This window comes from Erpetoichthys calabaricus, chromosome 6 (genome assembly GCF_900747795.2).
Source record: "Erpetoichthys calabaricus chromosome 6, fErpCal1.3, whole genome shotgun sequence".
Lineage (NCBI taxonomy): Eukaryota > Metazoa > Chordata > Cladistia > Polypteriformes > Polypteridae > Erpetoichthys > Erpetoichthys calabaricus.
The window spans coordinates 212255765-212832480 of NC_041399.2; the positions used below are offsets into that span (position 1 = coordinate 212255765).

Below are 576716 nucleotides of genomic sequence, written 5' to 3' on the forward strand. Positions count from 1 at the left end.
ATGAGGTGTTGTGTGTAGAATTCTGAGGAAAAAAATGAATTTAATCCATTTTGGAATAAGGCTGTAACATCACAAAATGTGGAAAAAGTGATGAAGCGCTGTGAATACTTTCCGGATGCACTGTATATGTGGATCCTCCCAATTCCAACTTAATGGTGGGAACTGATCAACAAACAGGTGTCAGACTCCACGTTGAGTGGTTTACTTACCTCGACAGTGAAATTCAGGTCTCTGGCGACTCTTCCTATGAAGTCAGTAGACGGATCAGGAGAGCACTGGAGGGGTCATGAGGTCGATCCAGGCCTTTAATGACCAAGTCTTGGGCACGGCCATCAGCAGTGTCTCCATCTGCAGAGAGAGCATCGACCTCGTTGAGAGGTTTACTTACCTCGGCTGTGACATTCACGACTCTGGTGACTCTTCCTATGAAGTCAGTAGACGGACTGGGAGAGAATGGGGGCCATGAGGTTGCTGGAAAGGGGTGTGTGGTGCTCCTGATGTCTCTGCAAAAGGACGAAGGTCCAAGTCTTTAGAGTCCTGATGACTCTTGCTATATGGGGTTGCTAGACATGGATGCTATCCAGTGACCTGAGATGAAGACTGGACTCCTTCAGTATTGTGTCTCTTCGGAGAATCTTTGCGTACAACTGGTCTGACTTTGGGTTGAATGAGTGATTACTGACAGAGACATCACCTGCATCGTGAGGGTGTGTCAGTTACGGCCATTTGGTGCGATTCCTTGAAGGTGATCCAGATCCTCATTGTTGAGGGCCGAGTGGCTGGTATAGGCCAAGGGGACGTCCATGTAACACCTGGCTGCAGGTGATACATAGTAATTTCCGGAGAGTGGGACCGGACCGCGTGTCTGCCTGAGGGGCTGCTGACCGAGATCCCAAGTTGTTTCTTTATGTGGCTAGTGTGGCAAGGCGCTATACCAGCACAAAGTATGAAGTAATGATGGCCAGTTTCAGTCAGGTGATGGGCATTGGGTAATGGTAGGCTTGGACATTAGGTAATGGTGGGAAAGAATAGAATGAGATTACTTTACATAGGCGTTAAGAAATGTAATATAAGCCGATGTACTTCCTACTTTAATCACTTGCACTATGGTTCAAGCCTCACCTTTACATTGCTGTGTAATAAAGTTTGCGGTATACAATTTAAACTTCCTCTGGCCTGTCTTTGCTCAACGGTCACTTCTACCACATCAGGTTGTGGACTCATTCCTGGCCTTTATCAGCTGAAGTGGTACCATTGCTGTAGTAGGGATGGTTTGGGGTCAACTGGCCAATGGATGAAGAAGATGGAAAGAAGGAAAATGTATTAAAAAAAATCATCACGTGCATAGAGCACAATGAACTTCTTAATTGCCTGTGATGATCAACGTTCCATTATGTTGCCACTCTCTGGTGCCATTAGTGAGAAGAATTAGCTTCCCTCCAAACGTCGGTCTTCCTTACCTGAAGCATCTCCGGTGAGGGAACACCATTACACTAAAATATGAAGTGAAAGAGCATCGTGTTTATTGTAGTTGTGTACATTTACATAAAACACTTTGAATTAGGACATTATAGGCTCGTATTTGATTTTATGGAAGAAAAGCAGTCGTCACCTCGGAGGTTTTCAGTGATTTCGATTTGAATACACAGGTGACATTGGGTACTCAGGACAGCAGAAGAATCACCGATTAACTCCAATCACTGATTTATTCGATTGTTCTGAAAATCACTTGATCCATTTGGGGGCTGCAGGGGATCACAACCTACCCCAGCAGCATTCACTGCAAGGCAGAGCCCAAACACTGGACAGGATGCCAGTCTGTCATAGGGGGCACTTCTGATTTGTTGTTTCGCTCAGGGTCGCACTTGATGGTTTTATCACAACGATTTATCTTTATAGTAAAAATGAATGATATATCCAGATAATATTTACATGATGGGAGTAAAAAATTCTCATAAAAAGGAACAACCATTCAGTCTATATGTCCATTTCAGAAATACCCTGCATGGACATGAAAGGAGGGGTCTTTTGTGAAGGTGTACCTCTTTTCCCAAGCACAGTAAACTAAGCAAAGTTCTTTTTGTTAATAAGTCGAATCCAACATAAAGGTGGCATGCATGTCTCTGGTCATGTCGGACCTTTCCTTCAGATTGGCTTGAAGAAGAGTGTGCTCCACTACTCCAATCCGAATGTCCATCTGAACGATTTCTTGTTTCAGCTTTGTTAAACTCTGCTTGATCCTCACCAACGGCGCTGTGAATAACAAATTTAGAAAAGGAGGGCAGAATTAATGTCCTTCAACACACATACGATGCCCTCAGGAAGTATTCAGTACCCTTCACTTCTTTCACATTTTGCTATGTTGCACCCTTACAGTTTAATTTTCTTCTCCCCTCATCAAACCATACTCAGTACCCCCGAATGACAAAGCAAAAGAAGAATTTCAGAAATTTTTACAAATATCTATCTATCTAAATCTACTGTATATATATATATATATATATATATATATATACACACATATATACAGTTAGGTCCATAAATATTTGGACAGAGACAACTTTTTTCAAATTTCGGTTCTGTACATCACCACAATGAATTTGAAATGAAACAACTCAGATGCAGTTAAGTGCAGACTTTCAGCTTTAATTCAGTGGGGTGAACAAAACGATTGCATAAAAATGGGAGGCAACTAAAGCATTTTGTGAACACAAACCCTTCATTCCAGGGGCTCTAAAGTAATTGGACAATTGACTCAAAGGCTATTTCATGGGCAGGTGTGGTCAAGTCCGTCGTTATGTCCTTATCAATTAAGCAGATAAAAGGCCTGGAGTTGATTTGAGGTGTGGTGCTTGCATGTGGAAGATTTTGCTGTGAACAGACAACATGCGGTCAAAGGAGCTCTCCATGCAGGTGAAAGAAGCCATCCTTAAGCTGCGAAAACAGAAAAAACCCATCCGAGAAATTGCTACAATATTACGAGTGGCAAAATCTACAGTTTGGTACATCCTGAGAAAGAAAGCAAGCACTGGTGAACTCAGCAACGCAAAAAGACCTGGACGTCCACGGAAGACAACAGTGGTGGATGATCGTAGAATCATTTCCATGGTGAAGAGAAACCCCTTCACAACAGCCAACCAAGTGAACAACACTCTCCAGGGGGTAGTCGTATCGATATCCAAGTCTACCATAAAGAGAAGGCTGCATGAAAATAAATACAGAGGGTGCACTGCAAGGTGCAAGCCACTCATAAGCCTCAAGAATAGAAAGGCTAGATTGGACTTTGCTGAAGAACATCTAAAAAAGCCAGCACAGTTCTGAAAAAACATTCTTTGTTCAGATGAAACCAAGATCAACCTCTACCAGAATGATGGCAAGAAAAAAGTATGGAGAAGGCATGGAAAAGCTCATTATCCAAAGCATAGCACATCATCTCTAAAACACGGTGGAGGGAGGCAGTGTGATGGCTTGGGCGTGCATGGCTGCCAGTGGTACTGGGACACTAGTGTTTATTGATGATGTGACACAGGACAGAAGCAGCCGAATGAATTCTGAGGTGTTCAGAGACATACTGTCTGCTCAAATCCAGCTAAATGCAGTCAAATTGATTGGGCGGCGTTTCATGATACAGATGGGCAATGACCCAAAACATACAGCCAAAGCAACCCAGGAGTTTATTAAAGCAAAGACGTGGAAAATACTTGAATGGCCAAGTCAGTCACCTGATCTTAACCCAACTGAGCAGGCATTTCACTTGTTGAAGACTAAACTTCAGACAGAAAGGCCCACAAACAAACAGCAACTGAAAGCCGCTGCAGTAAAGGCCTGGCAGAGCATTAAAAAGGAGGAAACCCAACATCTGGTGATGTCCAGGAGTTCAAGACTTCAGGCTGTCATTGCCAGCAAAGGGTTTTCAACCAAGTATTAGAAATGAACATTTTATTTCCAGTTATTTAATTTGTCCAATTACTTTTGAGCCCCTGAAATGAAGGGATTGTGTTCACAAAATGCTTTAGTTGCCTCACATTTTTATGCAATCGTTTTGTTCACTCCACTGAATTAAAGCTGAAAGTCTGCACTTCAACTGCATCGGAGTTGTTTCATTTAAAATTCATTGTGGTCATGTAAAGAACCAAAATTAGAAAAAAGTTGTCTCTGTCCAAATATTTATATCTATATACATATAGATATACACACACACACACACTAGGGGGCTCTGCCCCCTGCTTGCTTCGCTTGCCAATCCCCGGCCAGGCGCGATGCATCAGACACTTTGCGTCTTTGGCCCTCATGTATGTGGATTTCATTTTCACCACACAACAAATCTTTTAATTCTCGTGGATACACCTCTTCATTGGGAAGAAACACTAGTATTTACTAATGGCAACACAAATTAGATGATCTACAAGTCTCCAACTTAAAGTTTTATTCTGAAAAGTATATTTGATCTCTTTTCGCTGTTCCGTTATTTCACAGAGTAATAATTTCCATTTGTTTGCGCTAATGCGCGCTTTACTATCAATTTTTGGAGACTTTCGAATTTTTGTCCTTTCATTCCACACTTTACTCTCGTCATCACTCTGATGAGGTTCATTTTTGTCTTCTCTGTCCACAAGACCTTTTCCCAGAATTCTGCAGGCTCTTTGAAGTCCTTTTTTCACAAACTGTAATCTGGCCGTCCTGTTTTAATGGTCTTTTATCTTGCAGTGTGTCCTTCTCTGTGTTTCTGTTCATGAAGTCTTCTGCTGATAGTCGTCTCTGACACGTCCACATCGGCCCTCTGAAGTCTGTTTCTGGTCTGTCAGACAGGTGTGAGGAGCTTTTTCTTGACTATAGTGAGGATTCTTCTGTCATCAGCACTGGAGGTCTTCCTTGACCCACCAGTCCCTTTGTGATTACTGAGCCCACGAGTATGTTCTTTCTTCTTCATGATATTCCAGTCATCCTAAGGTTTTACTGATGTTTTTTTCTTGTGTTTCAGCCTCACGATGGCTTCTTTGACTTGGCACAGCTCTTGTCCTCATGTTGAACAATAGCAACTACAGGCTCTAAACAGATGTAGTAAGCCGAGGTCTCTTATCAAGCCATGAAACCCACCTGAGGAATCACAAACACCTGGGATGCCAATTGTCCCAAACATTATGATGCCCTGAAATGAGGGGACGAAATGTTCAAAAGTGTTGTGTGTCCAAAATGTAAACACATCCTCTTAAATTAAAGTCTGCCAGGTGCACTTTAATGACGTCTGAATAGTTTGATTTTTACTTTTATATTGTGGAGCAGATAAATTAAGCAGGGTAAATTAAAGACAAAAGGGTCTTGGTCTCAAACATTATGGAGGCCACCATACAAGGAGAACATACAGACTAGACTTTGGATAATCCCTTAGGTTAAACACCGTGTTACAGGTCACTTTGTAGCAGTGCTACTGGGGAATGAAACTTCAACTCCCAGCAGTCCCTGCAGTGGCTCTGATAGGTCGTCTGCTGAGGGTGAAGGGGCCGCTGGGGACAAGGAGGCCGGCACGAGATTTAAAAGGAGGCCAGTTCTACAGAAAAAAAAAGTGAAGTCTTTTGCTGTTTCATGTCTGGAGTTGCTGGTCTGTTTGCCTTCCCGTTTTACTACCTGGCGACTCTTGTTTTGTCCTGGATCATCTCCAATGCGTGTGTATGGACTGTCTGGGGTCTGCCTGCTGCGTGAGGACTGATTTGGATTCTGTGTTGACCGTTGAAGAAAAGGAGTGCACCTGATCCCATCTTTCGTGAAATTCAGGAAAATACCAGTAGGACTGATTTCTACATTCACATAAAGCGAGCTGATCTCTGGATCTACCTTCATCATTTCATTTCACCAGTTGCCGTTTTTCATGGACTTCGCCGTGTGTGGTTTTTGTTAGTGGTTTGTTATTGTCGAATTTGTTTTTATTGTATTTCACCACAAAGGGAACTGGGGTGGGATCGTTGTAGTTTGTATCGTTATATTTCGTTTATTGTCGTTTAATACCGTCTTCTATTTCTGTTTTATTACCAGTTGCTTTTTTTGTCTCTGTGATGAAGTGTGTGTGAGTTGGGCAAAGGCTGGGTGCATTCCTGGGATCCCCACCGAAAAAATAAATAAATCACCGTCAAAGGCGGAGTGAATCTTACCTGGGTTTTAGTCTGCTACAGATTTTGTTCAGCCGTACGCAACGGCCTGGGGGTGGGGAATGTAGCAGTGCTACCATGTAAAGAACTCCATTTCCCAGCAGCCCAAGGGGGATTATCATCATTGGGTGACTGAAATAGAAGCAGGGGCTGCTGGGGACGAGAAAGGCAAGCGGGAAAGCTGAAAAACGAGGCCTGGCAGAGCAACATGAATTCAGTGTTTTTGTGTATCCTGTCCGACGTGTCTTTTGAAAAGTCAATTGTGCCCTGGATTGTTTCCCGTTAGGATGAATGAACTGTCTTGTGCCTGCCTCTCATGTGTATAGTGGTGGATTCATCGTTGTGTGTCTTCAAAAGGAGCGCCCCTGTAAATCTCACCCCTCGCCGCTCAGGACTACCGGTAGGACCGTTTCACTCATTTATTACGGGAGCTGTTCTCGGGATTGTCATCTTTACACCAAACCATTTCATCTGCTTTTGCCACATTGGACTGTATAAGGACGTTGTCATGAGTATTTATTGTTGTGGTTAATTGTTACGGTAAAATTGTATCGCCGCAGGTGAAAGGGTAGGTTTGTCTGATTGTTGTTGTTTTGTATTGGGTTTTCCCATCTAATATATTATTTATACATTCGTTGCTTTTCTGTTTCTGCCTGTGAGTGTGTGTGGGTCAGGCCAAGGCTGGGTGTGTTCCTGGAATCCTCACCGGAAAAAATAAATAAATCACCGTGTGAATCTCAGTGGCACTGGACTGCTACAACTTTCTACTGAATGGTGCAACACAGAATTTAAGATTTGCTGGATTAGTCCCCCACCATTAAGCCCCTGAGTAGCTCCACACAAGTCACATATCCTCATTAAACTCTGATTGCAAGATTAACTTTAATGCACATGTAGGTGGCGCAGTGGTAGTGCTGCTGCTTTGCAGTAAGGAGACTGTGGAAGATTGTGGGATCGCTTCCCGGGTCCTCCTTGTGTGGAGAGCGCTTTTAGTATTGAGAAAAGTGCTATATAAATGTAATAAATTATTATTATTAATATGCTGCACTTCTACAGTTTGACTTCTCCGTGGGGTGGAGCTGACAGTTGTAAGGCACTATATAACAACTTCGGTTTGTGCATTTAAGTCAGGGCAAGCCGTTTCATAGCTGTATGCTAACCACTGAACCCAATTCACAACCCCCCCATCCAGCCCTTCTCCTTGTTGTCTGTCTGCTCTTTCTTATTTATCATCATTATGGAGGGCACAGTAGAAGCTATCAGGACATACGCCTACAGCTCCTCCTAGTGGCCCCAAACCCAGGTTTGAGGCCTAGAGGTCGGAAATGATTTTCCATAAGGAGCAGCAATTGGCTGCTAAGTAATAAAGTGGCTGGAATGAAAACCTGCAGCCATTCAAAATTTGATTTTGAGAACCCCTGGGCAGAGCGCGCCCAGGATACGCACCAGCCATGCTGGATAAGTGGCTTACGTGGTGGAGGGACGGAAGTGTCAGGCTGGCTTACCTCCATCAGACATGCTGCTTCCTTTTTCTTCCATTTCCTGTTTTATTTTTTCAAGATCTTCTGAAATCTAAAAATGAAAGACATGAATAATTAAAAAAAAAAAATAAAGAAATCAAATGACCCGCAGCCGGATTATCTCTCTGTTCTTCTGACTCTACAGCATATTTCATATATAAAAATACTGAAACCATGTGTGTTTTGTATTGCGTTTGAACTCTCCAATGAATTAACTCCTATAATCTGTTATCATTTACCAGCATCTCAATATGCTTTACAAGAACTCAACTCATTATTCATTTAGGGTTTTTAAGGCACAAATTAAAGAATCACTCCACTGATTTTTTTTTAATCTGTTATTTATTTACCCTGTGTTATTTGTAGTAATGTCAGCAGGGAAGTGCGTACCCTGTCGCCTGTGGGTTGATGCCAATGCCCCAGTGCAGTGATGTGGAAGACTTCACTGTAAAAACTGATACCATAGTTCAGATGAGACATAAAACTGAAGATCGTGGGATCATAAAAGACCCCTGGGCATCCTTCAAAAAGAAAAGGGTGTCCTGGCTTAATTGCCCAGCGTCTGTTCTAACGTCTAACTGGGCTAACAACCTCTCTCGCCGCCAAATAACTAATGTGTGGCGACTGGACTGCTGCAGGAATGGCTGCCGTCGCATCTTCCAGGTGGATGCTACAGTATGGTGGTGGCTCACAGCTGTCCATGTAAAGCACTTTGAGTAGGTTAGAAAAGCATCATATACATGAAATTATATACTACTGTATTATTTGATGACTAAGAAAAAATGTTAAAATCTTATGGTTCATTGAAAAGAGACACAGTCACTAACAGAATACCAATACCTGACAGGGCCTCCCTTTTGCTCTTAAAGCAGCTTCAATTCTCTGTGGAGCGGATTTCACAAGACCCTGTGCTTAGCCATTTTCCATGTTGTGTTTGCATGTTCTTCTTGTACCTATCTGTTATTTTCCTCCCAGATCCTCAAAGATGTTGGGGTTAGATAAACCTGGGAATTCTAAATATTTCTGTAGTCATTAAGAAGGCTCACAGAATGTCAGGTTATATAGTGCCTTGATGTATGGAGTACAAATCCAAGGAGGTTCTGCTCAACCTTTATAACACACTGATGAGGCCTCATTTGGAGTACTGTGTGCAGTTTTGGTCTCCAGGCAACAAAAAGGACATAACAACACTAGAGAAAGTCCAGAGAAGACCAACTAGGCTGATTCCAGGGCTATAGGGGATTAAACGAGCTGATGAAACATAAAAATACACATAACTGACCAGATGCATAACAATAGTACACTACTCGACACCGCACTGCCAGCTCCCAGAATTAAAATATAAATTTGGTCCAAAGGGGTGTCTAAATCTCTTACTATAAAGAATTTGAAAAAACCCTAAATTTATCGAGGTCATTATAGCACAGTCATTATACACCATTTCCATTGAGTCTTCTCCTTGGAGATCTTCTCATGTGACAAGCATGTAGGACATCCAGGGCAGGTTGACCAGCTACTCTGAATTGGCCTGCTATGAGTGTGGCTGTGTGACTTTTACTTGAATAGCCTCCTATCCATGGCTGCTCAGATGTTCCCTGCAGCCATGAATCTGACCCTTTTAAACAGGTTCATCAAATGGGTCAATGGGTTTAGAAAGTTAATGAATAAATTAACATTTTTTCAACTGTCTGTTTGTTCATCCTCTGATTCCAATTTTAAAAACTGCTGTGTCCTTCATAAAGCACCTCATATTATCATCATTACATAAAAAACAGAAACGTACACTTATTGAAAAATACCCAGCATGCCTTACCTCAGCTAATGCCCGGGTTCTTTCTGTTACTCCACCACTCACTTGCTGGTAACGATCCTTTGCCTGTTACAAGAAAATACACAAAATGAATCAATGATTTGGATTAATGCAGCATGGCGTCCAAGTGGTTAGCATTGCTGCTTGACATTTCTAGTGTCCTAGGTTCAAATCCTGCACCTGGTTGTTGTCTGTGGGTGCGTTTACAAGTGCTTTAATAACCCGGTTATACATAGAAACCTGCTTTCTAAAATGCCATGGAAACCCCCTATTCCAGTTGGAGAGACCAAGTTAACACACATAGATCTCTCCGCAAGTAACTCGGCTCTGTGGCCATGTAAACTATACATAAACTGGATGTAAAAATACCAAACTCGAAACTTAAGCCTGTTATGAGATGACGATGTGCTGATTAATTTTTGAGCAAAATTGTACAAGAGAAATAGGCACTCTAGAGTAACCCTCAGATTAACTTTTGATAATATCTCTATAATTATGGCAAATACCATAATTTTGCAATCAGTTATGAATTATTTTCCCCAACTGCTATCACAATGAGCTAATTTATGATCAGAAAGATCAGCATCAGAGCGGTAAATAATTGGTTCCTAGCGCGCAAAGCCTACTGGCGTTCACGTCCATATTATATATATATATTTTCATTGCATTCGTAGTCTGAGTCCCGATCTGATTGTATGGGTGGTTACCTACCAGGTAACGCATGTGGTATGTCTGCCATTCGGCAAACATCCTCCACGGGGCCCTCTTCAGTTGTGCCGAATGGCAGACCAACCACATGTGTTACATGGTAGGTCCAACTTGGTAAAAGTCCTGTTTGGACATACAACTCGCGTGCTAGAACACTGCGTGCTACCCTTGTTTACCTCTCTCTCGAGACAAAGCCAAGACTGCCTGTGGTATAGCGGGTTTGCGGCTTCAAAAAAAAAAAAGGGCCAGGTTTTAAATCCGTATAGCCGTGTCGTTCTCTGTGGGCGCGACTGCATGACCGCGGGGAGTTAATGAGGTAGTTGGAGCGAGTCGCACCTGCACGTGTGGGTGCGATCGTTCTCAATTGCTTCATTGGGTTCCTGCAGCATGTGATTAAGGCGCTGCGCCCACGGAGGCGTGGGTGAATGCATATATATGGGTCGGCACCAGGAACAGGGGGATAGATGGATTGAGGAAAAGAGGAAGATAAAGGAGGTTAAAAGACGGGAAAAAGCAGTCTTAGCAGGCACTCGACTCTTCTCAGCAAGTTAAAGTGAGGTTAAATTTTCATTTTCTTCTTCTAATTGCTTTTGTATTTATGTATTTTAGTATTAAGCAGTGTTTAAATTATTTTATACAACCCCATCAATGTATAATATGCCAATAAAAATAAGATTTTTTTTCATGCGAACGGATTAATCATTTTCCCTTTATTTCTTACGGGAAAAATATGCTTGGTATAAGTCCAAGGATCTGGAACGGATTAAGAACGTATACCGAGGTACCACTGTATATATATTAAAATATATATAAAAAAATGTACCCTAAGTTCTTGTCTATAAGCCGGACTCATGTATTAGCCGGAGACCAAAAATCATACGAATTTTTAAAATAAAATCGTATCATAGATAAGCCGGACTCATGGATAAGCCGAACGTACTATAACCTATAACTAATAGAAGGGAGGGAGGTCAGTGGTCTCACTCGCGCCCATTTAATTTCTTTAAGGGGGGAGAGAGTGTGAGATATTGCCGTCTCTCTCACTCCCCGCATGGCGCGGTTGGAGCGGCCGGAGCGCGTTCTTTCTGCTCTGGGCGTCGCCGAGTCAACACGAGTGCGTAGCGGTCATTTAAATTGTGATTTTATATGTAAGCATATTTAAATATATATCGCGGATTTCTGCGGACAATGGGTCTTTTAATTTCTGGTACATGCTTCCTCAGTTGGTTTGCCCAGTTGATTTCATACAAGGGACGCTATTGGCAGATGGCTGAGAAGCTAGATTGCTTACTTTTCTGTCTATCTTACGCTGACTATCTGTGATCCTGACGTATGGGGATTGAGCAGGGGGGCTGTTTGCACACCTAGACGATACAGACGCTCGTCTAAAAATGCTGAAAGATTATCTTCACGTTGCTATCTTTTGTAAAGCTGATTCCTGAAAAGACATGCTGCACAGTGCTTCGCATACTTAAAAGCTCGAAGGGCACGTATTGATTTTTGACTGAAAAACAAACTCTCCCTCTCTCTCTCTTTGTCTGCTCCTGACGGAGGGGGTGTGAGCTGCCGCCTTCAACAGCTTTGTGCCGCGGTGCTTCGCATACTTAAAAGCCAAACAGACATATTGATTTGTTTGCTTCACTCCTTTGAAGAGGAAGATATGTTTGCATTCTTTTAATTGTGAGACGGAACTGTCATCTCTGTCTTGTCATGGAGCACAGTTTAAACTTTTGAAAAAGAGACAAATGTTTGTTTGCAGTGTTTGAATAACGTTCCTGTCTCTCTACAACCTCCTGTGTTTCTGCGCAAATCTGTGACCCAAGCATGACAATATAAAAATAACCATATAAACATATGGTTTCTACTTCGCGGATATTCTTATTTTGCGGGTGGCTCTGGAACGCAACCCCCGCGATGGATGTATAAGCCGGACTTATGTATAAGCCGATATTCTATTTTTTCATTTTCACAACTTTTTTCCTTAGATAAGCCGCGGCTTATTGACAAGAACTTAGGGTATTATATATACATATATAAACTCCAAATCCTTCCCACAATAGTACAACACAGAATCTTCTGGTCTCCTTCCACAAATACAAAATCTTTTTGCTTTATCCACTCTCATCCCCACTCTGACATTCATCCAGGGAACTTGGCATCTTTTATGCTGGACCCAGCAGTACTTCCAGTGCCACGGCATTGCACACTGGAAGAATTTACTTCCAGGTCAGCTGGACGTTCTTTAAAGCGGGGACAGTCTGTTCCTTCAGCTCGCCCTGGTGGCACAGATGGACTACCACAGAGCTGTCCAACAGTACTGCAGTTCCCACCCTGTCCTGTAGGTGTCCATACAGGCACCATAGATAGGAAGACTGCCACCTATTGTATTGGGGGAACAAATAGTCCTTGTGATTAGTCTCCCACTGTCATTTGTTAATCTGGCCTCCCCACCGGGTAAGGAGCCTTAAACCATCCCCGGTCGGAATGCCAGATCATGACATTATTAACCGAACTCTTAAAATAAAAAAAATAAAATAACAAAACAAAATGATATATCAAAAAAATTCTCTTCTCTTTCTTGGGTTTCCACCGTACAGCAAGTGCTAAAAGGTCGATCACAGGCTGTTCTTTAGAAATGTGAGTACCTCGCCGAGATAGGACTGGGCTCCACGGTACTCCTGGATCAAATCCTTCACCTGGTTGTTAATGTACTTTTCCCGACTTGCTACCTTTTCCAGAGTCTTGCTGATTTCATCTTGGAGTTTATTAAGGTAAGTCTGTTAAACACAAAAAATACAGAGTGAAAATGATTTTGTTTCCACCAATAATAAACTGTATTATGGTTAATAAATGGAAATGGAAAGTACCCTTCAAAATTTATTTAAAATTACTTTTCAAATTTTCAGATAACTTGTCCATCATTAGCTGCATTAATAACAGAGGAAAGTCAGGGAACAGGAAGGTTCTGAAGGACTTTTGTCTTATGGTGCAGGTCTCAACATCAGCAAGACAAAAGAAATGGTGGTGGACTTCCAACATGCCAAGAAACTTCTGAGACCAGTCACCATTCAGTGTATGTTATTACAAAGACGCACCTACACCGTGACTGAAGTAACACTCAGGCCTAATGCTTATGAAACCCACGCCTATACCGTTGACCGAGTAACACTCAGAACTAATGCTGTTAGCACTTTTATAGCCCGAGTAATCTTTGGATCTAACGCTTACGCAAGACGCATCTACACCATTGCCTAAGTAACACATTGGATTAACACTAGGGAGGTTAATTTATATGGACATCTGTCTCTTGACTATATGGACATTGATTTAAATCATTTAAGTTGTAGGTTTTCTTCTCCTTCTAACTTCTAGTATTTGATTCTTGGTTTCTGAGACCATTTAGGGGGAGGACTTGGAAGTGGTGCAGAGCTACAAGTACCAGCAAACTGGACTGGTCTGACAACACAGTGGCGCTGGACAAGAAGGGCCAGAGCAGACTGGACTTGCTAAGGAGGCTCACGTCTTTTGATGTGTGCAGCAAGCTGCTGGAAATGTTCTAACCAGTCCATAATAGCCACCGTGGTGCTCTACGCTGCGGTCTCCTGGGGTAGCAACTTGCGCTCAAAAGGAGTACAATTCCTGAACATCCTAATCAGGAAAACCTAATCCATCACAGTATGAACCATGGACACACTGGAAGGTGTTGTGGAAAAAGAGGATAATGGAAATATCACATGCCATCATGAAAAATCCCTTTCAGGAGGCACTCTCTTGGAGTATTTTTAGCCACAGGCTCATTCCACCACAGTGTGCTAAAAAGAGCCTCTGCGGGTTCTTTTCTGCCCACTGCTATCTGAAAATCCAATGCCCATATGCAATGTACTCATTAATTTATTCAATTATTTAATTATTGATTGATTGGCTGTATTACCTGTCCTGTGAGTCTGTCTTCGTGTTTTTTACGTCTCTACTGCTGTATGCCTTTGAATTTCCCCTTGGGATTAATAAAGTTTATCTAATCTAACAGATTTTGCACTAATATTATTTACCAGTAACTGAGCACTGCACAATAATGTGCATTGAATACACTTGACTTGAGCATTCATAGTTTTCATATTCTTTCTCTGTATGTTTAGCATTCATTTACTCAGAAGTTGATGCGCTTGCTGCTTCCTGAGCAGCTCTTCTCTTCTCCCCCCTAGCAGCCCACTTCTTCTCTTCTTCCATCGACATCTTTTTGCGTTAAAACTGATTAAGTCAGTGTTTGTGTTGCAATTACTTAGTACGTTTTCTTTAATTTTTCACTTAAGCTGGCACTTAAGTCTTCAATCTGCCTCAAGAATGATTTAAGATATGAAGAGGTAGGGGAAGTGATGGTGAAGGTAATAGGGATGAGAACGGCGCCCATACGCATGCGCCGCACGGCTGCCCTGCTGCCAAGAGTTGATTCTACAATAAAATAAAATAAAAAGAGGAATAACCTTGGAGGTCAATCATCACCACAAAAGTGGATAGTAGACGTCACATAGTATATGTGTATCAAATTTCGGGTCAATAGTTCACACGGTTTGCGAGTTACAGGTGATTTAAAATCCTGGACAGACAAACGAACAGCCACGGTAGCGTATCCTCTTTGATAAAACCCCTGTGTGCGTCCAGTGTCCGTGTGTGTGTGTGTGTGTCTTCTGGTGAAGTGCGCATGCGCGGGCCACGGTGCGATGCTTCAAAGGCCGCCGGACGCGTCACACAAGACAGAGAGGGCGGGACCTATAAAATATCACGCGGCAGATCCAATCGGATTTCGGTAAATGAGGTAAGACCTAAAACAGAAAACACGAAAAATCCAATAGGGTACTGAGACGCGGAGACCAGCTTCCCCATTGTTGTGCAAGTGTTCACTCTGAGGATGTCAGATTTGCGATTAAGAAGCTTGGCCCGGTAAAGTGTAAAGCAAAAGTAGATTTATTTTCGCGCACATTACATCAGTTGCTGGGGAGAATCTGCCGATTGGCCACTGTTGTGACAGAAAATTAAACGCATATTACGGACAGCAAAGCCAGTATTACTGTCAGAGAAAATTACAGGCATTTTACGGAAAAAATATAATGAGGTAAAAGGTCCCTTGCCATTTAATATAGACTGTTCCTACAAATGTTTATGGACTACTGTTCTAGCACCCATTATTGTAACGGTCTTAATATCTAGTTACATATAAAGATTACTCTTTTCTATAGCGCTTGTAAATGCTAAATAATCAGTACAGCAAACATAACAAAATGCATCAGGGTTGTCTAATCAAGAAAGTCACCAAGCAGCATAATGTTAAGACACATAGCAACCAACAAAGGGCTTCCACTGGCACTTTCCAAAGGAGGCTAATGGCACATGGGGAATCACCCGAAAATAAAAACTTTGAAATTTACAGATGAAGTGGCAAAAGTTTTGATATAAGAGAACATGCCTTCTGAGTTTCCAACGACAAAAGAGATCTACAAATAATCATTTTATTGCATATTCCTAGTATTAGTTTCCTCTTGCTAAGGATTCGTTTGTGTGAGCTCTAAAACAAAATCAAGCAAGGGGCATGAAAAGTTTACTGTAATTTGGTCTTCCGAGAGGAAACCACGTCCTGGTGGGATTAAAGATTATTGCAGAAGACCAACCCTGAGATGGCGTGCACAGCTGGTCTTCTTTTAAAATGACTGAATCTCATAATATTTTTTTCCCCCCAAACATGACAAGTATAAACTATTGTGCAATGTGTGTGTAATCACAAGATGAGGATCAATACTCGACAACTGTCTTGGATGGATTCAGTAAGTTTTTATGCTTTTATTGCCTGGTGGTGCCCCATGCCCCATTAGCCTCCACTGTAAAGCGCCACAGCGGGCAAGATTATTTTTTAAAAATTATTGAAAATGCTTAATTTTAGAATACAATTTTGCATGGCAGATGCATATATACCATGTTCAGGAAAAAGTAACTTTGACTTGAAAAATGCCAAGCCCCAGGGGACAAATAAAGTTCCGTCTATCTATCTATTTTTTCCTTTATTGCACAGACAGCACTGTTAACACTCTGTGAAGATGAGATTCCAAGCTTCATTTTTAAATACAGTGCCCCTTAATTTCCACTGGCATCTGTGTATTTGTGATTTATTCTGTATTTAAATAAAATATGAATCTGTTCATGGCACTGGACACAAATCCATTTAGCTATGTGTTTAGATGAAGAATAATGATGCATTCTGGGGAAGAACAACACACCTTTGTATCCTTTAGAGATGATTCAATCCCATCTTTGTGCTGATGCATTTGGTCTACATGGATTCTCCAGTCCTGCAAAAATTGAAATAGAAATAAAAATAATAAAACAAATAACTTATTGAATTATATTTGGTGCACTCACAGGTAGGCGATAACACGCCAAGCCAAGAGGGGGCACTGCCTCAACTAACCACCCTGTCTTTTCTTTATTCCACAGCACGGAAAGACCATCCATTCTGCTCCTGTGACTGTAAATTTAAGACCACCCTGAGGAAAGTTTGACCAATAGAGTCCTATACAAAGAAGCCCAGAATACCAGACTGCTGAGGGACTTCCTTATTTTGTTAATATTATTGGTGAACACCATCGTGCGCTATTTTATTTAAATATTTTGACAACTAAACGAGGGCAGCTTTGCTTGGCACCCCAATGAGCTGCCATTGTACTGTCCAATTATTCCGCGGATGACCACAACACTTTATTGTGTTGTAGATTAAATCATAAGTGGATAAAAATTTCCCATCAGTCTACACTCAAAAGATCATGAACGACAAGGTAAAAACAGGTTTTCAAAATGGTTTGAAAATTTTCAGTTTTTGATTTTTAATCATCTCTCATTCATTTCAAAATTCAGGTCCTTTGCAGTGGCACTCCAAATTGTGCTCAGGTGCATCCTGTCTGCTTTACTTCTCCTTGAGATGTGTCGAGAACTTGATTGGAGTCCACCTGTGACAAATTGAACTGAATGGGCATCATTTAGAAAGACACACGTGTATACTTGTACATAGATGGTCCCACAATTTACATTGCATGTCACGACAAGACCAAGCCATGAAGTCCTCCATGATCAAATTGTTTGTGAGGCACAGATCAAGGCAAGGGAATAAAACAAGTGAGGAAGTGGATAACTTCCTAGCGGTAATACACACTACAAGGAGATATTGGGTGACTTGGAAATTGTAGCGGGAGAAGTGATGCTCAGTTTAAAATGGCTGAAATCAAACAAATCACCAGAACCAGATAATGTTGATCATTGAGTGTTTAATACGGTTAGTGGGCACAGATATAAACCATTTATGCATATTTTTAGGAAGGCACTGCTCACTGAGGAACTTCCAAAGCACTGCAAAATGGCAAATATTAGCCTATTATATAAAAAGGATGATCAGGCAGATCCAAGTAACTATAGGCCAGTAAGCTTAATGTGCATCACAGATAAATTAATGGAAGGAATTATTAAGCCTAAGATTGAACAACACATGGAAAGAACAGGAGTTTTACTGAACAGTCAGCAAGGGTTCAGACAAGGGTGGTCATACTTTACTAACATGCTGGAATTGTAGGGGGAAGAAACAAAAGGATATGAGTGGAGCGAATGATATTATTTATCTCAACTTTCAGAAAGCATTTGATGAGGTGCCACGTGAGAGGTTGTGCATCAAACTAAAAGAAGTGGGAGTTCAGGGTGTGGAGTGTAGGTGGGTGCAGAATTGTCTCAGACTGAGGAAGCAGAGGGCGATGGTGCGAGGAACCTTATCAGAATTGGGTGAAGTTAAGAGTGGTGTCCCTCAGGGTTCAGTAAAAGGGCCGCTGCTATTTTTAATATACATACAGTACAATCCTTCTTAACCGGCCACCTCGGGACTGGACCCATGGCCGGCTGCCATTTTGGCCGGTTAATCTGACACATACCTATTTTCATGCAGAAAAATATTTCTAAGGTATGTACTGTACCTCTTCGACGTTCCTGAAGAAACAATATCCACAAGGCTTCATCCACGATTTTGCACATGGGTTTTTTTCCCTTCGTACAACGACTGGACAGTGTGGTGTAGCAGGTCCACAGCTCAAGTCAAAAAGGCCACTTTTTAAATAAATAATCGCCGTACTCGTGGCTTAGCGAGCAGGTGTGGCCGATTGGTTCCCGGGAAATTCGTGATGCGGGCGATCCTAGCTTAAGTGCACAGGTGAGGAGTCATCCGCATCCGTAATTGTTCCCGGGAACTGCTAATTGCCACATCTGATCCACGTCCCCGTGATAAATAGAAGCGCGAGGCGACTAGGGGGAGAACAGGAAAGAACGGGAGGTTAATGGAGAAGGAAGCAGACAGAGGAAAGCCGGTGCGAGAGAGAGAGCAGATTCGATGGAGCAAAGGTAAGCAGCTGGGAGGTGAACCCTGGCTGATGAGTGTTTGGCAGACACTCGGTGGGGCTGAAGAAAGCAGTCGTTCCAGCTGAGTGATCACGGAGCTGGAGTGACAGGTATTGAAGACAACTGGCCGTCGAAAGGCAGCGGCAGTCATGGAGGCTTTGGGCTGGTTTAGACCCAGCGTGAGCACCCTGGCCGCTGGGGAAAGAACCCAAGTCTCGGTCTGGATGGTGCCCAACGTAGCCAGGGATTGGAGGGCTACCGGACCAGTGTGGAAGGCAGCTGCACCTGCAGGTAGGGCGACTCCACTGTTGCAAAGCCCAATGGGCGAAGCAGGGGAGCCGCCAGGTAGAAAGAAAAAGGCACCGTGGAAAATTCATAAAGGAATATGTAAACGGAAATCACTCTGAGTGTAGGAGCCATCTCACCTTCCAGGAAAGAAGGAAGTGCATACATATAATATAAAGAAGAACTTTATTTTATTTTAACAGGCCGGTCAATGCGAGGCCAGTTAAGAGGGAATGTACTATAAATGATTTGGAGAGGAAAATACTGTAAATAATAAGCTGGATAAGTTTGCAGATGATATCTGCCAATCCTCCTAGCTGGGTAACTCAGAATCCGTTGAATTATCATAGAGGAATCTTGCAGGATTAGGCAGATTTGTGGAAAATTAAATTTAATGGCAGTAAATGTAAAGTATTATATGTTGGAAGTAAAAATGTGAGGTTTGAATACACAATGGGAGATCTGAAAACCAAAAGTACACCTTATAAGAAGGATTTAGGAGTTGTAGTTGACTCATGTCTATTAAATTCCAGGCAGTGTTCAGGAGCCATTAAGAAGGCTAACAGAATGTCAAGTTTTGATACAAAGGAGGTACAAAGTAAAAGGAGGTTCTGCTCAAGCTTTAGAACACACTGGTGAGGCCTCATTTGGAGTCCTGTGTGCAGTTTTGGTCTCCAGGCTATGAAAAGGACATAGCAGCACTAGAGAAAGTCCACAGAAGAGCAACTAGGCTGATTCCGGGGCTACAGGGGATGAGTTATGAGGAAAGATTAAAAGAGCTGAGCCTTTACAGTTCAAGAAACAGAAGATTAACAGGAGAGATGACTAAAGTGTTTAAAATTACGAAGGGAAATAGTCCAGTGGATCGAGACAGTATCTTATGTCAGAGTCTATCCAAGCAATACTGGGCATCAATCCATCAAGTGCACACCAATGCCATTAACAGAACATTTTAAAATGAATTCAACAAGAACACAGGGACACGATTGGAAACTTGTTAACTGTAAATTTCACACACATTTCATTATGGTGTTTTTCTTCACAATGAGAACCACAGTCACATGGAATAAGTGACCAAGTTGTGTGATAGACAATAGGACTTTCAAAACTCAACTTGATGTTATTTTGGAGGAGTTAAGCAGATAGGACTGGTGAGCTTTGTTGGGCTAAATAGCCTGTTCTCGTCTAAATCCTCCTAACATTCGGTCCTGTTCAGCCTATATACATTGGACTTCCAATACAACTCGGAGTTCTGCCACGTGCAAAAGTTCGCTGACAACACTGCTATTGTGGGCTGCATCAGGTGTGGGCAGGAGGAGGAGTATAGGAACCTAATGAAGGACTTTGTCAAATGGTGTGACTCAAACCACCTACACCTGAACACCAGCAAAACCAAGGAGCTGGTGATGGATTTTAGGAGGACCAGGCTCCTCATGGACCCTGTGATCCTCAGAGGTGACTGTGTGCAGAGGGTGCAGACCTATAAATACCTGGGAGTGCAGCTGGATGATAAATTGGACAGGACTGCCAATACTGATGCTCTGTGCAAGAGAGGACAGAGCCGACTATACTTCCATAGAAGACTGGCGTTCTTCAACATCTGCAATAAGATGCTGCAGATGTTCTACCAGACGGTTGTGGCACGCGCCCTCTTCTACGCGGTGGTGTGCTGGGGAGGCAGCATAAAGAAGAGGGACATCTCACGCCTGGACAAACTGGTGAGAAAGGCAGGCTCTATTGTAGGCACGGAGCTGGACAGTTTGACATCCGTGGCAGAGCGACGGGCGCTGAGCAGACTCCTGTCAATAATGGAGAATTCACTGCATCTACTGAACACAGACTGCTGTCACCGTCCTGTTCCACTGACAGACTGAGGAGATGGTTCCTCTCCCACACTATGCGACTCTTCAATTCCACCCGGGGGGGGGGGGGGGTAAACATTAACATTATATAAAGTTATTGTCTGTCTGTATACCTGCATTGTTATCTTTAATTTAATATTTTCTTTATCAGTATGCTGCTGCTGGAGTATGTGAATTTCCCCTTGGGATTAATAAAGTATCTATCTATCTATCTAACTATCTATCTAATGTGTAACCCTTTAAGGAGCTGAAGAATATAGGAATCCCAGCAGGCATGCAGCTTGTGAGCGGAGTGACTTCTAAATCCTGCTAAGTTATTAACTCTTTTAGGGCTAATTTTTTTTTTGTTTCTTTTCTCCCAGGGCTGAATATTTTTCCAAAAACTAACATTTTTTAAGAAAGAACACAAAGCAATTGTTTAACATATCAAATCAACAAAAAATATTTACTTTTGACAAATGTTACTGTCTTGCATGTTGTATGAGCCTGCATACTCTATGATTTCACATACATATTACATACATTTTACACAGCAAAGTCTGATCTCGCTCAAAGCAGCCAATTTCAGTCATTGCCACATTGCACTCCTTACAATACGTGTTGCTTTGGTGCCTATTTTTCAATTGTCTGTTGCTGCACTTTCTCACATATATTGTTAGTGTGTACTGTAGAGAGACAAGTCACCCATTTGCCATCGTGCCATGTCACTGCCACCAAGTTTTCTGCCTGCATGAAAACCGTATTGTCACCTCTTTTCATCTTCTGAAACTTTATGACCTTTATGTATGGCATTATAGCCTGGCTCACCCCATGGGATTTGCTTCTGTTTATTACAGAAATGAATAAAACTTTGCAGCAGCACGTACCTAAGCCACCAGGGGACAAAACACGTTTGGACCAATGCTCCCTGAAGTTATATCACCAGTACTGTCCCATCTCAATTTGTAATGCCACAGCGCGCTTCATCTCGTCTTTCGTTGTGGGTTTCCACTTTGAAAAACGAGAATGCGATGCAAACGCAGCCCGTGATTCAAAAAAAATCTCTGCCTACCTGTTTGTCTCATCTGACAGTAGCTGAAAAGCAGCATCAGGAGAGAGCAGCCTGAAGTACAGCAGCTGGTGATCTGTCGTGTCCAACAGCAAGCCATGCCGTCTTGTAAACTCCGGTAGCCAGATCGGCTCTCAACGGATCAATGTCTGTGTATTTATCCCATGCGAACCTTGCCGTAGATGCATCGGCTGCGCGAAGGCACTCAACTGGCAGCAGATCCGCTGGCGCGGCATCGGCTGGTGTCTGATCAGCTGATGCCTGCTTCTCACTCTCTTGCTCGATCTCCTGATCACTGCCAATAAAATCCGATTCTGAAAAATCAAGAGTCCGACTCCGCGATAATGCGCAAAACATCGTCCGCCGAGTGTTTTCTTTTCTGCACTTGCTTCGCTCCCTTTTCACATGTCGATGCCATATCGCCATTGTTTACATTCGCAACTCACGCACACGCAAGGTTTAGTTGCCGAGTCAACGAGTCTAGCATTCCTCCAAGCACAGAGGGAATGCCTGTGACGTGACAGTGAGATTTGTCGCCATTAACAGCTGATTGTCGCCCCCTATCCCTGGATGTCGACTTTTGTCGACATTCGCCTTCAACCCCTCCTGTCGACAAAAGTCGACATCCGCCCTAAAAGAGTTAAAGCAGAGGTAGGCAACCTCAGCCATTGTTAATGTGTTGCAGACCTCTCTGTGAGAATAAAGCGCCATTGACCATATAGTGCAGTGCATTTTGGGTTAAGGGCACTGTCTGTGATGACAATGACTGCTGAGTGAATGTTATATCTTTAAGTATTGTATTACATGTGTCCATGTAAATCAAGGCATTTCCAGTATTAGCTTGTTTAACAATATTAAAAAAAAAAAACTTAAGAGTGCCTTTTGTGGGCATTTTTTCACAATAAAACAATAGTACTGGAAAAAAATACAATCTTAACATATGACACAAGGCACATGATAACCTCATATGATGAATAACCAATGCAGCAGGCTGTGCCGTTTTAGACAAAGTGTGTGCAAGCGAACAAAATACCAACCTTATTATCAGTCCTGATGGTGACCTTCAGCTGAGGTAGAACTCTTTCTACTTCCAGGTTCCACTCAGTGGCATCCGTAGAAGATTCCAGGATCTCATCTGGTTTTGAAGACTCCATGAGTTCCTTAAATAGAAAAGCGGTTTGGTTAGACTAACATAACAATGATTTAAGATTATGATTCTCAAACTCACTTAATCTAATTCAGGAAGCTGGTATGCCAGAGTCTCTCCAAGCAATAGTGGCCACAGGGCAGGAACCAGCCCAGACTGGGCAACAATCCATCATGTGCACACCAATGCCAATTAACAGAACACAAAATGCCAGGTAGGACAGAAGGGCATACCAGCCAGAATGAAGATGGAGATCTTGCCCGGACTTAATAGAAGGACGGCTGGACACAACCTGGACAGAATGCCTTATAATCTTCATCATGGCTGAGATCAGACAATAATAAATGGACTGGGAGATTATGGATTCTGGAAACAGTTCATACCCCCACACGGAAGGGTGGCAGCATTTCTCAAGGCTTTTCTCATTCAGGACACCCGCAGGGTTGCATGGGAATTGGAGAGAGGAAGTGCAACCCTGTACTGTTGGTGTCCTTAGGTGCCGCCAGAGGGCGCTATCAGGGACAGCATTACTGGTTTCTACGTGACCTGGACGTGCTCCTAAGATTCAGTTTGGTGACACAGGAAGCAGTCTGCAGGTCTGGCCTGAAAAGGAACCTGCCCCCTTAATATTCGAGGAGTTAGGGTGGCAACAGACAACACAATTGTAGGAATGAAGGAAGGAGGAAGAAACGACAGAAGTTTGTATTTGATTACTAATCTTTTGACAGGTGATTGATGGAAAGGGGTGGTTGATGAATAAATATCATTTATTTAATATCAGAATTGTGTTGGGCATTAGTGTGTCAGCGATTTGGAGCTCGGAAGCGCTCCCCGTTTTTATAAGATGGAGATGAAAAATATGAGCAGCTAGAAGAAGACCAGAATAGAGGCGGAGAAAATGGACAAATTACACACGAACAACAACTGGGCAGAGGATTTAAATTGAGAACATTGGATCTGGAAGCAGCATTGCTCATCAACGTGCCTCTGTGCCACTCTTACTTGGCATTCCGCAGAAGGCCGGAGCCAAAAAAAAAAAGCATTTATCAGTTTGTTAAAAGCATACACAAAAATTGGAAAAACTGGAGGGGAGATCATCAACAGAGCAGAACAGATTCAGAGAATAAACGCACAAAATTAATAAGAGAGAAACAAAAAGGAAACTGTAGAAGAAGTGAAGGACAAAAACAAGAGACATCATAACAGAAGAAGAAAACCACAGAGCCAAAAAGAACAAAATGTCAAGGCTCCCTTAAATAATGCCATAATTAGTAGTTGACCCCGTCAGGTTGAATCCAATTGTGTAAGTACACTACTGGTCAAAAGTTTTAGAACACCTCAGTTTTGTCCAGTTTTCTTTAAATATAATCAGTTGAAATGCACTGAATGACCTAAAATGGCCAGCAGTAAACTGCCAGAGGTTTAAATTTAAAGTTTAGGTTAGAAAAAAGTGGAAAAAAGGAAATGTCAGAATATTACAAATGGGCCTTCTTCAGGGAACAACTAATAGTTACAACCTACAGATATTCTGCAGCAATTAAAGTCAATGAAATGAAAGTTGAAGCAAACAATTTGCACGGGTGTCCCAACTTCTGTTGATTACTTAAAAACCCTCGTCTGTCTTAAAGCAAACTGTGTTACCACACCCTCTGAAGTCCTACTTGGGACAATATTCCAGTGATAATGGCAAGAAAACAGCAATTAACAAATGAAATAAGAAACAGCATTATTACCTTTAGAAGTGTAGGCCTTTCATTTAGAGAAATTGTAAAAAGGAAAAATCAAAGTGTCGGGGAGTCCAGTGGTGCCCTACACAATCCAAAGGCAATCAGAAACTGGAATAAACTCTGATAGGGAGAGATCTGGCAGACCCAGACTCACAAGCCAATCAGAAGACAAATTTCTGAGGGTCACCAGCTCGCATGATGACAGGCGTCTCACAGAACAACAGCTTCAAGCACAGCTTGACAGTGCAGGTCAACAAAAGCAAGTGTCAGTTTCTGCTGTGAATATTTGAGTGCCGCATTTGATACCATAGACCACAATATTCTTAGAAATCGCCTTAGTCAATGGGTGGGCATCTCCGGCAGTGTCTTAAATTGAATTGACTCCTACCTGGCAGGTAGAAAATTCTTTGTTAGTTGTGCTAATTATACTTCAAAGACACATGCAATTCTACTGTATATGGTGTTCCGAAAAGATCTATCCTGGGTCCACTGCTCTTTTCAATCTCCATGCTACCGTTAGGTCAGATTATCTCAAGGCATAACGTAAGCTACCACAGCTATGCTGACGACACACAACTGCATTTATCAGTAGCGCCTGATGACCCCAACTATCTTGATTCACTGACACAATGTCTTACTTGTGTTTCTGAATGGATGAGCAGTCATTTTCTTAAACTAAAGAAGGAAAAAACATATTTTAGTGATTGGCAAAAATGGATATAATGAGAGTATTAGAAATAAACACGATCCATTACGATTAAAATTCAAGACGGAGGTAAAGAATTTAGGGGTAACTATTGACTCTGACTTGAAGACAAGTTTCTGAAGGTCACCAGCTTGCATGATGACAGGCGCCTCACAGCACAACAGCTTCAAGCACAGCTTGACAGTGCAAGTCGACGAAAGCAAGTGTCAGTTTCTGCTGTGAAGAGGAGACTTTGTGCTGCAGGTTTGACAGGGCGAGTGGCCAGAAGAAAGACATTCCTGAAAGGACAAACTAGGGCCTTGAAATACCAGCTGTGGACTACTACAGACTGGAAGGAAGTCTTACTGACCAATGTATCCATCCATCCATCCATCCATTTTCCAACCCGCTGAATCCGAACACAGGGTCACGGGGGTCTGCTGGAGCCAATCCCAGCCAATACAGGGCACAAGGCAGGGAACCAATCCCGGGCAGGGTGCCAGCCCACCGCAGGACACACACGAACACACCCACACACCAAGCACACACTAGGGCCAATTTAGAATCGCCAATCCACCTAACCTGCATGTCTTTGGACCGTGGGAGGAAACCGGAGCGCCCGGAGGAAACCCACGCAGACACGGGGAGAACATGCAAACTCCACGCAGGGTGGACCCGGGAAGCAAACCCAATGTATCCAAATCTGAAATATTCAGTTCAACACGCAGGGTGTTTGTACGCCATCAAGTTGGTGACAAGATGGCTCCTCAGATTGTAACACCAACTGTCAAACATGGAGGAGTGAGTATGATAGTCTGGGATTCTTTTACTAGAGGCAGAGTTGGTGACTGGCACAGAGTGACTGGCATTTCTGAATCAAAAGGGTTACCACAGTTTGGCTGTTAGATGAGCAAAATGTCCAGGCTACTTTGCTGAATCAAATATTTGAATAAAAGTTTGTACACTTCGTGATTCCTTGACTTAATTTTATTTTTATTTGTCATTGTTTATTTGTCCTATACCTTGTGATAGATGGCCAAGTACCCTGCCCCGCCGGGAAGCCTGGAGGAAGGAGGAACCGGGGGAACGGCAGTTCTTTTCCCTGGGTACTCGGCCGGTCCTTGTTCCCTAGGGGACAGCACTTCTGGGATACCAGGAAGTGCTGACAGACCAGGGATGTCTTATGCCCGGAGTGCTTCCGGGTGCAAGGGCAGCACTTCCGCCACACTCGGGAGTGCTGCCGGAAGTACATCGTCAGGTATCTGGAGCACATCTTGGACAAGATCAGAAGGGCCACCTCTCTCCAATCAGGGAGCCGGAGTCAGGAGGAGGAAGATGGAGCTTGTGAGAGAGGAGTGGAGGTGGCCGAAGAGAGACAAAGAACTGGAGAAGTCGTGTGTGAGTCACGGGAACCTGTAAATAGTTGTATTAATAAACCCATGTGTTTTGGACATTGGTGTCGTGTCCGTCTGTGGCCGGGCTATCTACTACAGCCTTGATTTCATGACACATTAAGACATTAAACTGTGTGCATTTCCATAAAAGTTGAAAAAACTGAAATGTTCTAAAACTTTTGACTGGTAGTGTACCAAGCAAGCAGCAATAAACATAACTTGAAACAACATTTAAAAAGAAACTACAAGAGAGCATTACACGTACGCTTTTATGTGATCGTTCCTTCAAAGCCTCTATGCCTATGACATTTTCATCTTCATAATCATCTGGGTCTTCCTGCTAGAAAAAGAAAAAAAAATGTAATGTGAAATTTAAAATACAAAAAAACAGATGGATGAGCTGCTCTTCTATCTGTGAGGATCAAAACACGTGTTCCTTATTCCTCGTCGCTACATTCTATGCATTGAACTTATGGATGAGCATTCATTGACTTGTTTGGTTGTCAGTTCTCCTGCATACACAGCCCACCCCTCCAACTAACGAGAAAATTAAACCTGTTCGATCTTATCGTAGCCAGTTGCAGACTAGTTGGTCTCATTCGTTAGGTTTGTCACATTAGACGTTTGGCTTCACGGGGATCACAGCCAACTGCTCCTGACTGGCTAAGGTTAGCTAAACGGAGGCTACGACTGAAAATCACTGGAAATGTTGACTAATGCGACATGGGCTTAACTTGAGTTGTATTCTCATACTGGAAAAGGAAATAAAAATTATAAACACAGTAGCTGTAAGAGCCAATCTTAGAAAGTTAATGTTCGATGTTAAATGTATATGTTTGCTTAATTTCAATAATAGAATATCAGTTTCTTTTAGCTACCTAGAATATGGTATAGCCTCTCACCCCTTATAAGTTATCATGAGATAGAATTTGTTCGCTATATCTGTAGAACAGAGTGTTAATTAAGCTGGTAAGGAAATAGCCTTAGAGCCAGCATGCACGTTTATATAGGTTTGCAAGTGGAATAAGAGACGGCATTAAGTTTTTTGACCATGCTTACCTGTTGAACTGCTTAACGTGCCTCAAGTACGCTTGTATGACCAAACTTGAAGAAATGAAACAAGATATATAAGCCTTAAAGAGAATTTTTCTTAAATAAGAACGTTTCTTTAATGTCAATTTTTTCTCTATTTTTCTGTGAACTGTTTTGCTTTTTTTTCCCCACAATAAAACTTTTAAATAAAAAATTTTTTTTTTGATTTTAAAATTTTACTAAAACTTTTAAAATGAAGAGATCTGGTCTGTGGAATTATTTGAATCATCCTATGAAGTGAACTAAAAACTGCAAACCATTGGTAATTTTGGATAAACACAGTGCCACACACGTGCGCATGGGAGGCAGCTAAAGGGCCTGAATGAGAGTAATTCCACGACAGACCAAGGGATGGTGAAATGCACTAACTCTTTCTCTCGCTTATCTGCAGTTACGGGAAATTTCACCTAGCTCCGATGGCATCACTTCCGGTCCCGGGCCTAACGAGGATGTCATTTCCGGTCCCGATCTCTGACGTTACTTCCAGTTTCGGACCCTATGATGACGTAATTTCCTCAACTGCCCTTTAAAACCACCATCTTCGTGCCAGAGCATCAGTTCTATCTTGGACTCAAACCTGTACACAGTGTACTTACTGATATCTAATTTGCAGCCAGGGAATAATATATGGGTGGATGCCCCAAACCTTTTTGATGTCTCCAGTCATTTATTGTGACAGCAGCTACAGTAATATTAATACATTCATCATAGCGAATGAGCGCAACTAGATGCACAGTGAAGAATGAAAATAACAGAGGCATTTAGTAACTGTCATGCCAGACGGCAAAAACCTCACCTTCTAGTTTGGATGAGCTCAGTTCGATGCTGCGCTGCGAAAGATTGTTGTGTGAAATTGAAGCTCTTTGTTAACCACTGCAAATTTTTTCCAGTAGCTACATCTTAAATATGCTCTTGTGACTGATGGCCCACAGAAGTCCCATACGTTTTTATGGAACCCAATTTAAGTCAAGTCCAAGTTTATTTATAGAGCACATTTAAAGCCACAGCAGTGGTTTCCCAAAGTGCTGTACATGAAAGTGGGAAAATAAAGTCAAACACTTGTTAAAGTAGTAAATGACTTGCGGGTAAATGCTGACAGAGGCCATTTATCTGTTCTCATCCTCTTAGATCCGAGTGCCACATCTGATACCATTGACCACAATATTCTTAGAAATCGCCTTAGTCAATGGGTGGGCATCTCTGGCAGTGTCTTAAAATTATTTGAGTCTTACCTGGCAGGTAGAAAATGCTTTGTTAGTTGTGCTAATTATACTTCAAAGACAAATGAAATTCTATATGGTGTTCCACAAAGATGTATCCTGGGTCCACTGCTCTTTTCAATCTCCATGCTTCTGTTAGGTCAGATTATCTCAAGGCATAATGTGAGCTACCACACCTATACTGACGACACACAACTGTATTTATCAGTAGCGCCTGATGACCCCGACTCTCTTGATTCATTGACACAATGTCTTACTTGTGTTTCTGAATGGATGAGCAGTCATTTTCTTAAACTGAATAAGGAAAAAACATATTTTAGTGATTGGCAAAAATGGAAATAATGAGAGTATTAGAAATAAACATGATCCATTAGGATTAAAAGTCAAGATGGAAGTAAAGAATTTAGGGGTAACTATTGACTCTGACCTGAATTTTAAATGACATATCAGATTACTAGGACACCATTTTTTAACTTAAGAAATATACAGTAGCTTGAAAAGTTTCATGTAAGCGATTACCTTCTAAAAATGCTTGCAATTGATCCGGTAACAAGCATTTCCAGGCTCTTGCAAATAAAAGGTAGCTGAAATATTGGTCTAAAGTTTGACAGTACAATCGGATCAAGGTTTTTTTTTTTTTTTTTTTTTTTTTTTTTTAATAGAGAGGGCACACTGCAAGACTGGGACTGAACCAGTTCTCAGGGAGGTATTAATAATAGTCATAATAAAAGGCCCAATTTAAGAAATACTGGAATGTGGGAGTTAAAAGAGTTAAATGGTTAAAAGTGCCATGCATAGAAAATGGTCTCCTTAGGAGAAGGGCTGCAGCTGTAAGGTAGAGATTGAAGCTGTGCCGTGACCCTGAACCAAAGAACTCTGGAAAAACAAGCAGTCTGTAAATTTCATATACAGACATCAAGCTGACAACTAAAGGCCAGCAGCTACGCCTGCCCAAGTGAGGTATTGCGAAGGTTTGAGGGAGTGCACAGCACATGATTTTTGTGGTTTGCCACATCAGTGAAGTATTATCAAGGTGCCTTGTTTTTGTAGCTAACAAGATGTATTCTTTTATATCATACCAGTAACGGGAGACTGCACAATAACGTGCAGTGAATACACTTGACTTATAGTTTTAAGACTCTTTCTCTGTACGTTTAACATTTGTTTGCTCAGAGGTTGATGCGCTTGCTGCTTCGTGAGCATCTCTTGTTTTTTCCACCCTAGTGGCCCACTTCTTCTCTCTGCATCTTTTTACGTTAGGTCTTGTGTTGCAAGTCAGTTTTTGTGTTGCAATTACTTAGTACGTTTTTCTTTCCACTTAAGCTGGCACTTAAGTCTTCAATCTGCCTCAAGAATGATTTAAGATATGAAGAGGTAGAGGAAGTGACAGCGAAGAGGGTAGGGAAGAGAACGGCGCCTCTACACATGGCCGTGAGTTGATTCTACAATAAAATAAAATAAAAATCATCACCACGAAAGAGGATAGTAGAGGTCACATAGTATATGTGTGCCAAATTTCAGGTCAATAAGTCAAACGGTTTGCAAGCTACAGGTGATTTAAAATCCTGGACAGACAAACGGACAGCCATGGTAGCGTATTGTATAAGAAGATTACTGACATACGCAAATCTGTTATGTGCGCTGAGTGGGTAAAAATCAGACTCTGCGTCATTGTTCAAGGAATCCCTCCTGTTAATCTGTTAACTGCAAGGATCTCGCTTTTCATGATAAATAAATAAATGTACAAAAGGACAAGCTTCCTCCTGCCTGGTTCATAAAATTGTCTGACAGACAGAAGCGGATCGTTTTTCTTACACACCTTCTTGATAGCTTCTGTCCACTGTCTGGTCTGGAATTAGACAGACCACCACTACTACTCCCATATCTTTCTCACAAGGAGTTCCTTAAAGTTCAAATTGTCCATCGTGTATTCAAATCTAAACAAACAGATAATGAGGACAGGATTTTTTTTTTTTTTTTTTTTTTAAATGGAACTTACTGCAATCTCTTCTTCCAGTTTCTCTAGCGTTAGCTCGGCATCATCCTCCATCACAGTCTCCGATTCGGGTGCTTCGGTTGGGTATTTAGGTCTAATATTTGGTGAGAGAAATACTAATTAGCAGAAATTATTTAACTACTTAAAAAACACACTCTAGTGTCAAAGGGTGCCATCAAGAGACCATCCATCCATTATCCAACCCGCTATATCCCAACACAGGGTCACGGGGTCTGCTGGAGCCAAACCCAGCCAACACAGGGCACAAGGCAGGAAGCAAACCCCACCACAGGGCACACACACACACACACACACTAGGGACAATTTAGAATCGCCAATGCACCAAACCTGCATGTCTTTGGACTGTGGAAGGAAACCCATGCAGACACGGGGAGAACATGTAAACTCCATGCAGGGAGGTCCCGGGAAGTGAACCCGTGTCTCCTAACTGGGAGGCAGCAGCGCTACCCACTGTGCCGCCCCATCAAGAGACCAATTTACTAAATTTAATTTTAAAAAACACAATAACATGTTTTTTATTTTTGTTTATTCAGAGATGGTATTTAATGTGCATATTAAAAATGTACCAAAGATGTGCTTCCTATTAAGATTACAGGAGTAGAGCTTACCTGAACAATAACATGTCCATATTAAACATCGTTCCTGGATGCTTTACAGGTGTAATATAGAACAATTGTTTCTTATTCTACAGTGAGTTAGCAGTTGTGATTGAGTGAGCCAATTAATTAATTACCAGGGGCCACACCATCTACTGATGTAGGAAAAAGAAAAACAAATTCACGTGGTCGTGTCTGGTATGATTTTTGTAAGACGATAGTGTCTCCTGAAGCAGCACACATTTGACTTTTTAATGCAACCAAAATGGAAAAAATCTGTTTACCCGACTTGGAAATTACATGAATGATCAGTAAAGTCGACATCACATTGTGAAACTTCTAGTCATTGGGCATGTCACAAAACCAAACCTGTTTAATTGTGTCAAAGGAAATCATTGGGTATGTCACATTATGTGACTGATCTTCATGGGAGCGCAAAGCTGAATGCCAACAATTGGCTAAGGTTGCATAAATGAAGGCCATGACTGAAAATCGCTGGTAAAGTCGTGTAATGTGACACAACCTTAAAGCATAGTATAAAATAACTGCTTCAACAGCAGTAACTAACTTCTCCTTATTAAGCTGGGTTGGAACGAAAACCTGAAGCCACACCACCACCCAAGGACCAACTCTGCAGACTCTTGGACTAAGGCATTGAGGTACAGGGCCACTTTCATGATTCACTGGTTTGACTGCAGTATTTTCAGCAATCATATAAAGCAGGGAATATCTGGCACATCCACAAAAATCAACTCTATTCCATGCCCCCCACCCATTTTTCTTTGCGGAAGAGGTGTGGAACTTCACAATAAGGAGGGGGCTGAGAAAGAGAGAGCGCTAAGATGACTTCACCAGAAAGTGCACTCCTTACAGCCTTGTCCTTGCGTAAGAGACAACAAGGAGGCCGATTCTGAGGACCATTTGAATCCAGACATCATAAGTTCCTGGATGGCTACTGGCAGTTATCACATTGCAAATCTGCAAACTAAGAAGGACTGTGGTGAATGTGTGTGTGTGTGACAGAACACTTGGCGTAGTCAGCAGTTATTTGCATTATACCGTGTTGGACTATGGATGAGGTGTAAAGCTCAGTAAGGTGGGGACTGAGAGAGAGAGTGAGTGTGAACTCAGCCAACATCCCCAGGAAGCAACCTACTCCATTGTTCCTGTCCTTGCACAATAGATAATGGAGTTTCTCCTTTTAACTAGACCGACAATGATGTTGATTCCAAGGGCCGTTAGAATCAAGGCATCACAGATTCATGGCTGGCAGCTGGCTAATCTGTGAACTAAGAAGGCTAGTGGTGTATGTGTGCAAACCCTTGACAGAAAAATATCAAAGCAGAGGATTCAAATGTTTAAAAAAAGAAAAATCCAACATTTTACACATTACTGCACACCCAAAGGTAGAAGAGGACGAATGTAATGCGGGAATCGCTCGGGAACACATTACACATTTACACATTACTGCACACCCAAAGGTAGAAGAGGACGAATGTAATGCGGGAATCGCTCGGGAAACATAAAATCTCTTTACGTGAAAACCCACATAGATTAACAAGGACAGAAAATGTATGCATAAATGTGAATCTAGCCTGCGGTATCAGTTCATTCCCCACCAGAGACTGACTATATGACAATAACCAAGTCACTAAGACAGTGTTTCCTGAAATTATTGTGAGACGCAAGGAGCCAAGGAGATGTCGCGTCAGACTGACTCCTAATGAGGAACAGGCAATGGTCAGAACTGAACAGATCATAATAACCAGCAAACAAAACCTGAGGGCAAATCAAAAGAGAAGTCAGGAACAGAAGGAAGTCGAAAATCAAAATCAAACCTGGTGTCCCACAGGGGTCAGTGTTAAGGCCACTGCTATTTTAATATATAGAAAATATTTGGATAGGAATATAAATAATTTTGCAGATGATGCCAAGCTGGGTGGATTGGCAGGTAATCGAGAATTTGTTGAATCGTCACAGAGGAATTTGGACAGCAGACATACAGGATGGTTTGTGGAAAATGAAATTTAATGTCAGTAAATGAAAAGTATTACAAGTAGGAAGTAAAAATGTGAGGTATGAATACACAATAGTTGGTCCAAAAATCGAAAGTCCACCTTAAGAGAAGGATTTAGGAGTCATAGTGGACTCTAAGCTATCAACTTCCAGACAGTGTTCAGAAGCCATTAAGAAGGCCAACAGAATGTCAGGTTATATAGCGCCTTGATGTGTGGAGTACAAGTCACAGGAGGTTCTGCTCAGCTTTATATCAAACACACTGGTGAGGCCTCATCTGGAGTCCTGTGTGCAGTTTTGGTCTCCAGGCTACAAAAAGGACATAGCAGCACTAGAGAAGGTCCAGAGAAGAGCGACTAGGCTGATTCAGGGCTACAGGGGATGAGTTATGAGGAACAATTGAAGGAGCTGAACCTGTTAGCCATTTAATGTCCGTATATGCAAAGTATTACAGGTAGGAAGTTAAAATATGAGGTCTGAATATCGAGAGTACACCTTATGAGAAGGATTTAGGAGTCGTAGTGAACTCTACACCATCAACTGCCAGACTCTGTTCAGAAGCCAATTAAGAAGGCTAACAGAATGTCAGGTTATATAGCGCCTTGATGTGTGGAGTACAAGACCAAGGAGGTTCTGCTCAAGCTTTATAACACACTGGTGAGGCCTTATCTGGAGTCCTGTGTGCAGTTTTGGTCTGCATGTTACACAAAGGACATAGCAGCACTAGAGAAATTCCAGAGAAGAGCAACTAGGCGGATACAAGGACTACAGGGGATGAGTTATGAAGATTAAAAGAGCTGAGCCTTGACAGTTTAAGCAAAAGGAGATTAAAAGGAGTTTAAAGAGTTTAAAATTATATTAGGAATTAGTCCAGTGGGGTAAGACTGTAACTTTAAAATGAGTTCAGCATAGACATATGGACACAGTTGGAAGCTTGTTAAGGGTAAATTTTGCAAAAATATTAGGAAGTTTTTCTTCACAGATAACCACAGACACATGAGATAAGTAACCAAGTAGTGTGGTAGGGAGAAGGACTTTAGGGGCCTTCAAAACTCGATGTTATTTTGGGGGAATTAAGTGGATAAGACTGGCGAACTTTGTTGTGCTGAATGGCTTGTTCTCATCCAGCTTTTTCTAATGTTGTAATGTTAGATTAACAACTCTAGAAGAATTTTAGATAGTGTTTATCACAAAGGGATGAAGCAACATTATGACATCCAGGTATTTATAGCAGAACCTCTGCTTACATAGTCAAAGCACCACTGGAGGTCATGTGAAAAGTAACTGCATTTCACATAAACAAAACACAGTCATAAAAACATAAAAGTTCAACTTTGTTCCCATGGGATAAATAAAGCGTATCTAATCTAATAACAAAAAAGGAACAACATTTATTTATTGTACTTAACCAGCCAGTTAAAAATATCAACACAATTCCACCTATGTAATATCTTGGGATGAAAACAGAAATTACTAAAAGGAAGTTATTTATTTATGTGTACTATGATGGTATTTCTTTGCCCTCCATGTTCTTTCACTGCCTTCTCCACATACATAGAACATCATTTGTCCCCCATTTATCTTTGCCATGCCTTACAAAACTTTTATGATTCCATAGGCTGCAATATTACAAATTATTTTTTTAAACATTAAAGCTCATTCCACACTCTGATCATAAACAGTAATTTCAAAGATACACGTACTTGTTCCAGATGAACCGCGTCTGCTTTAATGCTTCCTCTGCCAAGCGATCCAAAACATAACACACATGCTCTCCATTGCCAGCCTTCAGCTTTGAAGGTGGAAAATCAACAACTCCACCCTAACACAAAAAAAGAACAAATAGAAAAAATAATAAAACACAATACATCAACATTTGTATGTGCATTTTGAACATTGAATTATTTCTGAATCAACAGTTTTTTTTAGCTTGGTTTTATTTTAACTGAAGCTTCAGTAGAATTAGCATTTTTTTAATCTTTTATTGAATTTATTAAAAGCATGTAACATTCCATACAATCAAGTCAAACTTCACAAAACTAAATTCAAATCAATCCCCACCCATGAGAAAGAGAGGAAGGCCAACAGTTCGAGTAAAACCTTTGAGAGTAGTAAAGAGAGAAAAGAGTCTTTCTCCCCAGTATAAATGCTTATTCTAAAATGTTATTGATTAGGTCCTGAGAGGTTTAAAAAAAATAAAAAATTGTACAGATCCTCTAAATGAGAATTTAATTTTTCAAACTTCAAACAGTATACAACATCAGTTACATACTGACTTAACTGAGGTGGGTTAGAATTCTTCCAGTTGAGCAAGACAAGTCTACTTGCTAGTAGTGAAGTAAAGGCAATTACAGTCTGCTTGTCCTTCCCCGCCTTAAGCCCCTCTGTAAGCCCACCAAACACAGCTGTTAATGGGGTTAGGAGGGATTGTGACACCAAGGCTGTCTGATAGAAATGCAAAGATTTTGGTCCAGAATGATGTTAATCTGGTACACGCCACCCAGAACATGTGGCTGGAAATCAATTGCAAAGTTTGAAGGTTGGATCTCGCCCTGGAAAGATTTTGGACAATTTTAAACGAGAGAGATGAGATTGATTAAATAATTTTAAATTGAATAATTGAATGCTTTATGCATATGGAGCTCGAGTGAATTGTGTGTGTGGCTGACTTCGGCTTCTTTTCTGAGATGTTCAGTAAGAGATCCTTTTCCCACTGTACTCCGAGATCTTACAAAGGAAGGGACTTTAAAATGTTCTTATATATTACTGAAATGCTGTCTACAAGACTGATCAATATCTCTTCTGGAATAGAAATAGGGGGAAAGTGAGGAAAATTGGGCAGATTTTCGTTTAGCAAAGTTTCTAATTTGGAGATAGTGGAAAAATTGTGTTGATGGGAAGCTACATTTGGAGTGTAATTGTTCATAGGATGCAAAGACATTATTTTTATACAAATCTCTAAGTTATTTAATTCCATAGGTTAACTAAATATTAAAAACTGTGTAAGTTCGAGAGAGAGTGGAAAAACGTGGTTATCACGCAGAGGTGTCACACATCAAATATTCTCTAACTGAAGTGCTTCCTACATTGGTTCCGTATTCTGAGTGAATGAAGCACATTTGGTTTGTTAGTATATTGACGATAACTTGTATTTACTGGGGCACAAAGCAAGGAATATAAAGAAGTGTTGTAGGATTTAATTTCTATTATACACCAAGCCTGTGTGTGTTCATCTATTTGTGTCAATGTCCAGGATTTTATAGCTTGTATGCTTGCCGCCCAGTAATAAAACTGAAAATTAGGTAGTGCCATGCCACCTTCTGATTTAGGTCGTTGTACGGTCGTCCTTTGGATGGCGTGGATATCACTGACTCCAAATAAATGAGGTTATGATTGAATCTAATTTCTTAAAAAATATGTTAATGTATATGGGGATGTTATGAAATAGAAACAGAAGCTTGGAGAGGATATTCATCTTGATTGTGTTAATTCTCTCTGCTAAAGTAAGATGGAGGTTAGACATTTAAATCAAGGCTCAAGACTGAGTATTTTACCATTTGCATACATGTATTTAAACTAAAATGGACAGGCGCCCTCTCCATGCTAGATGCTTGTCACCCGTTTTATGTTGCTGGCACAGGCTCTTGCCCACTAACACCTGTAACCCTGAACTGGATTAAGTGGGTTTCAAATAAAATCTTATTTGTCACACGCAGTTATATGCACAGTACAAATTTAAGGGATGCTTACTGACTGAAGCTCAACAAAACGATAAATAATATAATAAACCACAACCCACCAAACATACATAAGAACTTCTGGCTTGGATAGTAAGAGACTTGTAGGTGGCAGTAAGATGTGGTGAGATCTCCCCAGTTGTGCCACTGGTTTACATTTAAAGGCATTAACATTTAGATGGTACTTGTTCAATTCACATTGAAATATGCCAACAGAACTTTGTTCCTTCTAGGGTTGAAGTCACCAGCATTCTAGGGTCAGAATGAATCATCATTAAAGTGTTGGTTATACAGTGCATTATTTCCGTTGCCGAGTTAATAAACATCTGTAGCAGTCTCACAAATATGGTTTGCCTACTGAATGTTTTATATGCATTTCCCAGAGGTAGGATGGATGGATGGATGGATGGATGGATGGATAGATGGATGGATGGATGGATGGATGGATGGATGGATGGATGGATGGATAACTTTATTAAATCCCCAAGGGGAAATTCACATGTGTATATTATGTGTAATAGGCCTTGATGAATTTGGCGATCTATGATCCTAAGGGAATTACCCAGCATTATTTGGGAAGGATCCTGAGTAGCCTGATTGGTGAAAAAGCTAATAGCAACAAGGATGTGGATGGTGGAGAGGAGAAAAAAAATTTGTGAATGATCTCCCCTGGACTTTCTCATATATTCGGATATGGGGATGGATATTTGAGGAATAAACTGTAAGACAATGATTATATTTTTATATTATGTACATTAAAATACTGAACAATTATTATAAAAGTTGAATAAATCGGACTCTGCAGCTGCATGAATAAAAAAGTACCACTTCCGGTTAGCGGAAATAGATTTCTATCAACTTTTACGCTATGTTTTGTACCTAATACTTGTATGCAAAATTTGGTTGACCTAACTGAAAGCATACTCAAGTTATCGTGTTTACATACACACACACACATCCACCCGCACACGCACAGACATAATTCCAAAATTAGTATTTTCAGACTCAGAGAGATCTAAAACATCGAGATTCATCAAAATCTCGAAATCAAATTTTTGGACGATTACAATACTTTCCCTACGAGAAAGTAAATCTGACTCAGGGAGGTCTTGAACATCGAGAATCATCAAATTGTCGAGGTCGAATTTTTGGACAATTACAATACTTTCCCTACACTCCGTAAACAAGATAGTAAAAATATGGTATTTTACGAGGACTTATTGGGTGATATACGACTCTATCCCAAACAATCAAAGAGGCCTGAAGAAATGGGAGTGCATTAAAAGACAAGGAAAGTGGATGAAGAGGACTTGATATCTTTCCTTTTAAGAACATAGGAAATCTGACAAATAAAAGGCAAGTATTTGGTCCATCAAGCTCAGTTGTTAACAGCAAAGCTGTCTCAATATCTCATCCAAATTCATCTTAAAGGTTGTACAGGTTTCTCCCTCAACTCCATGCCTTAGTCGTCTGTTCCAGAGTCCCACAGCTCTTTGCATAAAGAAGTGCCTTCAGGTTTCAGTCTAAAATGCACTTCCCCTAAATTTCCATTTGATGTGCCTGAGTATTTGATTCACCCTTAAGCCACCTCCTTTATCAATGCCTTTGAGGATTTTAAATAGTCTGATGTGGTCCCCATGCAGTCTCCTCTGCTTGAGACTAAACAGGTTTAATTCTCCAAGTCTGTTAGAGTAGGACATGTCCTTAAGTCCCATGATGCACCTGGCTGCTCTCCTCTGCACAGCTTCAAGCGCTGTTTCCGTGGTGACTAAACCTGTGCCCCATATTTCAGACGCAGTCTTACTAGTGTTTTACAGAGTTGGAGCATAACGTCCTTTGACTTAAAAGAGGTACCCCTTTGGACTCTAACAAAAGCTGTGTCAGACTCTCTGGTGGGCAAATCATTTTACTGTTTTGCTGGGAATGCTTTCAAATCATTGACAAGAAGTGCTGAGTTTATCCATATTGTAGTTATTGTACTTTCTGTTTTCATCTGTATTATAATTGTCAGGGCGAGGGTGTGTGTTATTTTGTTGTCTTGGTAAAAGACTCAATTGGTGTCCTTTAATATATTAATTTATTTCTTAAGATACTGTGGTGAATGTGTTGTCTTTCTTGGGAGTATTGAACAGAGTTATTGAGGGCTTAATATTCCCCTTGCGTTCCAAAATATTTCAAAATAAAACCTCTATTGGCATTAATTGCCTCACTAGCCAAGTGCACCAGGGGTGTTACACATTAACCAGGATCATGTAGCTTATCTCCCTGGACAGTGACGTGGACAAATTCAGTCCATATTTCAAAGTCTAAGTCACATGTTTTAGTTTTAATTATAATGTGCTCACTTTGTGTAAACAGTTTATGTGATAAATAATTACATTTGTAAATTTAACAGGAAAAAGGCAAATAGATTTACTTTACACTGATCCAATAAGATTTTCTCCGTATGCTTTCAGAATTTCTGAATTCTCTGTGCCTGATCCAGAGGTGACTACAAGTAACACATGCTGCTGATTATAGCACAGGGCACGAGGGGAACATGAAAACTCTACACAGTCAGAAACCAAGAACTGAAATCCTGTTCCTGGGACTGTAATAAGGCTGTAACATTTTATATATATATATATATATATATATATATATATATATATATATATATTTTACACACACAGGTCCATAAATATTTGGACAGAGACAACTTATTTCTAATTTTGGTTCTGTACATCACCACAATGAATTTTAAATGAAACAAGTCAGATGCAGTTGAAGTGCAGACTTTCAGCTTTAATTCAGTCGGGTGAACAAAACGATTGCATAAAAATGTGAGGCAACTAAAGCATTTTGTGAACACAATCCCTTCATTTCAGGGGCTCAAAAGTAATTGGACAATTGACTCAAAGGCTATTTCATGGGCAGGTGTGGGCAAGTCCGTCATTATGTCCTTATCAATTAAGCAGATAAAAGGCCTGGAGTTGATTTGAGTTGTGGTGCTTGCATGTGGAAGATTTTGCTGTGAACAGACAACATGTAGTCAAAGGAGCTCTCCATGCAGGTGAAAGAAGCCATCCTTAAGTTGCAAAAACAGAAGAAACCAATCCGAGAAATTGCTACAATATTACGAGTGGCAAAATCTACAGTTTGGTCCATCCTGAGAAAGAAAACAAGCACTGGTGAACTCAGCAACACAAAAAGACCTGGACGTGCACGGAAGACAACAGTGATGAATGATCGCAGAATCATTTCCATGGTGAAGAGAAACCCCTTCACAACAGCCAACCAAGTGAACAACACTCTCCAGGGGGTAGGAGTATCGATATCCAAGTCTACCATCAAGAGAAGACTGCATGAAAGTAAATACAGAGGGTGCACTGCAAGGTGCAAGCCACTCATAAGCCTCAAGAATAGAAAGGCTAGATTGGACTTTGCTGAAGAACATCTAAAAAAGCCAGCACAGTTCTGGAAAAACATTCTATGGACAGATGAAACCAAGATCAACCTCTACCAGAATGATGGCAAGAAAAAAGTATGGAGAAGGCGTGGAACAGCTCATTATCCAAAGCATAGCACATCATCTGTAAAACACGGTGGAGGGAGGCAGTGTGATGGCTTGGGCGTGCATGGCTACCAGTGGCACTGGGACACTAGTGTTTATTGATGATGTGACACAGGACAGAAGCAGCCAAATGAATTCTGAGGTGTTCAGAGACATACTGTCTGCTCAAATCCTGCTAAATACAGCAGTCAAATTGAATGGGCGGCGTTTCATGACACAGATGGACAATGACCCAAAACATACAGCCAAAGCAACCCAGGAGTTTAATTCTTAAATGACCAAGTCAGTCACCTGTTCTTAACCCAATTGAGCAGGCATTTCACTTGTTGAAGACTAAACTTCAGACAGAAAGGCCCACAAACAAACAGCAACTGAAAGCCGCTGCAGTAAAGGCCTGGCAGAGCATTAAAAAGGAGGAAACCCAACATCTGGTGATGTCCAGGAGTTCAAGACTTCAGGCTGTCATTGCCAGCAAAGGGTTTTCAACCAAGTATTAGAAATGAACATTTGATTTCCAGTTATTTAATTTGTCCACTTACTTTTGAGCCCCTGAAATGAAGGGATTGTGATCACAAAATGCTTTAGTTGCCTCACATTTTTTATGCAATCGTTTTGTTCACCCCACTGAATTAAAGCTGAAAGTCTGCACTTCAACTGCATCTGAGTTGTTTCATTTAAAATTCATTGTGGTAATGTACAGAACCAAAATGAGAAAAAAGTTGCCTCTGTCCAAATATTTATGGACCCAACTGTATACACACACACCTTTTATTTACACTAATTTGAAATGACATGAAATCAGTTGTACCCACAATACTCTCCATCTTCCATATGTGGACATGTTGCTGCAGTGTTTGGATGCACAAAATACCGCGTGAAGTGTTTTTCAGCAGTTCCAAACCAAGGTCATTGTAGTTAACAAAAGCTAAAATCAAAACTGAAAACTATTATTAAAAAAACTTTTTCGTAAACTGTAATAAAGTAATTAACAAAACCAATATGAAAAACTAAAACTAAAAGAAAATATTAAAGTAGCTGGAAAAACTAAAACTAAATGAAAATATTAAAGTGGCTGGAAAAACTAACTGAAATAAAATAATAATCTACTAAAAATATTTGTAGTTTCGTTTTTGAATGAATATTCTTGCCGTTAGTCTTTAACCCTTTAACCCACCACGAGCCGTCCTATGTATTCATCCAGTGAACGGTGGCTGTTCACACAGCATCTGCGGTGACAGAGCGAGCTGAACACGGAGGTGTAAAGCATGTGAAATAGAAAGCAATTTACTGGGCCGCCTTCCTTTGCGCTTGTTGTATATCAAGACGTAATGCAAACGCCTGAAATCGGAATGTACTGGTCAAGAAAACCTTTACTGTATGGACAGAAAAATCGCGATTGAGTAACGTTTTAGTTTATTTCTCAGGTGCCTGCTTTTTGTTGACGCCACTTTGTAGACATTTTGTGCAAAAAAGCCTTAAAATTCACCAAACTTTCATTACAAATTGGCCCATTGTGGGCAATAAAAGGACAAGATAAAAAGCACCAACAGTCAGCGCACATTTGTTCAGCACAAATGACATAGAAAATATTTTAAAAGTTATAAAATTGTATACAATTGTTCATATTCAGTAACTGGTTTTGATCCTGCTTTTTATCTGACAAAAACAAAACCAGATAGTAAACCATGTTGTGTAGTAAGCTTCCACTAACATTAAACTCATATCCAAATCCGTTAAGTGTACAGTTCTGTCCAATTGTAACACAAAACTAAACTCCGCAGTAGCTTCATGCCATAATTACTAAAGCTAAAACTGAAACTAACAGATACAAAAATAAGATAGAAAGGTCTTTGTGAAATAAAAACAAAATTTAAACTAAAAATACAGAATGAAAAAAAACTAAAACTAAACTGAATTTCCAAGTGAGATCAGAAAGAATATAGAAATAAAAAAATAATATAAAAAGGCAAAACTATAATAATCTTGTTCCAGATATAGGTTTCCTGGAGGCGTCCATATTGGTTTTCTGAATGTTTTACTGAAACGTGGCCAACTTGAGTGTAAATTCATTTCCAGTGCCAACATCTGACTTTCGCTGTAAATGGAACACAACATAAACTACCGATAGTAATCACCGTGCTTGCCGACTACTCTGCAAAACACACGCAGGCTCCTTGAACGTGTTGTTTTACACCTCAGTGAAACTGAGTACATGCTGATTTAGGCGAACTTAGTGTACGACTGCACTCAGACCACTTGCCCATTTTGATTGGACCCAGCCAACGTTACAAATCCTACTTACAAACTTTCGGAGCTCCATCAGTATGTTTGAGACCGTTGCATTGGGGTCGTCATACTCCTGCGGCTGTTCAAAGTGGGAGCCAGCTTTGTTGATGAGCCAAGCGGCGATAGCGGTGAACATGAAGAACTGCTCTCCTGGATTAGTGGGAAGAGCAAAGTAGTGTCTACAGTGGGGAACAAATAAGATGGAATAAGGAACGAAAATACATTAGAAGGCAGGATGTAAAAAATAACAGAATCTGAACATAAAACTAATACTACAAAGGGACATCATTTGTGATTGCACTGCACGGTATAGATAGATAGATAGATAGATAGATAGATAGATAGATAGATAGATAGATAGATAGATAGATAGATAGATAGATAGATAGATAGATAGATAGATAGATAGATAGATAGATAGATAGATAGATAGATAGATAGATAGATAGATAGATAGATAGATAGATAGATAGATAGATAGATAGATAGATAGATAGATAGATAGATAGATAGATAGATAGATAGATAGATAGATAGATAGATAGATAGATAGATAGATAGATAGATAGATAGATAGATAGATAGATAGATAGATAGATAGATAGATAGATAGATAGATAGATAGATACTTTATTAATCCCGATGGGAAATTCACATTCTTCAGCAGCAGCATACTGATACAATAAATAATATTAAAGAATGATAATAATACAGGTGAAAAAAACAGACAATAACTATGTATAATGTTAAATATTAACGTTTACCCCCCCTGGTGGAATTAAAGAGTCGCATAGTTTGGGGGAGGAACGATCTCCTCAATCTGTCTGTGGAGCAGGACAGTGACAGCAGTCTGTCGCTGAAGCTGCTCTTCTGTCTGGAGATGACATTATTTAGTGGATGCAGTGGATTCTCCATAATTGATAGGAGCCTGCTGAGCGCCCGTCGCTCTGCCACAGATGTTAAACTGTCCAGCTCCATGCCAACAATAGAGCCTGCCTTCCTCACCAGTTTGTCCAGGCGTGAGGCGTCTAAAAAGCTGCACTACTGGCTATTAGTGAGATGTCACTTGTAACAGCAAGACGATACTCATCAGTTTGTCCTTCATCTGACTCCACTTAGTCCAGCGGTGTTCAGCTCCAGTCCTGGTGGGCTGCAGGTTTTCATTCTAACCATCTTCTTAATTAGTGAGCTGTTTTTGCTGCTGATTAACTTGTTTTGCCTTTGTTTTAATTGACGTGACTTGGACCCCTTAGTTGTTTCTTTTTCCTTAACAAGCAGCCAAACAACAATGAGACATAAAACGAGCCGCCACATAACCAGCTTACCTGAAAATAAGGAAAGGTGAAGGTCTTGGTCATGTTGGTCTGGTCAGGTCACGAAAACATCGACGGTGGTCTTAGAAGGTTCTATTTAATCTATTTAACGTCTCATTTCTGTTTGGCTGCCATTAAATGAAGAAACGAATCAGTTCAGAGGACTGAATCCTTAAAAGCGGGGCTATTACAATGAAGGGAAACGGAGTTAATCAGCAGTGAAAACTGATTAGGAAAAGGGTTAGAATGAACACCTGCAGCAGCCCATCGGAACTGGACTTGGACAACCCTGACTTAGTCGACTACCCTCTTTAGCATTATGTTTACCCAACGGGCCAAAATGTTGCATTTTTTTTCAACAAGAAAAAATTGTCATTAAGTGTAACAGAAAAACATAAACTCCAAAATGTTAACATAAATACAGCAGGAGAGGTCTGCCCAGTGTCCACTGCTGCGCTGAAGCAGATTTTGTGCAGGTCCTTCATGTGACACGTTTTGAAGGCGTCATCAATGCTCAGCCAGTGTTGCAAACGGGACGGTAGACGTGCATTTCTTTGCACACTTTTCTTATATTTTTTCTGTTGCGTGCACATGAGAAGATAGAATGTCATCACCTGACCTGCCTGACGGCTGAGCTCCTTGCATTACTGTAGACTATCACAGAACAAGGCTTAGTGACTTCCACATACCCCCAGAATATGAACATTGACAGTTGCTACATTGTGAGGAGTGCTTAGGGTTCAAACGTTTTGCTTGTCTTTGCATTCAATCGCAATTACTTTGCATTTTTGTCATGGAGCTACCGTCACACCACACTGAAGCTTCACCTGGCCAAACTCAGCAAGCATATAATGGAGGTTCAGTCATACAGTGCTGTATCATGCAGCAGTTTCACTTTCCAAGTTAATGTCTGATGACTAATTCAAATCGGCATCACTATCACTCAATTTGAGAAATGGTTACGTTTCAGTTTGTTTCTAAAACTGTCTTTGCATTATAATTTATTTGGAGGCTCCACCCACTCATAAATATTGATGAGGTACCTTAGAGTTACGGTACTTACTATACAGTGGCAGAATTTGTTTTTTCTTTTTGCAGCATGGTGTTATTTCAGCCACAAGATGGCAGCATACTGTCCCAAACGTTATTCCAGCCTTTTGTTTGCCACTGTGTTTTTTATTGGAGGCTCCGCCTTACTCATGAATATTGATGAGTTGCTATAAAGTTACCACCCAGTGGTAGATTTTTTTTTTTTCTTTTCAGCATGATGTTGCTATTTTATCCACTAGATGGCAGCTGAACAGTGTCCCTAGTGTTACTTAGGCTTAAAATTGTAAAGCAGATCAGTACACGTCATTCCGTGTCTGAGTTGTGGTTAACTGTAATCACGCACAATTGCAATCCTGAGTCATACTCGGGGTTTAAGGCCAAGGACATTAAAGGAGCACTGAATCAGGGTTTATCCTGACAGCACTACCTACAAGGCAGGAACCAACCTTAGATGGAAAGCCAGCACATTTCAGGGTACGGCAACACATACCCACCCAGGGCTAACTTGCATTTTCCAAACAAACTCAAATATGCATAATATTTTACTATATTATGTATATACTCTCCCAGTCAACAATTCGGTCACACCTAGAAAATGTTAAGTGTTTGATAGAAACTGATACCTTTTTCTTCATAATATAATTAAAATGATTTAAAAATACAGTATAGCCGAAACATTAGTGTTTCTAATGGATATCTCGTTATATGAACAACTTATGAATGTAAAGCCCTATTTTCAACAGCCATTCCTTCAGTGTCCTAAATATCAACTTCCTTAGCTTATTCTCTAACCCGGCATGTAGAGATGTTAATTGGTTATTAGAGAAACCTCTAACTCCAGTAGCACCTCTGAAAACAGTTCATCTGAATTGCAAGGTACAACAATATGCATAACAATTACATATTTATATATTTCTATACACAAATACATATAAAATATATTAAAACAAATATGGATTATTAAATTATATATTTGTGATTAACCCCATTCCCCCAAACTTCCCAGACCCACTCAAGCCTATAAATGCATCAAAAGAATCGATTCATTTACACGGGTAGTTCAAAAGAATCGGATCAGTAAAGTGTCTCGAATGCTAACCAATCACAGCCAAACCACAAACTACCCGACACCAAATGGAAACCAAGAACTTCCACCTATGAGGGTGACAGCATTTTCTACTCAGCTTTGGAATTCCCTGCCAGAAACATCTGGAGAAACATTTATCTGATATCGCTTTTGATGATTTTAACAGTTTTTGGCTGGCTTTCATTTTATTTGAACTTTTGTTTACATCATTGTTGTGTGTTTTATTCCGTTGATTCTCCTACTTTGTGTGTACATATTACTCTGTTACAAATTGTTTTGTTCATTTTGTTATTTACTGCTTAATTTGTCTTTTCTTATGCTTTGTAGCGCTTTTTAGTTAAGAAAGTCTCATTATAAATACGTTTTGTTATTATTGTTGTTGTTTTTCGGTTCCTCCCTGTGTGGATAGCGCTTTGAGTATTGAGAAAAGCGCTATATAAATGTAATGAATTATTATTATTATTAATCACACCACTCAACCTCAAATGCTAACCACTCACACATGCTAACCAACCACAGCAATCAACACCACACATTAGCCAATCACTGCAATCAACGCTTCAGCCGAACCAATCACAGCACTCAACACCGAATACCAACCAATTACATTACGAACAGTCTGCGTAGTTAACTGTTCGACCTCACGCATGCCCGATGATTTTACTGTAGTGAGAATTAACTTAATAAAGCCGCGCAGGCAGAAACAAGTTGAATTTTTACATTAACGCAGTTCCTAGATAGCCAAAAGTCCCGTCCCCCCCCAAACCCCCACGTCTGTGTACGTCCGTCAGCCTCACCTCGACAGACTCTTCATGTTGTTTTTCCGGAGCACCTCCTCCTCGTAGTTCAGCAGCTTTAATTTATCCAGCAAGTCCTCCATGACGACGAACATCTGATAGGAGGACCCCGGACCGCGGTCGTCCTCTTCGACTCTTCGGTTTTCCTCTGACATGGCAGTATCAGGGGAGGCCGGGGAGAAGGCACCGTGATTTGCCGACTTTTCTTACAGAGCGCGCGGCGGTTTGTGTACGACGAAGCGTCACGTTGTTAGGAAGCAACATCGAGTTTGAAATGGCAACGCGTTAGAAATCGATAGGAAAACAAGTGAATTGATGCTTAGGGAAAAAAAAAACACGTTAATTAATATGTCAAGTAAAAAATAACTCAAGCACTGAGAAAATAAGTTCAGCCAGACGGCAGAAGGTTCACTGCACAGCTACCGGGAAGTTGTCACTGCCATGGAAACCAGCGGACGCGTGTGATAAGCCACACCCCCTAATGACGTAAAGCTGCTGCATTTTAAACGAAGCTGATTTCATGAAATGTGCCCACCCATTTGGCCGCGGAGCGGGGGCTCAGTCTCGCTGTCAAGACTACACGTTGTAGGGTTTGTCGCTACCCGATCTGGTATTTGTTGTATCGATCAGTACATAAAGAAATCTCCAGGCTGTAATTTCCAAATACCTTCTTTCTTACAGCAAGACTCTCCCTCTAGGAACTCTTTTCCCATCCCGTTCCCAGTTCTTTATATATCATTTTTGTACAGTGCCATCTACTGTCCAAAATTAATAACACAACATAGCAGTATTCGCCTCGGGCGCTGATCATAGGGGGAGTCAAAAACCCAGCCGCAAGGGTAACCTACCGAACAGTCGGTGGGCGCAGTAATTAAACTTTGCCTACGGGGTAAAATAACGTAGCACTGGCACTGGTTGTAGCCATTAGAATTAAAAAGGCGATTGAAAGTCTAATAAACACAGACCAGATATGTATAATCCCAAAAAGGAAAATAACAGCCAGTTTGACTCTAATAAGAGATATAATCCAATATAGCAAAGAAAGAAATATGCCAATCGCCCCATTAAACTTTGATCGGCTAAAACACGAATATATATGGAAAATGCGAGAAAAAAATGTCCTTATTTGTAAAGATCATAAGGTGGATAAAAGAAATCTGTAACAATATCTCTTAATAGCGTAATATTGAATGGGCACCTGACAAAAAACAAAAACACATAAAAATTCAGATTCTGAGAGGGGTCTGACAAGGGTGCCCAGTGTGAGCAGTGATTTTTATATGAGTTTTGGAAAACATTAGAACGGAAGAAAGCCAGGAACTATTGGGGAGGGGGCAAAATGTGTGGCATATTTGGATGATGTTTCCATTTTATCAATCCATCCATTACCCTATATATCCTATATTGCAATATCCTAACTACAGGGTCACGGGGATCTGCTGGAGCCAATCCCAGCAAGGCCGGAAACAAACCCCGGGCAGGGGTTTTGAAGCTAAATAGTTTGGTTTTGGTCTCATCTGACCAGAAGACCTTTTTCCACTTGGCATCAGAATCTTCAAGGTACATTCTGGCAAAGCTCAAATGAGCCTTAATGTGGCCTTTCTTGAGAAGTGGCTGTTTCCTTGTGACCCTCTCGAACAAGCCGCAATGGTGGAGCGCTTGGAAAATTGTTGTCACATGCACACCATTAATGACCTCTCTGTGCCATCAAATCCTGTAACTCCTTCAAAGTGGCCATTGGCCTCTTGGTAGCCTCTTTTACCAATTTCCTCCTTGCTCTTCCATCCAGTTTGGAGGGACGGCCAGATCCAGGGAGGGTCCTAGTAGTACCAAACACTTGCCACTTCTTTATTATGGACTTTACTGGACTCCTTGGGATTGATAAAGCCTTTGAGATTTTTTCATCTCCTTCTCCTGCCTTATGTCTGTCCACAACTCTGAGATCCCTGAGATCTTTTGAAAGTGGTTGACCACCCATAGTCAGTTGTTTGCTGTCAGTGGCACTAACAAGCAAGGGAATGAATGCTCCAGGAACAGCTTCACTAATCACATTCATTACTACTGATCACAGGTGGAAGGAAGCCAGTAACTGCAATGGAAATGGTGGCCACTGACAACTGATGGAATTTAGGGCGGGGGGATCCTTTATTAATCTCAGGATTTCTTGTTTTTTTATTTTTTATAATTCTTCTGAACTGTAGCTGTGATATCTTTCACTTGGATGTTAAAGGTTGCATTGATTAATTAAAGGTGGAAAAAATATTGGTTTGAGTGTTTTCATTTAAGGCTGTAAAGCATAGATGTCAAACTCTGGCCCGCAGTGTGATTATATTTGGCCCGCGAGAAAACATCAAATGTCTACTAGAGCTGGCCGGCCAGTAGATAGCACATGCACCACTAATACTACAAATCCCAGAATGCTCTGCTCGTGTGTTGGCATGTCAATCAGTTCCCACAAACACCCCCTCCTCTGTTGACATTCATTAGTGACCTCATGGTAGGTTTGAACTGCTTAGTAATCCATTTGCAGTTGACGTGGAAAACGCACCAACTAACCTCCAAATGGAGCTGATTGAACTCGCTGAAGTCAAAGTATGACGCTGTGGGCACTGCACAGTTTCCATGTTATATCCCTGACACAATGCCCCAGCTCCGTACCCAAGCTGCTCGAGTGCTCTCTAAGTTTGGCAGCACATATAGTCATATGAAAAAGCTTGGGAACCCCTCTCAGCCTGCATAATAATTTACTCTCCTTTCAACAAAAAAGATAACAGTGGTCTGTCTTTCATTTCCAAGGAACATCTGTCTGTTTTTCACCTGCATTATTATTATTATCAATCTTTAATTTAATATTATTTATTGTATCAGTATACTGCTGCTGGATAATGTGAATTTCCCATTGGGATTAATAAAGTATCTATCTATCTATCTATCTATCTGAGTACTGCGGTGTTTTCCGAACAAAGATTTTGAGTGACGCAGTATTTAGTTGTATGAAATGAAATCAAATGTGAAAAACTGGCTGTGCACAAATGTGGGTCCCCTTGTCATTATGCTGATTTGAATGCCTGTCACTGCTCAATGCTGATTACTTGGTTGGATGAGCTCGTTAAGCCTTGAACTTCATAGACAGGTGTGTCCAATCATGAGATATAAAGGTATTTAAGGTGGTCAATTACAAGTTGTGCTTCCTTCAGTTATTTGGTCAGAACAAAAAGAGCTTTGCATGGCGGAAGAAGAACACCACATTCGAAGAAAAACACCTGCTACCTACTGTCAAATTTGGTGGCGGTTCACTTTCATTGTCACCAAAGCAGGTGAAGCTTATTCCCAGTCACTTATGCTGCCTAACTGGACAGACTGACATCCCTGAAGCATCATTGACTTGGTGTTAAAGTCTGATGATTACATGTCTCAATCATTGCAGGGTCCAGGGTTTTGCCTTCAAAATTTCAAAAAGTTTCAAAATAAACTTAACAAGTGTCCCGAGATGAAGCACTGAAATGCCTGACAGTTGTGGGCACAATAGACCCCCAGAGGCGCTTCTTAGCCCACCGTGGTGGAAGAAAATTTATAAACAAACTGTCAATTATTTTCACCAGGCTGGAACCCCAACTCTTTATCATTGTCTTGTCCTTCTCAGTATGTGCGTCTTGGGAACTGCACGTCTGACATTGTGGTCAGCAACACAGAAGCGCCGCAGTGGACTGTACTTTCTCCGGTCCTGTTCAGCCTATATACATCGGACTTCCAATACAACTCGGAGTCATGCCACGTACAAAAGTTCGCTGATGACACTGCTATCGTGGGCTGCATCAGGAGTGGGCAGGAGGAGGAGTATAGAAACCTCATCAAGGACTTTGTTAAATGGTGCGACTCAAACCACCTACACCTGAACACCAGCAAAACCAAGGAGCTGGTGGTGGATTTTAGGAGGACCAGGCCCCTCATGGACCACGTGATCATCAGAGGTGACTGTGTGCAGAGGGTGAAGACCTATAAATACCTGGGAGTGCAGCTGGATGATAATTTGGACTGGACTGCCAATACTGATGCTCTGTGCAAGAGAGGACAGAGCCGACTATACTTCCTTAGAAGGCTGGCGTCCTTCAACATCTGCAATAAGATGCTGCAGATGTTCTATCAGACGGTTGTGGCGAGCGCCCTCTTCTACGCGGTGGTGTGCTGGGGAGGCAGCATTAAGAAGAAGGGACATCTCACGCCTGGACAAACTGGTGAGGAAGGCAGGCTCTATTGTTGGCATGGAGCTGGACAGTTTGACATCTGTGGCAGAGCGACGGGCGCTGAGCAGACTCCTATCAATTATGGAGAATCCACTGCATCCACTGAACAGGATCATCTCCAGACAGAGGAGCAGCTTCAGCGACAGACTGCTGTCACCGTCCTGCTCCACTGACAGACCGAGGAGATCATTCCTCCATCAAACTATGCGACTCTTCAATTCTACCCGGGGGGGTAAACGTTAACATTATACAAAGTTATTGTCTGTTTTTACGTGCATTATTATCAATCTTTAATTTAATATTGTTTTTTGTATCTGTATGCTGCTGCTGGAGAATGTGAATTTCCCCTTGGGATTAATAAAGTATCTATCTATCTATCTATCTACCTACTCTTATACTTATTAAGTGAATATACTAGTTTTATGTGCAAGGGTGAACTTTGAATAGCTTTATACTGTATTTTGTCTTGGTAAATTATTATCACAAGTTTGTTATTTCATCGTCTGCCGAACTGGGTGACTTGTGTTTACTCTGAGCTGTCCTGTTGATTAGTCATTTACGAGATTCGGGAGAAAGACATTTTAATTTAACAGAAGTGACTGACGTCCAGGTAGAAGCCCCTCTATGTAGAAGAGAGTGGGCTGGTCAGACAAGGCCAGTGAACATCTTGGGGTGGCTACAGAGGTGGTCTTAGGGGTGTGCGAGGCCAAGGGCTGACCAACCCCACATGGGGCCGGTTACATCAAACGCTGTTACCGGTATGTGTGGACTGTATAAACTTGCACACGAATTTAATAAAAAATAATGTAAACATACACCAGGTTTTCTCATTACAATATTCAGCTAAATTTTATATAACTGTGACTACGTAGAAAAGTGATGTTTTTGAAATTTTTAATAAATAGAGTTTAAAAAATAAAGTGCAGAAACATTTTGAACGTCCCTCATACATTAAAGAAAGCAGAAATCAGATTGTTGTTTGTCCATTAAATACCAGTTTGCCAGACTCCAATTTGAAGGAATCATCCTCAGTAGCCAATGGATAATGAATATTGTATTTGAAAATTGCAATCTGATACAGATAAGGGTGTGTACTCAATTATGTAATTAAGAGCGAATAATGAATTGCACAGTGGTAATCATGTGATGTAGCTAAATGGCTCCACAAACCAGATTTCATTTTCAATTCATTCCACAGTAAACTAATCACAATAAAACATATCAAACTACACTGGAGTAACTCGAGCAAACTAATATATAACCATACTTTAATACACAACACACACATTTATGTTCTCTAGGTGCCACTGGGTCCGGAACATTCTTCAGTAGAAAATCGACTCTCGGATTTGTAATTGCCATTTTACAGTCATATGAAAACGTTTGTGAACCCCTCTCAGCCTGCATAATAACTGACTCTCCTTTCAACAATAAAGATAACAGTGGTCTGTCTTTCATTTCCTATGAACATCTGAGTTCTGGGGTGTTTACCGAACAAAGATTTTTAGTGACGCAGTATTTAGTTGTATGAAATCAAATCAAATGTGAAAAACTGGCTGTGCACAAATGTGGGTCCCCTTGTCATTGTGCTGATTTGAATGCCTGTCACTGCTCAATGCTGATTACTTGGTGTGATGAGCTCATTAAGCCTTGAACTTCATAGAGAGGTGTGTCCCATCATGAGATATAAAGGGATTTAAGGGGGTCAATTACAAGTTGGGCTTCCTTCCCTTTGACTCTCCTCTGAAGAGTGACAGCATGGGATCCTCAAAGCAACTCTCCAAAGATCTGAAAACAAAGATTGTTGAGTCTCCTGGTTTAGGGGAAGGCAACAAAAAGCCATCTCAGAGGTTTAAACTGTCAGTTTCAACTGTAAGGAATGGAATCATAAAATGGAAGGCCACAGGCACAGTTGCTGTTAAACCCAGCAGGTCTGGCAGGCGAAAAAAAATACAGGAGCAGCATATGAGCAGGATTGTGAGAATGGTGACAGACAACACACAGATCACCTCCAAAGGCCTGCAAGAACATCTCGCTTCAGATGGTGTATCTGTACATCGTTCTACAATTCATCGCAATTTGCACAAAGAACATCTGTATGGCAGGGTGATGAGAAAGAAGCCCTTTCTGCACTCACGCCACAAACAGAGTCGCTTGTTGTATGCCAATGCTCATTTAGACAAGCCAGATTCATTTTGGAACAAAGTGCTTTGGCCTGATGAGACACAAATGGAGTTATTTGGTCAGAACAAAAAGTGCTTTGCATGGCGGAAGAAGAACACCGCATTCCAAGAAAAACACCTGCTACCTACTGTCACATTTGGTGGAGGTTCCATCATGCTGTGGGGCTGTGTGGCTAGTTCAGGGACTGGGGCCCTTGTTAAAGTCGAGGGTCGGATGAATTCAACCCAATATCAACAAATTCTTCAGGATAATGTTCAAGCATCAGTCACAAAGGTGAAGTTACGCAGGGGTTGGATATTCCAACAAGACAATGAGCCAAAACACAGTTGGAAATCTACAAACGCATTCATGCAGAGGGAGAAGTACAATGTTCTGGAATGGCCGTCACAGTCCCCTGACTTGAAAATCATCAAAAATCTATAGGATGATTTGAAGCAGGCTGTCCATGCTCGGCAGCCATCACATTTATCTGAACGGGAGAGATTTTGTATGAAATAATGGTCAACAATACCTCCATCCAGAATCCAGACACTCATCAGAGGCTGTTAGATTTGCAAAAGGAGGCTCAACTAAGAATTGATGTCATATCTCTGTTGGGGTGCCCACATTTATGCACCTAATTTTGTGATGATGCATATTGCATATTTTCTGTTAATCCAATAAACTTAGATAGATAGATAGATAGATAGATAGATAGATAGATAGATAGATAGATAGATAGATAGATAGATAGATAGATAGATACTTTATTAATCCCAGGGGGAAATTCACATACTCCAGCAGCAAAAAATATTAAAGAGTAATAAAAAATGCAGGTAAAAAACAGACAATAACTTGAATAATGTTCAACGTTTACCCCCTCTGGTGGAATTGAAGAGTCGCATAGTTTGGGGGAGGAATGATCTTCTCAGTCTGTCAGTGGAGCAGGACAGTGACAGCAGTCTGTCGCTGAAACTGCTCCTCTGTCTGGAGATGACACTGTTTAATGGATGTAGTGGATTCTCCATAATTGATAGGAGCCTGCTGAGTGCCCGTTGCTCTGCTACGGATGTCAAACCATCCAGCTCTATGCCAACAATAGAGCCTGCCTTCCTCACCAGTTTGTCCAGGCGTGAGGCATCCTTCTTCTTAATGCTGCCTCCCCAGCACACCACTGCGTAGAAGAGGGCACTCGCCACAACCATCTGCTAGAACATCTGCAGCATCTTACTGCAGATGTTGAAGGATGCCAGTCTTCTAAGGAAGTACAGGCAGCTCTGTCCTTTCTTGCACAGAGAATCAGTATTGGCAGTCCAGTCCAATTTATCGTCCAGCTGCACTCTCAGGTATTTATAGGTCTGCACCCTCTGCACACAGTCACCTCTGATGATCACGGGGTCCATGAGGGGCCTGGGTCTCCTAAAATCCACCACCAGTTCCTTGGTTTTGCTGGTGCTCAGTTGTAGGTGGTTTAGGTCGCACCATTTAACGAAGTCCTTGACGAGGTTCCTATACTCCTCCTCCTCCTGCCCACTCCTGATGCAGCCCACGATAGCAGTGTCGTCAGTAAACTTTTGCACGTGGCAGGACTCCGAGTTGGAAGTTGGAAGTCCGATGTATATAGGCTGAATAGGACTGGAGAAAGTACAGTCCCCTGTGGCGCTCCTGTGTTGCTGACCACAATGTCAGATCTGCAATTCCCGAGACGCACATACTGAGGTCTGTTTGTAAGATAGTCCACGATCCATGCCACCAGGTATGAATCTACTCCCATCTCTGTCAGCTTGTCCCTAAGGAGCAGAGGTTGGATGGTGTTGAAGGCGCTAGAGAAGTCTAGAAACATAATTCTTACAGCACCACTGCCTCTGTCCAAGTGGGAGAGGGATCGATGTAGCATATAGATGATGGCATCCTCCGCTCCCACCTTCTCCTGGTATGCGAACTGCAGAGGGTCGAGGGCGTGTTGGACCTGTGGCCTCAGGTGGTGAAGCAGCAGCCGCTCCATGGTCTTCATCACATGTGATGTTAGAGCGACAGGCCGGAAGTCATTCAGCTCACCAGGACGTGATACCTTTCGGACTGGGGTGATGCAAGATGTTTTCCAAAGCCTCGGGACTTTCCCCTGTTCCAGGCTCAGGTTGAAGATGCGCTGTAGAGGACACCCTAGCTCTGATGCACAGACCTTCAGCAGTCGTGGCGATACTCCATCTGGACCTGCTGCTTTGCTGGCACGAAGTCTCCTCAGCTCTCTGCTCACTTGCGCTGCTGTAATTGTGGGTGGGGATGTCTCTCCTATGTTGGTATCAGCAGAAGGATGTGTAGAGAGTGCAGTACTCCGAGGTGAGAGAGGGTTAGGGTGGTCAAACCTGTTAAAGAAGTTGTTCATTTGGTTTGCTCTCTTCACGTCTCTCTCGATAGTGGTACCCCGCTTCGAGCTGCAGCCAGTGATGATCTTCATCCCATCCCACACTTCCTTCATGCTGTTGTTCTGCAACTTCTGCTCCAGCTTTCTCCTGTACTGCTCCTTCGCCGCCCTGAGCTGGACTCGGAGTTCCTTCTGCACGCGCTTGAGCTCTTTAAAGGCTCTTTTCTTCTGGTTCAAAAGGCCCTTGATGTCACTTGTAATCCATGGCTTGTTGTTAGCATAGCAGCGTACAGTTCTTACTGGAACTACAATGTCCATACAGAAGTTGATGTAGTCAGTAGTGCAGTCAACAACCTCCTCAATGTTCTCACTATGTGATCCCTGCAGGATATCCCAGTCTGTAGTTCCAAAACATTCTCTCAGAGTATTCTCAGCCTCCGGAGTCCACTTCCTGAATGATCGTGTGGTTACAGGTAGGACTCTCACTTTTGGTTTGTAGTGAGGCTGAAGCAGAACCAGGTTATGATCTTCTTTCCCAAGAGCAGGCAGCGGGGTGGCACTGTATGCGTCTTTAACGTTTGCATACAGTAAATCAATAGTCTTATTTCCCCGGGTGTTGCAGTCCACATACTGGGAGAATGCAGGTAATGTTTTGTCCAGCGTCACATGGTTAAAGTCTCCAGCGATTAGCACAAGTGCCTCGGGGTGCTACGTTTGTAACTTAGCAACAGCAGAATGGATGAAGTCACTCGCTAGCTCCACGTCCGCCCGAGGAGGAATATACACGATGACAACAATGACATGTCCAAACTCTCTGGGCAAGTAATAGGGACGCAGACTTATGGCCAACAGTTTGATGTCCCTGCAGCAAGTGGAGATTTTGACTTTAACATGTCCAGAGTGACACCACCGTGTATTAACATAGAGAGCGAGTCCTCCTCCTTTGTGCTTCCCACAGGTACTTGCATCTCTGTCCGCTCTAACGGTGCTAAACCCGGGTAGCTCCACATTAGCATCTGGGATGGTGTTAGTTAGCCACGTTTCGCAGAAACACAACAGACTGCATTCTCTGTAGGTTCTGACATTTTTCACCAGCGCAGCCAGTTCGTCGATCTTATTTGAGATTGAGTTCACATTCCCTAGAATAACAGAAGGCACTGCTGAAATCCTACTGTTTCCATAAGACATGTCAAAGGAATACATATTAAGACATATTAAAAGGAAGTTGCTACTTTGAAAGCTCAGCCAATGATAAACAAAAACACAAAGAATTAAGAGGGGTTCCCAAACTTTTTCATATGACTGTATCTGTGTGAGCAACTATTCTCCTTGATGAAGATGAACAAAACATCACACAGGAGTCGTCTCACTGATGAACACCTTCACTCAGTCCTGAGGATTTCCTCAGCTCAGAGCCTGACTCCAAACATTGATGAACTAACATCCAAGAAAAGATGCCAGGTATCTGGCTTGGACCAGTGTGCATCAGAGTAGGTCAGAGTGTAGCAAGCTGAGCTTTCTTTATGCAGTTTTCCTTGCTACCTCAAGGCATGGAGTTGAATGGTTGGATTTTCATGTAAGGAAATTATTATTATGATTATTGTTAGCCTGTGAAAAAAAGGTTACCATTGAAATTTAACTCGGAAGGCTACAAACAGAGAAAGAGGCATACAATTTTCTTTTTACGTTTTATTTAAGAAATGAATGCCACAGATGTGTCTTTTAATAAACATGTGTTTATTTTAAGCTTTGCTTGTTCTAGATTCAGTGTATAAGCAAAACTTTAGTTTCTTTCCATCTGAAAAGGTTCATCATTATATCTGATGAGAAGGAAAAACGTCCTCAATTGTAGACATTTTTTTCAATAAATATCAAGGTTGGCCCCCGACTTTGTCCAGATTTTTCATTTTGGCCCACTGTGTATTTGAGTTTGACACTCCTGATTTAGATTATGAGAATGAACGCACCATGTCAATCTGATGTGTCACCTGTTCAAGTAGGTCACCTTTATCTGTAGGCATTGTTTGCCTGTTTAACAACTTCCACAGGGTGCACTTACTTTTTCACACGATTACGGGTAATGTAAAGGTTTGAAATTCATCTTTATGCTAAAGCTGGACCGACACGTCATATTAAAATAAAAATTCGAATATTACCTGTGACCATAAGGGGGCACCCCAGAGCCCCGGCCTCCAGACACAAGTGCACGTACCCAGTCGTGATTCAAATAAAGTGAAATGCTATGATATAAAAGTACCTTTCTTTTTTCAAACACATGAGTGGTCACAATCTAATGATGAATCTCCTTCACTCTCCTCCAGGTAAGCTTTGTTCTCCACCTCCCAACTCCAACTCGACTGGATGAGGCGTAGTGGTCTCCTTTATGCTAGACCCGGAAGTACTTCCAGCACTTCCACATTGCACCTGGAAAGCACTTCCGAGTCAGGCAGACACCTTATACGTAATGATTGCTTTACTTCAAATCCACTGTGGTGGCGTACAGAGCCAAAATTGATGAAAATCGTGTCACTGTCCAAATACTTATGGACCTGACTGTTAAAACAGACACAGCCATTCTCTGTATTACCCCCCGTGATGGCACCTATGAAATCCAACAAGGCTGTCCCCATGGGACTACAACTCCCAGCATGCCATATATAAATAAGGGCTGGCCTCGGGACAACAGGCTGGTGTAAGAAATACGGGTGAGATAAAGTCCCAACGACAGTAGACACGATCAGATGTCTGGCCACAGGAGGTGCCGCTATTAACTCTACAGTGGTACAACTTTGCTTTTGTAAACACTCCTTTCCAAATATCGAAGTAAGGATTAACTTCAAACGTAATCTGAATTCAGAAAGTACTTTAATTCCTGTTGCTGTGGTTTGTAAACAAAATTAAATACATACACCAAGTCACAACGTTACATACAAATACACCTTTTAAATACTCTGCACATGTAAGTTTAACAAATATTTGAACCTCTTTATATCAAATTTATCTATAATAAACTTACTTTTCGGCAAGGACGCACAGCATTAATGGCTCAAGTGATAGGAGAAAAGACAAACTATTCTCACAATGTGCAGCAAGTAAACAAAGGAACACATGACGTACAAAGCCTGAACTATCACCCGGAAATATATAAAAGAAAAGTTTTACAAGTGTTTCTAATACAGACAGACAGACAGACAGACAGACAGACAGACAGACAGACAGACAGACAGACAGACAGACAGACAGACAGATAGATAGATAGATAGATAGATAGATAGATAGATAGATAGATAGATAGATAGATAGATAGATAGATAGATAGATAACTTTATTAATCTCAAGGGGAAATTCACATACTCCAGCAGCAGCATACTGATACATAAAGACAATATTAAATTTAAAAGTAATAATAATGCAGGTATAACAGACAATAACTTTATATAGTGTTAACGTTTACCCCCCCGGGTGGAATTGAAGAGTCGCATAGTGTGGTGGAGGAACGATCTCCTCAGTCTGTCAGTGGAGCAGGACAGTGACAGCAGTCTGTCTCTGAAGCTGCTCCTCTGTCTGGAGATGATCCTCTTTAGTGGATGCAGTGGATTCTCCATGATTGACAGGACTCTGCTCAGCGCCCGTCGCTCTGCCACAAATGTCAAACTGTCCAGCTCCGTGCCTACAATAGAGCCTACCTTCCTCACCAGTTTGTCCAGGCGTGAGGTGTCCTTCTTCTTAATGCTGCCTCTCCAGCACACCACCGTGTAGAAGAGGGCACTCGCCACAACCGTCTGATAGAACATCTGCAGCATCTTATTGCAGATGTTGAAGGATGCCAGCCTTCTAAGGAAGTATAGCTGGCTCTGTCCTCTGTCAGTATTGGCAGTCCAGTCCAATTTATCGTCCAGCTGCACTCCCAGATATTTATAGGTCTGCACCCTCTGCACACAGTCACCTCTGATGATCACGGGGTCCATGAGGGGTCTGGTTCTCCTAAAATCCACCACCAGCTCCTTGATTTTGCTGGTGTTCAGGTGTAGGTGGTTTGAGTTGCACCATTTAACAAAGTCCTTCATTAGGTTCCTATACTCCTCCTCCTGCCCACTCCTGATGCAGCCCATGATAGCAGTGTCGTCAGAGAACTTTTGCACGTGGAAGGACTCCGAGTTGTATTGGAAGTCCGATGTGTATAGGCTGAACAGGACCGGAGAAAGTACAGTCCACTGCGGCTCTTCTGTGTTGCTGACCACAATGTCAGACCACAATAATATTCTGCCATTAGAGGTCGCAATTTAACCTGACAACAGTGGCGTAGCTGGAAGGGGCAAGGGGGGACATCTGTCCCCGGGCGCAGCATCCAGGGGGGCGCCGAATTGATGTTCCCCATTGCATTTTGGCAAGCAGGAGGGGGCGCGAAATCTTCAGTTGTCCCCGGGCGCTGAAAACCCTAGCTATGCCTCTGCCTGACAAAGGACTTTCTGACACCCTGTGGGGAGTGTGGATCTTTGTACACTGGCCCAGGATTGCTGCCACCCAGTGCACCAAAGGCTGTCCATTCACTACTCTGGGCTAGAATTGTCTGCTGAATCCCACCAGGATGCCAATGCATGGTCTGTCCCTGACTATCCATTACTCTGGCCTCTTGGCCAGGCAAAGAAACAGGGCCCACCCCTGCAGGGATGTCAATGCATCCCAGGCGTCCACTACACACCATATTCATCATACACTGCATTTTATATAATTATTTTATTTATTTCACACTCTTATATATTCATAACTTACTAAGAGAGTTAAACGTGAGCAGCAGTTTGATTGTGTGTGTCCACCAGGAAGTGCAAACTCCATAAATGATGGGAAATGCAAAAGTGACAACAGTGGCAAAATAACAGCAACAGAAGAAAAAACAACATTGGTCCCAACACAATTTTTAATTTTATCCTTAGCTTGTATTAAAGAATCAATTCAGAGCAAAATTCATATCAAATCAATAACTCATCAGAAAATTCAGGAAGGCGCTACAGGACCCCCCATTACCCCCCTCGAGTGCAGTGCTCTGGTCCTCTTCCTCTGCATTTGCTGCCAAAGGTGCAGAAGTCTGGCTTGTGGAAAGTGACGGGAGGCCGTAATCCAGAAGTCTCAGGGCTGAGGAGGTCCGTGATGGTGGTGCCGCAGTAGGTGTTTACGCAAGGGCCAGTGGCTGTGCTTGTGGATTTCCAACAGCCAGGGTGTGGCAACACTTTTCTTGAAACTTTAAGATAATATTGCATTGGTGCAATAAACCCAATAGGGCGCGCCACCATAATTTGGTAGAAATATCTGTAAGCAAAAAAAACTGTCCCAAGAAATACTTTATCTGGACTGACAGGGCACAGAAGTGGAAGCAAAAATCGAGAATGTTTAATAAAAAGGAAAACGACCACTAATAGGAATTGAAAGTCATGGCTGAGGACAATATAACAACATAGCAGAATCAACTTAAGCTGTAGTCAGATTTCCAGCCATCCATCCATTATCCAACCTGCTGAATCCGAACACAGGGTCACGGGGGTCTGCTGGAGCCAATCCCAGCCAACACAGGGCACAAGGCAGGAACCAATCCCGGGCAGGGTGCCAACCCACCGCAGTAGTCAGATTTCAAATTCTGAAATATAAGAGCTTATAATCTAATATTCTAGACCAGCGGTTCTCAAACTGTGGGGCGCGCCCCCCTAGGGGGGCATGAAGTAACAAGAAAGGGGGGCGCAAAGATGTGAAAAAAAGAATACAAGAATCGAAAAAATGAAAAATATTGAAAACAAAACAAATTAACTTAAACTACATTCAGATACTAGAAAAATAAATATAGAGTTAGTTGAATGTCGATAAAAGTTAAGCAGGTATAATAAAATACCCATCCATCCATTTTCCAACCCGCTGAATCCGAACACAGGGTCACGGGGTTCTGCTGGAGCCAATCCCAGCCAACACAGGGCACAAGGCAGGAACCAATCCCGGGCAGGGTGCCAACCCACCACAGGACACACACAAACACACACACTAGGGCCAATTTAGAATTGCCAATCCACCTAACCAGCATGTCTTTGGACTGTGGGAGGAAACCCACGCAGACACGGGGAAAACATGCAGACTCCACGCAGGGAGGACCCAGGAAGCGAACCCAGGTCCCCAGGTCTCCCAACTGCGAGGCAGCAGCGCTACCCACTGCGCCACCGTGCCACCCATAATAAAATATGCATCTATGATATATCATTAATTAAAAAAGAACAAATTGGTATTAGTGGGCTTCTTTCAAAAAAACGTTAGAGGGGCGTGATTAAAACTGTTATGAAAACTCGGGTCGCAAATACTTAAAGGTTGAGAAACGCTGTTCTAGACATTCAATCAGTGGTTAACGAATATATTGTCCAAAAACGGACTTCTATATCCTAATATCCACTTCAGGAAATGAAAGCCAGCAAACTCCAACAGTGGCACCCATGGCATCGATCAAAATGGAGGCGATTCATGAAAATAATTTCAGATTCAGCAAAGTGTTTCACTTCTTGCTCCAAGCTTTCACTCTTTGCATCGTTTATGTCTTGACCGCCATCAACTGTCCAGTTTTGAGATGGTTACTTTGCTCATCATCCTTAAAACCAGCGCTGCTTAAAAGACCAAAGTGCAAAGCCACATGCAAAGAGTAGAAAGAAAGCCCCGTCAGGCGAGGGGTCGGCTGTTCTCTTATTTGTTGTCACAGAGCAGGGCCACACCTCGGAGGGTCCAGTGGTCGGCGTCTTGTGCCGTTCTCAGGTACAAAGAGAAAATGAACGTCAGGTCAGTGCGCCGTGGTTTTTTATACACGGGGCAGGAGTACAGGTTGCCTTGCTGCTTCTTTGAGTCTGAAGGGCTTGTAGTGCTAATGGCGTACACGTGAACTACAGGCAACAACGTGAACAAGACCTGTGAGACACAAAGAGAACAAAAGGAGAACTCATAATTTACTATATAATAAAAACACTTAAGGTCTGTGTGTGTGTAGGGGTGTGTCCAGTCCCTCAGAGCAATCTGATTGGTTAGGTTGGCTTTGGTGTGATTGTTTGGTTTGGCTTTGGTGATGTGATTTGTGGAAGATGAATGTTCTCTTCGTTCCCTTGTACTACTCCTTGTCTAAGGAGTTAAGCAGAAGTAAGCTTTAAAAACATGCTTTGCTGAGCAAACAGAAAAATATTTGTCAAAAGGACTCAAGGTCTAAGCATTCCACACAGACTGCCTTATCACGTTTTCCCTTAGTTTACATCTGAACGCCATAACCAAGGGGCCAAGAAAATCAAGTTGAACGCCATAACAAAGGGGCCAAGAAAATCAAGTTGCAAAATGGGCGTTAAAGAGGCTCAAGGATTGTGTAAAATAAAAGTGTCGACTGTTGCATTTCATAATGATATTAAATTACGCATTCTAGGGGTATAAAACCTTTGCCCCACCCAACAAACAGTTGTTCAGAAGAGCCCTGACGCTGTCAAGTAATATTGATTGCCTGTTTTTCTGAAACCTGCTCACTGTGACGATGAGAAAATAAAGCTGCTATATGACCACACCTGCTGTCTTGTCTAAGTGATCGTCCGCAGTTTAAAAAAGGAAGTGAGAGTGCGAGATGCACAGGGAGAAGTAAAGGTGTAGATGGCATGGTGAGGGAGACGGGAAGGATAAAACCACACAGGAGACAAGAAAGGCGCCACAAAAATAAGCAGGGGCTTTATGGGAATGAGCTTGAGGGAGGGAGCGCCGATGAAGAGACGTTCACACACACACAGATACAGAGGAAAGGCACGGAAGAGACAGCTATTATAATTATTACCGTATATACTCGCGTATAAGTCGGGTCTTGAAATGTGAAAAGTCCATCATAAAATCAGACTTATATGCCCGTTCAAAAATACGACACTTTTTTTTTTTTTTTTAACATCCTCTTGCCTCCTCAAATCTCGTATCAGTTTCTCAGACGCATCAAATTTTGTTGCAGCAGTGTAGTCACCAATTTCTTTCACCACTTCAACAACTTTTAATTTAAAACCAGCTTCATATTTTCCTCTGATCGAACACTCCATCGTAGATAAGGGAAGCTCTTATGGTAAAGGTGTATGAGGGTGTGAGATACAAAAAACACAAATCAGTGCAAACGTCGCTTCGGAATAGTTCGGGTATTACCGTGTGTTCACATAGGTCAGCGGTTCTCAAACTGTGGGGCACGTCCCCCTAGTAACAAAAAAGGGGGGCGCGAATGTTGCCATATGTGGCCTAATTTCACTATTCGTAGGGAAAGTTTTAACTTGTAGCGGTGTATCAGCAGCAAAAAATATAGAAATAAAATTTACAAGGGTTTCAAAAAAACGTTAATGGGCCCGATTAAAACTGTTATGAAAACTCGGGTCGCAAATACTTAAAGGTTGGGAATGCTGACGTAGGCACAATACATAGAAAGTGTATTAAGTGCTCCGTGGTGACTCTCTCAGCTGGGCATTATCATATCATAATCTCTTGGACCAATAGCGTGAGTTTTCCACATTCAACTTATACGACCGACATTATAAAATACAGGAAATTATACTGTAAATTCAAGCCCGACTTATCTGTGGGAGAACTTAAACGCGAGTATATACGGTATTTAATTATCTGTCTTCAACAGGTAATATTATTAGTAATAATAATAATTTTAATAACGAAAATGACATTAAATTATGAGGTGTGACAAATTTGATGATCTACCGTACCCATTAGTTTAGGTTCCCCCTTTTTTATCAGTTCAAAAAAAAGAATTAAAGTGATGAATTAGTGAAATTAAAGTGATAATGCTAACCAGGCAATCGTGAGGCACATTTCTTTCCCCACCTCCAAATAGGAGGGCATGTTGCTTACTCCATAACTTACTAAAAGTGGGGCTTTCATTTCCACCGATATGCTGCAGGTGCCGCATTCAATTCGGTCCCCATCTACCTACCAATCAAGTTTGGTCCCCCCTTTATTTTTAGTTCAAAAAAAGAATTAGAAAGTGATTGCTTGTTTCTTTAATGCTATGAGATACAAGAATGTTTGAAATCTAAAACATGGGTGTACTGATTTATTATTCCTCATCGATACATTACGTTATACTAAGAGTCAGTAGTAGTTATAGTAAAATAGTAGTTAATAATAGTCGTTCGGGGCAACTGGGCGACAGACAGTTCTGCGAAAAGACAACTGGGCGACAGACAACTCGGCGAAAGACAATTCGGCGAAAAGACAACTTGGAGAAAAGACAACTCCGTGACATCCTTTACCAGTTAGGTAATAGTTAGGTTCAAAGAGATTTTTTAATGATATTTAAATCACAACATAGGGTGCCAGGAAATCCACAGAATCACCTGCTTTATGAGAGTCCCAATACGTTGAGAGTAAAGATATTCCTTAAGCTGTACTCGCAGTTCACCTTTTGTATTCTAAATAATGTTGTCATATGATTACAATCAATACAATTTATATAAAGGATTAGCAATTTTGGTTGCAGAAGATAATGTAAGATAGAGTTTGTACCATCTGCAGAATAAAATTTGTTCGTCAATTATATAAATTTATTTTCAACATTTTAAATCATGTTGTCATTTAAATATAATTAAAAAATCTCTTTGAACCTAACTATTACCTAACTAGTAAAGGATGTCACCAAATTGTATTTCGCCAAGTTGTTTCTTCGCCGAATTGTCTTTTGCCAGGTTGTCTTTCACCGAGTTGTCTTTGCCCGAGTTTTCTTTCGCCGAGTTTTCTTTTTGCCGGGTTGTCTTTTGCCGAGTTGTCTTTTCGTTCGCTGAATTGTCTTTCGCCGAGTTGTCTTTTTGCCGGGTTGTCTTTCACCGAGTTGTCTTTTTGCCGGGTTGTCTTTCGCCGAGTTGTCTTTTTGCAGGGCTGTCTTTCACCGGGTTGTCTTTCGCCGAGTTATCTTTTGCCGAGTTGTCTTTTCGCCGAGTTGTCTTTTTGCAGGGCTGTCTTTCACCGGGTTGTCTTTCGCCGAGTTGTCTTTTTGCTGGGTTGTCTTTCGCCGAGTTGTCTTTTTGCAGGGCTGTCTTTCACCGGGTTGTCTTTCGCCGAGTTATCTTTTGCCGAGTTGTCTTTTCGCCGAGTTGTCTTTTTGCAGGGCTGTCTTTCACCGGGTTGTCTTTCGCCGAGTTGTCTTTTTGCTGGGTTGTCTTTCGCCGAGTTGTCTTTTGCCGAGTTGTCTTTTCACCGAGTTGTCTTTTGCCGAGTTGTCTTTCGCCAAGTTGTCTTTTCGCCGAGTTGTCTTTTCACAGAGTTGTCTTTCGCTGAGTTGTCTTTTCACTGAGTTGTCTTTTCGCAGAGTTGACTGTCTCCCAGTTGCCACCGAACCAGTAATAGTAGTATAGTAGTACAGTAATAGTAGATAGTTAGTAAAGGTGCAAGACACACACTGACAATGTCACTTTCAAAGACGGAAAGCATAAAAATGGACAGAAGGCAAGAAAGGTGACTTGAAAATAAGTTTTATGAGGCATTGGGCACCAGTGAAGAGACGTTCAGACACATGTAAATAAGGAGGAAAGGCACTGAAGGTACACATAGGGCAAGAGATAGCAAATATTATTTAATTATTCTATTACCTGTCTTCAAGCAAGTAATAATAATTTTAATAACTAAAATAAATGTCACTTTCTGCCCAGTTTGTGCTGGCTGCTTTTAACTTGCAACTCACCGGTTTCCTTAGGTCTTACTGTCCAGTGGTCAGGGCTTTATAAAAAATGTGGACAGTTCTGAAAAGGGGCGATCGTCTGCATCAGGTTGGCACCCACTTTACCTGGCAGTTGATCAGGATATTTTTGGAGACCTGGTCAACAGGAATGACACGAGCCTTTGTGTACAACATATGTCATCTCAAGCATGGTGGTGACAGCGTTATGCTGTTAGGGACAGGGAGACTGGTCACAACTGAGGCAATGATGAACGCAGCCAAATGCGGAGAGGTCCTTGGAAAAAAATCTGCTCCAGACTTAATACAAGCTCAAACTGGGGTGGTGGTTCACCTTTCTGCATGACAATGACCTGAAGCATACAGCCATGACAACACTGGAGTGGCTTTGGGACAAACCCTTGAGTGGTCCTGCCAACACCCAGACTTAAACCCCACACAACATGTGTGGTGAGACCTGAAGATGGCAGTTCACAGATGCTCCCCATTCAATCTAATGCAGCTTGAGGGGATCTGCCAGGAAGAATGGGATTAACTGCCCAAATCCAGGTGGTCAAAGCTTTTAGAGACTTACCTAAGAAAACTCAAAGCTGGAATTGCTGCCAAAGGGGCTTCTACAAAGTACTAAATTAAGGGTCTGAGTACTCCTAACGAATGAAAATTTTTGATTTTTCATAAGTTTAAAAACCTTTCTGAAAACATGTTTTCACTTTGTCATATTGGGATATCCCATGAGCCAGGTCTGGATTAAGCGAGTTAGAAAATGACACGACATTATGGGTTACTGAGTGCAGACTGATAGGCAAGAATGGCAAATTTACAATAAAGTGTGCAGAAAGTGAAAGGTCCTCAATACTTTCTGAACCCACTGTGTATATTCTACAGACGGCAGAATGTTAAAAAGTCTCTGAAAACGTGAAGTCTCCATGGAAGTCCCCAGAATGGAGTAGCAAAAAAAAAGGTCTAATAGCAATCCCCCATGATGACTAACCTTGGGTGACGACTCCATAAGTTTCGTGTTTTTTTTATCCCACCCAGCTCCATCCAGGAAAAGCCCATAGACGTAGACTCCACCAATGTCAGCGGGAGGAGGACACGTGACATCTTCTTTCATCATCTTTGTCACGTCATTGTAGAGGACGACACTGTCCAATGCCCAACCTTTGGATACATTCATACGAGTTGTTTCTTGACGCATAGCAGTTAAGAAGCCCTTTTAGAAAGAAAGTGTAAAAAAAAAAAAAAACAAAAAGAATTGAACTGAATTGAGTTGAAGCAGAACTTCTCCACTGTGGTTCTTTGGAATCAGAAGCGTTTGTGGTTCTTCATTAGGGCTAGTACAGTGGAAACTCGGGTCACGAACGTCTTGGACCACGTACAAATTGGGTTACGACCAAAAAGTTTGCCAAACTTTTGCATCTGTTCACGACCACACACTCGGGTGATGAACAAGCCAGTTTCCCTTCCGGATCGTACGCGCCAATGATTTCCGCACACGTTCAGTCTCTCCCTGTGCAGCGAGCGAGCGAGTGAGAGAGAGAGAGAGCGCGAGAGAGCGTATATATATTTACATACCGCTCGTATGGTCCGGAACAGATTAATTATATTTACATACAATCCTATGGGGGAAATTACTTTGGGTCACGACCAAATCGGGTTGCGACCAGAGTTTTGGAGCGAATTACGGTCATGACCCAAGGTTCCACTGTACATTGAATAACTGACCAATTAATTTGGTCCAAAGACAGTCAAGCAATGTAAGCAAAGCATTCCATGACCTTTAGCTGGGCTAAGCATGGATGGTGAAGCGACGGATGGATGAACGGATAAACAAACCAGAACTAATTAAGGGCTTTATAAAAAGGGCTCAAAAATGAAAGGATAAGACTGAAGCAGTCAATTAAGCTTCATCGATTTACACGTAGTGAAACACCTGATCATTTTCATTAAGGCGCCAGAATCCGTACTAATCCCTACTTTTCACGGCTGTTCTTTTTCTGGTTTTCTGTGGTGCCCTTCTGCGCCACCACCACCTGATCAGAACCTCACCCTGTCCCAGCATTGATGAATTGAAGGCCAGAAGTCCACATGATCATCACCATCTAATTCTCTCACATGAAGCGTGAAAGCCATAAGGACTGATTGAGACCATTTATGTTAGGTGCCCAGTGGGCGCTGGGTGGTCTTGTGGCCTTGGAACCCCTGCAGATTTTGTGTTTTTTTTTTTTTTTTCCAGCCCATCTGAAGTTTTTTTGTTTGTTTTTTTCTGTCCTCCCGACTATCGGACCTTACTTTATCCTTTGTTACTTAGCATTGCCAAATCTTATTTTTGTTTCATTTAAACTTTTCTTTTATCATCTTGTAAAGCACTGTGAGGTACACCATTTGTATGAAAATCAATGTTGCGGTCGTTGTTGATTTAATAATGTTCACAATGCTGTGTTTTTGTTTAAAAATACAGGCATCGGTGTCCTCAGTGTTCTCATTGTGTTCTCATGTGCTAAATCTCATACCCACACTATCACCTGTGGAGTCCCACAAGGATCAGTCCTTGGGCTGACCCTCTTTAATATCTACTGTATATACTGCCCCTCGGTCAATATCATCCGCAAGCATGGAGTTTCATTCCATTGCTATGCCGATGATACGCAGCTCTATGTGAGACTGGATTTCGACTTCTCTTACACCTCCATCAACTTTTTCCTCTTGCTTGGATGAGATTGAGGCCTTGATGTCCAAGAACTTTCTCAAGCTGAATAGCACCAAAACTGAAGCTCTTTTAATTGGCACCCCCATCAACTTGGTTCCTCTGTAAATTGTATTTCCTTTTCTGACTGTACCATTACCCTCTACACTTCTGTTACAAATCTGGGTGTCAAGTTAGACTCCCATCTGTCATTTGATATACATATCCATCACCTTTGTAAAATTGCATTCCTTCATCTCCGAAACACAGTCAAACTCCGTCCCTACCTCTCCCTCTGTGATGCTGAAAAGCTGGCTCATGCCTTTGTCTCATCCAGACTGGACTATTGTAATGGACTCCTCATTGGGATACCCAACACGAGCCTTCAAAAGCTCCAACAAATTCAAAATAGTGCTGCAAGAATCCTGATGAGGATGCGGAAATATGAACACATCTCACCAATCCTTCAGTCACTTCATTGGCTCCTTATCCACCTCCGTATCGAATACAAACTCTGTTTCTTTACTCATCAGTGTATCCATTGAAATGCTCCACAATATCTTAAAGAACTCCTTATATTACAGTCCACTACCAGAAACCTCCGTTATACAAACACCTACCGCCTTCGACCCCCTGTGACCAAACTTCATACAATGGGTGACCGAGCCTTTGCAGCCGCTGCTCCACGGCTCTGGAATGGCCTACCAGAGAGCCTGAGAACACAGCAGATTGTGGGCTGTTTTAATAAACAGCTAAAGACTTTTCTATTTAGGAAAGCTTATTAACAAGAATGCTATAATTATTGTTGTTAAATCTGTGTTTTTTCTTGCCTTGCCTTTGTTTAATCTTTTTATGTTGCACTTTGAGATTTACTGCTAATGTAAAGTGCCCCTATAAATAAAATGCATTATTAGTATTATTATTATTACTATTATTATTATTATTATTTTTAAGCAGTCACTTGGCTATATGTTTTTTAGGAACCTGGCAACTCTGGAAATGGGGTAGTCAGCAAGACCCTACAAATTGAAAGGATTTTAAAAAGGCACTACTACAGAGACATCATAACTGCCATGTGCAAAAGTTCGCTGATGACACTGCTATCGTAGGCTGCATCAGGAGTGGGCAGGAGGAGGAGTATAGGGACCTAATCAATGACTTTGTTAAATGGTGCGACTCAAACCACCTACACCTGAACACCAGCAAAACCAAGGAGCTGGTGGTGGATTTTAGGAGGCCCAGACCCCTCATGGACCCCGTGATCATCAAAGGTGACTGTGTGCAGAGGGTGCAGACCTATAAATACCTGGGAGTGCAGCTGGATGATAAATTAGACTGGACTGCCAATACTGATGCTCTGTGCAAGAGAGGACAGAGCCGGTTATACTTCCTTAGAAGGCTGGTGTCCTTCAACATCTCCAATAAGATGCTGCAGATGTTCTATCAGACGGTTGTGGTGAGCGCCCTCTTCTACGCGGTGGTGTGCTGGGGAGGCAGCATTAAGAAGAAAGACGCCTCACGCCTGGACAAACTGGTGAGGAAGGCAGGCTCTATTGTTGGCATGGAGCTGGACAGTTTGACATCTGTGGCAGAGCGACGGGCGCAGAGCAGGCTCCTGTCAATCATGGAGAATCCACTGCATCCACTAATCAGTGTCATCTCCAGACAGAGGAGCAGTTTCAGCGACAGACTGCTGTCACCGTCCTGCTCCACTGACAGACTGAGGAGATCGTTCCTCCCCCAAACTATGCGACTCTTCAGTTCCACCTGGGGGGGTAAACGTTAACATTATACAAAGTTATTGTCTATTTTTTTACCTGCATTATTATCAATCTTTAATTTAATATTGTTTATTGTATCAGTATGCTGCTGCTGGAGAATGTGAATTTCCCCTTGGGATTAATAAAGTATCTATCTATCTATCTATCTATCTATCTATCTATCTATCTATCTATCTATCTATCTATCTATCTATCTATCTATCTATCTATCTATCTATCTATCTATCTATCTATCTATCATATTTATCTTATATCATATTTATATCTATCTATCTAACTGCCAAGACTAAGAAGAGAGGGACAAATAACTTCTGAAGAGAGGACCTCTCGGTCCGACTTAGCCACCTACAGACATCTTCTTTGCTCCCAAGCATCACACCTGGTTTAAGAAATCAAAGGCTGCAACAACCAAAGAGACAACCTATTATATAGTGCCTTTCTATCTATCTATCTATCTATCTATCTATCTATCTATCTATCTATCTATCTATCTATCTATCTATCTATCTATCTATCTATCTATCTATCTATCTATCTATCTATCTATCTATCTATCTATCTATCTATTATATAGTGCCTTTCATTCTATCTATCCTCTCACACTACTCAACAGCATTTCGTCTGGAAAACTTTAGGTTTCTGGGATCCACAATTTCCCAGGACCTAAAGTGGGAACTAAACATAAACACAATTGTTAAAAAGGCCCAGCAGAGGTTGTACTTCTTGCGCCAGCTCAGGAAGTTCAACCTGCCTCAGGAGCTGCTCATCCAATTTTACTCTGCAGTAATCCAGTCTGTTCTCTGTTCATCTATCACAGTCTGGTTTGGCTCAGCCACAAAACAGGACAGGAACAGACTTCAACGGACAGTCAGGATTGCAGAAAAAATCATTGGTATTGATCTGCCCTCCATTCAAGACTTATACAGATCTCGAGTCAGGAAACTGGCAGAAAACATCATTGCAGACCCATCACACCCTGGTTACAACCTTTTTCAACTTCGTCCATCTGGTAGGCACTACAGAGCACTGTATGCCAAAACTACCAGACATGTGAACAGTTTCTTTCCTCAGGCCATCACTCTCATGAACACTTAAGTCAATCTCACAGTATCAGGGACAATACTAGGTAAAACCGGAGTCCAATTCTTTGTATGTGTACATATACTTGGCCAATAAAGCTGATTCTGATGGACGTATTGTTTAAAACAGATATGCTATTATTGCCTTGAAGTCAAATTCAGAAATGAAGAATGAAGCTCCATCACTGTTCTTCCTAGACTATTGTTTCATGCCCAGAATGCCGCAGCTCTTTTCTCTTTTCTACCGTTTCTCTCATACCTGTGGGTTAAAGAATCCTGTCATCCAGAACTGGTTGGGTCGTCCTTCAAATATCCAGGTATGAAACTGCTGGTTTCTTTCTAAGAGTTCAGTGAACCAAAAACCCAGGGTTGCAGACTCCCAGGATACTTTTTGCCACAGTTTTGGTATCCTAGCATCATACAGGTTATCCAGAGCATCCCTCAAGTCTTCAGACATGATGATAGTACCTGAAAAAGGAGAAATGTGAATATTCAGGCTTACAGTATCAATGGAGTAGCATCGGATTAAAAAGGATAATCATCAATTGCTTAATATTTCTATTAGGTAGCTCAGTGGTTACTGCTGCAGTCTCCCAGAGATCAGCATCTTGGATTTGATGCTCACATCTGTTTTCTGTGTGTATGGATTTTAAAAATTCTACTTATGGGTCATCACTGGGGTACTCCTGGTTTTCCTCCTACAACCCCAAGGATGTTCAGGTTACGTCAATCGGCAATTCCAACTTGGTACTGAGAGAGGGCATGATAAAGTGAGCTTTGCATTACAACAACAACAACAACAACAACATTTATTTATACAGCACATTTTCATACAAAAAGTAGCTCAAAGTGCTTTACATAATGAAGAGAAGAAAAACAAAAGACAAAATAAGAAATTAAAATAAGACAACATTAGTTAACATAGAAAGGAGTAAGGATTTAGATTTGCCCCCTATGCAGATCTGGCTCCTGCTTTGTGGCTAGTGTTGCTTCGATAGGCTGTGGCCACAAGTGACACTGAACTGGATTAAACAGGTTTGACTGTGCTCTGTATCTTCTAGGATTCAAGCACTATGGCTGTACGGTGGTTAAGCAGCTGTTTCAGAATCTAACATTCCGAGTTAAAATCATGTACCTGGTCCCTACCTGAGAGTAAGGCGACTCATGCCAGGTCTCTGTAGATTTTTCTCCTCATACTTGAAAAAAACAACACGTCTTTTGGACACTGAAGAAATAATGTCATTCCTGACAAATGAGACCTTGGAAAAGAGGGGTGGTGTGCAGATGAGTGTAGTGTGGTGGAAATGAGGATCAGCACCTCCAAGTCTGAGGTCACGGTTCTCAGTCGGAGAAGGGTGGCATGCCCTCTCCAGATAGGGAGGAAGTGCTACCTCAAACAAAAGAGTCTACGTATCTCAGGGTCTTGTTCATGAGTGAATGAGATCGACAGGTGGATTGGAGCTGCATCTTCAGTTATATGGACGTTGTATCGGTGAACTGAGAGCCGCAGTGAAATTCAAAGTTCTCAGTTTACTAGTCAATCTACGTTCAAGCCTTCAACTTTGACCATGGATACAAGTGCTGGAAAGGAACTTCCTTCTAAGAGCGTCCAGGCTCAGCCTTTGACATAGGGTGAGGAGGACAGACATTTGAGAGGAGTTCAAAGTAGAACTGCTGCTCTTCTCCACATCGAGAGGAGCTATTCTACCTGAAGGTGTGAAGAGAACAAGACGACGAAATGTTTATCAACCAGACACAAAGTGAAACCATAAGACTAAATCTAACACATGTGGAAACCAGCCCGGACACAGACAGGCAGACACTGATGGTTCAAACCCAAACACACGTTTATTCATATTTATAAGACTATGTACAAATATCATGCACAACCTAGTGCCCAGCACCAATCACCCTTAGTCCAGGCCTCTGTCACAATGACTTTCCTTCACCACCTCCACTCCTCTCCTCTGAGCTACATCCACTTCCACCTGACTCCAGCTGATGAATGGAGGGAGGCAGCCCCTTGTATATTCACCCGGACGTGCTCCAGGTGCCTCCCGATGAGCTTCCGCCGGCACTTCCGCCACACCAAGAGAAGCACTCCGGGTGTCCCTGGTATTCCTTCCGCTGGGTGTGGCGGAAGTGCTGACGTCCAGGGCTCTTCAGGCATTCGGGCGCCCCTTGGCGGTGACCACGGGCCCTTATAGGGCTGAGTTCCATGCTCTGTTCCCGTGGTCCCCACACCAACCAGGGCTGCTGCCCCCTCATGGTCCGGAGGAGGCATAATCCCTCTTCCAGTCCTTCTGGGGGTCCCAGCTGGGTACCTCCCCCAGCCACACACCACACACACCAAAGCCTAATCCTAAACCAGAAATCAAGGTCAAAGAGAGAAACTATAGAATCGGAAACCAGACAGTCGAGAAAGAATACCTGTCTCACTTGTTGTTATCCAGTTCATGGATACCGAAAGAGTCTTTGTGCTGGATTTAAAGGGTCGCGCAGATAACGCAAAATGTGGGATAGTGCTACGCAACTTCCATGGGGCTGTGTGCTGGTAATGGGAATATTAAAATGGTGGCATTTAATTGTAAAAACAAAATAATGTCCTGGTACCATGAGTTGGGTTCGCTTCCCGGGTCCTCCCTGCATGGAGTTTGCATGTTCTCCCCGTGTCTGCGTGGGTTTCCTCCGGGCGCTTCGGTTTCCTCCCACAGTCCAAAAACATGCAAGATAGGTGGATTGGTGATTCTAAATTGGCCCTAGTGTGTGCTTGGTGTGTGGGTGTGTGTGTCCCACGGTGGGTTGGCACCCTGCCCGGGATTGGTTCCTGCCTTGTGCCCTGTGCTTGCTGGGATTGGCTCCAGCAGACCCCTGTGACCCTGTGTTCGGATTCAGCGGGTTGGAAAATGGATGGATGGATGGATGGTACCATGAGTACTCTAAATGTTCACAGAATGGCGTTAGATAAAAACCAGCCAAAATATCCACGTAAAATATTGTTCTAAAAAATTCGGATGCGAGCGTCAGTAGACTTTGCGCCCACAGGAACCAAGTTACCCGAACTATTCTGTAACATTTCAGTAATTATTTACCACTCTGATGATATTCTTTCCGATCATAAAATAGGTCAATAGGATAGCAACTGGGGAGAATTCATCATTAATAGCAGAATTACGGTATTTGAGAGGTCCTCTAGAGTGCCTATTTCTTTTGCACGATTTGGCTTAAAAACTAATCAGCACATTGTCATGTCATAACAGACTTAAGGTTCGAGTTTGGTATTTATCTGGCCAGCCGTTTTAGCTGTAGACCGTCTTAAAGAAACTGTGACACACACCCATCATAGAGATATTGATGGTTTTGGTATCAGGGGACCGTAAAACGTTGAGATCCGCCCAAAACTGGAGATCGAAATTTCTGACGAATCAAAAGCTTTCGCTCCTCCCCTATAGATGATAGGTGATGGTGGCGGAGGGCGCAAAGCAAAAATATTTTTAGAAAGAGAAATAATAAAAAAAAATTCTCAAAGTGCACAATTCAATACAGGATTTTAAATCAACTGTAGTTCGCAAACCGTTTGACCTATTGACCTGAAATTTGGTACACATATACTAAGTGACGTCTACTATTCGCTTTCAGGCGGATGATTGACCTCCAAGGTTTTTCCCCTTTTTATTTTTATTTCATTTTATTGTTGAATCAACTCTCGACAGCGGGCAGCAGGGTGGCTGTGCGGAGCAAGCGTACGGGCGCCGTTCTCATTCCCTACCACCTTCGTCATCACTTCACCTACCCCTTCATATCTTAAATCATTCTTGAGGAAGATTGAAGACTTAAGTTCCTGAAAAATTAAAGGAAACATACTAAGTAATTGCAACACAAACACCGACTTAATCAGTTTTAGCATGAAAAGATGCCGACGAAAGAAGAGAAGAAGCGGGCTGCTAGGGTGGAGACAAGAAGAGCTGCTCAGGAAGCAGCAGGGGCATCAACCTCTGAGCAAACGAATGATAAACATACAGAGAAAGAAAGAGGAGGAAAACTAGGAATGCTCAAGTCAAGTGTATTCACTGCACGTTATCGTGCGGTGCGCCATTACTGGAGTATATTTAAAATCCAACATCTGTCTGTCTGTCTGTGTCTCAGTCTGTTCGCTTTCACGAGAGAACAACTTAACAGATTTAGATCGGATTTTTTGCTATTACAGGTACTCGTCGACATACAACCTATGCAAGTTACGACTGTTCGACTTTACGACGCGTTTGACTGTTTCCCCTGCCAGCTGTTGGCAGCGCCAGTTTCCCGCACTCTCAAGTCTCGCTATGCAGCAGTAAAAATATATACGCAGCAGTGTTGCCCCACGTGTGTTTGTGTCTTGTTGTTTTGGCAATTTTCGATAATAATATAACCCTAACATATAACCCTATAATATTAACACTAATAGCAGCTTTCTACTCAAAACGGCAAACTTGAGAAGCTGCCAGCATCAAACCCAGAAGCTCTTGATTGGGCAGTTCTTAGGATTGCACTACGCAAGCAGTCGCATCAACTGCTTACCGCAACCTGCTTTCTTTTTTCTTCTTGAATAAAAGCGCACTTGTTCTGTTATACTTGTACTTGTGAAAGTGTTTATTTGATATTTGGACTTCAGGCTTCACACCAGTCATTCTCAGTCACACACACCACTCACATCCACATCCACAGTTATCCCAGTCTCGTTCGTGCACAAGTTTTATATACAATCATCACATTCAAATGTTAACAGTTCCCACACACAACTGCTGACTCCCAATCAAGAGCTTCTGGGTTCGATGCTAGCAGCTTCTCGAGTTTACCGCTTTGAGTAGAGAGCTGCTGTTATTGTTAATATTATACAATAAAAACATACATTTGATTTACGTCTGTAACAACCGCTGTAAATTTATAGTGCTTGTCAAAGTTAGCGTTCACACTCGCCCCGATATGACACTGCTCTTTTCAAATAAAGACGCGCTATAACAGAGGTGAACTCAGATCAGAGAAAACAAAAGCCCTCCCCGCAAGAAATGTCGACTCACAGTGTATGAATGGCGTATGGAAGAAGTGTGTTAAGCGTTATGTAAATACTTTTGCTGGATTTAACAGTGAACAAGAACTTGATGAGATTCGTGAAGAAATAGTGAAACTGTCAAAAGACCTTTCATTGGAATGTGAAATGGAAGATGTCGAGGAGTTGCTAGACCGGGAATCAGGTGAACTTATGAATGAAGAGCTGATAGAATTGGAAGAAGAAAGAGTGGCGGAAGAAGAAACAAGAGAATTGGAGTAAGACGAAGAGGAGGAGGTGCCACAAACAATGTTCACCACAAAGGGATTGTCAGAAGATTTATCTCTACTGAATAAACTCCTCGCTCATTTTGAAAAAATGGACCCAAATATTGAATGATTTGCGAGGATTGAACGGATGGCACGCAACACATTTCGTCCTTATTGCGAAATTTATGAAGAGAAAAAAAAACAAACAATTCAGACGAAGCTCACTATGTTTATGAAAAGAGCAACTCCTCCCATCACCCCGTCCGCAGCCTCGCCTGATCTGATGAAGGCGATATCGACAACCCGCAGCCAAGCACCAGTGGTGCCAGGAATTAAATGTACAGTACAGTATTTCTTGTTTTGTACGTTTTCCACATATTAAACAAATTGTACTGTAGTATGCTGTGTTTGTCTTAGAAAGTAAGAAAATGTTGATAAAATATTACTTTAAGATGATTACAATATTATTACCCAGTCTAATATTCTTACCTTAAATTAACATAGGCCGACTTACGTCCAGATCAACTTACAACCAGTCAGTCGGAACCAATCGCGGTCGTAAGTCGACAAGTACCTGTATTTGCTTGAACATTTCGGTTGATTTTGCAACTTCTCTCATTGCGCTAAGTATCACAGTTTGCTTGCAGTACTGGTTTATTTGCGCAAATCTGACGAGAGGAGGGGGGCCGAGAGGAGGGGGAAGCGGGCGGGGCCCTGACAATTGGCAGAGATATCCCGGCCACTTGCTCCTCTCCCCACGCGGGGGACGCTCTCCCATCAGTGCTGAACACGATTAGATACAGTGCCAACATTTGACTGTACCTACCTTTTACTTGCCCAGAATGAAGTTTTTTTACATTTTTTTTATTGATTTTTAAAGTTTGTCCTGTTTCACTACTACTGTACATGGGCGGAGCTGCAAGGGGACAGCTAGTTAAGAAAAATGATAGGAATTTGTCAGCCTGCTACCAATTTTTGTTTGAGAATCACTAGCCTAAACTATGGAATCATAAAACAGACCCACGATACAGGAATACATTTTGAGGACATCTGCACCCATCCAGCCTCTTTATTACTGCCACGGACCACTCACCATCTATAGCAAGCTTGAGGTCAGTGAGGGTGGTCCGCACTCTGCCAATGATGCGCTGCATGCGGTCAAGTTCTTGGCGCAGGAAAATATTCATTGGCTGAAAGGGACCCATTTTCTGGAGACGAGCTCTGACCTGTACAGAAACAGAAGCCATCATTAGTCTACAGCAGATATCAAAAGGAGGAAAAGCCATTCAACTCCGAGGACTAGTCAGCTTGTGAATTTCCCCTTGGGGATTAATAAAGTATCTATCTATCTATCTATCTATCTATCTATCTATCTATCTATCTATCTATCTATCTATCTATCTATCTATCTATCTATCTATCTATCTATCTATCTATCTATCTATCTATCTATCTATCTATCTATCTATCTATCTATCTATCTATCTAGAGCTGCTATCACCCAGCAGCTCTGTCACTCTTGCTCCCAACTCCGGCTCTCTTTGCTGGGTCTAAACCAGTCCTTTAAATAGTCTGTGACCCGGAAGTGCTTCTGTTCTTCAGTCCTTGTGATTCCATCGCACTTCCGGGTCAGAGGGAAACTCTTTATTTTTCTTCAGCCCGGAAGTACTTCAGTTCTTCCGTTCCCGTGACTAGGGAGTACTTCCGGGCTATAGGGAAATAACAATCCCTGTGGCTCCCTGCAGCGTCCCCTGGCGGCACCCATGGTATCCAGCAGGGCTGTGAAGCTGAACTCCATTTTCCATGATGCCCTGCGGGGATCCGGGGGACACCACCATATATATATCATCTTTGTGCTCACAAAGTTCCAGTTTCAGAGCACACATTGGCTATGCTATGGAGTGACAGTGTGCGACTGACTCGTTCTTGTTTGAAGTCAGGGGTTCCGGACATAGCAGGAATGTCTTTTTCATTTCTGATTTGTCTCTACAGACCCTTTGCTGTATCAAGAAGAGAGAAATATATATATATTTTTTGTTCTTTATTTCACCTTATAGTTTAAGATTTGTTCTGATTTAAAAGTGTGGCACATGGCTAATTATGCATATTGGACTAAGGCAAAGAAAATCATTAATGATACCAGCCAACCCAACAATGGTCTCTCTTCTGTGATGTGGTCTGGTAGACGCTAATGTGGCCTGAAGTTCAGCTCAGAGAGACTGAGGAGGAGCTCCTGTCCACAGGCCATCTGCATCTTGAATGAAGAAAGTGTCTAAAGTTACATGGTGCCATACTATAGGGTGGTTCAGATCTAACTTTGCAACTTTTAATGCAATGCAATGCAATAATTGCATAATTAGATCTGGACCACCTTGTATTTACTCTCTTATATTACATTATTTAGTTATTATTTATGACCTATTTAAAATTCTATTAATGATTTTTGATATTTATAAAGTCATTATTGTTTAATGTTATTATTTTTGTCCTTTTACATTCTTCTTATGCGGTGGGCTGGCGCCCTGCCCCAGGATTTGTTCCTGCCTTGTGCCCTGTGTTGCCTGGGATTGGCTCCAGCAGACCCTCGTGACCCTGTAGTTAGGATATAGTGGGTTGGATAATGGATGGATGGATGGATGGATAATGACTGACTGACTATTCTTCTTAAAGGCACAACCATTGGAGTTAAGCAACCGCACATTTCATAACATTTTGAGCTGTATGTATAATTTGTACTGTATGTGACAAATAAAATTGTTTATTTCTATTCTAAACGCTCACCTCCTTACTTCACCTGATGCCACTCTAAAAAGCTCATCATCCCTTCATTACTCCTACTGTCCCCATCTGCAGGCTGATAATTATGAATCACCCGATTATTCAGCTAAAATGAGACTGGCAGAAGTATCACACTTCACCATTGTAAAACATCTGAAGGGAAGCTCAAAGACACAAATTCCGTTGCTGAACCTGTGGCACACCTAACCACACCAAGCTGAAACAGCTCTGTAACCAAGAATGGTCCAAATTTCCTTCTGAACGTTGTACAGGGCTGATCCGCTTGTTAGTGGTTATTGTCAATGTCAATGTCAATTTACTTATATAGCACATTTAAAACAACATAGGAATGCTGTGGCCAAAGTGCTTTACAATAATCGAATAAAAGAAAAAAATATGCAATTAACATAAATAACATAAATGAAATAAAATAAATGAACAGAAATAAAATAAATTATAAATAGAAGTATTGTTACATAATGACAATAAGGAAACCATCAGTGTTACTGAAGGTCATGGAATACAAGTGAATAGAAATGAGTCTTTAATCTCGTTTTGAACAGTTCAATTGTAGACGACTCCTTTATATGATGAGCTAAAGAGTTCCACAGGCGAGGAGCAGCAGCTGCAAAAGCCCTGTCCCCCTTAGTTTTACACTTGGTATGAGGGACAACAAGAGACAACTGACCAGAAGATCTAAGCACTCTAGATGGCTGGTGTAAAACACACAATTCGGAGAAATAGGCAGGAGCAAGCCCATGTAAAGATTTAAAAACGCCGCAAATGTGAAGTGAGTTAATATAGGAGAAACAGACTTTCTTGCCCCAACCAGAAAGCGAGTGGCAGCATTCTGGACCAACTGTAACCTGAGTATCAGGGATTTGCTAATCCCAGAATACAGCGAGTTGCAGTAATCAAGGCGAGAAAGATAAACGCATGAGTAGCTTTCTCAAGATCCCTAGAACATAAAAAAGACTTGATCTTACCTAATAGACGAAGCTGGGAAAAGCAACTCTTGACTACAGAATTTACTTGTTTCTCAAAAGAGCGGTTACTGTCAAAGATAACACCAAGATTGCGGACTTGAGGTTTGCAAAAGGCAGAGAAAGAGTCGAGAAGTCCAAGACCAATTTGGGTTAGCTGATGGACCCACTATAAGCACCTCCGTTTTATTTTGATTCAGATCAAGAAAATTATTAGCCATCCAGGATCTTAGTTCAGACAGACAGTTGTGCAGTTGATGCATTGTAGAGTTGCAGACAGGAATATAAACCTGAGTATCATCAGCATAGCAGTGAAAATAAATGTTAAATTTCCTAAAAATCGCTCCAATAGGGTGACGGTATATAGAGAATAAAATAGGACCCAAAATGGATCCCTGAGGAACACCATATTTAAGAGGAGCAGTAGATGAAAACGAGGAATTAAAAGTCACTGAAAAGTGTCTACCAGTTAGATATGACCTGAACCAGTTAAGAGCGGCCCCTTTAAGCCCAACAAGATGTTCAAGCCGCATCAGCAATATCTCATCAACAGTGTCAAAGGCAGCGGACAGGTCAAGGAGGAGAAGAACAGCAGCGCCACCTCAGCGTCAGTAATAATAGAGATGTCATTGAATACTTTCAGGAGGGTCAGGGTCAGGTCAGGCCAGGTTGGGGAACATGCACTGGTATAGCGTGTTGCCAAATGACGGAACAGCTCGGGATCCTGGTTGGTAACCCCCCAGGCAGATACGAGGTCCAGTCCCACCCTCCGGAAATGACCATCTATCTGCAGCAGCCAGGTGTTAAGTGGGCGTCCCCTTGGCCTGGTCGAGCCGTTCAACAATGAGGTGCACTAACTTTTTCACACGACACTATGAATGTTTGATGGGTGTGTTCAATAAATACATGACAGACTGAAATCGATTGTGTGTTATTAGCGTAAGCTAATCAGATCAGATCAGATCACATTTAATGACCAATTAGTTACCGAAAACCGGGACATCCCAAGGGTTTCATATACTGTTTTTTGCTCTTGCAGGTCACCTTTTCATTTTCTATTTTTTTTTGTTTTTACCTCATGAGGTATGTAGTCTGGCGGCAGCTTTTCCAACATCTCATTGGCTAATCGCTGAACGGTGGCTTCTCTGGTCTCGCCACCCCCACCCCCGCTGTCTTTAGGCTGAATGTTCACAATTGTGCTGAGTGTCACATTGGCCATGTTGGTTTGGTACGTGATATCTGCATTTGGGTGAAGACCAAACACCTGCAGAGGCAAGAAAAACACAAAGAGTTTACCAACTGAAACTGCTGAGACTGTAATTTTGAGCCACAAGCACTCAAACACCCAGTTCTGCTGGTAAGGCAGGGGTCTCCCACTCCAGTTCTGGAGCACTACAGTGGCTGCACGTTTTCATTCTAACCCTTTTCTTAATTAGTGACCTGTTTTTACTACTAATTAACCCCTTTACATTAATTCATAATTGTGACCCGGGTAAGCCCTGCATATGAGGGCTCAGCAATTCCTGTAGCACCCCTGGCACCCAACAGGGCTGAGCTGACAAATACCAATTCCCATACAGCACTGTGGGAATCCGAGGTGTTGTTGCAACCTGGGAGGGCTGCAAAGTAACAGTTTGGGGGAGATAACGCCCATCAAAAGCCATCTCCCCCTGTCCTACCTTTAAGGATGCGTCTCTCACTCCATATCCTTTAAAAAAATAAACTGAATTGAAATTAAATGAATTCATAATCTGCTGTGGGCTGGCGCCCTGCCCGGGGTTTGTTTCCTGCCTTGCGCTCTGTGTTGGCTGGGATTGGCTTCAGCAGACCCCCCGTGACCCTGTAGTTAGGATATAGCAGGTGATGGACAATGGATGGATGGATGAATTCATAATGCAGTGGTTCTCAATCTGTGGGGCTGGGTCCCCCTATGGGGGCGCGAAGTAACAAAAAAGGGGGGGCGCGAAGATGTGAAAAAAAGAAAACAAGAATCAAAAATATGAAAAATACATCTATTGAAACCAAAACAAATGAACTTAAAATACATTCTGATACTAGAAAAATAAATATAGAGTTAGATAAAGGTCGATAAAAGTTAAGTAGGTATAATAAAATATGCATCTATGATAGATCATTAATTAAAAAAGAACAAATTGGTATTAGTGGGCTCCTTTCAAAAAAACATTAGGGGGGGGCGCGATTAAAACTGTTATGAAAACTCGGGTCGCAAATACTTAAAGGCTGAGAAACGCTGTCATAATAAGTAACACTAACCATGCTGTACATTTAATATTGTGAGAATATCGTATCGTGAAGACGGGGTACGCGTATCGTCTCATGCCTGCCTCCCATCTAATTTTTTTCTCACCCATGTCATTTAAGAGACTCTGAATGTTTGTGATCCTTACTTATTTAATAAACGTTTCATACACAAACTATATAAATAAATCTTTGCACGCAGTTTCAGTCCCGTGAGCACATTACCTCTGGAGTATCAACAAGAGGCATCGACTCGATATGCTGCAGGTAGTCCTGGATGCTCTTTCCCCTCGGAATGTTGTATCCCTTGTAGAAACAAAACTTGTCGGAGAAAGTGTTCTCCCCAAACCAGACTCTTGCAAACGTTTTCAGCAAATGCTTATCCAGATCATCTGTCACACGGCCGCCATATTGCACCTCAGCCAGCATGTAGCGAACGCAGGTCCAGTTGACCCCGCGCTTAATGTCCATCTCATCCAAGTGATTCTGGACAAACTGCACGCTAGCAGTAAAATCGGCCTGATTGAATTCATAGGGAATGTTCCAGCCCAGAGGACCAAACTTACGCCTCTCCTGAAAAGAAAAAATAAAAGGGAAATGATTACATTAGTGACAGGAGTCTCATCACAAAATGAAATTCTCCGAGAATTGTCACAGCTGAACAACTGTACATATTAGCACTTTATTGTTTTTTTCTGAATGCATTGACATCACCTCAAATTCTTTTGTTTGTCTGGCATCTCCAGACGTTCAACTCATCTTTATGTCTAGTTATACAAGGCAACAAGCTTTTTTGGGGTCCCATCTTTTTCGTCTGTTTAGATCCAAATAAGGTAGATAAGTAAGTAAATAAATAAATACACACACACACACACTTTGGTCTGAACACACACTGAAGTTACTATAAAGCAAGAACATCCATCCATTTTCCAACCCGCTGAATCCGAACATAGGGTCACAGGGGTCTGCTGGAGCCAATCCCAGCCAACACAGGGCACAAGGCAGGAATCAATCCCGGGCAGGGTGCCAATCCACCGCAGAAGCAAGAACAATTCAAAAGAAAGAGAAGTTCTCACTTGGCTGTGCCAGTCTTAGTGAGGTACTATACAGGTGTACTGGCATTAGTAAGAAGGACCCCCAAGTCATGTTTCCTGGCACACTTCTGCTGAATAATTTTATGGTTGAAAGTCCTCAGTGTTGCTGTGTCACAGAGAGAGGATGTGCAGCGTTGTTCATAATGGCACTCAGTTTTGTTTTTAATTAATTTAATTTTCTTTGCAATGACCTCCAGGAGGTCCAGAGTGCGTCCCATAACTGATCCTTGCCCTTTTAATCAGCTTGTTGATTCAGTGGTCCCCTCCTGAAGTGACCATACCAGCCCAGCACACCACACATGCCATCGCAGAGTTGTAGATGTGAAGGATGTCACTACCCACATTAAAGGAACGCAGTCTCCTAAAAAAAAATGAGCCTGCTCTGCCCTTTCTTCTCCAATTCCTCTGTGTTCTGAGACCAGTGCAACCTGTCATTAATGTGGACCCCCCAAGTACTTGTAGGACTGGACCACCTCTACATCTACTCCCTGAATTGTGACTAGACATACAGGCTCTTTGCTTTTGCTAATGTTATGGTGTAGAAAATTCTCTTTGCACCACAAAACAAAGTTGTCCCCCTGACTCCTCTCCTTTGTCTCATCCCCCCTTATCAATACACCCCATAAGTGCAGAATCATCTGAGAAATTCTCCAGGTGACCTGACCTGCTGTTCTATTTCTAGTCTGAGGTGTACAGAGTGAAGAGAGAAGCGGACAGACCTGTTCATGTGGTCCTCAGGTTTGCTCACACAGTCCTTGACCCTCACAGACTGTGGTCTTCTGGACAGATAGTCCATCACCCAGGACAGCACAGGCTCATCCACCTGTATATCCCTGAGTTTACCTCTGTGGCGGATGGCTATGGTCCTTACCCGGCTGGGACACCTTTATTATGGAAGGACCAGGAGAGAAGCAATATCTCCTAAGAGAGGGCAAACCCCCTGGATTGCATTGGGGCCACAGGCTTGGAGCTTGGAACCTCAGCCCTGCTGGGGCCCATGGCCACTGCCAGGGGGCGCCTGGACAGTTTTAGAGCCTTGGACTGCAGCACTTCCACAAAACCCATAAGTGCAGCCATATGAGGCTCCGTGTGTACCTGGAGTGCTTCTGGGTGCCTATGAGCACTTCCGCCACACCTCACGTCAGGGAGCACCAGGAGTGCAGTATAAAGGAGGCCATCATTCCATTCGAGGAGCCAGAGTCGGGAGGAGGAGGACAAAGCTTGTGGGAGAGGAGTGGAGGCGGGAGAAGAAAAGAAAGAAAGAGAAGAGAAAAAGAAAAGGAAAGAGAGAAAAGGATGAGAATTAACTGCTGTGGAGAATTGTGGGCATTGTGTGCTGTGAAAAGGCAACAAAAAGAAAATAAAAGTGTGTGGTTTTGTTCTGTGTTCGGGTTAGGGGGCTGTCTGACCCCCAATCTTCCACACTCCTTAACAGGAATGGCTGGATGGTATTGAAAGTTACTGGGGAAACCAAAAAACATCATCGTTACAGGGCTGTCAACTTTGTCCAGGTGACAATAAGCCTTGTGGAGCAGACAGATAACAACGGAATTACTGCGGATGATAGAACGTTGAACTCTCAACACGGAATATCTGAGGCGGCAGCAGCAGGGCTGCCTTCATTGAAAACATTAAGTGGAACGACTTCAACATCCTGCACTCTTTTATAATAAATTTTATTTATATTGCGCTTTATATTTAACAATCTCAAAGTTCTTCCAAAATAAGAATAAATTAACAAACAAGAGGGTGGTGCAGTGGGTAGCGCTGCTGCCTCGCAGTTGGGAGACCTGGGGACCTGTGGTTTGCTTCCCGGGTCCTCCCTGTGTGGAGTTTGCATGTTCTCCCCATGTCTGCGTGGGTTTCCTCCGGGCGCTCCGGTTTCCTCCCACAGTTCAAAGACATGTTGGTTAGATGGATTGGCGATTCTAAATTGGCCCTGGTGTGTGCTTGGTGTGTGGGTGTGTTTGTGTGTGCCCTGCGGTGGGTTGGCACCCTGCCTGGGATTGGTTCCTGCCTTGTGCCCTGTGTTGGCTGGGATTGGCTCCAGCAGACCCCCGTGACCCTGTGTTCGGATTCAGCGGGTTGGAAAATGGATGGATGGATAACAAACAAGATAATCTATAAAAATAGTCTAACAAAATGTCTTTCTAAAAAGATAGGTTTTTACGTTTCGTTTAAAAACATCAGTCGACTGTGGGGCTCTCAGGTAGTCAGGGAGAGAATTCCACAGCCTCGGCGCCACCGAAGAAAAGGCCCTATCACCCATACTGCTAAGCTTAGTTCTGGGAACTTGAAGAGTGTTAGTATGCACAGAACGGAGGGTGCGTGAGGAAGTATGAGGGATAAGGAGTTCCTGTAAATACAGAGGAGCAGATCCATAGATGCATTGATGGGTAAGGAGGGAAACCTTGTACTCTGTTCTAGCTGGTACAGGGAGCCAGTGAAGGGTTTTCACGATAGGAGTGATGTGGCTATATTTTCGCACCCTCATCAGGATCCTGGCAGCGCTGTCCTGAATGTACTGGAGTCTCTGGATACTCTTGCCAGGAATCCCAATGAGGAGCGCATTACAGTAATCCAGCCTGGACGAAACAAAGGCATGGACAAGCCTCTCTGCATCTGCCAGGGTAAGTGTTGGCTGAAGTTTAGCAATGTTCCTGAGATGGTAAAAAGATGACTTACAGAGATGTTTAATGTGGGTGTCAAAAGTGAGTTGAGAGTCCATTTTAACACCCAAATTGGTAACAAATGTAGAAAGAGGAATGTTTTGACCAGAGAAAGTGATACTGGTGATGGTAGAAGAACGAAGATGGTGTGGTGTGCCAACTAAAATGGCTTCTGTTTTAGATCTGTTAAGCTGAAGGAAATTAAGCCTCATCCATGCCTCTATTTCCTCCAAACAAATAGTCAGTGTAGATGTTGGCAGAGGAGCAGTAGAGGAGGTGGGGGTAGTCCTACGATAAAGCTGAGTGTCATCGGCATAGCAATGGAAAGATAGGCCATGTCTGCTAATGACACTTCCAAGGGGGAGCATGTACATGATGAAAAGGATGGGGCCTAACACAGAGCCCTGTGGAACGCCACAGGTAACATTATGGGTGTGAGATTTTGCGCTGCCAAGGGCGACATGCTCAGTACTACCGGTCAAATAAGATGTAAACCAATTGGGAACATTTCCTGAAAGTCCAAAGGTGTATTGCAGACGGTGAAGAAGAACATTATGATCAATTGTATCAAAAGCAGCTGTCAGGTCAAGGAGAATGAGTAAAGAAGGAGAACCAGTAACCATTGTTATAAAAGCACTAACATTTGAATGGCAAATTAAATTGAGAAGCTGAGCTTGACGAATCACACACATGTAAAGGTTGGATTATTTCCATTTTTACAATTACCAAAAACCTTCTTGGAGTAAAGTGCTTGCTGACCTGTACGGTTGTGTGTAGAAAGGCGACGGTGTACAGCAGAGGTTTCCATTGTGGCATATTGCTAATGTCCAGTAGCTCCTGGCTGATGCCCGAATAGGTCCGCTTCAAGCCGGCTTTGACACCTGAAGACACAGAAACAACTCATCATACATTCTAAACTGTGAAGAAAACCTCACTGCTTGACCAGCATTGCTGACTTGGCTTCATCTGGCTGAACATCGGTTCTCACCTTGAGGCGGTTCATTAGTAAATTTGATGGAGGACTGCAACAGGTTGATTGGGAATTTCGCATTCACCTCGGTGGTGATCCAGGTGCGGCAGCCCTCGTGCATGGTCTCGGTGGTGGTGATGGTGTCCAGGAGCTCTTCCAGGAAATCCAAACCCAGATGGCAGTTCTGCAGCAGAAGCCAGCCTCCGTCCAGCATGCTCTGATTTAGCAGGCGCCTGGCATGGACCTCCTGACCCTGGCCCATTGAAATGGCGCGGCACGGAGTGTTCTGGAAGACACAGTTATACATCTTTTAGGCAATTCAGGTTTAATTAAGTGACTGCCTTTCAAGAGGTGGGACATTTAATTTCATTTGTGTTGTTTATCATTATCTCCTTTGTCACACACGTGCATGCGCTTGAGAGACAGTTTATGGGCTCAAATGGATGCAATTACCCGCCGAACAGGGGGTTGGCGCTGCCCTCTAACTCTTCTTTCCTCTCTCCCGGCAGAGCTGAAGAAACCACCCAATAACATCACTTCCAGTTCCAACCCTCAAAATCACCCCTCTTCATAACATCATTTCCTGCAGACCCACCTATACTGTATATACTACCCTCATTATCTTTTGTGCCAGTTCCATTTTGAACTCAGTCTGTAAAGACATCATTTCCTTTTTCTTCTGTATGACAGTAAATGGGGAACCCCCCAAACCTCTGACAGTATTTTGTTCTTATTTTACACTAATATATATATATATATATATATATATAAAATTCAACATCTGTCTGTATGTATGTACGTCTGTCCGCTTTTCACGAGAGAACTACTTAACGGATTTAGATTGGGTTTTTTCTATAATTTGGTTGAATATTCCGGTTGATTTTGCGACTTCTCTCATCACGCTAAGTATCATAGTTCACTTGCAGCAGCGATTTATTCATGCTAATCCGAGGGGAGGGGGAAGCATGAGATCAGGAAGTGGGGAGCCGGGCGGGACCCTCCTCACTCATGTGGCAGCCTCCGTTTAAGTTGCCATGTGTTGGAGCATACCTTGCTCCCACTTAGCTAGCGGTACCTGTTTGTTAAGGAGTCACGTTTAACGTTTTTGACAGAGAGATCAGAGCTACGTGTGTTTTAGAGGGTAGCTGCTGATTGGCAGAGATATCACAGCCACTTGCTTTGGGGACGCTCTCCCGTCAGAACTGAACACAATCAGATACAGCGACAATATTTGACGTTGGATCGTACATACCTTCCGCTTAGCCAGAGATATCTTGTCAAATTTTTACAATTTCAGAAAAGAGATCACAGCTACATTCTCGCCCCGATAGCAAAACCAAAAATAACGCATATCAAGAGGCCCTCAGATACGAAAGCTATCAATATTAATTCTTCTCAATAGAAATTATTACATTTTGTTTTTTAATTGATTTTTAAAGTTTGTCCTGTTTCACTACTATGTGGGCAGAGTCGTAGGGGACAGCTAGTCTTACATAAATACATCATAACAGTCCACAATTTCGGTTCAGTCACTGACTATATGTTAACGGGTGAATTCTTTAAAACTTATTTTATAACCATCCACAGATTTGATACCACCAAACTATAAATTTGTCATATCGTTTACGATGTCTACTCTGTGCGGGCAAAAGCCATTTTTTCCAACAATGTTCACAGACCTCAGAGTATTTCACTTTTTATTGACCAAGTCACAATTCCAGTGGATCACAAGTTTCCATACACTTTGTTAACTGTGCCATTAAATAGCTTGAAAAATTCCAGAAAATGATGTCAAGCCTTTAGGCAATTCGACAATCAGCTACTGATAGCCAATTAGCCTTACAGGAGTCAACATGTTGATGGATGTTAAGGCAGACCATCAAACTCACTGCCTCTTTGCCTGACCTAATGGGAAAAACCAAAATAAATCAGCCAAAACCTCAGAAAAAGCTGGTGGACCTCCATAAATCTGGTTCATCCTTGGGAACATTTATCAAATACCCGATGGTCCCACATTCATCTAAACAATAATATGCAAGTATAAACATCACACAGCCATCATACCGCTCAGGAAGGAGATGCATTGTGTCTCCTAGAGAAGAATGGACTTTGTCACAAAAAGTGCTAATCAATCCCAGAACAACAGCAAAGGACCTTGTGAAGATGCTGGAGGACACAGGTAGACAGGTCTCGATATCCGCAGTAAAACAAGTCTGACATCGACACCACCTGAAAGGCTGCTCAGCAAGGAAGAAGCCACTGCTCCAATGCCACCATTGAAAAGCCAGACTGCAGTTTGCAATGGCACATGGGGACAAAGATCTCACCTTCTGGAAAAGCGTCCTCTGGGCTGATGAATCCAAAATCGAATTGTTTGGCCAGAATGACCATTGTTATGTTTGGTGGAAAAAGGGTGAGGCTTGCAAGCCAAAGAACAAGCATATAGGGGTGGAAGCATCATGTTGTGGGGGGCTGCAGGAAGGACTGGTGCACTTCACAAAGTAGATGGCATCATGAGGAAGGAAAATGATGGAGATACACTGCTGAAACATCTCAAGAGCTCAGCAAGGAAGCTGAAGTTCAGTCGGAAATGGGACTTCCAAATGGACAAGGACCCCATGCAGACCTCCAAAGATGTGGCAAAATGGCTTAAAGACAACAAGGTTCAAGGCATTGGAGTGGCTGACACAAAGCCCGGACCTCAATCCAATTGAACTGAAAAAGCGTCTGCGAGCAACAAGGCCTACAAACCTGTCCCAGTTACACCAGTTCTGACTGGAGGAGTGGGCCAAAAAATCCCAAGCTTGTGGAAGACGACTCAAAACGTTTGACTCAAGTGAAACAATTTAAAGGCAAAGCTACCAAATATTAACAAAGTGTATGGAAACGTGTGACCCACTGGAACTGTGATAGGGACAAGAAAAAGTGAAAAACTCGGAGGTCTGTGAACATTGTGGGAAAAAATGACTTTTGGCCCGAACAGAGTAGATGTCTTAAATGATATACCAAATGAATAGTTTGTTAGTATAAGATCTGTGGAGGGTTTAGAAAGTGAGTTTTAAAGAATTCACCCACAACTCACAGTCAACACAATGAACACTGGGAGAGGCTCACACAGAAGACGTAACATAACACAGACAGAGAAACGATTGGGGAAGCTGTTCAAGGTGCGGCACTCAGGTGTGCAACAGTAACAACGAAGCAAAATAGTAAAATAAAAAAATAATCTAAGAAAATCTGAGACGAGACGAGACTACTGCCAAGAGATTTTTTCAAGTCCTACCCTCCTCTCAACCATTTACGGTTAACGGCCCACGTCCACGGTCCTCTCACCTCTCATTGGTGTCAATGCTTTTGTCAGACACAGTTCTTGCGCTCTCACCTCTTATAAATTTTTTACGTTTTCCTCACTTATTTTGTCCAAATCTTATTGAAGAATTTCTACCGAAGGGTTATCAACAGAAAAAAATGAGTACAAAGGCAATCCTAGCACCGAGAAACGATGAAGTCAAACGAATTAACGTGAAAATTGTCGATCGGCTACACGTCAAATTGGTTAAATGTGTATCAGTAGACTATGATGGAACAGTTGGTGGTGATGGTGTGGAAGATGAAAACATCAACTTACAATATCATGAAGAATATCTACAACCGTTAACACAGTGCGGTCTTCCACCGGCTGAATTACTGTTGAAAGAAGCATGTATTGTAATGTTACTGCATGTAAAATTTTAACAGGCGACAAGAAACGTAATGTAGTACTGTACATCTTACGCAGATAACATGAGACACCAAAGGAGATCTTGATATTTCATTCGTATTAAAACGTTTACAGTTTCCCAATAGAAGAGCTTTTGCTATGACAATTAACAAATGGAGGGACAAACATTCGAAAAAGTCGGTTTATTTAATAGTGAGAAAGAAACGATATTCACTCACGGGCAGTTATACGTTGCATTGTCACGATGTCACTCCAAACACAGAATCAAAATTGAATGCAATATTGATGAAAAGTTAACTCATTCACCTCAGATCTGCGAATACACATCCCATGAATAACAGAAATCCTTCTGTACTTAAAATAAATGTTGCACGCTCCTTAGAGAGAAGATCAAAATTCTTTGGAAGAAGATTTAAACGGAAGGTACGGGTACTGTATTACCTTTGTTTTAGCAAGACGCTCAATATTTTCGGTGGGATCTGAACCCATTGATAAGAAGCAGATCATTGGGGTTTGGCTGTCACTCTCTGCCCACATTGCATCCATATCCAAAATTACACCTTCAGCATATTTCACCCCGAGAGATTCTGCAATGTAGTGGCGAGCCTGAAATGAAAATAAGAGATTTCCAGCCCATTATTATTACCCTAACCCTAATTACATAAGTAATTCGTCCAATAATTTAGACTTTTCATCCAATGTAGACCTTTTGGTTATGAAAGCCAATCCCTTATAAGGATACATGAAATTACTTCAAAAATTAGTTTACAGACATGCACTGTTATCTCCTGGATCCAACAACTTCGGTTCAGTTCCCACGAATGAGGAAGGAACATGTAATGGATACCTGTGCTATAGTGCGGTCAGGGGCCCAACTTCGGATGAGTAAGAGTTTACGAAATGTGTCAAGTAGACTGTCGTAGCCATCTGGAGTGATGGCCTCTTCTGGGGCTTCCTCATCAAACCATTGCTTCCAGGCTTTATCATTTCTGGCAACTTGAGAGAGAAGCTGGGAGAAAGGGTTCAGATGAGACAGTTGTACCAAATTCAGCCATGTCATGTCCAAAATCCATTTCTTAGGTTTGGGGTCAACAGAGTTGAGGTCCAATGATGCACCCCCTGTAAAAACATAAATAAAATGAAATAGCAAAGCTGATTTATGCATTTCCTTACTACAACTACTTATATACATACCTATATATATAGTACTAGCCAACCCGCGGTGTACCATACGCCGCATAATCACGCCGCTTTTTTAATGAAGAGTCGCATAGTTTGGGGGAGGAACGATCTTCTCAGTCTGTCAGTGGAGCAGGACATTGACAGCAGTCTGTCGCTGAAGCTGCTCCTCTGTCTAGAGATGATACTGTTTAGTGGATGCAGTGGATTTTCCATAATTGATAGGAGTCTGCTGAGCACCCGTCGCTCTGCCATGGATGTCAAACTGTCCAGCTCCATGCCAACAATAGAGCCTGCCTTCCTACCTGCCTTCCCGTGTTGAGTCAAATTAAGTGAAATGTGAAAGTGAAGTGTGTGGTGAGTTATTGCGTCCGGGCACATGAGCAGGCACTGTGAATGCCTTGAGAGCATGGGTGGACGTGTGCCGGGGAATAATGAGTATCTATATATGTGTATCTTCTTAGATATAGAAAGCATCTGATGCGGTGTTTGGTGAATTGTTGCAGTTTGTGAGTTAGCAGTTGTGATGGTTTTACACTCCAGTACATTGCGGTGAACGCTAGTAACAGTCAGGCGGGCAGGCATTCTCGTCCCATGCTCTTAGATGCTGCAGATGTTCTATCAGACGGTTGTGGCGAGCGCCCTCTTCTATGCGGTGTTGTGCTGGGGAGGCAGCATTAAGAGGAAAGACGCCTCATGCCTGGACAAACTGGTGAGGAAGGCAGGCTCTATTGTTGGCATGGAGCTAGACAGTTTAACATCTGTGGCAGAGCGAAGGGCGCTCAGCAGACTCCTATCAATTATGGAGAATCCACTGCATCCACTTAATACTGTCATCTCTAGACAGAGGAGCAGCTTCAGCGACAGACTGCTGTCACCGTCCTGCTCCACTGACAGACTGAGGAGATCGTTCCTCCCCAAATTATGCGACTCTTCAATTCCACCCGGGGGGTAAACGTTAACATTATATAAAGTTATTGTTTGTTTTTTACCTGCATTATTATCAATCTTTAATTTAATATTGTGTTTTTGTATCAGTAAGATGCTGCTGGAGAATGTGAATTTCCCCTTGGGATTAATAAAGTATCTATCTATCTATCTATCTATCTATCTATCTATCTATCTATCTATCTATCTATCTAGAGTTGGTTTGCGTGTCTCTGTATCGGTTTGAGTTGTTGGGCGGTGCTCTGTCGTTCGTATCTCATGGTCAGACGACTTGGTGGATTATATATAGAAATGCAGCCGAAATCGAAAAGAATAATGAAAAGTCAACGTGGCTCAGTGGTGCATGTGTACTGTAGCAGAGACGAAAGCGAGTTGGTGAGTTGTTGCGTCCGGGCACATGAGCAGGCACTGTGAATTCCTTGAGAGCGTGGGTTTACACGTGCTGGGGAATAATGAGTATCTATATATCTTCTTAGATATAAAAAGCGTCTGATGCGGTGTTAGAGTTGGTGGGCGGGGCTTTGTGAGTTGACGGACGTGGTTATTTCTTGCATATCCCATGGTTGTCTTCCAGCAGTGTGAATGCCTCGAGAGACAGGGTGGCGGTGTTTGGTGAGTTGTTGCAGTTTGTGAGTTAAAAGCTGAGATGGTTTTACACTCCAGTACATTGCAGTGAATGCTGGTAACATTCAGACGGACGGGTGGGCAGGCATTCTCGTCCCATGCTCTTAGAGTTGGCGAGCGTGCTCTGTGAGTTGTCATCGTATCCCATGGTCTTAGAGCTGGTGGGCGGGTCTCTGTGATTTTGCGGGCGTGGCTATGTCGTGCGTATCCCATGGTTGTCTTGCTTGCCCTGTTGGCTTAGTGAATTATATATATAGATAGTATATATAAATAGTTGTTTAGTATGAGCAAGAACTGAGTCCAAACAAATGTTGGAGTGCCAGCTGGATTGTTCTGTTTAATTCAAGCGTAATGAAAACCAAAACAAGTGCACAAGGGTGTAGAAAACAGAAAAATTAATGGAGGTTCAAGCCTTCCTGGCTCTAATTGAGTAGCTTGGATAAATGAGTCTGGCTTGGGAGAAGCTCCGCCCACCTTCAGGTGACATCAACGTTTTATAGGGCTTGGACCAGAAGGGTTAGTTACATTCAGCTGGGCGTGTTCTTGGTACTGTGTAGGAAAAAGGAGACAATACTGATAGCAACAGCGCCCCCACTTGTTCTGGAGTGATATTACATATCTCTGACGAGATGGCAATCCTTTGACATGAATGCATATCTCTCTCTATCTAGATAGATAGATAGATAGACATATACATACAAATGTATGGGGTGCCAAACAGGCAAATATAATGATTTTCTGAATATATAAAGTCAGTGGTGGAATATATAAAGTCCTTCCCGAATATATTAATTCAGTCCTGAATATATAAATCAGTGTCAGAATATATAAAGTTATTCCTGATTATGCATAACATCAAAGCCTGATTATATAAAGTCAGTGTTGAAATATATAAAATCATTCCCAAATATATAAAATTAGGACAATTCAAAAATAACACGGTCTAGTTCCATCAAATATTCTCTAATTTCCGTGCTTATCATTTCACTCATAAACTTAGTTGATTGTATGGACGTATTTTTGGATGAACCTCACAAGCCCAAAAAGAATAAATAAATATAGTGTTCAAAATGCAAGGCACATACATCATTTTGAATACATTAACTGAGTAGTGTTTTTTATTTTTTAAATATTTTTCTGAATTAGTTTTTGTTAACTTATTTCATTACGTTGTATTAGGAACTCACTGAATTTACTAAACATGTGCCTGAGTCGTTTCAATCAATATCAATATTAATTGGTCCTCCCTGTGTGGAGTTTGCACATTCTCCCCGTGTCCTCTGGGTGTTCCGGTTTCCTCCCACAGTTAAAGACATGCAGGTTAGGTGCATTGGCGATCCTAAATTGTCCGTCATGTGTGCTTGGTGTTCTTTGTTTGTGGCTGTGTGCGCGCGCCCTGCGGTGGGCTGGCGCCCTCCCCAAGGTTTGTTTCCTGCCTTGTGCCCTGTGTTGGCTGGTACTAATAATAATTCATTACATTTATATAGCGCTTTTCTCAGTACTCAAAGCGCTATCCACACAGGGAGGAACCGGGAAGTGAACCCACAATCTTCCACAGTCTCCTTACTGCAAAGCAGCAGCACTACCACTGCGCCACAGTGTGGGGGGCTCCAGCAGACCCCTGTGACCCTGTAGTTAAGATATAGCAGGTTGGATAATGGATGGATGGACTTTATATATTCCGACGCTGACTTTATATATTCAGAAAATCATTGTAATTGCTTGTTTGGCACCCCGTAATTATATATATATATATACATACAGGGCCGGATTTATATGAAAAGAGGCCCTAGGCTATTCCACTTATGAGGCCCTTTCACCTTACATTTTTAAGTTTGTAAATTACATCAGAGATAATAAAATTTTGCTAACAATTTGAATGTAGGCCCCTCTTGATCTTGAGGCCCTAGGCTGAAGCCTAGTCAGCCTATAGGAAAATCCAGCCCTGTATATATTATATATATATATATATATATATATACACACACAGTAAGGGCGGCACGGTGGCGCAGTGGTAGCGCTGCTGCCTCGCAGTTAGGAGACCCGTCAGGGTTCACTTCCCGGGTCCTCCCTGCGTGGAGTTTGCATGTTCTTCCCGTGTCTGTGTGGGTTTCCTCCATGCGCTCCGGTTTCCTCCCACAGTCCAAAGACATGCAGGTTATGTGGATTGGCAATTCTAAATTGGCCCTAGTGTGTGCTTGGTGTGTGGGTGTGTTTGTGTGTGTCCTGCTGTGGGTTGGCACCCTGCCCGGGATTGTTTCCTGCCTTGTGCCCTGTGTTGGCTGGGATTATCTCCAGCAGACCCCTTTGACCCTGTGTTCGGATTCAGCGGGTTGGAAAATGGATGGATGGATGGATATATACGGTATATATATATATATATATATTTCTATCACTCCCAACATTAAAACCACTGACAGTTCCAATAAATAGCATTGATTATCTTGTGGTAAAGGTACCTGTCATGTGGTAGGATATATTAGGCAACAAGTGAACAATCAGTTCTTGAAGGTGATGTGTTGGGATCAGGAAAAATGGGAAGCAAAGGGATCTGAGTGACTCTGACAAGGACCACATTGTGATGACTACATGACTAGGTCAGAACATCTCCAAAATGGCAGGTCTTGTGGGGTGTATCCAGTAGTCAGTACCTACCGAAAGTGTTTCAAGGAAAGAGAACTGGTGAACTGGTGACAGAGTCATGGGCGCCCAAGGGTCATTAATGGTCACTGGCAGCTCAGGTCAGATCACGTAGAAGAGCTACTATAACACACATTGATGTAAGACCTAATGAAAAATGTCAGGACACCCAGAGCATTGAAGCTTGCTGCATAGCCACAGATCGGTCAGAGTGACAATGCTGACTTCTGTCCACCTTCCGAAAGCGCCTACAATGGGGATGTGATCTTCAGAACTGGACCATGAAGTAACAGAAGAATTGTTTTATATACTGTATATAAATATATATAATTGTTGCAGATTCCACCGCATCCCAAAGGTGCTCTATCGGATTGAGATCTGGTGACTGTGGAAGCCATTTGAGTCCAGTGTCATTTTTGTCATTTTCAAGAAACCAATTTGAGATTATTTAAGCTTTGTGACATGGTGCGTTACCCTGCTGGAAGTAGCCATCAGAAGAGCTGCAGTCATAACGGGACGGACATGGTCAGCAACAATACTCAGGTAGGCTGTGGCAGTTAAATGATGCTTAATTGGCAATAAGGTGCCAAAGTCTGCCTAGAAAACATCTCCCACACCATTACACCACCACCACCAGCCAGTGGCGTAGCTCGAGTTTGTGCCGATCGGGGCGGGGCGGTGCTTCTTTTTGCCGCCCTCCAACATATCTGAATATGTTAACCTATTTAAATAGAAAATTAAAATGACTTAGAGAAAAATTAACCAAAATTTTGCATAGACATAGAGAAACAGCAATAATTTTTCACATATAATTATTTATAAGCATCAACTAGACAAGAATATATTATAGACGCATTGATGAGCCGTGTTCTAATTATTAGTTTAACATAATTACGCTGCAAAAACCAGAACCAGTGTAGTGTACAAGTGATAGGTGGGGATGTTTTCTGGGCAGAGCAAGAACACATTTGAATTGATACCGAAACGAAATTATAAATTGTAAATTAGTTATCTTCCTAGAAATTCTTATCGGTGTAATGTTTATGTTTATTTTTTGTGATGCCGTCACAGGACAGTCTGAAAATTATTTTTGAAGCAGTTGTGGATTAAAATCAGAGAATTTTACTTTTTTTCATTCATGAGTGTTATTTTTCCGAACCCTGCTGCTTAACACCCAAATTGTACTGAGCCTTTTGGCTAATAATGCTGCCCCCAAAAATGTGCCGCCCGGAGCGGATCGCCCCCTAGCTATGCCACTGCCACCAGCCTGAACCATTGATACAAGGCAGGATGGGTCCATGCTTTCTCATGTTGTTGTCGCCAAAGTCTGACCCTACCACCCGAATGTCGCAGCAGAAATTGCAACTCATTAGACTAGGCAACGTTTTTCCAATCTTTTGTTGTCCAATTTTGGTGAGCCCGTGCAAATTGTAGGCTCAGTTGCCTGTTCCTGGCTGACAGGAGTGGCACCTGGTGTTGCCCATCTGTTCGACGTGTGGTGTGTTCAGAGCTGCTCATCTGCACACCTCGGTTGTAACGAGTGCTTATTTGGGTTACTGTTGTCTTTCTATCAGCTCACACCAGTCTGGCCATTTTCCTCTGACATTAGAACATTCTAGAGGAGAACAGGCCATTCAGCTCACAAAGCTTGCCAGTCCTATCCACTTATTTCTTCCAAAAAAACATCAAGTCGTGTTTTGAAAGTCCCTAAAGTCTTACTGTCCACCACACTACTTGGTCGCTTATTCCAAGTGTCTGTCGTTCTTTGTGTAAAGAAAAACTTCCTAATGTTTGTGTGAAATTTCCAACTGTGTCCCCATGTTCTTGATGAACTCATTTGAAAATAACAGTCTGGATCCACTGGACTAATTCCCTTCATAATTTTAAACACTTCAATCATGTCACCTCTTAATCTTCTTTTGCTGACCTCTGACATCAGCAAGGCATTTTCCCCCCACTGGATATTTTACCATTTTTGGACCATCCTCTGTAAACCCTAGAGATAACTGTGCATAAAAATCCCAGTAGATCAGCAGTTTCAGAAATAATCAGAGCAGCCCATCTGTCACCAACAACCATGTCACATTCTAAGTCACTTCAGTCACCTTTCTTCCCCATTCTGATGCTCGGTTTGAACTTCAGCAGGTCATCTCGACAAGGTCTACAGGCTGAAATGAACTGAGCTGCTGCCGTGTGATTGGCTGACTAGATATTTGTGTTAACAAGCAGATGAGCAGGTGTACCTAATAAAGTGGCCAGTGAGTATAGATATTGATACAGATAACAGATATTTGGATGATCCATTTCTTTGCTTTGTAATCATAATGAGCCTTAGGGCATTGAGAACAAAAATGAAAAGCCAGAGCTCACCTTTGATAAGAGTCTGGAACTCCCCATGTGAGATCCTCTTGGATTGCAGGTCTATTTTTAATGCCAGGAGCAGCGTGAAGAGAAACTTGTGATCTTCATAGAGCCCTCGGGCCGTGTACCTGAACACTTCATAAGTGAGATACTCGATGATGTTGGCAATCCGTTTGGAGTTGATGGGAGACTTTACCGACCGTTCCATGGAGATGTCAAAGATCCCCAGAAACTGTCGGAGTGACGTCTGGTACATGATATTCACCAGGCTCATTTCCACAATCAAGAAGTAGAGGTTGCTGCCCCTGGAGGCCACTGGCCGATACTCTTCTCTAGCAGCATTGATTTTAATTTCCGTTTCTGCAGCGATTGTAAGCTTTTTACTGACCTGAAAGGTTCATTGTATTAGAGACAGAATTAGCATTAAAATTTCAGTGATTTCTGAAGACTGAAATTGTCTTTATTAAAGCCTTGGCAATGAACTTTTACAAGGTTGCCTTTCTTCTAAAATCATGAACAGTGCCGAAAACTTTTAATAAACAGGAAAATTAAAATAGAATATAGATGGCTGAGAAACCAGTAAAGCTCAATATTGTCCAAGCAACATGACTAAATATTTAACCCACTGCTTAGTCTGTGCACCATGTGCTCATAGTGACTGCCTGGGGAATGACACCGGTGTGCCACACTGTTAACACAGAATAACGTCATTTGCTTAATAAATCAGTGCTGCTTACACATTTACTTCCAGACAATCATCCATCCATCCATTATCCAACCCGCTGAATCCGAACACAGGGTCACGGGGGTCTGCTGGAGCTAATCCCAGCCAACACAGGGCACAAGGCAGGAACCAATCTTGGGCAGGGTGACAACCCACCGCAGGACACACACAAACACACCAAGCACACACTGGGGCCAATTTAGAATCGCCAATCCACCTAACCAGCATGTCTTTGGACTGCGGGAGGAAACCGGAGCGCCCAGAGGAAACCCACGCAGACACGGGGAGAACATGCAAACTCCACGCAGGGAGGACCCGGGAAGCGAACCCAGGTCGCCAGGTCTCCCAACTGCAAGGCAGCAGCACTACCCACTGCGCCACCGTGCCGCCCAGACAATCATACATAATCAAATGCTAAGGTGTGTATGTTTGTCATGCAAACCTTGATATTGCTCTTAGTTGAAATCTTATGACCCGATGCATTCTGGAAATTCAAACAATTCAGGTCACGGCAACCTCGGCAAAGTGACCCATGCTCGTGTGTTTATTATAGCAAAGGGATTCAAACAGAAAAGATAGCGTGGCCACATCTGCTGAACGCCAAGCAAATTGCATTGTTTGCTTATGCAACGTAGAACAGGAAGACCAGCGACACCTGTGGAGTATCAAACAAATTTGATGAAGGACATCAAAATACGAAGTGCCCTGGGTACATCTGTTCCCCTGGTCCTTCCATTATGACAGTGTCCCAGCCCTGGCCATCCATCACAACACATACAAATCGATTGTACGTTCTTGCGTTTGTAAGCAACGTGCAGACAGTTCAGTGTTATGTCTACCTTTTGTAGCGTTTTATTTTTAGGAGTGTAGGTCTGCGTGTTTAACATTAATATTTCTGCAGTCCACAATCATGTCAGAATTTTCATTCTCCTCAGCCTCATCTGATGCTTCATTGTCTCGCTCCCATTCGTTTAATCTTTCAACATCCATTTCAGCATCTGCACCAGCCATCCCAGAACTGACTATTATTTTTTTGTTAATTTTTAATTTTTTGTTTTTTGTTCACTACACTGCCCTGCTGATTTATTTCAATTTGGCCGGCTTTTAGTGTCTGTGGTACACAATTTTCTGTTTGCACATCAGCCAACCAAAAAACAGACGTAACGTTAACTGAGCTTCTTCGTCACCTCTAAACAAAGTCTGAACAACAAACTTTGTTTAGTTAAACATTATAAAAAAATTAAAATTAACATCAAATATTTTTTTTGTAAATTTTGGGGTCCCGGAGTGCAGACGGCTCACAGACCCTGGGGCTCAGGTCCAGTCAGCTTGGACACAAGTGAAGCTCTGATTGAACCAGAAAAATTCCCTGATCACTTCCTAGCCAACTGCTTTCTCCCACTCTGCTCATATCAACATTAAAGCACAATTTAGTTTACTGACCTCCTCTGCTGTGGCTTTCGTGATGTGTAAAACTTCGATCAACGAGTCGTCCTCCACTAGGGAGCCCTCGGTGCTTGTCAGGCGATACAAGAGGTTGTCTTCCAGCTCCTGCATCTTCCTTTTATTTGACGTTACTTCCTCAAGAAGTGTCACTCTCTCGGATTCCAGTTCCTAAACAGCAGAATGTAAAAGTGAGCGCAGACTTCGCAATGAGTGATATAAAGAACACAAAACGTTTAAAGGCAATTCAACCCAGCATAGCTCATTCATTTTAATACAAAATTAATAACTGGGCCTTCTACAGGGAACAACTAATAGGTTCCAACCTACAGATTTTCCGCAACAATGAAAGTAAATTAAGCCTTGCAAGCTGAAACAAACAATTTGCACAGGTGTCCAAAATTCTGTCGATTACTTTAAAACCATCTGTCTGTCTTAAAGCAGAGTTGGAACAGACTGTGTTACACTACACCACGGGTGGGCAGATTCAGTCCTGGAGGGCCGCAAGTGGTTGCAGGTTTTTGTTCCAACCCAGTTACTTAATTAAGCGCCAATCCTTGTCAATTATTTAATTTCATGGCTTGCTGGTGCTTTAACTCTGCCAGGTCATTCTCATATCCTAGATTTTTTTTCTTTCTAAGAATATCATCCAAGTGATTTGAAGTCTAAAACAGACGAGTAATTCTCAGTGCTTCACTTTTATCTTTTCACTTTCCTTCCCAGTATTTACAGTCATATGAAAAAGTTTGTGATCCCCTCTCAGCCTGCATAATTATTGACTCTCCTTTCAACAATAAAGATGACAGTGGTCTGTCTTTCATTTCCTAGGAACATCTGAGTACTGGGGTGTTTTCTGAACAAACATTTTTAGTGAAGCAGTATTTAGTTGTATGAAATTAAATCAAATGTGAAAAACTGGCTGTGTACAAATGTGGGTCCCCTTGTCATTGTGCTGATTTGAATGCCTGTCACTGCTCAATGCTGATTACTGGCAACACCAAAATGGTTGGATGAGCTCGTGAAGCCTTGAACTTCATAGACAGGTGTGTCCAATCAGGACCAAGACAATGCAGATTAAGTGCGTTGGCGATTCCAAATAGTCCATGATGTGTGTGCTTGGTGTGTGTGTGTGCCCTGCAGTTTGCCTGGGGTTTGTTCCTGCCTTGCACCCTGTGTTGGCTCCAGCAGACCCCCGTGACCCTGTGTTAGGATATAGCGGGTTGGAAAATGACTGACTGATTAAATCAATAATACTAATAATAATAACAACAACAACAATCAGAAATCTCTCCTGCACTCCTCCCAGCAAGCTCTGTCACACTCCTCCCAAATCCTTGCTGGGTCTCCAACAGTCCTTTATATAGTTCTTGACCCGGAAGTGCTTTAGTTCTTCCATCCACATGACATTCCCGCATTTCCTGGTCAGCTGGAGAAGTTGAGTTTTCTGTCAGCCCCCAGGAACTTCGACAGCTCACCCTGGTGGCACCCACGGCACCCAACATGGCTGAGCAACCGAAATCCAAGTCCCAGGATGCCCCGCGGGACTCATTATACACCAGGGTTCAACTTTAACATCAGCCACCCTTACACTATTTTAAGATTAGGCACCTCATCTAAATTTTAAGATTAGGGACCCTAGTGTACCTGGCCTTGCCCCCACAAACCTTAACAACAACAACATTTATTTATATAGCACATTTTCATACAAATAATGAAGCTCAAAGTGCTTTACATGATGAAGAAAGAGAAAAAAAGACAAAATGAGAATTTAAGGGTTTGTAGTAGAGACAGGCCAGTCTAAGACAAACAACAGGAAGGACAATTTTAAGATTTGGTGTCCGCTTTTTGAGCAAGACCCCACTGCTAAACTTCAGGGGACGTGCCATTTAGCGTTTTGGGGGAGGCAGTGTTGGCAAATAGCTGCCTTCACCCATCCTTCCATTCCAAGGTTGTCCCAGCCGGTTTGAGCCACCGGCTGTCCATCACACAGCCAAACAATAATGAGACACAAAACAAGCCACCATGTGACCAGCTCACCTGTGCCTATCACATAATATCTGAAAATAAAGAAAGGTGAAGGTCTCAGTAAGGCTGATAGATAGATAGATAGATAGATAGATAGATAGATAGATAGATAGATAGATAGATAGATAGATAGATAGATAGATAGATAGATAGATATGAAAGGCACTATATAATAGATAGATAGATATGAAAGGCACTATATAATAGATAGATAGATAGATAGATATGAAAGGCACTATATGATAGATAGATAGATAGATAGATAGATAGATAGATAGATATGAAAGGCACTATATAATTCATTACATTTATATAGCGCTTTTCTCAGCACTCAAAGCGCTATCCACACAGGGAGGAACTGGGAAGTGAACCCACAATCTTCCACAGTCTCCTTACTGCAAAGCAGCAGCACTACCACTGCGCCACCTGTGAGATAGATAGATAGATAGATAGATAGATAGATAGATAGATAGATAGATAGATATGAAAGGCACTATATGATAGATAGATAGATAGATAGATAGATATGAAAGGCACTATATAATAGATAGATAGATATGAAAGGCACTATATAATAGATAGATAGATAGATAGATAGATAGATAGATATGAAAGGCACTATATGATAGATAGATAGATAGATAGATAGATAGATAGATAGATAGATAGATAGATAGATATGAAAGGCACTATATAATTCATTACATTTATATAGCGCTTTTCTCAGCACTCAAAGCGCTATCCACACAGGGAGGAACTGGGAAGTGAACCCACAATCTTCCACAGTCTCCTTACTGCAAAGCAGCAGCACTACCACTGCGCCACCTGTGAGATAGATAGATAGATAGATAGATAGATAGATAGATAGATAGATAGATAGATAGATAGATAGATAGATAGATAGATAGATAGATAGATAGATATGAAAGGCACTATATGATAGATAGATAGATAGATAGATAGATAGATAGATAGATAGATAGATATGAAAGGCACTATATGATAGATAGATAGATAGATAGATAGATAGATAGATAGATAGATAGATAGATAGATAGATAGATAGATAGATATGAAAGGCACTATATAATAGATAGATAGATAGATAGATAGATAGATAGATAGATAGATAGATAGATAGATAGATAGATAGATAGATAGATATGAAAGGCACTATATGATAGATAGATAGATAGATAGATAGATAGATAGATAGATAGATAGATATGAAAGGCACTATATGATAGATAGATAGATAGATAGATAGATAGATAGATAGATAGATAGATAGATAGATAGATAGATATGAAAGGCACTATATAATAGATAGATAGATAGATAGATAGATAGATAGATAGATAGATAGATAGATAGATAGATAGATAGATAGATAGATAGATAGATAGATAGATAGATAGATAGATACTTTATTAATCCCAAGGGGAAATTCACATACTCCAGCAGCAGCATACTGATAAAAAACAATATTAAAAAGGTAGAAAGATAAAGTCGTACACGGAGCTGCTGGATCTCTCAGGTCACCAAACATCTTGACGGTGTTCTTAGAAAAAAACGAAAAATCAACAGTTTTGGAAATGTCTGCTGTGGCAGAATGAGAGCACCAACAAGCCACGGAATTGAATAACGAGTTGAATTAATAACAAGAATTGGCTTCTGATTAAGAGATTGGTTGGAGTGAAATTGGTTGGAGATTAGCTGGTCATCTGCTGGCTCGTTTCACGTCTCATTTCTGTTTGGTTGCCATTTAATGAAGAAACAAATCAATTCAGAGGACTGAATCCTTAAAAACAGGGCTATTAAAATGAAGGAAAAAGGAGTTAACTGGTCACTGATTAAGAAAAGGGTTAGAATGAAAACCTGCAGCCACTGCGGCCCTCCAGGCCCGGAGTTCGACACCCCAGTAATCTCCAGCATGTTTCCTCTCCACACCACGTTATTAGTTACCGGACAGCTTCTTACATTTTCTATATAAAAATACAACATCTCTCTTTGCCCCTCCACCATGCCCTCATCTCAAAATGGCCCCCAATTTCTTTCTTTCTTACCTGCTTCTCGGTGAGAATCACCCGGCCTAGCAGCTGATCCTCGAGTCCTCTCATGGTCACTGTGAAGTCAATGACGGCTGTCTTGGCACTGACCTCTGGGGTGTAGGCTGGGTTGGCAAGTTTGGTGGTTATGTAAAGCTTGAATGACTTCATAACATCAATTTCTTTATCTCCAACTTTTACCTCAATGAAACAAAGAAGGTTAAAAACTTACCACTTGTCAGCTTCAGAATTGGACATGTTAAGGTTTAGCCAGGGCTTCTTACCTGGCTCATGTAAATATTTTATTTGTTATTTTTTCTTATATATTATTTTATATATTATGTTACTACTCTAGTTTTTACCTTTACGTTGTAACCTGTAGGGGGTGCCAGTGAGCCCTGTGTTATAAGAATGGGCAACCTGGCCAGGGAGGACGTGAAGACCGAGAGAAATGACGAATAGACTGGCCAGCTGAATGAAAAGATAACTTTGTGCCCAGCTGGTATAACGTAATGGATGGACCAGTGGAAACTGCAACTTGGGAGTGGTTCCATCCCATATGCGCTAGGTGGCAGTGACCCAGTCAGGACACCCGTAGGGATGCTAGGGAGATGGCAGCCCTGTAAGGGTCTGTTGGGATTGATAGAGAGGCGCTGTCGGGGAAAGACCACCCTACTTTGTCTATGGCCCAGAAGTGCTTCCTCGAGGAGACAGAATGGCACAGGAAGCATTTCTGGGTTCAGCTTAAAAAGGAGCCCACTGGCACACATGGACGAGTCAGAGGCAGGAGGCACTGAGTAAACTTACGAGAGAAGGAGGAAGAATTGATGATTTATTGCTAGTTTATTGTACAATTGCAGCTAAAACCCTTTATTTTATTCATATATTGTAGGATGCACTGCTGTGTCTATGGTTTGGGGCTCTCTAGCGCCCCCTTGTAGTTACACCCCCCAAAACCCTCCAACACACCAACACCAACAATAATATCAATTCAAATAATAATTTATTTTCACAAATACTTATACAGGCAGGTCAGGTCAGGTTGGGGAGCATTTACTAGTACAGAGCGTTGCCTCACCCACCACATTACAAAACAGCTCGGGATCCTGTTTGGCAACCCCCCAGGCATACACGCGCGGTCCAATCCCACCCCCAGGAAATGACTGCCACAGCCAGGTGTTACATGAGCATCCCTTTGTCCTGAACCAGCCACCTGGGTCCTCAACAATGAGGAACCTGAGAGCCAGATCATCCTTGGGGAATTGCGCCACATGGCCGTAGTGCCGTAACTGACACTCCCTCACAATGCACGTAGAAATCTAGATAATGTTTGCAGTGCACCATGCACTGCATATGTCTCTGTTATACGCCATTTGTTATGGGATTTAAAAAAGTAGTGTTAATGTTTGTGATGTGCCATCTGCTGGAATTACAAATGCAACACATATCTCTCTGTTATATACCATTTGCTGTGGGACTTCCAAAAGCAGTTCTAATGTTTGTGATGCACCATCTTTTGAAATGACAAGTATGATGTGCCATCTGTTGGAATGAAATACGCAATGCATATGTCTCTATTAAGTAATTTGGCATGGGATTTGCAAAAGCAGTGTTAATGTTTGTGATGCACCACCTGTTAAAATTTGTAAAAGAAGCGTTAATGTTTTGATGCGCCAACTGTTGGAATTACAAATGCAATGCATAAGTTTCTGTTATATGCCATTTACATTACATTTAATTGCTTGGCAGACACTTTTATCTAAAGTGACTTACATTTGGTATGGGATTTGTAAAAGCAGTGCTAATATTTGTGATGTGCCATCTATTGGAATGACAGAGACGCAGCAAACGCACAGAAAGACACATCCTTTAATTAAAGTGGATAAATTAATCAATACTTTTCATTTCTGCTACATCTATAAACACTTTCCTACCACTTTCATTTTAAAGTATGACTTGCAATGAATTAGACCAAAACACAGTTATGGCCTCACACTTACTTTATATGTGGATCCAGATTTAATAAAATTTTTTTCAAGGATATTATCCAAAGCAGGGTCCAGGTCTTCCCCAACATCCTCGATGAGCAGCGGCCTCCCAAGTGAGAGACTGTCCTCCAGGTGGGTCCGGAAGTATTTATGATTTAAAGATGTCACCTGCAAAATTTTTAGATGTTGCTTAATTAGAACTTGGCAAGCAGGAGGTGTCATCTGCAGTTGATGTCTTATGAGGCAAAGGGTGGACATATGCATGTAACTGTGAATATGCATATAAATATTAATAACAAAACAAAAGGATTATCTTCTAAACATGAAAATACATTAATGGCAGTGCACACTGTAACCTCTCTGCTGTCTCTTATGAGCAGTGTGGAGACTGGCTCAGACACAGACAGGCAGACACGTTCATGTCACCCAACACACATTTTTATACATTATATTTACAAGTCAGTAGTGCACAATCCAGTGCCAAAGCACCATTCACCCTTTCACAAGTCCTGGCCACAACACAATGCCTTTCTCTTTGGTCCGCCTCCACTCCTCTCCAACCCGCTTCGTCTTCTTCCTCCCGACTCTCGCCTTGACTGGAGGGAGGCGGCCCCTTTTATGTGCCCCGGATGGGCTCCAGGTGCATCATTAGGGCCTCCGTAGCCACACCCCTGTGTGGCGGAAGCTCCCAAGGTGAAGCCGGAAGTCCACCGGGTGCCCTCAAGTCTCTTCCCCCCAGTACTTCCCGGTGTGGCGGAAGTACTGAGGGCCAACACTCCCAAGACATTAGGGCGCCCCCTGGCGGTGACCACGGGCCCCTACAGGGCTGAGCTTCCAAGCTCCGTACCCGTGGTCCCCAAAGCCACCAGGGAGGACACCCCCTCGTGTCCTGGAGGAGGCACAAGCCCTCCTCCACTCCTCCTAGGCGTCTCGGCCGGGCATGGATGCCCGCCGGGCACCACAGCAGTTAAAAGGTTACTGTAACTACTTTTAAAAGATTTACCATTGAATCATGCAAAGCACAAAGGGTACATATTTAAACAAAGATACATACTACACAAGTAGTGGGAAAACCTGCCTCCGCTCTTCTTCTTCGTTAATGTAAGCTTTCTTCTTTTAGTCCTTCTCCTCCTCCTCCCCCTTCTTCTTCTTCTTCATCCTCCTTGATGTAAGCTTATTTTTAATTCTTCATTTTCTTCTTCTTTGTTGATGAAAGCTTTCTTCTTTTTCTTCTCCTCCCCCTCCCCTTCTTCTTCTCCTTCTCCTTCTTCCTCTTCCCACTTCTACTTGGTGTTGATATTTTTGATCAGTCCTTCTCCAAACACCTCATCTCAGTCCGGCACTTCCATCCCATTCAGTCCCTAATCCTTCAAGTCTTCCTTTAGTCTACACTACCTGAGCCTTCCCCACTTTCTCTTCCCCTCTAATTCCATTCCCATCACTCTTTTGCTCACATACTGATTGTCTCTCTGTAATCAGAATATAAGTTTAATATGTCACTGTGCTCTGTGCAAATGTATTAAATCTTTTCTTCTCACATCTATCTTACTAAACCACAGTTAATGTATGCACGGCGGACGCATGCGCACTACGGCCTTGGCGCCCACCCCAGAGTCCAGAGTCAAACGCAGCGGCATCCCAAAACGCGGCGGCGCCCGCCCCAGAGTCAAACGCAGCGGCTTCCCAGAGTCAGTAGGGGGCGCCCAAAACCAAATAACACAACGTGCTGCGCCGTGGCGCCCCCCCTAGAGTCAAACGCAGCGGCTTCCCAAAACGCGGTGGCTTCCCAAAGTCAGTAGGTGGCGCCCAAACAACATGGATAAAAACAATGAATGAAGGCGCCCACACAAAGAAACCGCTTTAGTTCAAATTGGGTTATTGAATTAAATGGAAACTTTACCATGCCTATGACCTGTGAACTAAACCTGAGGTAAAGCGTGCACGCCAGGTTGTACAGCCGCCCACACCACCACATATACGACGACACAGCCATAAAAAAACAAAAACGGCACTGCATGAAGAAAAACAGTAACAGAAGCGCGTTGAAATGAACTGTCCCAGGACGCACTCACCCTCCATGATATTTCATCACGCACCAGCTTCCCCCCTGGGAATGGCCCATACTGCTTTCGCGTGTGTTGACAAATATTGCAACGGATTGGAACAGTGCACCCTGAGCCAAATCACCACCACAAATGTGCCCAAATGTACGTGTTACATCTAGATGATGCACTATATCAACCACAGAGCTAATAATGAGAAACGTAGCTGAAGTCATAAACAATCACCCATTAGCAAACTCTATGAAAATGCTACATGAGGCTGACAGAGAAGAAATACAAAAGCAGAGGCGGACGGTGTGGCACCAACTATAACTGCTGTAGTACTAATAAAGGACAAAGAACAGGATCCGAGACGATACAATGTTCCCATCGTTAATGAAGTGGCAATTGTGTTTCAAAGTGATGACGGTGACCCTCCGTTTCACCGCGATATTGTCATGCATTTACGTCCTGATGGAAACAAGGCGCCTACAACGCGCTTCTGAAACACCACAACCACATGAGTCCCAGCTCCAAAACGAAACCGCTTTAGTACAAATATGTTTATTTAATTAAATGACATTTCCCAGGACGCACCCACCCTCCATGAGGTGATTGCCATTCTTGGATTTGCGATTCTTTTGAGAATCGCGGGCTTGCTGGTATACAGCTAACACAAAGCCAGATTTAGTACACGGGCTCTATTACTTGCCCAGAGAGTTTGGACACGTCATTGTTGCTATTGTTTACATCCCTCCTCGGGCCTGACGTGGAGATAGCGGGTGACATCATCCATTCTGCTGTTGCTAAGTTACAAACGCAGCACCCCGAGGCGCTTGTGCTAATATCTGGAGATTTTAACCATGTGACACTGGACAAAACATTACCTGCCTTCTCCCAGTATGTGGATTGTAACACCCGGGGAAATAGGACTACTGACCTACTGTATGCAAACGTTAAAGACGCATACAGCGCCACCCTGCTACCTGCGCTTGGGAAAGCAGATTATAACCTGGTTCTGCTTCAGCCTCACTACAAACCAAGAGTGAGGGTCCTACCTACAACCACACGCTCATTCAGGAAGTGGTCCTCTGAGGCAGAGCAGGCTCTGAGAGACTGGAACTACAGACTGGGATATCCTGCAGGGATCACATAGTGAGAACATTGAGGAGGTTGTTGACTGCACTACTGACTACATCAACTTCTGTATGGACATTGTAGTTCCAATAAGAACAGTATGCTACTATGCTAACAACAAGCCATGGATTACAAGTGACATCAAGGGCCTTTTGAACCAGAAGAAAAAGGCTTTGAAAGGCAGTGATCAGCATGAGCTCAAGCGCATGCAGAAGGAACTCCGAGTCCAGCTCAGGGCGGCGAAGGAGCAGTACAGGAGAAAGCTGGAGCAGAAGTTGCAGAATAACAGCATGAAGGAAGTGTGGGATGGGATGAAGATCATCACTGGCTGCAGCTCGAAGCGGGGTACCACCATCGAGAGAGACGTGAAGAGAGCAAACCAGATGAACAACTTCTTTAACAGGTTTGACCACCCTAACCCACTCTCACCTTAGAGTACTGCACCCTCCAACCATCCTTCTGCTGATACCAGCATAGGAGAGAGTTTACCCCAAACCACAATTATAGCAGCGCAGGTAAGCAGAGAGCTGAGGAGACTTCGTGCCAGCAAAGCAGTGGGTCCAGATGGAGTATCGCCACGACTGCTGAAAATTGTGAATTTCCCCTTGGGGATTAATAAAGTCTATCTATCTATCTATCTATCTATCTATCTATCTATCTATCTATCTATCTATCTATCTATTGTGGGACATGGCTGGCCTTTTATCCCGTCCAGTACCCCCAGACCGCCAGGTGGAGCCCTTCATGCAACACAGAGGTGCCCGAGTTCCAGCAGGGCATCATGGACAGTGGAGTTTTTCATCACAGCCCTGCTAGATACCAGGGGAACCTCCAGGGGACGCTGCAGGAAGGCCCAGAGACTATTATGTGCCCTATAACCCGGAAGTACGTCGTAGTCATAGCGACAGGAAGAATGACGTGCTTCCGGGGTGAAGAAGAAGAGTTTTTATATGACCCGGAAGTGTTCCTAGTCACGTGGACAGAGAGGGCAAAACACTTCCGGGGCAAGGACTATAAAAGGACTATGGGAAATCCCAGAGGTCGAGCTGAGCTGGGTGGAAGGGTGGCAACGCGTCTGGGAGTGTGGAGGATTATTGAGTATTGTATTATTGTGTTTATGAGTATTGTGGAGTGGAGGGTGCTTTGTGTACTGTATTGTCCAAATAAAACGAATTATTGGACTTTTACCTGGTGTCTGGAGTCAAGTCGGAGGGTTCAAGAGGACGACAGCGCCCTCTATCTATCTATCTATTTAGAATTGCTAGGCAAGCATCGTAAGACAAGACAAGTTAAGGACAACTGCGAAATGGGCAACGTGCACTATTTCTGTGTGTCACAGTCAGCATGACATTGGATCTTCTTTTCCTTGTTTGGAATGGCGTGATTTACCTAAGTGGGGTCTACATATGGAGAAAGAGTATAAAGTCTTGGAACATTACCCGGCACACCTTTGAAGCCGACAGATGGATGGGAGATAATGTCATCCGATCCTGAAAATCCTTCTAACGCAGCGACGAAAATGGCAGACTCTATACATAGGGCCCCCACTTCGGTGAAAAGTCTTGATATGGCTTCCTTTGTCTGTTATGCCACGTAAACCATCATTAAAGAAAGCTAAGTTATTTCCCCCATGTGATTTCTTATGGCCGTATCACTAATGGAGGGGTATTACCTTTTTATATTATATCTATATCATTTTGGGTTATGTAATATGCCACAATTACAAAAGAACTTATATCAACCAAGGGTGGCACGGTCGCACAGTGGTAGCGCTGCTGCCTCACAGTAAGGAGACCTGGGTTCGATTCCTGTCCTCCTGCGTGGAGTTTGCATGTTCTCCCCGTATCTGTGTGGGTGCTCCAGTTTCTTCTCACAGTCCAAAGACATGCAGGTTAGGTATTGGAGATGCTAAATTGTCCCTAGTGTGTGCTTGGTGTGTGTGCGTGTGTGTGCCCTGTGGTGGGTTGGTGCCTTACCTGGGTTTGTTTCCTGCCTTGAGCCTTGTGTTGGCTGGGATTGGCTCCAGCAGACCCCCATGACCCTGTGTTAGGATATAGCGGGTTGGACAATGACTTATTCCAACCAGGGATCTAGTGCCCCCTGCTCCTCATCACATGTCTATACCATTCTAATTTCCTAACTTTCTCTCCTACTTATGTTATCCTTCTAATTGTCTCATTTATTATTCCGTCCTTCTTTGTAACTCCACACATTCATCTCAACATCTTCATTTCTGCCACATCCATCATCTCTTGCAGTCCCTTTATTGCCCATGTCTCAGCTCCATACACCATTGCTGGCCTTACCATGGTCTTATAAACCTCTGATTACACAATACCTCTGATACGGTCTTTAATTATTCCAACCACACTGCCCTCTGTAGGTTATCTCTGCATCCAATTCTCCACCTTGAGCTACCACTCATCCCAAATAAACGTATCTGCTCTTTTCAATAACACTTCCTGCAGGCTAACTTTTGAATCCTGATGATAACAATGCCTCAAATGTTCTATATTCTTCTTCCTATTTTATAATCAGTCTTCTGTATTCCAAAGCCCTTCTCCATTCTTCCAACTTTCTCTCCACGTTCTCTTTTCTGGTGCTGCACAGCACAATGCCATTATCAAAAAGCCTGCACCAAGGGAATTGGTCTTTTATTCCATGACTCAACACATCCATAACCAGACCAAAGAGGTCAGGACTCCAAGAAGATCCCTATTGCAGACCTCCTCTAACTGGGGTCTGATCTGTTGCCCCCCCTCGCTGCTTTTAACCCGAGTCCTCACTCCCTTATACACATCCTGGACAATCCTCACACACTTCTCTGGGCCTCCTTTCTCTCTCACGCACCCCCAGACTTCTTGACGTGACCCTCCATCATAAGCTATCTCCAAATCAGCAAACACCATATGCAAACCTTTCTGTTTCCCTCGATGCTTCTCTATGAGCTGTTGCAATGTACAGACTGCATAAGTTGGTCCTCTACTTGGCATAAATCCCAACTATGTGGGTCTCTTCTCCGAGCCTTCTCTCTATGATCCTTTCCCAAATTGTCATTGTGTGTGATATCAGCTTTAGTCATCAAATGTTTCCACAATTCTGAATATTACCCTTTTTCTTATAAATGGGTACAATCACACTGCTCCTCCACTCCTCTCATATTCTCTCCTGGTCACAGATCTTCTGCATTAGCTCCCACCACACATGTACACCTTCTTTTCCTAAACTCTTCCACACTTCTGCTGGTATTTCATTCGGTCCTGCTGCCTTTCTATTCTTCCTTAACTTTCTCCCACCTTAATTTCGATATTAGCCCTTCATTTGGGACTCCATCCCCAAATATCCGCCCTGGATTTTCTGTATTTAATGGCTTTTCAAAGTACCTTTTTCATCAATTCTTGATCCTCTCATACTCACTCAAGACCACACCTTGCTCATCCTTCATCTGTGTTATCTGACTGAAATTCTTCCCAGCCTCGTTCTTAGCCTTTGCTACCCTAAAAATCCTTCTCTCTCCCTCTCTTTTTTCCAGTTTTTCACACACTTCCTCCATTGTATGTCCCTTGGCTCTCAGCACTGCCCTTTTTGCCTCCTAGTTTCTCTATCCTGTCTCCATCCCGTCACCCTACCTAACACAACTACCATGTTGCTCTTCTCCCACCACTGCTCCGCACTCTCACATGACTGCACTTCATTTCAGACGTTCTCCCTAAACCTGTTCCCAAACCCTTCTTCTTCTAATCTTCACCACTTTATCCTTGGCCCTGCTTGCTGACTGATCTTCCTGTCCATCATCACCACTTTATGCTGTGCTGTTCACACGTTCTCCATTTATGACCTTTGTGGTCCCCAGAAGGCACTGCAGCTCCCCAAACCCCTGACACACAGGCTTGGACACAAGTTCACTTAAAGCAGATAGGTTTTTATTGTGGGAAACTTTTGCAAAAGTAATTGTTTCACACCCCTCAATCACAACTCCTTATCTCTGCCACTCTCAGTTATCTCTTCATCCACATCTCTTGCAAGCTTCACCCTCCTCCTCCACAGGCTTGGACACAAGTTCACTTAAAGCAGATAGGTTTTTATTGTGGGAAACTCTTGCAAAAGTAATTGTTTCACACCCCTCAATCACAACTCTGTATCTCTGCCACTCTCAGTTATCTCTTCATCCACATCTTTCGCAAGCTTCACCCTCCTCCTCCACAGGCTTGGACACAAGTTCACTTAAAGCAGATAGGTTTTTATTGTGGGAAACTCTTGCAAAAGTAATTGTTTCACACCCCTCAATCACAACTCCTTATCTCTGCCACTCTCAGTTATCTCTTCATCCACATCTCTTGCAAGCTTCACCCTCCTCCTCCTCCCAACTCTGGCTCTCGGAGTTGAGGCAGGCAGCTCCTTTAATATAAAATCCGGGAGTACTTCTGGTGTCCCAAAAATATGGCCAAGGAGCACTTCCGGGTGAGGCTGGAGCCTGATGAAGTAGGGTTCGCTAGTCACTTCTGCGCCCCCCGGAGGGACCCACGGAACTCAACAGGGCTGAGGCAATAAACTATAATTCTCAATGTGCCCTGTGGGAATCCCGTGTTGGTACCATAACCCAGGGGACCTGCCATCTAACGTTTCAGAGAAGACAATGCCCTGTGCAAACTGCCTTACCCTGTCCTTCCTTTCCATGGACATCCTGGCTGGGTAAGCATCTTGGTTCAGCTCTGGTCAGGATGCCAGTCCTCATGTGGCATCCCTCACACCTTACAATTCAAGTGAAGTTCTTTGACACATTAGAAAACCTACAGTCATTGTCAAAAATTCTGAGAATGACACCAGTATTGGTTTTCACGACGTTTGCTGCTTCAGTGTTTTTAGATCTTTTTTGTCAGATGTTTCTATGTTACACTGAAGTAGAATTACAAGTAGTTCAGAAGTTTCAAAGGCTTTTATTGACAATGACATTAAGTTTATGTGCAGACTCAATATTTGCAGTGTTGGCCCTTCTTTCTTTTTCAAGACCTCCGCAATTTGCCCTGGCAGGCTGACAATCAACTTCTGTGCCAAATCCTGACTGATGGCCGCTGCCAATTCTTGCAGAATCAATGACTGGAGTTTGTCAGAATTGGTGGGTTTTTGTTTATCCACCCGCCTCTTGAGGATTGACTACAAGTTCTCAATGGGATTAAGGTCTAAGGAGTTTCCTGGCCATTGACCCCAAATGTAGATGTTTTGTTCCCCAAGCCACTTAGTTCTTACTTATGCTTTATGGCCCGGTGCTCCATCATGTTGGTCACCAAACTGTTCTTGGATGGTTTGGAGAAGTTGCTCTCTGAGGATGTTTAGGTCCCATTCTTTATTTAGGGCTTGGGATCCGGGGGCACCACCAGTGCAGATCGTGCTCAGGAATGGCAGCAGGCCGGTGTGAGTGAGGCGATGACTTTTGGAGGATGGCCTGGTGGGTGGCAAGAAGGGCAGCAAAGAAGCCAAGACAACCATCAGGGACAGACTGATATTCTGGGATTGGACTGCTGAGGACTGCTGGGGTCAAGTCATTTTCTCTGATGAATCCCCTTTCCAATTGTTTGGGGCATCCAGAAAAACAAAAAGGTGAAGAGAGCTACCATCAGTCCTGTGTTATGCCAACAGTAAAGCATGCTGAGACCATTCATGTCACATGGGGTTGCTTCTCAGACAAAGCAGCGAGCTCACTCACCATTTGGCCTAAGAACACAGCCATGAATAAAGAATGGGACCAAAACATCCTGTGAGAGCAACTTCTCCCAACCATCCAAGTACAGTTTGGGGACCAACAATGAACAATCCAGCATGATGGAGCACTGGGCCATAAGGCAAAAGTGAGAACTAAGTGGCTCACATCGAAATTTGGGGTCCATGGCCAGGAAACTCCACACTGAGAACTTGTGGTCAATCCTCAAGAGGCGGGTGGACAAACAAAAACCCACCAATTCTGACAAACTGCAAGCATTGATGATGCAAGAATAGGCTGCCACCAATCAGGACTGGGCGCAGGAGTTGATTGACAGCCTGCCAGGGCGAATTGCGGAGGTCTTGAAAAAGAAAGACGGACCAACACTGCAAATATGGACTCTTTGTATAAACTTCATGTCATTGTCAATAAAAGCCTTTGGAACTTCTGAAATGCTTATAATTCTACTTCAGTATACCAGAGAAACATCTAACACAAAGATCTAAAAACACTGAAGCAGCAAACTTGGTGAATACCAAAACTTTTGGCCACAGCTGTACTTGGCTTTCTTTTCCTACCTCAAGTAAATCACTTTTTTTTAAATTAAATTCAGGACTAATATACACTGATACAGTGTGTTGCTTCACCCACCACATGACAAACCACCTCAGGATTCCAGATTAGGGCCTCAGTGCAGCCGTGCAATGGGTGACACTCAGCACAATACGTAGCTAAACCATGTCAGCCGTTATTATTGCCCAATATGGCCACACTGAAAGCTCAAGGTCAAAACTGAACCCAATATTTTGATAACACAGCACTATGGGGCAGCCTTACCTGCAGATCATTGAGCTTCTCCCTGTTTTTAATCCAGATCTTGCCCTGTCCTTGAGGATCAATCAGCAGTGGATAACGAGAAGCTTTGGTCACAATGATGCCGTTCTGAATGGAGAGGTCATCGTTGGGAAGACCCTGCAGATTCCACTCACTGATTGTGGTGGTGTCAACCAGCATGCTTATGAGATTTATGTCCTGAAAGACATCACACAAAACACTACTAAGAAAACAGAATTGCTAAAGATGTATAATCTGAAAGTTGTGCTTTTGGAAAACTAGACATGGACGTTTCTACACCAGCTTACTTTACAAGTGGGACAATGATGTGACAAGGAGGTGACATTACAGTTAAAAAACTAGCAAACAATGGAATTAAAGAGTAAACCAGCAGCTGATGGTGCATACTTCACTGTAAGGGATCTTATTGACACTCATCTCCTTCTTCCACAGCTGAATCAGAAGGTTTCTGTACTCCTGGTTGAAGGGACCCGAATAAGAAAGAAAACCAGTAGCTAGGAGGACGTCACCCACCATTCGGATGATCTGACTTTGAAAGACTTTGCTGCTTTGTGTCCAACGAATCTGTGAGGAAGAAAGACATAAGGCAAAGATTCAAGTAAAGGGTTGAAATAGTGCTGTGAAAAAGTATAGGCCCCTTTCAAAATCTGGGTAAACTTTCAACACTGGATGTTATCTTCATTCAACATCTACTTATAGGTATAAAGATTATGAACATTATGAACAATGCTACACATCCTCTCTGTGACACACTGACACACAGTCAGCCAACAAATCATTCAGCAGAAGTGCATCAAGAAATGTGACTGGGGGGGCTCCTTTATACCAACAATACACATGGCATAATGTCTCACTGGGATTATAACAGCCAAGTCTGAACTTTTCTTTCTTTTGAATTTTTCTTGCCTTATAGTAATTCCAGTGTGTGTTCAGACCAAAGTGTGTGTCTGTATAGGTATTCATTTACTTGCTTATAAACCTATTTATGGATTTATTAAAGAGCTTCATATGAGTTTCTCCTGGAGGTCTGGCTAATTTGTTCATCTGGCATTTTAATTTCAGATTATGAATAATTACACACAGTTCTACGTCTTCTTTCGGCTGTTCCCGTTAGGGGATGCCACAGCAGATCATCTTTTTCTGTATCTTCCTGTCCTCTACATCTTGCTCTGTTACACATCAATAAAAGAGGCCTATCTATCTATCTATCATATAGTGCCTTTCACATCTATCTATCTATCTATCTATCTATCTATCTATCTATCTATCTATCTATCTATCTATCTATCTATCTATCTATCTATCTATCTATCTATCTATCTATCTATCTATCTATCTATCTATCTATCTATCTATCTATCTATCTATCTATCTATCTATCTAAAAAGTGTCGGAAACCTGTAGGTTGATGTATGATGAAGAGATCAGCAGATATCCAACAAGACTGCACAAATGTCACATACACCGAAATTTCAAGGGTAATGGCTAAACCTAAAGGTATAAGAAGAACAAGAGTATGATAAAATACTTTTATTTACTAAGTTATCTGGGTATGTAAGCCAATGAACTAATCAGAGTAAATGTCAGGTGATGTATATGCACTGATCAGCACTGTTACAGTCATATGAAAAAGTTTGTGAACCCCTCTCAGCCTGCAAAATAATTGACTCTCCTTTCAACAATAAAGATAACAGTGGTCTGTCTTTGTTTTCCTAGGAGCATCTGAGTACTGCGGTGTTTTCTGAACAAAGATTTTTAGTGACACAGTATTTAGTTGTATGAAATTAAATCAAATGTGAAAAACTGGCTGTGCACAAATGTGGGTCCCCTTGTCATTGTGCTGATTTGAATGCCTGTCACTGCTCAATGCTGATTACTTGGTGTGATGAGCTCGTTAAGCCTTGAACTTCATAGACAGGTGTGTCCCATCATGAGATATAAAGGGATTTAAGGTGGTCAATTACAAGTTGTGCTTCCTTCCCTTTGACTCTCCTCTGAAGAGTGACAGCATGGGATCATCAAAGCAACTCTCCAAAGATCTGAAAACAAAGATTGTTCAGTCTCATGGTTTAGGGGAAGGCTACAAAAAGCCATCTCAGAGGTTTAAACTCTCAGTTTCAACTGGAAGGAGTGGAAATGGAAGGCCACAGGCACAGTTGCTGTTAAACCCAGCAGGTCTGGCAGGCCAAGAAAAATACAGGAGCAGCATATGAGCAGAATTGTGAGAATAGTTACAGACAACCCACAGATCACCTCCACAGACCTGCAAGAACATCTTGCTGCAGATGGTGTATCTGTACATCGTTCTACAATTCAGCGCAATTTGCACAAAGAACATCTGTATGGCAGGGTGATGAGAAAGAAGCCCTTTCTGCACTCATGCCACAAACAGAGTCGCTTGTTGTATGCCAATGCTCATTTAGACAAGCCAGATTCATTTTGGAAAAAAGTGCTTTGGACTGATGAGACACAAATGGAGTTATTTGGTCAGAAGAAAAAGCACTTTGCATGGCAGAAGAAGAACACCGCATTCCAAGAAAAACACCTGCTACCTACTGTCACATTTGGTGGAGGTTCCATCATGCTGTGGGGCTGTGTGGCTAGTTCAGGGACTGGGGCCCTTGTTAAAGTCGAGGGTCAGATGAATTCAACCCAATATCAACAACTTCGTCAGGATAATGTTCAAGCATCAGTCACAAAGTTGAAGTTACGCAGGGGTTGGCTATTCCAACAAGACAATGAGCCAAAACACAGTTCAAAATCTACAAAGGCATTCATGTAGAGGGAGAAGTACAATGTTCTGGAATGGCCGTCACAGTCCCTTGACTTGAATATCATCGAAAATCTATGGGATGATTTGAAGCAGGCTGTCCATCAAATTGAACTGAACTGGAGCGATTTTGTATGAAGAATGGTGAACAATACCTCCATCCAGAATCAGACACTCATCAGAGGCTATAGGAGGACAGCGTCTAGAGGCTGTTAGATTTGAAAAGAAGGCTCATCTAAGTATTGATGTCATATCTCTGTTGGAGTACCCAGATTTATGCACCTGTCTAATTTTGTTATGATGCATATTGCATATTTTCTGTTAATCCAATAAACTTAATGTGTCTGCTGAAATCCTACTGTGTCCATAAGGCATGTCAGATATTAAAAGGAAGTTGCTACTTTGAAAGCTCAGACAATGAGAAACAAAAATACAAAGAATTAAGAGGGGTTCCCAAACTTTTTCATATGACTGTATGTTCATTCAGCCATTTATAAAATGGACCTCTGCCCTTATAATTTTGACCATTCTGGTCATTCTGTAACAGACTGCTGTACTGAATGCTCCCTCTTCAGTATTTGCTGAAGAGATAATTAAAGACGCCATGGATAAATTTCCTCCTGCTTGGTTTCAGACTTGAAGAGGTTTCATCAAGCTTGTCCTAGTAGAGGATAAGTTTCTTTCTTTAATTAATATGTTAATGTCTACCACACTGTGCACTGTGACAGTTTCAAAACTTATCACCTAAAATAGATATACTAACTCCGTATCAATATAGTAAACATTAGACATTACCTTTCCTACTCTATGCTAATGTTTTAATATTTACATGTTTCTATTACATGCAATAATAACATTTTTGACTAATTTTTCTGGTGGGGGGGGGGGCATAATGTTAAGGAGGTCAAATGTTTTGTATCAGCTTCTAAACAAAGAAACCTGGGACCTCATGTATAAACAGAAATGTTGCATACGAACGTTTCCACACTCATATCACGATGTATAAAACCTAAACTTGGCGTAAAGCCACGCACATTTCCACAGTACCTCATACCCTGGCGTACGCAATTTCTCCGCTCAGTTTTGCAGACTGGCGGCACCCAGCGTCAAAGCAGTGCTACTGTTCCTGTGTGGTTACCCTTTCTTTCTTAGACCCACATTCCTGACGCGGCTTTATAAATACACTGAAATTAACTGCATATTGTTTATTAGTGTAATGCATCTGATTGTAATTAACCTGTAGCAATATAATGGCCCAGGGAATAGCCATAGTATTCCAAATACCATAACTGCTTTAGCGTTGTTATGCTCACTGCATCTTGTTCTTCTTTTAGCTGCTCCCGTTAAGGGTTGCCACAGCAGATAATCTTTTTCCACATTACTCTCACTGCACCACTCGGAGTATTTATATCACTGTATCTGAGTGGGGAATCACAGCAGCAGCTGATCGGAAAGAGAATTATCAGTATACAGTTTCAAGCACACACTACCTCAGCCACGGCAAAACGCGTCAAAGGTCCTGTACAGACCTCGCGTTTCAGAAACAGTTTCATCCCAAGAACTATAAACGCACTCAATCAGTCCATCAAGTGCTCCTTGTAGAACTGTTTGTACTTATAAGTACAATTACCTCACTGTAAACTTGCACTACAGTTATAATATTGCACAACCTGCGCCACTTTATAAAGCGCGTATGATGACTATATCATTTTTAAGATGAAATGCAGCAAAATATGTTGCTTATAGTATACAGATAAAACTTTAACTTAATTTAAATAATCTGTATTGTTAATAATTAAACATGTGAGGACACGGTGCTGCAGCGCTAGCTAGTTCACAGATAGCTCCTGCCTTACGCTGTATTATTGCTGGTGCTGACGCGACACTGGAAGGATAGACGGATAGAATAATTAAACATGTACTACGAAGATATTTCAATGTTCCTTAAAAGTTTTGAAGAATCGAAGTTCTAAGCTTACAGATGGCTTCACGTCTATTACAGAGCTGATTGTGTGGCGATTGGGTATTTGCAGAAAGAAAAGGAAGGACAGGAATCGGAGGTTAGTACGTTTGAAAGAGACAGTACTTCTGTAGTAAATTATTTCATCGAAGGTCGCACATGGCGCAGCAAGCCTCTTGCGTGAGATATGAACAATCACTGCGCCACCGTGTTCCCATGTTTAATAACATGCTTTCATTCTTATCATCATGAAAAAGATATCACGTATACATCTCAGTATTTTAATTATTCAGAGAGCTGTAATATCACGAATGTAATGGATTCTGTGTCCTGTTGGTGAAAGAGAAAGAACGGAAGCACGTAGTGATTCACACACACAGAGCACATAGAAGATCAAATACAGAACAAAGCATTTAACATGCTACTTGACAAACTAGTAAAATAAACGATTTTAAGATGAAGTTTATGATGTTCTACTTTAATGACAAAATAAACTACGTGATTAAAGTGGAAATTTCGAGATTAAAGTTGACATTTCGTGCTTTTTTCCCCACTGTGTGCCTATTTTTTTTCTCTGTACCTTAATAAGCTTTCATATGACACTCAGACGGTCCGCTACGAGTCGCCTTTTCACACCAACTTTGATATGTGACAACTTCTTTTTTATTTCGGGCACTGTGCGACTTTGTGAACTTGAGCTTTCGAGTTTCTCTGACACTCTGTCACTCGATCAACTTCCTTTTGTTGATTATACCACTGTTTAAACCAACAAATAGTACGTTTTTCCTTTGCCTCCACTTGGTATTCGCTGAAATTCTTATATTTTCCCCTGTGCTTTTCCCATTGTCTTTTCACAGAAGGCTATTTATATCGATTTGCATATTCAAAAAGGCATAATTCTGGGAGGAGTTGGATGCGGGACAGAAGGCACGTGCACGTGCGTTACTTTTCACGCTGATTGGGATTTATGTAGTGGAAGAACGTTAAAGTTTGCATGCGCACAGATTCCTGCATCTGGATTTTTCTGTGCGTGCGCACATTCCCACTTTTGTGCTTACGCCATGTTATAGTGTGAGTTCTACGCACAGCGTTATACATGAGGCCCCTGGTGTCCTGATATGGAAGAATCTTCAATTTTTGAACTTCAGACTGCTTATATTAAATTTAAATTATTTTGCTCAAACAAACCAAGTTGAACTGAATTTACAGGATTTTAATTACAGGCATTGTAAGCGTCCTACTAGTAATGCATGCATTTGTTCCAATCAGTTTCCTTTCCAATTAGTTTATGACCTGGGAATGGGGAAAAAGTGGAGATACCACAGGAATGGATGGATACCGTAGGGCCAGGAATTACAGAATTAGTTTACAGCCTGAGAAAGGAAGAAATGTTGAGGTACTCAAAAGATCAAACACTTTGATCAAAGTCATTTACTAACAGGACTAGCTAGCCAATCAAATGTGTGCAAAGTCACATGTTCTGGAACGCCACATGTGCATTTTAACATAAATATAGCTTGTCTGATGGACCAAATTAAAGAACAAATGATGAATAAAGGCAACATAGGAAGCCACATCAGAGATCAGGAAGATGTAAGACCATCTGATTTGGATGTCAGGAAACTGAATAACAACGATCACTAAACCAAAAGCCACCCAGGACAACATCCACCCTTTGACACTTCTTACTTTCACTAAGCTCTTCTAAGACTGCGTATATCTAGACTTTTCTATCTATCAGCGTTTCTCAACCTTTAAGTATTTGCGACCCGAGTTTTCATAACAGTTTTAATTGCGCCTCCCTAACGTTGTTTTCAAGCCCTAATAACATTTATTCCTATATTTTTTGCTGCCGAAACACCACGACAAGTTTATAATTTCCCTACGAATAGTGAAATTATGCCAGATATGGCAACATTCGCGCCCCTTTTTTTGTTACTAGGGGGGCGCACCCCACAGTTTGAGAACCACTGCTATCTATTTTATTTTGTACTATAGTTTCTTCTATTTGATATTGCTATGTGTTAAAAAATTCCACATTGCTTTTATATTTTCTATACTTTGTCTTTTATCTAAAGTGATTGAAATAAGAAGAAGGTACTGAGTGTGGGCAAAATTGCCACTTTCCTGCCCATCGGGTTTATCAAGGCTATTGAGGTCGCTCCTCAACAATTAGAACAACTATGGTAAAGGTAAGACATATTTTGGTTAGTAAGTGGCATAGAAACAAAAGAGCTGACGATACCCACATGTTTGTTAATGCTGGCGATAACGAGTCCACGTGTAGAGAATCTTATGTCAAATTCCGCTAAGTGAGTGGCAATTGTCACCACTTGAGACTTTGTCTGGCTAAGACTTCTGTATGCATGCGGGAGTAGCTGTGTCCAGTGTGGAATATTGTTGAGTGCCTGGTAATTGGCACAACTCGAGACTTTGTCTAATTAGGATCGCTATGTGCATGTGTGTGTATTAGTCTTTGTGAGAGAATAAAGAGAACAATCAAGGGATAATACAGTTATTTAGGGGTATTATAGTTTTTGGTATGCAGTCTACAATGAAAGAAATACATAGTATTTGTCTTGGAAAAATCATGAAGATACTGCTGAAAGGGTTAAGTAAAGAGACAGAGTGTCCTAACAAATTGGCCGATATCATGTGTTCAGAAAGACCTTACAATTGTCACGTACACAGGTTTCCATAAAAGAATAAGAGCTGAACCTAAGAGATGTCAAAGTACAAGAATGTAGTTGAATGAGATTTCAAGTTTGGGTATGTAAGATGGCTAAGCTCTCTGCTGAAAACATCGTATGTCCTTTAACCAATCAGAGTAAATATTCAGATGGTGTAAGCCAATGAACCAATCAGAGTAAATGTCAGGCTAAGTTAGGCACTGTTATGTAAATTCAGTTATCAACAAGTATGAGCTTCTCTGTCTCTGTTCTGTGACCATTTTTGTTGAAACCTCTGCTAGTGGAATTTTCCCTTTGCAGACTGCTGTAACATTGTGTTCCTTCTTCATGGAGAAAAATTAAAGACACATGAACAAGCTTCCTCTTGCCTGGTTTCTGACTCAAGTAGGTCCTTTCTTTAATATATTTCCAATTTATTTCTTCCACATCTCCAAGGAAGAGAGAAGATGAACTCAATAAATAGTGTGGCTCAATGGTCAAGGCTTTTGACTTCAGAACTTGAGGTTGTGGGTTCAAATCATGCCACTGACACTGTGTGACCCTAAGCAAGTCATTTCACCCACCTGTGCTCCAACTGGAAAAGAAAAGAAATGTAACCAATTGTATCTCAAATGTTGTAAGTCGCTTTGGATAAGAATGTCGGCCAAATATGTAAACATTCCTGGTTAGTCTCACAAACTTCATGATGATACACCTGCCATCATGTTCTGCCACTTCTTATGTATTGTGTGATTAGGTTTAACATGAAGTTTTCATGTTAAAACATTTGATAGATAGATAGATAGATAGATAGATAGATAGATAGATAGATAGATAGATAGATAGATAGATAGATAGATAGATAGATACTTTATTAATCCCAAGGGGTAATTCACAATTCAGCTGCAGTTAAAGGACAATTCTGTTCTGAAACCACATTATGGAAGCCAAGTGTGAAACTGAAAAGCTAGCAATTACAATATGGCATCTGTTGAACCCTATCATCGATCATGAGATTTGTCATCCTACCTTCTCTCCACCCAAGCCTTCAATGAGAGTCGTGGCGTTGTTCATCTTCCTCCGGCAGGCATCGGCGTCATCCAGGAGGGTCTGCTTCTCATTTCTAGCAGCATTGTACATGGCCTGCACTTCATCGAGCTCCTTCTGCTTGTCATCGAGCTGCTGCTGAGCGTTATTCAGCTCTGTCTGGGCTACGCCAAGCCTTGCCTCTTGTAACTTCAGGTTTGCCTGAGATACAAGAAAGAGACTGTCAAAGTGAGTTTTAGAATTCTAAGATGAATTAAAAGGCACACAGAAATGCATATAATGACCGTAAACACTGAAGAATGGCCGCAATAATACGAACTGAGTTTTCTCAACTGTGCAAATGGAGGAGAGGCTTGTTGAACTTTGAGAGCAAAACATTCTGTCCGGCCGGTCAGAAAAAGAACAAATGATGGGACAAGTTGGCAGCTCAACTCCATATATCTGGTAAACAGTTATCCAGGCACTGTGTTAACGATGAAAGTTCAAGTTGACAGCCTTCCAAAAAATCAGAAGTGATCTTGTGATCACATTAGATTAGATTAGATCAGAATAGATTAGACTAGATCAGATCAGATCAAATAGATTAAATTTTATTTTTCTCCAAGGGTAATTAAAAATTCATAGAAACTTCCAAAAATAAATAAATAAATACATGCATACATACTGTACATACATGCGCTACAAACCTTCAGTGCCTTCTGTGATCCTGGAAAATGTGAACTCACTACCAAATAAAATCGATGAACTGGCTGCGCTGGTGAAAAATGTTAGGACCTACAGAGAATGCAGTTTGTTGTGTTTTAGTGAAACGTGGCTAACAACTAACATCCCAGATGCTAACGTGGAGCTACCCAGGTTTAGCACAGTTAGAGCAGACAGAGACGCAAATACCTGCAGGAAGCAGAAAGGAGGAGGGTCTAGCTCTCTATGTGAATATAAGGTGGTGCAACTCTGGACATGTTAACATCAAAGTCTCCAATTGCTGCAGGGACATACGACTGTTGGCCGTAAGTCTGCATCCCTATTACTTGCCCAGAGAGTTTGGACACGTCATTGTTGCTATTATTTACATCCCTCCTCAGGCGAATGTGGAGGTAGCAGGTGACGTCATCCATTCCGCAGTTGCTAAATTACAAACACAGCACCCCGAGGCGCTTGTGTTAATCGCTGGAGACTTTAACCATGTGACGCTGGACAAAACATTACCTGCCTTCTCCTAGTAAGTGGACTGTAACACCCAGGGAAATAGGACTATTGACCTACTGTATGCAAACGTTAAGGACACATACAGCGCCACCCAGCTGCCTGCGCTTGGGAAAGCAGATCATAACCTGCTTCTGCTTCAGCCTCACTACAAACCAAGAGTGAGGGTCCTACCTACAACCACACACTCATTCAGGAAGTGGTCCCCTGAGGCAGAGCAGGCTCTGAGAGACTGGAACTATGGACTGGGATATCCTGCAGGGATCACATAGTGAGAACATTGAGGAAGTTGTTGACTGCACTACTGACTACATCAACTTCTGTATGGATATTGTAGTTCCAGTAAGAACAGTACGTTGCTATGCTAACAACAAGCCATGTATTACAAGTGACATCAAGGTCCTTTTGAACCAGAAAAAAAGGGCTTTTAAAGGCAGTGATCAGCATGAGCTCAAGCGCATGCAGAATGAAGTCCAAGTCCAGCTCAGGGCGGCAAAGGAGCTGTACAGGAGAAAGCTGGAGCAGAAGTTGCAGAATAACAGCATGAAGGAACTGTGGGATAGGATGAAGATCATCACTGGCTGCAGCTCAAAGCCGGGTGCCACCACCGAGAGAGATGTGGAGAGAGCAAACCTGATGAACAACTTCTTTATCAGGTTTGACCACCCTAACCCACTCTCACCTCGGAGTAAGTACTGCACCCTCCACCCATCCTTCTGCTGATACCAGCATAGGAGAGAGTTTCCCCAACCCACAATTACAGCAGCCCAGGTGAGCAGAGAGCTGAGGAGACTTTGTGCCAGCAAAGCAGTGGGTCCAGATGGAATATCGCCATGACTGCTGAAGGCCTGTGTGCTAGATCTGGGGAGTCCTCTACAGTGCATCTTCAACCTCAGCCTGGAACAGGGGAGAGTCCTGAGGCTTTGGAAAACATCTTGCATCACCCCAGTCCCAAAGGTATCACGCCCTAGTGAGCTGAATGACTTCTGGCCTGTCGCTCTGATGTCACATGTGATGAAGACCATGGAGCGGCTGCTGCTTTATCACCTGATGCCACAGGTTCGCCACGCCCTCGACCCTCTGCAGTTCGCATACCAGGAGAAGGTGGGAGCGGAGGATGCCATCATCTATATGCTACACTGATCCCTCTCCCACTTGGACAGAGGCAGTGCTGCTGTAAGAATTATGTTTCTGGACTTCTCTAGCACCTTCAACACCATCCAACTTCTGGTCCTTAGGGACAAGCTGACAGAGATGGGAGTATATTCATACCTGGTAGCACGGATCGTGGACTATCTTACAGACAGACCTCAGTATGTGCGTCTCGGGAACTGCAGGTCTGACATTGTGGTCAGCAACACAGGAGCGCCGCAGGGGACTGTACTTTCTCCGGTCCTGTTCAGCCTATATACATTGGACTTCCAATATAACTCGGAGTCCTGCCACGTACAACAGTTCGCTGACGACACTGCTATCATGGGCTGCATCAGGAGTGGGCAGGAGGAGGAGTACAGGAACCTAATCAAGGACTTTGTTAAATGGTGCGACTCAAACCACCTACAACTGAACACCAGCAAAACCAAGGAGCTGGTGGTGGATTTTAGGAGGCCCAGGTCCCTAATGGACCCCGTGATCATCAGAGGTGACTGTGTGCAGATGGTACAGACCTCTAAATACCTGGGAGTGCAGCTGGATGATAAATTGGACTGGACTGCCAATACTGATGCTCTGTATAAGAGAGGACAGAGCCGATTATACTTCCTTAGAAGGCTGGTGTCCTTCAACATTTGCAATAAGATGCTGCAGATGTTCTACCAGACGGTTGTGGCGAGCGCCCTCTTCAACACGGTGGTGTGCTGGGGAGGCAGCAAAAAGAAGAGGGACGCCTCACGCCTGGACAAACTGGTGAGGAAGGCAGGCTCTGTTGTTGGCACAGAGCTGGACAGTTTGACATCAGTGGCAGAGCGACGGGCGCTGAGCAGACTCCTGTCAATCATGGAGAATCCACTGCATCCACTGAACAGGATCATCTCCAGACAGAGGAGCAGCTTCAGCGACTGACTGCTGTCACCGTCCTGCTCTACTGACAGACTGAGGAGATCGTTCCTCCCCCACACTATGCAACTCTCCAATTCCACCCGGGGGGGTAAACGTTAACATTATACAAATGTATACAATATTATCTATCTATCTATCTATCTATCTATCTATCTATCTATCTATCTATCTATCTATCTATCTATCTATCTATCTATCTATCTATCTATCTATCTATCTATCTATCTATCTATCTAGTTAATTAGGGGATGTGAATGAGGATGCAGGGAGTGGAGTTGGTGAAGGTGGATGAGTTTAAATACTTGGGATCAACAGTACAGAGTAATGGGGATTGTGGAAGAGAGGTGAAGAAGAGAGTGCAGGCAGGGTGGAGTGGGTGGAGAAGAGTGTCAGGAGTAATTTGTGACAGACGGGTATCAGCAAGAGTGAAAGGGAAGGTCTACAGGATGGTAGTGAGACCAGCTATGTTATATGGGCTGGAGACAGTGGCACTGACCAGAAAGCAGGAGACAGAGCTGGAGATGGCAGAGTTAAAGATGCTAAGATTTGCATTGGGTGTGACGAGGATGGACATGATTAGAAATGAGGACATTAGAGAGTCAGCTCAGGTTGGACGGTTGGGAGACAAAGTCAGAGAGGCGAGATTGTGTTGGTTTGGACATATGCAGAGGACAGATGCTGGGTATATTGGGAGAAGGGTGCTAAGGATAAAGCTGCCAGGGAAGACGAAAAGAGGAAGGCCTAAGACAGTGGTTCTCAAACTGTGGGGCGGGCCCTCCTAGGGGGGCGCGAAGTAACAAAAAGTGGGGCGCGAAGATGTGAATAAAAGAAAACAAGAATCGAAAATATGAAAAATACATCTATTGAAAACAAAACAAATTAACTTAAACTACATTCTGATGCTAGAAAAATAAATATAGAGTTACACGAATGTCGGTAAAAGTTAAGTAGGTATAATAAAATATGCATCTATGATATATCTTTAATTAAAAAAGAACAAATTGAACAAATAGTGGGATCCTTTCAAAAAAACGTTACGGGGGCGCGATTAAAACTGTTATGAAAACTCGGGTTGCAAATACTTAAAGGGTGAGAAACGCTGGCCTAAGAGAAGGTTTATGGATGAGGTAATAGAGGACATGCAGGTGATGGGTGTAACAGAACAAGATACAGAGGACAGAAAGATATGGAAGAAGATGATCTTCTGTGGCGACCCCTAATGGGAGCAGCTGGAAGAAGAAGAAGAAGAAGAATAAAAAGTCATTAGGGAATCATGTGAGCGTGTAATAAATAATCCCACAGTTTGACACCCTAAGAGGCAGCCATAATCAGTAACAGTCGTTAAATATGATATCTTGGCGAGTAGAACTTGAGTTTACTCATGTAGTGTGACATCTTTCTTAACCCTGAATATTTTTAATGGCATTCATTGACCACTTTAGATCTTTTTTTCTTGTCAAATTTATTTTTATATTCTACATTTCATTTGCTTTGAATTAACTTTACCTTAAGTGGAAGGACCTCTTTGTTAATTCCAAAAAAGTCAGACATAGCTAGGGTCCACGAGCAGAGCCCAGCCACATTACCACAGACTTTTTTTGCTGTTTCAAAGTTGTAGTCCTCCATTAACAGGTAAGGTGTAAGTAATTCAACCACTTCTCCTGTAATGGTATCCTAAGAAGGAAAATAAATATGGTAAATTGTAAAGACACATAAAATGAATTAGACTGAGTGTACACTTACACAGTAATTATAACTCATCTCTCAATTATAAAAGAAAATCTTGAGACGAGACGAGACTATTGACAAGAGATTTTTTCAAGTGGGTCCCACCCTCCTCTCAACCATTTCTGGTTTCCAGAAATATTATTGATTAGATCCTGCCAGGTTTTGAAAAAATTCTGTACAGATCCTCTAACTGAGAATTTGATTTTTTCCAATTTCAAATAATATAAAACATCGGTTTCCCACTGACTTATTAGAGGAGAGTTAGGATTCTTCCAATTTTAACAAAATAAGTCTGCGTGCCAAAAGTGTAGTGGATGCAATCACCGTTTGCTTGTCCTTCTCCACTTCAAGTCCATCTGGAAGAACACAAAACACAACTGTTAATGCGTTAGGAGGGATTGTGATACCAAGGCTGTCTGAATGGCACTTAAAAATTTTGGTCCAAAATGATGTTAGTTTGGTGCAGGCCCAGAACATGTGACCCAGTGAGGCAGGAGCTTGGTTGCAGCGTTTGTAGGTTGGATCTTGCCCTGGAAACATTTTGGATTAGCTGCTGTAATTTATATCTCTGTTCACCAATTAGGTCATACACATTCTGGAAGAAAAGGCAGGCAGTGTGACATAGTGGTCAAGACTTTGGGCTTCAAACCCTGAGGTTGTGGGTTCAAATCCCACTCCTGACACCGTTGTGTGACCCTGAGCAAGTCGCTTCACATTAAGGGTACCACTACCCAAATTAACTTCACACCTTAAAATAAGAAGGTCCAAAAAACAAATGCTTATTTTTCAGCACTCATTCTGTTTGTGCTGAGGCTGAAAAGGCACACCATAAGGACAAGGAAACAAGATCAGGAAAATGGCGGGAGTCTATTTCACCCTAAAATAGCCTAAGGCTGTTAGCAGGAAGCTTAGCTACTATCGTCAAAGCCATAATCAGAACCAAACAACAGGGTCAAAAAACAGAGAAAAAGTCAGATAACAAAAAGAGAGCGAAGAAAAGGTTTGTGATCGAAATGTTGAGGTTTTGTTAGGTTGTTCACAAAGTCAGATTAAGGAAAAGTCAAGGTCACCAATGACCCAAAATGGTTAAAAGGTAAGCAGTAAACTGCCCGAGGTATAAATTTAAAGTTCAGGTTAGTACAAACTGAAAGGGGTTTTTAAGCAATCACCACAAGTTGGGACCATCCATCCATTCATCCATCCTCTTCTGCTTATCCGAGGTCGGGTCACGGGGGCAGCAGTTTGAGCAGAGATGCCCAGACTTCCCTCTCCCCGGCCACTTCTTCTAGCTCTTCTGAGAGAATCCCGAGGCGTTCCCAGGCCAGTCGAGAGACATAGTCCCTCCAACGTGTCCTGGGTCTTCCCCGGGGCCTCCTTCCGGTTAGACGTGCCCAGAACACCTCACCAGGGAGGCGTCCAGGAGGCATCCTGATCAGATGCCCGAGCCACCTCATCTGACTCCTCTCGATGCGGAGGAGCAGCGGCTCTACTCTGAGCCCCTCCCGGATGACTGAGCTTCTCACCCTATCTTTAAGGGAAAGCCCAGACACCCTGCGGAGGAAACTCATTTCAGCCGCTTGTATTCGCGATCTCGTTCTTTCGGTCACTACCCATAGCTCATGACCATAGGTGAGGGTAGGAGCGTAGATCGACTGGCAAATTGAGAGCTTTGCCTTGCGGCTCAGCTCCTTTTTCACCACGACAGACCGATGCAGAGCCCGCATCACTGCGGACGCCGCGCTGATCCACCTGTCGATCTCACGCTCCATTCTTCCCTCACTCGTGAACAAGACCCCGAGATACTTGAATTCCTCCACTTGGGGCAGGATCTCGTTACCAACCCTGAGAGGGCACTTCACCCTTTTCCGGCTGAGGACCATGGTCTCGGATTTGGAGGTGCTGATTCCCATCCCAGCCGCTTCACTCTCGGCTGCAAACCAATAAAGAGAGAGCTGAAGATCACGGCCTGATGAAGCAAACAGAACAACATCATCTGCAAAAAGCAGTGACCCAATCCTGAGTCCACTCCTCCATTTGGGGAAGGATCTCACTCCCAACCCTGAGAGGGCACTCCACCCTTTTCCGGATGAGGACCATGGTCTCGGATTTGGAGGCAAATGAGACAAAGTGCAGTTCAAAAGACCTTCTATGATGAATAAAAAATTTGGACGGTATTTTCCCTCGCCCGGACGCGGGTCATCGGGGCCCCCCTCTGGAGCCAGGCCTGGAGGTGGGGCTTAATGGCGAGCACCTGGTGGCCAGGCTTGCACCCATGGGGCTCGGCTGGGCACAGCCCGAAGATGCAATGTGGGTCCCCCTTCCCATGGGCTCACCACCTATGGGAGGGGCCAAGGAGGTCAGGTGCAGTGTGAGTTGGGTGGTGGCCGAAGGCGGGGACCTTGGCGGTCCGATCCTCGGCTACAGAAGCTGACAAGTTGGGACACCTGTACAAATTGTTTGGTTCAACTTGTAAGGCTTAATTTACTTTAAATGATGCAGAACATCGGTAGGTTGTAACCTATGTAAACACCAGGAGTTGCTGTTGCCCCTTTAAACCCAACAGACAGACACTCAGGACACAGGGGTAAAAGGGGGTAAAAGCACCAAGAAGTATTTAAATACTTTTTCTTCTTGAAAACAGTGTCCAAGCACCATAGCCACAATAAACAGGCAATTAAATACAATAAACAAGACAATTCTCTCTCTTTCTGTCTCTTCCACACCTCCCAGCAAAAGTTGTCTACTACCTACCGACTCTGGCTCCTTTGCTGGGTTTCCATCAGTCCTTTATATAGTCTTTGGGTCTAATGAAGAACTGGCTTTTTTCTTCAGCCTTGAAGTACTTTGGGGCTTCCGTCCTCATGACTACCTTGTACTTCTGGGCTATAAGGAAAGGATGAGTCCCCAGGTCCTTTGACAGCTTCCCCTGGGGGCACCCACGGCACCCAACAGGGATGAGTAGCTGAACTCCAAGTCCCAGGATGCCCTGCGCTACACTCCAGGGGAGCTGTCATCATCTAGTATTTTGGGGGAGGCAGTGTCCCAAAAATATCTGCATCCCCCTATCCTTTCCTCCTTTGGGTGTCCCGGCCAGGTTGAGCTGCCAGCCGTCCCTCACACCTATTAGTTGTTCCCTAGTAGGTCATTCATTGCATTTCAACTGATTAAATACGAAGAAAAACTGAGGTGTTCTAAAGCTGTTGACCAGTAATATAGATCTGGGAGTATGGGCTCCCAATGGAGCAACAGTAAATCAACACTACTGCAAACGACTTCTGGAAATGTTGAAAGAGTCACAACGATGCACCAGCCCACTCAGCGATCTCAGAGAGGCAGATCTTGGCCGAGAAACACATCACAATGCTTGAGCACCCACCCTACTCACTAGACGTAGCTCCATGCGATTTTTTCTTCTTCTTCTTCTCCCTAATGTCATGACTGCATTCAAATGGAACCCAACCTGAGTCTGTTACTGAGGTGAAGAAGAAATCAACGGCGCTTCTGAGACATCTGATGGAACTAGAGCTCTGATTCGATCAGTAGAAGACCTGAATATAATGGCTTGTAGATGCAGAAGGGGAGTATGTGAAATGGGAAATGGGCTGAAATGAACATTTTCATAAGTTAATTTAAGCTACAGTACAAGTCTTGTTATTTAATACCCACAGCTCATATGCCAAAACCCTTTTGCACCCACACAGGACATCTACAGTATGTTGCCTTTTCTTTCAACCAAACTTATAAGGGGATTCCAGTTGTCACCCCAAGCCTTTTCCCTTCTTTTGTCAACTTCATTACAACATAATTATTTCTGATGTCATGCAGTACGCAGACCACAGATATGACTCTCTAGCAACCACTTAACAACCCATATACAATCTCTAGGAAACGTGCCATCCATGAAATTCAAAATTGTGTTGCGGAAGGATGCAAAAACAATCTAACACCATTACTACAGCATAAACGTGTTAAATACAGCATAAAGGTTTGAGAAGTGGTGTTGGCCCACATTCAGAGCAGCATACCGGACACTCTGGACCCCCTGCAGTATGCCTACCAGCCCAACAGGTCCACCTCAGATGCCATCGCGGCCGCACTATATTATTCCCTCTCTCATCTGGAGAACAAAGACTCCTACATCAGGATGCTCTTTGTTGACTACAGCTCCGCCTTTAACACGGTTATCCCCCATAAACTGTCTGCACTTGACTTGCATCCCACCCTCTGTGATTGGCTCCTAGACTTTTTGACTGGCAGGCCCCAGTCTGTCAGGATTGGTAATAGAACTTCAGCCCCCATTATCACAAACACAGGCACCCCACAGGGATGCATCCTCAGCCCCATCCTCTACACCCTATTCACCCACAACTGTGTCTCCTCCCACAAAGATAACATCATCCTAAAGTTTGCAGACGACACCGCAGTGATAGGACACATCACTGGTGGGGATGAGGTGGCCTACAGGAGGGAGGTGGACAGTCTGGCGTCATGGTCTGAGGACAACAAACTCACCCTCAACACAGACAAGACGAAGGAGATGATATTGGACATAAGGAAGGAGAGGAGACCTCACCAGCCACTGTTCATCCAAGGGCTTGAAGTGGAGAGAGTGAGCAGCATTAAATACCTGGGCTTCTACATCAGTGAGGACCTCACTTGGACACTTAACACCACACAGCTGGTCAAGAGGGCTCAACAGCGGCTGTACTAAGATCCTCAGCAACGTTTACAGCTGCATTGTTGAGAGCATCTTGACCAGCTGCATCACCGTGTGGTACGGCAACACTACTGCTATGGACTGCAAACGCCTGCAGAGAATGGTAAAGACTGCTGAGAAGATCACCAGGACCCCACTGCCCTCTCTGCAGAGCATCTACAACTGCAGAGTCCGCAGGAGAACTGCTTCGATCCTCAGGGACCCCACTCACCCCCTACATGAACTGTTCACACTGCTACCCTCAGACAGGAGGTATAGAGTATGAAATGCTGGACTTCCAGGCCAAAGAACTCTTTCTTTCTCAAGGCCATTAGACTCCTAAATAACTGACTGGAGTTTATAACTGTGGGCCACCTCATTCTATTGACCTCACACAACTGTGTTGGACTTGTCCATCACACACTTACCTGCACATTACACTTTATACTTCTATTCTGTTTTTATACTTTATGCTGCCTCTGTTACTTATGATCTATCTGCTACTTATTATTTATGTTTATCGTTATACGTTAGTTTGTTAAGCATTGGCATTTGGAGTGGACAGCAAAGAAAGAATTTCATTGTACAGGAAAACGTGTTTCCTTACTGTGCACATGACAATAAACTTTGAATTGACTTGAATAAATAAATGGGAAAAACAGATTCAGTGACCTTGAAGAAGTATTTAAAAATGAAAAAGAATGTATAAACAAATGCCAACCATGACACTTACCTTTGGAAAATTCAGCAACATATTGAGGAATCCAGAAAAATTCATCAGCTTCAAGGCCTCCGCCCATGAGGGTCTGTTACAAGGCCGCTCAGGGTCCGCAGTGACCGTGTCGAGTCTCCTCTGAAACAGCAGCAGCACGCAGTCCATGATGCGCATGATCAGGTGAGGGGGCTTACCGAGCTTTCTCACGGTGGCGATATCGGTGGGTTTGATGGTCTGAAGAACAGAACAAAAATGCAAGGGTCAAGTATTATTCTGACTGCACTGCAGTGTTATTCTTCCTGCTCTTTATCACCCCCAAGGTGGAGGTTAGGAGTATGTGCTGATAAGAGTGCATTGCCACACCCACCACACGACAAATCAACTCAGGATCCCCAGATTAGGACCCGAGTGCAGTCATGAGGGTGACACCTCAACACCACACTAGTTCAGATGGAATGGAACCAGTGGGAGGTTTTTTATGGTGGCTGGGGTGCCAACCCTGCTGCTAAACCCCAGATTTTTCCCTGCAGTTTGGAGGGCCTACATGTAGGGCTGGATGCAGATTAACCCCTTAACCGCCCTCTGCCGGATATATCCGGCACCGTTGTTTTAATGCTAACGCCATACTGCCGGAATTATCCGGCACATTTGCCTGTGGTTATATGAATGCCTGGCAAGTAGTATAACTGACGGTTTGGCGTGGGTATTATTACTACGTTGTATTTCGACAAGTCTGTGGTTGTTTTGGCCGGTCATGTGACGTGATTCGCATGTAACAGCTGTGAATATGGCGAAACGTAAACTGACTTCAAGTGAGGCTTTGCAGGCGATTTTGGACAGTTCTGATCATGATTGTAGCAGTTCTGAAGAAGATTTTAGTGACAGTGATGAGCAGCAACGTGCGCTGCATGATATTGTGAATGAAGACGCATCGGATGACGGCGCTGAGTGGGTGTATCCCCAGCATCTCAGCTGGGCTGCTGCCCGTGGTGAACTACCTTTTCTGCATTCGTTTGAGAGAACGTGTGGCTTTATTGTTGATGTAAACAATTACACTGCTGAGCAGTTTTATGAGCTGTTTGTGTCACCTGATTTGATTAGACATTTTGTTCATCAGACAAATCTGTATGCAGCACAGTTTATTGAGAAAAATCCCAATTTACCTCCACATTCCCGTGTTCGTGCTTGGTTTGACACTGATGAAAACGAAATGAAAAAATTCATTGGGATTTTGATGTTGATGGGAATAATCAGAAAACCAGATATTGAGATGTACTGGTCTACAGATCCTATGTATGCAACACCTATTTTTGCAGCTGTCATGACACGTAACCGATTCTCTTTGCTGCTGAAATTCTTTCATTTGAATGACAACAGAAACGAGCCAGATAAGAAAGATCCAAACCGCGACCACTTGTTCAAGCTACGTCCTTTGATTGATCATTTATTTGAAGCATTTCAGTTGCCCTACATGCCAGGACCGTCAGTTGCAGTTGATGAAAGTTTATTGTCGTGGAAGGGCCGCTTACAGTTTCGACAGTATCTACCATTGAAAAGGGCACGGTTTGGTATCAAGATGTTTTGCTTAGCTGAGAATTCAGGTTACATTTATAGATTTCGTGTATACACTGGCAACTTGCACAACATTTAGTGGTCAATACTGCTTGAATAAATGTAAAAAATGTAAAAAAAATGTAAAAAAGTAAAAAAACAAAAATTGTTCAGATTTCGCCTGGCTTGGGGAATATTTAGGGAGTTGGCGGTTAAAGGGTTAACGTCATACCCATGAAGGAGCAAATGCAGGTTGAGGACCTTGCTCAAGGACCCAACGAAGTACAGTCACGTTTGGGGTTTACCACCCGATTCCCAGTGCAGATCCTTAGCCTCAGAGCCACCACTCCGCCCATGATATCACCCAAATGGTATCCAAAATATTGTTCCCAGACATGATGTCCTAAACTAGTATTCTCAAAGCCACATATCTGTAATCCAGTTTTAGGGTTTGAAAAGGGGATAGCAGAGCCCATCCTGGTAGTACTGGTTGAAAGCAGGTGCCAATACTGGACATGTGCATCAGTCCATCACAGGTCCCTTTCATGTCACACACCTACACTGTGACCAGTTTGGAGACACTGGGTGTCTTTGTGGATGTGGGAGGATATCCAGAGTATCTGGAGGAGAATCCATGCAGATATGAGGAGAACATGTAATGATTGGGTGCAGGATTCATACCTAGGAATCTGGATCTTTATGGACTGCACTACTGTGTCATCAACAAGCAATTTTCAGGTAAGAAATATTTTTCACGTGAATTTAGATGTATGAAATTGATAATTAGGATCAGCTCTTCAAAGGCCAGAAATTGCCATGAACTTGGGATTCCTAAGCACAGAAGTCCCAAAAAAACCTCAAAATGCCCATTCGAGTGGGGAAAACCATGAAACCCTGGATAGTCACGAAAGGGCAAACACAGAATATTTATAATTAATGAAATAAAATTCCTTGAAAATGGTAATCCAATAGAAAACAAGTCCCAAAAACACAATTTCAAAGAGAGATCAAAATTGAGTAAATCCACAATAAGCAATAATAATCGAAATCTCACAAACTCACCAACACCACAAACACATTTAACGAACCAATGAACCGCAAGGGACTGCTTGATTCCTCAGCCATTATAGAGATAGTCAGGTGGCCCTACGCCTTGGGGAACACACCCACAAAATACGGGGAACATAACAGAACAGACAGAGAGGCATAGAAATTATAAATATATACATAACTAATAAGAACCAGAGTCATGCAAATAATTAACAAAAATAAAAGAATCAAAAATGGACACAAAAGACATAAAATAGGAATTTGAACACGAGCCAGCAATGGAACCCAGGCTGAAATATAACAGAAATAATCATAAAAGCAAGGTGGCTTCATTCGAGACTTAAGACAATAATGAAATGTAAGAGATATGTAAGTTTCAGTGTGTGGATGATTTGTGAGTCAGACCACCGGACTCTTATTTAAAGTTGAGGTCCAATCCTTAGACCACCTTTACATTCACACCAACCTTCAAAGCTTCTTCTGCTGCTTCCAAGCCAGGCCTTGCTGCTTCTAGTTTTCCCTCGGCCACAGCTTTATCAGCCTCGATGTCATCCACGATGGCCTGGGCTTTGTCCTTCACTTTCTGCACTTGTGCTTTCACAGCCTCAGCAGCCTGGGCCTTCTCTGTGACCTCCTGAAGCACTTTGTCTGCTTTGATGGATGCCACAGCTAAGTCTGCTTCCTTCACTGCCAGTTCCTTGGACAGCAGATTAATCGATTCTTCAGCCTCATTGAGCTTTGCCAAACCTGGGGTTCAACACGGAAGGATTGAGTAAATCAACACCTGGACAAATTCTAATTGAAAAGATCTCTCCAAGATTAGGAACCGAAAGCGATGTTCATGGTTGTGCAATAAGCACCAAATGTTCTATCTAGAACTGTGGTGGAACCAAAGGAAACAAAATGAATGTTTGTTTAAGTGTACCTACATTTGAACATACTGTGCGTTTTGTGATTTCAAATGTGCTGAGGGTTCAGACCTTCTCAATAATTATTTTATACATTCATCTATTTGCAGAACCTGTTTAGTTAAATTATAGAATCAAAAGGGGCAACAGCTTCATCGGGAAATGGAGGAAATCAAAACATGCCGGCACACACAAATACTTCTCTCAGACAGGATTCACGCCTCTACACTGTTTGCACATTTTGGTATGCTGCAGCCTTGTGCTAAAGCTGCTTAACCCTCATCAAGCAACACTCCATACTTGAGAATGACAGGATAAAAGAACATTTTTACATTTTTTGTAATTTCTTATTAAAAGTAAGAAATGAAACATCACATTGACACAAGCATTCAGACTCTTTACTCACTACTCAGGGGTGATTCTGCGTCAAGCCTATTGTGCAGCTTGATGAGCACCTCCACAAAAATGTGCGTATATGAGGGGCTACCCAAAAATAACCGGAATCTGTAGGGGAAGACGAGGCAAGTTGTCTCAAGTTTTACTTAGTCAGCTGTGGATGGGTCAAATATAAAGTTACTGCCAAGCAAAGGCCTGCATTGATTAGGTAAATTACCATTAAACAGATACAAAATAACAAGCATTATCAACAGAGATACCTAGCATGTAATAAACTCATTTAAACCGTGACAACATACCCCAGGATGTCTCACAAGCAGGGGCATGTTGTCACGAATTGTTAAAGCTGTCATCAAGTAGGCCAGGGGTGCCCAATACGTTGATCGTGATCGACCGGTAGATCGGAAAGGTAGTGCAGGTAGATCGCGTTGCATTCAAAAATGTTTACTTTAAATGTTAGTCTATCAGGGCAGCATGGTGGCGCAGTGGTAGTGCTGCTGCCTCGCAGTTAGGAGACCCGGGTCCTCCCTGCGTGGAGTTTGCATGTTCTCCTCGTGTCTGCGTGGGTTTCCTCCGGGCGCTCCGGTTTCCTCCCACAGTCCAAAGACATGCAGATTAGGTGGATTGACGATTCTAAATTGGCCCTAGTATGTGCTTGGTGTGTGGGTGTGTTTGTGTGTGTCCTGCGGTGGGTTGGCACCCTGCTAGGGATTGGTTCCTGCCTTGTGCCCTGTGTTGGCTGGGATTGGCTCCAGCAGACCCCCGTGACCCTGTGTTTGGATTCAGCGGGTTAGAAAATGGATGGATGGATGTTAGTCTATCAAATATCCTCCCTATGGCATTTGCCACTTGATTGACATACTGGGCGGCCAGTCTGAGATCTCTTTTCTTCTAACACACTGGTCATCCCGCAAAACACGCAAGCTACTGCAAAACTCCAATTATCTAAGTCAGGGGTAGGCAATGTCGGTCCTGGTGAGCCACAGTGGCTACAGGTTTTCATTCCAACCCAATTGCTTAATTAGAAACCAATCATTGCCAATCTCAGACCTTATTTAATTTTACAAGGGGGCTCCGCCCCCTGCTCGCTTCGCTCGCCTACCCCCGGCGTTTTGAACCCGTGCCCGCTGGGCAGCCGTAGTTTCAGACGCGCGTTGTAGGAGCTTGTGTTGTTTTGAACCCGTGCTTGCCCTGCTTCTGCGGTTTGAGACGCGCGTTGTAGGCGTATATCCGTCAGTTGAGCTCGTTCGGTTTGAACCCGTGCCTGCTTTGCCTCCGCTGTTTCAGACGGTGGATAGGAAGTAAAGAACGTATTGTATGGTAAATCACAAAGATTTATTGGAATATCTCTTTATATACAATATTTGTAGTAAAGATGGTTTGTTGTCCTTGAATGAGTTTTCCTTGGTTTGGAGTATTTATAACTTTAACTTTAATGTCAGATGAACGACGAACTCATGAGAAGGCTACATAAAGTTGTCCATGTCCAAATACGCGCTCAGAGAGGTATATGCCAACTTTGTCCATGGTCTGTCCTTGGAATTTGTTGATTGTCATGGCAAATGCAGGTTTACTGGGAAATTGCCGTCGTCCAAGTGTAAATGGTAATTCAGGGGCAGAACTTGTAAGGTCAATTCTAGGAATTACAACAGTATTGTTAGGATGTGATCCTGTAAGTATTTTTGCTTAAATAACATTGTCTGTCATGGTGTTGATGACTAAACGTGTACCGTTGCATACCCCTTGTTTAGTATTAAGGTTTCTTAATAGCATGACAATTGTTCCAATTTTAAGGTTAAGATTGTGTTGTGGTAATCCGGCTGGGTTAATAGTGTTCAGATATTGTAAGGGGAAATTAAGATGTTCAATCTCGTCTTCAGAATCAACTTTGTCAGTGCTTAGAAAGAGGCAGCTTTCTCCAGGAAGTAATGCAATGACTTGGTTATTTATGTGATCAACATCAATATTCTTTGGACATAATATAGCCCGTTGCGTTAACAGTGGTATCTGGTCTATTGTTCTGGAGGCGTGAACGTAACTCCATTAGTTCTTCCTTGTTTAGTGTTAGTAATATGGATAATGGATTGCACTTACTGTTAATATGTAGCGTTTTCTGTGGTTGAATTGTTAATAATGTATGACTGTAATGTGATGATTCACTTATGCTGTATAGTCTTCACGTGTGAGGATGACGAACCTTTAATACAGAGTGTCCGTTTATTCTTATTACCCATCAGGTGTTGTGCCTGTGTCTTGTGTGGTTGCACTGTTAATATTGTATCACTGTAATGTGATTCAAATATGTTGTGGAGTCCGTATTTGTGGGGTTTCTGTACTATATCGTGTTTTTGCTTGCGGGTCATTAGAGGTGCGTGGATCATGCTGTGTAGTGTGTTTGCGTACTATCTTGCGCTTTCCGTACTCCAATTGATTTGTGACCCTTTCTGGACTTCGTAGTCTGTCCCGTTTTACTCTGGGGTGGTGTATTATGTCGGGTTTGATTTGTGAACCTTTCTCGACTCCGTATTCTGTCCCGTTCTACTCTGGGGTTGGGCGCTGACTCTTGTTGTTTGTGTGGTTATGTCGTTCGTAGTCTCTATGGACTCCGTAGTCTGTGGGGGGGTTTGTGTGGCACACCAAGCAGCACATTATTCCTAACTTCACTCAGCAGTAGTGCCACGCACAATATGGCGGTGATGCCTGCGCCCTCACTACGCATTAGTGCCAGTCACTATATGGCAGCAACGCCTGCGCCTTCAGTATTATGTCGGGTTTCACCATGCTGTGTAGGCGCCTTTGCCTTTCGTACTTTCCCGCGCCTTCCGATGCGTGATGTAAGCGTCTGCACCTTCCAGGTCTGCCTCCGCTGTGTGGTGTGGACGTTTAACTGTCGTTGTTTCCGCCTTTATATTCTGTGCCTCGCTGTGCATGTGTTTCGTGCCTAGGTTTTTTTGAAGCTGTTGCATTCCAGTTTTCATCATCTGTAACCTGCTCTCCATGTTTGTCCCCGTTCTTTAACCTCTTTATGACGTTTTACTTTGTTTCCTACTCTGTTTTTTATTTCTGACTTCGCTTTATCCTGCTTGCAGCATGTCAGACGGTTTGTAGTCTCTCCCGTTTTGCTCTGGGCAGGGGGGCTTTGTGTGGCGCCTGCGTCCACGGGCAGGTCCCTGCGTCCATATCCGGTTTACCATTCTCGTTTAGTAATATGGATGGCTTGTTAGTCTGTGCAAGGTAAGACTCTTATATCGTAGATTTTTTTCCATTCCAAGGATATCATCCAAATGATTTGAAGCCTAAAACAGATCATTTTCAGTCTGTCACATTTTTCTATTAAGTGTTTTATTAAATCAAACCGTGCATGATGAACACACACAGATGTAGTTGGAAAAAAGCTAGCTGGAGAACTGCTGGCTGCTTTGTCTTTTACATCTTATTGCTAATAAGGAGCAATTAAAACACTGAATGCAGCAGTTTAAGATTGAAATAAGCAATTAAGGTTGGAGAACCTTAACAAGCGAGACCACTAAAATGAAGCATTAAAATGTCACTTAAGCAATATGTGCTTCATCAGCAATAATTGAGTTCTCGTTAAGGAACTGGGTTGGAACAAAAACCTGCACATACTGCGGCTCACCAGGACCGACATTGCCTACCCCTGATCTAAGTGATCTAGTTAGCCTTTCAATTTATATCAACTAAAGAAAGGATTTAAAAAAATTGTTGTTTTAGGTGGGGAGGGTATGGGCTGGATGTGGAACTGGAAGAGGATTTGTTTCTCTCACAATGTCACAATCGAAGTGCGTTTGTCTGATCTGTCAATCTATCATTGCTATTCCAAAGAAGGAAAATGTGGAAAGGCACTTTCGAACTGTTCATAAAAACTACAAAACTGACTTCCTTCCGAAAAGCGATCTGAGAAAGAGAAAGGTGAGGGAACTAAAACCGCAGTTAATCGGACAGCCGTTATTTTTCACTCGGCTAGATTTCAAAAGCAAAGGCAGACACACCGAAGCATCGTTCCGGGTGAGTCACTCGATCATTAAGCATAAGAAGTCCTTCCAAGATGGAGAGATGATAAAAGAGGCCTTCGTAGAGGCATATGGCTCCTACTGAGATTTCGAGACTCCTGGCCGGAGAAAAAGGAGTTTCTCCTTGTCATTAAACATGCAAGATACAAGCAACTTAATAACAATCAATGACCGCTAGACTTGGCATTTTTTTCCGATCTGACCAACATGTTGATTGAGCTTAATTTACAGCTGCAAGGAAAAGACAAAACCATGGTCAATATGATTAGCTCAGTTAATGCTTTCAAACGAAAAATGCGACATCTGTCCTCAAATCTGCAGCGCTTTGATTTGGGGAACATCCAAAACCTTGTGTCAGAGCTGGAGACGCAATGGAAGGCGTGTGCGCAACTTGACAGCATACGCTACACAGAGCAGATTGAAAATTGTCTCTCAGACTTTGACAGACGGTTTCAAGACTCAGCTTTACTTCAGCCAATCGCTACATTTAAGTGCTATCCATTTAGGGAAGATGTTGAGGGGGATTCACCCGCATCAAAAATTGCAACACTGTTTCACCTAAAACTCCTCTACAGTGGAGGATGAGATTTTTACACTACAGGATGACATTCAACTGAAGTCTGGGGCTCTTGGACAGTTTTGGAACTTACACACAGAGGAAAAGCACCCAAACATGAGGAAATGTGCTACCTCCTTGACTGCATTATTCGGGTATACTTATTTATGCGAGTCAGCCTTTTCCTACATTCCCACATTATTAAATCCAAATACTGTAGTGATCATAAATGTATTGAATTGTTATTGTGCCATAAGGGTTATTCAGTTATGGAAGGTGCGGCAACATATATTTTATGTACAGTATAAAGTATACTCATCTCTATATATAATCTTCATTTGGATCTTGATCTTTGTTTGTCCGCGAATGAATTAGAAGAAGAAGCACTAGATGGCAGTAGAGAGACAGCTAAAACATAGGCATTGCATTAAGAATCTCCTCCAGGCTTATACTACTGAAGACTGTAGTACTCCAGTCACACCTCAAAACACAGACATTCAAACTAAACAAATTGTTGTGCTTTAAATTAACTAATCTTTATATATAATCTTCATTTGGATCTTGATCTTTGTTTGTCCGCGAATTCCACGCATGCGTAGACCACCTTCCAGTTTAGTACGTTGTTGTTACTCACAGATGTCAACAATGTGCCGGAATAACGAAAGGGGTGGTGGACAGTGTTACGCTGGTTAGCTCCTGAGGCCTGGTTAGAGAATGAGATTGCCGAAGATAAAAGGTACGTGCCTACGTAACATATGAATGAAAGAAAGACAGTGGCTAAAATGAATGACAACATAACAGCACATTCCGGAAATTATTATTGTTACGTTGTAGCCGGCGAGTGCTGCGCGTCTCACAGTTGTACCGTGGCTTGCTAACATGTCAGTGAAGTGATCCCTATTTATGCTTTAAAGAGCCTGGATACCTATATGTTCCCCTTTAATAACCATTGCTCCGTGTATATTGCCTTACTCTTTGGATTGCCACAAAGCAACCTGCGAGACTGGAGAAAGGTTGAGAAGAGATCGTGAGAGGAAACGACAGCATCGTGAAAACGAGACGGACTGTGATGGAGAGCAGCAGAAATGCTCCTACACCACCACATAATTACTATTCGGACAGTGATTCCGTGTAGGCCGTTCCTATCGAATCAATGTCCAACGGTTTTCTTTTGTAATTTTGTTTCCCTTATAAAAAATCATAATGCTGTGCAACGAAGGGCCCAGTTCACGACTGGCAGCCGCGTTTAAACAGGGAGTCCTTCACAGACAACTTTAACACGCGCAATGTAGTTGGGCGCACATGGCTAGTATATATATGATTTTATATACAGTATATGACTCATATATATATATAATTTTTAATGCAGGTAGATCATTTTGACCTGATCATTTTAAAAGTAGCTTGCAAGCCGAAAAGTGTGGGCACCCCTGAAGTAGGCCTTTAGTACATACCAACTACTACAGACTAACTCAGTTGCAACAGCATCATGTTCCTGTAACAAAACACAATTTTACAGTCATAGGCTGCTCACTGGTACAGGTCTAGTCCAGGCCTATGTCAGCGCCATAGTTGCACAGCAATCCATAATGAAACTTAAACTGCTTGCTACTTCTGGGAGATCTTGGAGTTCCACCAATGTGAATGGGGGCAGGCAACTTCATGAGGAATATCAGTGGCGTCATGCTCCCATATTTCATCCATTTCTGGGAAGATGAAAATGAAGTCTTGTTTTGACGGAAATTCGACGCATGTGCCCCAATAGAGGTCAGTACATTTCAGTTTTCTGCAGCACCAACGAAGTTAACGTAAACAACTAGCACATTGCACAATAAATTCAGGATTCAAAGATCTTCAAATCGGTGCTTGAAAAAGTTACCTGTGTTGAAAGACTCTATGGAAATGAGAAACTCTCTGATACACGAAAAGACGCTTCTTCGTTGACAAAAATACGAGTTTTAATCCGTGATCGTTTTAATCCCAACTGTCTGCTACTCATCACTGTATTGTTTACACACTATCCAGTGACGTCAGCACACCATAGATAAAATAACTTTTGCTAGACGACCCTTGAGACAACCTGCCCCGTCTTCCCCTACCTGGTGCACAATCTCGACTTAGTTGCGAATTTCATCGCTAGGTGTAGCATACTTACTGTATTCTGTGTCAGTCTGCAGAGTGGCGTTGCTCTGTATTGTTTGTACGCCATTCCTGTCGGTTTTTCTTGGTGCTTATTAAACATGTTCTGCGATTTTTGCGATTGTTGATCATAAAGAACAGCGAGTCTGCATTACGTTTTGTTTTCTCTGTAGTGAAACTGTAGTGAGACTTGAATCTGCTTTTAAAGAGGAAGCTTTAAGTAAAACGCAGGTCTACGAGTGGCTTTCGCATTTCAAACAAGGGGAAATGTCACTTGAAGACCAATCACAGATCTGGCTGACCTTCCACAATTAGAAATGATGAAAATATTGAAAATGTTTGCAATTCAATTTACAAAGATCATTAAGGAAAGAAAATATACCGGTATCATTCAGGTTAGGTGACCATCACAGCTGATCTAATAGCACAATTAAACAGACATCTTACCTGTCCTCATGCGTTCAGCAAGCATCCCCACATAAGCAATCTTCTCACTGTAGATGATTTTGTATCCATCTATGAAGGACAAGTATGACTTTGGCGTCACATAGGTCTGACGTCGAAAGCGCTCAAAGTACTCTACGCACTTTTCCGCCACCAGATCTTGAAAGGTTCCCATGGTGTTCACCACATTGTGCTTCACTTCATCTGAACACTCGATTTGGTAAGCGCTAAGAAAGTATTGAGCCACAGCCACCAGAGCATCCTTAGGCCATCGCTGAAACCAGTCCATAGTGCAACCGGAAATGAGCCCAGGGAACTTCAGAGCACGGGTGCGAAATTTCTCTCCCACAGGTGAGAAACAGAGAATAACATGGAGATTACTGCGAACTCGAGAAAGAAAATAGTCGTATAGGTTCTCTGGCGTGGGGACTCGTCGAGGATATTCCTTCTTCATTACTCCAATAAGGTCTTGAGTGATCTCGTCCACCTCGTCACGGGCAAACAGGTTCGAAACCTCGCCGGAGGCCAACACGTTGTTCATATACTCCAGGAAAGACTCGTCTTTAATTTCATTGTCCGTGAAGATGAAAGTGATACCTTTTCCCCTTTGACCGGCTGTCCGATAGAGCTGCTTAAGATCTTCCATAAGATTGCTAGCATTGTATGTTCTAAAAATATACAATAAAATATTAAACGGTGTTCTTATATTACTACTTTTTTCTCTTACCATAAAGGAATATATAATGATGATATAGCTCAAGGCTTAAAAAAATAACAATAAATGGAAAAAATCAGCCAGCGAGATTAAAAACAAGGAAGACAACACCAATCTTGGGTTTAAAAAACAAATTCTCATATGATACAAAATGTAAGATGCTACTTATATGATTTATTAATATTGATTTAACAAAACTCTGTACAAAAAACATACTTGTGATAAATTATTAACTGGGCACACCTTGTAGGAAATGAGGAGAAATTTAATTTGGTTAATTAATTATCAGTCTTTGGCAATGTTGGTGATTAATGAAATAATTCGGTAAGGCTCTTACTTTATTTACCTTACCTGTCTCTAATATAGGAGGCATCTCCGGTCATTAAACTTACATCAAGGTAGCTGAGGCGCTTTTAATTTAAGAAATAGAAAAATACAATTATTCTGTGGACAAATTTGTTGGTAACCCTCCACGAAATACGAACAGCTCATAATTGTCTCTGAAATAACTTGAAACTGACCAAAGTCGTTGGCACCCATCATTGTTTATTCCATATTTAACAAAATTCTGACTTTCCTTTAGAGTTTGGATTCAACAGAAATGGACAACACTTGCTTGGAAGAGGAGGAGGAGTAGGACAGTGGAGGAGGAAAATCTTTAATGTAATAATAATAATAATAATAATAATACATTTTATTTGTAATTGTGATCATCAGAGGTGACTGTGTGCAGAGGGTGCAGACCTATAAATACCTGGGAGTGCAGCTGGATGACAAACTGGACTGGACTGCCAATACTGATGCTCTGTGTAAGAAAGGACAGAGCCGATTATACTTCCTTAGAAGGCTGGCGTCCTTCAACATCTGCAATAAGATGCTGCAGATGTTCTATCAGACGGTTGTGGCGAGCACCCTCTTCTATGCGGTGGTGTGCTGGGGAGGCAGCATAAAGAAGAGGGACACCGCACGCTTGGACAAACTGGTGAGGAAGGCAGGCTCTATTGTAGGGATGGAGCTGGACAGTTTGACATCCATGGCAGAGCGACGGGCGCTGAGCAGACTCCTGTCAATCATGGAGAATCCACTGCATCCACTGAACAGGATCATCTCCAGACAGAAGAGCAGCTTCAGCCACAGACTGCTGTCACCGTCCTGCTCCACTGACAGACTGAGGAGATCATTCCTCCAACACACACAATATGCGACTTTTTAATTCCACCCGGGGGGTAAACGTCAACACTATACAAAGCTATTGTCTGTTATACCTGCATTGATATCAATCTTTAATTTAATATTTTCTTTATCAGTATGCTGCTGCTGGAGTATGGGAATTTCCCCTTGGGGATTAATAAAGTATCTATCTATCTATCTATCTATCTATCTATCTATCTATCTATCTATCTATCTATCTATCTATCTATCTATCTATCTATCTATCTAGTGCCTTTTCCATGCTCAGGGTGTGTTTTACCTGCATTGTTATCACTCTTTAATTTAATATTTTCTTTATCAGTGAGCTGCTGCTGGAGTATGTGAATTTCCCCTTGGGATTAATAAAGTATCTAGCCAGAAGAAGATTCCAGAAGAGAGAGATATTGGGAATCATTACATTTAAACCCGTGACTGTATTTGTGTTGGTTGTGTCAAAGGTTTGGGGCTCAGTGGTGCCCCCTATCTGTCACAGTGATCACTGAGAGATCATACATAATGACTGTACAATACCTTGGAAAAAATCATTTTTAATTAATTTAAATTTAAATTTGAAATTGTCAGCTCATATACTGGCTATTATACCTCCGCACCTTCTCAAAGAAGCCTGCAACATTCTTGTTCTAAGCATTTTTGCCATTATAAGCTGTTGTTTAATGTCAGATACTGTGCCAACAAGCCACCAAATGACTGCTGTTCTGTCCGTCTTTAAAAAAACTCTCAGTTCTTAAAAATTGTTGCCCTATTTCTAAAATCCTGGAAAAGGTTGTCCTGTTGCAGCTTCTGGGGTTCCCCAATAAACATCAGCTGTTTTCAAAAGTTCCAATCAATTTCCAGTATCAGGGCACTCCACAGCACAGGACCAGCCCTGGTGAGAGTGGTGACCATTGATCTTTTCCTGGTGACTGATGCTGGGGACTATGCCTTGCTAAATATACTGTAAGTGCTGCTTTTGACACAATTGACCACGCCACCTTGATAGATCATTTGGAGCGGGTGGTAGGCATCAAATGTATAGCCCTTGCCATGACCATTGGTTTTTTGCTCTAGTGAAAGATTAATTTTAGGGTAACATAGCATTCATCTTAAAGAAATAGCATAAAGGCTTAATAAATGTCAGAAACCTGTTCAAGCACACCAGGAAATCAGATAAAGGTCAAGTGAACACCAAAATGTACACTGAAATATAAGAATTGGTTTAGGAAAATACTGAGATGGTCAAGTAAATAATGTGCAATATACAAAATGTACTGATGGATGACTAAGAAATGACTAAGAAATCAGCAGATGTCATATAAACGAGAATGGACAATTGTTATATGCACAGAAATTTCAAGGATGTTGGATCAACTCAAAGGTGTAAGAAGAACCAGAACGTCATAGATGTGAGATTGAATTGGTTTGGACATCTGCAGAGGAGAGATGCTGGGTATATTGGGAAAGGGATGTTAACGATTGAGCTGCCAGGCAAGAGGAGAAGAGGAAGACCTAAGAGAAGGTTTATGCAGGTGGTGGGTGTAACAGAACAAGATGACCATGACAGGAAGATATGGAAACAGATGATGCACTGTGGCGACCCCTAATGGGAGCAGCCGAAAGAAGAAGAAGAAGAAGACTTTTATTTAATACAGTACTAGCTGATGCCCACCATAGCATACGGCGGTGTAAGAATAGGAACTGAAAATGGTGAGAAAGGAATTCAGAAATCAAGAAGAAATAAATACTTCTTGAAAGACGCAGTGTGCATGTAGAATTTCCGGCCAAGCAGGATTACGTGTGAAAGTGATAAATAAATCAGGCTTTCCGAATTTACGTACTATGGCCATGGCATCCTGATAGTTTTGTTGTATGTATCTTGGACTTCCTGGAAATGTGGACGGTAATATGATCATTTTGCCTACACATACTTTGTTATTTTCAGCATTTGCTTGCAGTGCGTCTGAAAGTCCTTTGTATTGTTCCACACGCAGATCTTGTTGATGTAATCTGAGATAGTTGAGACGCGCGCTCTCTGTTTTAACATATGCATCTACGACGTACTGTTGGAATAGTTTGCCGCTGGAGTGCAAAATACTAAATGTATTCATCATTGCTAATCTGTACTCGTAAAATTGGCATTGAGTAAGCCTTATTCGCTTGGCGGTTCTTTTATCGGGAACATGTTGTAAATCTTTGTGCCAGCCAATGTCTCCGTAAGGGAATAAAAGTGGGTAAACCATAGGATTGCAATTCATACTGAGCGTGGAAATCTGTTTACAGGAGTTGCCTATGGGATAGATGCAAATGTCCCTTTCGGCAGGCGGTTCACCGTCTTCTCCAATGAAAATCGCTGCAACATCGGTGTGACATGTCGGGGCATTGTATCGTCGTAAATCCTGCCCAGGATTTTCCTTGAAAACCACTCGTACAGATGCTGTTGGATTGGACTGAGCGATTTCATGCATGTGTTTGTATGATTTAGCAAAGGGGTTGATGGTTCTGGGCATGGAATCTAGCTGGAGAAGTACATTTTCGCTGCATGCAGAGTTTGCTTTATTTTGTAAGCGTACTTCAGTAGCTTGCGCTGTGTCAAAAACATACAACTGTCCATATCCTGGAGAGGTAGAAGTGTTAGCGTATAGTGGAGAGATTTGGTGATAAATTTGCCCGTGTATTTTAAAACAGTATGGTCCGTAGCCAGCAGGTTGAGTTATCTGTGAGCCCATGGAAGCAAATGCTAGAGAAGAGTTGTATTCTCGAATGTGTTCACGATAATTTTTAGCTTCTGATGTTTGCTGTGTAAGAAGCTGTTGTAAAGACACAGGTGGCTCCCGCAAAGGTGGTAAAGCTACTTTACCGTTGTGGCAGCACCTCGAGTACTTGTTGGATGTGTTACGCTCAGCAGGCCAGTATAGTGTGCGACATGGAAGAGGATGAATAGGAATCAAGAAATGCTGTGTCGGCTGCGTGTGGTTTGAAGTGGAAGCAGGACGAACCAGAAGAGAAATATATAGAAGAGATAAAACATTTGGGTGTAAACCAATGAACCAACCAGAGTAAAATGTATGCATTGATTGACACTATATGTAAATTCAGTAGTTTATAAAATGAACCCCTGTTCTTTGTTTCACTGATCATTCTGACCATGCTTGAACAGACTGCTTTTAATGAATGCTCTCTACAAGGCATTTTGCTGGGGTGTAATTAAATACTACATGAACAGATTTTCTCCTGCCTGATTACTGAATTGTCCCATTAGAGGATGTTTCTTTTCTTAATAAGATGTTACATTTCTACCAGACTCTCTTTCCCTGACCAAGGTGTTTCTTGTCCGGTATCTCAGTTTGACTGGAAGGTCAACTCTAGGCAGAATGTCCTTGTGGTTCCCAAATTCTTCCATTTCACAATCATTGAGGCCACTGTGATCCTGGGAACACTCAGAGCTTTAGAAACGGCTTTATCCCCTTGCCATGATGTTTGCCTCATCATAGTTTGATCATGGAGGTCCACACTGAGTTTTTAGAATTTTGTTTTGGTTTTTAGCCTGACTTGAATGTGAATTTCCCATTGGGATTAATAAAGTATCTATCTATCTATCTATCTATCTATCTATCTATCTATCTATCTATCTATCTATCTATCTATCTATCTATCTATCTATCTATCTATCTATCTATCTATCTATCTATCTATCTATCTATCTATCTATCTATCTATCTATCTATCTATCTATCTATCTATCTATCTGTTCCGGGGGAGCCACCATGGGCAGCTCAGTACCTCCCCCGGGACGCTTGGTGGTAGCCTCCCTGGTGGACGATGATTCCCCAACTGGGCGCAAGGCTCCATGGGAGATGGAGTCCTCCACAGCCTGGTTGGGGGTTTGGATGGCCGCCAGGGGGAGCTGCATGGACTTTCCAGCCCAGCTGGTCGACTCGTCAGCCCCACCCGGAAGGTCAATTAGGGCCAGGTAATCAAGCACCTGGAACGCTTCCGGGTGGGGTATAAAAAAGGGCCAGCCACCACCACTCAGAGAGCCAGAGTTGGGAGGAAGGAGGACGAAGCTTGTGGTGGAGTGGTGGGAGAGAAGAAGTGTGGTTTGTTGTGCTATATACTGAAGTGCTTTTGGGACTGTGTTGGGCCTGTGGGACACGGGGAAGGCATGCCCCACGGCTGAAGAGAAATAAAAAAGTCTTTTATTTAAGTACGTGCCTCTGCCTGAGTCTGTGCCGGGTCGGGCGCTATATAGCGCCTTTTACACTATCTATCTATCTATCTATCTATCTTGAAGTGTGAATTTTTGGACCTTATATAAAAAAATACAGGCGTGTTTCTCTAAATGACGTCCACTCAACTCAGTTAGCCACAGGTGGACTCCAATCAAATCCAAGAAGCATCTCAAGGGGAATTCAAGCAAACAAGTACCACAGTAAAAAGGTCTGAAAGCATGTCTTCACTTTGTTATTATGGGTTATTAACTGTAGATTGATGGACAGATATGTCAAATGTATCCAGTTAAGTTTATATCTAAAAACCAAATAAAGTGTATAGGAAGTGAAGGAGTTTCCTCCCACAGTCCAAAGACATGCAGGTTAGGTGGATTGGTGATTCTAAATTGGCCCTAGTGTGTGCTTGGTGTGTGGGTGTGTTTGTGTGTGTCCTGCGGTGGGTTGGCACCCTGCCCGGGATTGGTTCCTGCCTTGTGCCCTGTGTTGGCTGGGATTGGCTCCAGCAGACCCTCGTGACCCTGTGTTCAGATTCAGTGGGTTGGAAAATGGATGGATGGATGGAGGAAGTGAAGGAGTCGGGATACTTTCTGAATCCACTGTATACAACACAAATCTTGGCGCATCATCTTAACATTCAATTGTGAAATTCCCGTTCATGGCATTGTGATGGATGGCCGGCCGCAGATTCCGGCCACCACCCCCAGGCCGCCAGGAGGAGCTCTCTGGACAGCAGGAACGTGCCCCGAGTTCCAGCAGGGCCTCATGGACTTTGTAGTTTCTACACACAGCCCTGCTGGATACCTTGGGGGCCACCAGGAGTCGCTGTAGGGGGGCTCGTAGGCTCTTATGTGCCCTATAACCCGGGAGTATGTCATGGTCACATGACGGGAAGAAACGACGTGCTCCCGGGTTGAAGAAAAGGACTGATTACCCTGACCCGGAAGGAATAAGGACTTGTGGGGTTTGGACAGGAACCACTTCCGGGTCAGGGGGTATAAAGGACTCCGGGGAAGCCCAGTACACTGAGCTGAGCTGGGAGGTAGGGTGGCTAAGTGTCTGGGAGAAGGAGGAGAGAGTATTGGTTTGTGAGTTTATTATTATATGAGTAGTGTGGAGTGGAGGGTGCTTTGTGCACTGTACAGTAGTAAAATAAAGAAGAAATCTTGTACTTTCATCTGGTGTTTCGAGTGGTACCTGAGGGTTCAAAAGGTGGACAAAAGCCTCTACTGCTACAGTGTGTTAAAGCTGCTTCAGTAAACTCCACAACTTGATAAACTTACCGCGTGAGGGTAATCTGGAAGCTCTCGTAACCGGCAATGAAAGAAGACAATCTGGTCAAGCTTTGCTTCCCTGAGCCGCCAACCCCTACCAACAGGGCATTTCCTTGTGGAGTGCGAATTATGCGAGAAACCTTCATTAAATGGATCATTGCATCCTGAAAAAATAAAAGTGAACAACAGACATGACTGAATGAAAAGGCCGTGGTCAGTACATCCATTTGGTTATTTTTTTCCCGGTTTTACTTAGGGTTCATGTAAAGGTCTTACCAACGATATCAGACCAAGTATTATTTTAATATTTTGTCCAAATACATAAAAACATTTGTGAGAGGATAAAAGGAACAATCAAGACGTAATATATTTTTTGTGCATGAAGTGTTTGGGTATGCAGTGCACATTAAAACAGTAATACATAGCATTTGTCTTAGAAAACAGCATGAGAAGACTGCTGCAATGGTTAAGTAAAGAAACATAGAAATCTAAGAAATTGACCAATGTTTCATGACCTCTTGGGCACAGCCATCAGCAGTGTGTCTGTCTGCGGAGAGAGTGTCGACCTCGTTGAGAGCTTTACTTACCTTGGCAGTGACATTCATGTCTCCGGTGACTCTTCCTATGAAGTCAGTAGACAGATTGGGAGAGCATGGGGGGTCATGAGGTCGCTGGAAAGGAGTGTGTGGCGCTCCTTGGTATCTATGCAAAAGGATGAGGGGTTCAAGTCTTTACAGTCCTAGTGCTTCCTGTCTTGCTATTTGGTTGTGAGACATGGACGCTATCCAGTGACCTGAGATGAAGACTGGACTCCTTTGGTACTGTGTCTTTCCGGAAAATCCTTGGGTACCGTTGGTTTGACTTTGTGTCAAATGAGCGGTTACTCATGGAGTCCCAAATGAGGAACATTACCTGCATTGTGAGGGAGCGTCAGTTATGGCACTACGGCCATGTGGCGCGTTTCCCGGAGGTTGATCCAGCTCGTAAGATCCTCATTGATGGGGACTCGAGTGGCTGGACCAGGCCAAGGGGTCGCCCATGTAATACCTGGCTGCGGTAGATAGAGGGTCATTTCCAGAGGGTGGGACTGGACTGCGCGTGTGCCTGGGGGGTTGCCAACCAGGATCCCGAGTTGTTTCGTCATGTGGTGGGTGCAGCAACACGCTGTACCAGTGCATGCACCCCAACTTGACTTGACTTGTGAGCCAATGAACCAATCAGAGTAAATGCAAGCTAATGAGCCAATCATAGCAGCTCATGTTATGTAAATTCATTTATCTATAAGAATGACTCTCTGCCTTTGTTCTGTGACCATTTGCTGACAACTCTGCTCAGAGAACTGTCCCTCAGTAGATTACTGTAACAGGGCGCTCCATTTTCAAGAAGAGAAATTAAAGATATGTCAACAAGCTTCCTCCTGTCTGATGGTTTACAGCTTTTACTTATAGTTTTTTATTTATAGTTTCTTAACAGGTTTTAATTTCTACAACAAATGTAACAAATAAGCCGAGACAGGAAGCTGCCCTACCAGCCAATCAAGTTTTGTGAATTTCATTTCTTTCTCTCTAATACATAAAATGACTTTATCGAATGTTTGTCCATGCTCTTTCTTCTTCGCTTCCTCGTTGACGTGTCATCTAAAACGTATACAATTATTGTCTTGATAAACTTTATAAGAGCTGAGAGCCCAGGAAGTGTGTCTGCCAAAAGCATTCACACGACTCAGGTTAGATGACCGTGGTGTTGTTTGAAATAGTTGTAAGTAGGGCGTGACTTGAAAGAATCTCATGTTAAAAGTCTCCGTCTCACGGGACTTCATACCGCGCCAACATTTTTGGAATCTTTTAATTCTCGCTGACAACACGAATTAGATGATCTACAAGTCTCCGACTTAAAGTTTAAATCCGAACAATATATTCAATCTCTTTTCGCTGTTCCGTTATTTCACCGAGTAATAATTTCCATTTGTTAGCGCTAATGCGATCTTTACTATCATTTTTTTTGAGACTTTTGAATTTTCGTACTTCCATTATCTTTAACTTGCTGTGCATGTGTACCGCACCAACATTTTTGAATTCTTTACAACATTCTACTTTGTCATCTATTCTTTGTCTTTTATTTTCGACCCCGGGCGTGGTTAAATCTCTTTCTCGCGGGACGTATAAGTGTCTCTCTGAGAAAATCACGTCTTGTCTCCTTCCAAGATTTTTTTTTATAATAGAGAGATAAGCATCAACTAGACAAGAATATAGTATAGATGCACTGATGAGCTGTGTTCTAATTATTAGTTTAATATAATTACGCTGAGAAAACCAGAACCAGTGTAGCGTACAAGTGATAGGTGGGGATGTTTTCTGCGCAGAGCAAGAACGCAAATGAAATTATAAATTGCATATTAGTTGTTTATCTTCCTAGAAATGATTATCACTGTAATGCTTGTTTATTTTTGTTATTGCCTCATAAATTTCAACTACTGTGTCTGATGCCGTCATGGAATGACAGTCTAAAAATTATTTTTGAAGCATTTGTGGATAAAAATCAGAGAATTTTACTTTTTTCATTCATGAGTGATATTTTTCCGAACCCTGCTGCTTACACACAAATTCTACTGAGCCTTTTGGTCAATAATGCTGCCCCCCAAAAATGTGCCCGCTCTCTCCGCCCACCACTAACTACGCCACTGCATAATTATTGTATTTTATTCAAGAATACTGTAATAGCCTAATATAAGGCATGCAAAATTGAAAAAAGTAAGCTCATGGGTCATTTATTCTCACTCCTTAAAAAATACAAAATGAACTGAACATGAACTAGTTCAGAACTGAAATGGTATTGAAATTGAAATATGAACGTGAATTTATTCATTTTAATCTGTGTGAACTGAACTTTGAGTGAGTACTTGTGAGGTGTGAAGTTGCACAACACTGTCTGTATCAGGGGTGAGAGTCCAGAGGCAGTGGACGGCACAGTGGAGGAGCATTGGAGAAAGGCGGAAGGTGTCTAATTCTGTGTTATTTACTGGACTGGACTGGACTGGACTGAGTGAAGCCTGTGGAAACATTAATATATATTAAACTACTTTTATTTTTCCTGAAATTGTGTCTAGTTGAGTTGAGTCTGTTGTTTGGGGCTCTAAGGCACCCCCTGGTTGTCAGACCTCACAGACAGAAATGCGGGACTCTCATCAAGAAGATCGTCACATAATCAAGACTTCTGACCATATGAAAGCATTGCTTTAACATCCTTGTTTCTTTGATAGCCACTACTTAGTGATGTCATGAATTTCAAGCTGTATTTTTTAATGTTAAAAACACAAGAATGTACGGGAGCGTATTAGGGCCACAGTGAAAAAAAAAATACGGACACAGTGAAGAAAAAAAAACAAACTAAATGTCGAGATTAAAGTCGACATGTTGACTTTATTCTCGACATTTCCACTTTATTCTCCCCATTTATGTCGAGATTAAAGTCGACATTTTGACTTTATTCTCGACATTTCCACTTTATTCTCGACATTTACATCGAGATTAAAGTCGACATGTTGACTATATTCTCGACATCACCACTTTATTCTCCCAATTTACGTCGACATTTTTCTTCACTGTGTCTGTATTTTTTTTTTCACCGTGGCCCTAATACGCTTCCGTAAGAATGTGATGCCAAAACTGGAAGACTCCCCTAGCTCTAGGTGTATATTAAAATATACTAGAGCCACCCTCCAACATATCTGAATAAGTTAACCTATTTAAATAGAAAATTAAAATGACGTATAGAGAAAAATTAAGATAAATTTTCCAAAGATTTATTCATATATAGAGAAACAGCAATAATTTTTCACATGTACTTCTAGAGCAACTGAAAGAAGTACTATATATACTCACGTATAAGTCGGGTCTTGAAATGCAAAAAATCGATCATAAAATCAGACCCCGACTTATACGCCCTTTCAAAAATGCGACACTTAATTTTTTTTTTAAACATCTTCTTGCCTCCTCTAATCTCGCACCAGTTTCTCAAACGCAACAAATTTTGTTGCAGCAGCGCAGTTGCCAATTTCTTTTGCTACTTTAACAACATTTAATTTAAAACCAGCTTCATATTTTCTTCTGATCGAACACTCCATCGTAGATAAAGGATGCTCTTACAATAAAGGTGTATGAGGGTGTGAGATACTAAAAACACTAAACAGTGCAAATGTCACTTCGGAATAGTTTGGGTACTACCGTGTGGTCACGTAGGCACAATACATAGAAAATAAAGGGCGTGTGCTCCGTGTTTACTCTCTCAGGTGGGTGTTAGCATATCGTAATCTCTTGGACCAATAGCGTGAGTTTTCCGCATTTGACTTATACGGCCGACATTATAAAATATCAGAAATTATACGATAAAATCAAGTCCCGACTTATCCACGGGAGAACTTATCCGCGAGTATATACGGTAACTATTTAGAAACCGTTCCTTATTTTTAACTTTTTTTTATTTGCATTTTATTTTGAAGACACGCAGGTCTGCGTGGCTGAGTAGTTCTTTCTAAAATAATGTTCATTTTTAAAAATTTCTCATTACAAATTGAAATAAACCTTCTGCTCTCTGACTTATCATGACACAGAGTTATCTATTTCAAGCTGAGTCTAGCCTAGGATCAACGTAGGTGTGTTTAGCATTCGCCTTTTTGTCTCCCATGCCCTTAAGGGCTTAAACTGATCTTGATTATGAAGGTCTTGATATACTCACATTTTGTTTTTAAAAACAGGCTGTACGTGTCATCAGCAGTGGTGGTTTTAGATGGGGACCTACAGGAGCCAGTGCCCCTGTAGAACTGGCCCTGGCCCCTGTGCTGAAGAGATAAAATTTTAATTAATTACTTACGGTGATATGTGCGCCTTAGCAATCATGGGGTGCTAAGCATTGAATCCAGAAGAGCCAAGGCTTTGAACCTTGATGCATTTGTGGACCGTTTTGCAAGAAATCACAAACGCAGAATACTGTTATTATAATGTTACAGGCTACTGTGTTGCCAGTGCTAGAGGATGAGAGGTAACTGAACAGAAAATGTGAGTGTACATTTAAGTTTCATGCTGTAAAAAAGTCACTTTATAACAAAATAAATACATACCTATATAAAAAGAAAAATATCTTGCATACAAAAAAGAGAAATGTTACTGTACAAAAAGTAAAATTTGTTTAAAGGTTTATTGTGCTTATGTACAGTATGTGAAATCTTTTGTTTGAAATTCATTTGTATGTTTTATTGTTAAACTAGCCAACCCGCGGCGTAGCATACGCCACATAATTATGTATTGATGGGTGAACACTTCCTGAACGACACAGTTGTCCAAATGGCGTGGGTTTGAGGATATGACTGTGAGTGAATGAAAAGATGGAACTCTGGAGAGAGCATATAATTGTCCGTGACTGAAAGCGGGATCGTCTTTGATGAAGAAGGCCACGCTGGTGAAAGTTACTTCGCCGGTAGGGATAAGTTTCAGCACTTGTTCATTAGGGTGTAGCGAGTCTTCATTGTTGACGCTTAATATAGCTTGCGTACTGAGATGTTCCGGAGTCACAGTTGAGAAACACTTTTTTAATGTCTTTTAGGCACAGGGGAAAAAATTAACATGTGAAACATCCGTAATGTAATAAGCCACCAAGAAAAGTAACATTGCAACAATGCTATCTATGACCTGATCGCTGTAAACAGAAGTGAAAACAAAATCTAGCCTGGTACATTGTTTAACTGCCTTGTGGTGCAGTGGTAGTGTTTCTGCTTTGCAGTAAGGAGACTGTGGAAGATTGTGGGTTCGCTTCCCGGTTCCTCCCTGTGCGGATAGCACTTTGAATACTGAGAACACCGCTATATCAATGTAACGAAGTATTGTTATTCTTATTTGTCCAGCGCTCTCGCTCGCTGCACGTGTTCCTGCAGGCATACGCCGCATAATTATTTATTGATGGCTGAACATTTCCAGAAAGACACAGTTGTCTAAAAGGAGGGAAAAAAATGAACATTTGCAAAATCCGTAACGCTGCTTTCAGTAAGTACAATGCACATGCGTTTAATTTGTCGGCCAGTTTTTGCCAGCCATCTTTTCTGGTTTGGGCTGCTTTTGCAGTGTTACCGCTTGTGCATATTAAATCTTGAAATCCTTTGAGTAACTAATTAACTAACTAACACCCACACACACACACACACAGCTTGTGTAGAAGGTCAGCTGCTGAGAGAGCGTCTCGACTGTTGCAGGGCCTGCATCGGTGAAGCAGGTGAGACGCTAATGAAACAGAAGCACAGGGCTTATTGGTTTTTAAAGACTGCTTCCTTCATTGTGTTTTAAACTCAGTTTTAAAGGATTGTTTTAAGGATCCCATGAGATACCCCTCGCAAACTGTTTTACACGCTGCATATAGCGATTCACATCCGCGAGAAACATGCCTCTATGAACAGTCAACGTGGCTCAGAGGTGCATGTGGAGTCTAGCACAGACGAACGTGAATGACGCCCTGTGTTGTGAGTTGCTGCGTCCGAGTTGGTGGGCGTGGCTTGGCGAGTTGTCGTCGTATCCAATGACGTCGTGTTTTGTGAGTTGCTGCGTTCGAGTTGGTGGGTGTGGCTCTGCGAGTTTTCGTCGTAGCCAATGGTCTTAGAGTTGGTGGGTGTGGCTCCTTCTTGCGTGCTTTCATGGGTGTCTTGCTTGCTCTAGCGGCGGCTTAGTGAATTATATATATAGAGGTTCAATTCATTTTGTTTGTACTCCAAATAAATTCACTTAATATATTAAACAATTAAATATTGCCCTTTTTTTTGTTTTGTGCCCCCATGAAAAAACACTGGCCCCACCCTGGCCCCCCTAGTAAATTTGGTCTGAAACCCCCACTAGTCATCAGGGATCCTTTTGCCAGGAAGGGAGGCCAGAAGTATGCAGGGATTGGAGGAGTTGTCCTTTCCAAAGCCAATACTCCCTCGATACACCGGAGGGCAGCATTCTTGTCTTTAAAACCCACAGGCATGATGGGAAAAGTAGTCCCATGCTACAGTCCAGTGGGGTACCCTATGCCTACCACCGGGGGAACTACAGGGTTAAACCATCTCTGCATTCTAGAGACTTCTGCCTGAAGTACTTACAATACAATACAATACAATCTATTTTTCTATAGCCCAAAATCACACAAGAAGTGCTGCAATGGGCTTTAACAGGCCCTGCCTTTTGACAGCCCCCCCAGTCTTGACTCTCTAAGAAGACAAAGAAAAAATACCCTTGTAGGGAAAAAATGGAAGAAACCTTGGGAAAGGCAGTTTGAAGAGAGAGACCCCTTTCCAGGTAGGTTGGGCGTGCAGTGGGTATCCAAAAAAAAGGGGGTCTGTACAATACAATACACAGAACAGAACACAAGTAATCCTCGCTACAATATAATAGTGCAATAGAAATTAGAAGTACAGAGCAGAATACAACAGTAGATGATATGACATAATAGGGCTTGGATTTGTTCAGAGTCCTGGAGACCCCGGCCATCAAGCTGCCTCCCCCTATTGGCCATTCCACAGCTGAGTCAGCGCTGGGCCAGCCAATCTGAAGAAAGGACCCCTCTACACTGATGATTCCTGCGATCCTTCCATCTGGGTTTACCCTGAGTACTCCTGGGTCCGAAATAAAAGGAACTGCCTTGCCAAACCCAGGCAAGTCAGAGTCGGGACGTAGCAGGCAACACTCAACAGAGGAAAACAATGGTTTAATTAGTACTGGAGAAGGATTGTGGAAATGTGCTGATAATGAATAAGAACCTTTTATTTTATTCATTTAACATGTGGTGCTTTACTGTGTCTGTGTTTTGGGGCTTTCTGGCGCCCCCTTGTGGTCACAAGGTGTACATAAAGCCCTGCTTGACAAGAGCAGTGAACTTGATTAACTGTGAATGGGAAATTCCACTTTTCATCTGTATTACAATTCAGTAACCAAAAAAACAAAAATCTTCCTTTATGTTACCTTAAAGCATACAAGGTCCATGTGAGCTCCTCTGATCGCCTCATTGTACTGCTGCATGAATGACTCCAGACGTTCCGATAGCTTCTCAAAAGACGGAATGGGCTCGTAGATCTTAGGGGCTTCTAGTTCAGCATCCTCTGGCTCATCTCCAGTGGCTTCTGGAGCATCCCGTAGGAAGTCAACAAAGTACGCCTCCTTTGGAGCTGCATCGATGAGGTCTGCTCCGTGGTCGTCAGCTGCAACCTGTGGGTGTGTTAAAGGTAAAAATGTCAGGTTCATTCCTCTTTTCTCACTATGTCTCACAGCATAGATGACAGCAGACTATTCAGGTACAAAAACAACAAAATGAAGAACTCCGGAAACCTAAATTCTCCTGTAATGTAACATACGCTTCTACATATGTCTTTTGTCACTTCTATGTGGGGTGAATGTTCTTGATCAACCTTCTCCAAACAGCTCGGTCCTGTACCTCCTCCCCAGTCAAACCTTTTCCTTTATCCATCCACCTTTGCTTTGGCCTCTCTTGCTTTCTCTTCCCCTGGACTTCCATGTCCATCACTTTTTTGCCCACATATTCATCGCCTCTGCTCATCACATTTCCATACCACTTATACCTACAGTACTGCGCAAAAGTTTTAGGCAGGTGTGAAAAAATGCTGTAAACAAAGAATGCTTTCAGAAATATAAATAATGATTGCTTATTGTTATCAATTTACAAAATGCAAAGTGAGCGAACCAAAGGAAAATCTAAATCAAATCAATATTTGGTGTTACTACCTTTTGCCTTCATACCACTCTCCTTAATACATTATATTTGATTGGCATTACCCACACTCCTCCACTTGATTGGTTCAGATCCTACCTCTCAGACTGCACTCAGTTCATTCAGCTTAAAACTTTCACATCCCAACCCACTGCTGTTACTTCAGGTGGGCTCTGACCTGGGGACTCTTCTTTTTATTATTTACCTCCTTCCCCTTGGCAATATCTTTCGTAAATATAACATCAATTTCCACTGTTATGCTGATGACACCCAGCTCTACCTTGCCAGTAAACCCACCTCTTCTTTTCCACCATCTTTGCTTACTGACTGCATTGCTGAAATTAAGTCCTGGTTTTCTTCAAATTCTCTTAAATTAAACAGTGACAAAACTGAGGTTCTCCTCATTGGCACAAAATTATCATTATCTAAAGCCGATAGTCTTTCACTTGCTATTGATATCTCCTTTGTTTCCCCTTGTGGCGGACGGTCGGGTCCCATGCCTGGCCGGGACGCCCCTTCGATGTATGTTTTCCGGGGGCAGCAACCATACCTCCCCAGGGGTGCTTGGTGACAGCCTCCCTGGCTGACGGTGGTGCCTCAGCTTCTCGCAGGGCTCCATGGGAGATGGAGTTCTCCACAGCCCTGTTGGGATCTGGGGTGGCTGCCAGGGGGCGCTGCATGGGTCCCTGAGCCCAACATGGACGAGTCTTCAGCCCTATCCAGAAGTGCAACCGGAAACAGGGCTATAAAAGGGGCCAGCAACCACCACTCAGTGGCCAGAGTTGGGAGGAGGAGGACGAAGCTTGACGGGAGGAGTGGTGGTGCCAGAAGGGAGTGTTGTGCTGGTGGATTGTGCTTTTTGGGACTGTGGGGTTCATGGGGAAGACATGCCCCCCACAGGTGAAGAAAAATAAATATTTGTTTTATTTTTACACGTGCCTCTGTGTCAGTCTGTTTCGGGTCGGGCTCAATATAGCGCCTTCATTACACCCTTCAGCTCAGGTCAGGAGTCTGGGTGTCATCCTTGATCGTTCCAATCTCACACTAATAACGTCACCTGGTCTGCTTACGTCCACCTACGTAATATTAATCGCCTCCGCCACTCCCTCACTCCCCATACCACTGCCATTCTTGTTCACAGTCTTATAGTCTGAACTATTGAAATTCACTCCTGTTTGGTCTCTCTAATAAATCTCTCCATAAGCTTCAGCTGGTCCAGAATTCTGCTGCCCCCATCATTACTCAAACCCCATCGATTCACCATATTACTCTGGTCTTACAGCAACTTCATTGGCTCCAGATTAAGTTTCGAATTGATTTTCAAATTCTGCTGTTAACATTGAAGGCCATTCATAACCTCACCCCTCCATATCTGTCCGACCTTCTTTATGTTGCCATTCCCTCCCGTAACCTTAGATCCTCCTCTTCCTCCATCCATCTGACTGTCCCTCTCGCCCATCTAACCACCATGGGGAGTGGCGGAGCATTCAGCCGTTCTAGAACTCACTACTGATCTTAGAAATATCGAATCATTTTCAACCTTCAAATGTAAACTTAAAACCCATCTGTTTAAAATGGCTTTTTCTTTATGATTACAGTGGCTTTGTTTGGTTTTTAATTTTTATTTTTTCTGATGTTTTAAGTTTTGTTTATAATGTGTTTTTTATTTATTGTTTGTTCGGTGTCCTTGAGTGCTTAGAAAGGGTGCCTTGTATAAATAAAATGTATTATTATTATTATTATTAGTGCATACAAATGGTGAATCCTCTGTGGCATTACTGCCAAAAGAGCTCCAAAGCTATTCTGGAAGAAAACATCAGCATAAAAACTGTTCATCAGGACCTTCATGAAATTGACTTCTGTGGCTGAGCAGCTCCATACAATCCTAAGATCATTAGAACATTAGAAAGACTTACATGAGAACAGGCAATTTGGCCCCAAAAAGTTTGCTGATCCTGCCCACTTAATTCCTGCACAATACCACTATACACTGGGCTGGAGTGCTGTAATGCATGCCTCCATTTCGACACTGGAGCAGTGGAAGCATGTTAAAGAAAAGAACCCAAGAGGTTGGTTTGGTGCCTTTCGTGTTATGTGCATGTCAAAGGTCATCTGATAACAAGATAGTACAACCGTGTATGTCACAATGCTGGAAAACTATCTGTAGATCATTGATATTTTGTTACCTTCAGAATGGTCTTGTCGAACCACTCCTTGTCCTTTTCATTGGTGAACCTGTCAGAGATAACTCGGGCGCACTCATGCAGGAAAAGTGCTATCAACACATCCGTGGTCTGGCAGACTTCAGCAATGACTTTAAGGATTCCTTGCCAAATTCGACTCAGATCTCTCAAATTAAAGATGTAGTGGAATTTCGCTGGTGTAGGCAGCATCTGGCAGGAACAGAAATAACCAATCTGTTAGTTACACGTACACTAACACAGGAAAGTGCCCATCTTAATAAAGAGTGTGGACGCTGAGGGTCAGGAATGACAGGAGACCTTTAGATTGAAAGCTTTTTCATTCTTGGTGAGCAGTAGGCTGCAGCAGCTGGTGCTGTCAGCCTCACATTACAGGGAGTTTCCCTCTTTTATACCAGACCTGTTTACATGTTCAAAGCAGAACTTATCATAGCAAGCTTTTAGTGATCAATACCTTATTGTGCTCAGGTATGCAATGTCTTTGCACAACCGCTGGGAGGAATTAGCTACACACCCAAGTCTTTAGCAATATGCTCAAAATAGTTTAAGCAAGACTTCAGAAACCGTTCACAGCTGATTTCATAATATAACACGGTGTTCTGTTATTATCAAGAGGTCAGCAGTTTCTTATAAAAGCATGCAAGTTAATCCCTTAATTCTGTGCACAAGCTTAATTCTTTTTCTGCATAAATGAGGAACAAATCATATAGAAATAATAAATCATATAGCTCTTTGCAGCATGAGTAATACAAAGTACAGTCCTTGGTATTTTTTTAAACACAGGACTGCCACTACATCCCCCCTTGTCCACAGTGCAAATCCCATTCTCATCACCAAGTGAATTAAGGTGGACTCACCACCTCAAAGCATCTCAATTCATAGATAGATAGATAGATAGATAGATAGATAGATAGATAGATAGATAGATAGATAGATAGATAGATAGATAGATAGATAGATAGATAGATAGATAGATAGATAGATAGATAGATAGATAGATAGATAGATAGATAGATAGATAGATAGATAGATAGATGTAATTTATTTATAACTAGCAAAATACCCGCGCTTCGTAGCGGAGAAGTAGTGTGTTAAAGAGGTTATGTAAACATATATATACATATACATATATACATATCTACATATACACATCTACATATACATATATATACATATATATATATATATATATATATATATATATATATATATATATATATATATATATATATATATATATATATATATATATATATATATATATACATATACACATCCACATATATATACATATATATATATACACATATCAACATATATATATACACATACATATACACACATACATAAAACACACACATATACATATATACATATACACATACATACATACTGCGTTGTAACACGGGCTGCGATTGTTACATGGGAGGGAGACGACAAATCACAGCTTCCCGCTTTCTAATCGTGCCTGTGATTGGTGCTTTGACTGATGCCCAGATCCCACAGTATGTCCCCTTAGGAGAGGCGTTAGGCAAGTGTAATTGAATAGCGGTGCTGCAAGTTTAGCTTTACACTTGTTTTTAAGGCTTACTGACTGAAAGGGGCTTTCATGAAAAAACTTAGGGCTTTGCTACAGGATACACCCTCCACAAGTTAAGGAAGTAAAAATAAAGGTATATATTTCTGTTTTATTTAAACCTTTTAAGTTTGTATGCGGGCGGCATGGTGGCGCAGTGAAAGGTGCCAGTTAGGAGACCTGGGTTCGCTTCCCTGCGTGGAGTTTGAATGTTCTCCCCGTGTCTGTCTGGGTTTCCTCCGGGTACTCCGGTTTCCTCCCACAGTCCAAAGACATGCAGGTTAGGTGCATTGGCGATTCTAAATTGTCCCTGGTGTGTGGGTGTGTGCGCCCTGTGATGGTCTGGCACCTTGCCCGGGGTCTGTTTCCTGCCTTGTGCCCTGTGTTGGCAGGGATTGGCTCCTGTATTTAGGATATAGCGGGTTGGATAATGGATGGATGGACATTTGTATGCATAGCCCCATTTGCCCGTTTTCGTTTTTTTTCTTTCTTCAGTAATATTTCAGCAAACCCGGAGCTTGTCAGTTCAAATCCTGGTACTGACACCACTGTGTGACCCTGAGGAAGTCACTTCACCTGCCTGTGCTGCAAAAAACAAAAGTAATGTAACAAATTGTACCTCAGATGTTGCAAGTTGCTGGAATAAAGGCATAAGTCAAATAGATAAATATGTATTATACACATAGGAACTATTCATTTATTTTCAGTTAAGTCATCTGCAGCAAACCTTTATAAATGAGGGTTTCTCCTTTTTAGACTGTTTCTTCTTCATTGAAGTTTTCTCTTGGAGAGCTTTTTTCATTTCATTGAAAATTAAAGCAGCAGCTGCCAAAATATGTAGCTTTCTTATTAATTTTTCAACATTGTGTAAAATAAATGTATAAAGTAACATAAAAGGTTTAAATACTGGTTATTCTTTTACACTAAAATATTACTAAAGAGATACAAAAAAAGTAAAATGCATATGTTCTTTTTCTTTAAGGAGATTAAATATTACTGAAGAAAAAAAAAAAAAAACTAAAACAGCCAAATGGGGCTATGCATACGAACTTTAAAGGTTTAAATAAAACATACCTTTATTTTTACTTCCTTAACTTGTGGAGGGTGTATCCTGTAGCAAAGCCCTAACTTTTTTCGTGAAAACCAGTTTCAGTCAATAAGTCTTAAAAACAGGTGTAAAGATATTGACAATAAGCTACGCAAAGCCACCAAGACATGGAATCATTTAAATCAAGTATCATTACATCTTCCTTTCTTAAAGAGAAGTAAGGCAGTACTTATAAGCTTAGTAATGTTATACATTTCAAATGCTACTTTGATAAACTTTAGCACTTCAAACAACTGAACTATCCAGAACATTTCAGGCATACATCCAGCATTCAAACTATGTATAAAAAGCACAACTGTTAAAGGAATTCAGCATTTCTTAATTGAAAATGTTCCTTTAATCCTCAACTTGTCTCAATGAGTCGTTCTGGTTAATTGTGTTTGCAGTTGAGATGTTCTTTCCTGATTTATACTTGTTTTCTCGTTAATATTTGTTTCGCTGGTGTTAGTGTTCTGATTAGAGGTTATTGGTCCTTTGATGTCTCGATGGTTTCTTCTTAGAACAGCTCCTATTATCCGTCACATACTGGTCTATTGTTTCGCCGCTTTTCTGGAAACATGTAAAAAACTTGTGCCACTCAAACGTCACATTGCGCTTTGGGTTGCAATACGCTTCGAAAATTCAACTATTTTGTTCAATTTCATATTGTCTCCATCTTCTTCAAACTGAAAATTGTTATACACCTCTAGCGCCTCTTCGCCAATTACACGTAGAAGCATAGACGCTTTCATTTTTTCACTTTTCCTATCTGCTTCAATCGCAGCAAGATACAACTTGAATCTCTGTTTAAATCTTTTCCAATTTTCAGCTACATTTCCCTTTAACTGGAGTTTTGGTGGGGGCTGTAATCCTTCCATATTTTTTTTTCTCTTTTGCTAGAACGTCTTAGCGCTTTCTGACCACGTTTTTGGATTACTCACAGACACGAGACTCGTTCAAAAGTTGAACCTCTTCTTCACATTCCTCTTCCAATCCGCCACTTCAGACACCATGTAGTGATCTTGTTAGGTTCGTAGTTTAATCAATACACAGGATTGAAAGATATAATAACTTTTAATAGACAGACTTTAGAGACATTTACTGTACATGTTACTACTCGTTCTTTAGTTCACGCCCACTCTCCTACTTGCATCAGCATTCACAGGCATTACTAATCATTCTGTAAGTATCCCTTAACCTTCCTTACTAATCAACTATCATTACAAAATCCAACGTGGTTTGTGCCCTTCAGAATGAAAACAGTTTGCATTTACTTTTTTAATAAAAGGCGAGCTTTTAAGCCTGAGAAATCACCCCGTAAATGCACACGTGTAATTGCACATGTGGTAATATGTATGCTTACACGGTATTAAACCCACCAAGACATGGAATCGTTTAAAGCAAGGCGCTGCGCTACCTTCTTCCGGATCTGCCCCAAGGCGTTTCACGTGATTACGTAGGAGGCGTGATGACGCGATACGCGATTCTGCCTCCTCCATTACAGTATATGGACAAAAAAGAGGTTCCAGTTATGACCGTTACGCTTTGAATTTCGAAATGAAACCTGCCTAACTTTTGTAAGTAAGCTGTAAGGAATGAGCCTGCCAAATTTCAGCCTTCTATCTACACGGGAAGTTGGAGAATTAGTGATGAGTGAGTGAGTGAGTGAGTGAGTGAGTGAGTGAGTGAGTGAGTGAGTGAGTGAGTGAGTGAGTGAGTGAGTGAGTGAGTGAGTGAGTGAGGGTTTTGCCTTTTATTAGTATAGATCTGAAATTAAAATGCCAGATGAACAAGTTAAGCAGACCTCCAAGAGAAACTCATATGAGCGTGAAGAGATAAGGGTAGTTTTACACAGAGGATACCCAAGCCACAGTTCAGCTGAATCAGACATCAACATTACTTGCTACCCCGCTGTATAACAAATGCTTGTTCACTGATATGACTTACTTTAATTTTGGTGGCTTGCCAAAGTCTGCGAGTTGTTGGCACAAGGGCAGAAGCCAGGTCACAGACTTCTTTTGGAAAACCCCGTTCCTCACAAAAATAGCCCTCTGACACAGTCCTAAAAATCTTATCGATTGAGGAGTTGGAGGGCAAGGTGCAGTTAAAAACCGAAAACTGCCGCTTCAAGCGTTGGGGGATATCGTTTCTGCCTCCACCGGGGTGAATCATTGCAGCAACAAACTGGATGTCAACAATGGTAGTAAATTCTCCTGGCTTGTCAAGGTTGTAGAAGCCCTTTTGTTCCATTAATTGGCGAACAATTTCATTGGTTATCTATTGCGAAGCAAAGAAAGAAATGTGGTATGTATTCATTTAGTAGCAATACGCTAAAAAGTACAATTTTAAAATAACAATGACTTATAATCTAAAATAAAAATAATAACCCTGTAATGGACTGGTGACCTGTCTAGCAGCTGTTCCTGCATTGTGTCATATGCTTGCTGGGACTAGCTGCAGCCCCCCAAAATCTTTTTCAGAAATAAGTGGGCTTGGAACATGGTATGGTATGGTTCAATAACAATAATAATAATAATAATAATAATAATAATAATAATAATAATAGCGTCACTGTAGCTCCAACAGATCCAATGCCTAGAATCCTACTCCCAGTTGTTTTGTGGAGTTCACATGTTCTCCCTGTTTCTGTGTTGGTTTTTCCTCTGAGTACTTCAGTTGTTCTCCATCATCCTCGCAGACATGCAGGGTATGCAGATTGGAATTGATAAATTGGCCCTATTGTCTGTGTGTTTGTGTGTTTGCTGGTGTCTTGTCCAGGTGTTGTTTCTGCCTTGTGCCTGATGTCTGGTTGCCGCACAACTCTGCCCTGGAGTAAGGAAAATGGATGGAAGTATGGAATAACAACAACAATAATAATAATAATAATAATAATAATAATAATAGGTGCACTGGGAACTATCCAGACCAGGTTCCAAAAGCAGCTGGGCAAACACGGTAGAGTCAGCAAGAAAAGAGATCCAGGAGATCAGACCTGCTTTCTTTGACGAGTCCTCAGTTGAACATCAGGTTGAATTCAAAGCCTGATCACTCTGGTTGACTCCAGTAAATGCACCAGTGGACCAGTGGTGAGAGGAGGATACTATCCATCCATCCATTATCCAACCCACTATATCATAACTACAGGATCACGGGGGTCTGCTGGAGCCAATCCCAGCCAACACAGGGCACAAGGCAGGAAACAAACCCCGGGCAGGGTGCCAGCCCACTACAGGGCACACACACACACACACCCAGCACTCACACTAGGGCCAATTTAGAATTGCCAACGCACCTAACCTGCATGTCTTTGGACTGTGGGAGGAAACCGGAGTACCTGGAGGAAACCGACGCAGACACGGGGAGAACATGCAAACTCCACGCAGGGAGGACCCAGGAAGTGAACCCGGGTCTCCTAACTGCGAGGCAGCAGCGCTACCCACCATGCCGCCTGGAGGATACTATCCCCATAATAATAATAATGACAACAATAAGGTCACTATAGATCTACAGATGCAGAGCCACAGTGTGAATTCCACTGCCAGTTGTTTTGTGAAATTTGCATGTCCTCTGTGTGTGTGTGTGTGTGTGTGTGTGTGTGTGTGTGTGTGTGTGTGTGTGTGTGTGTGTGTGTGTTTACCCTGCGATGGGCTGGTGCCTTTTCAGGTGTTGTTCCTGCCTTGTACCTGATGACTGTTAAGACAGGCTGTGGCTGCCTGACAACCTTGTCCTGGATAAGGAGGTTATAATCGTTGGTGGATGAATGGAATTACTACAATGACAACAACAATAATAATAATATTAAAAAAATAATAATAACATTAAAAAATAATAATAATAATAATAATTAAGTTTTTACATTTTTTAATGCATAATTCTGCTGTTTAAGAGCAGTTTCATTAAACATTAATGTTAAATTTTCTAGCTATGCAAAACATTCACCTGGTCCCCCCATTCATTGATTATTGGCATGTTGATGTCATCGATAAACACAGTCATCTTCTTCCCAGCTGGGGGTCCATAAGTTGTTCCTATTCTCTTGTCGATGTAACTCTCAACAGTTCTTTGGAACATAGTAGGCAGAGTGGCAGAAGAGAAGTTCATGCTTTTAGTTAAATGGGCTTCAGGATCATATTTACCTGTATATCCCTAAAGACATAACAAATAAAATAAAATAAAAAAGAGTTGTTTTGTCCACAACTGTGGAAGACAATTAAATAATTCACCAACAAAATACCAGCAAAACCAAGGAGCTGGTGGTGGATTTTAGGAGGCCCAGGACCCTCACGGACCCCGTGATCATCAGAGGTGACTGTGTGCAGAAGGTGCAGACCTATAAATACCTGGCAGTGCAGCTGGATGATAAACTGGACTGGACTGCCAATACTGATGCTCTGTGCAAGAAAGGACAGAGCCGACTATACTTCCTTAGAAGGCTGGCGTCCTTCAACATCTGCAATAAGATGCTGCAGATGTTCTATCAGACGGTTGTGGCAAGCGCCCTCTTCTACGCAGTGGTGTGCTGGGGAGGCAGCATAAAGAAGAGGGACACCTCATGCCTGGACAAACTGGTGAGGCTCTATTGTAGGCATGGAGCTGGACAGTTTGACTTCCGTGTCAGAGCGACGGGCGCTGAGCAGACTCCTGTCAATCATGGAGAATCCACTGCATCCACTAAACAGGATCATCTCCAGACAGAGAAGCAGCTTCAGTGACAGACTTCTGTCACCGTCCTGCTGCACTGACAGACTGAGGAGATCGTTCCTCCCCCACACTATGCGACTCTTCAGTTCCACCTGGGGGGGTAAACGTTAACATTATACAAAGTTATTGTCTGTCTGTATACCTGCATTGTTATCACTCTTTAATTTAATATTGTTTTTTTATCAATATGCTGCTGCTGGAGTATGTGAATTTCCCCTTGGGATTAATAAAGTATCTATCTATCTATCTATCTATCTATCTATCTATCTATCTATCTATCTATCTATCTATCTATCTATCTATCTATCTATCTATCTATCTATCTATCTATCTATCTATCTATCTATCTATCTATCTATCTATCTATCTATCTATCTATCTATCTATCTATCTATCTATCTATCGTATTATATAGTAGTAGTATAATACCACCAGCAAGTATCCATCTGAACTGCTAAAAAAAGAAGCCAGGATACCTAACAGTGCCCAGAGAACAAAACTCTGAACCAGCACAACATACTTGAGTTATGCATTGTCACACACGTGCGCATGGGAAGCAGTCTAAGGGCTTAAGTGGGAGTAAACCACCTAAATCTCCTCCCACTTCAATTCAAAACCCTGCTGACCTCACTTCCACCCAAAGACACACCTCTTCCTTTCCCTCAGCTATAAAGCCAGAGCACTTTTCTTAAGTTTCAGTTTGTTATGACTCAGTGCTTTGTGATTACTCATCGTTTCAGTTATCATTTTTTGCAAAACTGACACTATATGGGATGGAATCCCCAAACTTTCATATTGTTTTTTGTCTCTTATTACAGCATACATGTACTTATGGGGGCTGAATTAAAGGGAACACGGGAAGGGGTTGCAGCTGGTGCTTGTAATGACTTAGTGATGTGTGATTTGATTTTTTTTTTTAAAGACTCCTTTCAGGGGGTAATACAAATCCATCAGCATGCATGAACAAATTGATTCAGTGGAGCTCAACAGAAATTCTGTGACGCACACTTGTTGTCATCAGTGCCTGTCATTTCACAGGTAGATGTTTAAAGCGCATGTGCAGGTAATGTCCATCTGATTCATAATTCTTGTTTGCTTCACTTATGATTTGTTTGAGTCTGAAATTAATCATTACCGGAGAAGAAAAATCTGTTACTTATGATTCTCTCATTCATCCTACAAGAAAAATCCAAAAGCAGCACATTGATGTTAGAATGAATGGTTTGTTTTGTACAGTTGTGTATTGAAAGTGTTTTAATCAGATTCTCAAACTGAATCATTACCCAACAGCAAGTCGTACAATTGTCATTTACTTGATTTGTAAACTGAATCATTATACAAGAACAAGGAATATGATTCTTGTTCTTTTCATTTGCAAACTGAATATGTTATGCAAGGACAAGGCAAACAATTCTTGTTTTTGTGATTCATTCAATTAAATCATTATACAAGTAACATACGCTCCTCATTCAATTCATGAACTGAATTATTATACAAGAATGAGGCATATGATTCTTGTTCATGTGATTTGTGAACTGAATTATCATACGAGAACAAGGCCTATGATTTTAGTTCGTGTGATTCTCAAACTAAATCATTACACAAAAAACATACAAATCTTGTTTGATTTATGAACTGAATTCTTATACAAGAATGAGGCATACGGTTCTTGTTCTTGTGATTATCAAACTAAATCAATATCCAAGAAACACGATTTTCATTCATGTGATTTGTGAACTGAATTATTATATGAGAACAAGGCATATAATTCTCGTTTTTGTGATTCATTTAAATCATTATGCAAGTAACATATGATCCTCATTCAATTCATTAACTGAATTGTTATACAAGAATGAGGCATATGATTCTCGTTTATTTGATTCATAAACTGACTTATCATACAAGAATAAGACATACGATTCTCATTCATTTGATTCATGAACTGAATAATAATACAAGAATAATACGAGAATAAGGCATATGATTCTCATTCATTTGATTTGTGAACTAAATTATTGTAGGAGAACAAGGCCTATGATTCTCATTCATTGGATTCGTGAACTGAATTATCATACGAGAATAAGACATACGATTCTCATTCATTTGATTCATGAACTGAATTATCATACAAGAACAAGGCATATAATTCTCATTCATTGGATTTGTGAACAGAATTATCATACGAGAACAAGACATACGATTCTCGTTCATTGGATTCGTGAACTCAATTATCATACGAGAACAAGACATACAATACTCATTCATTTGATTCGTGAACTGAATTATCATATGAGAATAAGACATACGATTCTCATTCATTTGATTCGTGAACTGAATTATCATACGAGAATAAGACATACGATTCTCATTCATTTGATTCGTGAACTGAACAATAATACGAGAATAAGGCATACGATTCTCATTCATTTGATTCATGAACTGAATTATCATACAAGAACAAGGCATATGATTCTCGTTCATTGGATTCGTGAACTCAATTATCATACGAGAACAAGGCATATGATTCTCATTCATTTGATTTGTGAACTGAATTATCGTAGGAGAACAAGGCCTATGATTCTCATTCATTTGATTCGTGAACTGAATTATCATACGAGAACAAGACATACAATACTCATTCATTTGATTCGTGAACTGAATTATCATACCAGAACAAGGCATACGATTCTCATTCATTGGATTCGTGAACTCAATTATCATACGAGAACAAGGCATATGATTCTCATTCATTTGATTTGTGAACTAAATTATCGTAGGTAGAACAAGGCCTATGATTCTCCATCTATCCATCCATCCATTGTCTCCCGCTTATCTGAGGTCGGGTCGCGGGGGCAGCAGCTTGAGCAGAGATGCCCAGACTTCCCTCTCCCCGGCCACTTCTTCTAGCTCTTCCGGGAGAATCCCAAGGCGTTCCCAGGCCAGTCGAGAGACATAGTCCCTCCAGCGTGTCCTGGGTCTTCCCCGGGGCCTCCTCCCGGTTGGACGTGCCCGGAACACCTCACCAGGGAGGTGTCCAGGAGGCATCCTGATCAGATGCCCGAGCCACCTCATCTGACTCCTCTCGATGCGGAGGAGCAGCGGCTCTACTCTGAGCCCCTCCCGGATGACTGAGCTTCTCACCCTATCTTTAAGGGAGAGCCCAGACACCCTGCGGAGGAAACTCATTTCAGCCGCTTGTATTCGCGATCTCGTTCTTTCGGTCACTACCCATAGCTCATGACCATAGGTGAGGGTAGGAACATAGATCGACTGGTAAATTGAGAGCTTCGCCTTGCGGCTCAGCTCCTTTTTCACCACGACAGACCGATGCAGCGCCCGCATTACTGCGGATGCCGCACCGATCCGCCTGTCGATCTCACGCTCCATTCTTCCCTCACTCGTGAACAAGACCCCGACATACTTGAACTCCTCCACTTGGGGCAGGATCTCGCTACCAACCCTGAGAGGGCACTCCACCCTTTTCCGGCTGAGGACCATGGTCTCGGATTTGGAGGTGCTGATTCTCATTCCAGCCGCTTCACACTCGGCTGCGAACCGATCCAGAGAGAGCTGAAGATCACGGCCTGATGAAGCAAACAGGACAACATCATCTGCAAAAAGCAGTGACTCAATCCTGAGCCCACCAAACCGGACCCTCTCAACGCCCTGGCTGCGCCTAGAAATTCTGTCCATAAAAGTTATGAACAGAATCGGTGACAAAGGGCAGCCCTGGCGGAGTCCAACTCTCACTGGAAACGGGTTCGACTTACTGCCGGCAATGCGGACCAAGCTCTGGCACTGATCGTACAGGGACTGAACAGCCCTTATCAGGGGGGGCCGGTACCCCACACTCTCGGAGTACCCCCCACAGGATTCCCTGAGGGACACGGTCGAATGCCTTTTCCAAGTCCACAAAACACATGTAGACTGGTTGGACAAACTCCCATGCACCCTCCAGGACCCTGCTAAGGGTATAGAGCTGGTCCACTGTTCCGCGACCAGGACGAAAACCACACTGTTCCTCCTGAATCCGAGGCTCGACTATCCGACGGACCCTCCTCTCCAGGACCCCTGAATAGACTTTTCCAGGGAGGCTGAGGAGTGTGATCCCTCTATAGTTGGAACACACCCTCCGGTCCCCCTTCTTAAAGAGGGGGATCACCACCCCGGTCTGCCAATCCAGAGGCACTGTCCCTGATGTCCATGCGATGTTGCAGAGGCGTGTCAGCCAAGACAGTCCTACAACATCCAGAGCCTTGAGGAACTCCGGGCGTATCTCATCCACCCCCGGGGCCCTGCCACCAAGGAGTTTTTTGACCACCTCGGTGACCTCAGTCCCAGAGATGGGGGAGCCCACCTCTGAGTCCCCAGGCTCTGCTTCCTCATTGGAAGGCATGTTAATGGGATTGAGGAGGTCTTCGAAGTACTCCCCCCACCGACCCACAACGTCCCGAGTCGAGGTCAGCAGCGCACCATCCCCACCATATACAGTGTTGACACTGCACTGCTTCCCCTTCCTGAGATGCCGGATGGTGGACCAGAATCTCCTCGAAGCCGTCTGAAAGTCATTCTCCATGGCCTCCCCAAACTCCTCCCACGCCCGAGTTTTTGCCTCAGCAACCACCAAAGCCGCATTCCGCTTGGCCTGCCGGTACCTATCAGCTGCCTCCGGGGTCCCACAGGACAAAAGGGTCCTGTAGGACTCCTTCTTCAGCTTGACGGCATCCTTCACCGCCGGTGTCCACCGACGGGTTCGGGGATTGCCGCCACGACAGGCACCGACCACCTTACGGCCACAGCTCCGGTCAGCTGCCTCAACAATAGAGGCACGGAACATGGCCCATTCGGACTCAATGTCCCCCACCTCCCTCGGGATGTGGTCGAAGTTCTGCCGGAGGTGGGAGTTGAAGCTACTTCTGACAGGGGGCTCTGCCAGACGTTCCCAGCAGACCCTCACAACACGTTTGGGCCTACCACGCCTGACCGGCATCCTCCCCCACCATCGAAGCCAACTCACCACCAGGTGGTAATCAGTTGACAGCTCCGCCCCTCTCTTCACCCGAGTGTCCAAGACATGTGGCCGCAAGTCCGACGACACGACCACAAAGTCGATCATCGAACTGAGGCCTAGGGTGTCCTGGTGCCAAGTGCACATATGAACACCCCTATGCTTGAACATGGTGTTCGTTATGGACAATCCGTGACGAGCACAGAAGTCCAATAACAAAACACCGCTCGGGTTCAGATCGGGGGGGCCATTCCTCCCAATCACGCCCTTCCAGGTCTCACTGTCATTGCCCACGTGAGCATTGAAGTCTCCCAGCAGAACGAGGGAGTCCCCAGATGGTATGCCCTCTAGCACCCCTTCCAGGGACTGCAAAAAGGATGGGTACTCCGAACTGCTGTTCGGTGCATACGCACAAACAACAGTTAGGACCCGTCCCCCCACCCGAAGGCGAAGGGAGGCTACCCTCTCGTCCACCGGGGTAAACCCCAATGTACAGGCTCCAAGTTGGGGGGCAATAAGTATACCCACACCTGCTCGGCGCCTCTCACCTGGGGCAACTCCAGAGTGGTACAGAGTCCAGCCCCTCTCAAGGAGATTGGTTCCAGAGTCCAAGCTGTGCATCGAGGTGAGTCCGACTATATCTAGCCGGAACCTCTCAACTTCGCGCACTAGCTTAGGCTCCTTCCCCTTCAGAGAGGTGACATTCCACGTCCCAAGAGCCAGCTTCTGTAGCCGAGGATCGGACTGCCAAGGTCCCCGCCTTCGGCCACCACCCAACTCACAATGCAACCGACCTCCTTGGCCCCTCCCATAGGTGGTGAGCCCATGGGAAGGGGGACCCACGTTGCCTCTTCGGGCTGTGCCCGGCCGAGCCCCATGGGTGCAGGCCCGGCCACCAGGCACTCGCCATCGAGCCCCACCTCCAGGCCTGGCTCCAGAGTGGGGCCCTGGTGACCCGCGTCCGGGCAAGGGAAAACGCCGTCCAAAATTGTTTTTCTTCATAGGAGGTTTGTTTAACCGCTCTTTGTCTCATCCCTCACCTAGGACCAGTTTGCCTTGGGTGGCCCTACCAGGGGCATAAAGCCCCGGGCAACAGAGCTCCTAGGATCATTGGGACACGCAAACCCCTCCACCACGATAAGGTGGCGGTTAAAGGAGGGGCCTATGATTCTCATTCATTGGATTCATGAACTGAATTATCATACGAGAATAAGACATACGATTCTCGTTCATTGGATTCGTGAACTCAATTATCATACGAGAACAAGACATACAATACTCATACATTTGATTCGTGAACTGAATTATCATATGAGAATAAGACATACGATTCTCATTCATTTGATTCATGAACTGAATTATCATACAAAAACAAGGCATATGATTCTCATTCATTTGATTTGTGAACTAAATTATTGTAGGAGAACAAGGCATTGGGGCCCGTGCCACCGCCAGGGGACGCCCTGAGCGTCGTGGAGCCTGGGAAACCTGCACTTCCGCCACACCTGGGCAGGTGGAGGAAGAACCTTCCAGCGACGCCCGGAGTGCTTCCGGGTGCTAGTGCCGGAAAGTTGTCAGCAAGCACCTGGAGCACATCTGGGTGATTATAAAAGGGGCCGCCTTCCTACAGTCTGGGTGTTAGAGTCGGGAGCTGGAGGTGGACGAAGCTCCAGTGAAGAGAGGAAGAAAGGCGGCCCACAGACGTTAAAAGGCCCGAGGATGGGTGTTGTGATGCAGGAGCACAGTGTGTGTGCAGGACTTGTGTTTAGGGAAACTTGTTTAATAAAGAGCGTGTGTTTTATGAACTGTCGGTGTCCATTTGGTTGTGTCCGGGCTGAACATCTCACACAGGACACACTTTAAAAATCAATTAAAAAATGTAAAAAGAAAAAAGTAATAATTTGTATTTAGAAGAATTTATATTGATAGCTTTCGTATCTGAGGGCCTCTTGATATACAATATTTTTGGTTTTACTATCGGGGCGAGAATGTAGCTGTGATATCTTTGCCAAAAATGTAAAAAGTTGGCATGGTATCTCTGGCCAAGGTGAACATAGGTGCGCTCCCATGTCAAACGTTGCCACTGTATCTGATTGTGTTCTGCTCTGATGGGAGAGCGTTCCCCATGAGAATAGAAGAGCATGTGGCTGTGATATCTCTGCCAATGAGCAGGAACTGTCTAAAACACATGTAGCTGTGATCTCTCTCTCAAAAATGTCAAACGTTACTCCTTAACAATCTGTAGATGATGATGTCTGCTGAACAAACGTATCGCTAGCTAAGTGGAGGCAAGGTACGCTCCAACACGTGGTGAGAGGTAGAGCGACTTGAACGGAGGCCCTTCGGAAGTGGAGCAACAAGCACCTGGAGCACTTACAGGCGACTTATATAAGGGTCCAGCAGAGACTACTTGGTGAGCCAGAGTTGGGTGGAAGGTGGATGAAGCTTGCCGAGGAGGAGTGGAGGAGAAAAGAGAGAAGAAGAGGAATTATTTCTATTTTGTGCTTGTGGGACTGTGTTGTGTACTTGTGGGAACGGGGAAGACGTTTTCCACAAGTGAAGAAACACAAATAAAACTTTTGTATTTTATTAGTGTGCCTCCTGCGTCTGTCTGTGTTGGGTTAAGCGCTGATATAGCCACATCGATTGTCACACTGGTGTAGTCGGCAGGATTCCTGGCCGTACTGTAAGGCAGGGACCTGCATTAAAATCTGTGTGACAACCCGGCACGCACACGAAATAGCAGAGTGAGGTATGCAAACACAGCAGTGCGAAGCCGCTAAAGAAAAAAAAAGGCTCTCCAGGACACCACGCCAGCCTGATGGGGAGGAGAAAGGCCAGATGGGCTCCAAGAACAGCGGGTGGACCCGCACACGCCTTCGAGAAAGCAACCCGGGTCGACGTGCTCACAGCGTGTGCTCCAACCCAATATATATGGCACCTCACCTTTATCATAACTGTCTTCGCGGTGCCCTGTTCCCCGATGAGAAGAACAGCTTTGTTTTGGCTCATGATTGTATCCATTAGAAAGTCTGTACGCACGTTGTCAACATTCGGCACAAGGATTGATGAATAATCTGGAACTGAGTCTTTGGGGTAAATATATTCTGGAACCTGAAAGAAAAAAAAAAATAACAGATTGACATCCAAAACATACAATTAGGTAAGTCCTCTCGTGACGGTCCAAGTTGCCTCCGTGCTCCCTTGTTACATCCAGGAGCCATTAGAACCTGAAACTGTCGATAGTCGTGAACTGAGATGAGATGAGCAAACAACATCCAGCAGCAAGGGGTTGGCGCAGAAGTGCCAAGTACTTTTATTTAAAATCAAACAAGAATGAATCAGTGTTCAAAAAGTGCAGTGTGTCGGTTCTTCCATAGAAATAAATAATCCATAAAACCAGTGATAATATGTGGAGTTTAAAAAAGTCTGAACAAATAAATCCAATAAAATGAGGTTAAAATCCAGAGACAGTTCTTTTAAAAATATGAGTCCCAATGCTTCCTTCTAAAACATCGTTTCTGCTTATCCTATCTGGACCTTATAGCAAGAAGAGACGCCTGCCAATAGGAGCAGTCAACCATAAATATTTGTCTTGGGTCCCCATTGCCAGTCCTTTGGCATCCATGAGGTGCCATGCTGAGCCCTACTCCCTGGAAACAACCCTCAGCTGTTTCTTGAGCGTTTGCCACACACTCCTCTCCTGGGGCCACCTGCCTCTGCTCCTCATTGCACTGGCTCTCCCGATCCTGCCTCACACTCTTTCTTTCTTTCTTTCTTTCTTTCTTTCTTTCTTTCTTTCTTTCTTTCTTTCTTTCTTTCTTTCTTTCTTTCTTTCTTTCTTTCTTTCTTTCTTTCTTTCTTTCTTTCTTTAACTTTAACCTCTGTTTTCTCCTTTTCGATCTTTCTGTCCTTTGTCTCTTTCTCTTCCCTCTCTGCCATACAGGCTCTACTTTATATGGCCTGATAGGGTGCAGGTGCGATACACCACTACCTCCAAGGTGTGCAGGAGGCTCACCTTTGTATGTGTATGTGTGATCAGTTAAGCACTGTAATTCACCCCGGAGGAAAGCTCGCTCATGCACACCTTCACCTGATTAGAGCCTTCGCTTGATGGGACACGATTATTTATTTTAAAAACCTGCCCTTTACCATGGACCTCGTGTCACACCTCTGTAGTGTAGCTTTGGAGAATGAAAACATGTCCATAAAAAAATGTGTGGCATTCGAATTTAGAGCACAGGTTGTATTTCATAAAAAAGTAACTCTCTATATAAAAGTAGAGTAAATCTCTATATTTTCTTAACATGCTTATTTCAATGATGATGTCATCAGGTGTCATCATCTGCTGTAGCAGTATCTGTTCTAAGAAGAAAAATAAGAAGAAGACGACATTACATTAGTATAGTGCTTGTCAAGACACTCAAAGCACTTTACATAGAAAGGGGGGAGCCACTTCAGCCACCACCAATGTTCAGCATCCACCTGGATGATCTGACAGCAGCCATATTGTGCCAATATGCTCCCCACACTAGGTGGTGAAGGGGTGAGAGTCAGGGCATGTTTGGGAACCAGAATGGCCAGACCGTAAGACAGAGTAAGAAAGTGAATGGCACTCAATGGGATCCCAGTCAGTCACACTGCAAAGATATTTATCTTGTGCTATGCCTTGTACTGAATGAATGGAAATGACCAGGGACCTCATGTATAAAATCTTGCTTAAACTCCTTATTCAAATTCTACTAATGCTAGAAACACAAAAACGTAAGCTCAAATCAAATTTTTAAAACCGTATATATATGCCAGGTCCCATGCTAAGTTCATTAAAAAAATAATTCGGCCATGAACATTGGTAGGCTTTACGCCCTGGGAACCAAGTTATCTGAACTATCCTCTAACATTTCAGTAATTACTTATCACTCTGATCTGATCATAAAATAGGTCATTACGATAGCAATTATCTATCTGTCTATCTATCTATCTATCTATCTATCTATCTATCTATCTATCTATCTATCTATCTATCTGTCTGTCTGTCTGTCTGTCTGTCTGTCTGTCTGTCTGTCTGTCTGTCTGTCTGTCTGTCTGTCTGTCTGTCTGTCTAATTTATAGGGCCTATTATAAAGTGTCTATCTATCTATCTATCTATCTATCTATCTATCTATCTATCTATCTATCTGTCTGTCTGTCTGTCTGTCTGTCTGTCTGTCTGTCTGTCTGTCTGTCTGTCTGTCTGTCTGTCTGTCTGTCTGTCTAATTTATAGGGCCTATTAGATAGATAGATAGACACTTTCTATCTATCTATCTATCTATCTATCTATCTATCTATCTATCTATCTATCTATCTATCTATCTATCTATCTATCGCTTCTGTAAAAAGCCAAATTTCCTCATTGGGACAAATCAGTTTCTATCTACCCCATTTCTTCTTTCCAAATGCACACAATTTTATTTTGTTTAGTTGTATAAATACATATTCACGTATCCTACAATTGCCTTATAGACAGCTTAAGTGACGTGTTTAATGGAATACTCTGTTGTCTGTTTTATTTTCTTTGTGTTGTTTGTAGCGATGGCTTCAAGCCTTTTAATCTCAGGTTTTTGTTCTGTTGTTTATTTGTGAGCCCCCATTCAATCCCACTGTATCATGAATTGTGTCCACTCTGCTCAACTTGACAACATGAGATTAAGTTTTTCTTGTCCTTCACTACAAAAACCACAGGATAAGTAACGGTTGACAAATGATACTTTTAAGGGTGGATCATTCCTAAAAGGTCAACTGTCATGATCAGGAGTTCCAAACATGACAAAAGGCACCCAGTAAAAGCCACAAAACTAGGCCAGAACCTTCCTTATCCTGACCAAAGAGGTTCACCCCAACACAGCCAGTCCCCAAACTGCTATCTATTGGCTGTGAGCACACACACCTAAAAATGAGAAGATTGCTTTAACGGGTCAAAAATGTAATTAAGTTCCACAATTAACAAAAATACCTTACAAAGGAGAGAAACCATCAAAACTCTGGCTTGTAAACAAAAGACAATAATGAATCTTTATAAATTGAGAGTTCAAACAGTCCAAAGTCAAAATATTGATGTATATTTTCAGACTTATATCGAATTTCCCTTTCCCTTGCTTTCAACTGAAATGCACACACAATTGTATCTTGCTTTATTCAATAAATACTGTACATTTACAGGATAATGCAGGACAGAAGGTGCCTGATCATACCTTCTTAGACCAATGATCCCAGTTGCCATTCTCATTGACAACAAACTCAAAGATGGTTTGATCTCCGGTGGTCACAGGGAGCTCGAGCTTGGCCGTATGCTTTTTAAGGAAAGCCTCCATTTTGGCCCTGTCCTCCAATTCCAAAAGCGCTCCTACTGACCACATAACTGCAAAGATGAAGAGCCGGCCGACATGCTGTGCCGTGGGCTGCTTTTCTTCTGCAGAGGGCAATAAACCCTGAAAGAAATAAAAAGATGTAAAGCTTTTTATATGTCCTTTAGGTTTTTATGATGACTCAAAGAATTACTAAATAACTCCCATCTATTGCAAGCTAGCATGTCCCCCATCCCGTAGTGGTTCACGAGAACCTGTGTCTAAATTCACTCATTCTGCACAAATTTACAGTTATCACATAGCCAATCAGAATGTAAAAAAAGCTGAAAACAACACAGAAAAATTGGGGACAACTTGTAGAATCACAAAAGTGCAGGGAAGGCCAAGATTCCTGGACTACAGTGCCGGATTAACCAATAGGCACATGTAGCATATGCTACGGGCCCCGCATTTTCGGGGGCCCCCAAATGGTGGACCCAATATTTAATGAAAAAGTGTAGCTTTGAAAAACTGGTCTTTAAAAATATTATCTTTACGTTTTTAAACTGTAAATTTCTTACACAACAAAACTTTAGGGGCCCAACACATAAAATTCACATAAATATTCTTATTATAATCGAGAGTAAAATAATTATTTAGTCCGGTTTGAACTGTTCAGAATCTAAACTTCAGAGGATGCAGACCAAAAGGGCCCCCAAATTTGAAATGTGCTACGGGCCCCCAAAGCTCTTAATCCGGCCCTGCTGGACTATGATGAGCAGGCCTTTACGTGACAAAAACAGGGTGTCGTATTTTCATGAGTGGCAGAGGTAAGAACCAAAAACAACTGTAGGACAGCCAAGGGTCAATAGATTTGGAAAACATTCTAATATTGAGCAAAACCAGAAACCATTTTTGGGAAGGCAATGGTTTAAAAGACTGCTTTATAAGTCACTTATAAAGTCCGTGAAGTGTTTTGTGGTGACGAGAACTTTTATTTAATATCGGAATATACTGACAGACATTTTATTTGTTATACATACATATATATATATATGAATGGAAGAGAAGGTCTGTGATACGGTTTGCATATTTGCAGCTGGAGATCCACAAAGGGAGAAAATGAATCACGTATCATAAAGTAGTTTTTATTCCTGAGCTTTCAGCCTCTGCCAGGGGCCTTCATCAGAGGATAATGCTTAGACTTACAAGAATCAAAGGCAATATATAGTAAAAATTAGGTGGTGGTGTGGGGTTGCTAAGTCAGTGTGTTCAGGAGGGGGGGGTATTGGTTGTAAAGTTTTATTTATTATGAACATGTTCTTCTTAACTTTGCATATGCTGGGTTTATGTCCAAATGTCTGTTGATGGCGTTCTCGTTTGATAGCCAAGATTCAGCCAGCTTTCTGGCACTTTTGGTACTGGCCTTAAATCTTACTTGTACGTTGTCCCAGTTAAATGCATGTCCTGTTGATTTAGTATGCGTATAGATCACTGATCGTGAGTCCTTACTTCTGACGCAATGTTCATGTATACGTGTTAGAACATTAGAACACTCTAGACAACAACAGGCCATTCAGCCCATCAAGCTCGCCAGGCCTATCCACTTATTTCTTCCAAAAAAACATCAAGTCGAGTTTTGAAAGTCCCCAACGTCTTACTGTCTACCACACTACTTGATCTCTTATTCCAAGTGTCTATCGTTCTTTGTGTAAAGAAAAACTTGATAATGTTTGTGCAAAATTTTCCCTTAACAAGTTTCCAACTGTGTTCCCGTGTTCTTGATGAACTCATTTTAAAATTACAGTCTCAATCCACTGCAGCAATTCCCTTTATAATTTTAAACACTTCAATCAGGTCACCTCTTAATCTTCTTTTATCTTAAACTGTAAAGCTCAGCTCTTTTAATCTTTCCTCATAATTCAACCCCTGTAGCCCTGAATCAGCCTAGTCGCTCTTCTCTGGACCTTCTCTAGTGCTGCTATGTCCTTTTTGTAGCCTGGAGACCAAAACTGCACACAGCACTCCAGATGAGGCCTCACCAGTGTGTTATAAAGCTGGAGCAGAACCTCCTGTGACTTGTACTCCACACATGAAGGCGCTATATAATCTGACATTCTGTTAGCCTTCTGAACACTGTCGGGAAGTCGATAGCTTAGAGTCCACTACGACTCCTAAATCCTTCTCATACGGTGTACTCTCAATTTTCCAACCCTAACCCTAACCCTAACATTTTTACTTCCTATATGTAATACTTTACATTTACTGACATTAAATTTCATCGTCCACAAATCTGCCCAAGCCTGTAAGCTATCCAAGTCCTTCTGTGATGATATAACAGATTCCAAATGATCGAATTGTGTTGTGATTCTTTTTGATGTTTACCCTATGTATACCGCTGGGCAAGCACTGCCTGGAATGCTATAAACTACGTTTCGTGTTTCTGCTGTCGATTTCTTGTTTTTAGCATTAAAGAGGATCATGCACAGATTGTTCATGGGTTTATGTGCTATTCTGATGCCTGACCTGGCCAGGATGCGCGCTGCACCTTCAGACACCATGTGGTGATAAGGAAGTGCGTAACAGGTGGGGTGGAGGTTCTGGTTCAAGTCGATTGTTTGCTGAGTTTTTGACGTCTTCTATGTAAGCATCCATCCATCCATCCATCCATTTTCCAACCCGCTGAATCCGAACACAGGGTCACGGGGGGTCTGCTGGAGCCAATCCCAGCCAACACAGGGCACAAGGCAGGAACCAATCCTGGGCAGGGTGCCAACCCACCGCAGGACACACACAAACACACCCACACACCAAGCACACACTAGGGCCAATTTAGAATCGCCAATCCACCTAACCTGCATGTCTTTGGAATGTGGGAGGAAACCGGAGCGCCCGGAGGAAACCCACGCAGACACAGGGAGAACATGCAAACTCCACGCAGGGAGGACCCGGGAATCGAACCCAGGTCCCCAGGTGTCCCAACTGCGAGGCAGCAGCGCTACCCACAGCGCCACCGTGCTGCCCTATTTAAGCATTGTTTCATGAATGTTTTTGAGTATCCATTTGAAGTGAAAAGACGGAAGAGATAGCGTCTTTCGTTCGTTTTTGTCTCCTTCGTTTTACAATGGGTGTGGACTCTTCTTAATAGAGTTTTAACACAGCTCCATTTATGAGATACTGGGTGGTTGCTGGTGAAGTGTGATATCTTGTCTGCATAGCTTTCCTTACGGTAAACACTTGTGGTTAGGGTGGCGTCGTTACTTCTGTCAATGTAGATGTCCAGGAAGCTGATGTGTCGGTTCATTTCTTTTTCCATGGTGAATTGGATTGCAGGGAATATTGTGTTGATGTGGTTGTAGAACTCGTTCAGCTGGTCATTTTTTAGTATGACGAACGTGTTGTCTACGTAGCTTATCCAAATTTTGGGTGTGAACTGGGATACAGCCGCATTTTCAAATTGCTGCATTACCAGTTCCGCTAGAAGTCCTGATAACGGCGATCCCATTGGCATGCCTTCTTTTTGAATGTGGTATTTCAGAATCAGAATCAGAATCAGAATCAGCTTTATTGGCCAAGTATATGTACACATACAAGGAATTGGACTCCGGTTTTACCTATGTAACAAGGCGCTATACAATCACCTGACCCAACACAGATAGACACAGAGGCCCGTATAAACACGTATAAGGACTTTTATTTTCTTCACCTGTGGGCGCATGTCTTCCCCGTGACCCACAGGCAATACATAGTCCCAAAAGCACAATCTCAATCACAGCAACAGCACACTCTTCTCTCCCACCACTCCTCCGCAAGCTTCGTCTCCTTCCTCCCAACTCTGGCTCTCTGAGTGGTGGTGGCTGGCCCTTTTTATAACCCACCCGGAAGCATTCCAGGTGCTTGACCACCTGGTTCTAATTGCACTTCCGGGTGGGGCTGAAGATTTGACCAGCCGGGCTGCAGGCTCCATGCAGCTCCCCCTAGCAGCCATCCAAGCCTCCAACCAAGCTGTGGAGGACTCCATCTCCCATGAAGCCATGCGCCAGGTTGGGGAATCATCGTCTGCCAGGGAGGCTGCCACCAAGCGTCCCGGGGAAGGTATTGAACTGTCCATGGCTGCTCCCCCAGAACAAATGCAGCAGGGGCGTCCCTGCCGGGCATGGGACCCGGCTGTCCATTACACCTAGTATCGCCTCTGATGCTGTGAGATTGACTTAAGTGTTCATGAGAGTGATGGCCTGAGGGAAGAAACTGTTCATATGTCTGGTAGTTTTGGCGTACAGTGCTCTGTAGCGCCTACCAGAGGGTAGTAGTTGAAAAAGGTTGTGACCAGGGTGTGATGGATCTGCAGTGATGTTTTCTGCCCGTTTCCTGACTCGAGATCTGTATACGTCCTGAATGGAGGGCAGATCAGCACCAATAATTTTTTCTGCAGTTCTGACTGTCCATGTAATCTGCTCCTGTCCTGTTTTGTGGCTGAACCAAACCAGACTATGATAGATGAACAGAGAACAGACTGGATTACTGCAGAGTAAAACTGGATGAGCAGCTCCTGAGGCAGGTTGAACTTCCTGAGCTGACGCAGGAAGCACAACCTCTGCTGGGCCTTTTTGACAATTGTGTCTCAGTTTGGTGCCTACTTCAGGTCCTGGGAAATTGTGGATCCCAGAAACCTAAAGTTTTCCCACAGCAGACACAATGCTGTTGAGTAGTGTGAGAGGGGGGCAACACTGGGGGGCTCCTCCTGAAGTCCACTGTCATCTCCACAGTTTTAAGCTTGTTCAGCTCCAGGTTGTTTTGACCGCACCAGAAGGCCAGCTGTTCGACCTCTCATCTGTACACAGACTCGTCACTGTCCTTGATGAGGCCAATGACTGTCATATCATCTGCAAACTTCAGGAGTTTAACAGATGGGTCTCTTGAGGTGCAGTCATTTGTGTAGAGGGAGAAGAGCAGAGGGGAGAGGACACATCCCTGGGGGGCGCCAGTGCTGACTGTTCGTGTGCTGGATGTGATTTTTCCCAGTCTCACTTGCTGCTTCCTATCTGTCAGGAAGTTTGTGATCCACTGGCAGATGGGAGCTGGTACAATGAGCCAAGTGAGTTTGGTGTGGAGGACCTCTGGAATAATTATTGAATGCCGAGCTGAAGTCCACAAGCAGGATCCTAGTATATGTCCCTGGAGAGTCGAGATGTTGCAGGAGGTAGAGCAGTCCCATTTTGATTGCATCATCCACTGACCTGTTTGCTCGGTAAGCAAACTGTAGGGGGTCAAGCAGGGGGCCTGTAATGTCCTTCAGGTAGGTCAACACCAGTCTTTCAAAGGATTTCATGACCACAGACGTCAGGGCGACAGGCCTGTAGTCATTTAACCCTGCGATGGAGGTTTTCTTGGGAACTGGGATAATTGTGGAGCGCTTAAAGCAGGAGGGAACTTCACATAGCTCCAGGGATCTGTTGAAGATCTGTGTAAATATGGGGGCCAGGTGATCAGCACAGACTTTGAGACAGGAGGGTGACACACCATCTGGACCTGGTGCCTGCCTGATCTTCTGTCTCCTAAAGAGCTGACTCACATCCCCTTCACAGATCCCGAGTGCAGGTATGGTGTCAGTGGGGAAGGGGCAGGGGCATGGTAGTGGGTGCTGGGAGTGTATTGTGATTGGCGCGAGTGAGAGGTGTGAAAGAGGGATTATCAGACCTGCAGTAGAACAAATTCAGCTCGTTGGCCAGTTGATGGTTCTCTTCAGTATGGGGGGGATGGTTTCCTGTAGTTGGTGATGTCTTTCAGACCTCTCCACACTGATGCAGGGTCGTTGGCTGAAAACGTATTTTCCAGCTTTTCAGTGTAGCACCTCTTTGCTACTCTGATCTCCTTTGTCAATGTGTTTCTGGCCTGATTGTATTTGCCATTGAAGTGAAAGTGAGTTTTTTGGCAAAGTGATATTAGTTGCATTATGTCTTTAGTGGTCCTGAGGTGGGTTGGCACCCTGCCTGGGATTGTTTCCTGCCTTGTGCCCTGTGTTGGCTGGGATTGGCTCCAGCAGACCCCCGTGACCCTGTGTTCGGATTCAGCGGGTTAGAAAATGGATGGATGGATGGATGTCTTTAGTGAACAGTGAAGATCACAACACCGTCAGAAGAAAGGACTCACAAGCATTGATCTATACGCATACTAAATCAACAGGGCATACATTTGACTGGGACAACGTACAAGTAAGATGTAAGGCCAATACTAAAAGTGCCAGAGAGCTGGCTGAATCTTGGCTATCAAACGAGAATGCCATCAACAGACGTTTGGACATCCATCCATCCATCCATCCATTTTCCAACCCGCTGAATCCGAACACAGGGTCACGGGGGTCTGCTGCAGCCAATCCTAGCCAACACAGGGCACAAGGCAGGAACCAATCCCAGGCAGGGTGCCAACCCAGTGCAGACGTTTGGACATAAACCCAGCATATGCAAACTTAAAAAGAACATGTTCATAATAAATAAAACTTTACAACCAATACCCCCCCCCCCCCCCCCGTCCTGAACAAACTGACTTAGCACCCCCCCCGTAATTTTTGCTATATACAGTATATTGCTTTTGATTCTTCTATGTCTAAGCATTATCCTCTGATGAAATAAAAACTACTTTATGATACATGATTAATCTTCTCCCTTTGTGGATCTCAAGCTGCAAATATATACAGAACCTCGGTTCATGAACGTCTCTGAACACGTACAAATCGGGTTATGACCAAAACATTAGCCAAACTTTTGCATCTGTTCACTACCACACATTTGGTATACGAAGAAGCCAGTTTCCCTTTTGGTTTGTGCGCGCCGATGATATCCGCACATGTTCAGTCTCTCCCTGTGCATTCCCAGTGCAGCGAGTGACAGAGAGAGAGAGACAGACACACAAGGCGCGAGAGAGACACACTTACGCGCCCGCGCACGAGAGAGAAGGCAGTTAAAGAATGCACTGGGCTTGTTTTAAAAGAGACTCATTCCAGCATTGTTTTAACCTCGTTGTATTTAATGAAGACTTTTTTCTATTGGATTTTAACCTCCACTTCACTTCTGTTTACAGCGATCAGTTCGTAGCGTGCATTGTTGCAATGTTACTTTTCTTGGATTTTTTATTAAATTACGGATTTTTCAAATGTTCGTTTTTTTCCCTTTGCTTAAAACTCATTAAAAAAAAAGTGTTTTTAGCGAGCGGTTCATAGTGCTATAGCACAAACTCTTGCAATGTTAGTTTTCTCTGTTGTTCAAGGTTTTCTCAGTGTTATTCAATGTTTTTATATTTAGTTTACTATTACGCTGTGCATTCTATGGTTTAATTAACTATATTTGTGCTTAAAAATCTTTAAAAAAAAAATATTTACATACAGTTCGTACGGTCTGGAACGGATTAATTGTATTTACATACAATCCTATGGGGGAAATTACTTTGGGTCATGACCAAATTGAGTTACGAACAGAGTTTTGGAACAAATTACGGTTGTGACCAGAGGTTCCACTGTGTATGGTGTCACACACGTGCGCATGGGAGGCAGCTAAAGGGCTTGAGTGAAGGCAGTTCTGAGGCATGCCGGGATGTGGCAGAGTGCACTGACTCTTTTTTTCCCTTTCCTGTAGACCATCCACGGGAGATTCCACCTGGCTCTCTTGACGTCACTTCCGGGACCGAGCCAATGAAAGGAGACCTTACCGGCTCCGGCCCCTGTGATGTCACGTCCGGGCTCGAACCAATGGTTGAAGAACATGGACCCGATCCTTATGACCTCACTTCCTGTCTTCCCCTTTAAAAGCCTGCCCCTTTTTCCCTATTCCCTCAGTCTTGTTTTGAACTCGGTTGTATGCACATCAGTGCTGTATATTTTGAAAAAAGCAACTTTGCAGCCAGGATACCAAATTATACGGGTGGCTGCCCCAAACCTTTATGTGATTATGTCTCATTTTTGTGACAATGTATAAGTGTATATACTGAGCCATTTTGCGGATCTGCTGCTTGCGTATGGGAAAGTGGATGCACAATTTAAACATATTGTTATTTTCATGGGAATTATTTCCATTTTCCAACCCGCTGAATCCGAACACAGGGTCACGGGGGTCTGCTGGAGCCAATCCCAGCCAACACAGGGCACAAGGCAGGGAACCAATCCTGGGCAGGGTGCCAACCCACCACAGGACACACACAATCACACCAAGCACACACTAGGGCCAATTTAGAATCGCCAGTCCACCTAAGCTGCATGTCTTTGGACTGTGAGAGGAAACCGGAGCGCCCACGGAGGAAACCCACGCAGACACGGGGAGAACATGCAAACTCCACGCAGGGAGGACCCGGAAAGTGAACCCAGGTCATGGGAATTATACATTTGCATAATAGAACTAACTATTTGATATTACAGTGTGTAATTTACATTTGAAAATTTGTGAATTTCCCCTATCTATCTATCTATCTATCTATCTATCTATCTATCTATCTATCTATCTATCTATCTATCTATCTATCTATCTATCTATCTATCTATCTATCTATCTATCTATCTATCTATCTAATTGACCATAGTAAAAAAATAGTAAAACATATTAAATTGAGAGAAAATTATGTTTCATGTTTTGTTAGAGGTTTTCGTACTGTAACAAGATTTCATTCTGTTTGGCTTTAAAATTAACACGCAAATACTTTTTAAACTTACACTTTTACTGTAAAACTTGAGTAAAAACAATTTTTTGAATTAACTTTTCGTCAATATCACATTGAATATATATATATATATATATATATATATATATATATGTATAGAGAGAGAGAGAGATTTTTAAGGTCGTTGATCACGTCATTCTACTCGCTGCCTACATTTAGCTACCACTAATAACTTGCCAGTTTTACCGTTTTATATTTATAGATTGTATCTACATTTTAGAATTCTCATCATGCATTCTTTACAAGCATTTATTTAAAAGAGAGACAGTAAAATGATTAGGTTGAAATGAAGAATCGCTCACCTGCAGGAGGTTGATGGCCTGCTTGATGTACATGCATTCCAAGATTGGCATTTTTGGAGACACAGCTGTGTTTACAAAATTAATTAAATCCTAAAAAAAAAAAACAATTAATTAGCATATTAGTCAAATACTGTGGTAGCGCTTAATGAACAAGGTCCCCGCTCATCCCACTCAACTTGGTTGCATCCCAGCACTACCTTAAACGGTTACCTTGTCGGACTGGTGGCGTGTCTTCCCCTGTTTCTGAAGCCATGATAACACAAAGTTCTTCCTCCCATTCCCTGTTTATTTCTCTCTCTCCATCTCTGACTGTGTATTTATTTTTATTTACCTGGAATGCATTGTTAAAGTTGTTCCAGAGAGGTTCAGACTGTGCGTTGGGCAGCTTCTGAAGCCAAGCCTTCAAGATAGGCCTAAAGTCCAAAACTGAAGAACTCATGAACACCATCCCGTTTCGAGAGACCGTGGCAGGAGAGGCATTATCGATGTTGTGTGGTTCAAAGACAATTTTGCAGCTAGGTGACATGGGGATCCGGTCACCATTAGCTAAAGTGAGAGTCTTATTGTCATCCAGGACGGAGTTCAGGTTTTCAATCCAAATGGCATCCACAGGACCATCCAGAACTATCCAGATGTGCTCACCCTAAACAACGAAAATGGAATTGTTAACTTAAACTGTTTATGTATGGCGCCCTCGCAAACTCACAATCATGTGTACCTGAGCTCACATTTACTTTTTAATCTGGAAGTTTTTGTAGTTGTAGCAATTAATGTTTTCAAGTAAGAGAACTGAAAATAGAACAACCTTATATCAGAAAAATCATATTAAATTTAATAAAATACAGCTGATGTCTATCTATCCATTCAGTCATGTAAGTCCTCTGTTAGATCTTTCAGTCCCCTTGATGGTGCCAATATGTGTTCTTTGCGACACCTTTTTATTTCTGGTTTTACATTTACTTATTTGTCTGACGCCTTAATCCAAGGTGACTTCCAACATTTATGCTACAATTAACATTTGTTTTTGGTTTTCGAATTGGAACACAGGCAGGTCAGGTGACTTGCTCATGGCCACATGGTGTCAGCGGTGGGATCTGAACCCACAACCTCAGGGTTTGAAGTCCAAAGACTTAACCACTGCACCACACTCCCTACTACAACGTTTTCCTGGCCCACCCTGCCCCTTTTTTCAATGAACTGGATTGCATTCCATGGCCTATATAATAAAGTACCCATATACCTTTTTTGATTTAAGAGTTTTTCTCCACAAAGTTGAGAAGATACCATCAGTCCAGTCGTTTGTTGCCACGTCTAGGGTCCCAAACATCTGAGAGGCTGTGATGGCTTTTGGGTTCATTCTCATCTCTTTATGTGGCATCCCACAATTGGTCATGGCCTTCATAAGAGTGTGGATGCACTTTGTTTTTCCAGCACCACTGGGACCCAGGGTCATCATTCCTTCAAGCAAAAACATCACAAGCAGGACAAAGATTGAAATGTCTTGGCTTTTCAATGTCTGTTACAATTACTGGTACTGCTTTTGCTATACAGCCTCTAGTTAATCCAAAATGCGGCTGCAAGAATTATTACAAGAACAAGAAAATACGAACACATAACTCCAGTTCTTAAATCCTTACACTGGCTCCTGGTTAAGTTTAGGGCAGATTTCAAAATCCTCCTTTTAACATATAAAGCATTAAATGGCCGAGGTCCGGCTTACTTGTCGGAACTTATCATGACTTACAAACCAGAGCACACATTAAGATCTCAAGATGCTGGTCTGCTTATGATTCCAAGAATTAATAAAGTAACAGTGGGAGGTCAAGCTTTTAGTTACAGGGCCCCTAAACTGTGGAATGGTCTGCCTGCTACTATAAGAGATGCCCCTTCGGTCTCAGCTTTTAAATACAATACAATACAATACCATTTATTTTTGTATAGCCCAAAATCACACAGGAAGTGCCGCAATGGGCTTTAACAGGCCCTGCCTCTTGACAGCCCCCCAGCCTTGACAATCTAAGAAGACAAGGAAAAACTCCCAAAAAAAACCTAGTAGGGAAAAATGGAAGAAACCTTGGAAAAGGCCGTTCAAAGAGAAACCCTTTTCCAGGTAGGCTGGGCGTGCAGTGGGTGTCAAAAGAAGGGGGTCAATACAATACAATACACAGAACAGAACAAATCCTCAATACAATATAAAAATAAAAATTTTAGAAGTACGGAGCAGAATTTAACAGTAGATGATATCACATAATAAGATTTGGATAATTTTAGACTCCTGGAGACCTCATCCATCAAGCTGCCTCCCCCATTTGGCCATTCCACGGCTGAAACAGTGTTGGGCCAGCCAATCCGATGAAAGGATCCGTCTTTCCCACGATTCCTGCGATCCTCCATCAGGGATGACTTTTCCTTAGCCAGGCAAAACAACTTGGCAGGTGGGCCGTGGCACCAAGTGGCACATTTGAGTACCAAGAAGAGAAACAGAATAGGTGAGGGTTAGTATCCAATTCTAACTGTCATGTTACTTATGTTTAAGTGCTAATGACTAACAACAGAGATGCAGTCTGTACAGTTAATCAGCAGCTGTAGTCAGGGTGAGCTGAACTGAAGTAGTGAGTCTTCAGCCGGGATTTAAAAGCTGAGACCGAAGGGGCATCTCTTATAGTAGCAGGCAGACCATTCCACAGTTTAGGGGCCCTGTAACTAAAAGCTCGACCTCCCATTGTTATTTTATTAATTCTTGGAATCATAAGCAGACCAGCATCTTGAGATCTTAATGTGCGCTCAGGTTTGTAAGTCATGATAAGTTCCTACAAGTAAGCCGGACCTCGGCCATTTAATGCTTTATATGCTAAAAGAAGGATTTTGAAATCTGCCCTAAACTTAACCAGGAGCCAGTGTAAGGATTTAAGAACTGGAGTTATGTGTTCGTATTTTCTTGTTCTTGTAATAATTCTTGCAGCCGCATTTTGTATTAACTGGAGGCTGTATAAAGAACAGTTTGAACATCCAGTGAACACCGCATTGCAGTAGTCAATCCTACTAGAGATAAATGCATGAATTAATTTCTCAGAATCCTGTTTATTTAGAAAGCGCCTTAATTTCCTAACATTTTTAAGATGGAAGAAGCATGTTTTGGACAACTTTGTAATATGCGCTTTAAATGACATGCTAGAGTCAAATCCCGGCTGAATACTCACTACTTCAGTTTAGCACACCCTGACTAGAGCTGCTGATTAACTGTACAGACTGCTCTGTTGTCAGTCATTAGCACTAAAACATAAGTAACATGATAGTTAGAATTGGATACTAACCCTCACCTATTCTGTTTCTCTTCTCGGTACTCAAATGTGGCACTTGGTGCCATGGCCCACCTGCCAAGTTGTTTTGCCTGCCTAAGGTAAAGTCATCCCTGATGGAGGATTGCAGGAATCTTGGGAAGGAGGGGTCCTTTCATCGGATTGGCTGGCCCAGCGCTGTTTCAGCCATGGAATGGCCAAATGGGGGAGGCAGCTTGATGGATGAGGTCTCCAGGACTCTAAATATATCCAAATTTTCTTATGTGATATCATCTACTGTTAAAATCTGCTCCGTACTTCTAAAATGCTTATTTTTATACTGTATTGAGGATTTGTTCTGTTCTGTGTATTGTATTGTATTGTATTGACCCCCTTCTTTTGACACCCACTGCACGCCCAACCTACCTGGAAAGGGGTCTCTCTCTGAACTGCCTTTCCTGAGGTTTCTTCCTTTTTTTCCCTCTACAAGGGTTTTATTTCCTTGTCTTCTTAGAGAGTCAAGGCTGGGGGGCTGTCAAGAGGCAGGGCCTGTTAAAGCCCATTGCGGCACTTCTTGTGTGATTTTAGGCTATACAAAAATAAATTGTATTGTATTGTAATTGTATTTTGTTTGATCCTAAAATGACATTTCTGTATTTTCTAATCAGCCAATCAGGATAAGCCATCTTGGCTACAACAACAATTACATGGCCGAAATCACTACAGCATATAAGAAGACTTGCAGCTGAAATTGCTGCCAATGGGGCTTCTATAATGTACTGAATTAAGGGTGTGAATACTTGTAGGAATGAGAGACGTCTGCTGTTGATTTTTAATAAATTTGCAAACCTTTCCAAAAATGTTTTCACTTTGTCTTTATGGGTTATTAAGTGTAGATTGATGGGCAAGAATGGCAAATGTATCCATTGTCACACGCATGTGCGTGGGAGACAGCTTTATGGTTTGGACGATGATAATTCTCCACCGAGACAGTGGTAACAATCTCTCTTTTCCTCCCTCTGCAGAAAGGAAGACAGACAGTCTTTCCACCTCTGACATCACTTCCGGGGTCTATCCACCTGGACCCACCTCTTCCCCAAGAATGCCGTATTCAACAGAGGAGTCATCATCTTGGGCAGTCAACCTGTACTACACAGAAGACTGAGTTTGTGTTTTATGCATGTTTTCTTTTTCGATTATACCATACCATACCATACCATATTTATTTGTTGAGCGCTTAAAAACACAGCATTACAACTGACCAAAGTGCTGTACAGTTAAGACAAGTGAGACTAAGAGCAAAAAGTTAAAAACAAACATTAAGAGAGAATTAGAACAGAGAATACTAAAAACAGGTCCGGGGACCCAATAAAATAAAGAAATAGCAAAAAGTAAGTGGAAAATGAAACAGGTTAAGAATTAAAAGCCAATGTGAAGAAGTGCATTTTAGGTGTGATTTGAAAGTGGCGACTGAAGCAGCTTGCCTAACCACTAAGGGTAGGGAGTTCCAGAGCCTGGGTGCACCGACAGGGAAAAGCCCTTTCACCACAAGCTTTAAAACGTACCTTGGGAACGTTTAGGAGCAGCTGATCTGCGGATCTAAGAACACGAGGGGGATTGCGACGATGGAGCAAGACACTCAAGTAGGCGGGGGCTAGACCGTTTAATGCCTTATAGGTTAGGAGGAGTATCTTAAAATCGATTCTGAATTTAACCGGCAGCCAGTTGTGGAGGATTGCCGGCTTCCCAGTCCGGCCCTCACCCCCAGGCCGCTAGGAGGAGCCCTCCGGACAGCATATTCGTGCCCCGAGTTCCAGCAGGGCCTCATGGACTTTGTAGTGTCGTTACACAGCCTTGCTGGATACCTTGGGGGCCGCCAGGAGTCGCTGTAGGGGGGCTAGTGGGCCCTTACGTGCCCTATAATCCGGGAGTGCGTCATCACCACGTGACAGGAAGAAACGACGTGCTCCCGGGCTGAAGAAAGACTGTTTACCCTGACCCGGAAGGGATAAGGACTTGGGGGTTTGGCCAGGAACCACTTCCGGGTCAGGGGCTATAAAAGGACTCTGGGTGAGCCCAGACATTTGAGCTGAGCTGGGAGGTAGGGTGGCAAAGTGTCTGGGCGAGGAGGAGAGATTATTGTGTATTGGTTTATTAATTATTGATTTATTTATATGAGTGTTGAGGAGTATAGGGTGCTTTGTGCACATTATTGTCTGAATAAAAGTAATATTTGGACTTTTATATGGTGTCTGACGTCTGATCCGAGGGTTCAAGGGGTCACGGAGACCTTAATCTTTTACACAGTGTAGAGTTTTTAAAATCGGTGTAATGTGTTTGTAATGATCCCAAAACACTAACGTTATCTGGCTTTCTCATTACACCATTTAAATCACAACATGATAAAGCGTGTCAAAAGTGAAGGGGTCTGAATACCAACAAAATTCCCTGTATTTGTTTATTTATTTACTTTCTCGTATACAAAGTATAGGAAAAGTATTGGAATCCTCCAAAAATTCAGTTTCGAGATTTTGATGAATCTCAACGTTCTGGACCTTCCTATGTCCGAAAATATCATTTTTGGAATTATGCCTGTGTGTATGTGTGTGTGTGTAAACACGATAACTTGAGAACGGTGTCACTTCAGTCAACCACATTTTGCATACAAGTGTTTGGTACAAAACGTAGATTACTATCAACCTTTGGGCTATTTCTACTAACCGCAAGTGGTACTTTACCTTTCAATTCATGCAGCTGCAGAGTCCGATTTATTCAACTTTCCATTTATAATAATTGTTCAATCTATTATTAATATGATTTGTTGTTGATGGTTCTTTAATGTACATAATTTTAAAAATATAATCATTGTCTTGTGGTTTACTCCTCAAATATCCATCCCCATATCTGAGTATAGGAGAAAGTCAATGGGAGACCACTCACGATTTTTTTAATTGATTTTGGTTTTGTCTTGTAATGTGAGTGCCTAGAAAGGTTCAATTAAATAAAATGTGTTATAGTAATGAATATTAAGGGTTACAATGGGGATAATGTTGCTGGGATAAAATGTACGAGGGTAAATCTGAAAGAAAAGGCAATTTGAAAATTATGCAGTAACTGAAATTGGTAGAAGCTGAGGTAATGCAACACACTTGCAATGGCTTATGGGTAGTTCGAACACACATTGTGCGGCACTCTGCTGTTAGTCTAGTTGAAGCCAAGGTCAAATGCACATAGACGCAAGTAGAACCTGTTGAATTCCACCAAAAGATGTTGGCCTATGCAAATCAGTAAGCTGTTTTGGTGCCCATCTTGCGCAGTCTTTACAGGACCCAAAGTCATCATACACTATGGCAAGTGCAGATCCATAACTAATATCCAAATGTGCAGCAACAGTGGACAATGCAATTCACCATTCTTGTTTGACGAACGTCGATTTGGACTTGCGTGCATAATATTGATGGCCGACCAGATCGAGCTTTGTTGGTTACACTTGCTCTTCCTGCTTTAAACCTTTCTACCCATTTATAAATTTTTCGGCGAGTCCTGCTATTTACACTTCCGCACTGAGCCAACTTCCTTTGATATTTATCAGCACGTTTCACTCCTTCTGATCAAAGAAATCTCACTGCAACATGTCGTTCAACAACAGTGCAATCCCACAGCGGAGCATTCATATTTTTTTGACCTTGGCTTCAAAAAGACTAATGGCAGAGCGCTGCACTGTGCGTGTTTAAATTACCCATAAGCCATTCCAAATGTGTTGTGTTGTGTCAGCTTCTATCCATTGCAGCCACCTTGTAATTTTCAAATATGATTTACCCTCGTGTCACGCACGTGTTCCAGAGGATCGCCTTCCAAGCTCACGTGAGGCATGTATGCATTACTACTCCAGAACGAGAGGGGGTGCTGTGGCTAACGGTCTTGTCTCTTTTTTTCCTCCTCACAGAATCAAGAAGCTGCCCATTGAGAACAACCAAGCTTGAGAAGACCCACCCTTCCAGTCCCGATGGTATAAAGGCAGACATCCTTGTAAGCTGGCACAGCATTTTGGATCTGAGTGCCCAAAAGATTAGCACTGCCATCAAAGTCTGGCCAATTTATTTTGATGCTTCTAGAGGGAGAACTTGAGGTGACTGGCTGTATTCTTTATGTTTGGGGGCTTGTTGCTTTAGCTTCATTTTGGTTTGAACTAAACGGGGTTGGCCCGGTTGGTACTCCAAACTATTTTTAGGACTCGCTCTGCCTTTATCACTGGTGCCACACCTTGTAACTTTACAGTGGCAGAAAATCCAAACTTAGAAAACAGAGAGAAGAATAAGGAATATCCATCCATCCATCCATTTTCCAACCCGCTGAATCCGAACACAGGGTCACGGGGGTCTGCTGGAGCCAATCCCAGCCAACACAGGGCACAAGGCAGGAACCAATCCCGGGCAGGGTGCCAACCCACCGCAGAGAATAAGGAATATACTTTCTCAAAAAAAGGAAGCGAGAGGGAGGTTGGGAGCATGTGCAGATAGAACGTTACCACATATACCACACAACGAACCACCAAGATTGGGACACAAGTGCAGTGGGTGACATCTCAGCACAACACTGAGGTTTTTTGCAGTGGATGGAGTGACAATTCTGTCACCAACCCCTAAATTTTCCCTGTAAATTGAAGGACCTGCTTTTTCAGGACTGGATGCAGATTAACATCATACCCAGGATGAAGCAATTGCAGGTGAAGGGCTTTCTCAAGGGCCTAATGGAGTAGAGACACTTCTGCCATTTATGGGATTTGATCCCTAGACTCAGAGCCACCGTAATGTTAAAAAGAGCACTACAATTCTGAGCCGGAATGCAGCTTTTTACACAGGATGCCTGAGCAGTGGAGAAGAAGTGGACTGGTGCCGATTTTTAAGAATAGGAGGATGTGCAGGACTGCAGTAACTACAGGGGGATAAAATTGTATACAACTTGGTCAGCGGTAACTTGTTTAATGACAGTAGATTTAATCCTAGCCTTAAAGACTGAAGAACAGTCGTAGACTACTAAGCACTGTTGTAAGTCGCTCTGGATAAGAGCGTCTGCTAAATGATGTAAATGTAAATGTAAATAAAATTGACGAGCGATAGCATGAAATTATGGGAAAGAGTAGTGGAAGCTCAGTTAAGAATGGAGGTGATGATTAGCGAGCTACAGGATGGTTTCATGCCGAGAAAGAGCAGAACAGATGTGATGTTTGCTCTGAGGGTGTTGATGGAGAAGTTTAGAGAAGGCCAGAAGGAGTTGCATTGAGTCTTTGTGGACCTGGAGAAAGCATATGACAGGGTGCCTCAAAAGGAGTTGTGGTATTGTATGAGGAAGTCGGGAGTGGCAGAGAGGTATGTAAGAGTGGTACAGGATATGTACGAGGGAAGTGTGACAGTGGTGAGGTCTGTGGTAGGAATGACGGATGCATTCAAGGTGGAGGTGGGATTACATCAGAAATCAGCTCTGAGTCCTTTCTTATTTGCAATGGTGATGGACAGGTCGACAGATGAGATTAGACAGGAGTCCCCGTGGACGCCTGTGGACACTGTGATCTGTAGTGAGTGTAGGGAGCAGGTTGAGGAGACCCTGGAGAGGTGGAGATATGCTCTAGAGAGGAGAGGAATGAAGGTCAGTAGGAACAAGACAGAATACATGTGTGTGAATGAGAGGGAGGTCAGTGGAATGGTGAGGATGCAGGGAGTAGACCTGGTGAAGGTGGATGAGTTTAAATACTTGTGATCAACAGTACAGAGTAATGGAGATTGTTGAAGAGAAGTAAAGAAGAGAGTGCAGGCAGGGTGGAATGGGTGGAGAAGTATCAGCAAGAGTGACAGGGAAGGTCTACAGGAACAGCTATGGTATATGGGTTGGAGGCGGTGGCATTGACCAGAAAGCAGAAGACAGAGCTGGAGGTGGCAGAGTTAAAGATGCTAAGATTTGCATTGGGCGTGACGAGGATGGACAGGATTAGAAAAGAGGACATTAGAGGGTCAGCTCAGGTTGGACGGTTGGGAGACAAAGTCAGAGAGACGAGATTGCGTTGGTTTGGACCTGTGCAGAGGAGAGATGCAGAGTTTATTGGGAGAAGGATGTTAAGGATGGAGCTGCCAGGCAAGAGGAAGAGAGGAAGGCCGAAGAGGAGGTTTATGGATGTGGTGAGAGAGGACATGCAGGTGATGGGTGTAACAGAACAAGATGACAAGGACAGAAAGATATGTGGTTTATAAAAAAAAAGCTATAATGTAGATTTTTTGATTTGATATACTTTATTGTATGCTGCTGCTGGAGTATGTGAATTTCCCCTTGGGATTAATAAAGTATCTATCTATCTATCTATCTATCTATCTATCTATCTATCTATCTATCTATCTATCTATCTATCTATCTATCTATCTATCTATCTATCTATCTATCTATCTATCTATCTATCTATCTATCTATCTATCTATCTATCTATCTATCTATCTATCTATCTATCTATCTATCTATCCATTATTCCCCAAAGTGAAAGAGTCTTTTTGCTTAACCTTTGGAGGGTCAACCATTGTACAGTGCCCCTGGAGTAATTTTCAGGTTAAGGGCCTTATAATTATTCCACATCCCATTTCTGTTGAAGTAGATATGTACTTAGTCTCTTGGAATTATTGAAGGGACAGTTTATTCTAAATAAAAAATCTTCTTGTCAAGCAAACCATTTAATAAAACTATCCGTCACACACAATGAAAATGCAACCCAAATTTCCCTTCAAGGCGTTTACCATGTCGGACTCTTTGAGTCTCATACAGTTGAATGAGTTTGAGGATCCATGGTGGGTGAAAAATTAAACCTGCCGCCTCTGTCTGCTTCAGGATGGCGGCCTCCAACTCTGGGTATCCAGCTTTATCCAAAGTTATTCCAGGGAAAAGGTCATTAATAAGACTCATGAATAAGGGCTCATCCTCGTCCACCTGAAATGAAACAAGCCAACGTAAGAAAGTGGGGGAAAGCAATTTGGTCTCTAAAACATGTCTGTTTACTAACAGGTTACATGATTCAAATTATTGCGTGCTGGTGAAATAAAACGTGTTCTGTAGGACTGATTTTGTAACCCTCATTGCAAAAAAAGTTGGACAGTATTGAAAATGCAAATTGAAACAACAAGGAGTGATTTGTAAATTTACTTTAACCAGTTTGATTTGTATTCAAATAAAAATGATATAAAGAGAAGGTATTTTAAAAATTTTACCTAATCAACTAATAATAATAAATAATGACACATTTTATTTAAAGTGCCTTCTAAAATATCCATGGACACTCTACAAAAATACATCAAAGAATTAAACAAAACCATTAATATGCAAAGTTAGCAGAAGTTACCAAAATTCCTTCATCTCCTCATTTTCAATCACTTATCTGAGACCGAGTCTTACTGTGGGAACCCAAGGCATTCACGGGCCATCTAGGAGATACGAGGTGAGACACAAAAACAACCGAACTGGGCCTGGGGGTTTCCTACTTGCCCTCTCAAACCAGCGACTGGTTTGGTATATCCTGTGAATAACCCAGTCAGTATTTGCACAACAATCGTTACACGAGTTGCCGCAATAATGTTGGGTGAAAAAAATTGAACAGCGAATAAACATTAAATTTCTCGCAAATTTTCTCATTTTCCATAAAGCCGATTTTGACTGACAAAAACATTGCTGTCCTTGATCATCCTCCCTATTTGCCCGATTTAGCTCCTTGTGATTGTTACTTGTTTCCCGAAAATCCGAAGGGAACACATTTTTCTTCAATGGCTGAAGTGAAGACAGAAACGGCAAGCCTGTTGAAGAGCCTCAAGGAAGAAGACTTCCAGCACTGTTTCAATCAATGGAAGATACGTATGGAGCGGTGTCGAGATCGGAAGGGGGACTATACAGAAGGTGACAATGTTTAGAATGCTGTAAGTCATCAATAAATTTTTTTTTTTTTTTACCAATCCGGTTATTTTTGTGTCTCACCTCATATAACCCTCCCAGCAAGCCCTTAGTCTTCCCCGGGGGTCTAATCACAGCTGGTCATGCCCGTAAACCTCCACAGAGAGGTATCCGTATGAGAGGCCCAGACCACCTCAATTGCTCCTCTAGATGAGGAGGGTTCAGCGGCTCTGCTCCATGCCTCTCCCAGATGTCTCTCTCTAAGGGAGAGCTCAGCCACTCAGTGCAGAAAGCTCATTTTGGCCGCCTGTCCCTATGATCTCATTCTTTTGGTCATTACCCAAAGTTCATGACCGTAGGTGAGGGTAGGGATGTAGATTAACTGGTAAATCAAAAGCTTCACCATCTGGCTCAGCTCGTTTTTTATTTTTTACCACTACGGATCGGTACAGCAACCTCACAAACACTCTCACTGCCCAATATATCTGTTGATCTCACCATCCCTTTTCCCCTCAGTCATGTACAAGACCCCAAAGTACCTAAACTCATCCACTTGAGAGGCTAACAAAATGCAACATTAAAAAGATGGGTTTTAAATTGAGGCTTAAAAACAGAGAGTGAGGTGCTTTTATGGAGCTAAACCACCACAGCCACGCTATGCTAAGAGTTTTGTCACCCATAGTCCACAATGTGACATTTAACAACATGGTGTCAGAGGAACAAAGTGGACATGATGGGGTGCGTGAAGGGCCTTAACACCTAAGAGAAGCAGTTGATAGTGAATGTGAAAATGAACAGGGGGCCATTGTAATTGTCCAAATGTCTGAGTAATATGTCCCCAGGGTTTTAAATATGTGAGGATCCTTGTGTAGCAAGACGGTTATTTGTGCAAAATGTAATTTGTGAAAATTTATTTCAGAAAACCATGAGAAAGAGAGACTGCCAGGGAGATTGACAAATGACAGCTGTGAGTCAGATTAGGGAGATGTGAAGGACACAAAGAGCCTGTGATCATCAGAGGTGACTGTGTGCAGAGGGTGCAGACCTATAAATACCTGGGAGTGCAGCTGGATGATAAATTGGACTGGACTGCCAATACTAATGAATTTGTGAATTAGGGTTAGGGTTAGGGTTTAGGTGAATTTCCCATTGGGATTAATAAAGTATCTATCTATCTATCTATCTATCTATCTATCTATCTATCTATCTATCTATCTATCTATCTATCTATCTATCTATCTATCTATCTATCTATCTATCTATCTATCTATCTATCTATCTATCTATCTATCTATCTATCTATCTATCTATCTATCTATCTATCTATCTAATGCTCTATGCAAGAGAGGACAGAGCTGACTATACTTCCTTAGAAGACTGGTGTCCTTCAACATCTGCAATAAGACTGCAGATGTTCTATCAGACAGTTGTGGTGAGCGCCCTCTTCTACACGGTGGTGTGCTGGGGAGGCAGCACTAAGAAGAGGGACACCTCACACCTGGACAAACTGGTGAGGAAGGCAGGCTCTATTGTAGGCACAGAGCTGGACAGCTTAACATCTGTGACAGAGCAACGGGCACTGATCAGGCTCCTGTCAATCATGGAGAATCCACTGCATCCACTAAACAGTGTCATCTCCAGACAGAGGAGCAGCTTCAGCGACAGACTGCTGTCACCGTCCTGCTCCACTGACAGACTGAGGAGAACGTTCCTCTCCCACACTATGTGACTCTTCAGTTCCACCCGGGGGGTAAACGTTAACATTACACAAAGTTATTGTCACTCTTTAATTTAATATTGTTCTTTTTTTTATCAGTATGCTTCTGCTGGAGTATATGAATTTCCCCTTTGGATTAATAAAGTATCTATCTATCTATCTATCTATCTATCTATCTATCTATCTATCTATCTATCTATCTATCTATCTATCTATCTATCTATCTATCTATCTATCTATCTATCTATCTATCTATCTATCTATCTATCTATCTATCTATCAAAGAGGTTATTTTGGGAAGTGCTGAGGTCTGCTTGACCAATACGGTAAAAAAAAAAAAAACTCAAGAGTCTATGAAGGTGTTAATAACCAGTCAGTTTTTCTGGTAGTCACCCATATCTGACATGAACTCTATGAATATGTAATTAAGGGAGTGTTTATAATGACGAGGATCCAGCATGACGTCAGAAGCATCTCACCATGACGCCAACATTCCTTGCTGCTGAATGGAGCATCTGATTTGACAGCATTCTCCCACTTGGCTGTGATGTCCCTATGCTTCTCTCTGGCCTGAATATGTATTTATACAGGATTAGGTATTATATTCTGGAAATTAGTGTTATCTTTTAAAGCAAGTTAAATACATATATCTGTTTTTGTACCATATAATTATTTTCCGCTATGGGTACAAAAGGTATGGCATTTGGTTCTAGTCAATTCTGCATCAAGAAAAACATCCCAAGGGAGAAAAAGCACCCCCTGCTGGATACACATTGTTGCTGAATTTTGCACATATTGTAATCTGTTCAGGTTAACCCAGTCACAGGGAATGCAAAAACCAGTGTGTTTCTTTGTGCCGGTCCCAAGCTCAGATAAATGGGGATGGTTACATCAGGAAAGGCATCCAGTGTAAAATTTTGCCAGATCAATAGGCGAACAACAATATAAGATGTTAGTGAGACCAGCTATGTTATATGGGTTGGAGACAGTGGCACTAACAAAATGACAGGACACAGAGCTAGAGGTGGCAGAGTTAAAGATGTTAAGATTCGCATTGGGTGTGACGAAGATGGACGGGATTAGAAACGAGAACATTAGAAGGTCAGCTCAGGTTTGGACAGTTGGGAGACAAAGTCAGAGGCGAGATTGCATTGGTTTGGACATGTGCAGAGGAGAGATGCTGGGTATATTGGGAAATGGGTGCTAAGGATAGAGCTGCCAGGCAAGAGGAGAAGTGGAAGGCTTAAGTGGAGGTTTATAGATGTGGTGAGAGGGGACATTAATGAAGGTGGTGGGTGTAATGGAATAAGATAAAGAGGACAGGAAGATATGGGAACAGAAGATCCACTGAGGCGTCCCCTAACAGGAGCAGCTGAAAGATGAAGAAGAAGTAGTCTGTTTAGACTGTGAGCAGAGATACCAAACAGGATCATATTTGCAAGTCCGCAGCAGCAGCAGCAGCAGCAGAAGAAGAAGAAGAACAAGAATGGTCTGTGCCCCCCAAGTGACTACAGACTGTATTAAGGAGGTCTGTGAATGTTATGTTAAAATAAGCAGATAGTGAACACCAACAGAGATTAATGTCCAAGCTGAAAAACGGGGACTTCTGGAGTGAAAGGCTCTTTACTTTAAAGAAGAAGGAGAAGAAGAAGATACAACATTTACATAATGCTTTTCTCACTACTCAAAGGACTTTCACATAGAGAATGGGGAGCCATTGTGCAACATCCACCTGGATGAAGCAATGGCAGCCATTTTGCACCTTAATGCTCAGCACATTTCAGCTATTAGATTGTGAAGCGGGTAAAAGTGATGATTAGGGAATGATTAGGAGTCCAGAATGATGCCTTCGGAGTGTCAGCACCCATGGCATGAGTAATTTTCATATCTGTGAGGGCACCATTAATGCCGAAAAATATGCACAAATTTTGTAGCAACACGTGCTACCGTCCAGATGCCGTCTTTTGCAGGGATGTCCTCTCATTTTCTAGCATGACAGTAGTAGACCACATTCTGCCTTGACCTGGATTACAAGTAAATGGCTGTGTAAAACAGAGGGTACAGATATGAGATGCTTGTCAGCTTGCAGTTCAAATTTGTCTCTGATTTAGAAAGTGTGGCGCATTATGAATCACAAAAAACGTCACTGAAGAATAAATGGAGGGGAAATTTCACTTGCTAAACTTAACTTACTTGTGCAAAAACGCTGAATAAGTTTTATTAAAATAAATGCATATTGTAATCAACTCAGTTAGCTATTAAAAGATGTGATTTTGTTTCACGTGCCAGAACTAGAAAAATGTATTATATGTAGTAGAAAAGCTCCGATATGTGGTGGTGGGAATGCTTTATTTGAAATGATTTAGATTTTTAACATACGGACATTGTGGATTTCTAATTCTTTGATCTTCCTGTGTTCTGGACTTGTATTCTTTACCTTATGAGATCTGATTTGTCATGGTCTCTATTTCAGCTATCGTCCTGACTGCTAACATAAATCCACCCAAACATTTATCCATCTATCCATCCATTATCCAACCTGCAGGGTCACGGGGGTCTGCTGGAGCCAATCCCAGCCAACACAAGGTACAAGGCAGGAAACAAACCCCGGGCAGGGTGCCAGCCCACCGCGGACCAAACATTTAACTTTTTTCAAAACACTTTACCAGTTTGGAAAGGTTCATGTCACGGAGGACTCTCATTACGACTGTCTTCTCTGGCTCATTGGGGTTCCCCCTCTTCACAGCTCCGAGGGTTCTCAGCACAGAAAGAATATTTCTCAAACCAAAGTCATAGTGGACCTGCCAGGTAAGAAATCAGCAATAAGGTTCAAATGACAATGACATTCTGGTGAGGTTGTGCTTAGGCAGACATTGTTACAAACGGTCAACATCTGATGGATTCAGAGGTGCCTGACATACTTACTTTCCTATTGTTGTATCTCCATTCTGTAAGCAGACTCGTTTATTCATTTGATATCGATCTCAGATGAGTTGAATGAATATTTGCATTGATTAGATATCCGTGACATTTGTACATTTTTCATGTTAGTAAAGTATTCCACAAATTTTATAATTTTATAATCAAGACGTATAAGCAGTGTTTCCAGCAACTATCTGACATTGCATTGAGGCCACAACTACCAGTAATCTGTTTTTGCCATTCCTACTTGTTTATTTTTAATGGTGGACGTGACTGTGGATAATAAAGGCAATCTGAACCTGAACTGTACAAATTTGTAAGGCGTAAAGTAGAAGGAATGATGAGCAAAGCCTACCTGTTTAGAAAGCTGCTCTTCACAGAGTTTATACAAGGTGTAAAATTTTCGGCTGAGAATCTGATTGTCACGAAAACCAGCACTGGCCAATTTGACCCTCATAATAATGGCTCTGTCTGGCACCATCATTGCAACAGTACGGAACTGAATCTTCAGGTTTTCTGGGAGCTCTTGTCGTCCTGCATATCCTGGATTCTGTAAATAAATAAATACATAAGATATCCATCCTCTCTTCTGCATCCGCCTATTCCATTAGAGGGTTTTTGGTTGAATCACAGGCTATTTTACAGTATTAGGTGTAATACAGAAAGGTATGATGGATTGAATTTTGGTTCGTAGCTAACAACATTAATAAGCTCAACCACAGACTTCCATAAAGACCCAAGTTGGAGTCACCAATCAAGTGTATAAGTGAAATTGGCAGTAGACCACAGCATTTTAGTTTACTGGCTGTTGTTTATGCAGATTTCTGTTAAATCAAAATGCTACTGCAAGATTTATGACACAAATCAGAAAATACAAACACATAACTCCAGTCCTCAAGTCCTTACACTGGCTTCCAGTTCAGTTTAGGGCTGACATCAAAATCCTCCTTTTAATTTATAAAACCTTAAATGGTCAAGGCCTTGCTTACTTATTTGAACTTATCATTAACTACAAACCACAGCTCATATTGAGATCTCAAGATGCCCATTTACTTAACACATTGAATGCTGGACCATTTATTACAAGGACTCTATAGTATCAGTCTATGCATATACAATCATATGTAAAAGTTTGGGATCCCCTCTTAATTCTTTGCATTTTTGTTTCTCATTGGCTGAGCTTTCAAAGTAGCAACTTCCTTTTAATATCTGACATGCCTTATGGAGACAGTAGGATTTCAGCAGTGACGTTCAGTTTATTGGATTAACAGCAGCTACCACTGCTATCTTGGTTTACACTTATGGTGTTTTAAAATTGTGCTTTATAAATAAACTTTGATTTGATTTGATTTGATTTTTTGATTTGGTAGTTGGTAACTGTTTGCCCTCAGTGTGGTGCTGCCCTGACAGTCATGACAAGTCGAATGCCTTGTGATGAAGAAATGGCTTTGGGGAAGCTATCCACATCAGTGTCAGAGCCTACAGGTTCCACTTCATCCACTGTGATGATGATCGTTGTCATCACCATCAAAATATTCACCTTGTTGTTGTATCAAAGCTTTCTACATTTTTCATGATGGTAAAACTATGGACTGTCTAGTTATGGCACTATTTTCCACTACAAAAAAAAAAGTCTATGGCTATCCACTAAATGGCAGCACTATAGTACATAACTGAGATGTGGCAGCAAAGCTCACCAACAAGCTGGCTACGGTCATAGTGGCTGTATACTGAGTTACAAGTTACATCGTACGTCGTGCCTTGACATGCTCAATCAGATAATACTTCACATTTGAAGTGTGAATTCACATTTTTCCTTGAGTGCTGAGGAAGATTATGAGTACAGCGCCGGTCACACAAGGAGTCCCTCAAGGCTCTGTCCTCGGTCCTCTGCTTTTCTGTATTTACATGCTTCCCCTTGGCCATATTATTCGTAGCTATGGACTGGGTTATCATTTTTATGCAGATGATACTCAACTCTACTTCAATGTTAAAAGTGGAACTTCATCAGAGCTTTCTCAGCTCACAACCTGCCTTAGTGAAATTAAAACCTGGATGGAGCAGAACTCTTTAAAATTAAATTGCAATAAAACTGAACTCCTGCAAATTGGGACTAAAATGCAACTTAATAAAATGAGCTCCTTCCCAGTCTATCTTGGCGGTGATCTCATCAGACCTGCCTCTACTGTAAAAAATCTTGGTGTCATTTTTGATTCCTCCCTCACTTATTCCGCCCACATAAATCACATTAAGAAACTTTCTTACTTTCACCTCCGTAACATATCCCGTGTTCGCTCCTTCCTCTCCTTCTCTAAAGCTGAGAAACTTGTTCATGCTTTTATCACATCCCGCATCAATTATTGTAATTCCCAACTGGCAGGTGCCCCTTCTAATCTTATATCACAGCTCCAGCTTATTCAAAACTCAGCTGCAAGAGTCCTTACTCGAACCAGCAGCAGCGAGCACATCACACCCATCCTGCTCCGTCTCCACTGGCTCCCTGTGTCTTACAGAATCGAATATAAAATCCTACTAATAACCTACAAAGCCTTAAATAACCTCACGCCAAACTACATCAGTGACCTTCTCCATCACTATGTGCCTGCCCGCCCACTAAGGTCCTCTGATTCTGGTAATCTTGTTGTGCCCTTCACTAATCTACACTCCATGGGTGACAGCAGGGCCTTCAGCTGTATAGCGCCCAGACTCTGGAATGACCTACCAAAATTAATCAGGTCAGCTGACTCCATGAATTCTTTTAAAAAACAACTCAAAACTCATCTGTTCAGGAAGGCTTTTAGCTCTACTTGACTATTACCCTTCTCTCAGTTCTTCTCTCTGTCAAGATGCTCATGTAACCTGTATGTGTGCGAGACCACCAATTATGTTGTCTGGTTTTTTTTTCAGAATTCACTGACTTAATCTTCTTTATTTATTTATCTGGTTTGTACAATGCTATATACTGTATACACTGCCGTTCTTTATTATATTCTGTAAGTGCCTTGAGCATGGGAAAGGCGCTATATAAATAAAATGTATTATTATTATTATTACATTTAGAAACCCTGGACAAAAAATTTTCGAAAATCCCTATGTCAGGCTAAAAAACTGCTAAAAACACATTATTGTAACATGGCTTTCTCGTAGCTTCATTTTAGTGTAACCCTGATATTCTGTATATGCATTGATTTATCATTTTTATCATGGCTCCATAATCTGTACTAACCCCTTCTTTCTCTGCTGTTCTTTTTCCAGTCCTCTGTGGTAGCAATCTGTGCCATCACCACCTGATCAAGGCACCATGCAGTCCCTACACTGATGGATTGAAGGCCAGATGTCAACATGACCATCATCATCAAATTCTTTGATATGAAGCATGAAAACCATGAAGACTGATTGAGATCATTGATGTTAGGTAGAATGTCCAGGCTGGGTGGTCTCGTGGCCTTGGAACCCCTGCAGATTTTGTTTTTGTTTTTTTTTTCTCCAGCCCTCTGAAGTTTTTTGTTTTTTTGTTTTTCTGTCCATTAGATCTTACTTTATTCTGTGTTATTTAGTATTGCCTGATCTTATTTCTATTTTTTATAAACATTTCTTTCTTCATCTTGTAAAGCACTTTGAGCGACATCATTTGTATGAAAATGTGTGTGGACGCTAGGGGTCACTGTTGTCCCTTTAAACCCAACAGACAGACACTCAAGACACAGGCAAAAAGCACTAAGAAGTATTTTAATTCATCTTCTTATAAACAGTGCCCTAAGCTCCACAGCCACAATAACACAGGCAAAAAAATACATACAATAAACACTATTCTCTCTTTCTCTATTTTCTCCTTCACACCTCTCAGCAAGCTTTGTCCACTTCCACCTGACCCTGGTTCCCTTGCTGGGTCTTCAGCAGTCCTATTTATAGTCCTCGACCCAGAAGTGCTTCTGTCTTTCCGTTCACGTGACTTGCTAGCACTTCTGGGTCAGAAGGAGAAGTCAAGTTTTCTTCAGCCCGGGATGTACGTCTGGGCTTTTGTCCTCTTGACTTGGCAGTACTTCCAGGCTATGGGTGAGACATGACTAACCAGGTTCTTTTGCAGCGTCCCCTGGTGGCACCCACAGTACCCAGCAGGGCTGTGGTATTAAACTACATGTCCCATAGTGCCCTGCGGGAATCCAGGGCACTGCTGCACCCCAGGGAAGCTGCCATCTAAAGTCTTGGGGGAGGCAGTATCCTAAAAAACCTGCCTTTCCCCATCTTTCCATCTCTGGGGCATCCCGGCCAGGTTGAGCTGCCGGCCGTCTGTTAAATTACTATATAAATAAATGTTGTTGTTGTTGTTATACACTGAGGAGATTCCTAAAGATTGGAGACTAGCAAATATTCTGTGGTATAAAAAGGGTGACCAGGCTGATGGGAACAACTACATGCCAGTGAACTTTACATGCATCAGAGGTAAATTAATCAAAAGGATTATTAAGAAAAAAAGAGCAGTTCATGTCTAGACGAGATATGTAAACATGGGTTCAGATGAACAAGGTTGTGTTTTGCTAATACAGTGATCCCCCACTGTATCGCGATTGAGCTATCACGCCCCCACTATATCACGGAAAAATTCAATAAGTACTTCCTACCTGTAGTGCACTTTGCAGCCAATTCATAACAAAGCATACGGTTTTCAGCAGTCGCTACGGTAGACAAAGAGTTTCGCATTACAGTACCCAGATGATTTCTTACAAGGCCCGTTATTGGCTGAAAGAGGAGACTCAACCAATCAGAGTGGGATTTTCATTCTCTTGGGCTCTGATTGGCTGCTGCTAATGTGGTGTAATCTCGCAAGAACAGTGAGTGTGGGTCCCAGTTCTCTGCGTATTGTGTACCTTGCTTGTGGTCTGATTGTTGTGAGCAAACTTCTTGTGAACTTTTCGCTTTGTTTTAAGCCCTACAATGGCTCCCAAGCGTCCTGCATCTTCTAAGAAGGGAAGGAAAGCATTACATGGACGTTGCTCGCCATTACGGTTTGACTGAATCGACAGTACGCTACATTATTATTATTATTATATTATTACTAGTCATTAAGTCCGTTATAATAACGGGCGTTAGAACAGTAGTGCATAAATAAACATTAGTAGGAACAGTCTATATTAAATGGCAAGGGACCTTGACCTCATTCTTTTTGTTGGTCGTATTTATTCTTTGTCTTTCAGCCTTTCTTTTGTTGATGTTTACTTGCTGAGCTGACCGTTCTTTGTGGGCTGCCGCCGTGTACAGTAATCCCTCCTCGATCACGGGGGTTGCGTTCCAGAACCCCCACGAAAGGTGAAAATCCGCGAAGTAGAAACCATATGTTCATGTGGTTATTTTTATATATTTTAAGCCCTTATAAACTCTCCCATACTATTATAAACATTTCCCGCACAATTATACAGCATAAACCCTTTGTATTCTCTTAGATATTAGGTAAGATTCATTAAAAATTTTGTATGTAAACACACTGTTTATATACAGTAAAACCTAAATATTATTTTAAAGATATTGAGCGTCTCCGATATCACATATGTTACAGCCATTACGACAGACAGGTCACCAGCAATAAATACATACAATGCAAGAAAAATTGTATACAGTAAAATGTGTGTACAGTGATACTAAACTATGTACATGTAATAAGTACTGTACGTAGAAAATTAATTATGTTACTCACCAACAATGACACGACGACTTGTCCGATAACGATGAGTTTAATTTTACTGCACAACAAAGGAGAGCGTTACAGCTCTTCTAAAGGAGCCTCTTCAGGCGACTGTGTAGCACCGCCGTTGTTCTTCTTCCGGCACTCTTCAATCCAAATCCCTAAAGCAGATTCCATCCAGACTACCGCCTTATCACGTCCACTTGACAACTCATTTTGCGCCCTGGTTAAAGGACACTGCGGCCGTAGATCTTATATGCTTTTCCTCCTTTTTAAATAAAAAGAATTGTGGACTCATTGATGCCGTAATGGTGTCCTGCAGCGGTGTAGCTGTTCCCTTCCTTCAGCATATCCAAAACTTTTACCTTTTCGGAAATCGTTAGCATCTTCAGTTGGCGCTTGGCGCATGGCCCCTGAAGCAGTAGCAGGAGCACGTTGATGCTGAATGAATGAGACGAGACTTCCTGATTAACGCAGCAGAATTGAATTCTGTGCTCCGTCGCGGAGCCAATCAGCACACAGGAACTTAACTGCGTGCTCTGATTGGGTAGCTTCTCAGCCATCCGCCAATAGCGTCCCTTGTATGAAATCAACTGGGCAAACCAATTGCGGTAGCATGTATCAGAAGTAAAAAGACCCATTGTCCGCAGAATCCCGCGAAAGCAGCGGAAAATCCGCGTTATATATTTAGATATGCTTACATATAAAATCCACGATAGAGTGAAGCTGCGAAAGTCGAAGCACGATATAGCGAGGGATTACTGTATTGTGTGTCTTTAATTTTCTGTGACAGTAATACTGTCTTGTACGTCCGCCTGCTTGTACGTCCGTAATATACCTTTAATTTTCTCTGGCGGTAATACAGGCGTGCGCATCGGTAATATGCCTTTAATTTTCTCTGACAGTAATACTGGCTTGTATGTGGCTGTAATATGCGTCACTGTATTGTGTACCTTTAATTTCCTCTCGCAGTAATACTGGTTTGTATTTCCGTAAAACGCCTGTAATTTTCTTTGACAGTAATATCGCACATCGCACCGTGCCCCGCACATGCGCACTTCACCCGAAGACACACACACACGGACACCTGAACGCACACAGGGATTTTATTAAAGAGGATAGAGATAGTTATATAGTGTGAACTTCCTAATCATCCGACAGATGGCGTTTCACTAAACGTTCTGAGCATTAACTGCGTTAGGGGAAAGAGTATTGGAAGCTTAGTTAAGAAGGGAGATAATGATTAGCGAGTAGCAGGATGGTTTCATGCCAAGAAAGAGCACCACAGATGTGATGTTTGCTCTGAGGATGTTGATGGAGAAGTTTAGAGAAGACCAGAAGGAGTTGCATTGCGTCTTTGTGGACCTGGAGAAAGCATATGACAGGGTGACTGAGAGGAGCTGTGGTATTGTATGAGGAAGTCGGGAGTGGCAGAGAAGTACGTAAGAGTTGTACAGGATACGTACGAGTGAAGTGTGACAGTGGTGAGGTCTGCGGTAGGAGTGATGGACGTGGGATTACATCAGAGATCGGCTTTGAGCCCTTTCTTATTTGCAATGGTGATGGACAGGTTGACAGAGGAGATTAGACGAGAGTTCCCTTGGACTATGACGTTTGCAGATGACATTGTGATCTGTAGCAAGAGTAGGGAGCAGGTTGAGGAGACCCTGGAGAGGTGGAGATATGCTCTAGAGAGGAGAGGAATGAAGGTCAGTAGGAACAAGACAGAATACATGTGTGTGAATGTATCGCATTATCGCAGTAATACTGGTTTGTATTTCCGTAAAACACCTATAACTTTCTCTAACAGTAATATCGCGCATCGCACCGTGCCCCGCGCATGCGCACTTCACCAGAAGACACACACACACGGACACCTGGACGCACACAGGGATTTTATTAAAGAGGATTATTATGTTAATCATAGTGTGTTTTAATAAGTTTACATGTGTTTAAAGCATGTGGGTGGGGTATTTTAAGGCTTAAACTATAAAAAAATGTTTATTTATATGTTTTTTTTTATATTGCGGATTTTCACCTATCGCTGATGGGTCTGGAATGTAACTTCTGCGATAGGCAGGAGATCACTGTATGCTGGAATTCTATGAGGAAGCAACAAAAAGATATGATAAGAGAGGTCATATGACATGATTTATCTTGATTTTCAAAATATTTCTGATAATGTACCACAATTAAGGCTAAGTGGAAATTCAGTGTGTAGTCAATATAGGTGGATAAAAAATTGGCTCAGACACAGATGGTATCTGCAGGAGAATTGTTTTCAGAATTAGGTGATGTTAAAAGTGGTTTACCTCAGAGGTCTGTGCTGGGGCCATTGCTGTTTTTAATATACATAAATGATCTGAATAAGAATATAATCAATAAGCTGGCTAAGCCTGCAGACAATACAAAAGGTAGAAAGGCAGGTAATGTAGAATCAGCTGAATCGTTACATAGGCGCTTGTGCAGATCTGTGGCAGATGAAATTTAATGTAAGAAAATGTGAAGTGTTAATTGGGTGAAATATTTATTTAGCTCATTCACTATTTGTTTCTCATGTTCAGTCTTTTTTCCGTGTGCATGTTTATCTCATTTCATCTCATTTTCTGAAACCGCTTTTCCATATGAGGGTTGTGGTGACAGCAGACCAAGCAGGACAGCTCAGACTTGACATGATGATGGGGTTTGTGCTCCTTAATGATATTCAAAGCTGGCTGTTATGGAGCTTTGTGCTCATTGTAGAGTCCACCATGGCAACACAGTTTTGGCTTAAAGGTCACACAAAGAAAGGTTTAAAAAACTCTTATGACATTATAGGTTACTGGCAACCAGCCCTGGAGCCAGGCCTGGGAGTGGCATTCACTGGCAAGTGCCTGGTGGTCAGACAACTTACATAATCCAGTCGGGTTCTGTCTGAAATGGTAACATGTGCTCACCACCTGCCCAGATGAAGGTTGGAGGTTGGTTGCAATGCCAGTTTAGTGGCAAACATAGGTGGGAAATACTTAGATGGACTACACCCTGGAAACTTGTTCACCACTTTTCACTGGAGTAACAACAAAGCAATTGCTATTTGTTTTGGCTGCAATAGCAATTATTTTTTTCAGTTTCTTTTTACCTGTGAAATGCTTTTTGGACCCCCTCACTATTGTATCACCCAGACAACACATACTGTAAGAACCAAGCAACCAATGACAACTCATGCAAAGAAAATTCACTTGTTATCCCAAAAGCCAGTAACACTTACCATTGTGAGAAAAATTCCAAACTCTCGGTCCATGTCTACCACATCTCCATCAGTGAAGATAAATTGAGGCTTCTTGTTCTTCTTGCATTGCAGGACAATGTAGATCTGCTGAGCGGCGACGGAGAGCACCGGAAGTTCGATACGATTGAACTCATCAAAGCAGCCCCAGGCACCAGACTGAGCAAGACCTGTCCAAAATAACAGATTCAAAACTGGTTACTAATCTTGCTAGGCCCTATAAACCCAGAATGAGGTGCCAGTCTATCAAAGGGAAGCTATGAAAAAAGCTGTCCTTAAAATTGCAGTATTTAGCAAAGAAAAAACTATTATATTCAAAACTCAATTTAATTTTTTATTCAGTTTATTTGTTCAGTTTACTTTTACTCTGATTTTTCTGTTGAGGGTCACAGAAGTCTTGCAGAACTTTCAAAATTTCTAGAGACAACTGTGAGTGAATTTTGCTTAAAGGTGGGTGGGGAACAATTACACAGCTCCAGGGCTGGATTAAGACCTTTAGGAGCCCTAAGCACTTAAAAGATTTTGGTGTCCCCATATATATATGAGCTGCACTCACTCTCAGTGGATGATGGAATGGGATAGTCGACATGACCAAGATGAGAACAGTCATGTGAGCCTTGGTGGACCGTGTGGCAGCTACTAGATATTCATTTGGTTGTATTCCATAAATTAATATTTATTATATATAACTAATATACAGTACTGTGCAAAAGTTTTAGGCAGGTGTGAAAAAATGCTGTAAACAAAGAATGCTTTCAGAAATATAAATACTGATTGTTTATTGTTATCAATTTACAAAATTCAAAGTGAGCGAACAAAAGAAAAATCTAAATCAAATCAATATGTGGTGTTCCTACCTTTTGCCTTCAAACCAGCATCAATTCTTATAGGTCCACTTGCACAAAGTCAGGGATTTTGTAGGATTCTAGTCAGGTGTCTGATCCACCAATTCTACCAAACAGGTGCTAATGATCATCAATGTCACACGTAGGTTGAAACACAGTCATTAACTGAAACAGAAACAGCTTCAAACTGGGTGAGGAACAGCCAAACTCTGCTACCAAGGTGAGGTTGTGGAAGACAGTTTCATGTCATGGCAAGATTGAGCACAGCAACAAGACACAAGGTAGTTCTACTGCATCACCAAGGTCTCTCCCAGACAAAGATTTCAAAGCAGACTGGGGTTTCAAGATGTGCTGTTCAAGCTCTTTTGAAGAAGCACAAAGAAACGGGCAACGTTGAGGATCGTAGACGCAGTGGTCAGCCAAGGAAACTTAGTGCAGCCGATGAAAGACACATCAAGCTTATTACCCTTCGAAATCAGAAGATGTCCAGCAGTGCCATCAGCTCAGAACTGGCAGAAACCAGTGGGACACAGGTACACCCATCTACTGTCCGGAGAAGTCTGGCCAGAAGTGGTCTTCATGGAAGAGCTGCAGCCAAAAAGCCATACCTCCAACGTGGAAGCAAGGCCAAGCGACTCAAGTATGCACAAAAACATAGGAACTGGGGTGCAGAAAAAAGGCAGCAGGTGCTCTGGGCTGATGAGTCAAAATTTGAAATATTTGGCTGTAGCAGAAGGCAGTTTGTTCATCGAAGGGCTGGAGAGCGGTACAATAATGAGTGTCTGCAGGCAACAGTGAAGCATGGTGGAGGTTCCTTGAACATTTGGGGCTGCATTTATGCAAATGGAGTTGAGATTTGGTCAGGATTAATGGTGTTCTCAATGCTGAGAAATACAGGCAGATACTTATCCATCATGCAGTACCATCAGGGAGGTGTATGATTGGCCCCAAATTTATTCTGCAGCAGGAAAACGACCCCAAACATACAGCCAAAGTCATTAAGAACTATCCTCAGCGTAAAGAAGAACAAGAAGTCCTGGAAGTGATGGTATGGCCCCCACAGAGCCCTGATCTCAACATCATCGAGTGTGTCTGGGATTACATGAAGAGACAGAAGGATGTGAGGAAGCCGACATCCACAGAAGATCGGTGGTTAGTTCTCCAAGATGTTTGGAACAACCTACCAACCAAGTTCCTTCAAAAACTGTGTGCAAGTGTACCTAGAAGAATTGATGCTGTTTTGAAGGCGAAGGGTGGTCACACCAAATATTGATTTGATTTAGATTTCTCTTTTGTTCATTCACTGCATTTTGTTGATTGATGAAAATAAATGATTAACACTTCCATTTTTGAAAGCATTCTTTGTTTACAGCATTTTTTCACACCTGCCTAAAACTTTTGCACAGTACTGTATATATTGGAAGCTGGCCCGGACACAGACAGGCAGACACCGAAGGTTCAACAACCAACACACGTTTATTTTGCATTATATTTACAAAGTGCCACGCAAAACCCAGTGACCCAGCAGCAATGCTTTCCAATGCCTCTCCTTGTGACTGCCTCCACTCCTCTCCTCCAAGCTCCGTCCTCTTCCACCTGACTCTAGCCATCGAATGGAGGGTGGTGGCCCCTTTTATATTCACCCAGACGTGCTCCAGGTACCTCCTAATGAGCTTCTGCCGGCACTCCCTGGTGTGGTGGAAGTGCCGGCTGTGCACCTGGAAGCACTCCGGGTGTCCCTGGTCTTTGTCCCCCCCAGCATTTCCAGGTGTGGCAGAAGTGCTGAGGACCAGGGCTATCCAGGTATCTGGACACCCCCTGGCGGTGACCACGGGCCCCTAAAAGGTTGAGCTTCCATGCTCCTTTCCCATGGTCCCCATAGCCACCAGGGCGGTCGCCCCCTCATGGTTCTGTACATTACCACAATGAATTTTAAACAAAACAACTCCGATGCAGTTCAAGTGCAGACTTTCAGCTTTAATTCAGTGGGGTGAACAAAAAGATTGCATAAAAATGTGAGGCAACTAAAGCATTTTTTGACCACAATCCCTTCATTTCAGGAGCTCAAAACTAATTGGACAAATTAAATAACAGGAAATCAAATGTTCATTTCTAATACTTGGTTGAAAACCCTTTGCTGGCAATGACAGCCTGAAGTCTTGAACTCCTGGACATCACCTGCTCTGCCAGGCCTTTACAGCAGCGGCTTTCAGTTGCTGTTTGTTTGTGGGCCTTTCTGTCTGAAGTTTAGTCTTCAACAAGTGAAATGGACCAGTTCACAGTGTGTCAGTTGGGTTAAGATCAGGTGACTGACTTGGCCATTCAAGAATTTTCCACTTCTTTGCTCTAATAAACTCACTGGGTTGCTTTGTCTGTATGTTTTGGGTCATTGACCATCTGTATCATGAATCAATTTGACTGCTGTATTTAGCTGGATTTGAGCAGACAGTATGTCTCTGAACACCTCAGAATTCATTCGGCTGCTTCTGTCCTGTGTCACATCATCAATAAACACTAGTGTCCCAGTGCCACTGGCAGCCATGCACGCCCAAGTCATCACACTGCCTCCCTCCACCGTGTTTTACAGATGATGTGCTATGCTTTGGATAATGAGCTGTTCCATACCTTCTCCATACTTTTTTCTTGCCATCATTCTGGTAGAGGTTGATCTTGGTTTCATCTGTCCAAAGAATGTTTTACCAGAACTGTGCTGGCCTTTTTAGATGTTCTTTAGCAAAGTCCAATCTCGCCTTTCTATTCTTGAGGCTTATGAGTGGCTTGCACCTTGCAGTGCACACTCTGTATTTACTTTCATGCAGTCTTCTCTTTATGGTAGACTTGGATATCGATACGCCCGCCTACCCCCTGGAGAGTGTTGTTCACTTGGTTGGCTGTTGTGAAGGGGTTTCTCTTCACCATGGAAATGATTCTGCGATCATCCACCACTGTTGTCTTCTGTGCATGTCCAGGTCTTTTTGCGTTGCTGAGTTCACCAGTGCTTGCTTTCTTTTTCAGGATGTACCAAACTGTAGATTTTTCCACTTGTAATATTGGAGCAATTTCTCGGATGGGTTTCTTCTGTTTTCACAGCTTAAGGATGGCTTCTCTCACCTGCATGGAGAGCTCCTTTGACTGCATGTTGTCTGTTCACAGCAAAATCTTCCACATGCAAGCACCACACCTCAAATCAACTCCAGGTCTTTTATCTGCTTCATTGATAATGACATAATGACAGACTTGCCCACACCTGCCCATGAAATAGCCTTTGAGTCAATTGTCCAATTACTTTTGAGCCCCTGAAATGAAGGGATTGTGGTCAAAAAATGCTTTAGTTGCCTCACATTTTTATGCAATCTTTTTGTTCACCCCACTGAATTAAAGCTGAAAGTCTGAACTTCAACTGCATCTGAGTTGTTTCATTTAAAATTCATTGTGATGATGAACAGAACCAAAATGAGAAAAAAGTTGTCTCTGTCCAAATATTTATGGACCTCACTGTAAGTCCAAGGATCTGGAACAGATTAAGGACGTATACCGAGGTACCACTATATGTTCATTCTGAAGCAGCAAATTTAAGAAAACATGTTGTCTACATTTAAGAGGTATCCTTGTGATAACAAAATGAAACTAGAAATAATTATTTTTATTATCATTTTACTGCCTTGATTTCAACCTACCTTTGTAAATGCGGCCAAGCCCCCGGTAATCCATCTGATCGGAGCAGTTGAACACGACCACATACTTTCCCAGGCATCTCCCCATGTCTTTGGTTGTTTCTGTCTTGCCAGTCCCGGCTGGTCCTGCTGGAGCTCCACCCATACTCATCCCGAGGGCCTGGGACAATGTGATGTAACACCTGTACATAAAGTCATAAAACGCACAAAGGGCAGCAGAGTTAGTTTAGAAGTTCAGCGTGAAACACTGCTATGGTCTTGGAGCCTTCACCCAGGAGCTCCATGTGGAGTTGACTTAATCAACAGTAGTCATTATCCATCCATCCATTTTCCAACCCACTGAATCCGAACACAGGGTCACGGGGGTCTGCTGGAGCCAATCCCAGCCAACACAGGGCACAAGGCAGGAACCAATCCCGGGCAGGGTGCCAACCCACCGCAGGACACACACAAACACACCCACACACCAAGCACACACTAGGGCCAATTTAGAATCACCAGTCCACCTAACCTGCACGTCTTTGGACTGTGGGAGGAAACCGGAGCGCCCGGAGGAAACCCACGCAGACACGGGGAGAACATGCAAACTCCACGCAGGGAGGACCCGGGAAGCGAACCCAGGTCCCCAGGTCTCCCAACTGCGAGGCAGCAGCGCTACCCACTGCGCCACCGTGCCGCCCCAGTAGTCATTATACAAACCCAAAATTAATTACAGTGTAACTGGGCAAAGCTTTGCAGATAAACAGCTAGACTCTTTTAGCATCCACTGGAGTCAACTTCATCTATTTGGAACTCCAGGGTGGAGGTTCTGGGATGCAAAGACACATTCTTGGTTTAAATAGAATGTATAGAATGCCAGTGGGCGACTTTATTTGTTATCGTGCCATCGCACTGTAGCAGGTGCCACATGTGCTAACATCCCTTTGTTAGTCTGCATCTGCTTAAGCAGTACCTCAGTAAATCAGTTGCGGAGGGTTTGCCGAAAATGGGGAACTAGACCTTTAAAGGGAAGACACAGCATGGACAGGACGGTTGGGCTGAAAACGATTTAAGGTTTAAGGTTTCTTTATTTAGTCATGTTTACACAAGAAAACATGAAATTTGCCATCTCAGTTGCATCTAATAACAGACAGAATGAAATAAAACAGACAAATAGAGACAAGAAAGGTTACGGTAAGGCAGTTAGATAATACATATTTACACCAAAAAAAAAAAAGTTACAGGATATATATTAAAACCTTAATCATTATCTCCGATATTTCTTATTGAAAAGTCGTATGGCACTAGGAAGAAAGGAGTTTCTGGAGTGATTTGCGTGGGTTTTCAAAGCGACTATCCTTCCTGATTTACAGAACTTTAGTTCTACATGTAATGGATGACTGTCATCAGTTGAGATGATTTCCAGTTCCTTTAACATTGCCCTCTGACACACACTAGACAAATCATCTACGTCAGTCCCAATAACTTTAACTGCATACTTCGTAATCTGCTGGAGCTTTTTTTGAGTTTTGGTTTGTCAGAGTATTAAACCAGGCAGTGAAACTGAACGTGATCCCAGACTGGATCAGACTGCGGTAAAAGGACAACATGAGGTCCTTGTCTACTTTAAATAGTTTGAGTTTATGGAGGAGAAATAAGCGCTGGTTGCATTTAGAGAATAACCAGCAAGCCCGCGATTCTCAAAAGAATCGCAAATCCAAGAATGACAATCACTTTCTGTTCCCTCTTATACTTGAAGGGATGAAATATCATGGAGGGTGGGTGCGTCCTGGGAAAGTTCATTTAATTTGTAGCTGGGCTACATAGTAGTAATAGTGTTGTCAGTGTTAGTACCATGTGCGTCTTGTTTCCATCATCCCGTTTGCTGTTTGTGTGTCAGTGAATGTCGTCCCCGTAAAGGGGGACGGATAATGGGAGGAGACCACAACCCCAATCCTGGAAAACTACCTGTTTGCTATTATTCAGTTACATCCATCTTAAATAGTCCTAAGTAATCAAAAAAAGAGAGAGAAGAGGAAGGAGAGGAGAGAAGGAGATTTTTCACATTCACGACCACGAGCCATCTGTACCTGTTATATTTCACATTGCGCATTTCCATCCGGTTTGTTTTTCTATCCACCGGACTTGCTTCAAGAACCTCATCACGAGAGACCCCGGGGTCAGGATTAATCATCCACCACGCACCGAGGATTCACGGTGAGGCTGCTCCATTTTGTCCGGGGAAAATCAAACGACTCATTTTTCGCTAGTTCAGTCAACCACATTCAGGACAGTTTCTTTATAACCGGACTCAAGTTCACATTCATTTCCGTATCTCATTCAGTTTTTGGTATTTGTGTTGTTTGTTATATGTTACAGGGGCAAGGGAGGCTTTATTGTGTATATATATATATATGGTGTTGTTGCTTTGGTGGAGGGATATATAATATATATATATATATATATATATATATATACATATATATATGTATATATATATTTATTGTGCATTTTGTTTATTGTTGTTGTTCGTTTAATATAATTACACACCTATTTTCCATATCACCTGTTTTTGTGAGCTTAATTAAACCGTCGATTGTGGGGAAAATTTTCATTTGTTAGAGGTACGGCTTGATATTTAGATTCAGCTCAGTAAATCATCCAGGCCACAGGTCTTGGAATCGTAGCTGCCGGCCGGGTAAGAGGTCGGCCGTTACAAATTAAATAAACATATTTGTACTAAAGCGGTTTGTTTTTTGGAGCTGTGACTCATCTGATTCTGGTGTTTCAGAAGCGCGTTGTAGGCACCTTCGTTTATTGTTTTTAGCCATGCAGTCTCGTCTTTGTTGTTCTATGGCTGTGTCGTCAGCGAGAAGTCGTTTCCTGATTCGTGTGCTGAAGTGGCCATGGCGGCGGATCCGGGCATGGAGGGCTACATTACTAAAAGAACGTGGTATATGCGGTGGTGTGGGCGGTCGCTTTCGGGCGGCTGTACAACCTGGCGTGCACGCTTTACCTCAGGTTTAGTTTACAGGTTGTAGCCATGGTAAAGTTTTCATTTAATTAAATAAACATATTTGTACTAAAGCGGTTTCTTTGTGTGGGCACCTTCGTTCATTCTTTTTATCCATACGGGCTTGTTTACAGATCGTAGCCATACGGGCTTGTGTTTGTATTTAGTTGAGCTCTTTCATTGTGGAGCCGTGACGTCTTTGCTTCTGGTGTGTCTGAAGCGTGTCGTAGGAGCCTCTGTGTATTGTGTTTATCTATGCGGTGTCGTCTTTGTTGTTCTGTGGCTGTGTCGTTAGGTAGACGTCGTTTACTGTTAGGAAGCATACTCCAACCTATATACACTGACTGATGGCACAGTGGATTATTCGTTTAGGATCTGTGCCTCTCTTGCATGTAGTGTTTCAGAGATGCGTTGTAGGCGCCTTTGAGCTCTGTGTTGTTGGAGCCGTGACTCCTTTGCGTCCGCTGTTTCAGAGGCGCGTTGTAGGTGCCTTCGTTCATTTTGTTTATCCATACGGGCTCGTTTTTGTATTTCCGTTACTTGAAGTGTTTCGTTTTGGAGCCGTGACTTCTTCGCTTGTGGTGTTTGTGAAGCGCGTGGTAGGTGCCTCTGCGTTTGACTGTGGGTTGTGATGTCTGGGCGCCACCTACTGACTCTGGGAAGCCGCTGCGTTTGACTCTGGGGCGCTGCGGCACACTGCGCATGCGTATCGGTGCATCCGTGCATAAATTAAAACTCTGGTTTAGTAATATAGATTTTTTTGCATTTGTATTCCAGTTAAGATTGTTATCTAGGTAAGTTCCTAAAACCTCGGTTTGTGAGTATAATTCGTTCCGGAAACGTGCTTGTAGTCCAAAGCACTCGTATATCAAAGTGAATTTCCCCATAATAAATAATGGAAACTCAGATGATTTGTTCCACAACCCAAAACTATTCATAAAAAAATGATTAATACAAAATATAAAGTAAAAATACATAAAACAAATTAACTTGCACTTTACCTTTGAAAAGAATCATGGCTGGTGTGAGTGAGTTTCTAAACTCTTGTGGGATTGCACCCAATGGGACGACACGCGGAAGAGCGTCCCAAAGCAATCGCAGTCTCCCAGCGCTGTAGCAGTTCTCCGTAAAAGCGAATCCGAAAAGATCGTGGACATGCTATAAGCGCCTGTCGTCGATGGGTGATACAAGGAACATTATAAATGTGCAGGGCCCTGCCTGACTGCTGTGTCTGTGTATAAATAACGGCGCTGTTGCTGTTTCAAGCTGAATAAAGCTTGTTTTGCTAAAGTACTGAGACTCAGCTTCATGTTTTAGGGTGCAAGACGGGGACTCGCACGTCACAGCACACACACTGCTCGCGCGCGCGCGCGCACGCACACACACACACACACACACACTGCTCGCGCGCGCGCGCACACACACAGTCACAATGCTAATGCTGTATAGTAAACACTATACGCTCATACGGATGTTGACTATATGAGTGAGGCATGCCGACTCAGACGGAGAATAGGAGACGATTGCCCACAATCCCGCAGTGAGAGAGAGAGAAGAACCATCAGCTCAGTTGTGATCACATGACGCTCAGCAGACAAACTACTCGTACTGCAAGACCTTGCTCGTTTATCAAGTGAAAATTTATTAAAAGTTTTTGCTCGTCTTGCAAAACACTCGTAAACCAAGTTACTCACAAACCGAGGTTCCACTGTATTTATATTCAGTCACTATTTCTACCTCCTCTCCCAGAACTACAATAGGTGAACATACAGATTTCTGTCTCTTAAAATCAAATATCATTTCTTTGGTCTTTTTTACATTCAGAGAGAGAGAGTTTTTATTGCACCAGTTTACCATACAGTGCACTTGATTTAGATGGTGGCTTTCATCCTCCCCAGATGTGCGTCCTGTGAGCCTAGTGTCATCTGCATACTTGATAATGGAGCAGTGGTCATTGTTCTGTCTCAAGTCACTTGTGCACAGAGTAAACAGTAATGGTGATAAGACAACACACCCCTGCGGACTTCCTGTGTTTGAATGAATGACTATTGAAAAAGTGTCCAGTACTTTAACTGTCTGTGAACGATTTAAAAGAAAGTTCTGAATCCATAGTGTAATAAATGGGTTTACATTCATACTGTTCAATTTCCCAATCGGGATATGAGGCTGTATGGTGTTGAACGCTGAAGAAAAATCCAAAAGTAGTGCTCTGACATATGAAGCAGGCTGATCAAGAAAGGTATAGATTTGATGTAAGATAACAAGCAGAGCATCTTCCACACTTCTGTTTGCACAATAAGCAAATTGACTGTTGTCTTGAAAAGACTTTGTCTCTGTCATTAAAATGTTTTTCACCAAATGTTCAAAGCATTTCATTGGAATAGAGGGAAGTGCCACTGGTATGTAGTCATTTAAACAGCTTGGCCTAGAAACCTTAGATACAGGGGTAATGATTGATTGTTTCCACAGATTAGGTACAATACCACAGGTCAGAGACCAGTTAAAAAGCAAATGAAAAATTTATATTTAATTAAATGAAATGTTAAATAAAAAATTAAACCAGGAAAGGAAGGGTGAGCAAGAGAGACATTGAGCAGTGAAGCGAGGAGTGACAGCGTGTCAGCGCCGAGAATCCACTTGTGAGCCACCTGCTGGAAGGAAATTATTTTTTTTTATGCAAGGGTGGTTTTTCATCCGAAGATGGACATTTTTTTTTAACTCCATTGAAGCGATTGACCGTTGGACAGATAGGACATAACAATTATGTTATTGGCATCAGCCACCGGTGTATTCTATTGGGCTTCCGGCATTTCACTGCTCTCCTGAACTGTAAGGACAATGACCCAATTTGTGATGATTTGGGGGAATTGGGTTATCTGCTTTTTGCAGATGTTGTTGTCCTGTTTGCTTCATCAGGCCGTGATCTTCAGCTCTCTCTGGAATGGGAATCAGCACCTCCAAATCCGAGACCATGGTCCTCAGCCGGAAAAGGGTGGAGTGCCCTCTCAGGGTTGGTAGCGAGATCCTGCCCCAAGTGGAGAAGTTCAAGTATCTCGGGGTCTTGTTCACGAGTGAGGGAAGAATGGAGCGTGAGATCGACAGGCGGATCAGTGCGGCATCCACAGTGATGCGGGCGCTGCATCGGTCTGTCGTGGTGAAAAAGGAGCTGAGCCGCAAGGCGAAGCTCTCAATTTACCAGTCGATCTACGTTCCTACCCTCACCTATGGTCATGAGCTATGGGTAGTGACCGAAAGAACGAGATCTCGAATACAAGCGGCTGAAATGAGTTTCCTCCGCAGGGTGTTTGGGTTTTCCCTTAAAGATAGGGTGAGAAGCTCAGTCATCCGGGAGGGGCTCAGAGTAGAGCCGCTGCTCTTCCGCATCGAGAGGAGTCAAGATGAGGTGGCTCTGGCATCTGTTCGGAATGCCTCCTGGACGCCTCCCTGGTGAGGTGTTCCAGGCACGTCCAACTGGGAGTAGGCCCCGGGGAAGACCCAGGACACGCTGGAGGGACTATGTCTCCTGGCTGGCCTGGGAACGCCTTGGGATTCTCCCGGAAGAGCTAAAAGAAGAGGGGAAGTCTGGGCATCTCTGCTCAAGCTGCTGCCTCCGTGACCCGACCTCGGATAAGCGGAAGAGGATGGATGGATGGGTTATCTCTAGTGTAAGAATCTCACACCCTAATTTGTGAATGTTTGTCTTTAATTCTTTTATGCACTTGTTGTTTGGGGAAGTACGTTTAAACTGTTTTGTCTGCTAATATTTAAATATACTTTTTTAACTTTCATTGCTTTAATACTTTTTATCATATGCTGATCTGGGGTGTGTGGTGAGTGGATCAAATAGAACGAGCGTTGGTTACGTAACCGCAAAAGATTTCTATAAAGAACTGCTATTACTCTAGCGGTATTTTGATCGTGCGGCAGCCCTGGGCTTAGTTGTTCTTCCGGGGCAGAGGTACAGCACGCTATTTTTGTTGAACTTCAGAAGTAACCGCTATCACATGCACATGAGTTTGGGAGATGGCTCGAAGACGTATCTAACTGTAATTCAACCCCGGGTCAAGGGTTGGCGCTGTTGCCTAATTCTTCTCCTCTGTTATCTCCAAGAGCTACAGATGACCGGTAGTCCCAGTGACATCACTGCTGAGTCAAGGTCTCCTGGCCCCATCACTTCCAGTCTGACTATTTTTTAAGGGGATCCGCCACCATTTTTGAATCAGCCAATATCTTGACTCCTGTCTGTTTCTAATTTTGCTGTTTTTTTTAGATTATTTTCCATCCAATTAAATTGAGTTCACCTTTGAGGTTCTCCAAATCTTTATCTTGTCTTCTGTCATATTTTACAATAAGATGGCCGGGTTGGCGCCTTCAACATTTATCTTGCCTTTTGACCCATCATTCCCTTGTCATATATTAAAACTGCTTACAAGACAATTTGTCAATCTCAAATGGCAAGATGATATCAAGTTTGTGTTTCTAGTGTCAACTCTCGCAGAACGCAGCTGCTTGTCTACTTCATCTGTGACAGCATACGTTGCAGCATGCAGGAAGGCACAGGTGGATAAGGCTGCTACTATTTTGTGTGCTGCTCACCATAACACTGACAATGTGACTTCAGGCTGTGGGTGGAAAATTGAACATGCAAACTCCATAAAGAGGTTCGGTTGTCGAAGCGGAGATGGGCACGTTTAGCCCAAAGAAGGCACGTGGAGTCTCAGGATAGGCAGCAGAGTCAAGCTTTAATTGTGCAATGCACATACACGCTCATTGAGCACCCAGCAATGAGGCCATTTTACTTTTATTAATAATAATAATAATTCTTTACATTTATATAGCGCTTTTCTCAGTACTCAAAGCGCTATTCACACAGGGAGGAACCGAACCCACAATCTTCCACAGTCTCCTTACTGCAAAGCAGCAGCACTACCACTGCACCACCTGTGAGGACATTACATTTCTTATCAAGAGGTTACCTCACTTAGCTCATTTGTCACCCTCATCGGACTCCCAAAATTCCATTGTCTTGGTCCTGTCACTGATTAGAGAGAGGTTTAGGAGCATGCGCTGATAGCACCCACCACACGCCAAACCACCTGGATTGGAACCCGAGTGCAGCGGGTGACACCTCAGCACCACACTGGAACAGTGTGAGTCTTCTTTACAGTGGTGCCTCTAATTAGTTCCACCAATATTTCCCAGCGTAATGAGTGTAGCACTCTGTTCTATCCATCATGCCCAATTGACAGGTCTTCTCCCCACCTTCCACCTGTCCAGTACTTGCCACCATTATTTCCAGTCCTCAGGTCACGTTCACCCCCTCAAAACCGGCCCCTCTCTGCATACCTGACCTTGACTTATGAAATATTGGTGGTTTCTAGCTTGCTAAGAAAAATAAAAAATATACAGGCACATGCCTTTTTACAGATGTGATGTTTGCTCTGAGGATGTTGATGGAGAAGTTTAGAGAAGGCCAGAAGGAGTTGCATTGCATCTTTGTGGACCTGGAGAAAGCATATGACAGGGTGACTAGAGAGAAGCTGTGGTATTGTATGAGGAAATCGGGAGTGGCAGAGAAGTACGTAAGAGTGGTACAGGATATGTACGAGGGAAATGTGACTGTAGTGAGGTCTGCGGTAGGAGTGACGGAGGTGGGATTACATCAGGGATGTAATTTGCAATGATGATGGACAGGTTGACAGAGGAGATTAGACAGGAGTCCCCATGAACTGTGATGTTTTTCGATGAGATTGTGATCTGTAGCGATAGTAGGGAGCAGGTTGAGGAGACCCTGGAGAGGTGGAGATATGAGAGGAGAGGAGAGGAATGAAGGTCAGTAGGACCACCAAGACAGAATACATTTTTGTGAATGACAGGGAGGTCAGTGGAATGATGAGGATGAGGGGAATAGAGTTTGCGAAGGTGGAGGAGTTTAAATACTTGGAATCAACAGTACAGAGTAATGGGGAGTGTGGAAGAGAGGTGAAAAAGAGAGTGCAGGCAGGGTGGAATGGGTGGGAAAGAGTGTCAGGAGTGATTTGTGACAAACGGGTATCAGCAAGAGTGAAAGGGAAGGTCTACAGGACGGTAGTAAGACCAGCTATGTTACAGTATATGGGTTGGAGATGGTGGCACTGACCAGAAAGCAGGAGACAGAGCTGGAAGTGGCAGGGTTAAAGATGTTAAGATTTGCATTGGGTGTGATGAGGATGGACAGGATTAGAAAAGAGGACATTAGAGGGCTGGCTCAGGTTGGACAGTTGGGAGACAAAGTCAGAGAAGTGTGAATTGTGTTGGTTTGGACATGTGCAGAGGAGAGATGAGGAGTATACTAGGAGAAGAATGTTAAGGATAGAGCTGCCAGGCAAGAGGAGAAGAGGAAGGCCTAAGAGAAGGTTTATGGATGTGGTGAGGCGATGACGAGGACAGGAAGATATGGAAAAAGATGATCCATTGTGGCAACCCCAAACAGGAGCAGCCAAAAGAAGAAGAAGAAGATTCCTTTTTGTGATTTATCCCTTACTATACTAACATGCACTAAGATATAATGCTTATTTTCACATATGCCCATGATTCCCTTTAAATATATACAAATCATCAACTTTAAGAATATACCTTTAGATATGGTCTGCTGTAAGGCAGGAATCAAACCCCTTACCATTACACTCTTTAGCGTAACTGCCTTACCTGTCAGTGAGCGGAGTTATGACCAGCCGGTCTGTGCAGCCCAGATATTCGTTGCAATAGCTGAACTCGACATCGGTGATTTGAATGATGCATTTATCAAAATCTTCCACAAAGTAAAATCGTGACTGCTTCTGCCACTCAAAATCTAACGTGGACTTGATGTTCATTCGGACCTGGAATATTTAGAAGTTCATGCTTTAAATAGTAAAGATCAATTCGCACATTCAAATTCACGAGGAATCATTTTGAACTTTTCTCATGAGAAGATTCCAGATATGCTTGGGATCCAATAATAAGTCAGTGCTGGGTTTTCTAGTGCCTGGGATTTGGAGAGTCAACCCAAATCACAGCTCATGGTTAACAGATAAGGAGAGAATGACATCAGGTCATCAGTGGGGTAACCTCAAGGGGTCTGTCCACAGATATCAGATATTAAGGGAGCATCAAAACTCATTTAAAAGGACCTGGAAAAGATTGAATTTAATATAAAAAGTTCAACACAGAGACAAAATGAACAATAATAAATAATATGAGAAATGCTGGCTTACAGGATCCAGATTCTGAAAAGGATTTAAGGATTTAGTTTGACTCTGTTGTGAGCACACAAAAGTCAAAGCGTTCACAAAATAAGAAATAGAAAGAATGCAGAAGAGGAAATGGAGATATTCAATAAGGCAAAAGCGAAAGACCAGACTTTAAATAGGCAGGGGTCAGGACTAAATCTAAATCAAAGGTGTAAAATCATAATCCACATAGAAAACAATGTTGCAAAGGCTCTTTGTGATGCCCCGTGCAACAAGAACTGCAGTATGGATGACTATGGGCATCATGTACCATGGATAAATCAAGGTGGCAGAGAAAATCACAGACAAAAGAATTAGTAGAAAAATACAAAAAACAATTAATTTTTCCAGTGCTGTCAAAAACTCTGTGCCAAGCAAGAAATTGCCAAACCAGCTGTTGTGCTATGATACATCAAAAAACCGTGTACATAAAGAATAAGTAATTAGAGACAAAACTTCGAAACTTTCTTCCTGATAGCCTAAGTGTGAATACTTAGGAGATGTGCAAGCCAACCTTTATATGGCGTGGTGCAGTCCTGGTGTCTTCTGGGAATAATCATCATGGAAACCATGACACTGTCATGAGATGGAGTCTCCTCCAAGGCAAAAAGGTCTCTAAAAGCTGCTAGTCAAGCAGGCTGTGATCTTTACTGGTCTGACCAACTGAGCCTCCTCAAACTAACTAGATGCTTAAGGTTACCTGGTGGCTTCAAAAAGGGGGAGCTGGCAAAACAACTACAGATGTCAACAAAAATACAACAAAAGCCCCACAAGAGGAGGGATGGCCGTAAACTCTCAGCTTGTAGCAAGAAAAGGGCAAATTAAAATCTTTATAAATGAAATATTAAATAAAAACAGCAAAAAAACAAAGGAAGCCTCAACAGAGAAAACAGGGCGACAAGGGGTTGCCGAAAGGACAATCCAAAGCAAACAAGTCCAAAATGATATAAAAAGAAAATCCTTAATCCTTAGTTCTTAAAGTAATAAACATCTGAAATCCAGAAATATCCAGCAAAGAAAAAAAAATACTAATACTCCACACAAATGAATGATTTCCAACTCCTGAGCCTTCTCAGCTAATTTAAACAGTCAGAGGGAGGGGTCAGGAATGGGAACATTAGAGTGGCCCCGCCTCCTGGGGCTTCACCCCACACAGAACAAGGAACATACATACACAATTACAAAATCACATATGAAATTATGTAAAATAACATAGATGTGAAAATAATAATTCAAAATTAACAAAAACAATAATAAAAAAGAAAATACACATAACTTAAAGCTGACAAGCTACAAATTGTAAAGTATATTCTGGCAATTTTTTTTCAAATTAATCATTGTTACAAATGAATCAGTCAGTCATTAACCAACCTATATCCTAACACAGGGTCACAGGGGTCTGCTGGAGCCAATTCTAGCCAACACAGGGCGCAAGGCAGGAACAAACCTCGGGCAGGGCGCCAGCCCACCGCAGGGCATACACACACATACCCACACACCAAGGACAATTTAGGATTGCCAATGCACCTAACCTGCATGCCTTTGGACTATGGGAGGAAATCGGAGCACCCGGAGAAAACCCACGCAGACACGGGGAGAACATGCAAACTCTCTTGCAGGGACGACCCAGGTCTCCTAACTGCAAGGCAGCAGCGCTACCACTACGCCACTGTGCCGCCCCAAATGAATCAGCAGCTTGTGAAAAATAAAGTATTTGTCTGTCTATCTATTTATCATTAATATAAAGCCTTTCACATCCATCCATCTATCTATCTGTCTATCCATCTATCTATTATATAGCACCTTTCGTATCTATCTATCTACAGGGTGGCCCACAAAAAAGTGGCCTGCCTCCACCGAGACGACTGCATTACGTGGTGAAGAGAAAAAAGATCAAATTTGGTACTCACATTTACAGAAAATGCTGAAAGTGATCTCCTTGTGCGTCAATACATCTCTACAAGGCAGGCGACACAACCACAGACGCCTATCGGGCAGCAGATGAGATGGGAGTCATCTCGGTAGAGGCGGGCCACATTTTCATGGGCCACTCTGTATTATATAGTGCCTTTCATATCTATCTATCTATTATATAGCACCTTTCGTGTCTATCTATCTATCTATCTATCTATCTATCTATCTATCTATCTATCTATCTATCTATCTATCTATCTATCTATATATCTATCTATCTATCTATTTATCTATCTATCTATCTATCTATCTATCTAAAAAAATTGAATTCTCTGAGTGGAGAAACCCCAAAATGGGTGCATACACATCAAAAAGTCACTTTTAGTTCATAACAGACATCCCATATTACGATACCCAATCACATGCAATACAGACTCAAGATGAGACAGTACAAAATTTTAATGAAAAATGATCAGGAGATGAAACATGGGCAAGAAAGCAGGCAAGAGTCGAAACCAGAAAAGACAGCCAACCAATCAACAACTTTAGAACTCTAAGCAAAAAAATCAAAGTCTTTCAACCAGCATAAATATTAGTTAATAAACTGGGAAAAATCAAAATAATGCAACGCACACCAACTTAATACTGAATTTTCCAGAGTAGAAAACATTGACCTTTATCCTGGCGTTCTGAATGACCTCACTCGTTGGGTGCACCCTGGTGATTCTGAGAAAGATCACCATGGCAACAGTTGATGCACTAATTTGCACAATATGGAGTCGTGATAAGAAATTGTCAAAATTAAACATGTAATTCTTACGTAATGTAAGAAGTGCGTGTAAAAATCAAAAACCTAGCCGACACCCCATATTTAATGGTCATATTGTAAAAATTATTAAATATGAATCAAAGAATATTACACTTAGACTACATAAGTGCTATAGAGCCTGCTAGTGTACCGTTCTGGTGAATACGCTACCAAAAAACACATGCAAGGACTAGAAACAGCGCATAGAAATGTAAGCAAATAGTTTAGTTTTCAGCCAAGAAAGCTGCATTGGCACTAAAAACACCAAGAAATGTTCATTTTAATACAAAGTAAAGAAGGTTGAAGCAGAATAGTGAAACAAGTTCAACAGAGGTGTCTGGTAAGGTCTTCAGTTATCACAGATTACAAGAAGAAACCTACTACAGCTGCTTCTTGTAATGCTTAGTAAGTCTACTTTGCATTTCTTCTGTTTGCAAGTAAAGATTAATACAAGTGTGGAATACTAAGAGCTAAAATATAAAGGACGTTGCAGCTTACCAGATCATCAAATATGTCCTTCTGGTGTACATGAATAGTAATGAGCGTTTCGTACTTTGTCCTTTCCATCCTGGTGAGATCTTGTGTTGTCATATCAATCAAGTCATTGAGAAGGTCAAGAAACTTCTGGTTGGTGGTGTGCATAATCTATTAACGGTTTGTGTTGGAAAGAAAAAATATATGACACTTAATGAATAATGCGTGTTTTAGGTAAACCAAAAATGAAACCACTGAGTACTGTCATAAAAAAAAAAATGCAGAGACACTGGCAATCCTCACTTGAGGAATATGCATAGGATTGGTGTATATGACAGAGAAATATCTTTCACATCTATGATAACTCTGTGATGAGCAGTGCGATTTTCAACGCGGTGGTGTGCTGGAATGCTAACTTCACTTCAAGGGAGGCTCACCAAAGCACCAAGCTGTTTAAGAAAGCAGGTTCAGTTATGGGATGCCATCTGGACCTGCTGGAGGTTGTACTGGAGCAGAGACTGAAAACAAAAATGATGGCTGTTATGAACAATGCTGCTCATCCTCTCTGTGATACACCAACACTGAGGACTTTCATCCAAGGAATTTTTTGGGTGAAGTGTGTCAAGAAACGCACTCCATCGCACTAAAAGCAGTGTGCCAGTATAGTGGCTCACTGTGACTGGGACTGTCAAGTCAGACAGTTTCTTTCTTTTAAATTATTCTGGCATGTGTTCAGATTATAGTGTATGTGTATATAGTGTATATTTATTTATTTATCTATTTATTTAATTAAAATCCTTCTGCAAATAAAAAACTAATTTCCTCTTGGGGAAAAATGAATCAAGTTCTATCTACTATCCAAGTCCATCACTCTTTCTAAGGTCTCTTTTGCCTGAGACTGGGAGAAGGTGGGTCCTGGGACATTAGGAATTCATGACTTTACTAAATCACGAGAATGGATCATCTTCTTTAATTTAAAATGGTATACTTACTTTCATTTATTGTAACACATATTTGGTTTCTTGTGCCTTTTTAAGTATTGTGGTGCCCGGCGGGCGTTCATGCCCGGCTGGGACGCCCAGGAGGAGTGGAGGAGGGCTTGTGCCTCCTCTAGGACACGAGGGGGCATCCCCCCTGGTTGTATTGGGGGCCACGGGTACAGAGCTTGGAAGCTCTACCCTGTAGGGGCCCGTGGCCACTGCCAGGGGGTGCCCTGATGCCAGGAGGACCCTGGACCACAGCACTTCCGCCACACCAGGAAGTGCTGGGGGGAAGAGGAACAGGGACACCCGGAGTGCTTCCGGGGAGACAGCCGGCACTTCCGCCACACTGGGGCGTGTCGGTGGGAGATTGCCGGGAACACACCTGGAGCACATCCGGGTGCTTATTTAAAGGGGCCGCCTCCCTTCAGAAATGGACTTGAGTCGGGTGGAAGAGAGGACAAGGTTGCTGAAGGAGAGAAGGAGGCGGTTTGAAGAAAGAGTGGCATTATTGATTGGCCTGGATTGTGGGGTATTGGGGGCTTGTGAGTAACTTGTGCATATTTGGACTTTGTGTATGGTAATGGAGACCCAAAATAAATGTGTGTGGGGTAATTTAAAGGTGTCTGCCTGTCTGTGTCCGGGTCATATTCCACAGTATGTAAAAGAAAACTAAAAGGAATAACCTGAAAAGGTCACATCTTTTACCTTCTTGTCTACTTTCGCATTCATGAGAGCTTCTTCTGCATCCCTTGTCCAGATCATCTGAATGCCCAGCAGACCAATCTGGGCCGGAAACATTGCCTCAAAATCATAGAGTTTCATGCCGGGGTCACTGATGGCCATAAAGGCCTGTCCAATGATTTTGTTGACTGTCTTTTTAACCCCTTCTAATAGAAGACCAAGCCATACTTCTACATTTCCCTACATGTTTAAAAAAGAAAGGATAAAATATAATTACAAATGAATCTTCATTAAAATTATAATTAGTACAAGAGTCAGCTTTTTTGAAAAAAAGACATCTGCACGAGCATCCGGAGAACACCTCCCTGAAGTTCAACCCGAGGACGACAGGGGGCGCTAACATTATCTTCTCCTTCCTCCACCACTGCCCAGAAAAGATTCCCCAAGGAGCATACCTGACTCCGCCCTGCTGCCAAGAGAAAGCTCCACCCCTTCCGGTCCCAGCCCACAAGGTGGTGTCAGATGTCAAACTGACACCCGTGAACAACAGAGCTCCAGATCGCTTGTCTTGTGATTGATAAATGCTTTGTTTATGTTTAGGCCATTTGTCACCCATCTTTTTCGTTTCTTTTACAGGGGGTTTATCAGCATGGTACCCCCAAAACATTTCCTTGGCATTTCAAGTTGTCTGCTTTCCCGGCCACCATTACAATACTTTACAAAGTAATCATAATTACAAACAAATCCAACAGCTTGTGAAAAATAATATAAAGTAACAACGACAAATACAGCAGTTAAATCAATGAACAGACAAAGACATGTTTGAACAACACGTCTGAACAACAACACTGGCTGAAGATTTAGATGTTGCTCCGCCCTCTTTTTTGATGTGCAGGTGTGAAATAAGGCGCTATATAGGTGCCCGACACGGCACAGATTCACATTGAGACACGTGTAAAAGCACAGAGACTTTTTATTTTTCTTCACCTGTGTGGCACGTCTTCCCCGTGAATGAACCCCACAGGCAATACACAGTCCCAAAGCACTTGAAATAAAGCACAACTAATCACCACAAATACGCCCTTCTGGCACCACCACCACTCCTCCCAGGCAACCTCGTCCTCTTCCTCCCGACTCTGGCCCCCTGAGTACTGGCTGCAGGCTCTTTTTGTAGCCCTCCCAGAAGTGCGGGTGTTAATTGGCCTAATTAGGCTGCACTTCCGGGTGTGGCTGCCTTCCAGCCCACAGATTCTCGTTAAGCCATGAAGCTCCTCTGGGTGGTGGCCAGCAGGTCTGAGTCCTGAAGTCCCACCTCTGTGACCCCGATGTAACCCAGGAGGGCTGCCACCAAGCGTTCCAGGGGGACATAGAGTGCATCCCATGGCTGCTCCCCCAGATCCAGTGTTGAAGGGGTGTCCCGGCTGGGCATGGGACCCGGCCGCCCGTCACATAGGATAGCTGGGTGCTGTAAAGAACATGTCTGACACTTCTTTCTTTCTTTACAATTCTTACAAGATGGTGTGGCCAGTCAGAGCCTAGACCTAAATCACAGTGAAAATCTGTGGAAAGATTTGAGATAGCAGTCCACCAATGCTTACTGTCCAATCTGACCGAACTTGAACAGTTCTGTGAAGAAGAGTGGGGGGCAAATATTACTCAGTCTAAATGTGCAAAGCTGGTAGAGAAGTATCCCAACAGACTCAAGGCTGTCATTTGAGGAAGAAAAAACATTATTAACTGTAATGATTATAAGTATTTGTGGTGGGCTGGCACCCTGCCCAGGGTTTGTTTCCTGCCTTGTGCCCTGTGTTGGCTGGGATTGGCTCCAGCAGACCCCTGTGACCCTGTAGTTAGGATATAGCGGGTTGGATAATGGATGGATGGATGGATGGATTATAAGTATTTAACACACAACTACCAAGGACTGTATTTTGTATTAATCATGCTGCAGAGAGCTATATGATTTATTATTTCTATATGATTTGTTCTTCATTTAGGTAGAAAAAGAATTAAGCTTGTGCACAGAATATGAGACTGGTTTGATTTCTTTTATGCGAAAATGCTGACCTCTTGATACTAACAGAACACCCTGTGATATTATAAATCAATGTGATAGTTCCTGAATCCTTGCTTAAAACTATAAGAAACATGTCACTTATGAATTAATAACTAAGGATTTATTAATATAACCAGACAAAATCTAAAGAAGATATTAAAGCTATAAGAATGTAATTTCTTTATAACTAAATGTGCTGAACTATAAGAAACTGCTTTAAACTGGTCTTGTGTCTGTGTGCTGATAAGGGCCTATTTTTAGGAATGCGAGTGCCCTGGTAACTCTCCTTATCAGCTAACACTAACTCTCCAGCAAGGGATCCCAGGTGGCAACCCCCCAGGAAGACACGCGGTCCTCTGAAAATGACCATCAATCTGCTACAGCCAGGTGTTAAATGGGCGTCCCCTTGGCCTGGTCCAACTGCTCGGGTCCTCAACAATGAGGATCCAACCAGCCGGGTCTCCTTCTGGGAATCGAGTTAGTGTCGTAACTGATGCTTCCTGTAATGTGTGTTATTCAGGAGACCATGAACAACCGGTTGTTCGACACAAAGTCAGACCAGTGGTACCCAAGGATTCTCAGAAGAGCCACAGTACCGAAGAAGTCCAGTCTTCGTCTCAGGTCACTGGATAGTGCCCATGTCTCACAAACAGGGAGCGCCAGGACTCTAAAGACTTGGACCTTCGTCCTTTTGCAGAAACCAGGAGTGCCACACACCCCTTTCCAGCGACCTCATGACCCCAATATGCTCTCCTAATCTGTCTACTGGCTTCACAGGAAGAGTCACCAGAGACATGAATGTCACTGCCGAGGTAAGTAAACTTCTCGATGAGGTCGACACTCTCTCTGCAGACAGACACACTGCTGATGGCCATGCCCAAGAAGTCAGATCTTACTGCCAGTTCTATCCACTTAATCCCTCCAAAATAACATCAAGTCAAGTTTTCGAAATCCCAAAAGCCATAATGTCTTCCACATGACTTTGTAACTTATTCCATGTGTCTATGGTTCTCTGTGTGAAGAACTATCTAAAGAAGGAGAATGCTTCTTTGAAAATGCTTGAAAAACGCCCCAAAAACCTTAGGAAAATATTTGCCAAATGCTGGAAATGTACAATGCTTAAGTGTGACTGGACCCTCACACACACAAAAATAACTTTAAGGAGCAAGAATAACCATCAAAATGGAATCAAATTGTAGCAATGTTACTGGGTAAAGAAACTTCCCTGCAGTGGCTCTGATTGGTCGTCTGCTGAAGGTACAGGGGCTGCTGGGGACAAGGAGGCCAGCGTGACATTTAAAAGGGGGCCAGTTATACAGAGAAAAAAGAGTATTTTGTTGTTTCGTGTCTGGAGTTGCCCGTTTGTTTGCCTTCCCATTTTGCTAGCTGTGGATACTTATTTTGTCCTGGATCGTCTGCTCTTTTGGGTGTATGGACTGTCTGGTGTCTTCCTGCTGCGTGAGGACTGTACGAGGATTTGTGGTCGTAAAGAAAGGAGCGCTCCTGATCCCATTCACATCATTTCATCAGGAAATACTGGTAGGACTGATCTTTACATTCATATACAGCGTGCTGATTTCTGGACTATCTACCTCCATCCTCCATCCTTTCATTTCATCAGTTGCCGTTTTCATGGACTTCATAGTGTGTGGTTTTTGTCAGTGGTTTGTTATTGCTGAGTTTGTGTTTATTGTATATCACTGTAAGGGAAACTGGGGTGGGATCATTGTAGTTTCATATATTTAATTTATTATTGTTTAATACATTCTTTAATTTCTGTTTTATTACCGGTTGCTATTTTGTCTCTGTGAGGGAGTGTGTGTGAGTCGGGCCAAGGCTGCGTTCCTGGGATCTCCACCGAAAAAATAAATAAATCACTGCCATATTGACGGTGTGAATCTTAGCTGGGTTTTTTAGTCAGCTACAAAATTGAAACCAAAATCAAACACAATTTTATAGTGATAACAGGACTACTGTAAAAGATTTTATGTTTGGAGCAGCTGCTGCTTCACCACCTGAGGCCACAGGTCCGCCACACCCTCGACCCTCTGCAGTTCGCATACCAGGAGAAGGTGGGAGCGGAGGATGCCATCATCTATATGCTACACTGATCCCTCTCCCACTTGGACAGAGGCAGTGGTGCTGTAAGAATTATGTTTCTAGACTTCTCTAGCGCCTTCAGCACCATCCAACATCTGCTCCTCAGGGACAAGCTGACAGAGATGGGAGTAGATTCATACCTGGTGGCATGGATCATGGACTATCTTACAAATAGACCTCAGTATGTGCGTCTCGGGAACTGCACGTCTGACACTGTGGTCAGCAACACAGGAGCGCCACAGGGGACTGTACTTTCTCCGGTCCTGTTCAGCCTATATACATCGGACTTCCAATACAACTCGGAGTCCTGCCACGTACAAAAGTTCACTGACGACACTGCTATCGTGGGCTGCATCAGGAGTGGGCAGGAGGAGGAGTATAGGAACCTCATCAAGGACTTTGTTAAATGGTGCGACTCAAACCGCCTACACCTGAACACCAGCAAAACCAAGCAGCTGGTGGTGGATTTTAGGAGGCCCAGACCCCTCATGGACCCCGTGATCATCAGAGGTGACTGTGTGCAGATGGTGCAGACCTATAAATACCTGGGAGTGCAGCTGGATGATAAATTAGACTGGACTGCCAATACTCATGCGCCGTGTAAAAAAGGACAGAGCCAACTATACTTCCTTAGAAGGCTGGCATCCTTCAGAATCTGCAATAAGATGCTGCAGATGTTCTATCAGATGGTTGTGGCGAGCGCCCTCTTCTACGTGGTGGTGTGCTGGGGAGGCAGCATAAAGAAGGATGCCTCACGCGTGGATAAACTGGTGAGGAAGGCAGGCTCTATTGTAGGCACGGAGCTGGACAGTTTGACATCTGTGGCAGAGCGACGGGCGCTGAGCAGACTCCTGTCAATCATGGAGAATCCACTGAACAGGATCATCTCCAGACAGACTGCTGTCACCGTCCTGCTCCACTGACAGACTGAGGAGATCGTTCCTCCACCACACTATGCAACTCTCCAATTCCACCCGGGGGGGTAAACGTTAACATTATACAAAGTTATTGTCTGTCTGTATACCTGCATTGTTATCACTCTTTAATTTAATATTTCTTTATCAGTATGCTGCTGCTGGAGTATGTGAATTTCCCCTTGGGATTAATAAAGTATCTATCTATGTATCTATCTTTAAAACTCTGTAGTACCATTTTTAAATACTTTAAAGATATATGAAATAGAAGTAAAAAGTGACGGTTTTGTGACACTCTAATATTCAGAGCAGCTGATTATTTTTCCTCACCTGTGCCATGATGGGTTCTGTAAGGTTCACAGTTTCTCCTTCCTGGGACTGGAACGTGAGAATCTGGTCATAGGTCTTCTCATGAAATCCCACTCGATTGACGTTATCAAAAAGACTTAGTAAGTGTGCCTAAAAAAGAAATAAAAGAACCAAAACACCTTCAGCATTATGGAATTCACATTCAGAAGTTGAATTTTAATCTTTTCCTTGGAATAACTTGAGTGTCCTCTCTTTAGAAAAATCCATGCAATTTATAAAGCTATTGTCATGCGCTTGGGAGGCAGTTTAAGCACTCAGGTGATGGTAGTCACCCGTCGAACCAGGGGATGGCGCTATGTGCTGATGTCTTCTCTCTTCCTCCCTCTGCAGAACGGAAGATTGACGGCCGTTCCACCTCTGATGTCACTTCCATTCTCTGCCCTCCTGGACCCGCCCCCTCCTGCCTGGAATCTCATATGACCAGTAGCTTGGCTATTTTTGAGTCAGTTCTGTATTGGACTCCCGTCTGAAAAGACGTCACTAGAAGCTTTAAATTTTCATTATATGGGGTCACATTCAGGCCAAAAACCTTTTTCTGCATCTGCTTCTTGTTTTACAATATACTCTTACTGGCCACTTTATTAGGCACACCTTTCTAGTGCCTTCAGAACTGCCATAATTCTCCATGGCGTAGATTCAACAAGGTGCTGGAGACATTCCTCAGGGATTTTGGTCCATATTAACATGACAACATCAAGCAGTTACTGCAAATTTGTCAACTGCACATCCATGATGGAAATCTCCCATCCCACCACATCCCAAAGGTGCTCTACCAGATTGAGATCGGGTGACTCCGGAGGCCATTTTGAGTCCAGTGAACTCCTTGTCATGTTCAAGAAACCAGTTGGAGATGATTTGAGCTTCGAGACATGGCATGTTATTCTGCTGGAAGGAGCCATCAGAAGATGCCGATCATAAAGGGATGGACATGGTTAGCAACAGTACTCAGGTACGCTGTGGCATTTAAATGATGCTCAGTTAGTACTAAGGGGCCCAAAGTGTGCCAAATATCCCCCACACCATTACTGTACCACCAGCGGTCTGAAACATCAATACAAGTCAGGATGAAACCCTGCTTTCATGTTGTTGACGACAAATTCTGACTTGACCATTCGAATGTCACAGCAGAAATTGAGACTGATCACACCAGGCAACATTTTTCCAATCTTCTCTTGCCCAATTTTGGTGAGTCGTGTGAATTGTAGCCTTAGATGACAGGAGTGTCACCCGGTTGGGTCTCCTGCTGCTGTAGCCCACCTGCTTCTTGGTTCGACGTGTTGTGTGTTCAGAGATGCTCTTCTGCACACCTCGGTTGTAATGAGTATTTGTATTTGACTTACTGTTGCCGTTCTGTCAGCTCAGACCAGTCTGTCCATTCTCCTCTGACGCCTGGCATCAACAAGGCATTTTCACCCAGAGAACTGCCACTCACTGGATATTTTCCTTTTTTCTTTTTTTTTTTAAACTATTTTATTGATTCTATTAAAATCAAATATCATTCCATACAAGAACGTCAAGTTTAACAAAACTAGGTTCGAAACAAATCAACAACCAGCCATGAAAAAGAGATCTAAGCCAACAGAGTAAAACTTTAAAGTAGTAAAAATAAGTAAATAGAAGAGCAAAAATTTTACAATAGTCTGCAGGTCAGTCCCTGGAAATCCCTCTCGTCTTTTCCAACCAGCAGTCTTAACCAGGGAGTACAAAATAGCGAGGCTTCCCAGAATTCCCAGGGCAATATCATTTTTGGCTTAATTTTCTCAATGTCTCATTTGAAATGGAGTGAAACCTCACCCCGGCCTGAAAGGTCTGGGGAAAAGTTCTGAGTATAGAGGATCTTTTTAGAAATATCATGGGACAAAAAACAACAACAAAAAATGGTTGGGTGTGAAAATCGCAGTAGATCAGTGGTTTCTGAAATATTCAGACCGGCCCGTCTGGCACCAACAACCATGTCGCATTCAAAGTTACTTCAATCCCCTTTATTCCCGATTCTGATGCTCAGCTTGAACCTCAGCAGGTCATCTTAACAAGATCTGCATGTCTAAATGCATTGAGTTGCTACCATGTGATTGGCTGACTTTGTGTCTCATTGTTGTTTGGATGCTAATTAATGAAAAAGAAACAACTTTGGGGTCCGAGTCAGGTAAATTAAAACTAAGACAAAAGAAGTTAATTAGCAGAAGAAACTGGTCACTAATTAAGAAGATGGTTAGAATGAGGGTGGCGCAGTGGTAGTGCTGCTGCCTCGCAGTTAGGAGACCCGGGTTCGCTTCCCGGGTCCTCCCTGTGTGGAGTTTGCATGTTCTCCCCGTGTCTGCGTGGGTTTCCTCCTTGGCGCTCCGGTTTCCTCCCACAGTCCAAAGACATGTGGATTGGTAATTCTAAATTGTGCTTGGTGTGTGGATGTGTTTGTGTGTGTCCTGCGGTGGGTTGGCACCCTGCCCAGGATTGGTTCCTGCCTTGTGCCCTGTGTTGGTTGGGATTGGCTCCAGCAGACCCCCGTGACCCTGTGTTTGGATTCAGCGGGTTAGAAAATGGATGATGGATGGTTAGAATGAAAACCTACAGCCACTATGACCCTCTAGGAGTAGAGTTGGGAAAGTTCTGTCTGAAAGCCAGGCATTCACATGAATGTTATTTTCATACATAACCACATACCTAATGACTGTTGCAGACAGTATTCCTGGATGACAGTGGCCTCTTTTAGCTGGATAATGTGCCCTGCCACACTGCAAAAAGTGTTCAGGAATGTTTTGAGGAACAAGAGTTCATGGTGTTGTCTTGGCCTCCAAATTCCCCAGATCTCAATCCAATTGAGCATCTGTGGGATGTGCTGGGATAAGAAGTGAGATCTATGGAGGCCCAACCACGCAACTTATAGGACTAAAAGTATCTGCTGCTAATGTCTTGGTGCAGATACCACAGGTCAACCCAAAGAGGACTTGTGGAGTCAGTGCCTCGAAGGGTCAAAGCTGTTTTAGCAAAAGGAGGGAGACCAACACAATATCAGGCAGGTAGTTTTAATTCAAGTAGACCCACTCCTGCCAGAATAGACTGTCCCCCCTAAGTGACCACAGACTATATTGAGGAGGTCTGTGAATGTTATGTAAAAATAAGCAGATACTGAACACCAACAGAGATTAATGTCCAAGCTGAAAAATGGGGAGTTCTGGAGTAAAAGGCACTTTACTAGAAGAAGAAGAAGAAGACTGCCTATTGTTGTACAACTACAAACATCCCATTTTGCTTTCTTGTAGATGTTTGAACATGAAAGAAAAGTAGAAACACATAGCAGAAAGCAATGAAACTTCACTTATTCAGCCAGTCATCACCACGCTTATTTTTGTACACAGAAACATTTCATTTCTGACCTGAATGGTGTGTGAGTCAGAAGCCTGGCCGAGGATTTCCAGGAGAGCAGGATCCGATACAAAGAAAAATCTGGGAAACACCAGCCTCTTCTTCTCCAGGTAGCCCGTCAACGATTTCTGACACATCTCTAGTTGCTCAAGCAGATTGGGCAGGAGATGGGCAAGAGTCTCATCACCCACACAGCACTGGACAATGTTGGGGGTCTCATGTGCTCTCTGGATTATTTTCTGCCAGGATTTGTCAATATTCTGGAATATTTTTGCTTCCTAAAAGACAGAAATAAAAAAAGAATGTCTGAACAAAATCAAGACACCTTTTGGAAATGGTTACATTTTGTTTGCAACCATCAACATGCTCTCAAATGGAAAATAATTAATAATAAATTACACTGGGCCACTGGAAAGCAAATCAAGTCCAATGATGAGAGACGTTCATGGTGTTGTGTATTTTAAATAAATAAAAGGGAGTCCCGGAGAGAGCAGGCCGTGCACGTGCCACTCTGAGGTTGATTGGGGTGCTTGGCTGATCGCATATTCACATGCAAATGTGCCACCCTGCTGCCTGTGCTTGGGAAAGCAGATCATAACCTGGCTCTGCTTCAGCCTCACTACAAACCAAGAGCGAGGCAGCTACCTACAACCATAATCTATTTTATTTAGTGAGGCAAAGGCAAGCAGTTCTCATAAGGATCGACAGCTACCTAAAAAGCTATGTGTCACACATGTGCAGGAGCGGACTGGGTCTCAAAGCCGGCCCGGGCATCCTTCAACGAGTGAGGTGACGAGGTTGACCCACACATCTCTTTATTCATTGTCATTTTCTTAAAATTTGTGATGAGTATGTGGCTCGCTACTTGCTATGAGCCTATGATATGAACTTTATCTAAACTGTTGCCAAACTTAATCTGTACACTGTTGTTTAGATACAACTTAAAATTTGACATCATGCTTAGAAATAAAATTAAATGAAAAATAAAAATTTAGTAACATGGCTTACACGTTATTAGAGTACATGTCAAATGTCAATGTCATGTTCAAGTGCCAGTACCCTAGTAGGCTAGTAGCTGCTCATTTACAATGGAATAAATGATAACCGATGTTTTAATAAAAAACTTAACATGATTGAAATGTTCCATTAACTTAACGATAAACTACAAATGTTCCATCCTATAATGAAAAATTCCTATCCTGTGCTTTATAACTTTATTTCATCACTAGCCAACCCGCGGCGTAGCATACGCCGCATTATTATGTATTGATGGGTGAACACTTCCTGAAAGACACAGTTGTCCAAATGGGGTGGGTTTGAGGATACGACTGTAGGTGAATGAAAAGATGGAACTCTGGAGAAAGCAACATACAATTGTCCGTGACTGAAAACTGGACGACCGCCGTTGCGCCTCCACCTCCCAGAGCGAGGGACGGGGCGTGACGGTGCTCGGGCGCGGAGGGTGGAACAGGGGGAGAGGGTAAGGACGCCCATTCTGCCCCGACCCCCCCGCCATTCTAGTCTGCTGATTTCTTAGTCATCTCTTAGTCATCGTTCAGTACGCACTGCCTGCTCGTGTACCCGCCACCCAACTCCTCACCTGAGTCGCTTTCGTCTGTGTACAGTCCACATGCACCTGTGAGTCACGTTGGCATTTCATTTTCCAAACACCGCCTCAATCGCTTTCGTCTCTGCTACAGTCCACATGCACCTCTGAGCCACGTTGACGTTTCATTGTTCTTTGCGGTTCCGACTGCTTTTCTATATATAATCCACCAAGTCACCTGACCATGGTAGTAGCGACGGGGGGTGTGTACAAACGGCAGGGACTTAATCAGTGCGAGCGTGTGACCCGCACTTACTGGGAATTCCTCACCTCTTGTCCCTCTATGAAGTTGGATGGCGACCACTTGGGGGTCGCGTAACTATTTAGCAGGAGGGAGTTTCGTTTGTTATCGGAATTAACCAGACACATCGCTCCACCAACTAAGACCGGCCATGCACCACCACCCACAGAATGGAGAAAGAGTTATCAATCTGTCAATCCTCTCCGTGTCCGTGCCGGGTGAGGTTTCCTGTGTTGAGTCACATGAAGCGAAAGGCTCCACACCTGGTGGTGCCCTTCTGTCAATTCCTTTAAGTTTCAGCTTTGCAAGCATACTCCCCCCAGAACCCAAAAACTTTGGTTACCCGGTCGGGTGCCCGGCGGGTCATGGGAATAATGCCACCGGATCGCCAGTCGTCATCGTTTATGGTCGGTACTACGACGGTTTGTGATCGTCTTTGAACCTCCGACTTTCGTTCTTGATTAATGAAAACATTCTTGGCAAATGCTCTCGCTCGAATTGTTGGTGGGCGGGGCTCTGTGAGTTGGCAGGTGTGGCTCTATCTTGCGTGCGTCTTGCTTGCCATGGACTTAGCGATTTCTTAGAGTTGATGGGCGTGGCTCTGTGAGTTGTCGTCATATCCCATGGTCTTAGCGTTGGTGGGCAGGTCTCTGTGAGTTGTCAGGCGTGGCTATGTTGTGCGTATCCCATGGTTGTCTTGCGTGCCCTGTCGGCTAGTGAATTATATATATACAGATACTAATAATTGCAGCTGAAAACCACTAATTGTCGCTCATGCCGATGACCAGAGAACAATAAAATGCATAATACATAATCTAAACTAATTATTGGTACCGAAGAATTTAAATACTAGTTATGAGATAAATTGCAATAATGTATAACCGAAATGTAGCGGTATTGAAACAGAAATCGGGAAAAGACAGTTTTTGCTACAATGTTGTGTGCTGACAACTAAAACAACTTGATGATGTAATACGGTATATTATATAGGACTATATACAGTAAATCGCAGTACCGGACAGATAATGTTTAGTAGTTTAGAAAATTAATTTTAATGTCAAACAGTAACCAGTACATAAAATTTATTTCATGAAATGGCCGACCCATGACCAGACCAGACTCTGTGGGCCCACCGGGCATTGCCCAAATGCCCTAATGGCCAGTCTGCCCCTGTACATGTGTGCATAGGAGATGGTTTACAGGCTCAAATAGTGCTATTTCTCAGTCAGACCAGGGGTTGGCGCTGCCATCTGATCCTTTCTTCTTTTGTCACTTTGAAGACCAGCTGAAGAACCTGCCTTCCCAATGACATCACCACCTGTCCAACCCCTGTTGATGTCACTTCCGGCACACTTTGATGACATCATATCCAGAACCATTCTTCCTGCCATGTCAATTCCTGGTCCGGTCTCCCTGACTTCACCTCTTAATCCGTTCAGCTACAGTGCATCCAGAAAGTATTCCCAGCGCATCACTTTTTCCACATTTTGTTATGTTACAGCCTTATTCCAAAATGGATTAAATTCATTTTTTTCCTCAGAATTCTACACACAACACCCCATAATGACAATGTGAAAAAAGTTTACTTGAGGTTTTTGCAAATTTATTAAAAATAAAAAAACTGAGAAATCCCATGTCCATAAGTATTCACAGCCTTTGCTCAATACTTTGTCGATAGTTTAGTTATGGCTTTGTGCCCAATGTAGCCGAGAAAGCCTCTCACACCCTGCAACCATAAACTTGAGTTGGCAGATCTGGAAAGTGGATGGATGGAATTTTTTGAGATTTTGCTTGGAGTGAATTTCTACTGACCTGTGGGAGCTGTTTAGCAATGTCACCGCCAACAAACACAGCTTCCAGGTAGATCCAAAGGTTCTGCACCGTCAGCCAGCTTTCAATGATCTCCGTGGTGTTAGACAGCTTCTGCACCCACTGCTGAATCAAAGGCTTAAAAGGTGCATTGTACCTACGAAAAAGGAGCATCAAGTTAACTCTGGGTGTTGGTGTATGTAAAACTAAAGCCGGTGTACAGTACATAGTATGCACTACTTACACGATCGGTTAATGTGTATTTTATATTTGTAATCAATTTAGACTACAGGGAGTCCTCGGGTTACAACGTCTCAACATGCGACGTTTCGAGTTTACAACGCTCACTCCCATAAAAACATTAAAAAATTGAGATATGAGTGTTTTGGCTTACGCCATTAGCATCGTATTTACAGACTATGTGGGCAAAGTAGTTTGGTTGCACGCAGCAGAAGAATACACAGTAATGCCGCGTATGAGTGAGGGAGTTGGCGAACTAGTTTCCTTGCGCATGGAGGAAGTGTTCCATTTGTGTGGCTTTGTTTGCCGACTTTTATCAAGGCTCCTAAATGAAAGTCAGAGTCTCCAGATGGTAGTGCTTCAAAGAAGAGGAAAACCATCACGATGGCAGTGAAATTAGACATTGGAAAGAGATCAGAAGGAATAAAGGCAAAAGAATTTTTTTATACACTCATTTTTTCTGTTACTACGGTACAGTGTACAATACAGTAGACTTATGTCCGTTTCCTTTTTCTGTGGCTTAGTTGTGTTTTTTATGTTCTAGACTATGTTTTTGCAAATGTGTTAGGATTGGTAAGTGACTTAGGCTTGAGTGTGTTTCGACTTACACCAAAATTCGCGTCACTTCACTGTTGTAGGAGCAGAAATGTGTCGTACTTTGCAGAGATCTGTTATCACTTTAATACCAAAGAGTCTTTTTTTCTGTTAATCAATGTCAATACAATTTTAATGCACTGGGATTCAATGTTATAATAAAACACAAAAACCTCAAAGGGTGCACATATTTTTATAAGCACTGTAGATAGATAGATAGATAGATAGATAGATAGATAGATAGATAGATAGATAGATAGATAGTGTGAAGGAGTGCCGGCTTTCTACTCCGGCCCTCACCCCCAGGCCGCCAGGAGGAGCTCTCCCGACAGTATGAACGTGCCCCGAATTCCAGCAGGGCATCATGGACTCTGTAGTTTATATGCACAGCCCTGCTGGATACCATGGGGGCCTCCAGGAGTCGCTGTAGGGAGGTTGTCGGACTCTTATGTGCCCTATAACCCGGAGGTGCGTCAAGATCACATGACAGGAAGAAACGACATGCCTCCGGGGTAAAGAAGAGTTTTTATATGACCCGGAAGTGTTCCTAGTCACGTGGACAGAGAGGATGAAACACTTCCGGATCAGGACTATAAAAGGACTATGGGAAATCCCAGATGGGAGCTGAGCTGGGTGGAAGGAGGGCAACGCGTCTGGGAGTGGAGGATTGGTTATTGTTGTTATTATTATTATTATTATTATTATTATTGAGTATTGTGGAGTGGAGGGTGCTTTGTGCACATTTATTATTATTATTACTAATAATAAACCATTATTTGGACTTTTATCTGGTGTCTGACGTCTGGTCTGAGGGTTCAAGGGGTCACGGAGACCTCAATCTGTCACAATAGATAGATATAAAAGGCACTATATGATAGATAGATAGATAGATAGATCATACCTGTTACTCATGAGGGATGCTAGAACCATCAGGCTGTCCTCCATCAAGGAGACCTTCTCGCTTGTATCAGAGCCTTTCAGAAGTAACTCCCCTCTTGTTTTGAACTGTGCAAAAGTAAACATGTGGGCGCTCCATTCATTGACGACACCCTTTAGCTTGGCTTCAATGTCCTTCTCCTTAACAGCACTGATGCAGATATCCTAAAAAACACAGATTTGCAAATCTGATTTTTTTCTTGTATGGCTATACTGTGCTTCTTGCAGATAATCACACAGCCTTAAACATATGAACTGGCACCTGGGTTGAACTCCTTGGCATTAACCCAGAGCGTCTCTCGGACTCGGAAGTCTTTGAAAATATGGTTAAGCCTGTGTGTCTCTTGGGTTAAGTTGTATTGTTCACATGTACAGTGTTAAGCCCAAGCAGCACTCAGGACAGTATTCTCCTGCCATCCAGTGGATGCACATCATGCTGCAAAACAACGAGAATATTTCTATGTGTTTTGCCACTCTATGATAACTCATCAATATTTATGAGTGGGTGGAGCCTTCAACCAAAACACACAATGGCGTGTAAACAAAAAAATGTAAAGCCAGCTTTAGAACAAACTGAAACTGAATTTTCAGTTGAATCAAGTGATAGGGATGACAATGTGCCCTATTATGCCTAGCGATTCTGTCTTTATGAAGCTTCAGCATGGCAAAATGTTAAATACTTGTGATCAAGTAGAAAGGTGATAAAGATGTTAGCCCCCTAAGTACTGTTCACAGTCCAGCATATGCCAACTTTTACAGTCATATGAAAAAGTTTGGGAACCCCTCTCAACATGCATAATAATTGACTCTCCTTTCAACAAAAAAGATAACAGTGGTTTGTCTTTCATTTCCTAAGTACATCTGAGTACTGCGGTGTTTTCCGAACAAAGATTTTTAGCGACACAGTATTTAGTTGTATGAAATTAAATTAAATGTGAAAAACTGGCTGTGCAAAAATGTGAGTCCCCTTATCATTTTGCTGATTTGAATGCCTGTCACTGCTCAATGCTGATTGGTTGGATGAGGTCATTAAGCCTTGAACTTCATAGACAGGTGTGTCCAATCATGAAATATAAAGGGATTTAAGGTGGTCAATTACAAGTTGGGCTTCCTTCCCTTTGACTCTCCTGTGAAGAGTGACAGACAGCATGGGATCCTCAGAGGTTTAAACTGTCAGTTTCTGTAACTGTAAGGAATGGAATTAGGAAATGGAAGGCCACAGGTACAGTTGCTGTTAAACCCAGCAGGTCTGGCAGGCCAACATAAATACAGGAGCGGCATACATGCAGGATTGTGAGAATGGTGACAGACAACCCACAAATCACCTCCAAAGACCTGCAAGAACATCTCGCTGCAGTTGGTGTATCTGTACATCGTTCTACAATTCAGCGCAATTTGCACAAAGAACATCTGTATGGCAGGGTGATGAGAAAGAAGCCCTTCTGCACTCACGCCACAAACAGAGTCGCTTGTTGTATGCCAATGCTCATTTAGACAAGCCAGATTAATTTTGGAACAAAGTGCTTTGGACTGATGAGACAAAAATTGAGTTATTTGGTCAAGACAAAAAGCGCTTTGCATGGCGGAAGAAGAACACCGCATTCCAAGACAAACACCTGCTACCTACTGTCAAATTTGGTGGAGGTTCCATCATGCTGTGGGGCTATGTGGCTAGTTCAGGGACTGGGGTCCTTGTTAAAGTTGAGGGTCAGATGAATTCAACCCAGTATCAACAAATTCTTCAGGATAATGTTCAAGCATCAGTCACAAAGTTGAAGTTACACAGGGGTTGGATATTCCAACAAGACAATGAGCCAAAACACAGTTGGAAATCTACAAAGGCATTCATGCAGAGGGAGAAGTACAATGTTCTGGAATGGCCGTCACAGTCACCTGACTTGAATATCATTGAAAATCTATGGGATGATTTGAAGCAGGCTGTCCATCAAATTGAACTGAACTGGAGAGATTTTGTATGAAGAATGGTCAACAATACCTCCATCCAGAATCAGAAACTCATCAGAGGCTATAGGAGGACAGTGTCTAGAGGCCAAAAGGAGGCTCAACTAAGTATTGATGTCATATCTCTGTTGGGGGGCCCACATTTATGCACCTGTCTAATTTTGTTATGATGCATATTGCATATTTTCTGTTAATCCAAAAAACTTAATGTTGCTGCTGAAATCCTACTGTGTCCATAAGGCATGTCAGATATTAAAAGGAAGTTGCTACTTTGAAAGCTCAGCCAATGAGAAACAAAAATGCAAAGAATTAAAATAGATAGATAGATAGATAGATACTTTATTAATCCCAAGGGGAAATTCACAAAGAGGGGTTCCCAAACTTTTTCATATGACTGTATATCAGGGGAAATAGGGAAGTCACTAAAATTTGCACTGTGGTATCCTACAAAACCCAATAGGTGGTGTCACTCATGCAGATCAGACACTAACATTGAACCTTTTCACGTACAAGCAACAAAGAAATATTATAAATGTTGTCACACACGTGCGCATGGGAGGCAGCTAAAGGGCTCGAAGGAAGGAAGTTCTGAGGCATGCCAGGATGTGGCAGAGTGCACTGATTCTTTTTTTCCCTTGCCTGTAGACCATTCCCGGGAGATCTCACCTGGCTCTCATGACGTCACGTCCGGGACCGAGCCAATGGAAGAAGACCTTACCGGCTCCGGCCCCTGTGATGTCACCTCCGGGCTTGAACCAATGGCCGATGATCCTGAGCCAGACACATACGACCTCATTTCCTGTCTTCCCCTTTAAAAGTCTAACCATTTCCCCTATGTGTCAGTCTTGTTTTGGACTCTGTATGATACACAACTGTGTTCTGTATTGGAAGAAACAACTTAGCAGCCAGGATACCATATTATACGGGTTGCTGCCCCAACCCTTTATCAGTGTGATGTCTCGTTATTGTGACAATGTACAACATGAACCCTTTCACGTAGTGTAGAAGCAACAAAGAAATATTATAAATGTACAACATACAAGCTTCTACTGTCCCAATTGCAACATCAGGCTCTGTGTTGGTGACTGTCTCAAAACATCTCACATGAAGAACGTGTACAAAATCTGCATCGGTACAGCTGTGGATACTCAATTCAATCCTTTCTTACTATGCTTAAGTTAATGTTTCTGTTACACATAAAAACATTTTTTTCTTTTTTTCAGGGGTACACATAATGCTATGGAAGTTAATGTACCACCAGGTTGGCAAAGAACAGAAAAAAGTCCTATGGAACACCTGGAGGGGACAGAGAAGATGCAGAGGAAATATTAAAATGCAAATTGCCCAATAACGGCTTATGCCTCCAGAAAGAGAATAATAAATAATAATAATTCTTTACATTTATATAGTGCTTTTCTCACTACTCAAAGTGCTACCACCTAGGGAGCACCCGGAAAACACAAAGCCATGATCTCCTTACTGTGAGGCAGCAGTGCTACCACAGCATATCCATTTCCGCAGGAGATCGGTAATGGGACTCAGAATGAACAGTGGCTTCCAGTTGACAATGATCTTAAATAGTGAAGGAAACAAAAGGGGTGGTGCTTCTGGGGGGGTGGAGCGGAGGTGTGTCTAAGGCTTTCTCCTCCTCTAGTCTAGTGAAACAAAGGTAGACTAAGGTACTGGCTGTGTTACATCCAAACCCTTTTCTGTCATTTTAACCTGATCAGAGCCACCATCATTCTCCCAAGGTGTTGATGTGTGACAGGACATTTTGATTGTTTTCCTCTTATCCTTGTGGGTTTTATTGGGATTTTATATATGATTTCTAGGGCCAGGGTTTCCTCCGGGCGTTCCGGTTTTCTCCCACAGTCCAAAGACATGCAGGTTAGGTGGATTGGCGATTCTAAATTGGCCCTAGTGTGTGCTTGGTGTGTGGGTGTGTTTGTGTGTGTCCTGCGGTGGGTTGGCACCCTGCCCGGGATTGGTTCCTGCCTTGTGCCCTGTGTTGGCTGGGATTGGCTCCAGCAGATCCCCATGACCCTGTGTTCGGATTCAGCGGGTTGGAAAATGGATGGATGGATATCCCGAGAAGTTAAAGTGAATTACATCATCAGTGCAATTATGTTTAGACCTGTGTCATGAAGTTCTCATTGCCCGAGTTTGTGGATATTTCATAAAAGACCATTGCTGATGTTAATAGTGATTTACTAATAAATGACTTAAGCCATCCTTCTTGAAGCTCAAAATGTTAGAGAAAACCCAATCGGAGATACCAAAAATGTATTAAACTCAGAAAATAAAAGAAGAAGACAGAATGTCACCCCTTTGTGTGTCCTGTCCTAATCAGTTAAGTTTTCCACTGAGTAATCCTGGTTTGCCCCTGCCATATGCCTGGGAGAACTGAATAACAAGTTTGTTAATGTGTTGTGTGATGGATTCGTGCCCTGTCCAGGGATGCTTGTATCCAGTGCTGCCGGATGGACTTTGGTCCCCCTTTGAGTGTATTTAGAGGGTTGGAGAATATTATGTTGTGGCATATGGTGTGTTGTGCTGTGCGATTTTATAACCCATATTCATTAAAATGGTAAAGAGGAGGAAGGATGATAATACCACCACAAGCTGCTATACCTCAATGTCCTCCTTAAATTTAAGAAGAGGCGCTTCCATTAGGTTCTTTAGACAGAAATGATCCGAGTCCACCTCAAAAGTGTAACCAGTGGTTTTAGAAATCCGTTCCCAGTGTCGTGGCAGCATTGCCTGTCAGGAGAACAAAACAAACATAGCAGTAAACAGGCAAGAACCACAGACATTTTGTATACAAAATGAAAAAACAAATTCAGACGTGAGCGTCAGTAGGTTTTGCACCCTCGGAACCAAGTTACCCAAACTATTCTCTAACATTTCAGTAGTTATTTACCGCTCTGATATTGATCTTTGTGATTATAAAATAGGTCATTACGACAGCAATTGACGAGAAAAATATATCATTAATTGCAGAATTACGATATTTGAGGGTTCCTCTAAAGGGCCTCTTTCTCTTGTACGATTTGGCTCAAAAACTAATTAGCATATTTTCACCTCATAACTGGCTTAACTTTTGAGTTTGGTATTTCTCAGTCCAGCCATTTTATAGCTTTAGACCATCCTCAAGACACACACCCATCATCAGATATTGAAGTTTTTGGTATCAGGGGACCCTAAAACCGGAGATCGAAATTTTTGACGATTCTAAAGCTTTTGCTCCTTCCCCAAAGACGATAGGTTATGATGGGGGAAAGCACAAAGCAATAACAAATCTGTTTAGATAGATAGATAGATAGATAGATAGATAGATAGATAGATAGATAGATAGATAGATAGATAGATAGATAGATAGATAGATAGATAGATAGATAGATAGATAGATAGATAGATAGATAGATAGATAGATAGATAGATAGATAGATAGATAGATAGATAGATAGATAGATACTTTATTAATCCCAAGGGGAAATTCACATACTCAATCACTCAGCTTATACGAGAAAGTTCCCAAAAATAACTGGAATCTGTACCTGGCAAACAATCTCGACTTCGTTGCGAATTTCACCACTAGATGAAGCATGCTTACAGTATTCTGTATCAGTCTGCTGAGTGGCGTTGCTCTGTGTTGTTCGTATGCCATTCCGTGTCATTTTTTCTTGGTGCTTATTAAACGTGTTCTGCAATTTTTGTGATGGGTGATCATAAAGAACAGCGAGTCTGCGTTAAATTTTGTTTTCTCTTAGGGAAATCTTTTAAAAAGGAAACTTTAAGTAAAACACCGGTCTACGAGTGGTTTTCACGTTTAAAATGAGGGGTAATGTCACTTGAAGACCAATTAAAATCTGGACAAACTTCCACAATTAGGAATGACGAAAATCTTGAAAAAGTTTGCAATTCAATTTACGAAGATCGACGTCAGACTACTGAAGAAAAAATTTATATATTAACCATAAATGGCATATTAGCATAAATAGCCATAAAAGTAATTAACAGCTTCTGAAGCATTAGATTTAGCATAGATTAGAATGTCAAGCAAATAAGATATGTCAAGCAAATAGTTAAATAAAAGACATTAGCCATATTGCATTATTTTTAAGCTTGGATCAGAATTAACAATTTAAGAAAGGAAGGATAGAACAGGAAAAGAATGACGTACAGAAACTGCCCGAGGACCAAAACAAGGGGGGATAAGAAAAACACCTGTTGAACGATACCAGTAATAAAATGCAGAAAAAATGGTCATGGTAGGCATGTGAGAAACCAGCTGGAATAGTGTGTCATGTATGAAAAATAAAATTAGTGTATTCATGTATTAGTATAAATAAATATAGAGAAATATATACAGTAAGCATTAACCTTAGTGCAGATATTAATGTAAGTCAGGCCTGCCACGCAAAGAATTAAATAAAGGTACATGCTATATTTCTTTTTAATTAAAGCTTCAGCCGCTAAATAAAAAATAGCATGAAGGCCAAGGGAAAAGGGAAGTGATAAGAGAGTGACCAAATATGGAATAAGGAACATCTGCCCAGCCGAAGACCAATCAAAAATAAGCAAAACAGAAACTAGAAATGAACAATAGACAAGAAAAAGATACCAGAGGCCAGATACAGGGGGGTCAGGAGATAATAATGGTTCCCATGGGAACTCGAGGTACAGGCTGGAGAGGTGCAGAGAAAACAGTGAATGAGCAAATTTGAGCGAAGTCAGAGTGATAAGAATTTACAATATAAGTTTTGGGTTCTGAATTGTTCAGGGCTCAGCACAATTTGGCCGTATTGGGTTGAGTCCGTGTTATTATTATTGTTATTTTATTGCAATAAAATTATCGACTCTTTTTGCCTATCCTCTGAGTCTCCTAATAGCCTTCATTTCAGGTAAAAAGCCAACAATTTTTCACCACGACAGGAGTTCTTGCCACTTTCCCTACTCGTCTGATCTTTGCTCCGTGCGACTTTTTCTTGTTCCCGCATATGAAAAAAAAAAAACTCATAGGAAAGCGTTTTTGTACCACGAAGGAAGTCAAAGAAAAATCGCTGCAGTCCTCGGACAACGTTCATCTTCGGCGATTCAAAAAATGTTTTCCACCAGTGGGAAAACCATTGGGACAAGTGCATTCATTCACATGGAGAATACTGTGAAGGAGGCTAAAGTTTTAGTAAGTAAAAATTATTAAAACAATTTTTTTTTCAATTCCGGTTATTTTTGGGTATCCCGTCATATATATATATATATATATATATATATATATATATATATATATATATATATATATATATATATATAAAAATAAAGCAATTAAATTCACACAGCAAAAAATCAAATAATGTGTTGTTGTAGTGTTTCCAATAGTTTCCAATACAGTAGAGGGAATGGAGACTTTACAATTCACTCCTTTTTTTTTTTTTTAGTTTTTTCCATATTGTCCCAACTGACAAAGAAAAAAACTCAGTTGTCCCCAAACTCCAGCCAAACCAAACACCAGCAGAGTTACCTTGCTGGCCATCATTTCCAGTAGGGGACACGTCTCACTGAAGTCGTCAATCTTCTTTTTGAGGTCATTGAACGCCTGCCACTCCTTCAGGGCTTTAGGAAGCTTACGTATTCTTGCAAAATATTAAAACAAGAAGAAAAAAAAATTATTTAATACAAAGTATTTTAATACTCACACACCACACCAAGGTACTTTACATGCACAGAGTAAAAGAATGGAAAATGATATTGGGAACATTTCATCCTGAGGGTTTAAATGAGAAATGGGGGAATAGCTTTCTTCTTTTTACTTATACTGTATTATTGTTTTAATGGGTATTTAATTTAATTTAATTTCCATCCATCCATCTTGCTATATCCTAATTATAGGGTCACGGGGGTCTGCTGGAGCCAATCCCAGCCAACACAGGGCACAAGGCAGGAAACAAACTCCGGGCAGGGTGCCAGCCCACTGCAGGGCACACACACCCATCCACACACCAAGCACACACTGGGGACAATTTCGGATCGGCAATGCGCCTAACCTGCATGTCTTTGGACTGTGGGATGAAACCGGAGCACCCAGAGGAAACCCACGCAGACACGGAGAGAACATGCAAACTCCACGCAGGGAGGACCCAGGAAGCAAACCAGGGTCTCCTAACTGCGAGGCAGCAGCACTACCACTGTGCCACCGAGCCGCCCACTAATTTAATTTAATTTAATTTCATTTTATTTAATTAGTTTTTTCCAGATAATTAACTACAACTGGAACAACTTAATTTGTTACATAGAAGAGCAGAGAGCCAATGGCGTAGCAGTAATGCAATTATCCCCTACCCTAACCCTAACCCTGTTAAAAACGTGAACATTTCTGGTAGTGTTCAGACTTTGGACCGGTAGTGTGAATAAGATCTGAATATTAAAAGAAAATCTCCAGAGTTGCTGTGTTCACCTCCTCCTTCTCCGACTACATTGTAGGTTAATCAAACACATCCTAAGAGAAACGAGAATAAAAATCCGCTTCTTTGATTCTCGACATGGTGGATCAGTTACTTACCGATTCTGAAAATCTGTAAGCTCGCTGTTAATTTTTTCGATATCGAGTTCGCTCCACAGTATCTCATAGTAACCGTTAACGCTATCGATAACGGAATTGTACAAAGTGTAAAGTTTCTGCAGCAGCGTTAACTCCCGTTTTACTCTCTGCAAGTCTGGGTATTCTAGAAAGAGAAGAGTGACAAAACATATCATTAATTTATTTGTAAATACTTTTACTTAAACAAGCTTACTTACTGCACCTTGACCATCCATATAATACTTGGGTAGGCAAACAGTTAAGGCTGCCCCAACCAACTAGAATTGGTCTGATGTTGTATGCACAGGAGGGACCATATTGTGGGTCCTGCAGCCAACCGGGACTTCGTCATTATGGTGTCTGCAGTAGGATGACACAATGTCCAAGGGTTTTCTTTTGTAATTTTGTTTCCCTTATAAAAAATCATAATGCTGTGCGATGAAGGGCCCAGTTCAAGACTGGCAGCCACGTTTAAACAAGGAGCCCTTCACAGACAACTTTAATATGCGCAATGTAGTTGGGCGCACATGGCTAGTTTTAAAATAATGTAGCAGAGCATGGTGCTTGCCAGCACTGACCCACAATGCATTCAGGCTCATTTTTTATTCTCTTTTAGTAACTTGCCATCTTTAAAAGAACTGCTAGCTTTAAGCCACACTAAGTTAGAAAAGCGTGTGATGTTGCATTCTTACTATTTCTTATAGGCACCCAGGCCTGCTGCTTCTGAACAGTGCTGAGAAGTTGCATCAGCCATGGATGAAACACCCATAGTATGAGTTGTCATCCCATCACCAGTGGCAAGGGCTCCTATAAAAATGGCACGCCTGCAAAGTCACAAACAGAATTCCATCTAGGGCGGCAATGGCTAGCAGTCCTTTTAAGGATAGTGAGCCAACTCAAAGAGCCATTGAAAGAGCAGAGAATCCATTTTGGCAAGCAGTGTGGACGTTATATTGGTGTTAGAAGTGGGATGGGATGAAAACCTACTGTTCAATAGCATCAAGTGGACTTGCTTGACTTTCGTGAGGAGTTGCTAGAGATCAAGAATCTGGAGAGCCGTCTGAAGCATTAGTTCAAGGAGGAAGACAGCCAAGATACTGCTACCTCTGTAGCTCGACCAACACTTCTGCATCTATGAAAGTCCTCTGGCCTGGGCGAACAGATGCCAGTGGTGCTTCAGGATCATGGAGCTGGGAATAAGTGTGGCAGATCAAGTTGTCACTGACACCAGATGAGCCGTGTGAAGCAGGGCCCATTGTAAAACTGTCAAACAATATGAGGCAGATCGCTGAGGTGTTATAGGGCAGTTATAAAGGAAGGGTTCTCAAAGCTGAGATCTGGACTCGGAATGGTGTTTGCAGTGTCAGTTCAGTGAAGGAAAACAGTCAAGAGACCTGAACATTTGCAGCTTCAGACAAGAAGATCCACTTGCGCACTTGTATTCGATAGATCACCGCACAGAAGTGCAGTATTTAAGTTCCCCTCAACATTCATGATGCACCACCTGACATCGCAGTAGATAGATAGATAGATAGATAGATAGATAGATAGATAGATAGATAGATAGATAGATAGATAGATAGATAGATAGATAGATAGATAGATAGATAGATAGATAGATAGATAGATAGATAGATAGATAGATAGATAGATAGATAGATAGATAGATAGATAGATAGATAGTGTGGTGGATTGCCGGCTTCCTATTCCGGCCCTCACCCCCAGGCCGCCAGGAGGAGCTCTCCCAACAGCATGGACGTGCCCCGAGTTCCAGCAGGGCCTCATGGACTATGTAGTTTGTATACACAGCCCTGCTGGATACCTTGGGGACCACTGGGAGTCGCTGTCGGGAAGCCCGTGGACTTATGTGTGCCCTATAACCTGGAAATACGTCCTGGTCACATGAGCAGGAGAGATGACGTGCTTCCAGGTTGAAGATAAGGACTATTTACCCTGACCCGGAAGGAATAAGGAACTGTGGACTGTTGGGCAGGAACACCTCCGGGTCAGGGTGTATAAAGGACTCTGGGAAAGCCCAGTACACTGAGCTGAGCTGGGAGGTAGGGTGGCTAAGTGTCTGGGAGAAGGAGGAGAGAGTTTTGTGAGTAGTTTATTGTTTATGAGTAGTGTGGAGTGGAGGGTGCTTGGTGCACTGTACTGTAGTACAATAAAAGAGTCTCGTACTATTACCTGGTGTTTGGAGTGGTACCTGAGGGTTCAAGAGGTGGACAAAAGCCTTAACTGCTACAATAGATAGATAGATAGATACTTTATTAATCCCAGGGGGAAATTCCCATACTCCAGCAGCAGCATACTGATAAAGAACAATATTAAATTAAAGAGTGATAACAATGCAGGTATACAGACAGACAATAACTTTGTATAATGTTAACGTTTACCCCCCCGGGTGGAATTGAAGAGTCGCATAGTGTGGTGGAGGAACGATCTCCTCAGTCTGACAGTGGAGCAGGATGGTGACAGCAGTCTGTCGCTGAAGCTGCTCCTCTGTCTGGAGATGATCCTGTTCAGTGGATGCAGTGGATTCTCCATGATTGACAGGAGTCTGCTCAGCGCCCGTCGCTCTGCCACAGATGTCAAACTGTCCAGCTCCATACTTACAATAGAGCCTGCCTTCCTCACCAGTTTGTCCAGGAGTGAGGCGTCCCTCTTCTTTATGCTGCCTCCCCAGCACACCACTGCGTAGAAGAGGGCGCTCGCCACAACCGTCTGATAGAACATCTGCAGCATCTTATTGCAAATGTTGAAGGACGCCAGCCTTCTAAGGAAGTATAGTTGGCTCTGTCCTTTCTTACACAGAGCATCAGTATTGGCAGTCCAGTCCAATTTATCATCCAGCTGCATCCAACATCCCTGCTGTGCCACCTAACAGCGAAGCGCTCACGATCCTTGCTGATGTTCTTTTGTCACTGACTGCATTTGGGTGCCATTGCAAAAAACTGAAAGTAGTCACTGGGGACTTCGTAGGGTGTGCTATGTCATGACACCGAAAAGTTACCTCAGCTAGAGATGAGTCAACTATAGTATAAGCTAGAATTTCATCCACAGCAGCAGGCACGCCTAGGAAAACAGCAAGCTTGCAATGTCGCAAACAGAATTTCATCTAGTGTGAGTAGTACTTTTAAGGACAGTGAGCCAATGTAAGGGACGGCCGGCAGCTCAACCCAACTAAGACGCCCCTGAGATGGAAGGATTGGGGAAGGCAGCTTTTCGAGGACACTGCCTCCCCCTACACACTAGATGGCAGCTCCCCTGGACTGCAGAGGTGCCCCGGATTCCCACAGTGTACTTTGGGACATGGAGTTCAGCTAAACAGCCCTGTTGGGTACCATGGGTGCTGCCAGGGGACACTGTGGGAAGATGCTGGAAGAATAAATTCTCACCTACCCAGGATGTACTAATGGATCACAAAGACGGAAACCCCGAAGTACTTCGGGGCTGATTGAAAAGTTTAATTCTCCGTCTGACCCGGAAGTGCTTGCAGGTCACATGGACGGAAGAGCACAAGCACTTCTGGGTCAAGGACTATTTAAAGGACTTCAGAATACCCAGCAGAGGAGTCAGAGTCAGTGGATAAAGCTTACTGGGAGGTGTGGAGGATAAAAAAGAGAGAGAATTGTTTAGTATTATTGTGCTATTTGATTGTATATTGTGGCTGTGGTGCTTGGGGAGCACTAGAAGAAAAGAATTAAACAACTTCTTGGTGCTTTTAACCTGTGTCTTGTGTGTCTGTCTGCTGGGTTTAAGGGGCAACAACGACTCCTGGTGTTCACACCACCTAAACAAGCCATGTAAATAGCAAAATGATCAATTCCACCACTCAATAATACAATTAACTATCAGAACATGCGGACCTTCGGTTCACAAATAAAAGGGACTGGAAATCGTTGTAGGAGATGGCGTAACATGGAAGTCCAAAACAAAAGAAATGTTTCATTGAGGGCTTGGAAAACACAAACACAAACCAATGCAAGAATGTGATGAAACATTAAACCATCCATTCATCCATCCATCCATTTTCTGCTGCTTATCCAGGTCCAGGTCACAGAGGTACAGAGGGACATCCCATTCACCCTCCACCTCCTCCAACTCTTCTGGGGGATACTGAGGTTTTCCCAGGCCAGACAAAAGATGTCATCTCTCCAGTTGGACAGGCCTGAAGTACCTCCCCAGAAAGACGTCCTACCACCTCGAACCATCTCAACTGGCTCCTTTCAATGAAGAGGAGCAATGACTCTCCTTTGAGTTCCTCTGGAATGTCTGCACTCCTCAGCCTTTCTCTAAGTCTGCATTTCTAGATGTTTTCCTTGGACAACTTGGCCATTAGTTAACCAAGTGAGCTTGATGGACTAAATAGTCTCCTCTCATTTGTGAACCTTATGTTCTGATTCTAACTGTTAAACATTCACTACATTTATCATTTTAATGAGGCAGTCCACATTCAAGCTGATTTTTTGTAGAGTGGTGTGGCTATACTTAGTTCTTTGAACCTGAAATTCTCACCTAAATAACATAAGATTAATGTTTAGTCTTCAAGAATGTACTAAATGACTCCAGGTACTGTACCTTTAACAGATAAGCCAAAGAGCTCCTCTCCACCGGAGTACGTGGTGTATTTTCTCCACAGGTCATCAAATCTTGACTGGAAGGTCTGCAGCCTGTCACTGGCTTCCTGGGGGGGTATGCCTTCAACTCCCGGCCCACTAAAATACAACAATCATAACTCTTTCACCATGAAATATGTAATAATATTCATTATTTTCATGAGCATTGGTGTTTTGTGATTAATGTAAATAGGTATATGTTTCAGTGTATACACTGTTATGACACTTTAGAAACAAGAATACAATTAGCATGTTCTCAGAATTATTGGTCTAGAAAGATAACGCGACTTAGACATGTATAGTATAGTTTACAGTTCCAAAATTAACATTTAGAGATAACTCAAATTTAATTTTATATGTCATAAAATGTAGTTCACTTTTCCAGTGTCACATTGGGGAAGCTTAAAGGCTCGGATAATGGTAATTTCCTGCCAGAACACAGAAGGGCGCCGCTTGACTAACAACTGCATCATTTCCTCCCTCTGTAGGCTTGACGTCACTCCCAGTATCTCCCTGCCTGGACCCACTTGTTCCTGTGAGAAGTTCGTATCAGTGGGTGCTCCACCATCTTGAATCAATCTACTTGGAGACTCATGTCTGCAACAAACTTTTGTTTTCTTTTCAATGCGCTTATAATCTTAATGTTTTTAAAATTATACGGGGTTGGCCTACTGTGCCCCTACACTTTACAGCTGTCTATGTCCTTTCTTACTGTGGTGTAGTCGACAGGATTTTGCAAACATTGCTAGATGATGGAGCTTCTGATAACAAAAACCTCCGGCAGAAAGAGGCGATAGATAAGGCACTATATAACAGACAGACAGACAGACAGACAGACAGACAGACAGACAGACAGACAGACAGATAGATAGATAGATAGATAGATAGATAGATAGATAGATAGATAGATAGATAGATAGATAGATAGATAGATATGAAATGCACAATATAACAGATGGTATGAAAGGCACTATACAGTCATATGAAAACGTTTGTGAACCCCTCTCAGACTGCATAATAATTGACTCTCCTTTCAACAAAAAAGATAACAGTGGTCTGTCTTTCATTTCCTAGGAACATCTGAGTACTGCGGTCTTTTCTGAACAAAGATTTTTAGTGACGCAGTATTTAGTTGTATGAAATTAAATCAAATGTGAAAAACTGGCTGTGCAAAAATGTGGGTCCCCTTGTCATTATGCTGATTTGAATGTCTGTCACTGCTCAATGCTGATTACTTGGTGTAATGAGCTCGTTAAGCCTTGAACTTCATAGACAGGTGTGTCCAATCATGAGATATAAAGGTATTTAAGGTGGTCAATTACAAGTTGTGCTTCCTTCCCTTTGACTCTCCTCTGAAGAGTGACAGCATGGGATCCTCAAAGCAACTCTCCAAAGATCTGAACACAAAGATTGTTCAGTCTCATTGTTTAGGGGAAGGCTACAAAAAGCCATCTCAGATGTTTAAACTGTCAGTTTCAACTGTAAGGAATGGAATCAGGAAATGGAAGGCCACAGGCACAGTTGGTGTTAAACCCAGCAGGTCTGGCAGGCCAACATAAATCCAGGAGCGGCATACATGCAGGATTGTGAGAATGGTTATAGACAACCCACAGATTACCCACAGATTACCTCCAAACATCTTGCTGCCGATGATGTATCTGTACATCGTTCTACAATTCAGCGCAATTTGCACAAAGAACATCTGTATGGCAGGGTGATGAGAAAGAAGCCCTTTCTGCACTCACGCCACAAACAGAGTCGCTTGTTGTATGCCAATGTTCATTTAGATAAGCCAGATTCATTTGGGAACAAAGTGCTTTGGACTGATGAGACAAAAATGGAGTTATTTGGTCAGAACAAAAAGCGCTTTGCATGGTGGAAGAAGAACACTGCATTCCAAGAAAAACACCTGCTACCTACTGTCACATTTGGTGGAGGTTCCATCATGCTGTGGGGCTGTGTGGCAAGTTCAGGGACTGGGGACCTTGTTAAAGTCGAAAGTCAGATGAATTCAACCCAATATCAACAAATTCTTCAGGATAATGTTCAAGCATCAGTCACAAAGTTGAAGTTATGCAGGGGTTGGATATTCCAACAAGACAATGACCCAAAACACAGTTGGAAATCTACAAAGGCATTCATGCAGAGGGAGAAGTACAATGTTCTGGAATGGCCGTCACAGTCCCCTGACTTGAATATCATTGAAAATCTATGGGATGATTTGAAGCAGGCTGCTCATGCTCGACAGCTATCAACTTTAATGGAACTGGAGAGATTTTGTATGAAGAATAGTCAACAATACCTCCATCCAGAATCAGGACACTCATCAAAGGCTATAGGAGGACAGCGTCTAGAGGCTGTTAGATTGGCAAAAGGAGGCTCAACTAAGTATTGAGGTCATATCTCTGTTGGGGTGCCCACATTTATGCACCTGTCTAATTTTGTTATGATGCATATTACATATTTTCTGTTAATCCAATAAACTGAATGTCACTGCTGAAATCCTACTGTGTCCATAAGGCATGTCAGATATTAAAAGGAAGTTGCTACTTTGAAAGCTCAGCCAATGAGAAACAAAATCCAAATAATTAAGAGGGGTTCCCAAACGTTTTCATATGACTGTATAAATGATAGATAGATAGATAGATAGATAGATAGATAGATAGATAGATAGATAGATAGATAGATAGATAGATAGATAGATAGATAGATAGATAGATAGATAGATAGATAGATAGATAGATAGATAGATAGATAGATAGATAGATAGATATGAAAATTGACTAAAGTATTTCTTGCAAGGTGATAAATCATAAAGCAAGTTTTGCTGGATGGTGGAACTCATTGCTATTAAGTAGGCCTAAATGACTCCATGTATTCATTATCAACATTTATATCATAAGAATTGTCAAATGTTGATGGTTTCTTTGCAAAATTTACAACATTTCAAGACCTTCTCAAATGAATTGTGGTTTACCTTTCTTCATAATCTCTAGCAAAAGTCCGAACTTCAGTCTGAAAAGTCTTAACCCCGTCCACAAGATCAGACTTCATTGTAGGCTGAACAACGTAGAGAATATTCTGGGTGACTAACACCTGAGGGAAAGCAACACATGCATCAGTCATTTTGAAGGCACATTGATGAACAAGAGAGTTTAAAGAAGAAGTTACAGGATTTACAGTTGGGCAGTAGCACTGGTTGGCAAAATTTGCCAAATCGTTTCTCACAGTGATCCTGAAAATTCATCATGTGGCATACTAAGGTATCTTTTTTAACGCCCTAAGATTCTTTGTGAGGTTTCTGAGAAGAGGGTAGTGATAAATTAAAAAGGCAAGGGTTGATTCACATGAAATTTCACAATTGCTAAACGCGAAACTCATTAAGGAGTTGTTTTTTTGGGGTGGGGAAACAAGGAATACAAAATCCCAAAGCCTCATTCACACTGTTGTGTTTGCCTGTGTTCTTTTTTATAGCAAAGCATGAAATCCATACCACACCGGTACAGTTAATTCCATTCATGCCTTTCGTTCACATCAACTCAGAGCAGAGCAGTACTTTTTTTAAGAATTTGACAGGCTGCAAGTTTTCCACATGAAGACACACCAAAACACACCATTTAGCACATTACTGTGTTTCCATAGAAAAACTAACTGCACAGAAAGTCATCACTGCCCAAATCCTTCCTCCGCAGCCCATGAAATTATCAAGTAAATGCCTTATCCTGGCTGTGGTTATTTTTTTTTTGTGTTCCACTAGAGATCTTTAAAAACTAAATGACAGGTAGACACATTGCATTATCGTAGTATTCCCTCTACTTATCCTTTACCTGTTTTCTTTAAGGGTAAGTGTACTCGTCAAGTTCGTTATCGGATTGGTCTACTGTTGCACTTTAACATTAACACACACATACACACAGACCCTATCCACAACAGTGCCCTATGAATGACAAACACACAGCTGGTTAACCTCTGGGACTTTAAACAACACAAGTGCTTTAGGAATAACACAGCCTGTCACTCTCTCAGCACTTTAAGAGACCTACTTATTATCGGTACGAACAACATACAATGTTTTAATGATATCTCAGACTTAATTTTTCTTTTGGTCTACAAGACTACATTTAAACATACAAAGGCTCAGCATCCTTGACTATAGGCCATTTATCAGTCAAGAATGCCTTACTTTACGTCCTGTTCCCTACTGTTGAGTGGAGCTGTCACCCTCAGCTTTAATAAACCTTGCAGCACGGAGCATATGGCAAACCTCCAGCCGCACCAGGTGCTCAAAGAAATCTTATTACTTCAGTCACACTAGACATTAAGACAAAGCATAGAAAGTTAAAAGCAGTGTGGTATTTATTACAGGAATAATAATAATACCACTGGAACAAGGAATAATAGAAAATAGAACTGATAGAAAAATCTGGATATACAGTCCTGATCAAAAGTTTAAGACCACTTGAAAAATGGCAAAAAATCATATTTTGCATGGTTGGATCTTAACAAGGTTCCAAGTAGAGCTTCAACATGCAACAAGAAGAAATGGGAGTGAGACAAAACATTTGTTGAGCATGCAATTTAATGAAAACAACGATTAAACTGAAACAGGCTGTTTTACAGCTGATCAAAAGTGTAGGACCACACCTCCAAAAAAACCCGTAAACCCCCCCAAAACAGAAATCAAACTTCCAAACATGAACTCAGTACTGAGTAGCTCCACCGTTATTGTTGATCACTTCAAAAATTCATTGCGGCATGCTTGATGCAAGCGTTTCCATGAGGTGAGTGGGAACATTTCTCCAAGTGGTGAAGACGGCCGCACGAAGGGCATCAACTGTCTGGAACTGTTGTCCATTTTTGTAAACTTCCCTTGCCATCCATCCCCAAAGGTTCTCAATTGGATTTAGATCAGGGGAACAAGCAGGATGGGCCAAAAGAGTGATGTTATTCTCCTGGAAGAAGTCCCTTGTCCTGCGGGCATTGTGTACTGTAGCGTTGTCCTGTTGAAAAACCCAGTCGTTACCATACAGACGAGGGCCCTCAGTTATGAGGAATGCTCTCTGCAACATCTGGACATAGCCAGCGGCCGTTTGACGCCCCTGCACTTCCTGAAGCTCCATTGTTCCACTGAAGGAAAAAGCACCCCAGACCATTATGGCGCCCCCTCCAACTGTGGCGCGTAGAAAACATCTCAGGTGGGATCTGCTTGTCATGTCAGTAACGTTGGAAACCATCAGGACCATCAAGGTTAAATTTTTTCTCATCAGAGAATAAAACTTTCTTCCACCTTTGAATGTCCCATGTTTGGTGCTCTCTTGCAAAGTCCAAACGAGCAGTTCTGTGGCGTTCAAGGAGACGAGGTCTTTGAAGACGTTTTTTGTTTTTGAAGCCCTTCAGTCTCAGATGCCGTCTGATGGTTATGGGGCTGCAGTCAGCACCAGTAACGGTCTTAATTTGGGTCAAGGATCGTCCAGTGTCTTGACGGACAGCCAATTGGATCCTCCGGCTCAGTGCTGGTGAAATTTTTTTGGGTCTTCCACTTGACTTTTTTGTTCCATAACCCTCAGGATCATTTAAGAAATTCCAAATGACTGTCTTACTGCGTCCCACCTCAGCAGCGATGGCGCACTGTGAGAGACCCTGCTTATGCAGTTCAACAACCCGACCACGTTCAAAAAGGGAGAGTTTTTTTGCCTTTGCCTTCAGAACGTGTGACTACCTGACAGAAAATGACAATGAATCCACATCTTTGCACAGATTTGGCCTTTTCAAGGCATGTGGTCCTAAAATCTTGATCAGCTGTAAAACAGCCTGTTTCAATTTAATCGTTATTTTCAATTAATTGAATGCTCAAAAAATGTTTTGTCTCACTCCCATTTCTTCTTGTTGCATGTTGAAGCTCTACTTGGAACCTTGTTAAGATCCAACCATGCAAAATATGATTTTTTGCCATTTTTCAAGTGGTCTTAAACTTTTGATCAGGACTTGTATATATAGTCTTTAGAAAAAGCTTACGAAAAAGTAAAGATAACAAGGATGAATGTCGCAGGCGGCTTGTGATCGAGCACTCATACTTATTCATGATGCTTTTCTGAAGATCAGATGGAAACGACTTCACGTTGATGTCGCTCTGTCCTCCTCTGATGTCTTTTTCCCTTCTTCTTCCTCCCTTCTTCCTCACTTCCTTACTCGCTTACTTACTCAATCGCTCCTCAGAAAAGGCATATTTGTTCTAAAATTCTACTGGGGGGTTTTGCAAGATGTGATTGTTAGATATTCTGATTGTCTGGCTGTCACTATGAAGAATGAATTGACTGTCCGTTTTCCCAAAACATTAAAACTTTTTGATGTTCTCTGAGGTGTCGCTATGTCTTCCTTTCCCAGGCTGTAAAATAATTAGATGTCCATCCTTTCTCAGGTTATGAAGTAATTGAGCCACCAGCATGTCTTCCTTTCTATGTTGGAACAGCTGTTTTAAAAGTGAGATATAACTGGGAAGAAGACATGCTTTGATTTGTCCTGAATGTAGTTCATATGTTGTCTTGTCTTGAACAAAATATAATGTAAATATAAACCAAAATTTCCAGATTTTGTACCCCACAGCACGCATGCAAAATTAATGTGTAAAAATAATTCCAGACAGAAACTAAATGCATTTCTTCTTGTGGGAATGGCAAAAAAAGTTAAATGCAATTAATTTATTTTGAAGTGAAACGATTGAGTTTCGCTGGAAATCATTTCACTCATAACTAGATTCTTGTACGAGTGAGAATCATAAGGTAAAGGCAACGTACCCTTGAATACCGGTAAATGTGAGCAGATGAACTTCACAACTCTATCACTTCTCCACAAAGTCTCCCTTCAGATTGATGCCCTTCTTGTACCGTCCCACTAACTTCTTTAGGGAGAAGAAGCTTTTTGTCTGCTCCTGAATCTAGGTCTGCATCGCTTCCTTAACCTCATCAACAGAAGTGAACCAGCGACCACGTTGAGCCTCTACAAGTGGACCGAAGACGTTATCAGATCAGATCAGGGACGCAAGAGGGAGGAGAAAGACATTTAAACCGCGGCTGTTGCATTGCCTCCACCGTAGCGACTGCTGCATGGCGGATGTGCATTGTCATCAAGTTTTTGACTTCTTTTCTTTTGCTGTGAATTGCAGGTTTCAGTTGCCCCTCAAAGTATAACACAGTAGGTTGGACTTGTCACTGATTGCTCGTGTTCCTGAAAATGTGCAAGAATACGACACTTCACGTCCCAAAAGATGGTCATCATGATTTTCTTGGTGGAGGGCTGTCATTTCAATTTGTTCTTTACTGAAGAAGATGGGGTGTTTACACTGGATGCTTTGTCACATATTAATCAGATTACTAGGACAGCATTTTTTCACTTGAGAAATATAGCAAAAGTTAAACCTCTTATAACATTGCAAGATGCTGAGAAATGAGTTGACGCTTTTGTTTTCAGTCGACTAGATTACTGTAACACACTCCTCTCAGGACCACCCAAAAAAAGACATTGCAACGAGTACAGAATGAAGCTTCCAGAATCTTAAATAGGAAAAGAAAATCTGAGCACATCACACCAGTCTTAGCGTCACTACACTGGTTACCTGTGTCATTTAGAATTGACTTCAAAATCCTGCTTATGATTTACAAAGCCTTCAATAATCTGCTCCATCTTATATTTCAGAATGTCTTACACCTTACACTCCAAATCGTAACCTTAGATCTTCAAATGAGTGTCTGCTTAGAATTCCAATAGCTAAACTTAAAAGAAGTGGTGAGGCGGGCGGCCTTCTGCTGTTATGCACCTAAAATCTGGAATAGCTTGCCAATAGGAATTCGCCAGGCTAATACAGTGGAGCAATTTAAAACGTTGCTGAAAACACATTACTTTAACATGGCTTTCTCATAACTTCATCTTAGTTTAATCCTGATGCTCTGTATATTCAATTAATTATCATTATTATTCGTGGTGGCTCCAAAATCTGTACTAACCCCTACTTTCTCTTCTGTTCTTTTTCCGGTTTTCTGTGGTGGTGATCTGCACCACCACCACCACCTGATCAAAGCACCATGATGTCTCACCATTGATGGATTAAAGGCCAGAGGTCCACATGACTGTCATCATCAAGTCCTTCCATGTGAACCCTGATTACAATGAGGACTGATTGAGGTCACTTATGTTAGGTAGAATGCCTAGAGAGGGCTGGGTGGTCTCGTGGCCTCTGAACCCCTGCAGATTTTATTGTTTTTCTCCACACGTCTGGAGTTTTTTTTGTTTTTTTCTGTCCTCCCTGCCCATCGGGCATTACTTTTATTTAATGTTAATTAGTGTTCCCTAATTTTAATTATTTACTATGCCTTTTTCTCTTTCTTCATCATGCAAAGCACTTTGAGGTACATCATTTGTATGAAAATGTGCTATAGAAATAAATGGTGTTGTTGTCTCTTGCGTTCCACTTCACAGTGATGGACCCATGTCGTTCTCCACCTGACTCCTCTACTCTTTCTCATCCCATTATCAGTACACCCCACAGGTAAGGTGCCACTAATCTGCCCGAGCCTGTCTGCTGTCCAAGTCCTTTTGTAATGATTGAACAGATTCAAGATTATCTGCCAATCCAACTAGCTTGGTATTATCAGCAAACTTAACCAGCTTGTTATTTATATTCCTATCCAAATCATTTGCATATGTTAGAAGTAGCAGTAGCCCTAACACTAACCCTGGGGGACACCACTCTTAACTTCAACCTATTCTGATGAGGTTCCTCACACCACAACTCACCCTCTGCTTCCTCTGTCTAAGCTAATTCTGCACCCATCTACACACCACACTCTTGACTCCCACTTCTTTTAGTTTGATGCCCAACCTCTCATGTGGCACCTTATCAAATGCTTTCTGAAAGTCCAGATAAATAATATCATCTGCTCCACTCTGCTCGTATCCTTTTGTTGCCTCCTCATAAAATTCTAGCATGTTAGTAAAACACGATCTCCCTCTTCTGAACCCATGCTGACTTTTCAGAATAATTCCTGTTCTTGCCATGTGTTGCTCAATCTTATCTTTGATAATTCCTTCCATTAATGTACCAGTGACGCACGTCCATTAGTTGCTTGGATCTGCCCAATCATTCTTTTTATATAATGGGGTAATGACATTCACATAGAAAAATCACCTTTGGTGTCCTTTAACAGCTAATTATAAAAGTGCAATACATTCATATTAATGTTTTGTTTTTCTTTTTTGCATGCAATTGGTAATTACAGACAGAATTTAGATTGTTAGCTGTGCCACTAACATAAGAGAAGGAGAACAGCAAAGGTCTCTCGATGTAACTGCTTGTTTGACTTCCCATACAGATACTGAAGGGATGACCATTTATTTTATTTAATGTGTATACCTGTCCCATGTAGCTTGAAGTTTTAACTTCATATTTTTTTCAAAATGATTTCTCCATAGTGTGCAATAATTGCCAGTTTTGAATTATGGTCCATGCCCTTTGAGTTCCTGTACTAACCTTATTTTCTGGTTGAAAATCTCCTGAAAGACATCACCCTTCTTGCAGCAGGTGCAGTCTTAATGATGCTTTGATGCCATATGTCAAATTTCATCACTTGCTGTGTGGAGTGACATTTCTCTTGATAGCTCCTAGCAACACCATTACAAGTGGCTGGTGGTCATCTCCAGTAACAATCCACTCCAAAACACCAGACAATTCTTCACAACATTTCAGGAACTGGGTCGCTACCTCCACACACTGTTGACGTGTTCAGATCAATAAGCTGTTTGGGTGCCCATTTTGTACAAACTTTACAGTACCCCAAGTCATCATGCATCGTGGCGTGTGCAGATCCATAGCTGATATCCAAACATGCAGCAACAGTGGACCACATCATCCGTCAGTCTTCTCTGATGCAGACCTCCTCCATATCGATATGGGTGATGATGATGGCCGACCAGATTGAACTTCACTGCTCTTCATTGCTATGTCCGCTTTAAGCCTTTCTACCCTTTCATGAACTTTTCACTGAGTCCTGCAGTTTTCATGTCCATACTGAGCCAACATCCTTTGATGAATTTCAGCAGGTTTCACTCCCTCTGCCCAAAGAAATCTCACAATGGCATGTTGTTCAACTATCTTGCACGGTAGCTTCCATGTTCATTTGACCTCAGCATCAACTAGATTAATGGCAGAGAGATGCACTGTGTGTGTTCAAACTACCCATAAGCCACTACAAAATAATTGCATTGCATCAGCTTTTATCCATTGCAGTTACAGCAAAATTTTCAAATTGCCTTTACTTTTTGATTTACTCTCATAATCCCACCATCATGGGTTTGCATCTTACCTCTTCTCTCCCAGGGAGGACATCTCGATTGAGGAGGTAACATAACTCTGAACAATTCCTCATATTTAAAAAATAAAAATATCACGTTAAATCAATTTTCATCGCCCCCTCAAAGAGATGGTGGACCAACAGCAAAGTTCATGCATTGATTTAATAATTTTAATTTGGATAGGTGAGACAGAGAGAGATTTAATGAAAAAGACTGAGAGAAAGAGACGTGGTCAAAAATAACAAACCAGGTTCGAACACCAAGAAGTTGAACCAAACTTTTGCTAATCCTAATCACAAATCAAAAAATCTAAATTAAAAACATCAAAGCAGAGGATCAAAATGCCTGTAAGTAGAAAAACAAAAGTTAAAAGTGTAAAAAGGGTTTTGTTTATCCAGCCTTGTGTAAAGCAAGTTGATACGTGGTAAATAAAACATATTATAACATCAGATGGTGCACTCTCCCAGAGGCTTATGGGAGAATCGCCATAGCAATTGGAAGCACTGAACTCAGAAATGGGAGGAGCCCATGCAAAACAATGTGGCGTCTGCAAATAACAAAAGAAAAAATAAAGTTTGAATCGAAGAGATATAAAAATAAAATGACAACGACGACTAATTCTATAGGGTAAAAAACTCTAGAAAGGATAGAAGTAACATCTTTAAATACTCCAAGGAAAGGAATAATTATTCAAAGTTATTGTCTGTTTTTTTACCTGCATTTTTATTACTCTTTAATTTAATATTGTTTTGTATCTGTATGCTGCTGCTGGAGTATGTGAATTTCCCCTTGGGATTAATAAAATATCTATCTATCTATCTATCTATCTATCTATCTATCTATCTATCTATCTATCTATCTATCTATCTATCTATCTATCTATCTATCTATCTATCTATCTATCTAATAAATTAACAGATTTATGACCTTCTCTCATACTTTTCTTCTAAAACTTACCAATCATGTTTATTATTTATGCATTTAATAGGATTAAACACAACACATACAGTAGATGTTTGAGGAAGTCAAGGCTGACCTGAGCATTAACGTTCTTCCAGGCATAAGCCAGGCCATCAACCCTTTTCATGTCTGCATCATCAACCAAGAGCTCATGCTTGTTTAGAAGAGCAAAGGTCTCCTCGATGGGCCCAATAGTCATGTCGATTCGAATCTCTGCTTCTCTGATCTCTTTTAAAGCAGCCATGGCATCGCGGACATCATCCAGATCAGTGATGGGTCTATGCAGACGTTTGCTGAGAGCGTCAATGAAAGTGTAGATCTCCTCCATATCTGATGCAGCTTTCTTGTTCAGGCAGACTCCAAAAGCTTTCTTCCACTGGAGGCACTCTTGTGTGAGAGCCAGTTTCAGTGAATCCGTGTGAAGCTGGATTGGTCCCACGATGTAAACGGCAGGAATCTCAGAAATGTGAGTTTGTAACTTCTGTTAAAAAAACATAAAATAAATTTATAATTTCAGCCTGCAGTTGTGATAGAAGACAGTGCACAGTTCAGTTTAGAAAAGAGAGTGCTTACGGTGTAGGTGGCAATTTTTACATTAAAATCTGACAAAGATGGATTTGTCTTCTCAAATACTGCCACCTGCTCCTCAGGCTCCTGAAAATAATAATAATAAAAAAACACTTTTTATCAGTTAATATTCCAGTCATAAATATGAATTATGAATATGTAATAGACTAATAAATAAAAAAGAAGAAAGAGAAAAGATCCATTAAGATAGATAAGTAAGGCAGTGTATGACATAGACAGAAACAAATGTAAGAATATAATAGATAGATAGATAGATAGATAGATAGATAGATAGATAGATAGATAGATAGATAGATAGATAGATAGATAGATAGATAGATAGATATGAAAGGCACTATATGATAGATAGATAGATAGATAGATAGATAGATAGATAGATAGATTAGATAGATAGATAGAATAGATAGATAGATAGATAGATATGAAAGATAGATAGATAGATAGATAGATAGATAGATAGATAGATAGATAGATAGATAGATAGATAGATAGATAGATAGATAGATAGATAGATAGATAGATAGATAGATAGATAGATTGCCATCGCGATGTTGTGCATCACAGATGCAAGCACAGATGGTGCATCACAAATGTTTGTAGTAATGCATTTTATTACTAAAAATACTGGTGATGCACCATCTGTTGGAATGACAAATACAATATATATTTTTTACTACCTGCATAACAAAATACATTCCATTAGAGGGTGCACTACAAATGTTAACACTGAGATCAATATTGATTAAAGAGATTTCAAACCATTTTAGACCAGTAGCACAGTTAGTAAACTTATAAATGCATAATCAAGTAGATGTTCCTCACCCTCAACTCCCAGCATCCCCCAACCAATTAAATCCTTCATGTGAAATTAAACCACAAAAAAAAAACAAACCTGGGCCCACAAATGAGAGAAGCGTGAGAAGGCGTTCAACACGTTGACAGCGTCAGGTTTGAGGGCTGCAACGATGGAGCTGAGCTGAATCACAAGTTTGCTGATGTCTTTGTGCTCACGCAGCTGTTTGTCAAGAGTCTTCTGAACTATCTGCTTGGTCATTTTGCTGTCATCTCCAAGTTCTCTTGCTGCATTTTGTTCAATCTTCAAAAAAAAAAAAATGGACTTTTATAAAAGGGCGGCATGGTGGTGCAGTGTGTAGCGCTGCTGCCTCGCAGTAAGGAGACCTGGGTTCACTTCCTGGGTCCTCCCTGTGTGGAGTTTGCATGTTCTTCCCGTGTCTGTGTGGGTTTCCTCCAGGTGCTCTGGTTTTCTCCCACAGTCCAAAGACATGCAGGTTAGGTGCATTGGCAATGCTAAATTGTTCCTAGTGTGTGTATGCCCTATGGTGGGCTGGGGATTTGTTCCTGCCTTGCACCCTGTTTTGGCTGGGATTGGCTCCAGCAGACCCCCCCGTGATCCTGTGTTAGGATATAGCAGGTTGGATAATGACTGACTGACATTTATAAAGCATGATTAGGTGAGAAGAAACAAACGCAGTTTGTTCATTATATAGATGCATCAATAAATTTGCTTCTCTTTAATTGACTGCCTGTCTTTATTGCTTGTATTTATTTGCAGAGAGTGAATTTCAACACCTTAGGGCTGGGGTCCTTAAACTTGCTAATCCGAGGACTCAATTAAGAAAACCAGTTCCATACTGGGACCAAAGAATTGGATTAATACCATAATGACAGCAGAGCCAGGCACAGATAAACAACAATGGCCATGTGATAAAAACAGTAAATGGTTTGGTTTCCAAGCAAATTTCTCACAAGAAGAGTGGAAAGCACACATACAATGCTAATAAAACAATTATTACTGTACAGGGAATGATAACAGGGAAAAGAGGGAATATATTCCTGAGGTACTTTCAAAGTGACAAAGTAAATACACCCCGTGGAATTTGTTGACATTTTTCAAGCAAACACCAGATCTTCATGCAATTTGGGCTGCTAACTCAAAGGCTGCCGGTTTCAATCCTGGCAGTGACAGAAGGAATGCTACTCCGATGGGTCCTTGAGCAAGGCCTTTAACCTGCAATTACTCGGGGGTGCTGCACAAAGAGCTGACCCTGCACTCTACCCCTAATTTGGGGTATACAAAAAAACAGAATTTCCCCTCTGGGATTAATACATTATACCGAAACAGTGCCTACAGATAAAGGTGTAGCGATGGTACACAAATGTAAATGTTTATTAACTTTTTTAGGGCTTCTTCTTTTTTCGGCTGCTTCCGTTAGGGGTTGCCACAGTGGATCATCTGGTTCCATATCTTCCTGTCCTCTCTATCTTGTTCTGTTAACCCCATCACCTGCATGTCCTCTCTCACCACATCCATAAACCTTCTCTTAGGCCTTCCTCTTTTCCTCTTCCCTGGCAGCTCTATCCTTAGCAACCTTCTCTCATTATACCCCTCATCTCTTCTCTGCACATGTCCAAACCAAAGCAATCTCGCCTCTATGACTTTGTCTCCCAACCGTCGAACCTGAGCCGACCCTCTAATGTCCTCATTCCTAATCCTATCCATCCTCGTCACACCCAATGCAAATCTTAGCATCTTTAACTCTGCCACCTCCAGCTCTGTCTCCTGCTTTCTGGTCAGTGCCATTGTCTCCAACCCATATAACATAACTGGTCTCAGTACTGTCCTGTAGACCTTCCCTTTCACTCTTGCTAATAACCGTCTGTCACAAATCACTCCTGTCACTCTTCTCCACCCATTCCACCCTGTCTACACTCTCTTCTTCACCTCTCTTCCACAATCCCCATTACTCTGTACTGTTGATCCCAAGTATTTAAACTCATCCACCTTCGCCAAATCTACGCCCCTCATCCTCACCATTCCACTGACCTCCTTCTCATTCACACACATGCATTTTGTCTTGTTCCTACTGACCTTCATTCCTCTCCTCTCTAGAACATATCTCCACCTCTCCAGGGTCTCCTCAACCTGCTCCCTACTCTTGCTACAGATCACAATGTCATCTGCAAACATCATAGTCCAAGGGAACTCTCGTCTAATCTCATCTGTCAACCTGTCCATCAACATTACAAATAAGAAAGGGCTCAGAGCCGATCCCTGATGTAATCCCACCTCTGTCACTCCTACCGCAGACCTCACCACTGTCACACTTCCCTCGTACATATCCTGTACAACTCTTACATATTTCTCTGCCACTCCCGACTTCCTCATACAATACCACAGCTCCTCTCTTGTCACCCTGTCATATGCTTTCTCCAGGACCACAAAGACAAAATGCAACTCCTTCTGGTCTTCTCTAAACTTCTCCATCAACATCCTCAGAGCAAACATCACATCTGTAGTGCTCTTTCTTGGCATGAAACCATACTGCTACTCGCTAATCATCACCTCCCTTCTTAACTAAGCTTCCAATACTCTTTCCCCTAACGCAGTTAACGCTCAGAACGTTTAGTGAAACGCCATCTGTAGGATGATTAGGAAGTTCACACTATGTAACTATCTCTATATATATAAAATCCAAAGTTTGTCTGTCTGTCCACTTTTCACAAGAGAACTATTTGGGTTTTTTTCTATAATTTGCTTGAACATTCTGGTTGATTTTGCGACTTCTCTCATCATGCTAAGTATCATAGTTCGCTTGCGGTACCGATTTATTTGCGCAAATCCGAGAGAGACGCAGTGGGCTGAGGGGAGGGGGGCGGGGCCCTCCTTACTCACGTGCCAGCCTCAGAACGTGTACCTTACCTCCAATTAGATACCGAATGAGAGAACTACTTAACTGATTTAAATTTGTTTTTTTTTCTATAATTAGCTTGAACATTCCGGTTGATTTTGCGCTAAGAATCATAGTTCGCTTACAGGAGAGATATACAGTGCATCCGGAAAGTATTCACAGCGCATCCCTTTTTCCACATTTTGTTATGTTACAGCCTTATTCCAAAATGGATTAAATTCATTTTTTTCCTCAGAATTCTACACACAACACCCCATAATGACAACGTGAAAAAAGTTTACTTGAGATTTTTGTAAATTTATTAAAAATAAAAAAATTGAGAAATCCCATGTCCATAAGTATTCACAGCCTTTGCCATGAAGCTCGAAATTGAGCTCAGGTGCATCCTGTTTCCTCTGATCATCCTTGAGATGTTTCTGCAGCTTCATTGGAGTCCACCTGTGGTAAATTCAGTTGAGTGGACATGATTTAGAACGGCACACACCTGTCTATAGAAGGTCCCACAGTTGACAGTTCATGTCAGAGCACAAACCAAGCCTGAAGTCAAAGGAATTGTCTGTAGACCTCCGAGACAGGATTGTCTCGAGCCACAAACCTGGGGAAGGTTACAGAAAAATTTCTGCTGCTTTGAAGGTCCCAATGAGCACAGTGGCCTCCATCATCCATAAGTGGAAGAAGTTCGAAACCACCAGGACTCTTCCTAGAGCTGGCCAGCCATCTAAACTGAGCAATCGGGGGAGAAGGGTCTTAGTCAGGGAGGTCACCAAGAACCCGATGGTCACTCTGTCAGAGCTCCAGAGGTCCTCTGTGGAGAGAGGAGAACCTTCCAGAAGGACAACCATCTCTGCAGCAATCCACCAATCAGGCCTGTATGGTAGAGTGGCCAGACGGAAGCCACTCCTTAGTAAAAGGCACATGGCAGCCCGCCTGGAGTTTGCCAAAAGGCACCTGAAGGACTCTCAGACCATGAGAAAGAAAATTCTCTGGTCTGATGAGACAAAGATTGAACTCTTTGGTGTGAATGCCAGGCATCACGTTTGGAGGAAACCTGGCACCGCTCATCACCAGGCCAATACCATCCCTACAGTGAAGCATGGTGGTGGCAGCATCATGCTGTGGGGATGGGAGACTAGTTAGGATAAAGGGAAAGATGACTGCAGCAATGTACAGAGACATCCTGGATGAAAACCTGCTCCAGAGCGCTCTTGACCTCAGACTGGGGCGACGGTTCATCTTTCAGCAGGACAACGACCCTAAGCACACAGCCAAGATATCAAAGGAGTGGCTTCAGGACAACTCTGTGAATGTCCTTGAGTGGCCCAGACTTGAATCCGATTGAACATCTCTGGAGAGATCTTAAAATGGCTGTGCACCTACGCTTCCCATTCAACCTGATGGAGCTTGAGAGGTGCTGCAAAGAGGAATGGGAGAGACTGGCCAAGGATAGGTGTGCCAAGCTTGTGGCATCATATTCAAAAAGACTTGATGCTGGAATTGCTGCCAAAGGTGCATCGACAAAGTATTGAGCAAAGGCTGTGAATACTTATGGACATGGGATTTCTCAGTTTTTTTAATTTTTAATAAATTTGCAAAAATCTCAAGTAAACTTTTTTCACGTTGTCATTATGGGGTGTTGTGTGTAGAATTCTGAGGAAAAAAATGAATTTAATCCATTTTGGAATAAGGCTGTAACATAACAAAATGTGGAAAAAGTGATGCGCTGTGAATACTTTTCAGATGTTCTGTATTTGCGCTAATCCAAGACAGAGGCTGTGGGCAGAGGGGAGGGGGAAACATGATGTCAGGAGTGGGGAGACGGGCAGGGCCCTCCTCACTCACGTGCCAGCCTCTGTTCGAGTTGGTCTGCCTCTGCGTTTTGGAGTGACCTTGTCTCCACTTAGCTAGCAATACCTGGTTGTGTATTGATTTTTAAAATTTGTCCTGTTTCATCAACACGCGGGGCAGAGCCGTGGTTGACAACTAGTGTATGTATATATATTGTGGTCACCTGGAGCACTGCAGCTCCCCAAACTTCCAATACACAGGCTTGGACACAAGTTGCATTGAAAACAGGGCTTTATTTGGTGTGGAACTCTTACAGCAAGTGTTTCCCACACCACAACAATGAACCAAGCTCTGTTGAAAACAGCACTCAGAAATACTTGTTTCTTGGACTTTCTTTCTCCTTCTCCATTGCTCCTCACCAGGCTTCACCCTCCCTCCTCCCGACTTTGGCTGCTCGAGTTGTAGCAGGAAGGTCCTTTTATGTAACACCTGGAAGCACTTCCGGTGTCCCGAAACTGTGGCTCAGAAGCACTTCCAGGTGAAGTGGATGCCCAGAAAAGTAGGGCTCACCAGTCCCCTTAGCCCAAACACCCCCACCTCAAGCAGCACCCACGCACCCAAATAGAGCCAAGTTGACTAACTCTATTTTCCAAGATGCCCTGTGGGAATCTGTTGCAATGCCGTAACCCAGGGAGGCAACGGAGCTGCTGTTTTATACACTTCAGACTTACCTGAAGCTGTCTGTGATGTAAATGTGCATAGGTCCACAATGGAATATTTTTTGCCATGAACAACATAGATTGTACTGCTTTGTTGATGTTGTTCTAGAAAACAGAAAAATGAAACAAAATAAAGTTAAGATTGTACTATCTGCAAATAGGACAGTCAGTTCGGAAAATCAGAGTGAGGCAGAGAAGAAAGAAGAGAGCGGAGGTCCAAAACCAAATGTCCACAAGACAGAACATCAAAAAGGTGGAGATTGGATCCAAAAGCCAGTAATTAAAATAATAAGTCAAATGAGTAGCTAGGTTTGGTCCAATCTCAGAAACAAAATGTCCATCAAGATGGCCATTTAACCAGGTGATGACCCTATAGGCCACACCCCTGGCAACCAGGACCTGCATCATGACAACTGAAAACACAAAATAGCTGTCCCATAGTCTAAATAAGGGCAGCATTTGAAAACATGTTAAATCAAAATCAATTTCTTAACGAAGGCTCCAATCAAGAAAATAAGCAAAGAATTTAATTCCCCAAGTGCACAAACTCTAGAAATGACCCCTAGATGATTTTTGTAGACTGCAGAAAAGCCTGGAAACATTCAAAAGAAACTCTGTTCAGAACACATAGGGCATATGAGAGCTTTTGAGAGCCAATGCGAAAAAGGATATTAGGAAGGCTAAAAGACAGCTGGAGAGAAATATTGAGAAAAGTCTAAGATGACTCAAAGAGATTCTTTTAATATTTTAGAAGTAATAAAACATTCAAGGAAGAGATGAAGAGCACTAGGAATAGTAATGGTGACCTAAAACATACAGACAAGAAAAGAGCCTCCCAAAAGTAACAGGGACTACTAAGGAGGTAAGTAGTGACTTGAAAATTTATTGAGAGAGAAGTGCTACTTGAAGTGCACAAACTCAAGAAATGATACCTAGGTGACTTATATCGATATTTTTTATAACACAAATATTCTGGAAGCATTGAAAAGTATATTCTTAAATTCAAGGCTTGGGTAAATTTGTTGACAATGAAATTTAATGTCACTAAATGTAAAGTAATACACGTAGGAGGTAAAAAATGTCAGGTTTGAATACACAATGGGAGGTCTGAAAATCGAAAAGTATGCCTTATAAGAAAGAATTAGGAGTTGTAGCAAACTCGCCAGATGGTGTTGAGAAGCCATTAAGAAGGCTAACAAACTGTCAGGTTATATAGTGCCTTGATGTGTGGAATACAAGTCACAGGAGGTTATGTTGAAGCTTTATAACACACTAGTGAGGACTCATTTGGAGTATTATGTGCAAGTTTGGGTTCCAGGCTACAGAAAAGGACATAGCAGCACTCGAGGAAGTCCAGAGAAGAGCAACTAGTCTGATTTCAGGGCTACAGAGGATGAGTTATGAGGAAAGATTAAAAGAGCTGAGTCTTTACAGTTTATGCAAAGGCAGATGAAGAGGAGATATGATTGGAGTGTTTAAAATTATGAAGGGAATTAGTTCAGTAGATCGAGACTGGGACTTTAAAATCAGTTCATTAAGAATACAGGGACACAGCTGGAAACTGTTAAGGGGAAATTTCACACAAACATTAGGAAGATTTTCTTCACGCAGAGAACCACAGACATGTGGATTAAGTGATGTAGTAGACAGTAGGAATTTAGGGACCTTCAAAAATGGTTGTGATGTTATTTTAGAAGAATTAAGTGGATAGGACTGGCAAGCTTTGTTGAACCGAATGGCCTGTTCTCATCTACAGTACATTGTTCTATTGTTCTAATGAAGGTGCCAGGCATGACCAGATGTGCCATATTGGGTCAGTACCTACTTTACATTAAATTTTGCCAAGATAGGCCATTATTCTCCATGACTGTAAGCTGGATAAAAAGGCTGGAAAACTAATGCAAGGACGTTAATGACTAACTGCTTTAAATTTGTCAAAGATAACTGCATATTACATTTGACGAAATGAAACGGGGTTCCAGGCAGCAACTGAAGATTCAAAGTGATGTCATGAAAGCCATGTGTATGTTAGGCAACGTCCACACTACTATGTTTTTGTTTACAAATGCAGACATTAATCTCCATTTTTGCTTTTTGCCCACGCTAACCGTGAGTTTACATTCCCCAGAAACTAAGAGTCTTGAAAATGCTCTGCAGAGCTGTATATTTCTGAAAACATTAGTTCAGCATTTCAAGTCATGATAATTATGTTATACTAGACAAAGAGCCCGTTTCGACAACGTAAGATGAAACGGGCACGAGTGGAATAGTAATAAGTATAAGCACCACAAACCTGATACAGGTGTATTGAGTGAATGCGTAATTGAATCAGAATGCGTAATTAGGCCTCGAGCTGTAGTCGAAATCGCCTTTCAGGCCTCTAGAGCTTTAATCGAAGTCGCCTTTCTCTTTGAATTTTTGCGGCCATAAATCTGCCGCCTGCCGCGATGTTGGGGTTGGATGTCGGTCTCGTAAGGTTTTTCGGGCAGCTGCGCAGAAGGCAACTGCGCATTCGGCTTCGGACGTGCGTAGAAGGCGACTGCGCATTTGGTTTTGGATGGACGTGAGTGAGTGAGTGAGTGAGTGAGTGAGGGAGTGAGTGAGTGAGTGAGTGAGTGAGTGAGTGAGGGAGTGAGTGAGTGAGTAAGGAGGCTGGCGAATTATGTATTAAGATTCTTTAGCAATGACATTTTTTTCCTCTTATTCACAGGATTTGCATAATGGTTTCTAGAGATCATGAAATTCCCAGCATCGCAGGTCAAGGAATATAAAGCTCAGCCTCTGAAACAAACGGGACTGATGGACTGAATTTCTCATGTTCTTATATGAAAAAACCTGACCACCCTGTCCCATTGTCGAAAGCTCAGCCCTAAAAACTGAACCAGGCCAGATATGGACTGGAGACACCCATGAATGAATTTAAAGAGCACATTACAAAAACCAAAGGCTAAAGGGGAAAAAAACAAATTTAAGTCAAAGAGAAAAAAAAAAATTGGTCGGTGATGTGGGGTACGAAATCTATATATTTTGGTTTATATTTCCATTATATTTTGTTCAAGACAACAGATGAACTACATTTAGGACAAATTAAAGCATGTCTTTTTCCCAGTTATACCTCACTTTTAAAACAGCTGTTCCAACATAGAAAGGAAGACATGCTGGTGGCTCAATTACTTTACAGCCTAGGAAAGGAAGACTGAGCCGATGCCTCAGGCTATTGATTACTTTATGGATGGACATCTGGGGCAACAATTTGGTTTACAGCCTGGGAAAGGAGGACATGCCGATGTTTTAGGCAATATCAAAAAACTTTATTATCTGGGAAAAGAAAGATTAAAGAGTTTGAGAAAAATTTATCCATCATATTGACAGCCAGCCAATCAGGTGCATGCAACAATCATGTGGTGTGAAACCACGGCATGAAACTTTATAATAAATATGCCTCATTTGATTACATCTTGCCTGAAGAAGGGGCCTGAGTTGCCTCGAAAGCTTGCATATTGTAATCTTTTTAGTTAGCCAATAAAAGCTGTCATTTTGCTTGGCTTTCTCTACAATCATAATGGCTAACACGGTACAACACCCTAGTACTACAGATATGCCTCATTTGAAAGCAACGTCAGAAGAAGAAAACAAAGACACGTGTGACCAGTTTTCATCTGATTGTCAGTTAACAGCATTTTCATGAACATCGATTGCTAAAGCAAACACTGCCCTGGGACATTCATCCTTGTCATCTGTTACTTTTTCATAAGCTTTTTCTAAAGACTATATATACCCAGACTTTTCTATCAGTCTTATTTTCTATTATTCTTTGTTCCCTTGGTATTATTATTATTCCTGTAATAAATGCCATGCTGCTTTTAACTTTCTATGCTTTGTCTTAATGTCTATAGAGTGATTGAAGTAATAAGGTAGATTTCTTTGAGCACCTGGTGTAGCTGGAGATTTGCCATTACCTCTCTGCTGCGAGGTTTATTAAGGCTGAGGGTGAGAGCTAACAGTATATAAAGTAAGGTTTTCTTGGCTGATAAATGGCCTATAGTCAATAGTGCTGAGCCTTTGTATGTTTAAATGTATTCTTGTAGACCAAAAGTAATATTTAGGTCTGAGATATCATTAAAACATTGTATGTTGTTCATGCCGATAATAAGTAAGTCTCTTGAAGTGCTGAGTGACAGGCTATTATTCCTATAGCACTTGTGTGTTATTCACAGGGCACTGTTGTGGTGAGGGTCTGTGTGTATGTGTATAGCTATGTATGTGTGTGTTCATCTTAAAGTGCAAAAGTAGACCAACCTGATAACGAACTTAATGAGTACACTTACTCTTGAGAAAACAGGTAAAGGGTAAGTAAAGGGAAATGCTACTATAATACAGTAGGGAACCAAAATGGAGTTTCTTTGACTATCTACCAGGATGGTTTGAGGAACGCTTCTTAGACCCACCAAGGTATGCCAGTGTGTGCTTGTGGTGATGATGATGTCACATGTAAAGAGGTCAGGGTCACATGACTTAGAAAGGCAGATCGAGCCACAACTAAGATGTCTGCCAAAATGAAAATGGTCTGAAAAAACATAAAACCACCGGTCTTAGGTTAGAAGGACCAGTTAATGGACTGCAGAAATTTCATTTGTGTGCAGCAGAATGTTAACAGCCTACAAATACAAAGAAACAACTACACTGATTTCTATTTCATATGCAGAAATATAATGTAGTCAACTTCTCCAAAATGTTTTTTAAAATACGTTGATGATATTCACAAAGTTGTGTTACCCATCTTCCTCAAAATGACAAACAGGCTGCACAGGCCTTATCGAATTGAAGCTCACTCTTATTTCTTACCTGAATTTCATCCAAGCTTGGCTTCATCACAACATTTGGAATCACCAGCTCAATAGAAGCCTTGAAGACTGGCGGCTGACTTGGGATTTTAGTAAACTGTGCAGATGGCAGGTATTTAGAAGAAACGACGTGCAGACGCCGCTTCAAAGCATCCAAGGAGCGCCTAGTAGCTGAAAGATACAAAACGGAAGAAGTTACTTGAATAACACAAACATTCATGTCACGCTTGTTTATTTAATGCCTTTTCCTCTTTTGTGACCATCAGTATGAGTATAAAGGAAAAATCTAAATTAAATAACATATTTTATAGTGGCAAAAAATAAAATATGTTGCTGATTATTATAATATTGTAGTTGTCACCCCAAACTCTGGACACTAAACACTGAATGCCATCAGTTTGCACACTTTGATGTCACATGCAGCATCTCTGTCTGATCACACACTTGGCAACCTACGCCATTGCCATAAACATTTGTTGAAATCCCTTTGGCAACCATTCCAGCCAAAAGTCTTCTTGGGTCTGACATAACAAGTTCCACACCCCTGGATTTGGGGATTTTCTGCCATTCTCCTCTGCTGATCCTCTCAAGTTGAATGGAGACCATCAGTGGAGAGCTGTTTTCATGCCCCCCAAGAGATGTTCGACTGGGTTCAAGTCAAAGTTCTGGCTCGACAGGTCAAGGAGATTCCCAGAGTTGATCCAAAGCCAATATTGGGTTGTTGTCTTTGCTTTTAGTCCTGCTAGGAGTTGAACCTTCAGCCCAGTCTGAGGTCCAGAGTGCTCTACAGCAGGTTTTCTATCAAGCAGCACCTTAAGGGAATCAATAACTCCTTGAAGAAAGAGGAGGTCCTGTTGTTAACTGTCCTTCTACTCCCACATGCAGTTTCGAGATGAACCCCAGGGAAGATGTGTGACCGAATTTTCAAGGTTCCAATAAGGCCCTGTCCTCTACTGTTGGGATGATATAAGTAAGGTTTATCTAATCTAATCTAATCTAATCTAATCTAATCTAATCTAATCTAATCTAATCTAATCTAGTCTAAAAGGAGGTGTGCCCAAGCATGATCATCTCATTCTGACCTAGATGACCTAAGTTGCCTGATGCTAACATTTTGTGAAGGCTGGACTGGACCACTTTGTCTTTATCAAGCCTACAGGTTAAGGTTTTTGTTTTACTGAAATTAAATGGGGTTGCCTGGTTGGCTCCCCAACTATTACTGTGAACTCCTTGTATCATTCAGGAAAGTACACTCTGTACTTTGATCTGTTCAGCGTTCCCTCAACCCTGTCTAGTCTCCCAGTTCCAGTCAAGAGAGACGACGCAGCCACCACCATGCTTCACCACCGAAATGGTATTGTACAGGTGATGGGCAGTGCATGATTTCCTCCAGACATTGTGGTTATCTTGTTTCCATCCGACCATACAATCTCGTTTCTCGCAGTATACATGTTCTTTAGATTCCTGAGTGCATATTCTGATTGTTCTTCTGGAAGTTTCTGTTGTGACAAGAAACTAACAAGATTTTTAAGGAGCAAACCTGGAAACAGAAAAGGTCCAAAACCAGGAGAAGAGCCAAAACAATGAAGACAGAAAATTGAGGTCGCAAGGACAAAAGGAAAGTCAGGAGCCCAAGACATCAAATCAGAAAACAAGAAACATCCACGATAGGTTCAGCAAAGGTTTTTGATATCTGCAGCACAAATGAAGCTTAGATGGGACATAACGTGAAGTGGGCGGCTATTTAAATCCACCACTGTAATTACCAACAGGTATTGAATATGGAGACCATGCCTATTAACGAAGTGAAAGGGTACCTTGGCAACTGGAGCAATCTGTGGCACACCCAAGGCACGTGAGACATTCGCCGGAAGAAATAAAATTAAAAATATTAACAGTGTCTCTCATCTCCACACAGGTGCGCATGAGGGTCTTGGTCACCTCCCTTCATCACCTTCTTCCACAATCGCTCATTATGTTAGCGAGTTTCACTCCCTCTGCCAAAAGAAACTTCATATTGTTCTAAAAATGGTTCAATCCCACAACGAAGCATCCATGTTCATTTGACCTTGGTGTCAACTAGACTAACGGAGGACTGTTGCGCTGTGTGTGTGTTCAAGCTACCCATAATCATTGCAAACATGTTATATTGTGTCAGTGTCTATCCATTGCAGTTACCTTGTAATTTTCAAACTGCTTATACTTTTTGATGTACCCTCATATTTGATGCGACTATTCTTATTTAATACTAGGGGGCTTCGCCCCCTGCTCACTTTGCTTGCCAAACCCCCCCAGGCCGGCGCTACGCGTTAGCCACTTCGTGTCTCTGCCACTCGCGTATGTGGATTTCACTTTCACCAAACAACAAATCTTTTAATTCTCACGGATAGGCCTCTTCATTGGGAAGAAACACTACTTTTCCCCATATCACCTATGTCCATATATTCGATCTCTTTTCATTGTTCCGTTATTTCGCCGAGTAATAATTTCCGTTTGTTAGCGCTAATGCGATCTTTACTGTCAGTTTTTTTAAACTTTCGAATTTTAGTACTTTCATAATCTCTAACCTGCTCTGCATGTGTATCAGGCCAGCGTTTTTGAACCTCTTTACGATGTTCTACTTTATCTTCTACTCTTTGTCTTTTATTTCCGACCCCGCTTGGAGTTAAGAGCACAGGAATTGTGTCTGACAATAGCATTCACACGAATGAGAAGTGAGTGGACCGTGGGCGCGCCAGCCACTTCGCCTCTCTGCCACTCACGTATGTGGATTTCACTTTCACCAAACAACAAATCTTTTATTCTCACAGATAGGCCTCTTCATTGGGAAGAAACACACTTTTCCCTGATGGCAACACGACTTAGACATTCTACAAGTCTCCGATTTAAAGTTTAAAGCCGAACAATATCTACATACTTCTGTCATATCATCTATGTCCGAGTAATAATTTTCGTTTGTTAGCGCTAATGGAATCTTCACTATCAGTTTTTTAAAACTTTCAAATTTTAGTACTTTTGTCTCACGGAACCTGAAATTATCTTCCACGGGAGATTAAATTATCTCCAAGAAAGTCTCGTCCCAGGATTTCTTTTTATAATAGAGAGACATAATAGAGATACTTCAACCTCAAAAAGCAAATCCTTACATTTCTTATGAGCACCACAAAGAGCTGCCAAAAAAATTATCCAAATTTTTAGTTTTTTGTTATTATTTTATTTCAATTATTTTTTCATTTTTTTTATTGTTTATATTTTGCTGTCTATGGTTGCTTTCCAATTGCATTGCTTTTTTTCATCATCCATCAATCAATCCATTATCCAACACGCTATATCCTAACTACAGGGTCACGGGGGTCTGCTTGAGCCAATCCCAGCCAACACAGGGCACAAGGCAGGATATAAACCCGGGGCAAGGCACACACACACACACCAAGCACACACTAGGGACAATTTTAGAATCGCCAATGCATCTAACCTGCATGTCTTTGGACTGTGGGAGGAAACCCACTCAGACACGGGGAGAACATGCAAACTCCACACAGGGAGGACCCAGGAAGCGAACCCAGGTCTCCTAACTGTGAGGCAGCAGCGCTACCACTGCGCCACCATGCTGCCCTTTCTTCATCATTTAATTTGAATATATGACATATACTTTAATTTAACAGCTTATTCTTCTCCTTTTTGGACTGTGATGTTTGCCAATGACATTGTGATCTGTACCGATAGTAGGGAGCAGGTTGAGGAGACCCTGGAGAGGTGGAGATCTGCTCTAGAGAGGAGAGGAATGAAGGTCAGTAGGACCATCAAGACAGAATACATGTGTGTGAATGAGAGGGAGGTCAGTGGAATGGTGCAGATGCAGGGAGTATAGTTGGCGAAGGTGGATGAGTTTAAATACTTGAGATCAACAGTACAGAGTAATGGGGATTGTGGAAGGGAGGTGAAGAAGAGAGTGAAGGCAGAGTGGAATGGGTGGAGAAGAGTGACAGGAGTGATTTGTGACAGATGGGTATCAGCAAGAGTGAAAGGGAAGGTCTACAGGACAGTAGTGAGACCAGCTATGTAATATGGGCTGGAGACGGTGGCACAGGAGACAGAGCTGGAGTTGGCAGAGTTAAAGATGCTAAGATTTGCATTGGGTGTGACGAGGATGGACAGGATTAGAAATGAGGACATTAGAGGGTCAGCTCAAGTTGGACGGTTGGGAGACAAAGTCAGAGAGGCGAGATTGTGCTGGTTTGGACATTTGTAGAGGAGACATGCTGGGTATATTGGGAGAAGGATGCTAAGGATAGAGCTGCCAGGCAAGAGAAAAAGAGGAAGGCCTAAGAAAAGCTTTATGGATGTGGTGAGAGAGGACATGCAGGTGATGGGGGTGACAGAACAAGATGATGAGGACAGAAAGATATGGAAGAAGATGATCCGCTGTGGCAACCCCTAACATGAGCAGCTGAAAGAAGAAGAAGATTCTTCTCCTTTTTGGGCAATTTAGAGTTGCCAGTCAACTTAATAAGCAAATCTGTGAGGTGTACGAGAAAAAATGGGCTACCTGTATAAAAAACTTACACAAAAACACATGGAGAGCTTGCAACCTCCACCCAGTCAAGCTGATGCAACTGAAACCATTCACTGCAGCACACAGCCAACTCTAAGAAAGTGTTCAAGAGAAGAGTAAGAGGTGGCTACTCACACTTTACCAACGAATCTGTGTTCTTCTGGCAGATCTGCCCCATCATGTTGTAGAAGTAGCAGGGAAGACACTCCTGACAACGGGTTTTCAGCTTGCTATCAGGGTGCAGGCATTGATACGACTCCTGAAGGGGTTAAGGAACAGTGTCAAACGGAGAAGCAAGACACAGCCGTCTGCATGCTGGAGTATGTGAATTTCCCCTTGGGATTAATAAAGTATCTATCTATCTATCAATCATATAGTGCCTTTCATATCTATCTATCTATCTATCTATCTATCTATCTATTGGCTTTGTCCTTTACCTGCAGGCTGTCCCGATCTGTTGGCCTCATCTTGGTTTTCAGATCATTTATCAGCTCGTACATGGATCTTTCCACTTGTTGGCTTTGTCTGTAATGAAGTGAAAAGCCTATGGTCATTTAATAATAAAACGTTGGTAGCCTACGGTCCTTTAAGAAAATCATCATTTGATAATCAAATGTTAGTAGCCTATGGTCATTTGTTAATCAAACATGAGTTGGCAATGTTCCTGAGTAGAAAATGATTATTTGATAATCAAACATCGGGAGCCTATGGTCCTTCGATAATCAAACATGAGTAGAAAATGGTCATTTGATAATCAAACATGGACAGTGATCTATGGCCTTCCATCTATTAAACTTTTTGATGTAGAAGTCATGGCTGACTTATAAATAATAAATAGAGTGATAGTTTCTTAAAGTCCCATTTTGGAATATACAGGTACTTCCCTGTGAAGATACAGAGAGTGCTATATGAGAAGGTGCCCATACAAACACACACTCAGTGGCCATTTTATTACACTCACTGAGGAAATTACTAGGAACCCTGTACTCATCCAGGATGGGACCCTCTTTTGCTCTCAAAACAGCCTCAACTTTGGGCATGGACTTTACAAGATGTGGGAAACATTCCTTTGATATCCTGGTTCAGGTTAATACGATTCCATCACGCTACGAATCCCACGTTCTACCACATGCTGAAGCTATTGTATTTGATTCAGATCTGGTGAAATACCCATTTACAATATGAAAACAGATACACCAAATAGTTACAATGACATCCTAACCCTAAGCCCTAACCCTAATCCTAACCCTTAAATGTGGCTACTAATACTAAACGGGCCACAATTAGAAAAATTAGATCTAGGAAAATAGCTGATTCTGTTTCTTCCACAGATACAACAAAATCCAATATGACAAAAGCTATTGTTAATGATTCTGAAGGGGATAGAGTGATGAGCAGCTTGGGTAATAAAGACAAAAAATCTCATCAGGACAGATCTGATATCCCTCAAATATTACATCTGAATAAATGCAATACAATAGTGGATTGGCAACCTAGTTTTATAAAATCTAGAATATTGATAACGGATTGTCATTTTTATCTCTTTTCCCCAACAAAACAACATAATATATAGGTTGAGAGATTCAAATTCCTCAACTTTTGGCTAAATTTGCAGAGATGCCAGTTCAGAATAGGGTGAAACAAATAATATTCTTGCTAGGTATTTTGGACTGTGGTAAACATCCATCCATCCATTATCCAACCCGCTATATCCTAACTACAGGGGTCACGGGGGTCTGCTGGACCCAATCCCAGCCAACACAGGGCGCAAGGCGGGAACAAACCCCGGGCAGGGCGACAGCCTACCGCAGTGCGCTAAACATGCACCAATTAATATGGCTTCAGAACTGATGATTGCTGTGCATAAGGTTTTTCCTCATGCAAGGATCTTCTTAACTCAAATCCCACCATATCACACAAAAAAGAATAAATTAATGCAAAATATTATAGTCTTCAATCAATTTGTCCCAACTTTACCTAATACAATCTGCAATCCATCCTTTCAAATTCAGAGACAGTCTGGTCAGGAAGAATCTCTTACCTCCGAGTCTGTTGCACTATTGCTCGGATTTTGGATGGATGCTGTGTTGAAGAATATTTAGAGATATATATTTTATGGATTTTTAATTGTATTTATTATTGTCCTTCCCCTCTTTACCTCTAACCTTAGGGTCAGTGGGGTAGAGCCCTGACGTTAATAATTGCCCCAAGATGCAAGATTTAACGAGACCCTGATGTTAAGATCCCCCTGAGGGGACAATTAGGGTATTTAGATTGTCCTACCCCTTTTTATACCCATACCTCTAAGGTCACAGGGTTTCCATGTCTAATCTTAAATAGTAACCCGTGTGTTTAGATTAGGATTGTTCTACCCCTCCCCACACCCCTAACCCTAAAATCACAGGGCTTAATGCCTAAACTTAAATAGTTAACCCTTCTTTGTCCCTTACTTCAATTATTTATAGAATTATTCTTTATAACTATAATGAAAATGATACTGTGTTGGTTGTGGGATTTTATCCATGTATTAATAGTGGAAATGTAGCTCTTTTAATAGTGATTTGAAAAATAATTTTAAAATAATTTTTGGAACAATTTTAAAAAATTTCGAATAGGGGGCTCTATTTGTACCCCATATAAATTTTAAATTATTTATTGCCTAAAATATATATTTTTGTATATGGTTTGGGTGGCACGGTGGTAGCGATGCTGCCTTGCAGTAAGGAGACCTGGGTTCGCTTCCCGGGTCCTCCCTGCGTGGAGTTTGCATGTTCTCCCCATGTCTGTGTGGGTTTACTCCGGGTGCTCCTGCTTCCTCCCACAGTCCAAAGACATGCAGGTTAGGTGCATTGGCGATCCTAAAATTGTCCCTAGTGTGTGTTTGGTGTGTGGGTGTGTGTGTGTCCTGCGGTGGGCTGGCGCCCTTCCCGGGGTTTGTTCCTGCCTCGCGTCTTGTGTTGGCTGGGATTAGCTCCAGCAGACCCCCGTGACCCTGTGTTCGGATATAGCAGGTTGTACAATGACTGACTATCTGTATATGGTTTTTAAGATGATTTGAGAGAGCACTATTTTGACTGTATTTATGGATTTTCCTATAATTTTAAGCACTTTAATTTTAATATTTTAGTATTTTATGATGTAAATTAAGATGGATGGGTTTACGACAATAAAAATTAGATTAGTCGTTGAATCAGTGTGCCCATGCCATATTTAATTCTCCCCTCCTCTACCCCTAAGCCTACCCCTAACCCTTCACACACACTCACTCACACATTCTAGCATTATGACAGCATTATGATCTATCTATCTATCTATCTATCTATCTATCTATCTATCTATCTATCTATCTATCTATCTATCTATCTATCTATCTATCTATCTATCTATCTATCTATCTATCTGACATTGTGGTCAGCAGCACAGAAGCGCCACAGGGGACTGTACTTTCTCCGGTTCTGTTCAGCCTATATACATCAGACTTCCAATACAACTTGGAGTCCTGCCATGTGCAAAAGTTCACTGATGACACTGCTATCGTAGGCTGCATTAGGAGTGGGCAGGAGCAGGAGTATAGGAACCTAATCAAGGACTTTGTTAAATGGTGCGACTCAAACCACCTACACCTGAACACCAGCAAAACCAAAGAGCTGGTGGTGGATTTTAGGAGGACCAGGCCCCTCATGGACCCCGTGATCATCAGAGGTGACTGTGTGCAGAGGGTGCAGACCTAGAAATACCTGGGAGTGCAGCTGGACGATAAATTGGACTAGACTGCCAATACTGATGCTCTGTGCAAGAGAGGACAGAGCCGACTATACGTCCTTAGAAGGCTTGCGTCCTTCAACATCTGCAATAAGATGCTGCAGATGTTCTATCAGACGGTTGTGGCGAGCGCCCTCTTCTACGCGGTGGTGTGCTGGGGAGGCAGCATAAAGAAGAGGGACGCCTCACGCCTGGACAAACTGGTGAGGAAGGCAGGCTCTATTGTAGGCACGGAGCTGGACAGTTTGACATGCGTGGCAGAGCGACGGGCGCTGAGCAGACTCCTGTCAATAATGGAGAATTCACTGCATCCACCGAACAGGATCATCTCCAGACAGAGGAGCAGCTTCAGCGACAGACTGCTGTCACCGTCCTGCTCCACTGACAGACTGAGGAGATCGTTCCTCCTCCACACTATGCGAATCTTCAATGCCTCCCGGGGGTTAAACGTTAACATTATATAAAGTTACTGTCTGTCTGTATACCTGCATTGTTATCACTCTTTATTTTAATATTTTCTTTATCAGTATGCTGCTGCTGGAGTATGGGAATTTCCCCTTGGGATTAATAAAGTATCTATCTATCTATCTATCTATCTATCTATCTATCTATCTATCTATCTATCTATCTATCTATCTATCTATCTATCTATCTATCTATCTATCTATCTATCTATCTATCTATCTATCTATCTATCTATCTAAAGACAGAAAGAAAAAAACACAAAACTCCTTACTCAGCCAAGGTGGCAGCTGCTGCTGTCACGACCTTCTCCGTCATTTTATAAAATGCATGTGCGTCCACAGGCTCTTCCTCTGGCAGGTCCAGCAAGATGGTGAAAGACATGGTATTTAAAATATTCTCAATTCGACACTCCAGGGTGTCACATGCCTCCTTTATCGTCTGATCCAGTTCTTGGAGAATGATGTAGACACTGTCGATGACTGTCAGCACAAACCAAGTAAATGTTAGGCCCAAGTGCGTTTTCTCTGACTTAAATTCCATGACCTTCATGACTGAAGGTACTGGAATGGCAAGGCCAATTAATTTGTTTTTGGTATGTGCTGTAGACACTTCTGTTTAAGATCAAAATGATGAATATGAGTAGAAAGCATACATATCCTGCGTTGCACATGTCCGTTGGACCACCTTCCTAGCTCTGATGAGGTAAGCATTACCACTGCGAGGTGAGAGAGGTTGCCAACTTTTTTCAGTATATTTCCAAATAAAATACCCAAGGAGGAACCTAACCCTGCCAAAAGCACACAGAGATGGCTCTGCTCTTTTTGCTCAGTACCTCATAAAAACAAGCTGTCCCCAGAAGATGGGATTCAGTCTGAACTCGACCCTCAACATGGACAGTTGTATAAAGCCAACCCAAAAGCACTATTCTTTTGTTGTTTTGTGTGGGCCAGTTAAATGGGGTAGCCCAAACACTGGTGCTCCTACTGTTCTTTTGGCATCCCTCAGTCTGTTCACCCAGTCATATGTGGTACTGACATCTAGATATGTTAAACAAAGTAGAAAATAACACATTTTGCAGCCAACTCACAATTTTTTACATGAACAAAAGAAAAGGAACAGATAGTCTTCAAGTAAATTAATTATTTGTTTGCATATCACTTGCTTGTAATCACTCCATCAAGCCTGCAGCTCATCGACATCACCATATGGTTGGTTTCTTTTGTTGTTCTGCTATTCCAGGCTGTTATTGACGCCTCTTTCAGTTGTTGTTTGTTTCTTTTTCCTTCATTTTCATCTTGAGGAGGTGAAGGCCATGCTCAAATGGGGTTAACATCTGGTGATTGACTTGGCCAGTGTGTTGAGGACCTTTGTTGACTTGCCAATGAGCTTCAGATCATATTGTCCTGCTGCTTGATGAAGTTTCTCCCAGTTAGCTTGGATGCATTTCTCTGTAATCCGGCACACAAACTATTTCTGTAGACTTCTGAATTCTTTCTGCTGCTTCCATCACAACTTACATCCTCAATAAAGAAAAGTGAGCCTGTTCCAGAAGCAGCAGTGCAAGCCCAAGTCATGACACTTCCTCTACCGTTGGGCCAAATGAGCTTGTTTATTTTGGACCCTAAGCAGATTATGTCTTCCTCCACATTTTGGCTTTCTATTACTTTGTTAGAGGTTACTCCTGGACTCATCAATCCTTAACACTTTGTTCCAGAACTGTGTGGCTCATCTCTGTACCGTTTTTGTAAATTCAGATCTGGCTTTCTGATTCGTACTACTGATGAGTGGTTTGAGTCAGGAGTGGATTGTGATACCTTCACCCTCTGCCCTGTGGAGGTTCTTGGCGATGTCACTGACTGTTGTTTTTAGGTTTTCTTCCTCAATCGCAGAATGTTTCTGTCATCATTTGTTGTTGTTTTCCTTGGTCAAGCCGTTCCAATTTCTGTTTCTCAGTTAACCCGACATTTCTTTCTTTTTTCAGAATATTCCTTATTATTATATAACTAGCTGTGTATGACTGTGCTGTAAAGAGCCCAGGCTCCTAGAAACCATGGATTCTGGCACTTCAATCAATCAATCGCATCGGTTGTGCATTAGCGGTTAAGTGCTTTTCTCGGCAGTTTCATTTTGCCAACATGTTCACCTCCTTTGTCTATCTGTGGCTAAGCGAGTTTCTCTCTCCTCTGAAGTTTCATTTTGTCGATGTGCTCACCTCGCTTGTGTATTAGCAGCTAAGCGAGTTTCTCTTTTTTCTTGGTGGTTTCACTTTGGCGACAGAGTCGCTTACTTTGAGCTTCATGCTGTAGCCTCACACTACCAGGCTGTATAGACAGACACATACACTTCCATGCATGAACGTTTATATATAAGATTTCTGTGCTCGATCTTTGTGAAATGAATCTGATTGATTTGCCCTCTTCTCTCAGTATTCTTGTCTCCCATTGCCATCTCTTTGGTTTTCATGCTGGCTTATTATTTATTAGCAATAAATGTAAGAAGTCACATTCTATTTATTATTTCAACAGTCAATCTAACAAGACACACATGGACCACAAAAAAAAATGTGTCAGTCACATGTTCCTGTATTTTGCTGAGCGGTCTGTTACAAAATGTGCCATTTTCTATATTGTTTAATACATCGAGATGTTAAGTATAAGCTGAAATTATAAACTCTCACTTCATACTCATTCAGTGATCCCAAACACACATGTTTTCAGAGTAGGGTAAACATGAATTAATTGGACTTGCCTTTAAAATACTTTTGGAGGTGACCAAATCAATGCCTGGTGCTATATACTCTAAGTCAATGCAAGCAGAATGAACAGCTACACAAGAAGCAGAAGAAGAAGAAGCAGAAGAAGAAGCAGAAGAAGAAGAAGAAGCAGAAGAAGCAGAAGAAGAAGAAGAAGAAGAAGAAGCAGAAGCAGAAGAAGAAGAAGAAGAAGCAGAAGCAGAAGCAGAAGAAGCAGAAGCAGAAGAAGAAGAAGAAGCAGAAGAAGAAGAAGAAGAAGAAGAAGAAAGGAGCTTATATTTGTCTGGAAATGGAGTCGTCCATGATAAAGATGTAAGATCTGGGGAAAGAACTTCATCTTAAGAAGAAGAAGAAGAAGCAGCTTATATTTGCCCAAAGTTAGAGACATATATTTTATATTACATAATTTAACAGCCTATTCTCCTCCTTTTGAGGCAATTTAGAGTTACCAGTCAACCTAATAAGCAGATCCATGAGGGGTACGAGAAAAAATGGGCTACCTGTGTAAAAACTTACACAAAAACAAATGGAGAGCTTGCAAACTCCACCCAGTCAAGCTGATACAATTGAAACCAGAAGAAGAAGAAGAAGAAGAAGAAGAAGCAGCCGCTTATATTTGCCTGAAGTTAGAGACATATATTTTATCTTACTTAATTTAACAGCTTATTCTTCTCCTTTTGGTGCAATTTAGAGTTGCCAGTCACCCTAATAAGCAGATCCATGAGGGGTACGAGAAAAAATGGGCTACATATGTAAAAACTTACACAAAAAGACATGGAGAACATGCAAACTTCACCCAGTCAGAAAGTGTTTAAAAGAAGAGTAAGAGATGGCTGCTCACACTTCACTTCAGATGGAGGTAAAGAAGTAGAAGAAGAAGAAGACAGCAGTTTATATTTGTCTGTAGTTTGAGATGTTCATAATAAAGATGTAGTAAGACCAGGGAAAAGTTGTTTGTCTATTTGTGGCAGTTCTTTAGAAGAAGAAGAAGTTAGGAGACGAAAAAACAAGCTTACATTTGTCTGTAGTTAAAGATGTCCATGATAAAGTTGTAAGACCGGGTGAAAGAGCTTCATCTACTTGAATCAGAAAGGGTTGCATCAGCAGTTGGAGTATGGGTGGGATTTTACTTATTATTCTTTGATAATCATATAACATTTCTTGCAATCTGGAAAAGAAATTGATGTGTAAGGATACAAGTAATAATTGTAAACAAAAAGACTTTAAAATGACCAATAATATTGACATCATGGGCAAGGAGAAGCCCAGTGGCGTAGCGTAGCAGGGGCGGCCCGCCCCAGGCGGCACTTTTAGGGGGCGGCAAAATTTCACAATAAATAATAATAATATCTTGTAAAAATTTGAACCATACCTAAATAAGGGGGCGGCGGAATTTACCTCCGCCCCGGGCAGCTGACACCCATGCTACGCTGCTGGAGAAGCCAGACCTGGGCAAGAATGGAACATTTAGCAGCAGGGTACAAGGCGGGGTTAGGAACGAGTACAGCACTATGGAAGTGCACATTAGCAGGGATGAGGTAAAACCCCATTTCCAAAAAAGTTGGGACAGTATGGAAAAGGTTAATAAAAACAAAAAAATGGTGATTTGTAAATTGACTTTGACGTGTATTCACACAAAAACAGTATAAAGACAAATTACATCTTGTTTTATCTAATTAACTGCTTCATTTTTTGAAGATATGTGTTTATTCTGAAACTGATGCTCCTGCACATTCTAAAAAAGATGGAACAGGTTAATTCTGGACTAATAATGATGTACCAAGCTGAAATAAGAAGTGGATGTGAAACAGGTGAGCCAAACATCTTCTAGTATATAAGGAGCCTCTAAAAAAGGCAGAGTCCTTCAAGAGCAAGGATGGGTTGAGGCTTGCCAATTTGCCAAAAGATGTGTTGACGAATAATCCATCACTTTCAGAATATCATTACCCAAAGACAAATTGGCAGGAGTTTAGGTATTTCACCCTCTACAGCGCACAATATAATTAAAAGATTCAAAGAATCAAACCAAATCTCAGTGCATAGAGAGCAAGGCTGAATCCACTTCTGAATGTGTGTGGTCTCCGATCAATCAAAACGGCAGTCCTAAATACCGTCATGCATCTGTAATAGATATCATGACATGGGCTCGGGAGCACTTTGTTTACTCTTTCAGGGCAGATGTCGACTTTTGTCGAAATTCAGGGGTAAAGAACGGTAATCAGCTGTAAACTGCGACATTTTAGTTTGAGTCTCTTTGCTAGAAGGAAAGTTAGCTTCGTTGATTTGACCTTGATTTCTTTCATGTTCAAACAAAGAGCAAACAATCTCTAAGATGGCATCACCATCTGGTGAAAGACCAAAGCGAATACTCAAAGCAAAATACTCGTGAATGATGTCTTGCGTATTTTCAGTGACTCAGACTTGTCGGACACCAATTTTAATGGAAGTGATCTGGAGACTGAGATCGAAAACAAAAGTGAGGTACCAGCATTAGCTGACTGGCCCCCAGCTGATCGCAGTACTGAATACATTTGTGCAGCTGATGTTCCTACAACAATGTTCACCTGGTAGGACTGCCACTTACGATGACAAGAGAAATAAAACAGATTGCGTCGCACTGCAACTGACATGCAAAGACAACCAAGCAGCCGGCCGGCCCACTACGTATTCCTGCTGACCATTGAGCCACCCCCATTAGTAGTTGCTCCAGAGATGCCGGACAGGCACCGACAGCAGCCACAGCACACAACAACAGACATTTATGTTATGTGTGAAACCATTGCTTTGTGTGCTTTTCAGAAAACTGAGTTTTTTGGAAAAAATATTTAGCCCTTAAAGAGTTAAACCTTTGTCAGCCCACCATCTGGTGCTGCATCCAAAGATGCAAGTTAAGAAGGCTTTACTATGTAAAGCATAAGCCACACATCAACAAAGTCCACCAACGACGCCATCTTCTCTGAGCTTGGTCTCATCTGACATGGACAGTAACATAGTGGCATTGTGTTTTGTGGTCCAACAAGTCAACATTTTGAATTGTTTTTGGAAACAACAGCTTTTGTGTTCTCTGGGCCAAAGATGTAAAGGACCATCTGAAATAAATTAATAGAACGTTAGAACAATCAAGACAAGAACAGGCCATTCAGCCCAACAAAGCTTGCCAGTCCATCCATCCATCCATTCTCTTCCGCTTATCCGAGGTCGGGTCGCGGGGGCAGCAGCTTGAGCAGAGATGTCCAGACTACCCTCTCTCCGGCTACTACTTCTAATTCTTCCGGGGGAATCCCGAGGCGTTCCCAGGCCAGCCAGGAGACACAGTCCCTCCAGCGTGTCCTGGGTCTTCCCCTGGGCCTCCTCCCGGTTAGACGTGCCCAGAACACCTCAAAAGGGAGGCATCCAGGAGGCATCCTGATCAGATGCCCGAGCCACCTCATCTGACTCCTCTCGATGCGGAGGAGCAGTGGCTCTACTCTGAGCTCCTCCCGGATGACTGAGCTTCTCACCCTATCTTTAAGCTTGCCAGTCCTATCCACTTATTTCTCTCTATTATAATAAAAAATGTTGGAAAGAGACGAGACGTGATTTTCTTGGAGAGACACTTATACATCCCGCGAGATGAGTCCACGCCCGGGGCCAGAAATAAAGGACAAAGAGTAGATGACAAAGTAGAACGTCATAAAGAATTCAAAAATGTTGGAGCGGTACACAAGCAGAGCAAGTTAAAGATAATAGAAGGAGACGAGACGTGATTTTCTCAGAGAGACACTTATACGTCCCGCGAGATGAGTCCACACCCGGGGCCGGAAATAAAGGACAAAGAGTAGATGACAAAGTAGAACGTCATAAAGAATTAAAAAATGTTGGCGCGGTACACATGCAGAGCAGGTTAGAGATAATAGAAAGAGACGAGACGTGATTTTCTTGGAGAGACACTTATACGTCCCGCGAGATGAGTCCACGCCCGGGGACGGAAATAAAGGACAAAGAGTAGATGACAAAGTAGAATGTCACAAAGAATTCAAAAATGTTGGCGCGGTACACATGCAGAGCAGGTTAGAGATAATGGAAGTACCAAAATTCGAAAGTCTCAAAAAAAGGATAGTAAAGATTGCATTAGCGAAAACAAACGGAAATTATTACTCAGTGAAATACACAGTGAAAAGAGATCGAATATACTGTTCAGATTTAAACTTTAAGTCAGAGACTTGTAGATCGTCTAATTCGTGTTGCCAGTGAGAATTAAAAGATTCCAAAAACGTTGGCGCGGTATGAAGTCCCGTGAGACGGAGACTTTTAACGTGAGATTATTTCAAGTCACGCCCTACTTACAACTATTGTCAAACAAGACCAAGGCCATCTAACCTCAGTTGTGTGAAAGCATTTGGCAGACACACTTCATGCGCTCTCAGCTTTTATAAACTTTATCAGGACAATAATTTTGTACGTTCTAGAAGACACGTCAACAACTAAGCGTAGAAGAAAGAGCATGGACAAACATTCGAGAAAGTCGGTTTATTTATTAGAGAGAAAGAAACGACATTCACTCACAGGAAGTTACACATTGTGTTGTCACGATGTACGTCCAAACATGGAATCAAAGATTAGGTTAATTAACGAAAAGGAGGATTTATTGAATTTCAAAACTTGGTGCTTCTTTATTTTGAGTATAATTACTCAAAATTCAATGCGATCTTAAAGAAAAGTTAATTCCAAATATTGTTTAAACCAAAGTTTTAAAGTAAAAGTGAAAATAATTCATAAGTAACAAATCCTATGAAAATAACAATCTCTTAAAATTGTATATCCAGTTAACCAAACCTGGGGGTGGGCGAACAAAGCGAACAGCTGAGCCCCCTAGTCTTCCAAAAAAACATCAAGTGGAGTTTTGAAAGTTCCTAAAGTCTTACTGTCTACCACACTACTTAGTATCTTATTCCAAGTGTCTTTTATTCTAAGTGTGTCTAAGAACACATGATTGAGACCTCCACCATATAAAGTGATCAGAGTTAATCTGGTTTCCAGCATTTCTTTACACTATTAACTAGTTGTCTTCTCTTTTAGTTGTTTTTGAAGTTTCATTAAAGTAATATTTTGTCCTGAACGACACAATGGAAGGATTATAGCTCTTTCTTAACTAGCCTTGAAACATCTGGAAATCCTCCGTGAGGGGCTGGAAGAGGTTGCTGAGGATAGAAGGACCTGGTTGAGGCAGTTCAGCATGGTGCCAGCCATGGCCAGATTAAGGTGGGTGCTATTGTTGCTGCAGCATTAGGCCCATTCCTGATGAAAATAGACGAGAATTTTCCGGAAGCTGAACAGTTTTCCTTTGCTAAATTAACCTCAAAATAATTCTTAGAATGAAATTTGGAGTCCGACTTTCGGACGCCTAGACACAGCGTTACTTATTATACAGTTACTATTGTTCTTTGCAGTGTGATGTAACTATAACGTCGTTGTGTTTATTGTTAACCGAAGATTTCAAGTTAATGCTATCAATTTTACGTTAAACAGTTTACTTAGTAATTTAGCTGTGTTATCTTGGGGATTCTTGCCACTATATTATTGTTCGGTAAGTGCCACGTAGTAAATTTTTCACCTTGAAAGTTAGTTGTACAGTGAAAATCGATGGCTATTTAAATGGTTATCTGTAAAGGTAAAACTAAAAGCCGGCCCGCGGGCCCGGCGTGAATGTTTGGAATTTTTAAAATCCTCGACAGGATTCTGGTCAATTATGAAATTTAAATCGTGGACAAATTTTTACCCTCAAGAGCCTGAACCGAGTCACTTTCACCCAATGTCTCCGCATATTCATTTTTTCTTACTCTGTTTCGTAAGAGAATTGCAAAATTTTGTGTATTTCATTGATAGGTATTCTGCATTAAATGCACTTTTCACTCAATTGCTATTCAATGCTGATGTTACTTAGTTTGATGTTAATCTCGAGTTGTTACGATACTACGTCGTTATTATTATTCATGTTATTCAATAAAGGCTGGCTGGTTGCATCACAAGCAATGAAGGCTCCTTGGTCGATCTGAGTGTGCATGTACGGTGAGTGTCGAATGCACCAATGGCGAGAAAAAATAGGCCTTTTTTACGCTGCATCATCAGGCCCAATTTCATCTTAATCCGGCCCTGGTGCCAGTGTGACGCTCATCAGGGCAAGTGAAGTGAAAATGTGCTGGGCTTTTAGCTGATGGAGTCAAACTCTTTGACTCAAATGTGGTTTCAGTTTGTTGGCATCGGGTGTTATGACTTCACAGTGATGGTAGCAGTTTTAAGCAGGATGGAATCGGGAGATGAACAAAATAGTAACGACCAGCCAAGGTCAAAAGTGAGAGGATTAATGAAATAAACAATAGCCAGGATGTGTAAGACAAAAATCGTATATCAAGAGACATACTAAGAAAGTCAAAAACCAGAAAAGTTCACATAGCCTGAGCCAAAATGAAAAACAGGGGATAAGCAGGAGTCAAAGAAATCGTTAACAAGACGGTAAATGAGCAGACGACTCTGACCTTGACACCGCCTTGGTAATTACGTCACACACTCCTGGATGTCTTGCCTCGTAACATTGTAAACAACCAGCAATGGTGGCACTGATACAAAAAACATATGGCACCTTGGGAAGACATGGTTTAAACATCAAAAAACAGACGAGGCCCTTAAATTCCTTGACCTCTGAAACCCCAAGAACAACATTCCATTATTTTTAGACACCAAGGAAAAAGCTGTAAAAAAGCTTCATAAAAAATAAATAAATAAACAAAGTACAGATCATGCCAACAGGGAGTGACATATTAAGGAAGCCATGAAAACTTACCTGATGTTCAGATTCTTGAGATGTTCTTCTTGTGAGCACATACTCACTACCAACTCTGGAGCTTCAAGTCCCATTTTTGATAAGTATTTAGCCTCGTATAGCACCCGAAGAACAATTGGATCAAAATTCACATATGGCTTCTAGAAAGAAATACACAGTAAAAAATAATAATCATCAGAGGATGTACTCAGTTGACTTCAAGTTGACATGGCATGCAAGTTATATGCAACAACGTCCAAAATCTGAGGGCTTACCAGCAGCCATACTACATGCACTTCAGAAGAGGTCATCCACCTGAAGTTTAGTATGTTTGGGGTCTGGCCAGTACTTGGATGGGAGACCATTTAGGAAAAGCTTGTGTTACTGCTAGAAGAGGTGTTGGTGAGGCCAGCAGGAGGCGCTTACCCTCTGATCTTCACGTGGATCCTAATGCCCCAGTGCAGTGATGGAGACACTCTGCTGTACGGCTCCGGCGCCGTCCTTCAAATGAGATGCAAAAATGAGGTGCTGACTCTCTGTGGCCATAAAAGATCCCTGGGCATCCTTTGGAAAGAGTAAGGTATATCCTGGCTAAATTGCCCTCCATGGCCTTGTCGTGGCCCCCTAATCATCCCCTGTCCCTAATTGGTTAACTATCTCTCACCAATTCACCACCTAACAGCTAATGGGTGCCAAGTGTACTGCTGCAAAACTGGCTGCCATTGAAGGATGATACACATTAGTGGTACTTGAAGTGGCTCCTCAGTCACTGACGCACTGAGGAGTGAAAAAAGTACTATAAATTATTATTATTATGACTTATTATTTTAATAGACCTGCCATTGGTGTGTCCCAAATTGTTCAAATATAGGGGGGGGGGGGGGCATGTAGACAAAGTGTGTGTCTGAAATATCTGCAAATCCCCTTAAATGAAAGTCTGCAATGTGCACTTTAATCACATCATAATTGTTTGATTGTAATTTTAAACAGTTGGCCTGTCATGGGATGTAAAATCTTCCATTTTTAGATATGTTCACATATAATGCATGATGCATCTGTTTCGAAAACTGTCTGTCTGTCTGTCTGCATGAAACAACACCACCCTCGACTAATCTTGAAATGTAGCATGCTTATTATTCAAAGCCATTTGTTGAGACGGGTCAATTTTCATTGAGATATGTTGAAAAGATTGCACTGTACACAGTTTTAAAATTTCAAAATCTCCCCTTGAAAAGCATTGGCAAATTTGCAAACTCATTCATCGTAAAACTGAGAAACGTTCTGTGAGACTTCAGCTACAAATTAGTTTACTGTATTAATATTTATCTTTACTGTCATTTCATTTTTCTTTTATTCACAATTAATGCAAAAAGACCCTCAATACAAGTTAACGAAACGCCACCAGGCCGTGAGCGCAGGTATGAAGTTACTGTCATTGGCTGACTAGGCGGGATGAGAGAACAGAACAGGAAAGAACAAGGGGCATCAGCACCATAGTCCTCTCAATGCTACTAGCTGTAACAGGTAAGTTACATGATCTTCCTAACCATAAAAGTATAAAATTCAAGCAAGGAAATCTATCTATCTATCTATCTATCTATCTATCTATCTATCTATCTATCTATCTATCTATCTATCTATCTATCTATCTATCTATCTATCTATCTATCTATCTATCTATCTATCTATCTATCTATCTATCTATCTATCTATCTATCTATCTATCTATCATCATGCTTTACACACTTTCTCTTCCTCTACCTCACTATTCTTTTTTGTCTCCCACTCATCTACATACTTTTTTTTTATCTCCCATACAATGCTTTATCTTTTTCACTTCCCTTCTTTAGACTATTGGCCATTTGCGATTTTTGGTCTTTTTCTTTTCTCCATTCCCAGTTTTATATATACTTTACAATATTCATCTTACTATCAGGATACCGCTCTATCCTCGCTCGCTCGCCAAGACTGCTGAAGGCCTGTGCGTTGGAGCTGAGGGGGTCCTCTACAGCACATCTTCAACATGAGCCTGGAACAGGGGAGAGTCCCGAGGTTTTGGAAAACATCTTGCATCACCCCAGTCCCAAAGGTATCACATCCTAGTGAGCTGAATGACTTCAGGTGTGCCGCTCTGACGTCACATGTGATGAAGACCATGGAGCGGCTGCTGCTTCACCACCTGAGGCCACAGGTCCGCCACGCCCTCGACCCTCTGCAGTTCGCATACCAGGAGAAGATGGGAGCGGAGGATGCCATCATCTATATGCTACACCGATCCCTCTCCCACTTGGACAGAGGCAGTGCTGCTGTAAAAATTATGTTTCTGGACTTCTCTAGCACCTTCAACACAATCCAACCTCTGCTCTTCAGGGACAAGCTGACAGAGATGAGAGTAGATTCATACCTGGTGGCATGCATCGTGGACTATCTTACAGACAGACCTCAGTATGTGCATCTCGGGAACTGCAGATCTGACATTGTGGTCAGCAACACAGGAGCGCCTCAGGGGACTGTACTTTCTCTGGTCCTGTTCAGCCTATATACATCGGACTTCCAATACAACTCGGAGTCCTGCCACGTGCAAAAGTTCACTGACGACACTGCTATCGTGGGCTGCATCAGGAGTGGGCAGGAGGAGGAGTATAGGAACCTAATCAAGGACTTTGTTAAATGGTGCGACTCAAACTACCTACAACTGAACACCAGCAAAACCAAGGAGCTGGTGGTGGATTTTAGGAGGACCAGACCCCTCATAGACCCCGTGATCATCAGAGGTGACTGTGTGCAGAGGGTGCAGACCTATAAATACCTGGGAGTGCAACTGGATGATAAACTGGACTGGACTGCCAATACTGATGATCTGTGCAAGAGAGGACAGAGCCGACTATACTTTCTTAGAAGGCTGGTGTCTTTCAACATCTGCAATAAGATGCTGCAGATGTTCTATTAGACGGTTGTGACGAGCGCCCTTTTCTACGCGGTGGTGTGCTGGGGAGGCAGCATAAAGAAGAGGGACGCCTCACGCCTGGACAAACTGGTGAGGAAGGCAGGCTCTATTGTAGGCACGGAGCTGGACAGTTTGACATCTGTGGCAGAGCGACGGGCGCTGAGCAGACTCCTGTCAATCATGGAGAATCCACTGCATCCACTAAACAGGATCATCTCCAGACAGAAGAGCAGCTTCATTTCAGTTGAAATGAGCACTGGGCACAATGAGGTCACAAATCAAAATGTGAATAAAAAGCTTGCGTTTAGTAAAAATGATATGTTCACAAAAGCTAAGTTTACTGCATTAGCTTGAATGAAATTGTCTTCAGCTTTGTCCATTTTGACCTTGAAATAAAATGTGAGGTCCCATCTGGCCACTATAGTGACGACAAAAAGCCTGAGTTTCCTGTGATTATAATTATTAAGACCTTCATAACTGTTTCTCCTTATAGTTCAATGTTCCACACTCGACATCCTATAACACTGCAAATCCATTGTGGTACCATTCTATAGAAGGCTCATTACCCTGGTTTCTGGATGTCGGACCAGTAGAGAGACATTAAGCCCTTGATGACAAAGTTTAGCAGCATGGCACCATCCACGGTGGTAGAGAAGCTCAAACTCCAGCAGAACAGCAGCTACTTTGTTGTAGTTTCGAATGATTTTCTTGTCTGCAGCCTACCAGAGAGACCAGAATTGACAAGGTTCATAATAGTTTACATTTTGTGCATTTCGACATACCTTCTCCCACGGCATTCTTTAAATCAAAGATAGAGGGGCATCCAATCAATAATGTCTGTTTTACATCATTTTATTTAATAATCATTTCATTAATTTTTAAGATGCAAAAATGTTCATATTTCCTAAAATTTAAGAGCGAAGACATCAGTCTGGCCTGGAGCATTTATTTTTGGAAAATAAAATGGGATAATCACACCCTACCATCATAATAATAATAATAATACTTTTTATTTATATAGTGCTTTTCCCATATCCAATTAAAAGTTACACGTGGGACAAGCAGGATGCTCTGCCTTACACCTGTTGCTTTCTGGACAACACCCCACATGTTCAGTACTAACATGGAAAGAAAACTTGGGGTGCACTCCTTATGTAGGCTACATTCACATGACTATGATTTTATTTAAAAATGAAATCTTTAAACCAAAACGAATTCTATCCACACATTTTCATATTGTCTGTGAAAGTATCTCTACCGACACTAAAATGACCCAAAAAAAACACATAACACAGCTGTTCACCTACACTGGGCATGTGCAGATCTGTGGAAAAATCTTTGAAGGGATGGTAGAGCCAGCAGCAAAGGAATTTATCGCAAGACTGAAGCACAGACATTAGGAAGTATGTCTTCACAAAGACAACTATAGATGAATGGAATAAATTATTAAGTAGTGTAGTAGACTTTAGGAACCTTGAAAATTTGATAATGACTTGGAGAATTAGGTGGATAGGATTGGTGAGCACTGTTGGGCTGAATGGCCTGTTGGCATCAATTCTTTTTCAAAGGTTCCAAAGACCCTTTCTTGGCTTCAGCTTTTGGTGTAGTGAATAGGACCAATGAAAATTAGGACAGTTTCTTCATAACAACCTTTTTTGTTTGTATTTTTGGTTTCTCTTCTCCCAGTCACCTCCATTATACAAAAGATTGTCCATTTTCTCAACAGATATAACAGCTTTGCAACTGTAAATTATTCAATAAAATCTTGGAGCAGAGTCTCGTTTTTTGGATTGTCAAGAGCACTCAACCTATTGCAGTGTTAGGAACATTCTAACGGTCAAAGCAATTACATAAAGCACTATATACAGAGACAGTTCATTTGACATTCTACAATTCTACTTCAGTCAGAAACTTACTAAAATGTAATTAAATCAATAAAAAAACAGTTACCTTTAAAATTTCGGGCTTATTCTTTAAGATTTTCATTGGCACATCAATTTTTCTAAACAACTGTCTCGCCCACATGATCTTCCCAGCAACCTAACAGAAAGAAAGCAGTGAAAACACACCTTAGAGGGTCTATAAATAATGAAGAACATCGCTACTGGGGATGAATTCTGTTAATTTCAAGTTCATTGATCTATTATACAGCGCCTTTCACTTCTATCTATCTACAGTGCATCCAAAAAGTATTCACAGCGCATCACTTTTTCCACATTGTGTTATGTTACAGCCTTATTCCAAAATGGATTAAATTCATTTTTTTCCTCAGAATTCTACACACAACACCCCATAATGACAACGTGAAAAAAGTTTAATTGAGATTTTTGCAAATTTATTAAAAATAAAAAAACTGAGAAAGCACATGTACATAAGTATTCACAGCCTTTGCCATGAAGCTCGAAATTGAGCTCAGGTGCATCCTGTTTCCCCTGATCATCCTTGAGATGTTTCTGCAGCTTCATTGGAGTCCACCTGTGGTAAATTTAGTTGACTGGACATGATTTGGAAAGGCACACACCTGTCTATAGAAGGTCCCACAGTTGACAGTTCATGTCAGAGCACAAACCAAGCATGAAGTCAAAGGAATTGTCTGTAGACCTCCGAGACAGGATTGTCTCGAGGCACAAATCTGGGGAAGGTTACAGAAAAATTTCTGCTGCTTTGAAGGTCCCAATGAGCACAGTGGCCTCCATCATCCGTAAGTGGAAGAAGTTCGAAACCACCAGGACTCTTCCTAGAGCTGGCCGGCCATCTAAACTGAGCGATCGGGGAAGAAGGGCCTTAGTCAGGGAGGTGACCAAGAACCCGATGGTCACTCTGTCAGAGCTCCAGAGGTCCTCTGTGGAGAGAGGAGAACCTTGCAGAAGGACAACCATCTCTGCAGCAATCCACCAATCAGGCCTGTATGGTAGAGTGGCCAGACGGAAGCCACTCCTTAGTAAAAGGCACATGGCAGCCCGCCTGGAGTTTGCCAAAAGGCACCTGAAGGACTCTCAGACCATGAGAAAGAAAATTCTCTGGTCTGATGAGACAAAGATTGAACTCTTTGGTGTGAATGCCAGGCGTCACATTTGGAGGAAACCAGGCACCGCTCATCACCAGGCCAATACCATCCCTACAGTGAAGCATGGTGGTGGCAGCATCATGCTGTGGAGATGTTTTTCAGTGGCAGGAACTGGGAGACTAGTCAGGATAAAGGGAAAGATGACTGCAGCAATGTACAGAGACATCCTGGATGAACACCTGCTCCAGAGCGCTCTTGACCTCAGACTGGGGTGACGGTTCATCTTTCAGCAGGACAACGACCCTAAGCACACAGCCAAGATATCAAAGGAGTGGCTTCAGGACAACTCTGTGAATGTCCTTCAGTGGCCCAGCCAGAGCCCAGACTTGAATCTGATTGAACATCTCTGGAGAGATCTTAAAATGGCTGTGCACCGACGCTTCCCATCCAACCTGATGGAGCTTGAGAGGTGCTGCAAAGAGGAATGGGCGACACTGGCCAAGGATAGGTGTGCCAAGCTTGTGGCATCATATTCAACAAGACTTGAGGCTGGAATTGCTGCCAAAGGTGCATTGACAAAGTATTGAGCAAAGGCTGTGAATACTTATGGACATGGGATTTCTCAGTTTTTTTATTTTTAATAAATTTGCAAAAACCTCAAGTAAACTTTTTTCACGTTGTCATTATGGGGTGTTGTTTGTAGAATTCTGAGGAAAAAAATGAATTTAATCCATTTTGGAATAAGGCTGTAACATAACAAAATGTGGAAAAAGTGATGAAGCGCTGTGAATACTTTCTGGATGCACTCTATCTATCTATCTATCTATCTATCTATCTATCTATCTATCTATCTATCTATCTATCTATCTATCTATCTATCTATCTATCTATCTATCTATCTATCTATCTATCTATCTATCTATCTATCTATCTATCTATCTATCTATCTATCTATCTATCTATCTATCTATCTATCTATCTATCTATCTATCTATCTATCTATCTATCTATCTATCTATCTATCTTATTGTGTTTGGGTGCCCTAACAGGTTTTCCTTTCTGTGAAGGCTGAGGGCTCAGATTGTTCTATGAACTCACTTATACTGAGAGACATCCCTGATTTTTATGCTCATAAGAAGAGCTCATCTCAGAACTCTTAATAGCGTGCAGCAGATTCTGAAAGTATTCAGTTCCCTTTATTTTTGCACAGCTTTGTACTAAAATCATTTTAATTCCTTTTTTTTCCTCAACCTCATGGCTTGGTTTTCATCAGGTTTGTGATTTTCTATGACAGATGTGTGTCTTTCCTAATCAGTTACGTCAAACCAATTGACCAACAAGTGGACACTAAACAAGGTGTAGAAACATCTCAACGAGGAGCAATAAAATGTGCTGAACCTTAAAAAGATTTCGAGTCTCATAGCAAACAGTCTGAGTACTTTTGTGAATGTGATATTTCAGTTTTTTATTTTTAGTAAACTTGTAAAAATTTCTAAAATCCCATTGCCATTTTAGGGGGTATTGATTGTTGCTTGACGAAGACAAAAAAATAATGTAAGTGATTTTATCACAAAGCTGCAACACAGAAAAATGTGAAAAAAAAGTGGAGGGGCTCTGAAGAATTTCCGTACATTGAGCCAAATTCCCAGATGAATTTTGGGCATTAAGTTGAAATCGCTGCAGTAACATGGGAAAAAAAAATCCAATTTCCAACATGGCATTCCTACTGGGCAGAATATTCATTTCTCATAAAACAAATTTGATTATCTCATTGCCAGCAGTTTCAATTACAGTGATCCCTCGCTATATCGCGCTTCGTCTTTCGCGGCTTCACTCCATCGCGGATTTTAAATGTAAGCATATGTGAATATATATCGCGGATTTTTCACTGCTTCGCGGATGGCTGCGGTCTACAGTACATGTGCTTCCTCAGTTGATTTGCCCATTTGAACTCAAACAAGGGACGCTATTGGCGGATGGCTGAGAAGCTACCCAATCAGAGCACGCGGTTAAGTTCCTGTGTGCTGCTGATTGGCTCAGCGACGGAGTGCTGCATTAACCAGGAAGTCTCATCTCACTCATTCAGCATTAACGTGCTCCTGCTACTGCTTCAGGGGCCGTGTCCAAGCGCCAACAGAAGATGCAAATGATTGCAGAAAAGGTAAAAGTTTTGGATATGTTGAAGGAAGGAAACAGCTACACCACTGCAGGACACCATTACGGCATCAATGAGTCCACGATTCTTTTTATTTAAAAAGGAGGAAAAGCATATAAGATCTACGGCCGCAGTGTCCTTTAACCAGGGCGCAAAACAAGTTGCAAGTGGACGTAATAAGGCAGTAGTCAGGATGGAATCTGCTTTAGGGATTTGGATTGAAGAGTGCTGGAAGAAGAACAACGGCGGTGCAACACAGTCGCCTGAAGAGGCTCCTTTAGAAGAGCTGTAACGCTCTCCTTTGTTGTGCAGTAAAATTAAACTCATCGTTATCGGACTAGTCGTCGTGTCATTGTTGGTGAGTAACCATAATTAATTATCTACGTACAGTACTTATTACATGTACATAGTTTAGTGTCACTGTACACACATTTTACTGTATACAATTTTTCTTGCATTGCACGTATTTATTGCTGGTGGCCTGTCTGTTGTAATGGCTGTAACATATGTGATATTGGAGACGCTCGATATCTTTAAAATAATATTTAGGTTTTACTGTATGTAAACTGTGTTTACATACATAATTTCAACAAATCTTACCTAATATCTAAGAGAATACAAAGGGTTTATGCTGTATAATTGTGCGTGAAATGTTTATAATAGTGTGGGAGAGTTTATAAGGGTTTAAAATATATAAAAATAACCATATAAACATATGGTTTCTACTTCGTGGATTTTCTTATTTCGCGGGTGGCTCTGGAACACAACCCCCGTGATGGAGGAGGGATTACTGTACTTCATCTCATTCCCTCTCAGAGTTTCCATTTTTATTATCTAGAAATTTAAAATATTGTAAATATTGCACAAATAATTACGAAAAAATTCTAAGGGTTTGTTCGGGCGACTGGAATTTTGGAATCAAACAGAAAAAATATAAATAAAAATACTTACAGGAGGAATGTTGCGATGTGAGGGCGGATTATCCTTTTGCTTTTGGTAGAGTTTACGAACAATTTCCAAATCTCTCCCGTATCTGTGCAGGACCCTGAGGTATTTTTCATGCAAATCAAGCTGATCCCCTGAAACCTTGTCAAACTTGGCAAGGACTTCCAGCATCCTCTCAGTCTGAGAACATGACATAAAAACACAAACTTTCAGTTAATAATGTTAATTCTTTACACTTATATAGCGCCTTCCTCACTACTTAAAGTGCTTTACATAGAAAGGGGGGCAGGTGCCACAAATGTGCAGCATCCACCCGAATGATGCGACAGCAGCCATTTACAGTATATGCTAGCACACTCACCACTCATTAGCTGTCAGATGGTGAAGTGGTAAAAGATACAGCCAATTAGAAGACAGGGAATGATTAGGGGTCCTGAATGACCAGGCAATGGAGAGCAATTTAGCCTGGACATTGGGATACACCCTACTCTTTATGGCAGATGCCCAGAGATCTTTAATGTCCAGAGAAAGTCAGGACCTCGGTTTTATGTCTTTTCTGAAGGATGACACCATTTTAACAGCACAGCGTTCCCATCACTGCACTGGGGCATTGGGATCCACATGCAGGCCACAGCATAAATGCCCACTGATGGCCTCACCAACACCTCTTCCAGTAGCAACCCAACCTCTTCCAAGATGGTCTCCCATCCAAGTATCGGTCAGGCATGAACATGCTTAGCTTGAACTGGATGACCTGTTCTGAAGTGCATGTGGTACGGCTGCTGACAATACTTAGCTGCAATCCACCCCAGTGTGTGTCTAAGGTCACAGGCCGATGAAGCCAGTAAGACCACATGATCCACAAAAGGCAAAAGATGCAATTCTTAGGCCACTGAACTGGATACCCTCCTGCAGCAAGAAAATTGGTGACATAGGGCAGAACTGGCAGTGTTCGATACCCACTGGGAGCGAGTCTGACTTATTTGTGATAATTTGAACTAAACTTTCGCTCCGGTTAGAACATATATTAGAACATTAGAACATTCTAGACGAGAACAGGCCATTCAGCCCAACAAAGCTCGCCAGTCCTATCCACTTATTTCTTCTAGCTTTGAAAGTTCCCAACGTCTTACTGTCTACCACGCTACTTGGTCGCTTATTCCAAGTGTCTATCGTTGTGTAAAGAAAACCTTCCTAATGTTTGTGCGAAATGTCCTCTTAACAAGTTTCCAACTGTGTCCCCGTGTTCTTGATGAACTCATTTTAAAATAACAGTCTCGATCCACTGGACTAATTCCCTTCATAATTTTAAACACTTCAATCAGGTCTCCTCTTAATCTTCTTTTTCTTAAACTGTAAAGGCTCAGCTCTTTTAATCTTTCCTCATAACTCAACCCCTGTAGCCCTGGAATCAGCCTAGTCGCTCTTCTCTGGACCTTCGTCTTGTGCTGCTATGTCCTTTTTGTAGCCTGGAGACCAAAACTGCACACAGGACTCCAGATGAGGCCTCACCAGTGCATTATAAAGGTTGAGCATCTGGTTATACAGGGACCAAACAGCCCACCATACCCCATACTCCCAAAACATTTAACCAAAAGCCTGAAACAATATAGTGAGAAGCTGCTTCTGATTTTGTCATATCCAACTAAGCCTCTCTCATTGGAACATTAGAACAATCTAGACGAGAACAGGCCATTCAGTCCCACGAAGCTTGTCATTCCTATCTACTTAATTCTTCTAAAAATAACATGAAGACGAGTTATAAAAGTCCCAAAAGTCCTACTGTTTTCCACACTACTTGGCCACTTATTCCACATGTCTGTGGTCCTCCATGATCTCCTGCGACAACATACGGAGGAAAACACTTGCTTGAACTGTAAATAAAGCTGAAGTCTTGTGTGATGTTTAAACAACTCAACCATGTCAACAAGTGGAAGCAATGGACTTCTTGGAATGAATGGTCTCTTCTCGTTTGTGAAATTTCTTATGTTCTTATGATTCACTATTGGATTGACATGAGGATTTAAAATGGGTAGGTGCCAGAGTTTGTCTTCTTTGGAAATGAATGTGTGAAGAAACCACAAGAACAACAACAAAGGTTTAGGGTAGCTACCCCATATACTTGAAAATGAGTGAAAAATTGAAGTCAAATCATGTCTTTTCAACCGAGCTCAATACAGAACTGAAAAACAGTGCACCAAGCGGTGTTCATATATGGTCAACGGAGGAAGTGAGGTCAGCAGAGCCGGGACCGGAAGTGAGGTTGTCAGGCGGAACTTCTTTCTGATGGTCTATAGATGAGGAAAGAGAGAAAGCTTTATTTGACAGTGCCAAAACCTCGGTCTGGCAGATAATCACCCTTATTTGAGCCCATAGACTGTCTCATAATCTCATGTGTGTGACACGTGACTAGATCCGTTTGTGCTGGCAACCATTTTAACAGCACAGCGTCCATCATCACTGCACTGGGAGATTGGGATCTGCACTCAGACCACAAGGTAAGCTCCCCCTGTTTCCCTCTCCAACACCTCTTCTATCAACTACCCAAGTTTTTTTCTAGATGGTCTCCCATCCAAGTACTGGCTGGGCCCAAACATGCTTAGCTTCAAGTGGATGACCAGTTCTGAAGTGCATATGGTATGGTTGTTGATGTTGTTGTTGTGCATGATTGATTTACTAAAATACTAGGGGAATCTGCCCCCTGCTCGCCAACCCCCGGGCGGGTGCTACACACTAGCCACTTCGCAGCCCTGCCGCTCACGTATGGGGAAGCAGATGTACAAATGTTAATTGTCACAGCAAAAGCTGTTCTAACAGGAAACTGTAAACGTTTAAAACGAATGGCATATCAAGATCTCCTTTGGTGTCTAATGTTATCCCCTGAAGATGTACTACATTACCTTTCTTGTCGCCTGTTAAAATTTCACATGTCAGAATTGTTAGACCAATTTTGAATACAACTAATCTTGTCCTATTGCATAGCCCAGTGGTGGCAAACCTATGGCACACGTGCCAGAGGGGGCACTCAGAGCCCTCTCTGTGGGCATGTGCGCCGTCGCCCCAGCACAGAGTTCATTACTAGAAAGCCAGGGGGATGTGGGGCCGGGCTGCTCCCCTTCCCCTCTACAGTTCTTCCTTTGGCTTAGGCTGTTAACAAACTGAGGACCTTTGAAATCTGGATGTTCATGGTAGACCAATAGCAGTTTCCACAGGGCAAACTGCGATTGGTCAAGAACATAGATTGTGACAGCCAGGATTCATTCAAGGACCCAAGGCTTGCACATGAGAGGGTGTTTAGGGGAATTAAAAAATTGTAGCTTTTATTAGTTTATTAAATATGATTTGTAATATTTAATTAGAGTGTTTTATTTAGATAAAATTCAGCTGTGACTAATTTGTGTGTCCAAGATTATAGCTATACCATAAACCTCATAAGGGAAAACCAGAATTGCTTTTAATTTTGTATTTAAACAAAAGTTTAGAAAAAGTTCTAAAGACCTGACAGGTAGGCACAAGACAAGAAGTCCTTGGACGGAATAAACAATGTACAGTGGAACCTCGGGTCAAGACCGTAATTTGTTCCAAAACTCTGGTCGCAACCCGATTTGGTCGTGACCCGAAGTAATTTCCCCCATAGCATGTAATTGTATGTAATTACAATTAATCCGTTCTGGACTGTATGAGCTGTATGTAAATATACACAGTGCATCCAGAAAGTATTCACAGCGCATCACTTTTTCCACATTTTGTTATGTTACAGCCTTATTCCAAAATGGATAAAATTCATTTTTTTTCCTCAGAATTCTACACACAACACCCCATAATGACAACGTGAAAAAAGTTTACTTGAGGTTTTTGCAAATTTATTAAAAATAAACAAATTGAGAAAGCACATGTACATAAGTATTCACAGCCTTTGCCATGAATCCTGCATCCTGTTTCCCCTGATCATCCTTGAGATGTTTCTGCAGCTCCATTGGAGTCCACCTGTGGTAAATTCAGTTGACTGGACATGATTTGGAAAGGCACACACCTGTCTATAGAAGGTCCCACAGTTGACAGTTCATGTCAGAGCACAAACCAAGCATGAAGTCAAAGGAATTGTCTGTAGACCTCCAAGACAGGATTGTCTCGAGGCACAAATCTGAGGAAGGTTACAGAAAAATTTCTGCTGCTTTGAAGGTCCCAATAAGCACAGTGGCCTCCATCATCTGTAAGTGGAAGAAGTTCGAAACCACCAGGACTCTTCCTAAAGCTGGCCGGCCATCTAAACTGAGCAATCGGGGGAGAAGGGCCTTAGTCAGGGAGGTGACCAAGAACCCGATGGTCACTCTGTCAGAGCTCCAGTGGTCCTCTGTGGAGAGAGGAGCACCTTCCAGAAGGACAACCATCTCTGCAGCAATCCACCAATCAGGCCTGTATGGTAGAGTGGCCAGACGGAAGCCACTCCTTAGTAAAAGGCACATGGCAGCCCGCCTGGAGTTTGACAAAAGGCACCTGAAGGACTCTCAGACCATGAGAAAGAAAATTCTCTGGTCTGATGAGACAAAGATAGAACTCTTTGGTGTGAATGCCAGGCGTCACGTTTGGAGGAAACCTGGCACCATCCATACAGTGAAGCATGGTGGTGGCAGCATCATGCTGTGGGGATGTTTTTCAGAGTCAGGGACTGGGAGACTAGTCAGGATAAAGGGAAAGAGCACTGCAGCAATGTACAGAGACATCCTGGATGAAAACCTGCTCCAGAGCGCTCTTGACCTCAGATTGGGGCGACGGTTCATCTTTCAGCAGGACAACGACCCTAAGCACACAGCCAAGATATCAAAGGAGTGGCTTCAGGACAACTCTGTGAATGTCCTTGAGTGGCCCAGCCAGAGCCCAGACTTGAATCCGATTGAACATCTCTGGAGAGATCTTAAAATGGCTGTGCACCGACGCTTCCCATCCAACCTGATGGAGCTTGAGAGGTGCTGCAAAGAGGAATGGGCGAAACTGGCCAAGGGTAGGTGTGCCAAGCTTGTGGCATCAGATTCAAAAAGACTTGAGGCTGGAATTGCTGCCAAAGGTGCATCAACAAAGTTATGGACATGGGATTTCTCAGTTTTTTTATTTTTAATAAATTTGCAAAAACCTCAAGTAAACTTTTTTCATGTTGTCATTATGGGGTGTTGTGTGTAGAATTCTGAGGAAAAAAATGAATTTAATCCATTTTGGAATAAGGCTGTAACATAACAAAATGTGGAAACAGTGATGTGCTGTGAATACTTTCTGGATGCACTGTATTTTGCTTAATGGTTAATCCATCCCTGTCCTACACCTTTACTCCTCCTCATGTGTCTCTTTTGTTGTGTCCCCAAAACCAAACTGACCAATCAGATTGCTTCGAGGGACTGAACACCAAGAAATTAGTGTTTTATTATATAGTAGATTAATTATATATGAATTTGAATAATAATTCATATGCCATTGTTCTGTTTCTGTACATAGAGAATGACAAGACATTTAACCAGGGCTGTGGAGTCGGAGACAATTTTGGGTACCAGGAGTTGGGGTTGGAGTCGGCAAAAATGTATCGACTCCGACTCCTAATAAATTTTAATTGTAATGAAAAAAAAAATACGGCAAGTTTAAATGCCTCATTTCACAAACGATATCATAATTAAGTACTTCTCTGATGTAAGAATAAAACCCAGTGCATAGTTGTGTTACTACTAGTGTGAAGTTCAGCTGAGTTATTATACAACCTGACATTCACATATTGTAATCTGGATTATGGTACATTACAAAATACGTTTTCATTTTATTTCAGATATAAACTGTTTAACAAGTTAATATGAGTGGAAACAAGTGTAATGATGCAGGTGGAGGTGTGTGCTACGGCCTGAAGTGTGTTCAGGGGTTCTTGTCTTTTCTTTAAACTGGCCAATACAGTAGAGAGTCAGCTTCCTAGCCAGTAGTTCTGTGGTTAAATGACGTGTATGTTGCCTTCCTTCAATCAACATGAAAAATACATTAGCATATTAAATACAGAGGAGTCGGAGTGAAAAGTACCAGAAACTAAGGAGTCAGAGTCGAGGGATTTATCTACCGACTCCACAGCCCTGCATTTAACATGCATAAAATCAAATAAGACGGTGGTTCGTTGTATGGTGAGTTCGGCAACAAGCTGTATCAGTGCATGCTCCCAACCTTTCACTATAGAATTACAAGTGAATGAGATATGTGCTTCTAAGAATGATTCATTTATTAATCAAATGAATGAGAATTATTAGACTGCAGGTCTACAGGTTTTGACTCTTTCACAAATCAAATGACCAAGTGCTCAGGTAGTGATTCATTCAGGAATCAAATGTGTCTAGACTACCGATTCAGGTGCTTCTCGTGCATGCACTTTAAACATTGTCCAGCATCGATGAAATGAAAGGCAATGCAACATCACACAGGACATGTATGCGCTTTAGCACTCTCATTCATGATCACAAATTGATTCATATAATATACACGGTGGTACAGATCTAATTATGCAATTATGCAGTTTTCATTATGCTATACAGTTTGGTCCATAAATATTTGGACAGAGACAACTTTTTTCTAATTTTGGTTCTGTACATCACCACAATGAATTTTAAATGAAACAACTCCGATGCAGTTGAAGTGCAGACTTTCAGCTTTAATTCAGTGGGGTGAACAAAACGATTGCAAAAAAATGGGAGGCAACTAAAGCATTTTGTGAACACAATCCCTTCATTTCAGGGGCTCCAAAGTAATTGGACAATTGACTCAAAGGCTATTTCATGGGCAGGTGTGGGCAAGTCCGTCGTTATGTCCTTATCAATTAAGCAGATAAAAGGCCTGGAGTTGAATTGAGGTGTGGTGCCAACATGTGGAAGATTTTGCTATGAACAGACAACATGCGGTCAAAGGAGCTCTCCATGCAGGTGAAAGAAGCCATCCTTAAGCTGCGAAAACAGAAGAAACCCATCGGAGAAATTGCTCCAATATTACGAGTGGAAAAATCTACAGTTTGGTACATCCTGAGAAAGAAAGCAAGCACTGGTGAACTGAGCAATGCAAAAAGACCTGGATGTCCACGGAAGACAACAGTGGTGGATGATCGCAGAATCATTTCCATGGTGAAGAGAAACCCCTTCACAACAGCCAAGCAAGTGAACAACACTCTCCAGGGGGTAGGCGTATCGATATCCAAGTCTACCATAAAGAGAAGACTGCATGAAAGTAAATCCAGAGGGTGCACTGCAAGGTGCAAACCACTCATAAGCCTCAAGAATAGAAAGGCGAGATTGGACTTTGCTAAAGAACATCTAAAAAAGCCAGCACAGTTCTGGAAAATCATTCTTTGGACAGATGAAACCAAGATCAACCTCTACCAGAGTGATGGCAAGAAAAAAGTATGGAGAAGGCGTGGAACAGCTCATTATCCAAAGCATAGCACATCATCTGTAAAACACGGTGGAGGGAGGCAGTGTGATGGCTTGGGCGTGCATGGCTGCCAGTGGCACTGGGACACTAGTGTTTATTGATGATGTGACACAGGACAGAAGCAGCCGAATGAATTCTGAGGTGTTCAGAGACATACTGTCTGCTCAAATCCAGCTAAATGACGTCAAATTGATTCATGATACAGATGGACAATGAGCCAAAACATACAGCCAAAGCAACCCAGTGAGTTTATTAAAGCAAAGAAGTGGAAAATTCTTGAATGGCCAAGTCAGTCACCTGATCTTAACCCAACTGAGCAGGCATTTCACTAAACTTCAGACAGAAAGGCCCACAAACAAACAGCAACTGAAAGCCGCTGCAGTAAAGGCCTGGCAGAGCATTAAAAAGGAGGAAACCCAACATCTGGTGATGTCCAGGAGTTCAACACTTCAGGCTGTCATTGCCAGCAAAGGGTTTTCAACCAAGTATTAGAAATGAACATCTGATTTCCAGTTATTTCATTTGTCCAATTACTTTTGAGCCCCTGAAATGAAGGGATTGTGTTCACAAAATGCTTTAGTTGCCTCACATTTTTATGCAATCGTTTTGTTCACCCCACTGAATTAAAGCTGAAAGTCTGCACTTCAACTGCATCGGAGTTGTTTCATTTACAATTCATTGTGGTAATTCACAGAACTGAAATTAGAAAAAAGTTGTCTCTGTCCAAATATTTATGGCCCTAACTATAACTTATTAAGTTTATTACATAGAGAATTCACAAAAAATTATTTTTGTTGCTGATAGATGGCAGCACCTGCCCTACATTTGTTTATTGCAAGATATTTCGAACAATTCTTTTGTCTTGCATTGTTTTCCTGCATTGCATTAAAAGTTGCATAGTTAGATCTGGACCAACCTATGGAGAAGGCGTTACCCATTATTTGCCAGGGGACAGCTTCTGGCCAATGCTAAGATTTTGAAGCTGAGGTCTCCAGCCTCGACCATATTGCACTGTTGGATTTGTACAGCCCTTTCAAAGGTAATTTATCTGGTATGTCCAAGGAGGAGTACAGTTCATGAAGCGACTCTTGGTTTTTGCTATGGTATTCTGAAGTGTAGCTCTTTCAGGGAAAGTGACCAGGGGATAGTAATAAAAAAGCGACAGTAAGAAAAAATGCTAAGAGTAGACACAATATCCCAAAACTTGGACAATGAAGTCTCCACGGCATTGGCTTATAAATGTCACACTGGTGAAGTCATCAGATGCAACTTCTGGGCACAGGCCTATTTACATCATAGCACTGGGACCACAAAATGACAATGTCAATAAAAGCTAGAGGACATCATAGGGAAAAAATTACTACAAGAAAATGACATTAAATTGAGAAAATGTTATCTTAGAACTCCTGGATATTTAAAGTTAAAAAAAAAAGTTACAAAGTACAAAAAGGTTAAACACCAATGCAATCACAACAATACATACATGAACATAAATCAAATAAATAATGCTACTCACAGTTAAAGGCTGGTCAAACCAAGAGTCCACAAATGCATGCAAAGACTGGTACAAGGCTTGAATTTGGTATTTGAAGTCAGCATAGTCATTATCAAACTGTTTAAAATGAAGAACACCCAAAAATTCATTAATAAATAAAAACAAAATTAATTGGTTTCACTTTTTACTCTCTCATATGCAAAGTAGATGGAAAGTATTGAAATTGTCTGAATATTCTATGTCGAGATTTTGATGAATCTTGTCGTTTTAGACCTCCTCGTATACAAAGTGTAGGGAAAGTATTGGAATCGTTCAAAAATTCCATTTTAAAATTTTGATGAATCTCAATGTTTTAGACCTTTCTGAGTCTGAAAATGCCATTTTTGGAATGATGTCTGTGTCTGTCTATGTGTGTGTATGTAAACACGATAACTTGAGTATGCTTTCACTTGGGTCAAGCAAATTTTGCATACAAGTTGTCACACACGAGCGCATGGGGAGCGGCTTAAGGACCCGACAGGCGCGGCGACAAGTCGTGCCAGGGGACAACGGTGGGGTACTAACCTCTCTTTTTTTGTTTCTTCAGAAAGACCGAAACACCGCCGCCATAAACAGTCCCGGAAGTCTTTTGGTACCACCCACTTCCAAGTTCTTTTCTAACCTCTGGTCCATCAATGATGACATCACTTACCCATCAACCATCACGGCTTTCCCCATCATTTCATCACTTCCTGTCATCTGTTATAAATTGTCCGACCTGCCTTGTTTTGTTGTCTGTTGTACTAAGGAGAAAACACTGACAAATACTATTTTGATTTACAGTATACGGGGCCTCACAACCCCAAACCTTTATACTTGTGTCTGCTTTTTTATTACAAAGTACAGTGGAACCTCGGGTCACGAACGTCTCTGAACACATACAAATCGGGTTATGATCAAAAAGTTCCCCAAACTTTTGCATCTGTTCACGACCACACACTCGGGTGACGAACAAGCCAGTTTCAATTCTGGTTCGTACGCGCTGATGATTTCCGCACACGTTCAGTCACTCCCTGTGCATTTCCTGTGCAGCGAGCGAGCAAGAGAGAGAGAGCGCGAGCGAGAGAGTGAGAGAGAGAGAGAGTGAGAGAGAGCGAGAGAGAGAGAGCGTGAGCGAGAGAGAGAGAGAGAGAGAGAGAGAGAGAGAGAGAGAGCGAGAGAGAGAGAGAGAGCACGAGCGAGAGAGAGAGAGCGAGAGAGAGAGAGAGAGAGAGAGAGAGAGCGAGAGAGAGAGAGAGAGAGAGCAAGAGGGAGAGAGAGCGCGAGCAAGAGTATGTATATTTACATTCAGCTCGTATGGTCCAGAACGGATTAATTGTATTTACATACGAGGGGGGACCCAAAAATAACCGGAATTTTGTTGTTGTTAGGTTGGTACTTGTAGTATGTGGTTGGGCCGCTAGGGTGATCTAGTTACACTCCTCACAAGTCAGTCTGCCAAGTGCCATCAGTCTGGAAGGTTGTGCTTGTGTTCAGTGAATTTTTTTCTAAAAGTAGTTTTGTGCAAGCGTCGTTTTTTTACGATGGACGATTATCATGAGCAATGCGCGGCAGTGACATTTTGTTTTTTTCTTGAAAAAAGTGTTGCAGAAACTATTGTTAGAAACGGTATTACAACCCTGAACCACCCACCCTACTCACCGGATTTAGCTCTGTATGATTTCTTTTTGTTCCCTCGGATGAAAAAAGACTTGAAAGGAAGGCGTTTTGCTGACGTCGAAGAGGTAAAACAAGAAACGACCAGAGCATTAATGGGCATTACTTCAGACGAATTTAAAAAATGTTTCGAACAATGGAAAAAACGGTTAGATAAGTGTATTTCCGCCAATGGAGAGTACTTTGAAGGAGACTAATTGTAGTTTGTGCAGAAAATTAAACACTTTTTAAAAATATTTCCGGTTATTTTTGGGTCCCCCCTCGTACAATCCTATGGGGGAAATGAATTCGAGTCATGACCAAATCGGGTTGCGACCAGAGTTTCGGAACGAATTACGGTCGTGACCCGAGGTTCCACTGTATTAGGTACAAAACATAGATTACTATCAACTTTTGGGCTATTTCCACTAACCGGAAGTGGTACTTTACTCAACTTTACTTTTATAATAATTGTTCAATATACTATTAATTTGATTTAATTTGTTGTTGATGGTTCTTTAATGTACATAATATAAAAATATAATCTTTGTCTTGCGGTTTACTCCTCAAATACCAATCCCCATATCTGAGCATACGAGAAAGTCTTGGGGAAACCAATCCCGATTTTTTTTTAATGTAACAGGTTTTGCTTTTGTCTTAATGCTACTGTGTGTTTAACTAAACTTTACTATATTTGTGAACTGGTATAATACTCTTCAGTCAGAACTAAGCGTCCTTCATATACTGTAGACAAGCCAGAATGATGTCAAGGAGACCAAAACAAATTAAAGCACACTGTTCTTTTCATATCAACAGTGAATATACCATATATACTCGCATATAAGTCAGGTCTTGAAACCCGAAAAGCAATCATAAAATCAGACCCCGACTTATACGTCCGTTCAAAAATATTTTTTTTTTTTTACATCTTCTTGCCTCCTCCAATCTCGTACCAGTTTCTCAGACACATCAAATTTTGTTGCAGCAGCGTAGTTACCAATTTCTTTCGCCACTTCAACGACTTTTAATTTAAAACCAGCTTCATATTTTCTTCTGATCGAATGCTCCATCGTGGATAAGGGATGCTCTTACGATAAAGGTGTGTGAGATACACAAAACGGTGCAAACGTTGCTTTGGAATAGTTCTAGAATTACTGTGTGGTCACGTAGGCACAATGCATAGAAAACAAAGGTCGTGTGCTCCATGGTTATTCTCTCAGGTGGGCGTTAGCATATCATAATCTCTTGGACCAATAGCGTGAGTTCTCCGCATTCGACTTAAACGACCGACATTATAAGAAGCTGGAAATTATGCAGTAAAATCAAGCCCCGACTTATCCGCAGGAGAACTTAAACATGAGTATGTATGGTAGATATTGTAATACTTGGGACAAAGACACATTTCTCCTTGATGTCCCCGTCTTTTCCACAGTTTAAAACTACAGATCAAATAAGTCAGTGGGATTAAAGTGCACATTGCATACATTTATTTAAGAGGATTCGCAGACATTTCAGTCACACAACATTTTTCTATGTGGTCCCCCCATTTCAGAGTACCATAATACTTGGGACAATTGGCATCCCAGGTGTTTGCGATTCTTCAGGTGTGTTTCATTGTTTTATAAGATACCTCAACTTGCTGCTACCCTTTGCAGTCTACAGTTGCCGTTGTTCAACATGATTACAAGAGCTGTACCAATGAAAATCAAAGAAGCCATTACGAGTATGAACAACAGGAATAAAGCTATTGGAGACATCGGTAATCCCTTAGGATGACCTAAATCAACTGTCTAGAATATCATGAAGAAGAAAGAACACACTGGTGAGCTCAGTAATCGCAAAGGAACTGGTAGGCCAAGGAAGACCTCCACTGCTAATGACAGAACAATCCTCATTATGGTCAAGAAAAAGCCCCAAACGCCTGCCCAGCAGGTCACAAACAGTTTTCAGGGGGCTGATGTGGACATGTCAGAGACGACTATCTGCCAAAGACTTCATGAAGAGAAATACAGAGGACACACTACAAGATTCAAACCATAAAAACAGGATAGTCAGATTACAACTTGTGAAAAAGAACTTCAAAGAGCCTGTAGAATTATGGAAAAAAGGTCTTGTGGACAAATGAGACAAAGATGAACCTCATCAGAGTGATGGAAAGAGCAAAGTGTGGAGACCAAAAGGAACTGCCCAAGAGCCAAAGCAGACCACCTCATCTGTTAAACATGGTAGTGGGGGTATTGCAGCTTGCAGCTTGAGCATGTACGGCTGCCACAGATCCTGGCACACTTCTCTTCATTGATGATGGAACTGCTGACGGCAGGGGCACAATGAATTCTGAGGTGTGTAGAAACATCTGACCTGCTCAATTTCCATTAAATGACTCCAAAGTCACTGGACGGTGCTTCATCTTACATAAGATAATGAGCCAAATATACTCCTGAGACAACACAGGAGTTTGTCAAAGCTAAAAAATTGAAAATTCTGGAATGGCCAAGCCAGTCACCTGATTTAAATCCAACTGAGCAGGCCTTTCATATGCTGAAGAGAAAACTTAAGAGGACAAGCCCCTCAAAACAAGAAGGAGTTGAAGATGGCTGCATTAAAGGCTTGCCAGAGCATTATCAGAGATGATCCTCAACACGTGGTGATGTCTATGAATCGCAGACTTCAAGCAGTCATGGCATGCAAGTCCTAAACATGATGGCATTAATACATCAGCCATTGCTGTGTCCTAAACATTATGGTGCCCTGAAATGGGGGGATCATGTAGAAAAAGTGGCGTGTGATAAAATGTCTGCAAATCCCCTTAAACGAAAGTCGGAAATGTGCATTTTAATCACATCTGAATTGTTTGATTTTTAATTTTAAACTGTGGAGCTGAGGGGTGTGGTGCCCGGCGGGCGTTCATGCCTGGCCGGGACGCCCAGGAGGACCGGAGGAGGGCTTGTGCCTCCTCTGGAACACGAAGGGGCATCCTCCCTGGTTACTGTGGGGACCATGGGTACAGAGCTTGGAAGCTCAACCCTGTCACCACCAGGGGGCGCCCCGATGCCTTGGGAGCCCTGGACCTCAGTACTTTCGCCACACCCGGAAGTGCTGGGGGGAAGATGATTGGGGACACCTGGTAGACTTCCGGGTACACCCCTAGAGCTTCCGCCACACAGGGGTGTGGCCATAGAAGCCTCAGGATGCACCTGGAGTCCAGTCAGGGGCAAGAGTTGGGAGGAAGAAGGACGAAGCTTGGTAGAGAGGAGTGGAGGCAGACCAGAGACTATTAAGGCATTGTGTTGTGGCCAAGGACTTGAGGGGTGATTGGTGCTGCGGCACTGGGTCAGTGCACTGTAAATATGATTAATAAACGTGTGTTGGGTGAAACCATCGTGTCTACCTGTCTGTGTCCGGGCTGTTCCCCACAGAGGGAAGTCAAAGAAAATGTGTCTTCGTCCCAGTCAATTATTGATGGCACAGCAGGTGGCAGACCGATCAGTTTGACGGGTAGTTTATTAATTTTCAGGAAGGCAGGATCCACTCAGCAAATGAATTTTCTAATGAATACTAAGGTAGACCTTTTACCTCTTGTATGCGGAGGTCAAGCACATCGTAGGTCTTGGATTTTGTGTTTGTGACAATCGTCTGGTACCGGCTGTAAATCTTTTCGATGCCTTCAAGTTTCACATTTTGTAGATTGGATAGGTTCTCAATAGTGCTGATCATATCTGAGATCTTCTCCAAGCGCTTGCAGAATGTGTCAAACTTCCCAAATATGTAGTTCTCACTGCAAAAAAAAGACCTTCTTTGAATAGTCAAAAGTTACATGTAGCAAACCAGATGATTATGAAATATAATTTTTTCATATAAAGATGGGTTGTCTGATGCATGGAGAGCCCAAACACTCTAGCTACAATTAGTCTGACCCATTTGCTATCCAACAAGTAATGTCAAACCATTTGATGCCAACTACAGTCATATGAAAAAAGTTTGTGAACCCCTCTCAGCCTACATAATAATTGACTCTCCTTTCAACAACAAAGATAACAGCGGTGTGTCCTTCATTTCCTAGGAACATCTGAGTACTGCGGTGTTTTACGAACAAAGATTTTTAGTGACGCAGTATTTAGTTGTATGAAATTAAATCAAATGTGAAAAACTGGCTGTGCACAAATGTGGGTCCCCTTGTCATTGTGCTGATTTGAATGCCTGTCACTGCTCAATGCTGATTGGTTGGTGTGATGAGCTCGGTAAGCCTTGAACTTCATAGACCGGTGTGTCCAATCATGAGATATAAAGGTATTTAAGATGGTCAATTCCAAGTTGTGCTTCCTTCCCTTTGACTCTCCTCTGAAGAGTGACAGCATGGGATCCTCAAAGCAACTCTCCAAAGATCTGAAAACAAAGATTGTTGAGTCTCCTGGTTTAGGGGAAGGCTACAAAAAGCCATCTCAGAGGTTTAAACTGTCAGTCAACTGTATGGAATGGAATCAGGAAATGGAAGGCCACAGGTACAGTTGCTGTTAAACCCAGCAGGTCTGGCAGGCCAAGAAAAATACAGGAGCGGCATATGAGCAGGATTGTGAGAATGGTGACAGACAACCCACAGATCACCTCCAAAGACCTGCAAGAACATCTGGCTGCAGATGGTGAATCTGTACATCGTTCTACAATTCAGCGCAATTTGCACAAAGAACATCTGTATGGCAGGGTGATGAGAAAGAAGCCCTTTCTGCACTCACGCCACAAACAGAGTCGCTTGTTGTATGCCAATGCTCATTTAGACAAGCCAGATTCATTTTGGAGCAAAGTGGTTTTGACTGATGAGACACAAATTGAGTTATTTGGTCAGAAAAAAAAGCGCTTTGCATGGCAGAAGAAGAACACCACATTCCAAGAAAAACACCTGCTACCTCCTGTCAAATTTGGTGGAGGTTCCATCATGCTGTAGGGCAGTGTGGCCAGTTCAGGGACTGGGGCCCTTGTTAAAATCGAGGGTCGGATGAATTCAACCCAATATCAACAAATTCCTCGGTATAATGTTCAACTATCAGTCACAAAGTTGAAGTTATGCAGGAGTAGGATATTCCAAGACAATGACCCAAAACACAGTTGGAAATCTACAAAGGCATTCATGCAGAGGGAGAAGTACAATGTTCTGGAATGGCCGTCACAGTCCCCTGACTTGAATATCATCGAAAATCTATGGCATGATTTGAAGCAGGCTGTCCATCAAATTGAACTGAACTGGAGAGATTTTGTATGAAGAATGGTCAACAATACCTCCATCCAGAATCAGACACTCATCAGAGGCTATAGGAGGACAGCGTCTAGAGGCCAAAAGGAGGCTCAACTAAGTATTGATGTCATATCTCTGTTGGGGTGCCCACATTTATGTACCTGTCTAATTTTGTTATAATGCATATTGTATATTTTCTGTTAATCCAATAAACTTAATGTCACTGCTGAAATACTACTGTGTCCATAAGGCATGTCAGATATTAAAAGGAAGTTGCTACTTTGAAAGCTCAGCCAATGAGAAATAAAAATCCAAAGAATTAAGAGGGGGTCCCAAACTTTTTCATATGACTGTATATCAGGGGAAATGGGGAAGTCACTAAAATTTGCACTGTGGTAGCCTACAAAACCCAATAGGTTGTGTCACTCATGCAGATCAGACACTAACATTGCACCCTTTCACTACAAGCAACAAAGAAATATTAGAAATGTACAACATACAAGCTTCTACTGCCCCAATTGCAACATCAGGCTCTGTGTTGGTGACTGTCTCAAAACATCTCACATGAAGAACGTTCACAAAATCTGCATCGGTACAGCTGTGGATACTTAATTCAATCCTTTCTTACTATGCTTAAGTTAATGTTTCTGTTACACATAAAAACATTTTTTGCTTTTTTTCAGGGGTACACATAATGCTATAGAAGTTAATGTACCACCAGGTTGGCAAAGAACAGAAAAAAAGTCCTATGGTTCCCAAACTTTTTCATATGACTGTATATATCTAGTATATCTAGGCCAGCGTTTCTCAACCTTTAAGTATTTGCGACCCGAGTTTTCATAACAGTTTTAATCGCACCCCCCCTAACATTTTTTTTTAACCCAAATTAAATTTATTCCTATATTTTTTCTGCCGATACCCCGCTACAAGTTTAAAATTTTCCTACGAATAGCGAAGGTGGGCGCGCCCCACAGTTTGAGAACTGCTGATCTAGGCTGTTATATTGGTTACTCCTATAAAAACACCTCCTTGAACTATGAGTAATAATAATAATAATAAACCTTTATATCTATATAGAGCTTTTCTCACTAATCAAGAGTCTGGAGCCACTTCAACCACCACTAATGTGTATTATCCGCCTGGATGATACAACGGCAACCATTTTTATACCAGTACGCTTACAACACATTAGCTGTTAGGTGATAAAGTGATGAGTAAGAGATAGCCAATTAGAGACACAGAATGATTAGGGGGCCAGAATGACTAGGCCGTGGTGGGCAGTTTAGCCTGGACATCGGGATACACCCTACTGTTTACCAAGGATGCCCAGGGATCTTTAATGATCACAGAGAGTCAGGACCTCGATTTTACATCTCATCTGAAGACCTGAGCCATTTTTACGGAATAGCGTCCCCGTCACTGCACTGGGGTATTCGGATCCTCATTATGACCACAGGATAAGCACCCCCTGCTGGCCTCACCAATACCTCTTTCAGCAGCAACCGAAGCTTTTCTTAGATTGTCTCCAATCCAAGTTACTGGCCTGGGCCAAACATGCTTAGCTTCAGGTGACTGAAATCTTCTAAAGTGCATATGGTATGGCTGCTGACTAAATCTTCACAATTTACATGTCAGAATCAAAATAATTAAAGTTAATTTTGCCTGGTTGTGGAGAAAGAGAAGTCCATGGTATAAATGTGATGTGATTGCAGCCATTCCTCAACCCTCTATGAATGGTTCACACGTCTACTAATCAGTGGACAATTTGCTTATCACTGATCAACTGGCCCTTTGTCAATGGTGCTAGTCTCTGTGATTAAGCAAAGGTACTGTTTATAAGGTTGGGGAAACCTGCAGTCAATTGAGACTGAGGAAGAGACTTGGATAAGTCTCGAAATATTTCTCCCACTTAAAAACTTTGTCCAGATGAACAGAATCAAATTTCTAGGATCCATGGTATAAACAATGCACCCAGACTAAGGGCCATGCATTCCTGAGATCTTTAAATGGGAAATTGGCTCATTCACATTCATATGCAGATGTGACCGGAGCAGACAGTTTTCTCTCTTTAGTTGACACTCCATGTTTTAGAATCAACTCACCTGCACTTGTGATAGGCTGAAATTAGGCTGAGGTGGTTAGATCATGGAAGGTTCTGGAGAGATGGCTTTGAGAGAATGAACCAGCATGGTGGAAGGAAGACAGAATGGCCGGAGGCCCATAAAGGGAGACAGAGGAACAGCACTGTGGGGTGGGTTGCCACCACCAAATATTCTGGAGGAGTGGCTGAGATTGAGTTCTCCAGGGGTCTTGCTGGACCAGCGTCAAGTGGCAGAATGATGGAGTTCCGGCTCAGAGTGCCCCAGTGGGTACTGCCCTGAGGTGGTTGAGATGAGAGCTGGAAAGAGGGACAGTGGTTCTCTCACCGTCTGAGCCTGACTGCAGTTGACCCGGAGGACTACGTTAATTTCTGACATTTCAACCCATCTTAGAGGGGTAGCACAGCTAGTGTGTAATAAAGCATTAGGCATTTTTGTGATTTTTTTTCCATTTTCCCACTCATTTCATTTCAAGCCTCAAAGAGTTACCTGAACTCAAACTGCTTCTCATTCTGGCTTTCATGTAGTTTTTCTTTAACCCGATGGAAAGTCTCCTGGTATTCCTTGTTCATCTCGGAGCAATCCTGAATCCTCTGAATCAGTTCAGGTCTGGAAAATAAGTTGTAACCTAAGTAATTATGATGCGTCGTCTGAGCAATCAAATACAACACAGTGAATTCAGAAAGGATTGAGACCCCCTCAGTCTCTAGACAGTTTATTGTGTTGTAGATTTAATTTTAAATGGATACATTTGCCATTTTGCCCATCAATCTCCACTCAATAAACCATAACGACAAACTGATAACATGTTTTCAGAAAGGTTTGCAAATTTATTAAAAATCAAAACCGAAATTTGCCCTTCCTAGACGTTTTCAGACCCTTTGATATGGCATTCCATATTGTGTTGAGGTGTATCCTGTTTAGCTCTGTGGTGGACTGATGCCCTGTCCAGGGTTTGATTCCATGCCCTATGCTAGCTGGGTTTTGCTCCAGTACGGCCTGTGACCCTGGTCTGCATTAATCAGGTTACAAAATGAAATGAAATCATGCTTAAGATGTGTCTAGAACTTAACTGGAGCCCACCTGTGCTAAACTGAGTTGATTGGACATTGTCTAGAAAGGCACACAAGTACCTGTGTATGGAGGGTCCAACAATTCACACTGCATGTCATGACAAAACCATAAAGTGCAAGGAACTCTTAGTGATCAAATTGTGGAGAGGTATAAATCAGAGCCTAGGGATAAAACCATTTCAAAAGCTTTGAGTGTCCAGAGAAGCAGAGTGGCCTCAATAATTTTGAAATGGAAGAAGTTTGGAACCTCCTAAACTCTTCCAAGAGTTGACTGTCTGGCCAAACTGAGAAACTGAGCAAGAAGAGCCTTGGTTAGCGAGGTGAGCAAGAACCCAATGGTAATTCTAACAGAGCTTCAGAAGTTCTCTGCTGAGACAGGAGAACCTGCCAGAAGGACGACCATCTCAGTAGCACACCATTAATCAGATGTTTATAGTAGAGTGGCTAGACGGAAGCTAACACCGTATTACCATTGGCAGTTACACCTTTCTGATGTCACACTGACCTTGCAAAGTACCATGAAGCATTGGGGATAAATGAAGTTTGTCTAAGCCAGTCGCATTGGGAAATTTTCAAGTAGAAATTTGTCGAACAAAGTTACTAACGAACAGAGAAAATACACAGCGAAAACCGCTTTGGCAAATTTTGTCCATCAACACTAGTCATGACACATTTAAACTATTAATACCAGTTATTAATACCATGAGCTCAAGCACGTGCAGAAGGAACTCAGAGTCCAGCTCAGGGCGGCGAGGGAGCAGTACAGGAGAAAGCTGGAGCAGAAGTTGCAGAATAACAGCATGAAGGAAGTGTGGGATGGGATGAAGATCATCATTGGCTGCAGCTCAAAGCGGGGTGCCACCATCGAGAGAGACGTGAAGAGAGCAAACCAGATGAACAACTTCTTTAACAGGTTTGACCACCCTAACCCACTCTCACTCTCACCTCAGAGTACTGCACCCTCCACCCATCCTTCTGCTGATACCAGCATAGGAGAGACATCCCCACCCACAATTACAGCAGCGCAGGTGAGCAGAGAGCTGAAGAGACTTCATGCCAGCAAAGCAGCGAGTCCAGATGGAGTATCACCACGACTGCTGAAGGCCTGTGTGTTGGAGCTGGGGAGTCCTCTACAGCGCATCTTCAATCTGAGTCTGGAACAGGGGAGAGTCCCAAGGCTTGGAAAAACATTTTGCATCACCCCAGTCCCAAAGGTATCACGTCCTAGCAGTGGCGGGCCGTCAGGGCCTTCTCTGCTGGCCTAAAAAAATATCTGAATCACAAACTGATGTTAATTATATTTTGTCCATGAATACTTATTAAATAATTTCAAATAGTCTATCCGCTTCCTTTCACAGCTTTTCCGATGGCTGTGCTGCTTCCAGACATGTATTTCTGTATTAAAGCATTTAACCAATCACATGTCAGCCATCATTTGTTGCCAGGCAGGGTCAAAGTCAAAGAAGTCTGCCAGGAGGCCTTCACAATCCGTTCTGCAGGCCCTCTAACACAAAATAGATGTCGATTAAACCGTTGCTTCAACCAATCAGATTTTGAGTTGGTTTCACTAGGGCCCTCTAGCAGGCGTACGGCAACGTCACCGTATTCAGACCCGTTGATTGGATAGGATGGTGTAATATAAAAATCTGAATGAGAGCATCATGGGGCAGCTGTACACATTGGTATGTTTGGCGGTGAGCATTCTCGTGTCCACTGCTTCTGTCGAGCGGACATTTTCAGCCCTAAAGCGAATTAAAACTTATGCCAGAGGCAGGGGAGGGCAGGTTTGACTTTCAGCATTAGCTTCGATGGCGACAGAAAGGGACTTTGTGATGGAACTGAAGCTCACGGATAATCTGTACGACAGAGTAATTGAACTGTTTTTGAGGAAATAGAGGAGGATGGATTTTGTTTACAAAATAATGAGTAAAATGTTGCGATTTTCCTAAATAATATTGCAAGTTTATGAGTTATTATTGATGTTTTTTATGTGTGTCGTGGCTGTAGCTGCAGTAGAAAGGAACTTGTTCACCCCTGGTTTGTCTATTCAATAAAGGCATTTATTGTGGCTATAGGAGTTATCTATCTGTGATGCAAAGGCTCTTTATACTGTATTTCTGCATATTAAGATGTTTTTTATAACCATAATGAGGGGCGGGTTGATTCAGACTGAGCACTACTGAAGGCCTAGGTGTGAAATGCACAGTCCGCCACTGCGTCCTAGTCAACTGAACAACTTCCGGCCTGTCGCTCTGACATCACATGTGATGAAGACCACGGAGAGGCTGCTGCTTCACCACCTGAGGGCACAGATCCACCACGCCCTCGACCCTCTGCAGTTCACATACCAGGAGAAGGTCAAAGCAGAGGATGCCATCATCTATATGCTACACCGATCACTCTCCCACTTGGACAGAGGCAGTGGTGCTGTAAGAATTATGTTTCTGGACTTCTCTAGTGCCTTCAGCACAATCCAACCTCTGCTCCTTAGGGACAAGCTGACAGAGATGGGAGTAGATTCATACCTGGTGGCATGGATCGTGGACTATCTTACAGACAGACCTCAGTCTGTGCATCTCGGGAACTGCAGGTCTGACATTGTGGTCAGCAGCACAGGAGCGCCGCAGGGGACTGTACTTTCTCCAGTCCTGTTCAGCCAACATACATCGGACTTCCAATACAACTCGGAGTCCTGCCACGTGCAAAAGTTCGCTGACGACACTGCGATCGTGGGCTGTATCAGGAGTGGGCAGGAGGAGGACTATAGGAACCTAATCAAGGACTTTGTAAAATGGTGCGACTCAAACCACCTACACCTGAACACCAGCAAAACCAAGGAGCTGGTGGTGGATTTTAAGAGGCCCAGGCCCCTCATGGACCCCGTGATCATCAGAGGTGACTGTGTGCAGAGGGTGCAGACCTATAAATATCTGGGAGTGCAGCTGGATGATAAATTAGACTGGACTGCCAATACTGATGCTCTGCGCAAGAGAGGACAGAGCCGACTATACTTCCTTAGAAGACTGGCGTCCTTCAACATCTGCAATAAGATGCTGCAGATGTTCTATCAGACGGTTGTGGCGAGTGCCCTCTTCTAAGCAATGGTGTGCTGGGGAGGCAGCATTAAGAAGAAGGGTGCCTCACGCCTGGACAAACTGGTGAGGAAGGCAGGATCTAATGTAGGCATGGAGCTGGACAGTTTGACATCCATGGCACAGCGATGGGCACTCAGCAGGCTCCTGTCTGAGGAGATCGTTCCTCCACCACACTATGCGACTCTTCAATTCCACCCGGGGGGTGTAAACGTTAACATTATACAAAGATATTGTCTGTTTTTACCTGCATTTTTATCACTCTTTAATTTAATATTGTTTTTTTGTATCAGTATGCTGCTGCTGGAGTATGTGAATTTCCCCTTGGGATTAATAAAGTATCTATCTATCTATCTATCTATCTATCTATCTATCTATCTATCTATCTATCTATCTACTGGGGGATCGATCATCAGTTAATGGTGGGTTTTTGTGCATTCACTATGTCTTTTCCAATTAATGCATTTTTGATGATTTATTTCCATTAATGGACATTTTGGTGGAAGTTCTCACTGACATACAAATCTGAGTTGCAGGAACAGAACCCAAAGCCCCCTTGTAACTCTACTCTATCCAGATAATGTAAGATACCTTAGAATCAACATTACTGAACCTATGTTCTGCGATTGCATGTCTATTAGATAGAGCACTCACGTGTCATGTTCCCATAATTTGGAGACTCCCTGGTAGAGGTAGGCCTTGCAAGTGCTAATCATCTGGTTGGTGATTTTCACAAAGAGAGAGGTCATACGTTCTGATGTGTTGTAGTACTGGGATATGCTGTAGATCATCCGAATGCTGTTGATTAGACTAGGAATGTGCTCCAGCATGGAGGTCTGAAAAAAAAAAAAAAAAATACTAATATCAATAAAACACTCTCAAGCTTCAATTTCAAGTTCAAGTTCAAGTTTATTGTCATGTGCACGGTAAGGCAACACGTTTCCCTGTACAATGAAATTCTTTCTTTGCTGTCCACACCAAATGACAAAACCAACGTATAAAGATAAACATAAATAATAAGTAGCAGATAGATAATAAGTAACAGAGGCAGCATAAAGTATAAAAACAGAATAGAAGTTAGCAACTTTATTAGTAATACAGATTCCCAAACCCTTTTCCAAAATCTTTGGACCAGATATGTTCCAGGTTTCAGAATTTTGCAACAGAAAACCCAGACAATTGCACACAGGTGTGGATTCCTGCAGGTGCGGGTAAGAAGATGCCCACAGCCTTGCAGGTACAAGAAGATGGCCATACTTCAAAGGAAATATTAGGTTTAGGAAAAAAAAAATGAATGTGTGTCCACCATGGGTCTTGGATTGCATTTCTGTCATGCTTCAAACAGGGTTCTACCCCTGGCTGGGATTCAAATTCCTGTTTAATGTCTCTTTTGTTCATTTTTAATATATGTCTGTTTTGTCGTATAGGGTCCAATTGGTCACAATTGCAGGAGGGATGAAACCAACCATTTATAGAGAGATCAGAAAGGTGGGACTTGAACCAGTCCAGTCCAAAGCAGACCTATGGATGTCGAGTTTCTTAAGGGAAGAGTTAAGCAAGAAGTGGTTAACAGTATCAAAAAAGCTGATGAAAGGTCAAGAAGGATAAAAACCAGTAGAGAGTGAAGCAGCACAGGCAGATCGAAGAGCATTTGTGACTGAAAGTAGTGCAGTCTCGATAGAGTGGTCCTTGAAAAATCCAAATTGATGAGGATCTAGTAGATTGTTCCCAAAAATAAAAGAGGAGTGTTGTTTGTGAACTATGGATTTAGGAGTCATAGTGGGCTCTAAGATGTGGAGAGAGCTGCCAGGGAAGAGAAAAAGAGGAAGGCCTAAAAGAAGGTTTATGGATGTGGTGAGAGAGGACATGCAGGTGATGGGTGTCACAGAGAAAGATGCAGAGGACAGACATATATGGAAGAAGATGATCCGCTGTGGCAACTCCTAACGGGAGCAGCCGAAAGAAGAAGAAGTGAGCTCTAAGCTATCGACTTCTTGACAGTTTTCAGAAGCCTAAGAGAATGTCAGGTTATATAGCGCCTTGATGTGTGGAGTACAAGTCACAGGAGGTTCTGCTCAACCTTTATAACACACTGGTGAAGCTTCATCTGGAGTCCTGTGTGCAGTTTTGGTCTCCAGGTTTCAAAAAAGGACATAGCAGCACTAGAGAAAGTCCAGAGAAGTGCGACTAGGCTGATTAAAGGGCTACAGGAGATAAGTTATGAGGAAAGATTGAAGGAGTTGAACCTGTTAACCATTTAATGTCAATAAATGTAAAGTATTAAACGTATGAAGTTAAAAAATGAGGTTTGAATACACAATGGGCAGTCTGAAAATCAATGGTACACCGTGTGAGAAGGATTTAGGAGTTGTAGTGAACTCAACACCATCAACTGACAGACAGTGTTCAGAAGCCATTAAGAAGGCTAACAGAATGTCAGGTTATATAGCGCCTTGATGTGTGGAGTACAAGTCCAAGGAAGTTCTGCTCAAGCTTTATAACACACTGGTGAGGCCTCATCTGGACTATTGTGTGCAGTTTTGGTCTCCAGGCTCAATAAAGGACATAGCAGCACTAGAGAAAGTCCAGAGAAGAGTGACTAGGCTGATTCAGGGCAACAGGAGATTAAGGAGTAAGGAGTTTAACCTGTTAACTATTTAATGTCACTATATGTAAAGTATTACAGGTAGCAAGTTAAAATATGAGGTCTGAATATCGAGAGTACACCTTATGAGAAGGAGTTAGGAGTCATAGTGGACTCTAAGCTATCGACTTCACGACAGTGTTCAGAAGCCATTAAGAAGGCTAACAGAATGTCAGGTTATATAGTGCCTTGATGTGTGGAGTACAAGTCACAGGAGGTTCTGCTCAAGTCTTTATAACACACTGGTGAGGCCTCATCTGGAGTCCTGGGTGCAGTATTGAAGGGTTGAATTATGAGGAAAGATTAAAAGAGCTGAACCTACACAGTTTAAGAATAAGAAGATTAAGAGGTGACATGATTGAAGTGTTTAAAATTCTGAAGGGAATTAGTGCAGTAGATCGAGACAGTGACTTTAAAATGAGTGTGTCAAGAACACAGGGACACAGTTGGAAATTTGTTAAGGGGAAATTTTGCACAAACATTAGGAAGTTTTTCTTTGCACAAAGAACGATAGACACTTGGAATAAGCAACCAAGTAGTGTGGTAGACAGTAAGACTTTAGGGATTTTCAAACCTTGACTTAATGTTTTTCTGGAAGAAATAAGTGGACAGGACTGGCGAGCTTTGTTGGGCTGAATGGCCTGTTCTCATCTAGAGTGTTCTAATGTTCTAATACAACAACTAATATGTGATGGCATGCAGAAGTCCACTCATTTGCTATGGTCACCAAGCTATAAGGCGCCACTGTGTGTTTAGCACACAAAAATGTGCCGAGCTCTGAAGGCTAGGGCATCCAAACAAAAGTAAAACAAAGCATTGTGCATGACACAGTTATATAATGTAATAAAATAACCTAAAGACACATAGACTGCTTGACCATTTATTACCAGGAGGCTGCAGTATTGGTCCATGCATATCTCTCTATTATAAAAAAAAATCTTGCGATGATACAAAACTTTTTTCCTGCGACGAGACGTGATCTATGGAAGAGAGATCTTTTGAAGAGAGATAGAGAGACACTTTCACGTCCCACGAGACGGACAAGTCACGTCATACTTACAACCTTTGGAAGCAAGTCCTGTGATACACATGCAGAGCAGGTTAGAGACATTAGCAGCTTTATGCTCCTTTTGCAACAATATAATTATAGACTGTCTATTTATAGCATTATTTTCCGATGGTTGTGACGTCAAAGTAATTCTATGCTTATCCACTAGATGGCAGCAATACCATTGATAACTGAAGATTAGACAACAAAGCTCTGCAGCAAGCTGGCTACGTCTATAGTGGCTGCATACTGACATAAAATTTATATAAATAAAATTATTATTATTGTTATTATTATTATATGCACCTAGACAAGACTCAATGAGATACAAGTTAACTTGTACCTTGTGTATTAATGAGTTTGACATTTTCTCATTCTATTGTGTGTTTACCCAAATCAGAATTTTTATATATTGTGGACACTTGAGGGCGCTGTTGCCCCATGAAACCCAGCAGACAGATACTCGGGACACAGGTTTAAAAGCACCAAAAAGATTTTTAATCCTTTTCTTCACGATAGTGCGTCCAAAGCACCACATCTACCAAACACACAATGAATAAACACAATAATTCTCCTCTTCTCTGCCCAGGAAGCTCTGTCACACTCCATCCCAACTCCGGCTCGCTTGTTGGGTCTCCACCAGTCCTTTTGATAATAATAATAATAATATTGATAGTCCTTGACTCAGGTCAGATGAAGAGTTGTATTTTTCTTCATCCCGGAAGTACTTTTGTCCTTCCGTCCCCATAGCTTGGGAGTACTTCCGGGCTATATGTGAAGCAGAAATCCCTGTGTCTCCCTGCGGCACCCACCTGGCAGCACCCACAGTACCCAGCAGGGCTGTGAAGCTGAACTCCATATCCCATAGTGCCCTGCGGGAATCTGGGGAACCTCTATGCTACAGGGAAGTCGCCATCTAGTGTCCTGGGTGTGTCGGCCGGGTTGAGCTGCCGGCCGTCCATCACAACATTTTGTAGTATTTTACCTGTAAACTTATTATAGTACCCTGAGTCTTAACTCAGTATATGCTATTCAAAAATGAATTGAATTGAATTAATTGAATTGAATTAAACTTACAGGTGTGCACCGGCCAATAGTTGAAAAGAATCCATCCAATGTATACAGAAACTTGACGTTGTCCCTCGCTTCATTGGCAGCACTTGTTATGCAGACATCCTGAAAACAGGGAATTACAAACATAAGTTAGCGAAATGTAAAAGTTGTGAGTGAAAGAATACTATTGAAGTCTAGTTGGAGGGATCTGGAGTAAAAGGACTTTAAATCCTTCTCTGATTAGAGGTACAAACTTGAGGCTGATCTGATCATGATTGTGAATTTCCCATTGGGATTAATAAAGTATCTATCTATCTATCTATCTATCTATCTATCTATCTATCTATCTATCTATCTGTCTGTCTGTCTGTCTAATCATACAGGGGAGACTAAGGTCACATCCAGGGGGTCCAGAGTGCATCCCATAAGCGAGCCTGCCCTTTTAATGAGCTTGTTGTCTCGGTGGGCCTCCCTTGAAGTCATAATCCCAGCCCAGCACTCCAAACTGGCCATCAAAGAGTTGCAGAAGAAGTGAAGGATGTCACTTTACACATTAAAGGAATGCAGTTAAGAAACAAATATAGTCTGCTCTGCCCTTTCTTATACAGTTAATCAGTGTTCTGAGAGCAGTAGAACCTGTCATCAACTCCCTGATTAGTGATTGGACACAGAGGCTCTTTGGTGTGGTGAAAGTCAATAAGCACTTCTTTGGTGTTATTGATGTTAAGTTGCAGACAATTCTCAAAGTTCTCCCCCTGACTCCTTTCCTCTGTCTCATCCCCCCATATCAACACACCCTATAAGAGCAGAATCATCTGAGATTTTCTTCAAGTGACCTGACCCGCTGTTAAATTTGTAGTATAGTAAGAAGAACAAGAAGAAGAAGAATATGGGACACTGACCATGTTAGCATAGAACCTGATCTCCAACAAAGTAACTTAAGTCACACAACTTGACCAGTTCCTGTACACAGATACATACAGTAATTTGAGATGAAACCCATACAGTGTTGTTATTGGTGTCACTGTGGCGTTATGATCCAAAATGATTTGAAAAATCTTCTCAGCTGTACTGTCTCTCTCTTGAATGACTTAACTAACACGTACATTCCGTCTTCTAACCAAGAGCAACTAGTTTGACTTGGACGTTTGAGAGACACCCTGGTGCCCAACTCTTGCCTCTGTTTGCTTCCATTCTTGGTAATTTTTGGATTTAAAGACATGTTATTTTGGTTTAACCGTCATGAGCACCTAGTATGTTATCTGCTGGTAAAGTAGACTCACCAAATGTTTCCAATGCTTCAAAGTTCGTGATTTGGCAATTTGCAAAACTCCAAGGACTTTCTTCACAATCACACTCTTGATTTCATCTAGAAGACTGAAAAATGAATACATTCATAAAAAAAAATAATAATTCATTATTAGTAGCTTCTTTTGGGTGGCACAGTGGCACAGTGGGTAACGCTGCTGCCTCACAGTTGGGAGACCTGGGGACCTAGGTTCGCTTCCCGGGTCCTCCCTGCATGGAGTTTGCATGTTCTCCCCATGTCTGCGTGGGTTTCCTCCCACAGTCCAAAGACATGCAGGTTAGGTGGATTGGCGATTCTAAATTGGCCCTAGTGTGTGCTTGGTGTGTGTCCTGCGGTAGGTTGGCAGCCTGCCCGGGATTGGTTCCTGCCTTGTGCCCTGTGTTGGCTGGGATTGCCTCCAGCAGACCCCCGTGACCCTGTGTTCGGATTCAGCGGGTTGGGAAATGGATGGATGGATAGCTTCTTTTAAAATGTTTTGCCACACAAAACCGATGAGACATATTTTCATGAAAAAAGATTGGGAGATGAAATTTTAAAAATCTGTGAAATGTTCATCAATCAAAATGAAAACTGATCTGTTGTCAAGCCTAAACGGGGATCCAAAAATTAAGGCCTACAGAATCACAGCACTAACCAGAAAATCAATAATCAAAATGAACTCACCGTGTTAAAAGTTTTTTATCCACAAATTTAGACAACCAGGAAGTTTTCATTCTGACCTTTACACTTTAAATAGCTGGCGTCAAGTGCTGTATACTTCCAGTCATCTGAGTCTAGCAGAGTTGTAGTTGGCAAAGCAAAATGGCCATAATAAAGCAATATAGAGTAATAATTTAACGTTATTAACTATTAAAGTAATAAGAAATAAATTCTGCATAATTCAAAATCACAAGATGGTTTAATTTGCAGTTTTATCCTGTATATAAGACTAGCCAAAGAACCCAGCATTAACCAGGTAGATTTGTAGAATGGATTAAGAAAAGAAAGCAAAGGTTTATGTGTTTTTTAAAATAATTACCCTGTTGTTAATTGTCCACACTGCCCCTCTATCAATGTCTCTGCTATCGTGATTTGTTCATTTCGGGCCTGATTGGAATCCTGAACCGCGGTAATTCCTTGCTGGGTTGTAACTATGAATGCTGTCATGTCTGACTCTTCCTCTTAGTTTAAGGTGGACAGTTCGTAGAGTTTAAATTATAAAGAAAAGCAAACAAAACAGGAGATAAACAAGAGCCTTTTGTGTTGCGCTGAACTGCCACTCTCGATTAGGCCTCACCCAATACCGCGGAGGAAGTTTTGCTAACGTGCTCCTAAGGAGGCAAGCTGTCTGGAATTCTTTTCTAAATAGTTTGTCATTAGCTGGTTTGAACGAAACATATTGTTATAATTGGACATTTCTGAATAATTTTTGAATGTTTTTCTCCATCATTTCCGTTTTATTTTACCCCTAGTGTCATGCACTTGCACATAGGGGACCGCTGCAGGGCTCTGGTTATTGCAACAGCCCATCACTGCAGGGATTGGCGCTATGTCCTAATGCCTCTTCTTTTCCACCCTCTGCAAACTGGAAGATTAACAGCTGTAACACCTCTGGTGTCACTTCTGTAATCAGAATATACGTTTAATGCCACTGTGCTCTGTGCAGACATTTTAAATCTGTTTTTCTTTTCTTTTTACATGCACAGCTGAGCCAGATTTAGTACAAAGGGGCTCAGCATTTAGAATTGCTAGGCCAAGCATTGGACAAGATAGACAAAGACAAGATGGGGAACGTGCAGTCAGCCTGACAACAGATGTATACTATTTTTCATCTGTTAGAGTCAGCAAGACATAGGATCTTCTTTCCTTGCTTGGAATTGGACTATTTGCCTACGTGGGGGCCTGCACGTGGAGAAAACAGTATAAAAGACTTGGACAGCGGCCAACACAGCGACGAAGATGGCATACTCTACACATCACGCCCCCGCTCTTGGACTGAGTTTTGCTGTTTGCCTCCCTCGTCTCATATGCAGTGTAAGCCGATATTAAACAAAGCTGTTATTTTCTCCTATGTGATTTCTTACCGCCGTATCACTGAGGGATGGGTATCGCCTTTTAATATTATATCTATACTAGACAAAGAGCCCGTTTCGACAACGTAAGATGAAATGGGCACGAGTGGAATAGTAAGTAATAAGTATAAGCACCACAAACCTGATATAGGTGTATTGAATGAATGCGTAAATAGGCCTGGAGCTGTAGTCGAAATTGCCTTTCAGGCCTCTAGAGCTTTAATCGAAGTCGCCTTTCTCTTAGAATTTTCGCGGCCGTAAATCCGCCGCCTGCCGCGATGTTGGTCTCATAAGGTTTTTCGGGCAGCTGCGCAGAAGGCGACTGCGCATTCAGCTTCGGACGGACCCTGCCGCGATGTTGGTCGAAGTCGCCTTTCTCTTTGAATTTTCGCGGCCGTAAATCCGCCGCCTGCCACGATGTTGGTCTCTCTTAAGGTTTTTCGGGCAGCTGCACAGAAGGCGACTGCGCGTTCAGCTTCGGACATGCGCAGAAGGCGACTGCGCATTCGGCTTTGGACAGACCCTGCTGCGATGTTGGTCGAAGTCGCCTTTCTCTTTGAATTTTCGCGTCCGTAAATCCGCCGCCTGCCACGATGTTGGTCGAAGTTGCCTTTCTCTTTGAATTTTTGCGGCCGTAAATCCACCGCCTAAAGCGATGTCGGTCTCATAAGGTTTTTCGGGCAGCTGCGCAGAAGGTGGTTGTGCATTCGGCTTCAGATGGATGTGAGTGAGTGAGGAGACTGGCAAATTATATCTATATAGTTTTGGGTTATTTAAGACACCGCAATTAAAACGAACATCCTCTCTAGAGGAAAAAAACTTCTGGTGTCTGTACCTGGACCCACCTCTTCTGCCAAAAGGACTTAAGACCAGAAGATCCACTATCTTGAGACAGTTCAATTGGGAACTCGCATCTGGAAAGACGTTTCTACAATTATTCCGTGTTTCTTTTGTGATTATATCACTTTAGTAATTCAGGGTCACCAGGGTGGTGCCACGACTCTTTATTGTGGTCTGTCTGTTCTCTTACACTACTTACTTATTTCGATGCTGAACTCAGCTTTAAATTATTTTGTGTAATTTTATTGTTGTTAAGATTTTTGGGGTTGGTTCAACTGCCATTTTATTTTTGTTTGTTTGATTTTTTGAATTCAATTTTTGTATCACGTTTTGCTTTTAGGAATTGTGATGAGTCTTTCTGGTGTTGACTTTTTTGACTTCCTGACTGAATCTCATCTTCCGATCACAGGATCTTCAGTGTTTTATTTAAGTTTTATGAAATTTCCGTTTAGGTATGCTTAATGGTGTTAGCCGCATATATTCTCTGTGCTTTAATGCAGTATTGGTGATTACTTGTTGGCAAGCAAAAACCGGTCAGTTTATTTATTTTATGTACATCTCTATCTTCTGTATATATTTCTTCTACCTTGGTATAATTACATTTTTCTTCTTCTTTTGGCTTCTCCCATTAGGGGATGCCACAGCAGATCATCTTTTCCATATCTTCCTGTCCTCGTCATCTTGCTCTGTCACCCCCACCACCTTCATGTCCTCTCTCACCACATCCATAAACCTCCTCTTAGACCTTCTTCTTCTCCTCTTTCCTGGCAGCTCTATCCTTAACACCCTTCTCCCATTATATCCAGCATCTCTCCTCTGCACATGTCCAGACCAAAGCAATCTTGCCTCTCTGACTTTTTCACCCAGCCATCCAACTTGAGCTTATTATACCTTGGTATAATTACATTGAACCTTTAAAATAATTGCCTAATATTTCTTGCTTTAGACATGTCTGTGTGTAGGACCTTGTACCACAATTTATAGCTGCTTTGCTGTTAAATTTGGATTATGTGATCCTTCAGAAAGCAGCCAAGGTGGCTCCAAAACATGTCAGACAGGACAATTATCCATTTTACAACAGCAAAACGTTCTCCTTCTTTCTCCTTCTCCATACTTGAAATTGCCTCTTAAACTTGAGACTCAAAGAGCCCCAACTTATACACATATAAACAGCAATGGGGATGAGTTATCTCCCAGAATGGAGATACAATGATTGGTGGACTGGAGGAAGAGCAAAAATCTGTCTCTTAATGTGGATGAGATTAAGGAGATGATTGTTGACTTCAGGAAGGCCCATGCTGTCCACACCACACTGTGCATTGAGGGCTCTGTGATGGAATTAGTCAAGAGCACCACAGTCCTTGGTGTGCACCTGGCAGCTGAACTTACTCGGTCAATCAACATCTTTTTGTCCTTTATACCAGTCGTAACCAATATGGACTAGGACAATGAGGACACAAACAATAAAGTTATGGGGAAAAGTGCATAGTGCTTATAATTACAAACAAACAATCAGTGTCCAAAGTTTGGTGCAGTTCAACAAAGTCCTCAATAAATTAATCCATAAAAGAATGAGGTTCAGAACATAATACCAATAAATAAGTTATTAAGTTAATAAATTCATTAAATAGTTCAAAACCAGGAAATAAAACCATAGTCAGAATCAACTATCCTCAATAAATCTCCAGTACTTCACTCTGTTGTCTCCCCTAGTCACCATCACGGATACACTTCAATGAATTCAGTCAACCTTCCAACTCGAGTCCCAGCCACCTCCATCAGTAACCCACATGAGACCATCTGAGTCCAGTTTCCTTGTCTTGTGACCTCCATAGGTCCAGCAGGATCCCACTGAGCCCTCAACCACTCGTGCTCCCAACTGCACAGCAGGATTAATCTTCCCCAGAGTGCCATTCCTCTCGCTCTCCTCTTACTTCATCTCCTCTCTATGGAACTGGTCTAACCACCCAATCCTGCCCTCCCATACTTTTTGCTTTTCTCTTCCCTTGTTTTTCATGTCTCCATCCTCTGTTCTCACTTGCTTAGGCCTTATTTATACCCTGTGAGGGCAGGTGCACCAAAAGATCCATGGAGGGATGGCTGAACTAACTGTGCTTGTGCACGTAATAAGCAATTAGCCAAATCTCCCATAAAGCTCTCTGAGGCCACATGGCTTTCCTTCCGCACACCTACACTCACAAGGTCTGAGCTGCACTATTTTATTAAGACCCCTGCACCTGCTCTGATGCACCCATAGACCCTAGACTCACTCCACCACACACCTGTTAAAAGTCACCATCCTTTTCTTCCAGTGCTCAAGCTCGGCTGCAGGACCAATGTCATCTGCTTCTTTCCTCATCTGCTCACTCTCAGTCAGAACTTGTTCGATTTGCTTTGTCCACAGCAGCAGCAGTCCCTCCAGCTTTTCCACAACCTCATTGTTGGTCGCTGCAGAGCAAAAGCAATGGAATGATGTCTCACCTGCCAGTCACATATTACTGATTTATGTGTAACTCAACTCAATTGCAGTACAAAGGATTCATTATCTAACTACTAGTGATTTACAGTCATCCGGAAAGTATTCACAGTGCATCACTTTTTCCACATTTTGTTATGTTACAGCCTTATTCCAAAATGGATTAAATTCATTTTTTTCCTCAGAATTCTACAGACAACACCCCATAATGGCAACGTGAAAAAAGTTTACTTGAGATTTTTGCAAATTTATTAAAAATAAAAAAACTGAGAAAGCACATGTCCATAAGTATTCACAGCCTTTGCCATGAAGCTCAAAATTGAGCTCAGGTGCATCCTGTTTCCCCTGATCATCCTTGAGATGTTTCTGCAGCTTCATTGGAGTCCACCTGTGGTAAATTCAGTTGACTGCACATGATTTGGAAAGGCACACACCTCTCTATAGAAGGTCCCACAGTTAGTTGACAGTTCATATCAGAGCACAAACCAAGCATGAAGTCAAAGGAATCGTCTGTAGACCTCCAAGACAGGATTGTCTTGAGGCACAAATCTGGGGAAGGTTACAGAAAAATTTCTGCTGCTTTGAAGGTCCCAATGAGCACAGTGGCCTCCATCATCTGTAAGTGGAAGAAGTTCGAAACCACCAGGACTCTTCCTAGAGCTGGCCAGCCATCTAAACTGAGCGATCGGGGGAGAAGGGCTTTAGTCAGGGAGGTGACCAAGAACCCGATGGTCACTCTGTCAGAACTCCAGAGGTCCTCTGTGGTGAGAGGAGAACCTTCCAAAAGGACAACCATCTCTGCAGCAATCCACCAATCAGGCCTGTATGGTAGAGTGGCCAGACGGAAGCCACTCCTTAGTAAAAGGCACATGGCAGCCCGCCTGGAGTTTGCCAAAAGGCACTTGAAGGACTCTCAGACCATGAGAAAGAAAATTCTCTGGTCTGATGAGACAAAGATTGAACTCTTTGGTGTGAATGCCAGGCGTCACATTTAGAGGAAACCAGGCACTGCTCATCACCAGGCCAATACCATCCCTACAGTGAAGCATGGTGGTGGCAGCATCATGCTGTGGAGATGTTTTTCAGTGGCAGGAACTGGGAGACTAGTCAGGATAAAGGGAAAGATGACTGCAGCAATGTACAGAGACATCCTGGATGAAAACCTGCTGCAGAGCGCTCTTGACCTCAGACTGGGACGACGGTTCATCTTTCAGCAGGACAACGACCCTAAGCACACAGCCAAGATATCAAAGGAGTGGCTTCAGGACAACTCTGTGAATGTCCTTGAGTGGCCCAGCCAGAGCCCAGACTTGAATCCGATTGAACATCTCTGGAGAGATCTTAAAATGGCTGTGCACCGACGCTTCCCATCCAACCTGATGGAGCTTGAGAGGTGCTGCAAAGAGGAATGGGCGAAACTGGCCATGGATAGGTGTGCCAAGCTTGTGGCATCATATTCGAAAAGACTTGAGGCTGGAATTGCTGCCAAAGGTACATCGACAAAGTATTGAGCAAAGGCTGTGAATCTATACTAATTAATAAAAGGCAAAGCCCTCACTGACTCACTGACTGACTGACTGACTGACTCACTCACTCATCACTAATTGTCCAACTTCCTGTGTAGGTGGAAGGCTAAAATTTGGCAGGCAGATTCCTTACAGCTTACTTACAAAAGTTAGGCAGGTTTCATTTCGAAATTCAACGCGTAATGGTCATAACTGGAACCCCTTTTTTGACAATATATTGTAATGGACGGCAGCTCGATGGCCGTGGGAGGTGGAGTTGAGTGTCACGTCATCACGCCTCAAACGTAATTACGTGAAATGACTGTGAACGCAGTAAGGAGAAATGAAGGAAGAGCCGCAAACAGCGAAGAACAAAAATTCATTAAACAATTGAGAAGGGAGCGAAACAATAAGAAGCGAGCGAGTGAAGCATACAAGCATCTTCATAAGGGAAACAAAGCACGGTGTAAAACGTAAGTTTAAATTAAGTTTATTGAAACGCTCCCGTTGCGGATTGCAATAACATATTCACGAGGTAAAAGAACGCAGTAGGGAGAAATGAAGGAAGAGCCGCAAACAGCGAAGAACAAAAAATTCATTAAACAATTGAGAAGGGAGCAAAACAATAAGAAGCGAGCGAGTGAAGCATACAAGCATCTTCATAAGGGAAACAAAGCACGGTGTAAAACGTAAGTTTAAATTAAGTTTATTGAAACGCTCCCACTGCGGATTGCAATAACATATTCATGAGATAAAAGTTTAATGAGAAGACACGAGGTATAAACGAACCACACGCCGTAGCGCAACGTTAGGGGCAACAGTTTCAACCATTCTATGATCTGCTTCTCGCAACTGAAAGACAGCACATGGCGGATGTTAGCCGACTTGCTGACCGCAACGTTAGGGGCTTCAACTCTGGCGCTGACGATAGAGATTCGATTCCCGAGAGGGGATGCAGTGAGTGTGTATGCCTGATGAGCCCAGAATTAGGGAGAAACACGTGTCGCATACTCTTTGCATTATTTGAAAGTAAACTATTAAAACCATTCTATGATCAGCTTCTGGGAACAGAAAGAGGGCACGTGGCGGATGTAAGGCGACTTCCTGACCAACCACAAGCGTAACCTGGCAGGTAACCACCCATACAGTCAGATTGTGATTCAGAAAACGAATGCCATGAATGTAATTACCACAATCTACATACTGTCAAATAAACGAAACACACGCCGTAGCGCGACAGCTGTGAAAAGCGAGGATCACAAAAAAACAGATCCTTAACAAATTGTTATTGGTATATTTTCGATCCGTTTAAAAAGGTTTTCTTTTCTTCTTAAAAAATTAAAAGCAGTACTTCGCCGCAACGAAGCGCGAGAATTTGGCTATATATATCTGCTTCTCGCAATTAAAAGAGGGCACGTGGCGGATTTTAGACGACTTCATGACCAAACATAAGTGTTACCTGCCAGGTAGGGTTACCACTTTTAATACAAAAAAATAAGGGACGCATACTGCAGCGCGGGCCACATCCCAGTGCCAACACTTTGCAGACTCTACTTAAAAGACCTGCCCTCCTCACTGGACAGTTAAAAAGACCAATCAAACTAACGATGACATCAAGTATTACCCAATCAAAAGTAGGAAAGGAGGCATCTTCATAAAATGCGTGTGGGATGATTTGCATGAGACGCTGCTTTAAAAAAAATGATAAAAAAAAATACGGGACAAATCCCGTCCCGTATTGATTCAAAACGGGACGCGCAATTTCATTCTCAAATACGGGACGATTCCGTATTTTAAAGGACGGGTGGCAACCCTACAGTGCCAGGTAACCACCCATACAATCAGATTGTGATTCAGACTAGGAATGCAATGAATGTAATTACCCCGATCTACATACAAGGCGAAAGTCTTGCAACATTCAAAGATGATGGTTTGGGATAAGTACACCATAGAACATAAAAGAGCTTATGAAGCCTTGAACCGAAAAAAGCAAGATCTCAGAGATCGTAAAAAAAAAAATCGGAGGTAATGTCGTTTTACTCGCTGTAGATTTTAGTCAAACATTACCAGTTATTCCACGAGGGAGACCAGCAGATGAACTCAACGCATGTTTAAAATCCATGCTTCTCCCACGCTCGGTTATATGTCGCGTGTTCTCGGGTGGGTACACCAAAAAATGTATACAATTAAGCATGTAATGGGCAAACAAAAAATGAGGTATACCCGAAGGCACTGCAGTAGTACTTAATGTAACTTTACTTCTTAAATGTTAATGTTTTACTGTTTAATAATTTATACGCTTCTTATATGTTGTTCAAATTCTTTTATCAAAATACCAGTGACAGCGCAATGCACGATAACATGGAGTGAATACACCATACGCATCCGCCCACGGCCGCCCTGGTGTGCGCAGATAGGAGTTGATTCTACAATAAAATAAAATAAAGATAAAAAGAGTAATACAATCATCACCCATAAAGTGGATAGTAGACGTGACGTACTATATGTGTACCAGATTTCAAGTCAATAGGTGAAATGGTTTGCGAGCTACAGGTGATTTAAAATCCTGGACAGACAAACAAATAGCCACGGTAGCAAATTACAGAAGAAGATTTTACTATTTAATAATTTATATTTATATGAAATGTGCTTCTTATATATTACTTCATATTCTCATATGATAATGATGTTAATGTTGTTTATATTGATTTCTATGTTATTGAAACTGCATGTATGTGTGTATATGTATGTATATATATATATATATATATATATATTTGTATACATATATATGTGTATATATATATATATATATATAATATATGTGTATGTGTGTATATATATATATATATATATATATATATATACTAGCAAAATACCCGCGCTTCGCAGCAGAGAAGTAGTGTGTTAAAGAGGTTATGAAAAAGAAAAGTCAACATTTTAAAAATAACGTAACATGATTGTCAATGTAATTGTGTTGTCATTGTTATGAGTGTTGCTGTCATATATACTCACTCATCACTAATTCTCCAACTTCCCGTGTAGGTGGAAGGCTGAAATTTGGCAGGCTCATTCCTTACAGCTTACTTACAAAAGTTAGGCAGGTTTCATTTCGAAATTCTACGCATAATGGTCATAACTGGAACCTCTTTTTTGTCCATATACTGTAATGGAGGAGGCGGAGCTGCGTATCGCGTCATCACGCCTCCTACATAATCACGTGAACTGAAAACAAGGAAGAGCCCCAAAGAGCGCTGAAGAAAACATTCATTACACAATTGAGAAGGCACAAGAGAGCGGCTCACGTGAACTGACTGAATGCAGCATGAGTGATCACTTCGATACTGCGGAAACAAAGCATGGTGTAAAACGTAAGTTTAAATTAAGTTTATAGAAACGCTACCGCTGCCGTTTGCAATACCATATTCGCGAGATACAAGTTTAACGAGAAACGCTCCCGCTGCCGTTTGCAATACCATATTCGCGAGATACAAGTTTAATGAGAAGACACGAGGTATAAACGAGACTTTGGATGACTTTGTAATGGATTAAAAATTGCTGTAGCGAGAAACTTTTAAGTGCCGGGTCTTAGCTAACATTAAATAAAGCCGTGGACATCGCAACATCACACAAGACAGCGGCTCACGTCAACTGACTGAACGCAGCACGTCGGAAACAAAACACCATGTAAACCTAAAGTTTAAATTAAGTTCATAGACCTACAAAAGGTTGCCATTGATTTGAGGCAAGATTGCTTTTCTCCTGTACAACTATACATTGCATTCTCAAGAGTGTGCTTGCACAGCTTGGTCATATTACAACCGGAGTGCCGAAGTGACAACGTGGTATACAAAACAGAACTATAACAATCATAATAAACGAACAAAAAAACAGCGGACAACCCGTGGATTAAATAAAAAGGCTGCTTCCGTTGGCGAAACAACGAAAAAGGAAGACCTTATATGCCATTCGTTTATAAAACAGCGGAGAGGCTGTGTGAAAGCAGCTTCACAAAAAAACAGATCCTTAACAAATTGTTAGTGGTATATTTTCCCTCAATTTAAAAAGGTTTTCTTTTCTTCTTAATAAAAATTTCAAAGCAGTACTTCGTCGGTGCGAAGCGCATGGATTTGAGCAACTGACGCATACAGACATATTCATGAGTGCAGGTATTTCAGAAACAAAGCACCGTGTAAACCTAAAATTTAAATTAAGTTCATAGACCTACAAAAGGTTGCCATTGATTTGAGGCAAGATTGCTTTTCTCCTGTACAACTATACGTTGCATTCTTAACAGCAAGCTTGCACGGCTTGGTCATATTACAACTGGAGTGCTGAACTGACAACGTGGTATACAAACAGAACTATAACAATCGTAAAAAAAAGAAAAAAAAAAGCGAAGAACCCGTGGATTAAATAAAAAGGCTCCTTCCTTGGCGAAGCAAGGATAAAGGAAGACCTTATATGGCGTTCGTTTATAAAACAGCGGAAAAGCTGTGTTAAGGCAGCTTCACAAAAAAACAGATCCTTAACAAATTGTTATTGGTATATTTTCCCTCAATTTTAAAAGGTTTTCTTTTCTTCTTAATAAAAATTTAAAAGCAGTACTTCGCGGGGATTTAGATTATAGATAGATAGATAGATAGATAGATAGATAGATAGATAGATAGATAGATAGATAGATAGATAGATAGATAGATAGATAGATAGATAGATAGATAGATAGATAGATAGATAGATAGATAGATAGATAGATAGATAGATAGATAGATAGATAGATAGATAGATAGATAGATAGATAGATAGATAGATAGATAGATAGATAGATACTGCTGTATATACTACTGTGACCAAGGCCCTCCTTGACTGCTTACTAGGAATGTCCTGGTGGTTTCAAATATCTTTACTTTCACAATTATTGAGGCAACTGTGCTCTTGGGAACACTCAAAGCTTTAGAAATGGTTCCATTCCCTTGTCATGATCATTGCCCCACCACGACTTGATCGTGGAGGTCCACAGAAAGCTCCTTGGACGTTCAGTGTGAATTGTTGGACATTCTATGCACACGTACATGTGAGTTTTCTAAATGATGTCCAATTGAATGAGTCTACCACAGGTGGACTTCACAATCAAGTTCTGGAGACAAGGAGAACTAGAGACACTGGAGCAAAATTTGGAGTGCCACAGCAAAGGGTATGAATACTTGTAGGACTGAAAGATTTAAGTTTTTGATTTTGGTTACATTTTCAAACCCTTATTTGTCATTATGGATTATTGAGTGTAGATTGATGGGCAAAATTGGCAAATTCATTCATTTAAAATGAAATCAACAAGACAATAAAGTGTGCAGAACGTGAAGGGGTCTGAATACTTTCCGAATCTACTGTAGTGCTGCAACTTCAAAGTTTTAAAATGTCCGATTCAATTCACAGCCTGCTCCCAGGTTTAGTTTGATTTAATTACTCTAAATTAGCTCTATTTGTGGGTGTGTATGTAATCATGCCTTGTCATGGACTGGTGCCCACCTTGCACCTGATGTTGCTGACAGCTGTAGCCACCCATAACCTGAAATGGGAAAATGCAGATTCAGAGATAACAGATGGATGAATTGGATTGAATTGAATGATGTCATGTAGCTCAGGTGAAGTCCTTATTAATGTGAATAATATGAAGAAAACCAAAATAGGTTAATTACTAACAGGGCCCCTAGAATATTTTAAAATTTAATACCACAATATCATAAAAGTTACCAGTACTTGTAGTGTATTACCTTGAAATAATAATATACCTATCTGCAGGACTGCAATCAATAATGAAATGGAAACTATTTTGAGAGTTTTGCGACCTATTGTGGAAAACCCCAGACAACATTGTAGCAGCACTTCTAAAATGGACCGCAAATCCCATCAACCCTGGGAGTACTGAGTTACTGGATAGCTTTGGCAGTTGCTGCAAGGCCTGCCAGATGAAAGATTAGATCAGTAGTTTTAAACATAAGCCAAAAGAAGTGGGCAGGATCACAGTCAGCAGTGTCTTTTTGTTTCAATGCTCCACTGCAAAATAGTTAACTTGGAATATACAGGAATCATAGCCCTAAAACCTATTCACAGATTTTCAGATTTGTGGGAATCCTACAGCCCCTAACCCTGACAAATCGCAAGAGATAACCGTACTATAGATATACATTGTGACAATCTGTTCATGCTGACTCTCCTGTACTTCTGACCTCTTCCCACATCTCAGGGATGTGCAGGTTTGCTTATTTAGCAATTCTAAACTGGCCCTGCATGGACAGGGGTGAGTGTGTGTGACCTGTTACAGAGCGGTATCAAAATCAAATCTCGACTTCACATCCACAATAGTAGATTCAGACAATGAGGTATTCTGCAGCTAACAAATAACCAAAAATTGGTCAAAATACCTGCTGCCACATAGTCCGCAGGACTATTCAGATTGTCCAGGCAATCCCCCAATTCAACCATCTGCAGCTGGAATCTCCTTTTGATGTTGTCTCTTGCTGATGAAAGGCTGGAAATAAACTTTTCCAAGGAAGTGAAGAACTCTTGGATCTGGATGTTTTTCAAGCCATCTTTTATTGCTCCTCGGGTCTATATCATGGGAAAATATTACAATTAGACAGACAGACAGACAAACAGATAGATAGATAGATAGATAGATAGATAGATAGATAGATAGATAGATAGATAGATAGATAGATAGATAGAGTTAGGTCCATAAATATTTGGACAGAGACAATTTTTTTCTCATTTTGGTTCTGTACATCACCACAATGAATTTTAAATGAAACAACTCAGATGCAGTTGAAGTGCAGACTTTCAGCTTTAATTCAGTGATGTGAACAAAACGATTGCATAAAAATGTGAGGCAACTAAAGCATTTTGTGAACACAATCCCTTCATTTCAGGGGCTCAAAAGTAATTGGACAAATGAAATAACTGGAAATCAAATGTTCATTTCTAATACTTGGTTGAAAACCCTTTGCTGGCAATGACAGCCTGAAGTCTTGAACTCATGGACATCACCAGATGTTGGGTTTCCTCCTTTTTAATGCTCTGCCAGGCCTTTACTGCAGCGGCTTTCAGTTGCTGTTTGTTTGTGGGCCTTTCTGTCTGAAGTTTAGTCTTCAACAAGTGAAATGCCTGCTCAGTTGGGTTAAGATCAGGTGACTGACTTGGCCATTCAAGAATTGTCCACTTCTTTGCTTTAATAAACTCCTGGGTTGCTTTGGCTGTGTGTTTTGGGTCATTGTCCATCTGTATCATGAATCAATTTGACTGCTGTATTTAGCAGGATTTGAGCAGACAGTATGTCTCTGAACACCTCAGAATTCATTCGGCTGCTTCTGTCCTGTGTCACATCATCAATAAACACTAGTGTCCCAGTGCCACTGGCAGCCATGCACGCCCAAGCCATCACACTGCCTCCCTCCACCGTGTTTTACAGATGATGTGCTATGCTTTGGATAATGAGCTGTTCCATACCTTCGCCATACTTTTTTCTTGCCATCATTCTGGTAGAGGTTGATCTTGGTTTCATCTGTCCAAAGAATGTTTTTCCAGAACTGTGCTGGCTTTTTTAGATGTTCTTTAGCAAAGTCCAATCTAGCCTTTCTATTCTTGAGGCTTATGAGTGGCTTGCACCTTGCAGTGCACCCTCTGTATTTATTTTCATGCAGTCTTCTCTTTATGGTAGACTTGGATATCGATACGCCCGCCTACCCCCTGGAGAGTGTTGTTCACTTGGTTGGCTGTTGTGAAGGGGTTTCTCTTCACCATGGAAATGATTCTGTGATCATCCACCACTGTTGTCTTCCGTGGACGTCCAGGTCTTTTTGCGTTGCTGAGTTTACCAGTGTTTGCTTTCTTTCTCAGGATGTACCAAACTGTAGATTTTGCCACTCGTAATATTGTAGTAATTTCTCGGATGGGTTTTTTCTGTTTTCGCAGCTTAAGGATGCCTTCTTTCACCTGCATGGAGAGCTCCTTTGACTGCATGTTGTCTGTTCACAGCAAAATCTTCCACATGCAAGCACCACACCTCAAATCAACTCCAGGACTTTTATCTGCTTAATTGATAAGGACATAACGACGGACTTGCCCACATCTGCCCATGAAATAGCCTTTGAGTCAATTGTCCAATTACTTTTGAGCCCCTGAAATGAAGGGATTGTGTTCACAAAATGCTTTAGTTGCTTCACATTTTTATTTAATCGTTTTGTTCACCCCACTGAATTAAAGCTGAAAGTCTGCACTTCAACTGCATCTGAGTTGTTTCATTTAAAATTCATTGTGGTGATGTACAAAACCAAAATCAGAAAAACGTTGTCTCTGTCCAAATATTTATGGACCTAACTGTAGATAGATAGATAGATAGATAGATAGATAGATAGATAGATAGATAGATAGATAGATAGATAGATAGATAGATAGATAGATAGATAGATAGATAGATAGATAGATAGATAGATAGATAGATAGATAGATAGATAGATAGATATGAAAGGCATTACATGATAGATCGATTGTTTATAATGCCTATTATTCTCTGCTTCTCTAATACCTCCATCAGGCTCTGAGGGCCTCCCATAACTGAGCCTGCCTCCTTAGTAAGCTTGTTAATTCGGTGGGCCTCCCTTGAACTGATGTTACTGGTCCAGTACATCACACTCTCCATCACAGAGGTATAGGACATTTACAGAATGGCACCACCCATATTAATGGTATGTTTTGTTTTTTATAAAGGAACCCCAGTATTGTTTCTTCTGTTGAATAAGGATGTTCATCATTGTTCATAATGGCACTTAGTTTTGTCTTCATTCACTGCTCCTCTACTACTGCCAGCAGGTCCAGAGTGCATCCCATAACTGAGCATACCCTTTTAATTACCGTGTTTATATGGTGTGCCTCTCTTGAAGCGATGTTACTGGCCCAACACACCTCACTGGCCATCACAGAGTTGTAGAAGCTGTCGATGGAGGATGTCTGCTGTGCCCTTTCTTATGTAGCTCCTCCTTATACCAATGCCAGTACAGTGCCTCTGTGACCATGACTACTTTTTTTATCTTTAGACAAGTCAGAGAATTCTCCATATTTTTAGTAATATCTACAGCAGACTTTTTCTTTAAACTGGTGTGCAGTTGTGCTTTAATCTTTTGAAAGAGCAATACGAGTGCAAGGCTTACATGTTTTAAAATTTTTGGATTTTATGACTGAATTTTTTATTTTCAGAATTTTTTCTTTTAATAAAACTTGTGATCACTGCCTTAACTGTATAATGACATTTTTCAAATATGAATTTGTTTTCTTTGTTTCTGACTGTATATATTAGAGGTACACAACTCCCCATTTACACCTGCTGTATGGAGCTGGCATTCTGTTAGTACTGTCGATAAGCACCTTGCCTAGCTTGTGTGTGTTTGGAGCCTTTTCAGTAAAAGCTCTGAATTGGATCAAGGGGAAAAAATAAAAGTGCAGATTTGAAACTCATCCGTGTAATTAAACATAATATATATTTGTGTACATTCCTCAATGCCTCTATTACATCACTGTACAGTAGAGCCATACCTCCTGTGACTTGAGAGCAGGAACCATGGCATGGAATAAAAGTTCTTGCATACTTTGCAAAATGGAGCTGGCAGGACAGTTGAGCATCCCAAAGTTCACTTCCTTTAAGGGAAAAACAGAAAACAAAGAATCAAATGTTATAATGCATGTGAAGAATTTGCCACACACACAGCATTATGCTGAATCCACTCAAATGAAGAGATGGGATACCCTGCTTCATCCTCCTCCAAAGCATAAACGTCTGCAATCAGAACCTGGTTCTTAGAATGTAGATGATCGTTCTGATGTCTCACAGTTCCATGCATCTCATCACCTCACCACATCGCCACTGTAGGCTCCATACAACAATGATCATGGTTATCATCGTCATCATCATCACATGAGGGTGATCAACAGAGAAGAACTAGGGTTTTGGTGAGTGTTAACACAGTGTATCAGGATGAGAATGAGAATTTTCTTTATACTTGTATTGTCTTTGTGTTTTTGCTGTCACGCATGGGCGTCGGAGGACTCCTCTAAGGGCCGGGGAAAGGTACAACAACAACCTGCCGAGATGAGAGGGGGAGCTACCGCTGACCTTATCCTTTTCTTCTTCCCTCACAGCTCCAAGAAGCCGCCCGGCAAGGGCACTTAACCCCGCCCCTTCCAGAAGTACCGCTATAAAGGAAGCGCCGGCAAAGAGAAAGGCGTCTTTTGCCGGGAGACCGGAACGAGCTGCCCGGCGAAACACGTGACTCTCAAAAAGATTATTACTGTGAAAGAAATCCCTGATCAGGATAGTGCATTGGCGCTATTTTCGTTGCTTTTGTTTATTTTGTTTGTTCCGTCTCGTGACGATTAAAAGGGACAACCCGGTTGGTGTCCCAACATTCCGACTGTTTCCAGTCTGTCCTTCCACCGCCCGACCACACAGCAATTGATTTTCTGTCAGATCAGGAAAACTACTGCCCACCCCACTACTACGGGTGTGATTGGCACCACTACTGCCCATCCCACTACTATGGGTGTGATTGGCACCTCAGCATAAAAATATCAAATGTTTTGCTCTACCAAACATTTTTACAAATAGTATATAGTCAGCCCTCCTTATCCATGTGTTCTGCATGTACAGATTAAACAAACTGAAGATTAAAAATATTAAGAAGAAAACAAAAATTCATAAAGTTCTAAAAAGCAAAACATGACTTTGCCACACATGGAGCACTACACTGAATCCATGCAAATGAAGTGATGTGCAGACATTCCCTGCTGTAGCCTCCTCTAAAGTGTCAATGTGTGCAATCAGAACCTGGTTCTTCCGATGTAGCTGATCCTGCTGACGTCTTACAGTGCCAAACATCTCATCGCCTCCCCACATCAGCACCGTAGACACCATACAGCAATCATCATCATCATCATCATCATCCTAATCATATGAGGGTAATCAAGAGACAAGAACCGGGGTTTTGATAAGTCTTAACACAGTGTGTGACAGAAAAAGAATGTGAATGTATTTACTGTTTCTCCATTTAAGATTATATTTTCCATATGTATTTGTATTTCTGCCATCTGTCTAGTTATAGCTTCTTCTATGGCGACCACTACTATGAGTGCGATTGGCCCCTGGGCATACAAATATCAAATGTTCTTGGCCCTTGTGAGGTAGTCATAGTGAGACAAAGCAAGAGATGGATGGCATTTGAGTTCATCCAAAAAATTATAAAAATGTCTTTCTATTATAATAAAAAAATTTTGGGTCGAGACGTGACCTTCTCGGAAAGACACTTTGACGTCCCGTGAGACTAAACTTTACAACCATTGGAAGCAAGACACGTGAGACGGTCACTTTTGCACGTCACGCCCTACTTACAAACAATTTAAAACAAGATCGCGGACATCTAATCTCTCAGTCGTTGGAATGCTTTTGGCAGACACACATCATGTGCTCCCAGCTCTTAAAAAATTTTATACGTTCTAGATAGCACGTCAACGAGCGAAGAAGAAAGAGCAGCTATGAGTAAATTCTGAAAATAAGGAAACTAATAATCAGCCTGAACCAAGTGGAACTGAAAACCTCGTAGGTCCAATTGGGGTCAGCATTAAAAGACTTCATAAAGACGTTCAAAAACGTTGGCACGATACTCATGCAGAGCAAGTTAAAGAATATGAAAGTAGTGGAATTCGAAAAGCTCAAAAAAAACGTTGCCGTGATACACATGCGGAGCAAGTTACAGATTATGAAAGTAGTAAAATTCAAAAGTATCAAAAAAAAAAGAAAGTAAAGATCGCATTAGCACAAAGAAACTGAAATTATTACTTGATGAAATAACGGAACAGCAAAAAGAGATTGAGTACATGGACATTGGTGATATGTCAGAAGTATGAAGATATTGTAAGGCTTTAAACTTTAAGTCGGAGACTTGTAGATCGGCTAATTCGTGTTGCCATCAGGGAAAAGTAGTGTTGCCTCCCAATGAAGAGGCCTATCCGCGAGAATTAAAATATTTGCTGTTTGGTGAAAGTGAAATCCACAAACACTAAAGGTAAAAAATCAGAGTCTACAATAATCTTTTCGTATTCGTATCATTCGATGCTCAAAACGTAGATTAACACAATAATGGACCATACGCTATGAGAATCCGAAGTCCTGCAACAATTAAAGAAACGACAAGTTTAATTTTGAAGAAACCACAATTCGGTTAGGTGAATATTTATGATCACAGAGAAGCGATGTAACATAGAATCGAAAGAGTATGTAACAATTTCCATGAAAATAACAATCTCTTTAAATTGTATCCATCACTTCCCCTACCTCTTCATATCGTAAATCATTCTTAAGTCTTCAATCTGCCTCAAGTGCCAGCTTAAGTGAAAAATTAAGGAAATTGCAACACAAATACTGACTTAATCAGTTTTAACGTGAAAAGATGCCGACGAAAGAAGAGAAGAAGCGGGCCGCTAGGGTGGAGAAAAGAGGAGCTGCTCAGGAAGCAGCAAGCGCATCAACCTCTGAGCAAACAAATGATAAACGTAAAGAGAAGGAAAGAGGATGAAGACTAAGAATGCGCAAGTCAAGTGTATTCACTGCACGTTATCGTGCAGTGCACCGTTACTGTCTAGTTTTTAATAAATTGGCAAAAATTCCTAAAATCATGCTTTTGCTTTGTCAATCTGAAGTATTGAGTCTGAAGTTTATTGTCATATGCACAGTAAGGAAACACGTTTTCCTGTACAATGAAATTCTTTCTTTGCTGTCCACACCAAATGCCAATGGTTAACAAACCAAAGTATAAAGATAAACTTAAATAATGAGTAGCAGATAGATAATAAGTAACAGAGGCAGCATAAAGTATAAAACAGAATAGAAGTATAAAGTGTAATGTGCAGGTAGGTGTGTGATGGACAAGTCAAACACAGTTGTGTGAGGTCGATAGAATGAGGTGGCCCACAGTTATAAACTCCAGTCAGTTATTTAGGAGTCTAATGGCCTTGGGAAAGAAAGAGTTCTTTGGCCTGGAAGTCCTGAATTTCATACTCTATACCTCCTGTCTGAGGGTAGAAGTGTGAACAGTTCATGTAGGGGGTGAGTGGGGTCCCTGAGGATCGAGGCAGTTCTCCTGCGGACTCTGCAGTTGTAGATGCTATGTAGAGAGGGCAGTGGGGTCCTGGTGATCTTCTCAGCAGTCTTTACCACTCTCTGCAGGCATTTGAGGTCCATAGTAGTAGTGTTGCCGTACTACACGGTGATGCAGCTGGTCAAGATGCTCTCAACAATGCAGCTGTAAAAGTTGCTGAGGATCTTAGTTGACATACCAAACTTCCTCAGCCTCCTCAGAAAGTCCAGCCGCTGTTGAGTCCTGCTGACCAGCTGTGTGGTGTTAAGTGTCCAAGTGAGGTCCTCACTGATGTAGATGCCCAGGTATTTAATGCTGCTCACCCTCTCCACTTCAAGCCCTCGGATGAACAGTGGCCGGTGTCCACATGTCCACTATCATCTCCTTCGTCTGGTCTGTGTTGAGGGTGAGTTTGTTGTCCTAAAACCATGACGCCAGACTGTCCACCTCCCTCCTGTAGGCCGCCTCATCCACACCAGTGATGCATCCTATCACTGTGGTGATGTCTGCGAACTTTAGGATGATGTTATCTTTGTGGGAGGTGACACAGTCGTGGGTGAACAAGGGTGTAGAGGATAGGGCTGAGGACTCATCCCTGTTGGGTGCCTGTGTTTGTGATAATGGTGGCTGAAGTCCTATTACCAATCCTGAAAGACTGGGGCCTGCCAGTCAGAAAGTCTAAGAGCCAGTCACAGAGGGTACAGACCACGTGCAGACAGTTTATGGGTGATAATCGTGTTAAAGGAGAGCTGTAGTCAACAAAGAGCATCCTGATGTAGGAGTCTTTGTTCTCCAGATAGGAGAGGGAATAATGTAGTGCGGCCGAGATGGCATCTGAGGTAGGACCTGTTGGGCCAGTAGGCATACTGCAGGGGGTCTTGAGTGTCCGGTATGCTGCTCTGAATGTGGGCCAGCACCACTTCTCAAAACACTTCACGATGATTGGAGTGAGTGCTACTGGCCTGTAGTCTTTCAAGACTACAATAAAACAAAACGTGCAAAAAGTGAAAGAGTCTGACTATTTTCTGAAGACACATTATTCTTACTGCCTTGCCTGCTGCATGAAATGTCTGTCAGCCCTGGTGACGTACTGCAAACATGTCATGTCATCTTTATATATAATACGCTACCGTGGCTGTTCGTTTGTCTGTCTGGGATTTTAAATCACCTGTAGCTCGCAAACCATTTGAACTATTTGACCTGAAATTTGGTACACAAATACTATGTGACATCTACAATCCGGTTTCATGTTGATGTTTGACCTCCAAGGTTATATTCCTCTTTTGATTTTAATTTTATTTTATTGTAGTATAAACTCTCAGCAACACGCAGCAGGGCAGCTGTGCGGCGCATGCATACAGGCGCAGTTCTCATTCCCTACCACCTTGGCCGTCACTTCCCCTACCTCTTCATATCATAACTCATTCTTGAGGCGGATTGAACACTTAAGTGCCAGCTTAAGTGACAAACTAAGAAAAACGTAATCAGTTTTAACACAAAAAGATGCCGACGGAAGAAGAAAAGAAGCAGGCCGCTAGGGTGGAGAAAAGAAGAGCTGCTCTGGAAGCAGCAAGCACATCAACCTCTGGGCAAACGAATGCTAAATGTACAGAGAAAGGAAGAAGAGGAAAACTAGGAATGCTCAAGTCAAGTGTATTCGTGCGCATTTACTGGTAGAAAATAAAGTTCATTTCAAAAAGCATTTGTATTAATGAGAGTCTACATACAGAGAAAGAATATGAAAACTAGGAATGCTCAAGTCAAGTATATTCACTGAACGTTATCGTGCGGTGTACCATTACTGCTGTCATTTATAACCTGAACTCTCCTGACAAACTCGACTAAGGTAAACACCGCCACTCCAGAACGAGAGGTGGAGCGGATGCCACTAGTATCCTGACCTTTTTCCACAGACCAGAGAAGATGACCAGTGAGGGCACGCCCTAACGACTGTGACCTCCAGAACAAGTCCCGTCTCTTTCACCTGATCTGCCACATACAGTGGACCCTTGACTTACGAACTCAATTCGTTTGCGAGGTCTGGTTGTAACTCAAGTTGGTTGTAAGTCAAGACTGTTTTTCCCATAAGAAATCATGGAAATACCCATAATGTGTTCCGAACCTCCCACAGCAACACTTACGTAACCTTTTCATAATAAAAAAGGGTTGTATAATGTGCATAATTTACCAAAACCACCAATAATTTTTCTAATGTCCATCCATCCATCCATTGTCTCCCGCTTATCCGAGGTCGGGTCGCGGGGGCAGCAGCTTGAGCAGAGATGCCCAGACTTCCCTCTCCCCGGCCACTTCTTCTAGCTCTTCCGGGAGAATCCCAAGGCGTTCGCAGGCCAGCCGTGAGACATAGTCCCTCCAGCGTGTCCTGAGTCTTTCCCGGGGCCTCCTCCCGGTTAGACGTGCCCGGAACACCTCACCAGGGAGGCGTCCAGGAGGCATCCTGATCAGATGCCCGAGCCACCTCATCGGACTCCTCTCGATGCGGAGGAGCAGCGGCTCTACTCTGAGCTCCTCCCGGATGACTGAGCTTCTCACCCTATCTTTAAGGGAGAGCCCAGACACCCTGCGGAGGAAACTCATTTCAGCCGCTTGTATTCGCGATCTCGTTCTTTCGATCACTACCCATAGCTCATGACCATAGGTGAGGGTAGGAACATAGATCGACTGGTAAATTGAGAGCTTTGCCTTACGGCTCAGCTCCTTTTTCACCACGACAGACCGATGCAGAGCCCGCATCACTGTGGACGCCGCACCGATCCGCCTGTCAATCTCACGCTCCATTCTTCCCTCACTCGTGAACAAGACCCCGAGATACTTGAACTCCTCCACTTGGGGCAGGATCTCGCTACCAACCCTGAGAGGGCACTTCACCCTTTTCCGGCTGAGGACCATGGTCTCGGATTTGGAGGTGCTGATTCCCATCCCAGCCGCTTCACACTCAGCTGAAACCAACCCAGAGAGAGCTGAAGATCACGGCCTGATGAAGCAAACAGGACAACATCATCTGCAAAAAGCAGTGACCCAATCCTGAGTACACCAAACCGGACCCCCTCAACACCCTGGCTGCGCCTAGAAATTCTGTCCATAAAAGTTATGAACAGAATCGGTGACAAAGGGCAGCCCTGGTGGAGTCCAACTCTCACTGGAAACGGGTTCGACTTGGCAATGCGGACCAAGCTCTGACACTGGTTGTACAGGGACCGAACAGCTCTTATCAGGGGTCCGGTACCCCATACTCCCAGAGCACCCCTCACAGGATTCCCCGAGGGACACGGTCGAATGCCTTTTCCAAGTCCACAAAACACATGTAGACTGGTTGGGCAAACTCCCATGCACCCTTTTTTTTTAATGTACTAACCAAAAAGTTATAAAAAGTGCCTAGCCTACCAGAAACAACAATTTCATACTGTACTCATCATTTAATTTGACATCTTTGGGTTGCAGGAAGGGAGGACGAGGAGGAGAATGAAATGGAAGGTGGTTATTGTTTGGAAGGAGCCTCCTTATACAAATCTTTTCTTTGTAAAATTGTCGAGATGGTGGATTTCGACATGCTGTACATATTAGCAAGATCGGTCACACGAACACCACTCTCATATTTCCGCACAATTTCCTTCTTCGTTTTTGATTGTGATCGCTTTCTTTACCTTTGTTACCTTCTCTTCCTTCCTTAGCAATTATCGAAATAAATTATATAAATCACTGCACTGACCGAAATTACATCCACAAACACATGTATCTGGGCTCCAACTGACGCTTACTAACGCTCTCAGCTGTTTGTTTACAATCGCACAAGCAGATACACGTGACCGCATTCGGGTCGTAATGCAAGACGTTGGCCGTAATTCAAAACAAAAATTTTGGTCGTAAACCAAGTTGTTCGCATGTCAGGCCGGCCGTATATCGAGGATCGACTGTAAACCGACGGCACAGAAAGGAGGTGTCTTTAAGAAGACTTGGACCTGAGTTCGCTAAGAGCCAGACACACGTAACTAAGAGATAGAGCAGAGATCAGAGGGTGAGAAAGCCTGGAAGACTGACCTGAAGTCCGTGTCTTTTCAGTCGTGCACTTAACCACTTTCGATTTTTTGCTGTAAAATGGGGTAGTATCCTAACATTTCTCCCAGCTTCAGACTGTTTCCTCGCAGCCAGCCATGCCCACCTAATTTACACCACGGTCAATGGCTGGAGTCTATACCAACAAGAATAGGGTGCAAGGCAGGAACAAACCTTAGACAGGTCGCCAGTCTATTACATGGTGAACACACACCAAACACACAGAAGGCTCAATTTGGGGTCACCAATTCACATAACCTGCATTTCTTCTTTGGACAGTGGGAAGTAACTCACACAAACAGGGGGAGAACATGCAAACTCTATGAAGGGCAGACCCAGGACACGCACCCTGGTCTCCTCACTGCAAGGCAGCAGTGCTACCACTACAGCACCGTGCCGCCCATACTGCAGACATATAAAAGGTATAACATTCGTGTGACCGTACCAGTTGAACGTGAGGCTAAAGAAGTGGCACCTGACCTTGGAAACTGGCACGCTGATACCTTTCTTTAAGCTAGAATATAACGGAACTTTCTAGAAATGTGAGTTACATTAAACAACATGTGTCATTGGAAATACACTCACCTGATTGACATTGGCAGTCGTTATACTTTTATCAGAAGTTCTCAGGAAAAACATACAAACTCCACGAAGCCCCTGTAAAAAAAGAAGTGGAGCTGTTTCAGTAAAGTATATACAGTACCCTCCATAATGTTTGGGACTCATTTTTCTTTGTTTTGCCCTCTCTGCTTCACAGTTTAAAATTCCAAATCAAACAGTTCAGATGTGATTAAAGTGAACATTGTAGACTTTCACTTAAGGGGATTTTGCATACATTTCAGTCATAGCATGTAGAAATAACTTGTTCTACATGGTCCCCCATTTCAGGGCACCACAATGTTTGAGACAATTGGCGACCCAAATGTTTGTGATTCCTCAGGTGGGCTTCATTGCTTCATAAGATACCTTGGCTTGCTTCTACCCTTTGAAGATTGAAGTTGCCATTGTTCAACATGAGGACAATGGCTGTGCCAATGAAAGTCAAAGCAGTCATCATGAGGCTGAAAAACAAGAATAAAACTATTGGAGACATCAGTAAAACCTGAAGATGACCGAAATCAACCATCTGGAATATCTCGAAGAAGAAAGAACACACTGGTGACGTCCGTAATAACAAATGGACTGGTTGGCCAAATTAGACCTCCACTGCTGATGACAGAAGAATCCTCACTATGGTCAAGAAAAATCCACAAACACCTGTGCAACAGATGACAAACAGTCTTCAGGAGGCAGATGTGTGTGTGTCAGAGACGACTATCAGCAGAAGACTTCATGAACAGAAATTCAGAGGCCACACACTGCAAAATAAAAATCACAAAACCAAGATGGCCAGATTAGTTTGGGAAAAAGGACTTCAAAGTGCCTGCAAAATTCTCGGAAACGGTCTTGTGGAAAGACAAGACAAAGATGAACCTCATCAGAGTGATGGTGAGACCAAAGTGTGGACCACCTCATCTGTCAAACATGGCGGTGCTGGGGGTTGTAATGGCTTGGGCACATATGGCTACCACAGGTCCTGGCACACTTCTTTTCGCTGATGATGAAACTGCTGACAGCAATGGCACAGTGAATTCTGGGGTGTGTAGAAACATCTGATCTGCTTAAGTTCAGTAAATGCCTACAAACTCGGTGGACGGTACTTCACCCTACAACAAGATAATGAGCCAAACAGACAGCTGAGGTGACACAGGACTTTGTCAAACCTTAAAAATGGAAAATTCCTGAATGGCCAAGCTGGTCACCTGATTAAAATCCAGTTTTGCAGGCCTTCCATAAGATTGTAGCAAGTGCTACTATTAGTTAAAACTGCATCTCCCAGCAGTCCCTGCAGGGGCTGTTGGGGTCGAAGGTGGTCAGAGGGGTTTAAAAGGAGGGCAGGTGTCCGAAAGGGGAGGAGTGTTTTTTGTTGTTGTACTTTGTGTTTTGTTTACCTGTCGGACTGCCTTCTGTTAATTAAGCCATATTTAGTTGCTGTGTCCTGGATTGCATTTGTTGTTAGGGTCTGGATCGTCTTCTGTCTACCTGTGTGCTCAGGACTGATTGTGGATTCATGGCTTTCCCGCAAGTATAGGAGCGCTCCTGAACCACCCATCGGTGTCTACCAGTAGGACTGGTTTTTCATTCCCTTTCAACATACAGATCTCTGGATCATTATCACGGGGGACCATGTACAAAAAGTGTTGTATGACCGAAATGTGTGCAAACCTCTTTAAATGAAAGTCTGCAATGTGCCACTTTAATCACATCTGAATTGATTTATAACTTAAACCGCGGAGCAGAGGAGTAAATCAAGGAAAAATGTGTCTTTGTCCTAAACATTATGGAGGGCACTGTAAAAAGACAAAACCATAAATAAAGAGTGATGTGCATAATCAAGATAAATAAAAAAAAATCAAAAATCAACAAACATAAATCATGAATTTGAACCCAGCCAGGACAGAAACTTTGTACAGACAAGACAAGAACACTCATCCTAAAAATATACTACATTTTGCATATTTAACATTTTATAAAATGACTAGGGGGTTCCCCCCTGCTCTCTTTGCTCGCCAACCCCCCCATCCTGCACTATGCGCCAGCCACTTCACATCTCTGCCTCTTGTGTTGGGAAGAAGGGGGCTGATGTTAAGAGTGGTGACCAGCAGGGGTCAGTGCTAAGGCTGCTGCTATTTTTAATATATATACAGTAAATGATTTAGATAGGAATATAAGTAACAAGCTGGTTAAGTTTTCAGATGATACCAAGATAGGTGGATTAGCAGATAATTTGGAATCCATTATACCATCAGAGAGGGACTTGGATAGCAGACAGGCTCGGGTAGATTTGTGGCAGATGAAATTTAATGTCAGTAAATGTAAAGTATTACACATAGGAAGTAAAAATGTTAGGTTTGAATACACAATGGGCGGTCAGAAAATCAAGAGTACACCTTATGAGGAGGATTTAGGAGTCATAGTGGACTCTAAGCTACAGACTTCCCAACAGTGTTCAGAAGCCATTAAGAAGGCTAACAGAATGTCAGGTTATATAGCGCCTTGATGTGTGGAGTACAAGTCACAGGAGGGTCTGCTGAAGTCTTTGTAACACACTGGTGAGGCCTCATCTGGAGTCCTGTGTGCAGTTTTACTCTCCAGGTTATAAAAAGGACATAGCAGCACAAGAAAATGTCCAGAGTAAAGTGACTAGGCTGATTCAGGGCTACAGGGGTTGAACTATGAGGAAAGATTAAAAGAGCTGAGCCTTTACAGTTTAAGATAAAGAAGATTAAGGGGTGACCTGACTGAAGTGTTTAAAATTATGAAGGGAATTAGTCCAGTGGATCGAGACGGTGACTTTAAAATGAGTTCATCGAGAACACGGGGACTATGCTGGAAACTTGTTAAGGGTACATTTTGTACAAGCATTAGAATTATTTTCTTTACACAAAGAATGACAGACACTTGGAATAAGTGACCAAGCAGTGTGGTAGATAGTAAGACTTTAGGGACTTTCAAAGCTCAACGATGTTTTTTTGGAAGAAATAAGTGGATAGGACTGGCGTGCTTTGTGGGGCTGAATGGCCTGTTCTCGTCTAGAGTGTTCTAATCTTCTAATGTTCTAATGTCTGCTTAAAGTCCAGACATTTCATCAGCAGTGTGATACAATTCATTATCCTGCCAACCTCCACCATCTTGAATGGCATCTGAGCCCATCACAAATCAAACTCACCAGTTGGTATTGTTTTGCTTTCTGGTCTTACTAAAAGTAACGACATATAGATAAAGCTGGTGCACTCACCTCCTCAGAGCCACTAGAAAGGAAAACCCTCTTGTGAGGTGTCACGGAGCTGGCATCAGTCAATAAAGTACCACTGAGCTTTTTCTGTAGAAAAATAAATATTGGATGAAACCTCAGGAATTTATTGAGAATAATCAGTAAAGATGGGTGAGGTTTGATTTGTTAAAGAGCCATTTAGGGAAACCAATTCTGAATATCTACCATGGCCTCATAAAAATGGCTTAATGACTTTTTAGGAGCAGCTAATTTAAATTAAGAGACATGAGAAGCGTGTGCTTAGCAAGACTAAAACCTTCAGTTCAAATTTAACTTTATTGTTTGTGTGTACTCAGCACAATGAAATTCTCATTTGCAGTATAGAGCCAATAAGAAGAGTACCAACAAAAGACACATTTACACACACACACACACACACACAAAGCATATTGTGATAGATGGCCAGGAACCCTGCCCCACTGGGATGCCTGGAGGAAGGAGGAACCGGGAGAGCGGCGCTTCTTTTCCCTGGGCACTCGGCCGGTCCTTGCTCCCTGGGGGACAGCAGTTCAGGGGCACCAGGAAGTGCTGACAGACCAGGGATGGTGTATGCCCGGAGTGCTTCCGGGTGCAAGAGCAGCACTTCCACCACACTGGGGAGTGCTGCCGGAAGTACATCATCAGGCACCTGGAGCACATCTGGGACGAGATAAAAGGGGCCGCCTCACTCCAATCAGAGAGCCGGAGTCGGGTGGAAGAAGGACGGAGCCTGCGTGGCAGGAGTGGAGGCGGCTGAGAGAACCAAGGACTGTGACCTGTAAATAATTGTAAATACTGTATAATAGTGGTTGCTAAATAAACGTGTGTGTGGTGGACACTGCGTTGTCGTTTCTGTCTGTGGCCGGGCTATCTTTTATAATATATACGCTGAATGAAACATATATGAGCAATTACAGGATATACCAGTGGTTCCCAAACTTTTTCAATTCTCAACGCCCTAGCTGAATCCAGGTTTACCCAAGGTGCACCCCACCACCCCATCAAATTCTAGAAATAGCCAATAATTTAAGGGTTAAGTAAAATTAAATAAAACACATATTGAAGATCACAAAAAAATGTAATTGAACAAATTTAACTAATTATAATTAGTGGGATTGTGGTGTAGCGGGTACGTGGCTACGAAAGATTGGTAGCTTTTAAATAATCCATTCGCAGTCTCCATGGGCGCGATCGTGCAGCTGCGGGGAGTTCATGACGGAGTAAATGGGATGAGTCGCACCTGCACGTGACGGTGCGATCGTTCTCAATTGCTTAATCCAGGGGATCGCCAACTCCGGTCCTGGAGGACCACCGTGGCTGCAGGTTTTCATTCTAACCCTTTTTTTAAGGAGTGCCCTGTTTGTGCTGCTAATTAACTTCTTGTAAATTCATCCATCCATCCATCCATTTTCCAACCCGCTGAATCTGAACACAGGGTCACGGGGGTCTGCTGGAGTCAATCCCAGCCAACACAGGGCACAAGGCAGGAACCAATCCCGGGCAGGGTGCCAACCTACCACAGGACACACACAAACACACTCACACACCCACACACACTAGGGACAATTTAGAATCGCCAATCCACCTAACCCGCATGTCTTTGGACTGTGGGAGGAAACCGGAGCGCCTGGAGGAAACCCACACAAACATGGGGAGAACATGCAAACTCCACGCAGGGAGGACCCGGGAAGCGAACCCAGGTCCCCAGGTATCCAAACTGCCGCCCTCTTGTGAATTCATTTTAATTGAATTGCTTTTTTAAGATTTGTACCCCTGAATTTCTTCATCGTTCCTCTGAGTTGCTTCTTTTCTTCCCTTAAAATGGCACCCAAACAGAAATGAAATGTGAAGTGAGGTGTATAAGAACAGGGTAGCACAGAAGGAGAAGGGGAACAAAAAAAGGTGAAAAGGAAAGAAAAAAGACTTGGAGAGTGCGAGCGCAGCGTTAAGGTGAAAGAAAGAGGACGAGCGTTCATGGGACAGATCATGCCCACTGAATGGGAGAGTGGGTACGATCGTGAAGGAGTCCACCCTAGTGATCCAAGGGACAAAGTGCATCAGGGGCTTTGCTTCGAATAAGTGCCTGCAATCCTCCATAAAAGCCAGGCATAAAATGAGCACCATCAGTACAGACACCAACACACTTAGTCCTCTCCAAATTATTTTCAGATATAAAAGTGTTAGGAATCTCAAACAAGTCTTGAGCCTTAGCACCAGCAGTGATACTTTTACAATTTATTACTGTTTAGTAAAAACCAATCCATTTATAAAATTACATACGAGAAGAAATACTTCAAAAACTTCACTTGACTTAATCACAACAATATACAGTTGATACAATCTCGGGAAACTAATTGAACAGTATTAACCCGCGAAACCGACAGCTGTTTATATACGAACACAAAGTACCGAGAAAGTTCGACAAACTCCTAAAACAACTGAGAAACTTAACTGTTGTAGAGCGCCATGTAGTAACTATTTGTAGAAGCTTCCGCCAACAGTTATTACTAAGTGAGTAACTGGTTTGGACCAGGTCCACCAGATGTCACATCCTATCACATTGAATTGAAAATGGAAATAAAATTATGAACATTTTTTAATATTTTGTGGTGCACACTTTGGGAACCACTGGTACAGTGGGTATAGAAAAGAATCCCCTCCCTCGAAATATTCCCCATTTTTTTTGCTTTACAGCCTTAAATGTAATCACACACACTAATATTTCTTCCCAGCTTTACCTACTCAATGCAACCTCTAACAGCCAAGTGAAAGATATCACAGCTACAGTTCAGAAGAATTATAAAAAATCAAAAATAAGACCTACTGAGATTAATAAAGGATTCCCCCCCCCCAATATCAATGTCATTTTGTTGACCCATCTTTTGCTTTAATGACAGCCTTGAGTCTGTTGGGATTCTCTATCAGCTTTGCACACCTGGATTGAGTAATATTTGCCCCCCACTCTTCTTTACAGTTTAACTGTTCAAGTTCAGTCAGATTGGATGGTGAGTGTTGGTGGTCTGCTATCTTCAAATCTTTCCACTGATTTTCAATGGGATTTAGGTCTGGGCTCTGACTGGCCACACAAGGACATTCACTTTTTTCTCCTTCAGCCACTGTGTGGTCAATTTTGCTGTGTGCTTCAGGTCATTGTTGTGTTGAAAGGTGAACATTCTGCCCATCTTCAACTTTCTGGCAGAGGGTAGCAGGTTTTCCTCAAGAATTTGACGGTATTTTGCCCCATCCATTTTACCTTTTACTCTAACGAGAGTCCCCAGGCCCTGCAACAGAGAAACACCCCCAACAAGAGAATGCTGCCACCTCCATGCTTTACTGTAGGTATGGTGTGTTGTGGATGGTGAGCTGCATTGGTGTACCATTTGGTATTGAGGCCAATTGTTTTTTCCACTCGGCATCAGAATCTTCAAGGTGCATTCTGGCAAAGCTCAAACGATCCTTAATGTGGCCTTTCTTGAGAAGTGCGACCCTCCTGAACAAGCCACAATGGTGGAGCTCTTGTCAAATTCTTGTCACATGCACACAATGACCACTCTTTGCCATAACATCCTGTAACTCCTTCAAAGTGGCCATTGGCGTCTTGGTAGCCTCACTTACCCGTTTCCTCTTTGCTCTTCCATCCAGTTTGGAGGTATAGCTGAGAAAAGCGCTATATAAATGTAATGAATTATTATTATTATTATAGCTGGATCCAGGGAGGGTCCTAGTAGTACCAAACACTTCTTTATTATGGACTTTACTGAGCTCCTTGGGACTGATAAAGCCTTATGTCTGTCCACAACTCTATCCCTGAGATCTTCTGAAAGTGGCTGACCACCCATAGTCAGGTGTTTGCTGTCAGTTGCACTACCAAGCAAGGGAATGAATGCTCCAGGAACAGCTTCACTAATCACACTCATTACAATTGATTACAGGTGGAAGGAAGCCAGTAGCCATGGTGTGTGATGAAAATGGTGGGCACTGACACCTGATTGAGTTTAGGAGGTGGGGGGATCCTTTATTAACTCTTTTAGGGCGGATGTCGACTTTTGTCGACACAAGGGGTTGAGAATGGATATCCGAGGCAGACGGCGACCCTCTCTGCTCGGAGGACTGTTAGACTTGTTTACTTGACGTTGCGAAGCGTAGAGTAAGCAACGTCTAGAATGGCATCGACATTGGGTGAGAGAGCGAAGCAAATGCACAAAGTGAAATACTCTGTGTGTATTATTTATTCATTTATTTTTTGCATATTATTGCTGAATGGGACTTTGACTTATCGAACTCCGATTTTGATACAAGTGATCTGGAAATTGAAAACAAAAGTTAGGTACTTGCATCAGCTGACCGGTCCCTGGATAGTTGTAGTGCTGGACACGCTTGTGCAGCTGATGTGCCTACGAAAACATTTGCCTTGGGAAGACTACACAGTCATCAATCTGTGGGATACAAGCTGGCAACTGGATTTCACCAAACAACGCGGCCTGCTGGTGGATACAACGGTTTAGCAGCCACTTGACTACTTCAAGCCGTTTTTTTACCTGAACATGCCTTTCAGCTTATGAGTGATGGGACAAACACGTGATTAATACATTCATGAATATGCCTACTGTAGGGGCTCCTGAAACATAAAAAAGAGTGACATTTGTCATAAATAAGTATTTTATGTGGATTTATGCATGAAACCTTTGCTTTGTGTACTTTTCAGAGTTTTTTGGAAAAATATTCAGCCCTGGGACAAAAGGAAGTAAAAATAATTAGCCCTAAAAGAGTTAATCTCAGTATTTCTTATCCTCACAGGTGGCGTAGTAGTGGTAGTGCTGCTGCTTTGCAGTAAGGAGATTGTGGATTCACTTCCCGGGTCCTCCCTGTGTGGAAAGTGCTTTGAGTAGTGAGAAAAGTGCTATATAAATGTAAAGAATTATTATTGTTTTTTATTTTTTATAAATTTTCTGAACTGTAGCTGTGATATCTTTAACTTGGATGTTCTAGATTGCATTGAGTAAGTAAAGCTGGAGAAAATACTTTTTGCGTGTTTTCATTTGAGGCTGTAAAAGCAAAAAAAAAGATGGGACTATTTCGAAGAGGGGGATTCTTTTCTAGGTGGCACAGTGGTAGCACTGCTGCCTCACAATAAGGAGACCCGGGTTCGCTTCCTGGGTCCTCCCTGCGTGGAGTTTGCATTTTCTCCCCGTATCTACATGGGTTTCCTCCCACAATCCAAAGACATGCAGGTTAGGTGCATTGGCAATCCTAAATTGTCCCTGGTGTGTGTGCGTGTTCTGTGGTGGGCTGGCGCCCTGCCCGGGATTTCTTCCTGCCCTGTGCTAGCTGGGATTGGCTCCAGCGGACCCCTGTGACCCTGTAGTTAGGATATAGCGGGTTGGATAATGACTGACTGATGGACTGATTCTTTTCTATACCCACTGGTATGTGCATTATATTACTGGACAGACATGGACAAATTTGTTGATCCCCTTACAGTTCACTGAAAATGTGCTCTATGCCTCCTAAAAAGTGATGAAATGAAAAGCCATTATCTCCTATAGACCTGCATGCTCCTGATTTATCATTGAGTAAAGCAAGTCAAGTGTGACAAGAAATGAAGTATTGCTTCATCTACAAAGAATTTCTCAAATGGCATGGACACATTTGTTGGCACCTCTACAAACTTGCTGTTTTCTTGAGACTCCAATTGTGCAATCAGTCATTCAGTTGATATAAATGGAGAAAAGTTGTCACTCTGCTGTTTGGTGTCATTGTGTGTCCCACATTGAATACAGACCAGAGAAAGCAAAGGAGAGAGTTGTCTGAGGAGAAATAATAGACCAGTGGTTCTCAATCTGTGGGGTGGGACCCCTAGGGGGGCGCAAGTAACAAAAAGAGGGGTGCGAAGATGTGAATATAAGAAAAGAAGAATCCAAAATATGAAAAATACGTCTATTGAAACCAAAACAAATTAACTTAAACTACATTCTGATACTAGAAAAATAAATATAGAGTTAGATAAATGTCAATAAAAGTTAAGTAGGTATAATAAAATATGCATCTATGATATATCATTAATTAAAAAAGAACAAATTGGTATTAGTGGGCTCCTTTCAAAAAAAACATTAGGGGGGGGGGCGCGATTAAAACTGTTATGAAAACTCAGGTCGCAAATACTTAAAGGTTGAGAAACGCTGTAATAGACAAACATGTGAACGGCAAAGGCAAGAAGACCATCACTTCCAAGCAGCCTGATGTTCCTGTGATAACATTAGCAAATATTATGTAGAAGTTGAAGGTCTATGGGATTGTAGCCAACCTCCCTGGATGCGGCTGCAAGAGTAAAATGGATGCCAGAATGGGCAGAAGGATAGTGAGAATGGGAGACAAAAAGCCAAGGACAACTTCCAAAGAGATACAATCTTGTGGCATCATATTCAAAAAGACTTGAGGCTGGAATTGCTGTCAAAGGTGCATCGACAAAGTATTGAGCAAAGGCTGTGAACACTTATATACATGTGCTTTCTCAGTTTTTTTATTTTTAATAAATTTGCAAAAACCTCAAGTAAACATTTTTCACGTTGTCATTATGGGGTGCTGTGTGTAGAATTCTGAGGGAAAAAATGAATTTATTCCATTTTGGAATAATGCAGTAACATAACAAAATGTGGAAAAAGTGATGCGCTGTGAATACTTTCTGGATGCACTGTACAATAATACCTTATAAACAGTGGTAAGTCTGTGAGATTAGGCATTCTAAGGCTACATATTAATAATACAATAGGGGAAAGTAGAGCAATATATATTACTCTACCAGGACAAAACAGGTTCCATCATTTTTGTCCATGCCATTTTCATTTGTGTCATTCTTTGAAATATTCTGTTGAATCCAAACTCTAAAGCAAAGTCTGAATTTTGTTAAATCCGAAATACACAATGATGGGGCCAATGACATTTGAAAGTGTCAAGTTATTTCAGAGACAACTGACAGGGTAAAATTTACCCCGAGTTTGGGAGCCCCTGATGTACAGTATCTCTCATCCTTGCTGCCTTTTCATGAGGGGATCTGCCAAAAACTGATCCCTAACTCATTCCTCTCATTTGGCTGCATCATCCATACACAGATTAACCCGTGTATTGATAGGCCTCACCTCCAATATAATTAAAAGGTAATTAAACAAAAAACATACCTCCTCACCTCCAATATTTAAAGGGAAATGAAACAAAATATACCTGGGTGATTTCTTGATAGAAGAATGTTAACTTTTTTGGTCCGTTTGCAGCAAAGAATTCTTCAATCATACCAAACTGATGAAAACAAAGAGCAAAAACAAAAATCACAGTTTCAGTGTGTTGTGATGTGAAGTTTTGCATACAAGTTGATCAATATTTTGTATGTCTTTATTTGTAACTTAGACAAAGCAAATGTAATATTACTGTTAAATACTGATAATAACAGTAACGGTTTGAGGGTTTAAGAACCACCCCCATTTTTTTGACTGAGTCTTTTTGTAATTTTACGACAGGGTTGGGGTGAAGTGCCTCAAACAAGTTTGGCTAATATTTTTCTGCTAAAGTCTCTCAGTCAACCCCTACAGGAAAGCCAGGCTGCCTAACTGTCAAGCTTTAGCTTAACACCTGGTTTGGAGGACAGGTGTGAAGGTATTTGTGGTATAGAAGGTCCACAGCTCCCGTCAAAGGCCAGTTTTAAATAAATAATCACCGCACTCACGGCTTAGTGAGGGGGCATGGTTCTGTGGCTGAAGCAGGTCCCGGGGTGATTCGTGATGTGGGTGTTTCTCACCTAACTGCACAGGTGAGAAACTGTCCGCATCCGTGATTGTTTCTGGGGCTGCTGATTTGCCACAGCTGCCACGTTCTCTTCATAAATAGAAGCGCGGCTAAGGGGGGAAGAAAAAGGAATGGAGAGTAAAAGAGAAAAGAAATGGAGGAGAGCAGGAAGCTGAAGGAGAACCGGTGTGAGCGAGCGAGCGTGGGCTCGCAGGCAGGCAGGCAGGCAGCTGGACTGTGAGCTCTAGCAAGAGTGTTTGGCCGACACTCGGTGGGGCAGAAGGAAGCAGTCGCTCCAGCTGAGCGAACAAGGAGCTGGAGTGACCGGTGAAGTATGACCGCTGGCTGGGTTAGGCCGAGAAGGCAGCGGGAGTCGGAACTTGGGATGTGGATTCCCCAGCGTGAGAGCCCTGGTCGTTGAGGATCCCAAGTCGCTGTTTGGTGGAGCTTACCGGAGCCAGGGATCGGTGAGGCAAACCAACCAGCAGAAGTAGGCAGAGAAGGTCAGCTGCTGATAGGGCGACTCTCCTGTTGAGAAGCCCGTATGGGAGAAGCAGGGGAGCCGCCAGATAATGGAAGACACCAGGCTTGTGATTTTAAAGGGTCTGCTTGTTTTAACCTCATTTTAAAGGATTGTTGTTTTTTCTTTTTATTTGTTTTAACCTCCACTCAGGATTATTTATTTATTTAGTGATCTTTGATGCACTGCACTTCTTTATTTGGACACTTTGTTTTTGATTGTTGTTTTGTTGAAGTTTAATAAAAGCACTTTTGCACTACTACACCATCCCCTTGCTCCATTTGTTATGCCTCACTGCCAAGCTCATCGGTAACATTACCGACGGTGAAGGGTTGAAGGGCTCCTGGACGGACGATGGGAGCATGCAGCGAACTCGCATCGTCACAGTATTCTGTCTCCCCATTGGTCTGTTTGGAATTGGCTTGTATCAGAAGCCTTTAAGTACCATGACACCCTATTGGCTTTAGGGGTTGGACAGATAATCTATAAATCTGCTTCCTTTACCTCACTCTCTTTCTCTCTTACCAAACTGATGAAAGACCGTCTCATACACCATGAACTGAAAAGGACAACACAATGAAGAGCACAGCTCAGGCATGTGGCCTGTTCTTAAGAAAGCTGACCACAAATGAACTAGAGACATTTTTAAGTAACTAACAAGTCTGTGTGCCGCCTGAAAGTACACATCACCATTTATCAGGTTGTATGGTTGCCAGTATTGAAATGTACGTTGCATATTGTTATTATTTATGAATATTACCAATAATACATTATTTAAAGTGTAACTTAACTCCTGCTTATCTTTTACTACACCTAATTGCCTGAGGTTATAGATGTAGAAGGGAAGGTGGGGAGAAGTTATAAAGTACGATACCTTATAAACAGTGGTAAGTCTGGGAGATTTGAGACATTCTGACAATCTTTATAGTTTCCACAAGCCTGACACACCTGAATTTGGGCAGTTAAGGCAGATCCTCACAAACATCAAAAATTGAAATCTTTCATTCCTAGAAGTATTCATACTCTGTGCTATGGCACTCACAATTGTGCCCAGGTGCCTGCTGTTTGCTTTAATTCTCCATAAGATGTTTCTAGAACCTGACAGGAGTCCACTTGTGTCCAAATGAACTTGTTAGATATTGTTTAAAAAGGCACACATGCGAATCTTTGTACAGAAGGTTCCACAATTCACACTGTGTGTTAGGATAAAAACCAAGCCATGGAGTTCAAGGAACTTTCTGTAGGCCTCTGCGATCAAATTGTGGTACTGCAGAGATCAGGACAAGGGGGTCAAACCATTTCAAGTAGGAGACCTAATTATTGGGGCTCTGAAAATTGAACTATTATGGGGGTCTCTTTGTAACCAGCAAGAAGATCTGGGAAACCACTGTCATGTTCTTCAATGGGGCTCTTCCACGATAGATCACCACACATTGTTTAAAAGTTTTGCTACTACATCTCAGATTTTGAATAAAATGACTGTATTGCTCTGTACTATATCATTAATATTATAATTTAAAAAAAAAAAAAAACCTTCTCACACAGTAGACAGTCAAAAATTTTAAGCTATGTGAACTAAAGTTCTTTCTGGGGTCGCTCTGGGATTAATGGGCCCAGAAGCTTAAGCCTCATTAGATCCACCCATGGCCATTTCTAAAGCTTTGAGTGTTCCCAGGAGCACAGTGGCCACAAGTGTTGTGAAATGTGAGAAGTTTGGAACCACCAGATGTCATCTGAAAGGCAATCAAACTAAGTAACCTTGGTAAGAAGGACTTTGGACAGGGAGTTGACTAAGAACCCAATGGTCACTTAAGTACATCTTAGCAGTACTCCATCAATCCATGGCCTGACAGAAGCCATTATGTGTAAAAGGGATATGATGGCCTTTAAATGATTATGAGAGCGGGAAGAAAATGATTCTCTGGTCTGATGAGACCAAAATTGAACTCTTTAGGCAGAACTTCATGCACTTTGTCTGCTGAAGACCACGCACTGCTCCTCACTTGCCTAATACCATCCCAACAGTGAAGGATGGTGGTGGCACCATCATGTTATGGGGGTACTTCTCAGTGTCAGGAAGAGGGTAACTGGTCAGAATTGAGGTAAGGACGAATGCAGCCAAACACTGAGAGGTCCTTGAAGAAAACCCGATCCAGAATGCAGGCCACCTCAGAAGGGGGTGATGGTTCACCTTTCAGTATGACAATGACCTGAATTGTACAGCTAAGACAATGCTGGAGTGGCATCAGGACAAGTCTCTGAGTGCCCTTGAGAACATCAACCCCATAAAAGATGTTTGGAGAAACTGGAAGATGGCAGTTTACAGATGCATCCTATTCAACCTAATGGAGTCTGAGAGGATCTCACAGGAAAAATGGGATACAGTGTCCAAACCCAGGAGTGCGAAGCTTTCAGAGACTTATCGAAGAAGACTTGAAGCTAGAATTTTGCCAAAGGCACTTGTACAAAGTTCTGAATTAGAGGTCTGAATACTTCGATGAATGACAGATTTCAGTTTTTGATTTTTAATAAATTGTCAAACCTTTCTGAAAACATATCTTCACTTTGTAGTTATGCGTTACTGAGTGTAGATTGATGGGCAAGAATGGGTCCATTTTAAATTAAATCTACAACACATTGCAGACCTTTCCGAATCCACTGTATTTCACAAGTTTGGGCTTAATTATTCGAGACCAACCACTACAAACAACACCACCCACTAAGTTTCCATTCTTATTAAATGTACATTTTGATTAGTATCCCCTAGTGTTTCTACAAGCATTGAACAGTAATTTGAACAGCAACAGTTCAATGCTTGCTTGGATTGGGTGTTGGGCGAAGTCGTGGGATCCAGCGGCTGTGGGGCATCTGTTGATGATGATGCTGTGATCTTCATGGAATCAATGGAGGCTCTGATCGGGGAGCTCGAGAGGTTGAGTGAGGAGTCTGAGTGTCTGGGCTTGCGATTGTCCTGGATAAAAACCAAAGAGCCAGGCCTTTAATGACCTCTTGGGCATGGCCATCAGCAGTGTGTCTGTCTGTGGAGAGAATGTCGACCTCATCGAGAGGTTTACTGACCTCGGCGGTGACATTCATGTCTCTGGTGACTGTTCCTATGTAGTCAGTAGACGGATTGGGAGAGCATGGGGGGTCATGAGGTCGTTGGAAAGGGGTGTGTGGCGCTCCCTATATCTATGCAAAAGGACGAAGGTCTAAGTATTTAGATTCCTGGTGCTTGCTTGCTATATGGTTGTGAGACATGGACGCTATCCAGTGACCTGAGACGAAGACTGGACTCCTTTGGTACTGTGTCTCTCCGGATAATCCTTGAGTACCATTGGTTTGACTTTGTGTTGCTCATGGAGTCCCGAATGAGGCACATGACCTGCACTGTGTGGATAGCGCTTTGAGTACTGAGAAAAGCGCTATATAAATGTAATGAATTATTATTATTATTATTATTATTATTATTATTGTGTTATGGCACTACAGCCATGTGGTGCGTTTCCCCGACGGGGGATCCGGCATGTAAGATCATCATTGTTGAGACCCGAGTGGCTGAACCAGGCCAAGGGGTCGCCCACGTAACACCTGGCTGCGGCAGAGAGAGGGTCACTTCCAGATGGTGGAACTGGACAGTGTGTCTGCCTGGGGGGTTGCCAACTGGGATCCCGAGTTGTTTTGTCGTGTAGTGGGTTCGGCAACGCACTGTACCAGTGCATGGTCCCCAACATGACTTGACTTGAGTGTTTCTACTACGTTTGATATTTCTCTGGGTAAACAGCAGTTGTCAGATCAGATTTGTATGCTGGAGACCTGGGTATATTTTTTAGCTTGGTCCTTGTTCTGATGAAATCTGCATCCTCATTTTTTGTGTCCTCTGGTTTATTTCTCAAAACTTTAAATGAGTGCATATTTAAATTAGTCCCTGTATTCCTATCCTGTCATGAACCGTCTTGCCATCAAGGGTGGGGTCCTGCTTTGCAACCAGTTCTAAAAGGATAAGCTCTGTCCTCTGCAACAGGTGGCAAAGTTCACGTGACCCCACTTTCATAATTCTATTATCCATGGGTGAAAAATGGGATACAAAAGAGAGAGAATGAAGGATTTTTAGAATAGCAAAGGCTAGGAATAAGGCTGGAAAGAATTTTAGTCAGATAAAGCAGATGTAAGATGAGCAAGGGCTGGTCTTGAGTGAACATGAGATGATCAAGAATTGATGGAAGAGGTACTTTGGAAAGCCGTTGAATAAAGACTTGAGGATGGAGTCCCAAACGAAGGGCTAGTACCAGGAGTAAGGAGGGAGGAAGTAAAGAAGGCACTAAAAAGAATGAAGCATGGAAAGGCAACAGGACTGAATGAAATATCAATAGAAGCTTGGAAGAGTTTAAGACAAGAGGGAGTAGGTGTGTTTTGGGATCTAATGCTGAAGATCTATGAACAGGAGAGAATACAAGAGGAGTGGTGGAAACTCAGGTTAAAAGCAGTGTTGAGGTAACAGGCAAGATCCCAGTTTGAGTAGGTCTGTACAAGGGATCTTCTTTAAGTCAAGTCAAGAGTATTTATTGTCATTTCATCCATATACAGTAGTACAGCATACAGTGAAATGAAACAACGTTCCTCCAGGACCATGGTGCTACATAAAACACAGGACAACGAAGAATCCACGACACATAACATATAACAAGGTGCATGTGAGTCAAATGTGCAAACATGTGCAACACTGCAGAACAGAACACATATATCAGATATCAGACCGGTCCATGAATGTTCAGGAGTCTGACTGCTTGGGGGAAGAAACTGTTACACATTCTGGTGGTGAGGGCCCGAATGCTTTGGTACCTTTTTCCCAATAGTAGGAGTGTAAACAGTGAATGTGAGGGGTGAGATGGATCATTCACAATGCTGGTGGCTTTGTGGATGCAGCATATGGTGTAAATGTCCACAATGGAGGGAAGAGAGACACCGATGATCTTCTCAGCTGTCTTCACTATCTGTTGTAGGGCTTTGCGATCCCTGACCGTGCAATTTCCAAACCAGACAGGGATACAGTTGCTCAGGATGCTCTCTATGGTTCCTCTGTAGAATGTTGTTAGAGTAGCTGGTGGAAGATGGGCTTTCCTCAGCCTACGCAGGAAGTAGAGCTGCTACTGGGCTTTCTTTGCTAAAGAGCTGGTGTTGTGGGACCAGGTGAGGTTCTCTGCCAGGTGGACACCCAGGAATTTGGTGCTATTGATGACCTCCACAGTTAAGCTGTCAATGTTCAATGGCAGATGGTCACTCTTAGCCTTCCTAAAGTCAACAATCATCTCCTTTGTTTTGTCTACATTCAGATACAGGTTATTGGCTTTACACCAGTCCGTTAACCGCTGCACCTCCTCTCTGTATGCTGACTCATTGTTGTTGCTGATGAGACCCACCACAGTTGTGTCATCAGCAAATTTTATGATGTGATTAGAGCTGTGCATTGCTGCACAGTCATGAGTCAGTAGTGTGAACAGTAATGGACTGAGCACACAGCCTTGAGGGGCACCAGTGCTCAGTGTGGTGGTTCTGGAGATGTTGTTTCCAATTCTGACTGACTGAGCTCTCAGTCAGGAAGTCCAGAATCCAGTTACAGAGGGAGGTGTTCAGTCCCAGCAGGCTCAGCCTTTCCGTCAGCTGCTGAGGAATGATCGTGTTGAATGCTGAGCTGAAGTCGATAAACAGCATTCGAACAGATGTGTCCTTATTGTCCAGATGAGCGAGAGCCAGATGGAGAGTGGTGGCTATTGCATCATCTGTTGAACGGTTCCGGCGGTAAGCAAACTGCAGGGGATCCAGTGAGGGGGGCAGCAGGATTTTGATGTGCCTCATGACAGCTTCTCGAAGCACTTCATAATGATGGATGTGAGTGCAACGGGACGGTAGTCATTGAGGTTGGACACTTGCGACTTTTTTGGCACGGGAACTATGGTGGTGGTTTTGAAGCAGCTTGGGACGATGGCGGTGCTCAGGGAGATGTTGAAGATGTCCGTAAAAACGTCTGCCAGCTGGTCTGCACATTCTCTTAGTACTCTGCCAGGAATATTGTCTAGTCCTGCAGCCTTCCGTGGGTTGACTGTTCGTAGAATATTTCTCACATCGGCCACAGTCAGATTTAATGCCTGGTCACTAGGAGGAGAGGTGGTCTTTCTCATCACCACGTTGTTCTGTGCTTCAAACCCTGCATAGAAGTCATTCAGCACATCTGGAAGGGAGGCATCACTGTCACAGGTAGGTGGTGTTGTCCTGTAATTAGTGATAGCCTGGATGCCTTTCCACATGCTCCGTGCATCATTGTCATGTAGGAAAAGTCCATGGATTCTCTGGGCATGTGCGCACTTTGCTGCTCTGATGGTGCGGGATAGTTTGGCCCTCGCTGTTCTCAGGGTGATTTCGTCACCTTCCCTGAAGGCAGAGAGTCCTTACCTCTTTGATATAGTTATGGATGGTGATGACTTGTGGGATAAAAGACCAGTTCCCTTGGTGGAGGCCAGTGATATTTTCATAACGAAAATGAGAACTAGAACTAAAAATATTGTTTTTCGTTTTACAAGAACAAGAATTGAATTAAGGCAAACAGAGAAACTAAAATTAAATAAAAATAAAAATTAGTGATATGTGAACGAACTAAAACGAGAACAAAAATTGAGTAAAAACAAAAAAAACAGCAACAGCATTTTCGTTCAATCTGGTTCAGTCGTGCAGAGGGGTTGTTTATAGGTCGCCCTGAGCATTCAGTTACGTTGTGCTGCTCACTATGCGGTGGTCTTGTACCTTGGGCTTACTATAGTCACGTGGCGCATCTTCCGTAAAGGACCATTGTTTGTTTTTTGAGCATATTTGGTTCATGAAATTAAAGCAGTAAAAACGTGTGGTTGCCGATGGCGAGTTTTGCACAGATTTTTGCGGGTAGAAAGCAAGAAAGTAACGTGTGGAAATACTTTAATTACAGCGCAGATGATAATAAAAGCAAATGTAGCGTGCGAGAAGAAGAAAAGATTCTCAGAGTTTCAGTCCAGGACCAACTGGATGAGTATTTAGTGGAAGTCCAGCACTTCTCTGGCACCTGGACTGCACTTCAGTACAGGGACGTGCAACCGGGGAAGGCATGAAAAGTAAAAAAAAAAAACTAATAACAATAGCAGAAAATAAATTTGTCTACTGGTCTGTGCTATAAATTTGTTTTCTGTATGATTCCAATAATTTTTATTTTTTTTTACTGTCAAAATTGCTGAATTTGCGCATTTCCTGAACAAATAGAAGACAGAAACGTGAGGTGCGGTAGTGACGAGCCTTACCTCACTTCGGACTGCGCTCTCCCTCACACGCTGGGTTGATGCATGCAATTGGCACGTGCCTGTTGCTGCCTCTCTGTGCGTCGCCAATATAAGGTTTGCAGACACGTTTATTATACATGTTTATTAAGGATAGTCGCATGGACTTCATTTACAAATAAAGGTAAGACCATAAACGGTTTTCAATTTTATAAAAAAAATGAGATCAGACTAAGAAAAAAAATCCAATATTTAAAGACTAAATTTTGACCTTAAATAAAATATTCGTTTGCTTTTCTTGTTATACTTTTGTTGATCACTCAGTCAGTCATTGTCCAACCCACTATATTCTAACACAGGGTCACGGGGGTCCGCTGGAGCCAATCCCAGCCAGCAAAGGGCGCAAGGCAGGAACAAACTCCAGGCAGGGTGCCAGCCCACCACAGGGCACACACACAAAGTATACATTACGGACAATTTAGGATCACCAATGTACCTAACCTGCATGTCTTTGGACTGTGGGAGGAAACCGGAGCGCCCGGAGGAAACCCACACAGACACGGGGAGAACATGCAAACTCCACGCAGGGAGGAACTGGGAAGCAAAATTCTTTGAGAAATTCTTTGTAGAAGAAGCAATACTTCATTTCTTGTTACACTTGACTTGCTTTACTCAATGATAAATCAGGAGCATGCAGGTCTATAGGAGATAATGGCTTTTCATTTTATCACTTTTTAGGAGGCATAGAGCACATTTTCAGTGAACTGTAAGGGGATCAACATATTTGTCCTTGTCTGTCCAATAATATAATGCACATACCAGTGGGTATAGAAAAGAATCAGTCCGTCAGTCAGTCATTATCCAACCCGCTATATCCTAACTACAGGGTCACAGGGGTCCGCTGGAGCCAATCCTAGCTAGCACAGGGCACAAGGCAGGAACAAATCCCGGGCAGGGCGCCAGCCCACCACAGGACACGCACACACCAAGCACACACTAGGGACAATTTAGAATCGCCAATGCACCTAACCTGCATGTCTTTGGACTGTGGGAGGAAACCCACACAGACACGGGGAGAACATGCAAACTCCACGCAGGGAGGACCCAGGAAGCGAACCACTGCGCCACCGGGCTGCCCTTTTGTTGATCAGTCTGCATTAAAATTGACTAAAGCATAAGAATTAAAATCTTTTAAAAACAACTTAATATTTCAATTAAGGTCAAAATTGAAATCTGTTTTTTGTACACCACTCTATTCTTTCATTTGTATTGAATGAGTATAAATTGTGAAATTGCGATGGCAAATTTAGAACACATGGAGGGTGAGGAGCAAATGCGCTCTCTCCGCTCTCTCTCAATGCCATAAATGTAACGTTCTTTCTTTCCCAAATATGTGTGTAAAGAATGCTGACGAGATATTAAACATAACCAGTAGTCAATGTGCATGCTGTCAATCGAATAGTGAATAAGATATGGGTTCATATATTTGCAAATCTGATTCTGAAGGAGTCAGTGCCTCATGAACCTCACCGCACGTCCCTGCTTCAATACTGGCAGCAGAAATCGTCAACATACAGTCTGCTGGCGCCAATGGCCGAGGACCTCATCTGTGTACTTGCATTACAGGCGCTCGTCAAGCGAATATTTTCACTGTGTGGCTATCTGTGCAATGGATGTCATTGCAACATGAACAAATCTCTCGAAATGTGTACTTGTTTAAAGTTCAACAGCAACGTGCTTACACAGACTGGTTTCTTGGGTTGAAACATTTGATCTTCCTGACTGTACTCATTAGGGCACTTAATCCGTTTGGTCATTGATAGTAAAGCTGTGTTTAATGGAATTATGAACTGTGAGTGTATTTTGTTGACTGAAACATAAGTTGCATTGAAATATGTGTAGGCCAGGATTTGTGGTCTTGCAACAGAAAAAAAAACAAAAATTGTACTAATATTATATAAAAAGGCCAGAACTAAATAAAATAAAAACTAAAATTTTAAACACAGAAGTAAATAAAAATAATAATTGTTGACTCCACTGAAAACTAGAACGACATAAAAACGAAAATTAATTTTATAAAATAAAAACTAAGGGCTGCACGGTGGAGTTTGCATGTTCTCCCCGTGTCTGTGTGGGTTTCCTCCCACAGTCCAAAGACATGCAGGTTAGAGGCATTGGTTATCCTAAATTGTCCCTAGTATGTGCTTGGTGTGTGTGTGTGTGCGCGCCCTGTGGTGGGCTGGCACTCTCCCAGGGTTTGTTTCCTGCCTTGCGCCCTGTGTTGGCTGGGATTGGCTTCAGCAGACCCCCGTGACCCTGTAGTTAGGATATAGCGGGTTGGATAACGGATGGATGGAAAATAAAAACTAAAACTAAAATTAATATCAGAACTGAAAAATCACTGAGGAGGCTTTTGCAATTGACATTGTGCTGTGTAGCACCAGAAAGGATGAGGTGGAGAGAAAGTTGGAAGAATGGAGAATGGCTTTGTAATATAGAAGATTGATTATAAATAGGAAGAAGAATATAGAACATTTGAGGTATAATATCACTGGTCAACAAGCATTTTGCTATCTGTACTTTAACAAATTTCACTTGCTAACTCCAAATCTGAAAACCGTTTTCATCCAGCACGTCCCATTTTTTAGTTATGATGTTCCAGGTCTTGGACAACTAGGGTGACTGGACAGTAAAAGTGATGCGTTTCAGCATTTAAGGAATAAGTTTGGTCTCGAGTAAAGTGGAGCCAAAATTAAGGAAGGTGTTTTTTATGGCCCTGAAATCCGTGAACTGATGCTTGACGATGAGTTCAAAAGGAAACTGAAGCCCACTGAATCAGCACCCTCACTCGTTGTCCAGAATTTTCTTGACAGTCGCAGAGAATTATACTGAGCTTGTGGAGAACCTGCTGAAAGCGTATGAGCTTACGCCAGCCAGAATGTCACTGAAGACGCATTTTTTACATTCTCATCTCGACTTTTTTCCACCAAATCTAAGCGATGTCAGAGATGAGCACGGGGAAAGATTTCATCAAGATATAAAGGTGAAGGAAAACTGATATTGAGGAAAATTCACTCAGCACGATGGGTGACTGCTTTTGGTTCATGCAAAGAGAGACGAATGTGCAGTACAAGAGAAAAAGCGAGTGCCTCCAACATTTTTGGGCACTCTGACCTCACTTTTATATTGACGTAAATTGAAATAAATATGCATTAACGTGTCTCTGGTATCGTCTTCTGGTTTGTTTTCAGAATAAACACATTCAAACAATTTTGGTGGTTGAGAAAGAAAAAACATTATTAACTGGAATGTAAGCTATAATAAGAATGTGCTGTGCATTAACCGACAGTATAACATTAATCCTTTTATAAGTTGAGAAAAGATTCTTAAATTGTACAGTAACTGCCACATAGCCGTTGAAGTATTGTAACCCTGATGGTGCAGAAAGGATGAGGAAGTGAGTATTGTCTAAATCTGCTTAGGTTGCACACACCCTGTGACAGTTAGCTGGGAGATCACTGCAGTTGGTCTTGTGTGTATTGATGCTGACAAGGGCTATTGCTTAAGACTGTGAATGTGGTAATAACTCCTTTAACTGTTAGAAATACTGTGCATTCCTGTATGTTCCAATCTAGGGTTTGACCGCAAGCTATAACGATCTATGTATGACCTCAAAATGAACTGCCATATTTCCTCTTTTTGTTTAAGAATAAAGACTGGTTATAAAAAGGGATAAACATCCTGCTTTGGGCGGGTTGTCTGATCTAACCTGTCAGTAGCAACTTGAGCTAGCAGGCGGGCAGCCTGCCTCCTTTCACCAAGAATAAAGAAATTGCTTTTTATTTTAAATTGGTGTTTTTGCCTTCTGTTGTTCTCGACTTCAGCGTCCAAATAGGACATAGTCCAAACTCCAGATATCGTGTTGATATATTATATTGATATTCAAAAGTGTCAAAACGTCAATGATGTGTATTTCAAAAACCTGACGTGCTGGCTTAATTTCCGATTTCATATATGAAATCAGTGTAAAAAACTTAATAAAGAGATGCTCCGAAGTTCCCAGGAGCAAACAAAAATATTTTTTGTAGACCAGTGTTATTATTAGGATTCAGGAAGAGCTATTGAAAAGAGGGGATAAGTTTATCTAGGATCAGCAGTAGCTCAAGATTGAGAACTAGATGCAGACATAACCCACAGAGTACAGTGTGGCTGGAACAATTGGAAGACAGCATCAGGTGTATTGTGTAATCAGAGGTTTATAAGACCATGGTAAGACCAACAATGGTGTACGAAGCTGAGACATGGGCAATAAAGTGGACTGCAGGAGAAGACGAATGTGGTAGAAATGAGAATATTGAGATGGATGTGTGGAGTTACAAGTAAAAGACAGAACAAGAAATGAGACAAAGTACAATAAAAGTGGGAGAGAAATCCAAGTAAGTACAGGAAAGTAGGTTGATGAGGTATGGACATGTGATGAGGAGAGACAATGAATAAGTGGGCAAAAGAGTGATGGGAATAGAAATCCAAGGGAAGACAAAGTGAGGGCTGCCAAAGCGGAGGAGGTCAGATAAAGTAAAAGGAGATCTGAAGGAAAGGGTCTGACTGGCCGGGAGGTACAGGACCAAACTGTATGGAGAAGGTTGATCAAGTACTGTATATCGACCCCACATAAAATTGGGAAAAGTTGAAGAGGAAGAAGAAGAAGATCATTACATTTTTGGCAGATCCCTTCATCTAATGTGCCTTAGTCAATCTTGTACATCTTTACATCTAGTTTTTAAAATTTGTACAAAGGAAGCTCAGGATCTCACTGTGATTGGATGCTCCCTGTAATGATTCACATTACACACATTTTCTAGATTCCTCGTCTCAACCTGGCTCTTTCTTCACTTGTATCTTCAGTAAATCTTACCTTATCATCAGAAATAATAAAATCTTCCACTTCCAGTTCGCTCAGGTTAAGTCCGTATGCAATTAACGATATGATATACTTGTGGCGTGGGTCGAGCTGAGCTTTACGTTCATCCTTTTTGGCTTTGGCATGCTTCTCCATCTCTTTCCTGGTTTCAAGTGTCATTTCCTTTTTGCCCGGGGTCTGAAACAAAAGTACATTTTTAGTTTTCATGAATCTCCTTTTCTTAGGTGCATTGGCAATCCTAAATTGTCCTTACTGTATGTGTGTGTGTGTGTGTGTCCTGCGATGGGTTGGCGCCCTGCCCGGGATTGGTTCCTGCCTTGCACCCTGTGTTGGCTGGGATTGGCTTCAGCAGAAAATGGATGGATGGATGGAATCTCCTTTTCTTTATTTTTCTCTATATTACATAGAAAGTCATTCACTTGACCGAGGACAGGTGGAAGGTCAAGTGTTGATGTTGAATGCAGCCGGGACAAGGGGACATTACGATATTTTAGAGAATTCAGTAAGAGTTGTTTGTCTCATTGCATTTAATTTGTACAAGTCTTGGGCAGCCAGTTTTGGGACAAGACCAAATGATGTGCTGATTCATTTTTTTCACGTTTACTGTAAATATTTGTAGGAAATCAAAGCAAAAATAGGAAAACCTCAGACAGCAGGTTTAGCTTGATGCATTATCCACCTTAATAAAAGGACAATGGCACATCACAAACATTTGTACTAATAAAATGCACTGCCTTTGTTATTCCAACAGATAGAGCTTCACAAACATTTGTAGTAACAACATGCATTGTATTTTTCATTCAGATAGATAGATAGATAGATAGATAGATAGATAGATAGATAGATAGATAGATAGATAGATAGATAGATAGATAGATAGATAGATAGATAGATAGATAGATAGATAGATAGATAGATAGATAGATAGATAGATACTTTATTAATCCCAAGGGGAAATTCCCATACTCCAGCAGCAGCATACTGATAATAACAATATTAAATTAAAGAGTGATAAAAATGCAGGTATAACAGACAATAACTTGGAGCAGGACGGTGACAGCAATCTGTCGCTGAAGCTGCTCCTCTGTCTAGAGATGATCCTGTTCAGTGAATGCAGTGGATTCTCCATGATTGACAGGAGCCTGCTCAGCGCCCGTTGCTCTACCACAGATGTCAAACTGTCCAGCTCCGTGCATGCATCACAAACATTTACAACAATAAAATGCATTGCATTTGTCATTCCAACAGATGGTATATCACAAACATTTTATTACTATACATTTTTTCGATGATGCATTACAAAATACAATAAAATAGATGATGCACTGCAAACATTAATACTGTGGTCAACGATGATTAACTGGATTTCAGCTAAGGCCGTCAATTGCATTTAACACACGTGATTAATATGTTAAAAATTTCTGCAGTTAGATTTTGTAACGCAGCCCTAAATGTGTTAATTTAATCTGGGTAATTTGACCGCACTACACATATTGAAAAAAAAAAAAGTATCCAGCTGTAGTCAGGCAGTTTTAGGCCTCCGACAGAACCGAGCACTTCAGACACTATGAGGCCCGGAACCTCTTTGTATTCATGTGAGAATCACGACGACGTCTATTTTTACCTCTTGCATAACTGCACAATTAAATAATTTACTAACTGGCTTCAGTAGACATTTTTAATGCGATGTGCTGCTTTACCTTGAAAATTGATTCATTTACGTTTTTCACACAAAAAAGTTACATTGACGTATGAAAAAAATAAACGTAGCAGGAATTGAAATCGCTATGATGGGCATGCAATATAGGCGTCAATACAGCAGGAAAACTTAGGGAGTGGCTCTTGGAAAGTGGGTGGAGTCAAATAGATGCTGCTGATAGGGGTGTCATCTTATTGGCCTCAGCATGTCTGAAGTCGCTGAATCGATCTGAGGCTTCTGGACTCTCTTGATGTGAATTGAAGTCTATTAACGGTAGTCGCAGGTCACGGCTACTGAAGAATTCCAGCCCATCTTGTCCAGCCAAGCATGCACGCCAGGGCTGGATTAACCATTAAACAAAATAAGCACATGTTTAGGGCATCAAGGGAAGAAGGGCAACACAGAAATTTTTTACTGCCAGATTTACCATGGACCATATGGTGCCAAACTGCAAATGGTGCAGCTGAACTAGGTTTCACAAAAAGGGGCTCCCAAATAACATACATATATAAAAAATTATAAAAATAATAATAAAATAGTAATAATAGAGGTGCATGATATATTTTAATCTTGGACATACAACATACTGTATATCTAAATGCCAGAGATAAATTTTGTTTCACCACCTTTTACACAACTGTTGACAAACTTGAAACTGAGATGAGAAGAAGAGGAGAAAAATACAAAGAAATAGCAGAGAGATTTTCTTTTCTAAGTGATGTGCCACATAATGTCACTTCATCTTCTACTGACATTGAAAGTTAATCTCAGTGTTGTCAAAAGCTGCTGATGACTGCTTACCCGATGGACTTGAACACTAAATTTCTCAGCTGAGCTTCAGCAGTTTCACTCACACTGCATGTGCGTCATAAATTCAGTGCAACAAAAAAACGTTAAAATAAGATTCAGTCATGCTGAACTTTAGAAAATAATTTTAGAAGGCAATGTTGAGTGTGCCTTTACAAACAGAGGCACTTGCTTTCCTATTTTTTTAACATTAATGGTTACAAATTGCTCAGCTGAGCGTTCATTTTCTCAGTTGAAGTATATTAATAATCCCAGCCGAACAACTGGGCAACAAGGCAGGCTGGATGCCTGATCTCTGCTAAGTACAGAAGCAGATGAGCTACGCAAGATTGGTTTTGAGGATCTGATCAAAGATTTTGCCATTAGAAAAAATAGAAAACCTTTCAAACATAAATAAAGTGAAAGTATACAAAAATAAACAGTTTTTCCATTTTACTGCAAGTTTTGTATCATTTCAAAAAATAAAATTGTATTTTTTCGATTTATTATTGCTTATATTTGGAATTAGTTATTGATGGGTTGCCAGACGTCCCTTATAAACGGGACATGTCCCATATTTGATCATTTTGTCCCCTGTCCCGCACTGACCTTTCAGGGTCACCCAAATGTCCCGTATTTACTTCATTTTCAAAGTTTGTAATAAATATATATTTTTACTATCTTCTTACGGTACTTAGCTGTCACTTTATAATAATTCTTTGCATTTATATAGTGCTTTTCTCACTACTCAAAGCGCTCAGCAATTGCAGGTTAAGGGCCTTGCTCAAGGGCCCAACAAAGCAGAGTCCCTATTGGCATTTATAAGTAACTAGTTGATTACCCAGTGGCTTCACTCACTGAGTGCAACTTAAAAAAATAAAATGTAGTCTGTAAGTTATTAAACAGTAAAACATTAACATTTAAGAAGTAAAGATACATTGAGCACTACTGGAGTGATTTCGGGTAAACTACATTTTAAAGGCGCTATAACACAACAGGTAAGTAGAACTAACAGCAGCTAAAATGTATTTGGATCATTTCTCAGTAGTAGATCCCTTGTGAAAGGCGCTACACGACCGCTGTGGTATAGAAATTACATTTTCTATGGGATAGTCCAAATTTCTGCCTGACAACCTTGCACGACGTGCCTGTGATTTAAGAGAAAAATAATTCTGATAAATGTGGACGCTGCCCTTCCGTGATTAATGGGCAGAAGGTCCAAACAACTCCCAAGTCCAACACGTTACATGAAGAGGTCTGTACATCTTATTAGATGTAAACTCTCCATCTTCTTATCGTGCAGGGCAATTTACAAACAGTCCTGCTTCGATGGCACCAATTACACTCATTCGCAAAGATTTCCACTCTCCCAGGAGTCAACGGGGCACTTGAAGTGTCACAAACAGTGCGAGAAGGGAGGACGCTGCCCCGACCCGTTGTTTACAGCTCGGTGCAGTCAAAAAGTAGAAAGACTCAAAGCTGTTTTCCTCATCTCTTCTACTATCGAGTAGTGGCAACTAAAAAAAAGTTACAATGTGGCAGTTTCCGCGACAGTAACGTGGATGAATAAATAAAACTTCTCGGCGTGTTTGTGTTTACTTCTTTTTAATATCAGTAAAATAACTCTCACACAAATAATAACAATTCGTAAAGACGATATAAAAATGGCGTCCACAAACGAACTGATTAGTTCCTGTATTATAATATGTTCTGTGGTCATACGTAATTTCCATATCGTGTGGTCATACGTAATTTCCGTTTCATACGTAATTTCCATATCGCGTGATCATACATAATTTCCGTTTCATACGTAATTTCCATATCGCGTGGTCATACGTAATTTCCGTTTCATACGTAATTTCCATATCGCGTGGTCATACGTAATTTCCGTTTCATACGTAATTTCCATATCGCGTGGTCATACGTAATTGCCGTTTCATACGTAATTTCCATATTGTGTGGTCATACGTAATTTCCGGTTCAAACGCGAAAAGAATTTTATATATATATAGATTATACAGGCAGTCCCCGGGTTACGTACGAGATAGGGACTGTATGTTTGTACTTAAGTTGAATTTGTATGTAAGTCAGAACAGGTACATTATTTTAACAAATGTTATTGTTGACCGACTGTAACCAAATGCTCTGCCAATGAATGATGGGAGTTTCACCTCTTTCTGACCTTTTTATTATTTCACCTTTATTTTCAATGGTGATGGTTTTTCTCTTCTTTACTGTAGCACCAGCACTTGCATCAGATTTGTGTTTCAGAAACATTGTTGAAGGGTGAAAGCAAAAGGTTAAGATGAGCTCTTCTGCACAGCACTGTACACGCTATCACAGCAGGAAGGCACCAGTCGTCAACACGTCTGATGTATAGGGTGGTCCAGATCTAATTATGCAATTTTCATTACGCTATAATGTATTCAGTTTATTACATAGAAAATCATCCGAAAAATCCCGGACCATCGAGAAGTGTGCGAACTGACAACATGAAGAATCGTCTTCGTGCCGAACTGGAATTGTTCCTGCATAAATCAAAGTCATCCAGACGATCTGGATCTGCAGAATTAGATCTGGACCACCCTGTACTGACAAGAGACAACTTCTTGCTACGTGCATAACAGTACAAGCAGGCTTGCTATTGAGAATGAATGGGGGCAGCGAGGGGCGGTTCATCACCAGCCCACCTCACAGTCACCTCCACTACAGTATGCTGCCTGCAGTGTCCCGCCGCACCACCGCCCCCATTCAACATGCAGCCATCCGAGGCACACTACAATGCTACCCCTCGCTGCCCCATTCAACAACAACAACATTTATTTATATAGCACATTTTCATACAAAAAGTAGCTCAAAGTGCTTTACATAATGAAGAAAAGAAGAATAAAAGACAAATAAGAAATTAAAATAAGACAACCTTAGTTAACATAAAAAGGAGTAAGGTCCGATGGCCAGGGTGGACAGAAAAAACAAAAAAAAACTTCAGAAGGCTGGAGAAAAAAAATAAAATCTGTAGGGGTTCCAGGCCACGAGACCGCCCAGTCCCCTTTGGGCATTCTACCTAACATAAATGAAATAGTCCTCTTTGTAGTTAGGGTTCTCACGGAGTCACTTGATGCTGATGGTTATACAGACTTCTGGCTTTTAATCCATCCATCATTGTTGGAACATCATGGTGCTTTGGGTAGATGGTGGTGGCACAAGCCACCACCAATAGGACACCGGAAAAGGAAACAGAAGAGAGAGTAGGGGTTAGTACAGATTTTGAATGAATAGTTATTATAATGAATTGGATATACAGAGTGTCAGGATTAAATTACAGTGAAGTTATGAGAAGGCCATGTTAAAGTAATGTGTTTTCAGTAGTTTTTTAAAGTGCTCCACTGTATTAGCCTGGCGAATTCCTACTGGCAGGCAGCTTGCAGCATTACCAGCCACGCACCTAGAACGAACGGGGCAGCCATGTGTGGTGTGGCAGGCAGTGAAACCGCTTGCCTCCGTGAGCCACCCGAGGGACACTACACTGCGCGAGCAGCGAAATCGCCCCCCTCCAGCCACCGCTTGCAGCGTCTGCAGGCCGAAGATGATGAAGCCGCAGTTACTGAGGAGCATGCGTCGCAGCTGTGGCCCCGTTCGTATGTCGTAGGTCGGATGTCCATAACCTGGGGACTACCTGTACTTTCTGTTCTCAGACTCTCTTGATGAAAATAACCTAAATGTAAGGAGGAAAGTATTTGCTGCCTGGTTGCCACTTGTTCAGTTGCTGTGGTTGGCTGAGGATGGCGACACTCTTATCATTTTGCTCTCCGGCCGCGCTGCTGTACAGTTCTGGATCAGCATTGCAACATACAGTGTCAACCAAGTGTGTTGTTACTACTTGCCACGGCCCACTTTTTTTCTAACTTAAAAACTAATCCATCCATCCATCCCAAGATGCCAAAACGTAAGTGCAAATTTCGTGATGAATATTCCAGCGAATGGACATTTATCAAACAAGGCCAAAGCTGTTTTGAAGCAAACGGTGGTGTATGTAATTGCACTTTCAGCATTGAACATGGCGGGAAGTCTGATATCAAACAACACATAGAAACAGCAAAGCACAAGCATTGTATTGCCTCTACTTCAAAAGACGCTGGTAAAATAAACTTCTTGATCAAGAAAAGCACAGATGAAGAAAGTAAAATAATAGCCGAAGAAGTTGCAATGGCCTTCCATACTGTCCGTCATCATCAGTCATTCAGTTCAAATCACTGTACGAATGTACTACTACCAACAGTATTTCCTGATTCTAAAACTGCAAGCAAATTTTCAAGTGCTAGGACTAAATGTACTGCAATAATACAAAATGTCATGGATCTATACACTATTAAAGAGATTGTTAAAGATACAGTATATACTGTATAACTCTTCCTTTTATGGCATATCTACAGAGGCAAGTATGCAATGCTGAGAAAATTTTCTTGTTGATTGTGCAATATTTTTCACATGGAAAGGGTTTGCTGATAAAGTTATTGCAAGTAGGATCTCGAAATTTATATATATAGTAATATAGAGAGAGATTTTAAGTGTCCCGTATTTCTAATTTTCTAATCTGGCAACCTTATGGGGCACCAAAATCTTTCAAGTGCTTAAAGGCCTCTAAAGCAGGGGTGTCGAACTCCAGTCCTGGAGGGCCGCAGTGGCTGCAGGTTTTCATTCTAACCATCTTCTTAATTAGTGACCAATTTTTGCTGCTAATTACTTCTTTTAATTAACTTGACTCAGGCCCTTTAGTTGTTTCTTTTTCCTTAATTAGCAGCCAAACAATAATGAGACACAAAACAAGCAACCCATCCATCCATCCATCCATTTTCCAACCCGCTGAATCTGAACACAAGGTCACGGGGGTCTGCTGGAGCCAATCCCAGACAACACAGGGCACAAGGCAGGAACCAATCCAGGGCAGGGTGCCAACCCACCGCAGAAAACAAGCAACCACATCACACAATATCTGAAAATAAAGAAAGGTGATGGTCTCGGTAAGGTTGATCTCTCAACTCACCAAAATGCTTTGATGATGTTCTTATAAAAAACAGAAAATCAACAGTTTTGGAAATATCTGCTGTTGCAGAACGAGAGCAGCAACAAGCCGTGGAATTGAATAATGGGTTTAATTAACAGCAAGCATCGGCTTCTCATTAAGAAACTGGTTGGAGTTTGAAGCCCCAGTTTAAGCTGGTTATCTATTGGCTCGTTTAACATCTCATTTCTGTTTGGCTGTCATCTAATGAGGAAACAAATCAATTCAGAGAACTGAATCCTTCTAACATGCCTGTTAAAATAAGGGGGGGGGGGTGAATTAGCACTGAAAACTGGTCACTGATTAGGAAAAGGGTTAGAATGAAAACCTGCAGCCACTTCGGCACTCCAGGCCTGGAGTTTGACACCCGTGCTCTAAAGGTCAAAATCCAGCGCTCATTAGCGCATCAATAATGCTCTCCTTGTCTATCTGAACTGCATCTACACCTTCGACTGGCCGTATCCTGAATTCGCTTAAGGTTTTTACTTGCATAGTTTTGTTCCGCTATCAGATGTTAAGAAACCTTGTCACCCATTTCCTGGTTCTGTCACACGTGCACAAACGAGCGAACCTCTCATCCGCGCATGCTCACTTGCTCAGGAGACAGAGGCAGTGCCCGCCCACGAGCGTCTCCTTTCAATAAGCAGAAATGGCGCGTTTCCTAAAACTTTACCGCCCTTTTTCTCTTTCTGCCGCTTTTAATTTAGCGCAAATGCGAGCGACTCTAAAGGAAGTGGACAGCTGGCAGGCGACACATCTCTGGCGAAGCATTAGCCTAAACGACGTCCAGCTCCCTCCAAAAACAATCCAGCTGTCTGCCGCCGACATGGTCCAGGTTCTCGTGCACCTGAAAGAATGCAGGTATGTGCAATAGAATGCTTTTTATTTATTCTTTCTAAACGCGTAAAACTAGCAGGGCATCTTTAAATTGTTATTCAGCAGGACACCAAAACACATATTTTCTTCTCGTTAGTAAAGCTTGCGTACGCACAGAAAATAGTCTTGAAATGTATGTGCATCTTTCCACATAAACGTCGGGACGGGAGAACGTGGGTATATTTGGGGCAACTCGGACCCATCCACAGTGGCGTAGCTCGAGTTCGTGCCGCTCGGGGCGGTGCGGTGCTTTAATTTGCCGCCCTCCAACATACCTGGGTATGTTAACCAATTTAAATAGAACATTAAAATGATGTATAGAGAAAAATTAAGATAAATTTTGCATAGAGTTATTCATATATAGAGAAACATAAATAATTTTTCACAAATTATTTATAAGCATCAACTAGACAAGAATATATTATAGACGCACTGATATGTTCTAATTTTTAAATTAATATACAGTAATCCCACCTCCCATCGCGGGGGTTGCGTTCAAAACCCACCCGCGAAAGAGGAAAATCCGCGAAGTAGAAACCATATGTTTATATGGTTATTTTTATATATTTTAAGTCCTTATAAACTCTCCCACATGGTTTATAAATATTCCCCGTGCAGTTATACAGCATAAACCGTTTATATTCTCTTAGTTATTAGGTAAGATTCGTTGAAATTATGTATGCAAACACAGTTTATATACAGTAAAATCGAAATATTATTTTAAAGATATATAGCGTCTCCGATATCACATATGTTACAGCCATTACGACAGACAGGCCACCAGCAATAAATACGTACAATGCAAGAAAAATTGTATACAGTAAAATGTGTGTACAGTGACACTAAACTATGTACATGTACTAAGTACTGTACGTAGATAATTATGGTTACTCACCAACAATGACACGACGACTTGTCTGATAACGATGAGTTTAATTTTACTGCACAACAAAGGAGAGCGTTACAGTTCTTCTAAAGGAGCCTCTTCAGGCGACTGTGTTGCACCGCCGTTGTTCTTCTTCTGGCAGTCTTCAATCCAAATCCCTAAAGCAGATTCCATCCAGACTACCGCTTTATCACGTCCACTTGCAACTCGTTTTGCGCCCTGGTTAAAGGACACTGCGGCCGTAGATCTTATATGCTTTTCCTCCTTTTTAAATAAAAAGAATCGTGGACTCATTGATGTAGCTGTTCCCTTCCTTCAACATATCCAAAACTTTTACCTTTTCTGCAATCATTTGCATCTTCTGTTGGCGCTTGGACACGGCCTCTGAAGCAGTAGCAGGAGCACGTTAATGCTGAATGAGTGAGATGAGACTTCCTGGTTAATGCAGCACTTCCTGGTTAATGCAGCACTCAGGAACCAATCAGCACACATGAACTTAACTGTGTGCTCTGATAGGTAGCTTCTCAGCCATCCGCCAATGAAATCAACTGGGCAAACCAACTGAGGAAGCATGTACCAGAAGTAAAATGACCCATTGTCCACAGAAACCCGCGAAGCAGCGAAAAATCCGCGATATATTGTTTAATATGCTTACATATAAAATCCGCGATAGAGTGAAGCCGCGAAAGGCGAAGCGCGATATAGCGAGGGATTACTGTAATTATGCTGCGAAAACCAGAAACCGTGTAGTGCACAAGTGATAGGTGGGGATATTTTCTGTACAGAGCAAGAACGCATTCGGATTGATAATGAAATTCTGAATTGTAAATTAATTGTTTATCTTCCTGGAAATTAGAGAAAAGCCAAGCAAACTGACACCTTTTATTGACTAACTAAAAAGATTACAATATGCAAGCTTTCGAGGCAACTCGGGCCCCTTCTTCAGGCAAGATGCATCCGGGCCCTCTCCAAGGCGTCGCACGTCCGGGCCGCGCCCCGGGGAGGACCGCCGCCATGGGACGGGGCGGACGACGGTCGGGCGCGGAGGGCGGAACAGGGGGAGAGGGGAAGGACGCCCAGGGAGGGCGCCCCCTCCTCTTTGGCCCCCCCCGGTCTTGCCTGAAGAAGGGGCCTGAGTTGCCTCGAAAGCTTGCATATTGTAATCTTTTTAGTTAACCAATAAAAGGTGTCATTTTGCTTGGCTTTTCTCTACATTCATAATGGCTAACACGATACAACACCCTAGTACTTCCTGGAAATTATTATCCGTGTAATGTTTGTTTATTTTTGTGTTTGCCTCATAAATTTCAACTGCCGTTTCTGATGGCATCACAGAAGGATGGTCTGAAAATTATTTTTGAAGCATTTGTGGATAAAAATCAGAGAATTTAACTTTTTTCATTCATGAGTGATGTTTGTCCGAACCCTGCTGCTTACACACAAATTGTACTGAGCCTTTTGGCCAATAATGCCACCCCCAGAAATGTGCTGCCCCAGGTGGACTGCCTCCTCTGCCCACCCCTAGCTACGCCACTGCCCATCCATATGGAACATTTTTGGAGAGAATTGAAAATTGACAACACCTGTGATAAAGCAGGGAATTCAAGCCAGGCCAGCTAAATTAACTTGTAGGCATTCATGTAATATTATACCTGCACTATATTATAATAACGGCAGAGTGCTATGAAATATTAATATTATTGCTATTAAATAATTCATACAACCCAGCCATTATTATAATGTGTTAAACATAACAAACATATTAAACTTAAAAAGCGATAATTATGATGTACAGACTTAGTTGTACTTAACTTTCAAGAGGGCCAATGTTGCACATTTGCACTGAAAAACATTTTTGGTTTCTCATCAGTTTATATCTGCTGCCTGTTGCCGCTTCTCAGGGTGTAGGAATATCTGTCAAACTTTACTACATCGTGACTGTTGTGCTGAAAGCCATCAGCTGACCAGGGTGGCTCTACATCCAGTTTTCGTATGTTGTGGGGGTACATACAAAAATCATAACCTATTAGTGCCAACATTAAAGGGCAGTTTGCAGCCGTGTCCCGTTCTCGTAACATACACTATAGGCCTATTGCCAAAAGTATTGGGACGCCTGCCTTTACACACACCTGAACTTTATTTAATGACATCCTGTTCTTAATACATAGGCTTTAATATGGAGTTGGCCCACCCTTTGCAGCCTTCTGGGAAGGCTTTCCGCAAGGTTTAGGAGTGTTTTTATGGGAATTTTTGGCCATTCTTCCAGGAGAGCATTTGTGAGGTCAGGCACTGATGTTGGAGGAGAAGGCCTGGCTCGTTCGCAGTCTCCGCTCTAATTCATCCCAAAGATGTTCTATCAGGTTGTGGTCAGGGCTCTGTGCAGGCCGGTCAAGTTCATCCATTTCTTTATAGACCTTGCTTTGTACACTGGTCATGTTGGAACAAGAAGAGGCCATCCCCAAACTGTTCCCACAAAGTTGTGAGCATGAAATTGTCCAAAATGGCTTTGTATGCTGAAGCATAATCCCCCCCTCCAACAAACTTTACACTTGGCACAATGCAGTCAGGCAAATACTGTTCTCTTGGCAGCAGCCAAACCCAGACTCCTCCATCGTATTGCCAGACAGAGAAGTGTGATTCGTCACTCCAGAGGACACGTCGCTGCAGCTCTAGAGTCCAGTGGCGTTGTGCTTTACGCCACTGCATCCAACGCTTTGCTTTGCACTTGGTGATGTAAGGCTTGGATGCAGCTGCTCAGCCATGGAAACCCATTCCATGAAGCTCACTACGCACTGTTCTTGAGCTTTTGGAGGTCTGTAGCTATTAGACTCTGCAGAAAGTTGGCAACTTCTGCACACCTCAGCATGCGCTGTCCCTGCTCTGTGATTTGACGTGGCCTACCACTTAGTGGCTAAGTTGCTGTTGTTTTCAAATGCTTCCACTTTGTTATAATACCTCTAACAGTTGACCGTGAAATATATAGTAGTGAGGAAATTTCACGAATGGACTTATTGCACAGGTGGCATCCTATCACGGTATCACGCTTGAATCCACTGAGAATGACCAATTCTTTCACTAATGTTTGTAGAGAGAGTCTGCATGTCTAGGTGCTTAAGTTTATACACCTGTGACCATGGAAGTGATTGGAGTGACTGAATGCAATGATTTGGAGGAGTGTCCTAGTACTTCGGGCAATATAGTGTAATTGGAGAAACTGACAGCACCCTTATTGCAGTGAGGGCACTTAGTAAGAATGAAGCTGGGGTCTCGCCATGTTAGGAGGGAGGCTGCTCTACCAGCCAATGAACGTTGGCAGCCTCATGATTGCATATGTATGGTTAAGTTGATTAGCATCAAGATATATTCACAAACACACATTGACAAGGTGTTTATGATTTATATAAAGGGTAGGTTGCATAGAAATGTGCATACGTGAGGTTTTATGAATCTGTTTTGTTTTATGTGAGAATTTTTGGTGAGCTGATTTTTTTTCATTCCCCTGGGGATGGTCCCTTTAAAACTAAACTGCTTTTAAGTGAGTTACATCCTCACACAGGATAATTGCCCTTTTAGTTGTTTTTTTTTTTTTTTTTTTAATTTTGCAAAGAAATTGCCTGCTGAGGCTGTAACATAATGCATGCAGGTGCTTCTGTTGTTTGGTAAAGTTATAGGTGTGCATTTAATCTTATGAATGCTGAGGGGTAAGTTTAACCCCATTAGTTTAGAGTCTCAGGGAGCCGGTTGTGGTGGTGCCAAGATTCACATCATCTTAGAGATCATGATTTATTTATTTTATGGCAGGGACTCCAGGAACATGCCCAGCCTTGGCCCAGTGCACACACACTCACTCGCAGAGACACCGTTAGAGGGCCCAATGGATCGATAAAAAATAATGAAATGTATTAATAAAATTAAAGAAAAAAGGTCATGCAATATAACAAAAACTTGCATGCAAAAGACCCTATTCAGATTCCTGACGGCGATAATAAATTATAACACAGCCCAGCAACTGATAAACTCAAACAGTAAACACTAATGACAATGTTCAAAACACAGTGCAATGTCGCACAGGCAATTGACGATGGATGGGCGAGTGAAAAATCATGTGAGTGGTTCACTGTAAGCAGTATAAAGTTTGTCCCTCTGATGAATGTAGTGAAAAGTCAAGCAAAATGACACCTTTTATTGACTAACTAATCTTCTCTTGTTAAATGAACCTTAGCCTGAAGGGGTCTATTAATTTTTTACATTTAAGATTTATCACTTAAAGATTTACCAATGTTGTTTCTTGTCCTAGTGTGTATATAAACACAGGGAACTCCAGTTTCTCTATTACATCTTGCCTGAAGAAGGGGCCTGAGTTGCATCAAAAGCTTACATATAGTAATCTTTTTAGTTAGCCAATAAAAGGTGTCATTTTGCTTGACTTTTCACTACATTCATAATGGCTAACATGGTACAACACCCTCCCCCTGATGAAGATATCTAATCTGTACAAACTCACACAAACAGACAGGAATCCTAATCCAAGATAAACAACGAGTAAACCAAATGGGTGAATAGCTTATGAAAAGACATACAGACGGACAATCCTGATCCCTTGGCATCTTGCCAGTTCCCTTTTTTTTAAAAGGGCTTGATCTTCTTCCCAGCAGCCTCTGGGCCCTCTGAACTGTCCAATAGTATTATACTGCTGGGATATGTAGTACCTTTTTACGTAGCAGTGCTACACTTGGATCCTTGCGGCAGCCCCGGGTGTGTTGTTATCCTGGAATGAAGTAGTAATGAATGTTCTTTTCTCAATTTTTCAATTAAATAGATTTATGTTGATTAAAAGTAAAGGTTTCATATTTATATTAGGAGAAAAAGTACTGCAAAAATAATGCTCTATTTATAATGCGTTACATTTTCTAAGTAAACATAGAACATATTTAGTTACTTTTTTTTTGATAAGTAACAAGTAATGCAATTAAGTTAATTTTAAAAGTTACGTTTTTCAACACTAGTCCATTGTGAACCTTTGTTTTCCATATCAGGAAATGCTATAAGAAAAGGGGATCCCTTGAATGACTAATGAACTGGTGTGCTTAAGCAACTGGCTGAATAAATATAGTCAGAAAATTGATAATGTCTTATTTTTCATCTTCATATCATTTTAAAGATATTGGTATTAACGGAGCCAATCCAAGTCCTAGACTAAATAATGCATTGTGATGTGGCTTAAAGTTAAAAAAAAAACAAAAAAAAAACAACAACAACTTTATGCTGTTGACCAAATTGTGTTTCACTGTTTGTTCTGTCACACAAAGCTGTTCAATAAATTGTAATAATTTCATATCCCTATTCAAGTGTTTATTAAAAACTGTTTTGTATTTGAAAGTAATCAGATTAGTTTCTGCTTTATAGAGTAATAATAATGTGTTTTGAAGGTGTCATGTACAGTATGTGCGTCGGCGGACCTCCTCCACAGGCTTAGTCGAGGTATGTAATAACCTGCTGAGACAAGAAGGGCCCTGCTACTAACTGTCGTGACTCGAGAGTCCCAAAAGAGACCTAAAAATACTATCAAAAATTGCCCTCCAGTGGGGGATTACTGTCCAAATCCCAACTAGATACAAAAAGGGCCTAGAAGAATCTTTTTTTATAAAACAAAAGATTTATTTAAACAAAAGGCTCTGTAGTATAAAAAAGTTCCCAAGAACACAAAAGAAATTGCCGGAGAAGGCAAGATAGTACACAGCCTCAATACATAATGCTAAGGTGAAGGGAAAAACAGGGAACAGGTTCAAAAATCCAGCAAATCACAAAAGGCAATAAGTCACACAAGTAAATACTCCACTCCCTAGCATGTTTAAAATGTACTGGCAGGAACTATGGAACTACTATCCTGGAGGGCCCCAGGGTATAAGGTGGAGGGCAGTTCCTGGTGATGATTGGCAGATGGCCCCACCAACAAAACACATGGGACATAATCAAGGCATTTTCCAATTAAAAATAAACACAAATAATCTACATAATAAACAAAAGAAAAATTAATATAAATAAATGGCACAAAATTGGACAAAACATACAAGAAACACAACTGCCAGCCATCTCATTTGTTCTCCACAGTGTCAAGAAGCCACCCAGTGAGGGAAATTGACCCCACCCCTTCCAGTCCAGCTGCCATAAAAACCCGGGTGTCCATGCAGGAGGTGTAATTACTGGTTTGAGCAACCTGCCACACGGACCTCTGCTAGGAGTACAACTTGGCTATCCAGCCCAACAGCCGTATCATTTTTGCTTTAATTATCCTGCGTAACTGGACGTATGCCAAAGAGACTGGGATGGTACCGCAAAATTTCTTCAAGTAGTGAAGCTGTCATTCCTGCATTTAGCCACAAAGGAAGTACACATAAATTTCTGATTAACACGCAGTTAATTTCAATTAAAAATTTTAATTGTGTTATTAATCACAATTACATTTTAAAATCAAACTGTAGCCCTAATTTCAACCCATCTTAGATGGGTAGCACAGCTCGTCATTTTCATTAAAGGACATGCAAGGCATTTTTCCCAATTGACCATACACCCTTATGATTTTATATTGTGCCTTCCCACAGACAATGTCATCTCAAGGTGCTTTGCAAGTAGAGAACTGTATAACAAAATGTATTTTCCTGCAGTTGGAGCATGGACAGGCAAAGTGACTTACTCAGTGTCATGGATTTCTTTTGAATAAACATTTTGAAGTCACTCTTATGAAGAGTTTGGTATTCATATATATTTATTTTACTTCAGTAGATCCTTTGCAAGAGTGCCAAGTGAACTATTCATTCTGCTTAAGCCACGCTGACTAACACAAAGAGAGCCAGAGATTTTATAGGCAAGATAAGGACTGGCAGCTACGAAGGAATTAATCCTCATACAGACGGTGAAAAAGTAAGAAACTTAAAGTAGACAACTTATCACATGGATAAACCCAAGTCTTCAAATCCTTTGGTGTATAACAGAAAGTTTTCAGATCCCTTCACTTATTACACATTGGGTTATGTTTTAGCATTCTTCTAAAGTCAATTGAATTAAATTTTTCTTCATCAAGTAACACTCATCACCCTAGAATAACAAAGCAAAAACTGGATTGTAGAATTTTTTTGCAAGTTTTATTTTTTAAAAAGCTGAAATCTCACACTGATGCAAATATTAAAATCCTTTATCAGTTCTTTGAAGCCCACTTGGCAGAGATTCCATCCTGGTGTCTTTTTGGGTCCAATGGGACACTTGGATTTGGGGATTTTCTGCCATTCTTCATTGCAAATCTTCTCAAGCTCTATCAGTTTGAATGGAGGCCATCCGTGTACAGCTATTTTAGGTCACTCCAGAGACGTTCGATTGGGTTCAAACCATAGAATATTGCTGGGCCATTTAACAACATTCCCAGTGATGTCCCTAAGCAACTCTTGTGTTATTTTTGCTTTGTCCTTTCAAAAGGTGTTCCTTCTGCCCTGTCTGTGTTCCAGAGCATTCTGGGGCAGATTTGTATTAAGGACTGTGGTGTAGCGGGTCCACAGCTCATGTTAAAAAGGCCAATTTGTAAAATAAATAACTGCCACACTTGCAGCTTAGCGAGGGGGCATGGTGTGTGTGGCCAAGCGGTTCCCGGGGAATTCGTGATGCGGGCGGTTCTCACTTAAGTGCACAGGTGAGGAGTCGTCAACATCCATAATTGTTCCCGGGAGCTGCTGATTGCCACAGCTGATCCATGTCCCCATGATAAATAGTGCGAGGCGGCTAGCAGGGGAAGATGAAGAGAGAAAGAAGAAAAGACAAACGGAGGTGGCAGGAGAAGGCGGCAGGGAGAGGAGAGCCAGTGTTATTGAGAGAGCGCAGGCTCACAGGCAGCTGGACAGTGAGCCCTAGCGGAGTGTTTGGCCGACACCTAGGGCAGTCGATTGTGGTCACTCCCGCTGAGCATTTTTGAGGAGCGGGAGTGACCGGAAGAAGGATGGCTAGCCGCGGAAGACAGCAGGAGTCGGGAGGCTTGGGAGATGGATTCCCCAGCGTGAGTGTCCTGGCCATTGGGGGAACCCAAGTCTCAGTCTGGAAAGTGCTGAACCAAAGCCAGGGATCGGGAGCCTACAGATCAGAAGGTAGAATGAAGGTCAGCTGCAGGTAGGTTGGCTCCCATGGTGCATAGTCTGGACGGGAGAAGCAGCGGAGTCACCAGTAGAAAGGCACCGGGCTGATTTTAAAAGGACCTCTTCCAGCCGTTGTTTTAACCTCATTTTTAAAAGATTTTTTTTGTTTTTTTTAACCTCCACTTTACAACTGTTTTATTGAATTATTTATTTAAAGATCTGTGAAGCACTGCACTATTTATTTGGACACTTTGTTTTTGATTGCTGGTTTTTAATAAAAGCACTTTGCACTTTTTGCACCATCCCCTTGCTTTGTTGTGCCTCACTGCCAAGCTCATCAGTGACAAAAAAGAAGGAAGATGGGAGCGTGGAGCAGAACCTGCATCGTCACAAGGACATTTCTGTACTTTGTTCTATTGAACTTTCTCCTGACCCTGACTGGTCTCCCAGTGTCTGCTGCTGAAAACCAAGCCCTCGGCACGATGCTGGCACCACCATGCTCTACCATTGGAATGCTACTGCACAGGTGATGAGTGGTGCTTGGTTTCCTACAGACATGACACTAATCTTGGTTTTGTCAGACCAGAGAATCTTGTTTCTAACAGCCTAAAAGTCGTGCAGATGTCTTTTTGCAAACTCCAAGTGACTTCCATGTGTCTTTTACTTGAGGAGAAGGTTTTGTCTGGCCACTCTGCCATAAAGCCCAAATTAATGAAATGTTGTAATGGTGGCTGTCCTTCTGGAAGTTGCTTCCATTTTCACATAGGTTTCCAGAAGCTCATCCTGAATGACCATTGGGTTTTTGGTCACCACTCTTACCAAGGCTCTTCTTTTCACAATTGCTCTGATTGGCTGGTGGCCAGCTCTAGGAAGAGTTGTTGTCGTTGTTGTTTCAGACTTCTTCCATTTAAGAATTATGGAGGCCGCTGTGCTCTTGGGGACCTTCAGGTTTGCAGAATTTGTTTGTAGCCTTCCCCAGATCTCTGTCCATGACTTGGTTCCTGTTTCTGTTTAACTGTGGGACCTTCTATTGACAGGTGTGTGACCTTCCTAATCATGGCACATCAGTTAGATTGGCCCAAAGGTGTAGAAATATCTTAATGATGATCAATAGAATGGAATATATCTGAGTCAAATTTCAAGTGTCCTAAAGGATCTGAATACATGCGTCATTGTGCTGTTTTCTATTTTAAATACATTGAGAGAACTTACTAAAATCCAGTTTTTGCTTTGCCATTCTGGATTATTGAGTGTTTGCTATGGGGTAAATAAATTTAAATAATTTTAACCACCAGGCTTCAAAATAGCAAAATTTGACCAAAGTAAAAAGGCCTGAATACTTTCTAAAGACACACTAAATGAGTATCGTGGAAGAAAGATTAACTACTTGCAAGCTATGATGGGTTAAAAACTGAACAAAGCTGCTTTGCTGTAGTAAAAGGTTATTTATACGGGCGTCTGTCATAAGACAGGGTGAAGTAAGTAGACCTAGGGTAATTTCCTAACATTAGGAGGGACACGCACACAAAAAAAGAAACGGATGGCCAGTTTTCTGCAAGATAAGATGAAATGCTTAGATAAACAATATTATGCTGTTTCATAAGTAAGGGGAAGGAGGAGGGAGGAAGGTAAGAAAATATAAAAATAAGCTGACGGAAAAATAAGATGTTCTTCTGCTTTGCAAAGCATGAATCCATGTACTCATCTGTGACTGAATAAAAGCTGATTAATTGAACTACTCCCGTATTCCTTGGAAATCTCCTTCCTCAATATACACTGACAAACCGGTTATAGTGAACAAATGTACTGAATCCATCCATCCATCCATTTTCCAACCCGCTGAATCCGAACACAGGGTCATGGGGGTCTGCTGGAGCCAATCCCAGCCAACACAGGGCACAAGGCAGGAACCAATCCTGGGCAGGGTGCCAACCCACCGCAGGACACACACAAACACACCCACACACCAAGCACACACTAGGGCCAATGTAGAATCGCCAATTCACCTAACCTGCATGTCTTTGGACTATGGGAGGAAACCGGAGCGCCCGGAGGAAACCCACACAGACACGGGGAGAACATGCAAACTCCACGCAGGGAGGACCCGGGAAGTGAACCCAGGTCCCCAGGTCTCCCAACTGCGAGGCAGCAGCGCTACCCACTGTGCCACCGTGCCACCCCAAATGTACTGAATATAAAAATATATTTTTATTTAAATGCATAGGGAGATAATTTCTTTCACAAGATTTAAATGACACGTTGCACTTTAGCCACTCAGCTTGTAATTCTGCTGCATTCTTGTATTACTGAAACTTTCACAGCTATCAGTTGTAACATCTTCCCACTTTGCTGTGTTCACATGAATTTCCAGGCAGTCACTCTGGATCTACTACTTGATCCCTACAACATCACAACTACAGATTACCTCTTACATTTTCAGTGAAAATAAAAACTAAATTCATCAACTGGATAATCTGATCGCTCCAAATACACTGAAACCCTAAGAATGCAATTTGTGACTTACCGATGCAGTGGGTGATGACGATGCTGATGCTCCTGTTTGCTCTTGACTTTGGTGCCTAGACAAACCTAAGCGCCTATGTCGTTTCACTTCTGGACCTATTGACAAGTATAAAATATTTAATCAGAGATGTATTACTTCATATTAATAGCTACTGTCTATACTTTGCTCTATAAAAGATAGGTATGGGGAGCGACCAATACTGTAGAGACAATAGAGGCACATTCAAAGGTGACAGTCATAATTAAACATAATGAGGTCATACTTGTGAGTCCTTTCTATTTCTCTGGATATAAAAATCCCCTTTGTAAGGGACATACAGTGGGTATAGAAAACAATTGCCCCTTTAAAATATTCCCAATTTTTTGCTTTACAGCCTTAAATGAAAACACACAAACCAATAGTTTTTCCATCTTTACTTACTTATTGCAATCTATAACATCCAAGTGAAAAATATCAGAGCTACAGTTCAGAAGAATTTTAAAAAATTATTCATCTCAGGATTTCTTGTTTTTAAAGGTTCACCCCCTCCTAAACTCAATCTGGTGTAGGTGCCCACCATTTCCATTGCAGACCATGTATTACTGGCTTACTTCCACCTGTGATCAATTGTAATGAGTGTGATTAATGAAGCTGTTCCTGGAGCATTCATTCCCTTGCTTGGTAGTGCAACTGAGAGCAAACAACTGACTATGGGTGGCAAGTCACTTTCAGAAGATCTCAGGGATAGAGTTGTGGACAGACATAAGGCAGGAGATGGAGACCAAAAAAATCTCAAAGGCTTTATCAATCCCAAGGAGCCCAGTAAAGTCCATTAAAAAGAAGTGATGAGTGTTTGGTACTACTAGGACCCTCCCTGGATCCTCCAAACTGGATGGAAGAGCAAGAAGGAAACTGGTAAGAGAGGCTACCAAGAGGCCAATGGCCACTTTGAAGGAGTTACCGGATTTTATGGCAAAGAGTGGTCATTGTGGTCATGTGACAACAATTTGATAAGCGCTCCACAATTGTGGCTTGTTCGGGAGGGTCGCAAAGAAAAAGCCACTTCTCAAGAAAGGTCACATTAAGGCTCGTTTTGAGCTTTGCCAGAATGCACCTTGAAGATTCTGATGCCAAGTGGAAAAAGGTCTTCTGGTCAGATGAGACCAAAATCAAACTATTCGGCCTCAATACCAAACGGTACACCAATGCAGCTCACCATCCACAACACACCATACCTACAGTAAAGCATGTTGTGGGGGTGTTTCTCTGCCACAGGGCCTGGGGCTTTCATTGGGGTAGAAGGAAAAATGAATGGGGCAAAATCCCATCAAATTGTTGAGGAAAACCTGCTACCCACTGCCAGAAAGTTGAAGATGGGCAGAATGTTCACCTTTCAACACAACGACGACCCGAAGCACACGGCAAAATTGACCACACAGTGGCTGAAGGAGAAAAAAGTGAATGTCCTCATGTGGCCAGTCAGAGCACAGACCTAAATTTCATTGAAAATCAGTGGAAAGATTTGAAGATAGCAGACCACCAACACTCACCATCCAATCTGAGCGAACTTGAACAGTTAAACTGTAAAGAAGAGTGGGGGGCAAATATTACTCAATCTAGGTGTGCAAAGCTGATAGAGAAGTATCCCAACAGACTCAAGGCTGTCATTAAAGCAAAAGATGGGTCAACAAAATAAACAAAATGACATTGATATTGGGGGGGGGGATCCTTTATTAATCTCAGTAGGTTTTGTTTTTGATTTTTTTTAATAACTTTTCTGAACCGTAGCTGTGATATCTTTCACTTGGATGTTATAGATTGCATTGAGTAAGTAAACCTGGGAAGAAATATCGGTTTGTGTGTTTTCATTTAAGGCTGTAAAGCAAAAAAAAAAAAGGGAATATTTCAAAGGGGGGGATTCTTTTCTATACCCTCTGTACATAGCCCAAAAGATTGAAGGCTGTTATTGCAACAATTGGGTTCCTGACAAAGTATGAATGAGTTGGACTTGAATACTTTGGCAAACATGAACTTTGGAGTGGCGGCTCTTCTGTTCAGTATCTACAGAAAATGTGTTGAGTTCACATTAAAAATACTAAATCGATAAATATGTCATGCAGGAAACTGAGGACTTTCAAGGGGACTGAATGCTTTTTCATGCCACTGCATATAGTGTCAAGCATACGTGCCTCGGCAAGGCACACAATGCCATCTCGAGAACTCCCTGTCCTTTATCTACCAACAGACGACGAGTGACCCAGGTTCCTGTCTCTTCTGTGAAACCCTGCCCCATCCTGGACATTGATATAAAAACCGCAAAGCCACTGGAAATAGCCATTCAATATGGAACCCAACTTAGAAGGGGACAGAACTACTCACCAAGACCTCCGCACTGTTTTTGCATCAGCTCATGCCACCTTGTTTAGCTCCCTCAGCTTTTTGTTTTCATATTTTTTCAACTTTACTATTGAAACAGGGACTGCTGGCTGTTACCACAATCCTTCTTCTGCCTTATGATTTGTTCTTCTTGCAATATTAAAATTGATCTAATTACCTTATCTAGTACCTTTTCTGCAGGTTTTGTTTTTCTGTATTATTATTATTATTCAGAAGTTTAAAACCTAGCTAATGACCAAAGGTGTAAACACTAATCAGGTCAATTCATCTACTTGTGATCCAGGACTAAGTGTTTGTGTGTATATTGTATTTTCTTTGCTGACTACTTTTCAAGTTAAACTTAAATCCTTTCAAATCTATCTATCTTATATATAAACATGTATGTGTGGAAGTGTGTCTGTCTGTTTGTCTGTCCGGCCCAGAAGTGTGAACCATGAAACTCAAAGAGCTAGCAAGGTGGCCCAAGTTAACGAGTTGGGAGAAGAAAGAAGTATGAGGCTACAGCATGAAGCTGAAAGAAAGCAACTCTGATGCCAAAGGGATAGATAGATAGATAGATAGATAGACAGACAGTACACAGAAAACACAGCCTCAATACAGAATCCGAAGGTGAAGTCAAAAACAGAGAACAGGTTCAAAAATCCAGCAAATCACAAAAGGCAATAAGTCACGCAAGTAAATACTCCACTCCCTAGCATGTTTAAAATGTACTGGCAGGAACTATGGAACTACTATCCTGGAGGGCAGTTCTTGGTGATGATTGGCAGATGGCCCCACCAACAAAACACATGGGACATAATCAAGGCATTTTCCAATTAAAAATAAACACAATCTACATAATAAACAAAAGAAAAATTATATAAATAAATGGCACAAAATTGGACAAAACATGCAAGAAACACAACTGCCAGCCATCTCATTTGTTCTCCACAGTGTCAAGAAGCCACCCAGTGAGAGCTAGCAAGGTGGCCCAAGTTAACGAGTCGGGAGAAGAAAGAAGTACGAGGCTACAGCATGAAGCTGAAAGAAAGCAACTCTGATGCCAAAGGGATAGATAGATACTTTATTAATCCCAAGGGGAAATTCCCATACTCCAGAAGCAGCATACTGATAAAGAACAATATTAAATTAAAGAGTGATAACAATGCAGGTATACAGACAGACAGTAACTTTGTATAATGTTAATGTTTACCCCCCCAGGTGGAATTGAAGAGTCGCATAGTGTGTTGGAGGAGCGATCTCCTCAGTCTGTCAGTGGAGCAGGACGGTGACAGCAGTCTGTTGCTGAAGCTGCTCCTCTGTCTGGAGATAATCCTGTTCAGTGGATGCAGTGGATTTTCCATTATTGACAGGAGCCTGCTCAGTGACCGTCGCTCTGCCACGGATGTCAAACAACAAACGAGAGAGAAACTTGCTTAGCTGCTGATAGACAAGGGGAGCGAGCACATCCGCAAAATGAAACCGCTGACTCTGCATTTCAGTTTTTTTTCTGACGATTTCAATAGTTGGGCTTTTTACAGCACGGGCTTACACAGCTACTCTTATATATAAACGTCTACGCGTGGAAGAGTGTGTGTCTGTCTATCCGGCACCGGAAGTGAGAGGTGGAGTCGGGTTAAGAGCTCCACCTCTGAGGAAACAGAAAGTCACTTAGCCGCCAATGTACTGGAGAGGCGAGCACGTCGGCAACCCGAAACCTCCTAGGAGAGAGATGCCCAGAGTAGTTCCTTTCAATTACGTAACATCTCTACATTTCAATTTTTTATTTTCTGACGATTTCAATAGTATCTAGAATCCCGGGCTTTTTACAGCACGGGCGTACACAGCTAGTATAATATAAATAGATTGCAAAGGTTCTTTATAATATAGTAGCAAAATACCCGTGCTTCACAGTGGAGAAGTAGTGTGTTAAAGAAGTTTTGAAAAAGAAAAGGAAACATTTTAAAAATAACGTAACATGATTGTCAATGTAATTGTCGTGGGCTTATTTTAGTATTGAGAGTGACTTTGACAATTGTAAAAAGTTTAATTGTAAATGTTGTGTATGAGAAATGCACATTTTTAGGATGTAAGGATCTCTTTGTAAACGATGTTTGCATTTCTGCCCTCGGGCTGTAAAATAACCAGGGTGTCTGCTGAGCATGCAACGTACAGTTGGCCATGTGAGAAGCAATCTTGTGTCAAGTCAATGGCAACCTTTTTTTTTTTTTTTTTTTTTTTTTTAGAGTCTGGCCCTGTGACTTATTTATTGTCATAGCGAAGCAGATCCTTACTGGAAATTGGAATAGGAAGTCAGAGGGTATGAGAGGGATGTGAGGAATAAATCCAGTCTCCCCTGAGCCAGTGCCAGTGAAGACCGTTGCCTCAATGAGGTTCTTGTGCAGAGATCTGATCTGAAGCCTGGTGCCGTTACAAAGTTTTGGTGGTTGTAAGTTTCGTAGTAACATCATTGGGGCGCCGACCTTCAAAAGTAGAGTATGCAAAGGCCTGCCTGGAGGATTAAGTGTGTGAAGAAACTAAATGAAAAGGCAGGAGTCACCAGCAGGAAGATGTGAAGGAAGGCCAACAATAACCGGCTTGAAGTGGTGGAGTAAAGAAGAAGGGAGCAGTGAGCATTTCGAACAGCTGAGGAAAGTAAAGAAGCGAGTGAGGAGGCACATGAGCGCGGGATGTCGTTAATGTATGTAGGTAGTGTCACACACGTGCGCATGGCAGGCAGCTAAAGGGCTTGAGTAAGGGCAGTTCCGAGACATACCGGGATGTGGCAGAGTGCACTGACTCTTTTCCTCCCTTGCCTGCAGACCATTCACGAGAGATCCCACCTGGCTTTCTTGATGTCACTTCCAGGACCGAGCCAATGGAAGGAGACCTTGCCGGCTCCGGCCCCTGTGATGTCACGTCCAGGCTCACACCAATGACAGAAGACTTTCATGAGCCCGACCCCTTTGACTTCAATTTCTGTTTTCCCCTTTAAAAGTCTTCACCTTTTCCCTGTTCCCTCAGTTCTGTGTTGGACTCGGTTTTGTGCACATCAGTGCTATTTGTATTGAAAGCAACTTTGCAGCCAGGAAACCAAATTATTCGGGTGGCTGCCCCAAACCTTCTTCATGACTCTTTTGTCTGGTTTTTGTGCCAGTAATGAGCCAACCACGTGATAAGTGCACGGACAGCGGCCATGCAGAAAAAGGAAAGTGGGACCGGGGGCGGCCCTTATGCGTCTCTGCCGTGAAGTAAATTATCTGTTAATGGAAATAAGGAATGAAACCACCAAAAGGAGAGGTCAGATCTGAAAGTTCATCACAGAATAATGGTGAGAATCGCCAAAAAGTAAGATGTTATTTTCGAAAGTTTGTTATGGCAGTAGGTGAGAAATGAAACATACTTAACGCTTGTATGTACAGTGAGCATGGGAAATTTGGGCTTCCTACGTATACTGGAATAGTGAGGAGGTGTTTCTCCTATCTATATATACAGCTTAGGGGGTCCCCACCCCCTCTTGGGTGTTGCAATAAGACATGAAACATACCTAACTTTTGTAATGACACTACAAGGAATGAGCATGCAAAATTGCAACTTCCCATCTATATGGAAAGTGGAAGAATTAGTGATGAGTCAGTGAGGGCTTTGCCTTTTATATGTATAGTGGATGGATTGATAGGAAATGAAAGTAACATAACTAACATAAAGTACATAACTCAGAATAGGAAAAATAAAAACTGGGAATGACTAAAGGAAACAAATTAAAAGCTTAAATACACGTCGTCTTGTCTCATCAGCTACCAAAAGCTGACCTCAGTGATTTTTTTTTTTTTTAGCAAGGCACACTGCAGAGTGAACATACGATACCCAACCGAGGTCCTGATTCTCTGTGGTCATTAAGGATCCCTGGACATCATTTGTAAATGGCAGGGTGTATCCTGATGTCCTGGCTAAATTGCACCCCACAGCCTTGTAATTCTGCTCCCTTATCATCCCCTGTCTCTAATTAGCTATCTCTCTCTCTTGCGCCCCTTCTCCATTTAACCGCTAATGTGTGGGGATGGCACTGATGCAAAAATGGCTGCCTTCGCATCAACCAGCTGGGTGCTGTGCATTGGTGGTGGTTGACATGGCTTCCCACTCCCTATGTAAAGTCCTTTTGAGTAGTAAGAAAAGTGCTACATAAATGTAAAGAATTATCCATCCATCCATTTTCCAACCCGCTGAATCCGAACACAGGGTCACGGGGGTCTGCTGGAGCCAATCCCAGCCAACACAGGGCACAAGGCAGGAACCAATCCCGGGCAGGGTGCCAACCCACCGAGGTAAAGAATTATTTTTTTTTTTATTATTATTATTGAAAGGACACACATACCCTTTTGTAGTATAAGGTGTGGATTGAGGATTTCAATTTCTGTTTTTTGTGGAGACGGCTCGCTCACTTCCTCTTTCTCTTCCTTCTCTTCTTTCTCTCCTTTCTCTTCCTTCTCTACAACTTCTATGTTTTCGTCTGGAGAAGACAATTGCAATTCTTCCAACTCTAGGTTTCCATTCTCAGGCAGCTTTAAAGTAAAATAAAACGTTAGTTTACTAAGTCAATTTACAATCCATAATCTCCATCTGTCCCTGTTACATTACGTGTTCTTTGGAATTCAGTACTTGGCCCATTTTTCTTATTTATTTTTTCCCATTGGATGAGATTATTAATTGCAATTATGCCATATAAATCAATCTCTGATAATCTGGGAATGCAGGTGGTGACTTTTATATAGCCACACCGTTAACATTGACTGTAGTGCACTTCCACGGCATCAAGAGAAAAAACGACACTGCAAAAATCTCGCAGTTATTCCAGGATGTCAGCAAAAACAGAAGTAAATCATTTTATATTTTCTAGAGAAGCCTCTAATCACAAAATAAGTTGCACCATAGAATTCCTTGTGACTGAGACCCCTCAAAAAACAAGAAAAAAGAGGTGCTATACATAACACTTTCTATAGTGACCCACATCAAAATATGTGGAATAAAAGTGAAGTGAAAAGAAGAAATAATGGAAATTACAAAAAAAAGAAATAAAAAAAATAATAGTGCTTGAACATATCAAACCTGACAGGATTCTGGTGCATAAATTCAGACTGCAAAAAGTCTTTGACTGTAATAAGAGGACAAGTATTTGTGTGTGTGTGTCCGGTTGCTACGTCTCAGTCATTCCAATAGATGGTGCATCACCAGCAACAACTAAGCTTTTACAGATCCCATGCCAAATGGCATATAACAGAGACAAGTGCATTGTCATTTCATTTCAGATGGCACATCACAAACACTTTGTAGTAATGCATTTTATTATTAGAAATGTTTGTGGTCCACCATCTTTCAGAATGGAAAATGAAATGCATTTTATTACTACATGCATTACAAAATACATTCTTTTAGATCAGGGGTGGGCAAAGTCATTCCTGGAGGGCCACAGTGGCTACAGGTTTTTGTTCCAACCCAATTGCTTAATAAGAAGTACTTATTGCTCTAGAAACACTTCTGCTTCATTTTAGTTATCTCCCTCATTAAGATTTTGAACCCTTATTGCTTATTTAAGTCTTAAACAGCTGCATTTTCGGTTTTTAATTACTCCTTATTAGCAATAAGATGCAAATGACAAAAGAAACCAGCAGTTATCTATTTTGCTTGTTACCCTTTATACCTGTTTGTATTTATCGTGCACTATTTGGTTTAATTAAATACTTGGAAGAAAAGAGAAGAGAAAAAAAGTGAAGGATTGAGAATTACCCACCCGTTTTACACTTCAAAGTATTTGGATGATATCCTTAGAATGGAAAAAAAATCTCGGATATGAGTATAACTTAACATAGCAGAGTTAAAGCACTAACAAGCCATGAAATGTAATTATTGGCAAGGATTGTTTTCTAATTAAGCAACTGGGTTGGAACAAAAACCCGCGGCCCTCCAGGAATGACTTTGCCCACCCCTGTATTAGATGGTGCAGGTTAAGCGTTAATATGGAGGTCTACATTGATACATTAGATCTCATCCAATTTTAGGCAGGTAGCGTAGCTAGTAACAATATAAAGCCCATTAACATTACAACTGAGATATGGATAGTTAACAGTAGAGAAGAGAAAAACAAAAACTCTGGTTATGAGAACAATTGATCTCTGGTGTCCATGATATGTACAATATGTACCTATAGTTCCATCTTAACCTTGATTTATTGTGTTTATTTCTTTGATCTCTGAGATCATCTGTCTTTGGTCTTCCTAAGGTGGATAAAACCAGTTTTTTTTTACTATTTTACCTGATTCTGTTTTTTCCTAACATCTGATAGCCATAATGTTTACATTGTGAAGAAAAAACATGGCATATCTACAGTCATGGCCGATATTATCGGCACCCCTGGAATTTTCCCAGAAAATGCACCATTTCTCCCAGAAAATTATTGTAATTACAAATGTTTCGGTATCTACATGTTTATTTCCTTTATGTGCATTGGAACAACACAAAAAAACAGAGAAAAAAAGTCAAATCTGACATTGTTTCACACAAAACTCAAAAACCGGGCTGGACAAAATTATTGGCACCCTCAACTTAATATTTGGTTGCACGCCCTTTGGAAAAAATAACTGAAATCAAGCGCTTCCTATAACCATCAACAAGCTTGTTACACCTCTCAACTGGAATTTCCCACTACTCTTCTTTTGCAAACTGCTCAAGGTTTCTCAGAATTGAAGGGCGCCTTCTCCCAACAGCAATTTTGAGATCTCTCCATAAGTGTTCAATTGGATTTAGATCCGGACTCATTGCTGGCCACTTCAGAACTCTCCAGCGCTTTGTCTTCAACCATTTCTGGGTGTTTTTAGAGGTATATTTGGGGTCATTGTCCTACTGGAACACCCGTGACCTCTGACGCAGACCCAGCTTTCTGACACTGGGCCCTACATTGCGCCCCAATATCTTTTAGTAGTCTTCAGATTTCATGATGCCTTGCACACAGTCAAGGCATCCAGTGCCAGAGGCAGCAAAACATCCCCAAAACATCTTAAAACTGCCACCATGTTTGACTGTAGGTACTGTGTTCTTTTCTTCATTGGCCTCATTCCATTTTCTGTAAACAGCAGAATGATGAGCTTTACCAAAAAGCTATACCTTGGTCTCATCTGTCCACAAGAGTTCACCCAGAAGGATTTTGGCTTCCTCAAGTACATTTTGGTAAACTCCACTCTGGCTTTTTTATGTTTTTTTGTCAGCAGTGGGGTCCTCCTGGCTCTCCTGCCATAGCGTTTCATTTTGTTCAGATGTCGACGGATAGTTCGAGCTGACACTGTTGCACCCTGAGTCTGCAGAACAGCTTGAATATGTTTTGAAGTTTATTGGGGTTGTTTATCCACTGTTCAGACTATCCTTCGTTGCAGTCTTTTATCAATTTTTCTCTTCTGTCCACGTCCAGGGAGATTAGCTACAGCACCATGTGTTGTGAACTTCTTGATTATGTTGCGCACAGTGGACAAAGGAACATGAAGATCTCTGGAGATGGACTTGTAGCCTTGAGATTGTTGATATTTTTCCACAATTTTTGTTCTCAGGTCCTCAGACAATTCTCTGCACTTCTTTCTGTTCTCCATGCTTAGTGTGGCACACTCAGACACACAACAGAAAGGGTGAGTCAACTTTTCTCCATTTTAACTGGCTTCAGGTGGGATTGCTATATTACCAGCACCTGTTTCTTGCCACAGGTGAGTTCAAACGAGCATCATATGCTTGAAATAAAATGATTTACCCACAATTTTGAAAGGGTGCCAATAATTTTGTCTGGTCTATTTTTGGAGTTCTGTGTGACATGATGTCAGATTTGGCTTTTTTTCTCTGTTTTTTTGTGTTGTTCCAATGCACATAAAGGAAATAAACACGTGTATACCAAAACATTTGTAATTACAATAATTTTCTGGGAGAATTGGTGCATTTTCTGAGAAAATTCCAGGGGTGCCGATAATTTCGGCCATGACTGTATCTATATAGTGCCTTTGATGCCTCTCTGTCTATTATATAGTGCCTTATCTATCTATCTATCTATCTATCTATCTATCTATCTATCTATCTATCTATCTATCTATCTATCTATCTATCTATCTATCTATCTATCTATCTATCTATCTATCTATCTATCTATCTATCTTTCCATCCATCCATCCATCCAAACATTCCAGGAAATCAAATGGTCTTCCAATATTAGCATTGCCTGATAGGCTTTTCTTGCCATCATGGAAGTGAGAGCCTATTTCACTGAAAGCTGGGCAGATCCTACTGCAAGCAGGCACTCAGGTCAAATGATGAATTGACTCATTTCAGTTTTCTCTTGTATGAAATGACATAATTTTGTGTGCAGCCCTGAGTCTGGTATATCCACATAGGCAGTTGGCTCAAACTGGTTTTTATTCTCACCTCATCAGGTTCTTCTGGCTCCTCTATCTCCATTCTTCTGATGTAATTGAAGTTTGTAGAGAAACTCTGAAACTGAGATGCTGCCTTTTAACAAAGTTTGGCTCGCTTTTGCTTATCCAAATGAATCGGGCAAGTCTTCAATGAAAGCTTCAAGGAATTCTTATATTCTGGGTATTAAAAATAAATAAGTGAAAAATAAATCAATAAATACCTGATCAAGTACTACAAGTTTCGTTTGCCAACTAGCCATGGAATAATATATAATATGGTATTTGGATATACATTTGTTAACCCAGAAGGGAAATTGTCTTTGTACTATTCGAGGGTAAGCTGCCTTAACTTTTTGATTCTCCTTCATATATATATCTCAAAAACCCCAGACAAAACCTTGAGAACTGACAGCAACTTGGTTCTCCGTCAAGCACTGATTTAAGAACTGTTTTGAGCTTAAAAAAAAAAAAAAAAAAAAGAGTGCAAGAGCCCAGCGAAAGATGGCACAAGATACCATTAAAGGGGGCTAAGACACTGATAACATAAAATCTTAGAAACACTCCAATCTAATTAAGAGTCTAGAGGATGGCAGTCTAACCTGGTAGTAGGCTATTGGGCACAACCAAGGAGTACAGTTGTACACCCTGTTGCTCATGTTGGGTCCATTTTAGAAGCACCAAAGAATACATCAGATGATATACAGTATAAATATATCAATATTAATCACAACAGCTTTCATTCTCTTCCTTTCTCTAAATGTTCATTTTAACTTTATATTTATACACTTATAAATATAAATTCACTTACTCTAAACATAAATTGTAAGCATACACAGAGTTGATCAGTATTGACTATATCTTAAAGAAAGTTCACCTTTTATACACTCAGGTACGTTGTTAGAACAATCCTGTGAAAAATAAACTTATAAATAAAGATGTAAACTAATATAAAAGACACTCAACCCTCCCTCACGTCCCAACTAAGATGTGTGTAACAGAACTTGAACTTTTTCTTCCTACCTTGGTCTGTTCCATTTTTGACAATGCGGGGGTGTCTTAATTTATTCACATTCAGAAGGTCGCTCTCTACATTTATGATTATAGAGATTTAAAGTAAAAATTGATAAAGTTCATGAAGTCTGAAGTTCTTCATTATTTTGGTAGTTCTCCGTTCTGTGTCTCCTTAGTTTACCTGTCTTTGCATCTCTAGTGTTCCCACTTCTACCAATGTCGTATGATGGGGACTGAAGTGACATGCTGTTTATCGACAGCTCAACATTCATCACAGAGTTTATTCAAAAAGCCTTGGAAATGTGGCACTTGGTGCCACGGCCCACCTGCCAAGTTGTTTTGCCTACTTAAGGTAAAGTCAGCCCTGATGGAGGATCGCAGGAATCGTTGGGTAGAGGGGTCCTTTCATCGGATTGGCTGGCCCAGCTCCGTCTCAGCTGTGGAATGGCCAATAGGGGGAGGCAGCTTGAGGTTCTGAGGTCACCAGAACTCTAAACAAATCCAAATTATATCTATATTACTAAATGACAGTTAATTTATGCACGGCGGATGCGGGGACGCACCGAAGCGCATGCGCACTGCGGCACAGCGCCCCAGAGTCAAACGCAGCGGCTTCCCAGAGTCAGTAGGTGGTACCCAAACAACACAACCTGTAAACTACACTTGCTGTACTCCACTGTGCCAGGAGGCTCCCACAACGCGCTTCACACACACCAGAAGCAAACACGTCACGGCTCCACAATGAAAGAGCTCAACTAACGGAAATACAAAACGAGCCCGTATGGATAAACACAATGAACGAGCGCGCCGACAACGCGCTTTTGACACAGCACAGGCAAAGGAGGCACGTATCCAAATGGAGGGAGCTCAATGATTAGTAATACAAACACGAGCCCGTATGGCTACGACCTGTAAACAAGCCCGTATGGATAAAAACAATGAACGAAGGTGCCCACACAAAGAAACCGCTTTAGTTCAAATAGGGTTATTGAATTACGACCTGTGAACTAAACCTGAGGTAAAGTGTGCACGCCAGGTTGTACAGCCGCCCGGACGTGACCGCCCACACCACCACATATACGACGACACAGCCATAAAAAAACAAAAACGACACTGCATGAAGAAAAACAATAACAGAAGCGCGTTGAAATGAACTGTCCCAGGACGCACCCACCCTCCATGATATTTCATCACGCAGCGGCTTCCCACCGAGGCGCATACGTACTGCGCTGTGGCGCACGCCCCAGAGTCGAACGCAGCGGCTCCCAGAGTCAGTAGGTGGCGCCCAAACAACACAACCTGTACACTACACTTGCTCTAATCCACTGCCAGTAATACAGATCACATAACGGTCACAGACTCAAACCCAGCGGCTTCCCAGACTCAGTGGCTGGCACACGAACACCACAACCTATAAACTAAACTTGCTGTGCTCCACTCTGCCAGCGGTCGGTGTCAGCAAAGGCAACGGAATCACGTCTCCACAAAACGAAACCGCTTTAATACAGATATGCTTACTTAATTAAATGACATTTCCCCAGACGCACCCACCCTCCATGATATGTCATTCATCCAAATATCGGACGGAACAGAAACTGATTGCCATTCTTGGATTTACGATTCTCTAGAGAATCGCGGGCTTACTTGTTATGGAATATCATCTACTGTTAAATTCTGCTCCGTACGTGTAATATTTGTATACTGTATTGAGGGTTTGTTCTGTTCTGTGTATTGTATTGTATTGTATTGACCCCCTTTCTTTTTGACACTAACTGCACGCCCAACCTACCTGGAAAGGGGTCTCTCTTTGAACTGCCTTTCCCGAGGTTTCTTCCATTTTTTCCCTACAAGGGTTTTTTTGGGAGTTCTACTTAGAGAGTCAAGGCTGGGGGGCTGTCAAGAGGCAGGGCCTGTTAAAGCCCATTGTGGCACTTCTTGTGTGATTTTGGGGTTTACAAAAATAAATTGCATTGTATTGTATGAGCTACTGAAATACAACTTACATTGGCTTGATTATCGGATAGATAAATAGATTTGAAAGACACTATAGATAGAGGCAATATATAAAATATACAGTGCTTTGAAAAAGTATTCATCCAATGTTGGTCCTGTTTTGTTTTGTTTTGTTGTCCTGGAATTAAAATGGATTGTTGAGAGGTTAGCACTATTTGATTTACACAATATGTCTCTGCCACTTTAGAGGTGCTACATTTTTATTTAGTTTTTTTTTTTTTTTTTTTTTTTTTTTTTTTTACTGTGACACAAACAATAATCGGACAGAATAACAGAAATCCTGAGTGTGCATAAATATTCACACGCCCCCACCCCCAAAGTCGAGACATTATAGAGCCCCCTTTGGCTGCGATTCCAGCTGCAAGTCTCTTTTTGAATGTCTCTATTAGCTTAGCACACCTAACCACAGGTCGATGGATGGCATTGGTGCACAGAAATCTTCAAGTCATGTCACATATTCTCCATTGGGTTGAGGTCTGTGCTTTGACAAGGCCATTCTGAGTCATTTCAGTGTCTCCCTTTTAATCCACTGGTGTCACTTTAGCATTGTGTTTGATGTCATTCATTGTCCTGCTGGAAGGTAAACCTTCATGCCAGTCTCAAATCTCTGGCAGACTGAAACGGGCTTTTCTCAAGTATTGTCCTGTATTTAGTGGCATACATTTTTTTCTTCAGGCTGGACCAGTTTTCCTGTCCCCACAGCATGATGCTGCCGCCACCATGCTTCACCGAGAGAATGGTGTTCTCTGTGTGATGGGAAGTGTTTGGTTCGTACCACAGATGGCATTTCCCATAATTGCCAAAAAAGTTCATCTTTGTCTCATCTGTCCAGAGAACCTTCTTCCATGTGTTTAAAGAGTCCACCCCATGCTGTTGTACAAACTCCAAACGTTTTTTCATATTTTTGTCTTTACGCAATGAATATTTTTCTGGCCAGTCTTCCATAAAGCCCCACTCTGCTTAAAGTGGTCCTATGGACACATACTTACATCTCCTGTGGCTGTGGATCTTTTCAGCTCGATCAGTGTTATCCTTGGCGATCTCTGATGAATGCCCTTCTTGCCCTGTCTGTGAGTTTTGGTAGGCAGTCTTCTCTGGTTAGGTTTGTAGTGGTGCCATATTTGTCTCATGTTGTTATGAATGATTTAATGGTGCTCCGTGAGATATTCAGTTCTTGAGCTATGACTTCTACCTCTTCACAACTTTGTCTCTGAATTGGCTGGAGTGCTCCTTGGTCTTTATATTGTTTGCATAGTGGTGTGTCAGAGTCGGGGGCCTTTCAGAACAGGACCTTCTGATTGCTGGCACAGCATCAACCTACAATTGCTTCATCCAGGGTATGATGTTAATCTGCGTCGAGCCCTGCACGCAGGTCTTCCAACTTACAGGAAAAACTTGGGGGGTTGGTGGTAAGATTGGAACTCCAGCCTCTGTAACAAAAAAAAAACCTCACACTGTTGCAGTTTGGTGCTGAGGTGTCACCTGATGCACTCAGGCCCCCAATCCAGGTGATTCGTTGTGTGGTGGGTGTGGCCATGCGCTATCAGTGCATGATCCTAACCTCTCTACTGATACTGACATCATTTGATAGATCATGTGACGCTGAGTGCCACAGGCGGACCCTAATCAATTAATCATGTGACTTCTGATGTTAATTGGTTGGACCAGATCATATTTAGGGGTTTCATAGCAAATGGGATGAATACATATGCGCTCACAGCTTTTCAGTTTTTTTTTTGTTTTTTTTTTCATAGACTGGGGGGGCTTTGCCCCCTGCTCGCCTTGCTCACCAACCCCCGTGCGGGTAAATCCGTAAATCCGCCGCCTGCCGCGATGTCGGTCTCGTATAGGTTTTTCGGGCAGCTGCACAGAAGGCGACTGCGCATTCGGCTTCGGACAGACATGAGTGAGTGAGTGAGTGAGGAGACTGGCGAATTATGTACTAAGATATGAGCGTGATCTTTCTGATTCATATAGAAATCCAAGAAAACTTCTTTGTCTGTTTTTCAGATAAATTTCGTGTAAAATGCGATACTTTTGGACATATAGATTTGCATCCATTATTGGCTGTAGAATTTCTAATACGTCCGTTTGTTTAACTCCTTCAGTTCTTTGTTGCATCACTTCTCCGTGATCAGAAATATAAAACTGACCAAATTGTGGTTTCTTTGAAATTAAACTTGTAGTCACTTTAATTGTTGTAGGACCACGGATTCTCATAGCGTATGGTCCTAAACCGTGTAAATCTATGTTTTGAACATTGAATGATGCGAACGCGAACATATTATTGTAGATTCGGATATTTTGCCTGTAGTGTTTATGGATTTCACTTTCACCAAACAACAAATCTTTTATTTCTCGCAGATACGCCTCTTCATTGGGAAGAAACACTATTTTTCCCTGATGGCAACACGAATTAGATGATCTACATGTCTCCGACTTAAAGTTTAAAGCCAGACAATGTCTACATACTTCTGTCATCACCTATGTCCATATATTCAATCTGTTTTCACTGTTCTGTTATTTCACTGAGTAATAATTTCTGTGTGTTAGCGCTAATGCGATCTTTACTATCATTTTTTTGAGACTTTCTTAATCTCTAATCTGCTCTGCGTGTGTATCGCACCAACGTTTTTTAACCTCTTTAGATAGATAGATAGATACTTTATTAATCCCAAGGGGAAATTCACATACTCCAGCAGCAGCATACTGATAAAGAAAATATTAAATTAAAGAGTGATAACAATGCAGGTATACAGACAGACAATAACTTTGTATAATGTTAACGTTTACCCCCCGGGTGGAATTGAAGAGTCGCATAGTGTGGTGGAGGAACGATCTCCTCAGTCTGTCAGTGGAGCAGGACGGTGACAGCAGTCGGTCGCTGAAGCTGCTCCTCTGTCTGTAGATGATCCTGTTCAGTGGATGCAGTGGATTCTCCATAATTGACAGGAGTCTGCTCAGCGCCCGTTACTCTGCCACGGATGTCAAACTGTCCAGCTCTGTACCTACAATAGAGCCTGTCTTCCTCACCAGTTTGTCCAGGCGTGAGGTGTCCCTCTTCTTTATGCTGCCTCCCCAGCACACCACTGCGTAGAAGAGGGCACTCGCCACAACCGTCTGATAGAACATCTGCAGCATCTTATTGCAGATGTTGAAGGACGCCAGCCTTCTAAGGAATTATAGTCGGCTCTGTCCTGTCTTACACAGAGCATCAGTATTGGCAGTCCAGTCCAATTTATCATCCTTTACGACATTCTACTTTGTCTTCTACTCTTTGTCTTTTATTTCCAACACCACTTGGACCGGTTAGGATTTCAATTCATCTCTTGGCACAAAGTCTCACCTCGCGGGACATGAAATTATCTCTCTGAAAAAGTCTCGTCTCGTCTCTCTGAAAATGTCTTGTCCCAAGATTGTTGAATATAAAAGAGATATACAAGGTCTTTTACTTTTATTCCTCCTTAACAATTTGTACAATATTTTTTAAGTCCATCACAGGAAATCCAAATGAAAAAACTGCTTTAATTCCAACAACAACAACATTTATTTCTTTAGCACATTTTCATACAAATGATGTCGCTCAAATTGCTTTACATAATGAAGAAAGAGAAAAAAGACAAAATAAATAAGAAAATAGAATTAGGGAACACTAATTAACATAGAATGAAGGTAAGGTCCGATGGCCAGGGAGGACAGAAAAAACAAAAAAAATCTCCAGACAGCTGGAGAAAAAAGAATCTGCAGGGGTTCCTAGGCCACGAGACCAACCAGCCCCCTCTAGGCATTCTACCTAACATCAATGACCTCACAATCAGTCCTCATGGTATTCAGGGTTCACATGGAGGAACTTGATGATGATGGTCATGTGGACTTCAAGTGACAAAACACAAAAACACAACAGCGATAACTACTTTCACAAGGCACTGTATGAGAGGCACTATATAACAGATAGAGTGGCAGGTGCTTATTAAATATTGATGGCTTGTTTCCTCTTATGCTGTATCTGTGTTCCATGTGGTTATGCACATCTAGCAAGGCCAGACAAACTGACTCTGGCTGGCCAATCAGAAAGTGGTATGCAAATGAGACCTAGCAGCTTGTAATACAAGAGAAAACTGAATTGAGTCAATTAATCATTTGACCCGAGTGCCTGCTTGTGTTAGGATCTGCCCAGCTTTCAGTAAAATATGCCCTTCTTGCCATCATGGCAAGAGCCTGTTGGGCAATGCTGATATTGCTAGTCCCTTTGATTTCCTGGAGCTGCTATGCAGATGACACCGTTGCAGATGACATTGGAATTCACCAAATGACCCGTATTGTAGAGCTACTGAGCCCTCAGGAATGTCAAGACCTCTACCGTACTCTCACCACTCCAGAAAAAGATATGCTGAAAGAGGCAGAACGATTGTCAAAAAGCAATATGGCACCTCTAACCAGGAAAAAGAGGGACATAACCAGTATTGAGCAGTGCAAGGAAGTCATGATGAACTGGCTGTCGAGCCAAGGACAGGGAATGCCATTTGACCGTCTCTTCAGAGCTTTGGAGCAAGTTGGCAGGGACGATATTGCAGTGGAAATGGGAAAGAACATCAACCAAGACAAAATACTGGGCTTGAAGAAATATGTGGAGAATTACCAGAAGGGAGTGGAGAGCATGCAGTCGGCACTAGTTGCCGATGATTCCAACAAGGAAGAAGGAAACGTAAGGACAATACGAGACCTGAGCGAAATAAGCACAGAAGAAATGGAGCTGATCATCGAGAGAGAACAGCTGCCACCTTACGACCGGAGCATGCATGCCTGGATCTGGCCCGTGGTTTACGGCATCGTGTCTGCTTTTGGGGGGACTCTTATTTTAGCTGGTGGTATTGCCTATTGGTCCGTGAGTATCAGTCGGTATGACTTAGAGGAAATCAAGAAGCAGCTTGCTGCAAAGAAAAAAGGCAGAGCCAAAAGGAAACATAGTGCTGCAAAAAAGTGAAGGTCTGTGAACTTTCAGGTTCTGTAGGTTTTGTGATATCAATGGTACAAAAAGACTGGAAAAATACTCCATGAACAGAGTTCAGGTGTCACAAGAAACACACGGAGAGCAAGCTGTTAAATGAAATGCTGGATGAGAAAAAAAGACATGGGGTGGGGCTATCAGTGAAGGAGGGGCATGCAAATTCTACAAAACTGAATATGAAGTCGCTAATCATTCAAAATGTGCTATGAATGCTGAAGAGCCATTGTTATAGTGTTATGAGTGCATTTTTGTCTTTCTTGGGCTTTGACTAGTGCTGATTGAACCCCCCCAGAGTTCGCTTTGCCTCGTGTTGAGTGAAATCGCAGAAATGTTCAGAGGAAGGAGGTACTGAACTAGATTTGACTGGATTATTTTTATTTATTTATTTAAATTTTATTGATTTTATTGTGGCGGCACGGTGGCACAGTGGTAGCGCTGCTGCCTCGCAGTTAGGAGACCTGGGTTCGCTTCCCGGGTTCTCCCTGCGTGGAGTTTGCATGTTCTCCCCGTGTCTGCGTGGGTTTCCTCGGGCGCTCCGGTTTCCTCCCACAGTCCAAAGACATGCAGATTAGGTGGATTGGCGATTCTAAATTGGCCCTAGTGTGTGCTTGGTGTGTGGGTGTGTTTGTGTGTGTCCTGCGGTGGGTTGGCACCCTGCCCAGGATTGATTCCTGCCTTGTGCCCTGTGTTGGCTGGGATTGGCTCCAGCATACCCCCGTGACCCTGTGTTTGGATTCAGCGGGTTGGAAAAAGGATGGATGATTTTATTGTACTCACACAACATTCCATACAAATAGATCAATTTTTACAAAAATAGGATCAAAAACAAATCAATCCCCACCCCTGAAAGAGAGAGCATGGCCAGCAGCGTAAAACTTAAAGCTAGTAAAAATAAGTACATAGATTAATTAATAAGTGAATAAAGATAAATAGCGAAGAAAAATAAATGGGGAAAACATCTGCTTCCTCAGTGCTTTAAAAGCTTATTCTAAAATGTTATTTTTTTTTGACTGGATTAAAATGGTTCAGTGGTCTTTTTAAGTGTCCCTGAGGAGTATGGAAATGTCTGCCAACTCTCCTTGACTGATTTTTGTGGCCAAACATTTAACCTGAGCTGTGAGGCAGCAGTACTAACCACTGCACCACCGTGCCTTAAACAACAAAACACACAGATGGAATAATGACCTCAAACAGACTAGCAATGTTATATATTGTGATGGATGGCCAGGGACCTTGTCCCACCGGGAGGCCTGGAGAAGCAGGGAACCGGGAGAGGGGCAATTCCTTCCCCAGGACACAAGAGAGCAGCCATCCTGGATTGTGTGAGAGCCATGGAGCTGGAAGGATCAACCTTGTGGGGATCTGTGGCCACCGCCAGGGGGCGCCCAAAAGACTAAGGAGCCTTGGACCGCAGCACTTCCGCCACACCAGGAAGTGCTGCAGGGAGATCATCAAGGAGCACATCCGGGTGCATTATAAAAGGGGGCCCTCACTCCATTCTGGGAGTCTGAGTCAGGTGGAGGAGGATGAGGTTGCCTAGGAGGAGTGGTGTTGGAGGAAGAAGAGTGTGATGTGGTTTACTTTGCTTTAGTTATTTGGTGTGCTTGGGACTGTGTTGGGGCTGAGGGACACGGGGAAGACGTGGACCTCAGAGGAGAAAAATAAAAGTTTATTTGTTGTTTTTACATGTGCCTCCATGTCATTCTGTGGGAGGTCGGGTGTGGATATAGCACCTTTTACAATATATATATATATATATATATATATATATATATATATATATATAATATTGTTATGCTCACAGAGTCCCAATCTTGGGAACACTGATTGAAGTCATCTGCAACTATGGAAGATAAAATCCATGCAATGATGTAATTTCTCCTAGACTAGGAAAGCACTTGCTATAGCTGCTGGTCTTAGACCATGAAAGAGTTAACCAGTAAAGGCCTGAACCTGTGTTTTTATTTTTCTCTAACCAAATGTAGAAACCACCAATATTTTCTTTAGTACAAGGTTGAGGAATGTAAGGGGTCATAAGGTGATAATCCATTTTGGAAATCAGATAACAGCCCGACATTGGATTAGATATATCGGTAGTAGAGAAATGGCTGTACTTGAACCCTATGGTAAATATAGGTGTCCAAAACGGAGTCTGGACAGGAGGAGGCTGGGTCCTTGGAGTCATAAGAATGAAGGAGAATGATTAAAAAAAAAGTAATAAAAATGGGGTTCGCAGTTGGTTTGGGGCTCGCTTCACTGAACTGAGACAGTTCGGCACCTTTTGTAATAAAAGTACTATTCTACCTGCACATCTTGAAAGTCTCCGAGTGTCTTCTTTGAGCAGCATGTTTCTGCCATGACACAAGCAGCTGGCATGCCTTTTTTTTTGTTTCTGATCTGTCTATGTAGTATATCACACTTTTTCCTTCCATCAGAAAGATAGAAATACCTCATGAATCCTAATAAATCCTGTTAATTTTTTTATTTTGCATGTTTTTGACTTTGGGAGGTGGATCCTTTAAGGTTTGTTTTGCCTTCCCACCACATCAGTCTGTCATCAGTCATTTCCCATCCATCCATCCATTCATCCATTATCTAACCCACTATATCCTAACTACAGGGTCACGGGGGTCTGCTGGAGCCAATCCCAGCCAGCACAGGGCACAAGGCAGGAAACAAACCCCGGGCGGGGTGCCAGCCCACCGCAGGGCACACACACACACCCACACACCAAGCACACACTAGGGACAATTTAGGATCGCCAAAGCATTTAACCTGCATGTCTTTGGACTGTGGGAGGAAACCCACGCAGACACGGGGAGAACATGCAAACTCCACGCAGGGAGGACCCGGGAAGCGAGCCTGGCTGTCCTTACTGCTACCACTGCCACCCTCCCACCACATCACTTGGCTAATTGGAGCTGGGGAGTCCTCTACAGCACATCTTCAACCTGAGCGTAGAACAGGGGAGAGTCCCGAGGCTTTGGAAAACATCTTGCATCACCCTAGTCCCAAAGGTATCACGTCCAGGTGAGCTGAATGACTTCCGGCCTGTCGCTCTGATGTCACATGTGATGAAGACCATGGAGCGGCTGCTCCTTCACCACCTGAGGCCACAGGTCCACCACGCTCTCAACCTTCTGCAGTTCGCATACCAGGAGAAGGTGGGAGCAGACAATGCCATCATCTACATGCTACACCGATCCCTCTCCCACTTGGACAGAGGCAGTGGTGCTGTAAGAATTATGTTTCTGGACTTCTCTAGTGCCTTCAATACCATCCAACTTCTGCTCCTTAGGGACAAGCTGACAGAGATGGGAGTATATTCATACCTGGTAGCATGGATCGTGGACTATCTTACAGAGAGACCTCAGTATGTGCGTCTCGGGAACTGCAGTTCTAACATTGTGGTCAGCAACACAGGAGCGCCGCAGGGGACTGTACTTTCTCCGGTCCTGTTCAGCCTATATACATCGGACTTCCAATACAACTCGGAGTCCTGCCATGTGCAAAAGTTCGCTGACAACACTGCTATCGTGGGCTGCATCAGGAGTGGGCAGTAGGAGTGGTATAGGGACCTAATCAAGGACTTTGTTAAATGGTGCGACTCAAACCACCTACACCTGAACACCAGCAAAACCAAGGAGCTGGTGGTGGATTTTAGGAGGACCAGGCCCCTCATGGACCCCGTGATCATCAGAGGTGACTGTGTGCAGATGGTGCAGACCTCAAAATACCTGGGAGTGCAGCTGGATGATAAACTGGACTGGACTGCCAATACTGATGCTCTGTGTAAGAAAGGACAGAGCCGACTATACTTCCTTAGAAGGCTGGCATCCTTCAAAATCTGCAATAAGATGCTGCAGGTGTTCTATCAGACGGTTGTGGCGAGCGCCCTCTTCTACGTGGTGGTGTGCTGGGGAGGCAGCATAAAGAAGGACGCCTCACGCGTGGATAAACTGGTGAGGAAGGCAGGCTCTATTGTAGGCACGGAGCTGGACAGTTTGACATCTGTGGCAGAGCAACGGGCGCTGAGCAGATTCCTGTCAATCATGGAGAATCCACTGAACAGGATCATCTCAAGACAGACTGCTGTCACCATCCTGCTCCACTGACAGACTGAGGAGATCGTTCCTCCGCTACACTATGCAACTCTTCAATTCCACCCGGGGGGGGGTAAACGTTAACATTATACAAAGTTACTGTCTGTCTGTATACCTGCATTGTTATCACTCTTTAATTTAATATTGTCTTTATCAGTATGCTGCTGTAGGAGTATGTGAATTTCCCCTTGGGATTAATAAAGTATCTATCTATTTTATGCAAACATTCCGACATCATGCGCAGTTAGCCATGCAGCACAGTGATGAGTGAGTGGGTGAGCGCACAGAGATCTGTATTATGTACTTGGCGACAGTGTTTGATTTGCACCTCACTGTGGTCATCCAATATACTCCTCTAATGATAATACGGCAAGTTTTTTTTAATGCATGTGGGGTGCAAATCCTGCTGGACCATCAATCGGGTATTGACATCATACATCGGCAGAGTGGCGAGTAATGATATTCCCATCCAACACAGTTGCTACGGTTCTGTTATCTCATTCTAGCCTCGCAAAAAAAAGCAAGACCGTAAAGGGTTGAGTGCCGACTGGTTACCCTGTTTTTAATATCAACAAAAGTAAGGAATGAAAAGAGAGTTAGATAGTTTTTCCATAGTCCATGTTTGTCAGATGCGGGTTCCTGATTGAACGCTGACTTCCAGTACTGTCATTCTGCGTTCTTTAAGAAGTTCTCAGGGCATAAAGTTGGGACCTGTGGACAAAACCTGGGAGTGACGTTGCAGTTCTTCTCTTAAGTTGTCCTCTGGTCTACAGGTGAAAAAGAAGCAGGCATCCGTGACCGTGGACCCTCGGGTGCTTGAAGCGTCAGACTTAACTTGCTAGACCTTAAAGACACTTCCAGTGTACACACATGCGACACTGATGACCAGCTAACTTCCACTGATCACATGACAGCAATCTCCGGATCATGCAGATTCACTCTACGTAACATCCATCCATTTTCCAGCCTGCTGAATCCGAACACAGGGTCACAGGGGTCTGATGGAGCCAATCCCAGCCAACACAGGGCACAAGGCAGGAACCAATCCCAGGCAGGGTGCCAACCCACCGCAGACTCTACGTAACATCCACAAGATAAATAGTGTATCTGACAGAGTATACAACTCAGCGTCTTGTCCAGGCACTGGTCACGACGTGCCTTGTCTACTGCGACTTGCTGGCTGGGATTACAGACTGAGCACTGAGTGTGTGTGATGGCTCAGTTGAATATCATGTAAAGGTTAGCCCCCCTAACCCCGACACAGACAGACAGGATACACAGGTTTTACCATACAGCTCACAGTTTATTGCCTTCCACAGCATAAGGTAAAGCACAGTCCCTTCTTTGCCGCCAGTCCTTCCACCGCTTCTCCTTCTCAAGCTTTGTCCTCTTCCTCCCAACTCTGGCCATTGAGTGGTGGTGAGTGGTTCCTTTTATAGGGCACCTGGATGGACTCCAGGTGCCCAACAAGCTTCTTCTGGCAGCATTTCTGGGTATGGCGGAGGTGCTGCCAAATAGGGCCCTGTAAAAGTCCAGGTGCCCCCATGCAGAGGCCACAGGCCCCAGCAGGGTTGAGCTTTCATGCTCACGACCCATGGCCCTGCTGGAAACCAAGGGGGCTGCCCTCTGTCGGTCTGGGGGAGAAAGGGTCTTGAAAATACTCTCTTCCCTGGTCCTTCTTCCGGGTAAGGGCTTCGGCCGTCCACCACAACGCTTACATCTTAAGCTTGAAAAACATTTGATAATACCAATGGTATTGATCTTTTGACTGGTGATTATTGGAAAGGTGTGCCAGATAAATAAATATCTTTTATTTGAATTCACAATTGTGTTGGGCACTACCGTGCCTACATTTTGGGACTCGGATGGTGCTCCCTGGTGGTTATAAAGTATAAAGATTACTGGAAAACTATTCTTTGCTCAAGTCAAACATTTTTCAACAGTTCTTTTTTTTTTCCCTTTCCCTCGAGAGACACTTTGAATTATTGGGATATTTAGGCCCAAAGAGCCACTTAGCCAGGTAGAGTCTGCAGCCAACTTTTTGAGTAGAGACTGTGACCTTTTCTGAGAAGGCTAGGCCTGTTTTTGGGTTTATTGTGGGAATCCAACATCTTTGACATTTCAGAGTATACTGAGACATAACATGCAGGATAGAACTTTTATACACTTTTTAAAAAATTTTTATTAATACTAGGGGGCTCCGCCCCCTGCTTGCTTTGCTCGCCCACCCCCGGGTTTGGTTAACCGGATATACAATTTAAAGAGATTGTTATTTTCATGGGAATTGTTACCTACTCTTTTGATTCTATGTTCCATCACTTCTCTGTGATCATAAATATAAACCTGACCGAATTATTGTTTAAATCTACGTTTTGAGCATCGAATGATGCGAACGCGAACAGATTATTGTAGACTCGGATATTTTGCTTATAGTGTTTGTGGATTTCACTTTAACCAAGCAACAGATCTTTTAATTCTCACAGATACGCCTCTTCATTGGGAGGCAACACTACTTTTCCCTAGTGGGAACATGAATTAGACGATCTACAAGTCTCCGACTTAAACTTTAAAGCCTTACATTATGTACAGTGCATCCGTAAAGTATTCACAGCGCATCACTTTTTCCACATTTTGTTATGTTACAGCCTTATTCCAAAATGGATTAAATTCATTTTTTTCCTCAGAATTCTACACACAACACCCCATAATGACAACGTGAAAAAAGTTTACTTGAGATTTTTGAAAATTTATTAAAAATAAAAAAATTGAGAAAGCACATGTACATAAGTATTCACAGCCTTTGCCATGAAGCTCAAAATTGAGCTCAGGTGCATCCTGTTTCCCCTGATCATCCTTGAGATGTTTCTGCAGCTTCATTGGAGTCCACCTGTGGTAAATTCAGTTGACTGGACATGATTTGGAAAGGCACACACCTGTCTATAGAAGGTCCCACAGTTGACAGTTCATGTCAGAGCACAAACCAAGCATGAAGTCAAAGGAATTGTCTGTAGACCTCCGAGACAGGATTGTCTCCAGGCACAAATCTGGGGAAGGTTACAGAAAAATTTCTGCTGCTTTGAAGGTCCCAATGAGCACAGTGGCCTCCATCATCTGTAAGTGGAAGAAGTTCGAAACCACCAGGACTCTTCCAAGAGCTGGCCGGCCATCTAAACTGAGCGATCGGGGGAGAAGGGCCTTAGTCAGGGAGGTGACCAAGAACCCGATGGTCACTCTGTCAGAGCTCCAGAGGTCCTCTGTGGAGAGAGGACGAACCTTCCAGAAGGACAACCATCTCTGCAGTAATCCACCAATCAGGCCTGTATGGTAGAGTGGCCAGACGGAAGCCACTCCTTAGTAAAAGGCACATGGCAGCCCTCCTGGAGTTTGCCAAAAGGCACCTGAAGGACTCTCAGACCATGAGAAAGAAACTTCTCTGGTCTGATGAGACAAAGATTGAACTCTTTGGCGTGAATGCCAGGCGTCACATTTGGGGGAAACCAGGCACCGCTCATCACCAGGCCAATACCATCCCTACAGTGAAGCATGGTGGTGGCAGCATCATGCTGTGGGGATGTTTTTCAGTGGCAGGAACTGGGAGACTAGTCAGGATAAAGGGAAAGATGACTGCAGCAATGTACAGAGACATCCTGGATGAAAACCTGCTCCAGAGCGCTCTTGACCTCAGACTGGTGCGACGATTCATCTTTCAGCAGGACAACATCCCTAAGCACACAGCCAAGATATCAAAGGAGTGGCTTCAGGACATTTCTGTGAATGTCCTTGAGTGGCCCAGCCAGAGCCCAGACTTGAATCCGATTGAACATCTCTGGAGAGATCTTAAAATGGCTGTGCACCGACGCTTCCCATCCAACCTGATGGAGCTTGAGAGGTGCTGCAAAGAGGAATGGGTGAAACTGGCCAAGGGTAGGTGTGCCAAGCTTGTGGCATCATATTCAACAAGACTTGAGGCTGGAATTGCTGCCAAAGGTGCATCGACAAAGTATTGAGCAAAGGCTGTGAATACTTATGGACATGGGATTTCTCAGTTTTTTTATTTTTAATAAATTTGCAAAAACCTCAAGTAAACTTTTTTCACATTGTCATCATGGGGTTTTGTGTGTAGAATTCTGAGGAAAAAAATGAATTTAATCCATTTTGGAATAAGGCTGGAACATAACAAAGCTGTAAATACTTTCTGGATGCACTGTACATACTTCTGTCATATCACCTATGTCCATATATTCAATCTCTTTTTGCTGTTCCGTTATTTTACTGAGTAATAATTTCCGTTTGTTTGTGCTAATGCAATCTTTATTATCTTTTTTAGATACTTTCAAATTTTCCTACTTTCATATTCTTTAACTTGCTCTGCATGTGTATCGCTCCAAAGTTTTTGAACGTCTTTACAAAGTCTTTTATTTCTGACCCTGATTGGACCTACGAGCTTTTCAATTCCACTTTGTCTGGGCTGATTAGTAGTTTCTTTATTTTCAGAATTTGCACATAGATTATTATTGTTCTTTTGTGCCTTCTTTTCTCTCCAACGCTTTTGTGTCTCTTTTTGACACGCTGCTGTTTCTTCTTTGCTTAGTCGTTGACGTGCCATCTAGAACGTATAACATTTTTAAGAGCTGAGAGCACATGAAGTGTGTCTGCCAAAAGCATGCCAACAACTGAGAGGTTAGATGTCGGTGATCTTGTTTTAAATTGTTTGTAAGTAGGGCGTGACGTGCAAAAGTCACCGTCTCACGTGTCTTGTGTCTAAAGATTGTAAAGTCTAGTCTTGCGGGACGTCAAAGTGTCTTTTCGAGAAGGTCACGTCTCGACTCAAGATTTTTTTATTATAATAGATAATTTTATATACACTTTATACAGTGTGGCACAGTGGTTAAGGCCTTGGACTTCAAACAATAAAGTTGTGGGTTCAAATCCCCGTACTGACACTGTGTGGCCCTAAGCAAGTCACGTCACCCACCTGTGCTCCAATTGGAAGAACAAAAAGAAATGTAACTAATTGTATCTCAGATGTTGTAAGTTGCTTTGAATAAATGTGTTGGCCAAATAAATAAATGTCATTGTATACATGTTGTAGCCACAAGGGGGTGCCACTGAGCCCTGAAGTTCAGATACAATATCACCCAACACAACTCCAGGTTTAAAATAACAGATTTTTATTTTCACCAAGATGTTTTCCAGTGCACACAGTCACAATATAACTAAATAAATGTCTTTTCTTCCACTTCTCCTGGTAAGTTTCTGCATGCCAGGAGCACTTCCGAGTCATATGAAAACCAGTGTTACCCCAAAACACAGACATTGCCCTTTGGAGTCACCCAAGGACCCTGACAGGTCTGTACTTCTGCACTCCACTTCCCATTTTCTGTTTTTTTTAATGAACATAAGAATTTTAGCTTGAGACTGCAACATAACAAACTTTCTGAAGGTGTCTGAAGATTTTCTGAAATGATTTGTTCATTTAATTAACCTGAAGGAGAGATGAACACAAGTAGTGCACCCATCAATTTTAATTAAGCTTTGTAGGGTCCATTACCTAGCCTGGCATTATTAGCAGTACCATCAATAGTTTTTTTTTGGGGGGGGGGGGAGTTGAGGAAATCAATAGTCTCAGATAACAAGTAAAATATAAAACTAACAAAAAGATAAAGATGACCCACTGTGCTTACATTATCCATAGCACATCACTGAAGTGAAAATCTCTGAATTCCTCTTTATTTTCTTTATAATGACTGGCTTTGCAAAGAGCACAACTTAACTCTAACAAGTCCTGTTAACAGTTCTGTTTCTATGTGGAGTAGACGTGACTTTTATTTTTAATTAAGCCTTAGTGTTCTGAGAATGTAGCTGCACACCTCCCTCATTATGCCAACCAATCAGGAAAAGGCATGCAAATGTTAACCCTTGTGAGCCATTATTGGAGACAAAGCTCAGGCTGACAACCATTTGAGCTCCATATCTCCAGCGGTTAAAGTATGGATAAGAAGGATGAAGCCGATTACAAAAGAACACACAGCTTCGCTCTCGTCCGGGGTTCAGACATGCCAGATGAAATGCGAGCAGAAACCATTGAGATGTGCGTCACTGCCCTGGAAAAATTTGCCTCAGACAATGAAAAAGCAGCCAAGATGATTAAGGAGACAATGGACAAGACGTTTGGCTCCTTGTGGAACGTTGTTATTGGGGAGAGCTTTGGGTTGGACATCACCCATGACGTCAAGGGACTGTTGTACTTTTACTTCTGCACTGTGGCCATCTGCATATGGAAGTGCTCTTAGGTCTGAGAAATGGCCTCCTGAAGGGATACGTGATGAACCAACAAGTTTTAATTTGACCATATCCTTCTCCATAAAAGCCAGTTTTGAAGTTATTCTGTAACTGTATAGTGCATTACATGAATTTGTTTAATGTTTGTGTAGAGACTGCGATGTGGTTGTAGAGCCTTTGGATAACGTGATGCTATGGATAACAAATAGAAAATGAAAATATAAAATTCATATCCATGTGAATCTAAACTGGATAAGTGGTTTAAAAATGGATGAACATTAAACAGGATATTCAAGAGGTGCAAGGGAAAGCTGATTTTAGTACTTTAGCCATCTTGTTTTCCTGTTTTACTTTGAAAACAAGTCTTATATTTGTGAACTGGAGTGACCAGTGGAGATTCTTTCTTCTAAATTTGACAAAACATTTCTTTAAATGTAACATGTGTTCATCTCATTGGAAGTGGCAGCAACATTGGCAGCTGCTGTCTTTCTCGGGATGCTTTACTATCTTAATCTCCAGGAATGGGGAGTAATACCTAGCATACGTTAATTTTCTTTCAGTATTGTCTAGCAATCTCTTAATTTCAATATTCAGGGAAGTGAGGTAAGGCAGTTGTTGCTCGGCACGGCACGTTTACGACCCCCTACTAAATTAGATCAGGACCTTTGTTAAGTGTTGGACTGGAGATTTGAAGGCCTTGTGTCAATCTGGTTTAGTTAATTTTCTTTCAGTATCATCTAACAATCTCGTAATTTCAAGGGGAAAGCAAGGTAAGGCAGTTGTTGCTCGGCAAGTTTAAGACCCCATACTAAATTAGATAAGGACCCTTGTTAAGTGCTGTACTGGGGATTTAAAGGCCTTGTGTCAATCTGGTTAGGCGGAGTGCACAAGAGTGCTTTGCTATATCCGTGAAGCATTGTTTTAGACTGTATGAACTCCTAATACATTCTTGACTCTGTAATTGATCTTAGGAGGTCTTCAGCAGGAAGAACGCCTGGAGTGGAAGAGAGACGTAAAACTCTTGAGCACCCCTTCCAATGAGAAAGACTTGGTTACTACAGGTGGCCAACATGAAAGGACAAGAATAGGCTGGACTGGAGGTTTTCGGGATGAGAGCTGAGCTGTGTCATTGTGAACTACACAAAGGTGTGCCAAGAAGTCACAGGATTCCTTTAAATTAAGATGGGTACAGAGGCTTAGTCTCTCTAGATGCTGCTCCATTCATGCAAAAGGCCACTTTGACCAAGGTTCATGCTAGATTAGAAACCAATCAACACACCAAAACAAAGAGCCACCTGGTAGTCTGCCTTGAGTGGAAGAGAGAGGTAAATCTCTTAAGCACCCCTTCCAAGAAGAAGGCCTGGGGGAAATACCGGTGGCTGAGACAAAAGAACAAGAACCGGCTGGACTGGGAGGTTTCGGAAGGAGAGCTGAGCTGTGTCACTAGGGAATACACACCCACTGGTTCAAGTGGTGTGTCGAGAAGCTGCAAAATTCCTTTAAATTAAGGCTGATACAGAGACTTGGTCTCTCCGATTTGTCTCAGTCTCTCTGTGCTGTTCCATTGACGCAGATGGCCACTCAGTCCTAGGGTCAGGCCAGATTAGAAACCAATCAACACACTAAGACAGACAGGAACCTGGTAGTCTAATCAAGATGAGCTGATTATTATCTGGGTGGTATTAATATTATGTGCCAACACTTCCATTTGTACTCTGCGTATATTTTGGGCATATTATCTAGAGCACAAGACATGAATAAATGTTACTTTTCCTCTTGTCTCTTCTGGTATTCCGTTTAATTGAGTGCGGTTACAGATGTAAATGAAAGAAGGAAGTGTAGAACTAAAATAGCAGTCAGCTCTGATTAATAAGTGTAAACTGTGACGGGTGGCCTCGGCCAGGACACCAACTGAATGGAAAGACTGGGGGAGAGAGCATCTGTGATGCTTTACCTCCCCTGGGACCTTAGAGGGCAGCCCTCCTGGATTCCCGCAGGGCATGCTGGGACTTGAATTTTTTTACAGTCCTGTTGCATTCTGTGTGGGCCGCCAGGGGGAGCTGCAGAGCCCTATAGTGGATTTCCACCACACCTGGGAGTGATTCTGATACTTAAATTTCAACCCATCTTAGATGGTTAGCACAGCTAGTATTAACATAAACTATATGTGATAACAGCAGGTCTATGGTTTGTTAATCGGGCATATAATTAACTTGTCTATATTCAACGTCTTCGGGTGGGGCTTGGTAGCGTGGCAGGAGCGGTTCCAGCGTGGGATGTGGGAAAAAAGAAAGAAAGAAGAAAGAGGCTAAAGAAAGATGGAGGTTAAAAAAAAGGAAGGAAAACGAAAGATGGAGCAGGAAAACCCGGTGAGAGGGAATAGCAGGCAAGACGGGTGTGTGAGGCTCCATGAGAAGGAGCGAGATGATCAGTGGGGCTGAGTTGCTCCTTTTAAGCGACTGCAGTGCTCTAAGTGCACTCTTGCTACAAGGAGCCAGGAATCAGCAGCGGTGGGAGGATAGAGCAAGATCTGGAGTGGGCACCTCATGGCTGCACTCTCGGCACCTGGACAAGGGAAGGCTCCACAAGTGACCCAACTAAGAGCAGGAAGAAAGGGTAGGAGGTGTGTTGTCCGGATCGGGAACCCCACGAGGGACAGAGAAGAAGAGAGTCTTGTGTCGGCTGATGGACTTCTCAAACTGCAAGGTGAGAAAAGGGCAAGTTGAGGGGGCGTCAGTTTTAAGGGGGCACTGATGCTCATTGTTTTTTAACATGAGAATGCCCATGTTTTAATGTTGTTGTATTGATTGTTTTTAACCTCCATAGAATCACTCTTTTAATATTATTTATATGCATGGGACTGAGTACTGCACCATTTCTTTGGAGACCATTTTTTGATGATTTTATTGAAAGCACCTGCACCATTCACCCATCCCTTTCTAGTTATGTTTTTGACAGTGATGGGTTCAAAAGACTCCCAATAGTGCAACTGGGAGAGTGGTGCAGACCCGCACCATCACACTAAAATAATCGAACAAAAAAGATGAGGCTAAAAGTTTCCATCCATCTCAGTTGAAGATTTTCAAACTCCACGTTTCCCAGCTCCACACATCTTCATGTCACAACACATTCTCCATGATCAGTTAGTTATGGACTTTATTTCTATAAATGGTAATGTCAAAATAATAGCTAAGAGACAGATTTATTTCAACCGTGTTATTACTAGCCAGCCATGTCACCTGTCTACAGATAATATAATAAATTAAAACATATCTCTTGCTTTGCTCTTCGTGCTTCATCGTCAAGCACATTACTGTAAGTCCTGCTTCTCAGACTCTGTCATTTTAAGGTGTCTTGTTTGCCTCCTATTTGCTTGTTGACTATCATCACCTGCTGTGAAAACCTCATTTGTATTCTTGCAAATGCAACTCTCCACTCTCCCCATATACCTTTTCCTGGTATCCTTATGTGTGTAAACCTCCCTTGTACTTCTCGATAGCGCTTGACTGAGCAACCATGGAAACAACTGTCCAATCAGACTGCTTGGAGGAACTGGACAAACACACAGACATTAGTCATTTGTTATACAAAATTATGTATTTTCTGTTAATGTAATGTTTTTAATTTATTTTGCAGGTGAGATGTATTGTTCTCTATGCCCCTTGTGGCCTGTGGGTGATACCTCAAGAGGATGTCCTTCTCACAGTTTCTTGCATTTACTTCCATGCAGGTTCTCTGGGATTCGACCAGCCTGACCATCAAGTTCTTGGTCAGCTCTCTTACTAAGGCCTTTCTGCCATGATTGCTCAGTTTGGCCAGCTGTAGGAAGATCATGATTATTCTATTTAAGAATTATGGGGGCCATTGTGCATTTGTGAACCTTCAGTGCTGCAGCCTTCCCCAGATATAGATAGATAGATAGATAGATAGATAGATAGATAGATAGATAGATAGATAGATATAGTTTTATTTTCTAAAATGACCTTTATTGTGAACATAAGAGAAAATATTAACATTATACACAGTCAAATGGCAAAAAACCCAATTATCAGAATAAAACAAAAGAGCCATATATCAGACCCCCACTATAGATAGATAAATAATTCCCAATGGGAAATTCACATACTCCAGCAGCAGCATACTGATACAAAAAACAATATTAAATTAAAGAGTAATAAAAATGCATTTATAACATACGATAACTTTGAATAATGTTAACGTTTACCCCCCCAGGTGGAATTGAAGAGTCGCATAGTTTGAGGGGAGGAACGATCTCCTCAGTCTGTCAGTGGAGCAGGACGGTGACAGCAGTCTGTCGCTGAAGCTGCTCTTCTGTCTGTAGATGATCCTGTTCAGTGGATGCAGTGGATTCTCCATGATTGACAGGAGTCTGCTCAGCGCCCGTCACTCCGCCACGGATGTCAAACTGTCCAGCTCCATGCCTACAACAAAGCCTGCCTTCCTCACCAGTTTGTCCAGGTGTGAGGCGTCCTTCTTCTTAATGCTGCCTCCCCAGCACACCACCTCATAGAAGAGGGCGCTCGCCACAACCGTCTGTTAGAACATCTGCAGCATCTTATTGCAGATGTTGAAGGACGCCAGTCTTCTAAGGAAGTATAGTCGGCTCTGTCCTCTCTTGCACAGAGAATCCGTATTGGCAGTCTATGCCTTGGCACAATCCCGTCTCCTAAGCTCTGCAGGCAATTCCTTTGACCTCATGGCTTGTTTTTTTGCACAATGGTTGAGATAAATCATGGCAAATTCAAAACATTTTATTTAATTACATCAACATTAAATAAAGGTAGTTTATTTGTGTCCATATGTGGTGAAAAAAGAACTTTTCATGAGGTGCACTCGCTTTCTCACTACACTGGGAGTTGCACTGATGTCTACAGTACAGTATGTGCTTTCGTTACATATCATAGGAAACCAAAAACACAATCTGCTTTAATTTTATGTGCACATTAAAGGATGTAGGCAAAAACGACTGAAACTTTGATTGTTTTATTTAAAGAGTCATGAAAAATATATGCAAAGTTAAAGGAAGCATCCTGCATTAGTGACGCCTTAAAATTGATTCTGGGGCGGAAAACCTGAGTAAATGTCTCTTGTCATGTTCGACTTTTCCTTCAGCTTGGCTTGAAGAAGTGTGTGCTCTACTAGTCCAATGCGAATATCCATCTGAATAATCTCTTGTTTTAGTTTTGTTAGACTTTGCTTGATCTTTACTAATGGTGCTGGTAAAGTAAAAAGAGAAATAAAAAATAAGTAGATAAATAAATGGACGAAAAAAGGAACAAACCGATAATTGAGCACTATGTGCACAAGTAAAAAAACAAATAATAAAACATTTTATTTATATAGCACCTTTACCATAATTACAAACACCCACAAATACAGACGTTGATAAATATGCATAAAAAAGAGTGGGAAAGCATAACAAAATAAATGAGTACTGTCACACACATCAGAGTTAAGCAATACCACCCCAGCACACAAGAGGGTGGTGTCGCTGAAGATGTGGTCTCTTTTTTAACCCACAGCCCAGAGAAACCTCCCAGTGAGTGCAAATGACCCCATCCTTTCCGGTCCAGCTGAGACACTCCCAGCAGGGTCCATCTCATTGCAGGATAGGAAGACCACCAGATGGAACTCTGACTTAACCAGTGTGACCCACACTTTGTTCAATAGACCAGCTGTTTTCCAGGCAATACTGCCTGAACTTTCTGTTTTAGCGTCATCGAGTGCCTGTTTGTTTTGGACTTTTGTGTTTACTAAAAAAGAGTGACCCAGTTGGTACCCCAACATTTCTCTAATAGACATGTGTTTTTCCTCCACCTGACAACAATACATACATACATACATATACACTCGCTAGCCACTTTATTAGCTACACCTCCTCTACTGTTTGTTAATGCGAATATCTAATCAGCGAATCAATGGCAGCAACTCAGTAGGCATTGTCAAGATGACCTGCTGAAGTTCAAACTGAGCATCAGAATGGAGAAGAATGGTGACTTTGAAAGTGGCATGGTTGTTGGTGCTAGGCAGGCTGGTCTGGTCACAAATTGCTGATTTTCACACACAACCATTGCTAGAGTTTACAGAGAATGGTCCAAAAAGGGAAAATATCCAGTGAATGGCAGTTCTCTCTCTTGATGCCAATTGTCAGAGGAGACTGACCAGACTGGTTCGAGCTGATAGAAAGGCAACAGTAACTCAAATAAGCACTTGTTACAACAAAGGGGTTTCTACAAAGTACTGAATTAAGGGTCTGAATACTTACAGAAATTAGTGATTTCCATTTTGATTCTTTGAAAACCTGGATGGAGAGCCCCTGGAAGAGGCACAAGCCTACACAAACCTTAGCAATATGATGGACAAGTAATAGGAACAGATACACACATCAAAGCTAACGATAAACAAGGCCAGAGCAGTATACAGTACATTCAGCTCAAGAACACTTGGATCGCCACAGACATACTGTATCTCCTTATTTCAAACATTAAGCCAGTGCTTTTGTTCGGGGCACAGATGTGGAGAACCACCAAGGCCACTATGATAAATCCAGATGTTTGTGAACCAGCATCTGTGAAGGATTCTTCACATTTACTGGCCAAAAACCATCAACAACACTGACCTGTGGCACAGGACACAGTAGCATGCCATGGGAGAGAATGTCCTGAGAAGGAGATGGGAATGGCTTGGTCACACCTTATGAAAACCAGCTTCAAACATCACCTGGTGACAGCAGCCCAGGACAAGGCACACTAGAAGAATCTTACGGATGTCCTATGCTCCAGGAAGTGTGATGGGCTAAAGTAAGCAAATAAACTTCAATAGAATCTAAAATGGAAATCACATTCCAAGAAATCCCATATAATGCTAGAAAATTTGAAAGCCCTGCTCTAGAATGGAAGCAGATGATAACACCTTACCTCCATCAGATATGCTACTCCCCTTTTCTTCCATTTCCTGTTTCACACTGTCTAGTTCTTCTGCAATCTAAAAATGACATTAAAGATAGAGTTTAGAACCAGGGGTGTGATGCACTACATCTCTCTATTATAATAAAACAATCCTAGGACGAGGCGAGACTTTTTAGCCTGGGACGAGACGTGATTTTCTCAGAGAGACACTTTCACATCCCGCGAGATGAGATTTAACCACGCCCAGGCCCGGAAATAAAAGACAAAGAATAGGTGACAAAGTAGAACATCATAAAGAATTCAAAAACGTTGGCACGATACACATACAGAGCAGGTTAGAGATAATTAAAGTACTAAAATTTCGAAAGTCTCAAAAAAATGATAGTAAAGTTCTCATTAGCGCAAACAAACGTAAATTATTACTGGATGAAATAATGGAACAGCGAAAAGAGATTGAATATATTGTTCGGATTTAAACTTTAAGTCAGAGACTTTTAGATCGTCTAATTCGTGTTGCCATCAGGGAAAAGTAGCATTTCTTCCAATGAAGAGGTGTATCCGCGAGAATTAAAAGATTTGTTGTTTGGTGAAAGTGAAATTCACATACACGAGTGGCAGAAACGTGAAGTGTCTGGTGCATAGCGTAGGCTGGGGGGGTTGGCAAGCGAAGCAAGCAAGGGGTGAAGCCCCCTAGTCTACCTAAACACAATTCATCCATTTTATACATCAGCTTTCTCTATGACAGGGGTTGCAATGTGCCAGGTCCTATTTTCATAGCATTGGGTGGGAGGAAAGAACCAAACATCCTGGGAGTTGTGGTGACCACCTGTCATATTATTATTTTTCTTGCTAGTGCTATTGATAACATAGCAATCTGCAATCCAGTCTTGAGAATCTCCACGTCTCTTGCTGCTTTGGTACACTACATAGCCAAAAGTTTGTAAACACCCGACAGTCACATTTATGAGATTTTAGGACATCCCATTCCAAAACCTTAGGCATTAAAATGGAGTTGATCCATTTGTGGCCATAACAGCCTCGATTCTTCTGGGAAGGCTTTCCACAAGATTTTGGAGCGTGTCATTGGGAAATTGTGTCCATTCAGCCAAAAGAGCATTTGTAAGGTCAGGGACTGATGTTGGACGAGAAGACCCGATTCACAATTGGTGTTCCATTTCATTTCAAGGAGTTCAGATGGGGTTGAGTTCAAGGCTCTGTGCTGGCCACTCGAGTTCCTCCATGTTTTTATGGAATTGGCTTTGTGCACCTGAAACAGAAATGGGCTTTCCCCGAACAGTTGCCACAAAGCTGGAAGTGCACAATTGTCTAAAATGTATTTGCAGGCTGTAGTATTAACAATACCTTTCACTGGATCCAAGAGCATCCAGCTCACCAGGGGTCTCATTTATAAAAATTTGCATGGATTTGAGAATCAAAATATTCATACGGTTAAAAAACAAAAAAAAAAAATGCTGTGACTGGTACACTGAGAGAGCCAGTGAAGAAGAGTTGGGGCACTAGGTGAGAGACCCTGTTTAACCGTTGGCATTTGCCTTATAAAAAAATAATAATCTGAAAGCTCATTTAGCGCTTTAATACTTCCCAAATTCATGGCCAAATTGTGCCAGCTTCAAGAAAATACACCATATCTTTTTTAAAGGGAGCTTCACCTCCTTTGCTATTAAGTTTCAGAATGTGCCGCCATCTTATAGTGGTCAGACTCTAAGGGACGTGGCCATATTAGGGCTGAAGACAGGCATTAGGCATAATCCTGGGGCTATGGAAGACAAGACGACAGTGTTAGTGACAGCGCCGCCCCCCATCTTGTTGTGGGGTGATACTGCTTACCTCGACAGAGCCAGGAAGATGACCACATGTGTGACAATGCATACATCAAAAAAAAAACTGATTTATAAAACCTGGTGAACGCAAATTTCTACACAATTTACAGTACACTTATAACTAACAATTGTCTGAGCGTCCCTCAAACCCCAATTGGTTGCCATGGTCAAACAGCCATATGTGGACTATTGTAATGAACTTCATACATATTTAATTGCGATGCTGTAGACCTTTCTTAGCTGGTAGAGAGGCTCCTCACCTAATGCATCCAGACAAGACCGCCTGCGTTTGAGGAATCCTATGGTGCGCACTGCATAACATTATAGTGCCTCTCCTCTACTGCTATGGGGCTTGAGGAACGACGAAAGGCACCAGCGTTTTAGTGGGTTACCAATATCAATATGCACATGTAATAACATGATGCTCTGGTATAATGATAGTACAGTGGAACCTCGGTTTGCGAGCATAATTCATTCTGGAAACGTGCTCGCAGTCCAAAGCACTCATATATCAAAGTGAATTTCCCCATAAGAAATAATGGAAACTCAGATGATTCGTTCCACAACCCAAAACTATTCATATAAAAATGATTAATACAAAATATAAAGTAAAAATACATAAAACAAATTAACCTGCACTTTACCTTTGAAAAGAATCATGGCTGGTGTAAGTGAGTTTCTAAACTCTTGTGGGATTCCACCCAACGGGACGACACGCGGAAGAGCGTCCCAAAGCAATCGCAGTCTCCCAGCGCTGTAGGAGTTCGCTGTAAAAGTGAATCCGAAAAGATCGCGGACATGCTATAAGCGCCTACCGTCGATGGGTGATACAAGGAACATTATAAATGCGCAGGGCACAGTATTACTTGACCACGACCCTGCCTGACTGCTGTGTCTGTGTATTGGAGAGCGGCAGATCCCGCTACAATAAATAACCGCGCTGTTGCTGTTTCATGCTGAATAAAGCTGGTGTTGCTAAAGTACTGAGACTCAGTTTCGTGTTTTGGGGTGCAAGACCCCCAGGGACTCGCACGTCACAGCACACACGTGCGTGCACACACACACACACACAGTCACAACGCTCTAGTAAACAGTATACGCTCGTACAGATGTTGACTATATGAGTGAGGCACGCCGACTCAGACGGAGAATAGGAGACGATTGCCCACAATCCCGCAGCGAGAGAGAAGAACCATCAGCTCAGTTGTGATCACATGATGTTCAGCAGACAAAGCGTATACATACTACTCGTATTGCAAGACCTCGCTCGTTTATCAAGTTAAAATTTATTAAAAATTTTAGCTTGTCTTGCAAAACACTCGTAAACAAAGTTACTCGCAAACCGAAGTTCCACTGAATAGGTCATAGCAAACATGGAGGATTTTCCTCTGTCATGAAGTTGCATCCAAGTGTCTACTTTCTGGCTCATTCGAGGTATGTAATAGCCCGCCGAGGTGAGAGGGGGCACTGTTGTTAATGGTTTCTTCTCCTTTTCTCCCTGCTCCCTCCTCTGAGAAATTGCCCAGTGAGGGCACTTAGCTCCGCCCCTTCTTGTCCACGTAATATAAGAAGCCCAGCCATCCAGAAGGAGGCGTCTTTTATAAGCTAAGCAGACCACCAGACGGAGCTCCTTTGAAGGACTCTATTTAGCACAGCTAAGAGCCAGTTGTGTCTTTTTTGCTTTGCCCCAAGAGGGCTGCATATTGAGGCCATTTCAGTTAGATTACTGTATTGGCATCACCGATGACTTGTGCATGAATGGAACTGCTTATGGTTAACGAAAGCAGCATCATTCTCACTAGGTATCCTTATTGCAATGAGTGCCATCAACTGCCACAATTACGTTACAAAAAACCAGACACTGCTGACAATTGTAATTTCATAATGGCCTGTACAACCAAACCACACAGAAATTGAATGCAGCATTTATGACTTCCAGCACAACAGATATGATAGAGCTGAAGCTGGGCTGAGATATTCCTGACCTATCAGCCCGTTCACTCTGGTAGGTGTCTGTTTCCAGAAAGCCCACCATTATTAAAACTTGTATATGAACAGGTGTAGCATGATTTTGGGCAGTCAGTTTTTCTAATGTCGGGACCAACTCAGCACATAGTCCTAAGAGAATGTCAAGGCTCATCCAGCATATTCCCCTATCTGGCATCCAAAGTTGTGTTTCTTGTTAGTTTTGTGTTATTTTAGGCCATTTATTTGTATTAATGTTTATTTTGTTTGTAAAGTACATTTTTCTTTATTTTCATTTGTCCTTGGTTATGCCCTTGTGTTTTATGGGTGGCACCCCAAGGGGTGGGGCCACCTGCCAATCACCACCAGGAATGGCCCTGCACCCTATTTAAGGAAAAGAGTCCCATGGTTCCCGGTAGCTTGTGAGTGGAGCATTTTCTTGTGTTGCTGTGCTTTCGCTATTGCTATGTAATTTTCTGGATTTTGAACCCTTGCTCTGTTTTTGACCTGACCTTTTGGATTTCGTTTTGAGACTGTGATTATTGCTTTTTTGAACCTCTTCTCTGTTTTTGACCACACTTCTGGATTCTGTTTTGGGAGCTTTTTTTTTTTTGTTTGTTTTCTATTACCTTGCCTTTTAGGCAGTTCCTTTGTGCTCTTCGAAGTTTTTGGGGCCTGCACAGCCTGTGTTAAAATAATCCTTTTATAAAGATTCATCTCGGCCTTTTGGGTTTCTAGTCGGGGTGATTTTGACAGTAATGGGCCACTTTGGAAGTGTTTTTAGCAACAGTGCTTTAGGGACTCCCCAGATCACGACAGAGAATGGCTCTTGAAAGTCTAAATCGACTCATATGCCAGTCATCATTGTGGGCAAAAAAAAAAATCGGACGGGACCCTAAAAGCTTGTTCCCTTTGTATCTGACCATTTTTATACTCTTCAAGCAGTGCCAAATAAGCCATGTTGGTTCAAACCATTAGGCTATGAGTAGAGTGTAGAGGGTATGACATTTTAGAAGTTTCTGTACACGTCAGGGCTTTTACAGCACTTTGGTTTCTACTCCTGAGAAGTGACAACATAAAGTGAAGAAAAAACAAAAAAGTGCAAATGCACAGCACTGACCCTCTTTACATCACTTTTGAGTTTTAATATGGTTGTGCCATCAAAACACATTGTAATAACAGCTCGGTGATATGAATTATTATATGTGTGAACTATCATTCAGGTGGTCTGGCTGCACTCCCCAACTTGATCAAGGGTGTCATCATCTACCATTTTCTCCAAACTGTTGGGACACATATGAGTTGCTGTAAATATATGCAAGCCATCCTCTCAAATTTTTTTGTTACAAATCCCAAATTTTAAGTGGAAAGCTATATCTGCACATTTCGAAATTCAAAAATCGGACTCCCAGGGAGTATTTCAGAAGGGAATGGAGAAGAATTGTGCTAGTGGATATTTAGGATGAAGCCCTTTTATAATGCAGTCAGCATAAAATGCAGACATGGACAATTTTTTTTGTCTCCTTCCAGCTCATTGATAAAGGTGCTGTCTGCCTCCTGAAAAGTGATGACAGGACAAGAAAAGCAATTGTCCCCTGTGTACCCGCATGTCTTTGACATGTCATTGAGTAAAGCAAAGCAGGTGTGATAAGAGATCAAGTGTTGCTTCTTCTACAAAGATCTTCGAACATGGCCTGGATACATTTGTTGGGACCCCTGGAAAAGATTATCAGTCATTACTGTATATATGAATGATTTTCAAACTAGCTGTTTTCTTGGATTCAAATAAACAAGTCTCCAATCGTGCAATCAGTCATTCAGCCGATGTAAATGGAGAAAAGTCATCACTCTGCTGTTTGGTGTCATCGTGTGACCCACACTAAATGTGGACTGGAGAAAGTAAAAGAGGGAGTTGTCTGAGGAGATCAGAAAGAAAATGATAGACAAGCATGTGAAAGGCAAAGGCTAGAAGATCATCTCAAAGGAGTTTGATGTTCCTGTGACAATACAGTGGAACCTCGGTTCACGAACGTCTCAGTACACGTACAAATCGGTTTACGACCAAAAAGTTCGCCAAACTTTTGCCTCGGTTCACAACCACACACTCGGTATACCAACAAGCCAGTTTCCCTTTCGGTTTGCGCGCGCCGATGATTTCCGCACGTGTTGCATTGTTCTCAGTCAAACGTGTGTGCTTGCACATGCGTGCGTGCTTTCGCTGTGAATTCTTTGTGCTCTATTTCATTTCCCTTCCGGTTTGTACGCACCGATTACTGTATTTAAGCACGTGTTCAGCCTCTCCCTGTTCATTGTTCTCAGTCAGACGTGCGTGCTTTACCTGTGAACTCTTTGTGCTCTACAGTATTTCGTTTGCTTTTGCAGTTAACCATGGCTTCTAAGCAAGTGAAGAGTGGTGAGAAGAAAGTTTTGCAGAAAATTGAAATCGAAGTAAAGAAAGAAATTATATGACCGGCCTGACAGGCGAACAACTTGATTTACGACCAAAATTTTTGTTTTGATTTACGACCAACATCTTGCGTTACGACCCGAATGCGGTCACGTGTATCCACTTGTAAACAAACAACCGAGAGCGTTAGTAAGCGTCAGTCGGAGCCCAGATACATGTGTTTGTGGACGTAATTTCGGTCATTGCAGTGATTTACCTATATATATAATTCACTAAGACCAAGCAAGACACATAATTGCTAAGGAAGGAAGAGAAGGTAACAAAGGTAAAGAAAGCGATCACAATCGAAATGAAGAAGGAAATTGTGTGGAAATATGAGAGTGCTGTTCGTGTGACCGATCTCGCTAATATGTACAGCATGTCGAAATCCACCATCTCGACAATTTTACAAAGAAAAGATTTGCATAAGGAGGCTCCTTCTAAACAGCCACCTTCCGTTTCATTCTCCTCCTCCTCCTCCTTTCCTGCAGCCCAAAGATGTCAAATTAAATGGTGAGTACAGTATGAAATTGTTGTTTCTAGAATAGAATGCCTTTTATTGTCACTATACACATGTACAATGAGATTAAAAGCAGCTCCTTCAGTGCAGACATATGTGTAGAACACAACAAGTAAATAAACAAATAAACAAATGGTGCGAAAAGATGGAAAGAAGTTGCAAAAAAAAAAGTTCTGCATAGGGCTTGTATGGCTGTTTCTTTAGCCTTAGCATAACGCCGGATCTGCTGCCCCGCTTCTGCTTCCTTTCCCTCCTCCGTCTGCGTCGTCTCCTAAACCTGACAACAATCCATGGAGAGCCCGCTGGTCTCGCTATGTTGTCTGGGATGTTGTGCGTGTGATGAAAAACACTCGAAACAGATGTCTGGCTCTGGACACCGATGTCTAGAAGGTTCTGACGGGTGTAGCGGATGTTCGCCGAACCGATCGTGCACAAACAAGCAAGAAAAAAAGTACAAAAACAACAAAAAAGTGCACTGAAAAGGAGAGCCCTGAGCCGCTGCGACCATGCACGCCGTCCTGCTCCTAGCTTAATCTAGCCTACTTCTGGTAGGCTAGGCACTTTTTATAACTTTTTGGTTAGTACATTAGAAAAATGATTGGTGTTTTGGTAAATTATGCACATTATACAACCCTTTTTTATTATGAAAAGGTTAAGTAAGTGTTGCAGTGAGAGGTTCGGAACGCATTATGGGTATTTCCATTATTTCTTATGGGAAAAATAGTCTTGACTTACAACCAACTTGAGTTACAACCAGCACTCACGAACGAATTAAGTTCGTAAGTCAAGGGTCCACTGTATTGAAAAGTATGAGCGTGGTGTTCGTGTTACTGGTCTTGCTGCCGAGTACAAGAAGTCAAAATCTACGATGGCGCAGTGGTAGTGCTGCTGCTTTGCAGTAAGGAGACTGTGGAAGGTTGTGGGTTCGCTTCCCGGTTCCTCCCTGTGTGGATAGCGCTTTGAGTACTGAGAAAAGCGCTATATAAATGTAATGAATTATTATTATTATTACGATTACGACTATTCTAAAGCAGCAAGAATCTATTAAAGCAGCTGATGTTGCAAAAGGAGTTACAGCGTTAACCAGGCAGAGGCCTCAAGTGCTGGAAGAGGTGGAAAAACTGTTGCTAGTGTGGCTGAACGAGAAGCAACTTGCAGGGTGATAGCGTAAGTGAGGCGATGTTATGCGAGAAAGCCAGGAAGATTCATAGAGATTTGCTGCAAAACTATCCTTCTACGAGTGGCGAAAGTGAGGAATTTAAAGCCAGTAGAGGATGGTTTGAAAACTTTCGCAAGAGAAGTGGCATTCATAGTGTGGTAAGGCATGGAGAGGCTGCTAGTTCCGATGCTGAAGCTGCAAAAGAATTTGTAAAAAATTTCACAAAATTAGTGGAGGACGAAGGCTACATCCCGCAACAAGTCTTCAACTGTGACGAGACCGGATTGTTCTCCACCCAGTTCCTCCTCACTTCATGCCAGAACTCGACTCATGCAAGGTTAGTTTTCTTGGTGGTTTATGGTTAGTTTTTGTATTATGGATTTTTCAAATGTTCATTTTTCGTTTCGTAGCGTGAATTGTTGCAATGTTTTCTCTTTTTTTCAAATGTTCATTTTTTTCCCTGCGCTTAAAACTCATTTAAAAAAAGTGTTCACAGCGATCGGGTTGTAATGCTATTAGTGTGAACTCCTGCAATGTTACTTTCTTGGTTGCTTATGGTTGGCTTTTAAATAAAGTTCGGATTTGTTCAAATGTTCCTTTTTTTCCCTGTGCTTAAAACTCAAAAAAAAAAAAAAAAAAGTTTACAGCGATCGGGTCATAAGGCTACAGTATAGCATGAACTCTTGCAATGTTAGTTTTCTCTGTTGTTTTCTCAGTGTTATTGAATGTTTTTACATTTAGTTTACTATTACGCTGTGCATTCTATGGTTTAATTAACTATATTTGTGCTTAAAAGCTTAAAAAAATATATATATTTACATACAGTTCGTATGGTCTGGAACGGATTAATTGTATTTACATACAATCCTATGGGGGAAATTGCTTCAGTTCATGACCAAATCGGTTTACGACCAGAGTTTTGGAACGAATTATGGTCGTGAACCGAGGTTCCACTGTATCTCTCTATTATAAAAAAAAAAATCTTGGAAGGAGACGAGATGTGACTGTTTCAGAGACACTCTCACGTCTCATGAGACAAGTCTTCGTGCCAAGCGATATAACTACGCCCGGGGTTGGAAGCCCCAAGTGACAAGAGCTTATGCAAAGAGATTTGGAAAAGTCCTGAGTGGTTATGTCAGACACATTTCTTATGGAGAGAAACGATATTCACACACGGCCAGTTAAAAGTTGCATTGTCACGATGTAATTCCAAACATGGAATCAAAATTCAATGTGATATTGATGAAAAGGTAAAAGTGAAAAGAGATTTGAATATATGGACATAGGTGATATGACAGAAGTGTGCTGCGAGAAAAGCAGATCACACCGCACAGGAGCAGCAGCAGCAATCCAGCAGCTGATCGAGCAAAGAGGAGGTAAAATAAAACTGCATGTGTTTCTCATTGTTATCACCGTTTAAGAGCGGGTGTCGGAGGAGCGATCGTGACTCCTTGGGGTGCGTTTAGCCCCCATTTTAAAAATGCGAATGGCAGAGACGCAAAGTGATTGGCACGTAGCGCTGGGGTGGGTGAGCAGGGGGCAAAGCTCCCTAGTTTTAAAGAAGTTTAAGGTCCATAAGACTGTAGCCTTTCTCCCTGGACGCAGACATAAGAGGAAAATTAACCCCAGAATGGGCGGAAGGGTAGTGAAAATGCTAGAGAAAAAGTCAAGGACAGCTTCCAAAGAGATACAAGCTGAACTCTTAAGGTCAAGGTCCGTCAGTGTCTAACCCCACCATCCGTCGCATTTTGAGTGACAGTGGACTCAATGGAAGAAGACCCTTGAGGACTCCACCTAAAAAAAAAGCCAGACTAGAATTTGCTAAAATCCATATCGACAAGCCACAATGCTTCTGTGTGAATGAGACAAAACTGGTACTTTTTGGCAAGTCACATCAGCTCTATGTCCACAGATGAAAAAATGAAGCTCTCAAGGAAAAGACCACCAGACTTAATGTGAAGCATGGAGGAGGTATGGTGATGTTTTGGGAGTGCTTTGCTGCATCTGGCATGAGATGCCTTGAGTCAGTGCAGGAAACAATAAAATCTCAAGACTATCAAGACATTCTGGAGCGAAACATCCTGCAGAGTTCAGTCGCAGATCATGGACCCTCCAAACAGGATTATGACCAAGTACCAACATTGGGTTATTCTGAAGTGACGTTCTGTGAGCCCTGATTTGAATCCCATGAGACATCTATGAAAAGAACTGAAACATGCAGTCTGAAGAAGACCCCCTTCAAACCTGAAACAGCTGGAGCAGTTTGCTTAAGATGACTGCCTATGGACAGGTGCAGATGTCTCATGGAGATCTCCAGTAATCACTTGTGTGCAACAATTACAAACTTTAAAGGTTTGGCAACAAAATACTAGATGAAGGGTCCAATCATTTTTGTCCATTTGTGTTATTATTTGTAGTATTTTGTTGAATCCAAACTCGTACGGAATAAACAATGGTGGGTGCCAGTGACTTTTGTCAGTTTTAAGTTATTTCAAAGACAGTTGTGGATTCTTCTTTTCTCATGGAGGGGTACCAACAAATTATCCTAATTCGTGTGCTATGGTGCATGAACAGGTTAAAGTACCTGTCTAGCAGAGGGCTGTGAAGGTCGTTCGTTGTGCAGCTCCCTTACACAAAATAGATGCTGTTTGTCATCCATGAGGTGTGACTTGTGAATGCTTAGCTACGCTTACCTCAGCTAAAATCCTTGTTCTTTCTGTAACTCGACTGCTTCCTTGATGAAAACGTTCCTTTGCCTGTCAAAACAAAATATAAAAACACAGACTATTACTCGAGATGAATCGAAAAAAAAGGACAACAAAAGCCATTTTGTTTTTTCTTGACATACAATGGTTGGTATTTAATTGGACTCTGGTGTGCTTTTCTTGTGGCCCGATTTCAACAAGCTTGTGCAATGTCTCAACATTTATTTTCATCCAGATTTGCATTTGCTTTTCACTGAAAAATATCCTAAAAACTTTTAATGGGGCGAAGTTCAGGGCTCTGTGGTGGTCCAATTCAAGTGTGACAATGATCATTCATTCTCCCTGAGCCACTCTTTCACAATTGGAGCCTAATGAATTTTGGCATTGTTGTCCTAGAATTTGTCCGTGCCACCAGGGAAGAAAAAATAAATCCAGTGATTGGATAATCAGTAGAGTCAGGTGCTCAGCCGATTTCATTTTATTGATGCGTAAGGCTGAGGGCCTTGACCAGGCCAAGGAGGTTCTGCTGAAGCTTTATAACACACTGGTGAGGCCTCATCTGGAGTCCTGTGTGCAGTTTTGGTCTCCTGGCTATAAAAAGGACATAGCAACACTAGAGAAAGTCCAGATAAGAGCAACTAGGTTGATTTATGAGGAATTATGAGAAAAAGTTAAAAGAGCAGAGACTTTTCAGTTTAAGCAAAAGGAAATTAAGAGGGACCTGATTGAAGTGTTTAAAATTATGAAGGGAATTAGTCCAGTGGATCGAGACAGTGACTTTAAACTGATTCTGGAATTTTTTTCTTCTGTCCTTCATTTTGATTATTGGACTACATACTGGGACTTACTTCCTCTTAATTGCCTTTTAAGCAAATCCAAATTTGACCATTTTCTTTTTGTGACTTACAAATATTCCATCCATCCATTTTCCAACCCGCTGAATCCGAACACTGGGTCACGGGGGTCTGCTGGAGCCAATCCCAGCCAACACAGGGCACAAGGCAGGAACCAATCCCGGGCAGGGTGCCAACCCACCGCAGCTTACAAATATTTATAAAGGTAATCGTTTGCCTTACCCTTAAATCAGATGCTTTTATGATATACCCCCTCTCTTGAAGGGCATTTTTGATATTATGGGACATTTAATGTATAGATTGAACTTTCAAGTCAGGACCCAAAAATTAAGCCTGTGCAGACCACAGCTAGCCAATAGAGTTTGGGATCAGACTTCCTCGGGTGAGGCCAAGTTTGCGAGATCCCATGTCCTTTCATTATCTTAACACTTGTTCCTTCAAAAACATTTCCACACCACGGTTTAGTATATCCACACAGCATTGGTATGGCAGAGCAGGTTCTACCTTTAAAGTCATGACCTTGAGCAGTCCACAGCTAGCCAATAGAGTTTGGGATCAGACTGCCTGGGATGAGGCCTGGTTTGTATGTTTTTAAGAGGCCCCATGTCATTTTATTAAGGAGATTTCATAATGGTTCCTTCAAAAACATTTCCCTGCTACTATTTAGCATATCCATTGGTGAGGTACAGCACACTTTACCTTGGGGAGTTCTGCAGGCCCCCAGAAGTCTGTGTACAATAAGCAGTGGCACAAGCTTGCAAACCCCCCAAAAAATGGTCTGACCCACACAGGTCTTGTAATAATCCTTCTTACCTCACTAAGCTGTGACTGGGCCACGCGGTACTCCTGGATGAGATGCTTCATCTGGGTATTAATATTTTTCTCCCGACTTCCCACTTTTTCCAGTGTTGCACTGATTTCATCTTGAAGCCTATTAAGGTAACCCTAATAAAAGCAAAGCCAAACAAAAAGAGTAGAATGTCAGACATGTCTTAATGCATCAAATGCAAGCTGTGTCCTTCAGTTCAGCTACTTAAGAGTTCAAAAGGTAGACTAAGTGTCATGTTTCAGCCAGCATTTCCCCCCTGGCTGGGGTTCAAAATTATGTTTTTTTGTCTTATTTATATTAAATGTTTCTTTTGTTTATGATATACATTATTCTTTATGTTTATTTGATTATGTCCGTTATGTTTTGTAGTTGGTTCCACAAGGGGTGGGGCCATCTGCCAATCACCAGCAGGAACTGCCTTCTTTCCTATTTAATGAAGTGCTGTCCATAGTTCCTGGCGGTTCATTTTAAACATTCTAGGGTGTGGAGTGTGTGAGGGATGGCTGGTATCTCTACCCGGCCCAGATGCCTCCTTAAAGGAAGGACAGGGGGAGATGGCTCTCTCCCCCTAACTGCTACTTGGCAGCCCCCCGGGTTGCAACGGCACCTCAGATTCACACAGGGCTGTGTGAGAATTGGTATTTGTCAGGGGTGCCACCAGATGGTGCTGCAGGAATTGCTGAGCCATCATATGTAGGGCTTCCGCCTTAACTGGAAGTGCTCCCAGGTCACAAATTGTGACAAACTCCAAGTGTTGATTATGCAGGAATGGGCTTCCATCAGTCAGGATTTGGCCCAGAAAGTGATGGACAGCCTGCCAGGGTGAATTGCAGAGGTCTTGAAAAAGAAAGAGGAGCCAACCCTGCAAACATTGACTCTTTGCATAAACTTCATGTCATTGTCAATAAAAGCCTTTGAAACTTGAAAATTTGAAATGCTTGTAATTCTACTTCAGTCTACCATAAAAAACATCTGACACAAAGATCTAAAAACACTGAGGCAGCAAACTTTGTGAAAACCAACATTTGTGTCATTCTCAAAACTTTTGGCCACGACTGTAATCCAATTTGGCCACTGCTTAAATGGCATCACCATGTTCTACACTGGTGGAGAAATGAGACAGACATCGCCCAACAACTATATGGTAACTGAGTGCTGTTGTGCGGAATGCATGAAGTGGTATCAGCTTTTAAACACCTGACGTCATTGCATTGTTGCCAGACCTGTCATTACATTAGCTCAGTGTTTCCCAACCCTTTTTCTGTGGTGGCACATTAACTGTAACCAAAAACATCCCAAGGCACACCATTATTTTACATGCCACAAAGTCATTAAATCTCATACACATGCTCAACTGACCGAAGGAACAAAACTGCCAGAGAAGCTGGTAAAAGAAGCTGCACAATTTCTATATACTGCGGGCATTACATGGATATTCTCATTCCAACAATTATTAAATAACCATTTTGTGCTGAAAAAAAAAACTCAAGTTATGCAATGGGTTTACAAAGTTTCAAGAGTGATCATAGAGCCAAACCACAATTTCACCCTGACTTGTTACACCCCTATGAGTCCCAACAGGGCCTCAGTTCCTTACATTGGCTGACACACCTTTGTATCTTTTAGAGACGACTCGATCCCATCCTTATGTTGGTGCATTTGTTCCACATGGACTCTCCAGTCCTGAAAATAAAAATAAAATGACGTCTTAATTTACTTGGCTCCAAACATTTGGCATCTGGGTTCTGTGCTGACGAGCCAAGCAGATATACTGACCTTATCGGATCTGATTGTGACTTTCAGCTGAGGAAGAACTCTTTCAGTCTCCAATTTCCACTCTGAAGCATCCACACAGGATTCAAGTATATTGTCTGGCTTCGAAGATTCACTTAAATCCTTGAGAACAAATAGCGTACATTCAGTTAGAAATACGAGGGTTGTTTCATAAGTTTTGAGACTCGGTCACTTGCCATCATCGGAGGCAGACAGAATTTTTTTCTATTGTTCTACAATCCTTTCACATCTTCTAATAAATTTTTGGCCCACCCAGCTACAGATGGAGATGAGAAAAAGAGCTCCAAGTGGGGTCCAAAAGGTTGCCTTCCTCTACTGAAAACCAGGCGCCAAATGTCAGCCAAGAGGACCATGTTTGCCGTCTTTTTTGGCTACAAAAAAATTATTGCTTCAGTTTCATGTCCTGAACGCACGACGATGAACTCTGATGTCTACACAACCCTGTGCCTTCCAGAAGTTTTCAAAAATCTCACTAGAGATCGCCCTAATCGCACCTTGAAAAACTTCATCCTTCACCATGACAACGCGCCGCCTCACAAGTCAAACAAAACTGTTGAGTTCCTCGCCAAATCTGGGATTGAAGTCCTTCATCCGCCCCCTTATTCACCAGATTTGGCACCCTGTGACTTCTGGCTGTTCCCGACGGTGAAGAAGGAGCTGAAAGGAATGGATTTTGAGGACAGGGACAGCCTCATTTCTGCGGTGGAAGAGCAGCTTGACCAACTGACTGAACCTGATTTTCGTCACTGTTTTGATCGTTGGATTTATCGCATGAAAAAGTGCATTGAAATCGGGGGAGAGTATGTTGAACAGAACTGAAGTGTTGCCAAATGACGAGGTTATGTGAGTAAAAATTTTCTTTGGAATTGACCAAACCATGTTGGATCTATTTAAAAAAGTCTCAAAACTTATGAAACAACCCTCGTACATGCATGGGGAGCAAGGTTAGGGCTGCCAATTATCCTCATTTTCCCGGACATGTCCTCATTTTTAACGTGCCATGGACTGTCCAGGAGGAATTTATAAAATTCTGAAAATGTCCGGAATCTTTGCTCCTAAAATTTGAAAATCTCCGTATCCTTTTCATTGGTAAAACTTGAAAGCTGTACACCAATCAGCATTTGCGGAAGTAGTGCACGCACTTTTTTTACCCCCAGAATCTTCACTTCCATTCCGGTAGTAAACAACGCGGATATTAACGAGAATAGTTGATGTCTGTCCAACATGGCTTTGTCACTTCATCTTTTGAATTCAGCTGTATCTTGTTGGTGAGTAGACAATTCATTATAAATGTTATTCCTTTCCTTAATTATTTGTAATCCTAATTCACCGTAACTAAGTGAGTGTATTCAAAATCGAAACTACAATTTCACGTATTCTACATGAGATCTTCTTTTTCGATTCTTCTTTCAGCCGCTCGGTTAAACAAGGCATTTCATACATCTGGGAACATTACGTCGTATTTAAGTGTGAGTAAGTACTGCTTTGTGAAATTTTAATGGAAAATTATCATTATTACCACCCGTTGTTCCAAAATGGATTTATAATTTACAAGTTTCAGTTAATCAAAAAAAATCACACGTTTATTCTGTCGTATAAATGCAATATCTTTTTAGTTATCAGTTGATCAAGTAATAAGTCACTTCTTCAAGTAATTTAATAATATTTTCACAGTTCTTTCATTTATATAAATTCAGGAATACCTATTATGCCGAAAAGAAAGTGCGAGTTACAGACTACTTGAACAACAAATCTCTTTGTTTTGGAAAGGGCAGAACAGATTCAGTGAAGGGGCCGATGCTCCCAAGATTAATAATACATTACATTTATATAGCGCTTTTCTCAGTACTCAAAGCGCTATCCACACAGGGAGGAAGCGAACACACAATCTTCCACAGTCTCCTTACTGCAAAGCAGCAGCACCACCACTGCGCCACCTGTGAGGACTTCAGGAAGATTCAATTTCAGTAGCAGGCTTTGTAAAGATTGCTATTCATATTTATCCAAGAACCCAGATTTACTGAGAAAAATTTGCTTCAGTAGAAAAATATGAAAGAATGTAGATAAATGCAAATAAACCAAGTTCAAAAGAGTAAAATAATTTTTATAAATTTTTAAATTTTTTAATAATTTTTAATAATTTGTATTTTACTAGAAGTGAATTCACTGCGTGTATAATTATTTACAAGTTTACAACAGTTAAGCTATCCAAATAAGAATGAAAGGAATGACGTCTGTTAATCCCGCCCAGACTTTGGGGCAGCCAACAACGTCACTTCCGGTTCCGGTCCCGATGACATCACTTCCCCTAATGGCCTTTAAAGGTGTCATCTTGTTGATACTAAGACAGTTCTGTTTTGGACTCAGTTGTGTGAACACGTCTATGATTTTGAATCAATTTTGCAGGCGGGAAAAGTTATACGGGTGGTTGCCCCAAACCTTTTCAATGTCTGATGGTCATTTTTGCTACAGTGGCAGAGCCAGGCGGGATTTCGCTAGAATGGTCTGCAAGAGATTGAGAGAAAGAATTAGTGCACTTCACCACACCCTGGTCCGGCATGGAATTACATGTACTCAAGCCCTTTAGTTGCCTCCTAAACACGCGTGATTGTCACACACGTGCGCATGGGAGGCAGCTAAAGGGCTTGAGTAAGGGCAATTCCGATTCAAACCAGGATGTGACAGAGTGCACTGACTCTTTTTCTCCCTTTCCTGCAGGCCATTCACAGGAGATTCCACCTGGTCCTCTTGACGCCACTTCCGGGACCGAGCCTATGGAAGAAAAAATTGTCGGCTCCGGCCCCTGTGATGTCACGTCCGGGCTCGAGCCTATGGTCGAAGACCCTCATGAGCCCAACCCCCTATGACCTCATTTCCTGTTCTACATTAGAACATTCTCAGATCTGCTTAATTTGGTACAGAGTTGAAGGACACATACAAAAAAAAAATATTGGAAATTGGAAAAGAATAAAATACGTAAAGGCGGCAATTCACACACTTACACTTTTATATGACGGCTCCTTCAAAGCTTCTAAATCCAGGAGATGCTCATCTTCATAATCGTCTGGCTCTTCCTTCAAAAAAGAGTAGCAAAGTGAAATCTTTCATAATGACTTCATATTTGATCTTCATAAGAGCATTACAAGCCAACAGAGCTTTTGACAAAGCAAGAAAATCAGATAAATGTCTGCATTTTACAAAGTGTTAGACATTTAGTCCCAATATTTGATGTTCATTCCGTTTTCAGATTTTCATCACTGCAAACTGAAGTTTTAATAAAAATGTCCCCTTTGATGCCCAAAGGAGGGAGGTCCAAACTGGAGAGGATGACTTTACAGTTCACATTTGACAACATTCACATAAACGTAGACATAATTTAAAATAGGAAATCCACCAAAGGATGAATGGATGAACAGCAAATTTAAAACACACACACACATATATATATATAAAGGGGCAGCACGGTGGCGCAGTGGGTAGCACTGCTGCCTCACAGTTAGGAGACCTGGGTTCGCTTCCCGGGTCCTCCCTGCGTGGAGTTTGCATGTTCTCCCCGTGTTTGTGTGGGTTTCCTCCTACAGTCCAAAGGCAATTATAAATTGTCCCTAGTGTGTGCTTGGTGTGCTGGCACCATGCCCGGGGTTTGTTTGCTACCTTGTGCCCTGTGTTGGCTGGGTTTGGCTCCAGCAGACCCTGTAGTTAGGATATAGCAGGTTGGATAATGGATGGATGGATATATATATAAAGAATTTCTGTTATATAAACAAGTGGAGAATATATATGTAATTAGAGGAGAAATCTAAAGATAATAAATGCAAGTTGAAATCTAAATATAATAATATAAATTTCAGCATTAATGTTTGCAGTGGGCGGCACGGTGGCGCAGTGGGTAGCGCTGCTGCCTCGCAGTTGGGAGATCTGGGGACCTGGGTTCGCTTCCCGGGTCCTCCCTGCGTGGAGTTTGCATGTTCTCCCCGTGTCTGCGTGGGTTTCCTCCGGGCGCTCCGGTTTCCTCCCACGGTACAAAGACATGCAGGTTAGGTGGATTGGTGATTCTAAATTGGCCCTAGTGTGTGCTTGGTGTGTGGGTGTGTTTGTGTGTGTCCTGAGGTGGGTTGGCACCCTGCCCAGGATTGGTTCCTGCCTTGTGCCATGTGTTGGCTGGGATTGGCTCCAGCAGACCCCCGTGACCCTGTGTTCGGATTCAGCAGGTTGGATAATGGATGGATGGATGGATGGATGGATGGATGGATGGATGTTTGCAGTGTGCCATCAATTAGACAGTATTTTGTAATGCATGGAATAGGAAAGTAAATTACATTTCTCACTCCACCAGGTGGTAAATCTCAAACATTTATAGCAATAATAAAATAAAATGCACTGCTACAAATGTTTGTGATGAACCATCTGTTGAAATTACAGAGACACAGCAACTGGACAAACCTACATATATTTGCCCTTTTATTAAGCTGGATAAAAAAAATGAATGATGAATGGATGGGTCAACGATGAAATATATATATATATATTGTTCCAGACGGCTGGGGACCCTACCCAGCCGGGACGCCTGGACGGTCCCCAAGATGGATAATACCTCCCCTGGGCCACGAGAGGGCAGCCGACTAGGTCTGCTTGTGGGCCACTGGAACAGAGCTGGGACGCTCATCCCTACCGGAGAACGTGGCCACCGCCAGGGGGCGCCCGGACAGTTTTGAAATCCTGGATGGCAGCACTTCTGCCACACCAGGAAGTGTCGTGAGGGGGAGCACCTGGTGCCCATCCGGGTCAGTATAAAAGGGACCGCCTCCATCCAGTAGACGAGCCGGAGTTGGGAGGAAGGAGACGGAGCTTGTGAGGAGGGGAGTGGAGGTCAGAAGAAGAGAGAGAAAGAGAAAGAGAGAAAGGAAGAAAGGAAGAGAGTTGTTGGAGGAAGGCATTGTGGTGCTGTACAGAAATAAAGGATTGTGTTTTGGACATTCTGGTGTCTGTCTGTCTGTGTCCGGGGGTATGCTTTCCACAATAACACTGTAACACCCGGGGAAATAAGACTATTGATTTACTGTATGCAAACGTTAAAGACGCATACAGCGCCACCCCGCTGCCTGCGCTTGGGAAAGCAGATCATAATCTGGTTCTGCTTCAGCCTCACTACAAACCAAAAGTGAGGGTCCCACCTACAACCACACGATCATTCAGGAAGTGGACCCCAGAGGCTGAGAAGGCTCTGAGAGAATGTTTTGGAACAACAGACTGGGATATCCTGCAGGGATCACATAGTGAGAACATTGAGGAAGTTGTTGACTGCACTACTGACTACATCAACTTCTGTATGGACATTGTAGTTCCAGTAAGAACAGTACACTGCTATGCTAACAACAAGCCATGGATTACAAGTGACATCAAGGGCCTTTTGAACCAGAAGAAAAGGGCTTTAAGAGGCAGTGATCAGCATGAGCTCAAGCGCGTGCAGAAGGAACTCCGAGTCCAGCTCAGGGCGGCGAAGGAGCAGTACAGGAGAAAGCTGGAGCAGAAGTTGCAAAATAACAGCATGAAGGAAGTGTGGGATGGGATGAAGATCATCACTGGCTGCAGCTCGAAGCGGGGTACCACCATCGAGAGAGACAATGAAGAGAGCAAACCAAATGAGGTGGTCTTTAACAGGTTTGACCACCCTAACCCACTCTCACTCTCACCTCAGAGTACTGCACCCTCCACACATCCTTCTGCTGATACCAGCATAGGAGAGACATCCCCACCCATAATTACAACAGCGCAAGTGAGCAGAGAGCTGAGGAGACTTCGTGCCAGCAAAGCAGCAGGTCCAGATGGAGTATCGCCACGACTGCTGAAGGTCTGTGCATCGGAGCTGGGGGGTCCTCTATAGCGCATCTTCAACCTGAGCCTGGAACAGGGGAGAATCCCGAGGCTTTGGAATACATCTTGCATCACCCCAGTCCCAAAGGTAAGGTATCACGTCCTAGTGAGCTGAATGATTTCCGGCCTGTTGCTCTGACATCACATGTGATGAAGACCATGGAGAGGCTGCTGCTCCACCACCTGAGGCCACAGGTATGCCACGCCCTCGACCCTCTGCAGTTTGCATATCAGGAGAAGGTGGGAGCGGAGGATGCCATCATCTATATGCTACACCGATCCCTCTCTCACTTGGACAGAGGCAGTGGTGCTGTAAGAATTATGTTTCTAGACTTCTCTAGCGCTTTCAACACAATCCAACCTCTGCTCCTTAGGGACAAGCTGACAGAGATGGGAGTAGATTCATACCTGGTGGCATGGATCGTGGACTATCTTACAGACAGACCTCAGTATGTGCGTCTTGGGAACTGCAGGTCTGACATTGTGGTCAGCAACACAGGAGCGCCGCAGGGGACTGTACTTTCTCCGGTCCTGTTCAGCCAACATACATCAGACTGCCAATACAACTCGGAGTCCTGCCACGTGCAAAAGTTCGCTGATGACACTGCTATCATGGGCTGCATCAGGAGTGGGCAGGAGGAGGAGTATAGGGACCTAATCAATGACTTTGTTAAATGGTGCGACTCAAAACACCTACATCTGAACACCAGCAAAACCAAGGAGCTGGTTGTGGATTTTAGGAGGCCCAGACCCCTCATGGACCCCGTGATCATCAGAGGTGACTGTGTGCAGAGGGTGCAGACCTATAAATACCTGGGAGTGCAGCTGGATGATAAACTGGACTGGACTGCCAATACTGATGCTCTGTGTAAGAAAGGACAGAGCCGATTATACTTCCTTAGAAGGCTGGCGTCCTTCAACATCTGCAATAAGATGCTGCAGATGTTCTATCAGACAGTTGTGGCGAGCGCCCTCTTCTACGCAGTGGTGTGCTGGGGAGGCAGCATTAAGAGGAAAGACGCCTCACGCCTGGACAAACTGGTGAGGAAGGCAGGCTCTATTGTTGGCATGGAGCTGGACAGTTTGACATCTGTGGCAGAGCGATGGGCGCTGAGCAGACTCCTATCAATTATGGAGAATCCACTGCATCCACTAATCAGGATCATCTCCAGACAGAGGAGCAGCTTCAGCGACAGACTGCTGTCACTGTCCTGCTTCACTGATAGACTGAGAAGATATATATATATATATATATATATATATATATATATATATATATATATATATATATATATATATATATATATATATTGTGATGGATGGCCGGCTACATATTCCGGCCCTCACCCCCAGGCTGCCAGGAGGAGCTCTCCCGACAGCATGATCGTGCCCCGAGTTCCAGCAGGGCCTCATGGACTATGCAGTGTTTATACACAGCCCTGCTGGATACCTTGGGGGCCACCAGGAGTCGCTGTAGGGGGGGCTCATGGGCTCTTATGTGCCCTATAACCCGGGAGTACGTCACGGTCACGTGACAGGAAGGAACGACGTGCTCCCGGGTTGAAGAAAAGGATTGTTTACCCTGACCCGGAAGGAAAAAGGAACTGTGGACTGATTGGGCAGGAACACCTCTGGGTCAGGGTGTATAAAAGGACTGTGGGAAAGCCCAGACACTGAGCTGAGCTGGGAGGTAGGAGGGCGAAGTGTCTGGGCGAGGAGGATTGGTTTTGTGAGAGAGATTATTGTATTTATATGAGTGTGGAGTGGAGGGTGCTTTGTGCATGTTATTGTCATTTAATAAAGAAGTCTTGGACTTTTACCTGGTGTTCAGAGTGGTACCTGAGGGTTCAAGAGGTGGACAAAGCCTCTACTGCTACAATATATATATATATATATATATATATATATATATATATATATATATATATATAAGGGTCTTCGCCGCCTGCTCGCTTCGCTCGCCAAACCCCATGTTTGGTTTTCCGGATACACACTTTGAATTGTTGCTATTTCATTAGTTTCACTTTTATTTCAGAACTTCTTTAAAAACAATATTTGGAATGTTTCAGGTGCCAATATGCTGAATCTTTTTAATGAGGTCAGTGAGACGTGTGTTTAATGACTTTGTACCATAATTCAGGATAGGTTTCTCTGTTTGGAGTTTCAGCCCAGACAAAGCGATCGACATCATCAGCAGCTAATAATTTTTTTTTGCAAAGTAACCAATAAATGCATGTGAGGTGAACTCTGTTTTTGAAATATTTTGACTTAAACTTCAAAGCCTTTCAATATTTACATACTTCTGACATGTCACCTGTGTCCATATATTTGATCTCTATTTGCCTTTTAGTTATTTCTCTGTGTAATAATTTCTCTTTTTTTGCGCTAATGCGATGTTTACTGTCTTTGTTTTGACACTGTCCTTTTTTTCTGTTTCATATTCTGTATCTCGCTCTGCATGTGTTTCCTTCCTATGTTTTTTTTGAGTCTTTTGAATTCCAGTTTTCATTATCTCTAATCTGCTCTGCATGTGTTTGGCCCCCTTGTTTTTTAACCTCTTTTGTTTCATACTCTGTCTTTTATTTCTGACCTCGCTTTGTCCTCTTTTTTTTCAATGACACCTGGTCCATGGTGATTATTTTCCCTTTTTCAAGTAATAATTTCCGTTTGTTTGCGCTCCTGTGATCTTTACTTTCTTTTTTTAATACTTTCTAATTATCCTACTTTCATATTCTTTAACTTTCTCCACATTTGTATCGCACATACGTTTTTTTTTTTTTTTTGAGCCTTTTGAATTCCACGGCTTTCATAAACTGCTCTGCATGTGTATAGCGCCAATGTTTGTGAACGTCTTTATGAAGTTCTACTTTGTCTTTTACTCTGTCTTTTAATTCTGAGCCCGATTGGATGTGCTTTGTTTCAATTCAACTTGTTACAGGCTGATAATTTATTTCCTTATTTTCTGAATTTGCACCTAGATTATTTTTTTTTTTTGCTCTTTTTTCTCTCCAACGTTTTTGAGTCTCTTTTTTCCGGGCTGATTTCTTCTTCGCTTAGTCACCAATGTTTCATTTATAACGTATTGTCTTTATACGCTTTATATGCGCTGAGACCCTGATCTGTGTGTGCTCAAAGCCAAACCACGACTGAATGTTTTGCTGCCCCATTGTCTTATTGATATTGATTGTAAGTAGGGCAGGTCTTGCAAGAATCTCATGTTTTACGTCTTCGCGAGACAGTCCTGGGTCAATCTCTTGGCACAATGTCTCATGTTCAAGGTCCTCGCGGGTCTTTTAACTGTCTTCCGTGATCTTAATGTGAAGATCACGTCTCGAGGCCCTACTGTTTCTCTCCAGGATTTTTTTTTATAATAGAGAGATAATTACAAACACACATGCGCGCACACACACAGACACATATACACACATTGCCTATAAAAACTCATCACTCCCATTAAATATTCCATCAGTTATTTTGTATTTTATATAATTAATAAATTTAGATATTTTTTTCTGAGTCTTTTTTTTTCTTTTGATCAATGTCATAAAACCCAAATAATATCATCAGTGAATCAGATTGCTCCCTATGTCTGCATAGGTTTCCTCTGTTTTTCTTCCAAAGTCCAAAGACATGCAGCTTAGGTGGATTGGTGATGCTAGATTGGCTGTATTTGTGTGTGTGTGTGTGTGTGTGTGTGTGTATGTGTTCACCCAGTGACAGACTGGAGTCCTGTCTGGGGATTGTTCCTGCCATGCACCCTATTCTAGCTGGGATAAGCTCCAACTTCCCCCGAACTTGATCCAGCTCAGGATAAAGTGGGTTTAGAAGATGGATGGATAGAGGATTTATATTTTATAATCAAAAGAAAACACATGAAAACATCTAAAAGAGTGAGTACTTTTCATTGGCACCACATGCTATGCTGAATCCAGAGCATTAATCTTTTTCTGCCAATCTATTTTAAAAACTCCAAGATCCATATAATTCCAGGTCCAAGAAACATTCAAGCAATGTTGTTACTGATCTTTCCCATCCTGCACATCAACATTTTAAAGCCCTTCTTTCCTTAAAACAACTCCGTTGTATGTGTAAATGTATGTGGCTAATAAAGTAGCTAAAGTCCCAAATTCCAGAAATATTCTGCAAAGAAAGAGTACAATGCCAGGTAGTGGCTGTTTGTCTCCACCTTGAGGTCTGAACATGCTATGACACTCATTTTAGTCTTCTTAGTCAGAGTGGGTATTTCTAGCTATATTAATTACACAGTTTCAAATCTAATAATTAGACCCACATTCAGACTTAATTATGGGTTTGCTACACTTTTGTTGTGGTGCAGCAACAGGGTGACTTGCAGATCTCAGCACTCGGCATTTCTTCTTAGAAGGCAATTCTACTACAAACATCACATCCGGGTGCTGTGCTGTTTGTTTGTTTTTTTTTGCTTTTTTTTAACACATTTCTACTTAACCAAAGAGGTCCTGTAAAAAACCACATTTCCCCCTGGAGCTATCTATCTATCTATCTATCTATCTATCTATCTATCTATCTATCTATCTATCTATCTATCTATCTAGTGCCTTTCATATGTATCTATCTATGAATGATATAGTGCCTTTCACACCTATCTATTATACAGTGCCTTTCACATCTATCTATCTATCTATCTATCTATCTATCTATCTATCTATCTATCTATCTATCTATCTATGAATGATACAGTGCCTTTCACACCTACCTATCTACCTATCTATCTATTATATAGTGCCTTTCACAAATATCTATAGTGCTTTCACTTCTATCTATCTATGAATGATATAGTGCCTTTCACACCTATCCATCTATTATATAGTGCCTTTCTATCTATTATATAGTGCCTTTCGCACCTATCTATCTATCTATCTATCTATCTATCTATCTATCTATCTATCTATCTATCTATCTATCTATCTATCTTATAGTGCCTTTTATGCCTATCCATCTATTATATAGTGCCTTTCACACCTACCTACCTACCTACCTATTATATAGTGCCTTTCACATCTATCTGTCTGTCTGTCTGTCTTTGAATGATATAGTGCCTTTCACACCTATCTATTATACAGTGCCTTTCACACCTACCTACCTACCTATTATATAGTGCCTTTCACATCTATCTATCTATCTATCTGTCTGTCTGTCTGTCTGTCTATGAATGATACAGTGCCTTTCACACCTATCTATTATACAGTGCCTTTCACATCTATCTATCTATCTATCTATCTATCTATCTATCTATCTATCTATCTATCTATCTATCTATCTGTCTGTCTGTCTGTCTGTCTGTCTGTCTGTCTGTCTGTCTGTCTGTCTGTGAATGATATAGTGCCTTTCACACCTGTTCATCTATTATACAGTGCCTTTCTATCTATTATATAGTGCCTTTAACACCTATCTATCTATCTATCTATCTATCTATCTATCTATCTATCTATCTATCTATCTATCTATCTATTTATCTATCTATCTATCTATCTATCTATCTATCTATCTATCTATCTATCTATCTATCTATCTATCTATCTATCTATCTATCTATCTATCTATCTATCTATCTATCTATCTATCTATCTATCTATTCTCAGAATTAATATAGTAGGTTGAATTTCTCTCAATTTTTTCAGCATGGGCTTTATGGAATTCACCAAAAGCTGAGTTTTGTATTCCTTTTTTTTTACTTATCTTTACCTGGGGTGCCAATAATTGTGCTGTGGACTGATCACACAAACCAATGTTCAAATTCTTAGGACCACCATAGTAACACTGGGTAGAGCCTCCTTGTGCTCTCAACACAGCCTCAGTTATTCATGGCACGGATTCCACAAGATGTTGGAAACATTCCTTTGAGATTCTGGCCCGCGTTCACCCAATTACATCACACAGTTTCTGCAGATCTGTCAGCTGCAAGTCTCCTGTTCTTCCACATTCCAAAGGTCTTCTATTGGATTCCTATCTGGTGACTGGGAAGTCCACTGAAGAACACAGAACTCATGGCCGTGTTCAAACAGTTTGTCTTGACTTTTGCTTTGTGATATTGCGGACTAACATGCTGAAAGTAGCCATTAGAAGATTGGTGAGTTGAAGTCATGAAGGGACACACATGGTCAGTGACAAAATTCAGATAGTCCATGGCATTCAAGCAATGTTTGATTGGTAATAACAGCTCCAAAAGGTGCCAAGAAAACATTCCCCACACTTTTCCACCACCACCACCACCAGTGTGAACCGGTGATACAAGGCAGGATGCTTTCATGTTGATGACACTAAATGCTGACCCCACTATCTAAAAAAAGAAATTGGGACTCGCCAGTCTTCGACTGTCCAGTTTTGGTGAGCCTGTGACCACCGCAGCCTCATCTTTCTGTTCTTAGCTGACAGGGCTGGCCCCCGTCGTGGTCTTCTGCTGTTGTAGCCTTGAGGTTCAATGTGTTGTCCATTGTGAAATGCCTTTCCAGTCCCCACAGTTGTGCAGTGTGACCTTTCTGTCAGCGCCAGTTAGTCTGGCCTTTCTTCTATGACCTCTCCTATCAACAGATCTGCTCCTCAATGGCTGATTTTTTTTTGTTTTCTGCTCCATTGTGAGTAAACTCAAGAGACTTGTGTGTGAAAATCGCACAAGATCAGCCATTACAGAGATTCTAAAAACCCACCCATTTGGCACCAACAATCATGTCATGGTGGAAATCACCGAGATCTACAAACAAATGCTCGATTCATATCGTCCAATGTACAGAACCACGAACAGAACCCAAAATAACTATAAAAGGTCACAAAAACTTAAAAATAAATGAAACCAATTCACAATCATCACAATGCACCAAAATTCTTCAGACTTACAGTGATCTCCTCTTCCAGCCTGTCCAGTGAGAATTCAGCAATGTCCTCAATGAAATATCCTTCTTCGGGGGCTTCAGTCGGATAATTAGGTCTGATAAAAATAAGGTCAAATGTTAAAAAACAAAACGTACGTCTGAGTTTGTCCTGTCCTTTGAGGTGTGGCAGACCTTACCAGGCCGAGACCGGGACACAAATTACCAAACCCCGGAACTCTAGATGGCAGCCCCCGGGAGTTGCAGCGGTGCATCAGATTCCCACAGGGCTTTATGGGAGTTGGAGTTTGGCACAGCCCTGTTGGTACCAGGGGGTGTTGCAGGGACTGCAGAGTCCTACTTGATCGGGCTTCCGTCTCACCTGGAAGTGCTTCTGGACCACGCTAATGGGTTTTCGGAAATATCTTTTCTTATTATACCTTTCTTATTTCTATTTGTCTGTTTTATTTCATTCTGTCTGTTACCTGTTATTAGATGCAACTGCGAAAGCAAATTTCATGTTTTCTTGTGTAAACATGACTAAATAAAGAAACCTAAACCTAAACCTAAAATACTCCCAGGTACTAGATAAAAGAAGTCTACTGCCACTGCACCGGGAGCCAGAGTTGAGGGGATGACGCTTGCTGGGAGGAGTGGAGGCAAGAGAGACAGAGAGAAGAAAGACACAGAGAAAAAGATAGCAAAATCAAAAATATTATATATCAGGAGGCACCTTGGATACGAAAGCTATCAAAATACAGTCATATGAAAAAGTTTGGGACCCCCTCTTAATTCTTTGGATTTTTGTTTCTCATTGGCTGAGCTTTCAAAGTAGCAACTTCCTTTTAATATCTGACATGCCTTATGGAGACAGTAGGATTTCAGCAGTGACATTAAGTTTATTGGATTAACAGAAAATATGCAATATGCATCATAACAAAATTAGACAGGTGCAGAAATGTGGGCACCCCAACAGAGATATGACATCAATACTTAGTTGAGCCTCCTTTTGGCCTCTCAACGCTGTCCTCCTATAGCCTCTGAGGAGTGTCCTGATTCTGGATGGAGGTCTTGTTGACCATTCTTCATACAAAATCTCTCCACTTCAGTTCAATTTGATGGACAGCCTGCTTCAAATCATCCCATAGATTTTCGCTGATATTCAAGTCAGGGGACTGTGACGGCCATTCCAGAACATTGTACTTCTCCCTCTCCATGAATGCCTTTGTAGATTTCCAACTGTGTTTTGGGTCGTTGTCTTGTTGGAATATCCAACCCCTGTGTAACTTCAGCTTTGTGACTGATGCTTGAACATTATCCTAAAGAATTTGTTGATATTGGGTTGAATTCATCCAACCCTCGACTTTAACAAGGACCCCAGTCCCTGAACTAGCCACACAGCCCCACAGCATGATGGCATTTCCACCAAATGTGACAGTAGGTAGCAGGTGTTTTTCTTGGAATGTGGTGTTCTTCTTCCGCCATGCAAAGCACTTTTTGTTCTGACCAAATAACTCCATTTGTGTCCCCTCAGTCCAAAGCACTTTGTTCCAAAATGAATCTGGCTTGTCTAAATGAGCATTGGCATACAACAAGTGACTCTGTTTGTGGTGTGAGTGCAGAAAGGGCTTCTTTCTCATCACCCTGCCATACAGATGTTCTTTGTGCAAATTGCACTGAAGTGTAGAACAATGTCCAGATACACCATCTGCAGCAAGATGTTCTTGCAGGTCTTTGGAGGTGATCTGTGGGTTGTCTGTCACCATTCTCACAATCCTGCTCATATGCTGCTCCTGTATTTTTCTTGGCCTGCCAGACCTGCTGGGTTTAACAGCAACTGTGCCTGTGGCCTTCCATTTCCTGATTCCATTCCTTACAGTTACAGAAACTGACAGTTTAAACCTCTGAGATAGCTTTTTGTAGCCTTCCCCTAAACCAGGAGACTCAACAATCTTTGTTTTCAGACCTTTGGAGAGTTGCTTTGAGGATTCCATGCTGTCACTCTTCAGAGGAGAGTCAAAGGGAAGGAAGCACAACTTGTAATTGACCACCTTAAATCCCTTTATATCTCATGATTGGACACACCTGTCTATAAAGTTCAAGGCTAAATGAGCTCATCCAACCAATCAGCATTGAGCAGTGACAGGCATTCAAATCAGTACAATGACAAGGGGACCCACATTTGTGCACAGCCAGTTTTTCACATTTGATTTAATTTCATACAACTAAATACTGTGTCACTAAAAATCTTTGTTCAGAAAACACCGCAGTACTCAGATGTTCCTAGGAAATGAAAGACAGACCACTGTTATCTTTGTTGTTGAAAGGAGAGTCAATTATTATGCCGGCTCAGAGGGGGTCCCAAACTTTTTCATATGACTGTATATATCTTCTCAATATAAATTACATTTTTTATAAATGTTTGTATTAATTGTTAAAGGTTGTCCTGTTTCACCACTACATGGGTGGAGCCGCGGGGGGACAGCTAGTTGCACATTAATTTAAACCTCTGTGCTCTGGAAGCACAAATGGCACAAAGGTGACAGTCACTCGACAGTCATAGTTAAACGTAATGAGTCCTTTCTGTCTCTCTGGATATAAAAAGCCCCCTTTGTAAGGCCATAGTCTTTGTTGGACAATGACTGCTGTGGACACTAGGGGTCGCTGTTGCCCCTTAAACCCAACAGACAGACACACAGGACACAGGTTAAAAGCACCAAGAAGTATTTCAATTCTTCTTTCTTCTATAAATGGTACCCCTAAGCAACCACAGCCACAATAACACAATCAAATAACATAATCATCACAATAGTCTTCTCTCTTTTCTCCTCCACACCTCCCAGCAACTTTGTCCACCTCCACTCGACTCTGGCTTGCTTGCTGGGTTCTCAACAGTCCTATAAATAGCCTTTGACCCAGAAGTGCTAGCAAGTCACATGGGAGGAAGAACAGAAGCACTTCCGGGTCAAAGGCTATATAAAGGCCTATTGGGAACCAGCAAGCAAACCAGAGTTGCTACGTTTTCATTGGAGAATTAACCCTTCATGTGAACCCTCATTTATAATCCAGAATTAACCCTTCACGTGAACCTTAATTTTTCATTGGAGAATTAACCCTTCATGCGAACCCTACTTTCATTAATCAGCCTGGAAGTACTTCGGGACTTCTGTCCTCGTGATCTATTAGTAGAGAATTTATTCTCCCACCATTTTCCCACAGCGTCCCCTAGTGGCAGTCACGGTACCCAGCAGGGCTGTGTTGGTGAACTCCATGTCCCATAGTGCCCTGCGGGAATCCGGGGCAACCACTGCAGTTCAGGGGAGCAGCCACCTAGCGTTTTGGGGGAAACAGTGTTCCTGAAAAGCTGCCTTTACCCCCATCCTTCCATTTCAGGGGCGTCCCAGTTGAGCTGCCGGCCATCTCTAGCACTGCAAAAATGAAGACAGAGGAGCATCCTGCTGATGTGAGAAAACAAAATCATTGCAATGCACAAGGCAGGAAATGGCTACCAAAAAAGACCGAAGAGTCTGAATGTCCCGTTACGCACTGCTGGAGCCATCATCAAAAAGTGGAAGGTTCATCACAGCACTAGGACTCTTACTGGAACTGGCTGTCCCTCAAAACTCAACATCAGATGTTGACTGGTGAGACAGGCCACTAAAAATCCAACCATCACTCTCAAAATTCTGCAGTGCTCCTTGGGTGACATGGGAGTGAAGGTGCAGGGGTCCACAACTTCAAGAGCTCTCCATAAAGCAGGCCTCTACGGGAGAGTGGCAAGAAAGGTGCCATTCTGTAAGAACAAAGCATGCATGGCACTTGCTACAAAACATGAGAAAGACCCAGTTAAGATGAGGGAGATCATTTTATGGTCGGATGAGACCAAAATAGAACTTTTTGTCCAGATTTCAAAGAGGCAAGTGTGGCATAAAATTAACACTGGCCAGGCCTCAAGAAACAGCAAACCTACAGTGAAATATGGTGGTGGCAGCATCAGGCTATGGGGATGTGCTGGGACTGGGAATAATGTCAGAGTTGAAGGGTCAATGGATGGACACAAATACTGCAGAATACTGCAAGAGAACTTCTTCCAGTCTGCTTATGAACCTACAGCTTGGGAGAAGATTCATCATTCAACGTGACAAGGACCTTGAGCAGAAGGTCAAAGTGACACTGGAGTGGCTCAGAAACAGAAAGGTGAATGTTTTGGAATGGCCAAGTCAAAGCCCTGATCTTAACCCTAAGGAAAATTTGTGGCCCGGCAACCTAGAGGACCTCAATCAAATCTGCCAAGAAGAATCGGGAAGGATCACAATGTGCAAAGCTGGGACATACTTACATACCCAAAAAGAATGAAGGCTGTTAGTCCCATCAAGACTTGGACAGCAGCCAAACACTTCGAAGCCGACTGACGGATGGGTGATATCGTCATCCATCCTGAAAAGCCTTCCAGCGTAGCGACGGAAAATGGCAGACTGTATAGATCAAGATCCCACCTTGGTATTGTCTTGCTATCGGCTTCCCGTCTGTAATGCCGCGTAAATCGTCATTGAAGAAAGCTAAGTTATTTTGTCTTATGTGATTTTTACCGCCGTATCAGTATGGGAGAGGCATCGCCTTTTAATATCATATCTATATAGTTTTTGGTTACTTAAAACGCCGCAATTACATAAGAACTTATTCCAACTAGGAACACCAACAGATGCCCCACAGCCGCTGGACCCCACGACCTTGCCCAACACCCAGTCCATACAAGCACTGAACAGAGTAGGAGCAGAACACACCCCTGACAGACCCCAGAATCAACTGGGAAAACACAGAGGTCCTGCCTCCACTCTGCACACCACTCACAGTACCAGTGGACAGGCCGGCCATGATATCCAGCAACCTCGAGGGGATACCACAAACCCTCAGGATGTCCCACAGGGCACCTCGATCAAATGAGTGGAACGCTTTACGAAAATCGACAAAGGCTGCAAAGGAACTCTACTGGTATTCATGTTTGCACTCCATGAGAACCCTCAGTGCCAGGATGCGGTCGATGGTAGACTTCTTAGGCATCAAACCAGACTGCTCTGGTCGCTGGTAGGTGAGCAAATGATCACGGATCCTATTGAGGACGACCCTAACAAGGACCTCACCTGACACCGACAGCAGTGTTATCCCCCTGTAGTTGCCGCAATCCAGGTGTTCACCCTTACCTTACCAGGTAGGGATGACAAGTCCCGTTTTCCAGTCAGTTGGGATGACTCGCGTCTCCCAGATGGAAGTAAAGATTGCTTGCAATGCCAGGAGGACAACCTGACCACCAGCCTGGAGACGTTAGCCCCGGATACCACAGATCCTTGCAGCCTTCCCTAACCTCAGCTGGTTCACCACCTGTGCAATGCCAGTGAGATTGGGGGGGGGGGCACAACTAATTGGAGGATCAGCCTGAAGAACCGTGGACCAGACATATCCAGTGTCCTAGCTGGTGTTTCAATTAAATTAAAGAAGCGTCATTGGGTATACACTTCCACTCAATGATATGGACCCCCAATGGCCAAATCACATATTTTCTTTTTGAATGAAAAAACAGTAAATACAACTTTGACAGCAAACAAACTAAATTAATGGCATTTTTATCAAAATGTTAGTGAACTGAAAAACCTTGGCATCACCAATCCAAGGCACACCAGAAGGAAACTCACATGGGCAAGGGGGAGAAATGCAAACACCACACAGAAAAGCATCCAGGACATGTACTACTGCACCACCATGCCCCCAAGGCACAGTTTGATATTTTTCAAATGTCCACCAGCCCCCCAATACCACATACCTTTTCCAGCTGATGCAAGTCGCTTTTAAAGCTTCTTCTGCTAAACGGTCCAACACATTGCACACATTTTCTCCACTTCCCGTTTTCAGTTTTAAAGGTGGGAAATCAACAATTCCACCCTAAAAGTATGAAAAATAAAACAAATCGGCTTTATCCTCATTTTACAATTGTACTCCGGCTCATTTGCATCAGCTGCTTAGGCGCGTCAGATTCTGCTGGACTCCTCATTCAAATCTGGAGCTTCAGACAAAGGCTTCTAGGCTTGGAGTTGGCATTGGAACTCCTCTTGAGCATCTGGGAGATGGGGACATCGCTGTCACCAATGAGGAATCGCTTAGGTTCCTCACACACACCAGGTGGCCACCAACTCAGGGCCTTCAAGTTAAAAGTGGCGGCTCATCCAGTTGATCTAAAGAGAATTTCCCCTGCTCAGGTGAGGAAGCAGATATCTTGACTTCTACTATAAACTGGGAGGGTTTCATATTACACCATGGTGGTCTTGATAACCCTTCACTACACTCTCCCCTTCACAAGCACACCAGGGGTGAGCCCCCAGATATCACCACTGACACATCTCTCAGGGTCTCACATCCTCATACAGAGAGAATAGCCACAGACCTGAGACCTCTGAGTTAATAAACCAGTTGAGCACCACAAGAACTTGAACCACTCAAGTGTCCATAATGTTTGAGACAAAGAGCCATTTTCTCCTTGATTGTCCTCTCTGCTGAATAGTTTAAAATAAAAAATCAAACAATTCAGACATCATGATTAAAGTGCACATTGCAGACTTTCATTTGGGGGGATTTGCAGACATTTCGTCACAGAACGCTTTATCTATATGGTCCCCCCCATTTCAGGACACCATAATGTTTGGCACACAGCAATGGCAGGTCTGTTAAAGCCATCATATTTAGGACTTTGTTGCATGTCCCTCACATACAATGACTGCTTGAAGTCTGCCATTAACAGATACCAGCAGGTGCTGAGGGTCTTCTCTGCACTTTTTCTATGTGGTCCCCCCATTTCAGGACACCATAATGTTGGGTACACAGCACTGGCTGTCATATTTAGCACTCAAATGTCAAATGTCCCTCACATGCAATAACTTCCAGAAGTCTGTGATTCCGTTGACATCAGCAGGTGCTGAGGGTCTTCTCTGGTGTTGCTCTGCCAGGCCTCTCGTGCAGCCATCTTCAGCTCCTGCTTAATTTGGGGGGTTTGTCTCCTTAAGTTTTCTCTTCAGCATAAGGAAGGCCTGCTCAGTTGGACTGAAATCAGGTGACTGGCTTGGCCATTCCAGAATTTTCCATTTTATCTCTTAGATAAACTCCTGTGTTGTCTCAGCAGTCTGTTTGGCTCATTATCATGATGTTGATGAAGTGTCATCCAGTGAGTTTGGAGGTCTTTACTGGAACTTGAGCAGATCAGATGTTTCTATACCCCTCAGAATTCACTGTGCCACTGCAGTCAGCAGGTCCATCACAAGTGAAGAGAAGTGTGCCAGGACCTGTGGCAGCCATACATGCCCAAGTCGTAAGACCCCCACCTCTGCCATGTTTAACAGATGAGGTGGTCTGCTTTGGCTTTTGGGCATATCCTTCTCATCTCTACACTTTGCTCTCACCATCACTCTGATGAGGTTCATCTTTGTCTCGTTTGTCCACAAGACCTTTTCCCAGAAAATTGCAGGCTGTTTGAAGTCCCTTGTCAGAAATTGTAATCTGGCCATCCTGTTTAGGTGGTCTTCATCTTGCAGTGTGTCCTCCTCTGTATTTCTGTTCATGAAGTCTTCAGCTGATAGTTGTCTCTGACACGTCCACATTGGCTCCCTGATGTCTGTTTCTGGTCTGTCAGAAAGGCATGGGGGGCTTTTTCTTGACCATAGTGAGGATTCTTCTGTCATCAGCAGTGGAGGTCTTCCTTGGCCCACCAGTCCCTTTGTGATTACTGAGCCCGCCAGTGTGTTCTTTCCTCTTCATGATATTCCAGACAGTTGATTTGGGTCCTCCTAATGTCTTACTGATGTCTCCAATGGTTTGATTCTTGTGTTTCAGACTCATGATGTCTTCTTTGACTTTCATTAGCACAGCTCTTGTCCTCATGTTGAACAATGGCAGCTACAGACTTCACACAGGGTAGCAGCAGGCCGAGGTCTCTTATGAAGCAATGAATTCCACCTGAGTGATCACAAACACCTGGGATGCCAATTGTCACAAACACTATGATGCCCTGAAATGGGGGGACCTTGCATAAAAAGTGTGGTGTGACTGAAATGTCTGCAAATCCCCTTAAAAGAAAGTCTTCAATGTGCAGTTTAATGAAAATGTGTTTGATCTGAAATTTTAAACAGTGGAGCAGAGGGGTCCATGACGGAGGACAGATAGATGTGAGAAAAAGAAAAGAGTCTCCGGTCTGATGAAACCTGTTTGGACTCAATTCTAAAACAGGGACCACTCATCATCTGAATGATAATACCACTGCAAAGGTGAAGCAAGGTGGTGGCAGCATCATGTTGAGGGGTTGGTCAGCAGCAAGAATAGATAGATAGATAGATAGATAGATAGATAGATAGATAGATAGATAGATAGATAGATAGATAGATAGATAGATAGATAGATAGATAGATAGATAGATAGATAGATAGATAGAAGGGAGGGCACTGTTGATACATACACACAAATTGAGTGAATCAAAAATGAGAAAATCAATTTTTACATACATACATAGATATGTAGCAACTGACAGACAAAAACAGTGTCTGCACACATTAATGTGTTGTAGATTTAATTTTAAATGAATATGTTTACAATTTTTTCCTATCAATCTTCACTCCATAACCCTTAATGACAAAGTGAAAATGTGTTTTCAAAAATATTTGTAAATTTATTAAAAGTCAAAAACTGAAACCTTTCATTTTCTGAGGTTCAAAACACTACCATATCCGGTTGTGAACTTGTGTAGATTTTTAATTTCTCTTTGGGGACAAATAAATTATTCAATTCTAATCTAATCTAATCTAAATAAATAATTGTCTTTCATTAACAGTTAAATAACAAATTGGTTGGAGCACTAACTGCTTACCAGTTAAGAAAGTGTCTGGAATGATCACCTGCTTGCCCGGCGGCCCTCCAGAATCTGAGTTTGATTTATGGCTATCCTTGGTGACTTGTGTTTTGTTTTTTTGAGCACCCCCTAGAGTTTAACTAAACTGAATAAACCAGGTGACTGTACCAGAGGGCTGGTTACACTAAGACTTGACAGAGACAGTAACGGCGTAATGGGACTTATAAGGAAGCTGAAGTTTGACCCAGTTAATGCTTTCCAATGATACTTACAAAGTTCCGGAACTCCTTCAGTATCTTTGAGACAGTAGCATTGGGGTCATCGTACTCCTGCGGCTGTTCAAAATGGCAGCCAGTCTTGTTGATGAGCCAAGCAGCAATAGTGGTGAACATGAAGAATTGTTCTCCCGGATTAGTGGGAAGTGCAAAGTAGTGCCTGAAAAAAAAAAAGGAGCTGGGTTAAGGTGATATGCATCCATAAAATGTTCAGGTAATCACAATGTGCATCATTTCTGTTTCCAAGAATCAATTAACTTCAATGGTGGATAATGTGCTGCTAAGAAGAGAGGAATATAGTCACAATAAAAGACATCTGTAAGGAATCTACAATGGGGTGGTAAAGCAGGTGGAATGGTGACCCTGCCCCCTCATGGATTCAGCTTCTAGCGTTTCTGTGTGAAGTCTGCACCTTCCCCCTGTTCTTATGTGCAAAGTTTCCTTCAGTTTTCTTCCAACATCTTTAAAGATATGCAGGTGGTCTCTAAACTGTGTATGCTTGGTGGTCCCTCAAGTACTCAGACCTTTTCTTATGACACTTGAGGTGCATCCCATTCTATGGATCATCACTGAGATGTTTTTATGCCTTCATTGGATTGTGCTTCTGATCAACTCATTTGAATGGATTGATTAGCAAAGACACACATCTGTCTACAGAGGGGCCACAGCTAAGCAAAAACCAAACCATAAGTTCAAAGGAATTGCCTGCAGAGCTCAGAGACAGGACCGTGTCGAGACACAGATCTGGGAATGGCTACAAAATAATTCCTGCAGCATTGAAGGCTCCAAAGGGCACAATGGCTTCCATAACTCTTAAAGAGAAAAGGTTTGGGAGAACCATGACATTTTCTAGAGCTGGCCACCCAGTGAGACTGAACAATTGGGGGAGAAGTGCCTTAGTAAGAGAGGCTACCAAAAACCAGGGGGGGCACTCTGACTGAGCTATAGAAAACCTGTGAGAAGAAGGGAGAAACGTCCAGAAGAACAACCACCAAGGCAACACTCCATTTATCTGTGCTTTATGGAAGAGTGGCAGACAATACATGAAGGTCCCTTAGGGTTTGCTAAAAAGATACTTAAAGAACTTTCAGACTATGAGAAAAAGAAAAGAGTCTCTGGTCTGATGAAACCAGGATTGACCTGTTTGGCCACAATTCTAAATACAATATCTGGGGGAAAACAGGGACCATCTGAGTGATAATACCAGTCCAATAGTGAAGGAGGGTGGTGGCAGCATTGTGCTGAGGGGCTGGTCAGCAGCAAGGATGGACAGACAGACAGACAGACAGACAGACAGACAGACAGACAGACAGATAGATAGATAGATAGATAGATAGATAGATAGATAGATAGATAGATAGATAGATAGATAGATAGATAGATAGATAGATAGATAGATAGATAGATAGATAGAATTTGGTATAGTGGGCAGGATTAGATGGATGGATGGATGGATGGATGGATGGATGGATGGATGGATAGATAGATAGATAGATAGATAGATAGATAGATAGATAGATAGATAGATAGATAGATAGATAGATAGATAGATAGAATTTGGTATAGTGGGCAGGATTAGATGGATGGATGGATGGATGGATGGATGGATGGATGGATAGATAGATAGATAGATAGATAGATAGATAGATAGATAGATAGATAGATAGATAGATAGATAGATAGATAGATAGATAGATAGATAGAGTGCATCCGGAAAGTATTCAGAGCGATCACTTTTTCCACATTTTGTTATGTTACAGCCTTATTCCAAAATGGATTAAATTCATTTTTTTTCCTCAGAATTCTACACACAACACCCCATAATGACATCATGAAAAAAATTTACTTGAGGTTTTTGCAAATTTATTAAAAATAAAAAAATTGAGAAAGCACATGTACATAAGTGTTCACAGCCTTTGCCATGAATATACTATACTATGGTATATACACTATACTTTGGTATAGTGGGCAGGATTATATAGAAAGATAGATGTGAAAGGCACTATATAATAGATTTAAAATGAACAAAAATAAAATTTCTGATTTGGCTCTCACAGCCCCAGTGAAGAGGTATATTGCTGTACTGGCATGTTGCTGTTATTATAAAAGACCCCCAGTCACGTTTCTCGGACCACTTATGCTGAGCAGTTCATTGGCTGAAAGTCCTCATTATTGGTGTCAGAGAGAGGATGTTCAGCGCTGTTTAGAACTCACAACTGGCGCTCGGTTTTGTTTTGTTTTCATTCTCTCCTTCACTGCGACCTCCAGAGGGTCCAGAGTGTGTCCCCTAACTGAGCCTGCCCCTTTAATTAGCTTGTTAATTTGGTGGGCTTCTCTTGAATTGATGCTACCAGACCAGCACACCACTGTGTAGAAAACTGCTGATGTTTGACTGTGAGACTGCACTGTTTGCATATTGGAATATTGAAATACAAATATATTTTTAATTCAGTAATCTTATAAGAAAGAACGAATAACTGAAGTCATTCACGTGGAAAATGATTTGATTTTTTTTAATAATGAATATTATTATTAAATAATAATGGAGGTATTTTTAAGATATCTTAATTTGAGATGCATTCAAAGATATTTTAAAATCATTTACTGATATTTTCAAATGATTAATAAATAGCTATAATGAGTTCAAGATATCTGGAAATATTTAAAGATATCTTGAAATGATTTAGAAAAAAATATTTTAATATTTATGGATATATTTAAATGAATTTAAGTTATTTTCAAATGTTTTTAAAGGCGTCTCTAAATGATCATTTGGCTTGCCGTGTAAGATTAACATAAAATAGGTGAATAAAGACAAGAATCTCCGAGGCTGATTAAGCTACTGTTTAACAGATTATAATGCAATGGGTTTGTTTCAACATAATTTAATTGTTTTAATGTGACATGTAAGAGAATTGTGTCAATGTAACTAGAAAAATCTTAGTAATATCAACAAACACGATTATTTTAACTTCAATTTAAGAACCCGTTAGTTCATTTTTCACAGTGCTCGCATGATTCACTATCGTTAATTATAACCTATAATGCTATCGCTATTATAACACGACACATCGCCTTTTTCTTGTTGCTCTGACAGCACGTTTTCTCTGATCGCATCGCAAATATATAAGTTCATAATCCACCTTATTTTGATATGCAGTGTATTCTTGAATGTGTTCATATGCTGTTGTCCTGTTTCCATAACAAAGTACGATAACACATTTAAGATGTTACGATATTTAAAACAATACGATTCGCGACAGACTCATGAGTGAATTGTACAACTGAACCTGTCTTTCACGAATTAAGAGAGACGAGGCATGCGCTTTAGATATCTACCGGCGAACCAAAAATACCCAAGACACGCATGCGCGTTAGTCCTCCCGAAGCGCTCCACTTAATCTGTCAATTCTTTGGTCACGAATCGGTTCACATGACTCAATGAAATAAATCAAAAAAGAAGGAATCGCTCGCGAATCTCCCATCACTTGCTGCCGACACCCGACCGCATATTTGCTCGCTCACCTCGACAGGCTCTTCACGTTGTTTCTCCGGAGCACCTCCTCCTCGTAGTTGAGAAGCTTTAATTTATCCAGTAGTTCCTCCATGACCACAAATAAAGTGTAAGCCGCTCCGGGACCCGGCTCGTAATCTTCGGATCTCCGGCTTTCTTCGGACATTTTGACAAGCATCTGACTGACACCGAGGGCTGCTGTTGCCTGTGCTATAATGGAAAAATAAATGGATGTGGACAATGAGTACAAAAATAAAAGTATCGATAGATTAGCCACTAGTCTTTATCATTTGGGTGGCAACGACTTTTATTTTTTATTGAATGTCCGAGGTGGCCGTTTCCACGGAAACCGCTATCTTTACCGAGCTCGATGCGAAAACGTCAGACGTGTCCCGCCGACCAACACGAATCGGAGCAAAGAATTTCTCGAGAGGGCCGGTAAAACGCAAAGACCACGTGTACCAGTGATGGTGGTGGACCTGGCGGAGTATGAAAAGGAATAACCCAGCAAATAAACTGACATGGGACCAGCATGGGCAAAGTTAACAGTGTTGGCATGTGTAAATAAAGTTTAGTTAATCTAATCGACTCTAATCTATGTGGGCAGCCAACTATGGCTCAATTGGGATTAGCACATTGGGGCAACAGTGGCCACAAACCACTGACCTAGAGTGGGCAGACAGTCAGGAAGTCCAAATTTGGTCATGAACCTGAAAAACCCATCCATCTATTTTACATACCTGGTGGGGATGCCAAGCACCTGGAGCCTACCCCAGCAAGCAGTGGGCACCGCCAGGAACAACCCCTGGACAGGGCGTTGGCCCATCACATGGTGAACACGCTCACACTCACAGCATATCTATCTATCTATCTATCTATCTATCTATCTATCTATCTATCTATCTATCTATCTATCTATCTATCTATCTATCTATCTATCTATCTATCTATCTATCTATCTATCTATCATAGGGACAATTTAGCACCAGAAGTCCACCCACCTTCATGACTTTAGATTGTGGGAGAAAAACAACAAGAACATGGGGAGAACATGCAGACTCCATATGAGGAGGACCTCGTATGTGAATGCTGGTCTCCTTAGTGTGAAGCACCAGTGCTACCACTACACCCCTCTCTGGTCCTTACTGGTCCTGCCCTTGAAAGTTTTTTAGTGTTTTGTTGTTTTTTTTGTCCATCAATTAAAAGATGTGTAATTATAAAAATTTACAATTTTCTAATTAATAAGAAGGAGCTGTACACCCCTGGTGTCTACAATATATATACATACACACACACATATATATATATATATATATATATATATATATATATATATATATATATATATATACATATATATATATATATTGTAGGAGGAGAATGGGTATCAGGGAAGAAGGATAGTTTCGTACCCAGACGGGAGGCCAGAATGGAACATCAGATGGATTGGCCATCGGGACGGAAAAATAACTTTGTGCCCTGCCTGTAGTGCAGCATGGTGGTGGCAGCATCATGTTGAGGGGTTGGTCAGCAGCAAGAATAGATAGATAGATAGATAGATAGATAGATAGATAGATAGATAGATAGATAGATAGATAGATAGATAGATAGATAGATAGATAGATAGATAGATAGATGTGAATGGCACTATATGATAGATAGATAGATAGATAGATAGATAGATAGATAGATAGATAGATAGATAGATAGATAGATAGATAGATAGATAGATAGATAGATGTGAAAGGCACTATATTACTGATAGATAGATAGATAGATAGATAGATAGATAGATAGATAGATAGATAGATAGATAGATAGATAGATAGATGTGAAAGGCACTATATTACTGATAGATAGATAGATAGATAGATAGATAGATAGATAGATAGATAGATAGATAGATAGATAGATAGATAGATAGATAGATAGATAGATAGATTGATGTGAAAGGCACTATATTACTGATAGATAGATAGATAGATAGATAGATAGATAGATAGATAGATAGATAGATAGATAGATAGATAGATAGATAGATGTGAAAGGCACTATATTACTGATAGATAGATAGATAGATAGATAGATAGATAGATAGATAGATAGATAGATAGATGTGAAAGGCACTATATTACTGATAGATAGATAGATAGATAGATAGATAGATAGATAGATAGATAGATAGATAGATAGATAGATAGATAGATAGATAGATAGATGTGAAAGGCACTATATTACTGATAGATAGATAGATAGATAGATAGATAGATAGATAGATAGATAGATAGATAGATAGATAGATAGATAGATAGATAGATAGGGGATTGTAAAGTAACAAAAAGAGGGGTGCAAAGATGTGAAAAAAAGAAAACAAGAATGGAAAATATGAAAAATACATCTATTGAAGCCAAAACAAATTAACTTAAACTACATTCTGATACTAGAAAAATAAATATAGAGTTAGATAAATGTCAATAAAAGTTAAGTAGGTATAATAAAATATGCACCTATGATATACAGTATCATTAGTTAAAAAAGAACAAAGTGGTATTAGTGGGCTCCTTTCAAAAAAACATTAGGGGGGGGGGCGCGATTAAAATTGTTATGAAAACTCGGGTTGCAAATACTTGAAGGTTGAGAAACGCTGGTGTAGTGGATGGACAAGGAGAAGCTGAGAGTTGGGAGCGGTTCCATCCCCCATACACCAAGTAGCAGTGGTCCCTGTATGGCAGCACAGATGGGACGCCTACAGGGGTTATTGGGAGTTGGAGTCCAGAAGTGCAGCCCTGTCAGGGTCCCTGGGTGCTACAAGAGGGTGCTGTTGGTGGAGGACTTTCTTTATGGCCTGGAAGTGCTTCCAGGGAGACAAGGCGTAGCATTCCCTGGTCCGGCTTAAAAGGGAGCCCACTGCCTCTCATCAACAAAAGAGGACAGGGGATCCTCCCTGACGGACCCCACAGGACTGACTGCTAAGATTACATTTCCAGTGCAGGCCGATGGGCGTCTAAACAGGAGCACTGGCCTCCATCCATCATACTGGGGGAAAACAGGCCCTTGAGAGGCAGCTTTTTCACAGTCAGTCCAATATTGTGGGGACATTACTGGCAGTCATTCCACCCAGGATGCTAGTCCATCCATTTCCTCCATTACTATATACAGATAGTTAGACATAAGTATAGATAAGAATATAAGCAATCTGACAAATGAGAGGAGACAGTTCTTTCCATCAAGCTTGTTTGTTTGGCTAATAGCTAAGTTGCCTCACTGTCTCAACCAGATACTGACATACAGATGTAGATGTAGATGGAGAGAGAGATGTAATGCCTGATTAATTAAAATAAAGCAGAAAGTCATGGGATGTCCAACTCCTTTTGCTCAGTTCTGAAAGCCACGACTGTGTACCAAGTGATGTTTACTTTAATCAGGAGCCGAGGTAGAAATCACATCACACTTCAGTCCTACAGGAATAAAAGAAGACAACATACCGCTGTAAATTATGAAATGAGGGTTCAGCAGAGGACAGAATTCAATCAGGTCGTATTACAGAGAGAGACCGAAATTGAGAAAGGATTTTAATCAAAGCCCATTCAAAGAGAAATGAACACTGAAACTGTTTCATTTAAAAGCCGATAGAAGAAAGTACAGCAAATCATAAACATGAAGACAAGCTTAATACTGTTTACTGTTCAGCGAGCGAGGAGCGAACAATGGAAACAGGCCTGACCAGCTTGGTTTGTGGAATAAAAGAAACAACAAAAGTCCAGGTAACTGCCACTTACAGCACGTCGCCCTCAGGTGTCCTTGAGGCTTTCACGCAAAGAGAAAACATTCAGCCATCACTTGGCTGGGCTCAAGCCTGCCATTAGCTGCTGTGGAGTCCCATTCAATGAGCCGTTCCCTAGCAACAGAGAAAACTTGGGAAATGTTTCATTGATATTGTTAGTTACTAAAACAAAGAAATGGCCTGATTCATATTAGAACAACACAAACAAAAAATCAGATTAATTAATTATATAGTTAGATATACTTTAGAAGGCCTTATCAGATTACATCTATCATGGAGCGCCTTTCATATACTGTGTATCTATAATATCACTAAGCAATCGGTAATCCAGGACCTTTGCAATATTGTCAGCATTTATATTTATTCTATTGTGCCTTTGATAATCTAGCAATTCTGTTTTTCATAAAACACCTTTCACATCTATCATTATTTTATGAGGCATCTTTGGTATGTCTCACATTGATCGTGCTTTTATGATCTATCTATTTTATAGAGCCTTTACCTATTTATCAGTCTATCTCTCATGTAGTTTTATTATACCTGTGTATCATGGGGCATCTATCTATCTATCTATCTATCTATCTATCTATCTATCTATCTATCTATCTATCTATCTATCTATCTATCTATCTATCTATCTATCTATCTATCTATCTATCTATCTATCTATCTATCTATCTATCTATGTTATATAGTGCCTTTTCTATCTATCTATCTATCTATCTATCTATCTATCTATCTATCTATCTATCTATCTATCTATCTATCTATCTATCTATCTATCTATCTATCTAATATTATTATTATTATTATTATTATTATTATATAGCGCCTTTCATATCTATCTATCTATCTATCTATCTATCTATCTATCTATCTATCTATCTATCTATCTATCTATCTATTATTATTATTATTATATAGTGCCTTTCATACTATCTATCTATTATTATTATTATTATTATTATTATTATATAGTGCCTTTCATACTATCTATCTATCTATCTATCTATGTATCTATTATTATTATTATATAGTGCCTTTCATACTATCTATCTATCTATCTATCTATCTATCTATCTATCTATCTATCTATCTATCTAATATTATTATTATTATTATTATTATTATTATTATATAGCGCCTTTCATATCTATCTATCTATCTATCTATCTATCTATCTATCTATCTATCTATCTATTATTATTATTATTATATAGTGCCTTTCATACTATCTATCTATTATTATTATTATTATTATTATTATTATATAGTGCCTTTCATACTATCTATCTATCTATCTATCTATGTATCTATTATTATTATTATATAGTGCCTTTCATACTATCTATCTATCTATCTATCTATCTATCTATCTATCTATCTATCTATCTATCTATCTATCTATTATTATTATTATTATTATTATTATTATTATTATTATTATTATTATATAGCACCTTTCATATCTATCTATCTATCTATCTATCTATCTATCTATCTATCTATCTATCTATTATTATTATTATTATTATTATTATTATATAGCGCCTTTCATATCTATCTATCTATCTATCTATCTATCTATCTATTATTATTATTATTATTATTATTATTATATAGTGCCTTTCATACTATCTATCTATCTATCTATCTATCTATCTATCTATCTATCTATCTATCTATCTATCTATCTATCTATTATTATTATTATTATATAGCACCTTTTATATCTATCTATCTATCTATCTATCTATCTATCTATCTATCTATCTATCTATGTTATATAGTGCCTTTTCTATCTATCTATCTATCTATCTATCTATCTATCTATCTGATATTATTATTATTATTATTATTATTATTATATAGCGCCTTTCATATCTATCTATCTATCTATCTATCTATCTATCTATCTATCTATCTATTATTATTATTATTATTATTATTATTATATAGCGCCTTTCATATCTATCTATCTATCTATCTATCTATCTATCTATCTATCTATCTATTATTATTATTATTATTATTATTATTATTATATAGTGCCTTTCATACTATCTATCTATCTATCTATCTATCTATCTATCTATCTATTATTATTATTATTATATAGCACCTTTCATATCTATCTATCTATCTATCTATCTATCTATCTATCTATCTATCTATCTATCTATCTATGTTATATAGTGCCTTTTCTATCTATCTATCTATCTATCTATCTATCTATCTATCTATCTATCTATCTATCTATCTATCTAATATTATTATTATTATTATTATTATTATTATATAGCGCCTTTCATATCTATCTATCTATCTATCTATCTATCTATCTATCTATCTATCTATCTATCTATCTATTATTATTATTATTATATAGTGCCTTTCATACTATCTATCTATTATTATTATTATTATTATTATTATTATTATTATTATTATTATTATATAGTGCCTTTCATACTATCTATCTATCTATCTATCTATCTATCTATCTATCTATCTATCTATCTATCTATCTATCTATTATTATTATTATTATATAGCACCTTTCATATCTATCTATCTATCTATCTATCTATCTATCTATCTATCTATCTATCTATCTATCTATCTATCTATCTATGTTATATAGTGCCTTTTCTATCTATCTATCTATCTATCTATCTATCTATCTATCTATCTATCTATCTATCTAATATTATTATTATTATTATTATTATTATTATTATTATTATTATTATTATTATATAGCGCCTTTCATATCTATCTATCTATCTATCTATCTATCTATCTATCTATCTATTATTATTATTATTATTATATAGTGCCTTTCATACTATCTATCTATTATTATTATTATTATTATTATTATTATTATTATTATTATTATATAGTGCCTTTCATACTATCTATCTATCTATCTATCTATCTATCTATCTATCTATCTATTATTATTATTATATAGTGCCTTTCATACTATCTATCTATCTATCTATCTATCTATCTATCTATCTATCTATCTATTATTATTATTATTATTATTATTATATAGCGCCTTTCATATCTATCTATCTATCTATCTATCTATCTATCTATCTATCTATTATTATTATTATTATTATTATATAGCGCCTTTCATATCTATCTATCTATCTATCTATCTATCTATCTATCTATCTATCTATCTATGTAGTAAATTACTAATTTACTTTATTTGCCTTTTGTGTTTGAGTTAATACACAAGTACATATTAGTTCATTTTATTTATTCTTTTAAGCATTCCATTAATATTTCCATTTGCACACTTACTTGTTTCTAATTTATTATTTTTCTTTTTTCTTGCATTATTTTCTCCCTAACTTCTTGCACAGCACTCTAATCCAGATGTGTTTATTGAAAATATGCTATAAAAATTAATGTTGTTGACGTTTAACCCTAAATTGGTTTGGTTATTATTCAATTTTAACGTGGCCATTTCCAAAATTTCAAAATAATAATAATAATAATAATACATTTAAGCTTTATTTCGTGTCAGTTTGGAGAATAAGCGTGTTTTGATGGAAGTGTACATTTGTAAATTCGATTGGAATGTAAAAAACTAAAGGTTTTAAGGCACAAAATAAATTTTGCTCTGGCGAGATGCTGAATATCATGAACCAGACGCTCTGCTCTCACAGCCGTCCAAAAAACTGTAAAGCACGCAGTCCGACTCTCATTTTTTCATTTCTTCAAATGTATTCTTAAAGTGTATTGTTAAAGTTCAAGACTGAAACCCAAATGTGATCTGAAGAAGACCTTTTAATTATTTGATTTTTTTTTATTTAGTTACTTTTATTGCCATTGTAGAGGGCTAATTAAACGTCATTGCTAAAGTGCATTTCCTCTCCACTGCAACATGAACTGATTTGGTGCCTACACGCTTTTATACGAAGCTATCCTACAAATTATAAATAGCGCACTCGATATCATTATAATATTATATACATATAATATATATGTGTGTGCGTAATCATAAAACTATAAAGTCAAGTCATCTACTAATTCCACCAAATCTCCAACACCGCCGGTTGCCTCGGAGTCGGTCAGCCTTGAAGCGCGCACTCGGGACTCTCGGCAGGCGAACTCTGGCGCAGCACGTGTGTTTATGCGGCGCGCGTCGGTTTCCATGGCAGCGGCAGAACGCCTAGACACGAAGGTGGGAAGAGGACGCCGGGAGCGCGCACGAGGACGGCTACTGGCATTTTTCCAGGACTTGACGAGGTAAGGTGCGACGTCCGGGAGCCGTTTCGATGTTAGAAACGTTTGAAACTTTTGTATTCTTTTTTTTAGTGTTGAAACGTTGGCATTGTGACCGCATGTAAGGTCACGTAAAGTGTGGCATTCACCTTATAAAGTGCAAGTTATTCGGTGGATCGTCTGTGCTTACAAATCTCAGAATGTGAATCACTTAACTTGTATCCTCCTTGAAAAGAGAGAGAGGAGTCAAAAAGGTCAGAGTGAGATGACGTTTTTGTTTATTGAATTTACAGATCGCCTTTTTTCTATCTTCGAGCTCCTCAGACATCAAAAGCGCCTTTTGACCGTTTAGCTCTTATTTTTAACGTGACCGTCGCCGGATTGCGCTGACAGATTTGCACCTTCTTCTTCTTCTTCTTCTTCTTCTTCGGTAGGCGCGTTTCCATCACAGAGTGTATGGGGCGAGAGGAGCGCCGACTGAACGGTACACGTTTCCTTTTCAAAAGTCACACAATGCAAGTTTAAAGATGTCACATATATGTCATGAGCCCACAAATGCAGTTACAAGACAGAGTTTGGGTGAAATCAAACAACACGTCGCCGCTACTCCTCTCACAACGGTGGCCATTTGGTTACTGAGTTAAAAACGAGATGAAAACCGATAACTGAGGACGGTCCGGTGGCGCAGTGATAGCGCCGCTGATCGGATTCGAGTCCCCTGTGTGTCTCTTATGTGGAGTCTGCATGTTCTCCCCGTGTCCGTGTGGATTTCCAGCCGCAATCGAAACCCTGGCAGGTATGGTAGCTGATCTGACGCTACTAAACTGGTGTTCACCCAGTGATGGACTGGTGTCCCGTCCAGGAATTGTACCTACCTTTTAGCCGATGATTGGTAGGTTAGTCTCCAACTGCCCCTCACTCCTGCCCTGGGTAAACGAGCTAGGAAAAGGGATGGATGGATGGAAAATCAAAGTGAATACTCAAATAGCGTGGGCTTCTGTACCTTTTTAAAAAATCTATCAGGGAACTGAAATGACCGGTTAGATATTTAGTGACCGAGTACAGTGCAGGGTGCAGGAACATTTGTGAGATTTCAGTTTGTTATTCTGGGGACACACAGTGGTGTGTGGATGTGAAAAAACGAAAGGATTGATTAACGTTAATCAATCAGTTTTGTCTTTGGCAATGCCTGTAATTGATTACCTATCATAGGTAAGGGTCCCACTTTATTTTCCTTACCTTTTTCTGTTCTCAGGCCATTAGACTTTTATCACAGTAACTGAGATGCGCTTGTTTTATGAAGCAGAATAATGCAATTTATCGATAAAGAGATTTTAGAAATGCAATAACTGCACATATATTGACATAGAAGAGAGGAAGGAAGGCAAAGGTGTAACACAGAAGAGGATGGCTGTTTAATGGCCGTTTAGAGTGTTCTTGGCACAGATAAGCAGTTTTATGACACCAGAGCTTTAAAGATGATGTCCGGCGCTGTCTTGAGATGCGTGTTGTTGCTCCAAGTTCATGTGGAGGACTCTTTGTGTGTTTCGGTGCACTGTTGGTGTTTGCCACCTGGTCCTTAGTCCGTGGTGAGACCTGATGCTATCTTCCTCGGCTCGCTGTTAGGTTCTTTGCTGAGTCCACTACACCTTCACGGTGTTTCTGGCACAAGAGTGTAGGCACTGAAGGTCCCTGCTTGAAGTAATGGCTGCTTTTCAGTCTTCTCAGACAGGCGTTTGGCTTGGCAGAATGGATCTCAGAAATTATTTCAGGGCGTCCAGCTGCAAGGTTCTATATGGAGAGGAGCTTCCCAGCCAAAGAAAGCTTCTGAGATTTTTTTGCTTTCCCCTGTGGAGATGCAGAAACCCTAAAGAGAGCAGCTCATTAGCGTTCAGCTCACAAACAGAACAGGCTGTCAGCTTTCAGCTCCAACCATAAGAGTCAGAAGAGATGAACACAGCGAGTCTTGAAGGGAGGTGTGACCTCTGGTCCAGTTACTTACCGGGCCCGCACCTACCCGCCTGCCCAGAGGTGCTTTATGTCGTCTGTCACTTCCAGACAGAGTTCACTTTTCCATTACAAGCCAAAGATGAATGTCTGTCTGGGCACCGTTTTTGTCTGAAGGGACTCTCTGTGGAGGAGGCGTCAGCTCAAAGTCTGAACTAAACCTTTGGTGTCAGAGAAAGTTCAGAGCTGACCAACATGTCGGTAGTGCTGCAGTTCTGACATTCATTTTAGTGCTCAGTGTGGAATGCTGGTGGCACAGTAGATGGATGACTGCATCCCTGTTAAATCTCCACAGGCCTCGTGTGCCACTAAAAGCATGGCAGAATGGGCAATGCCCACTTTATGGTATGGAGGACAGGCAACATGTACCTTGTGCTAAAATTGTGCCACTAACAACACAGAAAAATGAGCAATGCCCACTCTGTCCAACAATTGAGCCATTGGGCCAGTTAAGGATAGCAGAATGGGCAATGCCCACTTTGTCCTAGAATCGAGCCACTAGGCAATGTTCACTTTGTGCTAAAATTGTGCCACTAGCAACACAGAAAAATGAGCAAAGCCCACTCTGTCCTACAATTGAGCCATTGTGCCACTAAAGGATAGCAGAATGGGCAGTGCCCACTTTGTTCTAGAAGTGAGCCACTAAAATCATAGCAGAATGGGCAATGTCCAGTTTGCCCTGCAGTTGTGCCACAAAAAAGATAGCAGATTGGGCAACATCTCCTTTGTGCTAAAATTGTGCCACTAACAACACAGAAAAATGAGCAATGCCCATTTTGTCTTTAGTTATGCCATTAAAAGGAAAAAAAAATTACCAATGCCCACTCTGTCCTACAATTGTGCCACTAAAGGATAGTATAATGGGCAATGCCTACTTTGCCCTACAATTGCACTCAGAAAAGGATAGCAGAATGGGCATTGTCTATTTCTTTCCAAAATTATGCCCCCTAACAACACAGCAAAATCAGCAATGCCCACTCTGTCCAACAATTCAGCCATTGGGCCAGTAAAGGATAGCAGAATGGGCAATGCCCACTTTGTCCTAGAACTGAGCCACTAAAACCATAGCAGAATAAGCAATGTCCACAATGCCATGCAGTTGTGCCACGAAAACAATAGCAGAATGGGCAACATCTACTTTGTGCTAAAATTGTGCCACTAACAGCACAGAAAAATGAGCAATGCCCATTTTGTCCTTAGTCATGCCATTAAAAGGAAAGAAAAATTACCAATGCCCACTCTGTCCTACAATTGTGCCATTGTGCCACTAAAGGATAGTATAATGGGCAATGCCCACTTTGCCCTACAATTACACTCAGAAAAGGATAACAGAATGGGCATTGTCTATTTCATTCCAAAATTATGCCCCCTAACAACACAGCAAAATCAGCAATGCCCACTCTGTCCAACAATTGAGCCATTGGGCCAGTAAAGGATAGCAGAATGGGCAATGCCCACTTTGTTCTAGAATTGAGCCACTAAAACCATAGCAGAATAAGCAATGTCCACAATGCCCTGCAGTTGTGCCACGAAAAAAATAGCAGAATGGGCAACATCTACTTTGTGCTAAAATTGTGCCGCTAACAACACAGAAAAATGAAAATGCTTAATATGCCTTGCAACTGTGCCAGTTAATGATATCAGTATGGGCAATACCCACTTTGTTTCAGAATTGAGCCACTAAAAGCATAGCATAATGGGCAATGTCCACTTTGTGGTACAATTGTGCCAATAACAACAGAAAAAAATTAGCAATGCCCACTCTGTCCTACAATTGAGCCATTATGCCACTAAATGACAGTATAATGGGCAATGCCCACTTTGTCCTACAATTGTGCCCTGAAAAGGATAGCAGAATGGGCAATGTCTATTTTGTGTTAAAATTGTGCCACTAACAACACAGAAACACAGCAATGCCCACTCTGTTCCACAATTATGCCAGTAAATGATAGCAAAATGGGCAATGCCCACTTTGTTCCAGAATTGAGCCATTAAAAGCAGAGCATCATGGGCAATGCCCACTTTTTGCTAAAATTATGTCACTAAAGGAGAGCAAAGTGTACAATGGAAAGTCTGTCCTAAAAGATCAAAGCCAGGCGATAACCCCATTTAAGGAACTAACTGAATCAAATAATTGCTGAAAATGATTTGAAAGCTCGTGTTTCTTTAGTCTAAAACATACCGTACGTATGTGACATTTTAGTTAATTTTATGTCTGGTGTATGTGACAAAGCTACAATTAGTAACTTGAGCGTACGTATTATTGATGAAGGCAGCATGGTGGTGCAGTCTGACCCATGTAGTGTATTATGGAGTCCTTAAACCTCTCCCACCATCAGTAGGCACAAGGCAGGAATCAAGGTTTGACAGGGTGCCAGTCTTTTGTAGTGCCCACTCATACCGATACCCACACTCACACAGGGCACATTTGAAATTGGGGATGTGGAAGGAAAAACTAAAAACTAAAAATACCAGACACAGGATTCTAATGTAGGATTATAATGTAATGTAGGATCTGTGAGGCTATAGTGAAACCCACTGAGCCACCATGCTGTCCATTTGGGCATATGGAAAATGTGAATTATTTTCACTGTTTGCCCAGGCATTTTCTGACACTACATCATGCAGTGACCACGGGGAAGGGCAAATCCTGTAACAGTGCATGGACTACCTCAAAACAGACAGCCAGTCCAACACGGGGCGGCCCCCATCACAGACGTACAACCACTGCTGAGTCCTACGGCCAAGTCAGAGCCACCAGTTCACCTCCCCAGCATGTCCTTGGAAAACAAAAATGATGGTGATGGGGCCGCGATTTGAACCACTGGAGCTTTCATTTTTCAGAAAATGTAAAATATAATAAAGAAAAGAATAAGACAAAACAATAAAATACACCAAAATATGTGAGCAGACTCATCAGTAACTAGAATAATGGAAGAGTCATTAACAGTGCGAGAGACTCAAGTCTGACACTGGGCTCATACCAATGGTGTGCGTCTATCTATCTATCTATCTATCTATCTATCTATCTATCTATCTATCTATCTATCTATCTATCTATCTATCTATCTATCTATCTATCTATCTATTATATAGTGCCTTTCATATCTATCTACGTATCAATTATATAGTGCCTTTCATATCTATCTATCTATCTATCTATCTATCTATCTATCTATCTATCTATCTATCTATCTATCTATCTATCTATCTATTATATAGTGCCTTTCATATCTATCTACATATCTATTATATAGTGCCTTTCATATCTATCTACATATCTATTATATAGTGCCTTTCATATCTATCTATCTATCTATTATATAGTGCCTTTCATATCTATCTACCTATCTATTATATAGTGCCTTTCATATCTATCTATCTATTATATAGTGCCTTTCATATCTATCTATCTATCTATCTATCTATCTATCTATCTATCTATCTATCTATCTATCTATCTATCTATCTATTATATAGTGCCTTTCATATCTATCTACCTATCTATTATATAGTGCCTTTCCTGTCTATCTATCTATCTATCTATCTATCTATCTATCTATCTATCTATCTATCTATCTATCTATCTATCTATCTATCTATCTATCTATCATATAGTGTCTTTTATGTCTGTCTATAGCGCCTCACTGGTGTGTGTTCAGACCATAGTGAATGTGTTTCTATCTATCTCTATTCTACCCGTATCTCCCTGTAGAAGAAGGCAGTCAGGGACTCATTGACTTGTTGAGCAGGATGGAGGCCTTTAGGTTGCAGGCGTTACATCAGCTCTTATACGGCCCCGAGCAACTGCCGTGGAGACAGCTGGCCTTTGCCTTATTTCGTGGGGTAAGGGGCTTAAATCTTGCTGAACATTTTTTCGTCTTACAATCTGCCAGCTTTGTTAGTTAGGTCTGACCTGCCTGTGCTTTATCAATCCGCACTTCAGGTCTGGCACAGAGAGCTCAGGAGAACCAGGCTAAATCTGGAGAGTATTTTTTGGTTCATGGAGGAACCTTTCATCTAGAATCCTCTTTAGAATGTCCGTTATTGCTTTCCGAATCTTTTGTATCAATTCTTTTACACAAAAGACATTTAATTGATACAAACATGAGGTGCTGGCACACCCCTGCCCATCTAGCGGCGGTCCTGGGGATCAGATCAATACGTCTGGTTGAACTTTTTATCAGTCAGGTAAAAACAGCACTGTGGAGGTCAGGCGCGAGTTCTCTGTGTGCCGAGTACTTCACAGGTGAGGGGACACCAGTGGCAGAGATGGCATTGCCCGCCGTTATTATGAGGCCAAATGTCACTGACCACACTGACAGACCTGGACACCTTCTCAAGTCTGGTACTCTGGTTGAAGAAAGATTTTGAACTGTTTGATAAAAAGAGCTGTATAGACTGTGTGCCAAAGTAACATTTTATAATCAGTTGAAAGAGTTGCCAGATACACAGTGGAGGAAAGAACTTCAGGTCTCCGAGAACATCACACCATCATGGAGGGCTTTCTATAAATTCCCATTGCAGAAAAGACTTGGGGATCTGCAGTGGAGGATAAAACACTCGGCCTTAGCCACAAACTCATTTCTTTATACAATTAAAGCTTCAGAGACTGACCAGTGTCCGTTCTGTTACACGAGAGAAACCATCTAACACCTCTTTATTCACTGTGAAAGGTTAAGGCCATTGTTCATGTCCTTAGAAGTTCTTCTTAGTGGTTTTGGGATTGAGTTCTCTAAAGTTTGCTTTGTCTTTGGAATTACATATTATCAAAAAAATAGGAATAAATGTGTTATTGGGAATTTCATCTTAGGACAGGCCAAGTTGGCAATCCTAAAAATAAGGAGAAATAAAGAAAAAAACCTCATGGGGACCGACGCTCTGCTGCTCTTCAAAGTTTTAATTAAAAGGTGACTGAAACTGGAATTCATGTACCACAAGGTAACGAACAATTTAGAAATGTTCAGCGACATGTGGGGGGAAACGACAGGTACTGTGTGCTGTGGAGGGGGGCGAACTGGTGCTCAACTGGGAGTGACAAGAAAGTAGTGGTGGCATCAACAACATGTTCTTATTATTGTGCGGAGTAGTGGGGGTCTGATATATGGCTCTTTTGTTTTATTCTGACAATTGGGCTTTTGTCATTTGACTGTGTATATTGTTAATATTTTCTCTTATGTTCACAATAAAGGTCATTTTAAAAAATAAAACTCTATCTATCTATCTATCTATCTATCTATCTATCTATCTATCTATCTATCTATCTATCTATCATATAGTGCCTTTCTTATCTCTATCTATCTATCTATCTATCTATCTATCTATCTATCTATCTATCTATCTATCTATCTATCTATCTATCATATAGTGCCTTTCTTATCTCTATCTATCTATCTATCTATCTATCTATCTATCTATCTATCTATCTATCTATCTATCTATCTATCTATCTATCTATCTATCATATAGTGCCTTTCTTATCTCTCTATCTATCTATCTATCTATCTATCTATCTATCTATCTATCTATCTATCTATCTATCTATCTATCTATCTATCTATCTATCTATCTATCTATCTATCTATCATATAGTGCCTCTCATATCTCTATCTATCTATCTATCTATCTATCTATCTATCTATCGCGCCTTTCATATCTATCTATCTATCTATCTATCTATCTATCTATCTATCTATCTATCTATCTATCTATCTATCTATCTATCTATCTATCTATCTATCTATCTATCTATCTATCTATCTATCTATCTATCTATCTATCTATCTATCTATCGTTGATTTCCGAGAGCTAACATTACTTTCATCTTTTCCTCCACAGATGTCTGAGAGTGAGAAGTTAGATTCAGGAGATGAGCCGTCTTCTCCTACCGAGGACATCCTGGAGGTTGGAGAGAAGGAGCTCACTAAGCCTCCCTCCCCCAAGCCCGATAATGAGGCTCTTAGCCCACCTCTCATTAGCATACAGAAGGGTACGTGTCACTTGAAATCGAGAGAGTTCCTCCTGTATTTATTCCCAAGATGTTTCCTCAGTTAAGAAAATGTTAGAACAGAACGAAAATGTGAAAAAGAAGTGAATGGGCCTGAAATGTTTCTGAGGGCTCTGCATTTCAAGTTGCCCACTCAGTTTAGAAATGTCAGTGTTGTTGTTTGAACTATCTAGGAGAGTATTAAATTGAAGAAGACCAATATAACCTTCAGCCGTCGTTAAGACTACTTTAGATAGGGAGGAAGGTGCAACAACACATACGTTAAATGAGATTAAGGATGATTAACCCCTTATACATTTGAAATAAGTCACAGGTGTTAAAACTGTAACGCTGACCTTCCTAGTTTATTGTAATTCAGTGAACACCTTTGTAGCCACTAAGCATCATCTGAGGACTCTATTTCCTTGACACAACTACAGAACCTTCAGTCACGGGCAGGGTGGTGTCATAGTTGGAGGGAAAAAGGATAATGATTATCCAGGGTTCACTGGTGGGGGTCCCATGAAGCCCTGAATGAAAAGTTAGTTTTTTAGAGGAAGGGGTCCACAGAGACTACTTATGTAAAGGGCCCCTGAGGTCTGTGCTACACCATGGTCACGGATTTAAAAAACATTTTTATTTGAGGTTCATACCTTCAATATACATATCACAAGTCCTAACATTTTTCCTTAACCTCTATAAGCAAGTGCTGTCCTCCTCCTCCTCTCGCTGACTGTGACCCCCCCCCCCCCCAAAGAGATGTGGAGGCCCCTTTAGTGCAAGGCCTGAAATGAATCTGGTGCCACAACAAAGCACTTTCCGGGACAGATGGACGCTACACAATAAGCAGTCAGTCACTTGTTGCAGCTCCCCCTGGTGGCAGTCGTGGAACTCAGCAGGCTGCCCCACTGGACTACAATTCCTAGTATAACCTGCATATGTGTGTGTGTGTGGTTGGGGGGGGGGAGTTCAGCCCAGGGATGTTGCCACAGAGTGCAGTTCTAGCAGTCTGCCTGTCCTGTCCATACATTTTATATTCCTGTCTGCTAAAGTTGAGCGCCTTCCATTCCCGTTAAGACATTAATCAAGTATTGCCTCCCATTACAACTTTTTGTTGTTATAGGTTTTTTATATATATATATATAATACTTTATTAATCTCCAAGGAAAAAAATTGTCTTTTTGCATGACCTTTAGGGATAAGAGCGTAGGGTCAGCCATTGTGCAGCACCCCCTGGAGGAATTTTCAGGATATTCCTCACATTAATTAATTTGCTTACCACCGCTTAATTATTTTATCAATGCCACCTCTCTGGAAGGCTCCACCCCCCAGAGAAAGAATAATAATTCTTTGCATTTATATAGCGCTTTCCTCACTACTCAAAGTGCTCAGCAATTGCAGGTTAAGGGCCCAACAGAGGCAGAGTCCCTATTAGGCATTTACGGGATTCGAACGGCAACCTTCCGATTGCCAGAGCAGATCCCTAGCCTCAGAGCCACCACTCCGCCAAAGAATGGCATCTGCTAATTAGACTAAATGAACAAGTGTAAATTCATCCACCCCATCCATTTTCCAACCCGCTGAATCCGAACACAGGGTCACGGGGGTCTGCTGGAGCCAATCCCAGCCAACACAGGGCACAAGGCAGGGAACCAATCCCGGGCAGGGTGCCAACCCACCGCAGGACACACACAAACACCCCCACACACCAAGCACACACTAGGGCCAATTTAGAATCGCCAATCCACCTAACCTGCATGTCTTTGGACTGTGGGAGGAAACCGGAGCGCCCGGAGGAAACCCACGCAGACACGGGGAGAACATGCAAACTCCACGCAGGGTGGACCCGGGAAGCGAACCCGTGTCTCCTAACTGCGAGGCAGCAGCGCTACCACTGCGGCCACCGTGCCGCCCCAGTGTAAATTCAGTATTAATGAATTAATTTACCTGCGGTGGGCTGGCACCCTGCCCGGGGTTTGTTTCCTGCCTTGTGCCCTGTGTTGGCTGGGATTGGCTCCAGCAGACCCCCGTGACCCTGTAGCTAGGATATAGTGGGTTGGATAATGGATGGATGGATAGATGAATTAATTTAATTATGTAATGGATATAATGATATTAGTTGTAATATCCATAAATATCAGTGTGCCAGAGAGGTGTGACGTGTCGCATGCAAGAAAGAGCTGTGTGTGTGTGTGTGTGTGTGTAGCCTTTGGTGGACTGGCACCTCTGCAATGAATTGCCTTGCACCAAGGGCAATATAAAGTAATCATTTCAAGCATCCAGAGACGTTGGGTGGCGGATGGGGATGGCAAAATAAAGAATATGGGGCGTCACAAGCCCGCGTCTTTCCCATTAATTAAATGTTGTTTTTTTTTTTTTTGTTTGGCAGAAACAGGAAGCAAAGGGCACCGGCGATTGGGCGCCGCCAAGCAACAGAACGCTGGACAATCTTCGTCATCCTCCGTGTCCCCGCCCATAACGGTCACCCCGGTGAGAGACGTTTGTAAAAACTTTGTTTCATTGTTATGATGCTTTTAGTAAGAAGGGTAAAAAAAGCCATTGACATGGAGTGCTGCTCATAGTGCAGGTCAATGGAGGAACATTTGGAGAAAATGAAATTAATAGGCTGTGGTGGGCTGGCGCCCTGCCGGGGTTTGTTTCCTGCCTTGCCCCCTGTGTTGGCTGGGATTGCCTCCAGCAGAACCCCTTGACCCTGTAGTTAGGTTATAGCGGGTTGAGTAATGGATGGATGGAAAATAGGCCTTTCCTATTATTTCTAAACACTTCTTTTCAACATTGGTTTCCTCCGGGTGCTCCGTTTTTCTCCCACAGTCCATAGACATGCAGGTTAGGTGCATTTGGCGATCCTTAATTGTCCCTAGTGTGTGCTTGGTGTGTGTGTGTGTGTGTCCTGCGGTGGGCTGGCACCCTGCCCGGGGTTTGTTTCCTGCCTTTGCGCCCTGTGTTGGCTGGGATTGGCTTCAGCAGACCCCCGTGACCCTGTAGTTAGGATATAGCGGGTTAGATAATGGATGGGTGGATAACTAAATAGGCCAACAGATACACGCATTGTAAAGATAATAAATTTGACCAATGAGAGGAGACCATTCAGTTTAGCTAATAGCGTAGCTATGAAAAGTGAGAATAAATAAATAAAAACACAATGATGTGTGAGCATCAATAACCGAAAGCTTCATTTTGTTGCTTATTTCTTTGTGTATTTATTTAATTATTAATCACGTGGACCTCTGGCCCTCAGATAAAGGTGGTTCATATAGCACAAGCAAGCTAAACATCTTCCTTTTGGCCACACATTCTTTTGTTTTCAGAATTCAAAAATGCCATCCAGTCTCCCCAGTCTGAGGTCAAGAGCGCTCTGCAGCAGGTTTTCATCCAGGATGTCTCTGTACATTGCTGCAGTCATCTCTCCCTTTATCCTGACTAGTCTCCCAGTCCCTGCCACTGAAAAACCTCAGACTGGGGCGACGGTTCATCTTTCAGCAGGACAACGACCCTAAGCACACAGTCAGGATATCAAAGGAGTGGCTTCAGGACAACTCTGTGAATGTCCTTGAGTGGCCCAGCCAGAGCCCAGACTTGAATCTGATTGAACATCTCTGGGGAGATCTTAAAATGGCTGTGCCACCGACGCTTCCCATCCAACCTGATGGAGCTTGAGAGGTGCTGCAAAGAGGAATGGGCGAAACTGGCCAAGGATACGTGTGCCAAGCTTGTGGCATCATATTCAACAAGACTTGAGGCTGGAATTGCTGCCAAAGGGGCATCGACAAAGTATTGAGCAAAGGGTGTGAATACTTATGGACATGGGATTTTTTTTATTTTTAAAAAATTTGCAAAAACCTCAAGTAAACTTTTTTCACGTTGTTATTATGGGGTGTTGTGTGTAGAATTCTGAGGAAAAAAATGAATTTAATCCATTTTGGAACAAAGTTGTAACATAACGAAATGTGGAAAAAGTGATGTGCTGTGAATACTTTCCGGATGCACTGTAAGTGTATGGAAACGTCTGACTTCAACCGTACAAATGGAAATATCATTTCTCAAACTAAATCTGAAATAGCAAACTAACCTGAAATTGAAAATTGTGCAGCAGGTTTCTCTGTCTGTTTTAAGGACTGGTGACGTAAAGGAGAGATGGATTGTAACATTCAATGACGCATCCATTCATTTTCTAAACCTTGTGAGCTACCATCAAGGTAGTCCTATGATTGATAGATAGATAGATAGATAGATAGATAGATAGATAGATAGATAGATAGATAGATAGATAGATAGATAGATAGATAGATAGATAGATACTTTATTAATCCCAATGGGAAATTCACATTCTTCAGCAGCAGCATACTGATACAATAAATAATATTAAATTAAAGAATGATAATAATACAGGTGAAAAAAACAGACAATTAACTATGTATAATGTTAAATATTAACGTTTACCCCCCCAGGTGGAATTAAAGAGTCGCATAGTTTGGGGGAGGAACGATCTCCTCAATCTGTCTGTGGAGCAGGACAGTGACAGCAGTCTGTCGCTGAAGCTGCTCTTCTGTCTGGAGATGATACTATTTAGTGGATGCAGTGGATTCTCCATAATTGATAGGAGCCTGCTGAGCGCCCTTCGCTCTGCCGCAGATGTCAAGCTGTCCAGCTCCATGCCAACAATAGAGCCTGCCTTCCTCACCAGTTTGTCCAGGCGTGAGGCGTCTTTCCTCTTAATGCTGCCTCCCCAGCACACCACTGCGTAGAAGAGGGCGCTCGCCACAACTGTTTGATAGAACATCTGCAGCATCTTATTGCAGATGTTGAAGGAAGCCAGCCTTCTAAGGAAGTATAATATAATATATATAATAAGTATAATATATATATATATATGACTCCAGGATTAGCACTTTGAAAGAAGGATCCGCTGTGGCAACCCCTAACGAGAGCAGCTGAAAGAATAAGAAGAAGAAGAAGAAAAAGAAGAAGAATAGTCCATATCCAGTGTCTGTTCTAAATGTTTAATTGACATTCATTATTGCCTTTTTAAATGGTGGCCCTCTAGTGGCTGTTCAGAGTATAGCAGATGTTCCTAAGTCCTGTTATCTTTTTTTTAATGGTTGGCCTCCAGTGGTGGTTCAGTATACAATGAACATTCCACATTCTCATCATCATCATCATCATTTTAATGCTAACCCTCTAGTGACTGCTCTTGAATATAATGGATATTCCTCTCTCCCATTATTACCTTTTTTATTGATGAGATATGAAAGTACACCATTTCATTGTATTACATAACAATAAACTTGACTTAAGTTATGGTGGCCCTCTGGTGGCTATTCTGAGTATAATGGATATAACTCAGTCCCTAAATCGGCTTTTTTTATAGTCACCTTCAGTGTTTTTTCTGATAATAATTAATATTTTTCAGTCTAATTATTTCTTTTTTAAATGGTGGCCCTCTAGTGGGAGTTCTGAGTATAGCAGACCTTCCCCAGTCCTGCCATCATCTCTTTTTTTTTTTTTGTTTAATGCTGTTCCTATTATCAGCATTTCTAACAGTGGCCCTTCAGTGTCTATTATGAGTGTAATAGACATTCGGCTATCTTGTCATTGCCTTTATACATGGTGGCTGTCCAGTGGTGGTTATGGGAATAACAGACCTTCCTTAACCTACAAGTGCTCCGTCCGAAGTATGACGTTAAACTGCCCTCAGCCCTGCAAGCAGGTCCTTCAAGTTGCAAAGAAAACTTTGAGGTTTGTGGCAGGATTGGCACACCTCATGCCTCATTTTTACAGTGTGGTGCTGAGGTGTCACCTGCAGCACTCGGATCCCAATCTAGGCAGCATCTTTTTTTAATGATGGCCCTCTAGTGGCTGTCATAAGTATAATATGTGATAGCCACAACTCAATCCCATTATAAACTTTATTAAGAGTCACTCTCCACTGTCTCTTCTAAATGTGTAATCGACATTCCTCAGTCTCATTATTGTTTTTTAAATGGTGGCCCTCTAGTGGTGATTGTGAGAATAACAGACCTTCCTTAGTTCTCTAACATTTTTTTAAATGGTGGCCCTCTTGTGATGGTTGTTAGAATAACAGACCTTCCTTATTTCTTTATCAACTTTTTTTTTTTTAACTGCGGCCCTCTAGTGGCTGTTCCAAGTATGATATATAATAACCATAACTCAATCCCATTATAAACTTTATTAAGAGTCACCCTCCACTGTCTGTTCTAAATGTCCAATCAATATTTCTCAGTCTCGTTATTTCCTTTTAAATGGTGGCCCTCTAGTGGCTGTTCTGAATATAGCAGACCTTCCTAAGTCCTGTTATATTTTTTTAATGGTTGGCCTCTAGTGGTGATTCAGTGTATAATAACATCTGACAGGTCCCACCATCATCTTTTATTGGCAGCTCCTCTAGTGGCTGTTCTTGAATATCATGGCTATTCCTCACTCTCCTTAGTGTCCTTTTTAATGATGAGACATGCAAGTACAGATTTCATTGACCTGAGTACGTATGACAATAAATTTGATCTTGACTGGTAGCCAGTGGCTATTTTGGGTATAATGGACATAACTCAGATCAGCTTGTTTTAATAGTCCCCTCTAGTGGTTGTTTTAAGTGTGATCAATATTTGTTTTATTTTACGAGTGATGTATGAGAGACTTATGTTTTACTTTTTAGTACACTTTTTAATTTAATATAAGCCATCCATCATTTTCCAACCCACTGAATCTGAACACAGGGTCACGGGGGGCCTGCTGGAGCCAATCCAGCCAACACCAGGGCACAAGGCAGGGAACCAATCCTGGGCAGGGTGCCAACACCACTGGCAGGGCACACACAAACACACCCACACACCCAGCACACACTAGGGCCAATTTAGAATCGCCAATCCACCTAACCTGTATGTCTTTGGACTGTGGGAGGAAACCCACGCAGACACGGGGAGAACATGCAAACTCCACGCAGGGAGGACCTGGGAAGTGAACCCAGGTCTCCTAACTGCGAGGCTGCAGCGCTACCACTGCGCCACCGTGCCGCCCAATTTAATATAAGCGTGGTATTTAAAAAGTATTTTTCTATATATTAATTGTGGCCCTCTAGTGACTTTTCTGAATATAACGGACATTCTTCAGTTCTCTTATTGCCTTTTGAATTGGTTGCCCTCTACTGGCTCTTTGGAGTATAGCAGTCCTGTTATTCTGCGGATGTTCTGTGACATTTTCTTCCAGTAGCTGAACTGTGTGAAATGGACAATTTTGAGTGATTGTTTCACTTTTTATTTTTAATGGTGGTCCACTGGTGGAACTTCTCAGTATAGTGGACATTTTAACTTTGCCATCTTTATGTCCGGTTCTGATGATCTCCCATGTGTTGCTGTTGAGTGGGATTTTTAACAAGCCAGATCTCATTACTGACAAGCCAATAATGGCGTCTGCTCTTTCTTTGTCTCCAAGATCCCCTTATACAGTAAGTCTGCTAATTACACTCCGACTTCATCCTATTGAGTGCTTTTCTTAAAGAGCTAACAACATCAGATGCTGTAACGCTCATGTGACAATGGCTGATGCAGCGCTAAGCTATGGAAAAATGAAAATGCTTTGTGGTTACATCTTTCTGTCCTTTTTTCATCTTTTAAGACACCAGGAAAAAAGACGACTGTCCTGTCAAACGAGACCAGGAAAGAGATGGTGAAGCAGGCTAAAGCCACCAAGGATGAGCGCAGGACTCAGGCTCGACGCCCGCCACCGGTACCTCATATCGCTGCTGTCACATGGCATCGGCCTGACCGAGGCGGATGTGGAGGAGTTCATTGTGTCAGATGATAAGGTGATGTGGGTGGCCGAGGCTTTCAATTATAGCATCTCTCACTATAAAACAAGCTTCTCTGAAATTTGACATTTGGTAGGTCAGGTCAGATTGGGGAGCATACACTGGTACAGCGTGTTGCCGCACCCACACATGACGAAATGGCTCAGAATCCTGGTTGGAAACCCCCCCAGGGCAGACACGCGGTCCTGTCCCACCCACCGGAAATGACCCTCTATGTGCCGCAGCCAGGTGTTACGTGGGCATCCCCTTGGCCTGGTCCAGCCACTCGGGTCCTGAACAATGAGGGTCCTGCGAGCCGGATCACCCTTGGGGAATCACGTCTAACTGACGCCCCCCTCACAATGAGGTCATGTGCCTCATTCGGTACTCCATGCGTAATGTAAAGTCAAACCAGCGGTACCCAAGGATTCTCTGAAGAGACACAAATGAACGGAGTCCAGTCTTCATCTCAGGTCACTGGATGTAATGATGGGAAAATGAAGCCTTGTGAAGCTTTGAGGCTTTCTTTCTATTTGTGCCAAAGAAGGACTTTGAAGCTTTGAGCCTCAGCCCCCAGTATGCACAGCGACATCTGGTGGTTAACTGAGGTCAGTGCAAAGCTCTCAAGAGCGCAAGTTGAAGCAGCACTCACTGTTTCAGTCTTCATGTCACCATTTAAAGGTCAGAAAAGTCTGTGTTCCTTTTATTCTGCTAAGGTCCTTGTCTATTTATGCTATGTAACTTTTGAACGCCATTTTCCGCTGTTAGTCACCATCTGTCACCAAAGCTCTCCAAATCTCTCACTCCTCACAACCCAACATTGTTGAATGAGAATGACTGTTAATTTAGCGCCAAAGCTGTCAAACTGACAAAACGCTGTCAAACCAATAAAGCGCACTGGGAAGCACTGATGATGTTTGAAGCTTCAAACGTCATGGGTCACATGACAGCGGTGTTTTGACACCGTGATTTGACACACTACAATTCAGATTGACTGACACAAGCTTCAAGTATCATTTTCCCATCTCCTACTGGATAGTGTCCATATCTTGCAACCATATACAGTAGCACAACAGAAGCACCAGGACTCGAAAGACTTGGACCTTTGTCCTTTTGCAGAGATATCGGGAGTGCCACACCCCCCTTTCCAGCGACCTCATGAACCCCCCATGCTCTCCCAATCCGTCTACTGGCCTCACAGGAAGAGTCACCAGAGACATGAATGTCACCGTCGAGGTACTGTAAGTAAACCTCTCAACGAGGTCGACACTCTCTCCGCAGACAGACACACTGCTGATGGCCGTGTCTAAGTGATCATTATAGGCCTGGATCTTTGTTTTTTTATCTGGACCCTAATAAGCCCGAACACTCAGATCCCTTGTAAGTCTCTCGACACCACCAATCAGAGCCTCCATTGACTCCATGAAGATCACAGCATCATCGGTAAAGTCAAGATCAGTGAACGTCTCTTCAATAACAGATGCCCCACAGCTGCTGGACCCCAACACCCAGTCATGCAAAGCATTGAAGAGAGTAGGAGCAGAACAGACCCCTGACAGACCCCAGAATCAACTGGGAAGAACATAGAGGTTCTGTCTCCACCCTGCACAGCAGCAGTGTACAGGCCTGGCCATGATGACCAACAACCTTGAGGGGATCCAGCGAAGTCTCAGGATGTCCCACAGGGCAATCGAATGCTTTACGAAAATCGCCAAATGCTGCAAAGAAACTCTGCCGATATTCACGTTTGTGCTCCATGAGAACCCTCAGTGCCAGGATGCGGTCGATGGTAGACTTCTTGTCTTGGTGTAAAACCAGACTGCTGGTTGACATTTGGTAGACACTTTTTTAATCGAGTTATTTATGTCTTGTGACGGACAGCCGGGACCCATGCCTGGCCGTGACGCCCCTTTGACACTAGATCTGGGGGAGCAGCCATGGGATCCACGCTACGTCCCCCCGGAACACTTGATGGCAGCCTCCCTGGGTTGCATCGGGGCCACAGGCATGGGACTTCGGGCTCCGTGGCCAAAGCTGCAAGGCTTCCGGTAACACAGCCACACCCTGAAGTGCAGCCAAATTTAGGTTAATTGCTACCTGAAGCACTTCCAGGTGGGCTATAAAGGGAGCCTGCGACCACTACTCAGGGAGCCAGAGTCGGGAGGAGGAGGACGAAGCTGCGTGGGAGGAGTGGAGGAAGAAGTACATGAGAGTATTTTGTTTTTTATTTATTTGGTGTGCTTGTGCGGGACAGTGCTGTGGTTGAGGGACACGGGGAAGACGTGTTCTCCAGCTGAAGAAAAATTAATCTTTTTTGTTTATTTTTACACGTGTCTCCATTGTCAGTCTGTGTCGGGTAGGAAGCCTATATAGCGCCTTTAACAGACTTTTACTGTTTACAACATCCTGAAAGTGAGCCATGTGGTCCAATCACAAGGACATTTATGTCTGCTTTTTAATGTGGTCCAGTATTATCAGGGTGTGAATACCATACATAAGGAGGGGATTTGCCATTTGAATACATTTTGGATGCCATTATGAACCAATCTGACCAGCCTTTAATCGACACAATACTATTTAACCCTCTTTTGTGTCTCATGCAGTTTGGTGCTATTGAGGACTTCTTTGCAGCGAATGGAACCAAGAGGATGACCTTCTTCTATCAGGAAATCAGCCAGGTACAGTACATGTCTGCATCTTTGTGTCAGTGGTGTGTCTCTGCCTTGACCTTCTTGAGTGTTTCTCGGGCTCGGAGTTCTGTGTAAAAATGGTTAACCCCAAGTATCTCCTGAGTAAAGCTGTTATGATCTGGCGTACAGAGGTAAATCCGAATAATTCTCGGGACTAGTATTCTGCTGTCATGTAGTGGATGAAATAACATCTTGCTTCAAAGAAATCATGAATATTTCAATGCGTTCTGCACGCTTCCTTCCATATATTTTGTCAAAGTCGAAGACGTTTTCCTCAAAACATGTTTCTCATCGTTGGGTAAGGAACTTGAGTTCTTGATGTTCTTCCTTCATGAGCAGAATGTCATCGGGGTACAGTGGCATCCCTCGAACCTCCACCTGAATGTCCGCTGTGGTCGTATCCAAGCATCCAATGAGTAGCAGAGGCGAGTGGGTGGATCCCTGATGAACGCCAACCCATTCTGGTTCAGGTTGTTAGCGTTCACCAGCTTGACATCCACTCCGTGACCAGACGCAGAGACGTTTTAGTAAAAGTCAATGAGCAGTTTCTTGGCTTTGCTGATGTTAAGTTGCAGACAATTCTCCAAATTCTCCCCCGACTTCTCTCCGTTGTCACATCCCCCTTATCAATACACTCAATAAGTGCAGAATCATCTGAGAATTTCTTCAGGTGACCTGACCTGCTGTTATATTTCTAGTCAGAGGTGTGCAAAGTGAGGAGAAAAGCAGACAGGAATGTTCATGTGGTGCTCACTCAGTCCTTGAGTCTCACAAACTGCGGTCTTCCTGACAGAGAGTTCACTACCCAGGACCGGATTGGCTCATCCACCTGTGTATCCCTGAGGTGACCCCTTAACAGGGATGGCTGGATTAGTACCGAAGGCACTGAGGAAATCAATAAAACATCATCCTCACACGGCTGCCATCTTTGTCCAGCCTTGTGGAGCAGATAGGTACTTGTATCCTCCACTCCAATCTTTGTCCATTAGGCAAACTGCAGAAGGTCCATGTGGTCTACCACAATAGGACTCCAATAGTCCAGAACCAGCCTCTCAAAGGACTTCATGATGCTGGACATAAGTCATCAGGTGAAGAGTTGCCCACCTTACAATGCAGGGTATTGTCCACAGCAGTGGCATTTCCTGGAGCCTTAGGGACTGACTGGACAGGTGACAGAGGACACCACAGAGTTGGTCAGCACAGGCCTTAAGAACTCGAAGGCTGACTCCATCCAGTTCTGCAGCTTTTCCTCTGTGTAGCTTCCTTAGCTGTCTCCTTACCTAGTGTTCAGTTATGGAAAGGTCAGAGGTGGAATCATCACCGTTGAAATTGTAGGAGTTGTTGAAGTCATTGAGCTGGTGTGGAGGGACTGGTCATTGGAAGAAGGTGGCAGTGGGTTTAAGGCATTAGCTGTGTCATTTATAGTGACATTTCTTCACTAGTAAATAGATAGATAGATACTTTATTAATCCCTAAATAAATCGCTGAAGCTGCTCCTCTGTCTGGAGATGATCCTGTTTAGTGGATGCAGTGGATTCTCCATGATTGACAGGAGCCTGCTGAGCGCCCGTCGCTCTGCCGCAGATGTCAAACTGTCCAGCTCCATGCCTACAATGGAGCCTGCCTTCCTCACCAGTTTGTCCAGGCATGAGGCGTCCTTCTTAATGCTGCCTCCCCAGCACACCACTGCGTAGAAGAGGGCGCTTTCCACAACCGTCTGATAGAACATCTGCAGCATCTTATTGCAGATGTTGAAGGACGCCAGCCTTCTAAGGAAGTATAGTCGGCTCTGTCCTCTCTTGCACAGAGCATCAGTATTGGCAGTCCAGTCCAATTTATCATCCAGCTGCACTCCCAGGTATTTATAGGTCTGCACCATCTGAACACAGTCACCTCTGATAATCACAGGGTCCGTGAGGGGCCTAGGCCTCCTAAAATCCACCACCAGCTCCTTGGTTTTGCTGGTGTTCAGGTGTAGGTGGTTTGAGTCGCACCATTTAACAAAGTCCTTGATTAGGTCCCTATACTACTCCTACTGCCCACTCCTGATGCAGCCCACAATAGCAGTGTCATCAGTGAACTTTTGCACGTGGCAGGACTCCGAGTTGTATTGGAAGTCCAATGTATATAGGCTGAACAGGACCGGAGAAAGTACAGTCCCCTGTGGCGCTCCTGTGTTGCTGACCACAATGTCAGACCTGCAGTTCCCAAGACGCACATACTGAGGTCTGTCTGTAAGATAGTCCACGATCCATGCCACATATTCCACAGTCAACTGTTAGTGGTATTATAACAAAGTGGAAGCAATTGGGAACAAGAGTAACTCAGCCACAAAGTGGTAGGCCACGTCAAATCACAGAGCGGGCACAGCGCATGCTGAGGTGTACAGAAGTCGCCAACTTTCTGCAGAGTCAATAGTTACAGATCTCCAAAAGCTCAAAAACAGTGCAGCGTAGACTCCATGGTCTCCATGGCCAAGCAGCTGCAGCCAAGCCTGACATCACCAAGTGCAATGCAAAGTGTCAGATGCAGTGGTGTAAAGCCCACTGCCCCCCGCTGGACTCGAGAGCAGTGCAGACATGTTCTCTGGAATGACAAATCACGAGGTCCGATGGACGAGTCTGGGTTTGGCAGTACTCGCCTGACTGCATTGTGCCAAGTGTAAGGTTTGAGGGGGGGAAGGGGGGTGGGGATTATGGTGTGGCGTTGGGCTTGACCCCTTAGTTCCAGTGAAAGAAACTCTTAATGCTTCAGCATACAAAGCCATTTTGGACAACGATGGCCCCTTCCTGTTCCAACATGCCTGCCCACCAGTGCACAAAGCAAGGTCTCTAAAGAAATGGAGGAGTGAGTCTGGTGTGGCCTGCACAGAGCCCTGACCTCAACCCAACAGAACACCTTTGGGATGAATTCGAGTGGAGACTGCGAGTAAGCCAGGCCTTCTTGTCCTGACCTCACAAATGCTCTCCTGGTCACAAATCCCCATCAACACACTTCTACTCCTAAATAGCTGCAAAGGGTGGACCAACTCCATATTAAAGCCTATGGATTAAGAATGGGATGTCATTAAAGTTCATGTGTGTCTAAAGGCAGGCGTCCCAATACTACTGGCAATATGTATCTTAATTGTTTTTTCAGAGAAATTCAAGAAAGCAGAGCGTTCCTTCATGGGTGGAGAGCTCCAGCTCATCTCCGAATCAGAAGAAGTTGTTCATTTCCACCGGTGGTGATGAGGTAAGCTGGCATCAGAAAACCAAAGTCTAAAGTTTGGTTTTAATAATTCTACCGAATATCCTTCTTTCAAAGCGCTAATCCTGGCGTCATAAGACTACCTTGATGTAGCTCACAAGGTTTAGAAAATGAATGGATGCATCATTGAATGCTACAATCCATCTCTCCTTTACGTCACCAGTCCTTAAAACAGACAGAGAAACCTGCTGCACAATTTTCAATTTCAGGTTAGTTTGCTATTTCAGATTTAGCTTGAGAAATTATATTTCCATTTGTACGGTTGTAGTCAGAAGTTTCCATGCACTTAGGGGGTTGAATTCTCTAGAACACACTTTACAAGCCCTCCATATATTTTATACTAACAAACTATAAATTTGGCATATCATTTAAGAAATGTACTCTGTGCATGCAAATGTAACTTTTTTCCAGGCAATGTTTCACTTTTTCTTGACCATATCACAATTTCAGTGGGTCACAAGTTGACATACACTTTGTTAACTGGGCCTTTAAAGAGCTTGGAAAATTCCAGAAAATGACTTCAAGCCTTTAGACCGTTATTTTCAGATGGCCAATTAGCCTCACTGGAGTCAAACATGGGGAATGGATGTTAAGGCCGACCATCAAACTCACTTCCTCTTTGCTTGACATTCTTCTTCTTTCGGCTGCTCCCGTTAGGGGTCGCCACAGCAGATCATCTTCTTCCATATCTTTCTGTCCTCTGCATCTTGTTCTGTTACACCCATCACCTGCATGTCCTCTCTCACCACATCCATAAAGCTTTTCTTAGGCCTTCCTCTTCTGCTCTTCCCTGGCAGCTCTATCCTTAGCATCCTTCTCCCAATATACCCATCATCTCTCCTCTGCACATGTCCAAACCAACGCCATGTCACCTCTCTGACTTTTTCTCCCAACTGTCCATCTTGAGCTGACCCTCTAATGTCCTCATTTCTAATCCTGTCCATCCTCATCACACCCAATGCAAATCTTAACATCTTTAACTCTACCACCATCCAGCTCTGTCTCCTTCTTTCTGGTCAGTGCCACCGTCTCCAACCCATATAACATAACTGGTCTCAACTACCGTCCTGTAGACCTTCCCTGTCCACTCTTGCTGATACCCACCTGTCACAAATCACTCCTGACACTCTCCTCCACCCTGCCTGCACTCTCTTCTTCACCTCTCTCTCTCCCAAGTATTTAAACTCATCCACCTTCACCAACCCTACTCCTTGCATCCTCACCATTCCACGGACCTCCCTCTCATTCACACACATGTATTCTGTATTGTTCCTACTGATCTTCATTTCTCTCCTCTCCAGGGTCTCCTCAACCTGCTCCCCACTATCGCTCCAAATCACAATGTCATTAGCAAACATCACAGTTCATGGGTACAGTGTCCATTTTAGGACATCCTCCTCCCTCCGAAAAAACTCCATCCTTCCTACTACCTTCGACAAAATATTCCTCCTTCTTGCGAGGAATCCCCCGTCACCCCTCCTCTCTTCTCCCTACTTCCACCACCGTCCGCTCTCAGTTCTCCGATGTCCGTTTTCCGCCATCCACCCTCCTATCTCCGTCATCCGCCTTCAGCTCTCCGTCAAACCCCACACTCCCCCCGCCCCCTCATCACGGCATTTTCGTTAATGAAGTGATTTAATACTCCTGCTCCACCTTCTTCACAAGTTCATTCACCGAATTATTTGTCAATTATATTTCACAGTAAGAATTTACAGCACAACTCAAAAGTGGGAACGAAGGTAAATGACGTTAATTGTTGAGTGTCTTTTAATACTGTATAAGCATACATATTAACTCATGTGCATTAAAACGTGTGCATTTACGGGGTGATTTCTCAGGCTTAAAAGCTCGCCTTTTATTAAAAAGGTAAATGCAAACTTTTTTCATTCTGAAGGGCACAAACCATGTTGGATTTCAGCGAAATCACGTGAAAATGTCGGTACACCAGATAAATAAGCACAACGTATTATCAGTTGTATTGTATGCTTACAATACATATAGAAATGTGTTAATCGTTAGCTAATAGTATGGGATGGGTGTTTTTCGACTCAGCTACAGATGCAGATGGAAACCAGAACTGCTTTGGAAAAATCTATCGAACGCCCTTAGGACCGATCTGGAAGAAGGTATCACAGCGCCTTGATTTAAAACGATTCCATGTCTTGGTGGGTTTGCATAGCTTGTTGTCAATATACTTTACACCTGTTTTTAAGACTTATTGACTGAAAGGGGCTTTCATGAAAAAAGTTAGGGCTTTGCTACAGGATACACCCTCCACAAGTTAAGGAAGTAAAAAATAAAGGTATATATTTCTGTTTTATTTAAACCTTTTAAGTTTGTATGCGGGCGGTATGGGTGGCGCAGTGAAAGGTGCCAGTTAAGGAGACCCGGGTTCGCTTCCCTGCGTGGAGTTTGAATGTTCTCCCCGTGTCTGTCTGGGTTTCCTCCGAGTACTCCGGTTTCTTCCCACAGTCCAAAGACATGCAGGTTAGGTGCATTGGCGATCTAAAATTGTCCCTGGTGTGTGGGTGTGTGCGCCCTGCGGTGGGCTGGCACCTTGCCCGGGGTTTGTTTCCTGCCTTGTGCCCTGTGTTGGCAGGGATTGGCTCCTGTATTTAGGATATAGCGGGTTGGATAATGGATGGATGGACGTTTGTATGCATAGCCCCATTTGCCCGTTTTAGTTTTTTTTCCGTCTTCAGTAATATTTCAGCAAACCCGGAGCTTGTCAGTTCAAATCGTGGTACTGACACCACTATGTGACCCTGAGGAAGTCACTTCACCTGCCTGTGCTGCAAAAAACAAAAGTAATGTAACAAATTGTACCTCAGATTTTGCAAGTTACTGGAATAAAGGCATAAGTCAAATAGATAAATATGTATTATATACATAGGAACTATTAATTTATTTTCAGTTAAGTCATCTGCAGCAAACCTTTATAAATGAGGGTTTCTCCTTTTTAGATAGTGCAAACTGTTTCTTCTTCATTGACGTTTTCTCTTGGAGAGCTTTTTTCATTTCATTGAAAATTAAAGCAGCAGCTGCCAAAATATGTAGCTTTCTTATTAATTTTTCAACATTGTGTAAAATAACTTTATAAAGTAACATAAAAGGTTTAAATACTGGTTATCCTTTTACACTAAAATATTACTAAAGAGATACAAAAAAAGTAAATGCATATGTTGTTTTTCTTTAGGGAGATTAAATATTACTGAAGAAAGAAAAAAAAAACTAAAACAGCCAAATGGGGCTATGCATACGAACTTAAAAGGTTTAAATAAAACAGAAATATATACCTTTATTTTTACTTCCTTAACTTGTGGAGGGTGTATCCTGTAGCAAAGCCCTAACTTTTTTCATGAAAGCCCGTTTCAGTCAATAAGTCTTAAAAACAGGTGTAAAGATAATGACAATAAGCTACGCAAACCCACCAAGACATGGAATCGTTTAAATCAAGGCGCTGAGCTACCTTCTTCCAGATCGGCCCCAAGGCGTTCATATTTTTCCAAAGCAGTTCTGGTCTCTATCTATCCATTGGCATCTGTAGCTGAGTCGAAAAACACCATCCCATACTATTAGTTAACGATTAACACATTTCTACTGTATATGTATTGTAAGCATACAATACAACTGATAATATGTTGCGCTTATTTATCTGGTGTACCGACATTTTTGCGCGTTTAACGGCTGAAATCCAACATGGTTTGTGCCCTTCAGAATGAAAAAAGTTTGCATTTACCTTTTTAAATAAAAGGGCGAGCTTTTAAGCCTGAGAAATCACCCCGTAAATGCACACATTTAATTGCACATGTGTTAATATGTATGCTTACACAGTATTAAAAGACACTCAACAATTAACGTCATTTACCTTCGTTCCCATGTTTGAGTCGTGCTGTAAATTCTTACTGTGAAATATAATTGACAAATAATTTGGTGAATGAACTTGTGAAGAAGGTAGAGCAGGAGTATTACGTCACTTCATTAACGAAAATGCCGTGATGTGCGGAAGGGTGGGGGGAGTGTGGGGGTTGACGGAGAGTTGAAGGTGGATGATGGAAAACGGACATCGGAAAACTGAGAGCGGACGGTGGTGGAAGGAGGGAGGAGGGGTGAAAGGGGATTCCTTGCAGGGAGGAGGAATATTTTGTCGAAGGTAGTAGGAAGGATGGAGTTTTTTCGGAGGGAGGAGGATGTCCTAAAATGGACACTGTACATGGGGACTCCAATCTAATCTCATCTGTCAACCTGTCCATCACCATTGCAAATAAGAAAGGACTCAGAGCCGATCCCTGATGTAATCCCACCTCCGTCGTTCCTACCAGAGACCTCACCACCGTCACACTTCCCTCGTACATATCCTGTACAACTCTTATGTACTTCTCTGCCACTCCCGACTTCCTCATACAATACCACAGCTCCTTTCTAGTCACCCTGTCATATTCTTTCTCCAGGTCCACAAAGACACAATGCAACTCCTTCTGGCCTTCTCTAAACTTCTCCATCAACATCCTCAGAGCAAACATCGCATCTGTGGTGCTCTTTCTTGCCATGAAACCATCCTGCTGCTCACTAATCATCACCTCCCTTCTTAAACTTGTTTCCACTACTCTTTCCCATAACTTCATACTGCGGCTCATCAATTTTATCCCCCTGTAGTTACTACAGTCCTGCACATCTCCCTTATTCTTAAATATCGGCACCAGTGCACTTCTTCTCCACTCTTCAGGCATCCTCTCACTTTCCAAGATTCCATTAAACAATCTGGTGTAAAAACTCCACTGCCGTCTCTCCTAAACACCTCCATGATTCCACAGGTATGTCATCTGGACCAACGGCTTTTCCATTCTTCATCCATAATGAGAAAAATGAAAAGAAATCAACCAAGACCGCAGAAAAAGAAAATTATGGACCTACACATGTGTGTTTCATCCTTGGGAGCAATTTCCAATAAATTCCATTAATAGTAGAAAACTCCCATGGGACAAAGGGGAAAGGTTCTCTTTGCCTGCTTGTACTCAACTGCATGCTCTACGGGTCTATTGTTTTGATCCCATGGTAAAGTTCAACTGAAATCCTTTACATTTTTCTTCTTGAAACCAACAAGAAAAACTGACCTGCAGCTTAAATGAACATCAGAATAACTTGCATCAGCAGCGTAATGAGACAGCCATGTGCAGGCCATCATTCTGGTCAGAGTTTTAGTTGCTTTACAAGAATATGCCTCTATAGCAATGGACTGCAAGATTTAGTAATAGCACAGCGATTCTCAACCTTTAAGTATTTGCGACCCGAGTTTTCATAACAGTTTTAAACGCGCCCCCCTAACATTTTTTTGAAACCCTAATAAAATTTATTCCTATATTTTTTGCTGCCGATACACTGCTACAAGTTTAAAATTTCCCTACGAATAGTGAAATTACGCCCCATATGGCAACATTCACGCCCCCTTTTTTGTTACTTCGGGGGTGCTCCCCACAGTTTGAGAACCGCTGTAATAGCGTATAGCGTAACAGATATGCGCAGGCCGATGTTCGGGCCATTTTGATGATACATAGGTGGGCCGTTATACCCGCCTATTAGGTTTATACCACTATACGACTGGCCCAAAAACCGGCCTGCCCAGTTCAAAGGGTTAAACATCAACAGACGTTCTTCATTATGCTCGGTGTACACTAAAACTCTCCGAATTTTTTAATTACACCAAAATAAGGATTTTTTTGGCTCCCCTGTACACTCCTTACTGTGACCTTGAATGTGATTTTTTTTTGTTGTTGCAGGAACTAACTGGACTTTGCGCCTTTTTTCTGAGGACGACGGAGAAAAGCATAACACCTCAGAATATACTACAGGTACGGTAAACGACCTCCTCTTAAATATCCGGAAGCAAACAACGTGGAAGGGTCCTGAGGCCATTTTCACCTACTCTTAGATGTTAGTTCCTGAATTTGTGTAGGAGGTGGTGGTGGTACTAATTTGTAAAAAATACATATGTCGATGTAAGCAAACATTAATATTATCAGGGGTACCTGGTCCTGCCTGCAATGGGGACACCAAACTACATTTTAGAATGAAACCTACCATATGACATTCCATTGTAGAAAATTCCCCTGGGAGATACCTGGAGCGAAGGTCTATCATAGCAAACCAAAACCAATAGTGGTTGTCATGCTGAGCACCCAGAAGCACTCCGGGTGTCCCTGGTATTCCTTCCTCCAGCACCTCCAGGTGTAGCGGAAGTACTGACGTCCAGGGCTCTTCAGGCATCCAGACGCCCCCTGGTGGTGACCATGGGCCCCTATAGGGTTGAGCTTCCATGTTCTGTTCCTGTGGTCTCCATACCAACCAGGGCGGCTGCCCCCTAATGCAAGTCCACTCGAAGACCCTCTGAGGCAAACACACACACACATAACCAGAGGGGACGATTAAAAAAAAATTCAACCATGAATGACTATCGCCCTGTACCCTTAACATCAATAGTGATGAAATGTTTCGAGAGGCTGATCAAGGACCACATTACTTCTGTCCTACCCTCCTCATTTGACCCACTCCAATTCGCCTACCGCTCCAACCGTGCCACAGAGGATGCCATATCTATTGCACTCCATTTTTCATTGGAACATCTGGAGAATAGAGATGCTATGGTCCGCGTGCTGTTTGTTGATTTTAGTTCGGCTTTTAATACCATCATCCCTCAGAATTTGATCAGCAAACTGGGCCCATTGGGACTGGGCATACCTCTGCAAAACTGGATATTGGACTTTCTAATGGATAGGCCACAGTACGTACGGGTAGGAAAGAATAAATCAAATACCATCTCCTTGGGCACAGGTTCTCCACAGGGGTGTGTTCTAAGTCCCCTCTTCTTCACGCTCATGACCCACGATTGTTGTGCCAAGTTCAGCACAAACCAAATTATTAAGTATGCGGACGACACAACAGTGGTGGGTCTCATTCGAGGTGACGGGGAGGGGGATTACAGAGAGGAGGTGAAGTCGTTTGTGGAATGGTGTGATAAAAACAACCTGATACTGAATATCGAAAAAACAAAAGAACTGGTGATCGACTTCAGGAAGAAACAGCTGATACACATCCCGGTCTACATTAAGAACACTGCTGTGGAAATTGTGCAGTCTACTAAGTTCCTGGGAGTTAATGTGACGAACAACCTCACCTGGTCCCTGCACACCTCCTCCGTCATCAAGAAAGCTCACCAGCGCTTGATCTTTCTGCGGAGGCTAAAGAGGGCCCATCTCAGTAAGTCAGTCCTCACCACTTTTTACAGAGGGACCATAGAGAGCGTGCTAACCAGCAGCAGCTCTCTGTGGCAGGAGAGCTGCAGCGCTTCGGACTGGAAAGCACTGAGGAAAGTGGTGAGGGCTGTGGAGAGGATCATTGGAGCCCCATTGCCAAATGTACAAGATTTGGCAAAACAACGCTGTCTGGCCAGAGCTGTGCGGATTTCTAGAGACCCTACTTATCCTGCCTCTGAACTCTTTTCCCTCATGCCCTCAAGCAGAAGGTACCGCAGCCTGAAATGTACAACTACCAGGTTTAAAAACAGTTTTTTTCCTTCTGCCGTTCGTCTTTTAAATGAAGCAGTTTAGTTTTTTATTGTAGGCTGATTTTAACTATGTGTTTTTATTAATGTCTTGTGCATCGTATTTTCGTTCTGCAGCACATCTTGGATGTTCTGCTGAATGACAAATAAAATTGAATTGATTGATTGATTGATTGAAAAGTATGGCTCTAGAGTAGTCAACAGGCCAATACCAAAGTATATGGAGACACGTGTGAGGTCCTGGGTGCTCCTTGATCGTGATGCCACCTCTGCGTGGTTTCAAATCTCAGTGTTGACTCTTTTCATGTCTAACTCCTGGTTGGTGGAACGAGCTGCCCACTTCCATTCAAAATTCGGACTCTCTTGTTGGGCAAATTTCTATCTAACCAATTATTTGCTGTTAAGGGGTGTAAGAAGCTTGCATTTTGTTGTGAGTTCCATGCATATGATGGTCAATTTTGGAACTTTGTCCTCTAGCACTTGTTCCAAAGCAGTCATTAGTCAGAGTACATGTAAATGGAATTACCAATTAACGTCACTCACACACCCTTTGTTGAGGTGAGTGAAAAAAATGGGCAAAAACACAATACATGGGGAGATGGTGGACACCACCGACACAAACTGGGCAGGCTATTCAAACCCAGGACATTGGAACTGTGAGGCAGCAGGGCCACCAGGCTGCTTGTTTAAGAGTAATATAAGGTTTAACTGTTTTGATGTCAATTGTATTGGTGGTAAATAACGATCTTCAAATTATCAACAAGAGCAGGTAATACTTTGAAAATGTTTCCATGTGACAAGCAATCAGCATGTGCAGAGCAATTTTTTTTGACAAGAGAAAAATGTCAGGCCAGGACGCGCTGGTATCTGGATGGTTGCCGGCTCAAGCCCCATTACTTCCAGAAGGGATCCTACTCTGTTGGACACCCTTGAGCAAGGCTTTTTAACCTGAAAATTGCTCCAGGGGGCCAGGGCTGTCTTAACAGCATTATAGGCCTCCCGGGCAAAGCAGTGCACTGGGGCCCCTAAATACACAACAGCTCACAGGAATAAAAATGTAAATACTTGATAAAATGAAACATATTAGGGGGCTTTGCCCACTCCTCGCTTCGCTCGCCAACCCCCGGGCGGGCACTATGTGTTAGCCTCTTTGCGGTTCTGCCGCTCGCGTATGGGGATGGCGAATGTACAATTTAAACAGATTGTTATTTTTATGGGAATTGTTACATAGTCATAATGGAACTAACTATTTTACTTTACAGCGAGTAAAAAAATAGTAAAACTTAATAAATTGAAAACAAATTATGTTTCATTTTGCGTTAGATTTTTGCGTTTTGTTATAAGATTTCGTTCCGTTTGGGTTTGAAATTAACATGCAAATATTTTTTAAACTTACACTTTTACTGTAAAACTTCAGTAAAAACAATCTTGTAAATTCACGTTTTGTCAATATCGCATTGAATTTTGATTCCGTGACAACGCAGCATATAACTGCCCGTGAGTGAATTTCATTTCTTTCTCTCTAATAAATAAACCGACTTTTTCTAATGTTTGTCTCTGTGATTTGTTTATTGTGTTTGCAAAAGCTATTCTAACAGGAAACGAATGAATGGCATATCAAGATATCCTTTGTTGTGTAACGTTCTCCCCTGACGATGTACTACATTACCTTTCTTGGATACATCCTTCTTTCTACAGTGTGGACACAGACAGGCAGACACCGATGGTACTAAACCACACACACGTTTATTATACATTTTATATACAAAGTGTACCACGCACATCCCAGTGCCCCTGCACCAATCACCCTTAGTCCAGGCCTCTCTCGTTAATGCCTGTTTTCCTGACTGCCACCACTCCTCTCCTCCGAGCTCGGTCCTCTTCTACCCGACTCCAGCTATCGAATGGAGGGAGGCGGCCAATTTTATCTTCACCCGGACATGCTCCAGGTGCCTCCTGATGAACTTCCACCGGCACTTCCTGGTGTGGCGGAAGTGCCGGTTGAGCACATGGAAGCACTCCGGGTGTCCCTGGTATTCCTTCCACCAGCAGAAGTGCTGACAGCCAGGGCTTTTCAGGCATCCGGGAGCCCCATGGCAGTGACCACAGGCCCCTATAGGGTTGTGCTTCCATGCTCTGTTCCCATGGTCTCCATACCAACCAGGGCGGCTGCTGCCTTGTGGTCCTTCCGGGTCGTCCCGGCTGGGTATCGCCCCCAGCCACTCGCCACAACAGTAATTCTGCCAGTGAAAGACCAGACAGTGTTAACGGTTGTAGATATTGATTGATGTTTTCATCTTCCGCACCTTCACCACCAACTGTTTCAGCAGAGTCTATTGATATGCATTTAACCAATTTGACGTGTAACCGATTGACAATTTTTGCGTTAATTTGTTTGACTTCATCGCTTCTCGGTGCTAGGACTGCCCGTGTACTCATGTCTTCTGTTGATTTCCCTACGGGATGAAATTCATCAATAAGATTTGGACATCATACATCTTGTTTAATTAGGAACTTAAAGTGAGGAAAAACGTTAAAATTTGTAAGAGCTGAGAGAGCAGGAACCGAGTCTGACAAAAGCATTCACACCAATGAGAGGTGAGAGGATCGTGGGCGTGGTTGAAAAATGGCTGAGAGGAGGGCGGGACTTGAACAAAATCTTATTGCCAAAGTCTGTTCTCGCGGGACTTGAAAAAATCTCTTGTAACCCTAATCAACATAAACGTTTGAACAATATAACATGAGCCTTGAAAAACACCGAAATTTCAACAAATACGTGATACTCAATTAGTAAACCATACAGACGGAGATGGCACAGTATGAAATTACTGTGAATTATTTATTACCAGTAAAGGTGCACGGCATGATAACATGAGGTGAATACACTTGACTCAGAGGTTGTTTCCTGAGCAGCTCTTCGTTTCTCCGCTCTAGTGGCCCGCTTCTTCTCTCCTTTAGTCGGCATCTTTTCATGTTAAAACTGATTAAGTCAGTGTTTGGGTTGCAATTACTTAGTACATTATCTTTAGTTTTTCACTTAAGCTGCCACTTAAGTCTTCAATCTTCCTCAAGAATGATTTAAGATATGAAGAGGTAGAGGAAGTGACGGCGAAGGTGGGAGGGAATGAGAACGGCGCCCTGCTGGCCGCTGCCGAGAGTTGATTCTACAATAAAATAAAAAGAGGAACAACCTTGGAGGTCAATCATCACCCCGAAAGCGAATAGTAGACGTCACTTAGTATATGCCATCCATTATCCAACCCGCTATATCCTAACTACAGGGTCACAGGGGTCTGCTGGAGCCAATCCCAGCCAACACAGGGCAGAAGGCAGGAAACAAACCCTGGGCAGGGCGCCAGCCCACCGCAGGACACCAAGCACACACTAGGGACAATTTAGGATCACCAATGCACCTAACCTGCATGTCTTTGGACCGTGGGAGGAAACCGGAGTACCCGGAGGAAACCCACGCAGACACGGGGAGAACATGCAAACTCCACACAAGGAGGACCCGGGAATCAAACCCGGGTCTGCTAACTGCGAGGCAGCAGCGCTACCCACTGTGCCACCATGCCACCCCACGTAGTATATGTGTACCAAATTTCAGATCAATGGGTCAAACGGTTTTGTGAGGCTAGAGGTGATTTAAAATCCTGGACAGACAAATGAACAGCCACGGTAGCATATTTTATATAAAGGTTAATCAAGTGTTAAACACAAACATTGGCGAAATTTCTTTGCAGAGAATTGAGTTGAAGTGACGTTAACACTACATAACGCTTTTATGTTACGTAATGCCTGAGATCCGTACACATACAGGCACGTGAGATTGCAGAGGTGCCCGAAAAATTCAATCTGTTTGAAAAATTTCAATCTGGTTTCCGAACTTCTCACAGTACAGAGACAGCCCTGGTCAGAGTCACCAATGACCTCCTGATGGCTGCTGACCAGGGCTTTCCATCACTCCTTATCCTCCTGGACCTCACAGCTGCAATTGATCATAATATTCTCCTTCATTATCTTCACTATATAATTGGATTTTCTGGCATTGCTTTGGAGTAGTTCGAGTCCTATCTTACAGATTGGGCTGAGTATGTGGCCTTAGGGGACGCTAAATCTCATACCCACACTGTCACCTGTGAGGTCCCACAAGGATCAGTCCTTGGGTCGACCCTCTTTAAGATCTATATGCAACCCCTGGGTCACATCATCTGCAAGCATGGAGTTTCATTCCATTGCTGTGCCGATGATACGCAGCTCTATGTGAGACTTCTTATGTAGCACTTTGAGATTTACTGCTAATTTAAAATGCCCTATAAATAAAATGCATTATTATTATTATTATTATTATTACTAAATCATAGACGAATGCCAATTCCCACTTGTAACACAATAACAAATATTTATAGTATAGTATTTATTTATTGACAGCAAGTCACAACATACATAGATCAGCATGGGGTCAATATGGTTGTGGAGCTCCTGGGCAACTGCTCAGCGTGCCCATGCATTAAGACGGCCCTGCAGTGGGCACTGTACAATGGCTGACCCTGCACTCTGACCCCCAAAGGTTCATGTGAAAAGTAAATTTCCCTTTGAGGATTAATAAAGTATATCATCATCATCATCATCAATACAGGAAATGAGTCATCATTGTGTGAGTCTCAATCACCCCAAGTTGTGTACGGATTCTTCTTCTTCTTCTTCTTCTTGTAATTGCAGTGGTCCCTGGGGTGGGTTACCCCACAGCAACGTCTGAACGAAACACCTCAAAGAAACACTCAGAGCACAATTTTGAGTAAGGTTTTCATAAATGTCTCTTGCTTTTTGTAGGAGGTCTACTTTGGAATCCTCAACTGTTCCGGGGGATCTTTGCTTCACAGCATGGAGGAATTTCTGTCTCACATCATGGTTCCTGCTTTGAAATCGCAAGAGGTATTTGTTCAATTAGTTGTAAAACGAATCATATCTCTAGAAATAAGATGACACGTCAGTCATTCCTGCTCCCGGAATGCCACCGTGGTTTCCAGATTTTAATTGCATTTCAGTTTCTGTTAATCACGTGCTAAATTTTCAATACTAATAATACTTTTAATTAAAGTGCTTTCCTAAATATATGGGACAAGGACAAATTTCTCCTTGTTTTCCCCCTCTGCTCCGCAGTTTTAAAATTGCAAATCAAACAATTTGTACAGTGCAGGCTTTCACCTAAAGGGATTTGCAGACATTTTGGTCACACAGCACTTTTTCTATGTGGTCCCCCCATTTCAGGACACCATAATGTTGGGGACACAGCAATGGCTGTCATATTTAACACTTTGTCACATGTCCCTCACATGCAATGGCTTCCTGAAATCTGTGATTCCTTAGACATCAGCAGTTTTCTGAGGGTCTTCTCTGGTGTTGCTCTGCCAAGCCTCTAATGCCGCCATCTTCAGCTCCTGCTTGTTTCGGGGGGCCTGTCACCTTAAGTTTTCTCTTCGGCATATGGACGGCCTGCTCAATTGGATTTAAATCAGGTGACTGGCATGGACATTCAAGAATTTTCCAATTTTTCGCTTTGACAAACGCCTGTGTGTCCTCAGCAGTCTGTTTGGCTCATTATCTTGATGTTGATGAAGTGCCGTCCACTGATTTTAGAGGCCTTTACTGAACTTGAGCAGATCAGATGTTTCTACACCCCTCCGAATTCATTGTGCCACTGCAGTCACATCACCAATGAAGAGAAGTGTGTCAGGACCTGTGGCAGCCATACATGCCCAAGCCAGAACACCCCCAGCACCGCCATGGTTAACAGATGAGGTGGTCTGCTTTGGCTCTTGAGCAGTTCCTTTTGGTCTCCACACACCGTCACTCTGATGAGGTTCATCTTTGTCTTCTCTGTCCAGAAGACCTTCTCCCAGAATTCTGCAGGTTCTTTGAAGTCATTTTTCACAAACTGTAATCTGGCCATTCTGTTTTGGTCGTCTTCATCTTGCAGTTTGTGTTTCTGTTCATGAAGTCTTCTGCTGATAGTCGTCTCTGACACGTCCACATCAGTTTGTTTCTGGTCTGTCGGACAGGCGTGGGTGGCTTTTTCTTGACCATTAGGAAGATTCTTCAGTCATCAGCAGTGGAGGTCTTCTTTGTGAAAACTGAGCCCACCAGTGTGTTCTTTCTTCTTCATGATATTCCTGACAGTTGATTTGGGTCCTCCTAAGCTCTTACTGATGTCTTCAATGGTTTGATTCTTGTGTTTCAGCCTCATAATGGCTTCTTTGACTTTCACTGGCACATATCCTGTCCTCATGTTGAACAATGACAACTACAGACTCTAAAGGGTAGCAGCAGGCTGAGGTCTCTTATGAAGCCATGAAACCCACCGGAGGAATCACAAACACTATGGGGACCACTTAGAAAAAGAGTTTTCCTTTCTACCTGCTGTGACCAAAATGTACAACATTCACATTAAGGAGAGTCAGCCATGTGCACTTTACTCGCGTCTGAATTGTCTGATTTGTAATTTTAAACTGTGGAGCAGAGGGGCAAATTAAGGAAGAACGAGTCTTTATCCCAAACATTATGGCGGCCTTTGTGTCTTTCACTTTTTCTGTACTCAAAGCTCTTTATTTCTATTGCAGTTTTTGAAATAGGACTACATTTTGTCCCTCATGATTGCCATGTCTGATAGGACTGCAGTAATGCAGAAGTGGCTGCAGGGACAGAGTTTGTGCCATTGTTGTCACAGTGTAATAACAGTGCATTGTTATATGTGTGTTTTGCGTTATTTTAGCATTTTTCTATCGTGGAGAACTAGTTTGACTGCTGATCCCAGATATTTAAACTCCTCTGCCACTCTTTTCACTCGCATTCCCTGCTGGCTAACGACCGAATCCTGATCATTATTAAATCTTGAAACACTTCAAAAATCCAACAAATCACAACAAGCACCACAGCAATCCAATAACTCCCCAAAAACATCCCAAGTGCATTTGAAATGAACCTCCGCCACAGATTTTGGGAGATCCTGTAAATATATCGGGTGTTGGGCAGGTCCTGGGGGTTGATTGGCAGGCAGGGGACCACCCACAAAATACAAGGCACATTAGAAAGGCAGCTTATATGCAAAAACACCAAACAGTACCCCAAAATAATAAAATACATGCTGTGGCACCCCTGTAATGGAAGGACCAGGGGAGAGGGCATTTTCAGGGCAATACCTCCCTCGGAACACGGAAGGGCAACCCCCCCCCCCCCCCCCCCCCCCCGGCTCACAGCAGGGCCACACGTTTTGAGCTAAGAAGCTCAAACCCTGCTGGAGCCCGTGGCCACCGCCAGGGGTGCGCCTGGGCACTTCTTGAGCCCTGGGTTGTAGCACTTCCGGCTGCCGTAAGAAGATCTTGGAGCACCTGGAGCACTTCCGGGTGCCCTATAAGAGGGGCTGCCTCACTTCATTTGAAGAGCCAGAGTCGGGAGGAGGAAGACGAAGCTTGCTGGGAGAGGAGTAGAGGTGGCAGACTGAGAGAGAGAAGAAAGGACTGTAATTGTGCTTGTGTACTGTACTCTGTAGTTGGGAGCGAAGGGAAAGCGCTGCCCCACTTAAATAAATGTGTGTGCGGGTCAATATTTGTGTATGCCTGTCTTTGTCGGGCTTAAGGGGGCTGTACGCACCCAGGGTTCCACAATATATAATATCAAATCTCTGTCATAATCCATAAAACTACCATGAACAAAATGATTAAACATGAACAGGGAAGACATAAAACAAAGATCTGAAGATGAGAAACTGCAGCGCTGCATTTTGTGATCATAACGATCACTTCGGTGTGAGGACATGAGCACAGGTCCGTTTCCCGTAGACATTTGTCTGTCTTTGTTGTGCGTGCATTCTGTGTCCCATTCTTGTTGCCCAGCAGGTGGCGCCGCTGTTGTTCCTTTGCTTCTTATGAGTGGCACCGGCAATGTACTTCCTGCTCAGCAGATGTCGCCACCGTTCTTTTCCTCTCCGCCATATTGAGCAGTTTGCCATAAGATAACTTGGCAGAGTTTGCCGCTACCTACGAATGTTTTGCTTACCAGCGTGTATCACATCATCAGCTTATGAGTCAAAATCGAGGTCCCAGTTCCAAGCTCCCGTGCTTTGCGAGTAATCGTGTGACAGACATGACAGACAGGGTGGTGTGGTAACCCTGGTAGAAACACAACAGAAACAAAAAGTGATGGAGTTGGAACACTTTCTGAAAGTGTTGCAAGTATTCCACTCGACTCTTTGTAACGAAAGAAACAAATGGAATTCCTCAGGCGGAATTGAAAAGCAAAATCAGAGTTCATAGAAATGGAACTAAAAGAGTCGGATATGCTTCAGGTCCTCAGTCTGTTGAAGATTAATAAAACCCTGGCAATGACATTCATGTCTCTGGTGACTTTTCATATGAAGCTGGTATACAGATTGAGAGAGCATGGGGGGGTGGGGTCATGAGGTTGCTGGAATGGGGTTTTTTTGCCAATCAGGATCCTGAGCTAATTTGTCATGTGGTGGTTGCGGCAACACGCTGTACCAGTGCAGGCTCCCCTACCTGACCTGACCTGACTGCTCGGTTTTCATCTTTGCGTTTAGATTCTGCAATTCTTGTTGTGCTCTTAGAAGCTTCTAGTGCTACAGAGTGTGTTTGTTAAAAATCAATCTTTGTCTTTTTGAGGATTATTCAAGGCCCTGTTTTGTTTCTAGTCAGGGTTTTTATGGTATTCCACCACTAGAGGGCAGCTTTTGAAAGTATTTTTTGGGACTTCTGTGCTTTTGGGACTCCCACAGAGGCAACCTGCAAAACTGGGCCTCAAGTTGGTTAACCGGCAGGACTCTAAGTGTTTCGTTACTCTAATTCTTTGTAACTTTACTTTGTATTTTTTTAGATGATCTTATAAATATAAAATTCAATTCTTGTCATTCTTTTTTATTCATCCATTTTTTTTTCCAGAACTGGGGAGCTGTGAAAGAAGGGCCGAAAAACATGCAGATCCAGGAGTTCTTCAGCTCTGTGGAGAAGTTTACAGGCAGCTTGGCTTCTGCAAGGGAGAACATTGAAGAAAAATTTCAGCTTCAGACTTACGACACGGGGTACAATCTTGAAAATCTGCAGAACCCTTCTGATTACATGGCAGCAGGTAGGGCTCCCATTTGTGAGAACGCCAGCCTGTGTAATGAATGGGCTTGGTGGACGATACCAGAGTTTTTGTGATTTGGCTCTTTAAAATTCTCAACAATTGTTTAACATTTTTGGTTCTTTAATAATTGTCGTCCTTGTTTGGCAATGAGCACATTCAGTAGACGTATTGCCAGTTTAATGACCGCTGCATGTATTAGATAGATGAAAGGATGATGGAAAAGTGAGCGATGGCAATTAATTAGTCAGTAAATCATTCTTGGTTTTAAACAGCACCTTTCACAGTGAGCGCCATTAGAGGACACCCACCCTGTAAATCAGAATAACGACCAGACAAAATTTAAAAATAAGGAAATTTTATAATAAAATTTGCAATAATTAAATTTAATGTACATGCTTCTGGTAGAGGAGTAGGTGAGGCCAGCAGAGGGCGCTTACCCTGTAGTCTTTTTATGGATCCCAATGCCCCAGTGCAGTAAATATGGTGCTGTCCTTCATAGATAGATAGATAGATAGATAGATATGAAAGGCACTATATGATAGATAGATAGATAGATAGATAGATAGATAGATAGATAGATAGATAGATAGATAGATAGATAGAATTTCCCCTTGGGATTAATAAAGTATCTATCTATCTATCTATCTATCTATCTATCTATCTATCTATCTATCTATCTATCTATCTATCTATCTATCTATCTATCTATCTATCTATCTATCTATCTATCTATCTATCTATCTATCTATCTATCTATCTATCTAGTTAGATGCCATTTGGTATGGGTTTTGTAAAAGCAGTGTTAACATTTGTGATGCGCCATCTGTTGGAATCAGAAATTCAATACAGATGTCTCTGTTATGCCATCTGGTATTGGATTCATGAAAGCATTGTTAACATTTGTGTTGTGCCATCTGTTAGAATGACAGATGCAACGCATATGTCTCTGTTATATGAATAGATAGATAGTTAGATAGATACCATTTGGTATGGCTTTTGTAAAAGCAGTGTTAATGTATGTGATGTGCCATCTGTTGGAATGAAAAATGCAATGGATTTTATTATGAAACATGTTTGTGATGTGGAATGACAGAGACATAGAGACCGCACATGTATTCTTTTGTTAAGGTGGATGAACACAATGTCATATTTACTACTGTTTTCTTTACTTTCTAGCCAGTAATAGTGAAATGGTGGATAAGCTAGAGGGGTTACTATTGCAATGGGCAAAGCAAATCGAGCAAGTCCTGACAGAGAGCGAACAAATGAGGAAAGAAGCAGATGACATCGGGCCATCAGCCGAGCTTGAACACTGGAAGAAAAGAATGGCGACTTTTAACAGGTAAATACAAAAGGCTATGGCAAGGCATTCTCAGAGAGCGTGCAGAAGCTGCTCGGGACTCTGTTCTTAACTGTGTCACAGAGTCGGGGTCATTATGTTACAATTTGTTCAGTGGATTTCTAATTGACGGAAGAAAAAGAAAATGCATGCCACTTGTTTTCCAGTTCATTTGCAGAGAAATGCAACATGTACGGGGGTCATTAAGTCGACATTTAATTCTCTGTTGTGTTAACATTGGTGTCTAATGGTCTGAAAGATAAAGATCAAATCTTTTCACAGCGGCCTGAAGAGAAAAGAAATCACTTTGTGACTGGTGGAAATTTGAGAACATACTGAGACTGGCTTTTAAAACAGTTGGAAGATTTTTTCCTGAACTTTATAGTTATAAAGCAATGCTTTGTTTATTGGCAGGGTCCACTTTCTTAGGTCTGTCTGTCTAGTATGAGGTCAGGACACCCTTTGATATCCAGAACAGCCCAAACTCTTCAAGGCACATGTGCCATATTTATCAAGCGTCTCAGTGACGGAAAAACGGTCCTAACTGGCTCATACTTTCAGAGTGACGCAAATTTCTCCTACACTTAGGGGTAGGAGTAACAACATTTCCTCAATTTTCCTAATTTAGGAAACTATTCCTAGTATCACCAGGACCTAGGAGACCGTGCAGAGGAGCGAGTGTACATCGCTCCAAGGGTGGATTATTCACCAAAGAACCCAACTAAGGGGCAGGGAACCATTGATTAGCCTCTTAGGGATCTGAGATTCCTTGAGAAGAAAGATGGAGATACTGCTGACCCCAACAGATGCAGCGGGATGTGGGTTACCAGCTCTGAGTGTTCCAGCAGGCGCCATAACTCACCAGAAATTGTCAGAAAGAAGAGAGGATCTTCAGAGGAGTGATGAGCCATCTGTTGGAAAATGCAATATTATATTGTTGAATTACTTATTTTAGAGGGAACATATTCAAGGCAAAGAGTCTGAGGGTGCCCAATATGGACCTTTGAGGGACTCCATAGGTCACAGTAGCAAAGAAAAAGGAAATCCTATCAATATTTTCAAAATAAAAAATTGTTATTAATTTGGAAGTTAAACCAAGCAAGGGCAGTGTCTTGAATGCATGCGGAATGCTTCAAACGATTTAACAGGATGGTGTGGTCAGTCAAATCAAAAGCAGCACTTAGCTCTAGTATTAAATAAATAGATGTATGAAAAGCACTATATAAGAGATAGATAGATAGATAGATAGATAGATAGATAGATAGATAGATAGATAGATAGATAGATAGATAGATAGATAGATAGATATGAAAGTCACTATATCATAGATAGATATAATGGCACAAAAAATCATAAATATTTCAATGTTTTTTGCCAGTCTAACCTAAACTCATCAATATTCATGAGTGGGGTGGAGACTTCAACCAATAGAAACAACGGTGTGTAAACAAAAAGCTGTAAAGGTAGATAGACAGACAGATAGATATGAAAGGCACTATATAATAGATAGATAGATATGAAATGTACTATATAATAGAGCGATAGATATGAAAGACACTATATAATAGATAGACATAATGGCACAAAAAATCATAAATATTTCAATGTTTTTTGCCAGTCTAACCTAAACTCATCAATATTCATGAGTGGGACGGAGACTTCAACCAATAGAAACAACGGTGTGTAAACAAAAAGCTGTAAAGGTAGATAGACAGACAGATAGATATGAAAGGCACTATATAATAGATAGATAGATATGAAATGTACTATATAATAGAGCGATAGATATGAAAGACAATATATAATAGATAGACATAATGGCACAAAAAATCATAAATATTTCAATGTTTTTTGCCAGTCTAACCTAAACTCATCAATATTCATGAGTGGGGCGGAGACTTCAACCAATAAAAACATAGCAGTGTGTAAACAAAAAGCTGTAAAGGTGGGTAGACAGATAGATATATAGATATGAAAGGCACTTTATAATAGATAGATATGAAAGGCACTATATACACAGCAGAATGACTAAAAAGAAAATTAAAAAGAAAGAACTTCTGACTTGGCATTCCCAGTCCCAGTAAGGCGCTATACAGACATATTTTTGTTCATGTAAAGGAGACCCCCGTAGTGTCTCTTGACACACTTCTGCTGTATAATTTGTTGGCTGAAAGTCTTCAGTGTTGTTGTGTGACAGAGAGTATGTGCAGCATGGTTCATAATGGCACTTAGTTTTGTCTTCATTCACTCCTTTGCTACGATTTCCAGGGGGTCCAGAGTGCGTCCCATAAGTGAGCCTGCCCTTTTAAATTCAACTGTTGGTTCGGGGGGCCTCTCTTGAAATGATGTTACCAGCCCAGCACACGACAGCATAGAAAACCCCAATAACTTATTAACTTTTTCTAACATATCATCTTATTTTAATTACACATTTTAACTGTGTTGCTATGCCTTGGTGTACTGAAACAGGAAAATGCCATGTGAGTTATCAGTATATTAAATATATAATTTATGTATAATAATGTATGAATTATTATATTATGTATAAAAGCCAGCCTCGAATACTATTGATGAATCAAATGAATCTGGTGAGTTGATTCACTTAAGTGGGTAGTTTGAAAGAATCAAACCAGCAAAGTGAGTTGGCACGGCCCTGCCAGTGATTTAAGCAGTTTCTGGCACAGAGGTAAGGGCCATTTCAATAGTAACCAAAGAAATCTCACGATGGCACGTTGTTCAACAATGGTGTGATCCCACAGCAGCAGCATCCATGTTCATTTGACCTCGGGTTCTAATGGACTAACGACAGAGTGCTGCGCTCTGTGTGTTCAAACTACCCATCAGCCATTGCAAATGTGTTGTATTACATCAACTTCTATGCATTGTGGTTACCGTGTCATTTTCAAATTGCCTTTAGTTTTTGATTTTCCCCTTATATGTTACATTAACAACTTAGACCTGGCCATTGATTGAATGAGTGGAGCACTAAATAAAAGATAAATAATAGGATATGTCAGAAGATGCAATCTCAGAACCATGGAACCATCTGGCAGCAGTGCCAATCGGTGCACCCCTGTGCCGCCCATAAACTGTGGAGTGCATTTTGTAGTTTGAGAAGTTATTCAGTTTAAGGCTTGTCAGTTTCCACAGAGATCAAAACCTGGGTGACGTTTATGTTTTTGTCTTCTTTAGTCTTCTAGATGAAATCAAAAGCCCTCATGTGAAAAAAGTAGTGGGGGTCCTGCAGGTGGCAAAATCGCGCACCCTGAAACACTGGAAACAACTGGTAAGTGTAAACATGTTTTTCATATTAGACACTGTAACCACAAGGGGGCGCCCAAACCACAGACCCAGCAACACATTTCAAGTTAATAGAATAAACTAAAGGATATTAATTCTGGGCGGCACGGTGGCGCAGTGGGTAGTGCTGCTGCCTTGCAGTTAGGAGACCTGGGTTCACTTCCCGGGTCCTCCCTGCGTGGAGTTTGCATGTTCTCCCCGTGTCTGCATGGGTTTCCTCCCACAGTCCAAAGACATGCAAGTTAGGTGCATTGGAGATTCCAAATTGGCCCTTTGGTGTGTGGGTGTGTGTGCGCGCCCCTGCCCGGGGTTTGTTTCCTGCCTTGCACCCGGTGTTGGCTAGGATTGGCTCCAGCAGACCCCCATGACCCTGTAGTTAGGATATAGTGAGTTGGATAATGGATGGATGGATGGATATTTATTCTACAGTACACCTTCACAGAACACCATCCAGCAATGTGCCTCAATTATATAAGAAAAAAAATTCTTCCTACTTCTCTCCTCCAGTTGAGTGTTGCCCACTGCCTCCCGACTTAGGTATGTAAGGCAGCGGGCTCCTTTTTATCCCATACCCAGGAATGATTCCAGTGCCATGGCATGTCTTCTGGGGATCACTTCTGGGCCATAAAGAAAGAAGGGAGGACCTCCCCTGAAAGCGTCCTCTCTCAATCCCCAGGGACCCCTAACAGGGCTGCACTTCTGGACTTCATTTCCCAAGCACCCCTGCGGATGTCCTATACAAAGACCACTGCCACATGGTGTATAGGGAATGGAATTGCTCACGAATCTTGGCTTCTGCTGGTCCCTCCATTAACTTACACTGGCCGAGTACAAAGTTATTTATTTCTTCCACCGGCCAATCCGTCAGCATCGTCATATTGGCCTCCTCTCTGGATAATGGCTCTTCTTCATCTCATCTGAGATTCCTGTTCTCCTCCTGCAGCACATAAAAAACAACAACAACATTTATTTCTATAGCACATTTTCATACAAGTAATGTAGCTCAAAGTGCTTTACATGATGAAAAAAAGTGAAAAAAGGACAAAGTAAGAATTAAAATAAGACAACACTAATTAACATAGAATAAGAGTAAGGTCCGATGGCCAGGGAGGACACATAATACAAAAAAACTCCAGACGACTGGAGAAAAAAATAAAATCTGCAGGGGCTCCAGACCACGAGACCACCCAGCCCCCTCTGGGCATTCTACCTAACATAAATGAAATAGTCCTCTTTGTATTTAGGGTTCTCATGGAAGGACTTGATGATGACGGTCATGTAGACTTCTGGCTTTTAATCCATCAATGTAGGAACATCACGTGCTTTGATCAGGTGGTGGTGGTGCAGGTCGCCACCACAGAAAACTGGGAAGAGAAACAGAAGAGAGAGTAGGAGTTAGTACGGATTTTGGAGCCACCATGAATAGTTATGATAATTAATTGAATATACATGAGCATCAGGATCAAACTAAAATGAAGTTATGAGAAGGCCATGTTAAAGTAATGTGTTTTCAGAATCAGAATGAGAATCAGAATCAGCTTTATTGGCCAAGTATATAGGGTTAGGGTTAGGGTTAGGGTTATATACAAATACAAGGAATTTCAGCAGTGTTTTAAAGTGCTCCACTGTATTAGCCTGGCGAATTCCTATTGGCAGGCTATTGCAGATTTGAGGTGCATAACATGCATAAAAATGCATCCTTTATTTATTTACTAGGGGGCTCTGACCCCTACCCGCTTCACTTGCCAACCCCCAGACGGGCGCTACATACTAGTCACTTCGTGGATTTGCCGCTTGCGTATGGGGAAGCAGACATACAATTTAAACAGATTGTTATTTTCATATGAATTGTTACATATGCATAATAGAACTATTTTACATTACAGCGAGTAATTAACCATAGTAAATAATATCCATCCATCCATCCATCCTCTTCTGCTTATCCGAGATCGGGTCGCGGGGGCGGCAGCTTGAGCAGAGATACCCAGACTTCCCTCTTCCCGGCCACTTCTTCTAGCTCTACCGGGAGAATCCCAAGGCGTTCCCAGGCCAGCCGAGTGACATTGTCCCTCCAGTGTGTCCTGGGTCTTCCACTGGGCCTCCTCCTGGTTAGACGTGCCCAGAACACCTCACCAGGGAGGCGTCCAGGAGGCACTATTAATAAAAAATAGTAAAACATAATTACTTGAAAGAAAATTATGTTTCATGTTGCGTTAGAGCAGGGGTGTCGAACTCTGGGCCTGGAGGGCCGCAGTGGCTACAGATTTTCATTCTAGCCCTTTTCCTAATCGCTGACCAGTTTTCAGTGTTAATTTACTTGTTTTCCCTTCATTTCAATAGCCCTGTTTTTAAGGATTCAGTCCTCTGAATTAATTTGTTTCTTCATTAAATGGCAGCCAAACAGAAATGAGACGTGAAACGAGTCAACAGATGACCAGCTAAACTGGGATTTCAAACTCCAACAAATTTCATTCCAAACAGTCTCTTAATGAGAAGCTGATTCTTGCTGTTAATTAAACCCGTTATTTAATTCCATGGCTTGTTGCTGCTCTCATTTCCAAATTTGTTGATTTTTCTGTTTTATCTAAGAACACCGTCAAAATGTTTTGGTGACCTGAAAGTTCAACCTTACTGAGACCTTCACCTTTCTTTATTTTCAGATATTGTGTGAGCTGGTCGTATGGTGGCTTTTTTGGTGTCTCATTATTGTTTGGCTACTAATTAAGGAAAAAGAGACAATTAAGGGGTCTGAGTCAAAGTTAATTAAAACTAAAGCAAAAGAAGTTAATTAGCAGTAAAAACGGCTCACTAATGAAGAAGATGATTAGAATGAAAACCCGCAGCCACTGCGGCCCTCCAGGCCTGGTGTTCGACACCTGTTGCGTTAGAGGTATTCGTTACATAACACGTTTTCATTCTGTTTGGCTTTGCAATTAACACACAAATACTTTTTAAACTTACACTTTTACTGTAAAACTTCAGTAAAAACAATTTTTTGAATTAACTTTTCGTCAATATCGCATTGAATTTTGATTCCGTGTTTGGAGTTACATCGTGACAACGCAACGTATAACTGCCCGTGAGTGAATTTCGTTTCTTTGTTTCTCATAAATAAAGTGACTTTTTCGAATGTTTGTCCCTGTGATTTGTTAATTGTCATAGCAAAAGCTATTCTAACGGGAAACGGTCAATGTTTTAATACGAATGGCATATTATGATCTCCTTTGGTGTCTCATGTCATTAGTGAAGATGGACTACATTACCTTTCTTGTTGCCTGTTCAAATTTTACATGTCAGAATTGTTCGCCCAATTTTGAATACAACTAATCTTGTCCTATTGCATAGCCCATCACTCAGACATAAATTACGCAATAACATTACGATACGTCCTTCTGTCAACAGTAATTCGGCTGATGGAAGACCGGACGGTGTTAACGGTTGTAGATATTCTATGTGATATTGTAAGCTGATGTTTTGATCTCCTGCACCATCACCACCGACTGTTTCAGCGTAGTCTATTGATGCGCATTTAACCGATTTGCCATGTAACCGATCGACAATGTTTGCGTTAATTCGTTTGACTTCATTGTTTCTCGGTGCTTGGATTGCCCGTGTACTTATTTCTTCTGTCGATAACCCTTCGAGATGATGTTATTAGCATCCATTTTGACTCTCTTTTCTTTTTGAGCGTACGCAAGCTGTATAAATGAGTGATGAAGGCGTCTCACTGACACGTTTCTTTGTTTCGTTTCAGGACATCAGCATTACAAGCACTGCAAATGAAGCCAAGGACAACGTCAAGTATCTTTACACCTTGGACAGATTCTTTGGGCCTCTTGGGAAATGTACACCTGTGAGTTTATTTTAATTGAAAAAGAACTTTGAAATACACTCTATTGTTTTTAGTGAAAAATACAGAGTTGTATATCCTGCAGGTTGCTGCAGTGTTACAATAGCATTGTGATACCTTTAAAAAAAAAAAGAAAAATGACTGAATTCACGTAAACCGCCCTAATTTGGGGTGTTCGTAAGAAATGTCATGATTTACTTCAGGAGGTAGAAGTACACAATAAGCAAGAATGTTTCAGTCATCAGTCATTTTTTAATCTGTTTAAACCTGAACAGGGTTGCGAGAGGGTGCTGGAGCCTATCCCAGCTAGTATAATGCACAAGGCAGGAATGAACCATGGAAAGGGTGCCAGTCTATTGTGAGAGGTCGCCCAAATACCATCAGACAGACACCAGCACTTTATAAAACACATGTTTATTACCTTCAAAAAGTCCCACACAACACACAGTGCACCCCTGCATACAGGCTCTTTTAATGTCCGTGGGCCGCCTTTCTTCCACCTGTCCCTGGAGTTTCATCCTGCTCCAGCTCCCAACTCTAGCTCCTCGACTGTAAGAAGGCGGCCCCCTTTATAGTCACCCGGACGTGCTCCAGGTGCTCGCTGATGCTCTTCCGGCGGCACTTCCTGGTGTGGCAGAAGTGGCGCACGAGCACCCAGAAGCACTCCGGGCATTGCTGGAAGGTCCTTCCTCCACCTTCCCAGGTGTGGCGGAAGTGTAGATCTTCCAGGCTTTATTAGGCTTGGAGTGCCCCCATGGGTTTGAGCCTCCCTGCTACTTCCCCGTGGTCCCCTTGTTATCCAGGGCGGTTGCCTCCTCGTGGCCCGCGGGACTTATAGATCCCCTTCCGGTCCTTCCAGGCGTCCCGGCTGGGTCTGGCCCCCAGCCTCCTTCCACACTATCACAGGGCAAACACACACACATAACCCCAACCATATAGTATGGCCAATTTTAGTTTCACCAATCCACCTAACTAGCATGTCGTTGGACTGTGAGAGGAAACCAGAGCACCCAGAAAAAACCCACACAGACATGAGAAAGAAATCGTACCATTTAGGAGTCGTAGTGGGCTATCATCTGCCAGACTGTGTACAGAAGCCATTAAGAAGGCTCACAGAATGTCAGGTTATATAGCGCATTGATGTGTGGAGTTCAAGGCCAAGGAGGTTCTGCTGAAGCTTTATAACACACTGGTGAGGCCTCATCTGGAGTCCTGTGTGCAGTTTTGGTCTCCTGGCTACAAAAAGGACACAGCAGCACAAGAGAAGGTCCAGAGAAGAGCGACTGGGCTGATTCAGGGCTACAGGAGATGAGTTATGGGGAAAGATTTAAAGAGCTGAGCCTTTACAGTTTAAGCAGAAGAAAATGTAATATAAGTAAATGTAAATTATTAAACATAGGAAGTAAAAATGTGAGATTTGACTACATGATGGGGGTCTGAAAATCAAAAAGTCCACATTATGAGAAGGATTTAGGAGTCATAATGGACTCGTCACTATCAATATCCAGACTCTGTTCAGAAGCCATTAAGAAGATTCACAGAATGTCAGGTTATATAGCGCCTTGATATGTGGAGTACAAGTCACAGGAGGTTCTGCTCAAGCTTTATAACACACTGGTGAGGCCTCATCTGGGGTCCTGTGTGTAGTTTTGGTCTCCAAACTACAAAAAGGACATAGCAGCGCTAGAGAAAGTCCAGAGAAGAGCGACTAGGCTGATTCAGGGCTACAGGGGATGAGTTATGAGGAAAGATTAAAAGAGCTGAGCTTTACAGTTTAAGAAAAAAGGAGATGAAGAGGAGACCTGAGTGAAGTGCTTAAAATTATGAAGGGAATTAGTCCAGCGGATCGAGACTGTTATTTTAAAATGAGTTCCGCCAGAACACGGGGGCACAGTTGGAAACTTGTTAAGGGTAAATTTCGCACAAACATTAGGAAGTGTGGTAGACAGTAAGACTTTAGGGATCTTCAAAACTCGACTTGATGTTTTTTAGAAGAATTGAGTGGATAGGACTGGCGAGCTTTGTTGGGCTGAATGGCCTGTTCTTGTTTAGATTGTTCTTATGTTCTAACATGCAAAACACGAACCCTTATCTCCTTACTGCGAGGCAGCGGCGCTACCACCACGCCACCGTGCTACCCTAAACAAAAATAGTTGTGTCAAATATTTGAAACATTAAAATGAGCGCTTCAATTCAAAACATTTAAAGTCTATATGTTCTCAGTTGTAATAGAAAGCCGCCACTTTTCACCCTCTGATGGTGGTCCACAGAGGGCTAGTAAAGGATCAAAAGTCAAAAATAACATCAGATTCATAATCACTGACCTTAAAATAGTCTAAAATGATGCCCCACATGCTTATGTTTGAAATTTGTTATTTTTTTATCTTGTGGAAATGTCTTGTAGAGGGGCTAGGACCACCGGTAAAGAATCACATATCAAAAATATCATATTTTGTGATAAGCAACCTTAAAACGACAATCCACATGCTTACATTGCATATCCCCATTTTTTTCAAAATGTTGAGAAAAGAAGTAACCTTGACCCCTCGTGTCCTATCATGGTGTGAACCCCTGGAGACAGTCAATGTGGCCTACACAACTTCAAGTTCTTCTTGCTGAAGACACCTATTGGTTAACTGCTTTATCAATAAGGTGTCATTTACTGTGCAAGATACGGTCCAGCAATGGCCTAAACGGGAGGTGTTTCTGGTATAGGGAAACAAAAATAGGAGGGTACTCCAAAAAGCTCAATGTCTTCCATAACAAGACATCAAGACAAGTCAAGTGGTATGTGAGATGTGGGGGGCTTTCATATAATGGTGAGTCAGGAGGGGACGGACAATAAAAAGCTTTGGTAAGTAATACTTACGAACATAAAATGATAACAATGAGCATGTTGGGTCACTTGGCTCAGTGCGGACATGAGAGTGAATGAAGTCAGAAGCCCATCCAGGATTAGAGATTAAAGCTGCAGGAACACCATGACCCTTTGGATTAATAGGTTTTGAGAATAAATGAATGAAAGCATTGCCTTTAAAATGTTCTTATGTGGTCCTCACTTCTTTTTCAGACCTCGATGTTGGAGCACATTCCGAGTCTTATCAACAGCATTCGGATGATCTACAGCATATCCCAGTACTACAACACTTCAGAGCGCATGACCTCTCTCTTTGTAAAAATCACCAACCAGATGATCAGTACCTGCAAAGCGTATCTCTACCAAGGGGTCAACAAAATATGGGAACATGACAGGTGAGTGCAACACAAGTTCTAAGAGGAACCAATGAGATTCTTCAGAAATTCAAAGTGACCTCTGTGATCTTCCCTTGCATTCTGGCAGGGTGTTACAGCCTTTAATGTTGTTATCCATATCTATGGATATGTTTGGTCTCTGAGCCATCAGGAGGAGACAATGGATGATCAGACTGTTATTGAAGAAGGCACACCCTTAAGAGAGCGCACATTATTCAAAGTTGGCACCCCTTCTCTAATCTTGAGTCCAAAATATAATGGGACTTTAACAAGTCCCGAAGGGGGGACTGTGAGAGAATAACTTGAAGGTAACTGTAGTTAAGTATTTTGGTTTGCAGTGCACATTGAAATATATAAGCATCAAATTTTATGAAGTTATCCCTGAAATGGTCAAGTACATAAAAGCCAAGGACATACCAGAGGAAGGTTGACGTCAAACACAAAATGTACCAGGGGATGATTAAGAGATCGGCAGATGTCCTGTAAACAACAAGACTGCACTGTTGTTACATACACTGAAATTTCAAGAGTGATGGCAAAGCTGAAAGGATATGAGCAGAACATAAGAAGAATAAAATGGACTTTGTAATGAGACCAGGCCATGAGCGAGCCCTCAAACCTCTAACATAAACACACCAGCGCAGTCCCGGGTTCATATAATGGAAGGTTTATTACCAAAAATACTTCTAAAAGTAGCACAATCACAAATCACAGGTTCTCTCCTCCCACCTTTCTCTCTCCTTTCACCACCCCACTGCCCTCCTCCAGTTGAGTGTGGGTCCACGTTCCTACCAGCTCTGACTCCAACTTGAATAAGGTAGTGTGGTCCTTTTTATTAAAGACCCGACAGTACTATCCGACCCGTTGGAAGTACTTCTGAGTTATATGGAAGTCCCACAGATTGGGGAGCACATCTCCAGGCAGCACCCCCTTACGGCACCCATGGTCTCCAGCAGGGCTGTGTTGCCAGACTATATCTCCCAGCATTCTCTGCTGGTTCCCAAATGTGTGCCAATACATAGGGTTGTTGCCATCTATCATCCTGGGAGAATGAAGAGTCCCCAGCGACATGTTCTTCCGGTGGGTTGTCCGTCCAAACCCTCCTGTCCATCTCTTCTGGGTCTGGCTCCTTCCTCTCTCTCTCTTCGGAGTCTCCCGTCTGGGTAAGGAACCATCCCATTTTCCGGTCGGGAGAGCTGGTCCAACCCATGTGGCAGTGACAACTTTTATTTCTTAAGTTATCTGGGTGAGTAAGCCAACGAACCAATCAGAGTAAATGTCAGGTGATGTGTATGCATTAATCAGCACTATTATGTAAATTTAGTTGTTTATAAAACGGACCTTATTATTTTGACCATTCTACTGTATAACAGACTGCTGTGATGAATGCTCCCTCTTCATGAAGTGATATTACTAAAGATGCGTGAACAGAGTTTCCTCCTACCAGGTTTGTAGCTTTGAGAAATCCTATCGAAGACAAGATTTCTTTCTTTAATATATCTCCAAATTTATTATCTTCCACAGTTTGTCTTCAGAAAGTCTTCAGACCCTTCACTTTTGTCATATTTTTGTTATGTGCTAAATTCATTTAAATTATTTTTTTTCCCCTCTTCAAGCAGCACTCAATACCCCAGAATGACAAAACGAAAACTGAATTTTAGGAATTTTTATAAACTTATCTCAGTGACACAAATGTTCTGACCTTTTTGATATGACACTTGAAATTTGGCTCAGGTGCAACCCCATTCATTTGATCATCCTTGAGATATTTCTACACCTTGGTTGGAGTTCACCGGTGTTCAGTTTAATTGATTGGATTGATTAGGAAAGAGACATACCTGTCTATAGAAGGTCCACCAGTTAAGCCAAAAACCAAGCCATGAGGTCCAAGGAATTGCCTGCAGAGCTTAGAGACAGGATTGTGTCAAGGCACAGATTCGAGGAAGACTATTAAAAATATGATACAACAATGAAGGTTCTCAAGAGCACAGTGGCCTCCTTAATTCTTGTGTAGAATAAATTTGAAACAACCGGGACTCTTCCCAGAACTGAACAGTTATGGGAGATCTTAGTAAGAGAGGTGACCAAGAACCCTTTTGGTCACTCTGGGTGAGCTCCAGAGAATATGTGTGGAAATGGGAGAAGCTTCCAGAAGGAGAACCACCACTGCTACACTCCACAAATTAATACTTAATGGCAGAGTGGCCAGACAACATACAAAAGCCTGCTTGAAGTTTGCAAAAACTCGACTTGAGGACTCTTAGACTTGGTCTGATGAAACCAAGTTTAAACTGTTTGGACTTAATTCTAAACGTCAAGTCTACATAAAACCTGGCATTACTCATCACTGTAATACAATTGTGGAACAAAGACAAAAGGAAAAAGAAAAAGGTTTGGGGTAGACACCTCATATACTTGAAACAGCGATAAATGATCAAAAAAACAACAGGAGCCCACAATAGCTCTGAACTGACAGATTAAAAATGACCATTACGTAGGAGGGCTGTAGGAAGTAACGTCAACAGGACCAGAACCAGAAGTGACGTCCTTAGACTCAGGCGGGATTTCCTTTGTTCAACCTGCAGAGGAAAGAGAGAAAGCGTCTGACATGTAATTACGTCCTTTCTAGCCTGTTAGCTGCCTCCCATGCACTCATGTGACACATTCAAGATGGTAACAGCATTAGGGATACAGAAACAAGACCGGGTTGAGAGAAACCTGAATAGGAGCAAAGTACAGAGATATTCATTAGGGACAATCTATTCCAGAGCACTCTTGATCTCAATTCTGGGCTAAAGGTTCACCGTTCAGCATGACGATAACCTTAAGCACAAAGCAAAGATGGCACTGGAGTGGATTTGGGTCAATTCTGGGAATGTTCTTGAGTGGCACAGCCAGGGCCTGAACTTGAAGAAAATCTAACATCTCTGGAGAGACCTGAAAACAGCTGTATGTAGCAAATCCGATGAGCCTTTTAAGGGCTCTGCTTTGACTCAACTAGCGAACAAACAGGACAGAATGGAGCCGTGAGTGAGAAGGCCTGAAATACAGTAGGTTGTCTTGTCTACAGAGGCTGAGCCAGATAGCAGTCTCTAATTGTAACTTCGCACTCTTGGTTTTAGCAACCGCAGTCATTTTGATTAGACATCCATCCATCCATCCATCCATCCATCCATCCATCCATCCATCCATCCATCCATCCATTATCCAACCCACTGAATCCGAACACAGGGTCACAGGTGTCTGCTGGAGCCAATCCCAGCCAACACAGGGCACAAGGCATGAACCAATCCCGGGCAGGGTGCCAGCCCACCGTAGTTGATTAGACATGCAAGTAAGAATTCTACTGTGCTCTGTACATGGAACAAAAAAAATGAAATTAAAGCATCATTGACTGGTGCCCACTATCGAAAGGCTCTGTGGCAACTAAATGTTTTTATATCCGCTGCACCTGATGCTGAGGGACAGAAAGACTTGTGCTGTTTCTTCTCTTTATATAGCCCAGCACAGGAAACCGATTTCTCCTTCTAATTTGTTTTTTAAATAATGATAAAATAAAAAGAGGATTTTTTTCTCTTACAGAAATGAACTGCTCAAGAGGATTCAGGATTGCACCCAACTGAACAAGGAATACCAAGAGACGTTCCATCGGGTGAAAGAAAAGCTGAGAGAAAGTCAGAACGAGCGACAATTTGAATTCAGGTATGTGATCTGCTCTTGTAGAAGAGGCACTGTGAGGTCTTGTTTGTTGTTCTGTCTGCATCTGAACTCCAGTGGCCTTTCTTCAGACTCTGGTCCCATCGCTGTCTATGTGAAGTCTTAATGTGATACTCATTTCCTTCCACAAGTCTAATTAGTGACTATGAAGTGGCCCCAATGTCTTTGTGGACCTGGAGTAAGCATATGACAGGGTGCCTCGAGAGGAGTTGTGGTATTGTATGAGGAAGTCGGGAGTGGCAGAGACGTAAGTAAGAGATGTACAGGATATGTATGAGGGAAGTGTGACAGTGGTGAGGTCTGTGGTAGGAGTGACGGACGTGAGATTACATCAGGGATCGGCTCTGAGCCCTTTCTTATTTGCAATGGCGATGGACAGGTTGACAGACGAGATTAGACAGGAGTCCCCGTGGACTGTGATGTTTGCTGATGACACTGTGATCTGTAGCGAGAGTAGGGAGCAAGCAAGTGGAGGAGACCCTGGAGAAGTGGAGATAAGCTCTAGAGAGGAGAGAAATGAAGGTCAGTAGGACCACCATGACAGAATACATGTGTGTAAATGAGAGGGAGGTCAGTGGAATGGTGAGGATGCAGGGAGTAGAGTTGGCGAAGGTGGATAAGTTTAAATACTTGGGATAAACAGTACAGAGTAACAGGGGTTGTGGAAGAGTAGTGAAGAAGAGAGTGTAGGTAGGGTAGAGAAGGGTGTCAGGAGTGATTTGTGACAGACGGGTATCAGCAAAAGTGAAAGGGAAGGTCTACAGGATGGTAGTGAGACCAGCTATATTATATGGGTTGGAGACGGTAGCACTGACCAGAAAGCAGGAGACAGAGCTGGAGGTGGCAGAGTTAAAGATGTGAAGATTTGCATTGGGTGTGACGAGGATGGACAGGATTAGAAATGAGGACATTAGAGGGTCAGCTCAGGGTGGAAAGTTGGGAGGCAAAGTCAGACAGGTGAGATTGCGTTGGTTTGGACATGTGCAGAGGAGAGATGCTGGGTATATTGGGGGAAGGATGTTAAGGATAGATAGATAAGAAGATTGATAATAACGGGTGGAATTGAAGAGTCACATAGTTTGGGGGAGGAACGATCTTCTCAGTCTATCAGTGGAGCAGGACAGTGACAGCAGTCTGTCGCTGAAGCTGCTCTTCTGTCTGGAGATGACACTGTTTAGTGGATGCAGTAGATTTTCCATAATTGATAGGAGCCTGCTGAGCGCCTATCGCTCTGCCACAGATGTCAAACTGTCCAGCTCCATGCCAACAATAGAGCCTGCCTTCCTCACCAGAGCTGCCAGGAAAGAGGAAAAGAGGAAGGCCTAAGAGGAAGTTTATGGATATGGTGAGAGAGGACATGCAGGTGGTGAGTGTAACAGAGCAAGATGAAGAGGACAGGAAGATATGGAAGAAGATGATCCGCTGTGGCAACCCCTAACGGGAGCTGCCGAAAGTAAAAGAAGAAAGTGGCCCCAATGTAGACAAGGGCAAAAATGCCACCCATTCAGGATTTATTCATGACTTGTATCCTGTGCACCTGGTAGGAGTTTTAGCTGCCATGACACTGGAAAATAGAAAGTTAAGAAAATGAATGACCAGATACTTACAATGAATGACAAGAGGGAGAGTAGTCCCATTTCAGTAATAAATCTTGTGTAAAAAGCAGCCACTTGTGTGGCACATTTTCATACGATTGCATCTCAAAAAGCAATGTAACCCCCTTGCACGGCCTTTCCTTCTTAAGCAGTGTGCAGGGCCCTGAGTTGTTTAGTAGAGTGTCGTCACCCAATAGTTAAGTTTTCAATATCGATCCCCTCCAACCATTTAGCTCATAACAAATCACAACCTACACTCAGTTTAAAGAAAATCAATGTTTCTCTTTACTTGACACCAAACATTTGCGTGTTATAAATATCGTGAAAAGATCAGACTCAACACACTTAAAAAGGTTTGGGGTAGCCACCCGTATATTATCCCTGGCTACAATGGCTTGATTTTTTAGATAAGTGTCTTGGTTGGAGTCCTGGCATGAACTGCTGAAGGTTTGGCAAGATGGCTGTTTTAAGTGATCAAAGCAGAAGTGACGTAGGGGAACCAGAAGTGGCCTTCTTCTGAAGTTAGTCTAGGTGACGGAACAGGAAGTGACATCATCCTGGGCACCAGAACCGGAAGTGACATCATCCTAGGCCTGGAAACGGAAGTAGCGTCTTCAATGTTGAGTCAGACAGGTTTTTCCGCAGCTGGTCTGTAGAGATAACAGGAGAAGGTTTAGTGAACCCTGCCACCCTCTGGCCTGGCGTGGAATTACCTTCACTTGGTCCATACAATGCCCTCTTACTTGCACGTGCGTGACACTATGTGCAGCACAAAATAAAAAAAAAAACAAGAATGATAAGCTATTTACAAAACTATATACCATCCTTTCAATACTATTGGTGAGCATCTCCGTTACTACCTATACCCTTTTCGAGTAATTAGTCACTTCATTGGGGGCCCCAAACGTAGCTCGGGTGCGTAGTGGCCAACACACAAAACAGCAATGGCCCCATCACTTGATCTTTAACCTCAAGCCACATAACACATAAATGAAACAAGAAAACGAAATAAAAACCACACACACAGACCTTGGGTGAATCATCTCCTCCTCCTCCTTGTGTTTCTCCTTTGGCCTTTCGTTTCACCCATGTCTTGGATCAGCAGTCGCATCTTTCCCTCCGTTTATTCCTTGCACGCTCCGTCCACACCTGCTCCGGTTCTCCTGCTCTCCTGACTATCTTTGCCTCCTGGACACCTTCTATCCGATAGTGCCTGTTTGGGATGTGCGTTTACTTTCGTTCCCCTAAATTGTTTGGTTTTCTTCCTTTCTCTTTCTCTCTCTCTGTGCACCAGCATTTTGCCGTACGTTTCTTTTTCCACTTTTTTTTTCTTTATGTTTCAATATGTAGGAGGGCCGCATAGGGGGTTTTTGTTTCTATTTACAGTTAGGTCCATAAATATTTGGACAGAGACAACTTTTTCTAATTTTGGTTCTGTACATTACCACAATGAATTGTAAATGAAACAACTCCGATGCAGTTGAAGTGCAGACTTTCAGCTTTAATTCAGTGGGGTGAACACAATGATTGCATAAAAATGTGAGGCAACTAAAGCATTTTGTGAATAAAGCTAGTTGGGAATAACAGGAGATGGATACCAATGTAAAGTAAAATGTAAAGTAAAAAGCAATTTCTTTATTCTTGGTGAGCAGGAAACTACAGCGGCTGTCAGCACAGTTCCACTGACAGCTAAAGTCAGACCGCAGCCCCCTATTAGCAGGGGACTTCCCTCTTTTATACCTAACTTGTTTATTAAAGAAAAAGAGGAAATATGGCAGTTCATTTTGAGGTCATACTGTACATAGATTACAATATCTTGCAGTCACACCCTGGATTGGAACATGCACAGTGCTTCTTTCAGATAAAGGAGTTATCAGGGCACTCACAGTCTTAAGCAATATGCTCAAAATAGTTTAAGGAAGAGTTCACAAACCGGTCAGAGCTGATTTTGTAATATCACAGGGTGTTCTGTTATTATCAAGAGGTCAGCAGTTTCTTATAAAAGGATAGTTAAGTTAGTCTCTTAATTCTGTGCACAAGCTTAATTAATAAAGTATCTATCTATCTATCTATCTATCTATCTATCTATCTATCTATCTATCTATCTATCTATCTATCTATCTATCTATCTATCTATCTATCTATCTATCTATCTATCTATCTATCTATCTATCTATCTATCTATCTATCTATCTATCTATCTATCTATCTAATTCTTTTTCTGTATAAATGAGGAACAAATCATATAGCAGTAATAAATCATATAGCTCTTTACAGCATGATTAATACAAAATACAGTCCTTGGTATTGTGAGTTAAATACTTAGAATCATTACAGTTAATAATATTTCTTCCTCACTAGCTAGATGGATAGATATGAAATGCACCATATTGTGCACACATCCCAGGACTTCTGTAATGAAGGGTGCTGTTTTATTGCATCCTGCCTACCTGAAGGCGTTAAACCACATCGACTCACTCGCAACTCCATCCATCAGTTTGGAAACCCACCTACTGCAGTTCAGGGTCTCAGTACACCTTTGTGGGCAGAAGGTTATTCCAGCAGCATCATATGCAAGTCAGGAGCCAACTGTAGTGGGGACGCCAGTCCGTTTATGAGGAACACGCACACCCACATTTTTAAGGAAGGACACTCTTCTCTTCAGGGTGTCAGCCCCCTTTTGATTTAATACAAGCTTTCGTTTTTATCATAATCAGGCAGTATTCTCTTTACTTACAGTGAAAACTACATTTTTGGGAAATTCGACACTTTCTGCAAGCGCCTGGAGAAGATTGCATACATGATTAATACCATCGAGAACCTTTCAGACCTGCAAAACGTCAAGCTGGAAGGAATCGAGAAGATCTGCATTCGATACCAGACTATTGTGACCACCACAAAGTCCAAGAACTATGACGTGCTGGACCTCCGAAAGCAAGAGGTAGAGTATGGCAAGTCTGCGTCAATGATAGGGTGGAGTTCTGAGCCGTCAAGCCAACCTTTTTCTCCCGGATGATGTTAATTTGTTAGAAAAATGTATGTAGAGACTGAAGACATTTTCTGCATATGAAACTTTTCATCACTCGTGAATTCATTCAATTCCTCATTTGTTTGGGAAAGCCAAACTAGAATATTTTCAGCTAACCTCTCTTACTCTTTTTTTTCTTTCTTTTAAACCAGTTTGACAACGATTACACTGAATTTCAATACCAGATTCAAAGCCTGTATCAGTCACTGCAGTCGTATGTGGATTCCTGGTTTGAGCAGCCATTAACGGTGAGTGGGTGGTCCGGTTTCCTCCTACAGTCCAAAGACATGCAGGTTAGGTGCATTGGCATTCCAAAAACTGTCCCTCGTGTGTGCTTGGTGTGTGAGTGCCCTGTGGTGGGTAGGCGCCCTGCCCAGGGTTTGTTCCTGCCTTGCACCCTGTGTTGGCTGGGATTGGCTCCAGCCGACCCCCTGTGACCCTGTAGTTAGGATATAGTGGGTTAGAAAATGACTGACTGACTGATTGCAGAGGTGAATAAGACCGTAAATGAGATGTATGAACACTAGGGGGCAATGTAATACCAGATTTTGTATTTCCTCCAAGTATAACAAACTGCGATGCATTGGGAAGAAGACCTGCTGAGATCTCCTTAAAGCTTCTTTTCTTGTTTAGTATTGTTTCATTTAATTTTTCTTATTCATATTCATTGGCAAAAATTAAAGTTGAACTGTTTTGCATTGGAAATAGGGTAGTGGGTAGTGCTGGTGCCACGTCAATCCAGCATCCTGGTTATGAATCCTGCTCTCAGTCATCATCTCTGTGGAGTTTGCATGTTAATGATAATAATAATAATAATAATAATAATAATAATAATAATAATAATAATAATAATAATAATAATAATACATTTTATTTAACAGGTGCCTTTCTTAGAACTCAAGGTCACCTTACAATGAAATTAAACAACATTAGTAAAATAAAACAAAGAGAATGATAAATTAAAAAGTGATAGATAGATAGATAGATAGATAGATAGATAGATAGATAGATAGATAGATAGATAGATAGATAGATAGATAGATAGATAGATATGACAGGCACTCTATAATAGATAGATCCTTTATTAATCCCAAAGGGAAATTCACATACTCCAGCAGCAGCATACTGATAAAAACAATATTCCATGTCCAAGTAGTAAAAAGTGAACATGTCCAAATAAAAGTCCACAAAAAAGAAAGTGGTAGGAGTGATCAGAGAAATAGTGAAAAAAGTAGAAATACAGTAATCCCTCCTCCATCGCGGGGGTTGCGTTCCAGAGCCACCCGTGAAATAAGAAAATCCGCGAAGTAGAAACCATATGTTTATATGGTTATTTTTATATTGTCATGCTTGGGTCACAGATTTGCGCAGAAACACAGGAGGTTGTAGAGAGACAGGAACGTTATTCAAACACTGCAAACAAACATTTGTCTCTTTTTCAAAAGTTTAAACTGTGCTCCATGACAAGACAGAGATGACAGTTCCGTCTCACAATTAAAAGAATGCAAACATATCTTCCTCTTCAAAGGAGTGCGCGTCAGGAGCACAGAATGTCACATAGATAGAGAAAACAATCTCTAGCAAACAAATCAATAGGGCTGTTTGGCTTTTAAGTATGCAAAGCACCACGGCACAAAGCTGTTGAAGGCGGCAGCTCACACCCCCTCCGTCAGGAGCAGACAAAGGGAGAGAGAGAGAGAGAGAGAGAGAGAGAGAGAGAGAGAGAGAGAGAGACACAGAGTTTGTTTTTCAGTCAAAAATCAATACGTGCCCTTCGAGTTTTTAAGTATGCGAAGCACCGTGAAGCATGTCGTCAGGAAGCAGCTGCACAAAAGATAGCAACGTGAAGATAATCTTTCAGCATTTTTAGACGAGCGTCCGTATCGTCTAGGTGTACGAACAGCCCCCCTGCTCAATCCCCAAACGTCAGGATCAGAGAAAGTCAGCGCAATAGAGAGAGAAGAGTAAGCAAAGAGTAAGCAATCTAGCTTCTCAGCCATCTGCCAATAGCGTCCCTTGTATGAAATCAACTGGGCAAACCAACTGAGGAAGCATGTACCAGAAATTAAAAAACCCATTGTCCGCAGAAATCCGCGAACCAGCAAAAAATCCGCGATATATATTTAAATATGCTTACATATAAAATCCGCGATGGAGTGAAGCCACAAAAGGCGAAGCGCAATATAGCGAGGGATCACTGTATAAATAATTAGCAAACAAACAACAATAACACTGCACAACAAAGTTTTTGCTTCTTGAACATTGTTGGGTGTTTCTTATAGATTTTTGGGTGCTGATCACGAATATCACATCAAAATTTACCCATCACTTCTTCTCAAACCAAACAAGACAACAAAGTGCAACATGTCACTCAAGATTCATTTCCTCCACTCACACTTGGACTTCTTCCCTGCAAATCTCGGTGCTGTCAGTGACGAACACGGTGAAAGGTTTCACCAGGACATTGCTACGCTGGAAAGACGATACCAGGGCAACTGGAATCCGTCAATGCATGCTGACTACTGTTGGACACTGCAACGTGATGCACCAGACATTGAATACAAAAGAAAATCAGGAGCAAAACACTTTTAATTCTGTTGAATTTAACAGCTTATGCAAAACATAAACGTGACTAAATACATTATTGTCAGTAATAATAATAATTAATTCTTTGCATTTATATAGTGCTTTTCTCACTACTCAAAGCGCTCAGCAATTGCATGTTAAGGGCTTTGCTCAAGCGCCCAACAGAGCAGACTCCCTATTGGCATTTATGAGATTCGAACCGGCAACCTTTCCGATTGCCAGTGCAGATCCCTAGCCTCAGAGACACCACTCCGCCAGTAAACATATAAATGTCAATTTCTCAGAGTTCCTACGTGTTGCAGTAAAACCAAAACTATATTTGTGCATACCCAGTAGGTACCTGTCACAATCAGCAAAAAACGTTTCAGGAAGCAAGACTTTTCCAAAAAATTGTTGTGCAGTGTAACAGGTAGTAACAGTGCAAAATTCACAATTGGTATGCCAGTTTGAAAAGATAAGTTTTGAGGGCAGTTTTAAAATGTGATATTGAATCGAGCTGACAAATATGAGAGGGAAGAGAATTCCAAAGTTGAGGAACACTATGAGTGGACGCTCGAGGTCCCATAGACCAGAGTTTGATGTGCGGTACAGAAAGTCGAGCTGCAGATGAGGATCTGAGGGAGCGAGAGGAGTGTAAGTCTGTAGAAGATCAGTGAGGTTGTGGAGAGCTTTAAATGTTAAGAGCGGTATTTAGTATTGTAATCGGTAGTTAACAGGGAGCCAGTGAAGTTGAGTCGGTGTAATATGTTCAGTGGATTTAGAACAGCAGGTTATTATCCTGGCAGCAGATTTTGAAGAAGTTGTAAGCGATGGATAAGTTTTTGTGGGATGCCAGATAGAAAAGCACGTGAGGTGACTCGGGTATTAAGCGATACTTCAGTACTGTGTTGCGTAAGAACAGGACAAAGTCTAGAAATGTTTCAGAGATGGAAGAAGGCAGTCCGAGAAACATTACTTATATGGGAAGAAAAAGAGAGAGTACTGTCAAGAATGACACCCAGGCTCTTCACCTGAGTAGAGATGTTTGTGTTAATATTGTTAATTCAAATAGAAGACTGGTTAACCTTAGCAAGTGTGGATTTAGAACCAATGAGGAGCCCCTCAGATTTTTTGCTGTTTAGTTGGAGAAAAGTCATCCATGTCTTTATGTCTTGGAGACATGCCATAAGAGTATCTGGAGGGAAAACAGAAGTGGATTTAGTGGATAGATATATCTGTGTGTCATCAGCGTAACAATGAAATTTAATACCATGGTGCCGGAAGATATGTGTAACTAAGCGAGCTGACAAATATGAGAGGGAAGAGAATTCCAAAGTTGAGGAACACTATGAGCGGACGTTCGAGGTCCCATAGACCAGAGTTTGATGTGCGGTACAGAAAGTCGAGCTGCAGATGAGGATCTGAGGGAGTGAGAGGAGTGTAAGTCTATAGGAGATCAGTGAGGTTGTGGAGAGCTTTAAATATTAAGAGCGGTATTTAGTATTGTAATCGGTAGTTAACAGGGAGCCAGTGAAGTTGAGAGAGAATTGGTGTAATATGTTCAGTGGATTTAGAACAGCAGGTTATTATCCTGGCAGCAGAATTTTGAAGAATTTGTTAGCGATGAATAAGTTTTTGTGGGATGCCAGATAGAAAAGCACGTGAGGTGACTCGGGTATTAAGCGATACTTCAGTACTGTGTTGCGTAAGAACAGGACAAAGTCTAGAAATGTTTCAGAGATGGAAGAAGGCAGTCCGAGAAACATTACTTATATGGGAAGAAAAAGAGAGAGTACTGTCAAGAATCACACCCAGGCTCTTCACCTGAGTAGAGATGTTTGTGTTAATATTGTTAATTCAAATAGAAGACTGGTTAATCTTAGCAAGTGTGGATTTAGAACCAATGAGGAGCCCCTCAGATTTTTTTGCTGTTTAGTTGGAGAAAAGTCATCCATGTCTTTATGTCTTGGAGACATGCCATAAGAGTATCTGGAGGGAAAACAGAAGTGGATTTAGTGGATAGATATATCTGTGTGTCATCAGCGTAACAATGAAATTTAATACCATGGTGCCGGAAGATATCACCTAATCTATAATTATTTAAAATCAGGTCTCTCTCTTTTTTTTTAGCTCCTTTCATTTTTTTATTCATGTCATAAATCACATCGTAATAAATTAATTATAAGAAACTCAAATCATGCTTGGCATGTCTTACCTATCCACCTAGACAGCATGCTAAATCACTGATACACACTGAAGGTTAGCAAAAGTTCAGTGTGCTGAATACATCAATGATAAACGTCAAATCATAAAAACAAGTTTAGGACAGATTTAGGAGGATGTTCATAAGTGAGCAATATGTAACTAAACCACCAGCAGTCTCATATATATATATATATGGCCTCAACATATATGTGTCTGTGCAAAATGCTAAGGGTTGTTTGTCTATCAAGCAAGAACTCTCACATCAATGGGCCTTAAGACTTTGATTTTGGCCTCAGTCAAGAGCTTATCCTGTGACACGAGTATTGTGACTCATGAATTGCTCAGGCAGGCTACCTCAGCCACAAAATTGATCTTTGAGTCTTCCTCATGGCAAGTGGCAATGTGTGTACATGGCATAGCTGACAGGAAAACAACAGCAGTGTGGGCAGAAAATAGTAATGAAGGCACGCAGCATTCCTGACAGGGAAAAAAAAACAAAACAAAAAAACCATGGTGAGCTCTGCTGACAGTGAAGCACATTGCACAGGCCAAATGTCAATCATACACCAAGTGCAACAGGAACTCACATAGGTGTAACCGTGTATAATAAGCAACAATATAAATTAGTTGTGAAAAAGGGGGCTGAATGCACCCCTAGAAGACACGGTTGCTCCTCCGAAACCCCCTCTTAAATGGCGATACAATGGGAAACAAATACAGTTTTTCACTTCCTCTTTGCTCGATTAGCTCTGCTGCTGCCGTGCCGCGTGATCTGCTTCTCACACGGCGCTTCAAACATTTAAAAGCCTGTACAGCAGCTGTCCTTTTGTCTTATTGCCTTGTCTCACTTCTCCCCCAGACATCCTCTGCTTTATGCTTTATTATGCTGTTTACGTTTATGTTTCTTGAAAACCCTGACTGAATCTGTGCAACTGTGTAACCCAAGGGTCACGCGGCACGGCAGCAGCAGCATAGCTAATTGAGCAAAGAGGAGGCAAAAAACTGTATTTGTTTCCTATTGTATCGCTGTTTAAGAGGAGGTTTCGGAGAAGTGGCCGCATCTTCTAGGGGTGCGTTCAGCCCCCTTCTTCACAAAGTATAAATGAAAATAACATAATTTAAAAAAAATAAACAAATTAAAATAATGGTCATCCAATAGAAAGATAAAATAAATTTTGGGGAGCAAACCCAGCCATCCCCGTTTATTTAACAGTCTGAACAAATACAATGCCCAATTACATTAAAAGGATGCAAAAAACTGTGGCCCCCAGAATAACATGACTGATATAATAGCGGCTGTTTTTGTCTGCTGTCAAAAGGTTGAGGAGCTCCTTTGTTCTGGTCACTCGGTAAAGAAGTGACGCCTCCTTCTGGACGGTCGTGTTTTTATAGACCAGGGACCAGAAAGGGGGTGGAGTTAGTTGCTTTAACTGGGTGGAGTCTCTGTACTGCAGACGAAGAAAAAGACAAGACAGTTAGCATCAGAGCCGCCCTCTTGGTATCTCATACCTGAGAAGAACTTGGAGGGTGAACCCCTTGACGCACATGCATGACGGGGATTAAGTGATAACAATCAGAACTGAAAAGATAATCCATCCATCCATCCATTTTCCAACCCGCTGAATCCAAACACAGGGTCACGGGGGTCTGCTGGAGCCAATCCCAGCCAACACAAGGCACAAGGCAGGAACCAATCCTGGGCAGGGTGCCAACCCACCGCAGGACACACACAAACACACCCACACACCAAGCACACACTAGGGCCAATTTAGAATCACCAATCCACCTAACCTGCATGTCTTGGGACTGTGGGATGAAACCGGATAATACAATACAAAATTAGAATAGTTGTAAATAGCTGAGTAACCTTGTTTTCATTTATACTTACTTATGGTTTTTCTTGTTAAAGACTCCCAGTGTCAAATGATAATCATCAGGAAGGGCTTGAACCCGGTACCCCAGACCCATACAGCTAGTACTGTTAGAGTACTGAACTAACACCAGTGCTTTTAGCTGAAAATCGACAGCCTTATTTAACCAAAATTGCCCTCCCCGGCTGATAAACAAAGGCAGTCTAAACTGGCACTCGAGGTCTCCAGTGTCTGCACAATTTTAATTCCAATCACACTCTTTCATAGAAGACTCTTTCAGGCATGTAATTGAACCAATTGTTTAATTAGGCCCCTTGTTCCCCTAATTGGCTCACGTCAGTGGGGACAGAAATACTTTCTGGGTTTGTATTTCTGCTTAATTTGAGACGTGCAGTGACAGGTGACCTTGTGCCTCAGCAGTTAGCTCTTCTGTCTTACAGTTTCCAGCATACTATGTGGCAGGGCAACTGGCTGGGTTCTGAGAAGCTGTGTTCTTCTGTTGTATTCATAACTACAGGGATATATTCACATTAGTGGATCATGGCATCCTAGATTAGAAAATTGGATACCAAAAGTGAATGCTTGGCAAAACACTTCAGAGCCCTAATGAATGCAGTACTCAGTTGTTTCTTTTTTCTGCCATTGATCACTAGGACATGAGACTTGCTAAATAAATATGACTTTTTAAAGTTATCTATCTATCTATCTATCTATCTATCTATCTATCTATCTATCTATCTATCTATCTATCTATCTATCTATCTATCTATCTATCTATCTATCTATCTATCTATCTATCTATCTATCTATCTATCTATCGTGCCTTTCATGTCTGTCTATCTATCTATAGCACCTCACTGGTTTGTATTCAGACCATAGTGTACGTGTTTCTATCTATCTTATATAGTGCCTTTCACATCTATCTATCTTTGTGAAATGAAACAGAAGAAGTGAGTGCTGGAGCCCCGTAGCACATCTTGTTTAATTGTGGTGTCATGAAAATGAAAGCAAAGCTCATGGTTTTCAAATGCTGGTCTGTAACTGAATGCTGACTTCCGGGTGGGACTCCCTGATTATATACCGGGGTGAGCAGAAGGGTCGTGACTTTGTCTCCTCTCTGTCTGTCTCTCTATTTCATGATTATCTTTCAGTTTGTCTCTGTCTGTGCTTTTTCAAATTGTTCGTCTGTCTGCCTATCCATTATGGTGCAGTTTGTTTTTATCTCTCTGTCCTTCTCTGTCTTTCCTATTTGTCATTTTGTCTCATAAGGTTTTTTACATGTTCTTGTCTGTCTCTTTTTTTGTATAATTTTTATTGGTTTTATAAAGTGCATTGCAGTGAGTAATTCCAAGTCAGTCAGACATAAAATGCAATACCTTTATTCAACTCCATTCTAGCCCTTCATCTACCTATTTTAATTTCCTATCTTATTTTATTGCTATCTTCACCTTTCTTTCTTATTTATCCGAGCGTCTGTTTTAATTTTTATTTTTCCTTCAGACGGAGAGAATGCTTGAGCTCCTTGCAAAGTTTGAAAGGATTGCCGGAGATCAGCTCGATCTAACTGAGAAATACCTCATGGTGCTGCAGCGCTACGGCCGGGATCTGGAGCTTGTTCGCAAATTGTACCAGAAGCAGAAGGACAACCCACCGACCCCCCGCAACATCCCTCCGGTCAGTGGCTTTGAATGCTTCCTCTAATGAATGCCGTCAGCTTATTTATTTCTTTCTTTCCTGACTGACTCTACCATGTGGTCAGACAACTCTCAGTCTCATTCAACTTCTTAAACTTTGTCTTCGGATTCCATGACCAGAAGATCAGAGTCACTCTTTGAAGTCTCAGTATCTTTTTGTGGTTTGTGTTGTGTATTACTTGTCTCATGATGCTTCGTGTTTTTCTGCCTTGTGTTACTTTGTACCATATTCTCATTTGGCTTGTAAAGCACCTTTCTGATTTCTTTGGGGGACCCTGTGTGAAACTGAGACCCCAAAGACCACTATAGGCTTTTCATTAAGGGCACAGGCTCTAGAAAACCCTATGGATGGAAGAGAAGAGCATTCATGTTCACATCTTAGAGAAGAAGTGACAGTCCGGGTTAGCTGCAGCTGCCATACTTCTTACTTCTGAGTGGCAGGCAGTGTGGTGTTGTGGTTAAAGGCTTTGGACTTCAAGCTCTGAGGCTGTGGGTTCAAATCCCACTTCTGACACCAATATCTATCTATTACATGTGGTCAGGGGAGGCATCTGTCATCATGAAAAGTAAAAAAAAAAAACTAATAATGATAACATAAAATAAATGTGTCCACTGGTCTGTGCTATAAATTTGTTTTCTGTATGATTCCAATAATTCTGATCATTTTTATAGTCAAAGTCACTGACTTTGAGCATTTTCTGTTCAAATACAGGAGAGAAACACGAGGTGTGACAGCGACGAGTCTCACCTCACCAAGTTGGCGCGTGCTTGTTGCTGTCTCTCTGTATGTCACCAATCTAATGTTTGCAGACACGTTTATTATACACCCTGACTTTCCACAGTCTGGCTAATATCTTTAATGAATGTGCGTGACATCTTTAGTGTTGCTGATTGCACATAAAACTGTAGTGAAAAGGCACAATCTGAGGCAGGCAGTATCGTGCCGCCCTGAAGGGGGCGCATGTGAGCCCAACATGTGCTCGTTGCTGCTGTTCTTCTACGCAGAGGCGCCAATAAGTTAGCGACATCAGAAAGTCAAGTGCACCGCAGCGGGCCGTTTATTTTTATTTTTTGTTCTGACTGACTACCAAAATGGAAGATTAAAATTTTTAAAAACTAAAGGAAAATAAGGAGGACTTTTACAAGAAAGTGATGGAGATTTTCTTGGAGAAGGATAGGTGCATGGCCTTCATTTACAAATAAAGGTAAAGACCCTAAATGGTTTTCAATTTTATAAAAAATGGGATCAGACTAAGAAAAAAACAATCCAATACAGTCGACCCTTGATATACAGTGCATTCGGAAAGTATTCACAGCGCATCACTTTTTCCACATTTTGTTATGTTACAGCCTTATTCCAAAATGGATTAAATTAATTTTTTTCCTCAGAATTCTACACACAACACCCCATAATGACAACGTGAAAAAAGTTTACTTGAGATTTTTGCAGGAACTGGGAGACTAGTCAGGATAAAGGGAAAGATGACTGCAGCAATGTACAGAGACATGCTGGATGAAAACCTGCTCCAGAGCACTCTTGACCTCAGACTGGGGCGACGGTTCATCTTTTATCAGGACAACGACCCTAAGCACACAGCCAAGATATCAAAGGAGTGGCTTCAGGACAACTCTGTGAATGTCCTTGAGTGGCCCAGCCAGAGCCCAGACTTGAATCCGATTGAACATCTCTGGAGAGATCTTAAAATGGCTGTGCATCCAACCTGATGGAGCTTGAGAGGTGCTGCAAAGAGGAATGGGCCAAACTGGCCAAGGATAGGTGTGCCAAGCTTGTGGCATCATATTCAACAAGACTTGAGGCTGGAATTACTGCCAAAGGTGCATCGATAAAGTATTGAGCAAAGGGTGTGAATACTTATGGACATGGGATTTCTCAGTTTATTTATTTTTAATAAATTTGCAAAAAACCTCAAGTAAACTTTTTTCACGTTGTCATTATGGGGTGTTGTGTGTAGAATTCTGAGGAAAAAAATGAATTTAATCCATTTTGGAATAAGGCTGTAACATAACAAAATGTGGAAAAAGTGATGCACTGTGAATACTTTCTGGATGCACTGTACATGTGTTTGTGGACGTAATTTCGGTCAGTGCAGTGATTTATATAATTATTTCGATAATTGCTAAGGAAGGAAGAGAATCTATCAAAGGTAAAGAAAGCGATCACAATCAAAACGAAGAAGGAAATTGTGCGGAAATATGAGAGTGGTGTTCATGTGACCGATCTCGCTAATATGTACACCATGTCGAAATCCACCATCTCGACAGTTTTACAAAAAAAAGATTTGTATAAGGAGGCTCCTTCCAAACAATAACCACCTTCCATTTCATTCTTCTCCTCCTCCCTTCCTGCAGCCCAAAGATGTCAAATTAAATGGTGAGTACAGTATGAAATTGTTGTTTCTGGTAGGCTAGGCACTTTTTATAACTTTTTGGTTAGTACATTAGAAAAATTATTGGTGTTTTGGTAAATTATGCACATTATACAACCCTTTTTAATTATGAAAAGGTTAATTAAGTGTTGCTGTGGGAGGTTCGGAATGCATTATGGGTATTTCCATTATTTCTTATGGGAAAAATAGTCTTGACTTACAACCAACTTGAGTTACAACCAGACCTCGCGAACGAATTGAGTTCGTAAGTCAAGGGTCCACTGTGTTTAAAAACTAAATTTTGACCTTAAATAAAATCTTCTTTTCTTTGTGTTGTTATCCTTTTGTTGAACAGTCTGTATTAAAATTGATTAAAGTATCAGAATTAAAAGCTTTTTTAAACAACTAAATATTTCAATCAAGGTCAAAATTGATATCATTTTTTTTGTACACCACTCTATACTTTCATTTGTATTGAATGAGTTTGAATTTTTGAATTGCAACGGCAAATTTAGAACACATGGAAGGTGAGGAGCAAATGTGCTCTCTCCGCTTTCTCTCCTTCGCCTCTATAAATGGAACATTCTTTCTTTTCCAAAGATGAACCTTACCTGTGTGTGTAAAGAGTGCTGATGAGATATAAGACATAACCAGCAGGCAAAGTGCAGGCTGGCTGCCAGTTGAATAGTGAATAAGCAACTCTTTGGGGTTCATGTATTTGTAAATCTAACTCTGAAGGACTCAGTGCCTCACCAGCCATGAACCTCACCGCACGTCACTGCACCAATATGTGACTCTGAGCAAGCCACTTGAGCTGCCTGTGTTCCAATTGGAAAACCAAAAGAAATGGAACCAATTCTATCATAAATGATGTAAGTCACTTTGGATGAAGGTTTCAGCCAGATACATAAGTGTAAATGTTGAACCCGGGGCCGTCAATCCGAGTTTGGTGTAAGGGGCAATAATGTTTTTTATTCCGCAAAACAATTGTAGTACTCTTTCCATCCATTCATCCCGCTATATCCTAACTGCTGGATCCAATCCCAACCAACACAGGGTGCAAGGCAGGAAACAAACCCCGGACAGGGCACCAGCCTACCACAGGGCACGCACACATACTACACCCACTTGGGACAATTTAGAATCGCCAGCGCACCTAACCTGCATGTCTTTGGGCGGAGGAAACCCACGCAGACAACATGCAAACTCCACACAGTGAGGACCCGGGATGCGAACCCAGGTCTCCTAACTGCGAGGCAGCAGCGCTACCCACTGCGCCACCGTGCCACCCTAGTGCTCTTTCCATTACATATAAATAAGTAAGTCAATGAATAATCTTCGATGAAAACAGGTGCTTATTTTGAAGGCTGAAAGACAAATAAATAAGCAACAGAAGTTATTTCATAAAACCAAGGCTAAAAGAAAACTTTGGCCCATAAACACAAATCAAGGTTGGAGTTCTGCTCATTCATTGGACACCCACGGTGAAGCTAAACCCTATGGCCACGGAAGCACACCTCCATCAGCACCCCTAATGCTCCTGTGCATCAGGCTTTATCCTGACTAGTCTCCCAGTCCCTGCCGCTGAGCCCCAATCCCCACAGCATGATGCTGCCACCACCATGCTTCACCGTAGGGATGGTATGGCCTGGTGATGAGCGGTGCCTGGTTTCCTCCAAACGCGACGCCTGGCATCACACCAAAGAGTTCAATCTTTGTCTCATCAGACCAGAGAATTTTCTTTCTCATGTCTGAGAGTTCTTCAGGTGCCTTTTGGCAAACTCCAGCGGGCTGCCATGTGCCTTTTACTAAGGAGTGGTTTCCGTCTGGCCACTCTACCATACAGGCCTGATTGGTGGACTGCTGCAGAGATGGTTGTCCTTCTGGAAGGTTCTTCTCTCTCCACAGCGGACCTCTGGAGCTCTGACAGAGTGACCATCGGATTCTTGGTCACCTCCCTGACTAAGGCCCTTCTCCCCCGATCGCTCAGTTTTAGATGGCCGGCCAGCTCTAGGAAGAGTCCTGGTGGTTTCGAACTTCTTCCACTTACGATGATGGAGGCCACTGTGCCTCATTGGGACCTTCAAAGCAGCAGAAATTTTTCTGTAACCTTCCCCAGATTTGTGCCTGGAGACAATCCTGTCTCGGAGGTCTACGGACAATTCCTTTGACTTCATGCTTGGTTTGTGCTCTGACATGAACTGTCAACTGTGGGACCTTCTATAGACAGGTGTGTGCCTTTCCAAATCATGTCCAGTCAACTGAATTTACCACAGGTGGACTCCAATGAAGCTGCAGAAACATCTCAAGGATGATCAGGGGAAACAGGAGGCACCTGAGCTCAATTTCGAACTTCATGGCAAAGGCTGTGAATACTTATGTACATGTGCTTTCTCAGTTTTTTTTTTTTTTAATAAATTTGCAAAAATCTCAAGTAAACTTTTTTCATGTTGTCATTATGGGGTGTTGTGTGTAGAATTCTGAGGAAAAAAATGAATTTAATCCATTTTGGAGTAAGGCTGTAACATAACAAAATGTGGAAAAAGTGATGCGCTCTGAATACTTTCCAGATGCACTGTATGTAACAATTCCCATGAAAATAACAATCTCTTTAAATTGTATATTCGGTTAACCAAACCCAAGGGTTGGCGAGCAAAGTGAGCAGGGGGCAGAGCCCCCTAGTTTTAATAATAAATAAGAAATAGCACTCGTTGGTACAGACAAACAAAGCAATGGTTAAGTTCGCAAGGCCTCCTCTAAATCAACGCGGTCAGTCTGGGATAGAGCTCCGTCCTGCAGGGGATCAGCATCCAAATGAGACACCACCTTCTGGATTTATTGTCTTTGGACTGGAAGGGGCGGAGTCGGCTACACTCATTGGGTATCTTCTCAGAACTGTGGGTAAAAAAAAAAGAGATGACACCATTTGCAACCGCTCCCCTTCATGTACTGGGGTGGTATTGCTTCACTCGGATGAGCCTGGAAGGTGACCCTCTAACGCACATGTGTGACGCTGTTCATGTCATTGTCCTGCTGCCTAGCATTTCTAAAATGCCAATACCAAGTAAAGCCTTTGTCGGACTTATGAATGAGCAAAGCTTTCCATAACCTTAAGCCAATTTCCTTAGCAAGGTGGTCTTTTATTAATCCCGACTTTTGGGTACAAAATGACTTACACACATTTCTGAGCAAGTTTTATACATGAGGACCTTAGTAGTCAATGCTGCACAGTTTATGTTTTCTCAGACATCACAACGCTCTGTTCAATGATGTATTTATGTGTTTCTTCCAGGTTGCTGGAAAGATAATGTGGGCCAGACAGCTGTTTAGAAAGATTGATGGTCCGATGAAGATTTTAAAACACAAACCTGACATTTTGAAGGTAATAATTCTTTAAACATTGTTTTCTTTTTTTCTAGCATCTTCTTTTTAAGGAACATTAGCAAAAATGTTTAAAGTTTATTGTCACTTATACATAGTACAATTAAATCCTAAGTTGGACATCTAGTGAGAATACTGACATCAACAAAATGGCACAAAAACAGAAAAGCTTATGTAGATTTCAACATAAATATATTTTATATATATATTTATACACACACACACACGCACGGATATTACATTATATTAGATAAAGTTTATTAATCCAATAGGGAAATTCAAATATACATAAGTGAGCATAAGGGGGTGCTGATGATTCTCATACATCTCTGCTCCCCAGCTCTGGAGCTTAGAAATATTGAATCATTTTCACTTTTCAAATCTAAACTCAAAACTCATTTGTTTAAGACTGCTTTTTCTCTTTGATTACAATTGCTCTGTCTGATTTTAATTTTTGTATTTTAGTTTTGTTTATAATCTGTGTTTTATGTATTGTTCGGTGTCCTTGAGTGTTTAGAAAGGAGCCTACAAATAAATAAAATTTATTATTATTATTACATCTGACACAACTCTGTCAAACACAGTTTAGGGCCAAAAGAAAAGATAATTTATTTCTCAGGGACACATTCACTGGATTTTTAACAAGCCCACAATGTATTTATCATTAATAAAACTACTTCTCACTGCATTGTATGCCGGAAACCACTACAGAAGATCCCCAAAGTAGGAAGGTCCATTCTCTACAGTGCCCCCTCTGTAATGCCCAAGGACCCTGATAAGGTCACCCTTCCATACTACAATACCCAGGCAGCCCTGTGGGTATCCATACTGGGTTCTAGATAGGAAAGTACTGTCTCCTTCTGTGCTGGGGGATAAATTGTTCAAAAGATCCACTCGTCCTTTGTCCATCCAATATATGATCATCCCCACTGGGACAGAAACTGAGAACTGTCCAGGCTGGGTTGTGTCTCTACTCTTGTGCTCCATCCATTAAAAACCTTCTAGCTGGGCAGGTTATTTTTCCTGATCCTATATGTGTGTGTGTGTGTGTGTGTGTGTGTGTGTGTGTGTATATATATATATATATGTATATGTATATATGTATATGTATATGTATATGTATATATATATATATATATATGTATATGTATATATATATATGTATATATATATATATATGTATATATGTATATATATGTATAATATATGTATAATATATATATATGTATAATATATGTATAATATATATATATATATATGTGTGTGTGTGTATATATATTGTAAGAATGAACACTGTATAGCACCCAACCTGACACAGATTGAGCACGGGAGGCATGTGTAAAATAAAACAAATACTTTTATTTTCTTCGCCTGTGGGCTATGCCTTCCTCATACCCACAGACACAACATAGTCACAAAGTACAATCACTAATGTAACACAAAAGCACAAACACTCTCCTCTGACACCACCACTTCTCCCAGGCAACTTCATCCTCCTTCCACCCGACTCTGGCCCCTGAGTGGTGTTTGTTGGCTCCCTTTTATTGGGTACCCAGAAGTGCTCCAGGTGGTTGATTGCCGACATCTGGCAGCACTTCCGGGTAAAGCGAAACCAGTGCCCAAAAGTGGCCAGCTGCTCCTGTTACAGCACCCCCTGGCGGCGCCTGCGGAACCTCACAGAGCTGCACGGAACTCCAACCCCCATGAAGCCCTGGCCCTGGGGGAGTCTGAGGCACCGCTGCAACCCAGGGAGGCTGCCACCCTTGTCCCCCTGGCATATTTGGTGAAGGGGCGTCCCGGCCAGGCATGGGCCCCGGCCATCCGTCACTATATATATATATATATATATATATATATATATAGATATATAGATATATATATATAGATATATATAGTGATATAGATAGATATATATAGATAGATATATAATATATATATATATATATATATATATATATATATATATATATAGATATAGATATAGATATAGATATATATATATATATATATATATATATATATATATATATATATATATAGATATATTGATATATATATATAGATATATATATATATATATATATATATAGATATATTGATATATAGATATAGATATATATATATATATATATATAGATATAGATATAGATATATATATATATATATATATATAGATATAGATATAGATATAGATATATAGATATATTTTGTGGAAGTTGGCCCGGACACAGACAAGCAGACACATTCATGTCACCCAACACACGTTTATTTTCCATTTTTACAGTGCTCACAAACGCGGGAGTGCTGGTTGTGCACCTCGGAAGCACACCGGGTGTCCCCTTTTTTCTTTCCCCCAGCACTTCTGGGTGTGGCAGAAGCGCTGGGGTCCAGGGTCCACAAGGCATTGGGGCGCCCCCTGGTGGTGATCACGGGCCCCTACAGGGTAGAGTTTCCAAGCTCTGTATCCGTGGCCCCCAAAGCAACCAGAGCAGTCGCCCCTCATGGTCTGGAGGAGGCACAAGCCCTCATCTGGTCTTCCTGGACATCCCGGCTGGGTACTACCCCCATCCGGGCACCACAATATATATATAATATATATATTTATCCATCCATCCATCCATCCATTTTCCAACCCGCTGAATCCGAATACAGGGTCACGGGGGTCTGCTGGAGCCAATCCCAGCCAACACAGGGCACAAGGCAGGGACCAATCCCGGGCAGGGTGCCAACCCACCGCAGGACACACACAAACACACCCACACACCAAGCACACACTAGGGCCAATTTAGAATCGCCAATCCACCTAACCTGCATGTCTTTGGACTGTGGGAGGAAACCCACGCAGACACGGGGAGAACATGCAAACTCCACGCAGGGTGGACCCGGGAAGCGAACACGGGGCTCCTAACCGCGAGGCAGCAGCGCTACCACTGCGCCACCGTGCCGCCCCCATATATATTTATATTTATATATATATATATATATATATATTTATATTTATATTTATATTTATATATTTATATTTCTGCGGTGGGTTGGCACCCTGCCCAGGATTGTTTCCTGCCTTGTGCCCTGTGTTGGCTGGGATTGGCTCCAGCAGACCCCCGTGACCCTGTGTTCGGATTCAGCGGGTTGGAAAATGGATGGATGGATGGATATTTATATTTATATTATATACTTTCATTTCACGAGTCTTTGTGCCGAGAGATTGAACCAATGCCCAGGGCTGGAAATAAAAGACAAAGAGTAGATGACAAAGTAGAACATCATAAAGAATTCAAAAACATTGGTGCAGTACACATGCAGAGCAGGTTCAATATAATGGAAGTACAAAAATTTGAAAGTCTCAAAAAAAATGACCTTATAGATCGCAATAGCGCTGACAAACAGAAATTATTTCTTTCTGAAATATAGGAACAGCTAAAAGAGATTGTATATATTGTTTTAAACTTTAAGTCGGAGACTTGTAGATCATCTAATTTGTGTTGCCATCAGGGAAAAGTAGTGTTTCTTCCCAATGAAGAGGAGTTTCTGCGAGAATGAAAGTTTGTTTGGTGAAAGTGAAATCCACATACGCGAGCTGCAGAGACGTGAAGTGGCTGGCATGTAGGGTAGGCCGTTGGGTTGGCGAATGAAGCCCCCTAATATACTGTATATATATGTGTGTATTTGTGTCTATATAATATACAGTACATACGTGTGTGGTTAATAAACAATGAGACTGCGCTTACATGTTGCTGTCACACATTGTTTAAAGTTTGCTTATTTTTCTTGAGCATCTGAAAAATGTTTTTCTTTGTTTTTGTTTATGGCAATGCCTTTTGGGTTTGGTGAAGTGGATGCCACCTTTCAGAACTTGATAGATAGATAAGTAAGGCACTACACAACAAACAGATAGTTAGAGTGGATTGAGAAGCTGTTCAGACCCCTTCACTTTCTATTCACTTTATTGTGTTGTAGATTTCATTTTAAGTGGTTACATTTGACATTTTTGCTCATCAATCTACACTCAGAAACCCATAATGACAAAATGTAATCCTGTTTTCAGAAATGTTTGCAAAATTGTTCCAAATCAGAATCTGAAATCTTTATCCATTTTGATTTCACCATGTCTTTAATTATCTGTGGCAGGCAAAATAACAAGCAGCAGAGAGCTAAAATGTATTCAATGAGTTCTTCTTCTGTGACACAAATGGAATTCAGATAACTTTTATACGAACAGCTTTATTTCTATTTTTTTTTGTAAGGTTGCAGAAATGAAGAAGATCATTCGAAACTACAATAAAGTGGCTGCCGTCTTGCTGGAGTTTGAGCTCCTCTATCACCGTGGCTGGTGCCAGGCTGTGGAGCTCGGGCGCCAGGGCCTTAATGTCTCTCTACTTGTCAGGCATCATGAGACTCGGGTAAGCGACTTTTGTCAATGCCCTTAATGACTTGGATTTCATTACCTTTTATTTTTTTGTTGTTGTTAGCTCACACTTTAACTGAACAGGATCAAACAATGACAGGGGCCTCTTTGAATCCACTGGTAGATGACATGAGCAGTAGGATGGGAAAGAATGTGTGCTTTGGAGTTAATTTTGACTTATAACATTTGCAATATCATTGGATTTGTTAAGCCCATTGAAATAATACCTTTTCATTTAAGAGCCAATCAGTCACCTGCATTGTCAGCATTGTCACCTTTCTCAAATAATCTGCCACTTTTTTTGCGCTCCCTGGATATCATGCAGGTGGAGACGTCAAGAATGTAAAGTGATGAGGTCAACATTTGAATTTTTTAAGGTTTGAATAGATTTATATGTTTGAGTCTGTGGACGTGATAACTCAAAAGTGAGGATCTCAAACCGAAAGAATCATGAAACACTTGAATGCTTGAAGCTGATTGATTTGGAACAAATTCACTCCAGAATTATGTTTTTGTACTGAGATGACTACATGAAGAACAAGTGCTGTGGAGTCAGGGAGTCTTCAGACCCCCTTCACTTTCTTAATTTTGTTAAGTTTTAGCTGTGCAACACTCAATTTCCCCAGAAAAACAATTTCAGGGATTTAGGAAAATAACAAAATTTGAAAACAATGAAGGAGACAAGAGGCTGAGTGGAGGCAGAACCTCTACGTTTTTCCCAGTTGATTCTGGGGGGTCTGTCAGTGGTGTGTTCTGCTCCTACTCTGCTCAGTGCCTGCATGGACTGGGTGTGTTGGGAAGGGTCGTGGGGTCTGGCAGCTATGGGGCATCATTGGCGAAGGGAGATTCACTGTTCTTGACTTTGCTGACGATGCAGTGATCTTCGCTGAGTCAATGGAAGCTATGATTGGGTCTCAGAGCAAGGGGGTCCGAGTGTCTGGGCTTGTGAGGGTCCTGATAAAAACCAAGAGACAGGCCTTTAATGACCTCTTGGGCACGGCCATCAGCAGTGTGTCTGTCTGCGGAGAGAGTGTCGACCTTGTTGAGAGGTTTACTGACCTCGGCAGTGACATTCATGTCTCTGGTGACTCTTCCTATGAATGTCATGTTCTCAGTCAAATTTCCCGAATGTTCCTAATGATCTAATGTGAAATAAGACCAGGTGACACAATTACCTGCGCAGTTCCCTGTTGGGTGTGGACATTACATTCTAAACAATGGTCATGATATCATACGCAGAAGTAGGAGTATAGTAGAAAAAGCAGTACAAAAGTGCTTTAAATATACAGTCATATGAAAAAGTGAGGGAACCCCTCTTAATTCTTTAGATTTTTGTTTCTCATTGGCTGAGCTTTCAAAGTAGCAACTTCCTTTTAATATCTGACATGCCTTATGGACACAGTAGGATTTCAGCAGTGACATTAAGTTTATTGGATTAACAGAAAATATGCAATATGCATCATAACAAAATTAGACAGGTGTATAAATGTGGGCACCCCAACAGAGATATGACATCAATACTTAGTTGAGCCTCCTTTTGGCCTCTAGACGCTGTCCTCCTATAGCCTATGATGAGTGTCCTGATTCATAATGGAGGTATTGTTGACCATTCTTCATACCAAATCTCTCCAGTTCAGTTTAATTTGATGGACAGCCTGCTTCAAACCATCCCATAGATTTTCGATGATATTCAAGTCAGGGGACTGTGACGGCCATTCCAGAACATTGTACTTCTCCCTCTGCATGAATGCCTTTGTAGATTTCGAACTGTGTTTTGGGTCATTGACTTGTTGGAATAATCAACTACTGCGTAACTTCAACTTTGTGACTGATGCTTGAACATTATCATGAAGAATTTGTTGATATTGGGTTGAATTCATCCGACCCTCAACATTAACATGGGCCCCAGTCCCTGAACTGGCCACACAGCCCCACAGCATGATGGAACCTCCACCAAATGTGACAGTAGGTAGCAGGTGTTTTTCTTGGAATGTGGTGTTCTTCTTCCGCCATGCAAAGTGCTTTTTGTTCTGACCAAATAACTCCATTGTTGTCTCACCAGTCCAAAGCACTTTGTTCCAAAATGAATCTGGCTTGTCTAAATGAGAATTGGCATACAACAAGTGACTCTGTTTGTGGTGGGAGTGCAGAAACGGCTTCTTTCTCATCACCCTGCCATACAGAAGTTCTTTGTTCAAATTGAATTGTAGAACGATGTACAGATACACCATCTGCAGCAAGATGTTCTTGCAGGCCTTTGGAGGTGATCTGTGGGTTGTCTGTCACCATTCTCACAATCCTGCTCATATGACGCTCCTGTATTTTTCTTGGCCTGCCAGACCTGCTGGGTTTGACAGCAACTGTGCCTGTGGCCTTCTGTTTCCTGATTCCATTCCTTACAGAAACTGACAGTTTAAACCTCTGAGATGGCTTTTTGTAGCCTTCCCCTAAACCAGGAGACTCAACAATCTTTGTTTTCAGATCTTTGGAGAGTTGCTTTGATGATCCCATGCTGTCCCTCTTCAGAGGAGAGTCAAAGGGAAGGAAGCACAACTTGTAATTGACCACCTTAAATCCCTTTATATCTCATGATTGGACACACCTGTCTATGAAGTTCAAGGCTTAACGAGCTCATCACACCAAGTAATCAGCATTGAGCAGTGACAGGCATTCAAATCAGCACAATGACAAGGGGACCCACATTTGTGCACAGTCAGTTTTTCACATTTGATTTAATTTCATACAACTAAATACTGCGTCACTAAAAATCTTTGTTCAGAAAACACCGCAGTACTCAGATGTTCCTAGGAAATGAAAGACAGACCACTGTTATCTTTGTTGTTGAAAGGAGAGTCAATTATTATGCAGGCTGAGAGGGGTTCCCACACTTTTTCATATGACTATATATATAAGTATTTCCATTGTTTTGCCTCTTTACCATACGTTCTAATTTTGGCTTCCTTTTTGCTTCCTAGCTTAATGGATAAAGAATTTGCAAGTGCTCTAACTGTCTCTTTTTTTACTTTTTAGGAACTCTTTGTTAATTTTGACCCAATTATTCTTCGTGTGCTCTATGAAGCCAAGTACTTGTACAAAATGGGCCTTGAGGTGCCCGAGTTGGTGGTCAGCATGTGCTCACATGAAGAGAAAATCAAAGACCTGCACATCAAGTAAGTTACCCACTGACATCCAGAATTACTTTGCTTGTGTGTCTTCCTTGTACCCCCTGTTGTTGGCTCTATCTGGTCGGAGGAAAACTGGGGTAATCTCAGTGGGAACTGAAAGTTCCT

At 42.1% G+C, this 576716-nt stretch overlaps 6 protein-coding genes across 6 annotated transcripts in view; 3 read left to right on the forward strand and 3 right to left on the reverse strand.

Moving 5' to 3' along the window:
- Nucleotides 1-1506: 1506 nt before the first annotated feature.
- ift57 (intraflagellar transport 57 homolog (Chlamydomonas)) lies at nucleotides 1507-47961 on the reverse strand. Its single transcript, XM_028790895.2, has 11 exons — nucleotides 47512-47961; nucleotides 43281-43443; nucleotides 35392-35510; nucleotides 31059-31149; nucleotides 27013-27087; nucleotides 22832-22954; nucleotides 16448-16519; nucleotides 12827-12958; nucleotides 9477-9539; nucleotides 7649-7715; nucleotides 1507-2253 (listed from the first exon to the last, which is right to left on the reverse strand). The coding sequence occupies exons 1-11, from the start codon at nucleotides 47664-47666 to the stop codon at nucleotides 2084-2086; spliced, it is 1230 nt and encodes a 409-aa protein (XP_028646728.1). The 5' UTR covers nucleotides 47667-47961; the 3' UTR covers nucleotides 1507-2083.
- Nucleotides 47962-62935: 14974 nt separating this feature from the next.
- On the reverse strand, nucleotides 62936-392919 carry LOC114641854 (dynein axonemal heavy chain 5-like). The gene is made up of 74 exons (XM_051928805.1): nucleotides 392747-392919; nucleotides 379456-379530; nucleotides 372223-372306; nucleotides 368970-369041; nucleotides 360718-360819; nucleotides 357555-357741; nucleotides 349434-349599; nucleotides 344235-344328; nucleotides 342976-343074; nucleotides 338861-339042; nucleotides 334531-334650; nucleotides 330289-330490; nucleotides 325063-325158; nucleotides 316113-316286; nucleotides 311950-312039; nucleotides 310566-310718; nucleotides 307074-307213; nucleotides 301270-301421; nucleotides 297773-297980; nucleotides 293712-293799; nucleotides 293410-293533; nucleotides 288721-288890; nucleotides 283888-283980; nucleotides 278554-278757; nucleotides 277647-277727; nucleotides 277150-277554; nucleotides 268747-268865; nucleotides 265732-265868; nucleotides 261130-261292; nucleotides 260092-260203; nucleotides 257202-257330; nucleotides 252574-252773; nucleotides 250842-250995; nucleotides 247194-247460; nucleotides 243781-243909; nucleotides 238405-238620; nucleotides 236741-236887; nucleotides 232958-233130; nucleotides 223282-223460; nucleotides 218742-218929; nucleotides 210170-210364; nucleotides 209559-209693; nucleotides 204035-204224; nucleotides 195221-195438; nucleotides 194312-194623; nucleotides 193981-194070; nucleotides 184883-185119; nucleotides 181598-181765; nucleotides 172882-173088; nucleotides 170890-171219; nucleotides 166265-166471; nucleotides 163316-163558; nucleotides 155346-155500; nucleotides 147937-148601; nucleotides 139926-140206; nucleotides 136877-137092; nucleotides 131226-131393; nucleotides 126441-126659; nucleotides 118400-118576; nucleotides 117995-118189; nucleotides 108293-108448; nucleotides 106311-106493; nucleotides 102220-102390; nucleotides 100062-100440; nucleotides 93148-93419; nucleotides 92742-92906; nucleotides 88598-88865; nucleotides 88369-88490; nucleotides 84072-84419; nucleotides 82663-82851; nucleotides 78920-79052; nucleotides 72791-72999; nucleotides 67977-68198; nucleotides 62936-63213 (listed from the first exon to the last, which is right to left on the reverse strand). Exons 1-74 carry the CDS (start codon nucleotides 392909-392911, stop codon nucleotides 62995-62997), a joined length of 13683 nt encoding a protein of 4560 aa, XP_051784765.1. The 5' UTR covers nucleotides 392912-392919; the 3' UTR covers nucleotides 62936-62994.
- Nucleotides 392920-430729: 37810 nt separating this feature from the next.
- Nucleotides 430730-431506, forward strand: LOC127528344 (transmembrane and death domain protein 1-like). The gene has a single exon (XM_051928806.1). The coding sequence runs from the start codon at nucleotides 430730-430732 to the stop codon at nucleotides 431504-431506; it is 777 nt and encodes a 258-aa protein (XP_051784766.1).
- Nucleotides 431507-441621: 10115 nt separating this feature from the next.
- LOC114641858 (dynein axonemal light chain 4-like) lies at nucleotides 441622-442151 on the forward strand. Its single transcript, XM_051929019.1, has one exon. It carries the CDS (start codon nucleotides 441624-441626, stop codon nucleotides 441924-441926), a length of 303 nt encoding a protein of 100 aa, XP_051784979.1. The 5' UTR covers nucleotides 441622-441623; the 3' UTR covers nucleotides 441927-442151.
- A 4785-nt stretch (nucleotides 442152-446936) lies between these two features.
- On the reverse strand, nucleotides 446937-488736 carry LOC114641853 (intraflagellar transport protein 57 homolog). The gene is made up of 11 exons (XM_028790879.2): nucleotides 488361-488736; nucleotides 484833-484995; nucleotides 481495-481613; nucleotides 475705-475795; nucleotides 465960-466031; nucleotides 462940-463059; nucleotides 462775-462846; nucleotides 461148-461279; nucleotides 459469-459531; nucleotides 448854-448920; nucleotides 446937-447152 (listed from the first exon to the last, which is right to left on the reverse strand). Exons 1-11 carry the CDS (start codon nucleotides 488525-488527, stop codon nucleotides 446983-446985), a joined length of 1236 nt encoding a protein of 411 aa, XP_028646712.2. The 5' UTR covers nucleotides 488528-488736; the 3' UTR covers nucleotides 446937-446982.
- A 7675-nt stretch (nucleotides 488737-496411) lies between these two features.
- The window catches only part of LOC114644108 (dynein axonemal heavy chain 5-like), a 424175-nt gene continuing 343870 nt past the window's right edge, over nucleotides 496412-576716 (forward strand). The window contains 21 exon segments of the mRNA XM_051928807.1: nucleotides 496412-496540; nucleotides 504227-504377; nucleotides 506764-506864; nucleotides 512025-512117; nucleotides 512119-512214; nucleotides 514800-514874; nucleotides 518025-518120; nucleotides 523913-523984; nucleotides 530527-530628; nucleotides 534648-534834; nucleotides 536011-536176; nucleotides 539366-539459; nucleotides 543228-543326; nucleotides 546394-546575; nucleotides 550158-550277; nucleotides 554627-554828; nucleotides 555068-555163; nucleotides 563057-563230; nucleotides 568930-569019; nucleotides 573266-573421; nucleotides 576457-576596. Of these exon segments, the coding sequence (XP_051784767.1) occupies nucleotides 504227-504377; nucleotides 506764-506864; nucleotides 512025-512117; nucleotides 512119-512214; nucleotides 514800-514874; nucleotides 518025-518120; nucleotides 523913-523984; nucleotides 530527-530628; nucleotides 534648-534834; nucleotides 536011-536176; nucleotides 539366-539459; nucleotides 543228-543326; nucleotides 546394-546575; nucleotides 550158-550277; nucleotides 554627-554828; nucleotides 555068-555163; nucleotides 563057-563230; nucleotides 568930-569019; nucleotides 573266-573421; nucleotides 576457-576596 (2492 nt within the window). The 5' untranslated portion in view covers nucleotides 496412-496540.

Bases quoted from the DNA above. Each gene is read 5' to 3' on its own strand.
- ift57 (XM_028790895.2), bottom strand. From the start codon at position 47,666: ATGTCAGAGGAAAACCGAAGAGTCGAAGAGGACGACCGCGGTCCGGGG. The intron at 43,444-47,511 runs GTGAGGCTGACG...TCCCCACTGTAG, and splicing joins AACATGAAGAGTCTGTCGAG to ACACTACTTTGCTCTTCCCA. The intron at 27,088-31,058 runs GTAAGTTCCATT...TTCTTTTTCTAG, and splicing joins AACTGGAAGAAGAGATTGCA to CAGGAAGACCCAGATGATTA.
- LOC114641854 (XM_051928805.1), bottom strand. From the start codon at position 392,911: ATGACACTTGAAACCAGGAAAGAGATGGAGAAGCATGCCAAAGCCAAA. The intron at 349,600-357,554 runs GTATTTTGACCA...TTTGCTCTGCAG, and splicing joins TGCGGACTATGTGGCAGCAG to CGACCAACAATGAGGTTGTG. The intron at 140,207-147,936 runs GTAAGATGTCTG...GTTGAACCCCAG, and splicing joins TGCTGAACGCATGAGGACAG to GTTTGGCAAAGCTCAATGAG.
- LOC127528344 (XM_051928806.1), top strand. From the start codon at position 430,730: ATGGCAAGAGCCTGTTGGGCAATGCTGATATTGCTAGTCCCTTTGATT.
- LOC114641858 (XM_051929019.1), top strand. From the start codon at position 441,624: ATGGATAAGAAGGATGAAGCCGATTACAAAAGAACACACAGCTTCGCT.
- LOC114641853 (XM_028790879.2), bottom strand. From the start codon at position 488,527: ATGCTTGTCAAAATGTCCGAAGAAAGCCGGAGATCCGAAGATTACGAG. The intron at 481,614-484,832 runs GTAAGTATCATT...TCATACTTTTAG, and splicing joins TGAAGGAGTTCCGGAACTTT to GGTGGAATTGTTGATTTCCC. The intron at 447,153-448,853 runs GTAAGGTGTTAT...TTACTTTACCAG, and splicing joins GAGTAGCATATCTGATGGAG to CACCATTAGTAAAGATCAAG.